The sequence below is a fragment of the Theropithecus gelada genome, chromosome 2 (assembly GCF_003255815.1).
Source record: "Theropithecus gelada isolate Dixy chromosome 2, Tgel_1.0, whole genome shotgun sequence".
NCBI lineage: Eukaryota > Metazoa > Chordata > Mammalia > Primates > Cercopithecidae > Theropithecus > Theropithecus gelada.
This window is the reverse complement of record NC_037669.1, coordinates 49264110-49681127: the sequence shown is the minus strand read 5'-3', so window position 1 is coordinate 49681127 and position 417018 is coordinate 49264110. Positions and strand designations below refer to the sequence as shown.

The 417018-nt window shown below is 44.4% G+C and overlaps 3 protein-coding genes and 1 non-coding gene across 19 annotated transcripts in view; 2 read left to right on the top strand and 2 right to left on the bottom strand.

Moving 5' to 3' along the window:
• The first annotated feature begins 64759 nt into the window (after positions 1-64759).
• Positions 64760-316512, top strand: TMCC1 (transmembrane and coiled-coil domain family 1). Of its 16 annotated transcripts, none has more exons than XM_025376299.1 (8): positions 64763-64844; positions 78407-78657; positions 124564-124727; positions 130843-130895; positions 135158-135859; positions 291501-292435; positions 308874-309009; positions 312503-316512. In XM_025376299.1, exons 5-8 carry the CDS (start codon positions 135284-135286, stop codon positions 312815-312817), a joined length of 1962 nt encoding a protein of 653 aa, XP_025232084.1. In that variant the 5' UTR covers positions 64763-64844; positions 78407-78657; positions 124564-124727; positions 130843-130895; positions 135158-135283; the 3' UTR covers positions 312818-316512. The 16 variants fall into 16 exon arrangements, with proteins under 16 accessions (XP_025232080.1, XP_025232096.1, XP_025232090.1 ...); XM_025376298.1 differs by having other exon boundaries at positions 135154-135859; XM_025376303.1 differs by having other exon boundaries at positions 135585-135859; positions 312503-315604.
• LOC112619863 lies at positions 142072-142174 on the bottom strand. Its single transcript, XR_003118359.1, has one exon. It is a non-coding gene; the product is annotated as a U6 spliceosomal RNA (small nuclear RNA).
• Positions 316513-356141: 39629 nt separating the features above from the next.
• PLXND1 (plexin D1) lies at positions 356142-408767 on the top strand. The gene is made up of 36 exons (XM_025376855.1): positions 356142-357625; positions 373975-374151; positions 376758-376889; positions 377205-377305; positions 377396-377525; positions 378917-379094; positions 379246-379354; positions 379803-379905; positions 384853-384957; positions 387438-387527; positions 387730-387823; positions 389111-389265; positions 389847-389998; positions 390657-390756; positions 390850-390989; positions 391735-391902; positions 391980-392070; positions 392275-392538; positions 392645-392794; positions 393656-393770; positions 396180-396287; positions 396381-396493; positions 397352-397456; positions 397952-398082; positions 398430-398628; positions 400693-400839; positions 400990-401146; positions 402032-402135; positions 402226-402289; positions 403278-403312; positions 403565-403669; positions 404228-404391; positions 405400-405547; positions 406753-406893; positions 407278-407352; positions 407541-408767. The coding sequence occupies exons 1-36, from the start codon at positions 356315-356317 to the stop codon at positions 407655-407657; spliced, it is 5778 nt and encodes a 1925-aa protein (XP_025232640.1). The 5' UTR covers positions 356142-356314; the 3' UTR covers positions 407658-408767.
• A 3868-nt stretch (positions 408768-412635) lies between these two features.
• Positions 412636-417018, bottom strand: part of LOC112619303 (histone H1oo) — an 8543-nt gene continuing 4160 nt past the window's right edge. The window contains exons 2-5 of the mRNA XM_025377342.1: positions 416328-416587; positions 414636-414999; positions 413179-413243; positions 412636-412881 (exon numbers count right to left, since the gene is read on the bottom strand). Coding sequence (XP_025233127.1) covers positions 412636-412881; positions 413179-413243; positions 414636-414999; positions 416328-416587 — 935 coding nt within the window. The remainder of the gene's footprint in view (positions 412882-413178; positions 413244-414635; positions 415000-416327; positions 416588-417018) is intronic.

Sequence of the window (417018 nt, the reverse complement as noted above, 5' to 3'; positions counted from 1 at the left end):
TTTGAGACGGAGTCTTGCTCTGTCGCCCAGGCTGGAGTGCAGTGGCCGGATCTCAGCTCACTGCAAGCTCCCCCTCCCGGGTTCACGCCATTCTCCTGCCTCAGCCTCCCGAGTAGCTGGGACTACAGGCGTCCGCCACATCGCCCGGCTAGTTTTTTGTTATTTTTTTTTTTTTAGTAGAGACGGGGTTTCACCATGTTAGCCAGGATGGTCTCGATCTCCTGACCTCGTGATCCACCCGTCTCGGCCTCCCAAAGTACACTTTCTAAGGTCCTAGAATTTAGGAGTTACATTTCATGCACATTTAAGTTGTATCCATATTTTATTATTATAAGCAATGCTGTAATGAACATCTTCATAGTTTAGATTATGTTATTAGCATGAATTCCTAGGAGTGGAATTAAGGGTCAAGGTGGAATTAAGGGTCTGAGCATTCATTCAGTCAACAGATATTTCTCATCACTGCCACTGCTGCCAGTCTGGTCCATCCTTGCTCACCTGGATGTCTATGGGGGCCTCTTAAGTAGACATACTACTTCCTCACCTCCTCCTGTGGCATATTGAAAATTAGTCCCAATTCTTTGCCTCTTGCTGCAGCCACACCTCTGCCAATGGGATGGATAGATTTCCGTCTCCCTTAACCTTGGCCTTTTGTCATTGAATGGCATTGGTCAACACGATGGAGCCTAAGTGGGCCCCCACCTGGGATTTAACACCATTTTCGGTCGAGCAGGGTGGCTCACACCAGTAATCCCAGCACTTCGGGAGGCTGAGGCGGGCGGATCACAAGGTCAGGAGATCGAGACCATCCTGGCTAGCAAGGTGAAACACCGTCTCTACTAAAAATACAAAAAAAATTAGCTGGGTGTGGTGGCGGGCACCTGTTGTCCCAGCTACTGAGGAGGCTGAGGCAGGAAAATGGCGTGAACCCAGGAGGCGGAGCTTGCAGTGAGCTGAGATCGCGCCACTGCACTCCAGCCTGGGTGACAGAGCGAGACTCCGTCTAAAAAAAAAAAGAAAAAAAAAAAAGAGCATTTTCACTCGCCCTGTTGTGCTTCTGCCATGGCCACTGGAACATGCCTTGGCTCCCCTGCTGCTGCTGGGAGGAGAATCAGATACAGTTGGAGCAGAGCCACTCCAACTTGTCTGCAGGCCTGTGAGATGAGATGATCATTGTTTGAAATCACTGGGTTTTGGGGTGGCTTGTTATGTAGCATTATTGTGAAATAGCTGACAGATATGCCCCCCACCTCCAATATATTCTCCATACACCACCATTATCTCCTTAATATTTTTTAAATAATTTGTGCTTTATGTGCTGTAGAGCTTTGCCACTCCATGCCCAAGGACCCTAGGAGCAAGCTGATGAGATACAGGAAGCAGAGGTGGCTGATCAGGCCACAGTACACTCAGATCTCTTCCACATTCATGAGGGTTGACCAAGGCCAAGGTGGCTCACAGAGGAGGTGGAAGAAGACTGAAACCCTCACTGGAAGGAGAAAGGGAAGGGCCAGCCGCCAACATTTACCAGGGCCTGTTTCATCCTCTCAAATCTCACCATGGTTCTAACTATCCCCATTCCACCCGCAAGGAAACAGGCTCAAAAAAGCAAAGTGGCTTTCCCAGAGTTGCATGGTGAGGACGTAGCAGTAGTGGGATTGGAACCCTGGCCACCCTGTTGCCAAGATAAGTCCTGCCCTCCATGCCTTGGCTGGTCTGATCCTAGGGAGTCAGATCAGACCTCTCCCTATGATCACCCCTTCTGCCTCTGGTTATGGCTACTTTCTGGCTATGTGACCTGAGGCAAGTGATGTCACCTCTCTGGGCCACTAGATTGGAAACTCTGAGAGCAGGGAATTCCGTTTGCTGACTGCTCTATCCCTTCATCTAGAACAGAGCCTACCACTTAATAGATGCTGAAGTAAAGAATGAATGAAAGAATAAATGAATAGGTCTATTTGCCTATCTCTTCATCAAAACCCCAGAATTTCTTCTGTTGAGCACCAGACAAAAGGGTGCTTGAATTTGGAGACTATTTTGATAGCCTCCGAGTGCAGAGAGCCCTGGGAATAAGACCAGCCTGATTCTAGCCCAACTATTCTCCAGAATTGACTCATTTGCTCCTCAGTTTCTCCTCTATCAAATTGGCCTTATTGTAGTTCCTACCACAGAGATTGGGTGAGGTTGATTGAGATGTAAGGCACCTGCCACACAATTAGTGCCCAATAGACAGGTTGTTGCCATCTGGACTAATGGTAGATGTTTAGGCTAAGTGACCAGCAGAGGATATGACTGGGCAGAAACCTCAAGACCCTCTAGAGGGGAATGTCGAGGTCTCCAGGCAGGAGACCTTAACTATCTCCTGAGGACAGTATGAGCAGTAAAGTCTCTGGCTCTGGGCAGTTGGGGGCATGGACAGGAAGCGGGTGAGAGAAGCATACTCCTGGCTGTTTTATTCCTTCTCTGAATTAGGTCCCTGCTGAACTGTCCTTGGATAGGAGGGACTCGGAGGTGGCAGGCACTTGTAATGAGCAGAAAGCTCGCCCAGGCAGGGCTGGCCATTGATCGCCTGGCTCCTGGCTTGTTTCTGCAGCAAGGAAGGAGGGAGAAGGAGTATGTGTGTCCCCAGGAGCTGCATGCAAGTGTCCAGGCATCAGTGTGACCCTGAAGTAGAGATGGTGGGGTGTGGCAAGGGCGATGGCCAGAGGCCCCAACCCCAGTCTGTGCTCAGCACACCTGGGGTGCCAGGTGAGTTCCAGGCACTTGGCATCCGTGATCTCCTGTAATCCTTACAAAACTATCTCACAAGGAGGAATTCTTACCCCTAGCGCGATCAGAGCTCAAGAAGCTCAGAAAGGGAAAGTGATTTGCCCAAGGTCACATAACAGTCACCTGTGACTTCCAGTCTAAAAGCCAAATATGCAAAAATTGTGACTTTCTAGGTTGGAGTTTTGTTTCTACCTCAAGCCCCCTTTCTACCAAGAAGTGGAAACCTAGTCTTAGTCATTTTGGAATCCCCCACTTCAGAATATCCCTGCCCCCTGACCCAGTCAGTCCTAGGCTTCCCATCTGTTCTGATTTTCTATTATTGCATAAGGAATCACCCCAAAATTTACAATTACAAATCATTTATTCTCTTAACAGCTCTGGGGTAAACTAGGCTCTGGCAGGTGATCCTTGTTCAGAGTCCCTTGTGCTGTTGCAGTTGGATGTTGCAGTTGGACACTGGCTGAGGCTGGAGCTATCTCAAAGGTGTGACTGAGCTATCTTACACTCAAAGGTGTGACTGTGGCATCTCCAAGTCACCTGGGCTCCCTCGCAGCGTGGCTGCTGGGGTTCAATAGCAAGCAACCCAAGAGAACCAGACTGAAGTTGCCTCACCTTTTATGACCTAGCCTCAGAAGTCACAGAGAATCCTTGTGCTGTAGGCATATGCCACATTCAAGGGAAGAGAACATAAGTCCCACCTCTCTCTGAAAGGAGCAGCAACATCTCAACATGAACCCATGGGATGGGAAGCTGTGGCCATCCTGAAAATACAACCTGCTGCACTATCTTTCCTCTGAGCTGGCCTCGTCCCTGACTGCTCTGCAGTCAGCGGTCCACAGTCTGCAACCTCTGGGTCTTCACTGCAAGCTCCCCTTGCCTGGGCCTCCTGGGCCACATCCATGCCTCTTGAAATAAGGAGATTCTTTTGCTGCTTCTCACACCAAATTGGAGAACACAGGGACCTCATGAAACCATCTTAGAACCCTTTCTCTTTTCTTCCCCTTTCTCACCTCCAGACGGGAAACAGAGGCCGGGACGTGTAGCAAGTGCTTAGTAACTGTTAGCTGCTGTTTGTATGGTTATTGTAAGGTACTGTGGGAGTGCAGGGAAGGGAGAGATCCTTCTGCCAGAGGTGTGGGAATAGTCAGGGCAGGTCTCACGGAGGAGGCAACATGGGCTGGAATTTATCAGGCAGGGAAATGAGAGGAGGGACAGTCAAAGGACAGGAGACCAAAAGTGCCAAGGTGTGGGGGGTGAAGGGAACATGGAACATTCAGGACAGGGAGGGGCCCCACCTGCAGGGCTGGAAAAGGCCCCCCATGCCAAACAATTGTGGGGTATGCATGCTCAAAGCAGAGAAAGGAAGGTGGTTCAGGACTCAGAGAGGCTGGCAAGGCTACCGAAGGGGCTCTCTGCGGAGGTCCACTCTAAAAGCCACAATTCCAGATCTCCTTCAACCACCACCCCAGCCCTCCCAGGGCAGTATGCCCAGCTTTAGGATCTTGGAGAAATGAAGCAGTTCAAGCTTCCTTCCAGCTTCATAGCCCCTTTCCTTCTGGCAGGGTGAAGGTGGACCACACCCGGTGTTCTCAGTGGCTTCCCAGGGTGGCTGACTCAATCAGAGGATTTGCCAGTAGGTAGCAGAGTGTGTAATAACTCTTATTGTTTCATCAGGAGCACTGTGTTTAATTTAGATAACTCTACTGCTTGGCAAGGGAGAAAACTGCAGCCCTAGGGGTTGATGAGAGGTGTATCTATTTGCGACTTCTGACAGAGCCCCTTCATCTGAGTCTCGGCAAATCCCCTACCTGTCACCACCTCCTCCCTCTCCCCCAGCACTATCTGCATAGACTGGGATCCTCAGACTCCCTGAGATTCTGATTCCATAGGTCTGGGATGGGGCCCCAGATTATTCAGATGCAGGTGGCCCACAAACATACTTGAGAAGCCCTATTGAGGAGGAAGATTAGGTTGGGATCATGAAGCACCTTGAATGTCAGCTAAAGAAGTTCAAACAGCTACCATCTGCTTGCTTTGCACCAGCTGGACATAGGGGCAAGATTTTGTTTGAAAGAAGGAGTTTGAAGCAGGTCTGGTGGCATGAGCCTGTAATCCCAGCCTGAGGTAGGAGGCCTGTTTCAGCCCATGAGTTCAAGACCAGCTTGCTCAACACAGCAAAATGAATGAAAGAAAGAGGGAAAAGAAAAGGAAGGAAAGAAAGAAAAAAGGAAAGAAGGAAGGAAAAGAGAGAGGGAGGGAAAGAAAAAGAAAGGAAAGGAAGGAAAGGAAAGGAAAGGAAAGGAAAGGAAAGGAAAGGAAAGGAAAGGAAAGGAAAGGAAAGGAAAGGAAAGGAAAGGAAAGGAAAGGAAGGAAAATAAAATAAAGAAAAAGTTTGAAACCAGAGCTGACCAGCACCAGGGTTTGTCTTAACAAAACTAATTGGTTCTTCTGACAAATGTTCACCAACACCTGCTCAGGGCCAGGCCTTGTCCTGAGGACCCTGAGGTGGGAGAAGTTACTGTAGTCTGGGTTAGTCTGGTCATGGGGGTTGAGGGGGAACAGACATGGGAATAATGGTCTGAAATAACTATGTGACCCAGAACCTGAATTGAGAGTAGTTCACAGTTCTGCCACAGCCCAGGGAATGCAAGGATTAACTCTGCTTCTCAGAGGTGGGGGCTTTTGGGTTGGGCCTTGAAGAATGAATAGGAGTTCACCAGGGGAAAAGGTCAGGAGGGTGAGGATGGAGTGGAGAGAAGTAGTTTGAATTTTCTTCTTTTCCCAGAGGGTCCCATTTTCCCCGAGGGCCCTTGTGGCCCTGCTTATGGAGTCCAGTGGTAGTCCAAGTGACCCAGGTTGCTCGTGGCTCCCTGGGCTCCCCACCCCCATGTCACCCTGCCACACATCCCAAGGTCTGCTGCCTCGAGTCACCTGGCAGAGTGGGAATCCCAGGGTAAAAGCCTTCCTCATTGTCACATAATGAAGAGTTCCGGCTACTGCAGGGCCCTTTGAAAGGACTTCTTTTCTTCCTTGGGCTTTAAAATATTTTTGGACTCTGGGTCTATTATTCTCACGTTTAATTAACGTTCCACTTGACTAATAAGATATAACAGAAGCAGCTGGGATCGCCTGGAGGCTGGGGGCTGGGAGAATTTCATGTCTTAGGAAGAAGAGAGGCTTCAGGGGCTAGCAGCCTTGGGAGGGGGCAGACATGAACTAGGTGAGGCATGTACTGGGGCTCATCTACACCACTGGCAAGAAACCCACCAAAGCACCATCCTAGCTCTGTGCTTTGCCCTGACTGTCATCCTCATGAGGGCTGCAGCCCCTTTGAAGTCCCACCATTTCCACTGTCCCTTCATTCTCCTATCTCCCACCACAGCTTGGGCAGTGGTTCTCAAAATTTAGTGGGGGGCCAGGTGTGATGGCTCATGCCTGTAATCCCAGCACTTCGGGAGGCTGAGGCGGGTGGATCACTTGAGGTCAGGAGTTTGAGACCAGCCTGGCCAACATGGCGAAACCCTGTCTCTACTAAAAATACAAAAATTAGCAGGGTATGGTGGCGCACACCGGTAATCCCAGCTACTCGGGAGGCTGAGGCATGAGAATCGCTTGAACCAGGGAGGTAGAGGTTGCAGTGAGACGAAACGCGCCACTGCACTCCAGCCTGGGTGACACAGTGAAACTCTGTCTCCAAAAAAAAAAACAAAAAAAAAAAAACAAAAAACAAAATTAATGGAGGCCAGAAAATCTGTAGGTAAAAATGGGGCATGTGCATAAAAATGCAGCCTCCTAGCTCCACTCCAGGAAGTTGGCAGGTTGAAGCCCAGGAATCTGCATTCTGTATGGCAGGCTCAAATGTTTCTGATGCAGGTTGAACTGGGACAAACTTTGGGAAATCCTGATTTCGACAATAAACTCCATTCTCATCTATAAAAAGTCCTACGATTGTTCAATCGTAGGACCACTGGTGACACCATTGTAAGGATGGGGAAGTAGGTAGGATGGGCGCGGCCACAGTTAGCACTCCACACACATTAACTGCCATGGTCGGGGCGAGGGACTGCATCTGTCTCGTCTCCTGCTGTCCCAGGCTCCAAGGGGGTGATCAATGAGCATTGGGCAAGTGGTCTTCCTCTGGACAGTTCCAGGAGACAGTGGGAGGGAGAAAAGCTGAAAGTTACTACTTCATCCTCCTATACCGTTTGAATTTTTTTTTTTTTTTTTTTTTTTTTTTTTTTTTTTTTTTTTTTTTTTTGAGACGGAGTCTTGCTCTGTCACCCAGGCTGGAGTGCAGTGGCCAGATCTCAGCTCACTGCAAGCTCCGCCTTCCCGGGTTCACGCCATTCTCCTGCCTCAGCCTCCCGAGTAGCTGGGACTACAGGCGCCCGCCACCTCGCCCGGCTAGTTTTTTTGTATTTTTTAGTAGAGACGGGGTTTCACCGTGTTAGCCAGGATGGTCTCGATCTCCTGACCTCGTGATCCGCCCGTCTCGGCCTCCCAAAGTGCTGGGATTACAGGCTTGAGCCACCGCGCCCGGCCCGTTTGAATGTTTTAACATGAACATATGTTATCTTCGTAATTTTTAAAACTTGTTTAATTTTGAATTAGTTTGTTAAATGATGAAAATCACCTTCTTGAGGCTTCGGGTTCTCTTTGTAAGACTTTTTAATTAAGAGCAGAGTCAGGCAGAATCTGAATCCATGGGGCCTGTGGAGGTTGTGTACAAGCATCCCTTGGCATGCTTCTTTAAATGCAGGTTCCTAGGCCCCAACGTAGGCCTCCTGCATCAGAATTTCTAGGGCTGGCACCGGCCTTACTAACAAGCACTCCAGGCATCATGCTGCAGGTGGCTTGTGCCCCACCAGTAAGAGGCACTGGGAGAAATGCCGTCTTGGGGGTGGAGGAAGGCATCTGACACCCCAAGGGCAGAGACCTCGGCATCCTCTCCCTCCTTTGTACCTGCCCCAGCCCTCAACTCCAGTCTAGGCACTTAGGAATTCAGAAAGACACATTGGTGGATGAAAAGTGCACTGAAGGGCCGGGCACAGTGGCTCACGCCTGTAATCCCAATACTCTGGGAGGCCAAGGTGGAAGGATCACTTGAGCCCAGGAGTTCAAGATCAGCCTGGGCAATACAGTGAGACTCTAATCTCTCTTAAAAATTAAAATTTAAAAATAGAGACAAATCTCTACATTAAAAAAAAAAATGCACTGAAGCCCAGAGACGGGCAGTGACTTCCCAAAGAAGTCAAACAGAAAGAGAATGGGAAGCAGCAGAGGAAGTCGCTTAAGAGCCTAGGCTTGGAGCCGGACCTGCCTGGAGTAAAAAACAAACAGCTGTTTCCTCAATGAGCTGTGTGGCCTTGAGCAAGTGCCTTCACCCTCCCCTACCAACTGCCCACATGGCTCATTTATAAAATGGGGCTGTTCACCCTTATCTCAGAGCTGGGGTGGAATAAAGTTTGTACATAGAGGTAATTGGTGCTATGCCTGGCTCCTGCTAACTCATAATAAATGGAAGCTGCTATGTTATTGTTGACATCACACTTTTCAACACCACCAACACTGAGGCAGCACAGGGCAGGGGTTCAACACCCAGGCTCTAGAGCCCTTGGCCGCACTTGTTATCTGAGTGACCTTGACCAAGTCACTTCACTCCTCGGGGCCTTGGTTGTCCCACTTGTAAAATGGGGATGACGATAATAACCATAATACTAACTTCATAGGGCTGCTGTGAGTTGACATTTGTAATGCCTTTAGGATGGCGTTTGGCACACAGTAAGCCCTAAGTGAATGTTGGCTGTTATTATCGGCAGCCTGGACTAGAAGCCTGGCTGCACCCTGGGGAGGAAGCGTGCCTGCTTGCTTCACTCCTCGTCCCCAGGCCCTCTGAAAATCCCGATAAAAGCTGACTCTATAATGAATGTACCTCTCAACCAAGCACGGCTGTGGCCACACAGCTCTGATGAAAATGAGGCCATGGCGGCAGCACCACATCCATACAATTAAGCAGCTCAAAGGTGCTGGGGAGGTGGGTGTCAGCCTCAGGGTATCGATTTTCTCGGGGGACCACAGCCTGGACCAGACAGGGGCCTCTGCTGAGATGGGAGACAGCACGGCAGGACTAGAGCCAGGGTGAGGGGCCTGGAGCCAAAACCTCTCAGGCTAGGGTGTCCTGGGAGCTGAAAATGTCCCCTTCCCTCCAGAATGGCCACATATGTGCCCATGCTTCGCAATAACACCGGTGTAACACAGGAGCTAATATAGAATGAACATTTAGAGAGCATCACGTAATGTTCAACTATAGGTACAATCATGACCCATTTTATAGACAAGGAAACTGAGTCCCAGAGAGGCAGAGGTACTCACCCCAGTTCACTCAGCTGGGATTCAAGCCCCCAGGTCTGTCTAAGTCCAAAGTCTTTCACTTAACCACCACCAGATTGCCTATCATTTACTACTTGAGAAATTCATTGCTTGTCCTCACTTCTCCCATCTGCGAAATAGTTGTGGAGGACTGCATTCAATGGTCTTAAAGGGCTTGTCTCCAGTTTTTGTTTGCAGTGAATTAACACTTCTCGGGGATGTTTTGGAGTCAGGCAGGAAGGATGAGCAGAGGCCAGACCATGAGCTGGGAATTAATCCTGCTACTTCCCAGAGGGCCTTTCACACCCACCATGGCCCAAATTGTCATTAATAATAGCTAACATTTCCAAGGGCTTACCATGTGTCAGGCACTGTTCTAAGTATACGAATTATTTCCATCCTAACCTATCCCTGAGGCAGCCACTCTACAACTATTTTCCACCTGAAGAAACTGAGGCATAGAGAGGTTAAACAACTTGCCCTGGCCGGGCGTGGTGGCTCACGCCTGTAATCCCAGCACTTTGGGAGGCCGAGACGGGCGGATCACGAGGTCAGGAGATCGAGACCATCCTGGCTAACACGGTGAAACCCCGTCTCTACTAAAAAATACAAAAAACTAGCCGGGCGCGGTGGCGGGCGCCTGTAGTCCCAGCTACTCGGGAGGCTGAGGCAGGAGAATGGCGGGAACCCGGGAGGTGGAGCTTGCAGTGAGCTGAGATCCGGCCACAGCACTCCAGCCTGGGCGACAGAGCGAGACTCCGTCTCAAAAAAAAAAAAAAAAAAAAAAACAACTTGCCCACCTAGATCCTATGGGTGCTGGGCTCATATCCCCTTTACTCGCTGACACACCCATCCCCCAGCTACTGCGAGTGGTACCTGCTGAAAAGCACAGCTGCCCCCTTCTCCTGAGACCTGTCCTTGGCATATGGGTGCCATCTTACCCCAAATGTCTTCCCACGGGGGACAACTCTTGGGCAACGGCTGTCTGAAGTGTGAGTACAAACAACTGGACCATGGCCCCAAGAAACCTGTTACAGGTTGAACTGTGCTGCCCAACAGAAGATATGCTGAAGTCCTAACCCCTCATATCTCTGAAAGTTGCCTTATTAAGGTCATTGCAGGTGTATGTTAAGATGAGGTCATACCTGAGTAGGTACACTCTCATTCCAGTATGACTGATGTCCTCATAAGAAGAGGAGAAGAGACACAGAGAGATGACCATGTGACAATATAGACAGAGACTGGAGAGATTCATCTACAGGGCAAGGAATGCCAAGGACCGCCAGCCACCACCAGAAGCTAGGAGACGCAAGGAAGGATTCCTCCTCAGGTTTCAGAGGGAGCATGACCTTGCTGACACCTTGATCTTGGACTTCCAGCCTCCAGGACTGTGAGACAATCCGTTTCTGTTGCTTAAGCCACGCAGTCTGTGGTACTTTCGTTATGGCTGCCCTAGCAAACTAATACAGAGCCCTTGAGCAATGAGTACCTGACATGCGGTCCCCTTGCCACAGTGTGGGATAGTTCCAGAGTGTTATGCTTCAGAGCCCACCCCCGCCCTCCACATCCCCCCCCCTCCCCATTTCCCCCACTCCCTCCCATCCCCCACCCTCCCCATTGCCCCACTTCTACCCCCCACCTTTGGAAAGAGAACCCAACTTTCCTTGGGAAGAACTCTCCTCATACTCAGTTCTTGCACTTTCCGAGGCCTCATTCCACTTCCTGACTCAGCGAGTAGGCACATGGCCGAGGGCTGGCCAATCAGAACATTCCGTCACTCCTCACTCACAGTGATTGGCTCAGGGATGGGCACATGACCCAACCAAGGACGGCTGTAGCCACACAGCTCTGATAAAAACGAGGCCGTGGCGGCCGCACCACACCCGTACAATTAAGTAGCTTAAAGGTGCTTAATTCCAGTACGACTGGTGTCTTCATAAGAAGAGGAGAAGAGACACGCAGAGAGGTAACCATGTGACAATATAGACAAGGACTGGAGAGATCCATCTACAGGGCAAGGAATGCCAAGGACTGCCAGCCACCACCAGAGGCTAGCAGAGCTTCCAATGAGCTTCAGGTTCAGGACCACTGTTGGACCTGCTGGAAACAAGTTTCTTCCCTCCTTTCGAGGTTGCAGAGCGGCCAGGAGTGTGCCTGGAGAAGCTAGTGGTTTTCATACCACAGGGAGAAAGGAAGGGTTGAATGGCAGAGTCAGGGATTCCTGATGATGTCCACAGTGGCCGCTTGGAAGCTTAGTCCACCCACTTCCTCCACCTCCCTTTAGCAGCTCCCCATCTTACCCAGACTAAAAGGCAAGTCCCTACCAGGCCTACGCAGTCCATCCCCATTAGTCTGACCTTGTCTCCTCTGCTGTCCTCAACACTTGCTCTTCATCAGCATTCGACCTCCCAGTCCCACCCTGGCACCATTGCACCTGCTATTCCCTCCATCCAGATACTCCCTAGAGAGCTTCACGGCTCCCTCCGTCCAGCCTCAGCTCAGATTTCACCGCCTTAGAGAGGCCTCCCTTGGCCACCCCCACACTAAAACAGCAGTTCCTATCACTCACTATCCTCTTACCCTGTTGTATTTTTCTTCACAGCACCTGTCACTACTGACATTGCTTATTGCTGTGGACAAGACTTCTTGGTTGTAGCTCAATTGTTGTCTTCATCTTGAATAATAAGCATGCATTGAGTACTGCTGGATACAAGGCCCCATTGTGGCTAGGGATATAATCAGAATCACAATACTTGTGTCCTTGGTTTACTTTCACAACTCCGTGGGTGTCCAGCAGCCCACTGGAATACACAGCAGGGGTTTATACACAGCAGGGTTTATACATGAGACTCCATGTTGCTGTGGTTAGCTGAGTTCCTTCCTCTTCAAAAGTTCTTTTATTTTAGCCATTTCTCCTCACTGTCTGTTTCCCTAAATGAAACAGTAGATACAACAACTGTCAGATAAGTGGATTATGTGAGTTCTGGAAAGTCCGGGAAACCGGCAGTCCTGGATTCAATTTCTAACTCTGCCCTTTTTTGGCTGTAGTAAAGTAATCTATTGCTGAGTAACAAATCACCCTGCAATTTCCTGGCTTAAAGCAACAACAGTCATTATGGTCTCCTGGGGGTTGACTGGGTATGGCAACCTGGATCTTTTTTATGTAGCTGCAATCCAAGAGCTTGAGTTATTTTAAAGGCTTCCTTACTCGCATACCTGGTGGTTGCTGCTGGCTATTTGAAACATCAGCCTAAGCTGTTGACTGAAAATCTGTATCTGACCTCTCCATGTAGCTTGAGCTTCCTCACAGCATGGCATCTGGTTCCAACAGCAGGTGTCCCAACAGAACCAGGTAGAAACTGTTGCCTTACATGACCTAGCTTTGGAAGCCACATAGCATTCTTTGTACTGTACTCACATATCTGATTCTTGAGGAGAAAACATAGATCCCACCTCTCGATGGGAGGGCTACCAGTATCACACTGCATGAAGAGTATGTGGAATGGGAGATTTAGTTGTGGCCACCTTGGAAAATACAATCTGCCACAAATGCTTTTAGGGGCTAAGTAGTGAACAGATATGTGGGAGCTATCTGGTATTTTTTGAAATATGAGGAGTGGTGGGGTCCCTGGCCTCCTGGAAATGTGTGCCCCTTCTAAAAACATCCAAATTCAGATTAGAGAAGCCACAATGTGAGTCAAATAAAACAAGTCCATGGCTGGTTTCATCTGAAGGACCAGCAGTTGCAGCTCCTGCCCAGGTAACTAACTGTAGGGAAGGGAATTCTTACCTACTGCGCAAGCTCCAAGTGCTGTGGGCTGCGCTGGCCCTTCACATGTGCCACAATGATTGTGATGCCTATTTTATGTCTGAGGAAACTGAGGCACCAAATGGTGTTAACCAGTGTAATGCCTACATGATTTAGCTGAATTTCTGCCCTGCCTTAACTCTGCTTATCTTTAAAAAACAGGATGCCAAGGCCAGAAGTTCACCCTTGTGACCAAACTGGCTGAAACTGGTGAGATCCAAGATGGCAGTTCACTTGATCTCCAGAGAACCTCTAACTTCATTATAATATAATTTCCTTGCTAAATGACACTCCCACCAGTGTCATGACAGTTGACATTGTCATGACAATGGCCAGAAGAAACTATAAAGGGACAAAAAGGAAGGTAGTAACTCTGGTTCCAAGGAGTTCTTCTCCCATTTCCAGAAAAGACTTGAATATTCCTCCCCTTGCTTTTAATGCCCAACCTTTTCGTTAAAGATAAAGCCTGTATCTAAGGTTTCCCAACTCTCAGGAGCTGAGAAGTTGATTTGTGAGCCAAACTCCCACTTCTAAATTCCATGGCCGCCGAATAAAGCATGCACTGTTTGATGCTTACTTTTGGGTTCGTTTATTAGCTTCGCAGCACAGAACAGGAAAAGGCCCCATCTTCTGGGGAACTGGCTTTGTTGGTAACAAGAGGACTGGCCCAGAGTCAGAGTTAGGAAGTGATAAAGCCAGGTGTCTGCCACAGCTGGTTCTTTCCCCTGAAGGGCCCACCTTCCTGGGCTGTGAAATGGGAGGGTGAATGGTGCTAACTGTAAAGTGCTGTGCACACACTGGGTTGTGATTTAACAGTGATACTTAGAAAGAAGTGGTGAGATGGCCAGGAGTGTTTTTGCAGATGGAGAGGTGAAAAGCAGAAATAGGTATAGTTTCTGCTATAGTATATAGTTTATACTATAGGGTATAGTAAGGGTGGGAGCCCCACCCTGCGACCCCAGGAGAAGCTTTGGAAAGGCATCACCAGAAAAGCGGGCGTACTGGTGGGCAAGGGATCTGAACCAACAGGATATGAGCCATAGTGAAGCGGCTCTGAGGAAATGAAGAAAATTCAGAGATGGAGTTGATTATAGGGAAACAAAAAGGTGATGAAGTGATCCGTGAGGATGTGACAGTCACCGAGGAAGTGGCAGGAGTCCCTGGACAAGGGTACCTGTCCAAGCCCCTGGAAGGGGGCAGATGCCACCATGCTCCTAAAGTGCCTCTCAGAGAGAACAGGAGTTGGTTTCCTACCCCTGTTCCTCTGCTAGAGGTCTTCCACGGTGACGCCACTGTCTCCCACCTTCAGGCCTCATCAGCCTCCTCACCAGCTTCCCCGCGGGGCTCCCTGTCTCATCTTGCCCCCAACAGTCTATTCCAGAGTGGCCTTCTAAAGGGTACAGCAGATTCTGTCACTCTCTGCTGCAAACCCTCCCACAGTTCCTGGTTGCTCTTTGAATAAAATGCAGACTCCCATCACCCTGTTCTGTTGTGCTAAGTGGCCCTTCTTACCGGCTGGTATTTTCTCCTCTACCTACTTGTTCAGTGGTTCTGGTCTGTCTCTCTTGCCAAGCACCAAGACAAGGTTGACTTGCTCCTGGGTGTAACCTCGGCACATAGTAGGTTCTCAAATATTTGCCGACTGCTTCTGTTGCAATCTTTCTGTCTCTGGAAAAGGTAACTCTAACCTAACAGTTGCTCAGGCAAAAAAACTTTTGGATCATTCTTGATTCCTCTCTTTTTCTAATACCCCACCCCCATTCATCAGCAAATTGTATTGGCTCATCCTGCAAAATACATTTGGAGTTCCACCTGTTTGTCCACCTCCAGAGCTGCCACCCTGGTCCAGCCGACTTCATGGTCTCTGTTTTTATCCACCCCTCCCGCCAAACTGTAAATCCAGGAAGGCAAGGACTTTATCTTTTTTGTTCATTGCAGTGCTCTCCGCTTCCAGCACTGTTCCTGGTACATCATAGCTGCTGTGAATTAATTTTTAAGTGAGTTCAGGCTGCAGCCATCAAGGCAAGGCACACTGGAAGTCTGGGCCAGGATGAACAACTAAACACATGCACATTCACACACACACATTCACACACACATTCACATATACTCACACACACACACACACACACTCACACACATTCATATTTAAAAGCTAAACAAACAGGCCGGGTGTGGTGGCTTACACCTGTAATCCCAGCACTCTGGGAGGCCGAGGTAGGCAGATCTCTTGAGCCCAGGAGTTCGAGATCAACCTGGTCAACATGGCAAAACCCCATCTTTACTAAAAATACAAAAATTAGCTGGGCGTGGTGATAGCTGCCTGTGGTCCCAGCTATTCAGGAGGCTGAGGTGGGAGGATCCCTTGAGCCTGGAAGGTGGAGGTTGCAGTGAGCTGTGATCATGCCACTACACTCCAGTCTGGGTGACAGAGTGAGACTCTGTCTCAAAAAAAATTAATTAATTAAAAATTAAAAATAAATACATAAAAGCTAAACAAACAAATGAACAGAAAGACAGCAAGAATAAACTCCTTGCCCTACTGCGTCCTACTCCACAGTTACTGACTCATCATTCCTCAGGTGAAAACCTGGTTGAGACCCCTCTTCTTTTCGTCTGCCCAGCACTCACTGTCCCATCTTCTGAGACCACCTGCTTTTCCTTTGGAGACCACCCCCAACCCCAATATCAGTCCAGGGGCCTTGAGTGGACAGATCTACCCCCATACCACAGGTGGCCTGTCACTGAGACCATATTGATGAGAGTTGCAGCAACTAGCTTCTGGATAGGCATATGACACAGTCTAGGCCAATCAGTGACCCCCAGGATGTCTGTGGAGTCACTGTGAATTTGGTTGTTTCTTGCTGGTGGTGGCTAAGCTGTTTTAGGGAGCCTGCCTGGAGCTGTGGGCAGCCATGTTGTCACCAGGAGGAGGAAGCTTGCCTGGAACAGAATCACTGCAGAGAGAGGCAGAACTGAGAGATAAACAAAGGCAGATACATGATGGCATCATTTGATGGACTTTTTAGTTACATGAGAGAATAACTTTTCATTTTTTTCTTTTTCTTTTCTTTATTTTTTAACAGTTAGGGCCTCACTCCGCTGCCCAGGCTGGAGTGCAGTGGTGTGATCACAGCTCACTGCAGCCTGGAACTCCCAGGCTCAAGCAGTCCTCCCCACTCAGCCTCCCTAGTAGCTGGAGTTACAGGTGCATGCCACCATACCCAGCTAATTTTTTTTTAAAGTGTTGTACAGATAAGGTCTCACCTTGTTGCCCAGGCTGATCTCAAACTCCTGAGCTCAAGTGATCCTCTTGCTTCAGCCTCCCAAAATGTAAGGTTTACAGGCATGGGCCATTGCACCGGCCCTCTTTTCTTCTTAATTTGAGTTGGGTTTCTGTCACTTGACCATGACTAAAACAATGTCTTGAGGTGTGTTTCAGAATTCCAGACACTGTCACCCTGCCTCAGGCAAGGCCACACTTCCTATGAAGCTCATTCCTTCTGCAAACCTTTGCTCAAGCCATGCCTCCCTCCCAGAGGGCCCTCCCCCATTTCTATCCAAATCTTGCCAGTCTTTAAGGCCTGTCCTTTTCTTGAAGCCTGCCCTGATTGCACCCACTAGGACCTTTCCCTCCTCTGGCCTCCCTCAGCTGTTGGACACCGGGTCAGGCAGAGCCCCCAGCTCCTCCCTTCATCTCCTTTCCGTTTCCCACCACTCCTCAGTTCCAAGCAGCCCCGGGCACTCCTGGCCCCCAAGGTCCCGGCAGAGGAAGCGCACCGGACCACTCCGGTCAACTTTGTGACTCTGCTTCCCCGTGGTGGTACAATTCGGAATTGCACTGAACTGTGCGGCCCTCCCTGAAACCTAGCTCCTCAAGTCCCCACCGAGAGCTGCCACACTGAGAGTCCTGTATTTTTACTTGCTTTGTCTGGCAATCTATCCCCTACCTCTTGGAATCCTTTTCATCAACGTTTAGTGGGGTTTTGTTTGTTTGTTTGTTTGTTTTTTGAGACAGAGTCTTGTCTCTGTTGCCAAGGCTGGAGTGCAGTGGTGCAATCATAGCTCACTGCAGCCTCGCCTTCCTGGGCTCAAGCAGTCCTTCCATTTCAGCCTCCTGAGTACCTGGGACTACAGGAGCATGCCACTCCATCCAACTTGAAACTTAGATTTTTTTTTTTTTTTTTTTTAATGTAGTCTCCCTCTGTCTCCCAGGCTGAAGTGCAGTAGCACAATCTCGGCTCACTGCAACATCCGCCTCCCGGGTTCAAGCAGTTCTCCTGCCTCAGCCCCCTGAGTAGCTGGGATTACAGGCTTCCACCACCACACCTGGCTAATTTTTGTGTCTTTGGTAGAGACGGGATTTCACCATGTTGGTCAGGCTGGTCTTGAACTCCTGATCTCAGGTGATCCACCTGCCTCAGCCTCCCAAAGTGTTTGATTACAGGCATGAGCCACTGTGCCCAGCCAAAGCTTAGATTTTTTTAAGACAGGCCTTTGGAGGCCTGCAAAGGGGGCTGCCACAACTTTGCCCAGCCAGTTACAGCCATAAGAGAAAAAGGGCTCATTTCTCAAAAGAGGCCAGAAATTTGGGTTTTAGATGAAATTTCCCGATTTTTACAGGTTGGCAACCAATTCAAAGTTCATACATCACTACGTAGGCCAAATATCTGGGGGCTGGGTATGGTGGTTCATGCCTATAATCTCAGCACTTTGGGAGGCCGAGGTGAGCGGATCAACTTGAGTCGAGGAGTTTGAGACCAGCCTGACCAAGATGGTAAAACCCCATTACTACTAAAAATAGAAACAATTAGCCGGATGTGGTGGAGCATGCCTGTAATCCCAGCTACTCAGGAGATGGCACAAGAATCGCTTGAGCCTGGGAGGTAGAGGTTGCAGTGAGCCAAGATCGCATCCCTGCACTCCAGCCTAGGTGACAGAGTAAGATCCTGTCTCAAACACACAAACAAAAAACGCATGGATGAGATTTGACAGGAAGTCAACAGCCAGTTTTTTTGTCTTGAGCTAAATTTCCCATTTTCCAGACAAACTGAGGCCCAGAGAGGACAATGAGGCTGCTTGGTCACAAGGCCCACAGGTGACACTGTGGGACTGAACACCTGGTCTCTCCTAGCTGCTGGTGGTTTGCTGGACTCATGGGTGTTCTGTGGAACCGACCCTTCCCTCACATCCCTTGGAAAGAACCGACCCTGCTGACACCTTGATTTTGAGCTTCCGATCCCAGGTGGAGAGAATACATTTCTGCTGCTTCAGGCACTCAGTGTGTGGCACTTTGTTACAGAAGTCCAAGCTGCATAATAGCCTGGAAGCTAGGTGGAAATCTGGGATTGCTGGACTCCTGGAAGTTCCGCATGTGAGAGTGTGGGAAGTCGCCCCGGCTTGCAGCCCACCCCCTTTCTCTTCCTGACCCGGGCTCCATCCTCTGCAGCTAAGGTCTTCACATGCCTGCACATGAACAGCCCAACCTGCAGCTGTCCTTGGCCAACCCTCAGATCTAGTGGTACACACGCCAGAGTGATGAGGTGAACCCCAAAGTTAGGGCTTAGCCTTGGTAGGTTCTTGGCTTCACTCAGGAAATAATTCAAGAGACAGCAGCAGTGAAAGAAAGCAAGTTTATTAGAGCAACAGTGTACAGCAAAACACTGCCCCATAGACAGAGCAGGGCTCTCCCACAGGCAGAGGGGCCCAGAGTAGCACTGGTGCATTGCTGCCTAACTCTTTTTAAAACCTCTCTTAATTATACGCTAAATAAAAGGCAGATTATTCATGAACTGTCTGGAAAATGGGTGAGGAGTTCCAGGAATTATATATGGTAACTTCCTGGGGGTTGCCATGCATTTAAAAACTGTCATGGGGCTGCTGGGAGTGTCTTATGCAAATGTATTATAATTAGCATATAATGACCAATGAGGGCAACTAGAGGTTGCTTTCATCACCATCCTGGTCCTAGCTGGTTTGCACCAGTTTCTTTGCTACATCCTGTCTTGATTAGCAGGTCTGTAACTGAGGCTTGGAAAACAAGTCCTGCTGCTCTCCCACCTCGAGAGGACAGTCTGCCCTTAGGAGCGTGGGCTGGGGAAGAGTCCCACACAGGCCCTGGAAATGGGCTTCAGGACACTGGGACATGGGAGCAGAGAATCTTCGAGTACTGAATACTCACGGCCTGGTCTAGAAGGGGAGGGGGTGTGCTCCAAGAAGGGGTGTCCCCTGGGTCCTGCAAATTCCTTGCCCCATGGGAAGAGAAGCAGCTGGAGGGGCCCCCTAAAGCACAGGGGCATTTCTAAGAGCAGGACAGCAGGAGGTCATCAGGTTCAGACTGGCTGCAGGAAGACTGAGGTGGGAGCTGAGAGCAGAGACTTCAACCATGAGCATACCTGGACTCTCCAGATAAAGCACTGGTGAAATCAAAGACCAACAATGTGAAGTATTGTGGAGCAACTGGAACTCCCATTCCCCGATGGAGGGAATGCAAAGTGCAAGCTATAGCCACTTTTCCTCATTGTCATTTTACATGAAGGGCAGACATGCTCTTAAGGTAGGACCCAGAAATTCTGCTTCTAGGTGGACTTTTGTCCACCAAAGGCTGCTGAAGGGAAGTTCGTGCAGACGCCCTCATAATTGCCAAAAGCCAGAAAAGCTCAATAGCAATCAATGGGTAGCTGAATTAAAAAACTGTGACCAATTTAAACAATGGCACCTCCATACAATAAAAAGAACAAACTATCTGTGCACACTACAGCATGGAAGAATCTCAGAATCATTATACTGAGTAAAAAAAAAAAAAGCCAGACATAAAATTCTACTAACTGGATGATCCCATTCAAGTGAAATTCTAGGAGGGGTTTCACTGGTTTGCAGTAATAAAGGTCAGAACAGTGTTGAGGGAGCAGGGGGACAGTGCTCACCGAGAAGGGGCACGAGGGAGCCTGCTGGGAAACTGGAAATGTTCTACTTTCTGGTACAGGAGGGTAGATGCTATACACTTTAGATTTTTACACTTTGACTTATATATATGATATATATGTTTTTGTATATGTATATGTGTATACATATACATGTGCGTGTGTGTGTGTATAATCCCTCTACCCCAAGGCCAGATCAAGACCTCTGCAGGACCCAAGCTGACAAGATTGTGGTGTGCTCCACTCACTCCCCCAATTATATATTAAAGTGAAGTCACTAAGTCAGTGAAGAGACGATGAGGACAGGAACCCAGTGAGATGATGAGCCTGGGCAGGAGCCTTGGGAACAGGGCAGTCAGCGGGGGCAGGCTGGGAAATATTGATTTAGGAGACAAGATGTGGGGGTGAGTGAGAGAAGAGGGCTGGGGGCATCACTGAGATAAGGAGCTCGGAGATTCTGGTTGAGGGTAAGGGAGGATGAATTCAGGGTAGAACCTGTTGATTCTGAAAGTCTGGGAGGCCACCCAGGTGGAGGTGCCCAGGAGGCAGCTGGTTAGATGGACAGTCTGAAGCCCAAGAGAGGAGGCAGGGATGGGGAGAAATATCTGAACACTCTGCACCCGTTTGCCACCACCAGGTGTCCATGGGCCATACTTGGCACACAGATAGGTATCATTTGGTCCTCAAGATGTTTTATAAACCTACACTAGTTCTCAGTACTTGAAACATTGGAGAATTTCACTGAAAATCCAGATTTCTGGCTTCTCTTAAATAATCAATTGGGCAGTAATGACATGCTTTCCCACAGGACAAAAACCAGCTGGAGAGTATTAGCGGGGACTTGAGCTCCCAGTAATCCCCAGTCTCTGTACTCTCTGTTGCCTCACAGCCTGCCCACTCCCATCTGTAGGCATTCATTCATGCATTCATTCATTCATTCAACAAATTACTGTCGAGTGTCTACTGTGTGCTGGTGAACTGGACAGGGACAATGATCCCTGCCTTCCTAAAGCTCAAATTACGTGAAAGGAGACAAGACAATAAATAGATGAATAAGTAAAATATGCATGTAGCCTGTGGGCGGCAAGCTACCCAGGTGCCAAGGCAAGAGACGGAGGGCACAAGCTGTTCCAGTATAATAAAATATATAAAATAAGAATGGTTATACTAGATATAGATCATAGATATGATTATATATGAATATCATTAATCATTAGTTTGTAGCAATTACTCTTTATTCCAATATTATAATAATCCTCACTCTACAATGATAACCTAGGAAATACCAGGCCATACAGAGATAGGAGCTGAGGGGACATAGTGAGAAGTGACCAGAAGACAAGAGTGTGAGATTTCTGTTATGCCTGGGCAGGGTCACCAGATAGTTCCTTGATCTAGCGGTAACGCCAGCATCTGGGAAGCGGACTGTGGTCTAGCGGTAGCATCAATGCCAAGGAAAAACACCCGCTACTTAGCAGACCGGGAAAGGGAAGACTCTACTCCTCCACCTCTTGTGGAGGGCCTGACATCAGTCAGTTATCCGCAGTTATCCGGAGGTCTAACCGTCTCCCTGTGATGCTGTGCGTCAGTGGTCACGTTTCTAGTCCGCTTTCATGTTCCATCCTGTACACCTGGCTCTGCCTTTTAGATAACAGGAGCAAAATTAGTGAAAGTACTAAAAGTCTCTGATATGCAGAAATAATAGCGTAAGCTGTCTCTCTCTCTCCTCTCTGCCTCAGCTGCCAAGCAGGGAAGGGCCCCCTGTCCAGCAGATAAGTGACCCACGTGACCTTACCTATCATTGGAGATGGCTCACATTCCTTACCCTGCCCCTTTGTCTTATATCCAATAAATATTAGCGCAGCCTGGCATTCGGGGTCACTACTGGTCTCCACGTCTTGGTGGTAGTGGTCCCCCGGGCCCAGCTGCCTTTTCTTTTATCTCTTAGTCTTGTGTCTTTATTTCTACAATCTCTCGTCTCTGCACACGGGGAGAAAAACCCACAGACCCTGTGGGGCTGGACCCTACAGTAGCTGAGGGCGGCCAGAGAAAAATCAAGCAGGGAAGGGGCTGAGGTGCCAGGGTGGAGATGAGTATACGGGGTTTCAATAGGTGGCCAGGGAAGGCCTCACTGAATAGGGACATTGAGCAAAGGCCTGAAGGAGGCGAGCAGGCGGACTGTGTGGCTATTGGGAGTAGAAAGTTCCCAGCAGAGGGAGCAGCCCTGCAAGGCCGCAGGGGCATAAGCGCTCAATGGGCAGAGGGACAGCGAGGAGGCAGCGTCTGTCTGGGGAGTGAGGCCCAGAGGAAGCTGGGAGGACACGTGGGCCCGGTCTTGAGGGGCTTTGAGGGCCACCTAGCCTCTACTCTGAGGGAGTGAGAGACGCAGTTCTGAGCAGAGGCTGGAGGTGACAGAGTTTCACAGGACCCCTCTAGCTACTGTGTGGGGAGTGCAGATAGGGAGACCAGAGAGGAGCCTTTTCCCCTTGCTTTAAAAAGAAAAAAACTGGCTGGGCGCAGTGGGTCACGCCTGTAATCCCAGCACATTGGGAGGCCAAGGTGGGGGGGATCACGAGGTCAAGAGATTGAGACCATCAAGGCCAACATGGCGGAACCCCGTCTCTACTAAAAATACAACAATTAGCCGGGCGTGGTGGCGTGAGCCTGTAGTCCCAGCTACTCAGGAGGCTGAGGCAGGAGAATCACTTGAACCTGGGAAGCGGAGGTTGCAGTGAGCCGAGATTGCACCACTGCACTCCAGCCTGGCGACAGAGCAAGACTCGTCTCAAAAAAAAAAAAAAAAAAACAAAAAAAAACAAAAAAAAGAAAAAGAAAAAAAAAGAAAAAAACTGTAGTAAAACATATGAGGCAGGAGAATAGAGTCTGCAGGCAGGGAACCTAAGGCTGCCTCACTCTAACTTCCTCCAACTAAATTGAAAGGAAAACCCTAACTTTCCATGCCTAAGTAACAAAACTACCAGAGGCTACTCCCTTTGCAAACCCCCAACCTTTTCTGGACAGCAGATGCGAAATTGTCAGCCACCAATCAGACTGATTGTGGGCTGAGTCTTCCTTTGCAACTTTGTAACTACACTCCAGCCTCTGAATGGTTGCTGTCCACAACCAATCAAACTGATTGCTGCTGAGTCTTCGTTTGCATAGAAGTGTAACTTTTTAACTTCACTCTAGCCTCTGTTTGGTTGCAAAAAGCAACCTGACTTATCACAGGCTACCACTTTATTTACATGAGGTAAGCATGAAGTGGCCAGTGGGAAACTTCTAGAGGGTATTTGGACCCAAGAAGATTCTGTCCTAGAGTCGCTGCTCAAGTCGCTAGCCCTTGAGTCGCTGCTCCTGCCGCCCACGGTGTGGAGTGTACTTTCATTTTCAATAAATCTCTGCTTTTGTTCTTTTGTTGCTTTATTCTTTCTTTGCTTTGCTGGGCATTTTGTTCAATTCTTTGTTCAAAACACCAAGAACCTGGACAGCTGGCAGTCAGGACCCTTTACCAGTGACACATATATAACATAAAATGTATCACTTTAGCCATTTTAAGTGTTCAATTCAGCAGCGTTAAGTACATCCACAATGTCATATAGTCATCATTACTATATATTTCCATAATGTTTTATCATCCCAAACAAAAACTCTGAATCCATTAAGCAGTAACGTCCCATTCTCCCTTCCCCCCTGCAGTTCTTGGTAACCTCTAATTTACTTCCTGTACAGATGAATTTGCCTGTTCAAGACGTTTGATGTAGGCAGAACATGGTGGCTCACGCCTGTAATCCCAGCACTTTCGGAGGTGAAGTGGGAGGATCACTTGAGGTCAGGAGTTCGAGACCAGACTGGCCAACATGGGGAAACCTCATCTCTACTAAAAATACAAAAATTAGCTGGGCGTGGTGTCAGGCATCTGTAATCCCAGCTACTCAGGAGGCTGAGGCAGAATTACTTGAACCCGGGAGGCACAGGTTGCAGTAAGCCAAGATCACGTCATTGCGCTTCAGCCTGGGTTACAAGAGTGAAACTCTTCCTCCAAAAAAAAAGATGTTTGATATAAGTGGGGTCATACAACATTTGGCCTTTTGGATCTGGCTTATTCCACTAAACACAATGTTTTCAAGGTTCCTCCATGTTGATGAATGTATCAGTACTCATTCCTTTATTCCTTTTGTATTTCATTACATAGATATATTGCATTTCATCATCAGGTTCTCATGGTGAATGACTCATCTGTTGAGAGCCATTTGGGTTGTATCTAACTTTTGACTATTGTGAATACTGATATGAACATGGTTGTATAAGTATGTGTTTGATTCTCTACTTTCAATTCTTTTGGGTATATACCCAGAAGTAGAATTGCTGGATCATATGGTAATTCTATATTTAACTTTTCTTTCTTTCTTTCTTTCTTTTAGATACAGGGTCTCACTCTGTCACCCAGGCTGGAGTACAGTGGCACAATCTCGGCTCACTGCAGCCTCAGCCTCACAGGCTCAAGTGATACTCTCACCTCAGTCTCCTGAGTAGCTGAGACTGCAGGCATGCACCACCACGCCCATCTAATTTTTTTCAATTTTTTGTAGAGGTGGGGCCTCCCTATGTCGCCCAGGCTGGTCTCAAACTCATAGGCTTAAGTGATCTTCCTGTCTCAGCCTCTCAAAGTGCTGGAAATACAGGCATAAGCCATTGCACCCAGCCTATGTTTAACTTTTTGAGAAATCACCATACTGTTTCCATAGCAGCTGTACCATTTTATGTTCCTACCAACAATGTATAAGGGTTCTAATTTCTCTACATCATTACCACCACTTGTTATGTTTCATTTGTTAAATAAAAGCTGTGCGAATGGGTGTGAAAGGGTATCTCACTGTAGTTCTGATTCCCATTGCCCTAATGACTAATGATGCTGAGCATCTTTTCTTGTGTTTGTTGTCCATTTGTATATCTTCTTTGGAGAAATGTCTAGGGAGGAATCTTTTCCAATTGAGAGATGATGTTGGCTCACACCAGAGTAAGAGCAGAGAAGGCGGTGTGAAGTGGTCTAGGCATGTCTTTGGAGGGTGGAGCAGACAGGGTTTGCCTATGGACGAAACATAGGGTATAGGAGAAAAAAATCAAAGATGACTCCAGCATTTCAGGCTTGAGAAATCACTGAGATGGAAGGCTTAAGGGTAAGCAAGCTTGCGGGGAGGAAGAGGAGTTAGGTTGGATTTTGAGACCCCTGGAACTTCAGGATTGAAACCCTGGGAGGAATTTAATGCTTCGAGAAAGTGGACAGAGGGAGAAGAGAGGTTTCCTATCATTTACCACACTGTTGTCTATGAGAACCTTCTAGGGTCACTTTTTCACTTTGGTAATTCCTGGTCACCTGGAGTCATTGGCCCGGCTAAACTCCCCAATCCCATTCCTAGTTTGAGACTTCAGAGGTGGGAAATATTCCTCAGGCTGCAGATATAATTATAGCCTGCAGGTGGCACTGCAGGGCCAGAAATAACCAGGGCCCTGCGACGGTGGACTACGGACCTGGACCAAAAATTGGAGTTAAATTGTAGAAAAGCACAGGTCTCAAATCTTTGCACCAGCGGATTTGAGTACTCAAAGCAGTGAATGTCGAACCCAAGTTTTCAAAGAGAAGGGCCCAGCGGGTAGCTGATTTCAAGAGGCACATGCATGAGTTCATTCACCGTCGGTGAGTAGTTACTGGGTATCTGTTGAGCACCTACTAAGTGCCACGCGGTGTGTAAGGTGCTGTGAATTCAGCTGTGACCGGGAGAGACTCAGTGCCTGCCTCAGAGGAGTATGGAGGCTGAAACAACAAGTAACACACCAACAAACAGATAAAATAATAAGACAACTACAGATTGCGTTATGGGGGAAAGAAACGGGATTATGTGATGGAGAATAAGGGAGGCCTCAAGGGAATTATGTGATTAGATAAAGCTTGGGTTGAGGCTTGAAAGGTGAGAAGGACCCTGCAGCCCCTCCAGCGGCCCTTTCCAGATAAGTAAACTGGAGTTGAGAGGGAATCTCTCAGTTTCTGTGGCCGCACAGCCAATCACACCCAGCATCACTGCTTGAAGTCAGGCCCTGCAGACTCTGAAAGGGGCTTGCTAATGGCTATCGGAAGATTGGGTGAAGTAATGAGTGCAAAGCCCTCAGGACAAAGCATGGCAGCTAACCTGTGATTCCTCAAGTGGAAACTGAAGTCTCAAAGAAACCTCCAGAACACACCCAGCCTTTCCTGCCTCCATGGCCTTTGCTGTGAAGCCAGTGGGAACAATGTAATGATGCCAGGTAAGACTCTTGACCCACTGACATTGCAATGAGGCAAACGTGTGTGCAAAGGGGAGGTGGAGACTCCAGGCTTCTTGGATTCTGAGAGAAAGATGGGGCCCCAGCCAGGAGACATGTGCCTGGGAGCTCTGCCCTGACCCCCAGTAGTGGACTGGGAGCAGGAAGCCAAGAACCCTGAGGGCGCAATCCAAGTGCTGGCCCTGACCAGGGGAACTTCCCATGTGTGGGGACCTAGTACTCCCTGCCTGGAGGTACGTGACCTCCACATCCCACATTCCAGGGAGAAGCAGGGCTTTCTCTCCAGCAATGGTGAGCCACTCACATGCCCCACTAAAGCTACAGAGACACTCTGCACACACACTCACCTGCTTGCACATAAACACTCATCCACCCCATTTCCATTCACTAAAGCTACAGAGACACTCTGCACACACACTCACCTGCTTGCACATAAACACTCATCCACCCCATTTCCATTCACATGTTCACACACTCAGACATGTGGACTCACATACACATACATGTGCTCATACCTTACATACTCAAACATTTATATCCACATGTTCATACACTCACACTCAGTCACTCACCCACATAGAGTTACACACACACTCAAATGTTTACAGGTTCACTCATACACTTAAACCTGTGCTCAACAATATACACATTTGTATACTTATACACTCAAACATATATATTCAATCTCCTCACACACATCTGCTCTCAAGCATTTACATGCACACAGTTACACACTCTCATGTACTCACACTTATCCACACAGTTACACACACAGACTCAAACATTCACAGGCTGATATATTCGTACATGCTGATTCACACACATCCAATGAACACACACTGGTATACTTACAGTGTGTGTAAGTGTGGTCGCACAGCTAATCACACCCAGCATCACTGTTTGAAGTCAGGCCCTGCAGACTCTGAAAGGGGCAGACTGATTTCAAGAGGCCACAACTGCCAAGGACCAGTAACTACTCACACTTGGCTATTCACACACATTCACACTCAACACACTTTCACACATGTGCACACACCCACACTTCACTCACTAACTTAATATCTATATTTCACAGTCATACATGTACTCAGACATTCATATGCACATTCACACATGCTTGCAAAGATGTTGACTTACACACTCAGCCATACCCGTATACACACAACATTCACACCTGCTCATACTCAGATTTGACTTACATACACACACACTTATACTCAAGTGCTCATTTACACTGATATACTCACATAGACTCACATATTCACACACATGTGAATATTCATGCCCACACTCTCAAACATTTACACATATTCACTCATAAATCAGAGAGATGTGCCCAATCGTCTGACCAATCAGTAGCATCTGGAAGGCATTTCCTTTGTGTTCATGTCTGCACCCTCTGTGGGTTAGTGTGCTGATCAAATGATGAGAAATTGCCCGAGAAAGGGTCCTCGACTCTGCCAGAAGGTTCTTGTAGCATCTCCCCAAGAACACCTTTCTCCTTGGAGAGTAGCCCCTCACTGCTTGCCTTGGGTTCCCTGAGAATAATCCCGGGCTGAGAGTAAATGGAGCAAGGGGACGGCCACAACTGTCAAGGACCTCAGCAAGGGCCAGGCGTGTGGTCTGAGAGGTAAGAAGGGATGAGAAGAGAGGGAATCACAGCTGGACATCTCAGGAAATCTCAGAACACACTCTATGAAATCATCATTCATTGTTCATTGTCCTCTTCCTCCCCTAAGTGTCACAACCTTGTAGTACAACTAAATGAATATTTTTAGAGTGCTTACTTTCGGGTCCAAAGACCGTAGTAATGTCCACAGACCATCTCAGTCTACAGACCCTTTTCTTTGAGCTGCACATTTTTAAGATTTGAATTTCAAAAAATTAGCCAGGCGCTGTTGTGCACACCTGCATTCCCAGCTACTTAGGAGGCTGAGATGGGAGAATTACTTGAGCCCGGGAGTTTGCAACTGCAGTGAGCCATGATGGCACCACTGCACTCCAGTCTGGGGGACAGAGTGAGACCCTGTCTTTAAAAAAAAATGAATTTCAGTGTCTTTGGGCAGAAGAGAGTGCACTTCTGGAATGATGAAGTCAGGACCTCTGAAAATCCACTCCTCCATAACAGCAATGAGAACATGAGCAAAAATTGTCAAAATTGATGTTTTCAGTACTCTGGAAGTTAATCAAAGGCTTGCAACAATGCAGGAACATTTTCTTTCAAGACAATCTCAGTAAGAACAGTGAAATTTGTGGCATTTTAACTTGTCCTATTTCCATGTCTCTCTCCTAGCTCTGCAGTATTCTTGAAAACTGACAACCTTACAATAATGATAGCCATGAAAACCAGCACCTTAGCAGCTGCTGGAAGGGAAAGAAGGGTTTGGAGCTTTCTAACAAGTTCCATCCCAGAAAGTTGTCATTATTTGACCTGTTTGGAAGTTTCTTGGAAATCCCTACTCTCATAGCTTGCCTTTATTTGACCTGAGAGTTCAGTCAGTGTGAACAGTCTTTACCCTGGGGACATTTGTCAGAAACAATCAACAGCAGTTGTTTAATATTATAGCTGCCAGAGGCAGTGATAACAGATGGGGCAAACAAGAAGCTGACGAAAGATTTTAAAAGAAAAGTTAGGAATGAGATGTCCACTGGGGGCTTTGAAAAACTCCAACTTATTCTTGGGGATCTAGAAGGCTGTACACATGTACAAGACTGTGCACTTTCCCAGGAAATACCTGAGAAGACCATAATCCCTCACCTCCTGCTCAAGCAGGAAGTGAAGGCTAAGGTAGTGTGGTAATGCTGGAATGTTGAAAGCATATCCCAACGATACACACAGAGTCCCTTGTCAAAGGCTGGGAGACTTACTGGTCCAGAGCATTCAAAGAAATCTTTGTCTGATATGGTTTTGCTCTGTGTCCCCACCCAAATCACATCTCAAATGATAATCCCCATGTGTCATGGGAGGGAACTGGTGGGAGGTGATTAGATCATGGGGGCAGTTTTACCCCATGCTGTTCTCATGACAGTGAGTTCTCATGAGATCTGATGATTTTATAAGTGACCATTTTTCCTGCTCTCACTCTTGCCTGCTGCCATGTAAGACATGCCTGCTTCCCCGGCCACTGTGACTGTAAATTTCCTGAGGCCTCCCCAGCCACATGGAACTGTAAGCTGATTAAACCTCTTTCCTTCAAAAAATTACCCAGTCTATTCTTTATAGCAGTGTGAAAACAGACTAATACACTGTCCAATCATTGGTTGACCACTAAGTTAACCAAGCAGAGACTTTAGTGGTAAAACATGGCAAAGAATACAGACTTTACAGAATTAGTCCAGGAAAGACATTAAACAAACAAATAGAGGCAGCAACAACAATGAACAGCAACAACAACGAACCCTGGGGAGAGGGACATCTGATTTCCAGAATTTTCACACTGTGTTATTCAAAATGTTGAATTTTTAACAATTTTCAAGGCACATAAAGAAACAGGAAAGTATGACCAATACCCAGGGGAAAAAAGCAGGCAGTAGAAACTGTTCCTGAGGAAGGCCAGACCTTTGACTTAATAGAAAAATATTTAAATCAGCTATTTTAAATATATTCAAAGAAATTAAGGAAACTATGCCAAAAAAAGTGAAGGAAAGTGTGAGAACAGTTTCTCACCAATCAGAGAATACCAATAAAGAGATGTAAATTACTTTTGTAAAGAACCAAATAGAAGCCAGGCATGGTGGCTCATGCCTGTAATCCCAGCACTTTGGGAGGCCAAGGTGGGTGGATCATGAGGTCAGGAGATCGAGACCATCCTGGCTAACACGGTGAAACCCCTTCTCTACTAAAAATACAAAAAAAAAAATTATCTGGGTGTCTTGGCATGCACCTGTAATCCCAGCTACTTGGGAGGCTGAGGCAGGAGAATTGCTTGAACCCTGGAGGCAGAGATTGCAGTGACCCGAGATCACACTACTGCACTCCAGCCTGGGCAACAAGAGCAAGACTCTGTCAAAACAAACAAACAAACAAAAACCCAAATAGAAACTTTGAAATTGAAAAATACGTATAATGGCCGGGCGCGGTGGCTCACGTCTGTAATCCCGGCACTTTGGGAGGCCGAGGTGGGTGGATCACGAGGTCAGGAGTTTGAGACCATCCTGGCTAACATGATGAAACCTCGTCTCTACTAAAATTACAAAAAATTAGCCGGGCGTGGTGGCGTGCACCTGTAGTCCCAGCTACTTGGGAAGCTGAGGCAGGAGAATGGCGTGAACCCGGGAGGCGGAGCAGAGCTTGCAGTGAGCCAAGATTGTGCCACTGCACTCCAGCCTGGGCGACAGAGTGAGACTCCGTCTCAAAAAAAAAAAAAGAAAAACACGTATAACAAGTTAAAAATTCAGTAGAGTGTTCAGCAGCAGATTTAAGCTGGCAGAAGAAAGAATCAGCTAGTGTGAAGACTGATCATTTGCAATGATCTAGCCTGAGCAACAGGAAGAAAAAAAAAAATGAACAGAGCCTCAGATAACTGTGGGATACCATAAAGTATACCAAAATACATATAATAGAGGTCTCAGGAGGAAATGAGAGGACAGTGAGAAAAAGGCAGAAGGAATGTTTGAGACATGATGGCCAAAGGCTTCGTAAATTTGATTCTTTTTGAAAACCATAATCTACAAAATCAAGAAGCTCAATAAACTTCAAGTAGGATACATTCAAAAGATACACTCCTAGACACATCATAATGAAATTATTGAAAGCAAAAGACAAACAATCTAGGAAGTAGCAAGACAGAAAAAGACTCATCATATACAAGGGATCCTCAATAAGCTTAACAACTGATTTCTTATCAGAAATTATGGAGACAAGAAGGCAAAAGGATGGCATGTTCAAAGTGCTGAAAGACTCACCAAGGCTTGGTACAGTGGCTCACACCTATAATCCCAGCACCTTAGGAGGCTGAGACAAGAGGATCACCTGAAGCCAGGAATTCGAGACCATCCTGGGCAACAAAGCAAGATGATGTCTGTACAAAAAAAGTAAAATATTATCCAGGCATGGTGGCATACACCTGTAGTCTTAGCTATTTGGGAGGCTGAGGCAGGAGGATCACTTGAAACTGAACGACTCAATCAAAAATTCTGTCTCTAGGAAAACTATCTCTCTCTTTTACTTTATTTCTTTTTGAGACAGGATTTCACTCTGTTGCCCAAGCTGGAGTGCAGTGGTGTGATCACAGCACACTGCAACCTCAAACTCCTGGGCTCAGATGATCTTCCCACCTCAGCCTCCTAGGTAGCTGGGACTACAGGCATGGGCCACCATGCCTGACTAATTTTCATATATATAATTTATTTTTTTGTAGAGATGAGGGTTTCACCATGTTGCCTAGGCTGGTCTCTAACTCCTAGGCTCAAGCGATCTGCCCCCCTCAGCCTCCCAAAGTGCTGGGATTATAGGCATGAACCATCACACCTGGCAGGCAGGTGGATTTTAATCCAGTTATATACCGTTTACAAGAGATACACTTCAGATTCAAATATTCAAACAGATTGAAAGTAAAAGAATGAAAAAAATATACTATGCAAACAGTAACCAAAATACAGCTAGAGTGGCTATATACAATATCAGATAAAATAGACTAAGACAAAAATTGTTGCTACAGACAAGGACATTTTATGATGATTAAAGTTTCAGTCCAGCAAGAAGACACAATAATTATTAACATATTATGCACCTAACAACAGAACTCAAAATGCATGACGCAAAGTCTTGGTGGAGGTGGGGGATGGGCACAAGTTTCTTTATTTTTACTCAACCCCCTAGCTAGGATTGTCAGATAAATACAAGACACCCAATTACATTAAAATTTTTAATAAACAACAAATAATATTTTCAGTATAAGTATGTCTCACATAGTATTTTAACCTAATTATACTAGAAATTTATTCGTTATTTATCTGAAATTTGAATTTAAAAGAGCATCCTGTGTTTTAATTTGCAATACCTGGCAACCCTATACCTATCACATTTCTATTATTTGCCATGCCCTGAAGACATTTGAGTTTGCAACCACCACTGAGGGCACATTTTTAAGCAAAAGGACTAGGTCTTCTTTCCTTATGAAATTCAAAGCTGGTTGAAATGAGAATTTGGACTCTCGGTCACCAGGGGAAGCAGTTCTTAAATTTACTGATTCTTGTTTTAATGACAAAGGTCTCCCTTCCTCCCCTCCCTCCTGATTTCTTCATTCCCTTCCTCCCTCTTTTCCTTTCTTCTCTCTTTTTTTCCCTTCTTCTTCCTCCATTCTTCCTTCCCTCCCTTCCTTCCTTCCACAAGCATTCCTTGAATACCAACTATGTGTGGAGTCCTGCCTTAGTTACCAGAGTGGCACAATGAGGCATAAAGCACATCTCTTTTCTCTCTGGCACTCAAACCTGCACCCCCAGAGACATCAACCTAGAACTCTGTGCCAGCATCACCCAGGAAGCTTGTTAAAACTACAGATCCCAGTCTCACCTTAACCTCATAGTAAATAGAACACTAGAGTTTTGGCCTAGGAATCTGAATTTTCCACAAGCACCAAGGCAGATCTGTGTAGCCCACCAGGGTCTGGAGGTGCATCAGAAGACTCTAATCTAGGTGAGCTTCCCACCCATCCTGGGCATCTCTTCTTTCATGTCCTGGCAGGCCATCTCCTAGCTCCTGCTTGCACATCTCCAGGGCCATCTCTTCTTCAAGGGACCTAACCATGAGAAAGTGTTCCCCCATGGGAACTGGGATCCAAGGCTGGGTCACCAGAGCTACCCATAGTCTTCCTTTCACCCAGAGGTATCCTTTTTCCACGCCAGACACCAGTGTCCCTGCAGTTCTTTCTGAAGTTTTCCCCAGGGCAAGCTGTCCAGGTCTCTCACTCTTGAGCCTGGGGAGAGAGACAAACAAGCAGGACAGGTACCTCATTAGATGAGCAAGCAAGGACATTGGCCCTGTGGGTGGCAGGAGGATATCTTTGGGGTGTGCTGGCTACTTAGGTTGGTCATTCCAGCCAACCAAGAGCCTGATCACAGCCCTGGCTCCCTGGTCAGTCATCTGAGCTGTATCAGTCACCCACTTTGAAGGAGTCCAGTGGTGGCCAAGACAAACCCAGCTGTCCCCTCCCTTTGCAGAACCCCCATCCCACAGAAGGGATGAGATAGTGTGACTTGGCATCTGCTGCAGGGGAGAAGCTGGCCCCTCGTTGAATTTTATCAGGATTCGAGGATAGGGAAATAGTTTGAAAGTGTCAGGCTGTCTTTCACCACCTTCTATGCTGCACTCACCTCCTTACTTCTGTTCTCCCTCCTCAAAGAACTGCCCTCCCAATTCTTTCTTCATTATGCAAAGCAGCCTGGGACATGGGGGGAGTGGGGAAGGGGAGGGTACCAAAAGAAGAGAGTCCAGAGCCCTCAGCTTCTACCCGCAAGCCACCTCTCCAGTCTGCTCCCTGTCCAGACACACACAGAGTCCCTCGCCAAATTCAGTGGCATAAACTATTCCCCATTTCTTTGCACATGTAAATGTGTGTGTGTGCAAGTGCTGGTGTTTGTAACAGGATGTCACATTGGAACTACTGAGTCGCCAAGGTGAAATAGATAAGACACCCAGACCAAGATGCAAATGTTCAAAGGAAATAAACAAAAGCCTTTTTTTTTTTTAGACAGATTCTTGCCCTGTCACCCAGGTGGAGTGCAATGGCATGATCTTGGCTTACTGCAACCTCTGCCTTCCACGTTCAAGCGATTCTCCTGCCTCAACCTCCTGAGTAGCTAGGATTACAGGTGTGTGCCACCACGTCTGGCTAATTTTTTTTTTTTGTATTTTTAGTAGAGCTGGGGATTCACTATGTTGGTCTTGAACTCCTGACCTCGTGATCCGCCCACCTTGGCTTCCCAAAGTGCTGGGATTACAGGCATGAGCCACCACACCTGGCCAACAAAAGCCATTTGTAAGACCCTAAAACATTTCACCTGCATTCAGGATATAATGATCTAGTTGTTGATCAGAGGAATTAGTGAGGAGGACTTTGGAGAGTGGGTCTTTGAATCTCCCCACCCCAGCCCTACCCCACCAAGGGGCAGAGCTGAGGATGCCTCTACCTGAGCCAGTTGAGGGCACTGAAGCAGGACCATTGGGAAGCTGCATCTGGGCTCCTTGCAGGATGGAGGAGCTGGGCCTGTCTCTGACTCCCACCTCAGCAAACTGAAAGACAGGAGAAAGAGGAGCCTTGGAGAGGTGGTTGAGCAGGCAGCCTCAGTCCCCTAATGATCTCCAAGGTGATCAGAGCTAGAACGTGTGAGGATTTTCTGTAGATCAGATGTGGACCCTATGGGAGTTGGCGTGATCATGCCCCAGAGGACTACCTGGAGCAGTGATGCATGCCAACTCAGTGGGAAGGGAAAAAACAGGAGCTGAGAAGACAGCCACCAGTGGGAGGTGAGTGTGTCTCCCACAGCAAAAGGCAGGATGAGAGGCTCTCTGCTGGGAGTGGGGATGTCTCCAGAATCCATGAAAGCACCCCAGGAGATGACAAGATGGATCATCTTGACACAGAGGTCAGCACAAAACCATCCTGGACCTGTATCACTCAAGTAAAAAATCTCCAGCTCGCTGACATCTCCTCCCTCCCTTGCCCCCTCCCCGCCCCATGCCAGGGGTTAGAAACCACCTTAGAAAGATTGAGGGAAGGGGAGACTTTATGATGGAGACAGAGAAAAGGGATCCACCCACACTCTAGTAAACTTTAAGTTGGAAATGTGGCTTTTCCCAGACTGGACATTTTAAGGTTATATTTAAAAACCTAAAATGAATATAAAGCTTAAAAAAAAAAACCTGGTGAATTAGTCAGTGTTTTCTAGAGAAGCAGAATGAATAGGATATGGATATTTAGGTTTATGCATTTAATAACTGGGAAAACTGGCTTACCGTATGTAGAAAGCTGAAACTGGATCCTTCCTTACATCTTATACAAAACTTAATTCAAGATGGATTAAAGACTTAAGTGTTAAACCTAAAACCATAAAAACCCTAGAAGAAAACCTAGGCAATACCATTCAGGACATAGGCACGGGCAAGGACTTCATGACTAAAACACCAAAACCAATGGCAACAGAAGCCAAAATTGACAAATGGGATCTAATTAAACTAAAGAGCTTCTGCACAGCAAGAGAAACTACCATCAGAGTGAACAGGCAACCTACAGAATGGGAGAAAATTTTTACAATCTACCCATCTGACAAAGGGCTAATATCCAGAATCTACAAATAACTCAAACAAATTTACAAGAAAAAATCAAACAACCCCATCAAAAAGTGGGCAAAGGATATGAACAGACACTTCTCAAAAGAAGACATTTATGCAACCAACAGACACATGAAAAAATGCTCACCGTCACTGGCCATCAGAGAAATGCAAATCAAAACCACAGTGAGGTGCCATCTCACACCAGTTAGAATGGCAATCATTAAAAAGTCAGGAAACAACAGGTGCTGGAGAGGATGTGGAGAAATAGGAACACTTTTACACTGTTGGTGGGACTGTAAACTAGTTCAACCATTGTGGAAGACGGTGTGGCGATTCCTCAAGGATCTAGAACTAGAAATACCATTTGACCCAGCCATCCCATTACTGGGTATATAAATCATGCTGCTATAAAGACACATGCACATGTATGTTTATTGCAGCACTGTTCACAATAGCAAAGACTTGGAACCAACCCAAATGTCCATCAATGACAGACTGGATTAAGAAAATGTGGCACATACACACCATGGAATACTGTGCAGCCATAAAAAAGGATGAGTTCATGTCCTTTGTAGGGACCTGGATGAAGCTGGAAACCATCATTCTCAGCAAACTATCCCAAGAACAGAACACCAAACACCGCACGTTCTCACTCATAGGTGGGAATTAAACCATGAGAACACTTGGACACAGGAAGGGGAACATCACACACTGGGGCCTGTTGTGGGGTGAGGGGAAGGGGGAGGGATAGCATTAGGAGATACAGCTAATGTAAATGACGAGTTAATGGGTGCAGCACACCAACATGGCACATGTATACATATGTAACAAACCTGTACGGTGTGCACATGAGCCCTAGAACATAAAGTATAATAATAAAAAATCCCAGAAAGTAGGGACAAACCAAATTTCCATCATCAGACAAATAAGTACACAAATAATAGTGCACTGGATATCGCGCAGGTTTTCAACATCACAAAAGAGCTCCACTTCTGACTTCCGATGATGCCATGGAAGTAGGTAACAGACGCTTTATACTGGGTTTTCACGCGGGAACTCTGTGTCTAGCTTGGTTTCTTGATTTTTTGAATGTCACTAAGTGCAGCTTTTGAAAAGCAATTCAATTTATGGCCAAATGAAACTTTAAAATGTGTCTTCTTGGCCGAGTGCGGTGGTTCACGCCTGTAATTCCAGCACTGTGGGAGGCCGAGGCGGGCGGTTCACGAGGTCAGGAGATCAAGACCATCCTGGCTAACACGGTGAAACCCCGTCTCTACTGATAATACAAAATAAAAAAATTAGCCTGGCATGGTGTCGGGCGCCTGTAGTCCCAGCTACGCTGGAGGCTGAGGCGGAATGGCGTGAACCTGGGAGGCGGAGCTTGCAATTAGCCGAAATTGCACCACTGCACTCCAGCCTGGGCGACAGAGCGAGACTCCTTCTCAAAAAAAAAAAAAAAAAAAAAAAAGTGTCTTCTCAACAACCAGTTCTACTTGTTTGCTATCAAATGTATCCGTTCATCCGCCTGCCCATCGGTCTGTCCCCCCATTAATGGATTTGAGTGCCCTCTACTGAGCTGACAATCAATTCCATAACTTCACTGTTCCCAGTTACATACTAAGTTCGGCAAATCATTCTTTTTTTTTTTTTTTGAGATGGAGTCTCACTCTGTCGCCCAGGTTGGAGTGCAGTGGTGCGTTCTCGGCTCACTGCAACCTCCACCTCCCAGGTTCAAGCAATTCTCCTGCCTCAGCCTCCTGAGTAGCTGGGATTACAGGTGTACCCCACCACACCCAGCTAATTTTTGTATTTTTAGTAGACACAGGATTTCGCCATGTTGGCCAGGCTGGTCTCGAACTTCTGACCTCAGGTGATTCACCAGCCTGGGCCTCCCAAAGTGCTGGGATTACAGGTGTGAGCCACCGTGCCCCACCAGCAAATCATTCTTGATTGTGATGATGCATTTATCTCCAATTTCCTCCCCAACCTTATTTATTGCTGTTCTCCCCAGTGCACCCACAATCCATCCATGCAGGTTTATTTACTTCCCTATGCTTCCTGTTTTTAATCCTATTTGTACTTATTCTTCAAGACAAAAAAAGAAAAAAGAGAGAAACCTAGGATTTTAAAACTTAGTTTCAACCTTCCTTCATGAAGATTTCTCCAACAGCCACTCCCATGGCTCTGTGTATACTTAGTACTTTTAAATAGTAGGTCTGTTTTAGCACTTGAGAGTATGTTGTCTTGAGCTGTACACTAATTGTTTTGTTTGTATTAATTCTTCAATTTGGAGGCATGGTCAATGCTTGCTATTCCTTAAGATTGTTTATATCAGTGCTCCTGTGTAAGACTGTGTTATAATTTTTATTATACTTAATATATGTTTGGTTTTGGTATTAAGATCATAGTGTTCTCATAGAATTTATTGGAAAGCAGCGCCTTATGTCAAAGTAGCCCCTTATGTCAATTTTATAGGGGTGTTTCTTAAAAATTAGAATGAGTTTGGTATTTAGTCAATAATACCATTAGGGTCGTGTGTGTGTGTGTGTGTGTGTGTGTGTGTCAGAGACACAGAGAGACAGAGGCACAGAGACACTTCTTAACTAATGATCAAATTTATATAGTATCTATTGAGTTACTTAGGATTTCCATTTCTTCATAAATCAATTTCTTAAAGATATATTTTCAGGGTATTGTCTACTTGGCACACATTTTCAATTATATTGACATCAGTTTTTCACAATATGCACTATTATAGTTATGTCTTCCTATTAATTTCAAATACAAGTTTTTGTGATTTTTTTCTTAGTCTCGTTGAAGATTTGTATATGATATTTTTCTCAAAGAACCAACTGTTAGCCCTGTTACTTCTCTCTATCATTATCTTTATTTTCTGTTTCATTCATTTACCTGTTTATCCTTCCATTTATGTTATTTGAGTTTATATTCTCATTATATTTTCTAATGTATGTTGGGTGTTAGCTTCATTTTCGTATTTTCTGCTTTGCTTTATTTTTATTTTTCATACTTTAAGTTCTAGAGTACATGTGCACAACGTGCAGACTTGTTACATATGTATACATGTGCCATGTTGGTGTGCTGCACCCATTAACTCGTCATTTACATTAGCTGTATCTCCTAATGCTATCCCTCCCCCTTCCCCTCACCCCACAACAGGCCCCAGTGTGTGATGTTCCCCTTCCTGTGTCCAAGTGTTCTCATGGTTTAATTCCCACCTATGAGTGAGAACGTGCGGTGTTTGGTGTTCTGTTCTTGGGATAGTTTGCTGAGAATGATGGTTTCCAGCTTCATCCAGGTCCCTACAAAGGACATGAACTCATCCTTTTTTATGGCTGCACAGTATTCCATGGTGTGTATGTGCCACATTTTCTTAATCCAGTCTGTCATTGATGGACATTTGGGTTGGTTCCAAGTCTTTGCTATTGTGAACAGTGCTGCAATAAACATACATGTGCATGTGTCTTTATAGCAGCATGATTTATATACCCAGTAATGGGATGGCTGGGTCAAATGGTATTTCTAGTTCTAGATCCTTGAGGAATCGCCACACCGTCTTCCACAATGGTTGAACTAGTTTACAGTCCCACCAACAGTGTAAAAGTGTTCCTATTTCTCCACATCCTCTCCAGCACCTGTTGTTTCCTGACTTTTTAATGATTGCCATTCTAACTGGTGTGAGATGGCACCTCACTGTGGTTTTGATTTGCATTTCTCTGATGGCCAGTGACGGTGAGCATTTTTTCATGTGTCTGTTGGTTGCATAAATGTCTTCTTTTGAGAAGTGTCTGTTCATATCCTTTGCCCACTTTTTGATGGGGTTGTTTGATTTTTTCTTGTAAATTTGTTTGAGTTATTTGTAGATTCTGGATATTAGCCCTTTGTCAGATGGGTAGATTGTAAAAATTTTCTCCCATTCTGTAGGTTGCCTGTTCACTCTGATGGTAGTTTCTCTTGCTGTGCAGAAGCTCTTTAGTTTAATTAGATCCCATTTGTCAATTTTGGCTTCTGTTGCCATTGGTTTTGGTGTTTTAGTCATGAAGTCCTTGCCCGTGCCTATGTCCTGAATGGTATTGCCTAGGTTTTCTTCTAGGGTTTTTATGGTTTTAGGTTTAACACTTAAGTCTTTAATCCATCTTGAATTAAGTTTTGTATAAGGTGTAAAGAAGGGATCCAGTTTCAGCTTTCTACATATGGCTAGCCAGTTTTCCCAGCACCATTTATTAAATAGGGAATCCTTTCCCCATTTCTTGTTCTTGTCAGGTTTGTCAAAGATCAGATGGTTGTAGATGTGTGGTATTATTTCTGTGGGCTCTGTTCTGTTCCATTGGTCTGTATCTCTGTTTTGGTACCAACACCATGCTGTTTTGGTTACTGTAGCCTTGTAGTGTAGTTTGAAGTCAGGTAGCCTGATGCCTCCAGCTTTGTTCTTTTGACTTAGGATTGTCTTAGCAATGCGGGCTCTTTTTTGGTTCCATATGAACTTTAAAGTAGTTTTTTCCAATTCTGTTAAGAAAGTCATTGGCAGCTTAAGTCATTGATGGCACTGAATCTATAAATTATCTTGGGCAGTATGGCCATTTTCACGATATTGATTCTTCCTATCCATGAGCATGGTATGTTCTTCCATTTGTTTGTGTCCTATTTCATTTCACTGAGCAGCGATTTGTAGTTCTCCTTGAAGAGGTCCTTCACATCCCTTTTAAGTTGGATTCCTATGTATTTTATTCTCTTTGAAGCAATTGTGATTTGGCTCTTTGTCTGTTATTGGTGTATAAGAATGCTTGTGATTTTTGCACATTGATATTGTATCCTGAGACTTTGCTGAAGTTGCTTATCAGCTTAAGGAGATTTTGGGCTGAGACGATGGGGTTTTCTAAATATACAATCATGTCATCTGCAAACAGGGTTTGTCCCTACTTTCCATTCTATTAGAAATATTGCTACAGGCTGAGCGCAGTGGCTCACGCCTGTAATCCCAGCACTTTGGGAGGCCAAGGCGGGTGGATTACCTGAGGTCAGGAGTTTGAGACCAGCCTGGCCAAAATGGTGAAACCCCGTTTCTATAAAAAATACAAAAAATTAGCTGGGCATTGTGGTGGGTGCAGGTAATCCCAGCTACTCAGGAGGCTGAGGCAGGAGAATGGCTTGAACCTGGGAGGTAGAGACTGCAGTGAGCAAAGATCAGGCCATTGCACTTCAGCCTGGGTGACAAGAGTGAAACTCCATCTCAGAAAAAAAGGGAACATTGCTCTATAGACAATCCCATGCTTATATTTCTTCTAATTGTGCAAGTACTTTACCTAACAGACTACCAGAAATGGAAAGATTCACGGAATATGAAATTTTTATAATAGATAGATACTGCCCAATTCCCTCTGAGAAATTATGCTAATACAGCTGGAAGTGTTGTGCTAAATGGACCTGGCCCCTAGGTGCAGTGTCGGGGAGTAACAGGGCATGGTGGAGACTGTGGCAAACGAGTGCACTGGCCGGGTCTAAGGGCAGCCACCAAGCACCTCTAGCTAATTTCTGTTGTTTTTAATCACACCTATATTGAGGTTACTCACACACCATACAATTCACACACCTAAAGCATACAGTTCAGGGCTTTTTAGCGCATTCACAGAGTTGACAACCATCACCAAGTCACTTGCACAGTGTTTCTATTACCTCACAATGAAACCCATCCACTCCAGCTGTCACCCCCCTATTATTGCACACAAACACACACACACACACGTATGCGCTCTGTCCCAGGTTTGAGCAACCACTGATCTACTTTGTGTCTTTATGGATTTGGCTGCTCTGAACAGCTTATGTAATTGGAATCATACAACGTGTGGTCTTCTGTGATTGGCTCCCTGCACTTCACACATTTTCCAGTTTCATCCACGTTGTAGCATATGTCAGTGTTTCAGTCCTTTCTATGGCCAAATAGTAATCCATTGTATGGCTATGACACATTTTCTTCATTCGCTCATCATTGTTGGAGATTTAGGTAGTTTTCACCTTTTGAGTATTATCAATAATGCTGCTGTGAACATTTGTATACAAGTTTTTGTGTGGACATGTTTTCATTTCGGTGAGGGTATATACCCAGGAGTGGAATCTCTGGAGTCACATGGAAACTCTGTATTTACCTTTTTGAGGAACGGTCAGACTGTTTTCCCAAGTAGCCGCACCATTTCACATTCCCACCAGCAGTGTAGGAGCATTCCAATATCATGACATGGCAACTCAATTCTGTCCTTGATCCTGGCCTGGATCCAGTATTGGAGGGAAAAAAAAAAAAAAAAAAGGCTGGAGGGACGCCAAGACAACTGGCCACATTTGGAATATGAACTGTTGATGAGAAGGTATCATTATCAATAATAAACCTACTGAATTTAATAACTGCACTGTAGTTATATAAGAGAAAGTCCCTGCTCTAAGGAAATATAGTGAACTGTGAAGGGTAAAGGGACACGATGAATGCAATGTACTCCCAAATGGCTCAGAAAAAAATGAGAGAAAGGATGACTAAGTAAGTGTGGCAACATGGTAGAAATTGCAGAATCTGGGTTAAGGGTATACAGGAGTTATTTGGCTTACTCCTGCAAATATCCTGTAAATTTGAAATTCTTTTCAAAATAACCAGTAAAAATTTATTTTATTTTATTTTATTTTATTTTTTGAGACAGAGTCTCACTCTGTTGCCAGGCTGGAGTATAGTATAGTGGCACGATCTCGGCTCACTGCAACCTCTGACTCCCTGGTTCAAGGCGTTCTCTTGCCTCAGCCTCCCAAGTAGCTGGGATTACAGGCATATGCCACCACGCCCAGCTAATTTTTGTTCTTTTAGTAGAGACGAGATTTCACCATGTTGGCCAGGATGGTCTCAATTTCCTGACCTCATGATCTGTCCACCTCAGCCTCCCAAAGTGCTGGGATTACAGGTGTGAGCCACCATGCCCGGTGAATAACAAGTAAAAAAATTTTTTTAAGTTTCCAAGACCACAAAGCTGCTAAGGGTAGAACTAAGACTGATTGATTGATTGAGTTTTGAGACAGGGTCTCTCTGTTGCCCAGACTGGAGTGCACACTGCAGCCTCCACCTCCTGGGCTCAAATGGTCCTCCCACCTCAACCTCCTGAGTAGCTGAGACTACAGCTGCATGCCACCATGACTGGCTAATTTTTTGGTATTTTTTGTAGAGGTGGGGTTTTGCCATGTTGCCTAGGCTGGTCTCAAACTTTTGGGCTCAAGCCATCCACCTGCCTCAGCCTCCCAAAGTGCTAGGATTACAAGCATGAGGCACCATGCCAGGCCTAGAGCTGAGATTTAAATCCAAGCTGTTTGGCATTCAGGAACTCAATGTTGTCTCTCTAATCAGGTAGCTCAATGGCTCTCATTTTACAGAGGAGGATACTGAGGCCCAGGATACTGGGTACTGAGGATATTGAGTTAGTTGTGGCATCAGGACTGGTTTGTGGGTGCCCAGCCTGGTGAGCTTCCACCACTCTCTTGGACTGTCCTGTTGACAGGCCTGAGGGTTCTGGCTTGAGGCAGGACCTGATGTTTCTCTGGTGCCCCTCCCACAACTTGCTGAGTTAGTTGGATCTCAAAGGTAGGATCCTGCTGACCTTGTCTCTGGATTACTGGACAACAGGGACTGAGAAAGTTATGCTCAATTAGAAGAGACACAGGCCAGGCTTCATGGACTTAGTTGTATCCCTCTCTGTCCCACCATTGTGACATCTATGATATTGTCTTCCCTGCCCAGCATCCCCTTTTCTTCTGGAAACTACACCTCCTTCAGGGGACCTGTTCCTTTCTGCTTTCTAACCACTATGTGATTTCAGCAGGTGTTGTTGGTTATACACTCATGGCCACAGTTGATTGGTCTAGGGATGGGCATTGTACTCAAAATGCACCAATCAGAGCCTTTCCCTGAAATTTGCTGAACTGGACTGATGCAGGATACAGGTTTTCTAGCATGAGGCTCAGGAACTAATGGCAGCCACATCTTGCATTATGGGGAGAAAGCTGATCTGATAAAACTAAGAGAAGCAGAGAGGGGAAAAAGTGTCCAAGGGCCCACTTGTCTCTGAGGCCCTCCCTGCACTTCCTAAGGCTATGTTCCATAAGCACACCAGCATTTTCCCAATAAAACGGCTCTGATTTTGCATATGCCTGTTTGCTTTGGATTTCTATCACTTGAAAACAAACTAGATCAATATGCCTGAGATCCCGATCACTAGCAATCCTGACTGTGAGGCCCCAGCAGGGAGGATGTCAGAGTTCTGCTCCCCTGGAGCTGATTGGCTCTGTTGGGATGGGGGTGGAGACCATGGGGGTTGGAACTGAGGCCTTGTCTCACTGGCTCTGTCTGATTTCCAGGGAGGGCAGTGGTCTTTATACTATGGATAAGGTCATGTGTGTTTATGCTCCCACCTTACTTACTGGGCCTCCTGAAACATGGCCTTGTCCCACTTTTCTCAGGTAAAGGCCAGGTTGGTGGAAGAGATCTGTGCTTTACTGGGTGCCAACAGAAATAAACAAGGGGAAAGGGATTAATCCTCATCCAGGATCTCCTCTGAGGTCCTTGGTGGAGGCAGAGGAGTTGGAGGAAAAATTCCATGCCAAGATAAAAGGAGTGGTCACAATTTAATACTTTGTCTACAGTTTTTAATGAGGTAAAAGTTGCGCGTTAAAGTGCACAAACCTTTTTTTTTTCTTTTTTCTTTTTTTTTTGTTTTTAGATTGAGTTTCACTCTTGTCACCCAGGCTGGGGTGCAATGGCATAATCTCAGCTCACTGCAAACTCTGCCTCCCAGGTTCAAGCGATTCTCCTGCCTCAGCCTCCCAACTAGCTGGGATTACAGTCGCCAACCACCACGTCCAGCTAACTTTTGTATTTTCAGGAGACACCAGGTTTTGCCATGTTGGCCAGGCTGGTCTCGAACTCCTGACCTCAGGTGATCTACCTGCCTCGGGCTCCCAAAGTGCCGGGATTACAGGCGTGAGCCACTGCGCCCAGCCACAAACCTTAAGAATACTTTTCTGGCTCGGTGCGGTGGCTCACGCCTGTAATCCCAGCACTTTGGGAGGCTGAGGTGGGCGGATCACCTGAGGTCACGAGTTCGAGACCAGCCTGGCCAACATGGCGAAACCCTATCTCTACTGAAATTACAAAAATTAGAATTAGCTGGGTATGGTGGCGTGTGCCTGTAATCCCAGCTCCTTGGCAGGCTGAGGCACGAGAATCACTTGAACCTGGGAGGTGGAGGTTGCAGTGAGCTGAGATGGTGCCACTGCACTCCAGCCTGCACGACAGAGCGAGACTCCACCTCAAAAAAAAAAAAAAAAAATTACTATAGACATACTTACCACCATCCAGATCAAGATACACCACCATCATCAAGATACAAAACATTTCCAGCACCCAAGAAGACTACTGTGTAATTCCCAGTCAGTGTGCTTGCCCACGCCTGCTACTATTCTAACCTACCTCTGTCATCATAGGCTAGTTTTGCCTGTCCTTGAACTTCATGTAATGGAAATGCACAGTGTGTGCTGTTTTGTGTCCAGCTTCTTCTACTTAGCACAATATTAGGGATGCCGGATCTGTAATACTGGCCCCTATACTCTTCATCTTCATGCTGCTCCTGGAATGATAGCTAACATTTGTTAGGTACCTGGCACTGTTTAAGATCTTTACATGTATATATTCATTTGCTCCTCATAGTACACCTATGAGGTAAGCACAAACGAAGACACCGGGGCACAAAGAGGTGAGGGAATTTGCCCAAGACACAGGTCTGAAGTGGCAGAATTAGGATGGGAAGGCAGGCCATCCACCTCCAGCCCATGCTCACACCTACGAGCTAGGGGATCTCATATGCACTTTAAGGACTGAGAGAGGCTCACCAGGTAGAGTTGAGTTTTTGGAGGGTCAAATGGGAAAATAGAAGTAAAAATGTACTAAAAAGAGAAAAGAGTTATACAAATATACATCAGGATTATGCTTCATTTAATATGACTAGGAGCACCATTCACTCATTCCTAAATCTTAATAAATATTAATTCATTTAATGAATATTAAGTAATTTAATAAATATTTATTGAGCCCCTAAAGATACATGGAGGTCAGTGGGTTCAGAACGACAGACCAAGTCCCTGCACTGGTGAAGCTTATAGTCCAGAGAGGAAGGCAGAAATATAAGGGGAAGTTATGGGTATGCTGGGCTAAGAAAGAGGAAATTCAGAGTGTTTTGAGAGAATGTCATATGAGCAGCTGACTTTGTGGGGTCAGGGAAGGCTACCCTGAGGAAATGACATTCAAGCTGAGACCTGAACCATTTAAGCCAACTCTGTTGGAGAGGAAGGAGTATCAGGAACAGGAAATAGCAAAAGCAAAGGCCCTGAAGTAAGAAAAACTAGCACAATAATTAGAAATTTTAAGTCAAATCACTTTTTGGCCTTTTGGTTAAGATGAAGTGTAGAAATTTTTTTTTTTTTTTTTTTTTTTTTTTTTGAGATGGAGTCTGTGACCCAGGCTGGAGTGCAGTGGCATGATCTCTGCTTACTGCAACCTCCGCCTCCCAGGTTCAAGTGATTCTCATGCCTCAGTGTCCCGAGTAGCTGGGATTACAGGTGCAAACCACAACACCTGGCTAATTTTTCTATTTTTAGTAGAGGCAGGGTTTCACCATGTTGGCCAGGCTGGTCTTGAACTCCTGACTTCAAGTGATCCGCCCACCTCAGCTTCCCAAAGTGCTGGGATTACAGGCATGAGTCAGTGGGCCCAGCCAAGAAATTCAAAGTCACTAGTATATGATAGTTTTCTATACAACAGTTATTTGTCTTACTTTCATGGAAATAAAATTCTTTATGGCAGTTTCAATGCTTCCTTGCTCCCATATATGATAGTTACTAGATGTAACAGTCTTTTTTGGTCACTCTAGACCTTAATTCATTTCTACTAACTTCTATTTTGTGAAGCTACATTTTTTACTGCTTACCCATACTAGCAAAGTGAAATACATACTGAGAGCCACAAAGTATTTGGAAATGTGATAAATTATTGCTGCAGGCCTGCTGCAGTGGCTCACACCTGTAATGCCAGCATTTTGGGAGGTTGCGGCAGGAGGATTGCTTGAGTCCAGGAGTTTGAGACCAGCCTGGGCAACATAGTAAGATGCTGGCTCTATGAAAATAAATAAATAAATAAATATACAATTATTGCTGCAAAGCCATTGCAATACTTCAGCAGAAGTTATGCCAGATTTTAACAAACAACAACGTTTTTAGTTCCTCCATGTTCATTTCCCATCAACATCATCATCAATATTCATTAGTCAATTTCAGTTATAAGTTTTTTTTTTTTTTTTTTTTTTTTTGAGGCGGAGTCTCGCTCTGTCGCCCAGGCTGGAGTGCAGTGGCCGGATCTCAGCTCACTGCAAGCTCCGCCTCCTGGGTTTACGCCATTCTCCTGCCTCAGCCACCCGAGTAGCTGGGACTACAGGCGCCCGCCACCTCGCCCGGCTAGTTTTTTGTATTTTTAGTAGAGACGGGGTTTCACCGTGTTAGCCAGGATGGTCTTGATCTCCTGACCTCGTGATCCGCCCGTCTCGGCCTCCCAAAGTGCTGGGATTACAGGCTTGAGCCACCGCGCCCGGCCTCAGTTATAAGTTTTTAATAGCTGTTGAAGTTCATATTTCCTGTAATTCTTCAAGTTACATATGCCATCTAGTCCAGTGCTTTTCAAACTGTGATATGCAAATGAATTGCCTGGGGGTCATGTCAAAATGAAGACTCTGACTAAGTTGATCTGGAGTGGGGCTGAGGTTCTGCACCCCTAAAGAACTCCCAGGTGATGCTGATGCTGCTGTTCCAGGAGGACATTTTAAATAGTAAGGATCTTGATTAGAAGGTTGAAAAGGGTGTAATTTTCTTTCAGTGTTGTAAACTTTTATTTTTAAAATGACACTGCAGTTTCTGGCCAGTCGCGGTGGCTCATGCCTGTGATCCCAGCACTTTGGGAGGCCGAGGCAGGCGGATCACCTGAGGTCAGGAGTTCGAGACCATCCTGGCTAACACAGTGAAACCCCATCTCTACTAAAAGCACAAAAATTAGCTGGGCGTGGTGGTGGGCCCCTGTAATCCCAGAGACTCGGGAGGCTGAGGCAGGAGAATTGCTTGAACCTGGGAGGCAGAAGTTGCAGTAAACCGAGATCACACCACTGCATTCCAGCCTGGGTGACAGAGAGAGATTCCATTCAAAAAAAAAAGAAAAGAAAAAACAGTAACATTGCAGTTTCCAATGTAGAATAAAAAAGAAATTGATTTAAAATTTAATTTTGAACATAGATGGGCTGAGGGATTTGCAATTGAAACCCCCTTTTTCTAATATTCTCTATGCAGGAGAAACTGAAAGGAATGTCAAGAGACTCTGCAATTTATTTTAAACTCAGTAATCTATCTTTTTGTAAGCTTTATCACTTAGCTTTTCTTTAAAGAATTTCTTAGGCCAGGAGCAATGGCTCATGCCTGTAGTCCCAGCACTTTAGGAGGACAAGGCAGGAGGATTACTTGAGGCCAAGAGCTTGAGATCTTGTCCTAAAAAATATATATTTTTTAAAAAAGGAAAAAAATGAATTTCTTAATCCCTTTGAGGTTTTTGAGAGCATTATATACATTAAAATTTTTTGATATTGCATTTTGATTTTTCTCTGTCATTTTGCTTAAACCATCAATTTTACTTAAAGCATCATATCAGATCAGTACTAAGCTAATAAATTTAGACATATGTTTGAAAGTAAAACTTTGGCTGGTATTTTAGAACCTGTATTCTTTATTAACTATCACCACAAAAAAGAGCATTGCATGCTGTTTGTAATTGTGTTTTTACTGGTGAGACACAGTAGAGACAGAGCTTGGCTTTAGCTCACCCCCATTAGAGCATTCCCACAGATCACAAAACCCACACTACTACCTCACTGCTAATAGGCTTTTTACTTAAAGAATTCCAGGAACTGGCTTTAGGAGATAACCAAGGTTGCAGAGTGTCCCACCTCAGAAAGGAATGCTGCTGGACAATTGATTTATAGTCTTGTTGTCATAGACCAGACCACCAGGTGGCCCATTACTCAAGATAACCATCACAACTAGATATGCTGACTTGCTACCCTACCCCTCACATCGTTTGCCTTGCCCAGCCTGTGTACACTCTACTCCTGATGTCAGTTCTGTACTTTGTCTAATAAAAAAAGTCCTACCTGCTCTTTTGTAGGTGGAGTCTGTCAGGGAATTCTCTCTCTCTCTCTCTCTCTCATTCTGCCTTCTTTATGGCTGGATAAAAGCTCCAGTGAAGTTTTGAGAAAACTCTTTTGGCCTCATGTCAATTTTCTATTTCATTGAGAGCCCAAGAACCTATGGTCAGTTGACAGTGGCATGGCAGTCTCAACTCTAATTTTCCCATCACATGTTTAACAGTGGTTTCAAATTTATATCTAGTGTGTTTTCAATATACCTAAACATTTAACTGAAGCTTTTGGTAGATGTATAGTTTTTTCTTTTTTTTTTCTTCTTTCTTTCCCCAAAATGGAGTTTTGCTCTGTTGCTCAGGCTGGAGTGTAGTGGCATGATCTCGGCTCACTGCAACCTCTGCCTCCTGGGTTCAAGCAATTTTCCTGCCTCAGCCTCCCAAGTAGCTGGGATTACAGGTGCACGCCACCAGTCAGGTTAATTTTTGTATTTTTAGTAGAGATGGGGTTTCACCATGTTGTCCAGGCTGGTCTCAAATTCCTGACTTTGCGATCTGCCTGCCTTGGCCTCCCAAAGTGCTAAGATTACAGGCGTGAGCCACCACACGCTGGCCATATAGTTCTTAAAATATATTTTTAAAATTCAGTAATGTCTAAGGAGACTTTGACTGCATTGTTCACTATCATGTTTAAAGAATGCCTTTAGGCTGGGTGCAGTGGCTCATGCCTGTAATCCCAGCACTTCGGGGGAATGAGGCAGATTGGATTGCTTGAGCCCAGGGGTTTCAGACCAGCCTGGGCAACATGGTGAAACCTCATCTCTACAAAAAATACAAAAATTAGCTGGTCATGGTGGCATGCTTGAAGTCCCAGCTACTCAGAAGGCTGAGGTGGGAGGATAGCTTGAACCTGGGAGGTGGAGTTTGCAGTGAGCCATGATCATGCCACTTCACTCCAGCCTGAGCAACAGAGCAAGACCCTGTCTCAAAAACAAAAAACAAACAAACAAAAAAACAAGAAAGAAAGCAAGCTTTAAGGTGGGCGTAGTGGTATATGTCTGTAATCCCAGCTACTCAGGAGGCTGAGGAAGAAAGACTGCTTGAGGACAGGTGTTCAAGACCAGCCCAGGCAACATGGTGAGATCTTCCCCTCATCTCTAATAATAATAATAATAATAATAATAATGCTTTAGAAAAGGAATATAGAATGATATAGAATATATCATTCTATATTTTATGGTACATATATTTTTTATTCAAGGATTTCCTATTGTCATGTTACACTTTCCACATATATTTGCACCATGTTGTCATATTTCTAGCTTTTTGAATTATTTTTGTCTAGTTCAGTTTTTGTAAGTAGTTTACTAAAATTTAAAATAATCTGTCTCTAGTTGTGACAAAAATCTCCCAAAAATGTTCACATATAGAAGTATTTGAGTTTAGAAAACCACAACTCTAACCATAATCATCTGCACTATATGCCTCAAATCAGATAATATGGCTAAAATAATGAGTAACATTTAGCATGTCTGACTTTATCCCAAAGTATTTTAATAGTATCTGTTAATGTTTTAATTAATGGGTGTTGTATTGCATCTCATGACAAAGCATAGTAGATTTTTGGTGATAACATTTGATTTCTGATAAATATTCTGCCTTGATGTTACCAAATGTTGCCAAATGAATATTCTGATTTCTATACTGCTGAGACAAGTTCAGTCGTGGAGACCCTAACCCAGCAGTGCTAGAAGAATTAAAGACACACACACACAGAAATATAGAGTGTGGAATGGGAATTCAGGGAGCTGACAGCCTTTAGAGCTGAAAGCCCCGAACACAGTTTTACACATATTTACTGACAGCAAGCCAGTGATAAGCATTGTTGCTACAGATTATAGATTAACTGAAAGCATTCCTTATGGAAAAGAAAGGGATGGGCTGAAACAAAGGGATAGGTTCTGGCTAGTTATCTGTAGCAGGAACATGTCCTTAAGGCACAGATTGCTCATGCTATTGTTTGTGGCTTAGGAACGCCTTAAGCGGTTTTCTGCCCTGGGTGGCCCAGGTGTTCCTTGCCCTCATTACAGTAAACCCACAACCTTCAGCGTGAATGTCATGGCCATCATGAACATGTCACAGTGCTGTAGAGATTTTGTTTATGGCCAGTTTTGGGGCCAGTTTATGGCCAGATTTGGGGGCCTGCTCCCAACATGTTTCCCCCTTTTTGTTTTTGCAAGACAATAAAAGCAAAGGTGGCTTTATCATGGTGAGCTACTTCTTGCAGGAGTCAGGATCCACATCTGCAGACTATACAAAGACAAATAATGCAGATTAAAAGCACAATCATCATTGAAATCGTAGAGCTTCCAAGTGTTTTTATGTATTTTAATGGGTTACTAGCTGCTAATCTGACTGAGAGGTGTAATTCAAGCTAAACATCCCCTTAGGGGACCAATCAACAATGATTCCATAGGAATTGTTGTGCAGCACCTCTGCCTGTTTTGCAATGCAATCTTCCCCAACAAGTATATTCAGTTTTTCTGGCCAGGTTCAATTCTGTTTACAAACAGGTTTTTGAGGGTGGTATGCCTCAATTATAGGAGCAGATTTATTATGGTAAATACTGAGACTAGAAAATATGTGTAACTGTGTCATAGAGTGATTACATCCAGGCATTATTGCCAACCAAGATTGATAAATATGCCCAATAAGTATAATTGTTCTCAGTGTCAGCCCTTGTTGAAGGAATACTCACAGCAATGGTGATCACCACTATCATAGCTATCATTAAATTACTTATTGTGACTGGTTGTCCCACTTTCCTCAGGTTTTCTTCCAACATCTGTGACAGCTTCTTGATCTGTCCTCAGGTAGGTGGCTGCCTTCGATGGGTGTTGCTTGTGACAGTTGGGGTCCTCCTCAGTGTCAGTCTCGACACGGCTGCAACCGGGCAGTCCTTGGGATCCTCCTGGAATCTCTTCCTTGGCATCTGGCTCATGGTAAGGTTTCAGGTGTCTTGATGGTATCCAAATCAGCTGTTGATTCGGTCCTGGAGAAACACAAGGATAACCTCTAACCCAAGTTATTATTCTACCCATTTCCCAACTTTTTGTCATTGGATCTCTCCACCAAACCAGTTGTTCTGCTTCTGTCTTTGCAGCTGGTTGCTATAGATGCTGTTCAGCTGCTGATAGCATCTTTAGGCAGTCTAAAAAAATTTAAAGTCAATAATGCTAGATTCATTTGCTTATGGGGTATCCCATAGTCTCTGTTTCCCCCTTTTTGCTTTTGCAACTGCTATTTCAGGGAGAGATTCATTCTTTCCACTATGGCTTGTCCTTGAGAATTATATGGGATGCCAGTAATGTGTTTAATATTCCATATAGAGAAAAATGTAGCTAGAGTTTGGCTAGTATAGCCTGGGACATTATCTGTTTTAATAGAAGCTGGAATGTCCATCACCACAAAACACGCAAAAGGTGACATTTAACACAGGCAGAAGACTCTCCTGATTGGCATGTAGCCCAGGCAAAGTGAGAAAAGGTATCCACACATACATGTACATAAGCTAGTCTCCCAAACGAGGGAACATGGTTGACATTCATTTGCTAAAGAGAATTAGGTTCCAATCCTTGAGGATTAACTCCCCCTGTAAAAGATGAGGAATGCACCATTTGGCAAGTTGGGCATCGCTGGATAATAGCTTTAGCTTCTTTCCAGGTAATGCTGTATCTGCATTTGAGACTAGAGGCATTAAACATGGGTTAAATTGTGAAAGTGTCTGGCATTAGACATTGCAGTAGCAACTAGGCGATCAGCCATTTGATTCCCTACAGTCAAAGGTCCTGGAAGAGGTGTATGAGCCCTAATATGAGTAATGTAAAAAGGGTGCATTCTACTCTTAACTGCTGTTTGCAATTGGATAAATAAAGTCACCAGTTGTTCATCTGTATGAAATCGTAACTGAACATTTTCAATTAATTGTATAGAATGAACCACATATGAAGAATCAGAAATCACATTAATAGGCATATCAAAAGCAGTCAATACCTCAATTACAGCTACAAGCTCCACTTTTTGAGCTGAAGTATAGGGCATCTGGAAAACTTTACTTTTCGATCCAGAATAAGAGAAGCTTTACCATTACTAGACCCATCTGTGAAGACATTTTCAGCATCTTCAATTGGTTTAAATTTAGTTATTTTAGGGAGAATCCAATTAGTTAATTTCAAAAATAGAATAATTTTGTTTTAGGAAAATGGTTATTGAGAATACCCACAAAGTCAGCTAAATGGGTTTGCCAAGTAAGATTATTTATAAAGACTTGCTGTATTTGTGCCTTTGTAAGAGGAACAATAATTTTTCCAGGATCATATCCATGTAATTTAACAATCTGAGTTCTCCCACTTCCTACCAGAGTAGCGATTTGATCCAAATAAGAGGTCAAAGTCTGTGAATTACTTTGTGGAAGAAAAAGTCATTCTACTAAGTCCTTCTCTTGGACAATAACACCAGTAGGTGAATGCTGAGTTGAAAAGATTAGCGAATCTAGAGTCTTCTCTGGATCTATTTATTTGAGCTTTATGGACTTGCTTTTCAATCAGCTGTAACTCTGCCTCAGCCTCCTTTGTTAATTTTTGAGGGCTAGTGAGACTAGGATCTCCTCTAAGGACAGAAAATAGATTACTCATGGCATAGGTAGGAATGCCTAGAGCAGGTCATATCCAATTAATGTCCCCTAGTAATTTTTGAAAGTCATTTAATATTTTCAATTGATCCCTACGTATATGGTTACTTTCTGTGGCACAATGGTAGTGTCATTTACTAAGGTCCCCAAGTAGGAGTAAGGAGTAGTAGTCTGAATTTTGTAAGTAGCTATAATTAAACTGGCACAACAAATCAAGTTTTGCAAGTGATCGTAACATTGGAGAAATATTTCTCGAGTGGGGGCAGCACAAAGCATATCATCCATATAATGAATAATGTAACACTGTGAAAATTTTTTATGAGTAGGTTCAATTGATTTCCCTACATAAGTCTGGCAAATTGTTGGACTGTTTAACATGTCCTGTGGCAACACTTTCCAATGCAAACATTTAGCAGGCTGCAGGTTGTTTACTGCAGGAATTGTAAATGCAAACTGTTCACAGTCTTGCTCAGCTAAGGGGATAGTAAAGAAACAGTCTTTTAAATCTATGACTATTAAAGGCCAATTTTTTGGAATCATAGCAGGAAAAGACCATCCTGGCTGTAATGCTCCCATAGGTTATATAACTGAATCAATGGCTCTTAAGTCAGTTAACATTCTCCATTTACCTGATTTTTTTCTTAATAACAAAGACTGGAGAATTCCAAGGGGAAAATGTTGGTGCTATGTGTCCTTTTTCTAATTGTTCAGTAACTTAAGTCCTCTAAAGCCTCCAGTTTCTCTTTACTTAGCGGCCATTATTCTATCCAAATTGGCTTATCTGTCAACCATTTTAAATGTATAGGTTCTGGAGGCTTAACAATGGCCACGATTAAAAATGATATCCTAAACCTTGGCAGGAACTTTGTCTTCCCACTTGAAGTGTTTCCTTCAAACCTTGCAAATTTTTTCCTAGTCCCATACCAGGGACATACCCCATTTCATGCATCATATGTTGACTTTGAGGGTTATATAATTGTTCTGGAATTAGAACTTGTGCTCCCCATTATTGTAATAAATCTCTCCCCCATAAATTTATAGGTACAGAAGTTACAATTGGTTGAATAGTCCTAGGTTGTCCAGTGGGCCCTTCACAATGCAAAATATAACTTTGATATACTTCAGGGGCTTTACCAACTCCAACTCTGTTAAATTGAGCAGGTTGAATTGGCCAGGTGGATGGCCAGTGCTGTAGAGAAATGATTGAAATGTCCGCTCCTGTATCTACCAAACCTTTAAATTTCTTTCCCTGAATAGTTATTTCACAGGCAGGATGTTTATCAGTAATCTGATTCACCCAATAAGCTGCTTTGCCTTGTTTATTTGTGCTTCCAAATCCTCTCGTTCATTTAATTTCACTTTTCCCCATTTCCACATATGGCACAATCAGTAGCTGTGCTATATGCTCTCCTGGCTCTGCTTTCCAGGGAACAGAAGTAGATATAACAATTTGAATTTCCCCATTGTAATCTGAATCGATGACTCCTGTACATACTCACACTCCTTTTAAATTTAAACTAGATCTACCTAGAAGTAATCCTATCGTCCCCACTGGCAACATCTGACTGGAGACAGCAACATTCTTTAACAGTCCCATTACAAAAGCAGAACCTGGTCCATATTAATAGGTTGTTTAAATTCTTTGAGTAATTTAAAAGGAAAAAGCTCAAATGTAGCTATAATATTTCCCTGTCGATCTGGGGGGTGTATTCCAACAGGGAACTGCCAAGTCTCTAAATTACCCTCTCTTCCAGCTTGCTGGATTCTTTCCTGAATAGAACTGAGAGCGGTCGCTTGAGGTGCTGCTTGAACAGTCACTGGGGCAACTACTTTTCACCCAGTATCCTCTGGAAAAGAAAGATCTGGAGGGTCAGGACACTCTTTTTCTTCAAAATAATGAAGGGGTGGAGAAGGGTAGGGAGGAACCTCTTCCTCCTTTGCTGCTTTAGCTTTAGCTGGCAAACAAACCTGCTCTGTCACATCTTCTGTTACTTCATTACACCTTCCTTCCGCGTCATCATTAGGGTGAAAAGGTTCCAAGGTGGAACGAATCAGAGCCCACACTTGTCCCACTGTTACCCTGATGCTTCCGAGCTCCCCTTCTTACTCACCACGGGGATTGCTTAAGAGTACTCGGGTGCCCTCCAGCTTAGTTCCACGTTCTCCAACTGTCACTCCAGTGACTCTTTGACTTCTGTTCGAACCCCACGTATGGACACCACTTGCTGAGACCAGCTTAGTCGTGGAGACCCTAACCCAGTGGCACTAGAGGAATTAAAGACACACACACACATAGAAATATAGAGTTTGGAGTGGGAAAATCAGGGGGCTGACAGCCTTCAGAGCTGAGAGCCCCGAACAGAGTTTTACCCACATATGTATTGACAGCAAGCCAGTGATAAGCATTGTTTCTATAGATTATAGATTAACTGAAAGCATTCTTTATGGGAAAGAAGGGGATGGGCTGAAACAAAGGGATGGGCTCTGGCTAGTTATCTGCAGCAGGAACATGTCCTTAAAGCACAGATTGCTCATGCTACTGTTTGTGGTTCTGGAACGCCTTTAAGCGGTTTTCTGCCCTGGGTGGGCCAGGTGCTCCTTGCTCTCATTGCGGTAAACCCACAACCTTCAGTGTGGGTGTCATGGCCACCACAAACACTTCACAGTGCTGCAGAGATTTTGTTTATGGCCAGATTTGTGGGCCTGTTCCTAACATCATACTCTTTCTTTCTTTCTTTCTTTCTTTCTTTCTTTCTTTCTTTCTTTCTTTCTTTCTTTCTTTTTTCTTTTGTTTTCTTTTTGAGACAGAGTCTCACTCTGTTGTCCAGGCTGGAGTGCAGTAGTGTGATCTCAGCTCACTGCAACCTCTGCCACCTGGGTTCAAGAGATTCTCCTGCCTCAGTCTCCCAGGTAGCTGGGATTACAGATGCCTGCCACAGAGCCCAGCTAATTTTTGTAGTTTTTAGTAGAGACGGGGTTTCACCATCTTGGTCAGGCCGGTCTTAAACTCCTGACCTCGTGATTCACCCACCTCGGCCTCCCAAAGTGCTGGGATTACAGGTGTGAGCCACTGCACCCAGCCCTGATTTCTATACTCTGAAAATTAATTGGTTAAGTGCCTGAATGCTAGACATTGCCTCACCAAAACCAGAATTATTTATATAATGTTTTCTCTTTTTTTGAGACAGAGTTTTGCTCTTTTGCCCAGGCTGGAGTGCAGTGGCACGATCTTGGCTCACTGCAACCTCCACCCTCTGGGTTCAAGTGATTCCCCTGCCTCAGCCTCCCCAGTAGCTGGGATTATAGGTGCATGCCACCACACCCAGCTAGTTTTTTTGCTTTTAGTAGAGATGAGGTTTTACCAGGTTGGCCAGTCTTGTCTTGAACTCCTCATCTCAGGTGATCTACCTGCCTCAGCCTCCCAAAGTGCTAGGATTACAGGCGTGAGCCACCGCACCCAGCCTTATATGTTTTCAACAACGGCACAGCAGCATTTCTCACACATTATAGTTTTGCAGCACTACTTATCACTGTGCCTTCTTTCTCTCTGATGCTCTTTTCTGTGTTTTCTTTCCTTTCTTTCCTTTCTGTGCTTTCATCTGAATACTTGCCTGTTTTCCAGTTCATAAATTCACTATTTTGCTGCTTCTAATCTGCTTTAAATCTCATCTAATGAATTCTTTTTTTAAAATAACAACTTTAGTAGGATATACTATATATCTAGTCATACAATCAACTGTACCTATTTAAAATGTATAGTTTGATGAGTTTTAAGTTATGTATATACCCATACAACTACAACCATAATCAAGATGCAGATCATTCTTGTGGTGCCTAATGTCTATAATTCCAACACTTTGGGAGGCTGAGGTGGGAGATCACTTGAGCCCAGGAGTAGTTCAAGACCAGCCTGGGCAACATGGCAAGACCCAAAAAAAGAAATTTAAAAATTAGTTGGGCGTGGTGGTGCATGCCTGTAGTTCTAGCTACTTAGGAGGCTGAGGTGGGAGGATCGCTTGAGCCTGGGAGGTCGAGGCTGCAGTGTGTTGTGATAGTGCCACCACACTCCAGCCTGAGCAACAGAGTGAGAACCCATTGCAAACAAACCAACAAAAAAACTCGCAGATCACTGTTATCATCTCCAGAAGTTTATTTGTGCCCCTTTTTCTCACATGTCTCCCTCTACATCTGGTCCCAGGCAACCACTGATTTGCTGTCATGACAGATTAGTTAGAATTTTTCTAGAATTTTATGTAAATGGGATTACACATTATGTATTCTTTTGTTTTTGGCTTCTGCTGCTATTAGGTTGGTGCAAAAGTAATTTTGTTTTTTGCCAAAGTAATGCAGTGAGTAATGGCAAAAACTGAAATTACTTTTGCACCAACCTAGTATAACAATTTTGAGATTCATGCACTCTATTGAGTGATTGATAGTTCATTTAATTGAATATTTTGTTGCGGAGTTAACTGAATGTATTTTGTTCATCTATTCACCTGTTGATGGGTATTTGAGACATTTCAGGTTTTGTAATCCTGTGAATAGATACTGTCAATATTCTTGTACAAATCTTGGTGTACCCAGGCACAGTGGCTCATACCTGTAAACCCAGCACTTAGGGAGGCAAAGGTGGCCAGATAGCTTGAGCTCAGGAATGCAAGACCTGCTTGGGCAACATAGTGAACCTCTGTTCTCAATTACAAAAAAAATTTTTGACTTTATTTTAAAATCCTCTAAATCTTAGTATAGATGTATATTTTAGTTTCTCTTGGGTGAATACGTGATAGCCATTTTTAGGCATCAACTTGGCTGAACTATAGTCTCCAGTTATTTAATCAAATACAAATCTGAGAGTTGCTATGAAGGTAGTTTTTGTTTTGAAACAGGGTCTCACTTTGTTACCCAGGCTAAGTGCAGTGGTGCCATCATAGCTCACTGAAGTCTTGACCTTCTGGACTCAAGCAATCCTCCCACCGCAGCCTCCTGAGTATCTGGGATTATAGGCATACCACCATGCCCTGCTAATTTTTAAAAATATTTTTGTAGAGATGAGGTCTCACTACGGTGCCCAGGCTTGTCCCAAACTCCTGGGCTCAAGTGATCCTCCTGCCTCAGCCTCTCAAAATGTTGGGATTACAGGCATGAGCCACTATGCTGGGCCTGAAGGTGTTTTTGTGGATGTAACTAAAAATCGTAAATTGATTTTAAGTAAGAAAGATTATCCTAGGCAATCTGGTTGGTCCAGATTCAATCAGTGGAAAGTCTTTAAAAGCAGAGTTGAAGAAGAAGAAATTCTGCCTGGGGACTATGACTTCAGTCCTTGCCTGAAAGTTCCAGCCTATTCTCCTGCCTGCCTTACAGATTTCCAATTTGCCTAATCAGCCCCGCTCCCCCTGTATAAGTCAATTCCTTGAAATAAATCTCTCACTGTGTATCTCCTACTGGTTCTGCTTCTCTGTTGGAACTCTGACTGATACCAATTTGGTACTTTCAGTGCCACTTTCAGTGGCTCTAGAGGAACAGAATCTTGAGGATGAGTTTTCTGAATTGGTTCTGCATTTTCTTGAATTGGTTCTCTTGTATGATTACATTTAAAGGCACTAGCGACTCTATTTTCAGTGGTGAAGAGGGCATTGGGAGTCCATGGCATGATAAAGCATTGAATATGCCTAATGAAACACCTATAGAAAGCAAGGTCATGAGTGACTGTGTATTTTTTACCTTAGAATATTTTAGTTAAACTAAGGAACAGAATAGCATTGGCCAAAACTGCACTGAAGAAAGTAGGCAAAGAAAAGGATGAGCTCAGGGTTTCAAATTCCCAGCTTTAAGTGTTTAAAGCTTTAAGCTATGCATAGATGGCCTGGAAGCTTCTACATCTATCCTGAAAGGAACCCTTAGGGCCATGATTTCTGAAAGCAAACCCAGAGTCTCATTCTGCAAGGGGCTGATAGAGATGCTGTTTAGAGCCTTTGGCAGGCCACCGTAGGTGAATCACGCTGCAGAACCGTAAGATTTTGGAGCAAAGCCCTGCAGATTAGTACTGTCCTCTTGAGAAAAAACGTTTGGCTTGCTGGGCCTCAGCAGAGACTGAACAGTTAACTGTGGGTCATCAAGTTACCATGTGACCTGAGCTGCTCATCATGAACTAAGTGTTATCTGATCCACCAAGCTATAAAGTTGTGCACTCACAGCAACACTCCATTATCAAATTGAAGTGGTATACATCAGATTGAGCTCAAATGGGCCCTGAAGGCATAGGTAAGTTGCACGAGGAAGTGGCCCAAATGTCCATGGCCCCCACTCCTGCTACATTACCTTCTCTCTCCCAGCCTGCACCTGTGGCCTCATGGGGCATTCCTTACGACCACTTGACTGACGAAGGGAAAACTCAGTTGTGGTTTATAGCCGAGGTTTATGACGGTTTTGCACAATATGCAGGCACCAGGTGAAAACAAAACTAGTGTCCCTTTCTGGGACATCCCTGAAGAATAATGGTGAAAAAAAAATTTCCCCAGTTGGCAGAACTTTGATCAGTGTACTTGGTTGTTCATTTTGCCTGAAAGTAGAAATGGCCAGAGCTCTTCTGACTAAGAGGTCTTGGTTCCAACAGAAGGAACGCTTCCACCAGGAGACCCAACAACATTTCCATTGAATTGGGAGTTAAGGCAGTCACCTGGCCACTTAGGGTTTTTCATGCCTCTAAACAACAGGTAAAGTAGGAAGTTCCTCTACTGGCTGAGGTGACTAATCCTGATTACTAAGCAGGAAATTCGGTTGCTACTACAGGATGGAGATGTATTAATAATAGGTAACTTTACATTGCAGTATTAAGTTATAAGACATCAAAGGTGGAGAAGAAACATCACTCAAGGACATTGCATCCCCTTGGGAAAAGTGTTGTTACGTTTTCAATAGTATGCAGGATAGTTATATCATGTTAAGTGAAAGTATGACTTTGCTATTGTCTTTAAATTTTTTTATTTTTTATCTTTTTTTTGAGACATAGTCTCATTCTGTCGCCCAGGGTGGAGTGCAATGGTGAGATCTCGGCTCACTGCAACCTCTGCCTCCCAGGTTCAAGAGATTCTCCTGTCTCAGCTTCCTGAGTAGCTGGGATTAGAGGCATACGCCAACACGCCCAGTTGTTTTTGTATTTTTAGTAGAGACAGGGTTTCACCATGTTGGCCAGGTTGGTCTCAAACTCCTGACCTCATGATCCACCCGCCTTGGCCTCCCAAAGTGCTGGGATTACAGGCATGAGCCACTGCGCCCAGCCAAAAACATTTTTTTTAAAGAGATAGGGTCTTGCTGTGTTACCCAGGCTGGAGTACAGTGGCGCGATCATAGGTCACTGCAGCCTTGAACTCCTGGGCTCAAGGGATCCTCCTGCCTCAGGTTCCCGAGTAGCTAGGACTACAGGTGTACACTCCCACACTGGCTAATTAAAAAAATGTTTTTTGTAGAGGTGAGGTCTGTAGGTTGCCCAGGCTGGTCTTGAACTCCTGGGCTGAAGTGATCCTCTTGCCTTGGCCTCCCAAAGTGCTGGGATTACAGGGTCCCTGGTCTGTTACTGTCAGCCTTTAGAGATCAAGTATGGTTAAGGAGATGTGTAGGAGTGTGATTGCCGGGTCATCAGTCTAAATTTTAGCTATCCTAATGAGAGTGTTGTGGTTTTAAATGGAAAAATCCCTAGTTGACTAAAGATGGTGATAATCTCTCCATTGCTTATAGCCCATTTTTATATCCTGTGAACTATTTACTAAAGCCTTTGCCCATTGGTTTATTGGGCTGGTTTATTATTCATTTATAAGAGTTCTTGTCTAATGCTTTCTATTGCAAACTCTCCACCTGTGGCTTGCCTTTTCATTTTCTTTTTTTTTTTTTTTTTTTTTTTCAGACGGAGTCTCGCTCTGTCGCCCAGGCTGGAGTGCAGTGGCCGGATCTCAGCTCACTGCAAACTCCGCCTCCCGGGTTCACGCCATTCTCCTGCCTCAGCCTCCCGAGTAGCTGGGACTACAGGCGCCCGCCACCTCGCCCGGCTAGTTTTTTTTTTGTATTTTTTTAGTAGAGACGGGGTTTCACCGTGTCAGCCAGGATGGTCTCGATCTCCTGACCTCGTGATCCGCCCGTCTCGGCCTCCCAAAGTGCTGGGATTACAGGCTTGAGCCACCGCGCCCGGCCGCCTTTTCATTTTCTTAATGGTGTCGCTCAAAGAGTACCAGTTTTTAATTTTGATAGAGTTCAACTTATCAACCGCTTTTTTTTTTTTTGAGACAGGGTCTCACTCTGTCACCCAGGCTGGAGTGCAGTGGCACCATCTCAGCCCACTATAACCTCTACCTCCCAGGTTCAAGTGATCCTCCTTCCTCAGCCCCACAGGTAGCTGAGACTACAGGCACAGCCCAGCTAACTTGTATTTTTTGTAGAGACAGCATTTTGCCATGTTGCCCAGGCTGGTCTTGAACTCCTGAGCTCAAGTGTTCTGCCTGCCTTGGCCTCCCAAAGTGCTGGGATTACAGGTGTGAGCCAGGCCACAAATCACTTTTTATGGTTCATACTTTTTGTGTCCTAAGAAATCTTTGCCTATCCCAAGGTCACAAATACTTTTTCTATGTTTTCTTCTAAAATTTTTTTTATAGTTTTAGCTTTTAAATTTAGGTTTATCATCCATTTTGAGTTACCTCACGTGGCTCCTTCAGTGCTTCTGAAATCTATAAATGCATCCTCCACCAACCTCAAATATAAGTAAACCTTGCCACCTCCGTCTCCTTTACTCCTCATTCAATTCATTGCCAAGTCCTGTCATTTTACCACTAAATAGTGCTCTTCTCTGCCACCACCCTCCTGCCTTGCCTTGACTACCTGGCCAGTGGCCTCCTAACTGGCTTCCCAGCCCCAACTTTGAGACTCTCATCAGACCACTCTTCACATTGCTATCTAAGTAACTTAAAAACAGACATAATGGGATGGGGGTGAGGTGGCTCACGCATGTAATCTCAGCACTTTGGGAGGCCAAAGCGGGTGGATCATGAAGTCAGGAGATTAAGACTATCCTGGCCAACACGGTGAAACTCCGTTTCCACCAAAAATACAAAAAAAATTAGCTGTGTGTGGTGGCATGCGCCTGTAGTCCCAGGTACTAGGGAGGCTGAGGCAGGGGAATCACTTGAACCTGAGAGGCAGAGATTGCAGTTGAAACTAGGCCTCATAAAACTTAAAAAAAATTGACACCAGATGGCCATGGATAGCCCCCCAATGTTCCAAAGTATCGCATGAGGTCCAGCCCTCAACCATTCCAGGAAAGAAACCCATAAGGTCAAGCCCCGACCAATCAGAACCAGACACCTTGCTCAGGCCATGGCCAGACCCAATCATCTTGCGCCTCAAGCTTTGTTTGAACTTGTGTTTGCCTATATAAACAGCCTGTAATAAGCGTTCGGGGTCCCAGGGCCAACTTAGAGCTTGGGACCCTAGCGCGCTAGCAATAAATAACTCTGCTGTGAATCTCGTGTCGGTGATCCTTCGCAGCGACCCCTGCCCAGGGGGGAATCGAGAGTTCGGTTCCAACACAGTGAGCCAAGATCGGCCACTGCACTCCAGTCTGCCTCTCAAAAACAAAAAACAGACATAATAATCAAGTGCTTTCCCCGGCAACCCTGCTGAAAAATACCTGAATGGCTTATCTCAAGCATTCAGAGTAAAGTCCCAAATCCGGCCGGGTGCGGTGGCTCACGCCTGTAATCCCAGCACTTTGGGGGGCCAAGGCGGGCGGATCACAAGGTCAGGAGTTCCAGACCAGCCTGGTCAAGGCTGCGAAACCCTGTCTCTAACAAAAATACAAAAATTAGTCAGGTGTGGTGGTGCGCGCCGGTAGTCCAGCTACTCCGGAGGCTGAGGCAGGAGAATCGCTTGAACCCAGGAGGCGGAGGTTGCAGTGGGCTGAGATCAAGCCATTGCACTCCAGCCTGGGTGACCTGGGTGACAGCGCAAGACTCTGTCTCAATAAATAAATAAATAAATAAATAAGTTCCCAATCCTCACCTGTTCTTTTTTTTTTGAGACGGAGTCTGGCTCTGTCGCCCGGGCTGGAGTGCAGTGGCCGGATCTCAGCTCACTGCAAGCTCCGCCTCCCGGGTTTAAGCCATTCTCCTGCCTCAGCCTCCCGAGTAGCTGGGACTACAGGCGCCCGCCGCCTCGCCCGGCTAGTTTTTTGTATTTTTTAGTAGAGACGGGGTTTCACCGTGTTCGCCAGGATGGTCTCGATCTCCTGACCTCGTGATCCGCCCGTCTCGGCCTCCCAAAGTGCTGGGATTACAGGCTTGAGCCACCGCGCCCGGCCTCCTCACCTGTTCTTGCCTACCTCTTCCCACACTCCCAGTCTACTCCACATTGAATGTTCTTTAGCGCTCTCCATTCTGGCCATGCCAAGACCTCACCCCATGGAGCAACTAACTCCTCCCAACTCAATTTCTCAGATTCTACCCTCTTCATCCTCAACTAAATCAATTCCTCCATAAAGATTCTCTCAGTACCATATACCTCTCAGAAGATTTTTACTAGCTGAAAACTTAATTTTGTCTGATTTTCCCATGAATGTTTTCCTTCTCCACCAGATCTCAAATTTCATGAGGTCAGGGACTCCGTTGACCCCATATGGTACTCCCAGCTCCTTGAACACGGAAGAAGTCTCATTACATAAGTAATAAAAATAAAATAAATTAGGAAAATGGGAATTATAAAGGGATAGGCTGGTGGCTGCTTACGATTCCTTCAGTGGTAATACCTGGTGCAAAATAATGACAGTCTCTGCCCTTTTCCAAGCAGCCTGCTAGGTGGAACGAAGGAAGGCCTTGCGACCCAACTAGGGAGAACAAACGTGTGATCCAGAGCGGCGCGCAGAAATCCGACGAAACCCCATATTATTCACGGGCGTTGCTCCTAGGGCGAGGGTGGCTCGGTTCCAAGAGCTTTTTGCCAGGAGGAGATCACCTGGAGCAACTCAGCACTACCTGCAGCGGCGCAGCTCACCCAGCCCAGCGACCGCGTGGGTAGGCGGGCTAGGGGCGGGGCCACGCCTTCCAGGGCCCATCCCCGCCCCCTGCGGCGTGCGCGCGCCCGTCCGCCCGCTCCCTTGCGCGTGCGCCGCCGGCCGGGGGCGGAGGTTGTGGGCGGTGGCGGCTGCGGAGGGGGCGCGCGCGTTCTCGCTTCCTCGCGCCGGTTCGCGCTCCCGCGCCGGGGCTGAAGCGGCGGCGGCGGTGGCGGTGACTGAGGTGGCGGCGGCTGAGGCGGCGCGGGGGGAGGGTCGGGAGGGGGGGTGGTTGTGGGGGATGGACCGGGTGCTGCGGCCGCAGTGGAAGGAGCTGGCGCTTGAGCTCGAGCGACGGCGCTGGCGGAGACGCCGGCTGCTCCTCCCCTCCCCGCCGGTGAGTGAGCGCCCCCGCCCCGGACGCTGGCGCCGGTCGCGGCCCCCTCACGGCCCTCCGCGGTGGGTGGGGACAATCGTGAGGGAGCGTGGCCCGGCGGCGCAGCGGACGCGGGCCTGGCCTCCCGCTCGCGGCCTGTCGGGGCTCGGACCCGCCGTCGCCCCCGTTCGAGGTTGAAGCCCCGGGCCTAGGACTCGACCCCCAGCATCCCACTGGGCTTCTTTCCTTTCCCGGCTCATTCCGCTGTCATTTTGACCTGGGGTTCCCTCTCCAGCCCCTCGCCTCGTCCCCTTCCCAGCATCCCGGGGCCGAGGTGGGGAGGGGCGTGTGAGAAGTCGGGCCGAGGCCCGAGGGACTGTTAGGAGCCGGTTCCCGTCGGGGTCTGGGGTTTTAGGAGCCCTCGATCGCCATGGCGTCCCAGAAGTTAGCCACCAGGACTCAGCCATTTCCACCTGAAACCAGTTTTGCACCTTTTGTTTTGATTTTGAACTGTCGTTCGAGGGGAGGAGGGAGCCCGGCGTACTGGGGAGAAAAGATGGTGGGAGGTGGGATGTGAGAAGTAGCTAGCTGGCTGGGCTTGGCCTCAGGATGCCCCCTGTTAACCCCTGTAGGATAGGAGAAAGGGGTGCAGCGAGTTGCACCTTCCCTAAAGGGCCAGAGATCGGTTTATAGCTTGCGAATCTCTGCTTTTTCAGCCTCGGTGAAGGGGTATCATTCGTGGTTGGTTTGGTTCGTCCCTTAACAACATTCTTGGTGAGGAATCCCCAGGTGAATCTGCTGCTAAGTGAAGCAGCTCACTTGAGCTGTTGGCTACCCCCGGCCCCCCCCAACGCCCGTTGGCTTTTGTGACACGTTACATGTTAGTGTTGGGTAGAGCCTAGCCATCAGAGGTACCTGTACTATAAGCATCTCTATAAAAAGTCTGAATTCTTAAATTAGCTTATTCTGTTCTTTAAAAAAAATCAATCCAGGGCTTAAATATCAGATAGCTGCTTTAAAATAAAACAAAATTTTGATTTGTTCCAGGAGATAGATACATTTTTTTCTCTGTATATTAGAAGATCGAAACTCAAATTGTGAGTAGGTGGTAGTTTTACTAGTGTCATGTGACAAAACAATGTTTATAGATGGCATTTTAACTTAACAATAACCTTGTCCTCTACCAACAGAGTTGGCTTGTATTTTTTTTGCAATCACACACCCACTCTCTGGCTAGTGTAGAAAGATTAAAAAACTGCTTCTGGTCTGTGGGTGGTAACCTTTTAATTTCTAAAGAGTTTTGAACTGCTTATAGATTGCTGATCAACAGCATAGGAAAATTTTAGACATTAAAAATTCATTAGCATGTGATGGAGATCTGTTATAATTATGAGCATTGATTAAGATTTGATACGGTGTAGGTGCTGTGTACTATGTATAAGAATGAGATTTCTCAGAGCATTTGCATCTTAAGGTAAACAGAAGCACAGACTGCTGACAGTGTTGTGACACCTTGCAGTAGGACTTTTTTATGAGCACAAAAACCTGTAGTCTACAATTTGATGAAGAGCCCCAGTGCCCTAGACTAGTTGGTGACCAACCACCATTACTTTGGTCCTTCTTGATGGTAGAGTATTTCCCCTTTTCTGCAAGACTACTTATGCCTCTCATAAATGTACAGAACATATAATGGCTCAGGGCTTACTTAGGTTTAAGCTCCTCAGAGTGGCAATTAGGGACCATTCATTAATTTATTCATCAAATACTTATTGAGCCCTTACTTTGTTTCAGGATGTTTTCTAAGTACTGAGCTACATTGTTGGGACAAAACAGACAAGGCCTGTTCCCTAATTAAACTTTATTCTGTATGTATGGGAATGAGGAATATACAACAAACAAGCAAATAGGATCATTTCAGATAATGGTATAAATCAGTGGTTAGTAAACTTTTTTTGGTAAAGGACCAGAAAGTATAGTACATATCAGGGTTTTTGGGCCATATGATCTCTTTTGCAACTACTCAATTCTGCTTTAGTACAAAAGCAGCCACAGACAGTTCATGAACAAACATGTTTATGTTCCAGTTAAACTTGGGACACTGAAATTTGAATTTCATAAAATTTTCACATGTCACAGAATATTATGAGTTTTTAAAAATATTTTCCCCTAGCCATTTAAAAATGTAAAACCATTCTTGGCCATAGAAAACGGGGCAAGGTGGATTTGGCCTATAGATTATAGTTTAGCCTTTTATAGAAAAAGTTTGCTGACCCCTAATATGAATTATGAAGAAAATAAAACAAGCTGATGTGACAAGTGAATGACTGAAAGGTGGGTGGAGGGTTACTTAGTGAGAGGAGGCCTCACTAAGGAGAAGGTATTTGAGTTGTGACCTGAAAAATGGGAGTGCTTTCCTGGTAAATGAAACTGTGAGTGCAAAGGTCTGCAGGCGCAGATGAGCTGCTCTTGTTTTCCAGCGTTGAACTTCCCCACATAGCATGTCATTCTTACCTTTATGTCTTTGTTAGAATGTTCTTCTTCATGTAATAAGATGGTACTTTTCTCTCTCCTCTTCCTGATCCTGCCTTACAGTACCCATGGAGTAAGACTGCAGTGGAGTTTCACCTCATCCCAGGGTTAGGTCCTCAAGTTAGTGCATGAGACAAAAATCCCATAAGATGAACACTCTCCTTGAGAATTCCATAAATTGCTCAAAAAGTATGGTATGAATGTTTTTGTATATATAGTTGTATAAAATTCTTACGAATATTAAAGGCTGAGAGCCACAGAGCTTGACTGGGGGAAAGAGCAAGAGGAAATAAATTATTATATAGATATCTGGGCCTTCAGACTATTTGGCTTTTTAAAACTGCTGTGGAGTCCCTATCAGAGAGTGGGGGATGGTGTAGAATTTTGATATGTTCCTGTTTCCATGCAGGGTTTAATTCTATTTTTATGTTGTCTCTATTACATTAATCCATGCTCATAGATATGTTGTGAATATTAAACAAAATAATGTATTTGAAAGAGCCCGGCACTTAAGATAGTCAGTAAACATTTGAATCTGATTTTTACTTCTTTGGGCTCACATACATGCTGTCCTTTGAAAAGTTGTAGAGAACTTAGCCACCTGTTTCCTGTCTTTCCATATTGGCATTTCCTGTTGTGACTCCACTGAACAGCTGTCCCTCTCTGTCTTTGAGCATTGGTCACATTCTGCCAGAGGTTGGCTTCTAAGTTAAATGGTTATATGATGTAACTCTGTTTGTTCTGCCACATGACCCTTAAAGTGTTTGAGCACTGCTGTTATGTCTCCCATTTAAGTCTTCACTTTGCAGAGCTAAACGTTTTTATTTTTCTTTTTTTAAAGATGTTATAGAGAGAGACGGGGTCTCATATGTTCCCTAGGCTGGTCTCAAACTCCTGGCCTCAAGTGATCCTCCTTGACTTGGGCTCCAAAAGTGCTGGGTTTGTAAGCATGAGCCACCATGCCCCAGCCATTGTAATTTCTGTTAGCTTTTTCTTATTTTTTCATCCTTCTGGTTGTTCTTGTAAGTGAGCTAGTTTATCTTTTTTATCTTTTTTTTTTTTTTTAAATTTTGCTACTCTGAAGTACATTTTAAGGTACAAACTCAAGTTTTATCTCCTTGAGCAAGTCTTTCCTGCTAATTCTAGACCTTCTTTATATTCTTAATATACTTTTGTGTTTACTCTTCAATTTAATTTTTTCTTATTTTTGTATTTTATACTAGTTTCATGAGCATTTGACTTCACACTGCGACAACAAGCTTCTTGAAGGCAAAGACCCTGTTTTAAGTATCTTTTGTGTCCTAGATGCACTGAATAAAATTCCAGGGATGCAGTTGATCATAAATTTGTTATAATTTTTAAAAATAGACTTTAAAGTTTAGATTTACAGAAACATTGCGAAGATAGTGCAGAGTTCCTGCCTATCCTACACTGTTTCCCATGTTATTAACGTCTTACATTCCTGTGATCATTTGTCAGTATTAATAAACCAGTATTGATACATTATCACAGAGACCATACTTTATCAGGTTTCCACAGGTTTTTCCTTAATGTTGTTTCACTATCCCAGGATCCCAGGATCCCATCCACGATACCGCATTACATTTAGTAATTATGTCTCCTCAGCTCCTCTTGGTTGTGACAATTTCTCAGACTTTCCCTGTATTTAATGACCTTGGCAGTTTTGAAGATTACTGGTCAGGTTTTGTTTGTTTTTTTGAGACAGGATTTCCCTCTGTCACCAAGACTGGTGTGCAGTGGCACGATCTCAGCTCACTGCAGCCTCAACATTCTGGGGTCAAGTGATCCTCTGACTTTAACGTCCAGAGTAGCTGGGCCCACAGATGGGTGCCATCATGCTCTGCTAATTTTTGTACTTTTTGTAGAGATGGGGTTTTACCATGGTGCCCAGGCTGGTCTCGAACTCCTAGAACCAAGCAATCCGCCCTCAGCTTTCCAAAGTGCTGAGATTACCACTGTGCCCAGCCACGGTCCGGTATTTTTATAGAATGTTCTTTGGGATTTATCTGTTGTTTTTCTTGTGGTTAGGCCAATAATGTAATATGCTTTTGGAAGGAAGACCACAGGGGTAAAGTGTCATTCTCATCACATATTAGGGATGTATACTCCCAGTATGACTTATCAGTGTTGATGTTAACCTTGCTTTTCTGGCTTGAGGCAGTGTTTTCTGTGAAGTTACTCTTTCTTCTTCTCTTTCCTACTATACTCTGGAAAATCGTCACTATGTACAGCCTACACTTAGTGGTGATGAGTTATGTTCTACCTCCTTACGGGTGGCGTATCTACTTAAATTTCATTGCTAAATGGTTTCAGCTTTGGCCATTGGGAGCTCTTTAAGTTGGTTCCTGTATCCTTTCTCTTTGACATACCTCCATGATTGTATGTGTACTTTCTTACTTTCTGGCAACGTAAGATGCTCTAAGGTTCATCTTGTATATTTTCTGCTCCAGTCCTGTAAACAGTCAGTTCTCAAGGAGCCCTGGTACTTTTTATTGAAGAATGGTGTTACAAACCAAGATCTGGGTGATAGGTGTGCTTGTTGGTACTGAAGTGTTGTTGCTTCTAGGCCCTCTCAGTTGACAGAGGAAGGAAATATATGTATACATATTAACCTGTGTATATGCACATATCTATATATATTTCTATATGTAACTATCTTTATTAAGCTAAACATGACTTCATGATGTGTCCAACTCTAATTCATTACCACATGTGTTATTCTAACCTTACCTTGCTTATATGTAACCTCCTGCTTCACCAGTGAAAAACCTGCCTCCCACCATCTGCCAGAATTGATTATTCAATTCCAGCATACATGTATAGTGGTTTCAGAACTGTTAATCTGTATACCTGTGGGAAACTAGTTTATCAACTAGAAACTCATGGATAGTTCTTTTTGCCTTTAGTTTTATAGATAGCAGTCATTTCTTTCTTTTTTTTTTTTTTTTTTGAGACAGAGTCTCGCTCTGTCGCCCAGGCTGGAGTGCAGTGGCTGATCTCAGCTCACTGCAAGCTCCGCCTCCCGGGTTCACACCATTCTCCTGCCTCAGTCTCCCAAGTAGCTGGGACTACAGGCGCCCGCCACCTCGCCCGGCTAGTTTTTTGTATTTTTTGGTAGAGACAGGGTTTCACCGTGTTAGCCAGGATGGTCTCGATCTCCTGACCTCGTGATCCGCCCGTCTCGGCCTCCCAAAGTGCTGGGATTACAGGCTTGAGCCACCGCGCCCAGCCGATAGCAGTCATTTCTAATGTTTTTTAGGTTAGCAGCTTTCCCTGCTGACTTCCTGAAGTCGTCTCATATGTTTGTAATAGATTTAGATTTTTGTCACAGTCTGCATTTTTTGCTGAGATACCTTTATCTCCTAATTATTTAATAATTTGCACACATTAAAGTTTATTCTTTGTGAAATAAATTTCTCTGGGTTTTGACAGACTTCTAGTATTTTATATTTAACATTACAGTATCCTGCAGATTAGTTCCACAGCTCTAGAAAGTTTCTGTCTCACCGATTTGCTTCCTCACACCAGCCTCTGGCAACCTCACTGATCTTTTAACTGTCTCTATAGTTTTGCCTTTCTTAGAATGTCAATATGTAATATTTTAAAAAGTGTTTTTGAGTGGTCTTTTTTTTAATGCTCACAGTATTTTGTTAACTAGTGGGAGATACAGGTACAAGATAACTAACATTTAGAATTTTTTTTTGTTGTTGTTGGAGAGATGGAGTCTCGCTCTGTCGCCAGGCTGGAGTGCCGTGGCGCAATCTTGGCTCACTGCAACCTCCACCTCTCAGGTTCAAGTGATTCTTCTGCCTCAACCTCCTGAGTAGCTGGGACTACAGGTGCGTGCCACCATGCCCAGCTAATTTTTGTATTTTTAATAGAGATGGGATTCCTCCATGTTGGCCAGGGTGGTCTTGATCTCTTGACCTCATGATCCGCTCTCCTCAGCCTCCCAAAGTGCTGGGATTACAGGCATGAGCCACCGCGCCCAGCCCAGTATTTTTTTTTTTTTCTTGAAGTAAAATTCCCATAACATACAATTTGTGATTTGAAATATGTAGTTAACCATTTTAAATGTACAGTTCAGTGGCTTTTACTTCATTCACAGTGTAACGTGCAACCACCACTGCTGTCAAACTCTAGAACATTTTCACCCCAAAAAGAAACCCCATACCTATTAAGCAGTCCATCTCTTTGTTTCCTGGCAACCACAGTCTGATTTTTGTCCTATGGGTTTGCCTATTCTAAACATTTCACATAAATGGAATCATATAATACCTGGCCTTTTGTGTTTTTATTGTATTGTATTGTATTGTATTGTATTGTATTGTATTGTATTGTATTGTATTGTATTGTATTGTATTGTATATTTTAATTTTATTTGAGATGGAGTCTCACTCTGTCTCCCAGGCTGGAGTGCAGTGGCGTGATCTCGGCTCACTGCAACCTCTGCCTCCCGGGTTCCCAGGATTCTCCCACCTCAGCCTCCCGAGTAGCTGGGATTACGGGTGCACACACCACACCTGGCTAATTTAAAATTTTTTTTTTTAGTAGAAACAGTTTCACCATGTTGGCCAGGCTGGTCTTGAACTCCTGACCTCAAGTGATCCGTCCGCCTTAGCCTCCCAAAGTGCTGGGATTACAGGCGTGAGCCATTGCACCCGGCCTGCCCTTTTGTTTTTAGCTTCTTTCACTTCACAGTGTTTTTATTCATGCATGTTGTAGCAAGTATTCCTTTCTTATGGCATAGTAATATTCTGTTGTGTGAATATACCACATTTTGTGTACCTGTTCATCAGTAGGCTGTTTTGAATAATGCCACTTTTTTGCTATTATGAATAATGCTGCCTTGAATATTCTTGTATAAGCTTTTGTTTGAGCATATGTTTTCAATTCTCTTGAGTATGTATGTAACCACTGTATTTCTTTTGTTAAGTTTATTATCATATAAAGCAGAAAGTTACCCAGTGGCTTGACTTTGGATAAAGAGCTGAAAGAATGCTACTTTCTCCTGGAATATGGTATTCCTTAGTGAATACTGAAATCACATAATTTTCTTGTTGTCTTTATAGAATAAAGAATTTTGGTCCAGACAGGGTAACAGTAGGTAGCCTTCCTCTAGAATTCTGTCAGAAGAACATCCTGAGTTATGTGAACCATTCAGTTACCTGTCTGAGAGCAGCAAGTGGTCTCTCACTGTGCAGTTGGGTTATGAGGTCTACTAGTGGTCTCAGGCAGTCTCCGAGTGTATGAATTGCGTTTAACATTTTGTATTCAGGCCAGGCACAGTGGCTCATGCCTGTAATCAGCCTGGGAGGCTGAGGTGGGTGGATCATGAAGTCAAGAGATCGAGACCATCCTGGCCAACATGGTGAAACCCCATCTCTACTAAAAATACAAAAATTCGCTGGGCGTGGTGGTGGGTGCCTGTAATCCCAGCTACTCGGGAGGCTAAGGCAGGGGAATTGCTTGAACCCAGGAGGCGGAGGTTGCAGTGAGCTGAGATTGTGCCACTGCACTCCAGCCTGATGACAGAGTGAGACTCTGTCTCAATAAATAAACAAACACAAAAAACAAACAAACAAAAGAAAGCCCATTATGTATTCAGAGGGATAGTAGGCAGGATTCCCATTCTGTAATCTATTTGGCACCAGTGATGTTACAGAGATTTTATTCTTACTAACCACATTCCCTCAGGTTTGAAGTATAATGGAATAGCATCAAATATTGTTTTCCTTTTTCTTTTTTTTGAGACATAGTCTGTCTGTCTCACCCAAGCTGGAGTGCAATGGTGTGATCTCAGCTCACTGCGACCTCCGCTTCCTGGGTTCAAGCAATTCTCCTGCCTCAGCCTCCCAAGTAGCTGGGATTACAGGTACCCGCCATCATGCCTGGTTAATTTTTGTAGAGACAGGGTTTCATCATGTTGGCCAGGCCGGTCTTGAACTCCTGACGTCAGGTGATCGTTTTTCTACTTCAACACCTGACCCCAAAGCTTTGTTTTGCAGCGATTGCTTTGACACCTTTGCTTTGACAAATTCACTTTCTTCAGGAAGACTTGACAAAAGTTTTCTTCTTTTGCCAGTTTGGGGCAACCTGACCAATTCATTGAAGCCTATTGTTTTTCAGATTTCTTGAAAACAAGGGGCCGGGCACGGTGGCTCAAGCCTGTAATCCCAGCACTTTGGGAGGCCGAGACGGGCGGATCACGAGGTCAGGAGATCGAGACCATCCTGGCTAACACGGTGAAACTCCGTCTCTATTAAAAAATACAAAAAAAAACCTAGCCGGGCGAGGTGGCGGGCACCTGTAGTCCCAGCTACTCGGGAGGCTGAGGCAGGAGAATGGCGGGAACCCGGGAGGCGGAGCTTGCAGTGAGCTGAGATCCAGCCACAGCACTCCAGCCTGGGCGACAGAGTGAGACTCAGTCTCAAAAAAAAAAAGAAAAAAAAAAAGAAAACAAGGAACATTCTTTGCTGTAGCTTATTTATTTATTTATTTAGAAACAGAGTCTGACTTTGTCGCCCAGGCTGGAGTGCAGTGGTGCAGTCAAAGCTCACTGCGGTCTGGACCTCCCGGGTTCAAGCGATCCTCCTGCCTTAGCTCCCCGAGTAGCCGGGACTACAGGTGTGTCCCACCATATCTGGCTAATTTTTGCATTTTTTGTAGAGATGGGTTTTGCCATGTTGCCCAGGCTGGTTTTGAATCCTGTGCTCAAGCAATCTGCCTGCCTCAGCCTCCCAAAGTGCTAGGATTACAGGTATGAGCCACTATGCCTGGCCTGCTGTAGCTTATTTGTAAATGACTTTTGGGTTCCATTGAGACAGTGAAAAAAATAGATAAATTATATATTGACCACCATTTTTTTAATCTCAAAAAAAATTTCTCTGTAGGCAAGCCCTTCAAAGTGTTTGAAAACCACTGTTTGTGTAGTAGAATACTAAGCTGGAAACAATGAGATTTTAGTTTTAATTTTATTTCTTCAAAAGACTCTGTTATCAGACAAATAGATTGTACTTGAGAGCTTCATTTTATAAAGAAATAATATTGACTGATTTATAGGAAAGTGTAATGGGAACTGAGTTCTAATAATCAGGGTACTTTGAAGTTTGTGGAAGACAAGCATGTTGGAAGATACGTATAAATTCTTTTTTTATTTTATTTTGTAGAAATAGGTTCGCACTATGTTGCCTAGGCTAATCTCCTATTCCTGGGCTCAAGCGATCCTCTCGTCTCACCCTCCCAAAGTACTGGGATTACAGGTGTAAGCCACCACGCCCAGCCTGAAAATTCTTGATACCGTTTTTTTCTTTAATAATGTAAATGATTCTGCTCATACTATTATAAAAGTCTTTGTCCAGTATGCATCTATAGTTTGTTTATTCATATATATTACCTTTTTTTGGTGCTCTTTGTTCTTTTGTATAGGTCTAGGTTTCTGTGTGGTATGATTTTCCTTCTGATTGAAGGATTTCTGATGTTTCTTGTAGTGTACATTTGCTGATAATGAATCCTTTTAGTATTTGGTTATCTGAAGACTCTGTTTTTAGTTTTAGAAACTATTTTCAAAGGATATGTAATTACTGTTGACGTTTTCTTTATGATGCTGTTTCACCATCTTCTGGCCTGCATTGTTTCCAATGAGAAATCTGCTTTCATTGGGTTTATTTTTTCTGTATTTAATGTGTGGTTGTTTCCTTCTGGCTGCTTTTATTTTTCTTTCAAAAAATATATTTTTTCTTTCTCTAATTTTTTTTTTTATTTCTAAAATAAAATAAAATAGAAGTGAGGTTTCACCATGTTGTTTCACCATATTGGTGAAACCATGTTGGCCAGGCTCATCTTGAACTCCTGGCCTCAAGTGATTGATCCCTCTTGGCTTCCCAAAGTGTTGGGATTACAAGTGTGAGCCACCGCTCCCAGCCCAAAAAATATATTTTTTAATATGGTAAAATACATATAATTAAAAATTTACCATTTTAACCATTTTTTGTTTCTTTGTGTTTGAGATAGGGTCTTGCTGTGTCACCCAGGCTGGAGCGCAGTGGTGTGAACATGGATTATTGCAGCCTTGACCTCCTAGGTTCAAGTGATCCTTCCACCTCAGCCTCCTGAATAGCTGGGACCACAGATGCAATTTCCTGGCAAAAATTTCCTGGCAAATTTTTACAATTTTTTGTAGAAATGGGGCCTCACCATGTTGCCCAGACTGATCTCAAACTTCTGGGCTCAAACAGTCCTCCCATGTTGGTCTCCCAAAGTGCTATGATTACAGGCATGAGCCAACACACCTGGCCCATTTTAACCTTATTGATTGATTGATTGATTGTCTCACTTTGTCACCCAGGGTGGAGTGCAGTGGTGCGATCTCAGCTCACTGCAGCGTCCACCTCCCAGGTTCAAGCGATTCTCCTTTCTCAGCCTCCCAAGTAGCTGGGATTACAGGCGTGTGCCACCATGCCTGGCTAATTTTTTTTTTTTTTAATTTTTAGTAGAGACAAGGTTTCACCATGTTGGCCAGGCTGGTCTCGAACTCCTGACCTCAGGTGATCCGCCCACCTTGGCCTCCCAAAGTGCTGGGATTACAGGCATAAGCCACCGCGCCTGGCTGATTTTAACAATTTTTAAGTGTGTTGTTCAGTAATGTTAAATACATTCATAATGTTGTACAACCATCACTATCATCCATCTCCATTACTCCTTTCATCTTGCAAACGGAAACTCTTTTAAACACTAACTCCCCAGACCCCCTCCCCCAACCTCTGGAAGCCACTATTCTACTGTCTTTGAATTTGACTACCCTAGTAACTCATATAAGTGGAATCATACAGTACTTGTCTTTTTGTGATTGTCTCCTGTCACTTAATATAATGTCCTGAAGGTTCATCCATGTCATAGTATTTTTCAGAATGTTCTTCCTTTTTAAGATTGCATAGTATTCTATTGTGTATGATGTACCACATTTTGCTTATCCATATATGACACTTGGGTTGGTTCCACTTTTTGGCTATCATGAGTAATGCTGCTGTGAACATGACTGTACAGATATCTCTTACAGACCCCCACTTTAAATCTTTTTTCTATAAACCCAGAAACGAAATTGCTGGATCATATGGTAATTCTATTTTTCATTTTTTTTAGGTACTTCCATACTGTTTTCCCCAGTGGCTGTACCATTGTACATTTCTATCAACAGTGCACGAGGGTCCCACTTTCTCCATATCCTTGCCAGCACTTGTCATTTTCTGTTTTTTTTTTTTTTTAAATCATAGCTATCCTAATGGGTGTGAGTGGTATCTGATTGTAGTTTTGATTTGCATTTCCCTAATGATTTATGATATTGAGCATCTTTTTATGTGTTTATCAGCCATTCATGTATCTCCTTTAGAGAAATATCCTTTGCCCAGTTTTATCAGGTTGTTTTTTGTTTTGAGTTTTAAGAGGTCTCTGTATATTCTGGATGATAGATAATCTGTAAATGTTTTCTCTCGTTCCGTATTCCTCTGGCTCCTTTTAAGATTTTTCTTTATGTCTGGTTTCAAGGAATTTGATTTTGTTGTTCCCTGGTGGAATAAAACTTTCTTTGAGTTTTTTGCTCTTGTTGTTAAGCTTTTTGAGTTTGTGAGTTTATACTTTTCATCAGTTTGGAACATTTTTGGCTATTATTTCTCCAAATATTCACACATCCCTCCTTGGATTCCAATCACATATATATTACTAGGTTTCTTGAAGTTGTCCCATACCTTACTGATGCTCTGCTGTTTTTCTTTGGTCTTATATTTTGGGTTTCATTTTGGATGGTTTTTATTGATGTGTCTTTACATTTACTCATCTTTCCTTCTTCTGTGTCTTGACTACTGCTAGTTCCATCCAATGTATTTCATTTTATATATTCTATAATTTGTGGTTTGATAGAAATGCAGTGATGTAGCAGGTATCAATACTGCCTTAATTTGTTGCCAAAATGTAACAGATTTCTTGTTCTTTATGTTAGCTAAAAAGGGTATACAAACCACCCTATATGTCATATTAACATTTATATCACTTTGTTTTCATGTTAACTTTTAGTTTCTCTGCCAAAACCTACATTTTTTTATATGATTATTCTACATTTTCTGCTGAGAGTGGACATCTGCATTAGTAGTTCTACAATATTTGTTTTATAAGTTGCCAGAATGGTTGCTCTGTTTGGCAGACTACAGACAAATCTTTATGATTGGTTGTGTGATGTGACCATCATTTTGCTACAAAAAACTTGAAATAGATTTTAATATTTTCTTTACTATTATCAGAGAGAGAGCTGGATTACCTGCCGAAGTGTACTTTTGCTTACTGCTGTCATTGATAACTCAGTGGCAGCTGGGCGTGGTCACTGGTGTTACCTCCATGTGATCACTTTTTCTTCGCTAATGTTAATGTAAAAAATTTTAGGCTGAGTGCGGTGGCTCATGCCTGTAATCCCAGCCCTTTGGGAGGCCGAGGTGGGGGGATCATGAGGTCAGGAGATCAAGACCAGCCTGGCCAACATGGTGAATGAAACCTAGTCTCTACTAAAAATACAAAAATTAGCCTGGCATGGTGGTAAGCGCCTGTTATCCCAGCTACATGGGAGGGTGAGACAGGAGAATCACTTGAACCTGGGAGGTGGAGTTTGCAGTGAGCCAAGATTGCGCCATTGCACTCCAGCCTGGGCAACAAGAGCAAAACTCTGTCTCCAAAAAAAAAAAAAAAAAAAAAATTGCAGCCTGAGAACTGATATACTTCAGACCAGAAGTATTTCAGATTTTTTCAGATTTCATAATATTTGTGTTATACTTATCAGTTGAGCATCCCTAGTTGGAAAGTCTGAACTCTGAAATGCTCCAATGAGTGTTTCTTTTGAGCATCATGTTGGGACTCGAAAAGTTTTCAGATTTTGGGGCATTTTGGGTTTTGGCCTTTCAAAGTTGGGATGCTCAGCCTGTCATTGTTTGTCCGACAGTCATTTGCATTCAGTAGTTCTTTCTCTGTTTCTTGCTCTTCTGTCCCAGCAGGTATTAATCTCTGGAGAAGACACATCCACAGTTAGCACTTTCTTCAGATGCTGACGCTCGGTGAGCAGTTGCCCTTGGTCACAAGATTTAGAAGACACAGTGTCCATCCTCCCAGATTGGATCTGTTTTTCATATGGATCTTCTGTTTCTATGTCTTTTTTAAAAATAACTTTTTGGGAAACCTTTTGGATTACAACTGTTCATCCTCACCTATGCAAAGAAAGGGAAGCTATTGCTGGGATTTTGAGGAGGTATGTCTTTTTTTCTTCTACTGCAAAATGACATCACCCGGGCACTCAAAACAGTATAAAATAATTATACTTTCGTTTCTAGAACTCAGTTCTCATTCGTTTACTTGTTCCATCTTCCTTTCTCCCATTTTCTCTTTTTTCCTAGCAACTGTAACTCAACAAGAATTTTCTTAATGTATATAATGAAACAGCTCATTTCCTACATTCTTCCTGAATGTTATTAAGACACGGGATTAGACTTACAAGTAACGGGGAGCAGCTGGAATTTTTTTTAATTAAATTTTTTATTTTTATTTTTTATAATAGAGACAGCGTCTTGCTGTATTGCCCAGGCTGGTCTCAAACTCTGGGCTCAAGTGATTCCCTCACCCTAGCTTCCCAAAGTGCTGGGATTATAGGTGTGAGCCACTGTGCCCAGCTGTAGCTTGCATTCTTATTTCTCAAATTGAAATTGTGACTTGGGTGAACTGAATTTGTTCTCATTCTGCATAGACACTGGATGGTTTAGGAAAGCTTAGTACCCTTAGCATAACATTTTGGCTATATGATTTCATAGTCTGGTTCAGTTTCATTGGCAAGAGGAGGTGTGATATTGTAGAGTTTTGAACTAAAAATTGAGACTTCAGTCCCAGGTTTGACATTATTACTTCCATGCTTTGAGAGTTGAAGTATGTTTATTTTCTCACCTTTAAAACGGGCTTATCATTACTTGCTTTACACAGCTCATGGGGTTATTGAGAATCAGATGAGAAAATTTGAAAGATTTTTATCAATGTCAAGGATTGTTATGGCATTGTAGATAGTTATAGGTATATCTGTTGTTTTCACTTAAAGACTCAATTTTTCTTTCTGAAAAAAAATTTTTTTTTTTTGAGACAACGTCTTGCTCTTTTGCCCAGACTGAAGTGCAAGGTTGCAGTCATAGCTCACAGCAATCTCACATTCCTGGGCACAAACAGTCCCTCACATCAGTGTCTCAAGTAGCTGGGACTGCAGGCGTATGCCACTGTGATCAGCTAATATTTTTATTTTTTGTAGAGATGGGGGTCTCACTGTGTTTCCCATGCTGGTCTCGAACTCTTGGGCTCAAGTGATCCTTCCACCTCGGCCTCCCAAAATGCAGGGATTACAGGCATGAGCCACCATGCCTGGCCTGAAATAAATAAATAATGCATAAATGCCATTTTTAAGTTTGTGATGACAAATTCTAAAGAGAAAAGTAAAAGGAAAGCAGGAATAGAGTGTATTGAGGGGAAGGGGTTGAGTGTTCACAGATGGCTTCACACAGAAGGTGACATTTGAGTAAGGGCTTGAAAGAGGTGAAGGAGTGAGCCATGCATATGTATGAGAAGAGCATTCTAGGCATAGTGAATCACAGCGTACGTGTCCTGAGACAGAAGCTTGCCTGAGGAATGGTGAGGTGGGTCCTTATTTTGTGGTGCTTTATGGAAGTGCTTTTCAAACTTCAATGTGCACTTGAATTACCTTGGGGGTTCCTATTAAAATTTAGACTCTAATTTTGTAGGTCTGGAGTAGGGCCTATTTCTAACAAGCTCCCAGGTGCTGCTACTGCTGGTGGTCTTTGTAGGCCTTTAGTGTTTACACTTAGCAAAATAGGAAGTCTTTGGAGTATTTGGCCAGGGTGACATGATCTGATTTATATTTTGACATTTTCATTTCTCTGGCTGCTGAGTAGATAGTGGTAGATTGGGCAAGGACAAAAGCAGAAATACTAGTTTGGAGCCTATTACTGTAATCAAGGTGAGAGAAAATGTGGTTTGTGCTAGAGAGTAGCAGTGACTGGTTACACGTGATCTAATTCTGGATATATTTTTCAAGTAGAGTTAGCAGGTTTTGCTGATAGATGGGATATGTGCTGTGAAAGAAAGGAAAGAGTTAAGATTTTTGTATTGAGTTTCTGGAAGGATGCAGTTGTCATTTATTGAAATGGAGAAGACAAAGAGGAACAAGTTTACAGAAGTAACAGAAGCTCAGTTTTAGACATAAATTAAAGATGCCTATTAAGACTTAGAGATGTTAGCCAGGCGCATGGCTCACGCCTGTAATCCCAGTGCTTTGGGAGGCGGGCAGATCACCTGAGGTCAGGAGTTCAAGACCAGCCTGGCCAATGTGGTGAAACCCCCATCTCTACTAAAAAAAAAAAAAAGTACAAAAATTACCTGGACATGGTGGCAGGCGCCTGTGATCCCAGCTACTTGGGAGGCTGAGGCAGGAGAATCACTTGAACCTGGGAGGTGGAGGTTGCAGTGAGCCGAGATTGTGCCATGGCACTCCAGCCTGGGCTAAAAGAGCGAAACTCTGGCTCAAAAAAAAAAAAAAAAAAAAGGCTGGGCGTGGTGGCCCACGCCTGTAATCCCAGCACTTTGGGAAGCCAAGGCGGGCGGATCATGAGATCAGGAGATCAAGACCACCCTGGCTAACACGGTGAAATCCCATCTCAATTAAAAATACAAAAAATTAGCTGGGCGTGGTGGCACACCTGTAGTATTCCCAGCTACTCGGGAGGCTGAGGCAGGAGAATCGCTTGAACCTGGGAGGTGGAGGTTGCAATGAGCCGAGATTGCACCACTGCACTTCAGCCTGGGTCACAGAGTGAGACTGTCTCAAAAAAAAACCCAAAAAACAAAAAAAACACTTAGAGATGTTGAGTAAACAGTTGGGTTTATGAATCTGGAATTCAAGAGAGAAGGATCTGCTGGACATATACCTCTGGGTATTGTTAAAATAGATTATATTTAAATCCAGAAAGCTGGATGAGATCTCCAATTAAGTGAGTAGAGATGGAAGTAAGAAGCAGTTGAAGAACTTAATTTCCAGAGTTTAGAGGTCGGGAAGATGAGAAGGAAACATCAAAGAAGATTTAGTAGCAGTAGCCGGAGAGGTAAAATGAAAACTAGGTTAGAGGGTATCCTGGATTCTAATGAGGAAAGTGTTTCAAGGAATAGGGAGTGATCAACTGTGTCAAATACTACAATTGAGATGAGGGCTGAGAATTAACTATTTAACAATGTGGCAGTTATTGGTAACCTTGATAAAGAGTAGTTTTAATGGAGCAGTTGGAGGTTAAAGTCTGATTGGAGATGTTGTCTTTCCAAAGCAAAACATTTCCTAAACCCTGGTGAGACTGAGTACTCAGATAAAAATCTGTAACTCTGGGTAGATGTTCTTGGCAGGAGAAGATTTAAGATATTTAAGTAGTATTATTAACAACTGTCTTGATTAATTATTCATTTGAAGTAATATTGGAAAATTTACTTTGAGGAGATCTTCAGGGTTTATTTATTTATTTTTTTTGAGACGGAGTCTCGCTCTGTTGCCCAGGCTGGAGTGCAGTGGCGTGATCTCGGCTCACTGCAAGCTCCGCCTCCCAGGTTCATGCCGTTCTCCTGCCTCAGCCTCCCGAGTAGCTGGGACTACAGGCACCTGCCACCATGCTCGACTAATTTTTTTTTAATTTTTGGTAGAGACAGGGTTTCACTGTGTTAGCCAGGATAGTCTCGATCTCCTGACCTTGTGATCCGTCCACCTCGGCCTCTCAAAGTGCTGGGATTACAGGTGGGAGCCACAGCACCCGGCTCTTCAGGGTTTTTTTTTTTTTTTGAAATTTTATTTATTTATTTTTCTGTAGAGATGAGGTCTCCATATGTTGCCCAGGCTGGTCTCAAACTCTTGGCTTCAAGCAATCCTCCTGCCTCAGCCTTCTAAAATACTGAGATTATAGGCATGAGCTACTGAACCTGGCTCCTTAATTTTTGATTCATGCCTTCAGGATTTTAAAATTGTCCTTAGCAATTATTATGAAAAAGAAAAAATGTAAGGATTGGCTAGGAGATAATTGGCTGTCAGCTACTCTTCTTTCTTAGGTTATAGGGCTGAAAGACACTTTAAATATAGTCTTTGTTCAAATATAGTCTTTGTTCTGTCAGTGGGGCTTGTGAGGACCTCTTCACACTTCTATTTATTCTTTTTTTTTTTTTTTTTTTTGAGCCAGGCATTAAACCTGGGTTCAAATCATTAGTGCTTACTTAAATCATTGTAAAGCAGTTAGCAGGTTGTGTTCAACATAGCAATTATCAAAAGAATGAATGTATGACTTTAAGGACCAATGATATTTTAAACTTTTTTTTGTTTTTTTGATATGGAGTCTCACTCTTGTCCCCCTGGCTGGAGTGCAATGGTGTGATCTCGGCTCACCACAATCCCTCCTCCCGGGTTCAAGCGATTCTCCTGCCTCAGCCTCCCGAGTAGCTGGGATTACAGGCATGTGCCATCACACCCGGCTAATTTTTTGTATTTTTAATAGAGACAGGGTTTCTCCATGTTGGTCAGGCTGGTTTTGAACTCCCAACCTCAGATGATCCGCCTGCCCCGGCCTCCCAGAGTGTTGGGATCACAGGTGTGAGCCATGGCACCAGCCCTATTTATTCGTCTATAGTAAAAGTATTCAGTCTGTGTAGCATACTCAGCCAGATGAGCTTCTGTAAATAACCAAAGTGGATGGGTGTGGTTAGATGTAACTTATTCTTGGCTTATGGAAGATGTCTTTTTCTTCATTTATTTATGTAAAAAAATATTTATTGAGTACTTTCATATTTGTTGGCCCTGTTGTAGGTCTTGGAGATACAGTGGATGAAAGTTTCTACCCTAATGAAGTTTATGTTTTAGTGGAAATGAAGTAACAGATTGGGGCCAAGACTTGTTAGTGGTCTCACACTGGTATAGGTAATCTTTTTTTGTGTGTGTTTGTGGTTTTTTTTTTTTTTTTTGAGACGGAGTCCTGCTCTGTCCCCCAGGCTGACGTGCATTGGCAAGATCTCGGCTCACTGCAACCTCTGCCTCCAGGGTTCAAGCAATTCTCCTGCCTTAGCCTCCCGAGTAGCTGGGATTACAGGCGCCGGCTACCTCACCCAGCTATTTTTTTACGTATTTTTAGCAGAGACAGGGTTTCACCATGTTAGCCAGGCTGGTCTTGAACTCCTGACCTCAGGCAATCACCCGCCTCAGCCTCCCACAGCGCTGGGATTACAGATGTGAGCCACCGCACCTGGCCAATCTTTTTTTTTTTTTTTTTTTAAATAGCAGTGGAGGCCGGGCGCAGTGGCTCAAGCCTGTAATCCCAGCACTTTGGGAGGCCGAGACGGGCGGATCACGAGGTCAGGAGATCGAGACCATCCTGGCTAACAAGGTGAAACCCCGTCTCTACTAAAAAAAAAAATACAAAAAACTAGCCGGGCGTGGTGGTGGGCGCCTGTAGTCCCAGCTACTCGGGAGGCTGAGGCCGGAGAATGGCGTAGGCCCGGGAGGCGGAGCTTGCAGTGAGCTGAGATCCGGCCATTGCACTCCAGCCTGGGCGACAGAGGGAGACTCCATCTCAAAAAAAAAAAAAAAAAAAAAAAAGCAGTGGAATCTTACTGTATTGCTCAGGCTAGATGAACTACTGGGCTCAAGTGATCCACCTACCTTAGATCCTGAGTAGCTGCGACTACAGATGTGCCACTGTGCCTGCTTCTAGTATTGGTCATCTTAATGCAGTATGGGCTTATGGAAAACTCAAAGAAGGTTGTTATGAGCTGATTTTCCTTTCCAACAACTTAAAACAGTACTCAAATATTGTGGAGAGTAAGGAAAACAGAGTTAAGCAATTATCTGACAGACTTTGATTATGAAGAGAAAGCTTCAAATATGTGAAATTTATTTTCTACTTTTATTTTATTTTATTTTATTTTTTTAGAGGTAGGGTCTTGCTCTGTTGCTCAGCTGGAGTGCAGTGGTGCAATTATAGCTCACTGCAACTTCAAACTGCTGGGCTCAAGCGATCCTCCCACCTCACCCTCCCAAGTAGCTAGGACTACGGTATGTGCCACCATACCCAGCTAATTTTTGTATTTTTTGTAGAGATGGGGTCTTGCTATGTTGCCCAGGCTGGTCTTGAACTCCTAGTCTTACGCAGTCCTTCCACCTCAGCCTTGCAAAGTGTTGGGATTATGGACATGAGCCACTGCACCTACCTGTACACTTTATTTATTTTGTTTTTTGTAGAGATAGGGTGTTACTGTGTTGACAATGCTGGTCTTGAACTCCTGGGCTCAAGCAGTCCTCCCACCTCAGCCTCTCAAAGTGCTGGGATTACAGGTGTGAGCCCCTGTGCTCAGTTCTAGCCTCTATTTTTGAGATTCTTAGATGCTGTAAGTGGCAGCTTGTGGAATTGATTCCATAGTAAATTGAGTCAGAAGACATTTGAGAATCTATTATAGGCAAGGCATTATGCCAGGTGCTGGTAGGCAAACAATAATTTTTAGGTACTTTGTAGAAATAATAGCTTTGAGCCACTTTGAGAATTCTCTTGTGTGTAATATGAGTCTAAAAGAAGTTTTTAACATTTTTATTTCAAACTCATTTTGAATAGGAATATACAGATGTTGAAACCATAGAAATGAAAGTCTCACTTTAATCCCTGATTCCTGATTCTTACTTCTCCTTAGTAACAAGCATTTTTGCCTCTTTTTGTGTCTCCTTCCAGATACTTTATGTACATATGTGTGTATATATGTACATACATATTTATATTACCTTTAAAAAACTCAAATAGAGGTCTACTGTTCAAACAGTTCTATATCTTGCTTTTCTTTTTCTCATCAAATATAGTTTGAGCATCCCAAATTTGAAAATTCAAAATCTGAAATCTTTTGGGTACCAACATAACACTCAAAGAAATGCTGCTTGGATTTGGGATGCTTGCCTGGTATGTATAATCCAAATATTTCAAAATGTGAAAAAATCTGAAATCCAAAACACTTCTGGTTCCTAGCGTTTTGGACCGGGGATTAATCCTGTGCTACTTATAGCATATGTAATTAAAACACAGTATTTTTAAACTTACTTTTTATTATTATTATTTTTTAGAGACATGGTGTCACTCTGTGACCTATGCTGGAGTATAGTGGTGCGTGTGATCATAGCTAACTGCAGCCTCGACCTCCTGGGCTCAAGGGATCCTCTCGCCTTAGCCTCCTGAGTAGCTGGGACTACAGGCGTGTACCACCATGCCTGGGTAATTTAAAAACATTTTCATAGAGACAGGGTCTTGCTATGTTGCCCGGGTTGATCTCAAACTCCTGGCCTTAAGCAATCCTCCCATTTCCGCCTCCCAAAGTGCCTGTATTATGGGTATGAGTCACCACACCTGGCCAACTTGTGTCAGTTTTTTTTTTTTTTTCAGCTGCATAGTGTTACTGTGGTTTTTTTCTTTTGGGTTTTCCATATGCCCACACTGTGTTAAGACAACCAGTGTTAGTCTTGAGACCACTAACTAGTCTTGTTGCCAATCTGCTGTGTAATTTCCACTAGAATTAAAGCTCCATTAATTTCCAAGGATAGGCTGGGTGCGGTGGCTCATGCCTGTTATTCCAGCACTTTGGGAGGCCGAGGTGGACGGATCACCTGAGATCAGGAGTTTGAGACCAACCTGGCCAACATGGCGAAACCCCATCTCTACTAAAAATACAAAAATTAGTTGAGTGTGATGGTGGGCACCTGTAATCCCAGCTGCTCGGGAGGCTTGAACCCGGAAAGTGGAGATTGCCGTGAGCCGAGATTGTGCCACTGCACTCCTACCTGGGCAACAGAGCAAGACTCCGGATTTCAAAAAAAAAAAATTCCATGCATTGACAAAATATATATCATTAGGATACACTCAGTTGTAAATAATGGAAATAATAATTTAAAAAACCCCAGGAAATCTAACAGTGACTTAAGCTGTAAAAATATTTAATTGTCTTATATAAACAGAAGCAAGGAGATAGGTAATTCAGCACTAGTTTGGTAGCTCAGCAATATTTAGGACCCACATTTTTTCCCCTCACCTTTGTTTTCCTCATTATGTTGGCTTTTCAGCTTCCCTGTGTCACCTTGTGGTTGTATCATGGCTGCCTCAGCTCCAAGCAGCATAACCAACTGCATTCAAAAACAGGATATGGAGGGCAAAACATTTTTTTACTGGGAAGGTGCTGTCATTTTATGTGGGAAGAAAAACAATTCCCAGAAGTCTCCTAAACAGTGCTTTGTGAACTTTAGTGTACATATTACTTGGGGAGCTTGTTAAAATACTATTCATATTGCCTATTTGTGGGATCTACTTCCAGAGATTCTGAAATCCATAGGTTTGGAGTAGAGCCTGAGAATTTGTGTATCTATTAAGCTGCCATGTAATGCTGGTGCTGTGGGGTCAGCAGACTGTGCTGTTGAATGCACTTTCCTGTGTAATGTCTCCTTACATTTCACTGGGAGTTATATTGCTGCCCCTTACTCCAAGTGTCTCTGGGAAAGAGAATATGATAGCCATATTGCCTGAAACCAATCATTACTATCTTGAACAAAATGTGAATTCTGGTTAACGGAGAAGAAGGGAGAAACGGCTGTTGGATTAACAACTGTGGCTAGCACTTTTGATGTTACAAATAATGCTGCAGTGAATACTGGTGCTCAGAAGAAAAGATAGATGTAATTAAATTTTTAACAGATATTTTTGAAATTTTCTCTAAAGACCTTAGTTGGAATTATTTTACAGTCAGCCGTCTATGAGAGTGCTTGTTTCTCCATTATCTTTACAAATTAGATGTGTTGTCAAACATTTTGGTCTTTGCCAATCTGATAGGTAAAAAAAAATGGTATCATATCATAGATTCATTTGCGTTACTCTCATGCATGAGGTTGAAGAACTTTTCATCTATATGAAAATCATGTTATCTTTTTTTGTGAACTGGCTGTCCGTGTTAGACTTTGATTCTTTTTTCATTGATTACGCATTTTTTTCTTTTTCCTTTTTAAAAATTTTAATTCCTGTTTAACAACATCCTAATGTTTTTTTTTTTCTTATGAATTTGTAGGAGCCGTTTATGTAATGGAATTAGCTTATTGTAATATGTGTTGCAAATTTATTTTCCCAGTTTGTTAGTCATTTGACTTGGTTTGCTTATTTTGAGCTTACAATTTACAGATTGTAAATTCTGTTGCTAAGTTGTATGAATCGAGATCTTGAATAATGGGATAAACATGCTTACCAAAAAATTTATAAATGATACTAAAACTGGGAGGTTTATCTAGTATGTTGCATCAAAGAAAATCAAGATGATTTAAGTACGTATGAGGTATGAAAGTGTCAAGGTGGGTGTAATAGAAATGTAAGATCCTATTCTTTTTTTTTTGGGATGGTGTCTTGCTTTGTTGCCTAGGCCCAGGCTAGAGTGCAGTGGCCATGATCTCTGCTCACTGCAACCTCCACCTCCTGGGTTCAAGCAATTCTTCTGCCTCAGCCTCCCAAGTAGCTGGGATTACCGGCATACGCTGCCACAACTGGCTAATTTTTGCATTTTTAGTAGAGATGGGTTGTCACTGTGTTGGCCAGGCTGGTCTTGAACTCCCGACCTCAGGCTCTCCACCTGCTTCGGCCTTCCAAAGTGCTGGGATTAGGGATGTGAGCCACCGCACCCAAGCAAGATCCTAATCTTAAACAGAAATTATCTGGCTCAAAAGTTTTGTTTTCATTTGACAAGTCCCATAATCTAAGGTAAGTTGTATGATTTGGCTGTTAAAAAAAAGCTAACATTGGTGAATACTTACAGATGTATAATGCTAGATTAAAAGAAGTAGTAGTCCTTTTGTTCTTGGACTGTCAGATTATATCTATGTTGTATCCATTCTTGGATGTTACGTTTTAATAGAACACAGATAATCTAAATTTTCTAGATGAATGAGACCAGAATAGTGACAGCTTTAGCCACCATAACTTTTTTTTTGAGATGGAGTCTCACTCTATCGCCCTCCCCCTGGAGTGCCGTGGCACAATCTGGGCTCACTGCAACCTCTGCCTCCTGGGTTCACGCCATTCTTCTGCCTCAGCCTCCTGAGTAGCTGGGACTACAGGCGCCCGCCACCACGCCTGGCTAATTTTTTGTATTTTTAGTGGAGACTGGGTTTCACCATGTTAGCCAGGATGGTCTCGATCTCCTGACCTCATGATCCGCCTGCGTTTGCCTCCCACAGTTCTGGGATTACTGGCATGAGCCACCATGCCTAGCCTCATTAGCTGCCAAATCTAATGAAAAACAATTGAAGAATTAGGATTTTGCCACTGAAGATAATACTTGGAAATGTAACTATCCAAATATATTGAGAAGTTGTAAGATTTTCTGATTTCTAGTGACCTCTTTGCTCATTGCTGATAGTGGTACTGAAGAGAAAGTAATGTCTTGATGACTTTAGTTTCTTATTAACTGGAGGAGGAAAAAAAAGAAATATTTGTCAGTCAGCAAGAGTATAATGCTAAAAAAGGCAGTTCTTAAAAAAAAAGTATAAAATAGACAAGTAGAATACTAGATAAGTACATGTGATTTCTCTTTATTTTTATTATTTGAGAGAATTTTTCAAGACTAGTCTTTAAAGAACATATTTTGAGGATGCCGTCTTCAAGAATTGTTAAAGTTTATAATTTTACACTACATGATAAAAAGTAAAGGTTGCTGTAATGTAGAAGTTGGCAGGGATTTGTGTGTTAAAACTAGCTTTAGTTCCTAACTCTGCTACTTGCTGTGTATAGTGGGACATTTATGAGATTTAATTGTCTCTTCTGCTGTTGAGAACAGTATCTGCCTCTCAGAGTTTTGTACACTGCAAATAATTTATGCTGAGCTTAATGCCTGGCATATAGATGGCATAAAATTAATGCCAGTTATTTTTAGTAGCAACTATTCTTGACAGCATTTCTTACATTTTTGGGTTTTCTATTTGTACATGTGCAGCAAGGTAAGTTGGGAGGTTCTATCAACAAATCCATTTGTATCATCAAGCTTTACAAATATATCCCAAGAATTACTACCTATGGGGGTTTTTCCATACCATACCTAATTCACCAATTCTTCAGTTCTCTGATGCTGAGTGTTCAACACTTCCATTCAATTCTGACACTATCTACCTGGAGTTAGTGTCAGATCTCAAGTTAAAGGGCTCAGTTCCAAAAGACTGCCGCTACTTGGGACGCTAGTCACAAGTCTTGGGCCACCCACACTTCTGTCTGGCTTGGCTGCAAATTCAGGGGTTCCCACGACCCCTTCATCAGGTTCGTTAATTCACTGGAAAGACTCATAGAACTCAGGAAAACACTTTACTTATGTTTACCAGTTTATTATAAAGGGTACAACTCAGGAACAGTGAAATGATATAAATACATAGGGCAAGCTATTGGGGAGGGGTGTGAGGCTTTCGTGTCCTCTCTGGGCACAACACCCTCCCAGCACCTCTGTGTATTCACTACCAGGGAATCTTTCCAAATCTCATCATTTAGTCAGTCCCCAGTTCCTCTCTCTTCCCCAAGGGTGAGGAGTGGAGGACTAAAAGTTCTAATACTCTAATCACTTGGTTGGTTCCCCTGGCAACCAGTCCTATCCTGAAGCTATCTAGAGGCCCACCAAGAGTCACCTAATTAGCATAAACTCAGGTGTAGTTGAAAGGAACACATTATGAATAACAAAAAGCACTTCTGTTACTGAGGAAAACCTGAGGGTTTTAGGAGCTCTGCCAGGAATCAAGGACAAAAACCAATTATGTATGTTTCTTATACCACACTACTATACATAAAACTAGATTTTGTTTTTAGAACAGAGGGCTGGGTTTCAGAATATCAGTATTGAATTCTTTAGGTCATTGATATATTTCTTTCTGTAGCCATAGTGTCACCAATTTGATTGTTGGTAATGTCAGTAACATTTGTTTTGGCCGGGCGCGGTGGCTCAAGCCTGTCATCCCAGCACTTCGGGAGGCTGAGATGGGCGAATCACGAGGTCAGGAGATTGAGACCATCCTGGCTAACACAGTGAAACCCCGTCTCTACTAAAAAAATACAAAAAAACTAGCCGGGCGAGGTGGCGGGCGCCTGTAGTCCCAGCTACTCGGTAGGCTGAGGCAGGAGAATGGTGTGAACCGGGGAGGTGGAGCTTGCAGTGAGCTGAAATCCGGCCACTGCACTCCAGCCTGGGCGACAGAGCGAGACTCCGTCTCAAAAAAAAAAAAAAAATTTGTTTTGAGATCCTTTGATGAAAGGTTCCATTGGAACAGCTAGGCTGGGCGCGGTAGCTAACGCCTGTAATCCTAGCACTTTGGGAGGCCAAGGTGGGTGGATCACTTGAGGTCAGGAGTCCAAGGACCAGCCTGACCAACGTGGTGAAACCCCGTCGCTCCTAAAAATACAAAAATTAGCTGGGCATGATGGTGTGTGCCTGTGATCCCAGCTCCTTGGGAGACTAAGGCAGGAGAATCGCTTGAACCCAGGAGGTGGAGGTTGCAGTGAACCAAGATTGTGCCACTGCACTCGAGCTTGGGCGACAGAGCAAGACTCCATCTCAAAAAAAAAAAAAAAAAGAAAAAAGAAAAGAAACAGCTAAATGCCGTATTCCTGAGGAGGCTTTATCAGATTCCAGTATTGTTTCTTTTTTTGCTTAGACATTTGTCCTCAGATGGCTCTGCATGTGATGTGACAAAAACAGATAATTTTTTTCTGACAGGAATAATGCTCATTTTTTCTAAACTGTTGGGTCATGAAATTTGGGTAGAAATGCCTTTTGGTGGCCTTAATCTCTTTATTGGTAAACAATAGCATGCGAATTTTCATAGCCAGAAAAGGAAGAGTAAATTGTTTGGAATTCCAAATTCTTTCCTGCTTGTATGGTTTTTACCCCCCTCTGCCTGCCTATTTTAATGTATTTGTTAGAGATACGGGCGTTGCCTTCTCATAACACAGGGATTTCCTTAGAATGTGAACCTTAAATTAATATTTTAAATGTTTTAGAACATCTGTGGGAAGTATCTTGATGTACAAGAATGGGTGCTCGTCTAACATAGTGCCTAGCAGAGTTCTTGGCATGTATTAGGCACACAATAAATATGTTACCTTTCTAGAAGTTAGAAGCCTCTGTTCTAGTGTTTATATGCCACCAACTATCTGTGTGACCTGGAGTCTCATCTGTCATCTTTAGAATCACTTCTCTTTTAGCTCTGATTCAGTGACTCAGTTTATTCTGGTCTTATTTTTTAAAAACGTATTTCTACTATGGCCTTAAAGTCAGTTTCTTGAAAATAAGCCAATGCAGTCACCGGATAGGATGAACTAGGAAGTGTTGTGAAATAAGCCGTCTTCTGTGGCTTCAGTTATTTGCTTGGCTACATGTTCTTTCTTTACGCTGGTAGAGTTATGTTAGATTTTCTACCCACACCAGGTTGGGACTAGATTATTTATTTAGAGATAGATTTAAAACTATCACTGAATTAGTATTTATTGAATACTAATGGTATTGTTAAGGGATTTAGATTTGATATGGCACTTCAAGAAACCAGTGTGGAAAGAGGAAAACCGCAAAACTAGCTATTGAAGGCCATATGGTTTGTATTATGGAAATATAAAGAAGGAAGAGAATAGGTGACTGCTGAAGCGATTACAGAAGGATTTCATCTGTGTTCTCTGGAGTGTTGAAGAAGAAGGCTGTTGTTGCAGGTATGAAAAATAACATGAATGAAAGCATGGAGATACATGAATCGTATATTTGTGTTTCTGTGTTTGTGAGACTAGCCCCACCCATTTGTTGACCTTTTAGAGACAAGCTTAGTTTTGAGTAAGGTCAGTTTAAGATAATTTAAGATAATTCTACCTCTCAAAGTCCACAAAGGAAATGAAGAAGTTTTTTTTTTTTTGTTTTTTTTTTACTCATAGGATGAATTGGACAAGGATGAGACTTGTGTAGGTGAGGACAGTTGGAAGGATTATGATGTTGTAATCTTGGAGTTAGGTGAAACAGGTATCAAAAAATAACTTTTCCTGTCCTATAGTGAGAATAAACATTTATAAAAATATTGTTGATAAAGGATGGTCTCCTAAGACATTTGTTTTTCAAAAGTGTTTCAAGTTTCAAACAGGAACTTTAAAAAATCAGTAGCATGTGACAAACCATTATTTTGTGATAATTTGCCTGTTTTTAGTGAATAAAACCGGTATATACATTTTGTATCTTTATAGTAAATAATGCCAAATGTATTGAATTTCTTATCTTCCCTGGATCTATGAGCCAAGATTTCTGTCTGTAGCAAATAGCGAAAATATAAAATATGGTCAGGAGTGGTGGCTCACGCCTGTAATGTCAGCACTTTGGGAGGCCAAGGCGGGCAGATCACCTGAGGTTAGGAGTTCGAGACCAGCCTGACCAACATGGAGAAACACTGTCTCTTCTAAAAATAAAAAATTAGCTGGGCGTGGTGGCGCATGCCTATAATTCTAGCTACTCGGGAGGCTGAGGCAGGAGAATTGCTTAAACCTGGGAGGCAGAGGTTGCAGCGAGCTAAGATCGTGCCAGTGCACTCCAGCCTGGGCAACAAGAGCAAAACTCTGTCTCAAAAAAAAAAAAAAAAAAAAAAAATATATATATATATATATATATATATGTATGTATGTATATAGCTGTGGGTCTTTATATACCATTAGGAAACAAATGAGAGATGAAGTCTCTAAAGCATAATGTGTATTTGTTTCATAATCGTAAGTTTAGAAATTGGTAGGATAAACGTCAGATTAGCTGTCAGGGCATCCAGAATAGTGGGTGTATTCCATTTTGATCTGCATATCTTATTCTGTTGTTGATTAAGAGCAGTGAGAGTCCATAAACTATGGTATATGATAGCTGTGATCTCTGATATAAGCTTCATGCAGGTGACACTCAGATCTGCACATTCAGCTTGCACTTCTCTACTGCCTGCTGGACATCTGCATTTTGAGGTCCTGCTGGTTCCTGAAACCTAGTATGTCTCCTACCACATTCATTGGCATTTTGCAGTGATATTTTTGCATTCCCATAAACCTATACCTCCTCTAGTTTTACTTATCTTTATTAATGGCTCATCCTTCATTTAGCCAACCAGTCTACAAAACTTGGGATTATCTTTAATTTCTTTCTTTTTTACTTCTGAAATGTGTCTTCCCCATTGAGCCTTAAGAGTGTTCATCTATTCACTCATTCACTCATTTATTCTGACATTTATTAAGCATCTATTATGTGCCAGGCATTGTACAAGAAATTAGGGATATAGTGGTAAATAAGACAATTTTCTGCTCTTACAGACCTTATAGTTCAAGCTTTCATCATTTTCTCCCTATCCTCTTTGGGCTATTTTGATAGCCATCCATATTTTTTCTGGTTATAAACATAATACATCCTTATTTTAAGAAGTGCAAGGATGCCAGGAGTGGTGGCTCATGCCTGTAATCCCAGCACTTTGGGAGTCTGAGGCAGGCGAGTCACTTGAGCCCAGGAGTTTGAGACCAGCCTGGGCAACATGGCAAAACCCTGTCTCTATTAAAAAAAAAAAAATTGATGTGGTGTCATGTACCTGTACTCCCAGTGGGAGCTGAGGTGGCAAGATCTCTTGAGCCTGGGAGGTGGAGGTTGCAGTGAGCCCGGATTGCGCCTTGCCCCACTACAGGGGGGGGGAAAAATGAATGATGAGAAGCCTGAGCCTTCTGGAGCAAATCTTAATTGGGAGTGTAAGAGGCTAGTCTGACTTCTTGACCCTCCAGATTAAGATAGATGCTTTTCCTCTGGGCTTCCTCAGCACCCCAGGTTTCCCATCATGGCTCTTACCACTTTGTGGTGTTTCCCTACCTAGACCAAAGTCTCCTGTATCTTTTGTGTTTGTTGGGTCCAATACAGTGCCTGGACACCTAGTAGGCATTTCAAAGTTTGCCAAATGGATATATGACTGTATTAATGTCTTTGGTTGCCAAACATATTCTTTAAAACCATTCACCTCTGTTTGCCTTTACTTTTTATTTACCAAATAACCTTTTGTCCTTAAATCAGTTTACCAAGAGAATTTTACTACAGAAAAAAAAGAAGGTACTGACCATAATCTAATTGACATTTAAAATTCTTTTTTGTATTTTTTTGTTTTGTGAGACAGCATCTGACTCCCATCACCCAGTCTGGAATGCAGGGCGTGATCTCAGCTCTTTGCAGCCTTGATTACCTCGGCTTGGATAATTCTCCTACAGGCTGATTTTTTGTATTTTCACTAGAAATGGGGTCTTGCCATGTGGCCCAGGCTGGTCTCGAGCTTGGTTCAAGTGATCTGGCTGCCTCAGCCTCCCAGAGTGCTGGGATTATATACTGCCTAGCCAGTAGTTATAATTCTTATAAATTTATTAAAAGACTGATGCTGTGGAACAGATGGGTATGAGAATTTGGATAATATAAACTATTTTTTTCCTGAGTGCAATTTTCACTTTAGATAAGTTACTGTCTAGTTTCTCATTGGGCATAGGTGTAAGTGTGGTGTGGTGAATAGAAGGCTAGATTCAACTTTGATTTGACTCTGCCACTTGTTAAGCTTTGAGATTTTAGGCAAGTCTCTTAGGATTATTGACTGCTCAGACCTAGTCCAGCTTTAAAATTTTGTCACTGAAATAAGAGCCATACTTCGTATCAATCTGTTGAGGCCTATGTGGGCTCCCAACCTCGCTATAGACCTGTGTATGTGTGAAAAAAAGGGAAAATATAGTAAAAAGTATAGTGCCTTAGAACTCTTTTACAAAACTGCACAAGGATGCAAGAGGTGGTAGCACTGTGATCGTTTTTAGAGAGAGCATGAACCTGATAACTTCTTTTGCATTCTTTGCATTGTTTCATAACTAGTTCTAGATAAAATAATTTTCTTTTTTGAGAACAAGGACATGGCATTTGGGGCATGTTGGGGATGGAGAGGATGTTGATTTGGTTCTTACATTTTCTAGCCTTATCTGGATGCCTTTTTTTTTCTTTTTTTTTTTTGAGATAAGAGTCTCGCTCTGTCGCCCGGGGTGGAATACAGTGGTGTGATCTCGGCTCACTGCAACCTCCACCTCCGGGATTCAAGCGCTTCTCCTGCCTCAGCCTCCTAAGTAGCTGAGATTACAGGCGCACGCCACCATGCCCAGCTAATTTTTATATTTTTAGTAGAGATGGGGTTTCACCATGTTGATCAGGCTGGTCTCGAACTCCTGACCTCAGGTGATCCGCCTGCCTCGGCCTCCCAAAGTGCTGGGATTATAGGCTGAGGCACTGTGCCTGGCCTCTCTGGGTGACTTATTGAGTGAGGATTGGTTCTGTTCTTTTTCCCCTTATTCTTTTATTCTGCCCTTTTCCCCTTTTTCTTTTCACCTTCTCAGTAGAATCTCAGGATTCAATCTCTGTGAGGCATGAAGTTTAGATTATAGAACAGAGTTGGGAGACTTGTTTTTCTTTTGATTTTTGAGTTACCAAAGCAAACTGCTTTACTTCTCCATGCTGGGTTATTTTTACTAAAAGAAAACAAAATCTTATTCATACATCACATGCTTTGGGATAATAAGGTAATTTGTTGGAACACTTAAAAAATTCATTATTTAAAATTAAGGTGTAATTTCCAGATCTTTTGATCCACAGTTGAAAGATGTATATATAGATTAATGGATTTTTACATATGCATACAACAGTGTATGGGTACAGTATAACCATGAATAAAGTAAAGGTATAGGACATTTTTATCCGCCTAGTAATTTAATTCCCTGTGTCCCCTTCCAGTCAGTATCTTCTTTTTGAACACTTTGAGTGCTTTATTATTCATATGGAGAAGACAGTGAAAACAAATCTTGACATCTTTTAGGTTTCACCAGAATTGAATCTTAAATTCTTTGATAATAATGTCTTAGCTGTAGAGAATAAGGCCTTTAGACTTTTAGAAATGGATATGGCAAAATTGTATTAAAATGCTTTCCTAATAAAATCCTAATCCAAGGTGCGGAGGCACTAGATTTACATTGATAAAGTGACACTGTTGTTTACCAGCGTGTGTATATTTTTCTGCATAGACTTTTCTGAAAGTTTTTGGGTTGTGAGAAAGTAGATTTATTTGGAAAGTTGTATGTAAGTAAGAAAATGGAACTTGTTTGGTCAGATGAATGATGAGCTTGTTTCAGGTCTTTGAATTCTATTTTTCCTCCTATCTGTGCTATGTGCGACCCTGTGGATGAGGCCTAACCTCATTTGTTTCCGTCTAATGTTTATTCAGGACCTCTTTTAAAATCTGAAACACTGTGCGTGAATCTTTTCAAAGTTCTGTGGTGCTATTTTAGCTCATCCCTTACTTTAGCTATTTATTATGTGTCTTGTTTCCTAATTTGTATATACACCTTTTATTTTAGCAGTTTCGGATTTACAGAAATACTGCAGATAGTACAGAGTACCTATATGCCATGCACCCATTTCTCCTATTAACATTTTGCTTTACAGCTTTTCTGAGATATATTTTACATTCCTTAAACTTCATTTTTCTTAGTGTGCATTTCAGTGGTTTTTAGTGTATTCACAGAGCAGTACTACCATCACCACAACCTAATTCCAAAACATTTTCATCACCCCTAAAAGAAACCCTGTACTCATTGAGCAGTCATTCCACATTTCCACCCCACCTGCTCTATCCCTGCATAACTTCTAATCTATGTTCTGTTCCTAAGGATTGGCCTATTCTGGATGCTTCATATAAATGGAATCATACCATATGTGGTTCTTTGTGACTGGCTTCTTTCACTTAGCATAATTTCAAGGTTTATCCATTTTGTCGTAGCATGTGTCAGTACTTTGTTCTTTTTTACTGCCAAATAAGATTCCATTGTATGGAGAATATAGCGTGTTTTGTTTATCTTTTCATCAGTTGATGAACATTTACATTGATTCCATTTTTTGGCCGTTTTGAATAATGCTGTTATGAATGTTTATGTACAAGGTTTTGTGTGAACTATACATATGTACCTAGAAATGGAATTGCTAGGAAATATGGTAACTCTTTTATGTTTAACATTTTGAGGAACTGTAAGGCTGTTTTCCAAAAACAAACTGCTTGGGCCGTTTTACATTCCCACCAGCAGTGTATGAGGGTTCTAATTTCTACTCCTCTTAACTTGTTATACTTTGATTTTAGCTATCCTAGTGGGTGTGAAATGGTGCCTCATTGTGGTTTTATTTGTATTTCCTTAATAACTAACAAGGTGAGCATCTTTTAATGTGTCTATTGGCCATTTGGATATTTTCTTTGGAGAAATGTTTATTTGAATTCTTTCCCTGTTTTTTAATAGGGAATATAATTATAATCTTAATGATATTTAAAGTCTTGTTTTAACAATGAGATTATAAATCACTTGAAAGGTTCTTGCCATAAGTAATAATTCTTTCTTTCTTTTTTTTTTTTTTTGAGATGGAGTCTTGCTCTGTCACCAGGCTGGAGTGCAGTGTTGCGATCTTGGCTCACTGAAACCTCTGCCTCCTGGGTTTAAGCGATTCTCCTGCCTCAGCCTCCCAACTAGCTGGGACTACAGGTACACACCACCACACCCAGCTAATTTTTGTATTTTTAGTAGAGATGGGGTTCCACCATGTTGGCCAGGATGGTCTCGATCTCCTGACCTCATGATCTGCCTGCCTCGGCCTTCCAAAGTGCTGAAATTACAGGCGTGAGCCACTGCGCCCAGCTGCCGTAGGTAGTAATTCTTTAATAATTATTTTGTGTTTCTGCTTACCTTCACTCTCCTTCCAACTTCTCAGAGCACTAAAAGAATATCATGGGCCGGGCGCGGTGGCTCAAGCCTGTAATCCCAGCACTTTGGGAGGCCGAGGCGGGTGGATCACGAGGTCAGGAGATCGAGACCATCCTGGCTAACATGGTGAAACCCCGTCTCTACTAAAAATACAAAAAACTAGCCGGGCGTGGTGGCGGGCGCCTGTAGTCCCAGCTACTCGGAGGCTGAGGCAGGAGAATGGCGTAAACCCGGGAGGCGGAGCTTGCAGTGAGCCGAGATCGCGCCACTGCACTCCAGCCTGGGAGACACAGTGAGACTCCGTCTCAAAAAAAAAAAAAAAAAAAGAATATCATGCAGGTCTTAGTCCCATAGTAACCACATTTGGTTTTTTTCCCCCTTTTGTTACTTCATGTGAAAACAAAGATGGAAAAGCATGTTTGTTCAAATCCTGAATAGTCCATACGTTCCTAGGTTAGTGGAGTAAATGCTTTATTGTCTTTGGATTGTAAAAGTGGCTGGGTGTGGTGGCTTACGCCTGTAGTCCCAGCACTTTGGAAGGTCAACGTGGGCGGATCACAAAGTCAGGAATTCGAGACCAGCCTGGCCAACATGGTGAAACCCCGTCTCTACTAAAAATACAAAAATTAGCTGGGTGTGGTGGCGGGCACCTGTAATTCCAGCTACTCCAGAGTCTGAGGCAGGAGAATCCTTTGAACTGGGGAGGCAGAGGTTGCAGTGAGCTGAGATCGCATCACTGCACTGCAGCCTGAGTGACAGGGCGAGACTCCGTCTCAAAAAAAAAAAAAAAAAAAAAAAAGTAATGTGTTTGTTATGGAAAGTGCTTAGATAAGTATAATTCAGAAAGTTATAATTTCTCTGATAATTTTCAGTGATATTAACATTTTGATGTGCACTGTAGACTCAGGTGCAAACATACATATATACACATATTTGTATCTTGATAGTAATGTATGTACTATTAACGCGTTCCCCCCCCACCCCATCTCTCCTGTACACTTCATAATATATTATGGATAAATTTCCACTCACGGGCTGGGCGCAGTGGCTCATGCCTGTAATCCCAGCACTTTGGGAGGCTGAGGTGGGAGGATTGCTTGAGCTCAGGAGTTTGAGACCAGCCTGGGCAATAGAGACCCCATGTCTATTAAAAAAAAAATTTCCTCTCACTTAATATTTTATTGTGTTTGATTTTGACACTGAGGTATGAAACATCTATATTTATATGTAGGTGGTTCTTAGTAAGGAGTAGTTGATTCCTGAGGGTAGAGGGTGGAAAATATTGAACTCTTTTTGTTTTTTGAGACGGAGTCTTGCTCTGTCGGCCAGGCTGGAGTGCAGTGGCTGGATCTCAGCTCACTGCAAGCTCCACCTCCCGGGTTTACGCCATTCTTCTGCCTCAGCCTCCCGAGTAGCTGGGACTACAGGCGTCCACCACCTCGCCCGGCTAGTTTTTTGTATTTTTAGTAGAGACGGGGTTTCACCGTATTAGCCAGGATGGTCTCCATCTCCTGACCTCGTGATCTGCCCATCTCGGCCTCCCGAAGTGCTGGGATTACAGGCTTGAGCCACCGCACCCAGCCTGAACTCTTTAACATATATATTTTTAAAATGTTTGAATATTTGTGTTAGATTAAATAAACTATCAGTAATTATTTTCTTCTTTGCTTTATGTCATGAAACCCTTGCTTTGGTGCCCAAAACAGGTTTTTTCAGTTATCATTGGCGATTGATAGATCAAAAATTATACAATTACACTGATGTAGTGAAATAAGTTGCCATGTAGCTTCCTAGTCATGGAGGCTACATTATGGTATGCTAGTGATTACTGGGAAATTTTTAAGTTTAAACATATATTTATTGAGCACCATGTCAGGCACTATGAAGAGGGAACCATTAATTGAGCAGAGTCCTAGATGTGTTTATTTTTTAGGCAGAGAACAGAAGAGAGGCCGTATCAAATTAGAACAAGAAAGTCAAAAGGTAGATTTCCTAGACCATGAATTCATGTATATACGTGTGTGTGTGTGTGTGTGTGTGTGTGTGTGTGTGTTTTGAGACAGGGTTTCTCTCTGTTGCCCAGGCTGGAGTGCAGTGGTGAGATCATGGCTCACTGCAGCCTTGGCTTGCCAGGCTCAAGCAATCCTCCCACCTCACCCTCCCAAGTAGTTGGGACTATAGGGACATGCCACCATGCCCACCTAATTGTTGTATTTTTTGTAGAGATGGGGTCTTGCTATGTTGCCCAGGCTGTTCTCAACCTCCTGGCCTCAAGTGATCCTTCTACCTCAGCATCCCAAAACAAAGTGCTGGGATAACAGGTGTGAGCTATCACACCCAGCCTGAATTCATTTTTTATAGTTTATCTCATACTTAAGTCATTTGTCTTTCTGTGTTTGCTTCATAGTGACTTATGTGTTTAAGTTTAAGCAATAAAAACTTCTACATATTTAAAAAATGTTTCTATAGTGAAAAGGAATGTGACTTTGAGATACCACATTTTTCTCCTTGAGTAAGATTTACGTGTGGTTATTGGAGTAGATTGAGAATTTTGCAATGTTTGTGTCAAAATGAAGGAAATTATATATGAGCAAGTCAAAATCTTGAAAATTTTTAGCTATAGCCTACAAGATTCTTTTTGTTCCTTCATATTATTTTTCTATTAGTTTATCATGTACTATGTTTATATTAATTGCTTCAACAGTTTGAGAAGCAGTAATAAAAAACACATTTTATAGATAATCTGAGGTAATCACTTATTTAAAATGAAAAGTTATTAAAACTATCGGAAGAAATCTTAAATTTGACCTATGCCTATAAATAAGAAAGTGTTTTTTCCAGCAAATATGTTGGGGATCAGGGGGAAGTCAGGCAAAACATATTCAGGGTTTGTACGTTTTAATCCTTTTATTTTCTCAGCTTCTTGATCTTCATATGTGCTTGCAGATGTTAAAATGTGAGGACACTGAAAAAAAATTTTTTTTGATCCTGAGTACAGAAAACATTTTATAAGAAAAAATAATGGCCATGTGCAGTGGCTCATGCCTGTAATTCCAGCACTTTGGGAGGCTGAGGCGGATGGATTGCTTGAGCTCAGGAGCTTGAGACCAGCCTGGGCAACCTGACAAAACCCTGTCTCTACCAAAAATACAAAAAATTAGCTGGACGTGGTGGCATGCACCTGTGGTTCTAGCTACTCAGGAGGCTGAGGTGGGAGGCTCACTAGAGTCCAGGAAGCAGAGGTTCCAGTGAGCTGAGATTGTGCCACTGCACTCCAGCCTGAGTGACAGAGTGACACCGTCTCAAAAAAAAACCAAAAAATATGTAAAATGGGAAATTATACTAGAAATGATCTTTAAGGTTCCTGTAATTCTGTGACTGTTTCTAATTTTTCAGTATGTCTTGAAGCTGTTTTAATAGTTTGCTGCAATATGGAGGATGGTGTTCAGAAAGTTGTGTTAGCATTGTAAAACTTCCCTTCATTTAGAGGGACACCTATGGTAGAGTAGTCAAGAGTGTAAGTTCCAGCTTTTCTGCCTACTGGCTGTGTGACCTTCAGCATGCCATTTAGGCTCATTTTTCTCATCTGTAAAATGTGAAATAACAGCAAGTACCTCACAGGATTATTGTGAGGATCAATTGAGATAATGTGTTAAGAGTTACTTGGACATGGCCGGGTGCAGTGGCTCACACCTGTAATCCCAGCACTTTGGGAGGCCGAGGGAGGTGGATCACGAGGTCAGGAGATTGAGACCATCCTGGCTAACACGGTGAAACCCTGTTTCTACTAAAAAAATACAAAAAATTAGCCAGGCCTAGTGATGGGTGCCTGTAGTCCCAGCTACTCGGCAGGGTGAGGCAGGAGAATGACGTGAACGTGGGAGGTGGAACTTGCAATGAGGTACCATCGCATCACTGCACTCCAGCCTGGGTGACTCCATCTCAAAAAAAAAAAAAAAAAGTTACTTGGACAGTACAAAGTACTATACAAATGCAAGGTTATATATAAAAAGAGGTATCTAAATCTATGAAGAATAGTAGTTTCATATTAGCTTTTCTCTTTAATTATTGATTCTTTCTGCTTCCTGTATGTTTTGTTTATAATTAGACTTAGTTGGTTATTTTCTTTTCAATTGTCAGATCAAGCAAAAAACTGAGTGACAAGAACCTCCCTCATAGATGTTAAGGTTGTTGTGTCTAGTAGGGTCATGAGAAACACCTGCAGTGTCATTCAGAGTGAGATTTAAGATGCTGCCGCCATTTGCCTACACAGGTGCCTGGCATTTCCTTTAACACGTTCTTTTAAGAAAGTTTTTTTTTTTTTTTTTTTAAAGGCTAATACCTATACTGTACTTATTGCATAGCAGGTCCTGTTTTAAGCACTTTACATTTAATTCTCACAATGACTCTGAGAATAGGTACTATTGTAACCTGTGAGGAAATTAAGGGTTAGCAAATTGGTTGTGGTGGTTGATGTGCTGCAATACTTTAAAACTTTTTCTTTAGTGCAGAGCTCAAGCACTCTGTTATGGTTATGCTTCATGTATTGCATTACTATATCTTTGCAAAAAATTAACTTCTGTATGCTTTTAGCAAAAAGTTATTGTAAATTTTATTTATTTGAGATAAGGTCTTGCTATGTTGCAGCAACTGCTGGTCTCAAGAAATCCTCCTGCCTCAACCTCTAGAGTAGCTGAAACTATAGGCATGCACCCACACCTGGCTCTGTAAATTTTATCTTCATGTCTCTGGAAGACACAGTAACTTTTGGGATAAGTAAAGTTTCAGGAGTAGTGTTTCTTATTGTTGTTTGTTTGTTTTTTGAGACAGGGTTGGAGTGCAGTAGCACCATCTCAGCTCATTGCAACCTCCGCCTCCCGGGCTCAAGTGATCCTCCCACCTCAGCCTTCTGAGTAGCTGGGACCACAGGCACATGCCACCACGTCTGACTAATTTGTTCTGTTTTTGATAGAGACGGGGTTTCACCATGTTGCCCAGGCCGGTCTCAAACACCTGAGCTCAAGCAATCCACCCGCCTCAGCCTCCAAAGTGCTGGGAATTACAGGTAGGAGCCACCATGTATCACCCCATCCCCCTACCACCCCCCCACCCTTTTTTTTTTTTTTTCTAAGCAAGCTAACACAGCACAGGAGTATTGTTTTTGTTCAACTCTGAGTTAGAAAAATTTGGAACAAATAAATGATAGGTGTTGGTTAGACAAACTAAACAACAATTTAGGTGTTGTTTCCTAAATTCCCTATTTTCTCAGTTATAAGAGGCATACCTCTTTGCATTTTAAGTTTTGAAATTGTGTGCATTTAATATGGTAGTATTTCTCTTCAAAAGGCTGTTATTAAAGGTATGCCTTTTAATCAGTTGATGAGGTCGAGAATCAAGAAATTACATTAAGGCTGGGCACAGTGGCTCATGTCAGTAATCCCAGCACTTTGGGAGGCTGAGTTGGGTGGATCATTTGAGTGCAGTTGGCGATCATTTGAGTGCAACATGACGAAACTCCATCTCTACAAAAAATACAAAAATTAGCCAGATGTGGTGGCGCACATCTGTAGTCCCAGCTACTTGAGAGGCTGAGGTGGGAGGATCACTTGAAGCCTGGGAGGCAGAGGTTGCAATGAGCAGTCACTCCAGTGCACTTCAGCCTAAGTGACAGACCGAGACCTTATCTCAAAAACTTATTTTTTAGTTTACATCCACTATCAATGTGCTAGTCTTGGCCACTATACATACTGCACATATTTAGTATTGACAGCTAAATTTTCTTTTGGCTAGCTAAGATTGGTATTACTACAGATTCTGAGACTTAATTTTGTATACTCTGTAAATACACCTGATGTCAGTAATTTAAGCATACCCTTGGAATAACCTTGTTTGGCAGACATACCTGAATGTGTGTTTTGAGCTAGGGAATCTGGGAGTGGCCAACCCTTGTCTGTGAGGAACATCTGGGCCCCATTCCATTACGTGGAACATCGGTTGTACAGGGGATCGGCCTGTATAGGGGATCAAGACCCTGAGTTTTGGGGTAAATGAAGGTTGTCAGGTGGAGGTCCTTAAGGGGAGGGTTTTAAGTGAAAAAGCTATATAAACTGCATGCTGTTTGCAAGCAGTTGTGGTTTTTCTGCCCAGTCCGCTGCCACTGGGCAGTATAGATATGTTGTCCAGCCTGCCATCACTGCACTGTAGTTAAGGTGGATGTCTTGTCCAGCCTGCCACCACTGGGCTGTATATAAGGAGGTTCTTCTGTCCAGCCCATGCTACATGACTCTCTTCCCTGTAGGTAAGCCCCTAATAAAATCCCATGTTTTATCTGGGTGTGGTGGCTCATGCCTGTAATCCCAGCACTTTGGGAGGCTGAAGTGGGTGGATCACTTGAGGTCAGGAGTTCGAGACCAGCCTGACCAACATAGTGAAACCCCCCCTCTACTAAAAATACAAAAAAAATTAGCCAGGTTTGGTGGCATATGCCTGTAGTCCTAGCTACTTGGGGGGCTGAGGCAGGGGAATTGCCTGAACCTGGGAGGCAGAGGTTGCAGTGAGCCGAGATCGTGCCATTACACTCCAGCGTGGGTGAGGGAGCAAGATTATGTCTCAAAAAAAAAAAAATCCCATGTCTTATGTGCTGATTCTGGGTCTCTTCGTTGGCCTCTTGAACCTGTTGCCATCCCTATTGAGGTTAATAGGGTTTAGGCACAACCCATTCACTCTTCTTTTTAGACTCCCTAAAAGAATTTCTTCACTCAGAGACAGAAGTACCTCATCTACATGTTTTGCTAATTTAGTGAATCAGCTAGTTGAGGAGGAAAGTTAGATAATTTCATTGGAGATTGGACCGGAGTTAAAACTTGAAAGCCCAAGGCCACTTAATCTTTATTGGAGAAATTCATGACATTGTATAACATTGTTTTATTTTGAGAACCAATTCTTAACTTTCTTAACTGTTGTTTTTCGTTGCTCGTAAGTGTTTGAAATCCCGTTTGACATTTAATGCATTATTCGTTGATTCATAGTTTTGAATTTGGAACTTACAAAACCTGAATTGTAGGTCCTAGAGCAGTGTTTTTGAAAAAAGAAATACTGATAGTAGATTTCCTGGAAATTGTTGCAATGGAATTCTGACACTACTGGGAGTTAACATAGACTTTGTAGGTTAAGGTCACAGTCCCCCACAAGACTATCCTCAAGACACCAGCCACAAATTTGGAGGTCCCTTCGCTACCTGTGCTCCTGACCACTGGCTACCTATGCAGGAGTTCCCATGATCCATTCAGGTTCAGAAATTCACTAGAATGATTCATAGTGCTCGGGAAAGTGCTACACACTACTTAAAATTACAGTTGTATTATCCTGAATATTCCCCACTAATATTTTTTTAAAACTTTATTTTGAAATGATTGTAGATTGACAGAAAGTTGCAAAAATAGCACAGAGTCCCTTGAATCCTTCCCCTAGCTTCCCCCAGTGTTGGCATCTTATGTAACTGTAGTATAATATCGAAACCAGGAAATTGACATTGGTATAGTATTACTAAACTTTTTTGCTAAGTCATTTGGCCATTTTGGAATCTGAAGAACCAGTGTTTTCTTTAACTCTCGTTACTTCTCTAGAAATGTTTATCTTTTCCTAAATCTCTAATTTGTGATACTGCAGCTTCTGTTTAAAACAGGAGCTTACATTTTCCATTCATTTACCTTTTTAAAAAATGAATTAAATATCTACTATTTTTATGACTTAAGAAAAATTATTGAAACATCACTGAGAACTGTTTGCTTACCATCAAAATGGGCAATTTCCCTAGACAACCATATCCATACTCAGGCTTTAGAATAGTCACTGTGAAATTGTGGGTTTTTTTGTTGTTGTTGTTGTTTTTAGGCCAAGGAAGCTATCCAAGAATTTTGTGAATGAGGCTGAGAATTTACCTTGCCAGAATTCATGGGGAAGATGTGTTTCTTGTTTTGTGTGGTCAAAGAGGGTTTTTCATCCAAATGTTGCCCTCATTTCTTCTCCTTTTTCTGCTGAGTTTTTTTTTTCTTTTGATTTTTTAGGTGTCTAGAGACTTTAACTTCTTTAAATGTTACTTTTTGGTAGAGTTTTATTTTTAGTGATTTATCTTGGGATAAGTTGAGTAAGAGATTCAGATTTCAAGACAAACCAGGAATGATTTGTCTTTGCTTTGGGACTTGACATAAAGTATTAAGAAAATGAGATATTAAGAAAAACTCAACAAGGTGTTAAGAAAAACTCAAAAAACTAATTTATAGTTTTGTTATGAAAGCTACAATCAGACATTCTTAGATTGCTTTATTTTATTCAATGGAGTTTGAGTTTTTGATGGTTTCTTCATGTAAATAGGAAGTCACCAGAAGAAGACCTGTCCTAAGTAAACTTCATTATCTTAGCTAAAGGGACCTTTACAAAGAAAATTTAGTATGGTGAAGATCATGGTGATAGGAGTTTGACCTAGTGGTGAATGTTTTGTGATTGCTGGCAACTGAACTTTGACTTAGGCAGTCTGGACCATATCTGATGATTCTTGAGCATGGTTCATGCATTTGTTCATTCACGCAACACCTTCTTATTGGGTCACCTAGGCAATGGGATATTATGTGGAGCAAAAACTGCTCTGATACCCTTCCCCCATGGAACTTAGGGTCTGGCAGAGAAGACAGAAATGTTAAATTAAGTGTTTAAATTACACCTGTGACAGTGGCATAAGAGTAGGTATTGGGTAATACTTACATTAGTGAGATTTGACCAGATTAGAGAAGGCATCCTCAATAAATGATACTTGTGCTATGATCTGAAGGAGGAGTAGATGTTAACTTGGCAAAGAAAGAGGTGGGAGATGGTTGTCCAGACAGAAGAAACAGCAAGTGCAGAGGCCGTGTGGTAGAAGTGAGAATGGTGAAATGAAGGACCTAATTAAGGCTAGTGTGGCTTAAGCAGTGAGAGTTAGAGAGAAAAAGATCATGGTTTGAAGTGAAGAGAGAGGCCTATCCTTGTTAGGTTTTTTATAGGTCATGTTAAGAAATTTTTGCCATTTTTCTAAGTATCCTAAGAGGAATAAGCAGCCATTAAAGGGTTTTTAAGCAAGAAAGGACACAGTCAGATTTTCTCTTTTTTTTTTTTTTTTTTTTTGAGATGGAGTCTCACTGTGTTGCCCAGGCTGGAGTGTGGTGGCGTGATCTCAGCTCACTGTAACTTCTGCCTCCCAGGTTCGAGCGATTCTGCTATCTCAGCCTCCTAAGTAGCTGGTATTACAGTTGTGTGCCATGACGCCAGGCTAATTTTTGTATTTTGGGTAGAGACGGGGTTTCACCATGTTGGCCAGGCTGGTCTTGAACTCATGACCTCAAGTGATCCACCCACCTCAGCCTCCCAAAGTGCTGGGATGTGAGCCACTACACCCAGCAGATTTGCTTTTTTGATAAGAACACTCGACTGAAATGCAAAGAATGGCTCGAAGGGGTACCAGAGTGGATGTAGGGGTATTGGTTAGGAATTTAATTGTCCATGTGATAGGTAAGGATGACTCACTTATAGTTGTGTTGGGGAAGAGGATAGAAAGGCATTAATTTAAGAATATTTAGAAGATATAGTCAGCAGAACTTGATGATGGGTAGAATATGAAGTGGAGAAGAAAGGAGTCCTAGATTTCTGATTTAAGTAACTTAGTGCTCTTCACTGACAAAAGGAATGCTGAAGGAAGACAGGTTTTTTTTTTTTTTTTTGGGGAAGATCATGATTTAGGTTTTAGATGTATCAATCTTCAGGTATGTTTTGATGGCAGCCAAAAAGAGGAGATAATGCATTGCTTAGATTCAGATATATCCTTTTATTTTGTTTAGTTTGATATTATTTTATTGATTTTTATTTTTGAGGTGGGGTGTGCATATTCACTCTGTTGCCCAAGTTGGAATGCAGTGGCTCAATCATAGCTCACTGCAGCCTAGACCTCCTGGGCTCAAGCAATCCTCTTGCCTTAGCCTCCTTAGTAGCTAGGACTACAGGTGTGTGTCACCATGCCTGGCTAATTTTTTTAAGTTTATTTTTTTGTGGAGGCAGGGCCTTACTGTTCCCTAGGCTGGTCTTGAACTCCTGGGCTCAAGCAATCCTCTTGCTTTGGCCTTCTAAAGGGCTGGAATTACAGGTGTGAGCCATCATGCCTGGCCATTTTATTCTTAAGATACCAGTAAATACATATGTAGAAACTGATTTTTCATAGGGGTATGCTTACAGGTACTATCCCTATCCTTTAGATTTTTGTATTTGTTTATATACTGCAGTGTATGCTACAGTTTTTTTTTGTGTTTTTTTTTTTTTTCTTTTCTTTTTTTTGAGCAACAAGGTCTTGCTCTGTTGCCCAGGCTAGAGTGCAGTGGCACAATCATAGCTCAGTGTACCCCAGTTTTAACCAAAGAATAGGTACTAAAAAATACTTTATGAATGATTGAATCAGTAATTGTAGTGCTTCCCAGAAATGCTGTTTCCTTGCCCATGTTTCTTGTGTGTTGGCAAATAATTAAGGATGCATTATTAATGGACACTTGGAGTGGTTAATAATATACTCCTCCTACCAATAATCTCCTCTCTTCCCATAAGCCTTCTATTTTTGTTCTAGAATTTTATAAAATGTTAAGACCAAAATGACCTCACTACTCAGAAATGTGTCATCTAATAGAGTCAACATGGACAGAAAGTTAAAAATTGAAAACAAAATAGGCATTGTTTGGCCTTGAGCTGTATTGTTCTTTATGCTAGCTGGTTTATGATTTTTTTAAAAACTCTTTTCTTCCGTTTTTAAAATTGTGGTTTTTAAAATTTACCATCTCAACCATTTTTAAGGGCACGGTTGAGTGGTATTAAATATATTCATAATGTGTAACCATCAGGACCAGCCATCTGTATAGCTCTTTTTGTCTTGTAAAACCAAAACTCTCTCTTTGTGGTTGGCTTATTTTATTAGCATAATGTCTGTCCTCAAGGTTCATCTACGTTGTTGTATACTGCAGAATTTTCTTCCTTTTTTTTTTTTTCTTTGAGACGGAGTCTCACTCTGTCACCCAGGCTGGAGTGCAGTGGCGTGATCTTGGCTCACTGCAACTTCTGCCTCCCAGGTTCAAGCAATTCTCCTACCTTGGACTTCTGAGTAGCTGGGATTACAGGTGCGTGCCACCACATCCAACTAATTTTTGTATTTTGAGTAGAGACAATGTCTTACCATTTTGGCCCGGCTGATCTCGAACTCCTGACCTCAAATGATCCACTTCCCTTAGCCTCCTGGAGTATTGAGATTACAGGCATGAGACACTGCACCTGGTCACCACTTTGTTTTTTCTTTTTTCAGGCAGGGTCTCATGCTGTTGCCCAGGTTGGAGTACAGTGGCACAATCAGGGTTCACTGCAGATTGACTTTCCAGGCTCAAACAATCCTCCTGCCTCAGCCTCCCAAGTAGCTGGGACTACAGGCCTGTGCAACCACACCCGGCTAATTTTTTTTGAATTTTTAGTGGAGACAAGGTCTTATTATGTTGCCCAGGCTGGCCTTGAACTCCTTAGTTTAAGCAATCCTCCTGCCTCAGTCTCCCAAAGTGCTGGGATTATGGGCGTGAGCCACTGCGCCCGGCAATTTTTTTCCCTTTTAAGGCTGAATGACATTCCATGGTATGTATATGCTGCATTTTGCCTATTCATCTATACTGCTGTGAGGGTGTATGGGTATCTCTTTGAGGCCTTGCTTTGAATTATTTTGTGTATGTACCCAGAAGTAGAATTGCTAGATTAGGTGATAATTCTAATTTTACCACCATACTGTTTTCCACAGTGGCTGTACCATTTTACATTCCCATCAGCAATGCACAAAGATTCCAATTTCTGCACATCATTACCAACACTAAACTTTCTGTTTTCCTTATAGTAGCCATCCTAATGTTTGTGGTTTATAATTTGATTAAAATATCATATCTGAATATTTTCTTACTCTTTCAATCTTTGAAAATTAAAATAGACTGAATTTTTGTTACATTGTCTTTAATAACTAAGTTGCTTGCCTTTTTACTAAGCAAATGTTTTTTTGAAGGGATTTATGTGACAGTCTTTTTCTTTTTACCCTGCTGGAAGTCTCATCCACTCAACTGACGGCTTTATTTTTCTTTCCTCAAAAGCTAGAACTAAGCCTATGGGAAGGAAAGGAGTATACACTGGAGCCAAAGGCTGGTGCTACCTAGGCCTGTGGGGTGTGCATATTCAGAAGCTCTGCAGTTGGTTGGCCTGGATCTGTCAAAACATGTTTGGATAGCTCTGGCTGTGTACGGATTTATTTATGTGCTTCTGAGTGGTAACCCTGGGAATGAATACATTATGACTATTTGTTGGGAATAGGCCCCCCAAAATCTGGCCATAAACTGGCCCCAAAACAGGCCATAAACAAAATCTCTGCAGCACTATGACATGTTCATGATGACTGTAACCCCGTGCGGGAAAGAGGGCAAGGAACACCTGGCCCACCCAGGGTGGAAAACTGCTTAAAGGCATTCTTTTTTTTTTTTTTTTTTTTTTTTTGAGACAGAGTCTTGCTCTGTCGCCCAGGCTGGGGTGCAGTGGCCGGATCTCAGCTCACTGCAAGCTCCGCCTCCCGGGTTTAGACCATTCTCCTGCCTCAGCCTCCCGAGTAGCTGGGACTACAGGCGCCCGCCACCTCGCCCGGCTAGTTTTTTTTTTTGTATTTTTTAGTAGAGACGGGGTTTCACCGTGTTAGCCAGGATGGTCTCGATCTCCTGACCTCGTGATCTTAAAGGCATTCTTAAACCACAAACAATAGCATGAGCGATCTGTGCCTTAAGGACATGCTCCTGCTGCGGATAACTCGCCCATCCCATCCCTTTATTTTGGCCCATCCCTTCATTTCCTATAAGGGATACTTTTAGTTAGTCTAATATCTGTAGAAACAATGCTAATGACTGGCTTGCTGTTAATAAATACATGGGTAAATCTCTGTTCGGGGCTCTTAGCTCTGAAGGCTGTGAGACCCCTGATTTCCCACTTCACACCTCTATATTTCTCTGTGTGTGTCTTTAATTCCTCTAGCTTCGCTGGGTTAGGGTCTCCCCAACCAAGCTGGTCTCCACAACTATTGTTTGGAAAACTGTTGTGTAGATTGCTGGGGAAGAAAAACTCAGAGAACCCCACTGTTGAACAGGTTGTAAATTTACTGGTTTAATCTTCTGTGAATGTGTTTCAGAGATTAAGCCTTTTCCTGATCTCAGCAGGCAAATTCTAATATTTTGGATGCAAGTTATTTCACAGAAGGGACTCTGTGGTAGGAAGAGAGAATGTGAAATTAAATATCTATGTCTTAGGTCTGGCGTAAATAGATACTGTTAATATCAGTGTGTTGGGTATAAAATAATCTCTCTTCTGGTTTCAGGAAAGCATAGAGAAAAAAACTAAGATTCTTTTCTAATTTTTATTGACCCAGCTGAAATAGTGTAATGTCTTGCATTTTTAAGGCACTTAACTATTTGTTTAGTTGAATTGTTTGAAAGGACGGAAGAGAATAGGACCTTCCATATTTGAACAGTATAGGTAGAAGAACATGAATTGATGGAGGTGGTAGTATCCTTCCACATTTTTTTTCTATCAGGATTTAGACTCCTACAGATTTTGTATCTTAAGAAAGAAATGCAGACATGTTGGTAAAATACTAAGAGTTTTCAAATGATACCTAATCTAAATGTTAATTGAAATAGAATTCACAACAAACCTGCTCATGTAATCCTGAACCTAAAATAAAAGTTTAAAATAAATTTATGCATAAAAAGTAAAAAAAAGAAAGAAATATCATTTATAATCTTGAATTAAATGTAGTCCCCTTCAGTGGATGCACACACATACATATATACCATGTATATATGTATGTGTGCGTGTATGTAGAGATACCTTTTTTTTTTTTTTTGAGACGGGGTCTTGCTCTGTCACCCAGGCTGGAGTACAGTGGCGTGATCTTGGCTCACTGCAAGCTCTGCCTCCTGAGTTCATGCCATTCTCTTGCCTCAGCCTCCTATGAGTAGCTGGGACTACAGGTGCCTGCCGCCACCCCTGGCTAATTTTTTGTATTTTTTTAGTTGAGACAGGGTTTCACCTTGTTAGCCAGGATGGTCTCGATCTCCTGACCTCGTGATCCTCCCGCCTCGGCCTCCCAAAGTGCTGGGATTACAGGTGTGAGCCACCGTGCCCAGCTGAGATCCTTTTTTTTTTTTTTTTTTTGAGAAGAGTCTCACTCTGTTGCCCAGGTTGGAGTGCAGTGGTAGGATCTCTGCTGACTGCACCATCTGCCTCTTGGGTTCAAGCGATTCTCATGCCTACCACACCCAGCTTTTTGTACTTTTAGTAGAGGTGGGGTTTCACCATGTTGGCCAAGCTGGTCTCGAACTCCGGACCTCGGGTGATCTGCCCACCTGGGCCTCCCAAAGTGTTGGGATTACAGGTGTGAGCCACTGCATCCAGCCGATGTAGAGATACTTAACAAATAAGCGCACTAGTCTAATCTTTATTAAATCTTGCTCTGTTAAATTTACTTTATGATCATGATGTGATACATGTTTAATAGTAGTAGTAGCAGTAAGAAAAAGTTAAAGTAGCTCTTAGTATTCTTTTGTGCCAGATTGTATATTAAGTGCCTTCCATGTATATATTGTGTCATTTGTTCTTTACAATAAGATTATAGAATGGGCAATACTTTTGTCTCCATTTTGGAAATCGAGTAATTTACTCAAGGACCAACGATTAGTAGAGGAGCGAGCCATAGTAGCAGAATGTTTCTATGATGTAGGAAGTCAGGTCATAAGAGGAATGAAGGTAGGGGAGGATTAGATTTGAAGAGAGTTAAGTGTGAAATAGTCCTTCATGAGAATATGGGAGTGAATAGACTAGAGAAACATAGATTACAGAATAGAATCAAATGCTCATTTGAGGTTAGTGGACATGAATTTAAAGTTTCATTGGTTGACACGGATTTGTGTATTTTCTTGTACTTTCAACGGTACAGTGTACTTTCAACTGTAAGGGTTCAGGTGTGGAATCAGAGTTAGATTGGCAGGATTGGGGTTTTGCCAATTGTTTAAGGAAAGGAGAAGGCCAAGGAAGCTAAGGGTGTGCGAAGGAATGTTTATAATGATGGTTCACATAATCTAAGCTAGGGGACTTATTTTAGGAGAAGGGGTTAAATAGAATGGAAGTGGAGTTATTTTTATCCTGTATATATTCACTCTTTTCAACAGATGGTCCTAGAACAATTGGAGATTCATAAGCACACAAAGAACCTCAACCCTTACCTCACACCAGACACAAAAATTAACTTCAAATAAATCATAGGCCTAACTTGAAGAGCTAAAACCATACAACTCCAGAAAGTTTTTGTCAGAAAGAAAATAGAGGAGAAAATCTTAGTGACCTTGGGGTAGGCAAAGATTTCTTAAGACACAAAAAGCATGAAGTATGAAGGAAAAAAAATCACTAAATTGGATTTCATCAAAATTAAAAACTTTTAATCTTTGAAAGAGACCTTTAAGAAAATGAAAAAGTAGGCCTTGGGCTGGGAGAAAATATTTGCAGAACATATATCTGACAGAGGATGTGTATCTAGAAGATACAAAGAATTGTAACTCAAGAATAGAAAGACAACCCCTTAAGAAAAGGGGAAAACAATTTGAATAAAGTTCATCAAATAATATAAATGGCAAATAAGCACATGAAAAGATGCTCAAACTCATAAGTCATTAGGGAAATACAAATTTAAACCATAATGAGATACCACTGCATGCTCCCTAGAATGGCTGTAATGAATAAGATTAGTCACATGGTGACAAGAATGGAGGAGCATCTGGAACTCCCATACACTGAGGATAGGAATGTGAAATGGATCAACTACTTTGGAAGACAATTGGGCATTTTCTTTCAGAGTAAATACGAAGATGCCATAGGATTCATCCATTCCATTTCTAATTATTCAAGAAAAATGAAACTGTATATCCACAAAAAAGACTTGTGCACAAACATTCACAGCAGCTTTATTGGTAATAGCTACAAACTGTAAACAGCTCACATATCCATCAAGTGTATGGATAAACAAATTTGGTGTATTTATACAATGGAATACTACTCGGCAATAAAAAGAACAGTTGATACTGTCAACAACCTAGATGAATCTCAAAATAATTTGGTTTAATGAATGAAGCCAAACTTAAGAAGAAGAGTACGTTATATGTACTTGGAGAACTAATTTCTTGTAATAGATTTCTAAGCACTATTAGGAGCATATGACTTAAACAATTTTTAAAAGTCAGGGAGTAAGTATGCTTAAATAAAATACAATCTGTGAAACAAATTTCTGAATTATTATGACTTCACTGGACACTCTAACTTGACCATATTTCTGACTTTAATGTAACTCTCTCTTATTCCATAGTCACATGTTTGCTTGCTCATTAGTTCACATAACGTTTATTCAGCATCTGTTTGAGCCAAGGCACTGTAACTACCTGTTTTTTTTTTTTATTTACCATACTTTTGTAAGGTCCTTTTTCTTTGGCTGCTTCTGATTACAGTAAACATAGGAAGTTTAATAAAACAATTTTCATGACTGAGGAGAGAGCATTCTGTTTTCAAAATTATGTATATGTGAATGAATGAACGACAGGATCTTGCTGTGTTACCCAGGACGAGGTACAGTGGTGTGATCACAGTTCATTGCAGGCCAGAACTCCTGGGCTCAAGTGATCCTCCTGCCTTTTTTTTTTCTTATTTTTCTTCTTTTTTTTTTTTTTAGTAGAGATTGAGGTCTTGCTGTGTTGCACAGGCTGGTCTTGAACTCCTGGGCTCAAGTGATCCTCCTGCCTCAGCGTCCCACAGTGCTGGGATTATAGGCATGAGCCATTATGCCTGGCCAGCATTCTTCAATGTCTACCGAACTTGATTATATCTTTCTTATTTTTGTTTTAACTTTTGGGTTTCCTCCTACTGGGTTAGTAATGTCTTATAAAACAAAGAGGTCAAGAGAAAGATTTGTTTTGAGTGTGAATGACTGGTTGGTAAAAGATGTTGCTAAATCACAAATTCCCTTAGTAGGTGGTTGGAAAAATGTTGCTCCTTATGAAATAGAAGCACAAGAAAGAAATAACTAAGAATAGAACTGTTGAATAAATTTTCAGTGTAGCAAAGCATAAAGTATGTATTACCTTCAAAACCATTTCAAATGACCTACAGGGAAGGAGAAAGCATAAATTGGATAGGTTTTTAAAATCTGAAAAACATGGCTAAGACTTCACTTCTATAAGTAGGGTAATCATAGCTCCCTGCAGCCTCTATCTCCTGGGTTCAATGGATCCTCCCACCTCAGCCTCCTGAGAAGCTGGGACAACAGGCATGTGCCACTATGCCCAGCTGAAGTGATCTGCCTGCCTTGGCCTCCCAAAGTGCTGGGATTATAGTAGTGAGTCACCATGCCCAGCCCAAAAGAGAATTTTTCCCCCAACCCCTTTTGGCTGCCAAATACTAAAGTATTTGTGGGACTCTGACCTTTTTTTTTTCCCCCACATATCTCACATGATGTTTGATGTTTTTCTTTTTTTTTTTTCTTTTTCTTTTTTTGAGACAGAGTCTCACTTCATTGCCCAGGTTGAAGTGCAGTGATGTGATCACGGCTCGCTGCAGCCTGTACCTCTCCAGCTCAAACAATCCTCGCACCTCAGCCTCTTGAGCAGCTGGCACCACAGGTGCGTGCCACCACACCTGGCCACTTAAAAATTTTTTTTTGTAGAGACAGGGTGTCCCTGTGTTGCCCAGACTGGTCTTGACGTGATATTTTTCTATTGGGGGTGAGATTAGGTGGAATTTCACGGTATTTTACCTGATATTTCATGACTCTTGCCATTGCAGACACTTAGGCTCTTTGGGGACATTCTATTATCAACTCCTGAAGTTGTCACAACCCTTGTCTGAGGTACTTCTACATCAGTGAGGGTTAACTGAATTGTCTAATGCAGTGTGTTTCAGTTTCATGCTGCCTCTTTCCTTCTCTCCATTGATTATTAACTATTTGTTTTGATAGTGTATATCTGATTTATATACTTCAATGATAGTATTTATTTATGTATCTTTATTTCAAAGAGCATTTGAAAATTATAGACTTCCGAGGAAAGCTGGATACCTCTCCTCACCTTCATTTTGAGATAAGTAATTACTCATGGGAGTAAAAAAGTAATATTTAGGGTAGTTGGGAATGTCTGTAGACATGGAGATATTTATAGATTATTTGTACTTTTTCCTCAGAATATCTTTCTTCCTTTTTTTTTTCTGTTGATTGCTCAAGTGGCTTGCTATTGGTTCATATTTAAAATCCTCATCTATATTAATTATGATACTTCAGGCCTGGCCCATATGGAAGTAGTTCTAGCACTGTGTGTGTGTGTGTGTGTGTGTGTGTGTGTGTGTGTGTGAGAGAGAGAGAGAGAGAGAGAGTGACAGTGACAGGGTCTTGCTCTATCGCCCAGGCTGGAGTGCAGTGGTGTGATCTCAGCTTACTGCAACCTCCACAGCCTGGGCTCTAGCAATCCTCCTCAGCCTCCTGAGTAGCTGGGACTACAGGGATACACCATCATACCCACCTAATTTTTGTATTTTTTGTAGAGACAGGGTTTCACCATGTTGCCCTGGCTGAACATTCTTTTTCTTTTTCTTTTTTTTTTTTTTTTTTTTTTTTGAGGCAGAGTCTTGCTCTGTCGCCCAGGCTGGAGTGCAGTGGCCGGATCTCAGCTCACTGCAAGCTCCGCCTCCCGGGTTTACGCCGTTCTCCTGCCTCAGCCTCCGGAGTAGCTGGGACTACAGGCACCCGCCACCTCACCTGCCTAGTTTTTTGTATTTCTTAGTAGAGATGGGATTTCACAGTGTTAGCCAGCATGGTCTCGATCTCCTGACCTCGTGATCCGCCCGTCTCGGCCTCCCAAAGTGCTGGGATTACAGGCTTGAGCCACCGCGCCCGGCCTCTTTTTTTTTTTTTTTGGAGACCAAGTCTTGCTCTGTCGCCCAGGCTGGAGTGCAGTGGCGCGATCTCGGCTCACTGCAAGCTCCACCTCCCGGGTTCACACCGTTCTCCTGCCTAGCCTCCTGAGTAGCTGGGACTACAGGCGCCCGCCACCACGCCCGGCTAATTTTTTGTATTTTTAGTAGAGATGGGGTTTCACCGTGTTAGCCAAGATGGTCTCCATCTCCTGACCTCATGATCCCCCACCTCGGCCTCCCAAAGTGCTGGGATTACAGGCGTGAGCCACCACGCTCGGCCTGAACATTCTTAATAGGCTAGGATTCATAATCTAGCTTTGCTCTTCAGACAGATTGTCCTCTAGATATGTTAAGCCTTGTAGACATCCTTTCCCTCTTTCACCTTTTAAATTTCATTTTCAAAAAGGAACAGGATATTTCTTTGGAATAACAAAGGGGTCTAATTTTTGGGTCACAGGTAACATCAAAGAAGGAAGTATTTTGAGAATGAAGAGCTTTAATTCTTACTAGTTCAGCAGTTAAGTTAGAAAACTAAAATAAAGGATTCAGTTCTCCATCAGCTGCCTGCCTAGACCAGATTTTGGATTTCAGATCAAAAGATGCAGACTACAAATAGTGTTAGAATCAAGGCAGAATGACCTAGCACCTTTCTTGCGGTTACCCTTCAGGAATGGTGAGGGAAGATGGGAGAGGCAGGGAAGACAAGGCGAAAACTACTAGTGCAAACTCTGAATTTAATTTGTACGTTCCTGAAAACAAAGGTAAGAAAAGAAAAACACCTAATGTTGGGCATTGTTACAATTTATTCCTGCATATGTATCATATACCTAGGATTTGTAGGTTTTAAACATTTAATTATTTTTCTCAGTTTTACCCAAAAGACCCCCGTCTGTGTGGATGCCAGATGGAATACTAGTCCACACTTTGTACGTTTCTTTCTGTATCTCCATTCACTCCTGAAAACATGGCAGTGTTTTTCCACCTATAATATTATTATTTCTAGATTTTTTAGCTTTTTATACATTGCTAGATTTTGTAGATTGTTGGTAGATATCCTTATTAAGCTAAGGGAGTTCCTGTCTTTCTTAGTTTGTTGGGAGTATTTATCGTAAATAGATATTGGAATAGTCTAATGCATTTTCTGCATTTATTGTTATGATCACATGGTTTTCTTATTTAACTGTTAATATGGTTGGTTAATATGGTGAACTGCATTGATTTTTGAATGTGAACCACCCCTGCATCCCTGGGATAAACCCAGGGATTTATCCAGGGATGCATTACCCAGGGATGCATTATCTTTTTATATAATGCTATAATTGATTTGCTAATATTTTGTTAAAGGTTTTTGCATATATGTTCATTAGAGATACTGGTCTGCATGCAGAGGTTTTATGGTTTTTTTTGGTGGTGTCTGTTTTGTTTTGGTATTAGAGTAATGTTAGTCTCATAAAATGAGTTGGGAAATGTTCCTTTCTCTTTTTTGCAAGAGAGAGTAGAATTGTTATTATTTCTTATTTAAATGGTTGGTAGAATTAACCATTAAAACCATCTGGGTCTGGAGTTTTCCTTTTTGGGAAGTTTTGAACTACAAATTCACTTTCTTCAATAGAGTTATTTAGATATCTGTTTTTCCTTCTATATTTTTTGTAGTTCATGTTATATTTCAAGGAATCGGTTTATTTTATCTAAGCTATCAAATTTAGGGTCATAGAGGTGTTTGTAATATCTTTTATTATTCTTTTAACATCTATTGGATCAGTTTGATGTCCTTTCTCCTTCATTCCTAATATTGGTAATTTATGTCTTTGTTTATTTCTTGGATAGCCTGGCTATAAGTTCATCAATTTTATCAATCTTTTCAAAGAACCAGCTTTTGCTTTCATTGGTTTTTCTACATTGTGTTTCTCTTGTCAGTTTTGTTGATTTCTGCTCTAATTTTTATTATTTTTTTCCTTCTGTTTTAGTTTTAATTTGTTCTTTTTTTACTGTGCCAAGGTAGAAGCCTAGGTTATCAGTTTTAGGTCTTTTTTTATAATATAAGATGTAATTAAGACTATACATTTTCCTCTAAGTGCTGTTTTAGCTGCATCTCATAAATTTTGATAGTGTTGTATTTTTGTTTACTTTGCAAGTATTTTTTAAGGTAGATAAACTTCCTTTCTGTTTCCTGCTATACTTGCAAATATTTTTAAAATTTCCTTTTGACTTCATCTTTTAATCATGGGTTATTTAGAAGTGTATTGTTTAATATCCACATATTTGGAGGGACTTTCCTAATATATTTTGTTACTGATTTTAGTTTTATTCTATTATGGTCTGAGAATGTACTTTGTATTATTTTTATTTTTATTTATTTTGAAGGTTTCTTTTATGACACAGAATATGGTATATCTTTGTGAATGTTCTATGTGTACTTGAAAAGAATGTATATTCAGCTTTTGTTCAGTGGAGTGCCCTACAGATGTCACCCAGGTCAAATTAGGTGATAGTGCTGAACTGTTGAGGTCACGTCTACCTGCTTACTTGTGTGTGTGTGTCTGTGTGTGTGTGTGTGTGTGTGTGTGTGTGTGTTTTGTTTTGTTTTTTAAGACAAAGTCTCACTCTATCACCCAGGCTGGAATGCAGTGGCACGATATCTGCTCACTGCAACCTCTACCTCCCAAGTTCCAGTGATTCCCGCACCTCAGTCTCCTGATTAGCTGGGACTACAGGTGCATGCCACCAAACCCAGCTAATTTTGGTAGTTTTGGTAGAGACAGGGTTTTGCCATGTAGGCCAGGCTGGTCTTGAACTCCTAGCCTGAAGTGATCTGCCCACCCCAACCTCCTAAAGTGCTGGGATTACTGTGGTGAGCCACTGTGCCTGGCCAATCTGCTTACTTGGTTTATCAGTTACTGAGGGTTAACAGTTAAAAGTCTACTACTATAATTGTAGATTTGTCTTTATTTTCTGTCATATCTATCAGTTTTGCCTCATGTATTTTGAAGCTTTGTTTTAAGGTACATACAAATTTAGAATTGTTATGTCTTCTTAGAGAATTGACCCTATTATCCTAATGCTCCTTGTATTAGTTAGTTTTCACACTGCTATAAAAAACTACCAGAGACTGGGTAATCTGTAAAGAAAAGAGGTTTAATTGACTCACAGTGCCAAATGGCTGGGGAGGCCTCAGGAAATTTACAATCATGGCAGAAGGGGAAGCAAGGCATGTCTTACATGGTGGCAGGAGCGGGGGCAGAACTGCCACACACTGTAAAACCATCAGATCTTGTGAGAACTCACTATCACAAGAACAGCATGGGGGAAGCCACCACCATAATTCAGTTACCTCACACCAGGTTCCTCCCTTGATATGTGGGGATTATAATTCGAGATGAGGTTTGGGTGGGGATACAGAGGCAGCCAAACCATTTCATTCCACCCTTAGCCCCTTCCAAATTTCATGACCGTCTCACACTTCAAAACACAATCATGCCTTCTCAACAGTTCTCGAAAGTCTTAATGCATTCCAGCATTAACCTCAAAGTCCAAGTCCAAAGTCTATCTGAAACAAGGCAAGTCCCTTTCACTTATGAACCTGTAAAATAAAAAGTTAGTTACTAACAAGATACAATGGGGTTCCAGGCATTGGGTAAATGCCCCCTTTGCAGAAGGGAGAAATTGGCCAAAGTGAAGGGGCTGCAAAGCCCCATGCAAGTCTGAAACCCAGCAGGGCAACCTTTAATCTTAAAACTCCAAAATAATCTCCTTTGACACCATGTCTCACATCCAGGGCTTGCTGATCCAAGAGGTGAGCTCCCAAGGCCTTGAGCAGCTCCGCCCCTCTGGCTCTGCAGGGTCTATCCCCTGCAGCTGCTTGCTTTCACTGGCTGGTGTTGAGTGCCTGTGGCTTTTCCAAATGCACGGTGTAAGCTGTTGGTGGATCTACCATTTTGGGGTCTGGAGGATGGTGGCCCTCTTCTCACAGCTCCACTAGGCAGTGTCCCAGTGGGGATTCTGTGTAGGGGGTCCAATCCCACATTTCCTCTCTGCACTGTTCTAGTAGAGGTTCTCCATGAGGGCTCTGCCCCTGCAGCAGACTTCTGCCTGGACAACCAGACATTTCCATATATCCTCTGCAATCTAGGTGGAGGTTCCCAAACCTCAGTTCTTCTGTGTATCTGCAGACCCAGTACCGCATGGAAGTGGCCAGGGCTTGGGGCTTGCACCCTCTGAAGCAATGGCCTGAGCTATATGTTGGCCCCTTTTATCTACGGCTGGAGCTGGAGCCGCTGGGAGACAGGAGGCCATATCCTGAGGCTGCACAGAGCAGCAGGGCCCTGGGCCCCACCCAGGAAACCATTTTTCCCTCCCTGGCCTCTGAACCTATGATGGGAGGGTCTGCTATGAAGATCTCAGAAATGCCCTGCAGACATTTTCCACATTTTCTTAGAGAATAACATTGGGCTCCTCTTTACTTATGCAAATTTCCTTAGCCAGCAGCTTGAATTTCTCCCCCAGAAAATGGGTTTTTCTTTTCTACTAGGTGGTAAGGCTGCAAATTTTCCAAACTTTTATGCTCTGCTTCTCTTTTCAACATAAGTTCCAATTTCAGACTATCTCTTTGTGAACGCATATGACAGTATGCTTTCATTATTATTATTCTTTTTTTGAGATGGAGTCTCACTTTGTTGCCCAGACTGGAGTGCAGTGGTGCGATCTTGGCTCACTGCGACCTCTGCCTCCCGGTTCAAGGGATTCTCCTGCCTCAGCCTCCCGAGCTGGGACTACAGGTGTATGCCACCGTGCCCAGCTAATTTTTGTATTTTTAGTAGAAACGGGGTTTTACCATGTTGGCCAGATTGGTTTTGAACTTCTGACATCAGGTGATCCACCTGCCTTGGCCTCCCAAAGTGCTGGGATTACAGGCATGAGCCATTGTGCCCAGCCGACAGTACACTTTCAGAAAAAGCCAAGTCACATCTTGAATGCTTTGCTGCTTAGAAATTTCTTCTGCCAGATACCCTAAATCATGTCTTTCAAATTCAAAGTTCCACGGATCTCTAGGGCAGGGGCAAAATGCCACCAGTCTCTTTGCTAAGACATAGCAAGAGTGACCTTTGCTCCAGTTCACAATAAATTTCTCTCATCTCCATCTTGGGCCACTTCAGCTTGGATTCATTGTCCATATCACAATGAGCACTTTGGTAAAAACCTTTTAACAAGTCTCTAGGAAGTCCCAAACTTTCCCACATCTTCCTGCCTTCTTCTGAGCCCTCCAAACTTTTCCAGCCTCTGTCTGTTACCCAGTTCCAAAGTCACTCCACATTTTCAGGTATCTATAGTAGTACCCCATTCCTGGTACCAGTTTTCTGTGTTAGTCCATTTTCACACTGCTATAAAAAACTACCTGAGGCTGGGTAATTTATAAAGAAAAGAGGTTTAATTTGACTCTTAGCCCCACATGACTGGGAAGGCCTTAGGAAACTTAAAATCATGGCAGAAGGTGAAGGAGAAGCAAGGCATGTCTTACGTGGCAGCAGGAGTGGGGTGGGAAACTGCCACATACTTTTAAACAATCAGATTTCATGAGAACTCACTATCACAAGAACAGCATGGGGAAACCACCCCCATGATCCAATCACCTCCCACCAGGTCCCTCCCTTGACATGTGTGGATTACAGTTCAAGATGAGATTTGGGTGGGGACACAGAGCCAAACCAGATCACCCCTCTTTATCCTTGACAGTCTTTCTTGTTCTGAAATCTACTTTGCCTGCAATTCATTTGGCTACACTAGCTTTCTTTTGATTAATTAGTGTTTGTATGGTATTTTTCCTCCATTGTTCTATGTTTTTCCTTTTTAAATCTTTGCTTAGCAGGCTTCTTGTGGACCAAATATAGCTAGATCTTGCTTTTTTTTTTTTTTTTTTTTTTTTGCGACAGGTTCTCACTCTCATCCTGGTTGGAGTACAGTAGCATGATCATGGCTCACTGCAGCCTTGACCTCCTGGGTTCACTCGATCCCACCTCAATGTCCTAAGTAGCTGGAAAAGGCACATGCCACCATGCCCAGTTATGTTTTGTATTTTTGTAGAGATAGGGTTTCACCATGTTGCCCAGGGTAGTCTTGGGCTCCTGGGCTCAAGTGATGCTTCTGCCTCAGCCTCCCAAAGTGCTGGGATTATGGGTGTGAGCCATTACGCCCGGCCTGGTCTTGCTTTTTCCCCCCCCCTGCAGTCTGACAATCGTTTTTTAACTGGTAAGACTATTTACATTTAAAGTGATTATTAGTATAATTAGATGAAAACCTACCATCTTGCTAGCTCTTCTCTATTTGTTGCATTTGTTGTTTACTTCTTTTTTGAGACAGGGTCTCTCTCTGTCACCCAGGCTGGAGTACAGTGGCATAGTTATGGTTCAGTGTAGCCTAGACCTCCCAGGCTCAAGTGATTCTCTTACCTCGGTCTCCCCAGTAGCTGGTACTACAGGTGCACACCACCATGCCTGGTGAATTTTTAAATTTGTAGATATGGGGTCTCACTGTGTTGCCCAGGCTGGTCTGAAACTCTTGGGCTCAAGCGATCCTCCTACCTCTTGAGTAGCTGGGACTATAGGTGTGTGCCACCATGCCTCGCTAATTTTTCTATTTTTGTAGAGAAGAGGTCTTGCCATGTTGCCTAGGCTACTCTTAAACTTCTGAACTGAAATAATTCTGCTGCCTCAGCCTCCTGAGTAGCTGGGACTATAGGCATGCGCCTGGGTGGTTTTTTTCCTACTGCCTTCTTTGGTGTGATTTTTTTTTTAAATTCCATTTTACTTATTCTATTGACTTATCACTTACATTTCTTTAAAAAGGTTTTTAGTGGTTGCCTTTTGGTTTACATTATACATTTTAAAATAACCTGAGTTTTTCAGGTGTTTTACCACTTTGCATTTAGTTAAAGTATGGTTGTAGTGTGTTCCCAGTTCTTCCCTCTTTTCCCTTGTGCTGCTGTTGTTAAGCATTTTACTTTTACCTGTGTGGTACTTATCCAGTACATTGTTATTGCTTTAAGCAGTTATCTTTTAGAGCAATGAAAAATTAAAAATATACTTTACCTTCATTTATTCTTCATTTTGTAGATTCAAGCTTCTTACTTTTATATATTTTTCTGCCTGAAGGACTTCTGTTAATATTTCTTATAGGGTGGGTCTCCTGGCAGTGTATTCTCTATTTTTGCTTGTCTGGGGGGAAAGCCTTTATTTTGTACTTATGAAGGATATTTTCACTGGATGTAGAATACTGGATGGGCAGCTTTCTTTTCAGCACTTTAAAGTTGTCACTCCACTGTCTTACAAAGTTTCTGATGGTACGTTTATTGTAATCTTTATCCTTATTCCTCTGTATGTAACATATTTTCCCCTCTTTGACTGCCTTCAAGAGCCTTTGGCTTTCAGCATTTTGAATATGATATGCCTAGATATCCTTTTTTTTTTTTTTTTGAGATGGAGTCTCTCTCTGTCGTCCTGGCTAGAGTACATTGGTGCGATCTCGGCTCACTGCAACCTTTGCCTCCCAGGTTCAAGCGATTCTCCTGCCTCAGCCTCCTGAGATTACAGGCATGCACCACCACGCCTGGCTAATTTTTGTATTTTTAGTAGAGATGGGGTTTCACCATGTTGGTCAGGCTGGTCTTGAACTCCTGACCTTGTGATCTGCCCACCTCGGCCTCCCAAAGTGCTGGATTACAGGCATGAGCCACCGTGCCCAGCCCCCTTTTTTGGTATTGTTTGGCATTTTCAGTTTTTTTTTTTTCTTTTTCTTTTTTTTTTTTTTTTTTTTTTTTTTTTTTTTTTTTTTTTTTTTTTTGAGACAGGGTCTTGCCCTGTCATCCAGGCTGGAATGCAGTGGCACGCTCACGGCTCTCTGCAGCTGCGACCTCCAGGGCCCAAGCAGTTCTCCCACCTCAGCTTCTCAAGTAGCTGAGATCACAGGCATGTGCCTTGATTCCCGGCTGATTTTTTAGTTTATTTTTAGGGACGAGGTCTCCCTGTGCTGCCCGGGCTGGTCTCCTGGACTCAAGCCATCCTCCCGCCTCAGCCTTCCAAAGTGCTGGGATTATAGGCATGAGGCACCATGCCCAGCCTGTTTTCAGAGTTTCTTATTCTTACTCTGTAGTTTAGTGTTGTATCACTAATTTTGGTAAATTCTTGGCCATTCAAATGTTTCTTCTCTATTGTCTCTTTTGGACTTCTCCCACAGCTGTTGTATGTTCTCCAGGAAGGAAAATCTCTTTCCTCTATATTTCAGTTTGGGTAGTTTCTACTAGCCTATTTTCAAGTTTACTGATTCTTTTTTCAGCTGTTTCAAGTCTACTGGTAAGCCTCTCAAAGCCATTTGTCATTACTATATCTTTATTTCTAATTTGGTTTCCACTTGATTTTTTATAATTTTCATTTCTCTCTGTGAAATTACCTGTCTGATCTCATATGTTGTCTACCTCTTCCATTAGAGTTTTTACTATATTAATCATGTTTTAAATTTACTGTCTTGTGGTTCCAGAATTTATGTCATACATGGGTCCGGCTCTGATAATTGCTTTGTCCCTTTGGGCTGTGTTTTTATTACTGCCTTTGCCATGCTTCATAATTTTTGGTTAAAGCTGAATGTGCTGTATATGACAGGAGATACTGAGGTATATACTTGATATGCTTGTAGAAGACTGCTAGTTTCCTGCAAGTCCTTTAGGGTGGAGATTTGTGTTAATCTGTTCAGGCATTGGTCTGTGGTTGATGTTTATTATTGCTATGGTTACTGGAGTTGACATTTGTTGTTGCCATGGGAACGAGAGGCTTCAAATTTTCCCAGTAATACCTTGTTCTTGTCTTCCTGCTTGGCTTTGGGTTTTCCCTTTGTGCTGTTTCCCCGTGAGAGTCTGAGTCTTGCAGCTCTCTCAGGTGTATTCCATTGTTTTTACTCAAAGCCTGTCAGTAATGTAGTGGAGGGTGAGGGGAGTTCTGTGATGTTCTGGTTAAGCCTTATATTTATGCAGACAGTAGAACCTGGGTCTAGGGGGTGTGGCCTTCACAAGACTATTCCCTTCTTTTTCCCAACTGCTATGGGTATTCAATAGTATCCTCAAGCTGAGGTTTTTTTCAGTGCTTTCCCGCTGCATTAGGGCTATTGCTGTTTTAGAGAAACAGTGAAGATGGATAGGGGTGAAAATTGGGTGTCAGCCTCCTTTCCTTCCTCCAGCTGTAGTGGGATTCCACCAGAAATTGCTCTTTACTGATTAAGCCTTTTGTTCCACAGGGAGATAAGGGAAATAGACTGGTTTAGCATTGTTGCTTGCTCTTCCCTCCTTAGTTCCACGGGGGTAGAGATGGAGGAGCGTTCTCTACTTTCTCCCTGCTTCCCCCTGTATTAGAGAGCCTTTTGAGGTTCCTGGAGGAAAAGCCACAAGAGGATGGGAACTATCCTATGATTGCAGCCGTCGAGGACTTCACACTCTGATTCTAACCTACATTCAGTCTTCAGAGTTCGTCAGAATGTTTGGTTTAATCTTCCTATCTGCACTGGGATTCTTCCATGCTCTTGGGACTGTTTCCTTTGGTCAGAGACGAGGCTTTTAGGTGCCTGTCTAGCCTTAGCTGTTGCTCCATCACTGTTGTATTGCCTAGAGGCTGGGATAGAGGTAAACAAAAAAGAAAAGGAGGAAAAAGTTATTTCCTCCTAGCTCTTTTTGAACCTTAGGAGTACACATTGTGGTCAGAGAATATACTGTGTATCATTTAAGTTTTTTTAAATTTGTGAGACTTGCCTTAGGGCTCAACGTATGGTCAATTTTTGTAAATGATTTCTTTCTGCTTGAAAGAGTATCTATTTTGTAATTATTGAGTGCTGTGTCATATTAATATCTATTTAGATCCAGTTTGTTCATGCTATTCAAATATATATTTCTACCCTCTCCCTTTGAGTCATTTGTTCTATCACCTGCTGAGAAGAATACAAAATTTATTATGATTATGGATTTTTTCTCCCATTTCTTTTTATAATTCTGCTAAGTTTTGCTTTATATATTTGGAGGCTATGTTATTTACATGCATACAAATTTAAAATTGTTGCATCTTCCTGATAAATTATACCTTTGTAGGTATTAATGCTTTTGTGCATTTAGTCTACTTTGAATACAATTAATACAGCTAGAGCAGCTGCATTTCAGTTTGTTAGTATGACTTTTTCCCATACTTTCAACTATTTTCTGTAATTTTAAGTGTAATTCTTGATTAATTTAAAAAAATATTAATTTTTGTCTTCTGGTCCAATTGCATTTAATGTAATTACTGAGTTATTTGAATTTACATTTGACATCTTACATTTTGCTTCTTATATGTTTTATTTGTTCTATAATCTTGTTTTCTCTTCTTTTTTGGATTTGAGTATTTTAATTATTTCTGCCTTCTATTTAGTGTGTTTGTTCTCCCTCCGGAGTAACATTAGTTACCAGTTACCTGTCCACCATTCCAGAATGAAATAGTCTGTGCATATACAGTATGTACTCACTCCTTTAAAAGTAGTAGCATGATATATACATGGTTCTGCACTTTAGATTTTTTTAAATAAATAGACTTTTAAAAAACATACTGTAGTTTGCTTGCTGTTTTTACACTCTTGGACAGTACAGGAACCTTGGAACCCTGTGACTCCAAGTATGTGCTCTGATTTTGTATTTTTATTCTTTATACAATTGAAACCTCATCACACGTTATTATTGCTTTAATAATTCAGTGTTGTTTGATATCTCTTTCTGGATTCTAAAACAGAGTATCTGTCTCCTTGGTGATGGGTTGCTGGGTGGGGCTGGTTCAGCTAGATAATTATTTAGGAAAAACTAAGAATATGCTAACAGATGGAAAAAGCCTATGTCATTTATATATATATATATATATATATATATATATATATATATATATATATGAATGAGAGAAACCGTGACTGATTTTTTAAAATTATGTTTGAAAAAGAAAAACTTATTGACAGCATGAAAACACAGCCATGAATAGGAAACAGTGGTCATAATAAGATCTTCACTAAGGACCTTAGGAAAAAGGATTTCAAGAGGATCAAAGGAGAGAGAGAGAAGCTTTCTTGGGTAGTTAAAACATTTCCATTTTATTGTGGCATAAATGAGGTGCAAAAGAAAGGAAAACTGAAATTTCATAGTTGTAACATCTTCGGCCAGGGTGGTGAGAGAGTAGAGAAATATTTAAGCAGGTCTAAAGGAATAAGGGACATCTTACCAAGGCTGGTTGCAAGGAAATAGCTCTCACACAGTCTAGAGGGAGCCCATAGGGTTTGCTAAAAGGCAACAAATTTCTTTGGAGCTAAATGAAGTATGGATGACATTTTATTGTTGTTGAAATAAGATGCAGGAGGATGAATTGTACTTTTAAGTAATACATTTCCAGCTGAGAACTGTAAATACTCGTTTTATCAGATGCTTTTTTAGCATCTCTTACAGTGGTATGAGGAATTCCTGTTGACTCTTCAGTACTTTGTGTGCTCATTCCTTTCCATTTACTTTTTTATGACCCCTTCCCAGCCATACCAATGGGCTCAGCTCTTCCTTGTCATCTTTTTCTAAATTATTAAAGTTCCTTACCTAATTTCTCTGATTATCATCTTTTCCTCCTCTCATGCATCTTACATGATTGTTAGGCCTAAAACATGTCTTATATCCTGGAAATTCTATAGTGGCTCTTTGTTTTCTGTTAAATCAAGTCAAAATTTTAGTCAGTAGACCTGTTTTGGCCTTAGGTTTTTCAACTGTAAATTGGTTGGTTTCAACAACCCCCTTATCTTGTGGGTTGTTGTGAGGATTAGAGATGATATTCACCTGAGTGCAGTTTAATGCAATTTAATATAAATACTCAATAATTACCTAACATTTGAAGCCCTCTTTAACTTCCCAGGCTTACCCATTTAATCTTATTTCCCCTATTCAGAAATGTGTATCCACCAGTATGGTCTACCTGACCTCTTTACAGTATGCCCAAACATACTGTGTTTACTGCCTGCTGGCTGAAGGTGTTGACCCACATCTTTCTGCTTATTCATCTATCTTCTCATCCTTCAGAGCTCAGTAAAAGCTGCTGCTTTTTTCATCAAACTTTCCCAAACAAATCCAATTCTAACTGATCTTCCTGACTTCTAATGGTAATTGCAGTCTTTCTTACACACTTCACCACTTGTGTAGTTTTGTGCTGTTTTCTGTATATTTCCTGTATGGATGTTTTATTTTCTGTCCTAGATTGTGAATTCCTGAGGGCAAGGTCATATGCTTTATTTGGTCTGTATAATGCTAGGTACATGGCAGATGTCTCAAAAATACTTGTCTAATTAAGTTGCTTCTCTGGTAATACCTGTCAGAAGCAAGTTTTCCAGGAAAAATTTAATTTAGTGCTTCCAATTCTTTGTTGTACATGGTGGCTCTGGTTCGTAATTTAAAAAATTTAATACTGAAGGTTAGCTAAAAAGTAAAAATAAATAGAAATAATAAAAACCTTTTTTTTTGGTAGAGACATGGGGTCTTGCTGTGTTGCCCAAGCTGGTCTTTGAACTCTTGGCCTCAAATGAGCCTTCTTGCCTTGGCCTCTCAAAGTGCTGGGATTACAGGTGTAAGTCACTCTGCATTGCCAAGATGTGTTTTGTTGTTGTTGTTGTTGTTTTAAAATTGAGACAGGGTCTTGCTTTTGCTCCCAGGCTAGAGGGCAATGGTGTAACCATAGCTCACTGTAACTTCCAGTTCCTGGGCTCAAGACGTCCTCTTGCCTCAATCTCCCAAGTAGCTGGGACAGGTGTGCACTATCATACCTGGCTAATCTTTAAAAATTGTTTTAGAGATGGGGTGTCACTGTTACCCAGGCTGATCTCGAATTCCTGGGCTCAGATGATCTTCTTGCCTCGAAGTGCTGGGATTACAGGCATGAACCATTATGCCTGGCCTAAGATAGGATTTTTAGAATTGCCTTTGAATAGAGAATGGCAGATGCAGAATGGGAAACTACTTGAAAAAAAATTTACTTATAAAATTGTGATGTTTTCATGTACCTGTTTTATATTTCATGTTACTTTAAGATTAGAATTAATGGAATATCCATTCCTTATTCAGTATGATAGTGTTAAAATATTTATTGCTTCTTAAAATATTTGCCACTTTAAGTGCTAAGTTAATATTTTTTCCAGAATACTTTCTTTCTTGATTATAATTATTCTTGATTATACTTTCAAAAAATGAGAAAATACTGGAAAGTACTAGAAAAAAACAAACCCTACTTCTACCAGTGAGAGATGAGCTATTGCATTTTGCTACCAGCTATTAACATTTTGTTGGATATACTTTCAGTTGTTTACTGCGTATCTATAAAAGGTAAGTTTCCCCATCTAAGTTTCTGACCTTGTAATTCTTAATGTTTGCTTTTCAGCTTTTCCTAAAAGGATTGTACACCTTAGAAGTGCTTGAGGAAGAGTGATGAAGGCAAGTATCCAACTCTTTGTAGTCAGTGAAATTTAACTTGGTTCATGTCCAGACCAAAAAGCTTTGGTCACCATATTTATCAAAAAACTAAAAAATTGGAAAGAAAAACTTAAGGGAAAAAAAGACAAGGCAATTTGCTCATAATTTGCTATGATTTTGTGGAGCACACTCCTAAATGGTTGATGGATTTTAAAAACGTAATTTTTTCACTTATTTCTGATACTAATTTAGAACCACTTGTTTTCTGAGCGTGAGCGAATGGCGTATTAGGTCTTCAGTAAAATTGTGCTAGAAAAGTTAATTGTTGAAAATTCTGAGAACTTAACAAAATTATTTGAAATGCCTGGCTGGTAGGTGGCTGCGTTTTTTGTCCCCCTTTCTCACCTTTTGCTCCTTCGACCTCTCCTCTTTCATTCCTTCGACCTCTCCCCTTTGTCCTGTGTCCTTTTGCTCCTTTTTCTCTTTCTCCCTCTGGTTTACTTATAATAACTTTACTTTTCAGAGAAGCTGAGTGAATAAAAAAGAAGCCAGCATTTCCTTCTTACCAAAAAGCATTTGGTAGGCTTATGCAGTTAAACTTGTTTGTGTTAAACCGGAAATCTAAAAATTAGTTAATTGGGCGGGGCGTGGTGGCTCATGCTTATAATCCTAGCACTTTGGGAGGCTGAGGAGGGTGGATCACTTGAGGTGAGGAGTTCGAGACCAGCCTGGTCAACATGGCGAAACACTGTGTTTTTACTAAAAATACAAAAATTAGCCGGGTGTGGTGGTGGGTGCCTGTAATCCCAGCTACTTGAGAGGCAGAGGCAGGAGAATTGCTTGAACCCAGGAGGCAGAGGTTGCAGTGAGCTGAGATTGTGCCACTGCACTCCAGCCTGGGTGGCAGGGGGAGACCCTGTCTCTAAATAAATAAATAAATAAATAGTTAATTGGGAAATTTTATAAACTGTTCAACAGTTACTATTCATATTCATTTGAGCCTCTGTAAGACATACAGAAGAAAAGAAGGGTGTCCCTATACAACTTTGAGATTATTGAATTTCTTTTGTGCTTGCATTCTGTCAGCAGTTTTATAGAGTTAATTATTGCAACATCACTATTGGTATTTTTGCCACAGCATTTGACCTTGGTAGCCTTAAAGATTTTCTGTTGGCCTACAGAAAATTTTAGCAGCCTTCAAAACCTTAACTAGTTTCTTAGTGCTGCTATTACGCAGATGATAGCTACAAGTGTAAGTACCATATTACATTTTATAATCAGTACAGTAGATTGTTTTTCAAAATTCTTGCCTTAAAACTTGATGTTTAAAGCTCAATTTAGGTTTCTTTAGGGCTGCTTGCTAAGTGAGGCTATGTGCTGGTATGATTAAGGTAAGTTTTGCCTTTGAAAAATCCCAGAATTTATTACTATTTTGTTGCTTATTCTTTGTAGCTGTGAAGATAGTCTTGGCATGGAAATTAACACCTTACTCTCAGCTTTTCCCAGGAAATGCTAACATTTCCTTGTAATCAATCATCATTTTGAATTATTTGAAAATAAATGGTTTGGCCGGGTGCAGTGGCTCATACCTGCAATCTCAGCCCTTTGGGAGGCTAAGGTGGTTGGATCATTTGAGGTCAGGAATTTGAGACCAGCCTGGCCAACATGGTGAAACCCTATCTCTCTAAAAATACAAAAATTAGCCATGTATGGTGGCACGCACCTGTAATCCCAGCTACTCTGGAGGCTGAGGCAGGAGAATTGCCTGAACCCAGGAGGCAGAGGCTGTAGTGAGCCGAGATTGTGCCACTGCACTCCAGTCTGGGTGACAGAGCAAGACTCTGTCTCAAAAAAACAAAAACAAAAATAAATTGTTTTATAAATGCTTGTGAAATCTCAAATGAATTTACTGACATTCAAAATGTACCACATTCTCTATTTTTTAAAGCAGCAACCAGTTGGCCAGTTGATTAGTTTATAATAGGGCCCAAATAAGTAGATTTGCTGAGTAATAAATTCCTAGTACCTGTGCATATGAGACAAGTAGAATGATCCTCAACCTTGACATCATTTCTTTATTCTTGCTGTCTTTTAATCTCATGGGATAAACATATTTTATACATTTTACTTCAAACAACAACAACAAAGGTCAGTTATATTAGCAAATGTGCAAATAGAGGAAAAAGTAAACTACTTTTTCAGTACTGTTCTGCTGCTTTCACACCCTCCCATCTTCTCAGGATCTAAATAGCCCAGTGCAAGAAGAGACGAGTTGATATACACTGATAGGGGATTATTTTGGTTACATTAGCCCTTTTCCTCTGAGGAACTCTATTGCAGATTAGAAATAAAATTCAGTAACTATTAGCCAGCCAGCCAAACTCATGAGGAATGATGAAATAATTACTATTATTTTAAAAAATCAGAGTAACATTGTATTATATGTTTATTTCATATTTGTTTAGAAGGGGATAATTAAATATATACACTATTGGCAAAATTTTTGCCCACAAGGAGCCCCAGAAAACTGCACCAGAGGCTAAGACAGTCATTGATCTAATAAGGGCAAGGGTTTCTTTCTTGGCTCTCCCAAAGGGATAGAGATGAACAAAAGCAATGCACAATCAGGAAAAGGGTAACAGGCCACAGTGGAATGGCTAGATTTCAGTAGAGCCACAAAGAATTTGTGTGAAAGGCAATGAAACTTCCATTCTCATGGTTGTTACTCATTTGCCTAATTTAGGAACAAACAATTTTGTGGCATTTAGAAAGTAGGAAGGTACTAGAGAGAGACAAATATCTTTATCCGTGTCTCCCTGTTTATGCTCCTCAGTTATGAAGAGGTTAGGCGATGGAATCATGGGCATGAAAGAATATGGACAGTGGAGCCACAGTGACAGTGCCCATATAATATTTGAAGAAAGTCTTCTGAGAGTAGTCATCAGGAAGAAAACTTTAGTGAGTTTGCATTCCTGTTCCGCTAAACTCTAGTAGCCTTGAGTTCACAGGGAACTCTTTTTATCCAGCTAATTTATGGCTCCCTAGATTGCCACTTGGTGGCAGCAAGTCCACATATTCCCAGAACAGGAGCACCATGGTGCTTCATTGGTAGTGGCTTAAATTGTTGAAAGTAGTTGGTAGTGTAGGGAGTTTTAAAGTCCTTTAAACAAAAAGTTGAAGAAAAATATGGAAATAACCTCCTACATCATATTTTGCATTCTCTAGCAGCTTGTGTGCATGTATATAATTTGTTTTATATATTTGCACAAATGCAGTACAAAAATAAACACTTTCTATTAGGAAAAATCTCATCATCTCCCATCCCCCCTCCTTTTTTATTTTGCATGTGATTTTAGTAACCATGGCAGTTGCGTTGATTTTACATCTTAGTTTCAGCTTCCTTTTAATTTCTTGCATTTAATACTGGTATATGGTTGCTGTTTGACCTTTCTTTTTCTCTACTTTTCTCTCATACCCAGTTACTTTGCTTTTGAGTTTGTATGGATATATGGGAAGCTTCTGTCAGGGATGACACTATAGAGAAAGGGATTTCTTTGAATCTCCTTTCTTGATAGCTGGTACTGAGCAAAGCTCTAGTCTCTGATTCTGATTCTGTCTGAACCATTCACTCATATGGTGCCAGAAAGGTCATTTGTGCTTTAGCAGAGAATTCAACTTACAGGATTTTAATTTCCATTCTCTTCTCAAAAGAGCAAACCTGTCATCTCTAGTTACCAGTGAACTTGATGAATATGAATGGTAACACAGACTCTGTTTTCCATTAAAATCCACATATAGTTAGGTTGGGATATCCACTTCTCACTGTTGTTCTTTGACTATACTGAGTTTCAGCCTGTGAATAATTAACTGGTTATGAATGAGAGGGATTAAATTGCCTCAGCTAGAGTAAACCTGTTTGATGGTCTGTTCTCTTGATTTCCCAAGCAATGGCTGTTATGTCAACTACCATTATAGTGTCCATTCCAAGATATGGCTCCTCTAATATCTAATTCTGTATATATTGAATCTTGTAGGGATTTTTGTTTTTGAACATTGCTATTTTAATTTCCTATGTACTTGTTCTGGACTTTTTCTCTCATTCTAAAAAATAATCATTACTCACTATCTAGAAAACTGTCTTTTAATCTTCTGATTAAAGATTGCTTAATGATAGTGCCTATTTGTTTGGCCAGTAGCATGCTTTTCTTTGTTTAATACTGGAGTTTCTGCATGGATTTATAATATAAGTTTTTTTTTTTTTTTTTTTTTTTAATATTAGATAGGCATGAAGCCTTCGTCTCACAGCTGCATGCGTAGTCACTGTTGAAGCAAATGCCTACCTAATTTGACACTCTTGGTGTGTTTAAAAAATTTTTTTGAGTTTGCAAATAAGCATATTAAGTCTACTGATGGAGCCTTCGGGCAGTGAACAGTTATTTGAGGACCCTGATCCTGGAGGCAAATCCCAAGATGCAGAGGCCAGAAAGCAGACAGAATCAGAACAGAAATTGTCTAAAATGACCCACAATGCTTTGGAGAACATTAACGTGATTGGCCAAGGCTTGAAGCATCTCTTCCAGCACCAGCGCAGGAGGTCATCAGTGTCTCCACATGATGTGCAGCAAATTCAGGCAGATCCAGAACCTGAAATGGATCTGGAAAACCAGAACGCATGTGCTGAGATTGATGGTGTCCCCACCCACCCCACAGCTCTGAATCGTGTCCTGCAGCAGATTCGAGTGCCACCCAAGATGAAGAGAGGGACAAGCTTGCATAGTAGGCGGGGCAAGCCAGAGGCCCCAAAGGGAAGTCCCCAAATCAACAGGAAGTCTGGTCAGGAGATGACAGCTGTTATGCAGTCAGGCCGACCCAGGTCTTCATCCACAACTGATGCCCCTACCAGCTCTGCTATGATGGAAATAGCTTGTGCTGCTGCTGCTGCTGCTGCTGCATGTCTACCAGGAGAGGAGGGAACTGCGGAGCGGGTAAGTTTGTTAGATTTTGTTTTTCTGTTAACTTACTGTTTTTTCGTACCTAGGACTCTCCAGACTTTCCTTTGGTAACTAAAAAGATATCTCAGCAAATACCTTAAAGTTGTGGTAAAAGCATTTTTTTCCCATTTCAAATGGGCAAATAATAATTATAGCTAATGAATGAATGCTTAGAATTATATTCCTATTTCCTTCCTAACATATTGCTGTATTTTATCCTTTCGTTAAAACCTTAAGTATATTTCATGTATTCTTGCTGTATATTTATTTAAGAGGGTCAGTTTTATGGTGGAGGAATAAAGACGCTTTGTTTCTTATTGTTTTGATTTTGCACATGGAAATGGCTTTATTACATTAATGAATGTAGTGAATAAAGTTCTAGAATCTGAGTTTGTCTATGCTTACCATAGAAGTACACTAAGTTGGTTATAATTTTCATATACTTTGTAGTACATCAACAGCATTCATTATACATTTTGTATGCCACAGTAGAGCATATACATTATTATAGTGTACTATTAATAAAGAGATTGTTTTGGGTTTACCCAAAACCAGGCATATTAAATCTAGGAGAAACTTTTTCCGTATAACTCTCAGTTATGGTTAGTTGAGGCACATAGAATAAATAGTCCTGCTAGGGTTTGAAAACTCAGGTAAACGTAGCCATGCAGGTAGTGACAACGAGTGAACTTCAGTGTTATGGAGCCTGGACAAACTGAGGAGTTCCTGATTTAGGAAATCTGGAGTAGCCAGATTTAGGAAAAGCAGTGTATATTAGGCTGCAATGAGGGGAGCTTTTTGGATCACTTATAGTAAGGGCAGAAGGAAAGGGAAATTTTTGTAATGCCTGGCTGTACCTGGAAGATAGAGAAAAGTGGAAGAAGTTTGAGGGAGATGTATGTGTTCAAATAAAAAGATTTTTAAGTTTGAATTAGTTGAACTTATTATAAGCAACACTAGTAAGGCAGGTGTACTCTTCTCCCAGTGGGGAAGAAATGAAGCGGGGAAAAGGATAATTCCTGTTGTTTACCACCAGGTGGTGCCCTCGGCAAGGATTGGTAGGTGGAAGTGAGGGGATGGATGCCTGACAGGACATTGATTAACCCAGGCTGAAAATTTAATTAGTACAGGAAGTCATTAGGATATGGGCTAACTTGAGCACAGTGACTATTAAATAGTGATAGTGCTCTTATAAATATTGAGCTGAATTGATAATTGTGGAAGTGGAATGGACAATAGAAGAACAGGTAGGATTTGATAACAATGTTAGAATAAAAAATTTTAAAATCTGAAGTTTGCTTGGGAGAATCAGAAGATACTGTCCATTTCCACTAAACAGTTGAAAAATTGTATTTTTTAAAGAAAACCATTTAGTTTCAGTTGGGTGGCTGACACCTACTATCAAGAGAATGTCTTATAATAATTATAGAAGACATTAATGTATTTCCAGTTCCTTTAATAATATAGAACTGGAAAAGTGGGCATAAGTTAGAGATGAAGATGTATTTTGGCTTTCTAATTGTTCTCCCTTAAAGATGCTTTACATAGCAAAACTTGATTGCCAAAGCAAGTAACTTACAGGTTTATTGACCCTACTTCTGAAGGCCAGAATGTTTATGGCTACGTCCTTTCCCCCAATACTGAGTTTCCTTTAATATAAATATGTATTCATTGGCCTCAAAGATATTTTTATTATCCTTAATGATCTCATGTGGGCATCAAATACAGTTCTTGTAAGAGTAAAAGTGAAGGTACAGATAAGCTAAGTGTTCCCAACCTTGGTAAATTTTTTATGCAAAGTGTAATATCATAGGGATGCTTCTTAAAGTTTGTTTTTGTTTGGTTGGTTGGTTGGGTTTTTTTGTTTTTTTTGTTTTTTTTGACACAGAGTCGTGCCCTGTCACCCAGGCTGGAGGGCAGTGGCATGATCTCTGCTCACTGCAACCTCTACCTCCCAGGTTCAAGTGATCCACCTTCCTCAGCCTCCCAAAGTGCTGGGATTACAGGCATGAGCCACCTCGCCCAGCCAAATTGTTTGTTTGTTTTTTTAAGTCTGAGTTACTTTCTTTCTGTTCAGAGCCCTTTATGATGAAGGCTCCACATAATGGAGAGCAGAGTTCGCTCTTTAACCTCTTTTTCCTTTATACAACAAAATGGTCACAAGCTTTAGGGTAATCAGACTCCTAAAGGCATATAGTGTGTGACCTAATTTCTGCTTTCCCCTTTTGTTCATCAGAGTTGGGTACTTTATCAATAACTTTGAATCTTAGGAGTAGAGGAGGAGATTTTTAGTATCCAAAGTCCACTACTCTTTGGTTTATCCAGAACACTGATATAAGGTCTTGCTTCCAAAGAGTCATAGATAGATAGATAGACAGAGGGATAGGCCAAGATTGTGTTTTGTGTAAGGTAATTACTAGAGCAGACTGTTTTTGTTTTTGTTTTTTTTTCCAGGGATCTCGGTACAGCATTTTTTCTCAAGAGAGGCAACTTTGGCAAGTTAGCACAATGTTGAGCTAAGTAGGTGTTTGTTAAAAAATCGACCTATTTTGATGTTATATTATCATAGCCTATGATCCTGTTGGTCAATGTGAGCAGGCTAGATTTTATTTTTGAACTTTTGTACTTCAGGGTCACAATTAATATACGTTATGCGTTAATATGTGTCTCTCACTTCGTATATACATCGACTTTGAGAATATGTTCCTAAACAAAATTTTAAATATATAAAATGTTATTTTTGTTTTATTTTGTTTGAGATGGAGTTTCACTCTTGTTGCCCAGGCTGGAGTGCAGTGGTATGATCTCTGCTCACTTCCACTTCCACCTCCCAGGTTCAAGCAATTCTCCTGCCTCAGCTTCCTGAGTAGCTGAGATTACAGGCACACATCACCATGCCTGGCTAATTTTTGTATTTTTAGTAGAGATGGGATCTCACCATGTTTGTCAGGCTGGTCTTGAACTCTTGACCTCAAATGATCCACCTGCCTCAGCCTCTCAAAGTGCTGGGATTACAGGCATGAGCCACTGCACTGGCCTAAAATGTTTTATTTTAAAAATAAAAGTATGGCAAATCTTTTTATTTTGTCATAGTAACATCTTATTGGGATAAGAAACCCTGACTCAGATTTCAAAATTGTAATAATGAGGAAGCTAAGAATTCAGAAATCTTGAGTTGCAAAATGAGTCCCTTGCACCACAAATGATTTCTAGTCAATAGATCACTGGCTGCTGCCAAGTGACTACCAGACTCATAGATTGTTAGGCCTATTAAGCTACTTTGATTAATTCTAATCAAACTCCTGATTTTACAGGTCCAGAGATATTAAAAACCTGCCTGAAGTTATACAGTTAATTATGAGTGATGCCAGGACCAGATCCCTGGGTTCCCTGTTGTTCTGTGTTCAGCATTCTTGCCTCTTTACCTGGTTGAGCAGGCTAGAGAATTGAAGAATGCCAGAGAGTTGAAGAACACCAGTTCTTTTAAGCAGGAAATAAGAAAAGGGGAAAGGAAAGTTTTTCCTTTTTTCAAAGATTGGTTGCTAGATCAGCTTGTTTGAATGAAGGCAGAAATCTAAGAGCAGTGACGAAGACTGATTTCATCACTACCTCTGTTTGTTTTCTTATGTTATTACGTATTTTTTTGAGTTGGGGTTGGAGTCTCGCTCTAATGCCCAGGCTAGAGTGCAGTGGTGCAATCATGGCTTGTTGCATTCTCAAACTTACGGGCTCAAGGGATTTTCCCACCTCAGCCTCTTGAGTAGCTAGGACTATAGGCATGCGCCACCATGCCTGCCTCTTATGTTACTACTTTTAAACAACTTTTGCCATCATTTCCAGATGGGTAACAATGGATATCAAATACTGAAATGATTCCCTGCAGTTATTTTAATCCTATTCATCATTAAAATATGAGCAGTGACATCCTGGATTCTAAGATGTCTAAACAAAATAATAACAAAATAGTTATTTACAGTGCCTAAAAAATAAGGCCTCATAAATATATATAAATATATGTATTTATATTTGAGACAGAGTCTCACTCTGTCACCCAGGCTGGAGTGTAGTGGTGTGATCACAGCTAACTGCAGCCTCGACCTCCCAGGCGCAAGTGACCACCCACCTCAGCCTCTTCAAGTAACTGGGACCACAGGTGGGTGCCACTGCACCCAGCTAATTTTTGTATTTTTTTGTAGAGGAGTTTTGCGGTGTTGCCCAGGCTGGTCTTGAACTCCTGGGCTCAAGTCATCCACCCGCCTCAGCCTCCCAAAGTGCTGGGATTACAGGTGTGAGCCACTGCATTTGGCCAAGGACTCTTATATTTAGTGAGATGGCTGGTTAAATAGTCTTCATGGAGTTATTTCTGTATTGTGAGGTTGAGGGTGGGGTGGAAAATAGGGCCCATTAAAGTTTCTTATTAACGACATAAAATGTTGCAGAGTTGTAGTAAGAAAGAGTGATGATGATGAGAGCCAGCCGTCTGTTATCTTACTGCCTTAAGACACCAAGAAACCTGCCCTGGAAATGCTGAATTTTAATAAACTCATAAAATGAACTTTAATTGGAAATCTTTTCCATGTAGTTGATAGTATTCTTTGCAAGAATTTTGTTGAAGTGAATTTGTTTTGATACCATTATATCAGATCATTCTTAACAAATATTTAAGTGTCTAATATATGTAAGACTCTTTCCATGTATACTTTGCAGTTTAATTTGCATGTGAGTGTTTTGGGGCAGGTCGATATCTTAAAAAAAAAAAAAAAAAAGTGAAGTAATTAGTGCTTAGGGAAAAATTTAAAACCTGCCTAAGACCAGAGAGCTAGTACATGGCTGAGTCTAAGCTCTTTGCACATCTACACATCTACATCTACATCTACACATCTACAGCACAGATGCCTCAATATTGATAGCTTTTATCATGTACTTAGTGTGGGGAGTGTAATATAAAGGCAGAGAATATAGATCTTAGAATGTTACAGGCTGTCAAAAAGTTGGTAATCTGCCAAGTAATTTTCCTAAAACGCATAAGAAAAAAACTTCAACAGTTGGTCTCAGTTGAAATTGAAGCAAGATTTAAGGCTTCATAATTAACTCTTAAAGTAGAAACTTAGATGAAAGAAAAAAGTGTTTCCCACTGCTTTCCTTATGTACTATCAAAAGGCCATAATGAAATTGCTGGAAGTTACCACGTCTTACTAAGCTCCAAACAGTGCTTAAAAGTAGGAAGTGAGAGGTAATTGGCTGGTTTATCTTTGCTTCCATGCAGTCTTACTGGCCTGTAATCTGGTGGTTAATAGCATTGATTGTTTTAAATTCTGTTGTTTGTTTTTTTCCTGCCAAGTTGCTATAACCATCTGGGAAGGGTAAGATAAGAGTGCTGGAGCATTGTCCTAAGAAAGTTCCACTTTTCCTTTTGAGCCTTCTTTAACACAAATCTCAGATTGGGAGAGATTTCTACAGTCATTTCATGTATAGCTCTCTAACATTCTCCCTAAATGGTTGTCTGACCTCTCAGAATCTCCCGAAGCAGCCTATTCTACTTGTGCCTCTGTTAGACAAATCTAATATATTAAGCTGAATCTGGTACCCTATATTTCTCCAGTTAGGGCCAATCAGAATATGTAATGCCTCTGCAGGCACGAATTGCCTTCACATTGTGTCTCTTCCTGAATAATCCCTTCTCCAGACTGATAATCCCTAGTCCTTGGGATATTCTTTTTTTTTTTTAATTTAACATTTTTTGATCCAGGCATTTTAAGTGTTTGGGATGCAGTAGTGAATCCTCACTACAAACAACTGTACTGTGAAGTATTACTGTCTCTATTTTTATAAGTGAAGAAACAAGATGAAGTTGGAATGACTTACCATGTTCACACAATTGGGAAGAAGTTTGTAATGGATATCAGAACCAAGTCTTTCTAGCTCTAGAGGTCATGCTTTTGACCACTGCTCTCTGCTACTGTAGGTCTTGCCAAGAATAATCTAGTAGCTGTTTTCAAGGCCTAAAGTAGATAGGTAAGGAGAAGGCTCATCTAAGGAATGGCATAAACACCTTCTAGGTAAGAGATTCTGAGGTTCCTTGGGGTATTAAATGAATCCCTGGGTTCCACTGGGAAACGACGTCAAGTAGATTCTTAGCTGGGTTTGGTGGCACACGCCATTAAATTTGTGGTTTCAACAATTCACTAAGGACCCCAATGTCCTTCAAAAATATGGAGTGCTTCACAAGTTTTTGTGTCATCCTCTTCAGAAGCTGTTATAATCTTCTTTGTATTCCAATTTTAGTATATGGGCTGCTGAAGCAAGCCCCAAGTTATTCATTCACATCATAATTTTGAGTACTTAGTCATACTGGTCCATCAACTCTAACTGTTCCCATTCTTCAGTATTCCCCTTAAATTCTAGTCTCCAGAACAGAACACAATGCCCAGATCTGATTACAGTAGTGAACGGACCTTTCCTAATTCTGAAGTATTATATGCTTATGTTCAACACAACTCCAGTTTGAAATTGTTTTTCCTTTTTGTGATCTGACTTACCTTTCATCTTTAATTTTTATTTGGCGAAAGTTGTAGAGTTTAATTCAGAGTAATTGAAATTTTTACAGGCAGTAAAATAATACAGATACTTAATCATTTTGAGACTGTTAGAAAAAAGACTTTTTCTAGAGAACTTAACCTCTAATTTCTAATATATTTACTTACAAGAAGGAGAACCCTTCACACCTGTAATCCCAGCACTTTGGGAGGCCGAGGCGAGCGGATCACCTGAGGTCAGGAGTTCGAGACCAGTCTGGCCAACATAGTGAAAGCCTGTCTCTACTAAAAATAAAAAAATGAGCCTGGTGTGGTGGTGCGCACCTGTAATCTCAGCTACTCGGGAGGCTGAGGCAGGAGAATCACTTGAACCCGGGAGGTGGAGGTTGCAGTGAGCTGAGATCGGGCCATTGCATTCTAGCCTGGGTGACAAAAAGAAAAAAGAAAGAAAAAGAATGAGAACCTTTGACATTCTACATTTTATTTCATTTCATCTTAGGCTAGTCAAGTGAACTGTTTGGCCTGGAGAAGGAACAAAGAAATCTGTAACTGGTTGTGATCAATTAGTTGTAAGCACTACTGCACTTGGACCAGCCTCAACTTCTGCCTTCTTTTAAATTGGTGTTAGAGATGAACCAAATGTCACCTACATCATTTCCCAACCCTGATACCATGTGCTTCAGCACCTAATTTTTCTTACTTTGTATTTGTAGTATTATTTATTTAATGTATAGCCATATTCTTCAGAATAATTAAGAGTAGTGGCATATTGAAGAATTCAGTCATTTATTAGCCCTTCAGATATCTTTATTTTTTAAATCAGTGCTCAGTTTGTTTTGCAAAAAGTTGTCTTTAAAACTTTTCTTTAAAAGTTTCTTTACAACTGATGTCTGCTGATCACAGAAATTTAAAGAAGTTTTGTATTTTTTTTTTTTCCTTCTTAAAAAATAATTCCCAGCCAGGTGCTGGGGCTCACACCTATGATCCCAGCACTTTGGGATGCTGAGGTGGGCGGATCACTTGATGTTGGGAGTTCGAGACCAGCTTGCCAACATGGTGAAACCCTATCTCCACTAGCAATATAAAAAAAGCCGGGTACGGTGGCTCACGCCTGTAATCCCAGCAATTTGGGAGGCCGAGGTGGGTGGATCACCTGAGGTCAGGAGTTCGAGACCAGCCTGGCCAACATGGCGAAACCCCGTCTCTACTAAAAATACAAAAATTAATCGGGCGTGGCACATGCCTGTGGTCCCTGCTACTCCAGAGGCTAAAGCAGGAGAATTGCTTGAACTTGGGAGGCAGAGGTTGCAGTGAGCCAAGATTGCGCCACTGCACTCCAACCTGGGTGACAGAGCAAGACTCCATCTCCAAAAACAAAAAAATAGCTGGGCATGGTGGTGCATGTCTGTAATTCCAGCTGCTTGGGAGGATGAGGCATGAGAATCACTTGAACCCAGGAAGTGGAGGTTGCAGTGAGCAGAGATCTCACCACTGCACTCCAGTCTGGGTGACAAAGTGAGACTCCATCTAAAAAAAAAAAAAAAATTCACAGCTTAATAGAAACTTCAGCCACTCTGAAAATCAAAATATGAAGATGTGGGATAGTCTCTAAGGGCCTAGGAGGAAGAAATTCTTGTTAGCAATTTATTTCCTTTTGGATAATAAGATAGTAAATATTCTTTTCTGTCAGATTTTTTGATTTGGTAATTTCATGATCTTAAAGTTCACAGATTTTATTAATTGATTGAGACAGGGTCTTTCTTTGTGGCCTAGGGTGGAGTGCAGTAGTGTGATCACAGCTCACTGCAGCCTTGACCTCCTGGGCTAAAGCAATCCTCCCACCTCAGCCTCACAAAATGCTAGAATTAGAGACGTGGGCCACCACACCCGGCCGACTCTTATGGGTGAAAAACAAAGATTTTTACTTTGGTCAATGACGTTGTTTTGGTTTTAAATGACAGTTGACACTGTGCCCCGGAAATGTGATTTAAATGTGCTTGCCTTTTTTTAAATTTAAATTTTATCTTTTAAAATTGATATATAATTTACATATTTTTGGGGGTACATGTGATCATTTAATACATTTATGTAACTTATAAAGATCAAATCAATGTAATTGGGATATCTGTCACCTTAAATATTTGTCTTGTCTTTTTCTTTTTTCTTTTTAGACAGGCTCTCGCTCTGTCGCCCAGGTTGGAGTGAAGTGGTGCAGTCGTAGCTCACTACCGCCTCAAATTCCTGGCCTCGTGCCTCACCCTCCCTTTTAGCTGGGACTACAGGTGTGCACCATCACACCTGGCTTATTTTTATTTTTATTTTTTGTAGAAATGGGGTCTTGGTATGTTGACCAGGCTGATCTCAAACTCCTGGGCTCAAGCAATCCTCCCATCTCAGCCTCCTAAAGTGTTGGGATTACAAGCATGAGCCATTATGCCTGGCCTTGTCTTTATGCTATAAACATTTGAATTGTTATCTTCTATAATCACCCTACTGATCTATCAAACATTAGGTCTTATTTTTTCTATCAGACCCCGTTTATTTGTACCCATTAATCAACCTCTCTCCTTCTCCCTCTCCTTTACCTTTCCCAGCCTCTGGTAACCACCGGGCTACTCTTTATTTTCATGAGATGCACTATTTTTTAGCTCCCACGTATGAATGACAACATGTGATATTTATCTTGCTTGGGTTATTTCACTTACAAAATGAGCTCCATTTCTATCCATGTTGCTGCAAATGAAAGGATTTCATTCTTCTTTATGGCTTTATAATATTTCATTGTGTTTGTGTACCACATTTTCTTTATTCATTTGTCCACTGATGAGCAGTTACATTGATTCCATGTTTTGGCTATTGTGAATAGCACTTGCAAATAAACATGGCAATGCAGATGTCTGTCTGATACCTTGATTTCTTTTCTTTTGGCTATATACCCAGTAGTAGAATTCCTGGGTTATATGGTAGTTCTATTTTTAATTTTTAAAGGAACCTCTGTGAAGGTTTCCATAGTGGCTGTTCTAAGTTACATTTCTACCAACAGTATACATCCCCTTTCTCCACATCCTCCCCAGCATGTTATTCCCTGTCTTTTTGATAAAAGCCATTCTAACTGGGGTGATGTGATGTCTCATTGTGGTTTTAATTTGCATTTCTCTAATGATTAGTGATATTGAGCATTTTTTCATATACCTGTTGGCCATTTGTGTGCCATCTTTTGAGAAATGACTATTCAGATCTTTTGCCCATTATAAAATTGGATTTGTTTTGCTATTGAGTTGTTTGAGTTCCTTATGTATTCTGGTTGTTAATCCCTTGTCAGATGGATAGTTTGTAAATATTTTCTCCCATTCTGTCGGTTGTCTTTTCACTTTGTTGTTTCCTTTGCTGTGCAGAAACTTTTTAGCATGATGTAATCCCATTTGTCTGTTTTTGCTTTGGTTACCTGTGCTTTTGAGGTCTTACACTGAAAATCCTTGTCCAGACCAATGTCCTGTAGCATTTCCCCAATGATTTCTTCTAGTAGTTTCATAGTTTCCAGTCTGAGATTTAAGTCTTTAATCCATTTTGATTTGATTTTTGTATATGTTCAGAGATAGGGGTGTAGTTCCATTCTTCTGCAGGTAGTTGTCCGTTTTCCCCAGCACTATTTATTAAAGAGACTATTCTTACCCCATTGTATGTTCTTGGGTTGGCTATAAATGTGTTGATTTATATCTGGGTTTTCCATTCTGTTCCACTGGTCTGTGTGTTTTTATGCCGGTACCATGCTAGTATGTTTACTATTGCTTTATAGTATGTTTTGAAGTCAGGTAGTGTGATGCCTCCCATTTTGCTCTTTTTGCTCAGAATTGCTTTGGCTATTCAATGTCTTCTGTGGTTCCATATAAATTTAAGAGTTTTTTTCTGTTGCTGTGAATGTTACTCATTTCTAGCTTTATTCCATTGTGGTCAGAAAAGTTAATATGATTTCTTTTTTTTTTTTTTAATTGTTGAGATTTGTTTAAGATATGGTCTCTTCTGGAGAATGTTCCCTTGTGGTGATGAAACGAATGTATATTCTGCAGCAGTTGGGTGAAATGTTCTATAAATGTCAGTTAGGTCTATTAAGTATAGTGTCTACTTTAACTTTAGTCTCTCTTCGTTGATTTTCTGTCTGGATGATCTGTCCATTACTGAGAATGAGGTGCTGACTTTCCCTACTAGTATTGTATTACAGTCTTATCAGTCTATCTCTCCCTTTAGATCTACTAATGTTTGCTTCATGTACTTGGGAGCTCTAATTTTGGGTACATAGATACTTATAATTGTTACATCGGCTTCATGAATTGACCAATTTATCTTTATATAGTGACCTACTTTGTCTCTTCCAATAGTCTTTGATTCGTAATCTAGTTTATCTGATATAAGTATAGCTACTCCTGCTCTTTTTTGTAATCCAGTTGCATAGACTATATTTTCCCCACCCCTTCACTTTCAGTGTATGTGTATCTTCATAGGAGAAGTGGATTTCTTGTAGGCAGCATATAGGTGGGTCTTATTTCTTTGTCTATTCAGCCACTTTATGCCTTTTAATTGGAGAATTGAGTCCATTTACATTCAGTGTTACTTTTGATAAGTAAGGGCTTAATACTGCCATTTTATTGCATATTCTGGTTGTTTTGTAACTCCTCTTTTCATCCCTTATTTACTATTATCTTTGTGGTTAAGTGATTTTCTCTGGTAGTATGTTTTAATTCATTGCTTTTTATTTTTAGTGAATCTGTTACAGGTTTTTGCATTTTGGTTACCGTGAGGCTTACAACAAACATAACAAGTTATTTTAAAGAGATGACAACTTGTGTTATATCACAAAGATTAGAAACAAAGATTCTGTCACTTTAAATAGGAATTCACAGGATGAATACTCAAAATTAAAACACTGCAGGAAAATCAGCCTGTGAGTGAAGATCTGGTTCAGGAGTACACTGGGAAATTGTTTGGCATCTTATCTAAACGTTATGCTCAGGTCTTCTCCTACTGTCTTTAGAAATTTGATGGTTTCTGATTGTCAAGCCATTTCCACATAGGAAATGCAAGGCTGTAACTCAACTCTTTGGGAGAATAAATATATAAATAGTTATTCCAACAATGGACTTTTATCACTTACCCTGCTTTATTATACAAAAAAGAAAAGAAATAAGGAAAAAGAACTTAAGGACAAGTTTAGAATGGATGAACAATTAAAGTGTTTATTATCACAGATGACTTAGTAAATATATTTTCAAATTGTTAAATTTCCTCTAACACATATAAGTACTATTTCATTAAGAATAATCTCTTCTTCAGTAGAAATGGAATAGCTCAATCTTTCTTTTTTTTAACTTTTATTTTAGGTTCAGGAGTACATGGGCAGGTTTGCTAAATAGGTAAACTGCATGTTGCAGGGGTTTGTTTTACAAATTATTTCATTACCTGGGTAGTAAGCATAGTACCCAATAGGTAGGTTTTCGATCCTCACCCTCCTTCCACTCTCCACCCTCAAGTAGGCCCTGGTGTCTGTTGTTCCCTTCTTTGTGTCCTTACTAAATGTTTAACTCCCTCTTAAAGGTGAGAACATGAGGTATATGGTTTTCTGTTCCTGTGTTAGTTTGCATAGGATAATGGCCTCCAGCTCCATACGGACATGATCTCATTATTTTTTATTGCTGCATAGTATTCTGTGGTGTATATGTACCACATTTTCTTTATCCAGTCTACCATTGATGGGCATTTAGGGTGATTCCATGTCTTTGCTATTGTGAATAGTGCTGCAGTGAACATACATGTGCATGTGTCTTTATGGAATAATTATTTATATTCCTTTGGGAATATACATAATAGGATTGCTGGGTTAAATGGTAATTCTGTTTTTTTTTTTTTTTTTTGAGACGGAGTCTCGCTCTGTCACCCAGGCTGGACTGCAGTGGCCGGATCTCAGCTCACTGCAAGCTCCGCCTCCCGGGTTCACGCCATTCTCCGGCCTCAGCCTCCCGAGTAGCTGGGACTACAGGCGCCCGCCACCTCACCCGGCTAGTTTTTTGTATTTCTTAATAGAGACGGGGTTTCACCGTGTTAGCCAGGATGGTCTCGATCTCCTGACCTCGTGATCCGCCCGTCTCGGCCTCCCAAAGTGCTGGGATTACAGGCTTGAGCCACCGCGCCCGGCCAATGGTAATTCTGTTTTAAGTTCTTTGAAAAATCGTCAGACTGCTTTCCACAATGGCTGAACTAATTTACATTCCCACTGGCAGTATGTAAGTGTTCTCTTTTCTCCACAACCTCATCAGCATCTGTTATTTTTTGACTTTTTAATAATAGACATTCTGACTGGTGTGAGATGGTATCTTATTGTGGTTTAGATCTACATTTCTCTAATGATTAGTGATGTTGAGTGTTTTTTCATAAGTCTTGCTGCATGAATGTTATCTTTTGAAAAGTGTCTGTTCATGTCCTTTGCCCACTTTTTAGTGAGGGTTGTCTGATTTAAGTTCCTTATAGATCTGAATATTAGACCTTTATCGGATGTGTAGTTTGCAAGTATTTACAAGTATTTTCTCTCCTTCCCTGGGCTGTTTACTCTTTGATAGTTTCTTCTGCTGTGCAGAAGCTCTTTAGTTTCACTGGTTCCAATTTGTTAATTTTTGGTTTTGTTGCAATCACTTTTAGCATCTTTGTTATGAAGTCTTTGCCAGGTCCTGTGTCCAGATGGTATTTCCTAGGTTATCTTCAAAGGTTTTTATAGTTTTTCATTTTAGATTTAAGTCTTAAATATGCCTCATCTTTTTAAGCTTAAAATTATCTCAACTTAAAAACAATAACCTTAGTGTCTCTACCTTTTCTTTTTTAGGGGGAGGTGGGATATTTGTTTTGTGAAATCCAGCAAGTGAAGATAAACCAGCAATAAATTTATAGCTTCTTCAATAAAATATCTTGAACTAGGGGTATTAAAAGTGAAATCTCAGTACGAGAGATTTGATTTGTGTGTTGTGGATGTGATTGTAGTCCTACAGAGTACTAGCTTAAGTTTCTTTGTTATAGTCGTGGTGTTTTTCTTTCCTCTTTTACATAATGCCGTTTTTTTCTCATTGGCTTTTTTTTTTTTTTTTGAGACAGTCTTGCTCTGTTGCCTAGGCTGGAGTGCGGTGACACGATCTCACTGCAACCTTCACCTCCCAGGTTCAAGTGATTCTCCTGCCTCAGCCTCCCGAGAAGCTGGGATTACAGGTGTGTGCCACCACGTCTAGCTAATTTTTGTATATTTAGTAGAGATGAAGTTTCACTGTGTTGGCCAGGCTGATCTTGATCTCCTCATCTCAGGTGATCTGCCCACCTCGGCTTCCCAAAGTGCTGGGATTACAGGAGTGAGCCACCGCGCCTGGCCTTTTCTCATTGTTAACACAAAGGTAAAAACCCTTCTGTACTAATGAATCTAAGAGTATCGAATAGTAAGAATCACCAAAACTTGATTTCTTTTTTTTTTTTTTTTTTTTTTTTTGAGGCAGAGTCTTGCTCTGTCACCCAGGCTGGAGTGCAGTGGCACAACCTGGGCTCACTGCAACCTCCGCCTACGGGGTTCAAGTGATTCTCCTTCCTGAGCCTCCCGAGTAGCTGGGATTACAGGCGCATGCCACCACACCCAGCTAATATTTGTATTTTTAGTAGAGACAGGGTTTCGCCATGTTGGCCAGGCTGGGCTCGAACCCCTGACCTCAGGTGATCTGCCCACCTCAGCCTCCCAAAGTGCTGGGATTACAGGCATGACCACTGCGCCTGGCCCAGAACTTGATTTCTTTTTTAAAAAATGCATAGTCTTGCATTTATTGAAGATTTGCTGAGAAAATTCTCATCTGAGGATCACTTTTCTCAAATGGTTGGACCCTAATCCCAGCACTTTGGGAGGCTGGTGTTGGAGGATCACTTGAGCCAGGAGTTCAAGACCATCCTGGGCAACATAGTGAGACCCCTGTCTCTACAAGGAAAAAAAAAAAATAGCCAGGTGTGATAGCACGCAAGTGTAATACAAACTACTTGGGAGACTGAGGCAGGAGGATCACTTGAGGCCAAGAGTTGAGGTTACAGGGAGCTATTGACTGTGCCACTACAGTCCAGTCTGGGCAACAGAGTGATATCCTATCTCTAAAAAGTTAAAAGTAAATAAAAAAATATATAAAATAAATGGCCTTGAAAGTGAGCATCCTAATTCTGATCTGTTTGTTTCTGAACATTTCTTTATAAGCTTAACAGTGGAATAGGGCATCAGAGTAACTGATCAGTATGACCTTCCCCATGTGGATGCTCTGAGGAATACGTTTTAGAATTTTAGTGATATAGAAGCTTATTAGAAGAATATCCACAGTCTTAGGGAGCATACTCTTGGTTTATTAATTTAAAAAACTCATATGTTAAGCAGCTGTGCAAATGCACATTTAAATAACCATTTTACCATAGGATAGGACTAGAATGCCTTAAACATTGTTTTCTGCCTTAAGCTCACCACAGGCTTTCCAATAACATTAAACTTGTTTTCAACAATTGTAGATGTTCAAGACACAGCTATACATTCTTCTAGGTGAAAGAACAGTGTCCAGGTTTTCTGCTCCATAGAATCGTTTTTTATAAAAATGCAAAAAACCTGAAGGAAACAATTTACCTAATTTTGTTGTTGTAAATGTGATTGCTTATGAGTTGAAACATTGCTTTGATAAGCTTCCTTCCGTATTCCTTGCGTGTCATACATTGTCTTTATATTATATAATTTGTGATGCGTTATACCATAGAATCAAATTCAGTTTAAGCAGATAAATACTTTTGAGATAAACATATTCTTCTTAGGAATGTTTGCCCATTGAGCTTTAAGATATAGGGTGAACTTGCTTAAGTTTCTGTGCACAAAGATAAAATGCAAGCTGTTTTCTGACTTTATGAGAATGGGTATAAAGGTTTTGTGATCCGATTATAGTTCAGAAGGATTTAGACCACAGTATAAATTACCTGTTTTGGTTCTACGTACTAGTATGTGATATGTGTCTCTTGATGTTTGCTTAGTTTTGTTTTGTTTTTTTGGGGGGAGACAGTGTCTCACTCTGTTGCCCAGTGGTTCTATCTTGGCTCACACGTAACCCCTGCCTCCCGGGTTTAAGTGATTCTTCCACGTCAGCCTCCCTAGTAGCTGGGACTACATGCGCCCGCCACCACGCCCAGCTAATTTTTGTATGTTTTTGTAGAAATGGGGTTTCCCCATGTTGCCCAGGCTGGTCTTGAACTTATGAGCTCAAACCATCTTCCCGCCTTGACCTCCCAAAGTGCTGGGATTACAAGTGTAAGCCACCGCATCCAGCCTGATTTTTGCTCATTGTTCTGTATCAGTATCTTTTGTTGCATTAGGGTGTGGAGATGTGTGGATTAGTACAGAATTCAAGACAAGTTTGACTTTCACATGTTGTTTTCATCATTATGAGGATTTGTAGCTCTAATGTTTTTCTAAATAAAGTCAGTAAAACTAAATAAAATAAGAGTCCTTATTTAGATGAGTAACTTGCTTTGTCACATCAAGACTAAATCTACTGTTTTAGTGGGATTTACCTAAAAAGAGGTAAAAAAAAGAATTGACTACCACTGAAACTGGGAAAAAAATGTTTGCAAAATGCATTAACGTTCAGTGTGGAAAATATCAAAAGCCATTCTTTTTTCTAGGATTTCAGTAGTTTAAGTAAATGTTTTTCTATAAATACTGTCTTTACCTCTCTCTCTTCTTTTGCACCCTGGAGATTTTTTTTTCTTCCTGTCAGTTTGTATCTCTTATCATTTACTGTCTGTGGCTTCACAATATTGTATTGTTACAGTACCATTTTAAAAATTACAGGTGGAAGCTCTGAAATGCATCCTGACAAAGGAAGGCTGAATTGTGTGGCTTTAGGCCAATAGTAAGCTACAGGAACAAATGAAATTAAGAAGTTAATGTTATTTCAGATATGTGTTTCTGTCCTTAGTCTTAACAGAGAATTATTAAAACCAGGAATTTAAAAGTCACATCTGCTTTCCAACACTTAGGAGTATGAAGCATTTTACTTGCTTGTGAATGTACTATTTTAAATTTTATTTTTTGTGAACAACTTTCTGTAGATTTATTTAATATAATCTTCCAGTTTTTTGTTTGTTTGTTTGTTTGTTTGTTTTTTGAGATGGAGTCTCTCTCTGTCACCCAGGCTGGAGAGCAGTGGCGCAATCTCAAGTTTACTGCAAACTCCGCCTCCTGGGTTCACGCCATTCTCCTGCCTCAGACTCCCGAGTAGCTGGGACTACAGGCGCCCGCCACCATGCCCAGCTAATTTTTTGTATTTTTAGTAGAGACAGGGTTTCACTGTGTTAGCCAGGATGGTTAGCCAGGTCAGGATCTCCTGACCTCGTGATCCCCCCGCCTCGGCCTCCCAAAGTGCTGGGATTACAGGTGTGAGCTACCGTGCCTGGCCTAATCTTCCAGGTTTTTTAAGCTCTCAGGAACAAGTTTTTTTTGTTTGTTTTGTTTTGTTTCCAGCATATCTAACCCAAGTAAAATTTATTTTAACTTTTTGATCTTTTAATTTTTTATTCTGGAATTTATCTAAATATTTTCTAAATAACATGCTTATGCTGCTAATTTTTTTTCTGTTTTGGATATCTCGACTTCCTTTAGTGAAAATGATCATTTAGCTTTCTTATTATCTTGTTCCTATCCATATCTTACTAAAATTTTAGTTATATTTCAATTTGCTGTTTATATTATGCCAATGTAAATATATTTACAACTTGAGCTTTGTAGTATAATATGATTACACTTCCCTTTTCATACACTTTTTTGCTGTCTCTGGAGTTAATTGCTTTAATTTTTGTTGTTTATAACTGTCATTGGGTTCTCTCCAAATTCTGAAAGAACTGTAAATCTTTCATTATTTTCTTTCTTTTTTTAAAATTTTATTGTTATCATTATTATTTTTTGAGATGGAGTCTCGCTCTGTTGCACAGGCTGGATGGCTCATTGCAACCTCCACCTCCTGGATTCAAGCTATTCTTCTGCCTCAGCCTCCCGAGTAGCTGGGATTACAGGTGCACACCACCATACCCATTAAATTTTGCATTTTTAGTGCAGACAAGGTTTCACCATGTTGGCCATGCTGGTCTCAAACTCCTGACCTCAGGTGATCTGCCTGCATTGGCCTCCCAAAGTGGTGGGATTACAGGCGTGAGCCACCATGCCCGGCCTTATTTATATATATATTTTTTTAGACAGGGTCTTGCTCTGTCACTCAGGCTGGAGTGCTGTAGCACTATCGCAGCTCACTACACCCTTGACCCCCCACCCCCAACCTCCCACCCCTGACCCCCAGTTTCAAGCGATCCTCCCAAAATCTCTCAATATTTTCAAAACCGCATTTAATCTTCTCAGTTTCAACTTTCTTGGAGATACACTTCTGGAAGCTCTCACTTTTCCTCTACTCTGAATTGAATACTCTCTAAGAGCGTTGCACATCTTTTGTTCTGGGACTCCTTAATCTATTAATAAATAAGATTCTTTGGTTCCTTGATTTCATATCCTCTTTTTGGTTTATTCCTTTCTTTTCTTGAAACGTACTCTCTAGGAGCCTTATAGAATAAGGGTGCATTAAGATAATTTTTCAGAAATTATGCCCATTCCAAAATTTATTTTACCTTTATACTTTAATGGTAGTTTGACTGAGTACTGAGTTTTAGGTTGGAAATAAATTGCCCATGTAATTCTTGTATTGTTAGCATTTAACTTCTAGTATTGACAAAAAATCTGGTGCCATTCTGATTCTTGACCCTCTGGGTATCACCTGTTTTTCTCTCTAGAATTTCAAAAAAACTCTTCTCTTTTTCTCTGTTGTCCTGAAATTGTACAATGATGGGCCTTGGTGTGCTTGGCAGCCCAAGACATAGGACTCAGAAGTACTCAGAAGACTCAGAAGTACCCAGCCTTAGGAGTCTTTCAATCTGAAAAGTTTATGAGTCCTTTCGATCTGGAAAACTCAAAGACTGGATCTGGAAACATTGGTTTTTAAAAATGTCTTTCAATATTTTTATATTCTGTATTTTAAATTTTATTGTGTAATATTTTATTCATATAAATAAACATATAAGCTGTAACACACAGTAGTACACTACCTGTGAACCAGCCACACAACATAAGAATGGGAACATTACCGTTGCCATGCTTTTGTAACTCTTTACAGTTCTCCTGTCCTAAATTATATATTACAGTACCTGGATTTCTAAAAGAAGAATTACTACAAATGTTTGTTGACACTAAACAACTATTGTTTAGTTTTGACTGCTTGGGGGCTTTGTAAAATGATACCATAGCTTATATAGTCTTTTAGGGCTTGCTTTTTAGGCAAAAATAGGTTTCTAAGATTGATCCATGTTATGACATATAGCTGTATTCGTATTATTTATTTAATTTCCTCCTCCACCTCTATATATCTTTTTCTTAGTGGTTAACTCTCCTGACTTACTTTTAGTGGTTTTTTTTCCCCCCCTTATTCTTTCTTATTTTCTCTCTGTCTTTTGTTCTAATTTCTGGTAGATTTCCTTAAAGTTTATTTTCCAGTCCTTTCCCTAAATATTTTGTTTCTGGTATTATGTTTTTAATTTCCTGAGTGCTTCTTTTTCTTGTCTGTGAATGCTGCTTTTTTGTAGCATCCTTTTCTCGTTTTATATGTTTGGTTTCTTTTGTCTCTGAGGATATTTTCTTTTGCTTCTTATAATGTGTCTGTCTCTTCTGAGTTTCTTCCCCACTAGGTGTTTTGGTTTCTGTCTTTTATGTTAAAGACTTTTCTCAAGTGTCTGGTCAACCATGGCTTCCTTTTCCTATTTGAGAGAGGCATTAAAATGGTATGGGAAACTCTGTGAGGACAGAGACTAGTTTATTGCAGGGCCCTTCAGTTATCAGTATCTATAGGTCTTTTCTTCGGTTTTCCCTGAGAAATTGTTCAAACCTTTGCCTTTGGAACTGGGTGCATGATGGTGGTGGTAATTAGTCTGGGTGCCTATGCTGTATGAGATGAGGTGGAAGAGGACTGAAATTCTCGTCTGTTGGCTTAGTCTATCTGTCCTCAGAATGATGATCTGTTTTTCACCTTTTATAATTTTATTGGGATCTTTTATCTATTGCTGCCTCCTCTCCAATTCTCTTTGCCTGTGTAGGTTTATGCCTTTTATTATTCAATTTTAGTAGAGAGCCAAGATAAGTGTGTTCAACCCTCCACATTTAATCCATGCTTCCCAAACTTGTATTAGAATAGAACTTTAAGGGGCTTTGATACAGGCTTGCCCACTAAACTCTTCTTTGTCCCTAAATAAATCACTAGGAATTTCACTTTTACTGATTTTAATCCAGGTTACTCATTTTCTTCAGCACATACACAGCCTTTTGAAATATAGGGAACTACTGTTTTGAAGTAGAGAAAACAAAGACTAGAATCCATTTATTTCTAATTGTAACAATGAAAAGCATATTTCTGGCTGGACTGGGTGGCCCACTCCTGTAATCCCAATACTTTGGGTGACTGAGACAGGAGGATTGCTTGAAGTTAGGAGTTTGAGACCAGACTAGGCCACATAGCGAAGCTCCATCTGTACAAAAAAACAATAAAAATAATAGCTGGGTGTGGTGGCCCCCTGTAGTCCCAGCCATTTGGGAGGCTGGGGTGAGAACTGCTTGAGCACAGGAGTTTAAGACTGTAGTGAGCTATGACCTCACCACTGCACTCCAGCCTGGGCCACAGAGTAAGACCCTGTTTCTTAAAACAAAAACAAAAACAAAACAAAACAAAAAACAATTACATAGCAAAATCACTTTGGTAGTTACTTTCTGTCTCAAATTCTGTTTACTCAATAACAAAACGTAAGTGTCATTTTCTTTTCATTGGCCTATAGTGTCATAGACAGAATAATCTTTTAAATGTGACCAGGTGCAATAGCTCACACCTGTAATCCCAGCACTTTTGGGAGGCCAAGGTGGGCAGATTGTTTCAGCCCAGGAGTTTGAGACCAGCCTGGGCGACATGACAAAACCCTGTCTCTACAAAAATACAAAAAAATAGGCAGGCATGGTGACCTGTGCCCACAATCTCAGCTACTTGGGAGGATTGCCTGAGCCGAGGAGGTTGAGGCTGCAGTGAACTGAGATTGTATCACTGTACTCCAAGCTGGGTGACAGAGCAACACCCTGTCTCAAAAAAAAAAAAAAGTGACTTTCAATATTAAGGCTTAGTCTTCTTAATTTTAATGTGGTGAAGGAAACCTGGATTAAGGTATATAACTCCAGCCTGGTTTTTAGTATGTCTTATATTTAACTATTACTTTGAACCATGTAAAATTGCCAATATTTGAGCAGTTTTGGCTCACAAAAGTGGTGATTTTATATGATGCACTATAATGAAGTACCATAACAGCTTAGTTAAAAGATTCTTCTGTCCAATATAGGAATTCATTCTGTAGCATTCTTGGAAATATTCCGGTAGGAGAAAAGGTGAGGTAAAATGGGGATTTTTCATATCAAGTAAGGGGGAGAGTTGAGGTCCCCACTGAATACAACTAGTAGGTCCTAGAGCTGCATTAGGGTTCCTGTGGTGTGCTATAAGCTCTATGCTACTGAGGCTGAAGGCTATAAATTCCTTGATGTGACAATTAGATACACAGTGCCCACAAATTTGAATACTACCACATACTCTCCAAATACCTGGCTGACAAGGTATGGACCTGTATAGGATTTCACCAAATTTCAATTTAGTCAAAATAGTATTACTTAATTTTGTTTACTCTGTGTATAATTTTCATATGTGTTTCCTTAGGTTAGTAGTTGAACTTCAAAATGATAATAAAACTGTCCTGGGGTTTAAAACATTGTAAAAATAAAATATGCAACAACAGTAGCCAAAAGGGGTCGGGGAGGCCTTAATGGAGGTAAATTGTTTTAAAGGCTTTGTATTATTTGGATTTGGCTAAGGTAGACTGTAAGTTAAGAATGTATGATGTAATTTGCAGGGTAACCACTCAAAGAATAGCACAAAAAATGTAACTATGTTATATCATCTTTCTTTTGGTTAGTATTTGCATGGTATTATATTTTCCATCAGGTGAGTTAGCCTTTAAGGCAAGAAGTATTACCAAAGATAAAGAATGACATTTTATAAGGCTAAAATGGCCCTCTTAATAGGAAGACTTAACAATTCTAAACAACTTTCCCTTGTCACTTGGTCTGCTAACCATTCATGTGGTCTTTGGGGCTTTTATTTTGACCAGTGTTCTCGTTTTTCACTGCTACAGATGTTTTTGTAGTCTATAAGAGAAGAGTTGTTTCTCTGACTAAGGTAATGTTCATGTTCAACCTGCTCTGGGCATTGCAAACAATTGCAAGGAATACCACTTGAGAGAACAAAACCTTAAGCAAACAATTATTTCATTTAGTGTTCTAATTATTTTAATGTCATTATTGTCCTTTTTAAGATGCTAAGTATGACAGATGGAATTTAGACGAGGACTAAGAAATTGATTATATTTTAAAATAATTTTTTAACATTGTGTGATTATGAGTAATAAGGTATTAAAAAGAAATCAAAAGAGTAGATATTTGTTCATTTAAAAGGATTCTTGGCAGTAAGCCTTTTGTGTTTGTGTGTTTTCTGGGTCTTTAAAGCCTTGTATTGAGATGACAAAACTTTTCTGGAAAAAGTCATCTGTTAATTCTATGCCTAAATGCAAGAAAAGGAAAGCAAGGTTTAAGGAAACAAAATTAAAAGTGCCGAATCAAAGGGCATACATGAAGCTAGAAATGCATTTAGTATCGCTTTTTTTATTTTAGTGAAAACGCATAACAAATGTACCATCTGAACCATATTGAAGTATACAGTGCTGTAGTGTTAAGTGTATTCATATTATTGTGAAACAGATTTCCAAAACTTTTTCATCTTTCAAGTCTAAAACTCTAAACCCATTAAATAGTAACTCTTCCTTTCCTTCTGCCCTCCCCTCACTCTCTGTTCTGCTTTCATTTCTTTGAGTTTCACTACTTTAGATACCTCATATAAATGGAATAATAAGGTATTTGTCTTTTTGTGATTGGCTTATTTCATTTAGCATAATGTCCTCAAGGTTCATTCATGTCGTTGCATGTAATAGGATTTCCTTTCTTTTTAAGGGTGAATAATATTTCATTTTGTGTGTTGAGAGGTAGGACCTTTAAGACATGATTATGTCATGAGGGCTCTGCCCTCGTGAATGGATTAATGACATTACCATGGGAGTGGGTTCCTGGTAAAAGAATTCAGCCCCCTTTCTCTCACACTTGTGCATGCTGTCTTGCCCTTATGTCTTTTGCCATGGGATGTTGCAGCAAGAAGTCCCTCATCAGTGGTGAGCCCATCAACCTTGGATTTCCCAATCTCCCGAACTGTGAATAAATTTCTTTTTAAATTACCCAGTCTTTGGTATTCTGTTATAGCAACACAAAATGGACTAAAACAGAAGATTAGAGAGACTTTCCTCTTTGTACAGTTTTCTCAAATGTCAAGGTGGCATAAATTGGAATAGTGTGTCTTGAATCGCATTAGAGATTCCTCATGGTTGCTCTATGCTATGCCATGTAGGGAGAGATGGGCACAAACAGGTGTGCAACACGCCACAAGTTTTCCTCCTACTTTCACAGGAATACGGTCTTGGTTACAATGGCCTAGGTGCTATTGCTTCACAGCTGGTCTCTATAGTTTTGTTTTTTAAGAGATGGGGTTTCACTTTGTCACCCAGGCTGGAGTGCAGTGGCGCTATCATAGCTCACCATAACCTCAAATTTCTGGGGTCAAGCGATCCTCCTGCCTCAGCCTTCCAAGTAGCTGGGACTACAGTGGTCTCTATAGTTCTTACAGTGGTATTGTAGTTTACGTATTGTTTTAAACTCAATGTCTCTGGGGGAAAGAAGGCCTGTGTTTCCTAGTTCACCATCTTGATGATAGTATACTCTCAAGTATCACTTTTTGAAGTATAAATGTTGCCAGATAATTTATTTCTTTTTGTACAATGTGTAAATAAAAGGGAATCATAGGTGTAATATTTTGGACTTGAGTAAGACATTTGGTTTTGTCCTTTGTGAGGCCCATGTCTACAAACAGAAAAATTCAAAGCGTTGATAACCCAACTTGAGAGTTTATGCAATCTTATGTTGGAGTGTAGAAATAAGGTAATAGAATAGTTACATATTAATCCCAAGACTGTATATTGTCTTAAGGTTTTCCTGACATTCACAAATATTTATTAAATGTCTGCTCTGTGTAAGGCAGTGTACAGTTGAGATACATAAAGTATAAGATGCAGTCCTTCAAAGTGCTAATTTTTTTTTTTTTTTTGAGACAGAGTCTCGCTCTGTCGCCCATCCTGGCTAACACGGTAAAACCCCGTCTCTACTAAAAATACAAAAAATCAGCCGGGCGTGGTGGCGGACACCTGTAGTCCCAGCTGCTTGGGAGGCTGAGGCAGGAGAATGAACCTGGGAGGCGGAGCTTGCAGTGAGCCGAGATCGCACCACTGCACTCCAGCCCTGGGCAACAGAGTGAGACTCCATATCAAAAAAAATAAAATAAAATAAAAAAGAAAGTAGTGTGATATGTGTGGAGAGGGAAAATGTATCAGCACATGAAATACCTTGTAACTGTTTTAAGGATTTGATTTCATTTATATAATTTGCTACGTGTTCTTTGCAACATAGTGAAAAATAATCGTGTTGTCTGATGCTTAGTAGGCACATAATAAGTACTAATGGAATGAATGGTTGTATATTTAGAGAACCATGCTGAAAGGTTAAATAGCAAAATATGACTACTTGGAGAACAATGTTAAATTGTCAAGGATAGTGGTGTTATATGAATACTCAGATGGAGGGATATATAGAAAATGAGAAAAGCGACAGAAGGAACTTCAAGAGAGTTTTAAAATAGCTTTGTCTAAAGATTAAAAATTAAAGTTCTAAGTAACTTCCTAGAAAGATTTACAAGACCACAATGAGATGCCATGACACTTCTACCAGAATGGATCCAATTTAAAAAAAATCAAGGTTGACAAGGATGTAGAGCAACTGGAACTTTCATACGTTATTGTAAGAGTGTAAATTAGTACAACCACAGTGAAAACCATTTAATAATACCTGCTAAAACGTAAATCTTACTCTGTCCTTTAGAATTTCCTTTTCTAGGCTATATGTACCCAAGAAAAATATGCATATATGAGCTCCAAAACAATCTGTGGTAATTTTATACCTGATTTATAATAGAGAAAAAATAGATACAGCATAGATCCAAAAGTAGAATGGATAAATTGTGGCATTATTCATACACTGGCATATACTATAAAGTAATAATAAAGAACTGTTTGTTACACACAACTACATGGTGGATAGATTGCAAAGACATGATGAGCAAAAGAAACCACACACAAGATTCCTTTATATGAAATATGAGAACAACAAAGGTCATTTATGATAGAAGTCAGTTACAGTTACCTGTTGGAGAAACAGCAATGAAGACATTAGGAACCTTCTGGGGCAGCAAATATTCTATATCTTGATATGGACATAGATGTTTTATATCTTTATATGTTTATGGCTATGAGTGTGTCTATATATAACAGTGAATGTGTTTATGTACATATATACACATATACACAAAATAAATTTGTGTATAGGTATGAAATTTCAAGACATCTTCACAGGGAATCTAACAGAAAATGTTTCTGAGACAGAGTCTCACTCTGTTGCTCAGGCTGGAGTGCAGTGGCATGATCTTGGCTCATTGTAAGCTCTGCCTCCTGGGTTCACGCCATTCTGCCTCAGCCTCCTGAGCAGCTGGGACCACAGGCGCCTGCCACCACACCCGGCCAATTTTTTTGTATTTTTAGTAGTGATGAGGTTTCACCATGTCAGCCAGGATGGTCTCGATCTCCTGATCTCGTGATCCGCCCACCTCGGCCTCCCAAAGTGCTGGGACTACAGGCGTGAGCCACCATGCCCGGCCCCAGAAAATGTTTTTAAAGTAAGGACATGTTAGGAAAATTAGCATCTTGATTGTAACTTAGCTAAGAGAGGATAGAGGAGCATATGGAAATACCATCTCTGAAAAATACCATTACAGAATAGGCAACAACCTTGTATGATCGGTTAGTTAGATACAAGGAACTGGGCCAAATAGCCTCTTAAAACTACTTTCTGCTCCTCTATTCTTACTGTCCGTTCCTCCTTTCATGCATTTACTGCAGGTAATGCATGATACGAATTTTTTTAGGAGAAAGAAAGGTGGAGCCCAAAACATTGCTAATATAGAAGGAATCAGGCTTAATTTAGCATGTTTCAAAGAGCCATGTCCAAGTCATCCAAATAAAGACCTTATTTGACAATGTTAGCTGCCCTTTAAATCAACCCTTACAAGTTAAGGAATTGTATATGGTACTCAAATTTTTGATCACCAACATCTTTTAACTTCTTACTACTTAACAAATTCCTCTACTTTCATGGTTATTTATATGGACAGTTGCATGGGCTTTTGTAAATAACTATATAAATTACTTAAATCTGTTCTTCAGGTAGATATGCTATCTATATTGTTATTTATTGTGGGATTGCCAAAGCAATCTCATTTAAGGGGCCTAAAATGCCACAGAAAACCCTAAAACTGGCAGCATTGTTGACTAAACATTTTGAAAATAGATTTCTTCTCTCCTTGCTTTAAATGTAGACAGTAACTAAAAGAATAATAATTTCTGAGAGATTATTACTTTGTTATTTGTTAATGAACTATTCCCATTTGGGCAGTTTGTAGGAAAATAGTTAACAAATCTGCAATTTAGAAAGGAGAAATGACTGAATTTTGTTACTATTTATGTTTCCATTTTATTAGTAAAAATCATTCTGAACACTTCTTTAGGCTGAAAGCAGGTTGCCTTGTTAGTAAGGGAAATTAAGTTTCACTTACCACTTGTTTCACACCCCTGTCTCCTTTCCTTTTTTTTTTTTTTTTTTTTCTTTTTTTGGATAGAAAGAATCTTTTAGCAATGATTTGGGATTCTAGTTGCTTATATCAATCAGAAACACTGTGTGTTTAAGACAGTATGTCTTTCTGTAAGGCACTTCATTATTTCTGCATCAGTATTTCATGAATCCTTCCTACATTCCTAGGAGATGATTTCAGAGTACTGTTTCATTATCTGTATGAGAAAAATGGAGGTACTGGTACTCTCACCATTCCAAAACCAAAAAGGCGGCTGGGCACGGTGGCTCATGCCTGTAATCTCAGCACTTTGGGAGGCCGAGCGGGCGGATCACCTGAGGTCAGGAGTTCGAGACCAGCCTGGCCAACATGGTGAAACCCCGTCTCTACTAAAAATACAAAAAGTAGCCGGGCATGGTGGCAGGCGCCTGTAATCCCAGCTACTTGGGAGGCTGAGGCAGGAGAATTGCCTGAACCTGGGAGGCATTGAGCCGAGACCGTGCTGTTGCACTCCAGCCTGGGGGACAAGAGCGAGACTTCGTCTCAATAAAAAGAAACAAAAAAGAACACAAAAAGGCACACGACTCGGGTGCTCTGTCAACCTGCTTTCCACTTGGAATTAAATTTTAATGAGTTAGCTTAAATATTAGGTTATATTGTGTTCTCTGAATCTTAGGTATGAAGGAGTCTTTACTTTTGGTTATAGTTGTTCATCTAAAAGCTTTTTAGCTTTGGAAGTTTACAAAAAGTACACTTAGATATGTTCAACCTTCTTTCTGCTTAAAGTTTTTAAGAGTAAAAGGTTTGTTTGTTTGTTTGTTTTGTTTTGAGACAGGGTCTCTCTCTCGCCCAGGCTGGAGTATAGTGGCATGATCTTGGCTCACTGCAGCTTCCGCCTCCCAGACTCAAGTGATCCTCCCACTCTAGCCCCCCAAGTAGCTGGGACGACAAGCCTGTGCCACCATGCCCAGCTAATTTTTTGTGTGTTTTTTGTAGAGACGGTGTTTTCACCATGTTGCCCAGGCTAGTCTCGAATTTCTGAGCTCAAGCAATCTGCCTGCCTTGGCCTCCCAAAGTGCAGGAATTACAGGTATAAGCACACATGCCCAGCCTGAATGTTTTATATATACATTTTGGTTAGGTAATTTTTTTTTTTTTGGAGACTTGGCAGCCTATTATTTGTCTGAATTTGATGCATCTTCTCTGCTCTTCCCGAGATACTATGAAATATGTGTGTTATTTTTTAGGTAAAATTTTAGATCCTATTTGGTGATAATTGGATACTGGTAGTGTATGATATGAGCATAGTTGAGAATAATCATTGCATAGAAACCTGTCTTTTCAAATTCATTTTTGTGTTTCTCACCTGAAGAAAAAAATTACAAACACTACATGATTTCCTCATAATAATATTGACGTTTTATTTGTTTTTTATTTTTAGAGATAGGGTCTCACTGTCTTGCCCAGGCTGGAGCATCATGCCTCATCATACCATCAAATTCCTGGACTCAGGCAATCCTGCCACCTCAGTCTCCCAAGTAGTTAGGACTCCTGAGTAGTAGTTAGGTAGCACATGTTACCAAACCTAGCTGATTTTTTTATTCTTATTTTTTGTAGAGACAGGGTCTAGCTTTGTTGCCCAGGCTGGTCTTGAACTCCTGGTGTCAAGTGATTCTCCTGCCTTAGCCTCCCAAAGCATTGGGATTACAGGTATGAGCCACTGAACCTGGCCATATTGAGGTTTTAGAGAGAAATTACTACTTATTTGAAGAGTTGGGATACTACAGTAGTCTCCCCTTATCTACAGGAGATATGTTCCATGACCTCAGTGGATGCCTGAAACTGAAGATAGTACTGAATCCTATATATACAGTCACATGTCATTTAACAATGGGATACCTTCTGAGAAATGCATTGTTAGGTGATTTCATAATTGTGAGAACATCATAGAGTGTCCTTACATAAACCTAGATAGCATAACCTCCTACACACCTTGGCTATATGGTATAGCCTGTTGCTTCTAGGCTGCAAACCTATATAGCGTGTTACTGTACTAAATACTTTAGGCAGTTTTAATACAATGGTATGTATTAGTGTATCTAAACATAGAAAAGGTACAATAAAAATGCAGTATTATAATCTTATGGGACCACTGTCATATATGTGGCTCGTTGTTAACTGAAATGTCATGTGGGTTACGACTGTAGTGTGTTTTTTCCTATACACATATATCTGTGATAAAGTTTGACTTAGAAATTAGGCATAGTAAGATGTTAACAGTAACAATAAAATAGAACAATTACAACAATAGGCCAGCACCACTCCTCTTGTACTTTTGTGACCATTATTAAGTAAAATAAGGGTTATTTGAATGCAACACTACCATACTGCAACAGTGGATCTGATGACCAAATCACTTACTCAGTGACTAGCGGGTGGGAGCCAGGGCTGGATATGCTGGACAAAGGGATGATTCACATCCCAGGTAGGATGGCATGAGGTTTTGTCATGCTACTCAGAAGGGCATGCAATTTTAAACTTCTGAATGGTTTGTTTCTGGAATTTTCCATTTAAATATTTTTGGATTGCAGTTGACTGTGGGAACAAACTGTAGGTAAGGGAGGACTGTTGTAATACAAATTTTATAGGGTTGTTTTGAGAAATCAATAGGATAGTAAATGTGAACTGCCTAACATAGTGACTGCACATAGTAGGTTCATTCCAACAAAGGCTTTAAATGTAGCATGTGATGTAATTTTGCTCACAGGAAATTGAGAGACACTGGAACGGGGAAAAAAAATGTGTGTGTGTGTGTGTATATATATATATATATGAATGAGTTCTGCCCTAATTAGTACAAAATTCATTCAGAAGTAATGAACAATTCCAAGAGGAGCACACAGACTGGAAAGTTTCATTAACTGAAATGTTATCCTCACAGTGGTTGTCTGGAAACAGACCCAAACAGGAAGAGTGTCAAAGATGGGAATATTTTTATCTTTGGAACTGCTCTTATGGTTACTTTTCATACCTCTTTACCTGCATTGATTCACTCTGAGCTGTTCCTTTTGTTTGTTTTGTGTGTAGATTTTTAAAAATTATTCCAACAAGAGAAGGCAATTACCTCAGGAGGCCACTTTAATGTGTTTAACTTTGGCACAAGTTGAAGTCACCGTCGGAGTATGCCTCTCTGCACCTGACATTCCTTCCTGAGGCAGGACCCCTCCCTGTGAATAAGAGGAAAGGCTTGGCCAATTATGCTAGACAAAGCCGCACAGCTGCTGAGCCCAGCTGGGAGGAGTTTCCTTCTCGAGCAGGGAGCTGGTACAGTCAGGGGCTTGCTTTTCACCACCTCCTTTTTTTCACACTGCTTCACCTTAAAGGATTACCTAAGGTGGAGGTAGAGAAGGGGGTGTTGCTATCTGCAGTGGACAGTCTCCGCCGCCCAGAGGGCTGAAGAGGGGAGGAATTGGTGCAGTTGCCCATCTCCTACTTGGAGCAGATGCTGTCTGACCCCAGCGTACCACTCTTCCTCCCACAGGGACCGGAACACCAGGTCTCTCCCCTGGAGTTTCAGGTAACACCACAGCGGCATCCTCGCCTACTGGTCTGGTGGAAAGGGAAGGGGTGGTCCTTGTGTCTGGACCCCTCACAGCTGACTCACAGGAAGTGCTGGAAGAGCTTGGCACTGGGCGCAGCAGCTTCAGGATTACTGCCCCACCCGCCCTGCCCTCTCCCACGTAGGTTTTGCAGTATCTCTTGATAGAACAATGAAGGCTTTCCAAGTTTGCTAAGACTCCCAGGGAAATTCTTTGCACTTCTCTGGCAGTCTTCAAAATGTTCTGCCACCGACTTTCCCAAGAAGCTGTTATTTAAAAAACCCTTCGTGGATTTCTTTGTCTGAAGATCCTCTGGGTGATCATGGTTCAGCGCTTTAGCCTCAGGAGGCAGCTATCCAAGGTGGGTTGGTAGTTTTGTATGTTTGTGGAGGGGAAACTCTCACTTGCTTCAGCATGGTTCCTTTTTCTCTGGAACTGTTCTGTCAAGCCTGCCGTCCTCCAGCACTAAGGAGGGGCTGGGAGAGGAAGCGCTGCCTTTTGTTCTTTTATCTGACAGGCACAAAGCTTGAAGGCTGACTGCACTGGCAGCCCCAGATTGTGTTCCCCTAAAACTGCAGCTGTCATCTGAATTTGGGCAAAGTCGTAGTTTGCTCCTGAGATAGAATTTCCAGAAGGGTGTGTGTGAAAGAGATAATTGTGGGTTGAAAGTGTGTATTTAATTAGCAATTAATCTAGCAGCTTGTAGACCAAGAGGAGAAAGCTTTCTCTGTGGAATCAGTGCTTTCATACATTTCAGTATTAAACTGAGAAAAACTACCACAGAATAGTTCAACGAGCAAGACTTGCATTAAAATGTTAAAATGAGTGGTTGTGTTGAGAAACTTGAATACTTAATGAAGTATATGAAAAGCAGTTACAGAGAGGCTCACAAAGCAGTTTTTACAGAGTTCTGACTGAAAAGCAGGTTCCATGTGTGCAGCTTGTGGGGTAAAGTTTTTTTTAACCTGAGAATATCGTAAAATAGTAAAAAGGTGAAGCACTCATTTAAGAGGGGATGGTGAATTATGAAATCCACTCTGCCTGTAGCCAGCCCTCCTTGACCCAGTCATTGAGTTTAGTGCAGAAACTAATGTGGAAAGAGGTGTGGTAAGAGTTGAGCTTTATTTAAAAACCCATTGTGTTCTTTAAAAGCTCCATTTAAAAAATGTAGCAGTTGGTGACTCAGTTGTGTCACAGTTCATTCCCTGAATACAGAAGCTTAAACAAATAGTAAATCAGTAGGCATTCTTCACTGCCTTGGCTGTTAATCAGAATTGTTAAATCCTGAAATGTGTTGTGATCTTAAGGGAAAACCTTTACTTCCCTCACAGGTGACCCTAGTGTAGAGTGTGTGCACTGATGCAGAAATGAGCAAAGTACTTGCTTCCATCCCTGTGTCAAATATGCATAGCTTTTCTTGGGACCTTTCAGCCTACTGGGATTTTTAGGAATATTAAAATATATTTAACTTGCTCCCTTCCTCCCTGCTCCATGGTGTGTGTGTGTGTGTGTGTGTGTTTGAAGGCCTCCACATTTCTCTTACACAATAAAAAGAATCATTTTTGTTGCTCTTTCAATGTCCTCCAGTGCTTGTATTTTCATATATATAGTACATTTAAAAAGCAGATGGGTAGATTATCAGGGCAGTGGCATTCCTGCACAAGAGTGTCTGATAGTTGAGAGCCAGGTGATAATTTTCTAATTAGAATTAACTGTATTATGGGTATTTTGCTGCCAATACGTCTCTTCCAATTATTTTTCAAACTTTACCCTGTTCACTCTATACTATGTATATGACTGATTTTCAAAAAGTACACTTTTGAAGGAATGGGATGCATCCTTTCTTTAGGTACATTACATAAAAACACTCAAAGATGTACCCTTTTTTTTTTTTCATTCCTTTTACTTTTATTTTATTGCTCACTTTTATTTATTGCTCATTTTAATGTGATTTATGGATCCTGTAATGGATGATCTAGACCAAATGTAAAGAAATTTGTTGTCTATCAAATTTGTTGTTCTATCAGAGTAATGAACTGAAAAAATATCTTTAATTATTTCAGTCTGGAAGGCACTTAAACATGAAGGAGAAACTGAATAGTTACGTTAGTGAATTTAAAAACAAACAAACTCAGCAAATGGATCAGTGTAGCCAACATGGGGAAACCTCATCTCTACTAAAAATGCAAAAATAAACCGGGCATGGTGGTGTATGCCTGTGGTCCCAGCTACTTGGGAGGCCGATGCAGGAGAATCACTTGAACCTGGGAGGCAGAGGCTGCAGTGAGCTGAGATCGTGCCACTGCACTCCAACCTGGGCAACAGAGCGAGACTCTGTCTTTAAAAACAAAAAAGAAAAAGAAAGAAATTCAGCAAATGCATCGTGCCTCTGTATTTGTCTTTTCAGCTAAATTCATAGGTTACCTGAGAGCCGGGGACCTGCCATACCCCAGTTTATGGTATTTCTGGCACACATTGAACACTCAAAATGAAATTGTTTATATATATATATATATATATATATATATATGTGTGTGTATATACACACACACACACACACAGTTGAACAGCAGCAATTTCAGATATTTCTGACTTTAGTAACAAGTATTTTTGCCAATATGTAATTTTCCAGAAGAATAGTCTTAAGATCTGAGTTTTAAAAACAATTTCCTATTTTAACAAAAGGAAGTACTGATGTGACCATCTTTAAATTTCTTTAATTTGTCTTGGAAAATGTCTGAAAGAAGATAGAAATGTTTGCAGTAATTTTAAGCCTGATATCCACTTTAGATGCTTTTTATGTTAAGGTTGATAGTCATGCTTACTTACACTGGATATTTTCCTTAGAATATTCAACTGATTGTTGTAGGCTGATAGATGTTCACATCTGAGTTAAGAAAAAAGGAAGTAAATTAAGATTTAGGTGAAGTAAAAAGCATTCCATTTTAAGAAAGATGCTCACCTATTCTCTTTGACTGGATCTCAGTTAGGTGACTCACAGAAAAGTTCTCCATTTTCCTTGCCATTTTAGATCATTTTCTGCCTTTGTAGTTACCTTTCATGTGACTTCAAAAATACTCATTAAGGAAACCTTTTTCTTCCTGCCCCATGTCTCCTGCGTGAGCCATCCAAAATAGTCTAGAACCTGTCAATGTGGATATTTCATTTAATTCTTTTAAATGATTCTTGAGTTAGATAGTATCAGCTTGTTTTTTATCATTAAAAGAAACTGAGTTTCAGAGAAGTTAAGTCATTTGGACAAGATCAACAGGAAGTAGAGTCAAACGTGGGTCTAACAAGCAAACCCATTCTGTTTCCCCATACCAACTGCCTCCCTAAATTTCTGGCGTGTCTGGCCCAGCGCGGTGGCTGACGCCTGTAATCCCTGCACTTTGGGTGGCCGAGGCAGGTGGATCATGAGGTCAGGAGATCGAGACCTTCCTGGCTAATATGGTGAAACCCCGGCTCTACTAAAAATACAAAAAATTAGCCGGGCGTGGTGGCAGGCGCCTGTAGTCCCAGCTACGTGGGGGGCTGAGGCAGGAGAATGGCGTGAACCTGGGAGGCAAAGCTTGCAGTGAGCCAAGATTGCGCAACTGCACTCCAGCCTGGGCAACAGAGCGAGACTCTGTCTCAAAAAAAAAAAAAATTTCTGGCGTGTCAATCATTCTCACTATCATGGTCTCTGATGTTTCTCTATGTTTATCTACAATAGAAAACAATAAATAAACTTGTGTAACTTGGGTAACTTCCTTAGAGCAGCCCTTTCTCTATAGAGCTGAAGTATAGAGTTTGAACTTAGCAGTCAAACTTGATAAAATATTTTCCATAATTAAATTTGTTTTCTTTGGCCAGAGAAGTAGTGATTTGAATAAGATCATTGATTTAATAAAGCCATATTAAATATGGAGTAATTAGATGTAAGTTGAAACTTACCTGCATGCAGTTGTGAAACTTTGCACTGCCTTTTAAAGAACTTCTATTAAGGAGAAAAATTTACTCTTGAGTTTCTATAATAATGTTTAAGGATGAAATACAATGAGTTAGACATTCTTTAGAAAGTCCTTCTTAAATTACTCTGGCCCGCACTCTGATCAGAGGAATCTATTTCCCAAAATCTTTTATGGGTAGCAGAAAATCAGTTTTTTCTAAAGTATGATAAAGGGTAGGAGAGCTTTGAGAAAAATTGTAAATATTATTTCAGTAAAATATTATACCCTTTTATTTTACTTTTGAATGGTATTTTCACAGTTCAAAATTTTAAATTACATAACTGAAATCTCAGCTTCTGGCTGTGTCATTTCGTGTAGTTCATACCCCTATCTCTGTAGGTAACCAGTTTCTTATTTATCCCAGTGTTTGTGCATATGAAGCAAACATGAACATTTATTTTCTGAACTTTCTAACATGAAAGATAAATGCCATACAGATTGTTCTAAGATAATAACTCGAACTTTAATTGTCCAGATATGGATCTGAATAGTTAGCTCAGTTTAGAGTTCACGTTTATTTTCACGTTTTCTTGCAAGACTTACTTTAGGATAGAGGTAGCCTCACAGCACCCACTTTCTATATTAAAGATCATTGAAATAACAGTAAATCAGTGATGATTCTTTTTCAATCATACCTTATTTTCTTCCTGTTCTATTTGAGAGCTTTCTTTTGCTGTCTTTACATTTTTCATATGGTGAAAAAACATGAAGGTAAAAATCCTACCAGTATGTCTCGGGTTGGCCTGTGAAGAGATTAATAGCTGAGAAATAGGTTTGTGGCCTCTTTTCCCAGTTCTGTTGATTTTATTGAAATTATTTAATCCAGACTTATAAAGCAGTTGGAAATATTTTAGTCTAAAAATGCTACCCTTGCCATTTCCACATCTCATAGTGTTCTGTCACTTGGTATCAGTTTGTTATCAATAAAAGAAAATTAAGAAGTGGAGAGCCGGGTGCGGTGACTCACGCCAGTAATCCCAGCATTTTGGAAGGCCGAGGCGGGCAGATCACGAGGTGAGGAGATCGAGACCATCCTGTCTAACACGGTGAAACCCCGTCTCTACTAAAAATACAAAAAATTAGCCGGGCGTGGTTGCAGGCGCCTGTAGTCCCAGCTACTCAGGAGGCTGAGGCAGGAGAGTGGCCTGAACCCGGGAGGCAGATCTTGCAGTGAGCCGAGATCGCGCCACTGCACTCCAGCCTGGGCGACAGAGCGAGACTGCATCTCAAAAAAAAAAAAAAAAAAAAAAAGAAGTGGAGAAATGTTGGTTAGAATTTGAATTTTTAATAAAACCTGTTGTTTTTTTCAGAAGTAGTTTTCGTTGAATTTCTACCTGATTTCTTTTGGGTTTATGGTCTATGATACATGACTGACTTAATCTTTCTGTGAATATCTTTTTAAAAGTAAATAGGGATCTTTTATTTCCATCTTGAGTAGGTTAATTAGGGTTGTTTAAAAGTATTTTGATGACTAAAATGGTAAATTTTATGTATATTTTACCACCATTTTTAAAAGGTATGTTGAACCCTCTTAATGATAAGCACTAGGTGGGTACGGTGAAGTAGTATAGTATTATATGTAATTAACAGTCCCGAATGCATAGGTAAGAGTCAGTACTGGACGCATGTTTTCAAATAATGGAAGGACATACGTCTCCTTCTTATGCTTTTTATGTAGTTTATTTTCTCTAAGTTACTCTAGACATTGACAGACTTCATACTTGGAAATGTAATATTTTGCATTTCTATTTTACCAACAGTTAAATGTAGTATCTCCTTGTTAATCATTAACCCACCTTTAGGAGGCTTAAATCAGGTAGCATTGTAATTGCTACTATGCATATGTCTATCTGCTTTCTAGAACTTGAATACTCAAATGTCCAACATTATAGGAGATCAAACATTTTGGTGTTTTACAAAACCAGAATAGGAAGATTGATGGTGTTCTTCTGTTACATGAAATAAGACCCCAGTAAGATCAATGTTGTGTATTGTTGACGTAGTGGGAATGGATAAGGAATAGAGAATGACCTCCATATTCAAATACTTTGGGAAATAATAGGCTAAAAATAGAGAAACTAATTTAGAAATATGTATAATTCTGAAATGCTTTCATGATAGTGATGCCAGTTTAAATTTAAAAAATAGCAACAGTAATAAATTGTTAACCGTGTAGACCTGAGAGAGCAAAATATGCTACCCAGAGGAGATAGTTAAGTCTCCTTGGAAGTGTGCTAGTTTTTTATTTTTTAAGTACACAGCTATCCGTTGGTTTGATTTGAGTATTATTTTAAAAAGAAATGTGACTGTTCTTTAAAATTACTTTAGAATATATGCACATAAACTTTTCCCCTTCCTTTTGTGTGTATATAGGTAACAGTGACTGCCTTTGTGAGGAGGAGTTGGAGACATAGGTGGATGGGAGGGAGACTTGCTTTTTAAAACTCTTTACCAGGTGCATTCACTTCCTTAAATAGTAGCCCTAGTTCAAATGTGTTACAAGTTCATAATGTGGAAGTAAATTTCAGACTTGTTGTTCTTCAATGAAAACCATTGCCAGTAGTTTTCTTAAAGTTTAGTAGTTGAAAGTAATCTCCTGGGTTGGAACTTTCTCCTAACCATCTGTGTTAATCATAGGTTGAAGATAAACTTTGTAAGTAACACATAAGTTTGTAGTATAGAATCATTAACACTTAAAAAACTTGTTTAAATGAATCTCTTTTGGATAAATTAAGCATACTATTCTGAAAGTATATTTTGGGAATCATTGATAAAGGCAGGAACACATTTTACTCGTTATGCCAAATTGCTTGTAATAATAATGTGAAATATTCTTTTTTTTTTTTTATATCATTTTGGCTTACATTAGACTATGAGGAGAAGAATTTGTTATCTTGGATACCCGGAGGTTAGTTAGGACTTAGCCTCTGCATTCATTATATACAAGGAATTGTAACAAAATCCTACTGAAAAATATGTTTAATAAGAAGAAAATAATGGACATGCAACTTCCCTTGCGGTAGCACAGAAAATCTTTCTTAAATTTCAGTCTGTTCCATCATCTAGGTTGTAAGAAATAAATCACTTTGCCCTTCTTTACTGGAAATTTAGTGTGAGAAGAATCCATCTTAAACCCAAAGGTGGCATGTATAAAAAAAAATTTCGTAGCTTTCCTTTTCACTTAATAAAATTTATTCCAAAGGTTTTCGTCATTGAAATTAAGTAAATCATAGCTATGTGACTTTGGTAAGTCATTTCACCTCTCTGAAGGTTTCTCCTCATGTGAAAAGCATTATCTAGGATCCTTTTGTGATATAAAACATATGGTGATTTCTTATGTGCTGCCAGAGTATATTCCCAAGAAAAATGACTTTTGATAGCAAATATGTAAGAAAACACCCAATTTTATACCAGGAGGAATCTAATTTTATATAGCTGTTCTTGGCAAAAGTAAATAAATTCATGACTTTAATGAATGGGCTTAAACTTTTAGTTTCTAGCCAGGTCTGGATAATTCCAATTTGAGAATAGCAAGAAAACTTACCGAGTTAATCATACACTTACTTGAGAAGTTGTAGATTTCTTCTACCTCATACTATTAGGAGAAAATACGAAATTTTGTGAAAACAGACATTCCTTGAAATGGAAATTTACGTCATACAAAATGGATTTCTCTTCATTTTATGATATATTGGAACTCGAGTACCTTTTCTTAGACAAAGTATGCTGTTACAACTCTTATGGGAAAGTTCATCGTAACTGGGGAGATAAGACAGTTAAAATGCCAACATGAGCTATTAATTTTTGTGAAATTAATGGTGAATAGATACATATTTAGAAGAGGGAAGGAGCTCTTCCTTTGAACCTGAGGTGGACTTGAAAAGTCCAATAGAGGAAATAGGATTTCAGCTGGACCTAGAGGATTTGGATCAGTGGTTCCCAAGACTCCTTCCCCTGTCACCCCCAGCATATCTCAAGAATATGACTTAGGCTCAAAGTAGTGATCATTTGGGAGGGGTTTTGAAAAGCCCCTCACCAGTCTGGTGCATACTTCTGGAGGAATTCCTTCATATGCAAATCACTGAAAACAGATGAAGGACAGGAGGAAAATATTGCAGGAAGGGAGCAACGTCACTAGATAAGATTTTGTTTCAAGATACTAAACATACCATGTTTAGTATCTGTTCTTTTTAAGGAGTTCTGACATGGCCGGGTACAGCGGCTCACACTTGTAATCCCAGCACTTTGGGAGGCCGAGGCAGGTAAATCACTTGAGGCCAGGAATTCGAGACCAGGCTGGCCAACCTGGCAAAACCCTATCTCTACTAAAAATATAAAAATTAGCCAGGCATGCTGGCACACACCTGTAATGTAATCCCAGCTGTTTGGGTGGTTGTGGCATGAGAATCGCTTGAACCTAGAAGGTGAACATTGCAGTAAGCCAACATCGCACCACTGTACTCCATCCTGGGTGACAAAGCAAGACTCTGTCTTTAAAAAAAAAAAAAAAAAGGGGGGTAGTTCTAACATCAACATCCTTTCGAAATCTAATCTTCTAAGAGTAAATTTACATTTTCTCTGGGATATTTAAGGTAATGGGGTTGCTAAACTAAATGTCTTCTGTGGAGGGAATAGAGGGGTAAATCTAGGAAACTCTCTTCTAAGTAATATACGTAGGTTGCTTAATATTATCAATTAATATATGGAACTGTAGCTGGAAAACCTTAATAAACTTGTCTAACATTCTTTTACTGTCTTCTAATTATTTGAAGATCATAGATCTACACGGTATAAACAACACCTGAGTATAACTACTCCATTGTGTGTGTGTGTATGTATTGAGACTTAGGAAACTAGGCATAAAGGCTGATCTCAATTAGTAGATTCTCTTTGGGCACCACTGGAATCTGATCCAGTCTATTCAGTATCTAGTGGTGAATGATTATTTGAGTTTGAGCCTTATGAAATGCTATTGATCACTGTATTTAGATAACGCCCAACCATTGGGACTTCAATAAATTTTAAAGCATACAATGTACATTCTATGTATATTCTTGGAGAAAACTTGGAACATGGTAATTGGGGATCATGAGTTATGTATAAAGACGAACATTTACTTCGTTTATTACTGTTTTTCACTCACACTACTCTAGCTACATCCAATTTCTTGCTGTATTTCAGACATACTACAGCTCTGCTGCAGGTCCTTTGCGTGAACATCCTTGTTGATCTTGAAGCCCCAGTGGTTGGGTGTTATCTAAATACAGTTATCAACTTGTTCTCTCCTGTACCTGGAAAACTTTTCCTCCAAATATTTGCATTGGATTACTTTCCCACTTTCTTGAGGTCTCAGCTGAAATGTCACCTTTTCTGGAGGCTTACACTGACTGTTTTTTTTAAAAGAGATGAGGGTCTCACTTTATCACCCAGGCTGGAGTGCAGTGGTGTGATCAGAGCTTACTGCAGCCTCAAACTCCTAGGCTGAAGGGGATCACTAAAGGCTCAGGTAATCTCCCTCAGCCTCCTAGGTGTTGGTACTACAGGCATGCACCACCATGCCTGGCTAATTTTTAAATTTCTTGTAGAGACAGGATCTCACTGTGTTGCCCAGGATGATCTCAAACTCATGGCCTCAAATTTCTACCTCATCCTCCCAAAGTGCTGGGATTACAAGTGTGAACCACCATGACTAGTTGACTGTCCTTTTTTATTATGAAATAGCGAAACCACTCCCTCCACACACTCTTCTCCCCACCCCCCACCATGTATTTATCATTATCTGACATACTATATATTTTTATTACTTTTTTTTGCCTGTACCTTACCCCAATATGAACCTTATGACAAGGACTTTTTTCTGTTTTAATTCACTTCTATATCCAGGAACATAGAATAATGTCTGGTACTTGGTAGGTGCTGAAAAAAAAAATTGTTTCATGAATGAATTTGAGTATAAGGAATAATCAAAACTTTGCTTGTCTCCTTTTCTTCTTTTTCCCATCTCTTCCCATACTACCACTCCGTCTTCACCCCAGGCTACGTCTAATCCAGTTTTCATTCTACTGCAGAGTGATACCATGTTTGATAAGGCTTGACACATTGAAGATACCAAATATTTGTTGAATCTTCAGAAAGATATGCAAATATTGCAGTCTCTGCCAATATTATCTTCTTCCCGAGCTATCAGACAAGTCTGAATATCAGAAATGGCAATAAATTATCAGCTTACTTCTTGAATAACATGTATCCACATTTCTAACTTCATCTTTTTGGTGTGATGAAAAGATTTCAAAGTAGAAGAGTTCTTCTATTCTAACTTTAGACAAACCACTTAATTTCTCTGTGCTTTAGTTCCTGAATTTTACAATGGCATAATGGTTATTTACCCTACTGCCTCATAGAAGCAAATGAAACGATGTGAATATGCTTGGAATGGTATTTAAAATTCATAAGTATAAAGTAATATTCCAGACCACATTTTGCAACTATCAAATACTTAAAACAGGCCCTGAAGGCAACTTTCAGTCCTTTTGTTTTTTTTCTATTTTGGTGCTTGTTGGAAAATAGATCTCCCTACTTTATAGATGAAGGTCTTTATCAGGAGGTGATAATCTACCACATTTAATAAGGGGTATATCATGTGAAAAAAAATGATCAAAAAGTAAATGCTAAAACTGTACTGACTATTGGAAAGTTTTCTGTGTTCTAACTACGTATTTCCTTGACCTTGAGATTTAGGAAATTGTATCTTTGTGGATTTTTATCATTTAGACTCCTGCATAAACATCAGTATTTGGAAATACCCTAATGAAATTTCCCATCTCTATTCAATGAGCAAGTACATTTAGATATTTAGATATATAGAGACTAAGAGGGATCTCATACCTTTCTGAATCTAGCTAAAGAGGGTATAAAAGGAATCATATGTCATCCGTCTGAAGAGAGTAGTGACACAATACTTGAGCTGTCCCTGGGTCTGACATACCTAACCCAACTGTTATAGTAATAATAAAAACATATATCTGTTTGGCTTTGTAAAGTTTTGAATTTATATTTTGTGACTTCGGGAATCACACTGCCTGTTATTCAAATTAAGTCAAAAGGCTACCGTAAAATAGCTTTTCTTAAGGGATGCAGTCTATATGAAAGTCCCCATTCTGGTTTCTAAATTTGCTGAGTGTTTAAACAATATTTCATCTTCTGCCATTAAAGTTGTTAGAAATAGTACTTTTGCTGATAAATGGAAGATTCTATTAGCTTCCAAATATTTTCTGTGTCTATCTCCAAATAAAACAAAAAAGGAAATAACATACCGCAGTTCATATGGTAATCAAATGGTACTCAGCAACCACCTGAAAAGTCATAGAAAAGATGATGTCACACATTCTCAGGAGATGCCCTTCTCTCATTCCTCCAACCCCTTCTACTCCAGTAAAAGTAATTCCCTGTAAGAGTCAAAAGAGGAGTAAGCATTGAGAAAGATTGTTCTATCTGTTAGTACTGTTCTAATTCTATAGCTTTGAAGACTGTAAAATATATATTAATATCACTTTGGTACTGTTGTTGGTCATTTCACCCATACTACTCCCCCAAATATACTTTTGCCAAGGTGTTCAGTATTTCCTTATTGCTAAATCCAGTTTTCAATTCTTAGTTGTAATCTTAGTTTTCAGCAACCTTTTACATGTTGATCTTTCCTTCCTCGGTGAAACGTTTATTCGCTTGCCTTCCAGGATACTATACACCTCACTATCACTAGTCACTCAATCTCAGTCTCCTTTCCTGGTTCCTCATTATCATCCTATCCTTTGAATTAATATTGCTGTGGCCTAGGCTCAGTTCAATTTACTGCTTTCTTGGTTATTTTATCCAGTCTGATGGTGTTAAATACCACCTATATGTTGAAAATTCTCAAGTGTATATTTCCAGGCATCATCATTCCCTTGTACTCTGGATCTGCAGAACTCAGCTGTGTATTTGACGTCTCCATTAGAATGTCTGACAGACATTTCAAACTCAAAGTATCCAAAACTAAGCTTTTGGTATCGTTTCTCCTCCCTGGTTCTCTTGGTCTTCCCCATCTCAGTTAATGGCACCTTGATCCTTCAACTCAGAGATCTTTGAGTTATCTGTGATATCTCTTTCTTATTCCCAGTATATCAGCAAATCCTCTTGACTCTACTTTTTAAATATACCTAAAATTTGGGTATTTCTTAACTGCTCATCTCTACTACCAGCTTTTTTTTTTCCTTCTGTTTTATTTTATTAACCTCCTAGCTAGTCTCCCAGCATCCGTTCTTGCTTAACACACTTTATTAGCCAAAATGATACTAATAAAACTTAAGCCAAATGACGTTATTCCTGTGATCAGAACCCTCCAGTGCCTTCCTTTCTCACTCACTGTTACATGGTATTTAGGGCCCCACATAGTCTGTCTCTCCATTAACTCTTTGATATCATATTCTACTTTCTCTTTACTCATTTTACTCTAGCCACACTGACCCCCTTGCTGTTCTTTGCTAGATTCCTCAAGTAGCTTAAATTCCAGTTGGGAAGACAAAGGATGAAAGAAGATAAAACTAAGTTGTATTTAATTGTGTCTAAATGTAGGCTATATACAACCATTCTGAGAGCTCAAAGAGGGGGAAGGTAACCTAAGAAACCTTGAAGGAGATGAAGTTTGAAAGGTAGATAGGCAGACAGTGCTAGAAGAGGAAAAAAAGAATTAAAACTTGACCTGTTCCGTACTATTTGCTTTATTCTCTGCAGTTTTCCTAGAACCTAGAAATGTCTCCACATAGTTCTTTTATTGAATGAATTAATGTGGTAATGAAAGCATAGTACCCTGCATGATCAGTGAAAACAACTTAACCAACAGAGTATGTGTCGGCAAAGAAAATGAATGATGTTTGATGGAGCCAAATCTGGAGAGTTTGGATGCCAGGAGAAAGATTTTAGAATGGTTTAGATAAGTGTTAGAAAACCAGCCCATGTTCTTTAATAGAAGAAAACCTATGGTGTAAATAGTGTGGTGAGAGGTCTTGCTTAAGATTACAGAGCCATCCAATAGAACTTTCTGTGAGGATGAAATTGTATCTGTATCTGTGATGGCCTGTGTAATAGTCACTAGCCTCATGTGACTTGAAATGCAACTTATGTGATGGAGGAACTAAATTTTTAATTTTGCTTAATTTTAATTTTAATTTAACTAGCAACCTGTAGTTAGTGGCTATCAGACTGGACAGTGCAAGAGAATATTGAATGTTATGGAAAGTGAAGGGATTAGGTTTGAGAGAACAATTAGTAGGCTTTTAGAGTAAACTATCCATGAATGATGAAATTTAAAAGAGGAAGATACTAGTTATTTAGAAGGAAGGATTAATAGAATTTAAGGAAAATAAGATGTAGGAAGGACATGAAGGAAGACTCAGCCAAGACTCTGGGTAGTGAGGAATCTAAGGAAATAGGAGATTTGGGGCAAGCTGAGAGTGATTTGTTGGATTGGGTGTAAATTCAAGTTTGGTTTATTATGTTTTTGATGAAGGTAGAATGGCTAAGTAAAAAGATTTTGTATTTGGAAGTAGATAATTTAGAGTTAGGTAATGGTGATATTAACTTAGAGGTAATAGTCGAAAAATGAATGGAAGGGCTTTGAGCAAATAATAGAGGGGTGGAGGGGTGGAGGTGATGCTTAGTGTCAAATGCCAAAGAGAAATTAGAGATGAAGACTGAATTTATTTATACAACTATAGGTTCAGTAGAGGAAGAGACCCTGGAGATTGTCATCTAACCCATTCATTTTACAAGTGAGGAAAGTGATGTGCAAAGATGTGAAATGATATGCTTAAATATACATATCTTGTAATTATCGAATTGAGGGCTTGAACCTAAATTCCCTGCTGACCCCTTCAGTTTACTGCTTTTCTCATTATGTTTATGGTAAAGTAGTAAAATTTGAGAAATATAATTTTAGTTTAGTAGGATGGACTTTAGATGACAGGGTGGTAAGGTAAAAAGATGGGGAAATGGAGTTAGTATGGGCAGCTTCTTTGAGAAGTTTGACAGTGAAAAAAGGGGATCAGAATGGCTTGTAATGGGATGAGGCAGTAAAGTCAAATCAAAGTTTTTTCAGTATCAGAAATATGATTGAATAAACTCTGCTGCCATGGCAGCTAAGGATTAAAGTGACAAAAATAGTGTTATCTGTCTCTTGTACTGCTGCCTAGGAAGATGAAGTAATTGATAAGATTGCAGAATATTGGCCGGGTGCGGTGGCTCACGCCTGTAATCCCAACACTTTGGGAGGTCGAGGTGGGTGGATCACGAGGTCAGGAGATCGAGACTATCCTGCCTAACACGGTGAAACCCCGTCTCTACTAAAAATACAAAAAATTAGCCGGGCATGGTGGCAGGTGCCTGTAGTCCCAGCTACTCGGGAAGCTGAGGCAGGAGAATGGCATGAAACCAGGTGGCGGAGCTTGCAGTGAGCCGAGATCGTGCTACTACACTCCAGCCTGGGCGACAGAGCAAGACTCCGTCTCAAAAAAAAAAAAAAAAAAAAAAAGGTTGCAGAATATAGCAGTAGTGAAGCCAGAAATAGTCTTTAGATCTGTTGAAACTATTTAGTGACCAAACCTCCTTATTGTGTATATACTGAAAAAGAGTAACACTTTACTACACATTGTTCCATTTTTGTTTAGGATGTAGATGTTGGCGTGATTAGCAGTTTACTTGGAAAGATATGACTTCATAATATTTCCTTTTCTTGAAGCCTCTTGATCTGCTAAGGTCTAAAAAGAGTTCAAAGAGGTAAATCTTTAGCATAAAGGCTCAGTATGTTTTTCAAATAACTTTTAATTATTCAACTACTGCCTTGAGGATATTTACCCATAATATCAAAGGAGTAACTACCACATAAATGTAGCACACATACTTATTTACATCTTTAAAATATGATGTCATATTGGAAAGAATTTTTAGTGAAATAGTAAATACAGATGATGAGAATGCCACCTGGAGAAAGAGATAATGTGATTGTTAAGAATGCGAAGATTGTTTTATTATATGGCTGTTATTAGAAAAAATGATCTCAAGAAATTACCTTGGCTTTAGCCTGTGTAGAAAATTAAAATATAAGAGATAGTTTAATTTTACAGTGCTAACTAGAAGTAAAATCTAATAAGAAAATTTAACTTTCCTTGGAAGTTACATTGTAGTGTTTAATTTCTGCTACCAATTCATTTCTGAAAGCATATGACCATTCTTAGTTGATTTGCTGCTGCTAGGAAGTCTCTGTATACTGTATTATGATAGAGAATGTTGTGCTTCTACTGTAATTCATGGAATTCTGAATGAATTGCCAAATCAAGATACAGTTGTTTGATGCGAGGTTCTGGGAAGAAAAAAAGATCCACAAAAAAGAAACAAACTACAAAACAAAACCCTTGTTAGGATGCAGTTAGGTTACTCCATCTGCATTAGTCTGTTCTCATGCTGCTATAAAGAACCACGGGAGACTGGGTAATTTATAAAGGATAAAGGTTTAATTGACTCACAGATCCTCAGGGCTGGGAGGCCTCAGGAAACTTAAAATCATGGCAGAAGGGGCAGTAAACACATCCTTCTTCACATGATGGCAGGAAGGAGAAGTGCTGAGCAAAAGTGGGGAAAGCCCCGTATAAAACCATCGTATTTTGTGAGAACTCACTATCACGAGAACAACATGGAGATACCACCCCCCCACCATGATCTAATCACCTTCCATGAGGTCCCTCGTGGGGATTACAATTTGGATGACAATTCAAGATGAGATTGGGGTGGGGACACACAGCCAGACCATATCACCATTCTTTCTTCCTTTAAAGGGAGTACATTGCCTTGAGAAAATAGTATACTTTTTGTAATTATGCTGGACTATAGGAATTATGAAATTCAACCTGTACTGAAAGCAGAAAAGGGAAAAGTATCATTGCCTTTATTTCATCAGTGATGGAACAAAGGCAACAGTGAAATTGCATAGTGATAAAATAATAACTAGAATTCCTGTCTTTTCTAATTTCATGCTCTTTTGACCTTAATGTTGAAATGAAATATTGCTGTGTGCCTAAATTGTTTTTTATTACAGACCCTTGTCTGTTAATATACTCTACTAAATAGATTACAAATATTTAGAATCCTAAATACTATATTTTGCATTTAGAACATTTCAGCTTAGAAGAATATGTCTTGTTTACGTTTTGCTTGCTAAGCATGTATGACTGGCAGAAGGTCTTTAGTCCTACTGCCCACGTGGTTTGGATAAAAGAACTAGCAGTCTGTTAGAGAAGAACAAAAGAGAAGCAAGGAAAATAATTTTTCTTTGGCCAGAAGATATCACTGGAGCCTTGATCACTAGAGTTTAGGCAACAACCAAAGCCGAGGGAAATCAATAGAAAGTAGTGTGTGCTTGTAGGAAGGAGGCATTTTGGTTGGGGGTTGGATTGCATGGCATGCAAGATAAGGGTTCCCATTGGCCAGTGGCATTTCACCCTCATGTTTCCCAGTGGAATTTAAGTGAGAAATATTCTGGCATTTTTTGTTTGTTTGTTTAATTAGTTTCTGAGGAATCCGTTACTCTGCACAGATTGCTTTTGTTCTTTATTTTAAAACAGGGAAACCTCTTGACTCTGGGCATAACCAAAGGGTATAATTAATAAAATAAAAGGACACAAACAAGAACTAATTGGGCTGTGATACTGTACTTCTAATCTGTCTAGTTTTAGAAGAGTCAAGAGGTCTTGGTCTAGAATAAGATAGACCTAAGGATCTTGTGTTTTGAGGGGTGGGCAAATAATGTTGTCTTTCTCTGGGATTGGGAGTCAGATTACCTTGCACTGAAGTGAGTCTGGTGATCTACTTTTAAGTCACTTAAATGCTTTTGCGCCTTTGCTGAAATCAAACTGGAATCTTGGAAGAGACCTTGAGATGTTACCTCTAAGTAGTTTTCTCCATAAAGAATCCCATTCTTTTGTGAATTTAGTATTCTCCAGAATAGATATGGATTTTCAAATCAGATTATTCCCCTAGGATGATTACTCTAAATTGCTCTAGTATGCTGGTATTTTTATACTGTTTTTTCATCAGTCAAAGGAAGATTGTCATTATAGTAGTGGCTGTAATTTATTGACTTCCTATTGTATTGCAGATATTGTATTTAGCCCTAAACTTTATAAACAAGATCTTGTTTAATCCTCCCAACACTTGTGACACTTAAGATTCAGATTGAGACTTCTCTCTAAATCACACTTAGAGAAGATTATACCACTCTGAACAGTCATTAGATAGTGTTTGGCCTATGTTATTGATTAATTTGATAGCCCAACACCTGGCATAGTTCCTGGTACATGGCAAACACTTTATATGTTCGAAAAGAATACTCAGGTTGGGTACAGTAGCTTATGCCTATAGTCCCAACATTTTAGGAGGCTGAGGTGAGAGGATTGCTTGAGGCCAGGAGTTTGAGACCAGCCTAGGCAATATATTGAGAACCCATCTCTACAAAATATAAATAAAAATTAGCCAGGCATGGTGACTACTACACCTGTAGTCCCAGCTACTTGGGAGACTGAGGCAGTAGCATCCCTTGAGCCTTAGAGGTTGAGGCCACAGTGACCTGTGATCACACTATCATATTCCAACCTGGGTGATAAAGCGAGACCCTACCTCCAAAAATAAATAAGTAATAAAAGAATGTTCTTGTATACCATCTAGCACTTTGGGAAACTTTTCTGATTTTCCTTTTTTTTCTCTGACCCTTCCTATTTGGGTGCTCCTCTTCTGCTCATCTTTTGAATGTTCACATTCTTGGCTTTGTCTTAGGCCCTCTTTTATTCTCTCTATATACTTCCCATGGGTAATATCTGTTTTCTTTGGCATTGTTTGTCATTTACATGTGGAAGATGCCCAAATCAGTATCGCCAGTTAAGATCTTCCTTCTGAGCTCAGCTTTAGTTTCATATGTTTTACTCACTTATTTAATTCAGCAAACATTTATTGAAAACCAACTGTTATGCCATTTACATAAAGTGTAGCAGTGAAAAAGATAAACAGGATTTCTCTTCTCATAGAACTTATATTGTAGGGAATAAATAAGTTTACAAATTCTGGTAAGTGCTAGAAAGACAAATTAAGGTAATGTGATAGAGAGTGGTTAGAGTAAGATTCTGTGACGAGGTGATATTTGAGATGAGATCTAAAGGCAAAGAGCAAGACTATGTGTCTTGGGAGAGAGGGGGAGTAAAAGGGAAGTGGGGCAGTTCCTTAGTGCAAAGGCCCTAAAAATGGGAGAACTTGACCAGTGTAGATGAGGCTTAATGTGAGAGTAATTGATAAAGATGAAGGCTATGTGTCATCCAGGGATTTCTTTGGCTATGATAGAGAGTTTGATTTCATTCTAAAATTCAGTAGGAAACCTTTAATGGGTTTAAATAGGGAATCTGATGATCTGATTTATATTTTTAAAAGATCTGTCTGGCTACAGTATGGAGAGCGTGGAGGGAGATAATGATGCCTTGCAGTAGGGTGGTAACAGTATTCCTGAGATGAAGAGAGGTGGATAGATTTGGGCTATATTTTAAAGGTAGATTTGATAGGATTTGGTAATGGATTGAATGTGGGAAATGAGGAAAAGAACCAGTTGCCTACTTGACATCTCTTCTTAGATATTTCTTGTTTATCCAATAGTTAACGTGGTTGAACCTGCTCACCTTTCCCTCCTCTTTATTTTCCCAACCCCAGTTCTTTTCCAGTGTTTATCTTATTAAATGTTACCCACAGTGTGTACTCAGTGGCTTAAGACAGAATGCTGGCCATTACGTTTAATTTCTTTTTCTTTTTTTTCGAGACAGGGTCTTGCCCTGTCACCCAGGCTGGAGTGCAGTGGCATGATCATAGTTCACTGCAACCTTGAACTACTGGGCTCAGACAGTCGTCCTACCTCAGGCTCCTCCCAAGTAGCTGAAACTGCAGGCACATACCACCACACCTGGCTAGTTAAAAAATTTTGTTGTTGTTGTTAAGATGTGGTGGTGGGGTTGTCATGCTTTGTCGCCCAGGCAGGTCTCGAACTTGTGGGCTCAAGTGATCCTCCTGCCTCAGTCTCCCAAAGTGCTGGAATTACAAATGTGAGCCACCATAGCCAGCCTTCAATTTATTATCTGCATACCACCCCCATCCAATAAATGTCATTGGTTCTACTTTCTAAATATTCTCAAGTAGCAGGTATTGTTCAGTGAGTACACTTGTCTCTGACCCCAGCATAGTAGCTGGATCCTTGCAGCAGTCTTCTAGTGGTCTCCTTGCCTTCTATATTATCCCCCCTGTCTAATTCATTCTGGATACTGCAGACAGGTTTAATTATGGCATTTTTCTGGTGAAAATTCTTCATTACCTCCCTCAGGATAAAGTTCAAACTTCCAAACATGATCTGTAGAGATTCTTTATGACCTGGCCTCTGCTCTTCAGCCTCACATTTTACCATTCACACCCTTGCTCCCTACAACCACACAAAACTACTATGTATTTCTCAGTAGTCTAGCTGTTTTACACTTGTTCCCTTTTCCTCATCTTATTGCCTATTCTCACCTCCATTTCACCACAAAACAAGCAAACATTAAAAAAAAGAAACTCCTAAGGTCCCTTGGGTCTTAGCCTAGGTGTCATTTCTCCAAAGAGGCTTTCTGATCTGCCACCTCTAGGTTAGTTGCCCCTCTTTTGTATTCTCTTAGTACCCTGTATTAGTTCCGACGATGATACTATCTCACTATTTTGAATTGCGTCTGTTTTCCACTAGACTAAAAGCTTCATGAGAGCAGGGACAGTGTCTTCCATGTTCACCATTTTATTTCCAGCTTCTACATTCTTAATATACATTTATTGAAGGTGAGCTGTGGGAAGAAAGGTCGTATATTAATAGAATATTCATAGCATTTTTTAGGTATGGTAATTTATACAGCCTATTGATACTTTTCTAAAAAGAATATTCAATACCTGTAGTTCATAAATAAACTGATACCTCTGTGCTATATAATAAACTGATCAGTGCCCTAAATATTATTCTCAGAAGTGGCCCAGAAGTCTTTTCCACATGACCTAGCAGTGTATATGTAATCACAAAAGCCAAGAAACAAAGATGTTTCAGCTTAATATCTTTCCTCCTCCAGACCTAGAATTGGCTACATTTCTCCAAGGAGCCCTGGTTTCTTTCAGTGGAAAATAATATTTAGAGACCATTTAAAGCATGAGGTATGCTCATTACTACTATGTTGAGCCAATATGACAACTGAAAACAGTTAAATTTTTTTTTGTATTTCTTCTGTCTTTAAGGTATACAATATAATAATTTTTTTATTTTTTTTTGAGACGGAGTCTCGCTCTGTCGCCCAGGCTGGAGTGCAGTGGCCGGATCTCTGCTCACTGCAAGCTCCGCCTCCCGGGTTTACGCCATTCTCCTGCCTCAGCCTCCCGAGTAGCTGGGACTACAGGTGCCCACCACCTCGCCCGGCTAGTTTTTTGTATTTTTTAGTAGAGAGGGGGTTTCACCGTGTTAGCCAGGATGGTCTCGATCCCCTGACCTCGTGATCCGCCCGTCTCTGCCTCCCAAAGTGCTGGGATTACAGGCTTGAGCCACCGCGCCCGGCAATAATTTTTTTAATTTTAGTTTTTTTTTAGAGACAGGGTATTTCTGTTGCCCAGGCTGGAGTACAGTAGCACAATCATGGCTCACTGCCACCTCCAGCTCCTGGGCTCAAGTGATCTCCCACCTCAGCCTCCCAAGTAGGTGGGACTACAGGCAACCACTACCATGCCTGGCTAATTTTAAATTTTTGGTAGAGACAGGGTCTCACTGTATTGCCCTGGCCAGTTGCAAACTCCTGGGCTGAAGTGATTCTCCCATCCCAGGCTCCCAAAGTGCTGGGATTACAGACATGAGCCACTTTGCCCAGCCAGTAAAAATATTTTTTAAAGTCACTTGACATAATTCTCTCCATGTTGTTAATTCATGAACTTGATATTGTTGGGCTCATTTGTTCTCTTTCACTTTTTACATTTAGGGACTTTTTTTTCCCATTTTGATTAAATTTGGCTTTATAAATTACATACAGCATTTACATGGCTTCAAATTCAAATCTATAAAACAAAGTACATTCAGAGAAGTCTAGCTCTTTCCGTGTCCTTCTGGTTTCTTTTCTGAATTGACAGCTTTTTTCCCCTAGCTTTGCTTTCCATTAAAAAAAAAAGTACAAACAAACGTGTAAATATATTTATCCTCTACCCCACTTCGCCTTCCCACACAAACACCCACACATGTGCACAAATTTTTGAAGAAAAATGGCACTATACTTTTATAGTACACTTGTTTCTTTTTAGCTTGATATATTCTGGAGATCTCACTTTAGCAACAGAGAGAAGTAATCCTTATTCCTTTTTAAAGTTGCATGGTATTCCATTGTGGGATTAGACCATAGTTCATTCAACCAGACCCCTCTTTTTGGACACTTGTGTTGTTTCTGGGCTTTTATGTTTACAAATACTATTACAGTGAATAGGCTTGTTTATGTACATTTTTATAGTCTTTGCCAGTATGTCTTCGGGTTAAGTTGCTAGAGTGAGGGTAACTTTGCTGGATTCCAAGATATTTCCATCCAAAGAGGTTGTACTATTTTGCATTCCTACCAACAGTTTCTGAGAGTGTATTTTCTCACTATTTTACCGACAGAGTAGGTTGTAACTTTCAAATTTTTGTCAATCGGTCAGGTGAGGAATGGTATCTCAGTATAATTTTAATTTGTATCTGTCTTATTGTGAGCAATGTCTAGTATCTTTTCATATGTTTAAAGGTTATTTTTTTTTTTTCTGTGAATCAGTTGTTTTAATCTCTATAGCATTATGGATCTTTTTCTTTGTATAGAAAAATATATAAGGAAAAATAATTTTCTTTTTTCTTTTTTTTTTTTTTTTTTTGAGACACATTCTCACTCTGTCGCCCAGACTGGAGGGCAGTGGTGCGATCTCGACTCACTTCAGCCTCCTGGCTTTAAGCAATCCTCCCACCTCAGCCTGGGACCTCAGGCATCCACTACCATGCCCAGTTAACTTTGTTTATTTTTTGTAGAGAAGAGGTCTCTATTTTGCCCAGGACGACCTCGAACTCCTGGGCTTAAGCAATCCTCCCGCATTGGCCTTCCAAAGTGGTGGGATTACAGGTATGGACCACTGCACCTGGCCAAATTTTTTAATAATTGCAAATATCTTTTGCATTAACATTTTTGTTTCATCTTCTTGTCCTCCACACTTGAGGAGTTCTTCTATTTTGTAATTAAAATGTCTTGTATATCTATACTTTCTCACCTGTTTCCATTGCCACTAATGTAATTCAAACCAGCATCACTTCTGACAAGACAATTATGGTAGCTTTCTAACTAGTTTCCCCATCTTCATCTTTCCTAAATTCCAAATTTGTTTTGCCAGTACACCACATCTATCTTTTTTCTTTTCTTCTTCTTCTTTTTTTTTTTTGCAACAGTGTCTTGCTCTGACACCCAGGCCAAAGTGCAGTAGCATGATCATGGCTCACTGCAGCCTCGACCTCCTGGGTCCAAGTGATCCTCTCACCTTAGCCTCTCTAGTAGCTGGGACCACAGATGCGTGCTACCACACCCAGCTTATTTGTGTATTTTTTGTAGAGACAGGGTCTCACCATGTTGTCCAGGCTGGTCTCGAACTCCTGGGCTCAAGCAATCCACCTGCCTTGGCCTCCCAGGGTGCTGGGATTACACGTGTTAGCAGCCGTGCCCAGCCCACATAAATCTTTCTAAACTGTCTCTGTGATAGTCTTTTCTCCTGCCATACAGTTTTTAGTGGCTCCCTTTGTACTCAGAATGTAATTCATATATTTGAACTTATTGTTCAAGCCCCTTCAAAACTTAGCACCATTTAGCCCAACTTTGCAACCTTATTTTTCAAATAAGGTCCAAATATTCAGCCAAACTGAATTGTTCATTGTTTCTTTTTGCTCCTTATTTGTTCACTTTGTTTTTCATTCAGGCTTTCCTTTAAGCCGGGATCACTTTATTCTTCTTTTCCCTTCCCAGCCCATCCCCAATCTCCTTATCCAAATTGTACCCACTCTTTATGCCAAGATCAGATGCTACCAAGTCTCACTAGGGTCACATTGATTTCTGAGAGTATTCAAGCTGGGGACCATTAGAAGTAAGGAAGTATTAAAGGGGTAGCTATCAGGGATTCAGGGATTTTGATGCTTAATTGTATTCTGGTGGTATCACATTGACAGAAAAATATTAACATGTATTTTCTTAATTGATTTGACCAATCTCTTGAGATATTTCTGTTGTCCACATCTCTTCAATTTTTATTAGCATGATAATTATGACTGTTTAGGGAACCAGAAATTTAATTTCATTTTAACCTTACTGTACTTAGTGTTTTTCTTCAGTTGTACAAATTGCATTTGCAAATGTAAGTCTGCAGTATCCCTGAATCCAAAGTCAGATTGTGCATCCTATGTGTGTGAGGAAATTTCCACACTCTCCAGATTCTCTAAATGGATGATGTTTTAGAATAAAAATCTATAGTTAGGAGTGTTTTCATAGTCTTCCAAACACTAATCATTTATTTTATTTTATTTTATTTTAATTTAATTTTTTTGAGACAGGGTCTCGCTCTGTCACCCAGGCCGGAGTGCAGTGGTGTGATCACAGCTCACTGCAGCCTCCACCTCTGAGGCTCAAGCAGTCCTCCTATCTCAGACTCCTGAGTAACTGGGACTGCAGCCTCTACCTCCTGAGCTCAAGCAGTCTTCCTATCTCAGCCTCCTGAGTAACTGGGACTATAGGTGCACAGCACCATGCCCAGCTAATTTTTGTATTTTTGGTAGAGATGGGGTCTCACTATGTTGGCCAGGCTGGTCTCCACCTCCTGGCCTCAAGCAATCCTCCTGCCTCAGCCTCCCAAAGTGCTGGGATTACAGGTGTGAGCCACTGCATCCAGCCGAAACATTTTTTCTTAATGCTTCAATAAATACCTATAGTTAGATTTTTTTTACTCTTTAATTGGACCTGAGATAAACTAAAGATCCCTTGAAGCCCCAGATAGTTATCAACTTTAGAGTTGCTTCCCAAGGACAGTGTTCTCCTTTAATAACATATAAGAAACAAAAGTTCAATTTTGCTTCAGAAATGCAAGGATAGGCCATTTGAATTTGTGACACATGTGACAAAATGATGAGTTAGCAGTATGGTGGCTGAAATAATCCTTTGGTAATTATCACTTTACAGAAATATCTTTAATTGCTAAAGGAAAGGGTAGACAGATTCTTCTTCTCCATTGCTTTTGATCCAAGTAGGGCTTCTGATTAATACTGAAGAGCATTTAAAAAGTACTTTTGCCGTTTTGCTCTTTAAATCAGTATAGCTGGCCGGGCGCGGTGGCTCAAGCCTGTAATCCCAGCACTTTGGGAGGCCGAGACGGGCGGATCACGAGGTCAGGAGATCGAGACCATCTGGCTAACACAGTGAAACCCCGTCTCTACTAAAAAATACAAAAAAATAGCCGGGCGAGGTGGCGGGCGCCTGTAGTCCCAGCTACTCGGGATGCTCAGGCAGGAGAATGGCGTAAACCCGGGAGGCGGAGCTTGCAGTGAACTGAGATCCAGCCACTGCACTCCATCCCGGGCGGCAGAGCGAGACTCCGTCTCAAAAAAAAAAAAAAAAAAATCACTATAGCTTATGTCCCCTGAGGAATGCAGTTTAATTATTCTTGGTTCACTTTTACCCCTGGCCAAAAGTAGAAATGTAAGACATACAAGTTTTATGTTATTTCCAGATGTTAGTGTAAGAACATTAAGCAGTTGGGGTCTAATGTGGATTTGCTTTAGGTTAGGGGTGTCCAGTCTTTTGACTTCCCTACACAACATTGGAAGAATAATTGTCTTAGGCCACATATAAAATACACTAACGATAGCTAATGAGCTTTAAAAATTTTTTCAAAAAAGGCCGGGCGCGGTGGCTCAAGCCTGTAATCCCAGCACTTTGGGAGGCCGAGACGGGCGGATCACGAGGTCAGGAGATCAAGACCATCCTGGCTAACACGGTGAAACCCCGTCTCTACTAAAAAATACAAAAAAAAACTAGCCGGGCGAGGTGGCAGGCGCCTGTAGTCCCAGCTACTCGGGAGGCTGAGGCAGGAGAATGGTGTAAACTCGGGCGGCGGAGCTTGCAGTGAGCTGAGATCCGGCCACTGCACTCCAGCTTGGGCGACAGAGCGAGACTCCGTCTCAAAAAAAAAAAAAAAAAAAAAGCTCATAATGGGCTGGGTGCCATGGCTCACACTTGTAATCCCAGCACTTTAGGAGGCCGAGGCAGGCAGATCACCTGAGGTCATGAGTTTGAGACCAGCCTGGCCAACATGGTGAAACCCCGACTCTACTAAAAATACAAAAATTAACCAGGTACGATGTCGTGCCTCTGTATTCCCAGCTACTTGGGAGGCTGAGGCATGAGATTTGCTTGAACCCAAGAGGCAGAGGTTGCAGTGAGCCGAGATCGCACCACTGCACTCCAGTCTGGGTGACAGAGTGAGACTCCGTCTCAAAACAAACAAAACCCTATAATGTTTTAAGAAGCTGTATGAATTTGTGTTTGGCTGCATTCAAAGCCATCCTGGGCCACATGCAGCCCGCTGGCGGTGCGTTGGACAAGCTTGCTTTAGATGATGAGATTTGGGAGGGAGGTGTGAAGGGCTTGAAAGAAGAAATTATAGAGTTCCTGTTACTCCCTTACCTTCTCCTGGCTGTATATCTAAAGTATGCTGTCAAGTTCTTTACGCCTCACTTTCTTCCCTACTACATTGTGAACTCTGTGAGGTCAGGGTTGAGGCTGATTAATCTGCCTATCTCCAGTGAATGCAGGGATAAATCAGGAGCCTAACCCTAGTCATTGTTGACAAGCTTCTGTTTAGCCTTAGGGAAGTCATACTACAGCTCTTTTTGTCTGTTTTCAAAAGGATTAAATGGAAAATCATAGTTTCTGGAGATAGAGGAGACCTTGAAGATTACATAATCCACCCTTTATTTTACAGATGAAGAAACTGTGCCTGTCTGGCTCTTCTAAACATAAGAATAGACATACTTTGAATTAAATAAATAGCAGTGTTATATTTTATCCTCATTTTCTCTTGTGGGATGTATTAATTTCATTCGGGACTATGTGCACAGTCTTAAACCAGATCAGTGTTTTTCTTTGCAATTTAGTGCTCAAACTGTATTCGTGAGAAAAAGAATGGATGGTTTAAGTTTCTCAGGGCAGAGGACAATAGAGAGGGAAACAAACAGATCTAATCAGTGGGACTTACAATAAATGAGAACAGAATACCTTAGATCTAGTTGCTTAAATCAGTTCTCACTAGGTACTTCTCACTAAACTTGTTTTTGTATAAACTTGCAGACATACTAAGATCTTTATTTCTAAATATGTGGGCATTTAAAAAATGATTTTCAGAAGTTGTTTGGATTTAGGGACTCCTTAAATTTTATTTTGTAATGAAACATCTTCGTACTCGATTATGAGGAATACCTATGTCCTGGCATCTATTATAACATACCTCAAGCAAACTGAAATATGTTTTTTGTTTGTTTGTTTGTTGAGACAGGGTATTGCTCTGTTGCTCATGCTGGAGTACAGTGGTACAGTCATGACTCACTGCAGCCTCGACTTCCCAGGCTCAGTCAATCCTCCCACCTCTGCCTTGCAAGTAACTGAGACTACAGATGCATACCACCACGCCCAGCTATTTTTTGCATTTTTTTGTAGAGACGAGGTTTCACCATGTTGACCAGGCTGGTCTCAAACTCCTGGGCTCAGGTGATCCTCTGGCCTCAACCTTCCAAAGTGCTAGGATTACAGGTGTGAGCCTCTGGGCCTGGCCTGAAATATGTATTTATTTTTTAAGTTGGGGGTGATTATTTACTTTACAGAAGAATGTTTCCCGTTAGTAAAGCATTCAAATGAAGTACTGATACATGCTATAACAAGGATGAACCTTAAAAACATAAGTGAAAGAATCCAGACACAGAAAGTCATATATTGTAAGATTATATTTTTATGAAATATCCAGAATAGGCAAATCTAGAGAGACAGAGAGTATATTAGTGGTTGTTTAGGGCCAGGGGAATGGAGGAATAAGAGGATGATTGCCGAGGATGATTGCCAAAGATCAAAAGGTTTCTTTGAGGAGATGTAAATATTCTAAAATTAACTGTAGCCTGGGCAGTATAGAAAGATCCTGTCTCTACAAAAAAATTTAAAAATTAGGCAAGTATGGTGATGTGCACCTGTAGTCCTAGCTGCTCAGGAGGGTGAGGCAAGAGGTTTGCTTGAACCCAGGAGTTCAAAACTGCAGCAAGCTATCACTGCACTACTGCACTCCAACCTGGACAGCAGAGCAATACCCTGTCTCTAATTAAAAAAAAGAAAAATTGACTGTGATGATGGTTGCACACTTCTGTGAATGTGCTAAAAGTTGTTGGATTGTATACTTTAAATGGATGAATTATACAATGCATGCCTTGTATCTTTTGTTTTGTTTTGTTTTGTTTTAAGATGACGTCTCACTCTGTCGCCCAGGCTGGAGTACAATGGCACGATCTCGGCTCACTGCTACCTGTGCCTCCCGGTTCAAGCGATTCTACTGCCTCAGCCTCCCGAGGAGCTGAGATTACAGGCCCCCACCATTATGCCCTGCTAATCTTTGTATTTTTGTAGAGACAGGGTTTCACCTTGTTGGGCAGTCTGGTCTCAAACTCGTGGCCTTAGGTGATCTGCCCACCTCGACCTCCCAAAGTGCTGGGATTACAGGCATGTGCCACCATGCCCAGCCATGAATCGTATCTCAGTAAAGCTATTTTAGAAACAATTTATCATAAGATTTATTTAAATAGCGCCAGGCACAGTGGCTCACACCTGTAATCCCAGCACTTTGGGAGGCTAAGGCGGGCAGATCACTTGAACCCAGGAGTTTGAGATCAGCCTGGGCAACATGGCAAAATCTCCACTAAAAATACAAAAATTTGCCAGGTGTGGTGTTGCACGACTGTAGTCCCAGCTACTAGAGAGGCTGAGGATCACTTGAGCCCAGGAGGTGGGCTGCAGTGAGCAGAGATTGTGCTGCTGTACTCCAGCCTGGGTGACAGAGTGAGGCCCTGTCTCAATAAAAAACAAAAAACAAAACAAAACCCATAAGATTTGTTTAAATAGTGAGCATTGTCATATAATCTAACCATCTGATTTTCATTAATAGCAGCTAACATTTGTTAATTGCTTATTATGTGCTAGGCATTGTGCTAAATACTTTAAAGCCTACATTTTCTTGCGTTAGGGTTTAGTTTATACACAGCAATGTTTCAGCAACACAGTCATCTTTGTATTCTCTGTGCATGCTAGCTCAGAGCCTTACAAATGCAATAAATTCAAAATGTATGAATGAATGAATGAACGAACGAATGAATGAATGAATGTAATGCTCACAAACAGATGTCCTGGCACGGCATCTCAACGCATCAGGGCGTTGCTGTCTCCTTATCTTAGTGTCAGTCTTCTCTCAGGCCTACTAAACAATTCTGGCTCATACAGGGATTAGGGGAAAAATTATTCTGACTTGCTTTTGCCATTTACACACAAATTAGGAAAGAAGGAGGGATTATTGCATTGCCTTCTTTTCCTTTGTTCCTTATTTCAAGTAATCAGCACAACCCATCTTTAGGTTTCAACCTTTGCATTTTACTCTTGGTAGTAGTTTAATCTTTCTACAGATCTTCTCAGGAGAACACAGTCCCGAACAAATTGAGCTTTGAGTATACCCAAATCAGAGTCTGAGAAAATTTCTCCCAAAATATTCTATGTAGGTGATCTATCTTCCGCCCTCCTTCGCTCCCTGTGTACCTCCCCCCCTTCCCACTCTCCTCTTCCCAATTTTAGAGTAGAAATAAGAAATCTTCAAACTCTTAAACTGAGGGTCTGATTTCTTATTTTTAGACAATAGAATTAGGATAATTAGTTGGATACTGACTAAAGTCAGGAAGAATATAGTTGAGCTCCGTAACCCAGAACCCCCTGGAATCCTGATGACCATGACCTGTGTAGAGGTTGCTCTACCACTGAGACCATCTATTTTCCTTCAAATTCTGGGAAGCTAGGAGATACTTCTCTTGTATCTGTGTTGCTAATTACTAAATTATAAGAAATTAGTTTTATCTACCACTCATAGTTAATCCAAATTTGCCAGTCTTTTTATACATAATTTATAAAGTTATTAGAGTCAAATTAAGCCGCTTTTTCCATAATTCTAAAAAGCTTGGAAACTATGATAAAGACTATAAAGCTAACTCTCTCCAGGGCCCTGATTATTATTGTTATGAGGATATTTACTGATAAATAATGGGTGTTATACTTAAAAATATCAATATTAAAAGCATTTTTCTACTCATTCTTTTTTTTTTTTTTCATTTTTTGGGGCTTTAAAGACATAGCTATTTTTCATAACAGGCTCATAGCCATTTCCTCTACTATTACAAAATTTGTGCCTGATTTCTTAAGTTACTAATTAATGGAATTTTTAATAAAACTCTTGTTCAATATCATATATATAACTTTTCTCTGAAAATTTCTCTGTTTTTAAGTATAGATGCAGGTGACTTTTGGGTTTTGTTTTGTTTTTTTTTTTTGAGTATTTGAAACTTTGAAATAGAATCAGTCATATAAGCTAGGTGCAGTGGCTCATGCCTGTAATCTCAATGCTTTGGGAGGTGGAGGAGGGAGGATCGCTTTTGGCCAGGAGTTCAAGACCAGCCTGAGCAATATAGTAAGACCCTGTCTCTACAAAAACATTAAAAATTAGCTGGGTATGGTGGTGTGTGCCTGTGGTCCCAGCTACTTGGGAGGCTGAGGAAGGAAGATCACTTGAGCCCAGGAATTTGAAGCTGCATTAGCTATGATGGCACCACTATACTCTAACCTGGGTGACAGAGACCCCATCTCAAAAAAAAAATATATATATATATATATATATATATATATAAATACAATATTATAGGATGTAGCTTAACCATTTTGACTTTCACCTAAAATAGACCAAACCAACGAGATGATTTGACAGTTGGGAATATCTGAAAAGGGTNAAAAAAAAAAAAAAAATATATATATATATATATATATATATATATAAAAATACAATATTATAGGATGTAGCTTAACCATTTTGACTTTCACCTAAAATAGACCAAACCAACGAGATGATTTGACAGTTGGGAATATCTGAAAAGGGTGATTTTCTTTGCCTAGGTGTTGATGAATGCTTTATCATTTCATTTAAATAAAGTTTTCACACTTACCATATTGATTACAGTTCTGCTTGATAGGGACTGCAGCAGCCTTCTTTCTCTGTAGCATCTAATGTATTACCATTATTATTATTAGGATGTGAGAAGTTCTTGTTATCCTAACCAAACTGAAGGGAAGCACTTAACCATGTGATAGCAGTGGAGAAATTGTTATGGCCTTGTATGGACTATCAGTGAATGGCTAAAGGGAAACTTTGGTTTCCATTTAATTTACTGTGGCGAGTGTCCTGTTTAAAGTCTGAAGATAGCAAGCATGTTCTGTAATTTTTATCTTGAGGCCTAGTAAATCATTAAGTCTTCTTGCTTTCCACTGATCAGCATTAGAGGCTGAATAATGCTGCTGTCCTTCTGGGTATGGCAAAACAGTGGAGACGGTAAACATTACAAAAGAAAGAAAAACATTCCAGTTTTGAAAGAATTAATTTTTTAATTTGTGAGATGAGATCAGTAGCTCATCATATTTTACTTTTAATTTTGTCTACCAGGAAGATTTTGGTTTAAACTTTAGATCCAATTTCAGTAAGTACTGTAATATCTGTAGTCTAAGTTTATGAATTATTTCTCTACTTCATATTACATAGTACATATTTTCTTACCCTTGTTTTAATGGTCTTATTTTTGTGTCTTCCTGTAAACCGTTTACAACTTTTTTTTTTTTTTTTTAGTAAGTAGACTGGTTAATATTAAATAAAAACTAAGACGGGTATTTTGTTTTGTTTATTTATTTATTTATTTGAGACAGTCTCACTGTGTCTCCTAGGCTGGAGTGCCATGGCACTATCTTGGCTCACTACAACCCCTGCCTCCTGAGTTCAAGCGATTCTTCTTACTTCGAGGTAGCCATAGCTAAAATGGGAGAATTCCAGGGATGGTTTTGAACAATAAATTAAATCTGTAACTAGTACCTATCATAGTATCTGGCTTTTTTAAAGTTCTGAATATAATTTATTAATTATTAAATAATCAGGATAAGTGTGTGAGTGTATATATATATGTGTGTATATATATATATGTATATATGTATATATATTTTGAGACAGGGTCTCACTGTATCATCCAGGCTGGAGTGCAGTGGTGTGATCTCACCTCACTGCAACCACCTCCTGGGTTCAGGTGATTCTCCCACCCCAGCCTCCCAAGTAGTTGGGACTACAGGTGCACTCCACCACACCTGGCTAATTTTTAAAATTTTTTTAGTAGAGACGGGGTTTTACCATGTTGCCCAGACTGGTCTCAAACTCCTGAGCTCAAGTGATCCGTCCCCCTTGGCTTCCCAACCTGAGCTCCACACCTGGCTATATAATGGTATTTTTATAAACATCTTTCTGAGTGTCTCAGATTGAGCACTTGAACCCACTCAGAATGTGGACATCATGCTCTTTAACAAAACATTTTTTATATTTCTTATATATTTATATTTAGAAACTTTTTTTGAGACATAGCCTTACTCTGTCACCCAGGGTGCAAACCGGTGGTATGATTATGACTCACAGCAACCTCTAACTCCCAGACTCAAGAGATCCTCCCACCACCTGAGACTCCCGAGTAACTGGGACTATAGGTGTGCACCACCACGCCCAGCTAATTTAATTTTTTTTGGAGAGATGCCTGTGTGACAGAGCAAGAACCTGTCTGGAAAAAAAAAAAAAAAAATCTAATCTCATTCTACTAGTACTTTTTTTGAGACAGAGTTTTGCTCTGTCACCCAGGCTGGAGTGCCATGGCATGATCTCGGCTCACTGCAACCTCTGCCTCCCAGGTTCAAGAGATTCTCCTGCCTCAACCGCCCAAGTAGCTGGGATTACAGACACACACCACTATGCCTAGCTAATTTTTGTATTTTTAGTAGAGATGGGGTTTTACCATGTTGGCGAGGCTACTCTCAAACTCCTGACCTCAGATGATCTGCCTGCCTCGGTGTCCCAAAGTACTGGGATTACAGGTGTGAGCCACTGTATCCGGCTCTATTAGTACTCTTTTCCCATTTCTATTCTTGGAGTCTCTTGTTAACCAAAGAATAAAGTAATGAAATTCAGTTTTAGTTTGAAATAGGAAGCACAGGGATTTTATCTTTGAAATCCTCAAGGTACATTAGGGCTGACCCAAAAAGACAAGAAATTATAACATCTGCAGAGATTGTTGGGAAAGTATACTAATTTTAAAACTAAATCAAGCCCAGAAGGTTGAGGCTGCAGTGAGCCGTGATTGCATCAGTGCACTCCAGCCTGGGCGACAGGGCAAGACCCGGTGTGAGGGGGGAAAAAATAGGATTGGCATGGCTTAGCTGGGAAGAGAAGGAGGGATCAACAGGTGAAGCACAGGGGATTTTTAGGGCAGTGGAAGTATTCTGTCTGATACATGGATGCATGTGCATGTATCAAAACCCATAGAACTGTACAACACAAAGAATGAACTTAGTATGAATTTAGTAAATAGTAACGCGGGCTGGGTGCGGTGGCTCACACATGTAATTCGAGCACTTTGGGAGGCCGAGATGGGTGGACTGTTTGAGCCCAGGAGTTCAAGACCAGCCTGGGCAACGTGGTGAAATCCCTTCTCTACAAAAAATACAAAAAATTAGCCAGGTGCGGTGGCTCACGCCTGTAATCCCAGCACTTTGGGAGGCCGAGGCAGGCAGATCACAAGGTCAGGAGATCGAGACCATCCTGGCTAACACGGTGAAACCCCGTCTCTACTAAAAATAGAAAAAATTAGCCAGGCATGGTGGTGGGCGCCTGTAGTCCCAGCTACTTGGGAGGCTGAGGCAGGAGAATGGCGTGAACCTGGGAGGTAGAGCTTGCAGTGAGCCTAGATTGCGCCACTACACTGCAGCCTGGGCAACAGGGCGAGACTCCATCTCAAAAAAAAAAAGAAAAGAAAAAAAATACAAAAATTAGCCTGGCGTGGTAGCATGCAACTATGTTCCCCACTGCTCAGGAGGCTGAGGTGGGAGGACTGCTTGAGCTGAGGAATTGGGAGGATGGCTTGAGCCCAGAAGCTTGAGGCTGCAGTGAGCTCTGATTATGCCACTGCACTGAAGCCAGGCGACAGAACAAGACCCTGTCTCAAAAAAAGAAAAAAAAAAAAGAATGTGTCAGTTTTGATTTTTCACTTGTAATAAATGTACCACACCATTGGAAGATGTTAATGGTATTAGGAAACTGTGCAGGGAAGAGTGGTTATAAGGGAACTCTGCATTATCTCCCCAATTTTTCTGTAAACCTTAAACTATTCTAAAAAATAAACTCTATTAATCAAAAAAATTTTTTTGGCTGGCTGCAGTGGCTCATGCCTGTAGATCTGGCACTTTGGGAGACTGAGGCAAAGACTGAGGCAGGAGGACCACTTGAGGCCAGGAGTTTGAGGCCAGCCTGGGCAACATAGTGAGACCCTGTCTCTTAAAAAAAAAAAAGAACTCTCAAAAATGGTGATAGGCTGGGCATGGTGGCTCATGCCTGTAATCCTAGTACTTGGGGAGGCTGAGGTGGGTGGATCACCTGAGGTAAGGAATTCGAGACCAGCCTGGCTAACATGGTGAAACCCCATCTCTACTAAAAACACAAAAATTAGCCGGACGTTGTGGCGCATGCCTGTAGTCCCAGCTGCTTGGGAGGCTGAGGCAGGAGAATCGCTTGAACCCGGGAGGTGGAGGTTACAGTGAGCCGAGATTGTGCCACTGCACTCCAGCCTGGACAACAGAGCAAGGCTCTATCTCAAAAAAAATAAAAAAAATAAAAAGTCATGAATTACACAAGTATAAGAATTAAAGTAGTGGTTGATATGTAAGGTCACTTGGAGTTTGGAGGCAGTTATGGAAGAATAATAGGGCTTGCTTTGAGATGTCTAGTGGTTTATTTAACCACTTAAAACCCACAAACCTTCCATGTTCACACTAGTACTAATCACAACAGCTGAGAGGTGGAAGCAATCCAGATGTCTACTGGTAGACTAATGGATAAACAAAATGTGGTCTGTACATACCTTAAAAAGGAAGGAAGTTTTGACACATACTACATACATACTGCAATATAGATGGACCTTGAAGACATTATGCTTAATGAAAAAGTCACAGAAAGATACTGTATGATTTCACTTGTATGAGCAGTCAAATTCATAGAAAAATAAAGTAGAATGGTGGTTGCCAGGGGCTGGGAAGAGAGGGAAATGTGGAGTTGTTTATTGGGTATATAGTTTCAGTTTTGTAAGATGAGAAAATTCCGGAACTCTGTTTGCACAATGTGAATATATTCAGCATTACTGAACTATACACTTAGAAATGGTTAAGATGGTAAATTCTAACCACAATTCAAAAAGAACTTATACAAAAACCCACACAAATCTGTTCATTTGGGAGGACATAAAAGGAAATATTTTGGAAACTAACTTTATGATACTAAGATGAAGATACTCCAGACTCATCTTGTGTTTTCCCTGCCCCAGCCCTAGGATCGGCTATTTCTCCAAGAAGTCTTGGTTCCTTTTGTTGGATTTAGCAACCAAGATTTGGGTCCTGGATTTAGCAACCACGATTGCTACTGGAGTGTCATTGCTTCCTTTAGCTTACAGAGCTAGGTATACACACATCTATAATTCTGTATCCACCTGTACAATTATAACCTAAACATGAATTCCATTAGATATCTGTTAGATGTCTCCAACTGTAATCCAGTACCACAGAGTTCATTCTTGCCTTTTCTTTTTGCTTATCTGTAAATTCCCTCACCAACAGTAAGACATCTGATCCACCAGCCATCATCCATTTACTTATTGTTTATCCACAGTATACATGTAAAGCAGTTTCAGAATTGTGGATCTCGGAGAAACAAATTTACCAACTAGCATACAGTGTTTATGTATAGTTCCTTTTGTTTTCAGTCTCACAGTTTCCAGCCAAAACACTGTTTTCCAATGTTATATCAGGTATTTGTATTAAAGGTAGATTAGTTTTTCACAATCGTTATCTCATTCAGAGATTCCCATTGCATGGTTGATTTTTTTTTTTTCCTTTTTCCAAGTTCATATATCAAAGTTTATTCTTTGTGATGTACACTTGTGGGTTTGGACAAATGAATGGAGTCATGTTGTGATTTTGATTGTTATGATTTCTTTTTTTTAAACTTTGTTTATTTTTGAGACAGAATCTCACTCTGTCACCCAGGCTGGAGTGCAGTGGCACAATCTTGGTTTATTGCAACCTTCAACCTCCTGGGTTCAAGCGATTCTCGTGCCTCAGCCTCCCAAGTAGCTGGGACTACAGGGGTGCACCACCACACCTGGCTAATTGTTTGTTTGTTTTTAGTAGAGATGGGGTTTCAACATGTTGGCCAGGCTGGTCTCAAACTCCTGACCTCAAATGATCCGCCCACCTTGGTCTCCCAAAGTGCTGAGATTACAGGCATGAGCAACTGTGCCCAGTCAATTCCTTTTTATTTTGGTCTTGGTCTTTCTGTTGAGAGGGGTCATAAGCCAGGACAGCCACTCTTTAGGAGAGCCCTGATTGGCAGGGAAGGGTTATGTTCAGGGGTGTCAGGTGAGACACAGTAAGAAAGTTTAACCAAAATGCATGAGAGAGAAGAAATTTGTAATTTGCAGAGCACAGAAAGGTTGCTGAGGGGTGGCAGTGTTGGAAGACTAGAGGTGGCAGGGAGCTCAACCAGAGGATAGGGGAGTAAGAGAGGAGGAAAGAAAGAGGGAGGAAGGACCTGTGGGGCTGTGCCTTTTTAAGGTTCACGGGCATTATCTTTCCCTTGGGGATTGTAGATTGTAGATTGGCTAAGTTACAGAAAACAGGAATGAAAGGGGAAACTTATTTGCATGACTCTGGTGTTGACTGTTAGGTTTTATTATGATCTGCAGTTTGGAATGTTGTGGGCTTTGGGTCAATGAGACGAGGAACAAGCAGGCCATATGGCAAACAGCCACACAGCAAGGGGAAGTTTTAACTATGCCAAGGGTGAGAGGCATTTCAGAAACTTATGTCAAACCTAAGGATGAATGCTGAGGCAGCAACTATATTAAATAAATTTATGACACATGTGTCCTATGGCACCATACACAACTCCTTTACCCTAAAAATTTCCCTTTGCTTCCACTTTATAATCAACAACTCCCCTCACTACCAGCTGCTGGCAGTCTAATCATTTTCCATCACTATAGTTTTGCCATTTCCAGAAGTCATATGAATGGAATCATATAACATGTAACATTTTGAGTCTCGCTTTTATCACTTAATAGAATGCATTAAGATTCATCCATCTGGCCGGGTACAGTGGCTCACACCTATAATCCCAGCACTTTGGGAGGCCGAGGTGAGCGGATCATGACGTCAAGAGATCGAGATCATCTGGCCAACGTGGTGAAACCCCGTCTCTACTAAAAAATACAGAAATTAGCTGGGCGTGGTGGCAGGCTCCTGTAGTCCTAGCTACTCTGGAGACTGAGGCAGGAGAATCTCTTGAACCTGGGAGGCAGAGGTTGCAGTGAGCTGAGATCGCGCCACTGCACTCCAGCCTGGCAACAGAGTGAAACTCCATCTCAAAAAAAAAAAAACAAAAAAAGATTCATCCATCTTGTTGAATCAATAGAAACAGTAGCTTTTTCCTTTTTATTGCTAAGTAGTATTCCATTATATGAATGTAATTACAGTTCAGTTATCTATTCTGTCATTCAAGGATATCTTGATTGCTTCCAGTATTTAGTGATTATGAAGAAAGCTACTATAAACATTCACATACAGGTTTTTCAGTTCACTTGGATAAATATCTAGGAGCTTGTTTGCTAGATCATATGATAAATCTGTGTTTAACTTTGGAAGACAGTATGTCAGTTTCTTTTTTCTTTCTTTCTTTCTTTTTTTTTTTTTTTGAAATGGAGTCAGTCTTGCTCTGTGGCCCAGGCTGGAGTGCAGTGGCATGATCTTGGCTCACTGCAACCTCTGCCTCCCAGGTTCAAGCAATTCTCCTGCATCAGCCTCCTGAGTAGCAGGGATTAAAGGTGCCTGCCACCACGCCCAGCTAATTTTTGCATTTTCAGGAGAGACAGGGTTTCACCATATTGGCCAGGCTGGTCTCAAACTCCTGACGTCAAGTGATCCACCCACCTCAGCCTCCCAAAGTGTTGAGATTACGGGCGTGAGCCACCGCCCCGGCTTTGACAGTTTCTTATAAACTGAATGTGCCATTTTGCATTCCCACTAGTAACGAATGAGATTTCTTGTTCCACATCACCAGGCTTTGTTGTCAGTTTTCTGGATTTGGGCTATTCTAATATATGTGTAATGCTATCTTGGGGTTTTAATTTCCACTTTCCTATTAGTTTTGATGATGAGTATCTTTTCACATGTTTGTTCGCCATCTGTATATCTACTATGGCGAAGTGTCTATTCCAATCTTTTGCCCATTTTAAATTATGTTGTTTTCTCATTATTGAGGTTTTAGAGGTCTTTACAAATTCTGGATTAGATCTTTTATCAGAATTCTGACTTGTAAATATTTTCTCCCACACAAATATTTATGGCTTATCTTTTCATTCTCGTAGCACTTTTTCCTTTCTCTTACGAGTCAATAGTTTTTACTTTTAATGAAGTCGAACTTACTGATTTTTTTCTTTTTTTAATAATTTCAACTTTTATTTTAGATTCAGGGTACATGTGCAGATTTATTACTTGTGTATATTGCATGATGCTGAGGTTGGGGGTATGATTGATCCTGTCACCCAGGTAATGAGCATAGTACCCAATAATTACTTTTTCAACCCTTATTCCCCTCCCCACTCTATCTTCTGGTAGTCCCCAGTGTCTATTGTTGACATCTTTCTGTCATTTTTGTCTTTACCATATGTTTTTGGTGCAATATCTAAAACCTTGTTGCCAAACCCAAGGTCAGGTAGCCTTTTTTTTGAGACAGAGTCTCACTGTGTTGCCCTGGCTGGAGTGTAGTGGCACGATCTCGGCTCACCACAACTTCTGCTTCGTGGGTTCGAGTGATTCTCCTGCCTCAGCCTCCCGAGTAGCTGGAATTACAGGTGCCCGCCACTACACCTGGCTAATTTTGGTATTTTTAGTAGAGATGAGGTTTCACCATGTTGGCCAGGCTGGTCTCGAACTCCTGACCTCAGGTGATCCACCTGCCTCAGCCTCCCAAAGTGCTGGGATTACAGGTGTGAGCACTGTACCTAGCCTTTTTTCTATTTTTTAAAAGATTTTTTATAATGTTGCATTTAATGTTTAGGTTTATGGGCTATTTTGAATTAATTATTTTGTATAAGTTGTAATAAGATGTAAATATCCTTTTTGGCATGGATACATATTGACATACAAATTTTCCATCACCATTTGCTTAAAAGACTATCTTTTCTCCGTTGAATTACCTTTGCACCTTTGTAAAAATGTAGTTGGCTATATTTGTGAAGGTCTTTTTTAAGACTCACTATTGTATTCCATTGATCTATGGACCGTATCCTTCCTCCGGTATTACCCTGTATTGATTGTTGTAGTAAGTCTTAAAGTCAGGTAATATGAATCCTCTAATTTTGTTCTTCTTTTCCAGAATGGTTTGGCTATCCCAATTCCTTCTCTTTTCATGTAAATTTTAGAATAAACTTTATATATTTATAAAAAGACCTGGCTAGCATTTTGATTGGGATTGTGTTGATCAAACTGGGGAGAATTGAGTCTTAACAATATTGAGTCTTCCAGTAAATGACATGGTGTTCCTTTCCATTTATTTAACTCTTCTTTCGTTTCTTTTATCAGTGTTTTGTAGTTTTTCACATACAGATCCTGCATATATTTTGTCATGTTTATATCTAAGTGCTCCTTTAATGGGAGGGGCGATGATAAATGGTATTGCTTTTTAATTTGGGATTTCAGTTGCTCATTGCTGGTACATAGGAATACAGTTGACTTTTGTATATTGACCTTGTGTCTTGTGACCTTACTGAAGCAACTTATTTTTTAGTTCAAGAAGGTTGAGTTTTTTTATTAGTAGGTCTTTGTTTTGGGGATTTTCTTTTTTTTTTTTTTGTAGATTCTTAGCATTTTCTAGACAGTTATATTACTTATGAATAGAGAGTTTTATTTCTTTCTTTGTCTTCTGTATGCTTTCTATTTATTTTTCTTGCCTTAGTGCACCAGCTAGTACTTCATGTTGTTAAATAGGACTTGTGAGAAAATATATCCTTACTTTGTTCCAGATCTTAAGGGAAAGCATTCATTCTCTCACCGTTAAATGTGATGTCAGTTATAGGTTTTTCATAGATACCCTTCGTTAGTTCAAGGAAGTTTCCTTCATTCTTAGTTTGAAAGTCTTTATCACGAATGAATGTTTCATTTTAGTAAAAACTTTTTCAGCATCTATTGATATAACATCTGGTTTTTAAAAATGTATTTGGACTTTTGATATGGTAAAATACACTGATTTTCACATGTTTAACTAGTCTAGCATTCCTAGGATGAATCCCACTTGGTTGTGATATATTAATTATCCCTCTTATATATTGCTAAATTTGATTTGCTAAGGACTTTTTCCTTTTATGTATTACTTTTTAAAAGGAAAAGCAATACATAATTAACTTGCAGAATACTACGACGTGGAGTGTGAAAAACATCTGCTGGCCAGGCGCAGTGGCTCGTGCCTGTAATCCCAGCACTTTGGGAGGCCGAGGCGGGCGGATCACGAGGTCAGGAGATTGAGACCATCCTGGCTAACTGAAACCCCGTCTCTACTAAAAATACAAAAAAATAGCCGGGCGTGGTGGTGGGCGGCTGTTTTCCCAGCTACTTGGGAGGCTGAGGCAGCAGAATGGCGTGAACCTAGGATGCGGAGCTTGCGGTGAGCCGAGATCGTGCCACTGCACTACAACCTGGGCGACAGAGCGAGACTCCGTCTCAAAAAAAGAAAAACATCTGCTTTGGAAAGCTTGATTTCTTTATTACTGCCTTCCTGAAATTCACTCTTTTTCCACATTTCATACTTTGGAAGATTGGATATATATAAAGTTAGGACTTTAGATAAAAATCCGAGTCATTTGGAAAATTGTACATTTTTTTAGGTAAACATTTGACAAAAATGTGAGATGATTCTCTTTTCAGACATATATTTGGCTACTTATTTTATATGTGTGTTTTAGACCCTGATGTGGTTTGGCTCTGTGTCCCCACCTAAATCTCATGTCACATTCCCCGAGTTGGAGGAAGGGCCTGGTGGGAAGTGATTGAATTATGGGAGCCACTTTCCCTTTGCTGTTCTCATAATAGAGTTCTCATGAGATCCAGTTGTTTCAGAGTGTGTAGCACCTCCCCCTTCTCTCTTTCTCTTTCTCTCTCTCTCTCTCTTCCGCTGGCCATGTGAAGATGTGCCTGCTTCCCCTTTTGCCTTCTGCCATGATTGTAAGTTTTCTAAGGCCTCCCCCACCATGCTTTCTGTACAGCCTGTGGAACTGTGAGTCAATTAAACCTCTTTTCTTCATAAATTACTGAGTCTCACATATGTCTTTATAGCAGTGTGAGAACGGACTAATACGGCTGCCTTATTCTTTGAAATTGATTTTTTTCTCATTTAGACATTTAGACTGTTTTAATGTATTAAATTAGCTTTTTTTTCTCTCTCTCTTTTTTTTGGTGATGGAGTCTTGCTTTCTCACCCAGGCTAAAGTGCAATGACACGATCTTGGCTCACTGCAACCTCTGCCTCCCAGGTTCAGGCGATTCTCCTGCCTCAGCCTCCCGAGTAGCTGGGATTACGGGCGCCACACCCAGCTAAATTAGATTATTTAATATACCTTTTGATCATTCATTAATCATTTTCAAGTGACTGGGGAATTGGGATATATTTAATCCAGAATAGAAGCTTTAAAGAATGACCTCCCAGGGAGAGTATAGTTATGATTTTGATTCTGATGATGACTAGATTTTGATTTTTCAAAATCCCCTACAGGGATACATGTAATCAATCATCAAAAATTCTGTTCTAGTGAATATATGGATGTTAATATCATGAGTGATAGGTTTAACCCAGATCCATAAAGGGAAGAGATAAGGTCACAGCTCGCTCACTCAGAGGGTGAGGGAAAGCATTCTGCTGATGCCATTATTTCTCCTTCCAGAATGCTACCTAGGGAACTGTTGTAAGTTTACGCCGACAGCTGGGTAATAGAGGATTGCTGTGTTGGGAGGTCAGGATTAAGGTGGTCCTTTCATAGTATAAGCATTCACTTCTACCTAAGTTAATGCAAACTTTTAGATTATGCATAAATTAAATAAATATTTTCTAACCTTTCCCATACATTTAAAGCAATTAGGTTCCAGGAACAAGGGGTTCTAAGGCCTCACCATCCTACAGTAAATAGAAGATAGGCAGCTTGAAGTCCTACAGATAATTCAGTATGAATGTTGAAGATAGAAAAGATACTATAGTGTGCCGGGCATGGTGACTCACGCCCATAATCCCAGCACTTTGGGAGGCTGAGGTGAGCGGATTATGAGGTCAGGAGTTTTTTGAGACCAGCCTGGCCAACCTGGTGAAAACCTGTCTCTCCTAAAAATACAAAAATTAGCTGGGCATGGTGGTGTGCACCTAATCCCAGCTACTTGGGAGGCTGAGGCAGGACAATCACTTGAACACGGGACCAGACATTGCAGTGAGCCAAGATTGCGCCACTGCACTCCAGCCTGGATGACAGAGCAAGACTCTGTCTTGCGGGGGGGAAAAAAGATACTATAGTGTTTAAGATTGGTTGGTTGGTTTGAAGAGACAGAATCTTGCTCTGTCAGTCAGGCTGGAGTGCAGTGGTGCAATCATGGCTTACTGCAGCCTCAAACTCCTGGACTCAAGGGATCCTCCCATCTCAGCCTCCCAAGTAGCTGGGACTACAGGCACTTGCCACCATGCCCAGCTAATTTTTAAGTTTTTTTAGAGATGAGATCTTACTATGTTGCCCAGGCTGGTCCTGAATTCCTGGCCTCAAGTGATCCTCCTGCCTCAGCCACTCAAAGTGCTGGGATTATAGGTGTGAGCCACTGTACCCAGCCTGGAGTTTTGTCTTTTTTTTCCTAATTTTTGTTTTGTTTTGTTTTGTTTTGTTTTTTTGAGATAGGGTCTCCTTCTGTCACTCAGGCTGGAGTGAGGCTGGAGTGCAGTGGCAGGATCTCAGCTCACTGCAACCTCCACCTCCTGGGTCCAAGTGATCCTCTTACCTCAGCTTCCTGAGTAGCTGGGGCTACAGGCATGTGCTACCACGTCTGGCTAATTTTTGTATTTTTTTTTGTAGAGTTGGAGTTTTACCACATTGCCCACGCTGGTCTTGAACTCTTTTGCTCAAGCGATCCACCTGCCTCGGCCTCCCAAAGTGCTGGGATTACAGGTGTGAGCCACTGTGCCAGGCCTTTTTTCTTAATTCTTATGTAAAATTTAAAAATATTTAGATCTGGCCGGGTGTGGTGGCTCATGCCTGTAATCCCAGCACTTTGGGAGGCCGAGGCAGGCGGATCACAAGGTCGGGAGATCGAGACCATCCTGGCTAACACGGTGAAACCCTGTCTCTACGAAAAATACAAAAAAAAATTAGCCAGGCATGGTAGCGGGCGACTGTAGCCCCAGCTACTCGGGAGGCTGAGGCAGGAGAATGACATGAACCCGGGAAGCAGAGTTTGCAGTGAGCCGAGATCGCGCCACACCACTCCAACCTGGGCGACAGAGTGAGACTCAGTCTCAACAACAACAACAAAAATTTAGATCTATTTCTATAGGATAGCCTCTAAAAAGTGGACTCTGATTCAAAGGATATAAATATACTTAAAGATTTTGAAGGCTGAGCACGGTGCCTCATGCCTGTAATCCCAGCACTTTGGGAGGCTGAGGTAGGTGGTTTGCCTGAGGTCAGGAGTTCAAGACCAGCCTGACCAACATGGTGAAACCCTATCTCTAGTAAAAATAGAAAAAATTAGCCAGGCCTGGTGGCAGATGCCTGTGATCCCAGCTACTCAGGAGGCTGAGGCAGGAGAATCGCTTGAACCCAGGAGGCAGAGGTTGCAGTGAGCCAAGATCATGCCACTGCACTCCAGCCTGGATAATAAGAGCAAAACTTTGTCTCAAAATAAGTAAATAGATAAATAATAATAAAGATTTTGAGGCCGGGCGCGGTGGCTCAAGCCTGTAATCCCAGCACTTTGGGAGGCCGAGACGGGCGGATCACGAGGTCAGGAGATCGAGACCATCCTGGCTAACAAGGTGAAACCCCGTCTCTACTAAAAAACTACAAAAATCTAGCCGGGCGAGGTGGCGGGCGCCTGTAGTCCCAGCTACTCGGGAGGCTGAGGCAGGAGAATGGCGTGAACCCGGGAGGCGGAGCTTGCAGTGAGCTGAGATCCGGCCACTGCACTCCAGCCTGGGCAACAGAGCAAGACTCCGTCTCAAAAAAAAAAAAAAAAAAAAAAAGATTTTGAGACAAGATTTTGAAACATCGTTTACCCAAGAGAAACAAATCCTTTATGTTAATGATGACTTATCCAAGAAACACTATTATGGGTGAATGAAACTATAATTTGGAACAAAGTATATTTTCTTAAAAATGCATAATAATGCATCATATGCATATAATTTCATTATAATGCAATACATGTGTTCTACTGAAGGTGTAAATTGACAGAGAGGAACCTAACCGTTTAGAGGTCTACTGCAAGATTCAAAACAGGAACCCAGTAGGTACTCAGGATATTTGAATCATAGATTCAAATATTGGAAAGCTGAGACATGTCTCAACAGGATTCAGTCTGTCCCCATATTTAGATTTCTGTATTTGTGTGTTTCTGGAACATTGATTTGCCTTACAATAAGGTGTTTTATGTATAAAGAAAAACATGGTTCATGCTGCATATTAAATATTCCCTTTTCCGATTATCCTGTTTTTATCACTCTAGAATCAAACTTTTATAATGATAGTTATAACTTAGTCTTGGCAAATCAAATTCAAAATTCACCGAAATTACTTTTTGACCTGAAATCAAAAACAAATTAGTTTACTAATTTGTAAAAACATCTTTGTTTTTACTTCTCTGAAACAAATGAAGATAGCTGGATTTTTTTTTTCTTTTAAGAGATCAAAACATGATTAAACATCTCGTATCTATCTTAAGCTGCTCAGAACCCCATATCTTTTCTTTCCATTATGTTTCCTCTGTTAATATTTGGCAAGAAGGATTTTATAAGTTTAATATGTATACATGATTATAGTCATTTATTCTCATTAATATGAATATAAGTAATGGACTGGTTCTGTGGGAGTTTTTTTATATGATATCAGAGCGTAAATGATTCATAATTGCTATTTGAGAATCTCATTCCATAGGTCTTTTACTCGTCTATAGTGTTGTCAGATTTGGGGGATTTGCTTGATTTTTACCCAGATTCCTTACTAGTATATTTTAAACAAGTAGGGTAATTATTATTATTATTATTATTATTATTATTATTATTATTATTATTTTGGTGGTTGGGGGGGTGGTAACTTTTGTCAAGTATTTGTTTCCTTATTGACAACTCATTGGGTTGTTGTGGAAATTCAATTTTTAATTTTTTTTTCCGGCAGAGTCTCACTCTGTCACTCAGGCTGGAGTACAGTGGTGCAATCTCATCTCACTGTAACCTCCACCTCCCGGCTTCAAAGGATTCTTGTGCCTCGGTCTCCTGGGTTCAAGCACTTAGCCTTCTGAGTAGCTGGGATTACAGGTATAAGCCACCACGCCCAGCTAAGTTTTGTAGTTTTAGTAGAGACGGTGTTTTGCCACCTTGGCCAGGCTGGTCTTCAACTCCTGGGCTTACGAGATCCGTTCGCCTCGGTCTCCCAAAGTGCTGGGATTACAGACGTGAGCTACCCCACCTGGCCCAAAATTCAAATTAAATAGCACCTAGTACAGCTCTTGGGTACATAGTAGCTGCCATAATGATTTATGAAACATTTTTATGAAGTTGTACATAAAATTTAATTAGCTTCCTGGTTGGCACTTTAAAAAACAACAAGGCCGGTTGCAGTGGCTCACGCCCGTAATCCCAGCACCTTGGGAGGCCGAGGCAGGTGGATCACCTGAGGTCAGGAGTTTGAGACCAGCCTGGCCAACATGGTGAAACCCTATATCTCCTAAAAGTACAAAAATTAACCGGGCGTAGTGGCTAGCGCCTGTAATCCCAGTTACTTGGGAAGCTGAGCCAGAAGAATTGCTTGAACCCAGGAGGCGGAGGTTGTAGTGAGCCGAGATAGCGTCACTGCACTCCAGCTTTGGCAACAGAGCAAGACTCCCTCTCAAAACAACAACAACAACAAAAGAAACCAAATCTCATCCATTTACCCATATGTAGCAGGCAAGAACTGAATGGCAAGATACCAGGGAAGTGGCATGATGACATGGCTGTTTATTTCAATACAGTTTTGAGACACAGGAAGTGTGGAACCTGGCTTTGGGTTTGCCACAGAATACTAGGTCTCTGTAGGTAATACGGGTAAAATTTCTTTAGGTGTATGTAACATGACCTACTTGCTCAGCTAAGAGTGCTGATTAAGTCCACGTTTTCCTAGTTATTCAAAATAATATATTTCTAAGTCTTATCCTGTGTGAAAATGGTTTAAAGTTGATTTTTCTTCAAGTTCTCTTCATAGATATTTCCAAGGACTTTCCTGGATTGTATTCAGTTTACAGGGTTCTTTCTTAGTTATTACTATAGGAGAAAAGTGTGTTTCTGCTACTGCAGGACATGGGTGGGAAGGAGTGAGTATGAACAAGTGACACATCAGAGCCCAGGGGATGTGGGAAGGAATGGATCTATGCAGCTGTACAACCTGATGATAAGGGGTTGGAATCATGTTGGGTGAGAAGAGAATCCATGGTGCAGTGAAGTTGCCTAGTGTGGAGTTTCAGAACCCAAGTGAAATGAGGATGACATCTACACCAGGGAAGTGGTAGCTGCAGAGATAGAAGATTGGTTACATATGGAAGGAGGGGGATTGATTAAATAAATACAGTAAGGGTGATGAGAGCAGGTTTCTCATGGTAATAAGAGAAGAGAGTTCCAGATATGGAAAGGAAGAAAACTACAATAAGCCTTGTGGTATTAGATGGGAATATTGTGGTTGTTTCCATTTTAAAATATTTTAAATTATTGAAGTTATTTATAAATAATTTTGAAACAATATAGCTTAAAATGAAGGTATATAAGTTTATAAATGGAGCCAAATATTATGTATATACTCCTGAAGTGTTGCCAGACTTTGCTGAGCTTTGAAAAGAACCATATGATTTATAAGATGATCCTAGAAGCTTAACAAAAAAACTTTGGCTTTGAAATTTTCAGCTATACAAATGGAATATTATGAAGTCTAAAATTAAATCTGAATAGGTCTGTTATACACAGAAGCTGTTTTAAGCACATAAGAGAAGCTTTTAAAGAAAGGTCATGGAGAGCATCAGAACATAGTCTGTAGGCTACCAGGGTCTGCCTGATAAAGTCAGATTACAGTTTTGGTGCTGAGCTTCCTGGTATCCAAAGCAAAAAGTTGCATAAGGGGATTTAACTTTAGGTCCATGGATTTCCTCGGATTATATGCAAATTTGCATGTATGTGAATTTTTTCAGGAGAAAGAATGCATAGTTTTCATTAAATTCTCAGAGGGGTTTGTGATGCAAAAAAATGGTGAACCATTTTATTTATATATATGTAACTGAGGGGACTCGGAGTTTATTTTTAGAAATCCTTCTGCAGCTTACATTAATAGAGCATATGTTGCCTAATTAAATGTAGGTTTTAAATCAGTCTTCATATATATGAGGAATTAACATTGTATTGAATACCTTTTATATGCCAAGAAGAAAAAGTACTATTATACATTGATTCATTCTCACAGCAATGATTTATTCTCCCAACAATGATACAAAGTAATTATTATCCTGTTGTGCTGATGAGGAAACTGAGATTGGGATTAAAAAGATTGCCCAATGTTGCATAACTAGCAGGAGGCCAAGTAAGGTAGTAGGTGTTCTTTCTGCTCCTCTACACTCTTATCTCTAGTGGAGTGCCTCCTATGTTCAGGGCATTGCACAGGGTGCTGGTGATGTAATATTGAACACAACAGACTCTTACCCCAACCTTGAAAAGAATATAGGGGAATTAGGTATAGGGAATTTTAAATTATTGAGAATGCATTTATTTCAGATATTCCTTATGTTAGTCCATTTGCTCTTTTAAGAATGCTAGCAATGCTTTATTGTATTTCCTTAAGCCACCCAATACCCTTAGGGGAAAACACCTATTATTCAAATGTACAAGTGAGGCAGAGTATAAATGTGACTTGGCTCATTATCACCAAGTTTACTTGCAGGATCAAATTTAGAACCATGGTTTGTAATACTTTATATTACACAGTAGTGATCAGTCTGCATAGTTAAAAAAATTAAACCAGGTCGAGGCACGGTGGCTTACGCCTGTAATCCCAGCACTTTGGGAGGCCGAGGCAGGCGGATCACAAGGTCAAGAGAACAAGACCATCCTGGCCAACATGGTGAAACCCTGTCTCTACTTAAAAAAATAAAAAATAAAAAATTAATTGGGCGTGGTGGCGCATGCCTGTAGTCCCAACTACTCAGGAGAGTGAGGCAGGAGAATCACTTGAACCTGGGGGCGGAGGTTGCAGTGAGCTGAGATCACGCCACTGCACTCCAGCCTGGGCAACAAGAGAGGGACTCCATCTCAGAAAAAAAAAAAAATTAAACCAGTTTTTAAAGCTATATGTGTATTTATTAATTTTTCTCTAAGTGTACTTAGTTCCCCCCTGCCTCCCTTACAGGGATTTAAAAAGAAAAATAGAAAAAGGAAAGAGGTTCAGGCCTGGGTACAGTGGCTCATGTCTGTAATCTCAGCACTTCGGGAGGCTGAGGTGGGAGGATCACCTAAGGCCAGGTGTTTGAGACCAGCCTAGGCAACAAAGAAAGACCCCATCTTGCTTTTTTTCTTTTCCTGTTTTGTTTTTGTTTTTGTTTTTGTTTTTTAAGTGGGAATCTCACTCTGTTGCCCAGGCTGGAGTGCAGTGGCAAAGTCTCGGCTCCCAAGTACCTGGGATTATAGGCAGGTGCCACCAAGCTCAGCTAATTTTTTTATATTTTTAGTAGAGACGGGATTTTACCATGTTGGCCAGGCTGGTCTCGAACTCCTGACCTCAGGTGATCCACCATGCCTGGTCCCATCTTGCTTTTTTAAAATGAGAAGAGATTCAGCTGTGTCTATTTAAAGGCTTCTGTCTCTCTCTCCTTTGGGAAGGACATGCTTTGTGCGGCTGAAATGGAGAAAGAATGGCTAAGATCCTTAGGATCCAGAATATCTGGCAACAAGCCCTAGAGGCTACAATCATGACTATAGACGAACAACATTTCCCATCAGGGCATTTGCTCTGAAGGGGAGGATTCTTGTGGAAACAAGTAGGCTTAGAGAAATGCAGAGCTACTCTTGGCACAGGCTGAACTGCGGAGTGAAGCACTCAGTTTAGCGCTGCGAGAAGCTGTTGGTGTTATTCTATGTGCTCAAGAGAAGGTATACAGTTGGTGTAGGATATGACAACAAAATGTTTTATAATCTCATCATACAAACCCAAGAGAAGAGTGAATTTCAAGAAGTGTGAGTGCATGTTTAAAATTGTAAGGAAATTTTTTTCTCTTTGTTTTTGTACTTTTGAATAAAGAATGTTCCTAGTAGATAGCAGTGCCTCCAGCAATGGTAGCTGATACCTTGAAATCTAGTTTAATTTCATTTAGCACATGACAGTGCAGTGCGTGTCTTATAAGAAATTTTATTCTCTCCATTATTACTCAATTTGTCTACATCTTCCCTTGAAATTGCTCTATTATTGTGTGATAATGGAGAAGTCTCTTAAACTTTCTGAACTGAATTTTTCCTTCTGTGGAGCAGTGAGGAAGATTCTTGATATACTCTAATTGATTAACAAAAAGCATCATAATTGTTCAAGGCACAGATAGGCTTTGTAAGCTGAAAACCCTGGATTTGAAATCCTTCTTTATTACCTCTCAGCTTTGTTAACCTTGAGTAAGTTTGTCATCCTCTCAGTTTCATCTTTGAGTGAAGGGTGATAGTAATTATAACTGCTTCCTGGAGCTGTTTTGAAGATTGTATCAAATATATATGCAACTCTTTGTATATAATAACATGCTAACATTATATATTAAATATGTATGATTGGAAATCTTCGTGATGATAAGGAAGGTGATATATATGTGCGTATGCATGCTGTTTTCTTTAGAAAGTGGTGACATTATACTGGGCACAGGTGTGTGTGTGCTTGTAGTTCCAGCTACTTGAGAGGCTGAGGTGGGAGGATCACTTGAGCCTAGGAGTTTGAGACCAGCCTGTGCAACATAGCAAGACCTCATCTCTTAAAAAATAATAAAGGCTGGGTGCGGTGCCTGACACCTGTAATCCCAGAGCTTTGGGAAGCTGAGGTGGGAGGATTGCTTGAGCCCAGAAGTTCGAGAGCAGCCTGGGCAATATAGCGAGACCCTATTTATGTTAAAAATAAAATTAGAAAAGGAAAAAGAAAGTAAAAGAAAGTGGTGAAGTTAAATGGGTTGTATTAACTTAAAACTACTTGATGTTTCTAAAACCTACGACAACCAATCTTTTTGACATCCTCCTATGTCCTCCCTTGAAATTGCTACCAGAGCTCCTTGACCTCTAACTTGGTGCCAGTATTAGAGTTAAAAGGTGAAATTGTAAAGTTCAGATATCTTACCAGCCATGTAAACATCTATTTTGCATCTAACTTGGTACATGGAACACAATATTAGAATTAATCCAGAAACTTATATAATTTCAAAGAAAGTCTTTTAAAATCATACTCTTAGGTGTCACTGAAATTAAAAAGGCTTTTTACTGTGGACAGCTTCATTAGATACTATGATGACTGTACTCTTTTTGTTTGTTTGTTTTAAACAAGTGTACTTGGCAAATGACACCTACCAGAATGAAAAGAAATTTGATTTTTTTTAAAAACAGTGAAGTTAGTTTTAAAAACTTGAGTGGAAAATGAGTTAATATCAAGCATGTTATGACTTGAGTTAACTTTATTTTTGAAGTTCTGGGTCAAGAATTTTTTCTTTAGCAGGAATGGACATTTTGCAGATAGATTAGCTAATTTGCCAGCTGTTACAACCTTTTTAGTAAGTAAAATAAGTCGTAAATTGTTTAGGATGAAGAGACCTTTTTTTATCCAAAATATCCAAAAGAATCCATGGTTCATTGTAATATAACAATTTTTTTTTTTTTTTTTTTTTTTTTTTTGAGACGGAGTCTCGCTCTGTCACCCAGGCTGGAGTGCAGTGGCCGGATCTCGGCTCACTGCAAGCTCCGCCTCCCGGGTTTACGCCATTCTCCGGCCTCAGCCTCCCGAGTAGCTGGGACTACAGGCGCCCGCCACCTCGCCCGGCTAGTTTTTTTGTATTTAATAGAGACGGGGTTTCACCGTGTTAGCCAGGATGGTCTCGATCTCCTGACCTCGTGATCCGCCCGTCTCGGCCTCCCAAAGTGCTGGGATTACAGGCTTGAGCCACCGCGCCCGGCAACAATTTTATCAGTATTTCTAATTCTGGTATCAGTCATGCATATTCCATGGTGCCATTTGTGTAATGTTACTACAACCCTATCTTGTCACTTTGTGATTTAATTTTTTTGCTCTGAATACTTCACATAAACATATAGAGGAGTAGCTGCTTAATTCCACAGATTTACCATAGGAGATACCATGGAGTACAGATGACACTTTTCTACAAAAATGGTCTTTTATGGAATGTTTAATTCCTTCCCTATCCCAATCCCTCTAGAATTCTCAATTGATCATTAAATTCAGATGTACAAATTATGAGCAAATCCTCCCCCAGAGACTTGGTTCAACCAAGAATTTTTTCTTTGTTTGTTTGTTTTTTTTTTTTTTTTTTTTTTTTNGTCCCAGCTACTCGGGAGGCTGAGGCAGGAGAATGGCGTGAACCCGGGAGGCGGAGCTTGCAGTGAGCTGAGATCCGGCCACTGCACTCCAGCCTGGGCAAGAGAGCCAGACTCTGCCTCAGCCTCCCGAGTAGCTGGGACTACAGGCGCCCGCCACCTCACCTGGCTAGTTTTTTGTATTTTTTAGTAGAGACGGGGTTTCACTGTGTTAGCCAGGATGGTCTCGATCTCCTGATCTCGTGATCCGCCCGTCTCGGCCTCCTAAAGTGCTGGGATTACAGGCTTGAGCCACCGCGCCCAGCCGATGAATTTTTTCTTAAGAAGCTTCAAAGATGAGGAAACTGACAAGTGAGACTTGTCTATGGAAATATTTCATGGAGAAGTGACTTTTTAAAAACAGCTTTTTGAAATATAATTCTTATACCATACACCTCACCCATTGAAAGTATACAGCCCGTGGCTTTTAGTAGATTCACAGAGTGCAACCATTACTACAATTTTAGAACATTTTTATTATCTCAAAAGGAAACCCCGTACCTGTTAGCCATCACTGTCCAATCTCCCCATTATCTCCCGGCCTTAGGCAACTACTAATCTATTTTCTATCCCTATAGATTTGCCTGTTCTGGACATCTTCTACAAAGAGAATCATATAATATGTTGTCCTTTGGGGGTGGCTTCTTCCCAGAAACAAGTAACACATGGTCCTTTGGATCTGGCTACTTTTATTTAGCACATTGTTTTGAAGGTTTATCCATGTCGTAATACATTTCTTTTCTTACTGCAAAATAATATTCTTTTATGTGGATATATCACATTTTATTTATCCATTTATCAGTTGATGGACATTTATGTTGTTTCTACTTTTTGGACAGTATGAATAATGCTGCTGTGAATATCTTTGGAAACATATGCATTTATTTCTCCTGGGTGTTTACATGTAGGAGTAGAATAATCATTTAGGGAATTGCCAGACTGTTTTCCAAACATGCTGTACCATTTTTCAACTAGCATTATATAAGGGTTTCAGTTTCTGCACATTCTTTTTTTTTTTTCTTTTTTTTTTTTTTTTATACTTTAAGTTCTAGGGCACATGTGCACAACGTGCAAGTTTGTTACATATATATACATGTGCCATATTGGTGTGTGCTGCACCCATTAACTCATCATTTACATTAGGTATATCTCCTAATGCTATCCCTCCCCTCTACCCCCTCCCCACAATAGGACCTGGTGTGTGACACTCCCCTTCCTGTGTCCAAGTGATCTCATTGTTCAATTCCCACCTATGAGTGAGAACATGCGGTATTTGGTTTTCTGTTCTTGTGATAGTTTGCTGAGAATGATGGTTTCCAGCTGCATCCATGTCCCTACAAAGGACACGAACTCCTCCTTTTTTATGGCTGCATAGTATTCCATGTTGTATATGTGCCACATTTTCTTAATCCAGTCTGTCACTGATGGACATTTGGGTTGATTCCAAGTCTTTGCTATTATGAATAGTGCCGCAATAAACATACGTGTGCCTATGTCTTTATAGCAGCATGACTTATGATTCTTTGGGTATATCCCCAGTAATGAGATGGCTGGGTCAAATGGTATTTCTAGTTCTAGATCCTTGAGGAATCGCCACACTGTTTTCCACAATGGTTGAACTAGTTTACAGTCCCAAGTTTCTGCACATTCTTACCAACTTTTATTATTATCTGTCTTTATAGCCATCCTAGTGGGTATGAAGTATTATCATATTTTTATTTACACTTCCTTGATTGTTAATGATGATGCTGTGAGCATCTTTTTATCTGCTCATTGGCCATTTGTAATCTTCTTGGAAGAACTGTCTGTTCATGTTCTCTTTCCATTTTTTAATTGGATTGTCTTTTTAATAATGGCTTATAATTTTTTATATGTTCTGTGTACAAATTCCTTATCAGATATATGATTTGCAAGATTCTTTCCTCATTCCGTGGTTTTATCTTTTTACTTTGTTAATGGTGTCCTTTGAAGCATAACAGTTTTTAATTTTAATCATATCTATTTTTTTTCTTTTGTTGTTTATGTTTTTGGTGTCATGTCTAAGAAACCATTGCCTGTCCTAAATCAAGGACCAGGAAAAAAGCAAACGAACAGACTCATTGACTAATTCAAGGTAAAAAGATTTACATCCATGTTTTCTTTAGGAGAGTTTTAGGTTTAGGTCTTTCATCCAAAAGATCAAGACTATTCATCTTTTCCCTGTGAGTTATCTTGACAGAGGAAGTGATTCTTCAGCATTGTCTTTAAAGGAGAAATGTAAATAGCGGAAATGATAACATTCCAGTCTGGCTTCTAGATAAATTATGTGAAGTATGTGAGATTAAGATAAGATACTTGGATCAGAGAGGTGTTTGCCTGTGGTGTATATAAGTCAGAGTTAAAATATGGAATTACAGAATCAAGTTGTAGTGGTAGAAGTCTGTTAAGATGTAACTGATTTTCTCAACCTCTTCTGTCAAAATAAGTTGTGGAATCTTCAGTGATTATAATAAGTGTGTGGAGAAATGGAGAGAAGTTTAAGTATATGAGAGCTGCTCTAAATTTATAAGATAAAGCCAAAAGAAAGCAGTTAAAGCAGAGATCGAGCTTAAAAAATGTAATTTATGATTTTATTTCCTTAAAATAAATATAGCAGCACAGAATTAGAGACAATTAACTCAGTGGCAAAGTAGTAGAAAGATTGTTAGTGAAGAGTCAGAAGTCCTTAGTTCTAATTGTAGTCTATATTAGGTATGTGACCTTGAATAAATCATGGCCTTCTGAATGGTAGCTTGCCTTTACTGAGGCTCTAACATATGCAGGATTTTTGCAAGCCTCGATCATCTCTTTTGTAAAATGGAGATAATGTCAGATTACTTTGGAAACTTTTTTTTTTTTTTTTTTTTTTTTGAGACGGAGTCTCGCTCTGCCGCCCAGGCTGGAGTGCAGTGGCTGGATCTCAGCTCACTGCAAGCTCCGCCTCCCGGGTTCACGCCATTCTCCTGCCTCAGCCTCCCGAGTAGCTGGGACTACAGGCGCCCGCCACCTCGCCCGGCTAATTTTCTGTATTTTTTAGTAGAGACGGGGTTTCACCGTGTCGGCCAGGATGGTCTCGATCTCCTGACCTCGTGATCCGCCCGTCTCGGCCTCCCAAAGTGCTGGGATTACAGGCTTGAGCCACCGCGCCCGGCCTACTTTGGAAACTTTTTAAAGAGCCATACATGTAGAAGGGATTATTATACTTGAAATTTGGAAATTATTCAGTGCAGTACTACTAGTAGCAGCTGATAGTACATATATCTTTACTCAAAACAATTATGTAAGGGATGCTGTATTCTTGTTTTGAAGAAGAAGAAACCAGTTTTCAGTGATTGTGAAAGTTATACTGTCATAGTCAACAGAGCAGTGATTCTAATCCTGTTCTTCCTAATTTCTTTATATCATCATGATTTTTGCTTGAAGGATAATAGATCCTGGTGGATAGGTATGGAAAGGGAATAGGACACTAGCAATGAGACTAAAATTATTAGACATATTAGACATATGAAAGCTTTAAGTATAATTGCAAAGGGGCAACGAGTCCTGAGATTGGTGATCTCAGAGGTGAAGTGGAAGAGTGCCATATGTTAATAAGGTTAAAGGTATATGCTATCTGATTAACTTACAAGTACCAGAACTAGATGTTGTAAAGCCCAGTCAAATAATAGGTTATCTGTGTGTGTGCTAGAATCTTTGTTCAGGAGTGAAAGGAAAGACAGAAGACCGGTGAGGTAATGAAGTCACAATGGGGAGCTGAGGTAAGTACAAGAGGCCAAAATAAATTACAGCTTGTAGAGATAGGTAGACTTTGCTTTGAACTATGAGAAAATCATTTCTTAGAATTAGTTCCCATATTTATACTCTTTGAAGACTCTTGTCACCCCACCGATAAAGGGCCTGTGGTTACTTTCCCAATGTCTTGGAACTAAGCTTCTCTTGAGTACTTTATAGCTCTGATCTCAGCTCTTTGCATACTTCTCACCCTTCCCGTGGTTGAGTTGAGAACTCCCATGAGTTAGGAAACATTATTTGGGAATATATGCCTAAGAGTCATAACAGAAAGGAAGTACAGAAAAGAGCAGAACAATTTTTATTTCTTGATTTATCCTATGCCATTGCCTTTTCAATGACGAGTTCAAAGTTTAAGCTTTACTCGGGCTACTAAGTTATCAAGCAGTGGACATGCTTCTCTTGGATAGAGCTGAGGTGTGGAGATGTCGTCAGCTGGCACAGGGGAAGCAAAGAACTTTGAACTCTAATTCTGATTAGCAAACTTGCAATTTCTGCATAGAAGTTCATAGTGATTGGTATCTAGGAGAATACATCTGAGATGGAAGTATGGAACAGGAAAGGTAACTAGTATATATTGGGCCCAGGCTCCATAGAGTGCAGTCTGAAACACGTGCAGACTAGGAAGTCTTCAGAGATCACAAAGACCTGAGCTGTTCTCATTTACACTGCTCTGTTTCTCTAAAATGGCAGGACTGGGATTCAGAAGAAACAACTGAGTTGAGAAACATTATTTGAGAGAAAACTAATGCTGTATGCTAATCTTGCATGTAAGTGCTTGTGTACTTAATAAATGATGAGGAATAGCAAAAGAGGGAACCAAAAGTAAGAATCTTAAATCTAATTTACCCTTTTCCTATGTAGTATTTAAGATCAGGGAATCTGAAATTAGACTCCTCAGGTTTTCACAATATTTCCTTCTTTCATTAACTTATGCAACAGGACATCGAACCTGTTTGGTGTAAAGGAAACTAATAGTAGGGGAAAAAAAATTAGGCTGTTTTACATGGAGATTATATACTAATTGCCAGACTGCTTGCCAGTGAGTTCAGTCTTGTATTGTGTGCTGACCAACTTGGGACAAAAATGGAGATACTTAATATTTGGTAATAATATGCTAAGGGACCTGCTCCTTATCTGTTGCCTAGACTGTCTCTCTTCCAGTATCAAGTCAGGTTACCAGAAAGCTACAGGCTTAAACTGTGTTCCTTCAGCTCATGTAGAAACTCACTCACTGAACTATGATTTTATAAGCCGGTGGTTATTGTTATAGATGGTTATAAGAGTCATCTGTGGGCCGGGCGCAGTGGCTAACATAATCTCAGCGCTTCGGGAGGCTGAGGCGGGTGGATCACTTGAGGTCAGGAGTTCTAGACCAGCCTGGCCAACATGGTAGAATTCCATCTCTACTGAAAATACAAAACTTAGCCAGGTGTGGTGGTGCATGCCTATAATCCCAGCTAGTCAGGAGGCTGAGGCACAAGAATCTCTTGAATCCGGGGGAGGCTGCAGTGAGCCCAGATCGTGCCACTGCACTCCAGCCTGGGAGACAGAGTGAGATTCTGTCTCAAAAAAAGAATCATCTATGAAGGATGTCTTTTCATCTGTAAAAAAAATAATTCTTAAAGATTTTAGTTAGGCTGGTCATGGTGGCTCATGCCTTTAATCCCAGCAGTTTGGGAGACCAGGGTAGGTGTGTCTCTTGGGCCCAGGAGTTTGAGACCAGCCTGGGCAACATGGCGAAACCCCATCTCTACAAAAAATACAAAAATTAGCTCGGCATGGTGGCGCCTACCTGTAGTCCCAGCTAGTCAGGAGGCTGAGGTGGGAGGGTCACTTACCCAGGTGGCGGAGGTTGCTGGGAGCTGAGATTTCGCCATTGAACTCCAGGCTGGGTGGCAGAGTGAGACCCTGTCTCAAACAAACAAACAAACAAAAAATTTAATTATTAGTTCTTCTTATATAAAAGCCCACGTGTAAATTTCTCCTCCAGTTGAGATAAATTCTATTCTTAAACACTTTTTTTTTAATCGCTAATGAAAAAAAATACAATGAAACCATCCTATCTCCATTTTTGCTTTGGTTGCTAGAAAACTCAAAAGTGTTCACTTGCAGTAGCTAGCCTTGGTTTATGTTTCTAGTTCAGTTGTCTGCTTCCCTGTCTCCCATTATAACTTTTATTCTTTAATTGTAGTTTTTATTGAAAGTAATTTTTATTAAAAGTTTTTTAAAAACAAATGACTTTTACAAGTCATTTGAAATTCCTGTTCAGAAGTAAAGTAGATTATGGATTAGTAACTGGTACTGTAACAGAATTGTTTAATATGCAAAGATCTATTCCAGGAATACTGCTTCCTAATTAACGTGACGCCTAAGCAGAGATTTGCCTTTTGAAACATACAGTGTTAGAACTGAAGAGCCAAATGTGAAAATTGAAAACTCTTTCTTTCTTCTTTTTTTTTTTTTTTAGGCAAAGTCTCACTCTATTGCCCAGGCTGGAATGCAATGGTGCAGTCTCGGCTTACTGCAACCTCCGCCTCCCGGGTTCAAGTGATTCTCCTGCCTCATTCAGCCTCCTGAATAGCTGGGGTTATAGGTGCCCATCACCACGCTCGGCTAATTTTTGTATTTTTAGTAGAGATGGGGTTTTGCCGTGTTGGCCAGGCTAGTCTTGAACTCCTATCCTCAGGTGGTCCGCCCACCTCAGCCTCCCAAAGTGCTGGGATTACAGGCGTGAGTCACTGTGCCGGGCTGAGCTCTCTTTCTTTTAAGAAAGAAGTATAGTTCTGGAGTTTATATATATTATTTCTGCCCTAAGATATATGATTCATAGGCCAATGGTTTCTAGCCTGTGCACTTAGATCCTTGGTTACAGTGGAACTATTTTAAGTGGTCAACTTTTTAATATCACTGAATATTAGTTGATATCAAGAAATTATGGTAAATTTAATAGGTGTGAGAATGGTATTGTAGTTATTTAGGAGAATGGCTTTAAATTTTGGAGATATGCGCTGAAGTATTTTGGTGTGTGTGTGTGTCTTAGTTTATAGGGCTACTATAACAAAATGCCCTAGACTGAGTAGTTTAAAAACAACAGAAATTTGTTTCTCACAGTTCTGGAAACTGGGAAGTCCAAGTTCAAGGTGCCAACAGATTTGGTGTCTGGCAAAGGCCTGTTTCTCATAGATAGGTGTCACCATCTTGCTGCATCATCACGTGGTGAAAGGGGCAAGAGAATTCCCTCAAGCCTTTTTTTTTTTTTTGAGATGGAGGCTTGCTATGTTGCCCAGGCTGGAGTGCAGCGGCGTGATCTCAGCTCACTGCAACCTCTGCTTCCTGGGTTCAAGCAATTCTCCGTTTCAGCCTCCTGAGTAGCTGCGATTACAGGTGTGTGCCACCACGCCCAGCTAATTTTTGTATTTTTTTCATAGAGATGGGGTTTTGCCATGTTGGCCAGATTGGTTGCTGGTCTCGAACTCCTGACCTCAGGTGATTCGCCCTCCTCAACCTCCCAAAGTGCTGGGATTACAGATGTGAGCCACCACGCCCGGCCCCCCCTCTAGCCTCTTTTATAACGCAGCAGTCACATTCATGAGGGTGAAGCCCTTATGACTTAATCACTTTCCAAAAGCCTCACCTTTTAACACTATCACATTGAGTATTAGGTTCCAACATATGAATTTTGGGGAGACATGCAGACCATAGCAGTGTGGATGATCATATGTAATTTACTTTAAGTGGTTTAGGGGTGCATATGTGTGAAGGTGAAGCAAATATGGCAAAAGGTTAGCAGTTGTTGAATATAGGTGGTAAGTATATGACTGTTTATTATGACATCTTTTCTGTTTTTTTCAGTATATTTGAAATTTTTTATGATTAAAAGTTAGAGAAAGGGTGCTCATACTTGAATAATTGTGGCCGGGCACAGTGGCTCACGCTTGTAATCCCAGCACTTTGGGAGGCTGAGCCAGGTGGATCGTGAGGTCAGGAGTTCGAGACCAGCCTGACCAACACAGTGAAACCCTGTCTCTACTAAAAATACAAAAATTAGCTGGGCGTGATGGCGGGTGCCTGTGATCCCAGCTACTCAGGAGGCTGAGTCAGGAGAATCGCTTGAACCTGAGAGGTGGAGGTGGCAGTGAGCCAAAATCGCGCCACTGCACTCCAGCCAGGGCGACAGAGCTAGACTCCGTCTCAAAAAACAAAAAGAAAGAAAGAAAAAGAATAATTGTCATTACTAGTCCAGCCTTCATTTTTTTAAAGGAGAAGTTTCATCACCATGATTCAACGGCTTAGACTTGTTTTTGCCTAGCATTGTACAACTAGCATAAAGGGATAAGTAACTAAAGTATTAAACAATTGTGTGATAAAATTATTGCCACAGTTTTCACTGTCCTGAATGACTCTACAGTGTAGCATTCTGGCAGGCTCCGTACAGGATACAGGTATGTCCTGCCAGTTGCAGATGCAGATGAGTCAGTAGAATTGATAGTTTGGCATTTGTGCCAGTAGGTACCAAGTGAACATGGTGATCACTTGCTCGTCTGCCTCACAGTCCCTGCATGAGATCCACAGCCTAAACCCAGGTGACCCGGCAGATTTTTGGGTCATTTATAAGATCAAAAAACAAATTATCTACTTTCTTTCCCAACAAGTCATATGAGAGACAGAAGAGGGTATAGAATGAGTAAAACTCCCGTTTCTACTCTGGCCAAAGTACATTACTTAAGGTCTACAGATAAGAGCAAGTCTTTTGGCTCTACTCCATGTAGACTTTTCTTTCTCTGATGTTCCAGGAGTCCCCCCAGAAGATCAACAGGCTTCTACCATGTTCCCAGCTTTGAGTGAAATCACTGCCAGGCTGCAAGATGTGCCAAATAACCTGCTGTACTGTATTGTAGCAGATGATAGTGGGGAAAGCAGAGAGCTCATAGAGGCTGCTCCTCTCCTTACTGTCTTGAGTCATGAGACCACTACTTAGGATATAACAGAAGCTAACCTGTTTTTCACTTGCTCTTTTGCATGCAAACTTTTTAAACGTATTAGATATTCATAATCCCTGGTTCTCTTTGCTTTTTTTAAATTTTTTTTATTTTATTAAGAGTCTTGACTCTGTCGCCCAGGCTGGAGTGCAGTGGTGCAATCATAGTTCACAGCAGCCTTGAACTCCTGGGCTCAAGAGATCCTCCTGCCTCAGCCTCCCAAGTAGCTAGGACTACAGGTATGTGCCACAATACCTGGGTTTTTTTTCTTTTCTTTTTCTTTTTTTTGTAGAGACCGGGTTTTACTGTGTGCCAAGGCTGGTCTCAAACTCTTGCCTCGAGTGATCCTCCCGAGTCAGCTCCCAAAGTGCTGGGATTACAGGAGTGAGCCACCACACCTGGCCCCTTTTGGCTTGCTTAAACACTTTTTTGGTGAAGTGTGTATGTGTTTAGTTAACATATTGTTAGAATATTCTTTCATTAAACATTTGAATGTTAACAATGTAATGTATATATGTTCTCATAGTTATTTTTCTTTCTGATTTTTGTGTTATAAAATATTTCGAACAGAGGCCAGGCGCAGTGGCTCATGCCTGTAATCCCAGCACTTTGGGAGGCTGAGGCAGGCAGATCACGATGTCAGGAGATTGAGACCAGCCTGGCTAACACAGTGAAACCCCCGTCTCTACTAAAAATATAAAAAATTAGCCAGGTGTGGTGGCGGGCACCTGTAGTCCCAGCTACTTGGGAGGCTGAGGCAAGAGAATGACATGAACCCGGGAGGCGGAGCTTGCAGTGAACCAAGATCATGCCACTGCACTCTAGCCTGGGCAACAGGGCTAGACTCCGTCTCAAAAAATAAATAAATAAATAAAAATAAAATCAAATCAAACAGAAAAACAAAGAGATTATTGGGTGACTATATGCAAGAAAAATGAAAAAGAGAGTAACATAAACACTTAGGCACAATTACCAAGCTTTTCAAACTTAGTACTTTTATTTTTTTGTGTACCATTCCTCAATCCATTCTGCTTCTTCAGAGACAAGTACTATCCTGAATTTAGTGTTTTTCATTAACATGTGTGTTTTATTGTTCTTTTGTGTTTTTTGAGATAGAATCTCCCTCTGTCTCCCAGGCTGGAGTGCAGTGATGCAATCACAGCTCACTGCAGCCTCTGCCTTCTGGGCTCAAGCAATCCTCCCACCTCAGCCTCTCAAGTAGCTGGGACTACAGGCACCAGCACCAAGCCCAGCTAATTTTTATATTGTTTGTAGTGACAGGGTTTCTCCATGTTGCCCAGGCTGATCTCAAACTCCTGACCTTAAGCAGTCTGCCCACCTCAGCCTCTCAAAGAACAAATATGTCTGTGTACTTATATTGCATATACATCTGTCCATAAAAAAGAGTTTTGTTTTACATGATTTTAAATTTTATGTAAATGATTCTCTTTTACGTTTTATGCAAGTCTATATATACAAATTTTCTTTACTATTTTCACTTGACATCATGCTTTTGAAATTATTTACATTGATACATATAGTTCTGATCTGCTTGTTATATAGTATTCTTTTTTAATGAACATACTACAGTTTGTAGGTTGATTCTCCTGTTAATGGACATATAGTTTTCAGTATTTCATTGTTTCATAAACAGTGCTACAGTGAATACTCTTGAACATGTCTTCTTATGCAAATATATGAGTTTCTCTAGTAGATACTAATTTATCTAGTACTTCCTAGGAATGGATTTACTGGGTTGTACAGTGTGTTTATCTTCTGTTTAACTAGATATTGCTAAATTACTATCCAGAGTGATTATGCTAACTTATTCCTATCAGTAGTGTGTGAAAGTTCCCATTGACCTGCATCTTCACAAATACTTAAAATTTTTGCCTGTTTGTGGATGTGAAATGGTGCTATCTACACAGTTTCTTTCTATGTAGTGATTTGTTTACGTTAGGCAAAGCTTATGATAGCCAGTGGAGCTGATTGACATCCTAGATATTTTAATTCAGGAAATATTAGTGCCTAATTATACAAACAGGTTGGTAGGCTATTCTGAATGAAATGCTGGTTGCTGGAAATACTCTGTTTTCAAGAGCACAAAATAAAAATCTTGTTTTAGGAATTCTATACAAGAATAACTTTGGGGAAAATTTTTTCCCTTAGGGCATTTCCACTTTCCAAATTTTTCCTCATTGTTCCCTTTACCTCAAGTGATTCTCTTAGTTCTTCTGACTGATACCAGTCGAGGCATGAAAGAATGAAATGTCCAAACCCTTACTGACAAATTATACCTGACAGCAGAATAAACTCACATCTACTAAGAGGCTTCCATAGTTTTTATTGCTATCACTTTGATTACTCCAATAATGAAACTATTGAATCTGTTTCTTAGAAGCCAAGGTAAGAAAGCAGAGAATAGTCTGCCATTGAACTGATAGCATCTGTTTTATAATTATCTGGTGACTTTTCTAGAGAAGATGTATAAAGTCTGTGTTATTTCATGTGCACCACACTTAAATGATTGCTTCTTGAGTTGGATTGTACTCCAGTTATCTATTTCTGTGTAACAATTCACCTCAGAACTTAGTGGTTTAAGATGCCTGTTATGGGTAAGATGGAGCAAACACATTTCACCTGTCTTTTCTATTGAACTCAGCTAAAACACCTGGCCTAGAGCAACTATTTGAGGACTCCAAAAGGCATATCTTAAAAGTTGCATTAAGAAGGAGCAGATTTTGAAGTACTGTTGAACCAGGGTTTAATTTATTGTTCTCCTCTCTCTCATATCCCGAGGTTTCAACTCAACACAGCCTGAAACCCCTAAGTGGATATTAATGTGGATAAGAGGAGAAGGCTTCAGTTCTGGTTCAAAGAATGGGAAGGCGATATTGTAATACTAATAGAAAGTACAGAAACTTTTCCTTTTTTCCTTCTTCTTTCCTCTGCTCTTGTACCATGAACCTCAAGCAGTCCTGCAGTGACAGCAGATTGGGGTCTAACAAGAGCTTAAAACTCTGATTGTAGGGAACCATTCTCAGATCAGTGGAGCTGTGGTCCCAAGAGGGTGGAATTAGTCTCAGTTGCCTTTTTTCTCCCTCCTTCATCTGCTGGCCTCCAAACAAAGGCACTATTATGGAAATTGTATGGCTAAGCAGAGTAAATAACACACCAGCTTTCTGACTAGGTAATGAGAAAGGGGAATCCATTGACCTAGAAAGTACTGAGAGATTATAAGATATTTGAAAATAAACTCTTTAAATTTTATTATGAATTTTTGAGCTTATTCATGCACTCTGCATGCAGAAGTCTGACCCCAAACAGCATTCCTAGACTTTGAGAAATGAAGTAGGGATTAAACCATTGCCAAGTCCCAGACTGGCAACAGGGTGGGTGGTACATCTGTGGGACAGATCCAAAAAGCACTGCAAAGACTTTGAAAACTTAACTGCCGTTGGAGTTCTGGCTGGGGAACAATGCAAGGATGTCCTCTCTGGCAATTCCTATTTGTATTGAAGTTCTCGCCAGTAAAATAAGAAAAGGAAATGAAAGACATACAAATTGGAAAGAAAGAAGTAAAACAATTCCTGTTCATTGGCTACATCACTGTATATATAGAAAACCAAGGAATTCACAGAATACTCCTAGTACTAAGTGAGGTTAGCAAGGTTGCAAGTTACTATGCCAGTCTACACAAAATATTTAGAAAACAAATTTAGAAAATAAATTTCAAAAAGTTTCAAAAAGCAAAATTTGAATTTGCCACACATGAAATACTATATTGAATCCATGTGAATGAAGTGATGTATAGGCATTGCATTGGGTATTATAAATCTAGAGAATATTTAAAGCATATGGGAAGCCGGGCACAGTGAATCACGCCTGTAATCCCAGGCCTTTGGGAGGCTGAGGCAGGTGAATCGTTTAAGCTCAGGTGTTCAAAACCAGCCTGGGCAACATGGTAAAACCCTGTCTCTACCAAAAAAAAAACAAAAAACGCACACACAAAACTAGCCAGGCTTGGTGACTCATGCCTGTAATCTCAGCTACTTGGGAGGCTGAGGTGGGAGGATGGCTTGAGCCAGTAAGTATGAAATTAGCTGCTGTTTAAAAAAATTTTGGGCCAGGCACGGTGGCTCACGCCTGTTTAAAAAAAAAAAAAAAAAAAAAAGTTCCCCTAAATTCCTAATTTGCTAAGAGTTCTTATTTATTTATTTAGAGACAGAGTCTCACTCTGTCACCCAGACTGGAGTGCAATGGCACAATCTCGGTTCACAGCAACCTCTGCTTCCTGGGCTCAACTAATTATTGTGCCTCAGTCTCCCAAGTAGCTAGGATTGCAGGCATGCATCACCATGTCTGGCTAATTTTTGTATTTTTAGTAGAGACAGGGTTTCACCATGTTGGGCCAGGCTTATCTCAAACTCCTGGCCTCATGTGAGCTGTCCACCTTGGCCTCCCAAAGTGCTGGGATTACAGGTGTCAGCCACCACATCCAGCCTAATTGGCTAGGAGTTTAATAATGAGTGGCTGTTGACTTTTCTCAAATGCTTTTCCTGTATAAATTGATATCATATGGTTTTGCTTCTCTGGGCTAGTGTTGCTTACCTTACTTGGTTTTCAAATATTGAACCAGCATTGCATTCCTGATACAAACCGTGCTTGGATATGGTATATTATTCTTCATATACATTGCTAGGTTTGATTTGCTAGTATGAGGGCTGTTGGTCTGCTGCCTTGTTTTGTTTTACAGATCTTCTCCAGGTTTAATACCTGGATAATGCTGGCTTCATAAAATGAGTTCCTCCTCCTTCTGCTTTCTGGTACAGATTGTATAGAATTGATATATTTATAATGATTGTTTGGTAGAATTTAGTGAAACCACAGGGAGATTTCTTTTTCAAATCTGTTTAATTACAAAATTTCATTTTGAAAACAGTTATATAACCATTCAGGTTATCTGTGTCGTCTTAGGTGATTCTGGTAGCTTGTTACTTGAGAATTTGGTCCGCTTCATCTCAACTGTTGATTTATGTACACACAGTTCTTTGTAGGCATTCCCTTTTGTCCTTTTAACACAATTCCAATCGGAAATCTCAGGAAGACCTTTTTGTAGAGACAGACAAGCTTATTCTTAAATGTATATGGAAAGGCAAAAGAACTAGAAGAGTCAACCAATACTGGAAAAGAAAAATAAAGTTATGTGAATTATTCTACCCAGCTTTCGGACTTACCATAAAGCTACAGTAATCAAGATGAGGCCATATTGGTAAAAAGATAGACATGTAGATTAATGGAATAGAATAGAAACTTCAGAAATAGACCCACATAAATATTGCCAGTTCATATTTCACAAAAATACAAAGGCAATTCAATGGAGAAAGGATAGTGTTTTCAAAAAGAGGTGTTGGAAAAAGTAGAAATCTGTGTGCAAAAACTTGAAACTCTCACACCATATATAAAAATCAACACAAAATAAATCATGAATTAATATATAAAATAAACTATGAAACTTTTAGAACAACACAGGACATTTTTAATCTATGAAAGATGCTATTGAGAGAATTAAAGGGCATGCTACGTATTGGGAGGAAAATGTGTAAATCACATATCTGACGAAGGACTTATATTCGGAATACAGATGGTTCGTGACTTAAAATGGTTCAACTTAACAGTTGTTTTGACTTTACAGTGGTGCAAAAGCAATACATGTCTAGCAGAAACCATATTTTCAGTACCTGTACAACTTTTCTGTTTTTCACTATCAGTACAATAGTCAATAAATTTTCTATTTTTTATTTTATTTATTTTAAATTTTTTTTAAAAGCAGAAACAAGGTCTCACTCGTTGGCCAAGCTGGTCTTGAACTCCTGGGCTCAAGTATTCCTCCCATCTCAGCCTCCTAAAGTACTGGGATTACAGGCATGAGCCACTGTGCCTGGCCTCATTCCTTTTTATGAAATAGGCTTTGTGTTAGATGATTTTGCCAGCTGTGGGCTAGTGTAAGTGTTCTGAGCACATTTGAGGTGGGTTAGGCTAAGCCGTGATGTTCAGTAAGTTAGGTATATTAAATACACTTTCAGCTTGCAATATTTTCATTTTATTATTTTTTTACAATGGGATTCTTGCTGTGTTGAATAGGCTGGTCTCAACCTCCTGGTCTCAAGTGACCTCCCATCTTGGCCTTCCAAAGTGCTGGGTTTATACATGTGAGCTTCTGCGCCTGGCCCATATTTTCATCTCACGGTTGATTTATTGAGACAGAAGTCAAAGAACAGCTGTATATAAAAAATTGTCAAAGCTTAACAGTTTTTTTTTTAAAAAAAAAAACCCTATTTAATACATGGTCAAATGTCTTAAACAGGTTCTTTACAAAAGAGAATCTACAATGACAACTAAATACATTAAAAGATATTTAGCATTAGTAGCCATTAAGAAAATGCATTTAAAATCTTGATGAGGTACCACTCTTAAAATGACTAAAATAAAAAACTGACAGTTGCAAATGCTGGCAAGGTTGCAGAGAACAATTGGAACTCTCGTACATTGCTGGTAGAAAAGGAAAATGGCAAAACTACTCTGGAAAAGTTTGGTTATTTTTTTTTTAAGTTAAACATACGCTGAGCATGTGACCCAGCAAATCCATACCTAGGTGTTTAACCTAGAAACATGAAAACTTACATTTCTATGAAATCCTCTACACTGATGTTTATAGCATCTCTATTTACAATTGCTAAAAAATGGAAACCATCCAAATGTCCTTCAATAAGTGAATGGATAAACTGTGGTATATACATACAATGTACTCAGCAATAAAAAGGAATGGACTATGATACATGCATCATTCTTTATGCATCTCCAAGGCATTGTGTTGATAAATCAGTCTCAGAAAGTTATATACTGTATGATTCTGTTTATGTGACATTCTCAGAAAGATAGACTGTAGTAAAAAAGAATGGGTTAAGGGTTAGTAGTGGGGTTAGGTGTGACTACATAAGGATATCTTTTGGAACTTCTGTGTATCCTGATTATACTGCTGGTGGTTTCATGAGTCTATGAATGTTTAAAAATTCATAGAACTGTACACATACGTAAAAAGTAAATTCTGTGGTGTTAAGAAATTTTTAAAAAACTTTGTAGCTTGCCGGGCACAGTGGCTCACGTCTGTAATCTCAGTGCTTTGGGAGGCCGAGACGGGCAGATCACAAGGTCAGGAGTTCAAGACCAGCCTGGCCAACATGGTGAAACCCCATCTCTACTAAAAATATGAACATTAGCTGGGCGTGGTGGCCAGCGCCTGTAATCCCAGCTACTTGGGAGACTGAGGCATGAGAATCACTTGAACTCAGGAGGCGGAGGTTGCAGTGAGTCAAGATTGCGCCATTGCACTCCAGCCTAGGCGAAAGAGCAAGACTCCATCTCAGAACAACAACAACAAAAAAGCAGCTACTCGGAGGCTGAGGCGTGAGAATGGCGTGAACCCGGGAGGCGGAGCTTGCAGTGAGCTGAGGTCGCGCCACTGCACTCCAGCCTGGGTGACAGAGTGAGACTCCGTCTCAAAAAAAAAAAAAAAAAAAAGCAGCTTAAAGTGACCATTTATTTGTCTTGATTCTGTTGGTTGAGCAGGCCCTTCTGGTTTGTATCAAGTTCCTTATATTAATAAACTTTGCTTTAGGTTAAACCTGTTCATCTTACTCATTTTTTATATCCCTAAATGTCCCATATAGTGTGCCTGGCACATAATAAGAATTATTGAATAAATTAATACAGAGCCCTTCTGCTTTAGGTCAAAGCAAAGTTTATTAAGTTTGCTGTGGTGTTGGGATGATCAGAAAGTCCAAATAGCCTCACTCACATGCTAGCTGTTTATGTTACCTGCTGACTCTGAGTTCAGCCGTGGCTTTTGGCCAGGGACCTTGATTACACTAGTAGGGCTTTTTTGTAGCATGGCAGCTGAGTTCCAAGGAGTGTTCAAAAAGAATAATCTCCAATTTTCAAGTACTTACCAAGTCTCTGTTTGCATAGTTGGCGATAGTATGCCATTTGCTATCACTAGTCACAGCTAGTCATCAAGCCCAAAGTCAGTATGGGAAGAAGACTATGTGGGTCATCAGTACCAGGAGGGTTGGCTCATTAGGGACCTCCAAATTACTGTCAGTTGTGAGGGCTTTTGTTTTATTTTGTTGTAAGAGCTTTCTCAGCTTTCCTTCAGATCTTCAGGACTATCTGTATTCCTTTAGCAAGAAACATTAAGAGACTCCATTATCTAAGAAGGAATAATTGAAGATTGCCTGTTATTTATAAAGATGTAAAATGTGATTATTTTAAACGTGTTGAAAACGTATTATTTTTTCTATAAGCTTTGATGATTACAGACTTTCATATTTATAAAATGAAACCCACCAACTTCATTCTTTGTGTACCTAATCAGTTTTCCCCAGAATTCTTTCTACCATTTATTGATCCTCAGTACAGAGAAAAGGTTCCAAAAAACCTCACATAGCACTATAGACAATCTCAGAATTAATTCTGGGGCTAGAAAGAAACCTTCATTGATCATGCAGTCAAACAGCATTCCAAAGAAATAATTTGCCCAAAAAAAGCCTCCACAAATGATTTATATAGTGAAGCTATAAGGCAGGAATACCAAACCAGAAACATCTCTGCAAAGTGAGTACATTGCAGAAATTGAAGAGTTTTTGGTTTTTGTTCATTTGTTTGTTCCATTGTTTTTACACAATGGCAATATAAAAACCAGATTGGTATGACAGTGTGTGAAGTAGGAACCAGATTGTAGGAGGGTACACCTTGATTTACTAGAAAGAACAGAAATGGAGAATCAGTATACATGGATTCTAGATCTGATAGGGCCACAACTGCATCATTCACTTCTCCTTTCAAAGACTAGGAGTTTGTACTACAAAATAAGAGGCTTGGTTTGAACAGTCTTTTTTTTTTTTTTTGAGACAGAGTCTCGCTCTGTCACCCAGAGTGGCACCATCTCTTAGCTCACCGCAACCTCTACTGCCTGAGTTCAAGCAATTCTCCTGCCTCAGCCTCCCAAATAGCTGAGATTGCAGGTGCGTGCCACCTCACCCGGCTACTTTTTGTATTTTTAATAGAGACAGGGTTTTACCATGTTGGCCAGGCTGGTCTCAAACTCTTGACCTCAGGTGATCCGCCCACCTCGCCCTCCTAAAGTGCTGGGATTACAGGTGTGAGCCATCACGCCCAGCCTTCACATCCCTGGGAGACTTGAGGTATTAGAATCTCTAATGGAGAGGTATACTTTTTAAAAAGTAGAGCCCATATAATTCTTGTTTTAAAACTATAAACTATAGACAGTAAAGCACAATAAAATATGCCAGCGTGGCAGGAATGCATAGCTAGACTGTAGAGTGAGACAGTATTGTAGAAGACGTAAAGTTTTTGTTTTTTTTTTGTTTTAATGTCGAGAAATAGTAGCCTGGAGAACGCAGATGATCTCAAAAGTCAATAGAGGGCAAGAACCTGTTCATCTTATTCATTTTTGTATCCCTAAATGCCCCATGTAGTGTGCCTGGTATAGTAAGAATTATTGAATAAATTAATATGAAGCCCTTCTACTTAGAAAATTTTTCTCAGACATTGAGGAGAGTAATTTAGAGCTGCAAAAGTTTCACTCCGTTGTTAGTCCTACCTGTCCTCTACAGATAAGGTATGACTGACTCTTTTTGTTCCATATTAATGCCTATTCTCTTTTGGCCTAAAGTCTGTACCTGTACGTACAGGTAGATACAGGTACCTGTCTGTACCTATATAGATTTATATAATTTATCAGATGCTCCCTTCTGTTCCTATCCTGGTTCATAGAATGAAATCAAAACATTAGTTGTATCTCCTACCTTTGACAGTAGACTAAAACCCATACTCCAAAGGACTGTTTACTGCTTTCCCAGACTTTTCTCTTGGCCTTGTGTTAAGATGTTGCTAACAAAGAAGCTCAGTACTAAAAAATTTAGTATAGTTGTTTCTTCTCAATTGGTAATAACCACCATTCTGGGCACTGTTTCTTGTGCATCCTAAAACTAAGGAATCAAAATTTCCTTTGATAGTGTAAGTATAACAAAAAAAAATTAATGTTCAAAGTAGATTACTCTTTCAGAGGTTCTTATAAAATGACCTAAAAAAAAGTTCATTAATATAGGAAACTTGCCTATCCAGTCTTTCCAAATTACCTGCTTTGAAACAATCCAGTAATGATTTTTTTCTATTTTCTTTTTTCTATTTCTATAATGACTTTTTTCTATTTCTTTTTTCTATTTACTTTAAAAAATAAGATGCTGTGTTTTGTTTTTATTGAAGTAAAATTCATAAAGAATGAAAAAATTGTATTAGAAATTGTACAATTTGGCTGGGCACAGTGGCTCACATCTGTAATCCCAACACTCTGGGAGGCCAAGGAAGGAGGATCACTTGTCAGGAGTTTGAGACCAGCCTGGCGTGGTGGCACACACCTGTAATTCCAGCTACCTGGGAGGCTGAGGCAGGAAAATCACCTGAGCCCAGGAGGCGGAGGTTGCGGTGAGCTGAGATCATGCCATTGCACTCCAGCCTGGACGGCAGAGCAAAACCCTGGCTCAAAAAGAAAAAAAAACGAAATTGTATCATTATCTTTAGGTTTTTGGGTACAAACGTAGATCCTCAAAAACTTTATCGGAAATTTGGAAATCTGTAAATAAGTTATATTATCTCCTTTCAAAATCCATTATTAGTAAGTTAATATTTATAAAAACAAAGCCAGTGCATCTTGAAGAAAAAAGTTTTTATTTCTTTATTCCTTATGCCACTGAACTATTGAAGAACTTCTTATAGATTTACCTTCCCATTAGTGCTGTAGTACAGTTTTGTTTTATCTCCATTGTCTTGTGTTTCCTGGCTAAGTTTTACTTGTTATAAAGCTACTGGGTCACTTTTGGTCTAGAATAGAACTTTCGTAATATAAGGGACACCGTAAAATGTAAAGGAATATCTGCATTGCCTTGTTTTCTCTTGTTAGAAAAGTCATGTTCTGGCTCCTTTTTTAATGCCCCTCTTCTTTGGAGGAAGAATTTCTAAAGGCACACATTCTTGAACTAAAAAGAAATGATGATGTATATTAGGTTTGCCTTTTGGGCACATGTGAAAAATGAGGTTATTCACACCTTCAGTTCTGGCATATATCCATTATCAAAAAAGTACTTCCAGAATAGTCTCCCTGTTCCATAGTAAAGTCACAGAGTTGGTTTGGAGTTCTTCAGCTAGGTCGCAGTGTCCAGGAACAGATCAGATCAGAATCAGTATGTTGTTTATGATACAGATCAAATTAACCAATGATTCTTCCAGTTTTCTCCTTCCTGTTTATTTCTTCCAGACACAAAATAGGTTCAAGGAGAAAAGTTTTTCTACCATTAAACTTTTGAGCTGCCTGTGTTTGGGATTCAAAGTATTTTGGGTGCTTATTGCTTAACTGGGCTGAAGATTATCTCATGTGACAGCATAGATCTCTTGTTTTGGAATTGCCATTACTTTCTAGAACAGGCATTCTGTACAGCTGCCAACATGCTCTGAATCCTCTTGCTTCATATTACAGTGATACTGCTTTGTCAGGGTAGAATTCAGCCTCACAGGGCTGGAGTCAGTCACTGCTGACCTCATGCCACAGTACAGCATGTTCAAATCTGGGAGAAACTGCGGGTTATTCGGCATATTCCTCCTCCTCCTCTCTCACAAGCATGGAGCCCTCACTGTCCTCGGAAACCGTATGTTGTATATGTGTGTGTATCTGTCTTTTTTTAAAAAAAAAAAAAAAAAGTCTCTTCCTAAATCCTATAGTTAGTCCTACAGCTTTAAGTGGGGGCTGGTTGAATAGACAGACAGGAAATAGCCTGAGCTGCTGAAACTTAGCGTTTTTCAGCAGTAGATCTCAACCAGGGGCATTTGCTATTTTAGAACTGACTTGTGTAAGGTTGTAATAATGGAGAAGCATGATATGTTTCCTAGTTGTTCGTTTTACCCAAAGCTATTTGGACAGAATGCAGAGGGTGCTCTGTAGCTGTATGGGCATGCTCAGATCATCCTGGAGTGTCCCGTCTCTTGTGTGTAATGGGCTGCTTCAGTGCAGAGTAAATGTCATCCTCACTTTCTCAAGCGATATATAGTTACTGGAAAATCAGTGTTTCCTTCAATGAATGAGTTTCATTTGCCTTGGACTGCTTGGGAAAAACATGGGTTAAATTTGAAAATGCCAGGCATGCATAACAAATGGGAATTTGATTTAGAGCCACCTGGAATACTTCTTACATTAAAAAAAAAAATCTTGATGGATCTGTGTGACCAAAAAAAAAAGAAAAAGATTTCTTAGTGCTCAGCTACTTATTTTCAAAGTATTTTTCCCAAAGACTTGGAAAATTTCTGAATTGTTAAGCAATATACACATATCTCAGTGTGAAACTTGTGTCTCCAGATCAGCAGAACAAATCTCTGAGATAAAACTGGATTGGAGGATGATCCAGCTTTATTCAACATAACCACCATTTTCACATTTCATCCATAGTCTTTAGTACAAACTTAGCCTATAGTTTGATTTTACCATTTTTTAGTTTATCTTATAAATGATACATATTTTCTAAGAGATAAATAGCAAAGCAAAGCAGATTCTTTATAGTTTTGCCTGATTCTGAAGTTAATGTATGTTCATATTGTTTGCTATTGAGCAGTTGGATTTAAGATCCAAACAGATTTTTCACTCTGAAGTTTAATATTGAATTACCCTCTTATGCCTTATGGTTGATAATTTAAATGCCAACTTTTTAAACAGATTTGTGCCTCCGGTCTGTACCTTTTTCTGTTGTTTGTTATATATCTTGGATTCAAAACCCCTGACACATCTGTGTTTGTTCTGAGGTTATAAAAGTTCAGTTTACTTATCTATTTTATTAAGAATGCTATCCCAGGGTGAATGGGGTGATCAGAAGGAAAGCATTCATAGAAGAGCCCTAAAGGAATAGTGGGTGGAGACTAACAGTAAAAGAGAAGTTAACTCCTTTTATTTCCGTTATTGATAGTGAGGTGGGGGAGGGCATAAAACATAATTTAAATATTTTTAATTGATTTTATTTGGTGATTGCATTAACTTTTAAGAGTAGAGAGAGTGTGATAAAAACAATATAGTTAGTACCTGAGTGAGTGAGTGTAGATTAAACCAGCAGTCCCCAACCTTTTTGGCACCAGGAACCGGTTTTGTGGAAGAGTTTTTCCACAGATGGGGTCGGGGTGTCTGTGGGGAAGGTTGGAGTGGGATGGTTTGGGGATGAAACTGTTCACCTCAGGTCATCAGGCATTAGTTAGATTCTCATAAGGAGCATGCAACCTAGATCCCTCGCAAGCACAGTTCATAATAGGGTTTGTGCTCGTATGAGAATCTGATGCCACCACTGATCTGACAGGAGGTGGAGCTCAGGTGGTAATACTCGCTTGCTGCTCACCTCCTTCTGTGTGGCCTGATTCCTAACAGGCCACTGACCTGTACTGATCTGCGACCCAGCATTTGGGGACCCCTGGATTTAACTATTTGCCTGCTTCCCTACCTGTGTCTCTCTCTTACCCGAACTATTTATTGATTGGTAAACTAAAATATTCTCATTGAAACAATGATTTAAGTGTTCACAAATGAGGTACTTGCCCCTAGTATCTAAAATTTTTAATGTAACCGTTTAGATATATGAAATTGCTATAGATAGGGGTTCGTACATGACCTCCTTGCCTGAGATTGCACACGCTTTGTGGGGTGTTTTCTTTTTTTGAGACAAAGTCTCGCTCTGTCGCCCAGGCTGGAGTGCAGTGGCGCAATCTCGGCTCACTGCAAGCTCCACCTCCTGGGTTCACACCATTCTTCTGCCTCAACCTCCTGAGTAGCTGGGACTGCAGGCACCCGCCACCGTGCTTGGCTCTGTGTGTGTGTGTGTGTGTGTGTGTGTGTGTGTGTGTGTGTGTGTGTGTATTTTTAGTAGAGACAAGGTTTCACAGTGTTAGCCAGTATGGTCCCAATCTCCTGGCCTCATGATCCGCCCGCGTCCGCCTCCCAAAGTGCTGGGATTACAGGCGTGAGCCACCACGTCCGACCTGCACATACTTTGTGAAGAGTTCATTCCAAATTACAGAATGAACGTTTTGAAGGCAGGATTTCAGAAGAAAAAATGTAGCTGACTCTGTGGTCCCAGCTACTTAGAAGGCTGAAGTGGGAGGATCACTTGAATCCGGGGGTGGGGTAGGGCGGTGGAGGTTGTAGTGAGCCAAATTACCACTGTGCTCCAGCCTGGGTGACAGAGCCAGATCCTTTCTCTAAATAAATAAATACAATAAAGCAGGGTAAGAGGGATTGGAAGTACTGGACATTGAGGGTAGACTGCCATTTTTAATAGAACAGTAAGCATAAGCTTCATTTAAAACAAGACATTTGAAGGAAGGCTTGAAAGAGGAGAGCAGGTTAGCCATTCAGCTGAGGAATGAGCATTCCAGGCAGGGGGTACAGCCAGAATAACTGCAGGAGTTTTCACAGTGTTTACAAGGAATTAAAAAGAGGTTAGTTGGTATGACTGGAGCAAGAATTAAGACAGGGAAGAGTGGCAGGAATTGGGAGTGTGAAAGATTTAATACAGTGTATCAGTTATCTATTGCTGTGTAGCAAACCACCTTAAAACTTAGTGGCTTAGCCAGGCAGAGTGGCTTGCACCTGTAATCCCAAGTACTCAGGAGGCTGAGGCAAGAAGATCACTTGAGGTCAGGAGTTCAAGACCAGCGTGAGCAACATAGTGAGAGCCTGTCTTTAAAAAAAAAAAAAAAAAAATTAGCCAGTCACGATGGTGTGTGCCTGTAGTCCCAGCTGCTCAGGAGGTTGGGGTAAGAGAATTGCTTGAGCCCAAGAGTTTGAGACTGCAGTGAGCTATGATCAGGCTACTGCACTGCAGCCTGGGTGACAGAGTGAGACTATCTTTTAAAAAATAATAAAAATAGTAGCTTAATATAACCTTTATTTGCTCACAATTTTGAGTCAGCCATTTGAGCTGGGCTGCACTATTTGGTTCGTAGGCTTGTCATTATAGTTGTTGGGGGCTCGGGTGGACCTGGATGGTCTAAGATGGCCTCCCTTCCTCATGTGTCTGGTAGTAGGTACTGGCTGTTGGCTGGGCCTCTCAAGGTTTTATTTTTTCTTTTTAACACTCATCCATGTAGACAAGCTACAAGGATTTTAGACCGAATAGCTATTACAAGGGTGAGGTTGTCAATAACTTAGATGTAAAGTGTGCTGGAAATCTCAGTGCAACAAGAAAGGACAAACTCCAATGCACAAATACTTTTTAAGCCTCTGCTTGTGTCACATTTGCTAATATTTCACTTGGCCAAAGCAAGACCATGACCAAACCCAATTTCACTGGATGGAGAAATACATTCCACCACTTTTTTTTTTCTTTCTTTCTTTTTTAAGACAGGGTCATACTCTTGTCCAGGCTAGAGTGCAGTGGCACAAACACAGGTCACTGCAGCCTGGATCTCCTGGGCTCAAGCCGTCCTCCTGGCTCAGCCTCCTGAGTAGCTGGGACCACAAAAATGTGCCACCACGCTCTGCTAATTTATTTATTATTTTTATTATTATTTTTTTTTTTTTTGTAGAGATAGGGTCTCACCACGTTGCTGAGGCTTGGTCTCAAACTCCTGGGCTCAAGTGATCCTCCTGCCTTGGCCTCCCAAAATGTTGAGATTACAGGCATGAGACACTGTGCCTGACCAGAAGCCACCTCTTGATAGGAGTGGGAAAGCCAGATTATAAAGGGAAGGGTATACGAGATTGGATGAATGTGGCTATTAATCTACCATAAAGAAGGCCACAAATCAGATACGCCTTTGAAGGCCATTTGAGTGTAAAGGAAATTGAGTGGATAAAACATACTCAGTTTCTCCCACTGTCCTCTCAACAACACACTTCTGATGCCAGGTCTATGGGGATTTCTTCCCACCAGCAAGCAATTCTGCAGCAGACACCAGCGGGGTATCCTTTAATTCAATTCAATTCTGACTCTGTCTACGTAGAGATAGTATTAGATCACACTAGGTGAGGACTGAGTCCCACAAGGCTGCATCCCACTTCCAGTGCCCATTGAAAACCCCAGGTTATTTTGCTTGTACTTCTGACCAACTGGCTGTAAATTGGGGTTTCCACAGCCTCCTCCTTGCATTCAGTTAATTTGCTAGAGTGGCTTACAGAATTCAAGAATACATGTATACTGGCCTATTATAAAGGATGCAGATGAAAAGATGCATAGGCAAGGCATATGGGAAGGGATGCAGTGCTTCCATTAAGCCCCTACCCTCCAGGAAACATCACATGTTCAGCTATCCAGAAGCCCTAACTCTGTCTTTGGGTTTTTATGGAAACTTCATTATGTGAGTGTGACTGATTAAATTGCTTGCCATTGGTGATCAGTTTAACCTTCACTTTCCTTCCTTTACCCTCTCAGAGGTTGGGGGGTGGGGCTGAAGTGCCAATTCTCTAATTATGCCTTGGTCTTTCTGATGACCAACCTCATCCTGAAGCTGCCAACCATCAGCCATCTTATTAGCATACAAAAAGACACATCACTTTGGAGATTCCAAGGAATTTAGTAGTTCTATGCCAGGAAAAGGAAAGGAAGACCAAATACAGTTGACTCTTGATCAAAGTGGGTATTAGGGGTGCTAGACCCTCACACACAGTCAAAGATCCGCGTATAACTTTTGACTCCCCCAAAGCTTAACTAACAGTCTCTTGCTTAGCAGAGCCTTACTAATAACATAAACTGTTATTAACACATATTTTATATGTTATATGTATTATATACTCTATTCTCACAGTACAGTAAGCTAGAGAAATTAAAATGTTAAGAAAATCATAAGGAAAATGTTATTTTAATTTTAAAATGTTATTAAAATCATAAAGAAGAGAAAATACATTTACAGTACTATATTTACATATGTTTACAAGACAAATAATCTGTATGAAATGGTAGGCAACTGCAGCAGCAGACCTCAACCTATGGTATGTATCATGCAATCAACTTTTTCTTGTAATGTCATGACATTTTCTCTGCTTCTTGGGAGCACTTCAGTGTCACTAGTCACACTTCTTACGCATCTCATGGTGTTATTCAAGGTTTACAGTATTGTACTAAACACAATGAAAAATAATAGAGAAACCCCCAAGAGATCACTTTTTACTGAGATATGCAGTTTACTGGAGAGAGGACCTGATGACTCAGGTGATTAGTGAGTGTCACATGCGTTTTAAGCGGATACTTGCAATATTTCACTCACTGCTAGCAACTGGAGGTGGCTGTGAAAATTTTACAGTAGCACAGTAAATACTACAGTTAATTTTATGCGGTTTATGCTGTTATGATTTAATACTTCATCTTTGTTTACATTTCTCTTGACTGCAAATGGCACCATGTAAGTGTTTGTATAAATTTTGATAGATTTAACTTCAGATTTGTATATACTTTATGGTATTAAATGATAAAATAAACAGCATCTGCATATGTTTTATGCATTCATTCACATCTTTTAATTTTTTGGTATTTCTAGGTTATGCAGTTTGCCATTTTTTCCCAAATTGTTGCAAATCTCCAAAATATTTTAAAATATTTTGGAAAAAATATGTAAGTGGATCCATGTAGTTCAGACCTTTGTTGTTCAGGGGTCAACTGTGTATTTCACAGTATCACAGGAATTCATTGAGGAATTTTAAGCAGAGGACTGATGTGATTTGACTTAGGTTTTTAAAGGATCATTCTGGTTATAGTATTAAGAACAGATATGGGGGCAAGATAGACCAATTGGGAGACCATTTTAGTAACTCAGGCAATATATAATCATGGTTTAGACTAAAGTACAAGTGAAGATTATAAGATGTAGTTGAATTTTAGATGAATTTTGAAGGCAATGCTAACAGAATTTTCTGGCGGGTTGGATGTAAGGTATGAAAGAAATCAGTAACTGAGGATTTTATCCTAAACAGCTGGAAGATTTGTCATTAACTGAGATGTAAATGCTGCTGGAGGGCAGGTTTTGTGGGAAAGAGCTGGAGTTCAGTTTCAGGTGTCCATCAGCCATCTAAGTGGGAATGTTGAATAGATAAGTGGCATTTATGAGTCTAGAGACTCTTAGAGTCATAGGATACTAAGGAGAAAGTTCTAGGCAGAAAATATGATTAGGGAGAAGAAGAAAAGGAAGAAGATTGGCCTATGAGAGAAGAGGAAAATCCAGAGATTTTTTGGTGTACTGGAAAACCAAGTATGGAAATTCTTTGTAGGAGAAAGGAAACATCAAGTACATCAAATGCTGCTGATAGGTCAGTAAGAAGAGGGCTAAGAACTTCTCTTTGGATGTAGTAATTTGGAGATGATTGGTCACCTCAACAAAAACTTTTTAGTAGACCAGTGAGATAAAAGCCAGTTGAGTGGGTTTGTGAATGGGAAAAAGTAATTTGTAGACAGTGAGTTTGAATAATCTTTATGAGTTACACTACAGTAGGAAGAAGAGAAGTGGGGAAGCAACTGGTGAAGGGAGTGGAGTCAAGAAGTTTATTTAAGATGGGAGAAATAAGATTTACATGCTGAAGGGGAAAATTCATTAGAAAAAATCTATCAGTTTCTTATTTAATAAATAGCATTTGTTATGTGCCAACACTATTCGAAATGTGACTGAAACACAGGTTCAGGCACTCACCACTTGTAGAGTCCGATATAAAGAGAGTGACTTGTGAGGTCTGGTATAAAGAGAGTGACTTGTTATTCCAAAGCTAGCTTAGGGGAAGAAATACAGGCCTCCTGCCTTAAGGGTACCACTTCAGCTTTGGAGCAGAAAGCAGGTGCTTTTAAAAGGGAGCTTGGCAAGAATGGCATGCAGTGGAGAAAGCAAACAGGTGAGGGTGCTTTATCTGCTGGGCAGTTGAGCTGGCAATCACTGGCACCTTCATGGGCAGAACTAAGTTGTAAAAGTGGCTGAGGCCGGGCACAGTGGCTCATGCCTGTAATCCCATCACTTTGGGAGGCCGAGGCGGGCAGATTACCTGAGGTAGGGAGTTTGAGACCAGCCTGACCCAACATGGAGAAACCCTGTCTCTACTAAAAATACAAAAAAAAAAAAGGTCAGGCATGGTGGCAGGCACCTGTAGTCCCAGCAGCTCGGGAGGCTGAGGCAGAATTGCGTGAACCTGGAAGGTGGAGCTTGCAGTGAGCCGAGATCGCGCCACTGCACTCTAGCCTGGGTGACAGAGCGAGACTCCGTCTCAAAAAAAAAAAAAAAAAAAAAAAATTAGCCGGGCATAGTGGTGCATGCCTACAAATCCCAGCTACTCAGGAGGCTGAGCCAGGAGAATCGCTTGAACTCGGGAGGCAGAGGTTACAGTGAGCTGAGATTGTGCCATTGCACTCCAGCCTGGGCAACAAAAAGCAAAACACTATCTCAAAAAAAAAAAAAAAAAAAAAAAAAAAAAGGTGGCTGAAACTCTTTAGGTCAGAGAGAGTTTCATTGCCAGTGTACTTTTTGTTGTAAATAGACTGTTGTCTCTCGAGACAATCTCCTGGTGGGAGAGTTCCACTCTGGAGCTTCTAAGCACATGTCTGGTGAAGAGGAGGTAGCAGGTTATAATTGTATTTCTAAAGAGCTAAGTGGGAAATGGGGTACAGGGGAAAAGGAGGAATGAGAAAAGAGAAAAAATAATTTTAAAATAACTCATTCTGTCTCTTAGAAAGATGGAGGTATTCAGTTACAGAAACACTTTGTAAATATAAACTCATTTAATATAAGACTGAAACAGTGACTGGCCACTCAGTATAAAGTAATATGGTAGGTGCTATAAGGAGTTCAAGAATGTATAAGACACAGTGTCAGACTTAAACACTCACAATGTCAAGTAAAAAAATATATATATATACCATAAAAATTAGACAATTTAGAAGTACAGAGAACTAAAAGGAAGTTACTTTTAATGAGAAAATAAGGAATGTCAATATAAAGGTAGACTTATTTGGACTTAATTTATGTACGTTTCACTTCAAGCACAGAGCAGATAAGTTTGTTTGTTTGTTTGTTTGTTTTCTGTTGCCCAGGCTAGAGTGCAATGTTGCAATCTTGGCTCACTGCAACCTCTGCCTCCCAGGTTCAAGTGATTCTCCTGCCTCAGCCTCCCGAGTAGCTGGGACTAAAGGCACACACCACCACACCCAGCCAATTTTTGTGTGTGTTTTTAGTAGAGATGGGGTTTTGCCATGTTGGCCAGGCTGGTCTTGAACACCTGACCTCATGATCCCCCTGCCTCGGCCTCCCAAAGTGTGGCATTACAGGCATGAGCCACCACGCCTGGCCAGAGAGTGCATTCTAAGGTAGGATGGGGACAGGGTTGGATATAGAAAGGAAAACATTTGTCTTCAGAAAAGACAAAGAACTTCAGAGATACTTTCTGTTACTGTAATTGTCATCTTCATGTTTGTAGTCCTAGCTCCTGTGTAACAGTGAGGAAAAAAAGGAAGAGTGGGAGGGTGGATGTGTATGTGTCAACTGCATGTGTGCATCTTCAATACCTAGAATACAGGGAGTCCTCTACTGGGCACATATACTTAGGACCCTATCTCTGATTTAAAATCAGTTTGCTGAGCCATCCAGTATTATTTTTCACATAAGTAAAATGGAAAATTTTGAGCTCTGGTAAACCCAGGAAATAGGATTACAGTGTGTCGTTTAATTCTCATTTCCTCTTAATGAAATGTGAACTGGTTGTTTGAAGTCTAAGGATATGTGGAGAATACAGACTGTTTAGATTGATACATGGGTGGAAGAATGTATTTTATGTTCAGTGGAAACTTGTGAAGAAAAGTTTATAGGGAATCATTTCCAAGGAGTGTAGAAGCCTAATTAAAGTTGACTTTTTTATCCTCATTGGTGCCTCATGCACGTTAACTGTTTGAAAAATCTAGGTATGTTTTTCATTACACCCTGATTGCAACTTCAGGGAAAAGATCTTTTCTGGGCTCCAAAAGTTCTAACAGAAAAGGGAATATGTATGGTTGTTACATATGTATGTATGGTTGTCATATTATATACCAAATGAGCCTACCTTTATATTGGCATTCCTTATTGTCCAGTTAAAAGTTCCAGTTTCCAGGTGGTCAAGTTTACCCATAATCAAAAAAATACAAATGATAAGTGAAAATAAGATCTCATTTTAATTATCAGATTAATCAAAATACAAAAGTTTGATACCTGGAGCTGGCACAGTCATTCACCTACACTGTTGGCGGTAGTGTAAACTGTTGCAGTCTTTCAGGAAAGCAATGTGTAATCTCTATCAAAGTGCAAAATATATACCCTCTGATATACTGCTAGGAATTTACACTATCACTATACCCAAAGAAGTTCACCAAGATATATACAAATATGTTTGTAATTTTAAAATGGAAAGAATTTGTTTTGGTGCCCAGTTGAAGTTTAATGACAAATACCTTTGACGTTCCCTCACCCCCTCTCCTCCCAAAGGTGATTCCGCTTTCTTCCTTATTGAAGAACTGTATCCCATATTGTCATGTTTTACAATTATCAGTTGGGTTTATAATAAGTTTTTTTTTTCCCCCTAGAAACAGAGGCTTTTCATTTATTCTGTTAATAGTTGTCACTAGAGATGAGGTGTTCAGAATGAAAGATCGAGTACTCTGAGATGATTCTCACGCAAGAGGTATTAGGAACATAATGGGCAACAGTAGGGATCTGTTAATTAAAAACAAATCTTTAAGAAGTAAGGACTGTTAAGGATTGATATGTGAGAATGAAATGGGGGAAGTAGGTGGTCTAGAAGAAGCTTACTGTAACTGCATCACTGCATCTCCAGATAATTCTTTTAATTTCTAAAAACTCCATTTTCTTTTCTTTTTTTTCTTTTTTCTTTTTTTTTTTTTTTTTTTTTTTTTGAGATGGGGGTCTCACTGTGTTGTCAGTGGCTATTTACAGGCACAATCATAGTGCACTACAGCCTTGAACTCCTGGCTCAAGCTATTCTCCTCCAGTCTCCCAAGTATCTGGGATTACAGGCTTGTGCTATTGTGCCTCCATTTTCATCTTTGAAGAATAGAACCAGGTCACAAAATTTGAGAGAGCAGCAGAGGAAGACAGAACTTTTATCACATATTTCCTAAACGAATGCTGCCTTTCCATTTTATATCATTGCATTTACATTTATCATTTATATGTTTTATCATACATATTTTACCAAATGTCACAGGTCATTTAATGAAACAGTTCCAGTTTTTGCCTGTTAATCTTATGTTTTCTCTAGTGCAAGAGGTGGCAAATTGCTGGCATCATTTGACTCAATACTGTTATCCACTAAATTAATTATATGCCAGATTACCTATGAGTTTAGAGTTGGGTGGATGAAAAAAGCCCAGGCTAAAGTGCAGTAGCATGATCACTGCTCACTACAGCCTCCTTCTCCTGAGCTCAAGCCATCCTCCTGCCTTGGCCTCCTGAGTAGCTGGGATAGCAGGTGTGCACTGCTACACCTAGCTAATTTTTTTATTTTTTGTAGAGTCAGGGTCTCACTATGTTGCCTGGTCTGCTCTCAAACTCCTGGGCTCAAGCAATCCTCCTGCCTTGGCGCCTCCCCCGCCCCTGCCAAAAGTACTAGGATTACAGGCATGAGCCACCATGCCCAGCCTTCAGTTGTCCCTTAAATGAAGATTAATATTGGAGAGAGTTGAGCCTCGAGAAGCTCTAGTTTCAGTCCTACACAATTACAGAACAATTACATATGTTCAGTTAACCTGCCAGAGGTTTTATTTCTCATCTATAAAACAAGAATGTTTTGAGATAACCTCTCAAGATTTTTAGATTTCACAATACTCAGATGATACCTATACAGACATATAAAGATTGATTTTTAAAATAAAATGGCCAGGCATGGTGGCTCACACCTGTAACCCCAGCATTGTGGGAGGCCAAGGCGGAAAGATCACTTGAGCCCAGAAGTTCAAGACCAGCCTGGGCCACAGAGTGAGACCCTGTCTCTACAAAAAATTTTTAAAAATTAGCTGGGCGTGGTAGTATGTGCCTGTAGTTCCAGCTCCTCGGGAGGCTGAAGTGGGAGGATTGCTTGAGCCCAGAGGGTCGAGGCTACAATGAGTGGTGATTGTGCCACTGCACTTCAGCCTGGGCAACAAAGCAAGACCCTGTCTCAAAAAAAATAATAATAAAATAATATTTTCTTTCAGAAAGAGACTTGTGTCTTAAACTTCTCATGCATTACTCATTTGTAGTCAGTTATATTTGATTTAAAAAGCAATTTCTTATCTGATTATAATTCCTAAATTACAAACTCTACAGACAGTAAATGAGGGATTTTGCATAAACTGGAACAGCTCGCCGGGCGCGGTGGCTCAAGCCTGTAATCCCAGCACTTTGGGAGGCCGAGATGGGCGGATCACAAGGTCAGGAGATCGAGACCATCCTGGCTAACCCGGTGAAACCCCGTCTCTACTAAAAAATACAAAAAAACTAGCCGGGCGAGGTGGCGGGCGCCTGCAGTCCCAGCTACTCGGGAGGCTGAGGCAGGAGAATGGCGTAAACCTGGGAGGCGGAGCTTGCAGTGAGCTGCGATCCGGCCACTGCACTCCAGCCTGGGTGACAGAGCGAGACTCCGTCTCAAAAAAAAGAAAAAAAAAAAAAACTGGAACAGCTCGTGTATTGGAAAATCCAAATTTAAACAAAAGCCTTATAACTTTGGGTAGAGTGATTGTTTGTTATCAAATGCATTCAGTCTAGGATTCCTTTATTTATTTGTTTATTTTGAGAAAGTGTCTCGCTGTGTTGCCCAGCCTGGAGTGCAGTGTTGTGATCTTGACTCACTGCAACCTTCGCCTCCCAGATTCAAGTGATTCTCCTGCCTCAGCCTCTTGAGTAGCTGGAATTACAGGTGTCCGCCACCACACCTGACTAATTTTTTTTTTTTTTTGAGACAAAGTCTTGCTCTGTCGCCCAGGCTGGAGTGCAGTGGCACCATCTCGGCTCACTGTAACCTCTGCCTCCTGGATTCAAGCAATTCTCCTGCCTCAGCCTCCTGAGTAGCTGGGATTACAGATGTGTGCCACCATGCCCAGCTGATTTTTGTATTTTTTTAGTAGAGATGGGGTTTCACCATGTTGGTCAATCTGGTCTCGAACTCCTGACCTCGTGATCCACCTGCCTCAGCCTCCCAAAGTGCTGGGATTACAGGCATGAGCCACCATGCCTGGCCTAATTTATTATTGTTGTTATTTTTTAGTAGAGTTAGAGTTTCAACATGTTGGCCAGGCTGGTCTCAAACTCCTGACCTGTAGTGATCCACTCACCTCAGCCTTCCAAAGTGCTGGGATTACAGGCGTGAGCCACTGCACATGGCCTCGGATTTCTTTAAATGACTCTTTTTAAGTCCAATGTAATATGTATTATTTCATATGTAAATTATTAATTTGCATATCATTTTACAGAAAAAATCTGTCAAGTGGGAGAGCATATCTTATTACACGATATTAATCTCTGGTTGTACTAATTAGTAAGTTGTAATTTGAAATTAATACAAATTTATAGTGAAATTGGTGTTACCATATGATGTATATGTATACTTTTAAATAATGATGTTCACATAGACTGTATCTGTCAAAACTGATTAGTTTCTTACAAACATGAGAATTAAATTTTGGGCATAGACTGAATGCTTATTAAGCAGCAAGTGATTCTGGAGTGCATCAGTCTGCATTCATGAAACTAAGCATAGATATAAAATTGAACATGATTTGGTGCAGTAGCTCACACCTGTAATCCTAGCACTTTGGGAGGCTGAGGTGGGTGGATCGCCGGAGGTCAGGAGTTCAAGACCAGCCTGGCGAACATGGTAAAACCTTGTCTGTACTAAAAATACAAAAATTAGCCGGGCGTGCTGACAGATACCCGTAATCCCAGCTACTCTGGAGGCTGAGCCAGGAGAATCACTTGAACTGGGAGGCGGAGGTTGCAGTGACCTGAGATTGTGCCACTGCACTCCAGCCTGGGCAGCAGAGCAAGACTCCATCTCAAAAAAAATAAAATAAAATGGAACATGGCTGAGAATATACATTTCTTGAAATTTTGGTGGGAGAAAGACTTGCGCCACAAATATCCTGGGCTTAGTGTCTTTTACAGAGAGAGTTTCTCATTAGATTCAATATCTTCTTTCTGTAGTTGCTGACCTATATATAATTGGTGCCTCTGTAAAGCCTGTTACTTTTAAGTAGAGTTGTTTTTCGTATTTAGCATAAACAGGCTGAGAATTTGTTGTTACTGTTGACTGACCACTTAGGATTGGCCATGGGAGAAGACTTAGAATAGTCATAAAAACCGTGAACTTGGATTTAGAATATCTGAGCTCCCAATTTAGCTTAACTTCTCACTAGTCCTCAGTCTTTAAATAATTCTAACTTCTCATGAGCCTCACATTCCTCGTATTTAAAATGAATGATAGCTGGGCACCCTTGCTTGTGCCTGTAGTCCCAGGTACTTGGGAGTCCGAGGCAGAATCACTTGAACCCAGGAGTTCAAGACTAGCCTGGCCAACATAATGAGACCGTCCCCATTCCCCCATCTCAAAAAACTTAAAAATTTGGAAAAATAAAAAGGAATAATTGCTGCCTTACAAACCTCACAAGATAGTTCAAAAGCAGAGACCTTTAACCTGGAAGCAGATCTTTTTAGTACTTACACAGTTTTTGTTTGTTTGTTTTGAGATGGAGTCTTGGAGTCTCGCTCTGTCACCCAGGCTGGAGAGCAGTGGCGCGATCTCGGCCCACCACAACCTCCACCTCCTAGGTTCAAGTGATTCTCCTGCCTCAGCCTCCTGAGTAGCTGGAACTACAGGTGCGTGCCACCATGCCCAGCTAAGTTTTTGCATTTTTATTAGAGACAGAGTTTCACCATATTAGCCAGGATGGTCTCCATTTCCTGACCTTGTGATCCGCCTGCCTCGGCCCCCTAAAGTGCTGGGATTACAGGTGTGAGCCACCGCGCCTGCCACTTACACAGTTTTTTAATATCCACTGGGAATTTTGGTCACTATGAAAGCCTATTGCTACAAAGACATTGTCCTCAACTCTGACTCTGTGCCATTATCAGTGTGCATTATTGTTCTTATGCTACTTTGTCCTCCCACTTGAGAGTATCAGTCTTCTGAGGATAAAGAGCCTGAAGCCCAAAAATACAAGTAGAAGTCAGTACATACTCATTGACACTTCAGATGGTATCTAAACAGAATGTTCGTCATCTCTAGTTATTTTTATTTTTATTTTACCTGACTAGTATAGATTTATGGTGTAAAATAAATTTTTATTATGTATCAACAAAAAACTTGGAACTCAGGATCATAGACTAACCAAAGAAAAGTAAATGGTGTTAGCCTTGATGATCTAAAGTTTCTCTCTCTTTCTTTTTTTTTTTTTTTTTTTTTTGAGGCAGGTCTCACTCTGTCACCCAGGCTGGAGTACAGTGGCACAATCTCAGCTCATCACAACCTGGGCCTCCTAGGTTCAGGTGATCCTCCCACCTCAGCCTCCCAAGTAGCTGCAACTGTAGGCATACAAGCCCCCCATGCCGTGCCCAGCTAATTTTTTTATTTTAATTTTTTGTAGAGATGGGGTCTCACCATGTTGCCCAGGCTGGTCTTGAACTCCTGGGCTCAAGCAGTCTGCCCACCTCAGCCTTCCAAAGTGCTAGGGTTGCAGGCGTGAGCCAGTACACCCGGACGATCTAAAGTTTCTTAAAACACCACGAGTCTTAAGGTAAAACTGTAATGCTTAAGTTTAGTTATTTAATCTTAAAATTAGATGTGCAAAGGTATTTTCTGAGTATATTATTTGAAAAATAGACAAATTTCAGCCATCTTAGCACTTAGTTATTACCAGTAAAGACCAGTGGTTGGCCGGGCGCGGTGGCTCAAGCCTGTAATCCCAGCACTTTGGGAGGCCGAGACGGGCGGATCACGAGGTCGGGAGATCGAGACCATCCTGGCTAACATGGTGAAACCCCGTCTCTACTAAAAAATACAAAAAAACTAGCCGGGCGACATGGCGGGCGCCTGTAGTCCCAGCTACTCGGGAGGCTGAGGCAGGAGAATGGCCTGAACCTGGGAGGCGGAGCTTGCAGTGAGCAGAGATCCGGCCACTGCACTCCAGCCTGGCGGCAGAGCGAGACTCCGTCTCAAAAAAAAAAAAAAAAAAAGACCAGTGGTTAAGAGTACATAAATAAGTACTTTATAAAGGAAACCCTAATTACTAGGATATTAAACAGATTTTCTAAATTTAAATTATCCAAGATTAAACCCATTTCCTTTTTTGATAAGATTACTAGTAGATTAGAGATGCTCTGAAGACAGGGTATGCTGGATTTCAGCAGTCATTTAACTGAGACTTTTGTGATATCTTTGGGGGAAAGTAATAACTTATTATTTGTAACTGAATAAGTGAATGAATGAGTGAAGATTACTAATTTAGTAAATGTCAGCCTGGAACAAGGTCTCTAATGGCTTGCTTCAGGATACTCCCTGTCTAGTTCAACCTCTTCGTTAATTCCTTGGCTAAAAATATTGACATGCTTAGTCAGTTGAAGATGTCAAGCAGCTGAAAAGAATAATTAAAATTTTGAGCAACAGAGTTGGAATCTAGAGATATTAAATGAAAAGCAGAGGTCATCACATTATGTGATTCAGCTGTACCACATTTATGTGATTTATGGAAAGAGCAATTATTTTTAACACCGTTTTCAGTTAAAGAAAAAGCAAACAGGATGCAAGCTACATGCATCTGAGTTAGATACAAAAAGAATCTTAGATTTTAATCTAAATCAGACAAAGCTTTTGTTACACTGCAGTGCATTTTAAGAATTAGGATGTCGTAGGCATTCTTTGAAATTAAAATCTTTGAAATTAAAATTCAAGGAAAGAAGCATTAATATTACCCTATATTAGAATATTATATCAGAAATGTTAATATAATTACAACATAAAACACCCCAAGAGGAAACAAATCTCCTAATAGTTGGAAAGAATGAATGAAATTCCTAATGATATCCCAATGTTTGTTTTATTTATAAAAAGATACTAAAGAACATTTGTTACCAATTAATCATGAACAGTTTTGTCTCACTAAAATTTTCCTCTCAATGTGCAAGACAAAGCACTAAATTACTAGTAGTTTTAATTAGGACTTTTTTTTTTTCCTCATCCTCTACATTAGTGCTTTACAAATTCTTTAATATCCTATAAAGCCTTAGCAGTTGTCTCAATTGTAACTTTTTTTTTTTTTGAGGCTGAGTCTTGCTCTGTCGCCAGGCTGGAGTGCAGTGGTGTGATCTTGACTCGCTGCAACCTCCGTCTCCTGGGTTCAAGCAATTCTCCTGCCTCAGCCTCCCAAGTAGCTGGGATTACAGGCACGTGCCACCATGCCCGGCTAATTTTTGTATTTTTAGTAGAGACAGGGTTTCACCATGTTAGCCAGGATGGTCTCGATCTCCTGACCTCATGATCCACCCATCTCGGCCTCCCAAAGTGCCGGCATTACAAGCATGAGCCCCCGCATCTGACCAACTTTAACTTTAAAATGTTTTGCAAATAAAATTTTAATCAAATTATAAGAAAGTAAAAGTAATTTTGTTGGAATATATTCATGGAAAGATGGACAATGTTTATTTCCCAAGTGACTGCCAAAGTCAGTAGCAAACTAGAGACTATTCCATATTGATTTTCTAAATAATGGCTTGAAAACAGAGGTCTTCTACATTTATTGTTTCTTCGTCTTAAATTTGTCTCCTAATTTTAATTTTGAATGATTTTTTTCCCCTTTGACATTTCTAATAAATTTAACCATGGGTAGACCATCTTTTAAGGTCCCTTTGTATTCTCATTTGGGATTTTGAATTTTTAAAATATATCTCCACTTTTTAATATAAGCATGTATTTGAAGTGATATGATTTGTGCTTTTATTTCTTACTGATTCATTCAACAGATATTTATTGAGCCCATACTGTCCACCTCTTACTGGAGAACTAGAAGTGAATATAGGGCCATGAGCTCCCTGAAGGAGTTCACTGTCTAGTAGGGGAGCTGAGATGTAAACAGATGGTAACAGTATATGAGAGAGATTTTTTCATCACCAACTTCTAAATCTGATTTTGCCCTATTTCTACTCTGCCCAGTCATTCATATCTCTCCTTCCCAAATGCTGCCTTTTTTTTTTTCCCTCAAGTTAAAAATGATTTTGTCTTGCTAGGTGTGGTGTCTTGTGCCAGTAATCCCAGCCACTCAAGAGGCTGAGGCAGGAGGATTGCTTGAGCCCAGGAATTTGAGGCTGCAGTGAGCTATGATCACACCTGTGAATAGCCACTGCACTCCAGCCTGTGCAACAGTGCAAGACCTTGTCTCAAAAAATAATGAAATAAATGAAATCAAAATAAGGAAATGACTTTGTCTTATATAGGCTTTAGGAAGACTTATTTTATGAACAATTTCAATCATTGTTGACATTAAATAGATGGTTGAACTGTGGCCATTGGTCCTAATTTCACTTTTAAAAGTTTCGGGGTTTCCTGTGTTAATGTATCCACTTGAATGCTAGTAGGAAGTCTGTACTCAGATGAAGTACAGAAAGCTCAGCACAGGGTTTCTTCTCTTCCTTTTTGGAGTGAGTCACTTTATTGTTATATTTTTGATTTTTTAATAAAGTGTTTCAAGCCAGGAGCAGTGGCTCACACCTGTAATCCCAGCACTTAGAGAGACTGAGGTGGGAGGATCACCTGAGGTCAAGAGTTCAAGACCAGCCTGGCCAACATGGTGAAACCCTGTCTCCACTAAAAATACAAAAATTAGCAGGGCATGGTGGTGCACGTCTGTAGTCCCAGCTACTCAGGAGGCTGAGGCAGGAGAATCACTTGAGAACCCAGAAGACAGAGGTTGCAGTGAGTTGAGATCGTGCACTGCACTCCAGTTTGGGGGACAGAGCAAGACTCTATCTCAAAAAATAAAAATAAAAAATAAAAAAGTGTTTCCGCCAGGCGCAGTGGCTCACGCCTGTATCCCAATACTTTGGGAGGCTGAGGTGGGTGGATCACTTGAGGTCAAAAGTTCAAGACCAGCCTGGCCAACATGGTGAAACTCCATCTCTACTAAAAATGCAAAAATTAGTCATGCACGGTGGCCTATGCCTGTAATCCCAGCTACTCAGGAGGCTGAGGCAGGAGAATCACTTAACCTGGGAGGCGGAGGTTGCAGTGAGCCAAGATCGCACCACTGCACTCCAGCCTGGGCAATAGAATGAGACTCTGTCTCAAAAAATAAACAAATAAAAAATGCTTATCCCATCTGATGTAGACACAAGCACTGGGCCAAAGAGCATGTGAATACTGTATATGGCTTCATATTTGTCATCTTATGTTAGGTATTGATACCAGGTTATAGAACTGTCTCTAGAAGATCCTCTTCTTTGGATCAAGATTCCAGCTTCTTTCTTTCCAATCATTTTTAAGTGACTGTTTTCCCATTACTGCAGTTCAAAATATCTAAATTTGAAATCATAATTTTCTTTCCCAGAACAAAGCTGTTTTTCATCTTCCCTGTTTGAATTGCATCATCATTCTCTTAGGATGGAAACATAGGCCTTATCTTTCATTCATTCTTCTCCATCTCCAGTGTACAGTCAACAAATCCTACTGGTTTCTCCTTCAGAAGTACTGCTAAGCTTTTTCATTTACATTTCTTCTGCCATTACTCTACTTCTCCCTATTATGTTTTAGTAATCTCTCCTCTGGTCTCACATCTCTTCTTTAAGCCTTTGACCTCTCAAGTTAAAACTACCAAAGAAGGCAAAATGCCTTAAAACATAATGTCTTAGGAAGAAATGAAAGGCAAATTAATATCAACTATGAGAGATCATCTACTCTATAGCGGAGTAAAATTTCTTTATCATTTTCTTTACCCTAAACTTCAGCTAATCCCCCAAATTCTCCTGCTCATTTATTCATTCACTCATTCAACAGTATTTTTAAGTATATGCTGTATACTGATGTTAATAGCCAAATATTATACATATTTCACTATCCTTTGGCAATTCTTCTTGTCTCTTCAGCTGTCGTAGTTATGCTTTCTCTAGTTTTTCATCTCCAGCCTCAACCTTGCAAATTCAATTCCTATTTATTAGGTACTAAATCTTTATTCATTTTAAGCCCCATAAATCATACAAGTCCCACAGCTGATGATTGGCAGAGCAATGATGACTCAAGTCTGTCTCTTATGCAGACTAGCACTCTCCCAACCCCATCTTACTGTACTTACTTATAAGGCCTGTTGTCTGAGCTTAATGATGTCAAACAGTAGAATACTGTAGTTGTAGTTGTATCTTAAGAGAAAAGGTGTAGGAATGAGAAATTGGCCATTTGGTTGCTTTTTGTTAAATTTTAAGAAGCTTGGAAAGAGTTGCATTTCCATAAGTAGCCAGTTACTATCTATCATATCTGTTTTCACCTTCCTGTTCTTTCTTAGTTACATCTCTTCGAGTCAGATGGCTATTCTTAAACAAATTTTGGAACCACAAGCTCTATGTAGTTTAATGGAAAATTAAGTAACAAAGAACGAGCCTTTGTATGTGGGTTTTTGTATGTGGGTTTATCCCCTCTCCCAAGCCATCTATGACTAGTAATACTGTGAAAAGAACAAATTGAGATAAATCCTCATGGTTTTTACTTTATTTTTTTTTGAGACAAAGTCTCACTCTGTTGCTTAGGCTGGAGTGCAGTGGTGCAGTCTCGGTCCACTGCAGCCTCAACCTCCCGGGTTCAAGCGATTCTCCTGCCTCAGCCTTCCAAGTATCTGGGATTACAGGTGCACACCACCACGCCCCGCTAATATTTGTATTTTTAGTGGAGATGGGGTTTCACCATGTTAGCCAGGCAGGTGTTGAACTCCTGATCTCCAGTGATCCTCCCGCCTCAAATCCTTGTTTTTACATGGACTTGAAATAGCCCATCAAATGCCATTTTTCTTTTTTAAAAAATCTTCATATTTTCTGATAATATAGAAAATGTTTTTCATAACCGAAACAACATACTTGGTATGTTGTTCACCTGGGATTTGGAAATGATAAAAGAGCTATCAAGTAAGGATTTCAAGAAATGGTTTATGTACCTCTGACATTCATGGCATTCAACCTGAAATAGCTCTTCACTATGGTAAACAGCATTTTTTTTTTTTTTTTTTTGAGACAGAGTCTGGCTCTACCGCCCAGGCTGGAGTGCAGTGGCCGGATCTCAGCTCACTGCAAGCTCCACCCCCCGGGTTCCCGCCATTCTCCTGCCTCAGCCTCCCGAGTAGCTGGGACTACAGGCGCCCGCCACCTCGCCCGGCTAATTTTTTGTATTTTTTAGTAGAGACGGGGTTTCACCGTGTCAGCCAGGATGGTCTCGATCTCCTGACCTCGTGATCCGCCCGTCTCGGCCTCCCAAAGTGCTGGGATTACAGGCTTGAGCCACCGCGCCCGGCCTTTTCTATTTTTTAAAAACAAGAATCAGGTGAATCATTTTATTTTATGAAATAAGTTTTGGTGTGCCTGTCCAGTTGCTTTGTAGGTAGTACTTGGAAATTACCTGGCCCATCTTTGAGTCTGGAGGTGGTATTACCATGGCTTTATATGATGTTTTGTAATTTCAAAACAGTTCCCTGCAGCACCTTTGAGTCCCATGGGTGGTACATGACATTGTGGTATATGATTCCATTGAGGTAGGCAGTGCCTAAATAAGCAGTCTTTGTTGCTTACTGTATTTCTTGGAAAGCAAGACATAATTTAGTGTCTAAAGGTCAGTGCCTGTATTCTTTGCTGAAATTTCATAATTCTGACACTAAGCAAAAGCCTCTCTTGCCCTCCTTTCTGAACTAATTGGTTCTAAGCAATGAAGTAAAGTACTTACCTTATTTATATATTCATATGACCGCAGTAATTTCAAAAGATTTTAAACTTCTTTCCATTTCCTTGCTTTTGTCATTTTTCCGTTCCTCCACCCACTGGCTGGTTATGGGGATTCGCTTTTACATAAAGAGAGCTACTGAAGTCAAACAAAATCTACGTCTTACTGAATCCCAGCAGGAGGTTAATGCAATTAGGTACTTTCTAGCTGAAGTGGTTGCCAGGTGAAAGAGAACAGAAGAGACTCCTTGAGTAACGCACAGCCAACTGATTTGCCCCATTTTATCCTTAATGCCTTCTTTGTAGATCTGTTCTCTGTTTTAAGTGACTACAGATGTTAATTGATTATTAGATTTATCTTTTTTCCTTGACTCAACTTCTATTTTCCTGTCTTTTGCCACTTTCGGAAAAACTTATTCACTCAGTTGTCAGACATCAGCATCAAGAAAGCCAGTCTGTGGGAACAGATAAAATTCCCTGGCCTTTGGACAGTTTTCCCCACTGGATCCTTCATGAATAAAATAGAGTGGAAAGAGAAGTAAGGAGAGCATTAGAGCATTAAGAATTTTATCCAAAAAGTAAAGTCATATTGATGACATCTGACAGTAGAGGTAGACTTTAATGATATGAAAGCCTCTGGAACTAGTATTGGCTTTTATTAAGAACATCTTTTGTCCAGGATTTGCTGCCGAATAATGGGGGAGGGTATCCCGTTGTATGGGCCATGAGCTAATAATCAAAGCTGCTTTTACAGTGTTAAAATGTGGTATAATAAAGAGATTTTTTTTGGCCACGCGCGGTGGGTCACGCCTGTAATCCCAGCACTTTGAGAGGCTGAGGCGGGCGGATCACGAGGTCAGGAGTTCGAGACCAGCCTGACCAACATGATGAAACCCCATCTCTACTAAAAATACAAAAATTAGCTGGGCATGGTGGCGTGCGCCTGTAATCCCAGCTACTCAGGAGGCTGAGGCAGGAAAATCACTTGAACCCGGGAGGTAGAGGTTGCAGTGCGCCAAGATTGCACCATTGCACTCCAGCCTGGCAACAGAATGAGACTCCATCTTGGAAAAAAAAAAAAAAGATTTTTAAAAGACACATTTTCCCCGGAAATTTTGGAAAGGTAAAATCTATTTCCCTGTGAAATATTCAGCATCTCCCAATACTCAACAGCTGTTGTTTAACACAATAAAGATGACTATTATTAGGTTTGTATTACTGAGGAAAAAATATTTTCTTGACAGAGATGATTTTGAACTTAATAGGTTTTTTTGTTGTTTTTATTACCTAGATTATATTTATTTAGCAATATGCAGATTTATTTCATATATTAGATTTAAAAAAAAATAAATAAAGATTAGAGACAAGGTCTCACTATGTTCCTAGGTAGTCTGGAACTCCTGAGCTCAAGTGATCCTCCTGCCTCAGCCTCCCAAAGTGCTAGGATTACAGGCATGAGCCACAGTACCCGACCATAAATTAGATTCTAATGAAATTTGTGTTCTGTTTTGTTTTTGTCTAAGGGTATATTAGATAAACTTCCATCAATGATGAGAAGTGTGAAAATACTCAGTGGAAAAAAAAATAGTAATGAACAGCTTATTTATAAAGTAATATCTAAGATTTTTTGGTTTTTTTTCATTTGTTTTAGGGACAGGATTTCACTCTGTCTCCCAGGCTGGAGTGCAGTTGCAGTCTCAACCTGCTGGGCCCAAGCTGTTTTTCTCCCTTAAGCTTCTCCAAGTAGCTGGGACTACAGGCATGCCCCATACCATACCCTGCTAATTTTTGCTGTTGTTAGTTTTTATAGAGATGGATTCTCCTTATGTTGCCCAGCCTGATCTGGAACTCCTGGCTTCAAGCAATCCTCCTGTTACCCTGGAAAGGGGTCCCAATACAGACCCCAAGAGAGGGTTCCTGCATCTTGTGCAAGAAAGAGTTTGAGGCGAATCCGTGAAGTGAAAGCAAGTTTATTAAGAAAGTAAAGGAATAAAAGAATAGCTACTCCATAGGCAGCAGTGGCTTGAGCTGTTCAACTAAGGATATGTATTATTACTTCTTGATTATATGCTAAACAAGGGGTGGAATATTAATGAGTTTTCTGAGAAAGGGGTGAGCACTTCCCTGAACTGAGGGTTCCTCCCACTTTTAGACTATATAGGGTAACTTCTGGACATTGCCATGGCATTTGTAAACTGTCATGGCACTTGTGGAAGTATCTGTTAACATGCTAATGCATTGTAATTAGCATATAGTGAGCTTTTGGCTGGCTTCTTTACTGCAACCTATTTTATCAGCAAGGTCTTTATGACCTGTATCTTGTTCTGACCTCTTGTCTCATCTGTGACTTAAAATGCCTAACCCTCTGGAAATGCAGCGCAGTAAGTCTCAGTCTTATTTTACCTAGCCCCTATTCAAAAGCCTCTGATACTCTGACTTGGCTTTTCAAAATGCTGCAGTTACAGACATGAGCCATTGTGCCTGGCATAAAAGTTTCTTTCCTTTTTTCAAAGGAAATCTTCCATGTAATCAAATAAAATATCCCTGCTACATATCATGATAGTTTTTTAGTTAAAGAACAAATTTTCTCAGTCTGGATCCTAACTTGACTTTGCTACTAAAATGTTGATTTAATTCTCACCCTCTTCTATATTGTCAAGTTGATTGCTTATATTAAAATAAAGCAGGGATTTGCAGATAACATTTTTAATAAAGGGCCAGATACTAGATATCTTAAGCTTTGAGGCCCTTGTATGTTCTCTGTAACATATTCTTTATTGTTTTTTATAACTCCTTAAAAATGTAAAAATATTTTGTAGGTCTTTTGTACAGGCCTTAAGAAAATAGGCAGAGGGCTTTAGCTTGCTAACTCTAACTAAACAATTCCTTTTTAATTAGTTGCTTTAAAAAAGGAAAAGTACAGACCCAAATGTGAAAGGTTATTTTTTTGAAGTAAAATTATAACTTATGTACAAATTGAGCACACAGAGATTTTTAGCTCTGATTAACAAAAGAACCAATAAAATGTTAAAATCAGTCCAAATGAGAATTGGACTCAAAGAGATTTATATTCTCTCCCAGACAGAATTCATTTACACTGTGATATGGTTTGGCTATGTCCCCACCCAAATCTCATCTTGAATTGTAGTTCCCATAATCCCCATGTGTCGTGGGACCCAGTGGGAAGTAATTTAATCATAGAGGCAGTTACCCTTATGCTGTTCCCGTGATAGTGAGTTCTCATGAGATCTGATGGTTTTATAAAGAGCAGTTCCCCTGTACATGCTCTCTTGCCTGCCGCCAAGTAAGACATGCCTTTGCTCCTCCTTTGCCTTCCACCATGATTGTGAGGCCTCCCCAGCCATGTGGAACTGTGAGTCCATTAAACCTCTTTTTCTTTATAAATTACCCAGTCTTGGGTATTTCTTTATAGCAATATGAAAATTGACTAATATAGTAAATTGGTACCAATAGAGTGAGGTACTGCTATTAAGATACCCAAAAATGTGGAAGCAGTTTTGGAACTGGGTAACAGAGGTTGGAACAGTTTGGAGGGCTCAGAAGAAGATAGGAAAATGTGGAAAAGTTTGGAACTTCCTAGAGACTTGGAGGGCTCAGGAGACAGGAAGATGCAGGAAAGTTTGGAACTTCCTGGAGACTTGATGAATGGCTTTGACCAAAATGCTGCTAGTGATATGGACAATAAAGTCCAGGCTGAGATGGTCTCAGATGAAGATGAGGAACTTGTTGACAACTAGAGCAAAGGTGACTCTTGTTATGTGTTAGCAAAGAGACTGGCGGCATTTTGCCCCTGCCCTAAAGATCTGTGGAACTTTGAACTTGAGAGAGATTATTTACAGTATCTGGCAGAAGAAATTTCTAAGTGTCAAAGTGTTTGAGAGGAAGCAGAGCATAAAAGTTTGGAAAATTTGTAGCCTGGTGATGCAAAAGAAAAGAAAAACCCATTTTCTGCTGAGAAATTCAAGCATGCTGCAGAAATTTGCATAAGTAACAAGGAATTGAATGTTAATCACCAAGACAATGGGGAAAATGTCTCCAGGGCATGTCACAGACCTTTGCAACAGCCCCTCCCATCACAGGCCTAGGGGCCTAGGAGGAGAAAATGGCTTCGTGGGCCAGGCCAAGGACCCCCATACTGTGTGTAGCCTACAGGTTTGGTGGTCTGCATCCCACCTGCTCCACCCTTAACTAAAAGGGGCCAGGAGCTCAGGCCATGGCTTTGGAGGGTGTAGGTCCTATACCTTGGTAGCTTCCACGTGGTGTTGAGCCCCTAGGTACACAGAAGTCAAGAATTGAGGTTTGGGAACCTCCACCTAGATTTCAAAGGATGTATGGAAATGTCTGGATGTCCGGGCAAAAGTCTGCTGCAGGGGTAGAGCCCTCAGGGAGAACCTCTGCTAGGCCAGTGAGGAAGGAAAATGTGGGGTTAGAGACCCCACACGGAGTCCCCACTGGGGCACTGCATAGTGGAGCTGCTAGAAGAGGGCCACCATTCTCCAGACCCCAGAAAGGTAGATCCACTGACAGCTTCCACCATGCACCTGGAAAAGCTGCAGACACCTAACACCACCCCATGAAAGCAGCCAGGAGCAGGGCTGTACCCTGCAAAGCCACAGTGGTGTACCCTGCTGTACCCTGCAAGGCCATGGGAGCTCACCTCTTGCATCAGTGTGACCTGAATGTGAGACATAAAGTCAAAGGAGATCATTTTGGAGCTTTAAAATTTGGCTGCCCTGCTGGATTTTGGACTTGCATGGAGCCTGTAGCCCCTTCATGTTAGCCAGTTTCTCCCATTTGGAATGGGTGTGTTTACCCAATGCCTGTACCCCCATTTTATCTAGGAAGTAACTAACTTGCTTTTGATTTTACAGGCTCATAGGCAGAAGAGACTTTGCCTTGTCTCACATGAGACTTTGGACTGTGGACTTCTGAGTTAATGCTGAAATGAGCTAACACTTTCAGGGACTGTTGGGAAGGTGTTGACAAAAAGAGTCATACTCTATAAAATATTGGAATAGATTATTCTGAGCCAAATATGAGTAACCATGGCCCATGACACAGCCCTCAGGAGGTTTTGAGAACATGTGCCTAAGGTAGTTGGGTTGCAGCTTGGTTTTGTACATTTTAGGGAAGCATGAGCCATCAAATACATTTGAGAAATACCTTGGTTTGGTCCACAAAGGAGAGTTCCAAGCAGGGGATTCCAGGGTATAGGCAGATTTAAGCATTTTCTGGTTTACAATTGGTTGAGTTTGTCTAAAGACCTGGGATTAATAGAAAGGAAATGTTCAGGTTAAGATAAAAGATTGTGGAGACCAAGGTTCTTTTGAAGTCTCATAGTAGCTGCCCTTAGAGACAATAGGTGACAAATGTTTCCTATTCAGACCTTTTAAAGGTGCTAGACTCTCAGTTAATCTCTTCAGGATTGGGAGGGCCTGGAAGAAAAAGATCTAGCTATGTTAATAGAGATTCTTTACAGATGCAGATTTTCCCCTACAAAGGATGGCTTTGCAAGGCCATTTCAAAATATGGCAGAGAAATATGTTTTGGGGTAAAATATTTTGATTTTCTTCTTTATCACGTAATGTTATGCCAAAGTCAGATTGGAAAGTAAGTCATGATACATAGGGTTAAATAAAACCCGACTGATGAGAATTTATGGTTTGTAGGGCATGACTCCCCAGACTCCTTAGATAGGAATTTGGGCAAGATTTATAAAAATCAGAGCTTAGTCCTCAAAGGCATGATTGGTTTTGAAATGTGAGGACATGAGATTTGGGAGAGGCCAGGCGGAATGATACGGTTTGGCTGTGTCCCTACACAAATCTCATCTTGAATTGTAGTTCCCATAATCCCCATGTGTTGTGGGAGGGACCTGGTGAGAGGTAATTTAATCACGGGGCCAGTTACCCTCATGCTGTTCTCGAGCTAGTGAGTTCTCATGAGATCTGATAGTTTTAAAAGGGGCTTTCCCTCTTTTGCTTGGCAATTCTTGTTGCCGCCATGTGAAGAAGATTGTGTTTGCTTCCCCTTCTGTCATGATTGTAAGTTTCCCAAGACTTCCCCAGCCCTGTGGAACTGCGAGTCAGTTAAACCTCTTTCCTTTATAAATTACCCAGTCTCAGGTATGTCTTTATGAGCAGCATGAGAACAGACTAATACACATTGCATCACAAACATTGTCCATGAGGTAATTTCTATCTCTAGAGACTTGCAAAACAGCCTAGCCAAAAACAAAGATTCACACCTTTATAAAATCAGATAACTTCAAAGGGTCCAATAGACAACAACTAGCATTCGCTTGAAAGGACACTCAAAATCTTTTACCATTTTGGTCTTCCATAAATTTTGCTGACAGTCTCCCATCTCTCTTGTGATCAATAATAATTTTCAAAGGTTATTATTAATTATGATTTCTTTTTTTTTTAAGAGACAGGGTCTCACTCTGTCCCCCAGGCTGGAGTGCAGTGGTACAATCACAACTCAAAGCAAATTTCAACTGCTGGGCTTAAGTGATTCTCCCATCTCAGCGTCCCGAATATCTCCAAATGTTATTTTTGATCAGAAAATAGTTAGTCTTGTTACCAGAAAGCCATCCCAATCCAAACTCCAAGAGAGGGTTCTTGGATCTTGCACAAGAAATAATTTGGGCAAGTCCATAGAGTAAAGTAAAAACAAGTTTATTAGGAAAGTAAAGGAATAAAAGAATGGCCTCCATAGGCAGAGCAGCCCCAGGGGCTGCTGGTTGCCCATTCTTATTTCTTGATTATATGCTAAACAAGGGGTAGATTATTCATGCCTTCCCTTTTAAGACCAATATAGGGTAACTTCCTGACATTGCCTTGGCATTTTTGTAAACTGTCATGGAGCTAGTGGTAGGAGTGTAGCAGTGAGGAGGAACAGAGGTCACTCTCATCGCCATCTTGGTTTCGATGGTTTTTAGCTAGCTTCTTTACTGCAACCTGTTTTATCAGCAAGGTCTTTATGACCTGTATCTCATGGTGACCTCCTATGTCATCTTGTGACTAAGAATACCTCAACTTGCTGGGAATGCAGCCTAGCAGGTCTTAGCCTTATTTTACCTAGCCCATATTCACGCTGAAGTTGCAGGTGTAAAAGTTTCTGACAGTCTCATTAGGTTTGGCCTGATTATTCACATAGGTACAGCCACAGTGCTAGTTAGTCATACAGGGACATCCTTGAACTATCTTTGCAAATCCAGAGCCATACAGTTTTGAGCAATTACTAAGACAACACAATTAACTTCTGTGTGGAGGTTTTCATAAGGATTCAGATTGGACTTTTAAACACTCTTTAATATTTACTATACTAAGGTTAGGAAATACATCTGAGAAACTCTCTCACCAGATTTCACCTGCAGTACATATAAATTTGGGTGAATTAATCTCATCTTCAAGTCCCCAGTATTTTCTAAGGCTTGCCAGGAAGTGACTTTCCTTACCACCTCAGGAATCAGGCCAGTGTTCCTGGGAGTACGTTTTTTTAGGCATTGGCTCCCTATATAAAGTCAACTATTGTTTCTTAAAGTAGTTTGTCAATGAGAATCATTCTCAAATGTGATGTTCTCATTTATGAGATTCCAGTATATACAGTTACAGAATCCAATTATATCTTGATAAAAAGGAGATGAGATTGGTATTGATCCTATGCAGATAACAATATTGCCATAAGAAGTTAAGGAAAACTCAGTACGTTTCTGAATGCTCAGTATTCCATGAAAATCAGATACTACTTAATGTTTTGTTCAGATCACAGAGGCAGAATCAATCTACTAAAATGTGGGTTACAAGTAGTTTAAGGAGAAAGTGAAAGGGCTTCCTCATATAGCCACAAAAAATAGAACAATAAGATAACATGGGATGGGCACAGTGTTTCATGCCTATAATCCCAGCATTTTGGGAGACTGAGATGGGAGGATCAGTTGAAGCCCGGAAGATTGAGGCACTGCACTCCAGTCTAGATGACACAGAGAGACCGTCCCTATTTCAAAAAAAAAACAAAAACAAAAAAAAGATTCAGTCTTGGGGAAGGCAAGACCGAAAGAGTTAACAAAGGAGATTTGGGCCCCTGATTAAGATAGGATCATGGATAAGAAACAATACCTGATTATTTAATCAAAATGAGAATAAAAGATAAGGTACTACAATTTGTAAAGAACCTAAGCTCTTTCACAAGTAAAGAACCTTTGTTCTTTGTGGTTTGATTTGTTTTGTATTTAATCATCTAGAACATAATCCAACATAAAGCCAGAGAATTAATTGTGCTCTCTAAGAAAATTACACACAAATAAGAATCATTTTTCATATTATGGATGAAGACATTAATCAGTAAACCAAAGACGCAAACCCATCAACGCTGATTAAATTTTGCCAAAATTTTAACATGTTTCATGGCTTCTTTTCACATCCCAGCAGTATATTTTCCAAGGCAAATCAAATTCACTTTTTAAGATTTGTCTTTCTAGCCTGGGAAACATGCTAAAACCCCATCTCTACAAAAAGTACAAAAATTAGCTGGGCATGGTGGTATGCACCTGCAGTCTCAGTTACCTGAGAGGCTGAGGTAGGAGGATTACTTGAGACTGGAAGATGGACATTGCACTCAGCCGAGATGGCACCTCTGCACTCCAGCCTGGGCAACAGATTGAGACCCCCATCTTAAAAAATAAATAAATAAATGATTTGTCTTTCACATTCTGCAACAAACTGTCACTTTACTTTGTAACAAAAAGATTTTCCTTTTCCTTTAAAAACAAAAAGACTTACACCTTGTATTTCTCTATTACTATTGTTCCTAGTATAGTTACAACCACCTGTATCAATTATGACTTCTGTTTCAGAGAGAAAAACTGGGTAGAGAGAATGGATAATAAGAACTACATCATACACAAGCTCATTAGTAAAGCTCACAAATACACATAGCAGACTTTCTATAGCCACACACATCTCTTACACCTTCTTAACATGGCAAAAATGAAGCCATTTATTAACATTACTCAAAGATATAACCACTCTAATAGCATATACAAAACAAGCAAAAGTATGTAAGCTTAAAACTGTGTTTAAACAATGTTTTAGTATTCTAATTAGAAATTCATCTGGGCATCCAAACATACTTATTAATTAGCTCCATTTAACATTAGTCTGTGATTTTTAAATTACCATAAGATCCTGGAGATATTTAAGCTGACTCCTAATTGCTGTTGATATAAAAAGCTTGTCAGCATTGTGATTCAATTTAGATTAACACAAACTTTCATTTTTAAAATACTAAACATTACAAAAGAAGAATAATATTAATTTTATCACTAAACCTGTATAAGTAAGTTTACAAAGTTCAGATTAAATTTTTTCTACATGAGAAAACAAACCCCAAGTAAAATAAAGTGTATATAGTATTATAGTTAACTCTGACACTAGCCTGGATTTGCCAAATATTTACCTTAAGTATGTGAATTTGGATTCTTAAAACGTTTCCAAACTGGTAGAATCTGTAAGGAGAATCTTTTGTTCTTTGTCTAGCATGTTTAAAGTGTCAGATGTTCACTTTCTTCTCTTCTTAGATTTGTAGGGATGTTTGACATATGTGCTTATTTAGCTCTGTAAAACCCATGAGATCCGAGGTCCTTTAATTTAGGAGACATTATAATCTAATTTATTAATACTCTCTAAAGGTAGGAAAATGTTTTATACTTATATAACAAGAGGCCATGGTCTTTCTGTTTTGTTTTTTAAGATAGAGTCTTGGCCGGGCGCGGTGGCTCAAGCCTGTAATCCTAGCACTTTGGGAGGCCGAGACGGGCGGATCACGAGGTCAGGAGATCAAGACCATCCTGGCTAACATGGTGAAATTCCGTCTCTACTAAAAAATACAAAAAAAAACTAGCCAGGTGAGGTGGCGGGCACCTGTAGTCCCAGCCACTCCGGAGGCTGAGGCAGGAGAACGGCGTAAACCCGGGAGGCGGAGCTTCCAGTGAGCTGAGATCACACCACTACGCTCTAGCCTAGGCGACAGAGCGAGACTCCGTCTCAAAAAATAAATAAATAAATAAATAAAGATAGAGTCTCACTCAAACCCAGGCTGAAATGCAGTGACATGATCATAGCTCACTGCAACTCAAACTCCTAGGCTCAAGTGATCCCTTTACCTCAGCCTTCTAAGTAGCTGGGACTACAGGCACATACCACCATGTCCAGCTAATTTTATTTATCATTTTTGTAGGGACAGGGTCTTGTTATGTTGCCCAGGCTGGTCTCAAACTCCTGGCCTTAAGTGATCCTGCCACCTCAGCCTCCCAGAATGATTACAGGGCACATAAAGAGCTATGGCTTTAGTTCTACAACTTTTTAGCCGTGGGTCAAAAGTAAACACAGAATCACAAAACCTCACTGGTCCAGAGCTCAAAGAGCTGTTCCCCTTCATTGCTCAGGTTGGTCTCAATCTCCTGGCTTCAAGTGATCTGCCCACCTCAGCACTCCTGAAGTGCTGGGATTATAAGTATGAGCCACCACGCAGAGCCAGAATTCTTAATTGAATTACACTCGACATAGACAAATGGAGAAAAAAGACTGACGAGCTGGATTATTTTTTGATTTCTCATTCAACAGAGAATAGATATCTATCACTCTTCTATAGAGACCTCAAATGGTCAAACCATAAAACCAAATTCTCAATTAGTGCTGCCATCAGTGAGGAGTAACTTACTGACCATGCATAAACCAGAAACAAAAAGTCAGCAAGAGAAGAAACAAATGAGAACAAGGAAGTCAGCAAAACTAAAGTCCTACTGCCACTTAGGGTTTCCTTTGGAAGCCAAGAAGAGATGTACCCAGGCTAAAACAGTCAGTGAGGAGGTACATTTATCTAGTAACTCAGTTTACTTTGTTCTGTCAGATAAATTCATTGCCATCTTGGTGGAACCTCTAAAAACGTGAAAAGGTAATTTTTTTCAAAAAGACAAAATCATTACTTTTATATAAATATACAATGAACATTTCTCACAAAGTCTGCTTTAGGCCCAGACAACTCTCCAGGGCAGCTGTCCTCCATTTAGTGGTTTATCCAATCAAAGCAGATTTGATCCATGGCACCATGTCTCAACACATGCTTCAGTGATCTCAGTGGCAAGGTAAGAGAGGATAAAAGAGCTTCACGTTAGCAATTAAATGTTTTGACTTAGGTTACACACTCACTTCCTTTTTTTCACAACCCATTGGTCAGAACTAGTCACATGGCCTTGCAAAGGGAATTAGGTTGCACACTCAGGTTACAGGCTCGCTTCCTTTTTTCACAACCCATTGGTCAGAACTAGTCACATGGCCTTGCAAAGGGAACTGGGAAATGTAGTCTTCCATGTGTGTTCAGAAAGGGAAGAAGCACTGGAAATATCTGTGTGTGCCAACAATTGTACTTAAAATTATAGAATTGTAACAAACATTAATCTTACCAAAGATTAAATACTGTACCTACCCAGGTAAGAATATACAATCCCCAACATTCAGCTGTATAATTGTGAAGAAAATAATAACTTACTAGATTTTATGTTAGACTGCACACAATCTAATAGCTCGGTATATTTAAAAACCCACATCAGATATGTTACTATGGGAGTACAGTTACACTAAGTGATTTTTGAGAGAAGGAAGGGAAAAAATACGGATTCTCTTATAGAGTCCTTCAAATTGAAATCACAACTGATTTGAAATAACAAAATACTTGTGCATATATATTTTTTAAACTGAAGGGATGGAAATCACAGTGGTAATAGTGGTTTGTTTGGTCTTCTAAGTGGTGAGGTTACAGATAGTTTTTGCTTTCTTTTCTGCTCATTTGCACTTTCAAAGTTTTCTGCAATAAGCATGATTGTCTTAAAATAAGATATTGAAAATGCTAGTAAACAGAGTTAAGCAAACAACAGCTAGTGTTGATGCTAGTGATACAGGATTGGGGTTTTCGTTGTTTTTGTAGAAATGTATTTACTCAGTTGAAACCTTACCACCTAATCTTTAAGTGAAAACAAAACTTCTATTAAATCAAATTATTTATTGTTGTGGAAAGTCAGGGTCAGAGTTCTGTGTCTCTAGAGATGGTAAAGGAATTTCTGGAGCCATGGTTTCAACCCAACATTTTCTTTATATTCATTCAAGGTGCCATGGTTTAAGTGAAAGAATGTTAAACGCAGCTGGTGAATACTGATAGAAAGACCTTCTTTGACCTGTCAGTACTGTGCTGGCCTGAGCTTCCAGACCCATACTTAACTAAAAGTAAAGAAATTATCACACTTCCAGGCTCATAGAAGGGCTCATATCACACCCCCAGGCTCATAAGCTTTACTGTATTAAATTGTCTTCATGTCTGATTCCTTTCTGCATGTTAACCTCAGAGAAATATTAGTAGATATACTTTATACATGCCACACTATATTTGTAATCATTTAAATTCCTCCTATGTGTGTTCCCCACAACTGCTTTTACAAATGAAGAAATAAGGTTCAGATCTGATAACTTGCCTAAATCCCAAAGTGACTTTTTCAAGTCAGAATCAGTCTTAGTAAGATATTCAATACTGTCATGTAGTGTCCTGGGTGTTCAGTAAATAGTATGTGTGATGATACAGGGGCTGAGCCTGGGCTTATGACTGTGATGTTTTAATCTCTTGCTTAGATTTCATAGTATTTTTTTCTCTGTCCATAGTGAATACAATTTTAGAGTTTCGTGCTCAGTTTTCTTTTTCTAGTTGTTTTCTCACTCATGTTCTATTTTCATTTTAAATGATTTTGCCAACATAAAATGAAAAATAAGAGAAGAAACATTAGAAAAACATGGAAATCTGTTCTGGCAATCTTCTGGACCTTTATTGAAACATAGGTAGATTGCTTTTTCTTTGTATTTACTGAACCAAGCTACTTAAACAAGTGTTATTTTATTTAGAATGTTTTTAATCTTCTTTAAGCGATTCTTTGAACCTTATCTGATTTAAATGAGAAGACAAATGTGAATGTTGAATTAATACCCTGTAGCTTTAAATCCAACCAGTGTGGTGCTTTTGTCTTTTATAAAAGATGCTCACAGCTGGAGAAGAGAGGCAGATACTGTCTGTGATCTCCATTCTCAGAGTCAAACTATTCATTTGCATTAGCTGCTCTAGCAAACTGCGTGCGCGCGCACACACACGGATGCTTGTTTGGCAGAAGCTTTCTGTTTATTCAGCACAGAGTTCTCCTAGGCTCCCAGATATAGAAAGCTCTAAGAGTTGCTACAGGAGATAGAATTGAAACTGTATATAGGCTGAGGTGTGGGCACTGCGGAGGATTGGCTATGCGAGGGTATTGATGTGGTGCGGCTGTACCTGCCTGTTTTGTGAAAGTCACTTCTCTGAGACTGTGAAGGTGAGAAGCCCAGGGATCCACTAGAACCTTCATTGCGGCTGGCTCTTTGGTGGGGGAAAGCATTCCCAGTGGTAGCTGTCCTCATTTGCAGCGTTGTTCTCGGAAACCAAGTATGTGCAGCAGTGACAGACTATGCCACAGCTCCTCTGCAGTTTGGAAGCTGAAACAAATGGAAAGAGCTTATAGCCAAGAGAGGTTGTGATTTGTTTTTACGATCCAAGCTTGCTCTGGCAGTGCACAAATGAAGGATGAGCTTTGTGGCAAGCAAAATCAGCAGACTGCCTGACAGGGGGTTTTGGTAAGATAAATGTGTTGTGATTTTTTTTCTTATTTTTTGACTTTTCTATATCAGCTGTATAGAACCGCTTCTTAGCAATAACCAAAACATTTTGCAAAATCACATTTGATGGAAAAGGATGACCAAGGGAACCAGAAGGAGAAACATAACTTGTGGTCATTCAGTTGTGACCTTCAGAGATAATCCAAGTTTTCTCATGTGTCTCTCAACAGACAGAAGCCAGGAATTTCCAGAGCAAAGAATGTAGACTAACAAACCTCTTTTCTTTTCTTTGAATAGTCATAATTATGCTTTTTTTCCCCTGCTTTTTCTATAGTCTGAAGCGGGAGAAGGAAAAATAAAGCCTTCCTCCTGTTATAGAGTTGTTGCCACTGGAACAGTAATAGGCTGAGAACATAAGTATGGAGGTGGAGGAAGGCAGGATAAGGAGTCTGCTATTTTCATAGCTGTGCGTTGGTGGATATTTGTCTTGGGTTCATTGTCATTGCTGTTTGATATCAAGTGGTTGTGAATGCTGTATCTCTTTGCTTTTACTATGACTGAATCTCTTTTATGTTCTCTTTTGTACATTTTCTTTGCCAGACCCAATTCTATTGATATGAAGCCTTTTTCTGTTACTGTTTATACATATTAGCCGTTATTAGAGAAAAGATAGTTGTAGAGAGTAGCCCTCCAATATTTATGGACCTCAGAAAAGATAAATGTAAGTTTTACTTTTAGCAGATTTTGGAGTCTTGCTTCTGGATTCTTTAATAGGTGTTTTATTACAAATTAGAGAAATGAGTTGCATTAGATTTGCAAAAACCTATCAGAATCACCTTGCTTTAAGTTGGATCTTATTTCTTATGTTTTTTCTAAACATTGGAGTTTACTTTTCCTCATCCTAACTTAGGCAGGTGTTACTGGAAGGTATATTCCTATCTCAGAGAGCCAAGTTTCCTAGCTGCTTAGAGTGGCCACAGAAGAGATCCATTGACACCTGACTTTTTGCTGACTCATTGGTTATGTAAGCCTTGTAAATACAACTCTCCATATACTCCATTAGGTTACTGGCAGGTGCCCTCCTCCCTGTTTACTGACCTTTTCCTCTCAGCATCCTTCTGTTCCTTCTGTAAGCCTTTTTGGTAAGATGATCATAACCTTTCAACCAAGTCAATTCTAAGAAGCAGTGAATAGATAAATACTTTTCATTTTTCTCCTTTTGAATTGCTACTTTCTTTAACTCTGTTTTCATCTCAATTATGATAAAATTCCGAATTCTCTATTTTCCTGGCATGTGAAACCTACTATAATAGTGCTTTTCCTCATTTATGGCCTAATTAAAGTAGCAACCTCCTTTTCTATCTTTGAGGACTCAGTTCAAATGTGTTCTTGTTAAAAGAAGCTTTCTGTGACCTCCCAGACTAAAACAGATTTTTCTCCCCTACACTATCCTTTTCTCACAACATTCTGTTCTTTTTCTTTTTAGCACTTTACACAGTTTATATTGTTTGGTTACTGGTTTTTCTGTCTCTACCACTTTTCCCCACTCAGCCATAAACCTCATGAAAGCAGAGACTGTTTTGTTCATCATTTCATACCCAGCATTTAGCAAAAGGGCAGGCTGAGAGTTGAAGAAAGGCAGATAAGTAGGCAATATTGCAAATGCACTATGGTGAGAAAAAAATAGGATAAGCACTGGGCACTGAAACAAGGCCAGTGTGACTAGAGTGGGGTAGGATAAGTGGGAGAGGAAGCATACTGTAAAACAAAGATCTAGGCCAGGCATGGTGGCTCACGCCTGTAATCCCAGCACTTTGGGAGGCTGAGGCGGGAGGATCACCTGAGATTGGGAGTTTGAGACCAACCTGACCAAAATGGAGAAACCACGTCTCTACTAAAAAATACAAATATTTTGTATTTGTATCTAGAGAGGTAGATCCAGGGCCTAACCATGTAGGACTTTATAGACTGTTCAGATTCTTGTTCATTCTAAAATCATAGGAAGCTACTAAAAGAATTTAAGTATTCAGTGATTTAGGCCTTTTAAAAAAATACTTTCTTTAGCTTAAATGAGAACCTAAGTGAATGCAGGTAGATCAATTAGGATGAGTGGCCCAGGAGAGAGATGATAAGAGTTCATCATAAGGTGATGGCAGTAGAGGTAGATGGAGAGTATTGTGTATTATAATGGAAATTTGGAAAGTAAAATTGACCTTATTGTTGGATCAGATATAGGTAGAAGGCAGAAGATGTCAAGAATGGCTCCTAGGCTTTGATTTGGTTTGGTTTTTGCTTGTGTAGTTTGATGGATAGATGCTTTTCCTGAGATATGGAACAGTGTAAGAAGATCTGGTTTAGAAGAAGATTATGATGTTTGGTTTTGGACATACAGATTTTGATATAGTCAAGTAGCCTTTTGGATCTATAAGTCTAAATTCCAAAGGAGATTGTACTATTCTTATCATTGGGAAACCTTCAGTGATATCCTTGACATAAAATTTAGAACAGTAGTTTAGATAAACTACCTCAGCAGCCCATTTCTCACTACAGCCCTCTCCTGTGCCATTATTTTACAGCCTCGCCAGCCATTCAGTTATCATGAAGGTGCTATTACATTTTCTTCTTCTGGACTGTTCTGCATACTAGGCTGTTAACCCGAAATGCTTTTCCTTAACCCTTTCTCTATCAGGTACTAATTTCTTCAAGGCTCATTTTTATTGTTACCTCCTCCAATGAGCCTTATCTGCCCCCTTCCCGTCTTTTTATTTATTTATTTATTTAATTTTTAAGTTTATTTTAGAGATAGGGTCTCACTCTGTTGCGCAGGCTAGAGTGCCGTAGCATGATCATAGTTCAGTGCAGCCTTAGACTCCTGGGCTCAAGTGATTCTCTCACCTTAGCCTCCTGAGTAGCTGGGACTACAGACTCACCCCACCAACCTGGCTAATTTTTTTCTTTTTTGTAAAGACACAATCTTGCTGTGCTAACCAGGCTGGTCTTAAACTCCTGTCCTCAAGCTAATCCTTCTGTGTCTGCCTTCCAAAGTGCTGGGATTACAGGTGTGAGCCACTGCGCCCAGCCAACCCCTATCTCTTCTTTTAATACATGCTTCCCTCCTGTGTTCAAAGAGTACTTTGCTGTCATATCTATGTTATTTATTTAATTGGACCTGCATTTCAGTTGATCATTTCCATGTTTCACCAACTAGATTGTGTGTTCCTTGAGAGCAGGGATTCCACCTTTATTCAGTGTTTTACATAAAGAAAAGATAATTGCAAAATGAATTAAATTGTAAAGCCTCAGTCTTTTTCACAACGTGTATCCATAATCTCATAGCACCGTAATGTGCTTTCCCCATCTATCTGCTCCTAATTTTCTCTAAGCTATCCTGTCCCCGCAGATACCTAGATACAAAGCAGAAAATGTTTTTCCTTTCATATGCAGAATTCCTGAATCTGTCCCTTTTATCATATACGTTCCTACTTTTACTTTATTTGTAATTTATCAGTAAAACTGAAATCTTTCCATTGCTCATCATATGTGAAAGAATTGGCTAAGGCAGGAAAGGACATCCACAACTCATCTTGTTCTCTGTGTCTCCTCTTTTCCTATTCTTCTGGAGTAAGTCCAGAATCCATGTAGTATTTTTCAGTGAGGTCGTTGTTGGCATTTAAAATCAGGTAATTGTTGCCGGGCGCAGTGGCTCAAGCCTGTAATAGCAGCACTTTGGGAGGCTGAGACGGGCGGATCACGAGGTCAGGAGATCAAGACCATCCTGGTTAACACGGTGAAACCCCGTCTCTACTAAAAAAAATACCAAAAAAAACTAGCCGGGCGAGGTGGTGGGCGCCTGTAGTCCCAGCTACTCGGGAGGCTGAGGCAGGAGAATGGCGTAAACCCTGGAGGCGGAGCTTGCAGTGAGCTGAGATCTGGCCACTGCACTCCAGCCTGGGCGACAGAGCAAGACTCCGTCTCAAAAAAAATAAAATAAAATAAAATCAGGTAATTGTTGAGACTATATTGCAGGAGAAATGCCCCCAGGCATTTCCTAGTGCAACCTGGAGGGATGGTACTGCCCGTAGTCTCTCCCATTCTCCCCGACTCCTGCATCAACAGAGTATAGAAATGCATAAACAAAGTATGAAGATTGGATCCTTGCCATTTAAGTAATTCCCTCACAGAGGCTTAAGCATTCCACTTGCCTTTTTGGAAGTCTTTGAATAGCTGAATGTTCTTATTATCTCACTTAAGACTGGTATGCATTGATTCTCAGTCTTTTGGAGTCCAAGTTTTATTGATTTATTAGCCCTTTTAGGAGTTACAGATACCTCTATTTAAAAACCTGGAACAACTAGACAAGCCTCTGAAGTCCATACCATTTACATATTTAAGCAACTTTTTACAATTTGTCATAGATATCCTTAATTTATTTCCAGGATCTTTAAAAATTAATGACATTTTTAAGATATTAGAGACAATATATACAGCAGGCATTTACACCAAGTTTATCAGTGTATCTGCTTTATTCTGTTGTACAAAAAGCAACTGTGTTCTCAAAATTAAGTACAGATTTTAGGAAAGATAACACCCTGGAGTATCCCTTGCCGAAGATTTTATATTTTTTAATGGACAGAAACTTGATCTGTTGAGATTTTATCAGGAGTGTAAGAATAACCTGTCATGTCTGTTTAAATAAATTTCTCTTAAAATAATTTTTATTCAGGGGAGTAATAGACACTGGGGACTCCAAAAGGAAGGAGGGCAGATGGTGGGGGGACAGTGGGGGGTTGAAAATTACCTGTTGGGCACAGTGTTCACTATTCAGGTGATAGGTATACTAAAAGCCCAGAGCTCACCTCTGTACAATATATCCATGTAACAACACTGCATTTGTATCCCCTAAATCTATGAAAAACAAAATAAAGAATTAAAAACCTATTAACATGTAGAAAAATAATTTGTATTCAGTTACAGGTAACCAAGTAATGCTAGAACTACAGTCTCTCAAAGATGAGACACGGGTGTGCTATACAATAGAGAGCTCACAATTTGAAATTAAAGGCTTGAGTTAGCCTCTGAGCCAGATTTTTCATGTAGAAAATTAGAATAGTGCCTGCCTCACTGGATTAATGAGATAATATGGTTAGGTGCCAAACATGCCCAGCTAATTTTGCGATTTCCCAAAAATGGCATTTAAGGGATTTCTCAGATATCAGATCATGTAAATAACAATCTGATGTATTTATTTCCCTTTCCAAAAACGAAATGTCATTCTTGAAAAATCTTAAGTGGGGTTACTGGATTTTTGTGAATTTGGCCTATCTTCTAGATTTGGAAGTGGCTGTGCTGTTTCTTTATCAAGTTAAATTCATCTGTGCTTGTTCCAGGAACAGATCATAAGCAATTTAGGGGAGAAATGGCATCTCTAGTATTGGGAAGATATTTAAATGAAATCCTCAAGGACAAGGATAGTACTATTATTTTCCATATCAGAGTTGCTAATTACAGTGTTCTAGTCATTGGTCATTTTTCCAGTAGGTAGAAACCTCTATCGTGTGTATGTGTGTGTATACACAAACACATACATATACACATATATGTGGGGTTTTGTTAGGTAAAGATTTGCTGTTTACTTAGGTCTCAGAATAACATCTCAGTATATTTAAGGCAGTGTCATTTTGGTCTTATCTCAAAGCTTTGGACTAATACAAACATAGAATTCTTCAAAGAAATATTTACGGAAAAACCTAAACAGTACTCTATAACTTAATATTAGTAGCTACTTTGGGGGACTTTTAGGTTTCAGGCATTTACTAAGGAATTTATGTGTGTTTTCTCAGTTCAATCCTGCAAGAGGGGTATTACTATCCTCCGTTTAAAAAATGAGAAAGTGAACTCACTAGTTAAATTGCCAGGATAAGTAGGTTTTAGAACTAGGCTTCAAGTTCCAGCTGTGCTTAACTCTAATACTTACACTCTTTCCACTCTGCTGTCTTGCCTCTCTAAAGTCACTACTGCTAATTTCATCATTTACCTCCTTTGCCATTTCCTTAAAATAATCTTAGTTTGCCTTTTAAGGAAAATAATGGAATGCTAATATGAAAGGCACTAGAAAGGTATTGATAGTCTCATCAAAGCAGAGGTAGATCTAGAAAAATACAGTTTACAGCAGTATTTGAGGAAATGTAATGTGAATCTAACTATTCATTTAACAGATGTTTAGTTAAAATCTGTGTACTAGACACTAGGGAAAGCAAGTTAGAAAAAGACAAATCTAGTCTTGGAATACTCATAGACCAGTGGTGTACAAGGTAGAATGGAAAAAAAGGAGACCGTTTAGATAATACTCTGATCACCTATGGTTGGCATGAAGAGGATTGGCATGCAGTGTTATAAAAGCAAAAACAGTAGAACTTAGAAGCTGCTTTAAAACTTTGGCAAGGGCCGGGCATGGTGGCTCATGCCTGTAATCCCAGCACTTTGGGAGGCCAAGGCGGGCAGATCACCCAAGGTCCAGAGTTCAAGACCAGCCTGACCAACGTGGAGAAACCCGTCTCTACTAAAAATACAAAATTAGCCGGGCGTGGTGGCACATGCCTGTAATCCCAGCTACTCAGGAGTCTGAGGCAGGATAATCGGTTGAACCCGGGAGGTGGAGGTTGCAGTGAGCCGAGATCGCGCCATTGCACTCCAGTCTGGGCGACAAGAGCGAAACTCTGTCTCAAAAAAAAAAAAAAAAGAAAGAAAAAGAAAAACTTTGGCAAGAAGGGGAAAAGATCAGAAAGATGCTTTTACTCTTCATTACTGGAAAAAGGATGAAAACAGGTTTATAAAGATACAGGTATTTTTGAAAGAGAGGTGAGGACATTGAATGCTTAGTTTGAGACAGATTTTGATTTGTCAGGGGAAACACAGAAGGATATTCATGTAGAAATAGCCATTAGGCGATTGAGAATTTAAACCTAGAGACAGAGAGAGTCATCTATGTAGCACAGAGTCTGAAGCTTAGAGAGGGTATCACAGTTAAATCCACAGAACTGCTATATCCAGCAGGCACTGTGGGCTCAGGGAGGCAGGGGGCTGGGCTCTTTAAGGGCCTAGAGAAACCCTATTATCTAAAATATAAACAGGAGAAGTTTAAAATCTTAATAAATATTTAATGACAGTTGCAAAATGCAACTGTCAGTTTTAATTGTTATATTTAACGTTATTCGAGTATTTCATTTGAAAACAATTTGTAGTTTATATTTTACTTCTTCATGCTAAATATCAAGAATAAAGTTATATGTAGCCAGACATGGTGGCATGGGTCTGTAGTCCCAGCTACTCTGGAGGCTGATGTGGGAGACTTGCTTGAGGCCAAGAGTTTGAAGCTGCAGTGCACAATGATCACGCCCATGAATAGCCACTGCACTTGAGCCTTGGCATCCATAGCAAGACCCTATCTCTAAAAATAAGGTAGTTGTTTCCAGATAATTTGTCAGATAATTTGACAGCAGGCCCATGTTCCTGGCAGAGCAGAGGATCAGGATGGCAGCCAGTGCAAAATAACAGAAAAACTTAAGTTTTCAGTTAAAAATTATATTTAATATGAGGACATTTTATATGTTTTATATGTGCACGGAACCTCCAAAAGTAGCAACACCTAGGGCTTTTCTGGCCTCTCCCTTTCTCATTTCTTTATTTTTACTTTATTTATTTATTTTTTTAATTTTTTTTTTTTTTTTTTTTTTTTTGAGACAAAGTCTCATTCTGTTGCCCAGGCTGGAGTGCGGTGGTACGATCTCAGCTCACTACACCCTCCATCTCCCAGGTTCAAGTGATCCTCCTGCGTCAGCCTCCCAAGTAGCTGGGATTACAGGTGTGCACCACCATGCCCTGCTAATTTTTGTAATTTTAGTAAAGATGGGGTTTTACCATGTTGGCCAGGCTGGTCTCGAACTCCTGACGTCAAGTGATCCACTCATCTCGGCCTCCCAAAGTTCTGAGATTACAGACGTGAGCCACCGCACCTGGTCCCCTCTTCCTCATTTCTATTGGCAATGTGTTCTAGTCGCTTATGGTTATTATAGCTTCCTACCTGGCCTCATACCCAGCAACCTGTGTACTCCATTTCATTTACTCATGGATACCAGAGTAAGCTTCTAAGTACATAGCTCTGGTAATGTTAGTTCCCTAATGAAAAAAAAAAAAAAAAAATTGACTATTTATCAGTCTTTATAAACTCCTAGCAAGTTAGATAGTAAAGGAAGGTTATTTAAATTAAAATAAATTCAAACCGTGAGTATTACTATACTTTCCCTAAATATTGACCAAACTATATTATTTACTGCTTTATAAAATATGTAGAATTTTTCTGCCCTCTTGGAAATGACCCTTTTTATAAGTCTGTCAGAATTCCATTTTGAGGTGCAGCAAAAATACCATCTGCTTTATAAAACTTCTTAGTCACCCCATCTGAAACCAGGTATTTCTTTTTTCTGAATCCCCATAGATGTTTGGAAAATGCCATAAGTATTATAATATACACATTTTACATATTAAAACAAATTATTTGACCTTCTCTCTCCACCTCCCATCATATATGCTGCTTTTGAACAGTGCTGTATCACTACCATCATCATATCTCCTATAGCACCTTGCTTCATACTTTGCATGTACATAGTTAACACATTTTAGGAAGAAGGATGCAATCACATATGTGGGATTCCCATTCAGAGTCTAACTTTTTTTTTTTTTTTTTTAGACAGAGTCTTGCTCTATCACCTAGGCTGGAGTGCAGTGGCGCCATCAGCTCACTGCAACCTCCACCCCCCGGTTCAAGCAATTCTCGTGCCTCAGTCTCCCAAGTAGCTCAGGTTATAGACGTGCACCACCATGCCTAGCTAATTTTTGTATTTTTAGTAGAGACAGGGTTTCACCATGTTGGCCAGGCTAGTCTCGAACTCCTGACCTCAAATAATTCACCCACCTCAGCCTCCAAAGTGCTGGGATTACAGGCATGAGCCACCACACCTGGCCCAGAGTCTAACTTTGTAAAAATCATCAATGCCTCCCTATTCTGCTGCTCAAGTGGTAGTGGTTATGACTTATGACAAGCGATGTAATGAATAGCAAGGACTCTGAAGCCTAGTCCTCTGAGTTCAAATCCTGACTCTGCTGCTTATTGGCTATGTGACCTTGGACAAGTCACCTAACTTCTCCTGATTCAATTTCTTCAGCTATAAAATGGAGATTAAAATAGTATGTATCTCCGAGGTTTGTTTTGAGGATTAACCAAGTTAATGTAAGCAAAGCATTTAGATTTGTACCAGGTTCATAGTAAGCACTCAGTTACTATTACTTTGCTACTATCATCATCATGTTTACACGTAAACCAGATTGAGACTTCCACTTTCATATCTCTGAAAATGTCTGTCTATCTAAGGAGTAGAAATATTCATGTAGTTCACAGAAAAATAATTTTGGGCATTTAACACATGTTTTGAATAAAACAAGAGGAGAATACTAAAGTATATTAGGGCAATTCATGCAAGACTATAAATGAACTCTAAGCTTTTTAAAAAATTATAAAATGTCTGATTTTAATGTGTGAAGATAAGGTACTTTGGGAAGGTTTTAAAAGTCAATCTCTGATGCAGTAAGATCCTGTTATAACACAGATGAAGAAGTTATAAATTAGCTTGTTAAGATTTCTTGGTGATACAATAAATGGAAACACTTCAGATTCTAATGAAAGAATGGAACATTCAGAAAAATACTCTGAATCAATAAGAGAATAGGAAATTGTATTCATTCAACAAATATTTGAATAGCTGCTAAGTGCCATGCACAGTTTTAGTTGTTAGAGAAACAAAAGTGGACAAAACACAAAAATATCTACTTTCATGAGCCTTATATTCTAGTTTTTTACGAAATGTAAAAATGTATGTCAAAAGGTAAAAAGTTCTATGTAGAAAAATGAAGTCAAGAAAGAAAACAGGAAGTTCATAGTGGAACCAAAATTTGCAATTTTAAATAAGGCAGGCCGGGCGTGGTGGCTCATGCCTGTAATCCCAGCACTTTGGGAGGCCGAGGCGGGCAGATCACAAGGTCGGGAGTTCAAGACCAGCCTGGCCAATATGGTGAAACCCATCTCTACTAAAAATACAAAAATTAGCCAGGCGTGGTGGTGCGCACCTGTAGTCCCAGCTACTCGGAAGGCTAAGGCAGAAGAATCACTTAAACCCTGGAGGCGGAGGTTGCAGCGAGCCGAGGTCACGCCACTGCACTCCAGCCTGGATGACAGAGCAAGACTCCGTCAATAAATAAATAAATAAGGCAGTCAGAGAAGTTCTCCCTGCTAAGGTGACATAGAAACAAAGACTTAAAGGAGGTTACGGCGCAAGCCGTGCAGTTGTCTGAGGGAAGAGCACTCCAGAAAGAAGGAACACTCACTGAGTGAAAAGCCCTGACGTGGGTACCTGTCTCTCATGTTCCAGGAACAACAGGGGAGGCCATTGTAGCTGGTGGCAGTGGAGTAAAGGGATGACTAGTAAGAGATGAAGTCAGGGAGGTTATGGGATGTAGTGGTGCAGGTGTAGATCATGGCCATTGTAAGAACTTTGGCTTTTACCCTGACTGAGATAGAGAGCCACTGGAAAGTCACAGGTATAAAAAGAGTGTTGTGATCTGACTTAACTTTTTAAAACAACTACTCTGGCTGCTCTGCAGATAATTATAAAAATATTATTGCAGTTATAGGAGACTGTTGCATTGCTGGGACAACATGGTATATACATAGTGGGTAATAACACAGACTCTGTAGCTAGACTCTCTGGGTTCAAACATTGAGTCTGGCACTTCTTTAATTTGTGATCTCGAACAACTTAAATTCCCTATGATTTGGTTTTCTTAGCCATGAAATTAGGATAAATAATAATACCCATCCCGGCCGGGCGCAGTGGCTCAAGCCTGTAATCCCAGCACTTTGGGAGGCCGAGGCGGGTGGATCACAAGGTCAGGAGATCGAGACTATCCTGGCTAACATGGTGAAACCCCGTCTCTACTAAAAATACAAAAAAAAAAAAAAACTAGCCGGGCGCGGTAGCGGGCGCCTGTAGTCCCAGCTACTTGGGAGGCTGAGGCGGGAGAATGGCGTGAACCTGGGGGGCGGAGCTTGCAGTGAGCCGAGATCGCGCCACTGCACTCCAGCCTGGGAGACACAGTGAGACTCCGTCTCAAAAAATAATAATAATAATAATAATAATAATACCCATCCCATAGTGTTACTGTGCAGAATTAAACAATGAGGCCAGGCGCAGTGGCTCACGCCTGTAATCCTAGCACTTTGGGAGGCTGAGGCAAGTGGATCATGAGGTCAGGAGTTCAAGACCAGCCTGGCCAAGATGGTGAAACCTCGTCTCTACTAAAAATACAAAAAATAAGCCAGGCATGGTGGCCCTCACCTGTAATCCCAGCTACTCAGGAGGCTGAGGCAGAAGAATTGCTTGAACTCAGAGGGCGGAGGTTGCAGTGAGCCGAGATTATGCCACTGCACTCCAGCCTGGGTGACAGAGTGAGACTCCATCTCAAAAAAAAAAAAAAAAAAACGAAAAAAAAAAACAGAACTAAACAATGTACATGCCAAGGATTTAGAACAGTGCTTAGCACATAGCAAGTATACTGTATGTATTAGCAACTATGATTATTAATGTTGTTAACTGGATATACAGTATATGAGAAAAAAAAAGAATTGGCCAGACATGGTGGCTCATGCCTGTAATCCCAGCACTTTGGGAGTCCAAGGCGGGTGGATAACTTGAGGCCAGGAGTTGGAGACCAGCCTGGCCAACATGGCAAAACCCCTCCTCCACTAAAAATTAGACAGGTGTGGTGGCACACGCCTATAATCCCAGCTATTTGGGAGGCTGAGGCACGAGAATCGCTTAAACCCAGGAGGCAGAGGTTGCAGTGAGCCAAGATCATGCTACTGCACCCCAGCCTGGGTGACAGCGAGACTCTGTCTCAAAAACAAATAAAAAATGAACTGACTGTTGAACATGCAAGTAGAGATACTAAGTAGGTAGTTGGATATATGAGTCTAGTATTAAAGGAAGTGCGGGCTAGTGGTGTACCTTTAGAATTCATCAGCCAATAAATTATTTTTAAGAGTAAGAAAAGTAATTAGGCCTAACATGGGATTAGGGGTATATCGTTCGAACAGCTCTTCCTTGGAGCCTCTACTCTTCACAAGCTTCCTAACAAGTCATGACAACCAGCTCAGGGAGAGCCAGATTATCATAGACCCTATTGAGCATTTTGGATTCCTTCATTACTTTAGAATTTCATCTTATCACAATTGCTTGAAATAAATAGAATTAAGCTAAGGCTAAGAAATACTTTGTTTTAATGACACTGTATCATTGAAGTATTTGTAGCAGGAATTAACTTGTAAAGGAGAACTTATTGATGGCAGTTCTGTAGTCACATTGGCTTTTCTGCACATGAATATTAATATGTATTTTTTTAATTCTCAGTAATAAAAGCACCTTTTTTGTTACCTTCTCCTTTTCCTGGTTAGCACATGCTCAGAAAATAGAAAATTTTTGACATTTTCCCACATTAACAGACTTCAGACTAATAATATATAATATACTTCATTCTAAAGTCTTGTGAGAATGATTCTTGAATATTATAGCCTGAGTCACTATTCTTTTTTTGGAGACCCTGTCACCCAGGCTGGAGTGCAGTGGCACAATCTCAGCTCACTGAAGCCTTGACCTCCCGGGCTCAAGGAATCTTCCCCCGACCTCAGCCTTCTGAGTAGCTGGAACTACAGACATGCATCACCACACCCGGCTAATTTTTTTTTTTTTTTTTTTTTTTTTTAAGAGACGAGGTTTCGCCGTGTTGCCCAGGCTAGTCTCGAACTCCTGAACACAAGTGATCTGCCCATCTCGGCCTTCCAAAGTGCTGGGATTACAGGCATGAGCCACCACACCCAGCCAATTTATTAATTTTTTTCTAGTTACAAATAGATATTTGGATTTTGAGTAATGAATGTACAGGCCAGGTTAAGTGATGGAAGAAGGTAATTAATTAGTTTACCATGTTTGGCATGCATCATCTGACTTAATACATCTTTAACATTTTTTCAAAAACATCTCTCTAGAAAGTGATAACCCTGTTGTATAGATGAGACAACTAAGATTGAAAGAGAACAAGTAGGTGACCCAAAACCACACAGCTTGTAAGGTGATAAAGCCAGGTTTGAAGCTAGGTCTTTTTATTCTTGTCAGTGCCCTTTCCACCACATTGCCTTTACACGTGATTATTCTCAAAGCTGGGTGCTGTTGTGTTCTGACACTTTCATCTACTTAGAGAAAGTAGACAGAGCTAAGTAGCAAAGCTGAGTTAAATACTGTGCTCTAAATGGCACCACTCTGCCCTGATTAATCTGTATTTTGAGGTGTTGCTGTTTAGATTTTCTCTTGGGTTGTTTTCTGTCAACTAATTCAGATCAGTTAATAGATAAATTTAAGTCTGACAAACTCTCTCTTAATAGTAAAAGATACAATGCAGACAAAGCAGTATAGTCTGTTACAGCAACAGATCAGAATTCTGGCTTCTGACCATATCCTTAGCTTTTTAGCACATTGCCTTGCATATAATAAATAGTCAAAATATATTTAACTGACTGATTTTTACCTTTTTCTATACAAATTAATTACAAATTCTAACATGAGTTATGAATGTGCAGTATTTGCTACACTGATACTCTGGACTCTGACAGGAGAGTACAAAAGCCCCTCAGGATATGGTCAGAAAAAGACACCCTGTTGAGTAGCTGGGACTGCTGCTGCTTTCTTCATACTGCCTTGTAATAACTGGTGGTGGGAGGCAATCAAGTCATTTGTAAATCAGGGATAACAACATCTGTAATGTTTTTAAAATTGGAAGGTTAGCTAGCCAAGTGTATAGCCACGAGGCCAACTATATCTAGCATAGGTGACTATATTACTTTTATTGTAGTATTGAATTACATTATTCCTTTGGTTCAGACTCTTTACATATCTCTTGTTCATGCCTGAAATGTAGAAAGATCTTGGAAGGGAATATATTCTAGGATCTCTTAATATTTAAATTTTTTAAAAGAACCACTTTCATGATACAAAAACAGTGCTAGCAACTTACTCAGTGCCAGGTACTGTTCTAAGCCCTTTTATATTTGTTGACCCATTTCATCCTCATAATTGTCTTCTAAAGTGAGCACTAGCATTTTACAGTTTTAGAGTTGACAAATAGATGCAGAGGTTAACTTGTGTACATAACTTGCTAGTAGCAAAGCCAGATTTGAACCCAAGCCATTTATGCCAGAATCTATGCTTCACTACTATACTATATGGAGCCAGACTCAATAATCTTTATTTTTTGGATTTGTGCCTTTCCTTGAATGTTTAAGAAAAGCCTTCCTTATTTTCCAATGCTGCCTTTGAAAGGTTTTTAAATTTTGCCTTTTACATTTGGGATTTAATTGTCTATCTGGAGTGAGTTAGAAATCTAATTTTATGGCGGGCACAGTGGCTCACGCCTGTAATCCCAGCACTTTGGGAGGCGGGCGGATCACCTGGGGTCAGAAGTTCGAGACCAGCCTGGCCAACATGGTAGTAGAAACCCCGTTTCTACTAAAAATATGAAAAAATTAGCCGGATGTGGTGGCACGCACCTGTAATCCCATCTACTCAGGAGACTGAGACAGGAGAATCACTTGAAGCCGGGAGGCAGAGGTTACAGTGAGCTGAGGTCACGCCTCTGCACGCCAGCCTGGGCAACAAAAGCAAAACTCTGTCTCAAAAAAAAAAAAAAAAAAGAGGAGAAATCTAATTTTATGTATGGACAGCCTAATAATATGCCAGCAAAGGCTGTTGAAAAAGGGAACCACTTTTCAGTTGGTGCCTTCATAACTCATAGCTAAGTGCTAAGTATTAATGCCTAGCGCACGGACTTCCCCTTTAAGGACTTTGTTCCTAACTCAGAGTATATCGCAGCTGTTCTCCTCCCCGTCCTGTGATTCTGTAATCCAATGTAACTTTCTCTTTCTTTCCTCCTTTGCTCTCCCTCTGCACCCCACTCTTCTTCGTCCTCTTCTCTGGTTTTTTCCTCTCTTCTTCCCTCTCTTTCTCTCCATCATTCTCCTCTCTTCCCCTCCCCTTATTTCCCATTTTCTCCCTCCTGTAAAAAAAATTGTTTCTGCCAGAATTGGGAGGAGTTCCAGTAGTCCAGTGATTCATGGTTTCAGTGTTAGACTACCTTACTGCTGAAGCTATGGGTTAGTTTTTTTTAGAGGCTGAAGACCTTGGGTTCTATCAGCTATACTCTTGCAGGCATGTTGATGATTCTGAATAGGAGCCAGGACATACTATGGCTCCAAACAGCCCAAGTAGGACAGAAGTCAGATTATAGACAGCCTGGTTTATCTCTTCAGTTACTACATAAGGAAATAAAATCACATCTGAAATGTGTTCACTTGTAAACATGGGGATACATTCTGAGGAATGCAGTTAGGGAGTTTTGTCAAAGTGCGAACATTAATGAGTGTGCTTACATAAACCTAGATGGTATATGCCTAGGCTATGTGGTATAGCCTATTGCTTCTAGGTTACAAACCTGTACAGCAGGTTACTGTACTGAATACTGTAGGCAGTGTACCACAGTGGTGCTTGTGTATCTAAACATAACTAAACAGAAAAGGTACAGCAAAAATCTGGTATTATAGTCTTATGGAACCACTGTTGTATATGCAGTCCATCATTGACTGAAATGTCATAATGCAGCATGTGACTATATGTTGAAAGTTTAATGTAGAGATTTTTTTTTTTTCCCATTTTAGTGATATAATCAAATACAATCATGGCTCATTGCAAACTCTGCCTCCCAGGTTCAAGCTATCCTCCCACCTCAGCCTCCTGAGCAGCTCGGACTCCAGGCACGTGCCACCATGCCCAGCTAATTTTTAAATTTTTTGTAGATATGGGATTTCGCCATGTTACCCAGGCTGTTCTCAAACTCCTGGGCTCAAGCGATCCTCCCACCTTGGCCTCACAAAGTGCTGAGATTACAGGTGTGAGCCACTGTGCCTGGCCATAGTTACACTTCTTTAGTCTACAGATTGTATGTAAATATTCATATTAATATCAGAGAACCTAAGAGAGGGATAACTAGAGCATGCAGAAGCTTAGAGTCTTGGATCTAGTGACATTCTTATGTTTGCTTTCCTTTATATTGTGGTATATTTTGAGCTTAATTATTAAACATAAATACTCATCAAGGTCAAGGATCTGAAATTTCATTCAGAAAGAAAATGTAACAATTAGAACCTTGTACAACCTAGAAGACATTGGGCACTGAATAAAGTGGATTTCCAGGAGCTCTTGTTGCAACTCTTGGCACCTTGGTTATCTGGCATTCTGGCTGCTCCTCCCTTCTGCTGTGTCTGGCCATTCCACTGCTTGTTAGCATGCACCAAAAGATGAATTGGGCAGAAGGAAGAAGTGACACAAAACAGTTATTGTGCTAGTAACTATTCCGGATATTCTCTTTTATTAACTAGTGGAGCATAACGTTATTTTGTCATTAATTTCAGTATTAAGTTCTCTTTTGATTTTATTTAAATGCACAGTATTTCTCATTTGTTCATCTAGAAAGAAAGTAATGTTTTTATTCACATCAGTGGTAATATATTGAATTCGGTAATGAACTAAATGTGTTTTATGGCTCAGAGATCAGCATAGCTACTGCTCAGATGGCAAACTGAGGTAATACATCCCAGATGAAAAAAAGAAGATGTTATCCCTAGGTTAATTATTGGCATTTCATAAATATTTCAAACTTCCTGCATTATTGTCATGAAAATATGAGGAAGAAGGTAACCTTGTATATAGTTCTTTCTAGCAAATTGTTACCTGGTACAGATTAATATGGGAACCAAGAAAAGGATTGTAATTTGGCACTTGTACTGGGGATTTTTATTACCCTAAGAAGGTTATTTTATTACTCATTACTCATTACTCTGTTACTGCTTAACAGAGAGCAGTTTTGTTTTGTTATTTTTAGAGACAGGGTCTCGCTCTGTCACTCAGACTGGAGTGCAGTGGTGCGATCATAGCTCACTGCAGCCTGGAACTACTGGGCTCAAGTGATCCTCCCACCTCAGCTTCCCTACTAGCTGGGACTACAGGTGTGTGCCACCATACCTGTCTAATTAAAAAAAAAAAACTGGGTAGAGAGGGGGGTCTCACTGTGTTGCCCAGGATGGTCTTAAACTCTTAGCCTCAAGTGATCCTTCTCTTTTGGCCTCCCAAAGCACTGGCAATATAGACATGAGCCACTGTGCCTGGCCAAGAACAGTTTCTAGAGCCTTCTTCTTTGGGCACTACTCAAATTTACCACCACAAGCCACACCCAGGGATGACCTACTAAAGGATTTTTTTCTCCTAAATTTGGGAAACTTGACCTCCCCAGATTTAACTAACTATGTTGAAGAGTGAACATTTATGCTTTTAAATCTGAGTATCTTGTCTTTTTCTTCAACTCCTTTGAATGATTCTCACCCACATGAAAGGGTTAAAGTATATGTGCTTTGGAGTCCCTTGCCTAACAAAAACCTTTTACTGAATAAAAGTCACAAAATTTGGGCTCCAAAAGACCTGACCTTTGTCCCTGACTTGTTAACTTAGCTCTTACTGTTCCTGTCCCTGAGTTTTCAAGTTTTCTTGCTCACGGTTATCACCTTTGATTTGGTAACATTCATCTTTGCCACCTTCAGCAGTACCTTCCCATCTTGCCTCCAACCATCTCCAGCTGCCACTTAAGTGCCCTTAGAATATATAGAATGATCCATCACCCTTGACATGATTTGGATAAAAATCATTGTGATAAAAATTGCATTTTTATATCTAGCCAGTAACATACCTATTCTTGCCAACATTTTTAGGTGACCATAATCTATAAGTGTGGATCAGAATTACAGAGATGTCTGAACACCAAAAGGGTTTTCATATGATTATATTGGAATGGAGATACAACTTGTTTTACATAGATGTTCTTCCTGAATAAAAATTATGTGTAAAGAAAGTGAATTACTTCATACTTTAAACCCACTAAGGGAGTGTTATTGTGTGAAGAAACACTGAAAAATCCTCTAGCAAAGGAAGAATCTGCCAGCTTATATCTTATGCAGATCTTTTTTCATATATCTGTTTTGCTTAAAGTATACTTGTATGAGGACATTATATAAGAGGGAGACAGGGCTTGCATAGGACAAGGGGGAATTATAGGTCCGTTTATCTACTGAGATTTGAGAGTAGATACATTTACAATACATTTTGGCCCATTGATTTTGGAGACGTAGTCCTCTTGGGCTTCTAACATCTACTTCTTGTTTTTACACTAGATCGAACGGTTGGAAGTAAGCAGCCTTGCCCAAACGTCCAGTGCAGTGGCCTCCAGTACCGATGGCAGCATCCACACAGACTCTGTGGATGGAACACCAGACCCTCAGCGTACAAAGGCTGCCATTGCTCACCTGCAGCAGAAGATCCTGAAGCTCACAGAACAAATCAAGATTGCACAAACAGCCCGGGACGACAACGTTGCTGAATACTTGAAGCTTGCCAACAGCGCAGACAAACAGCAGGCTGCCCGCATCAAGCAGGTCTTTGAGAAGAAGAACCAGAAATCGGCCCAAACTATCCTCCAGCTGCAAAAGAAACTTGAGCACTACCACAGGAAGCTCAGAGAGGTGGAGCAGAATGGGATCCCCCGGCAGCCAAAGGATGTCTTCAGGGACATGCACCAGGGTCTGAAGGATGTGGGAGCAAAGGTGACTGGCTTCAGTGAAGGTGTGGTGGATAGTGTCAAAGGTGGGTTTTCCAGCTTCTCCCAAGCCACCCATTCAGCAGCAGGCGCTGTAGTCTCAAAGCCCAGAGAGATTGCCTCACTCATTCGGAACAAATTTGGCAGTGCAGACAACATCCCCAACCTGAAGGACTCTTTAGAGGAAGGGCAAGTGGATGATGCGGGGAAGGCTTTGGGAGTGATTTCGAACTTTCAGTCTAGCCCAAAATATGGTAGTGAAGAAGATTGTTCTAGTGCCACTTCAGGCTCAGTGGGAGCCAACAGCACCACAGGGGGCATCGCTGTAGGAGCATCCAGCTCCAAAACAAACACCCTGGACATGCAGAGCTCAGGATTTGATGCACTACTACATGAGATCCAGGAGATCCGGGAAACCCAGGCCAGACTAGAGGAATCCTTTGAGACTCTTAAGGAACATTATCAGAGGGACTATTCCTTAATAATGCAGACCTTACAGGAGGAGCGATATAGGTAAGTCACGTGGAATTAATATTGTGTAGGGTTCCCCTCCCTTTAGATATGGGGAAATGACTTTTTAAAGTCTTTGTCTTTCTCTAGAGTGTCCAGAGCACTTTTGATATGTCATAAGACATCCACATGAGTTCCTGATGAAGCATTGCTATAACTCTCCAGTCTTTCACGCCAGTTTAGAACTTTAAAATGAAGTCCAAGCTTTCTAAAGTATTTCACCTATTTATTTATAATTAACAAAACTACACAATCATTGCAGCCTGTAACTGTACTACATTGAATTCAAAAGATCTGTAATTCTTAGAACTGTGAAGATATCAGCCAAGCAAAATGTAGTGACTTCTATAGGTATTTGGCCTTAAACACACTTATCTGAGTAACTTGGTATAGAAAGATTAGACTGGAAACAAATCCAAATAAGAATGTTATCTTTATTATGAATTGACAAGTGTTTGAATGAGAGTGGACTTAAACATGAAATGGTTCTACAGGAGTTAGAAAATTCTCAAAGGGTTAAATGCTTTGAATCATAGTCTCTGTTAAAGGTAGAAGCTGGTCTCGTTTTTGTGTTTCATATTACACGACATATTCTATTAGACCACTCTTGGCTATACTCTGAATATGTGTCCTTTCTCCTTGTTACCTTCACATGCAGAGAGAAATAATATTCTCGCCTGACCAACATGGAGAAACCCCATCTCTACTAAGAATACAAAATTATCCGATCATGGTGGTGCATGCCTGTAATCCCAGCTACTCGGGACACTGAGGCAGGAGAATCGCTTGAACCCCGGGAGGTGAAGGTTGCAGTGAGCCGAGATCTCACCATTGCACTCCAGCCGGGGCAACAAGAGCAAAACTCCGTCTCAAAAAAAATAAATAAAATAATCTATGGATAGATCCAAACTTTGTTAGCCAGAGACAGGCCACCTAGTGCTGCAAATTGAGGACTAGTCTTACAGGAGCTACAGGTCAAGTTAGGCCTTGAAGGACCTGGGTTCTGGCCCTGTCCCAATTATTAACTAGAGGAAATCCTCAGTATTTCTACTGTAATATCAGGAGTTGAACAGATAATCTTTTAATATCCCTTTCACCTTTTAAAAATAAGTGTTTTGGCCGGGCGCGGTGGCTCAAGCCTGTAATCCCAGCACTTTGGGAGGCCAAGGCGGGCGGATCACGAGGTCAGGAGCTCGAGACCATCCTGGCTAACACGGTGAAACCCCGTCTCTACTAAAAAATACAAAAAAACTAGCCGGGTGAGGTGGCGGGCGCCTGTAGTCCCAGCTACTCAGGAGGCTGAGGCAGGAGAATGGCCTGAACCTGGGAGGCGGAGCTTGCAGTGAGCTAAGATCCCGCCACTGCACTCCAGCCTGGGCGACAGAGCGAGACTCCGTCTCAAAAATAAATAAATAAATAAATAAATAAATAAATAAGTGTTTTTAAAAGTTTGCTTTTATAAGGTAATCTTAGGGTCTGAAACAAATTGTTCACATGTATAAATTATCTCTAAGAAGAGTTACAGCAGCACGTTCTTTTCAGATGACGAAAACGCTAATCAGTAATTCAGCCTGCCTCTTTTCTTACTCTTTTGTTCTTCAATTCTAACTTAAGACTTCAAGGGAGAAGACCAGAGAAGTGAGTGTGGGAGGGAGTAATAAAGTTCTAAAAGCAAATACTGTACATTACTGTTTTTATTTAAGTGTTTTATAAATTCTTTAGTATGGCAGGGCGCAGCAGCTCATGCTGTAATCCCAGCAGTTTGGGAGGCTGAGGAGGGTGGATCACCCAAGGTCAGAAACTCAATACCAGCCTGACCAACATGGAGAAACCTTGTCTCTACTAAAAATACAAAATTAGCTGGGCATGGTCGCGCACGCCTGTAATCCCAGCTACTCAGGAGGCTGAGACAGGAGAATCACTCGAACCCAGGAGGCGGAGGTTGCAGTGAGCCGAGATCGTGCCATCATACTCCAGCCTGGGCAACAAGCGTAAAACTCCGCGTCAAATAAAAATAAATTATTTAGTATACTGAGAAGACAGTGTCTTATTCAATTAGTGATATAACAGATATTCAAATGGACTCAAAAAGTAAAACACTGGTTCTTTGTACCATATTAAACCTAACTCCCAAGTTCAAATTCCAGTTCTTCCACTTACTAACCTTGGAAACCTGGGCAAGGTTTCTTCAATTCTCTAAGTCTTGATATACCCATCCATAACATAGAAATAGTAATCGTTCTTTATAAGATTATTGTGACATTAAAATGAAATTATTTGGTTAAAGCACATAGCTCAGTGCCTGGCCCCATAGTGCTCTACTGATGTTAGGGGGACAGCTGCTGTTAACCCCACTTAGAACACGAAGACATTCCACAGTCAGTTAAAAAATTTTTTAAAAACCACACAAAACTGCCTGCTTTGACTCCTCTGTTTCGTTTTTGTTTTAGATTGGTTTTGAGACAGGGTCTCAATTTATTGCCCATGCTGGAGTGCAGTGGCGCGATCTTGGCTCGCTGCAGCCTCCACCTCCTGGGTTCAAGTGATCCTCCCATCTCAGCCTCCTGAGTAGCTGGGACTACAGGTGTGAACCACCATGCTTGGCTCGTTTTTTAATTTTTTTGTAGAGACAAGGTCTCACTATATTGCCCAGGCTGGTCTTGAACTCCTGGGCTCCAGGATTCCAGTGATCTGCCCTCCTTGGCCTCCCAAAGTGCTGGGATTACAGGTATGAGTCATCATACCCCGCCAACTCCTCAATTTTGAGTGGATACCTTGCAGTTTTTAAATTGCCCCAGAGCTTAAAATTCATATAGAGCTTGTTATCACTTCATGTCAAGATGTAGAAAGTCAAGATACGAGAAAATCAGAAACAGGTCTCTCATAGTGCCACCTTTGAATCCATTTAGAGTAAGTCAGAGACATAATAGAACAGAACGTTAGCTGCTCATTAACACCTCATTAGAAGAATTAAGTTCAAGCCACTTAGGAGGTAATGAGCTGTACATTTCTTTCATTGCACTTTGGATTCTTCCTAGTAGGTAAATGGCTAGTTTTATGGAATGAAGACAGAATAAAGAAAACTTGAATTTTCAAAAAGAGAGTTAAAACCAGGGGGCAAGGAGAAGACATAATATGTAATCTGACTTGTTTTGTTTTTCCATTTCAGCTTTAGAATGATTTTTCCTTAAAACATAATCTTGAAGAAAGAAATCCCTTTTTTTCCCCAAGAAAGGGAGTGGAAAATTCATAACTATTTTACTTTGTTTTTGTTGTTCCAATAATTCCCTGTATAAAGCAGATAGAGATTTCCCCTCCATTATATATGGCTTTATACAGTAAACATGTTCATCTAAATTTTGTTGATCTTTGAATGCTTTCACATAAATAAAATTTTTCTACAAATTGAAGTCTTTTTTTTTTTTTTTTTTTAAGAGTCAGGGTCTTGCTGGCCAGGCGCGGTGGCTCACGCCTGTAATCCCAGCACTTTGGGAGGCTGAGGTGGGTGGATCACGAGGTCAGAAGATCAAGACCATCCTGGCTAACACCATGAAACCCCGTCTCTACTAAAAATACAAAAAAAATTAGCCAGGCATGGTGGCATGCACCTGTAGTCCCAGCTACTGGGGAGGCTGAGACAGGAGAATTGCTTGAATCCAGGAGGTGGAGGTTGCAGTGAGCTGAGATAACACCACTGCACTCCATCCTGGGTGACAGAGTAAGACTCTGTCTCAAAAAAAAAAAAAAAAGGGTCAGGGTCTTGTTATGTTGCCCTGCTGGTCTTGAACTCCTGGGCTCAAGCAATACTTCCACCTCAGCCTCCTTAGTAGCTGGGACTGCAGGTGCATGCCACCATGCCTGGCTTTGAAATATATTTTCTTTCTTTCTTTCTTTCTTTCTTTTTGTTTTTGGAGACAGTTTCACTCTTGTTTCCCAGGCTGGAGTGCAGTGGTACGATCTTGCCTCGCTGCAACCTCCGCCTCCTGGGTTCAAGCGATTCTCCTGCCTTAGCCTCCCCAGTAGCTGGGATTACAGGACAGGTGTCTGCCACCACACTCAACTAATTTTTTGTACTTTTAATAGAGGCGGGGGTTTCACCATGTTGGCCAGGCTGGTCTCAAACTCCTGACCTTGGGCGATCCACCCACTTCAGCCTACCAAAATGCTGGGATTACAGACATGAGCCACCACGCCCAGCCAGAAACCTATTTTAAGCACTGAAACTTTTCACATTTTAAGCATTTTGGGGAAATTTCTCTGCCTTCTTTTACAGAGTACACTGAATCTAACTTAACGGAAAGAGCTTAGATACAGTAGTATTCAGCTTAGAGTGATACTCTCAGGTTACTGAAGATGTCCATTTATGTGCCTCTACAGTAAATGGCCCTAGGCTTTTCTTAGTTCGTCTGCTTTTTTTATAGTTTTTTCTCCTTTCCATTTCTTCTCCACACTGTTAGTGAGCTGCCGGCAGCAGCCTTTCTTTACTAATTCTACTTCTACTCTGTTGCAGGCTTTGCTTTTTGTGTAGGAAGAAAGTAGGCTGTGGATGGACTTCACAGATCCTTCTGTGACCAAGAACCAGTTAATGCATGCATGGATGCTCAAGATACATTTTTTTCTACCCTTTAGTTTATTTTACTAGTATCTGAGTTGATGAGAGGGAGGCCATGCACAGTGTTGCTGTTTGTTATTTGATGATGATGGTGACAAGTCCACTACCACTAACAGTATTAAACTCCTGTGATGTGCCTAGTGCTAGATGCTTTACGTACATTTGCCAATCCTCACAGTAGGCCCTATGGGTAAATTGTATTATTCCCATTTTAAAGATGAGGAAATTGAAGCTCAGTGGGGTTTTACAAGTTGCCAGAGGTCACTCAGTAAGTGGTAAAGCCAGGATTCAAAACCCAGTTTTGTCTGACTTCAAATTCAGTGTTATTTTCATACCAGGATGATTTTTTTTCAAAGCTCCATCCTGAAATCTATGTGGTTGAAAGTCTAGCTCTCTGAAGCATTAGATGCATTGGGCATTAGGCCTATCCCAAGTTGAAGTAAATGTTTACTAAAAGTTGAGTCACTGTTTTTAACATATTTTATAAAAATTCTATGAATATGGAAGCTCTGGAAAGTTTCCTAGGCCACTACAGCAGTGTAAACAAATAGGTGAAACCTTCTTAAGGAAATCCATACTCCTACTCCAGTCATTATTTCCCCTTCTCAGAGTCCCTTCTCAATAATGTCCTTCGCTTAATGTGTTTCCATTGCTGTCTACCCAAGTGAGTAGCTCCAGGTGAAGATAGTTGCCCAAGACCATCCGCTTAACTCTGGAATAATCAGAAGAATTCCAAAGCCTATAGAGCGAGCACAGTCTCTCTGTCTTCACCCACATAATTGTAACCATGACTGATAACAGTATTTTTTCATTGCCCACTTGCACTTAGCCCAGGAAGCCATTGTAGCAGAGCTTGGATCTGAACTCCACCTCAACTTTTGACTAGTGACTAGGTATTGAGTTTTACCATTGTGCATTCAGTTATGAATGAGATCATGTATTTGGGGAAGGCAGGAGACAAAGTTTAGAAATTTTTTTAAGTGATGAGACCTGTGCTGACTTCAGATTCTTGTCCAGTTAGTTTCTTCATCCCATGTTTGTTAGTGGCAGCTGGGTTCACAGTACTTCAGAAGTAGAAGGGACCCTTAAATATCTAGATTAATCTCATTTACAGATGAGAACACTGAAGCTCAGAAAGATAAAGTGACTTTTGCCAGGCCACACAGTAAAATGGTTTTACATGTATTTAATTTGCTGCTAGAAACTGAGGATTAGTTCTGTTCCTGTAGTGAGTGTAAATATATTAATGGGCTACCGAAAGAAAAAGTTCAGCTGTGGCAGAATGTACTGAAAATAAGAGACAGCTAGGAAAACATTAATTGAGAATTTTGCTGGTTTCTTTGGTAGTTTTTTTCTTAGGGGATCTGGCCTGGAATCCTACTGAGCTACTGTAGCCTGTATAAAGCAGTGTTATGTAGGGCAGGCTAAAAACCCCCCAGGTGTTGATGAGCATTAATGCCATTTTGAAAGCTTGTATTTGAAGGGGATTACTGTCCTTTGGAAATCGGCTTCTGAGAATGTTTGTATTAAACCCAGGGATATTTTAAATTGCACTGAGTCATAAGAGCAAAAATACAGAAGGAGACAGTCACCCTGAGCAGTCTTCACATGCAGTAGAACAGTTAGTAACTAGGCTGACCCAATTAGGCACAGGCTATTAGAGTTCTAACTAAACAAATGGTTGTTTAAATATAATTTTAGTTGATTTGACCATCATTGGACATAAGACAGATGTATGCTCAGAGGTAGCTGTTTTAGCCCCTTTATTCTACATGTGAGACCTGTCAGCTGAAAAGTGATCCAAGAACCTCCAGAGGATATGTAGGCTAGATTTGGACAATAAGTTTGAAATAGAAAATGAGGATACTGAATCAAATTAGCCCTTCATTTATAAGAGAAGCAAAATCCCAATTAGGAAATATTCTTATGACATATACAATCTTCCATAAAAGAGATTTATAGGTGAGCTCATCCCAGTTTAGCCACTAAAGAGAAATGGAGGGGATTAATTAATTAATTCCTTGGAGTGGGCAAACTTGAATTTGCTTGCCAGATCTGAGTAGATTACATAACTCATCTGAGCCTCAGTTTCTCCCTTTGTAAAAACATAATGAGATTTATTGTACATGCTTGTTGAAATTATTAAAGGAGATAACATATATGGAAGTACCTAGTGTGATGTTTGGTTTAGAGTAGGAGCTCAACAAATGCTTCCTCCTCCTCCATTTTTTCTAGGGGAATACAAAGATCTAGGTTGTGCCAGAGTGTTAGAAAGCTGTCATTACCAAGTCTGCAAGTTGCCCAGAAAGCCCCTCTAGTTTTTATTTATTCCCTGTATTATTTAGATATTTACTGTGTTCTTGTCTTTAAGATAATTCATTGCCTACCCTTGAAATATTGCGGGGGACTGATATCTTTTCCCCTTTTCAGCTGAAGGCTAGTTCAGTGTTTTTTAGCCTCTTCTCAGGCTTCAACACAAAAAAAGGTAACAAAAGGTAAGGAGAAAAAAATCCACTCTCCCCAATTCAGCTAGGAATCTATTCAAACCCCCTCCACAAGGCATACTCCCTACCCCAGCTGTGTCTGTCTACTCTGATTAAACACTGGCAGAAGCTCTTTTGGGTCTCTGGTATGCATTTGGGAAATAGTCCGTTCTTCTCCCATAGTTGCCTGTGGGTGTTTTTCCTGGGACTGGTTCTTCCTGTTTCTTTCAATACCTGCTCTACAAGTTTCTTCAGCCATCCTGCGCTAGTGACCTATTGCTGAACTAGGGAAGCACATTGGTTCTCAGAGGCTCCAGACTTTTGAGCCAAACCCAAAGAGGAATGCTTTAGGTCAAAGCATTCCCAGGCTGTGCACTCACCCAGGCTCCCATTCATCAGTAATTTGACACAAAGGGCCACTGGCTTATCTCTGATCTAGGAAGGTGACTACTGTGTTGATCTAGTGCCCAAAACACTTTCAAGTTTAGTATTTATTTATGAATTATTTAACTACAACAAAATCTTGATGTGTTTAATACTTTGTAGATAGAACAGGTTTTGCTTCCAGTGGGGGATGAATTTCATCTACCAAAATACGATACTTGCTTTTAGAAAAAATAATCTTACAGTGCAAAGGCTTTCTGTTTGCTGATAGTTAAGCTCATGCCATATTTAAGTGTCCAGGTTTTCTTTGGGTTATAACAATTTAGGAAGGACCTTGAGTTAAAATCCTTAAAATAAGATTATTAATCTCATGCTACTTGTAATCCAAGCGGAGGTGCATGAACATCATTTACCAGCGAAAATCACGTGTGCTGAATAATGACATTTTGATCAACAGCATATGAGACAGTTGTTTCATAAGTTTATAATGCTGTTTTTGTTTTGTTTGTTTTTTTGAGACGGAGTCTCACTCTTGCCCAGGCTGGAGTGCAGTGGTGCAATCTCGGCTCACTGAAACCTCTGCCTCACGGTTTCAAGCAATTCTCGTGCCTCAGCCTCCGAGCAGCTGGGATTACAGGCACGCACTACCAAGCCTGTAATGCCATATTTTTACTGTGCCTTTTCTATGTTTAGATATGTCTAGATACACAAACACTATTGTATTACAGTTGTCTACAGTTGCCTATGGTACAGTAACCTGCTGTACAACTTTGTAGCCTAGGAACAATTGACTGTACCATACAGCCTAACTGTATCATAGGCTGTACTATCTAGATTTGTGTAAGTACACTGTATGGTGTTCACACAGTGATGAAATAACCTAATAACTCATTTCTCAAGATGTGTCCCCATCATTAAGTGAGGCATAACTGTACTTGTATGATTAAGAACTTCCCACCCACCCACCATCTCCCCTGCGCGGCTTTGTGTCTGGAGAGTTGTAGTTAGCATCCTGTAAAGGGGTTAAAATTCCTTAAAGCAGAGTACTTGGTTTAAAAAAAAACCCAAGACTTTCACATATGAAAGTCTATAAAACATATATCTTCCCTTCCCCCCCCCCCACTCTTTGATTTGGTGTTAATATTTAATGAGAAGATAGAGGTGTTTATACCTGGTTTCTCCATTTTAGAATTTAGAAAGGAAGTAAACACTAGAAAATAAAGTATTACAAGAAGATTATTATATTAGTAATGGGGATAGTGGGAAGTCAGTGGGAACTAGAATACAGGTGTTTTTTTCCTTTGGTTATTTGCATTTGATTAACAATACAGAATTTTTTGTCTTCTCTTTGAGACAGGGTCTTACTCTGTGACCCAGGCTGGAGTGCAGTGGCACAATCTCAGCTCACTGCAACCTCTGCCTTCCATGCTGAAACAGTCCTCTCACTCAGCCTCCCGAGTAGCTGGGACTACAGGCGCATGCCACCACACCAACCTGATTTTTTTTGTATTTTTATTAGAGACAGGGTTTCACCGTGTTGCCCAAGCTGGTCTCAAACTCCTGGGGTCAAGCAATTTGCCCAGTAGAAAAATTTTTTTAAAGACAGTGATCTAATAACAGGCACGAGCCAATTGGTTCAGATGCTTACTAAACCTCACTACTAGCTAGGGAGTCGCTGCATCCTTCTGGGCCTCCTGTTTTTGTTTGTGGGTTTTGCTGTTCGTTTGAGACAGGGTCTTGCTCAGTCACCCAGACTGGAGGGCAGTGACACAGTCTCGGCTCACTGCAGCCTTGACCTCTCGGGATCAAGTGAGCCTCCCACCTCAGCCTCCTGAGTAGCTGGGACTGCAAGTGCATGCCACCATGCCCAGCTAATTTTTGTATTTTTTGTAAAGGCAGGGTTTTGCTATGTTGCCCAGATTGATCTCCATGTTTGTCTGTTTCATCTGCTGAGATCATTCTACTGACCCAAATGCTGCTTTGCTATTTAGCTACTTGCTAACAAAACGTTATCTCTGGGAACAATAGTTATATTATATTTTCTTATTTGGGAAGACTCAGCTTGAGGAGAACTTGCTGTTAATTTCCCATGTAACTGTGAATAAATTGTTCAACCTCTGAAGGACTTTATTTTCTGTAACAGCATGATGAGGATTAGCAGTTTCTATATAACTTTCTGGAGATTTGAAAAAATTAGATAAAATTTACTTGAGCTGGGCACAGTGGCACAGGTCTGTAGTCCCAGCTACTTAGGAGGCTGAGATGGGAGGATCACTTGAGCCCAGGAGTTTGAGGCTGCAGTGCACCATGATTATGCCTCTGAATAACCACTGCACTCCAGCATGGACAACATAGTGAGACTCTATCCCTAACATAAAAAAATAAAAATTACTTGAGACACCTTTCCTCACACACATACATAGGTAGGATAGTTTTACCAATACAAAGGAAAGTTTGGAACAGGCCAGTGCATGGAACTATTTGAATTATCTGGCAAACTTGAGCCAGGGAAATGGCAGGAGCCTAGATGTATGAAATAAGAAGTAAGAGAGGCTTGTATCTAGGATTGAGGAGGATGGAGTGTGTGCCCGGTAAACCCATTTCTGCGATGTCATAGGAAAAACATCATATACTGGAAACAGTGAAAATGTCAAAATATATAAAATTGAGAAAGTGGACATAAAGAAATGGAGGCTTAAGGCCATGGACAATGGCTCATGCCTGTAATCCCAACACTTTGGGAGCCCAAGGCGGGATGATCACTTGAGTCCAGGAATTCAAGACCAGCCCGGGCAACATGGCAAAACCCTGTCTCTACAAAAAATACAAAAACAAAATTAACCGGGCGTGGAAGCACATACCTGTAGTCCCAGCTGCTTGGGAGGCTGAGGTGGAAAGGTCACTAGAGCCTGGGAGATTGAGACCACAATGAACCATGATCACGCCACTGCACTCCAGCCTGGGTGATAGAGAAAACCCTGTCTCAAACAACAAGAAAAAAGGCTTAGAGAAAAAAAGTCAGAAGTGGGAATCAGTGAACAGTGGAGTAAGACTATGTGGCAGTCAGCAAGCAATCTTTCTGAACTACCTCACTAGGGATTGTTGGGGAGAACTAGGAGAATCATAAAAGAGAAAAATGAAACCAGATGTATATTTGTGATATATCTATCTCACAGAGCACCTCTTCTGTGCCAGGTATTTGATGTCTGTCTTCTCCTTTAATCTTTGCAATTGCCCTTTGGAGTAGGTAGATTTCCTCTTTATAGAGGATGAAAAGGGTCACCCAGGCTAGTGAGTTGCAGAGCTGGGATTTTAATCCAAAACCTGGACTGAGCAGATGCATTAGCTGGTACAAACTGCATTATGAAAACATTTCTAGGTGCAAAATGGCAGGAGTGAAGATGGAGCACCTCTAGGCATAATATGGGATGAACCAAAATCCAATTTGAAAATGATTTCCAGAATCTTTGACATGTTTGCTACCTTCTTATGATAAACATTTGTTTATAGTAAGGTTCAAAAGTGTTGAGAATAGCCGGGCGCAGTGACTCACGCCTGTAATCCCAGCAATTTGGGAGGCCGAGGTGGGTGGACCACGAGGTCAGTAGTTCAAGACCAGCCTTGGCAAGATGGTGAAACCCCATCTCTACTAAAAATACAAAAAATTAGCCGGGCATGATGGCGGGCACCTGTAATCCCTGCTACTTAGGAGGCTGAGGCAGAGAATTGCTTGACCCTGCAAGGCAGAGATTGCAGTGAGCCAAGATTGCACCACTGCACTCCAGCCTGGGCCACAGAGCGAGACTCTGTCTCAAAAAACAAAATGTTGGGAATAAGTGCTGAGGACTTTTGCAAGTACTCTCTGATTCATATATATTCCTCACCAGCTCACATACCAAATTAATCCCAATATTTCACACCTGATTTTACATAGCTCTTAAATTACCACTTTGTATACCTCCTTACCTCCCTTTATTGTTGTTAAAATCAATATGTTGTGAAGGCAAATATACCACAAGCATTTAAAGTATCTATAGTTTGAAAGATGAAAATAGCCAGATGTGGTGCCCCACACCTGTAGTCTCAGCACTTAGGGAAGCTGAGGCAGGAGGATTGCTTGAGCTCAGGAGTTCAAGACCAGCCTGGGCAACATAGTGAGACCCTGTCTCTGAAAAATATATATATATATATGTATATGTATATATATATATATATAGAGAGAGAGAGAGAGAGAGAGCGCGAGGCTTGGTGGTACATGTCAATAGTCCCAGCTACTCAGAAGGATGAGGTGGGAGGATCCCTTGAGCTCAGGAATTTGAGGCTGCAGTGAGCCATGATTGCACCACTGCACTCCACCCTGGGTGATAGAGCAAGACCCCATTTCTTTAAAAAAAAAAAAAAAAAAAAAAAGGAAAACAAGTTCCCTGACTACAAAGAATCAAGCTCTAGGCGTTAGAAAAGATCTCAGAGGTCTAGTTAAATCTCTTTTAGTAGAGGATTTATTTCTGCAACATCCCTGACAAGCAGCCTCTCTCTTTGAATATCTCTGGTAGCAGGGTCTCATTTTCTAAGATAGTTTTTTTCATTGTTAGACACCGCTATTAGAAAGTTCTTTCTAAAACTGAACTAAAGACCAAACTATTTGTAAGACTTACTCCTTAGTTCTGTGGAGTTACAAAGAACAAGCTACCCCCTCATTACATGACCTCTGATACCTGAATTCAGCAGTAGTAAGTAGTTCCCTATTTCTATAGAATTAATTCCTGGTAAAGTCTTGGCTGCACTTGAATCTCTAAAGATCATTTTGAGTTCAGTCTGCTGTGTTTCACCTCTTTCTTGCCTCATGCTATTTGTAAAGATAAGTATGCCTTGTATTCTGCTGTCTTCTTACTGGGTCTGGACAAAAAAGGCCAGGCAGATAAGGCCAAGGCCAAGTCAGAGCCCACAGGCTGCTGCTAGAGAATATCTCAGGCCCCATCCTGGGAATTATTCTTGCTAGGGTGACATACATGTTGTTGTACAGACAGTCCCTGGCTAACAATGGTTTGATTTAAGCCCATCATAAATGGGAAATACTGTTTTCAGAAAGTAACCCCATCATAAAGAGTGTCTGTATATTATAAAACGTCAGGTAAAAAGAGGAGGAAAGGATCACAACAGCCTTCCTGCTCCTGTGAACTGTTTCTGCAGTAGGAAGGAAGTCCATGTTGGGGGAGTGAAGGCATAAGTCAGCCTATTTTGTAGTTTTGCCTAGGGATCAGGAGTCTCATGTGCATATATATAGTGAAAAGCAAAACTGCATTCACATTTGTGTTTTATGTCCTAATGTTTCTGCGAGCATCCATCAATTGAAGGAGAAAGGAAGAAAGTAAACAGAAACTTGCCAGGTGGCAAGTGATAAGCAGATTAGGGTACATAATATCGATACTTGACTTGTGAACAGCCAAGATGATATATTGTTGTACACTCATATACATTTGGGTTGTTTATACTTTTTGGCAGTGATGATTAATGCTGGTATGAACATTCGTGCACAAGCTTTTGTATAGAAATAAGTTTTCATTTCTTTTCAGTTATATCTGGGGTAGAATTCTGAGTCATAAGGTAACTATTAACTTTTTGAGGAGGTGCCAAACTGTTTTGCTGAGCAGTTGTACCATTTTCCATTCCCAACAGCAGTACATGAGAGTTTAGATTTCTCCATGCCCTCACCAACTCTTACCTTTTTAATTATAGGTTCATAATTTTTTATTACACTCCTCTTTCTCCCATCAACTCCACTTTGACATCAAACTCCAAACCATCACCATCAGTGTAGTTCTTTCCAGCTCCCTTTGGCTAAGTGATTTGATCGCTAGCACTCTGACTCCGATTTCTTACTTATGAGGAGAGTTAGTTGATCTGGGTTTCTAGAGTTTCAAAATGGCATCACATTGTAAAGTTTAAGAACTTGGATTTTAAAGTCAAAACTGGATTCAAATCCTTGTTGCCCTACTTAATATTTATGTGCCCTTGGGCAATTCACTTTAGAACTTCTCTAAGCTTCTGTTTCCTCATCTATAAAATGCAGATAATACCTTCTACCCTCTTGGGATTGTTGAAGTGAATTTGCATAGTAGGCACTGATTAAACTGTTGCTGCTGCTGCTATTTTTTAATCTGTTCTACTGGTATGTATAAACCATGTTTAATATCAAATAAGATTCCTAAGAAGCCTGAAATTTGTAGGCTAAGAGGTTGTGTGGTAGCCTATGGGACACGTGCAGAGATCCCACGTGTCTGCTTTTATCAGGATGTAGGCTGGTGACCACCACCCTGCTCCCCTCCCTGCCACCCAACAGTCCTTAGTTTAGGAGAGTAATTTCCTGCCAGATATAACCTTTCCCTTAAATCTCAAGAGACCAGCACTTTGGAATGTGGCTTTAAAAAAGTCTCCTGCCCCTTTCTGGTAAAGAGAGAGAATGATGAAATTATCAAACACCAAAAACACCACAGAAGAGTGGGCTAACATAGGACAGTCACGAAAAGACAATATGTTAACAAAATCTTATGGCATTTTGTGAACTTAAATTTTGGTGGAAAATCAATTCTAGAGATGGGACCTGTTTCTGAGTACATACCCTGGGCAGCAGATGAAAGGAAAAGGCAGAGTCACAGAGAACTTTGGCCCTAGTTATCCATCAAAGGTAGGACTGCTTTCTCATTAACCTGTTCAGTCACTTCAGTAACAAGAAGAGTTTCAGCATAAAAGAAGGCAGTATAGAGATTCCTATAAAGGATAAAGAAGAACTAAATAGAGTTTAGTAACATCGTAAGAAGGGTGAGACGATGCCTTTTAAAAAAAAATCCTTGTTTCTTAGAAAAGCAATGGAGTTTAGGATATTATTATTTATTGCATAATTATTGGAAGGGAAAGTGTTTATGATGCTGCAACATAAAAATTACCTTAAACAGAGAAACTTATTATATTCCTTAAAAGTTTGTTTACATATTATAGATGTGATTAAAAAGAAGAGAGAAAGGAGATAGTTTTAGATGTGTGAGTTTGTTCTGGCATTTTTATTCTTTTAGTGCGAAAAGCTTGAGACTCACATGCTGGTGTTAAATGCTACCTGAGTGGTAATACATTCCCTGTTGGGATGAGAGCTACCCAGCTGCCCTCTGCTTGACAGAGGTTTCCATTCTACGCACCAGAAGCTAAGACATATGTTTATTCTTCCCTTTCTTTTACTCTCTGTTTCTATTGTTTTTAAAAGTGTCTCCTACTTACTTAGCTCTTTAGTTCCTGGGACTCCACATACAACTTACCCCAGTCGGTCTTCTTTACCACTATGAGAAGACTCGTTTTCCTAAAAACACATGTTCATCTTGTGACTCCTCTACTCAGTAGTCTGCCTTGGGCTCATTTACTATCTATTCTAGAATCCCAGCTCTTCGGATCTTCCAGATTTCCCTTTTTTTCCTCCAACATGGATGCACTATTCTAGTTATTCTGTACATTTATCATCCATTTCTCTCCAGACCTTTACTCACATTCATTTTTCCACCTAGAATCTCTGATCTCATCCCTTAAACCTTTTCTAGGCTGGGCATGGTGGCTCACGCCTGTAATCCCAGCACTTTGGGAAGCCAAGGCGAGCGGATCAACTGAGGTCAGGAGTTTGAGACCAGCTTGGCCAACATGGCAAAACCCCATCTCTACTAAAAGTACAAAAATTAGCTGGGTGTGGTGGTGGGCGCCTGTAATCCCAGCTGCTGAGGAAGCTGAGGCAAGAGAATCACTTGAACCCGGGAGGCGGAGGTTGCAGTGAGCCAAGACTGCGCCACTGCACTTCAGCCTGGGCAACAAGAGTGAGACTCCATCTCAAAAAAAAAACAAAAAAACTTTTCTAATCCTGCCTCTCCTTAGATGCCTTGTCCAGGTTCCATCTTTATGTAGATTACTAAACCTTCCCTTATGTCATCCTAAGTGCTAGAGATACAATATGAATAAAATAATTCCTACTCCCAAGGAACCCTACCTCCCTTTTATTCTCCCAGCCACACTGACCTACTTTCTAACCCTCAGACATGCCAAGCTAATTGCCATCTTAAGAACCTCATACCTGCTATTTCCTCTGCTTAAGACATTCTTCCCTCCACATTTCAACAAGGCTCTGTTCGTATCACTCAAGTTTCAGCCTTCATAGTTTAATAGAATTGAATAGGGGAGAGACCTTCCCTGACCATTCCAGCTGCATCAGCCTTCAGGCACTCTGTCTTATACCCCTATTGATCTTCTTTGTTTTACTTCTCCATATGGGAAATCATCTTGCCTCCCTGACTCCTTAGAGTACAAACTCCTGAGGGCAGGCACTCTGTCTTGCTTACCACAATATTCTTAGTACTTTGAATATGCCTGGTACATAGCAGGCTCTCAGTAAATATTTATTGACAGAAATGTCCCAGACACTTGTGCTTGACCATGGGGATGATGGACCCCTCTGGCTCTGGCATTCTAGGGCTCTGAATCACAAACATCCAGGTGAGTGAGCTGGCCAGTTCTGGAATAAGCTACTGGTGACTGCCAGAAGGTTGGTTTCCATTGGTGTGTTATCTTTTCATGAGGCTTGCTTAATTGTACCCTAGCTTTTGCCTCTCCCATATGTTGTTCAGAGTAGCCTAACGACTGCCTCAATATTATGGTTATGCTCAAAGCTAATCAGGGCTGCTGGCATCACTGCAAATACTGTGCATTGAAAAGATTATGGAACAGCCGTGTTGCTGTGTGATTTGGCCTTGAGACAAGCTATCTTTTCCAGAGACTAAGAGCTGTACCCACTAGCACACCCTGTTAACCCAGGCCACTCAGTTTCTTTGTGCTTTTATTCCTTTGTAGAATGGGTTTTGGGGATTGGATGTAAATAATGCCAGGAAGGATATTCACAGAATGCATAAAATTCTAACCTTTTTTTTCTCCTTAGATGTGAACGATTAGAAGAACAGCTAAATGACCTAACAGAACTCCACCAGAATGAAATCTTGAACTTGAAGCAGGAACTGGCAAGCATGGAAGAAAAAATCGCATATCAGTCCTATGAACGGGCCCGGGACATCCAGGTTAGTATGAAGGAAAAGGTGTAAATGCAAAATACAGTAGGGTTAGAAAGAAAAAAGGAAAACAGCAGAAGGAAAAAAGATGAGAAGGTAGAGAACAAAGAAAAGCTTATATCAACTATATAAGAGTACACTTACTCTTAAAATGATTGAGGTACATTTCTCAAAAGTTTATACCATTTTGGGTTGGTATGTCTGCTTGGTACTTGGGAAATGTTTCTTAGGATCACAGTAGTCTCAGTGTGTGGAAAACCACATGAATCCTATTTGTCCATTACTGCTTTAAAAGCAGCTCTGACAAGTATTAGGGCCATTTTGCCCTTGTCTTCTTCTGTGGGAAAGGGGGCCTTTATTCCAGCTGCCAAATCCAGATCTCATTTACGCACATTGCCTGACAGTTTGCAAGAATAACCCATGAGGCAGTCATGTTTAATTAAGGCTAATCGCCCATCTGTTTTATTATATGAGGAAGTAGAATATTTAATTTTTTCTTGTTTCTATATGGAGGTATTTCTAAGGGAACAGTTCTTAGTGGTTTCATATGAAAGCATTTTGAAAGACGCTAGTCTCAGAGAAGGGAAGTGGGCTAGAAAACTTGTATTACAACAGCCTAAAAGAATCAAGGGAATGTCTAGATCATTTACCCGGATGCCGTCTTCTTCAGGCCCTGCTTATGTTTTAATTATTTTTTCCGTAAGATCCTTCTGGACTGGACAGCATCCATTGTCTGTCTGTAGTTGGCTTCAGTCTGAAGTTACCCAAGCCTTACCTCAAATCCCAGGAAACCAGGATCCATTGAAACCAAGACCAGAAAAACTCATGGCTCCAACCAACTTTGGAGGATATCTGACCATAGCTAGGGAAATAGGTTCTATCCCTTGAATACTTTGGAATTAATTTAAACTCATGGGTGAAGGCCATGGCCTTGAGGAGAACAGACACTTTTTTTTTTTTTAATTGGGAATTAGGCATATGTTAAATGGAAGCTTTATTCTAATTGCATATGTTACAAGACAAGTTGTTATTAGTTACTGGTGATTCTAAACATTAGAATCATTAATGTATTAACACTTTATGTCACTATTGCATTACTAATAACGTTTCATTAATGTATTAGTATTTTACACTATTTTCAAGTACTTTTTAGTAGTTGAGAGAGATACAGAATATACAATCAGGTCTTGGTAATACAGGTTTTTAAATTAAACAATATAAAGTTAAAAAATAGCAAGAACAGGCCAGGAGCGGCGGCTAACGCCTGTAATCCCAGCACTTTGGGAGGCCGAGGCGGGCAGATCACGAGGTCAGGAGATCGAGACCATCCTGGCTAACATGGTGAAACCTCGTCTCTACTAAAAATACAAAAATTAGCCAGGCGTGTTGGCGGGCACCTGTAGTCCCAGCTACTCACGAGGCTGAGGCAGGAGAATGGTGTGAACCCGGGAGGTGGAGCTGGCAGTGAGCTGACATCGTGCCACTGTACTCTAGCCTGGGCGACAGAGCGAGACTCCATCTCAAAAAAAATAGCAAAAACAGACACTTTTAATGTTTGGTCTAGTGTGTGGGCATAGTGTCCTCTTTACAGAGGATCAACCTAAAGGAGAGTGTGCCCTTAAGAAGGCAGATCGGAGATCCCTTTCCACTGATGTCAGGGATTGACTTGACTTAAAAAACACCAGGTAGTGTGTATAAGGAAGCATGTTCAAAGAATGTTCACTGCATCATTGTTATAGTGGAAAAGTTGAAAACAACCTAAAAATCCCCAAGAGGGAACTAGCTGCATCTATTATAACATAGCCTAGCCATACTATAAAATGCTCTGCAGCAGTTAAAAAAAATGAGGTAGATTCTGTGTATTGACATGGAGAGATCACCAGGACCCACTGTTGAATGAAAAAAAACAAGTTGTGAATCGATTCCTATAGTATGATACTATTCCATGTTTGGAAAAGCCAAACCCTGTAAAATATTTTAAAGAGGTTTATTCTGAGCCGATATGAGTAACCATGGCCTAGGGAACACAGTCTCAAGAGGTCCTGAGAAAATATGCCCGAAGCAGTTGGGTTAGTTTAGCTTTGTACATTTCAGAGAGACAGGAATTGTAAGTAAAATCCTAAATCAATACATGGAAACTATACATTGGTTTGGCCCAAAAAGGTGAGCCATCTCTAAGTAGGGGCTAATAAGTCATAGTGGGTTTTAGGAATTTTTTAGTTGGCAGTTGGTTGAAAGAGTTAAGCTTTGTGTAAAGACTTGAAGTCAGTACAAAGGAATGCCTAAGTTAACGGGGTCTGGTGTCTGTCATGTGATGCTATACCCGAGTCAGGTTGGAAAGAAAGCCACATTAATACCAGTTAATTTTTTTAAAAACTGATGAGATGGCCTGGCGCAGTGGCTCACGCCTGTAATCCCAGCACTTTGGGAGGCCAAGGCAGGAGGATCACAAGGTCAGGAGATCCAGACCATCCTGGCAAACACGGTGAAACCCCGTCTCTACTAAAAATACAAAAAAGAATTAGCCCGGCGTGGTGGTGGGCGTCTGTAGTCCCAGCTTCTCGGGAGGCTGAGGCAGGAGAATGGCATGAACTCAGGAGGAAGCGGAGCTTGCAGTGAGCAGAGATCGCACCACTGCACTCCAGCCTGGGCGACAGAGCGAGACTCCGTCTCAAAAAAAAAAAACAAAAAACTGATGAGATTTTATGGTTTGTAGGGTGAGATTTAACCCTTGTCTGGCATGGCCTTAGGTCTTGTTTATAATTTGATGTCTTACTGCCACAAAGAGTCCATTCTATCAGTCTTATGATCTCTATTTTAACATTAATGTTGGTCATTTGTGCTGCAACTCAAAAAGGGAGGGGATGTAATGAGGCATGTCCAGCCTCGTTCCCATCATTGCCAAGAACTCACTTTTTCAAGTTTCTTTGGGGTCCACTTTGGCCAAGAGGGAGTCCGTTCATTCGGCTGGGGGGCTTAGGATTTTATTTTTAGTTTACAGATAGGAAATAAAATTTAAAATTCCATATATTTTCCTTGACACATATATGTATACACTTAAACACAGATAAAAGGGTGAACACAAACAGTATTGCCTCAGGGACAGGGATTGGAATTGAAGGAAATGTCAGGAGAGATTATCCTATTTGAACTTTTTTATGTTGAACAAATATATTCTGTGCAACTTAGATTAATTTTCAATGAAAAAAGAGCATATATTTGTGGTCTTGTCATTAAAATGTTCTAGACTAAATAAATGTTAAGTGTGGCCACTGCTTCCTGTGACTCATCCCACTGAAATGCAATGGAGGGCAATTTGGGGGAATAATAGTCACTTGAATAGTGAGTTATACATCTAGACTTTTATATTCATTCAAGGCTTCAGCATATTTATAAAATCATTGGCATTGCTCAAGATGCATCTGGCTTGCCCAGGAGGCATGTCAGCATCTCAGAGTACTTGTGAGCAGAAGGCTTAACTCTTCCCTGTTCTGGCCCACAGGAGGCCCTGGAGGCATGCCAGACGCGCATCTCCAAGATGGAGCTGCAGCAGCAGCAGCAGCAGGTGGTGCAGCTAGAAGGGCTGGAGAATGCCACTGCCCGGAACCTTCTGGGCAAACTCATCAACATCCTCCTGGCTGTCATGGCAGTCCTTTTGGTCTTTGTCTCCACTGTAGCCAACTGTGTGGTTCCCCTCATGAAGACTCGCAACAGGACGTTCAGCACTTTATTCCTTGTGGTTTTCATTGCCTTTCTCTGGAAGCACTGGGACGCCCTCTTCAGCTATGTGGAACGGTTCTTTTCATCCCCTAGATGATGCTGGCACAGAAGGTATTGTTCCCTACACTCTGGCAAGTGCATGCAGCAGAGAGTTAGACAGCAACTTACCTACTCTGAAGTTTTCTACAACAACAAAAGAGTTGAGTGAATCTGTTTACATTTAGAATAATGTTTTTTTCTTCAAGAGACGCAATTGCAATAGTATTTTTTAGATTTTATCCAAGAAGTTTTTTGGGCGAAAATCTTGGATCATTTTTATGTAGCATGGTTTTCCTTGGGATGCAAATCTTAAACAGTCCTTTAATATGAACCAACAATCTGGAGCACACCGAAGGGCAATCTAAATTGTGGCTTGAAGGACTGCACTAAAACCCACTAAAAATATGCGAAAACCTAATTAGGGCAAACCAGTTAAACCTAACACCCTGCCTTGGGCTCATCACCTCTCCCCATCCCAGACTAACTTTACTGTGAAATCCTACCACATTCCATGTCTGAATTTTTGGATTCGGGGTGGATTTTCGTTGTCCGTGGAAGAACACATGGATCTCCCTGGCTTTCTCACCCAAGTTGGCCACTTACGCTAACCCTGGAAATATGATCACTTTTGAACCTGCCCCTTAACCTTTACTAGGATACAGAAGTGAAAGCATCATCCCCCAAAGGATCACTGCACAGTCCTACTACAGTATTTTTAAGTAGCCCTCCAAATACTTAATTTTAAGCAAAATCTGTTGGCCGCACTTTTAAGGTTTTTTTAATATGTGTATAGGTACCAACCTAAAAATTAAAAATCCGAACAGCATACTTGAAGAATGTAATACTCAAACTCTCAGTGCTTCCTTATGGTTTCTAATAGGATTTTTTATTATTGTTATTATTATTATTGGGTTTTTTTGGACAGGGTTGGGAGGGTCTTTTATTTTTCCTTTGAAATAAAGAAGTGATGTTTTTAAATGAAGAAATGTGTGGATATTTAAGTGTGCTGCTCCCTCTTGTCTTGAAAGTTTGAGTAAGAAAGTCTTGCTGTAAATGCTGCCCTCTGCCGCCCTTGTTTTGAGATGCAGTTTAAACTCCCTCTGGCTGCTGCTGCTGCTTTTGGTGTCCCGATGTCCCTACGCCCCCGTTTTATGGGTTTAGCTTAGTTGGAGAGGAAAGGGTTGTGCAAGGAGAGGAGGAGGCTGTTTCCACAAACCAGTGTAGTAGGATAGGGATTTTTTTGGGTTTTTTTTGCCCCAAGAAAATGTTCACCCAGTGATCTTGGGCTGGGATTGTCTTTAGGAAAAGTTGAGACTATAAGAGTCATAAATAAGTCCTTGTGTTTCCTTAATTTATTTTGTTAACACCCCTAATTACTGAAACCAAAGTGATGATGTGGAGTCTTCTGTCTTCATTTTGGCCCCAGCATTCTTAATTTCAAAGCTTTATTCTGTCTGCCTAAGAGAATCAACCAAAGGTGATTCTCCTAAAGAGCAGTGAAGGAAATGTCGGGTTAGAAGGACCCAAGTTTTGGGTGTGAAATGTTGCCAGCTTCCTATAATGTAAACTGACTTGTTAACCTAACCTAATTATGCTCAGTGGACTTATCTAGATGGTTTAAAAAAAATGAACTGAGCTGCTTTCCCCCATCCCATAACCAGTTCCATCATCCTGGTGGAACTTGAACATTTAGAGTTTATCTAGAGAGCTTGGTTAATTTTCCATATTATTTGTAGTATGTTCACAAATGCTGTTCCCTCTTGGTCTCATTCTGTGCAACCAAGTGCATATAAGATGCCCTGAAAAGAGTAACAAAGTATGCTTTGCCTGTTTCCACCCCTTACCAGGAAATTCCTTCAGAACTAGATTAGCATTGACCTGCCTGTCTGAAAGGACAGTTTACCTAACGGTGCCAGCCTCCTTTTGCTTTGACAAGCTGGATTTCTCAGAGCCAGCATGTTGTTTCCATAACTACTTTGACATTTTAACTCAGGTACCCCAGTCTTCACCCCAACCTCAGCTGATTGTAGTACACCTGCTAGCTCTGTTGCCCCCTCAAAACTAGCACCCAGAGTAGGGCCACAAGGGTGATTTTTTCTTTAAAAAAAAAATTAGAACCAATTCATGTTCATGCCAAAAACAAATTGTCCCCAAGCCTATATATATTAAAATGTTAACTTTGCCTAAAAATATCGCAGTGACTTTTTAGGCAGGAGTGCCAAAGGATACTATGAACTTTTTGAACTAACAGTTTCTCCTAACTTTCTGCTTTAGTATAATTGCTCAGAGTAGAGAGCCCCCACAAAGTTATTTAAAAGATGCCCTAGTCGCAATCCACCAGTTTTTCTAAGCTAGAACCTTTGAGTCCCCTAAACTGCCTGAAGACTTAAGTTTTGTGGGCACTGAAAGTCACTTTGATAGATGGATTGAAACTGTTCCCATTTGCCCTGGAACGGTTTCTATCAAAGGAAGGTTTTCACCTGTAGAAAGCTCCCTGCGCTCCAGCCAAACAGTCCCATGCTAACTTTCTGTCTTCCTTTCTCAGAGTGTCTTAGGAAGGACCTTCAGTGCAGATCAGGTGCAGTAATGGCTTTCTAGCCTTCTTGTCCCTTAATTATTCACCAGACCCAGAAGTTGTGTGCATTTAATGCTGTTTGTAACCATGCATCTGTTTTCATTCTTTCCTGTACCTTTTGCTGCCCATCCTGTTACTTCTGAGTTTCTTTCATTGCGGTTGTTCTTGGGTTCTTTTGTCTTTTCATAGCTCTTCTATAACCTTGCTTTAATGGCTTAACAGTTGTTCTGGGTGGAAACTTCGCCTCATTTGAATGCTCCTCTAAAAAAAGAAAAGAAAAGAAAACTATATTCATTCCCTTTAAAATGAAACATTCCTGGATTATTTTTCCATGCCCCTAGCCTGGGTGAGTGAAGCTGGCTGTGTTGGCCTGGGTGACTGTTCAGGTTGTAGAATGCGCATTTTACATTGTTTATGATAATTGAAGGGTACTTCTCTCTGCTCCAATTTCCATTCCTTGGTATACTCAGTATGTCCTAGTAAGGAAGGCTTTCCACTCTACTGGCTCCTTAAGAAGCAAAAGTAGGTTAAATTTTAAACTTCACTGACTAGGGTCTTCTTTCTCCCCTGTTCTAAATGGAGTAAAAGTCTGATGCCAAGACAAATATTGGGAGCGAGCCTTCCTCACTAGCCATGTCCAAATAATGAGCATATTTTCACGTGGTCTTCACTGCATTTGGTTTTGTTTCTGATTTCATGTTCCTTTAAGGTACAGTCAGAAGAAAATGCTGAGTTCTGAGAGAGTTCCAATGAGGAGCTGTCTTTCAGCTTTGGAAAATATGCATCTAAAACAAAACCAAACATTATTGTAATCTGACACAGGCAAAATTATGGTTCCCACACCCCAACCCCAAATGAAACCTGGGATTTTGAATGTGGCTCTAAGCGTTAACATTACTGTCTGTATGTCGTGTATGCTAGGTGATATCCTCAGTAGGGATTGACTACTAGACTGTAAGTGTGTTTTATCAAAGTGTGTAAGAATAAAAACTCACTTGCACGAATTGAAACGTAAAGAAATGACACTTGTGAACGTGTGAACGTTAACACTGTAGTTGATAGATCTTAAGCTGCTAATTGTTGAGAGAGATTTAAATTTATGTTCTGTCTGGTCGCTGCAGATTCTCAGCAGCACTTTTACTGTATATAGAAATTGAAATAAAGACCTCAGCTATTAACCTGGTGGTCAGACTCGTGTTTGTTTTGCTCTTTATTTTTGAAACATTTAACATACATAGTTTTACATGCATGTAATGCATTATTAGCCAGCCTATTGCCACCTGTAATTTTGTTATAGAAGTAGTAATTTCTATTAGGACTTTTTCCTGGTGATCTCTGGGAGGCCTCTGGAAATCCTGAAGTCCTAAACTTGCCTTTGACCTGGTACCAAGCAGAGACATGATGACTCGGTCCTTCACAGCTCCAGTCTGAACGTCGAGAGCTTTAGCCCCACTTCTGGCTTACTAACTGTGTGCCTTTTACCCCAACTATAAACTAGTGATACCACACCACCCAACTTGATCCTACAGGTGGATGTTGTGAGAGCAAAGGATACATCTTGTGAAATCTTTGAAAATTCCCCTTAAATATGGGCCAGGCTGCCGTGTACAGATATGCAGGTTGTATATTGCCCAACCCTGGGGGGGCTTCATAAGTGTGATAAACTGTGAACAACATGCAGGAGTTGTGTAGTATATACAGGACACATAGAGCTGCCATGATAATGGGCGATACATAATTTCAAAACCTGCTTTATTTTTATCCATTAAAAACTTTGGAGACTTACTGAATGCCAGTAAAAACTGGGTGTGGTGGCTCTCATACCTGTAATCCCAAAACTTTGGGAGGACAAGGTTGGAGGATTACTTGAGGCCAGGAGTTTGATACCAACCTGGGCAACATAGTGAGACCCCATCTCTACAGAAAATAAATTTATCTGGGTGTGGTGGCACACACCTGTAGTCTCAGCTACTCGGGAGGCTGAGGTGGTAGCATCACTCGAGCCCAGGAGTTTGAGATTACAGTTAGCTATGATTACACCACTGCACTCTAGCCTAGGTGGCAGAGCGAGACCCTGTCTCAAAAAAAGAAAACTTTGGAGAGTGGAAGACAGATGACATAAATTTGAGAAGCTGTGGTGTAGAAAACAGACTGGGGAGGCAGAGGAAGGTATGGCCAACTAGAAATGCATGCTTCACCTGAAGGGTTCAAATATACTTAAATCCTATGGGCCAAACTAAACATTTAGCTCACTTGTAGCCCCAAGTCTATAGTGAAGAATAGCTAACGTTTATTGAGTATTTACCGAGTGCCAAGCATCATTCAGTTTTATCAGTCAATTCTCCCCACAGTCTTATGCAGGAGATACCCTCATTGTTTAGGTAAGGACACTGAAGCTTGGGTTAAATGGCCTGCCCAAAATTAATGTTAGGAAATGGTCGATTAATGCAATGGAAAATAGGTCTATGTGACGTATATAACAAAAGATGAGCATCCACAATATGTAAGAGTAGAAATCAATAATCATCTTTCCTATTGGTAACAGCCCAATAGAAAAGACAGGCAATGGTTATGAACAGAGCTCATAGAAAAAAAATGGCCAATAAGCATACCAGAAAATTGTTCAGCATCCTGTATAATCAGTGCATTAAGAGTTAAAAAGCCGGCCGGGCGCAGTGGCTCAAGCCTGTAATCCCAGCACTTTGGGAGGCCAAGGCGGGCGGATCACAAGGTCAGGAGATCGAGACCATCCTGGCTAACACAGTGAAACCCCGTCTCTACTAAAAAAGACAAAAAAATTAGCCGGGCGTGGTGGTGAGCGCCTGTAGTCCCAGCTACTCAGGAGGCTGAGGCAGGAGAATGGCGTGAACCCTGGAGGCAGAGCTTGCAGTGAGCCGAGATCGCGCCACTGCACTCCAGCCTAGGCAACAGAGCGAGACTCTGTCTCAAAAAAAAAAAAATAAAAGATTTAAAAAGCCAATTGTGGAACAATACATTGTCTCCCATTTACGTTGAGAATGTGTATATTTGTTTAAATATATGCATGTGGATGTATAAAAACTTTGCATTAAACTCTCCCATTATTTTGGGAAGGGAGAGGGAGGAACAGTGGTTAAGCAGCACCTTCATGCTTGGCTTCTATAAAGTATGAATCTCTTTGAAGAAAATGTATTTGTGTATTTTTTAAATTAAATATATCAAAAACTTAAAAATAGGTCCAGTGAGAAGTGAAAAAGGAATTGATAGTGTTCCTAATGACAGATCATACTAGACCATCTTTTGCGTCCAGATTGCCTTAGAGGGGGCTTTGGACCAAGTTTGGGCCACCCTTTGAGCTTTCTTCCAGCCCTGGATTTCTAGGCTTGGTGGTCAAATAGATGTCCTGCTGCCAGAGGCCCTGCAGACTGAGAAGGAGGAGCACGTGTGGAGGTGACAGCAGCAGCTGGTGCCTCCTATTTAGCCAGCAGTGTTCAAGAGCCACGCTATACAAGACTGGGCTGTGGAGGTGTGTTAAGCCAAGGAAAAAGGAACTTGGTAGAATGAAATACATGTGGTAAAGAGGCAGAAGATATGTGTGGGAGCAAAGAGGAGGAAGCAGTTCTAACAGAGGAATCGGGAAAGGCTCAACCGAGGAGGCCATGGTAACTGGACTGAGAGATGGTGGCTTTATGATGAGCAGAAATAGGTGAGGGGGCATTTCTATTGAAGGTATTAGCAAAACCACACAGGTGAAAACGGCCCAGGTGAGCAGTTCAAGCAATGGATAAGGAGCCTTGAGAGACTGGTAGGGGGCATGAAAGAATGTGTGAGAATTGCATGTGGGGGCCAAGTTGCAAGAATCTTGAATACCACACTAAAGGTTTACCTTGTGACTACAAGAGAAGCCATTACAGGCCTTGTGTTTAATTACAGCCCTTTGAGAAGAAACCAGAAATGTGTTTTTCATGTCATCCCAATCAGCTGGGTGTTTGAGGAATGGTGTCCAAGGTATTTGGTCTTTTGCCTACTGATCCTGTAAGTAGAAGCTCTTCACAATTTTTTGATAAGTGGAAAAAGGGTGTGAGCAACTCAGTTCAGTTCAGTTCTTTAAAAAAAAATTCCTGGGCCGGGCACAGTGGCTTACGCCTGTAATCCCAGCACTTTGGGAGGCCGAGGCGGGCGGATCACAAGGTCAAGAGATTGAGACCATTCTGGCCAACATGGTGAAACCACGTCTCTACTAAAAGTACAAAAATTAGCTGGGCGTGGTGGCACTCACCTGTAGTCCCAGCTACTCGGGAGGCTGAGGCAGGAGAATTGCTTGAACCCGGGAGGCGGAGATTGCAGTGAGCCGATACCGCACCACTGCACTCCAGCCTGGCGACAGAGCAAGACTCCATCTCAAAAAAAAAAAATCCCTGTCACTTTTGGTATCACAATCCTTAAATCCCAGAGCAAGAGTACTTGACAAAATTTATTCACGCTTCTGTCTTACTGAATGTTTGAGCTATTCAAGAGAATATTCTTTATCTGTTGGAAGAATTCAGTTCAATAGTTTTCAAGACTGTATTAAAAGGTGCAGCAAATCATGATGAAAATGAATTATGTTAAATTTTGCCTAAAGCTGCTTCTGTACATATCTTAAGTTTGACCTAAAGGTTTCTCCATACATAGGGAACTGTAACCAAGCCAGGCGTAAGCAGATTGGAACCTACTCTTGTAACAAGTAGCCAAGTCTCAGCCAGTAACAGCAGCCGAACTTCAGTCAACCACAGGCAGCCAACTGTTGAAATAAGGTACGTGCCCAGAATAAGTTTAACAAGAATAAGTGAGGTCTGTGTACCTCACTTCAATTTTTTATATACCACTTGCCTTTTTCTTTCCATAAATGTTAGCCATATGGCAGCCCCAGAGTCTCACTGAACCTGTCCTGATCTTAGGGGCTGCCCGATTCATGAATCATTCTTTGTTAAATTTAACTTGTCTAAAGTTTTTATTTTAACTATTTTATTTTATTTCATTTCATTTTATTTTAACAGAGCCTTGCTCTGTCGCCCAGGCTGGAGTGCAGTGGCACGATCTTGGCTCACTGCAACTTCCATCTCCCAGGTTCAAGTGATTCTCCTGCCTCAGCCTCCCAAGTAGCTGGGATTATAGGCCTGTGCCACCACACCCAGCTAATTTTTTGTATTTTTTAGTAGAGACGGGGTTTTGTCATGTTGGCCAAGATGGTCGCTGGTCTCAAACTCCTGACCTCAGGTGGTCCACCCACCTCAGCCTCCCAAAGTGCTGAGATTATAGGCATGAACCACTGCACCTGGCCTCTTTTAACAATTTTAGTAACCACTCAACCTTAAGAGAAGGTTGTGAGGATTAAATGAAAATTGTACAGAGCCTAGCCCAGCATCTGGCAAGAGCAAGTGCTATACCATGATCTTGATTATTAGTAGACTGAGAATTCCTAGAGGACAGGTACCTGTGTCACTCATCTAAATCTCTTCAGAATATAGCACATCTCCCATTCTTACCAACGAAGAGCCCAGTAGCCAGAATTTGGGCTATCCCTGGCCAGTCCTGGCCCTTAAATTTGGTTTGGGGAACCAAAAAATCAGTATGTGTCAGAGAATAGGCTGGCCATGGGGACAACAAAAGAACATCATGTCCATAAGAACAAAAACTTGCAAATGGGGCCAGGCACAGTGGCTCACACCTGTAATCTCAACACTTTGAGAGGCTGAGACAGGTGGATTGGTTGAGGCCCAGAGTTTAAGACTAGCCTGGGCAACATAGACTCTATCTCAAAAACAAAACAAAACAAAACAAAAAAGCCTTTGCAAGTGGATACACGTATAATTGGCTGATAATCTATTTAACTTATAATTTCTTAACCAGCACAGTGACAGGGACGTTTTCAGTTTGTGGCTATGCCCTAAGTGCCTGAAACAATGCCTGGCCCAGAATTGGTGCTCATTAAAAAGTGGAACTTAAAAAATTGCTATTAATTGAGTCCCTATTCTGTGCCAGGCACAGTGCCACTTGTTATGCTTTTGATTCTTTCAACTGCTCTAAAGAGGAGGTGGTATAACTTCCATTTTTCAGATGAAACCAAAAGCTAGGGTAGGTTGTTTGGATTTTATCTTGTAGACAAGCTGTTTCACTAGTAAATGGCAAAGTCAGGATTTGAACTTGGTTGAGTTTGATTCTAAAGCCCATGCAATTTCTGCTATTCCATTTTGTTGGACAAGGAATCAAGATTTGTGGATTTCAGACTTTGTGTAATCTTGAGAAGGCAAGGAACTGACTTTTTCTGGATCTCTGTGTCCCTGCTATAAAGTCACCTTAGTTCTTCTCCAGCAATCAAACAATAAAACAACATTTGGTGCCGAGCTCATGATCTCCCTACGAGCATTGGCCATGACCACCAAAAGGGTTAAACATCAGGACAGCACAAGGTGGGAGTTTATAGCTGAAATCTAGGCATGACCATAACAGGATTGTGTGTGTGGCAGAGGGGAAGGGGAGCAGGGGATGGATCTGAGGCAAATGTACAAAATGTCTGCATGATGGTGGGTACCAATATTCTTACTGTATGAGGTATTTCAGAATCTAAAAGAGAAAATAAAATATAAGGAATCTGGAGGGTGGAAGGAGGGAGAGAAGCAGGAAAATAATAACTAATGGATGAAATAATCTGGGTGATGAAATAATCTGTACAACCAATCCCCATGACATGTTTACCTGTGTAACAAACCTGCACATCCTGCACATGTATCCCTGAACCTAAAAGTGAAAAATAAAAATAAGGAATCATGGTATTGACATATAGCACATTAATGGGAGCATTAAATGATGGTAATTGGGCATATTGATGTTCTTTGTGAAATCTGTGAGTTGTGCTCAACTGGTCAGAATTCTTTTTGTTTGGTTTGGTTTGATTTGGTTTGATTTGGTTTGGTTTTTGAGACAGAGTCTCTGACGCCCAGGCTGGAGTGCACTGGTGCGATCTCGGCTCACTGAAACCTCCTCCTCCTGCGTTCAAGCAATTCTCCTGCCTCGGCCTCCCGAGTAGCTGGAATTACAGGCACATGCCACCACACCCGACTAATTTTTGTATTTTTAGTAGAGAAGGAGTTTCACCATATTGGCCAGGCTGGACTCAAACTCCTGACCTCAGGTGACCTGCCCGCCTCAGCCTCCCAAAGTGCTGGGATTGTAGGCGTGAGCCACTGCGCCCAGCCAACTGGTCAGAATTCTTACAGAGCACATCAAGATGTCTCTAGTATTGCAAAAACCAGTGTTCAAAAGAAAAATATAGTATCAGTTCTATTCCACTTAGTTTTTCATTTACTGTAGTGATTAAAGGCTCATACATACCATGGGGCATCTGAAAGAAGTAATTGCAAACAGCTTAAAACTTTCTCATTGGCCACGCACAGTGGCTCACGCCTGTAATTCCAGCACTTTGGGAGGCCAAGGCAGGCAGATCATGAAGTCAGGAGATCAAGACCATCCTGGCTAACACAGTGAAACACTGTCTCTACTAAAAATACAAAAAATTAGCTGGGTGTGGTGGCACACACCTGTAGTCCCAGCTACTCAGGAGGCTGAGGCAGAAGAATCACTTGAACCTGGGAGGTGGAAGTTGCAGTGAGCCGAGATCACGCCACTGCACTCCAGTCTAAGCAAGACTATCTGAAAAAACAAACAAACAAACAAAAAACCTTTTTCATCATGTCCTTTACAAGCAAAACATAAGGATTGTTTTAATAGTTGATTTTTCCTTTTTTTTTTTTTTTTTTTTTTTTGAGACAGCATCTCACTCCGTCACCCAGGCTGGAATGCAGTGGTGCGATCTTGGCTCGCAGCAACCTCTGACTCCCGGGTTCAAGCGATTCTCCTGCCTCAGCCTCCCAAGTAGCTGGAACTACAGGCACCCGCCACCACACCTGGCTAATGTTTTGTATTTTTAGTAAAGATGGGGTTTCACCATGTTAGCCAGGATGGTCTCGATCTCCTGACCTCGTCATCCACCCGTCTCAGCCTCCCAAAGTGCTGGGATTACAGATTACAGGCGTGAGCCACTGCGCCTGGCCAATAGTTGATTTTTCAAACACAAAATGTAAGAATTTCAAACATCAGGCCACACAGTTTTCATCTCTTTTTTTTTTCTTTTCTTTTTTGAGACAGGGTCTCACTCTGTCGCCCAGGCTATAGTGCAGTAATGCAATCTTGGCTCACTGCAACCTCTGCCTCCCGGATTCAAGCGATTCTCCTGCCTCAGCCTCCCAAGCAGCTGGGATTATAGGTGCATGCCACCATGCCTGGCTAATTTTTTGTGTTACATTTTTGTATTTTAGTAGCGAGGGGGGTTTTACCATGTTGGCCAGGCTGGTCTCTAACTTCTGGCCTCAAGTGATCCACCCGCCTCAGGAGTGGAATTTCTGGGTCATATGGGAACTGTGTTTAACCTGTTGAGAAACTACCAGATTGTTTCCAAAGTGGCTGCACTATTGTACATTCCCACTAGCAGTATATGAGGGTTCCAGTGTCTTCATATCCTCACCAGCACTTGTTACCTGACCTTTTTTTTTTTTTTTGGAGAGAGAGTCTCGCTCTGTCGCCCAGGCTGGAGTGCCGTGGCACAATCTCAGTTCACTGAAAGCTCCGCCTCCCGGGTTCACACCATTCTCCCACCTCAGCCTCCCGAGTAGCTGGGACTACAGGTGCCTCAGCCTCCCGAGGCACTGGGACTACAGGCGCCCACCACCACGCTCAGCTAATTTTGGTTTTGTATTTTTAGTAGAGACGGGGTTTCACCATGTTAGCCAGGATGGTCTCGATCTCCTGACCTCGTGATCTGCCCACCTCGGCCTCCCAAAGTGCTGGGATTACAAGAGTGAGCCACTATGCCTGGCCTTTTTTTTTTTTTTTTTTGAGACGGAGTCTTGCTTGGTCGCCCGGGCTGGAGTACAGTGGCTCAAGCTCACTGCAACTTCTGCCTCCTGGGTTCTAAAGCGATTATCCTGTCTTAGCCTCCTGAGTAACTGGGATTACAGGCATGCATCACCATGCCTGGCTAATTTTCATGTTTTTAGTAGAGAAGGGGTTTCACCATGTTGGTCAGGCTGATCTCGAACTCCTGACTTCAAGTGGTCCACCCATTTCCACCTCCCAAAGTGCTGGGATTACAGGCATAAGCCATCGTGCCTGGTCCTGACTTTTTTATTCTAGCCATCCTAATGGGTGTAAAGTAGTACCTCACTGTGGTTTTGATTTGCGTGTAATGCAATCATCCTTTATGACTAAGTATTTTTATTCTAATATCTCTTTTCATTAACTTTCCTATTTCCTCCCAGTCCAAGCTGTGACTATCACATTTCATTATTGCCAGTGTGCCTGCCCTAAAAGCCCTTCATTTCCCCCCAACAACTGCCTTTCATTTCCTGTGAGCTGGGGATCCATATAACCCAACGTCAGATTAAATGGATTCTGAACAAGCCCCACAAATAAGATATGTGCTTGGATTTTGTGACTGCTTATCTGGCAGTTTTGAGACTATTTCTGCTTAAAACCGGATTTTATTGAAAAAAAAAAAAAAAAAGACGGAAGGAAGGAAGGAAGGGAGGAAGGGCAGGAGGGAAGGCGGGAAGGAGGGAGTGAACCAATGCAGTGTAACCTAGTAGAAGTTACTCTGGCCTGGGCTCTGATTCCAGCTCAGCTTCCCACTAGTTGTGTAACCTTGGACAAGGTCCCCTAACTTCTCTGAACCTCCATTTCCATGGATGGTGAGGGTTTGAGCTAGATGATTTTTTAGTATTTCTAGCTCTGCTGGTCAGCCTACATCCTTATGCAGGCATCCCATCTCTGCCCACATCATGCCTCGTGCTGCTTCACTCCTCTGCACGTTTGCACACTCCACTCCCTCTTCTTGTAATGAGCACCCTCCCATACCATTTGTCTACCTGGCAAACTCCTATTTATTCTTCTTTTTTCCTCCAACTTCATTACGACTGACAAATAAAAATTGTGTGTGTGTATATATATGTATAATATATATGTTTTTTTAAAGACAGGGTCTTGCTCTGTCGTGCAGGCTGGAGTACCATGAGGCTCACAGCAGCCTCGGCCTCCCAGGCTCAAGTGATCCTCCCACCTGAGCTTCCAAAGTAGCTAGGATTACAAGTGCACACCACCACACCTGGCTAATTTTAAAAATGTTTTTAGAGACAGGGTTTCACCGTGCTGCCCAGGCCAGGCTGGTGTCCAACTCCTGGGGCTGAAGTGATCATCCCACCTCAGCCTCTCAAAGTGCTGGGACTACTGGTGTGAGCCACTGTGGAGAATGGATAATTGTATTTTGCAATATGAGAAAGACATGAGATTCAGGGGGCCAGGGATGGAATGATATGGTTTGAGAGTCTGTCCCCTCCAAATCTCATGTTGAAATGTAATCTCCAATGTTGAAGGTAGAGCCTGGTGGGAAGTGATTGGATCATGGGGGTAGATCCCTTATGAATGACTTAGCACCATCCCCTTGGTGATGAGTGAGTTCTTACTCGCTTCATGTGAGATTTGGTTGTTTAAAAAAGTGTGGTACCAGGAGGAGGTGCCTCTCTCTCTCTCTTGCTGCCTCTCTGCCATGTGATGCCCTGGCTCCCGCTTCACCTTCCACCATGATTGTGAGTGTCCTGGGACCCTCACCAGAAGCCAATGCTGGCACTATGCTTCATGTACAACCTGCAGAACAGTGAGCCAAAATTAAACTTATTTTCATTATAAATTACCCAGCCTCAGTTATGTTTTTACAACAATGCAAGAATGAGCTAATATAGCACCCAAATAGCCAAAGCAATCTTGAGAAAGAAGAACAAAGCTGGAAGCATCATATGTCCTGATTTCAAACTATATTACAAAGTCATAATAATAAAAACATTATGGTGCTGGCATAAAAACAGATACATAGACCAATGGAAAAGAATAGAGAACCAAGAAATAAACCCAAACATATTCAGTCTACTAAAATTTGACAAGGGCACCAAGAATATGAGGAAAAAATATTCTCTCCAATACATGGTGTTGAGAAAACTGGATATCTATATGTAAAAGAATGAAATTGGACCCTTATGCCATACAAAAAAATTAACTTGGAATTAAGGCTTAAATATAAGACCCAAATAAAACTGGTTTCTGGAAGAAAATGAAAGAAAAAGGCTCATTGCCATTGGTCTTGGCAGCGGTCTTTGGGATATGACTCTTACTCATTCTTTTATTTAACTTTTTACAATGAAATTTCCCAAAAATCCACAAAAAGAGAAGAGTATCATGAACTACAATCAACAGTTACCAACTTCTTTTTTTTTTTTGAGATGGAGTCTCACTCTGTCACCCAGGCTGGAGTACAATGTCGCTATCTTGGTTCATTGCAGCCTCCATCTCCCAAGTTCAAGGGATTCTCCCGCCTCAGCCTCCTGAGTAGCTGGGACTACAGGCACACGCCACCACGCCCAGCTAATTTTTGTTTTGTTTTGTTTTGTTTTTTTGTTTTTGTTTTTGTTTTTGTTTTTGAGACGGAGTCTCGCTCTGTCGCCCAGGCTGGAGTGCAGTGGCCGGATCTCGGCTCACTGCAAGCTCCGCCTCCTGGGTTCACGCCATTCTCCTGCCTCAGCCTCCCGAGTAGCTGGGACTACAGGCGCCCGCCACCACGCCCGGCTAGTTTTTTTTTTGTATTTTTTAGTAGAGACGGGGTTTCACCAGGTTAGCCAGGATGGTCTCATCTCCTGACCTCGTGATCCGCCCATCTCGGCCTCCCAAAGTGCTGGGATTACAGGCTTGAGCCACCACGCCCGGCCAATTTTTGTATTTTTTGGTAGAGATGGGTTTTCACCATGTTGGCCAGGCTGGTCTCAAACTCCTGACCTCAGGTGATCCAACTGCCTTAGCCTCCCAAAGTGCTGGGATTACAGGCATGGGCCACCACGCCCAGCCAACAATTACTAACTTCTGGTCAACCCTGCTTCATCTATACCTGCCGTCCTCTTCCCACGTCACTTCAATCTGAATCCTTTTGAAGCAAATACCAGATAGGATACATCATTTGTCTTTTTTGGGGGGAGAGGGGTGAAATGGTGTTATTGTTTTGTTTTGTTTTTAGGTGAAACTCATATAACATTAAATTAACCATTTTAAAGCGAAAAACTCCATGGCATTTAGTGCATTCACTATATTGTGCAACCATTACCTCTATCTAATTTGAAAACATTTTCATCACCCCAAAAGGAAACCTCATACCCATTAAGCAGTTGCTCCCCATTCTCCCTTCTACCCACCCTGGGTAGTATGCTTTCTGTCTGCATGGATTGACCTATTCTGGATGTTTCACACAAGTGGAATCATACAATATGTGATCGTTTGTGCCTGGCTTCTTTCATTTAGCATGGTTTCAAGGTTCACCCATGTTGTAGAGTATGTCAAGACTTCATTCCTTTTTACAGCTGAATGATATTTCACTATATGGATAGACCACATTTTGTTTATCATTAGTTGATAGACACCTGGGTTGTTTTCATCTGTTGGCTATTGTGAATAATGCTGCTATGCACCTGGGTGTACATGCACTTGTTTGAGTCCCTGTTTTCAATTCCTTTTGATATATACCTAGGAGTGGCATTGCTGAGTCATGTCATGATTCTAGATGTAACTTTTTGAGGACTTAGGGAGCTTCTCCTTTGTGAAGCCTGTCCTGATGTCCTCACATACATGCAGTTGAGCTCTCCACCTCTGTCGCACTCTGTAGTAGCACCTATCCATAGGTGTAGCCGCTGCACTTCCGGATTCTCATCCTCCTCTGCTCTCAGCCATCCACTGAGCAAAGGGCAGACGGGCAAGAACGGGTGCTCTTCTTAAAGACTTTCCTCTTCCATCTCCCTTCTCTTGCCCACTCACACGATCCAAAGATCCAGGCCTGAATTGGTTCTGTTGGTTAATTTGAGGTTTTACTGTACTGAATCCTTCTTCTGGTAAACTTTCTCACCCATCCTCATTCTTGTGAACAAATGTGAACCTAAAAGAGCTAATCCTTCAGGACAGATCCTTAGTGGCTAACTGGTCCTAAATTTAAAATAGAGCCAAGAGGCCATTTGCTGATTAGAGGTCACACACATACTGAGTTCCCTGAAAATCCACACCTCTCTCTTCAACTTTGGGGTGTTTAGAGCTTACCTGCACCAGCCACTCACAGCTCAGCTCAGTTATGTCAACCAGTCTGAGCTCAGCTGTATCAACCAATCAGGGCTCAGCTGTGTTGACTAATCAAAACTAAGCAAATTTGAATCCTTCATTTGCATAAATAGACCTGATTGGGAACCTTGGCGGGGACTTTCCCTATAAAACCTGAACCCTCCCTTTGTTCTCTGGAATGCACCTTCATTCTATACCAAAGGCTGCATCTCCCTGGTTTGCAAACTTAATTGGAATAAAGTCTCTTTCCTGGCCAGGCATGTTGACTCACGCCTGTAATCCTAGCACTGTGGGAGGCCAAAGCTGGAGGATCTCTTGAGCTCAGGAGTTCAAGACCAGCCTCGGCAACATAGTCTCTATAAAAAGTTTAAAAATTAGCCAGGCATTGGCTGAGCATGGTGGCTCATGCCTGTAATCCCAGCACTTTAGGAGGCCGAGACAGGTGGATCACTTGAGGTCAGGAGTTCGGGACCAGCCTGGCCAACATGGTGAAACTCCGTCTCTACCAAAAATACAAAAATTTAGCTGGGCGTGGTGGTGCATGCCTGTAATCCCAGCTACTCAGGAGGCTGAGGCAGGAGAATTGCTTGAACCTGGGAGCCGGAGGTTGCAGTGAGCTGAGATCATGCCACTGGCTGGATGACAGTGAGACTCCATCTCAAAAAAAAGAAAGAAAGAAAGAAAGAGAGAGAGAGGAAGGAAGGAAGGAAGGAAGGAAGGAAGGCCGGCCAGGCATGGTGGTGTGCACCTATAGTCCCAGCTCCTCAAGTGGCTAAGGTGGGAGGATTGCTTGAGTCCAAGAGGTTGAGGCTTCAGTGAGGCACTGCACTCTAGCCTGGACAATAGAGCAAGGGCCTGTAAGAAAATAATAATAAAGTTTCTTTTCTCCAAATCCCTTTTCAGATAACTTTTGTTCATACTCCCCGTAGTTCACATGAAACTAATTCCCACCTGACTTCTGGCTCAAGGGATGGACAAGTGATCTAAGTCAGACCAACTGGAGTCGATCCTGGAACTCCTGATGGCTACATTCAGAAAGGAGGCCGGGCGCGGTGGCTCAAGCCTGTAATCCCAGCACTTTGGGAGGCCGAGACGGGCGGATCACGAGGTCAGGAGATCGAGACCATCCTGGCTAACACGGTGAAACCCCGTCTCTACTAAAAAATACAAAAAACTAGCCGGGCGAGGTGGCAGGCGCCTGTGGTCCCAGCTACAGGGAGGCTGAGGCAGGAGAATGGCGTAAACCCGGGAGGCGGAGCTTGCAGTGAGCCAAGATCTGGCCACTGCACTCCAGCCTGGGCGGCAGAGCGAGACTCCGTCTCAAAAAAAAAAAAAAAAAAAAAAAAAAAAAAAAAAAAAAAAAAAAAAAAGGAGCTCTACTCCCTAAACTTACTGCCTACAAGGACCCTGTGTAGCCAGAGCTGCCAGAGCACAGTCTGCACAGACCGAAGCATGAAGTCACAAGGGAGGAAGGCAAAGCCCAGACACAGAGAGTTGGGTTTCTCGTAAAACCAGTCTAGCGCTTGGATGCAGCCCCACCTGAAGCCACTTTCATCTCTTGAACCTCCCTTGTCATGAAAAATTCTCCTTATTGCTGAAGCTAGTTTGAGTGGGTTTTGCCACCTGCAGCCCAGTGACACATGTGGTGGTGGACCTGTAAGGCACTGTCTGCCAGCGCCTCCCCTCACGACCACACCTCCCTCCAGCCATGCAGTCTTCATGGGAGCCGCCACATTCTCAGCATGGGGCTTTGGAGCTTGGGACCAGAGGGAGGCAGTGCCAGTTCTTGGGCCCTAGGGGCAGGTCATTGTGAATCTGATACGGGAGAGCTGTTGGCAGGGAAAGGCTGCAGGCAGGCAGGGGAGGTGAGAGACAGCACCCACCACAGCCCCTGGGGAGAGGCCCAGCCTCCTGTAACCACATTACATTCACCCTCCACGTGGCTTGGCTGTTCGGCCTGTCTTTTGATCATGTAACAGATGCCAATCTACTTTGCACTGATCCCCTTTCTGGCCCCCTTGTGGCCAAGAGGCAGGCCAACCACTGCTTCCCACAGGGCCCAGCCCCTCCCCACCACAGCTGGGTCCCAGCATCTTTGCCACCCCTGGAAGCCCAAACTGCAGGCCCAGAGCAGCAGAGCACTTTCGGGGCTGGGCTTGTCCTGCAGAGCCCTGGTGGTCAGGTGCCTCTGGGGCCTCTGGGGCAACACATCTGTGAGGCACACCCAAAGTGGGCAGAGCAGGTGTTCTGGAGCCTCCTGCCCAAGTCTGGTGACCTCAGGCAACCCACTTCACCTCTGGCTGCCTCTTTAACGCAGCTGAAAAATTGAGATAATACAGCACTGGTCCCATGAAGTTACTATGAGGATTTCATGAGTTAATCCACACGAAGTCTCTAGGACAGCATGTGACCAGCGCTTCTCCCTCCCCGACACAGGCCCTCTAGGACGTCCTCACTCTCCCCTGCATATCCACGCCAGTGTCGGCTATGCTGTGCTTCACACCCGCTCTGTGGTGAGCTGTGCTGAGTGTCCACACGTCTGTCCACCCAGGGGATGGTGAGCAGGCTCAGGGGCTGGGCTCCCCTCCTCAGGGACCTCCCAGTCCCTCAGTGGGTGGGCGTGTGACTGTGACCTTGAGACATAAATCCCCTGAGGGTGCTTCAGGATGCCCCCAGTTTTGGAAAGGTAGAGACTAAGTGTGAAGCAACCAATGACTGAGACAGAAATCTCGGTTGCAGGCCCGAGTCTGCAACCTGGAAGACAGTGGGGCAGCAGTTGAATGCAGAGCTCAGGAGCCATGGTTGGGGCCAACAGGATGGCCCAGGCCCTCCCTCCCCTGGTCAAAGCCCAAGTCCCTGCAGAGCCAGCCCCTCCCCAGACAGCCTGGGCCTCCTGGAGGACCCTTGTTTCAGCCCAGGAATGAAGATGCCAGCTGAGGCTGCGGCCTCTCTTGGCAGGGCCGTGAGCAGTGGGTGTGCTTGAGGACCAGCTCCAGGCCCCTGCTGAACTGCCCCTGCAGCTGCAGCACTCCCCCCTCTTCAAACGCAGGCCGAAGCTCAAGGCACCTCCATCCCCAAGCCTAGGATCTGGCCTTGGAACTAAGCCTCTGCCCCCATAGCCCACAGAGCCCTCCAGCCCTGAGAAGAGCCCACCCTCCTCAGCCACAGACCAAAGAGGCGGCGGCCCCAATCCCTGATCTGTCCTTTCCTGGCGCATGAGATTATTTTATTAAAAAACTCAAAGAAAAAAAAATAGGACAGGCACCTAGAGGAACTGGAGTCTGCTCAAGGGCAGCCTGTGGCAGGCTCCCACACCTTAGGGGCAGCTCCTAGGCACTGCCCAGCTGGGCACTGCAGGCTGTGTTACCAGGGGGTCCCCCAAAAGAATCTGGAAATACTTTGTACCCTCTCACACCTTTGCAAATTCACATTTACAACATTAAAGTGGAAGCAAAGGATGTGCTTTCCTGGATATGGTAAATATTGAGTTTTTATTCACTTATTTTAAATTTTTCTTTAACTTTTCTTATTTATTTATTCATTTTAGAGACAAGGTCTCACTCTGCCTCCCAGGCTGGAGTGCAACGGCGCCATCACAGCTCACTTGCAGCCTCGAACCTGCAGCCCACCCTTGAACTGGGCTCAAGCCATCCAAGTAGCTGGGACAACAGGGTGTTCCATCATGGCCAGCTAATTTCTTCTTTGTTGGTAGAGATGGGATTTTGCTATGTGGCCCAGGCTGGTCTTAAACTCAAATGATCCTCCTGCCTTGGCTTACTCCTCTCAAAGTGCTTACAGGTGTGAGCCACTGCACTAGGCCAACATTGACGTTGTTAAACGAGCTGTTTCATCACTTGTATAATGCATCCAGCGGCTTCTAAAGACCATAGTTGCTGGATGCCCACCACTACCCATATAAAAGTACATGAACAAGCTCTTCTTTTTTTTTTTTTTTTTTTTTTGAGATGGAGTTTCGCTCTTGTTGCCCAGTGCAATGGAGCGATCTGGTTCACTGCAACCTCCGCCTCCCAGGTTCAAGTGATTCTCCTGCCTCAGCCTCCCAGTAGCTGGGATTACAGGCACACACCACCATGCCCCAGCTAATTTTTTGTATTGTTAGTAGAGATGGGGTTTCACCATGTTAGCCAGGCTGGTCTCGAACTCCTGACCTCAGGTGATCCACCCTCCTTGGCCTCCCAAAGTGCTAGGATTACAGGCATGAGCCACCGCGCCTGGCCTTTTTTTAAATGAACTTTTTACATCAGTTAGAAACTCGTATTCAATTCCACTGCCCCCACAAACTTTGAGCCTACAGTAATGTATTCTCATGCCTGAAAGTCTCTTATTGGTCACACCATCCTACTTCTCCATAGTAGAAACTACGCGTGTAAACTGAAATGGAAAAACACACATTTTCTGTGACTACAATCACTAAATGTTTCAAAGAAATTGCCAAGCATGGCAGCTTGCCCCTGTAGTCCCGGTGACATGAGAGGATAGTTTGAGGCCGGGGGTTTGAGGCTGCAGCAAGCCATTACTGCACCACTGCACTCCAGCCTGGGTGACAGTGAGACCCCATCTCTTAAAAAAAAATTCTGTTAAGTTATCATTACAAATAATATTAGCATACAATTAATCAAAACATAAATTTTTTACAATTATTTTTGAGACAAGGTCTCGCTCTGTTGCCCCGGCTGGAGTGCAATGGCACTATATCACAGCTCACTGCATCCTTGACCTCCCAGGCTCAAGTGATCCTCCTGCCTCAGCCTCTCCAGTAGCTGGGACTTCAGACACGTGCCACCATGCCTGGCTAATTTTCTGTAGAGATGGGGTTTCACCATGTTGCTGAGATTGGTCTCTACTCCTAAGTTCAATTGATCCCCCTGCCTTGGCCTTCTGAAGTGCTGGGATTACAGAAGTGACCCACTGCACCCGGCCTACAAATGTTGATAGATATTTATTAAACAAAGTAAAATGCTATTAGCAATGCATTTCTTATACATTGATTGTTGCGCTACCGCCCAAACCCCATTTAGTGCACCGGTGGATAAACATTCTTTATTTCTGTGATGAGTCAATGATCAGCATCGTCTCTTTCAATTTCTCATTTTTATAGGGGTAAGCTCTGAGAAGTCTTCTCACATAAATAAGCAAAGGGAAAGGAGGGAGTACTGGAGCAATGCAACACAATTATTCTAACTTCCTTTGAATTTTCTGCCCAAAATCCACAGTAAGCCATCATCCAGAATTATTTTTGTTGCAGCTGGGTAATGGGTAAGTAAAGGTTCATTGTAGAGGTCTCTACTTTTGCCTGTGTTTACATTTTCCATAGTAAAAGTTAAAGAAATTATTTTAACCTCTATTAGTTGACAAGTTGGTTGGACTATCCCCCAATTTTACTGCAAATATAAAATGAAAACCACCTGACTGTCAGAAGGGTTTATCTCGTCTCCAGAGCCCTTCAAGCTCCTCTTCCTCTCCAGATCTAAAGCACTTCTTCTAACTGGCCTTTTGTCTGTCTCAGGATGGGAGGTGTGTTCCCCAAAGCTGCCTTCTCAAGGAGTTGGTGCCTTTTGGAGTGTCTTGGATGCCCCATTCGAAGACTGTGGTGGGTGAATCAGGAGGTACCCCTTTGCCAAGGGCCTGGGGAAATGGGCCAGGCCAGGGAGGATGGAAGAATGGCTCCAGCTCAGAATGCAAGTGCATCCTCCACGGCTCCAGCTCCTCCATGGCTCCAGCTCCTCCATGTGCCCTGCCCAGATCCTGGCACTTCTCACTGGAGAGGACCCCGTTACGAAGGATGGGGCTAGAGCCCTTTGCACCCATCTTTTTCAAATTACTTCAGCCAAAGTAAGCTTAGTGAATAAGTTGCAATTAAAATAAAGGTGAACAAGCCTGGTGTGATGGCACGCATAGTCCCAGCTACTCCAGAGACTGAGCGGAGAGGATCCCTTGAGCCTAAAATTTCAAGGCTGCAGTGAGCCACTGCACTCCAGCCTGGATGACAGAGCAAGCCCCTGTCTCAAAACAAACAAACAAACAAAATAAAATAAAATAATAAAATGAAAAAGGTGAACAACTAAATGTGATCCTGGCGTGGCTCCTGGATGGGGATAGGAAGGGGATGTGCTATAAAAGACTTCGTTACGACATTTGGTGATATTTTAGTAAGGTTTTGCAGATTAAATTATTGTCTTATGGTTAAGTCACTCGATCTTGAAAACCGATGAGATTGTGCAACAGAATGTCCTTTGTTCTTGGGAAATACACATTGGAGGACTTAGGGTTCAAGGGCCGTGGCGCCTGCAACTTACTTGCGGGCGCGGGGGCGGGGGAGCTTGAATATGCGAGGACTGGGGAGCAGAATGTGAAAGCTTGGTGAATCTGCATTAATAAGGGGCGCAGTTCTCGGAACTATTCTCACGGCTTTTCTGTAACTTTAAAATTATTTCAAAACAAAACGTAAACCTGGTCTCTGTCACCGCTTTGTGGTTGCTTCGAGGAGCGCACCCTCTGTGTCCAAGACCTGTGTTAAACTCCCTGCCTGGTGTCGCGGCTCCCAATGTCGCCAGGCGTTCCTGCCTACGCCGGTTTGATTTCCCTTCATGCTTAGGCCTCTCTGCTTCTGCGAACCGCTGCAGGCCCATTTCTTGCACAACCAAAATGAAGTCATACTAATCTTGGTTTGAGAGGAGCCAGAATTTCAGAGCCTCCAACCCTGATGCCTTCTACAACCCGGGAAACTGAGGCCTGGAGACGGAAGTGACCGAGTACGACTACATCCAAAGCCTTCCCGACTTCCATTTTTCTCAGTAGTCACGTGGTCCAAGCCCCACCGTTTCATTCTTGGATTTGAGTCTCAACTCCAGCCATTCCCCACAAGTCTGGGTTCCCACTTCCACGCCCCTCCAGCCACTGGCCTCAAAACCAACCACCGAGCACATCCACGCGGCCCTCACCGACCGCCCGAGCGACGCCCGCCCTCCTTCCCTCCCTCCTTCCCTCCCTCCTTTGCCTCCCCATCTGTGCAACTGAACATTCATTCATTGCTACGTACTCCAGGCTGCAGAGCCCTCTTCCCCTCTCTGGACGGGGCCCTGAGGACAGGACCTGGCGACCCGGCTTCCCGGTGTGTCCCCAGTGCCTGGCCCAGAGCGGCCAATTTGGCGAGGGTAGGAATCTCTGTCCCTGTTTTCTTTAGTCCCCAGCTTTGCTCCCAGGTGACCATCCGCGAGGGAGCGTCCCCTCCTTGGCATCTGCGGCTTCTGAGACGCTCAAGGGCCCAAGGGGGTGAATGGAACGTGGGCGACTAATTTTGGCCCTGCCCTCTGGGGGCATCGTGCTGCTCAAGTGACGTCCGGCCAGGGAACCGGGTGCTGGGTCCGCAGTCACCTCACCGCAACTTCTGGGCGTGCTCGAGCAGCGAGGGCTCGGGGGGCTCGGGGAGCTGGGGGTGTACCCGCAGCCGGGGAAGCGGAGGCACAGGACCTGGGCCCAGGGGAGCGGGCCTCAGAGCCCGTGTTCCCTCCAAGCGAGTCAGGACGCGCACCGGTTGCTGGACCTCCGCCCCGTGCCCCCCGTCCCCGCCCCCTAGGCCGGCTGGGAGCTGCCCAGGGGCTCAGAGGTCGCACCTCTGGCCGCTGGAGGACTGGGCGGAGCCGGAACGGAAGCGCGGACAATGGGCCCTCCGGGGCCGCTTCCGGCCTCTCTCTCCTCGGGGCGGGAGCACGGGAGAGCCTGGAGCCTGGGGCCTGGCCTGGGCGGGGCTCAGACGCCCTCCCTGGATCTCCCCCGCATCACCCCAGCCCGGGCCCCTCCCACTCCTGCCGGCCTGAAGGCCAGGGACCCGCTCCGCCCCAGCTCTGTCCCCAGTTTAAGAGCCTGGCACAGGCTGGCGAGTGTGGAACTGGGTTGTTTTTAAAAACTTTTATTCATTGAGTTTTAATTTACATCGGGAGAAGTGGCTAGATCTCAAATGTGAAGTCTGGTCAGCTTTGCACGTTTATACCCTGTAAATGCTCTGAACAAGACATGGAACATTCCCAGCTCCCGGAAAATTCCCTGGTAGCCCTGCCCAATCAGTCCCTGCCCCCAGCCCCAGCCCTGGCAACTACCCATCTGTCCCGTCCTGTGGCCTGGCCTTTTCCAACAGCATGTACACGGGATCCTGCATCGTGGAGCCTTTCCAGCCTGGCTTGAAGATGCATCCTTGTGTCGGGGTGTCAAGAGGCTGTTCCTTTTCATTCCATTATATGGAGGCCTCCATGTGTTTACCTCTTCACCAGCGGGGGGACACTTGGCTTGTTTCCAGTTTGCAGCAATTATCAATGGAGCTGTGACAAACATCCGTACAGGTTTTTATGGACCTGTGTTTTAATTTTATTCCAATATCTAGACGTGGGATTGCCAGGTTGCACGTGTCTACATTTGACTTTTTTTTTTTTTTGAGACGGAGTCCTGCTCTGTCGCCCAGGCTGGAGTGCAGTGGCGCGATCTCGGCTCACTGCAAGCTCCGCCTCCCGGGTTCACGCCATTCTCCTGCCCCAGCCTCTCGAGTAGCTGGAACTATAGGCGCCCGCCACCACGCCCGGCTAATTTTTTCGTATTTTTAGTAGAGACGGTGTTTCACCGTGTTAGCCAGGCTGGTCTCGATCTCCTGACCTCGTGATCCGCCCGCCTCCCAAAGTGCTGGGATTACAGGCGTGAGCCACCACGCCCAGCCACATCTGACTTTTTTTGAGGAAACTAGCAAATGGTTTTTCAGAGCGGCTGCACCATTTCACTTTGCACCCCTGCCCTCATCGCTCCACATTCTCATCCACACTTGGTGGTGTCAGTGTTTTCTATCTCAGCCTTTCAAGTGGGAGTGGGCCTGTCTCAGGAGAGGGTTGACTGAGCAAACAGCGAATGCCCAGGGAACTCCCACCCAGCGCCTCCCAGTGGTGTCCTGCCCTTCCCTCATCCTGCTCCCAGATGGAGGTGCAGGCAGCAGTCCCAGCCCCAGCTGCAGCCCACATGAGTCCCCAGGTGAGTGCCCCACCCCCACGAGTCCCAGGACTGAGTAGGCATGCACCTTCCTATGCTCAAGTCCTCCTCAGACACTGGAGCAGGGAGGCACTGGCAGAGTCCCCAGGTCCAAAGTGACGGGCTGGGGGGTTTCTGCCTGGTCCTACCTGCTTAGCCATCTGGCCTCACTCCCAAACAAGGAGCCTCTGGAGGAATCACTGGAAGACAGATGGGGAAGAGGGAGGTGAACACAGGTACTGCGTGGTAAGCCAAGGGGATGGGTGGCTGCAGCCTGTGCCCCCAGCAGGTAGGCAGGCCTCATGGTTGGACCAACCACATCCACCAGCCCCCTGGAGGCCCTGCTCTGCCTCTGAGACCCTGTGACCCTGTGTTTTGAAAGATGGGGCAGCGGTACCAAGGTGAGCCTGCCTGTCTTCAACAAACCTTTACTGTGCACCTACTGTGTGCTGGGCCCTGCTGTGGCCCCGGAGACACATCCCCTGTCCTGGTGAAGGTCCATCCAGTGAGAGAGATGGATACTAGCCCTGATTGGCACTTTGGTCAGGGAGGGCCTCTTTGGAGGGGGATATTTGAGCAGAGACCTGAGGGATAAGAAGGCGGCAGCCCTGGGGAGATGTGGAAAGGGCACAGACAGGCAGAGGGCACAGCAAAAGCACCGTCCTGGACCAAGCTCAGTGAGGAGGCCAGTGCTGCTGGAGTGGAGAGCAAAGGGAAGCCTCGATGGTGGCGCTGCCAGGGGTCCCAGCTACTCAGGGGGCTGAGGCAGGAGGATGGCTTGAGCCTAGGGGGTCGAGGCTGCAGTGAGCTGAGATCACAACACTGCACTCCAGCCTGGGTGACAGAGTCAGACCCTGTCTCAAAAATAAAAAAAAAAAGAAGTGGAGCAGAGGATTCAGACATGCAGGAAGTGAGGGAAGATCATGTGAGGACACAGGCAGAACGCACCATCTGCAAGCCAAGGAGAGAGGCTGCAGCAGAAACCAACCCTGCAGACTCCTTGGTCTTGGACTTGGCCTTGCAGCCTCCAGAACAGCAGGAGAGGTCACGGTCACAGGGCGGGGGGACAGTTTGCTTGCTAGGCTGCTGTAACAAGAGACCACAGACTAGATCGCTCAACAACAGAAACGTATTTCCTCTCAGTTCTGGAGGGTGCAAGTGGTACAGCCACAGCTCACTGCAGCCTCGACCTCCTGGGCTCAGGCCGTCTTCCCATCTCCGTCCCCTAAGTAGCTGAGACTACAGGCAGCAGCCTCCATGCCCAGCTAACTTTTTGTAGAGATGGGGTCTCACTGTGTTGCCTAGGCTGGTCTCGAACTCCTGGGCTCAAGCCATCCTCCTGCATCAGCCTCCCAAAGTGCTAGGATCACAGGCATGAGCCACTGCACCTGGCCCTAATTTCCTCATTTTAACTTGATGAACTCTTTAAAGGCTGTCTCCAGGTACAGTCTCATTCTGAGGTATTGCGAGTTTCAACATTTGAATTTGTCAGGGGCATACAGTTTGGACTCAGACAGAAGGAAGAGGAGGCCAGAACGATTGGGGTTGGGGCCTGAGCCCTGGCTGAGTGAAGGATGCTGGAGGAGAGTACCACATCTCCTTCCTCAGCCACTGAGTGCCTACTGTGTGCAGCCCAGCCTCTGGGGGTGAGGAAGGCAAGGCTGGAGGTGAGAACCTGGCTGGGAGAGCTGACTCGGGCCTCCTGCTCCTCCGGCCTTTCCTCCTTCCTCCTTCCTCGCGGTGGGGGAGCCTGACCCCCTTGGACAAACATCTTGCGTCTGTTTCCGCCTCGCCAGCCCGGAGCCCCAGCCCAGCCTGAACAAACACTAGGGACTCGTGCTTCCGGCCTTGGCTCTGGGAAAAGCCCAACCAGGAGCTACTGAGGTCAACCCTGGAGGGAAGTGGAAGGGGGAGGCACCCAGTCCCTACATAGGGGTCAGCCGGGCCTGGCCTGGGGGCCCCTTGCTGCTTTTGGAGCCACCAGCACAGTGCTGGGGCTCCAGTGTGCCCCATCTGTAAAATGGGCCTAATTACACCCTCCGGAAGACTGTGGGGCAGTGGAAAGCCCTACCTGAGCCTGGCACAAGGATGGGTGACGTGGCCTACGGGACTGTGAGGGGCTTTGTGGAGTAAGGTTATTTGAGGTCCAATAGGGACCCCAAGGCACCTTAGTGCTGGAAGGGGCCAGACTACTTCTTCTTTCCTGTGGCCATCCTATTCTCCTTCCCCTTCTCCCTCCCATTTCACAGTCCACATAGTGCCGTCGGCAGAGCCAGCAGGCTAGGTGACACCATTTCGGGCGCAGTGCTGGGTGGTGGCAGGCCCTCGCATCATACCGAGTCTCCTTCATGGATACTGATCTCAGATGGGGATGTGTCACGTCCCAAGCCCAGGCCCAGGGGAGCCAGCACTGAGCAAGGACAGGAGGAAGGTGGGGCGTCAATGGGGGCCACCGTGGGCATGGCTGGCTCCAGGGCGTGTGTTTAGCACACAGATGCCTTCATCCCCGCCCAGCCTGAGCAGGAGCCGGAAGCTTCTTTCTAGGAAAGGCTGAGGTTGTGGGGCTCACACATTCCATGATCTTCACCTCCAGTCCTGCCCCACCATTCTAGAGCCTCCTGGTCTCCCGGTCAGAGATTAGGAACCTGGCTGGGGTGGAGGTGGGAGTGGACATGTCCAGCAAGGGGACATATGTGTGAGGCTGACGGTGAGGAGTGAACTCCCTGTCCCTGGAATTGTGAGCAGACGTAGCTGCATGTGTGTGGCGGGGGAAGGGGTGGCCCTGCCTGTGTTTCCTCTTCATTGACTGCCCCTAGAGCCCTGTGCACTGTGGCATGAGCCCAGCAAGCTAGTGGGCTCTGGGGCCAGAAAATCCCAGGTCCAGATCCCAGCTCTGCTGTGTGACTGAGGAGTTCTGAGTAGTCGAGCTGTTTGATGCCTGTGAAGGGGCGACACCTGCCTCCGGGGCTGGCAGGGAACTAACTGAAATTATTAGGGAAGAGCGCCCGCACACAGCGCGGTCAGCACTGCTGTCCCACCCCAGCCGCATCAGCGACTGCTCAGCACCTGCTGAGCTAGGAGGTGGGAGCACGCAGGGATTTGGCGGGAACACGCAGGGATTGCCCACTCCACCACCCAGGGAAAGCAGGCCTGCTTTCTCCACCACCCACGGGGGTCCGGGCCTGTGTCCACCATTCAGTCCCCCTCCTTGAAAGCCTTGCCAGATAAAACCTCCCCAGCTGGGGTTTGGTTTTTGTTTTTGTTTTTCAGGCAGGATCTGGGAGTGAAGACAATGAAATTAATGTTATTTTTTTTTTCCTTCCAAGCAGTTTCTCCTCATTGAGAGCTGTGGGGCTGGATTCCACCTCGCCTTCCGGTCTGCAGAGGAGCCCGCAGGAGAGGATGGGTGTGGGTGGGGGAGGTCAGGGAGGGCAGGGATGGGGAGGGGAGGGGTCAGGCAAGGCAGGGCCAGCAGTAGCAAAAGACTGATGTGCTGTGCTCCTTCCTGCCTCTGGGTCTTTGCACGTGCTGTTTCCTCCTCTCCCCGCCTGAACTCTTGCCTCTATTGGCAGCTCCGGTGCCTCTTTGAAATTAGGCATCATCTCCTCCAGGAAGCCCTCTCTGACCTCCCCACACCGAGGCTAAACTGCTGGCAGCCTCTTCTTGCTCTCATGAAGCTGCACTCCTTCTAACACACTGGGCATTCTGGCTTATGGCCCCCTCCTCTGCTGAGCCAGCACCCAGCACCGGGCTGAAAGATGGCCCCTAGTGGACAGCTGAGCCGAGCATGGAAAGGGACACTAGTGTGAGGACCCCTCCACGGTCCTCACTGCCTGCTCAGGAGTCTCCATCTGGGGGTGGGGAGGTGCAGATGGGGAGAAAGCAGAGGGGAGAGTCAAACTTACACAGGAGGGCCAGGGGGTGGGGGACAGTGGCACAGAGGGAATGTGGATGGGACAGCACACAGGGCTGGACTTGGATGATTCTGGCTGTGTGGCCTTGGGCAGTGAGTTTGCTTGTCAGCCTCAATTTCCTTCTCTGTTACATGGGGATAACAGCACCTCCTGGCAAAACCGACCCGGCCATTCTCGGCGTGAGCCCTGGCGGGCCTTTGCTTAGCAAAGGCAGGAACTGGAGTTGGTGCTGGGCTGGTGGGGTCTTGTGCCTGGGAGGGTCCAGGGCACAGGAGCACAAGCAGACCCACAGATTGCATCGATCATCCCCCACCATTCAACTCCTGGTGCTAAAAATAGCATCACCCCCCCACTCTTGCCTTCTCCCAGCATCCTCCCCGTGGGGCCTGGGGTCACACAAATGGAAGTGAATTATGGGCAGTGGGGATTCAGGCCTGCTGTAAATCACACATGGCTGCAGCTTCTAAGAGCCTTTTCTGGGGCTCCTCACTTAACCTCTCAGCCCCTCCCCAATCACACTGGGCCTAGCATTGGGTGGGCACGAGGAGGTCCCAAGGGTCAGGGCTCCGTCCTGGGCTTCCCATGCCCAAGCCCCATGTGTGGCCTTGAGGTCTGGTGAGGAGACTGGAGCTGGAGTGGGTGAGAGGAGGCAGGCGGAGGCAGGCGGAGGCAGCTCGTGCTTCTGTCTGGATGGGGATAAGCACCTTGCACTGTGAAGGGTAACTCGCAGATGGGGACACTAACCAGGGTATTCCCTTCCCTGCCTTCCCCACCCCATCCTGCAGCGTGTGCTGACACTAAGACCAGTGTCCATCAGATAGTGGCCAACGTTTCCCAGGGTCACAGCTGTACCTCCCTGTAAAAATCCAGGTCCCCCAACGCATCGCTTTCCCCCCTGCTTTTCGTTTTGGAGACAGGGTCCTGTTCTGTCACCTAGGCTGGAGTGCAGTGGTGCGATCATAGCTCATTGAACCATGGAACTTCTGGGCTCAAGCAATCCTCCCACCTCAGCCTCCTGAGTAGCTGGGACCACAGGCATGTGCCACCTCGTTCTGCCCCCATGTTTTTAACAGAAATAATACATATTCTTTGAGGAAAAGTTAGAAAATTCAGACACAAAAAAAGAAAAACTTCAAAACCTGCTGGGTGCAGTGGCTCACGCCTATAATCCGAGCACCTTGGGAGGCCAAGGATGGAGGATCACTTGAGGCCAGGAGTTTAAGACCAGCCTGGACAACATCGCAAGACCTCCATTTCTAAACAAAAATTTTATTTATTTTTTATTTTTTTGAGACAGAGTCTTGCTTTGTCGCCCAGGCTGGAGTGCAGTGGCACCATCTCGGCTCACTGCAAGCTCCGCCTCCTGGGTTCACGCCATTCTCCTGCCTCAGCCTCCGAGTAGCTGGGACTACAGGCACACACCACCACGCCCGGCTAATTTTTTGTATTTTTTTTTAGTAGAGATGGGGTTTCACTGTGTTAGCCAGGATGTTCTCAATCTCCTGACCTCGTGATCTGTCCGCCTCGGCCTCCCAAAGTGCTGGGATTACAGGACAAAAATTTTAAAAATTTAAAAAACAAACTCCACCCCCAACCCCTGCCACCCTACCCTAGAGGTCATAACCCAACAATGCTCCTGCGGGTTTGTCCTGTGTGGTTCTGCCTCTCCTTGGCCCCATGTCCTGGGGCTGCCCACCCTCGGTGGCCAGGCCTCAGGGTGCCCATCTAGTTGCACAGCCCATCCAAGCCCAGATCCTTTTGAGGCAGAGGTTTCTCAGCTCTGGCACCAAAAGGGAAGTGAGAATGGAGAGGCAGCAGTAGGGGTGACATGGGTCCGGCTGAGGATGTGAGAGTGCCCCTGAGCTGGGCTGCCTGTGGCTGGCCTGTGCTGCCTTTTTTCTGGGATGCAGGCTCCCAGGGTGCTGCTCCCCTGCTGCCCAGCCAATACTATCCTTGGGGTCCTCGGAGCCCCAGGTTATGATGCAGGGAAGAAGAGGGAGAGACTCTTCTGGTCTGAGAAGAGTCTGACCAGAGACTCCCCTGAGCCCCCTGCCCAGGCAGCCCCTGGCTTTGACTCAGTCTGCCCAGCCAAGCCTCTTGAGTGAGGATGGGGAAATTGAGTCCTGGGGGGAAAGGGGAACCTGGCTGGCTCTGTTTTCAGGTAGAGACTGAGCCAGGACTAGAACCTTGGCCTGGCGGGTCTGTGCCGCCTCCCCTGAGCCTGCTCCAGACTTGGTGGTGGCTGCCTCTGGAGCAGTTTTGGAGTCCCCTGGGCCTCCTGTACCCCCTGAGGCTTAGAAGCCAGAGAGATCTCCATGACCACACAGAGCTGGGTTCAAGGCCTCTCTTTGGCCTTCTGGAAAACGGGGCCAGTGAGAGCCTCTGCTCATGTGCTCATGTGGAGAGTGAATGAGATCACAGCAGGCCCAGCCTGTGCAGTGGCCCAGGACAGGTGTCCATTGGGTTGGAGGGTTTGGGCTGGAGGCTATTCCTGGTGGGCCCCAGGTGTGACGGGACAATGGGCTTGGTGGCCGCATCTGTGCTGACGTCATCGGCTTCCGCAGGGGCCCACAGGGCTGCCTGTTTTGCTGGGGAGAGGGTCTTCCCTCCCATCCTCTTCCTCTACGCCTCCTTCCTGCTAGCCTGGGTGGTGGTCTGGCCTTCTGTGCAGGCCTCATCCGTCTCGCCCATGGTGCCGGCGGCCACCTGCCCCTGCTCTGACTCACTTCCTGCTTCTGGGAGCTGGAAATCGCCTCCCCTGGACGGTGGGATGGGCTGGGGGCTCTACCCCCACCCTGTGCTCACAGGTGGAGGCGTATCCGCCTGCAGTGTCCGGCCCCCGGGTCCCAGTGGTGGACAGGACAGAGGAGGACCCTGCCCTGTGCCATCTGCAGACGTTAATCAAATGACATAGCTGCTGTGCAGAGCACACAAGGATAGCTGAGCCACCTGGGCAGGCGGGGTGCAGCCCTCAGCCAGAGGACCCTTGAGCTAAGCCGGATGCATGGGGTGTTCATGGGCCGGGGGGAAGGACAGGGGGTCGCAGGTGAGGGGGACAGTAATGACGAAGGCCTGGTGGGAGGCAGTGGGAGTGCAGGTATGACTGGAGTGGGTGGGGCTGCCACAGAGATGGGGATCTGGGCAAAGGGACCTGGCTTTACCCTGAGGGCATTTGCAGGACTTGAAGTTGGAGAAAAACAACACAACCAGATTTGCAGTTTGAAAATGTCCCACAGGAAAAGTGATTTGAGGAGAGGAAGGGAGGAGGGCAGCAGAGAGAGGAAGTGGGAGGGGAGGTTCAGGCGGGAGGTGATGGCTTAGACTGGTACAGTAGTCTTGGGGCTAAAAGGGACAAACTGACTAGGGGACTCAGGGACTTCTGGGCCTTTAGTACTCAGAGTTGAAGTAGGTGTGATTGGGAAGCGACCTCTGGACAAGTGGGAGGAAGGGACGGGGTGTCCAGGTGCCTCCTGGGTTCTGCCTTGGGCAGCCTGGTGGCGTGGTAGGCTGGGGACATGCAGGGCGGGACTGTGGGGGAATCTCAGCCTCGGTTTAGGACACTTACTTGCATTTGAGCTTCTGGCCCTGCCACTGCCACTGCCCCCCATTCACATTTTGGGGGACACACATTGGGGTGGGCGGCAGGTCACAGGTGACAGAACACCATCTACAACTTACAAGGGATCAAGGAAGACACTGACACCGGCTCAGAAGGCCCCAGGAGCCGCCACCCCCGAGGCCGCAGGACTTGTTGGTGAAAGGATGGCCTCCTCTGCCTGACCACCCTCATGGTTGTCTCACCCGCCCTCCCTGGGGTCTCCTGCCTCCACCTCTCCCCCCTACAGTGTCTTCCGCCATGTTCCAGGGCAACAGCTCCCAGCCCAGCACACTCCTTGGCCCCCATCTCACTGAGGGTGACTGTCAGAGTCCTCACAGTGGCCTCAGGAAGCATTAGCTGCATTGACTCCAGAAGTATGTCTCCACCTCAGACCTCGAAGTCTTGACTCTGCCATGCACTGGGGGCTGTGCCAGGGATGACTGGGCTCCTGTGAGCCGCCAAGGTGCAGCCTTACCCCAGACTTGCAGATGGGAAAAAGGCTCTGTCCAAGGTCCCACCATGTGGAGGGGGCAAGGCTGGATTTGAACCCAGATCCTTTTGGCTCCACAGCCTCCTATGCTGCATGGGGACCCCAAAGTGCCTCCTCCTCCCCACCTGGGGCTGTGAGCTGGTACAATGGAGGTGAGGCTGGCATGACTGTCCTGTACATCTCATCCCAGCTAAGTCACATCCTCCCTGGAAAACCTGTATTTTAGAGACACAAACCCTTCTCGGGCCAGGGTGTGGGTGGTCACCTTCTCTGACAGGTGGGTGAGTGGCAGGTGGGGATACCACAGGAGGCCAGGGGAGAAGGTCAAAGCTGCCTCCCCGTTGGCTGCCCTGAAGGCTACACGGGAGTGGGCACCAGCCCAGAAGATGTTGGGAGGACGTTCATTCATCTCCTCTCTCATTTGTTCCTTCATGCATTCATTCACCCTCGTGAGCCTGCTTAGAGTTTAACCTTCTGCCTAGCGATGGGGGAACACAGGTATGTTCTCAAAGGACCTAGCTCTTCAGATGCCTCCTGGTTGGCAGAGGAGCCAGAGCAACAGAGACAGTGTCACCTGGTGTGGGTGCTTGGATGGTAGAAGTCTAGGGAACTGTGGGGGGAGAGGAGGAGGAAGCCTAACCTAGCCTGCGAGAGCTGAGAAGGCTGCCTGGAAGAGGAGTGGCCAGAGCCAAGTCTTGGAGACACCAGGAGACTCATCCAGGGGGAGAAGGCAGGAGGGAAGTTCAGGGGCCTCGTGGGACTGAATTCCACACTGACTAGGGGACTCAGGGACTTCTGGGCCTTCAGGACTCAGAGTCTAAGTAGGAGTGGGGAAGTCACAGGGGAAGCCACAGGGGAAAGAGGGTGGCTCATCCCGAGATACCACTTACAGCTGTGGTTCTTGTAAGGCTGTTCTTGAGTAAGGAGGGATGATGTCACCCAAAAGTCCCAAAAGAACCGGTCCCAAGTTCCTCCACCGAGAGGACTCTGGCCAGGGAAATCCAGAGTGAGTATTACTCACAGATTGGGCTGCCCTAGCTTAAGGGCAGATCCCCTCAAGGCCAGAAGCTGGACCACTCAAGGTCGGAGGCTAGACCACGTCAGATCAGATACTGGATCATCCAGGGCCACCCAAGGTCAGGCTGAAGCCTCAAAGCGGAGATCAGGCTCTTGGAGGTTGACCATAAAAATGGGTGTTTCATGAAGAAGCCCTCATTCAGCCACAGGGCAGCAGGACCAGTCAGTGGCCTTGACAGAAAAGGTCCCGATAGCCTCCAAGGCCCCAACCCCCAGGGTGAACCACAGACCCTGGGCCCCGGCAGGCATTGGCTCCCAGCCACAGCCCTCATGCAAGTCCACTCCCATCAGCCTGTTGCCCATGCAGACCTTGGCTTGTACAGTCACCTCCACCACATACCAGGAATTCCCATCTGTGTGCATGTGACCCCAATGTGCACCCCATGCACAGGAACACACATTACACCTCTCTTCACATGCACGCCTCCCCCATCTTTGCACAGATCAACCCCTCATGCCCACACGCACACACACAATGGGGTACCCCTGAGACAGGGGCTCTCACAGGCTGTGTAAGAAGCTCACTACAGGGCGGGCCTCCTAATGCCTCTGTCTTGGTGGCTGGGAGCTGGGCCAGTGTGCTGCAGCCCCTGCTCTTCCTGGACAGCTCTGGGAAGGCTCTTACCCTTTCAGAGCCATCAGCCTGGAGTGGCAGCTCACACTTCTGTGAGTGTGCACAGGTGGGCACAATCCCCGTGGTGGGCTGCAGAGGGGAACCCGCACCCAGTGACTGTGGAGCCCCTGTGTCCAGAGGCTGGGCTGGTGGTTGAGACCCCCTCAAAGTTAATACCCCCAAGAACAAGCCCTGGATCCTCCACCAGCCTGCTGCTGGCCTCCCAACCTCCTCTGCTCTGCCCACACGGGCCTCTGTCCTCCAGGACTCCCTGCTGAGGCGCACCTCCAGGGCTCTGCCCTTGCTGTGCCTGCCTGGAAGGCTCTCTTCACCCTCCTGACTCTGCTGCATCCTGCAGATCTCAGCCCCAGGGGCCTGAAGAAGATGGGCTGGAGTCCCCTTGGGAGAAACTTTTCCAGAACCATCTGGTATGGCTCCTTTGTAAGATGGGTGGCCCTTTGTGGTTATGTAACTATTTGAGTTATTTGGTTAAAGATTATTTGCCCCCTGGGGTAGGGCTGAAGACAAGGACCATGCTTGTGGGTTCACTATGATATCCCAGCGCCTGGCACATAGTAGGTGCTTAGTTAAGGGTTCTTTCTGAAGGAAGGAGGAAAGGAAGGAAGAAGGGAGGGAGGGAGGGAGGGAGGGAGGAATGACGCTTAGTGTTCTATTCTGCCCAGGGTTTTGCTTGTGTGTCATGAGATGAGGGGCAGGACCCTCAGAACTCCACCAGGAATCAGGTGTGAGAGGTCACCTTGAGGGCTAGTGGGTGTCCCAGGTGAGGCAGGTGGTGCAGGAGGGCTGATGTGGCCTACTTTTATGAGGGGCAGTCAGTAGGGCCAAAGGACAGTGGGGACAGGGAGGTCGCTTTGGCAGTTTCTGCCTGGCACTGCCCAGGGAGGGGGTCTCCAGCAGCCAACATGACCATCCTGCCTGCTGGGGGGGCATGTCCTGGGGTGGTGCTGGCAGCCGTCTGCCCAGCCCAACATTTGTTAGTAGTGACCGTGTGTCCCACCCTGGAAGCGCTCCCAGTGCGCTGGGAAAGACATGTGTGCTCACACTGGGTGATATGCAGTTTGATGGGAGGAGCTCTAAGTGGGTGGAGGAACTCCTAACTCTGCTTTGCCGCTCAAGGAAGTCTTCTCAGAAGGGCCATTTAGACTAGGTCTTGAGGGATGCCTAGGAGTTCACTAGGAAAGACTTTCCAGAGGAGGTGAAATTGTGTTGGGTCTTGAGGGATGCAAAGTTCACTCAGAAAACAAGAGAGGAAACACCTTTTCTGGACACTGGGTTCTCTTTAGGGGCTCATGTAGGCCATCAGGCCAGTAAGACCACAGTATTCTGGGGCCCTGCTCTCCCATGCCAGCCTCTCATGTACGTCCTGTGTGTGACCGTATGGGTGAGGCCCCTCCACTGCCCCATCCTAGAGTGGTTAGGATTATATCAGCGGGGAGTGTGCTTGGCACACAGCAAGTGCTTGGTCTGAGTGGGCTCTCAGAATCGTGCAGCTGGTCCAAGGTGGGGCCATGTCTAGGGCCTGCTGCTTGCATACTCGTGACAGGCACTCACCCCGCTGCAGGCAGCCCTTCCTTCTCCAGACCCAGCAGCAGTTTCAGAAGATGAGTGGGGCCTTGTCAGTCCCCACTGAATTGCCTGGAACCAAGTGGTGAGGTTGGGGCCGCCGGAACGGAGAGGCCTGGTTGGGAAGCAGGCTCACCTGGATTTTAGCCCACACCTGCCCGGCCTCCCTGAGGCTTCCAGGGATGACTTCATTCCCATCCAGGTCTCCCAGGAAGCATCAAAGGTGAGAAAACAGTTCTCAGACGTTTACTGGGGCATAAAGGGGGCCAGGAAGCCTTACAGGGTGGAAACAGGTCTGAAGTGGGGTGTGTGTGTCAGCCCAAGACTTAAGAGAACCCCTTGGGGCCCACTGGCACTGGGGCCTGGGGCCATAGAGACTCAAGTTCATTAAGAACAAGGACTCAGGTTGAGTGCGGTGGCTCACACCTGTAATCCCAGCACTTTGGGAGGCTGAGGCGGGCAGATCACGAGGTCAGGAGTTCGAAACCAGCCTGACCAACATGGCGAAACTCTGTCTCTACTAAAAATACAAAAATTAGCCAGACGTGGTGGTGTGCTCCTGTAATCCCAGCTACTTGGGAGGCTGAGGCAGGAGAATCGCTTGCACGCGGGAGGTAGAGGTTGCAGTGAGCTGAGATCGCACCACTGCACTCCAGCCTGGACAACAGAGCAAGACTCCATCTCAAAAAAAAAAAAAGAATCTGGAATCCAGGTTCTACGACGTACTAGCTGGTGACCTCAGGCAAGTCACCTCACCTCCTGCCTCAGTTTCCCTACCTGTACATCGGTATGTTCACAGTAGCATTATTGTAAGGTTTAAATACATTGATATGTGCAAGGGGTTTAGAACTGGGCCTAGCCCATAGAAGGGCAGTAGAAGTGTCCATTGTTTTGGTACCTGCTATGAAGTATAAGCTCATGCACTTGCTCTGCCGGGGTGGGGGTCAGGGGGCACTGAGGAGGCTGAGGTACCTGGGGGAGCACCCACTCAGTGACAGACTCCAGGAAGCCACTGAGGAAAGACCCAGCCCCCGCTGTCAGTAAAGACCAAACTTGATTAGCCAACTCCGTTAGATGCCAGAGGCCTTATCCCATTTTGCAGAAGAGGAAACTGAGGTCCAGAGGAGGGTGCAGGTCTGGAGGGGGCAGGAAGGGTCTTGATGTGAAGCCCTGACGGGGGGCGGGGGCAGAAGAGCTGCCCTGAGTGCATCTGATAAAACATGAGCCAGGCCTGCTCCCTCCATCCCGAGGGCAGGGCAGGGAGGCACTGGGAAGTCAGAGCTGGGGGACGGTGGGAGCGGCAACGCCTCCCCACATCAATAATTGGAAGAAGAAAATGTCACTGACTATTTGCCATGAGTCAGGTGCTGGCTGAATGTCCCACAGGGGTGACCTCATTTCATCCCCACAGCCTGCAGAGGCAGTGGCTGTTATGCCCATTACACAGGTGGGGGAATGGAGGCCTGGAGCGGGGAAGAGATTCACCTGTCACACAGGCAGCACGAGGCTGGGATCTGAACCCAGATCCAGGGCCACAGGATGACGACTCCACAGCCTCGACTGGGGTCCCATCTGCCTCTCACTGGGCCCCACCCCTGGAGAACAGGGGTGAACACTGAGAACAGACCTCAGTGGAAATCCCAGTTCCAACTTTAGCGGCTCAGTGGCCCCAGGCAAGTCGCTTCCTCTGGGGCCTCAGTCCCCTCCTCTGTAGGCGGGCCTCACAGTGAAGACGGCCTCATGTTGGATTCTCAGTGACATTGTACACAGCCATAAGCCTGCCCTGCATGCTCCTGCTGGCCTGGCTGTCTGATTCGCCCCTGTGTATTCCCTCAGCCCTCCTGCCTCGGGGTGTGGTCACTGTTGTGTCCCTAAGGCAAACATTAGGTGCTCACTCAGCATCCACTGGATTGGTCATGGTCAGACACCGGTTCAAATCCAGGACCAGAGCCTCATCTCCTGAGCCTCGATTTATGCACCTATCAAATGGGGTCAGCAATACAGCTGTTTAATGGCTTTTGTAAGGACTGGCTGGCAAATGTTTAGCACACAGAAGGTGCTTAACCCACACAACGCCCAGTCCTCATCAGCCCTGGGCTTTCCCTGCTCCCTGTGGCGCCTGTCACTGGGGATGTGGTCATGAAGCACCTACTGTCTGTGCAGGGAGTGCCCGCCTCCCGGCCCACTCAGGCGGCTGTCGCCTGGAGATGGCAGCCAGGGAATGTGGGTGGGGGCCCCCGCGGCGACCCTGCCCCTCTGTGGCTTCTGCTGGACAGAGGCCTCAGTGTGGAGCTGCCCGGGTCCTTTCACAGGCCCAGACCCATGACTGGACGTCTGAGAATGCCGCCCATTATCCAACTCACAGAGCACAAAGGGGCCACGTGGGGGCTCGGCAGGCTAGGCGCCCCCAGTGAGCACACGGGGCTCTGGGTCCCCACCCCAGCCCATGAGTCCCTTGAGCACAGAGGGCAAGGACCTGCCCAGAGTCGGGAGAGGGCGTCATTCACACACAGGAATGAGAACCATTTCCTCCAGCCCCACAGGGACGCGGAGATAAGGGGAACCACCCTGGGGGCTGGGCTTGAGGGCCAGGGCAGCCCACCGCTCCTGGGCCCATAAACCAGACCTGGAAGGTCGCCTCCTCTAGAAGAGGCAGAGAGGGAACACTCCAGGGGTCAGAAGGGGTCCCTAGAACGTGAAGGGTGGCAAAGCCTCGAGGTTTCCCCAGTGGCATTCACAGTGGAGAAGCCACAGCACTGCTGTCTGGAAACACGGTCAAGATGGGTACTGTCTCCTGCCACTGCCACCACTGGAGGGTCAGCCCTCCCCTCCCATGTCACACCAGTGGCGCACGATGGCAAAGACAGGAGATGCAGTGTGGAGGGGCAGCGGGGCAGGGCTCACTTTGCCACCTGTTTGCTGTGTGACCTTGGGCAGGCCTCTAGGCCTCTCTGAGCCTTCGTGTCCATGCTCAGGAGAAGAGGGGAAGGAATGATCACAAAGGCCCTCGAGACCCTTGGGCGGGTGATTAAAGGAGGTGATCTCCCTGATAATCATCATCTGGGTGGAGGGAGCCCTCCCAAGGGGTTCAGAGGACGGGCTGGAGAAGCCCACATGGGAGCCGAGGGGAGGAGCCCCAGGCTCTAGGGCGGGAAGTCAGCAGACTTCACACTTCATGATGACACACGTGTGCCCCAGCCTCACAGCGGCCCACCAAGGCGGGTCATGCTCCTCTTTCCAGATATGGAAACTGAGGCCCAAGAAGCAGTGGCGCCACCGTGGTCATGCAGGTGGTTAGGGTCAGGCCTCTCAGCTCCAAGCAAGGGGCGCAGGGATGCAGCAGCTGAGAGCAGGGCCTGGACAGCTGGAGGCTGTGCAGCTGCAGGCCAGTAGCACACCACTCTGACCTTCAGTGTCCCCATCTGCAAAAGGGGGTTGATAAGACCCCCCGCCAGGGTTGCTCCCACAGGGAAATGAGATGGGTCCAGCCACCGAGAAGCAGTAGTGATGGCTCCTGGCACCACCTAGGCCCATGGCTGGGGGTGCTGAGCCATCCCTAGGACTCTTGTTTCCAACACCTTCCTGTGGATGAGGCGGTGCTCTGGAGCATTTAACCTTGCCGGAGCATTTCCTGCAAGGAAACGTTCTCAGAGGCCAGGCCCCAGGGACGGGAGGGCAGGAGCCCCCTCCTCCCAGCGCAGCCCTGGCCCCACTGTTATTTTTTCCAATTGAAGAAGAAAAACATTTCCTCCGTCTCCTCACAGCTCTGCCCTGGGCAGTCAGAGGCAAGAATGGACAGGACAGGGTGGGAAACCCACCCAGTAGGGTAGAAGGCCCAGGCCCGCCTTCTCCGAGCCAGCCTAGCCGCTGACCACCGTGCCCCAGGCAAGACTGCCCTGACTCGGCCACCAGGTCCTCGTCCTCAAAGGCACTGCTGGACATTTCCCAAATTTCAGGCATTTTGGTGGCATATGGATTATCACCTATTTCACATTTGTCTTCAACTCACTTTTAAAGGACTTCAATCAATGCATTTATCAAGGAAGCTTTACATCATTATTGTACGTGGAAAACCAGTAACACTTGCCAAAACCAGAAAGTAACAGCAAATACAAAGGAAACGAAGTGCTATCAGTGCATCCTAGCACGCTGATGTCAACAGTCCTGAGTTTGAGAACTTCTCTCTATTAAAAAGGGACAGTGACAAATGTTACAGTCATTAAAGACACATTAGTCTCAAACCAAGACCTTTTCCTTGATATAATCAGACTTGAACAAAAGCTGAAAAAGGCCCAAATTGCAGTGTGAATAACCAACTAGGGTTGGGTATTCTGAGTCGGTTCATTCCAAGTTCGTTATTGCTGGGTCCTACCTAATCCCCACTCCTAAGTACCCTTCATCTCCCCTTGGTTCCCTCCAAAATCCTCTCTGGAAGAACACCTCACTGCATTTTAGTAAGGCCACGGAAGGTGTGGTTTGTTCCTTCCTTTATTCATTCATTCAGCCAGTAGTTGTCAGCACCTCCTCTGCCCAGCCAGGGGTGTAGGGGCTGCTACCATGAGCCATCCTGGCCTGATGGTGCTCCCAGTTAATGGATAGAAGGGAGAAATAATAAGATGTGGAGGCAGATCTGGGTTTGAATCCTTACCCTGCTAATGCCCCTCAGTTTCCCCATCTGTGAAATGGGTTTGCTGACCCCAGCCTAGTCAGCTGGCTGCAAGGATGGTGTAAGATCTGGTAGGGCAGTGCTGGGCACAGTACTCACTCTCACTGTCTGGTGGCTCTGCTAGCCACACTGGGGCTCAGGACAGGAGGTGGAGCCCTGGTCTTCTGTTGCAATGCCCCCCACCCCCACTCCCAGCTCTAACATGGGCCTCAGGGGTCATGGTTCACTGCCACAAGGCGGGGAGAAACTGGTGTTTGCTAAGAGCCTGTGTTGTGCTTGACACCTGTTGTGTTATATTCTCCGTCTCATGCCCTCCCAGGGTCAGGTGTTGTGCTACGATTGTCCTCATTTTATAGTTGAGGAAACTGAGGCTCAGAGAGGGCGAGTGCCTTGCACAAGACCACACAGCACATCTCACCTCCAGTTGATGTGAGGATCCTCAGATCCGAATACCCCTCACCTAGGCAGCTCCTAAACCCCACTGCTCAGCTTGGCAGGGAGCTTGTGTCCCAAGTGCCCAGGATCATCGCCACACTGAGCATTATCCTCGGGGCTCAGTGGGGGGAGCTGCAGGATGCAGCAAGATGAGCCAGATGAGCGGGAGACAGGAAGGAAGAGAGGAGGGGCTGGAGAGGGAGCGGGGGTGAGGGATAAGGAAGGAGACAGAGAGAGAGGCAGAGATAGAGACACACAGAGAGACAGATGAGTGGAAAGGGAAGGGGGCAAGACACTGAGAGAAGGAGAGACAAAGAGCGTGAACGGGAGGAGCAAGACAGAGAGGAACAGAGATGGGTGGGGGCAGGAGAGAAAGATAAGACAGAGAGACCAGTGGATGGACCGGGGTGGGGGCACTGAGGATGCGAGGGGGGAAGAGGGGTGTGGAGGCAGGCCCCATGCACCCCCCTGGGCTCTGCAGTTGGCTCCCGTGGATGGCACGATGTGCGCCTTCTCCATCCAGAGAGGGAGACAGGGACACAGTCCCATGGGCAGTCCCCTGAGTGGCTCTTGGTGGGTGGATGGGCCTGGGAGGGGGCCTCCAATTTCCCGCAGCTCAACACTCCCGGCCATCAAAGCAGTGGCCAGACCGGGGCTGAGGAGTCTGGAACAAGGCGGGCAGGATGGCAGGAAGGCGAGGGTGTTGAGGGAAGTTGGGGGCGGCTGCAGGCCCAGCCTTTCCTGCCTGCCCCATGGTACACAGACACTCCTGCCCTTCCTTCCTGGTTGGGTGGGAAAGAGGAAAATGAGGCCCCGCTACTCTCAGAGTGAGGCCCACCGGACACCCTGTGGCAGCTGGGGGTCTGATAGGAGGCCCCGTTCTGAGAGGCCGGAGTTGAAGGGCTTTTGCTTTCAAACACTGCTCCTCATGAGCTGAGCATCTTGGGCCAGTCCCTTCCCCTCAGCCTTGGTTTCCATATCTGGAAGACGGGTTACCAATAGCGACAGCCTCAGGGTATCTGTGAGGAAAAAGAGAGCCCGTACATGGCAAGTGCTTGGCACAGCATCTGGCACGGGCTAGTCCTGTGTGAGCACCCCCGTGAACCAGCCACGGCGCAAGGTCCTGACAGGGCTGTGACCTCGGAACCAGGCTGCCTGCCCGCCCCTAACGCCAGTGCCCACCTGCTGCTTCTGAGATCAAGAACCCTGCCCAGTGCCGGCTTGTGTGGGACTAATCTTCCACTAAGCCTGGGAGGATGTTAGGGAAAGTGCCTGGCGGGGGTGCCAGGGGTGGGGGTGCGGCTGGGTCTCCACACGAGGCAACTGTGGGCTCCAGGACCAAGGCCTTGCTCTGGCTATCTGTTGTGGGCCGCTGGCCGGAACTATTTCCCCTCTCCATGTTTTCCTCATTTATATGTCTGACCTCTGAGCACTGGTCCCTCTGGCCCTGGCACTTGTAAATCCCTTTCATGCGGCTGGGGTTTGGGGGACAGATTATGGGGCCTGGGGGCCCGACTGGCAGGCCCTGGGGGTGCGAAGGCCTGGACAGTGCCTGAGAAAGGTGGTGGAGGGAGGCTGAGTGTGGAGGGGCGACACAGGGTTCGGGAAGGCAGAGGGAGAAGGAATGGGGAGCTCAGAGGGACCGGGAGAGGGACGGAGCGTCCGAGAGGGAGGCAGAGGGAGCCACGGAGAGAGGGAGCGAGCGTCAGGGACGAAAAAGCGGAGCAGGAGAGAGAAGGAAACTAGAGAGGGCCGGGGGCGGGGCTGCCAGGGACTGGAGAGCGAAGCGGAGTCGGAGGGAGAAGCAGCAGAGGCAGAACCCGGAGAAGCGCCACACGCGCGGAGTTTGGGGTGGGGACAGAGACGTAGAGACAGAAAACGAGAAACGCAGAGAGAGGGAGAGACGGGGTGGGGGAGAGGGCGGAAAGAGAAAACAGGAGCGGGCGAGGAAGGCCAGGCGGCCAAGTGGGAGGAAATAGCGAGGAGAGCGAGCGACGGCGGCGGCGGCTACGGGGAGGGACCCTGGGGCCGCGGGCGGGTCCTGGAGGGCGCGGGCGGCGGGACCCGCGGGCGGCGGGGCGGGGCCCGGGACGGCCAGGGACAGGCGGGGGTCCCCGGGGCGGGGCGGGGCCGGGGCGGGGAGTGAGGGCGTGTCCGCAGCGTAGCCGCCCCCGCCCCGCCCCCGGGCTGCGCGGCGAGGTTGAGCCGGGCCCGGGCGCCGGGGCCGGGGGCGGCTGGCGCGGGCAGGAAGCGCCTCGCGGCCCGGGCCCGCCCCCCGCCTCCCGCCGCCTCCGGGCTCCCGGTTCCTGGCCGCGCCGCGCCCCATGCACTCGCCGCGCCGCGCAGACCGCGCACGCCCGGATGGCTCCTCGCGCCGCGGGCGGCGCACCCCTTAGCGCCCGGGCCGCCGCCGCCAGCCCCCAGCCGTTCCCGACGCCGCCGCAGTACCCGGTGCCGCTGCTGTTGCTGCTGCTCCTGGGGGCGGCGCGGGTCGGCGCCCTGGAGATCCAGCGTCGGTTCCCCTCGCCCACGCCCACCAACAACTTCGCCCTGGACGGCGCGGCGGGGACGGTGTACCTGGCTGCCGTCAACCGCCTCTATCAGCTGTCGGGCGCCAACCTGAGCCTGGAGGCCGAAGCGGCCGTCGGCCCGGTGCCCGACAGCCCGCTGTGTCACGCTCCGCAGCTGCCGCAGGCCTCGTGCGAGCACCCGCGGCGCCTCACGGACAACTACAACAAGATCCTGCAGCTGGACCCCGGCCAGGGCCTGGTGGTCGTGTGCGGGTCCATCTACCAGGGCTTCTGCCAGCTGCGGCGCCGGGGCAACATCTCGGCCGTGGCCGTGCGCTTCCCGCCCGCCGCGCCGCCCGCGGAGCCCGTCACGGTGTTCCCCAGCATGCTGAACGTGGCGGCCAACCACCCGAACGCGTCCACCGTGGGGTTGGTGCTGCCTCCCGCCGCGGGCGCGGGGGGCAGCCGCCTGCTGGTGGGCGCCACGTACACCGGTTACGGCAGCTCCTTCTTCCCGCGCAACCGCAGCCTGGAGGACCACCGCTTCGAGAACACGCCCGAGATCGCCATCCGTTCCCTGGACGCGCGCGGCGACCTGGCCAAGCTCTTCACCTTCGACCTCAACCCCTCCGACGACAACATCCTCAAGATCAAGCAGGGCGCCAAGGAGCAGCACAAGCTGGGCTTCGTGAGCGCCTTCCTGCACCCGCCCGACCCGCCGCCGGGCGCACAGCCCTACGCGTACCTGGCGCTCAACAGCGAGGCGCGCGCGGGCGACAAGGAGAGCCAAGCGCGGAGCCTGCTGGCGCGCATCTGCCTGCCCCACGGCGCCGGCAGCGACGCCAAGAAGCTCACCGAGTCCTACATCCAGCTGGGCTTGCAGTGCGCGGGAGGCGCGGGCCGCGGCGACCTCTACAGCCGCCTGGTGTCGGTCTTTCCAGCCCGGGAGCGGCTCTTTGCTGTCTTCGAACGGCCCCAGGGGTCCCCCGCGGCCCGCGCAGCTCCGGCCGCACTCTGCGCCTTCCGCTTTGCCGACGTGCGAGCTGCCATCCGCGCTGCGCGCACCGCCTGCTTCGTGGAACCGGCGCCCGACGTGGTGGCGGTGCTTGACAGCGTGGTGCAGGGCACCGGGCCGGCCTGCGAGCGCAAGCGCAACATCCAGGTACACCCGGGCGGCGGCGGCGCGGGCGGCGGCGGGGGCGGCGGCGGGAACCGAGTGAGTCGTGAGCTGAGCGGGTCACAGGTGGGAGCGCGCAGAGACCCAGATGTACGGGGAACCCAGGTGTGCACGCAAGAATACAGGTGTCCCCAGAGGAGTACTGCCGGCGCCTGTATGGCCCAGGTGGGCAAGTGCAGGGACTCAAGTGAGTGCTGGCTCACGGGCGCGCATACCTAGGCGTACTGGGAGGGGTCCAAGTTGCCACAGGTACCCAGGTGCGCATAAAGCTCAGGTGTACGCGTGGGGGTCACAGATGCATGCTGAGGGCGCAGTAATTGACTGCATACCTGACCAAATGTGTGTTCTGGGGCCACAGGGTGAGCCTGTCAGAGCTACCATTGCACGTTGGTGATGCCTGCATGGGTGTGGCAGGTGTGCAAGGAGGCACACAGGGCCCTGCAGATGTCTGCATGGACTTGTGTGCCAGCAAGCTGGGGCCTGAAGACGCATAGGGCAGATAGGTGTACTGCAGAGACACTGGTGCAACAGGACAGAGCTAGGTGTGCAGTGGGACGTGCGTGGCAGGGGACGCAGGTATTTGGGCTTGAGTCGGTACTCTGAGAAGGCCGCATGGTTGGCAAACAGGTGTGTGCCTGAGGCCAACTTTTATTCACCTATTCTGCAACTATTTCCTGAGCACCTAGTATGTACCAGGTGTGGGAGTCTGGGGTAAACAAAAGCACTTGTGGAGTGCCAGCCAGGGGCATCATATGTCACAATTCCCAGTTCTCAGAACAACCCTCTCAGGTAGCCTCTATTCTCATCACATTTTACAGATGAAGAAACAGGTGCAGAGAGATTAAGTAACTTGCTGAGGATCACACAGTTGGGCACTAGCAGAGGTGGATTTGAATCCAGCCTGTCTGGCCTCGGCATCTATGTTTTAAATGTCCAGCCTTTGCTGCCTTCTGGACTTGGATCTTAGAGTGTGTGTGTTTTGGGGGAGTCCCAGGCAGCTGGGGTGGGCAGATGCCAGGGCCAGGAGGATGGAGGGATGTGAACAGGGGTGTTTTGGGGGCAGGAGACGGCCGTGGGGCTCAGTGGGGAATGAGGAGGAGTCCAGGCGGGTATGGGGCCCAGGTGTCTGAGGCTGGGTTGGACAGTAGTAAGGCAGGCCAGGTTGAGGGGATCAGCATGTGTGTTGACATGACAAGGGTGTGGGAGGGGACTTGGTATGGTTCCCCTAAAGGAAGTTCATGGCAAGGGATTGCTCCTCACACTGGCTTTGGGAGCCGAGTCAGTTCATCCCCATGGTTCACCTTGAGGAATGAGGCTCCAGAATGACACTGGGGCCTTTCCCACACCCTCCACCCATCTGAGTCTGGGGAGCCCGCTTCAGCTCCACTGCCTGCCATTCCCTTAGGAAGCTGCATCTCCATCAGCAAAATTCAGAACTCAGCCTTCTCGTGGTGATCCCGAGCCTTCCTTGGGGCCCCACCCTGTCCCTTCTCCGTGGCTGTGACAAGAATTTCATGAGATTAACCATTCTCCTGTGGGTGGGCCCAACACTGGGGCTTTGAGAAAATGCAGATTCCTTCTCCTGAGGTCGAGGTCGGGCTCCCATGACTGCCCACCATCCGGCTGGCCACCCTGAAAGTAAAGGTCACAGTGGGTGAGCAGAGCAGACAGTCCATGGGTGGCGGGGCTGCTTGCCCAGTGCCATGGTTGGTTCATCCACCATCTCCACCGCAGAGCTTCATCTCCCAAGCACCTGTGTTTGGCACTGGGGGTCTCAGTGGGGAGTCGCTGCACGGAGAGAAGTGTCCTGTGGGCTGAGGGCCTTCCTCCAGTAGTTTCAGGCCCTGTGTCCGGGCCCTTTGGTGTGAGCTGATCTGTGGGATTCCTCAGGCCAGCCCAGGGTTCCCTCCCCCTCTGAGAAGAACTGTTCTGGTTCCCACGGTCTGGTCCCTCGGTGCAGTGACTCACCCAGCTGAGGGGGGCTGGGGCTTCTCTACCTAAGGGGACAGGGCCTCTCCAGGGACACAGCCCCAGGACAGAGTGGCCAAGGGCCTCTTCCCCACCCCAAGGCCACAGATTCCAGCTGCGGCCTTCCTTGGTCACCCTCCCTGTTTTCCACACCCTTCTCCTCTTCCCTGTGCCCGCTGTGGGCACAGGCCAGTGCCACTTGGTGGTATCTCCCAGAGGTGCTCAAGGTCCCCGTTCTGGGCCTCTAGCATGGGCAGGGGTGGGGGAGGGATGATTATTCTTGCTCCAGGCTGTTGCCAGCTACGCAGGGACAGATTCAGAACCTAGACTTTGCATCAGGCTGCTTGGGTTCAAGTCCCACTTTGTCACTTCCCAGCTGTGTGACCTTGGCCAAGGAACTTAACCTCTCTGGGCCTCAGTTTCTTCATCTGTGAAGTGGGGACAGTAAAAGCAATCCTTATCCCAAAGCATTGTTTGTTTGTTTTTTTTTTTTGAGACGGAGTCTTGCTCTGTCGCCCAGGCTGGAGTGCTGTGGCACAATCTCGGCTCACTGCAAGCTCCGCCTCCCGGGTTCACGCCATTCTCCTGCCTCAGCCTCCCGAGTAGCTGGGACTACAGGCGCCCGCCACTGTGCCCGGCTAATTTTTTCTATTTTTAGTAGAGACGGGGTTTCACCATGGTCTCGATCTCCTGACCTTGTGATCCGCCCGCCTCGGCCTCCCAAAGTGCTGGGATTACAGGCGTGAGCCACCGCGCCCGGCCAGCATTGTTTTAAGGACTAAATGAATTGATAAATGCAGCTGAGTGTACCCAGTACACAGCAAGCACTAAGCAGATGGCAGCTCTTCTTGTTATTAGTCTGGGGGACATTATTAGCACAGTCTCTGCTTGGTCCTGGAGAGCAGTCACCTAATCTGGCTTGTTCTGCAGCCGTGAAAACCCCACCATCTCCTACTTCTAGCCCCATAGACATTTACTAACTCTGTTGTGAGCCCAGCCCCATGCTGTGCCCCGGGGAACCAATGGCAACTCACTTTGTTTCTACTCTTATGGGCTGGGCAGGTGAGCCGAGGACGGATGTGTGACCAGGCACTTATACACAGGGCAATGTGTGCTGCAAAGGGAGAATGAGGGTGGAGGGAGGACAGCGGAGGGGGCAGAGGAACGGGAGGCAGCCAGGTGAGGCCGGAGAAGACGAAAGGGGTCCAGGCTAAGGGAGCAGCCTGTGCGAAGGCCTAGAGGTAGGACGGGCAAGCGGGCTTGAGGGGGTCTGCGTGGCCCGGTGAGTAGAGTGGGAAGCACATGACACAAAGGCCAGGGAGGCCCGGGGAGACTGTCCTGGGGAGCCTGGACTTTTTCCTGGAGGCCTGGGAGCTGTGAAGGGTTTTAGCCGGAGGAGTGGCGTGGTCTCAGCAGGCACTTGAGTCTCCCTGCTGCAGAAGAGGAATGCTCATGAATACCTGCCTCTGAGGGCTATTGGGGGTATTAAATGAGCTCATTTATGTACCTGGCACCTGTTTGCAATGACTGCAATTCTTCTAAATATTATTTTAGAAAGCCGCTAGGTAGCGGGTGAGAAGGAGCAATGGAGGAGGGAGAGGGGTTGGGAGGCTGAAGCTGCCTCCCAGGAATGGATTCCTTCACTCAGTCACAAATATACCTTGAGCACTTACTGTGTGCCAGGCTCTGTGGTGGGTGCCAGATGGCAGTGGGGAGATGGGGCCGGCCTTGTTCTCTGGAGACAGGGCTGGCCTGGTCTGCAGCAATGCTGAGGGCTTGGAGGGTGGCAGGTGAGCTCTGGACAGATTTGGGGGCTGGGATGCAGCCCCAGCGGTGGGGAGTGATGGGATGGAGGAGCAGAAAGTTGCCCAAAGTCAGGCTCAGCAACAGGATAAATGTTGGTGCCCATGGGATGGGGCATGTGATGTGGTACCTCTGGGGAAGAGGATGAGTTTAGTCTGGGGAGCACCAGGGGCCTAGAATCCTTTTATCTCCTGGTCCCATCTGGCCAGATTTCTCTGGCACTGGCACTAGGTGGCTTGGGTGGGGCTACACGCGGGGCAGGACCCCAGGGCCGAATGACCTGCAAGTGAGGCAGCTCATCCAGGCCTTTGGAAACCCAGCCTCTCGCTCCTGCTTGAGGGTCTCATGAAGAACCCTGGGGCCTGGCAGGCATCCCTCGAGCCGCCCACAACTCCAGAGCCTGGGTCAGGATGGCCTCCCACAGTCTGGGTTCCCAGCTGGCAGGACTTGCCCTCTGCCCTTCGCCTTCTTCCTGAGAACCCAAAGGGAGAAGCCGCTGAAGTGTGCGGCCAGAGATAGAGAACCTCGGTCCCTGCAGCCCTCAGAAGTCCCCAACTTTGTCCCTGATTGTTTTCAACGTATTTGGGGCAGTTAAGATATTTTGAGAGAAAGGGAGTGAAGAAATTCGCCTCCATTTCGTGGAGCTTGGATCCCTTTCCTCAAATCACAGCCTGTTTGGAGTGCAAGCCAGTTGGGAAGTTGTTGAGTGCCACTAGTCGGGGAAACTGAGGCACAGGGTCACCCAGCAAGGTGGGTTAGGCTGAGTCTACCTTCCTTTCCCAAGTCTTTCTCCCCAACCTATGAATGACCATAATATTTGTATTTTTAAAACAAAAGGCATACCAACAGGCAAATGTCAGTGCAGCATTTTCAAGGTGTCTTTTTATAGTAAAGGTGGAAAAAAAAACATCAGGCAGTTTTAAACTGGCATGCGGTGGGTGGGTGCACGTCGTCAAGAAGGCATTTTTTTGCACCAATTTAGGGGCTGAGATGCCAGGTGGGGGCGGAGGGAGAGGGAGCTTCCAAGATGGGCTTTACATTTGGGTTTGGGCTGGGGGCTGGGAGTGAGCTCCCAGTGACCAAGGGTGCAAGCAGAGACACTTGTCAGGATTTAGGAGAGGGGGTTCTAGGAGGGTTGGCTGAGATGACTGGCCTGGAGACACAGATAGGGCTTGGACCAGGAGACATCCCTCCCAGCCCTGAGAATATCTCGACCCCCAGTATGTACGTGGGCATACAGCCTATAAGCTGTGAGTGCCAGGGCCAGTCATTTACCCTCTGTGGGCCTCATTCTTTCTCATTATAAAACAGGTCTTATGCCTCCCTCCTAGCATGTGGGTAGATTAAAATCTCAGGGGTGGCTCTCTCAGCCTACTCTGGCTTAGGAGCTGCCCATAATAAAAAATAAATACATGAAATAAAATCTCACATGCAGTGCCCAGGAAATGGCAGGCACAGGTATTAGTATCAAGAGGGAGAAAAGACACCAGAAAAAATTGGCCTCAGTGGACAGAAAAAAATGGCTCAGAGGAGGGAGGGTCCGGGCCTTGAAGGAGATGACATCAAATAAGGCCTGAAGGCAGGCATGGGTGAGTGAGACACCGGCTCAGTGAGGATGCGTCGGGTGCTGTCCCAGCCGCAGCACAGAGGCTGAGATGGAGAGAGTGGGCTCTAGTGCCCGGGCTGAGGAGTCCAGTGCAGCACTGTGTTGAGGGCAAGAGGCCTGTGGGCTCCCTGGAGTGAATAAAAACCGCCGCCGAGCTCACACTCTGCAGGGCTTTTACAAGCACCTACGTGGTTGACCTCATGGCTGCCCCTCCCCTGGTCAGGCAGACAGTGCATCATCATCATCCCCAGCTTACAGAAGGGGAAACTGAGGCCCAGAGAGAGGAAGTGACTTGCCCTGGCTCACACAGCTGGGCAGTGGGGGTCTGGATCCGCAGATAGAAGCAGGAGTCCGCTTCCGGGTGGCTGGTGAGCTGTGAGCTCTCTGTGGCGGGGAATTCTGCAGTTCCCCCCTCCGGCTGAGCCATAGAGATTCAGGCAGGGCCCATTGTGACAGCAGTGACTCAGGCTGGCTGGGGCATCTGCAGAGGCCAGGCCACACACTGGGGGTAGGGGCTGACCCAGCCTCCTGAGGAAGTCGGGGGAGGCAGGGAACATCTAGTTGCATTTGTCTGAAAATGCGATCATTGGCCTCTGGAAGGAGTGAGCCCCTGGCCCTTTGGGTGTGCAAATGAGAGATGTGGGTTCAATGGTCAGGGTGAATGATGGTCCACCCAGGAGGGTGAGTGGAGGATCTGTCAGCGCCCTGGATATGCCCACAGTAAGGCCTTCCACAGCCAGGCAGGCGCACAGTGCTAGGTGAGTGCAGGACCCTGGGGCCAACTTCCCAGATTCAAATCCTGCCTCTGCCCCTTCCTGGCTGTGGAAAGTCCTATCCCTTCTCGGAGCCTCCATTTCCCCATCTGTAAAGTGGACTCAGTGCAGGGAAGACTGGGGTGGCCTGGCGGCATTCATCAAGGGCCATGCTGCCTGGGGCCCTGCAGAAACGCCCTCTGCAAAGTCCGCTTCACCCGCCTGTGACTCCCGGTCTCCATGGAGATTAAGGAAACCAGCTGGGTTCCATGTCCTGGTTGCTGCCATGAACAAAGGCACGTGGCGTGTACTGGGACAGGAGCGGGAGGGCAGGAGCCCCGGGAGAGAGTGGTCCCTTCCCCTTCCTGGGCCTCCATTCTTCGACTCTGGAGTTGGGCCATGAAGTGGCAAGGAAGCCTTCCCTCTGACATCAGAGCTGCCCCGTCATGTCATAGCTACTGTGGTTGTTGCTTGAGAACTTTCTCTGTGTTGGCCCTTTGCAGAGCACTTTACATATCTTTTAATCCCCCCGAAGTTGAATGAACTGAGTGTTATCCCCAGTCTACAGAAGAGGAAGCAGAGGCCCAGAAGGGTTAAGCATCTTGCCTGAGGTCGCACTGTGGTGTGTGACTGTGGTGCTCCAGGTGGAGCAGGCTTCTGGCTGCAGCGCCTGTGATCCCTCATTCCTCCAAAAACTTTGACCGAAGAGGTGTGAACCAGAGGGTGTTGGAAGGGGTGAATGGGCCCATTTTAAAGATGAGGAAACTGAGACCCAGGGAACTTCTGCCCCCGCCGAGGCCCCTGTGAGAAGCAGTGAGGGCCTTTCAGGGTGGCCTGCAGAGCTGCCCAGCCCCAGCGCCCATCATGGTCCTGGGCTGGGGTTGGGACGACCCCCTGGTGTGGACTCCTGCTACTGGGCCTGTAGCTATATCCACCTTCACACACCAGAGGCCAGCACCTCCTTGGTAACATCGCATGCTCGTCCAGGCTCTCTAGAGTGTGTGAGTATGGGAGGAGGCTAAGCTTGTTATAGGACAGCTCCCAAGAGGGACAAATCGGACACTCTCCAGGAGCCCCAAGAATGGTGAGGGAGGAGGACATGACAACAGACAGGTGCTGCACGCTGACTAGCTCATCAGAGGAGTGCGGGAGGGCTTCCCGGAGGAGGGGAGGTTGGAGCAGCACTTGACAGATGGGGCTGGGGAAGACATTCCAGGCAGAGGACACGGCGGGGGCAAAGGCTCAGAGATGTTGGAATGTGGCTTGGGTAGCAGGCCGAGGGGAAGCTGAGAGTGTGCTGGGCCTTGCCTGCAGGCTGAGGACTTGGATGCTGTCCTGTGGGCTGTGGGGAGCCAGCAGGGCTTTGGGGAAAGGAGAGACATGGCTGATCTGGTTCCAGAAGGGACCCTGTGGCTGCTGGTCTGTATTGGCCCTGCCAGGTACTGGCAGGATCTGGAGGCACAGGCGCTCACCCAGAGTCCCCACTGTGTCTGGACCAGGTGACTCCCGAGGGCCTCTCCAGCTCTGACAGCCATGTGGGGATTGCCATGGAAACCAGCCGGTTCCCGAGTGGGGACGGGCCCAGAAAGTCTCTGAGTGCCAGCCACGTGGACTTGGATCCTCACTGCCCGCCGAGTGCAGCCGTTTTCTTCTTTCCAAAGGCCATGTTTGAGCCAGGACCAAACCAAACAGGCTGCCCAGACAGGCGTCCAGTGGCAGGGGCCCTGCTCCGCCCTGCTCAGCTGATACTCGATGCAGTCAAGATCTGGGGGCCAGCACCAGCGGGGGCCCTCCCCGCCCAGTCCACCGTCCTTTACCCTGAAACTTGATAAATCATGCACTAGAGGAGGAGGGAAACTCGCAGCTCCATTACGAGGCCCGGCAAGGCCCCAGTGGGGCGTTAATCACGTAGCACTTTATGCTCTGATCGGTAAATAATGGGGGCGGGGGGAGTGGGCGCCGGCAGAGGCCTTGGAGTGGAGGCCAGGCCCAGGAAAGTGGCCAAACTCCCTTGCCTGTGCCCTTCTCCAGCCTCTGCCCACTATCTGTGAGGTGACTGAGCTCTCTAGAAGTGGCCATCACCTTGATGGGCCTCAGTTTCCCTAGCTCGAAACCCAGAGTTTTTCCAGCTCCAAGCAGCTGATTTCCCAGCAGCCATTGGTGACTCCCGGCAGAGCGGCGGGTGGGGAGGCTGTGGTTAAGGGCAGGGGTATGGAGCCTGCCGGCCTGCACTGGAGGCTTGGATCTAGCCGTTCCGGCTGTGTGCCCCTGGGCAAATCACTTCAACTCTTGTGCCTCAGTTTCCTTTACTGTAAAGCAGCATCAGCTCTTTCAGGGTGTGATGAGGGTTGAATGAGATAATACAGAAAGAGGTCTCAGCACAAAGCAGACTGCACACAGCTGCTTGCTACTGTCACTCTACTGTTACTGTGATAAAGCTGTCCCTCCCCATCCTGGGGCTGGGCCTCTGAGCTGGGATGTGGGCAGCTGGAGAGAGGGCCCCATTGTCACCTCTGTGTCCCCAGCACATGGAATCCAGCCCAGAGATGTTTGCGCAAGGCTGCAAGCAGCCCTGCCTTCTTGGCCGTGTCCACAGCGGTCGTGCGATGACTCTGGGACCAGCGGTAGAGTCCTGCTGCAGAGCACAGCCTGCGGCCAGGCATACAAGCTGGACCCGCAGGAGACCAGGGGCTGGGGAGGAGGGTGTGAGATCGAACCTCCAAGACCTCCCAACCCCAGGAGGGAAGTGCCAGTGTTCCTGGAGAGGCAGCTATTTCTCGGCTCTTGGGCTGGAGTCCCTTCAGGGGAGGAAGCTGGGAGGGAAGCTGTTCCAGGGCTTGGAGAGACTGGCTTCGTGCTCTGCCCCTCCTGCTGGGGGGAGGGAAGCCTTTTCCCTGGGCCAGGGAAGAGCCGCTGCCTGCCCATCCCACTCTGTGCTCCTCTGGGACTCAGGGGGCGGGGAGCTGGAAATGGGGCCAGGCTGGGCCGGAATGAGAAACAGCTTCAAGAAGGGGGAGCTGGGTGTCTGGGGGCTGTGTCCAGCTAACTAAACAATGGCTGCTTGAGTCAGCGACTGTGGCGGTGGTTCCCAGGCGCCAGGGCAGAGCAGGCCGAGGCCAGAGCTCCCACTACTACGTCCTTGGTGAGGGCGGTGTGGCCAATCCAGCCTCGGATACTTTGACTTCAGGAAGCGGTGGAGTGGCTTGTCCCTGTCCTCGGGAGCTCCCGAGCCTCTGCTCTGTGGCCTGCGTAAATAATTGGGAACATTTATTGAGCACCTACAGTGCTTAGCATTGAAGGCGCCTATGAGCTCAGTCCTTCCATAAGCCCCAGGTGGTGGGTGCTGTTGCTGTCTCATTTTACAGATGTGGAGGCTGAGGTTCAGAGGGGATGGTGCATCCCACAGTGAGGTCAGAGCTGTGAGACTTAGCAGTCAGGAGCCTCAGTTTTCTCATCTGTAAAATGGGTACACAGCAAGAGAGTGTGTGTGTGTGTGTGTGTGTGTGTGTGTGCGCGCGCGCTATAAGGTGCCCCCAGTAGCTGTAGTGTCTGTCACGCAGTAGGTCCTTAATCCAGCCAGTCCTGTGACCTAAGCCTAGGGCTTGTCCTTCCAGGCTTGTCCTTCCGCTTGTTTGAGGCGGGTGGGCAGATCATGCCCAGGTTGTGTGGTGGTCCTCAGGGCAGCCTGACTGGCTGGCTCCGTCCCTTCCAGATGGTGTCCAGCTGGCCTGAATAGCCTCAGAGCCCTGGAGCTGGGGGGCCATCTCCTCCAGAGGGGCCAGGGAAACCAAGGCAGGCCTCCCCAAAGGGTCTGCCGGAGCTGCTGTGTCCTTTGCCGTTTGTCTGAAGTCTCTGCTCCTCTTTGTGCCTTGGTTTCCCCGACATGCTCCTCTAGGCTGCTTTTCCTCTGTGGCTAAAGCCAGGCTTCCTGACCATGGTGCTAGGCCTGGTTGGCCATCTTCTCCCCACGGCCCCTCCAGGAAGCCTCTTGGTCACCCCTGAAGGCGCTGGTATTTCCTTTCTCAGCAGCAGGTGGTTTCCTCCCTGGCATGGGGGCTGCTGCCAGAGGCCACCCAGGACCGAGTCCGTCCTGCCCCTCCCAGGGCTGGCACACAGTGGGCACATGGCTCATTCCTTGCCTCAGTTTACTCTCAGCGGAGGTGTCAGCTTGCACAGTGTTCTGAGAGGCAGCGCGTGCTGAAGTGGAAGGAGCTGGGGTCTGGGAGTCACAGGTGTGGCTTCATACTCTGGCCTGGCTGTGTGCGGCTGGGCTGCTCGACTGAGACTGGACACAGTCCATGGGCCACCACTGAGCCCATGCCACATGGGCTCCACTCAGGGGAGCCCAGGAGGACTGGCCCTATCTGGGCTGTCCAAGCTAAGGGAGGAGTTGGCAGGGACGGGGGCTGAGAGAGGCCACAGAGGTTAGGGCCAGATTGAGTGGGGCTTTAGGGGCCCAGGAGCAAAGTTTGGATTTGCGTTGACAGCACTAGGGAACCATGGGAAGCTGTTGAGCTGCACAGGAGATGTGACCTGCTTTGTGAGGTTTTTTTTTTTACAAAATAAACTTTTTTACTTTGGAATAATTTTAGATTTTCAGGAAAGTTACAAAGATAGTACAGACAGTTCCTGTATACCCGTCCCCTAGTTTCTCCCATTGCTAACATCTTACCATTACCGTGGTGCATTTGTCAAAACTATGAAGCCAACATTTGTTCTTTACTCCCAACTAAACTCCAGACTGCACTCCGCGAACGTCTGCTTTCTTTTCCAGGAGCCCACGTTGCATCAAGCGCTTTGCAATTTTAAAAGCTCTCTTTGGCTGCCACAAAGGATGAATGGGAAGGAGCTCAGCTTTGGGAGGAGGAGTTGGGGGGTCCAGACAGCCCAATCCCCGGCCAGGATGTATTGAGCTACGGTCACCTTGCAGTCTTTTTACTTTTATTTTTTCGAGACAGGGTCTCTGTCACCCAGACTGGAGTGCAGTGGTGAAATTATAGCTCATTGCAGCCTTGACCTTCAGGCTTCAGGCGATCCTTCCACCTCCGCCTCCCAAATTGCTGGGATTACAGGCGTAAGCCATTGTGCGCTGGCCCACCCTGCAGTCTTAATACCCCAAAGTGATCGTGTGCTTTCAGCTCTGCGGCTAATTTCAGCTCTGTGGCAAGGAAATCTGACTTTCCCAGGATCATAAACAGTCAAACACTTGAGGCAGGAAGGAGCCCTCACTTCTCAAGCGCAAAGCCTCCACAGCCGGTATAGTAGCCGTGTAGTCTGTACCTGGGACGGAACCGCTGGATTTTGCAACCTGCCGCAGCACCCACTGTTAATGCCGCATCCTTTTCATAGTGCCACCTGCGGTGGGTCTGTGGCAGGATGTGAGGCCTGAGAAGCCAGGCTCTTGAAACTGTCCTTCCAACTGGCTTCCTGGGGAGAGAAAGTCAACACAATTACAGCTGGTAGTAAAATCAATATGTCAGAGTTTTAATGGGAGAGTGGGCAGAGCAGAGCTTTGGCCCCAGGAGGGAGCCAGCTGGAGGGGGAGGGCGCATCCTGCTCTCAAAACAGGGCCAAGACCAGCAGTGGTTGCTCATCCCATGTGAGAGAGGGATAAAGTGAGGTTTTTACAGGAACTGAAGCTAGCAGCTAGTGTTGCCTGGACCTGAATACCCTCCTCCCTTTGTTGCCACATGCAGAGTAGGCATATGTTTCCCTCAGTTCTCCAGCACCCAGCATGGCTGTGTTGCTCTCAATCACTCCACTTAGACAGAAAGCAGCTGAATACAGTCACTCACACTTTAGTCAAAATTAGGTTCCTTTCTTTTGTAAACATTCCCTCCAGAGCACAGGCTCCATGCTGGAGAATGTCATGCATGTGCTACCATGGGAAGTGTGGGAGTGGTGACCAGCACAGCGCCATCACAGGAGTTGGGGGGCTGAGCCACATCTTGAAAACCGGCCGTCTGGGCATGCCTGGAGAGGGAACAGCATGGGTCCAGACACGGGGCGCTGAAGTGCCAAGGGGAGTTCGAATGGCTCAGAGGCATGGGACAGGTATTGGCTGCTGAGGGGACATTTACAATGGCACAAGAGCCCCAGGTGTGAGGTGTGGGCATGTTCCAGGACCTGCCGAGACTGATGTGGTGGGCACAGCAGGTGGGGCAGAGGGAGGAGCGAGACTGGAGGCCTGGGAGCTGGCAGGAGCTGGGGCACAAAGGCCTTGAATGCGAGGCTGGAGAGCTGGGGCTTGATCCCAAGGACAACCGGGAGCTGGTTTGTAGGTGGGGAGGGTCTGACCAGCTTTGTGTGAGGGAAAGACGGCCCTGTGACTTGAAGGGCGCTGCTGGGATAACCGAGCCTTCCCTGCTCTCAGGAGAACTTGAGTTTGGAAAGACTCATGCTCATTAGCCTTGAACGAGGATGGTGCTGGGGTCGGGGGGTATTTTGGGCCTGTGAGGCTAACTGCCCTTGGAGACCGAGTTCAGCTGAGGCCAGCATGCTCAGGACGTCTGGTCCCGAGTCCCGTGTTCCCCTCCCCCGGCCTGCATCCCCCTCCCCCAGCAGGGGCGGCACTTCCCGCCAGGCTGGGCTTCCGTTTTTGAGCCGGTTTGCCTTGTGATTTCCCCTGGCAGCTGGGGAATCAGCTTCCCCCTTGGAGCACGGATCCTTCGGAGCAGCCGACAGCTTACTTCTCCTTTAAAATTTTTTTTTCAAAATTTTATTTTAGGATAAGGGAAAAAAAAAAGCTGGGGGAAAGGCTTTTTAGAAAATTCCTTCGGTGCAGAATTAATGGCTTGTGAAAGTCAGGGGCGGGGCGGGTGGGGGAAGCCGGCTCCCAGCGAGCTCCCCTGCCCTGCTCCCCTCCTCCCTGCTGCCCTAGCACATAGATCACCCCGAGCTGGGCGCCTGGTCCGCCTTTTCCCAGGACCACACCCTGGCTGGATGTCAGGGTATGCCCAAAGGTGTCATCTGGGGCCTCCCAGGTGTCCCCTTCCAGAACTTATGTTCCCTTGGTGGCAGGGGGGATTCACAATTTTAATTTTAAACAACTTATTTTTAAATGATGTAAGTAATTCATATTCGTGAAAAAAGTTACCTAGCCCCTAGGAAAAGCATCCCTTGCAGTGGTGAGGAGCCCACCTCACCTCTTCCCTGCAGCTGCAGGGTTGCTGAGGGGTGGGACCCGGCCTGGTTGGGGCAGCTGGGGAGACCACTCAGCACCCACCTTCCAGGGCTGTCCCTAACTGGAACACACACAGGATGGAGTCGGGTAGGTCAGGGCTGGTGCTGAGAGAGAGGAGGAGCCTATGATGCAACTCTCGGGAATGGCTTCCCGGGCAGAGGGAGCGGCCAGGCCAGAGGTCCTGAGGCAGGGACGAGCTTGTGATATTTGAGGCACAGAAATGAGGCCAGTGTGGCTGGGGTGAAGGAGCAAGGGCGAGGGGGGTGTGGGTTGGAGTTAGAAGATCAGGGGACCCATGGGAGGATTTAGGATTTAGGATTTATTCTGAGTGTCCTGGAAACCATGGGAGGGCTTGAACTGGGGGAGACCTGGTTTGCATTTGTAAAGGGCTCATTTGGCAGCTGTGTTAGCAGATAGGAAATGTCAGTGTGGGGGGCAAGAGTGGTCTTGGAAAATGAAGAGGGCTGGGAGGGCTGTCCAGGTGAGAGGATGGCTGCTCAAAAGCTTTCAGGTAGGCATGATTTGCCCTGAATGTTCTTCTTTTTTGATCAGCAGTTGAACATGGGTAACTTTTACTTAATAATAATAACATAAGCAGCAATCATGTCTGAAACACAGTACTATTGGCTAACACTTCCTGGGCACTTACTGTGGGCCATGTACTGTGCAAACACTTTAACCTGCTTTAACCGACCTGGGCCGGTTCACCCCTCCTTAGGCAACCTGGTGATCTCCCGCTCCCAGGAGGTCACCATATTGATGCCGAACTTAGTGCAGACACCCGATCAGCATAGCGCACTACAGCCCAGAACTCCTAGACTCAAGTGATCCTCCAGCCTCAGCCTCCAGAGTAGCTGGGGCTATAGGCACATGCCACCACGCCCGGTGTGTGCGAACACTTTATTTTTTATTTTTTTATTTTTTTGAGACGGAGTCTCGCTCTGTCGCCCAGGCTGGAGTGCAGTGGCGAGATCTCGGCTCACTGCAAGCTCCGCCTCCTGGGTTCACGCCATTCTCCTGCCTCAGCCTCCCGAGTAGCTGGGACTACAGGCGCCCGCCACCACGCCCGGCTAATTTTTTGTATTTTTAGTGGAGACGGGGTTTCACCGTGTTAGCCAGGATGGTCTCAATCTCCTGACCTCGTGATCCGCCCACCTCGGCCTCCCAAAGTGCTGGGATTACAGGCGTGAACCACTGCGCCCGGCCCCGCGAACACTTTAAAATGAATGATTCACCCCAGCCTCTGAGCGGAAGACGCTGTGGATGTACCCATTTTATAGTTGAGTAAACTGAGGCTCAGAGGTGAAGTGCCTTGCCTGGGTCACCTGCTGTCATCCTCCGGAAGACCATTCCCTCCTGTATGTTGGTCCAGGGCATCCCCAGCCCGTCACACCTCTGGGCTCAGGGCTTGGCCTCCAGGGACATGCTGGAAACGGCCCCAGCCTGGAAGCCCATCCGGCCGCAACTGTGTTTATTTGCCCAAGCACAGAAGGACCCACTGTTTATTGCTTTCTTTTGAAAACTAGCCGAGCCTTTGTGCAAAAACCAGGCAGGCACATCATCGATGGCTTACGCTTGCAAAAAGCACAGACAAGAAATTTAAAAAGAAAAATCTCTAAGGCTTTGCCCTAAAGATGGTTCCAACGCTGCCTACCGGAGACCTCCCTGAGTCCTGCTCGGAGCCTCTGATGTCCAAATGCAGCTGAGGCACGGGCTCATGTCTGCAACCTGGGTCAGCCCTGGGGGCGTGACATTGCAGTTAGCCATTTTCCCCTCTGAGCCTCAGTTTCCCTGTCTATGAGATAGGGCCCCCAGGGCTGCCAGGCTTCTGGGAGTCAGTGCACCCCTGGTACAGTGTCAGTTCCCAGTAAATGCGGCCTGTTATTATGTCTACTGTTGTGACTATTTATTGCTTATGCACCAGTTTTACTAAAATGGGCCCATGACATCCTGTGACTTTTCTTGTAATCAGTATGCGCTGATGGTGTCACTGCGGGATGGGGACTTCTGTTCTGGATGATACGCCGTGATGGATGCACTCAATCCCGTCCAACATATCTGTGTCTCCTTTTCACTCCTCTGCGCCACGCCTGTGCCTGCGTCTTTGCGGAGTTGCACTTACTGTCTCAGGGTCACTTCCTGGAGGCCTGTTTTCTATTTTCGTGCAAATTGCACCAGGAACCTTTGAACATACAAAGACCCAGGAGAAGGGAGGGAAGGTAGGAGCAAGTTCAGGGAACAGCCCAGACACGGGATCACCTCTCACAACTGCCCTGTGAGCTGCAGCTGATTTGCTGCTGGAGGGCGTGGGTGATGCTGGGCTGATGTGGACACAGACTGTGCATTCAGACACACCCAGCCTGTTTGTCGCCCTGTAATGTGGGCAGATGAGGGGATAGGTGCTTGGGGAGGGAAAGAAAGGCTGCAGTTTAGGGAGGCCTCCACCTGGAGTCCTGCAAGCTGCTGGGGCTTTGGGGTGGTGGTGGTCCTGGGGTCAGAGCAGACATCTGGCAGGAGCAAAGCCCATGGTTGCTGTGGAGACACAGAGCCAGCCGGGGCTGTAGGAAAACAGCCGAGGCAAGAGGGACACCTCTTGGGTGCCAGCGGGTAAGCTGAGGCTGACGGTGGCCTCTGGTCATCTGGTATGGACTCCTCTGTGTTTCTCAGCTGTGCCCGGCCAGGAGGGGCAGCCCCAAGGGTGTAGGGGTATAACTCTCACCCTGGCCGGCCTCCCTGGACTCTTTAAAATCAAACCTGACCTTGTTCCCTTGCCTGCTGGTTCCCACGTACGTTGAACATCATCTCCTTGGGACAGCTCTGTAACCAACACCGAGGTCAGGGCAGGCCTGGGCTTGGGGATGGGGTCCCGTTTGTGTTTGGGCCTCAGCCCAGCACTGGGGATATAAAGTAGGAACAAGACTTGAAAGCTCTGATGCCAGGGCCTAAGATCCCAGCCAGCTGTGCGGGCAGGGAGCCGGAGAAGGTTTTGGAGCTGGGATCTAACGTGCCATTCCTCTTCCAGCTCCAGCCGGAGCAGCTGGACTGTGGAGCTGCTCACCTGCAGCACCCGCTATCCATCCTGCAGCCCCTGAAGGCCACGCCCGTGTTCCGTGCCCCAGGCCTCACCTCCGTGGCCGTGGCCAGCGTCAACAACTACACAGCGGTCTTCCTAGGCACGGTCAACGGGCGGCTCCTCAAGGTAGGGAGGGGGTGGGGGCGGGAGGCTCCCCTGGGGGTTGGCTGAGTGTCAGTCTGTACACAGGGCTGCTACAGGTCCAGCCTGACTCTTTGTTTTCTCCCATTCACCTAGCACTTTACAGTTTACAAAGTATTTTGCAAGTCTGTTTTTGCCACTACTGTTCATAATATAGGTGGCGTCTGTACAGAGGAGGGAAACCAGGGCTCAAGAGAGGGTGCTTCTGTCACAGGCTCTAAGACTGGGGCTTTGAAACCGTATGGGTCTGAGTTCAAATGTCTGGGCTCTGCCATTTGCTGGCCCTTTGACCTTGGGCAGCACATATTCTCTCTCTAGGCCTCAGTTTTCCTGTCTATTAAGGGCTGTAAGCTGTTATGGGGCTTTGGCAAGGTAAGACCACAGCCTGGTAAGCAAGAATGCTCATTCATTTCTCCTCCTGAGTCCTGCCAGCCACCCTGTCCCAGGGTGACTGGTGTCTGGAGTTAACTGTACCCTAGCCCGTGGCCCTGAGATTCCTGGAGCTGGGAGGAGATGCGCAGAATCTGGTTTCCCTGCTCTGGGGCAGGACAGACATGGTGGAGCCTGGGCCAGACCCCCAGGTGCAGCCCTGGACCTGCCCCCAACCCAGCCACCTCTCCTGCTCCCTGTTGGGAGACTCAGCTAAGCGCCACCACTCTATTCATGCACCAGGCCGGGCCTAACTGCTCAGATCCGATCACCCAAGCTCCCCCCACCCACTGCCTGGGCAGATGTTGTGGGCTGGGTGGGCATGGGGAGTGGAGTCCCAGGACCCCAGTGCTGCAGCTGGGGAGAGCACAGAGGTGGGGCTCGCCAATGGAGCTCGTGGTTTGGGGTCAGATACTCACATTTGGAGTCTGGCTCTGCCGCTTCCAGCTTTGTGACCTGGGGGCAATTTCTTCTTCCCTCCTAGCCTCAGTGTCCTGGCTTGGGAACATGAGCCAGGCCCCAACCCCACCCTCAACGCCCAGGAGGCTGCAGTTGTTAGGCACCCACTGTCTACCCAGAGCCTAAAGGGCATCCTCTCACTTAATTCTCACACCCCTGCAAGGGAGGCAGAGGCACGATTCCAATGCCACAGATGAAGACGTTGAGGCTCTGAGAGGGAAATGACTGCCCTCCAGACTCACGCAGCGGGAGCTGGACCACAGCCCACACCCTCCACGGCCGGGAGCCTCTCACCCACCACCCTGCACAGTGTGGCCTCTGTCTCTAGCCAACCCTGCCCTGCTCGGGCCTTAAATCGCCACACCCAGCACAGGCCCTGGGGCACAGTAGGTGCTCAATAAATGATTGAAGGAGTAGAAATGAATTGAGTGTCCACTGGATGCCTGGACATAGGGGTGGGTACAGGCAGTGGCCTGAGCCCTTACAAGGCTCCGCCAGGAGGCCACCTGGGACAGGGGTGTCTCAGTCTGGGACAAAGCCCGTGGAAGCCTAGGGAGAAGGTAATTTTGACTTGGTACGTATAGGCTTCTGGGCCTCATGCGTGCATTGGTAGAAGGGGAACGGGAAGGAATATTTCAGAGAAGAGCACAGCGTAGGCAAAGGCCTGAAGGCTGGAATGTGTGAGCAGGGTTGAGGGGCTGGAGATAAGGCTGGGGTTGTCCGGGTTAGATCACCAGGACCTCAAGTGCCAGAACAGGTTCATCCCATAAGCAGAAAGGAGCCACGAAAGGTTTGGGAGCCCCAGGAGGAAAGCTGGGGCAGGAACTGGCCTAGGAGGTGTCCGGACCACTGGCTGCATCTCAAAATGCCTAGCCTGGGGCCTGGCAGGGCCCAGACAAGACCAGCACGCTGGGAACAGGCAGGGCCAGGCAAGAAAGAGCAGTTTGGTGGGGCTCTGACCGGCATTGTTGTCCTCAGGAGAACACACAGAGGGTCCCTCAGAGCCAGAGAAGCTTCCAGGCCCCAAATAGTCCTGGTCTTCCTCCTCCCTGCACCTTCCACACCCCCAGCCTTAAGTCTTGGACTCTGGGGTCAGGCAGGCCTGGTATTGCATTGTAGCCTTGTGATCTCTTCACTTTGTGCCTCTTGTCAACTCCCTCGGCTGCTCCTGACCTCAGATTCCTCCTCCGTGAAGTGGGCATGGGGGGAGGAATGAGACGTGCAGCCTAGCAACTTCCCTGGGCCTGGCCCCATCAGCCTGATCTGTGTCTTATTTAATGCTCATGGCTCACCTGCCCCATTCGCTCAGGAAACAGTCTCAGAGAGGGGAGGCAGCTTGTACAACTTACATGTTGTAGAGCTCCTCAGTGTCAAAGCCAGAATCCAAACCCAAGCCCCTGCCCTTAGCCATGGTGCCTAACAGCCTCCCAGAGCACGTTTTGTAAACTGCAAAGCCTGCACAGATTCACAGGGTGGGATGCTGGAGAAGAGCCTAGAGGGAGCTCCTGGCGGGGGCACAGCAAAGGCAGAAGCATCAAGGCCAGGTCCAGTGCCCTCTCCTGCACACCTGTGATTTCCCACCCCTCCTGAAGGGTCCAAGACAGGATGGGGAGGCGGAGCTCCCAGACCTGGCTCAGGTTGTCCCCTGGGTTTGGCCTCCCCTGCTATGGGCTCCAGCACTCTGATGCCCACTACCCCAACAGATCAACCTGAACGAGAGCATGCAGGTGGTGAGCAGGCGGGTGGTGACTGTGGCCTACGGGGAGCCCGTGCACCATGTCATGCAGTTTGACCCAGCAGACTCCGGTTACCTTTATCTGATGACATCCCACCAGGTGAGGCCAGAGCCCCAGCCCAACGCCATCCCAGCACCAGCTGAGCCCTCTTGCTTGCCTGGCCTTTGCACATGCTATTCCTCTGCCAGGAGCACCCTCTTCCTCCATCCCCCTTATCTGCTAACTCCACCTTGTCCTGCGCCTCCCAACACGGACCTCACCTCTTCAGGGAAGCCTTGTCTCCCATGTTCCCCCATTAGAGTGTTGACCTTCAGTTTCCCCAGCCTTTCATGGCCCTCACCATGCTGACTGTACTGCCTCCCCAAGGGAGAGGCTGGCAGTCTCACTGAGCTGGGCTCCCACCTCTTCCCCCAGATGGCCAGGGTGAAGGTCGCCGCCTGCAACGTGCACTCCACCTGTGGGGACTGTGTGGGTGCGGCGGACGCCTACTGCGGCTGGTGTGCCCTGGAGACGCGGTGAGGCTGGAGACCAGCAACACCTGGGCCAGGAGGGCTGTGGGAGTGGGAGGAGCCGACCTCGGTCCTGACCCTATGGTACTGCCCCAGGTGCACCTTGCAGCAGGACTGTGCCAATTCCAGCCAGCACCATTTCTGGACCAGCGCCAGCGAGGGCCCCAGCCGCTGTCCTGCCATGACCGTCCTGCCTGCTGAGATCGATGTGCGCCAAGAGTACCCAGTGAGTCCTGGGGGAGGCAAGACCCAACTCGGGACACAGAAGGGAGCCTCCCTTCACCCTGCACCCAGGCCCCGAGAGGTGGAGACTCCCCCCCATGGTGCCCCAAGGACCTGAAGACAAATAATGAGAACAATGACAATGACTGGGCCTTCCTGACCAACTAGTAAGTGCCAGGCACGTGCTCTGTGCTTGACGTCCACCTCTGTTAGGCCTCACATACCATATGAAGCAGATGCTTTTAACATCCCCGTTTTACAGATGGGGAAACTGAGGCACCAAGCGGTGAAATGACTTGCTGCAGGTCGCACAGCTAGGGAGTGGTAGGCTGGAATCTAAACTCAAGAGGCAGGTTCCAGAGACCCAGGAGGGAGGGTACCAGTTGGAGGCTAGGAGGACAATGAGTCCCATCCACCTTTTCCCAGAACAGGGGATGAGGGGAGGGACCACCAGGTGCCAGACTGAAATTTCTCCTTCTCAGAAACAGATAAACCTGCAGTGCAGGGGGCTGGGTCTACCCCCGGCTTGTGCCAGGAGGGCTCTGGCAGGCAGCCTTGGCGGTGGGGGGATTCTGGGCCCTGGCAAGGGGTGGGAGCTGAGGTTCAGACAGGTCTGGGGCTCGTGCATCCGGCTCTCAGTGACTTCTCTGAGGATGGGGGTCCTCTTTTTTCACCCTGGAGGGCTCTGACAGCCTGACTCTGGCCTGTAGCTGCTTGGCATCTGGGGCTCCTCTGCCCTGGCCCACCATTATCACACATCACAGAGTCCTTCCCTCATTCATTCAGTCATTTCATTCATTGAACAAATATTATGGAACACCTACTATGTGCCAAGCACAGCTCTAGACTCTGGGGACATATCAGTGATCAAGACAGACCCCTAGCCCCAGGCTTGTGAGGGAGGAGAATAGGCAAGATAAAACCTGAAGGTGATGCTAAGTACCGTGGAGAAAACAAAAGCGCATGGGGGTGGGAAGCGGGTTGTGGGTGCAGATATCTCAGGCCAGGTCAGGTAAAATATGCAGGAGGGGAGCCAGGGTGAGCGTCTGGAAAGAGTGTCTGGGTGGAGGGAGCTGCCAGTGCAAAGGCCCTGAGGTAGAAACAAGATCAGCTGTTTTGGAGAGTATTAGGAGATGGGGTCAGAGGTCACGGGGGCCAGATCATGCAGAGCCTTCTTGACCACTGTAAGATGATGTTTCATTTTGCAGCTGGTGAAACTGAGGCTCAGAGGGTCACATGTAGGGCATAGTCCTCTAGCCCTGAGTCCTGGCCACCACTACCCCCTCCCCCAGGGGACATTCAGGCAGTGCCAGATCTCGGGTTGGTGCACAGCCCTGGGGCAGGCTGTGAGGAGCGTATCCTGGGCCCCCAGAGCTGAGGGTTCCTTGCCCCCAGGGCATGATCCTGCAGATCTCGGGCAGCCTGCCCAGCCTCAGTGGCATGGAGATGGCCTGTGACTATGGGAAAAACATCCGCACTGTGGCTCGGGTCCCAGGCCCTGCCTTTGGTCACCAGATCGCCTACTGCAACCTCCTGCCGAGGGACCGGTTTCCACCCTTCCCCCCCAACCAGGGTAAGCACGCTCTGCTGTTGGCACAGCCCCGGAGGGGCAGAACGGTGGACTCTCAGGCATGGGGATGGCAGGGGGCCAGAGGTCACAGCTTATGATGTTGGTGGCAATCCCCTGCCCCCATGTCCTCTCCCTGGCTCCCCATCCATTCCAGACCACGTGACCGTCGAGATGTCTGTGAGGGTCAATGGGCGGAACATCGTCAAGGCCAATTTCACCATCTACGACTGCAGCCGCACTGCACAAGTGTACCCCCACACAGCGTGAGTGGCATGGGGGCTTGCCTCCAGGTGGTGGAGGGAGGAACGCATCCCTAGGAAGGGTCTTTGCTCTCAGGGGGCCCGGGGAAGGAAAATCATAGCATCATAGAGTAGACAGGCCCCTCAGTTGTTCATTCACCAGCACATTTATTCATTCTGCAATAAATGCATACTGCCTGATGCCTGGCCTCTGTGGACAGCCAGGTAGGACAGGGCAAAGTGCTTTGATTATACTCAGTTTAGTCTCCTAAAGGCCCCATCTCTTTTGACTCTGCTTTGTATACCTCTTGTACAGGCAGCTCACTACCTTAAAGACCCTGTCTTTCCCGCAGCTCCGATGACGAGAAAGACCTTTCCCTGTGCTGGGATCTGCCTTCTGGTTCCAGTTCTTGGGACAGGGATGAGGTGAGGGGTGGGGAACCAGGAGTTGAGGGGCCTCCTTGTCTTCCAGCTGTACCAGCTGCCTCTCGGCACAGTGGCCCTGTTTCTGGTGCAGCCAGCAGCACTCCTGTGTCTCCAACCAGTCTCGGTGCGAGGCCTCACCAAACCCCACGGTAAGCCAGGTTAGGGGGCCCGTCCGCCTCTGCCGTTTCGTTACCTTTTTTTAAAAAACTTCACATGTTGAGAGTGTTTCCATGCCCTTGCATATTGCTCCGTAGGTTTGGTTTTAACACCTATGTGGGGCTCATCACATACCACGGTGCATTTAACCCACCTATAGCTGGACATACTGATTACTTCCTCTTTTTGCATTTTGATATAGCCAGGGCACTATGCATATCCTTGATGATTCCCTGAAGACCACTTCTTAGAAATGACCTGTTGGAGTGATAGTGTGGCCATAGTTTTACATCTTGAACTCAACTGCCTTCCAGAAAGTCTGAGCCAGTTTACACCCCCACCTGCAGTAGGAAGACCATTTCAACAACCCTAGGTGTTCAGGGCATTTGTCCTCAAGGCCTGTGGAGGTGATTCATTTAAGGTCACCCACCCAGGCAGTACCAGACTTGGGCCTTAATCCAAGTCCCTCTGCCCCTGGAGCCCATATTCTCCCCTCTTGTGAAAATCAGGAACTGGGTGGAAAGGGCCCTGCCTGGGTTTCTGCACCAGCAGTGGCGTCCCAAGGGTGGGTGGTGCTGCAGCTGTCCCTGGACAGGGAGGATGGGCTGGCCTCAGAAACCGCACGCTCCCGGGTCCTCTTGCTCATGTCAGTCCCTAGGACCCTTCAGTCTGACTCTGTGCTCGTCGGGGGCCATGCCTGCCCTGGCACTGCATGGTGGCTGGGTTTAATCAGTTAAATGGGGCGTGAGCAAGAGGAAGAAATGTAAAAATGGATCAATCTAGGCTTTTTAGTGTAAAGATAAAGTAAAAATGGACGTGCCACATACCTCGCCCCTGGTTGGTTTCTGAGATGTGTTCACTTTCCAGGTGTCCTGTCACCTTTGCCCAGGAAGCCTCTAAGGCCACTACAGTCCATGTCAGGATGGCCAAATGGGATGCCTGGGACCTTGGGTGGGGTGATGAGGCCTAGCCAGGTGGGATGTGCCAGGGTCCTGAAATCCCAGCTTGTCCCCTCTCAGACCTGGCCCATATCAGGGCTGTGGGTGGCTGGAGTAGAGCACCAGGGCTCCTGTAGCTCATCTCTCCAGGAAAAGGCTGGTCCTGCCCATTTTCCAGATGACACAACTGAGATAGCCAACATGGCACCTGGTGCCCTGGCTCCCTGCAGAAGGTCACTGGGGCCCCACCCTGGGCACACATCCTGGGGAAGCAGCCCCAGCACCCAGAGCCTCTGCAGCCCCAGCCTCTGCACTGGGCTCAGAGAATCTTCTCAGGAATCCCTGAAGCCCTGTCTACCCTGGCAGGTGCTAAGGAGGGGGCTCCGTGGCCTCAGCCTGGAATCCCCTGCTCGCTCACAGCACACAGCACCTCCCGCCTGAGCCCCATAACTGCTTTGAAGAGCCTGGCAGGGGCTGTGCTTAATTCAAAGAGGAGCATGGCTGGGGGGGCTTCCAGCACTGGAGGAGGGCCTAGTGGAGTCTGTGCAGCTAAACCATGCGGGAGCCCTGAGCGGCTCCTGGACCCCCAAATTCCACAGTTGAGGCCCCACTAGGACTCCTGCTCTTGTTTGGGGACCCCATCTCAATCACGTCTCTTCCTTCCAGCCCCCAGCCCAGGGCTGTGTACACATCAGGGGCTCGGTGATGGCAGTGTGGGATGATGCTGGGCAGCAGCCTGCTCCTTGTGCTCTAACTTAAGGGGTGTGAGGAGGACCCAGCCTCGTCGCAGTTCATTCAGCATTTATTGAGTGCCTGCTGTATGCCTTAGTCAGTACGGGGCCCTGGGAAAGAACCAAGTTGGACTAGTCCTGCCATCACGAGCCAAGAGCCTCAGGTGTGAGCTGTGGCCGTGTGATCCTAGGGAAGCTACTGAATCTCTCTGTGCCTCTGTTTCCCCAGTTATAAAATGGGCCTGCCTGAAGGATTTGGTGGGGATCTGGAATTATGCCCGTAAGGCACCAGCTCTATACTTGGCACATAGTAGATGCCCACTACAGAGCCACCATGCACCTTGGGAACTGACGGCCACTCTGTGTGGGTGGCCAGAGAGCACTTCTCTTGAGAGGGGACCTGTGTGCTGGGTCTTGAGAGAGGCACAGGAGCTCACCCCCTGGGAGGGAGTTCCATGGCAGCGTCCCGTCAGATGGCTATCCCCCAGGTCTGCAGTTCTTCAGGCCAGGAGCTGGGGTGGAGGCATGGAGGAAGCCGGTCTGAGAATTACAGTAACTAGCAGAAGAGGCTGCCCCGGGCCTGCAGGAGGCTCTGAACTGATGCTTAATTTGGCATTTAATGAAGTGCCAGTTGGTCATAGTGGCGCTGTGGTCTCTGTGTGGACAGCGGGCAGCAGGGTCTGCACACCACCTGGCCCCTCGGGAGCTGGGAGAAGTGTCCCTGGGAAGGGAGGTGCTAGGGCCTGAGCTTCCTGTCACGTTTCCATTGTCCCTCATGGTCCCCACATGAAAGACATGGGAAGTAGAGGATGCTGGAAGGAGGGCTCCAGCTTTGGGGGAGGCAGGGAGGAAGGTGGATGTGCACCCCATTTGCAGGTGCCTGAGGGGTGAGGTAGCTTCCCTGGGGGTGGCTTCCCAAGGACCACTCATAGGGGTGGGTGATCATTAGGGGCCAGTGGAGAGAGTGGGGTGGTAGGAACATGGGGGCAATTGTGGGGCCCCTGGGGGTACAAAGAGGTAGGGAGGGACCAGGCCAGGTGGATTCAGGGTCCCTGGGTAGTTGAGTGCCCTGATGGTTTGAGACACCAGTTCTCCCCGCTGGAGTTTAGGAGAGGCTTTGCGAGAGCTGTGAGGACTCCTTCAGCCTCGGTTCTCTAGAATGGGGGTGAGCATCCACCTGGCCACAGGTTACAAGCGGCCAAGGGCAGTGGGGTGACCCTCAGGGGTGGTCGCACATCATTCACTGTGGGGACCCTCTTGTGAGAGCACCTCCTGCCCTGTCACGCCTCAGCCCCATATCAGCACCTACGCACTGGTGGGCTGGGGCCAGGAGGACAGAGGCTGGGCCCTAGCCAGCTGCAAAGCAGCTGCAGTGCAGACCTGGCAGTGGCTCCGAGGCATGTGGGTTCCATGCCCTGGGATTCTGTGGAGTTTACACACAGCACAGGGCAGCCTGTGGTCTGCAGGGGGCCTGGGGCTGGCTCCGTCTGGGGGCTTGCCTAGAGAGGGCCCCTCCTTGGTAGGAACACGGAGGCCCGGAGAAGGTCAATGGCTTGTCTGTTCTGGCATAGGGAGCCAGCAGCACCCGGGCCTGGCTATGCTGCTTCTCTAGCCAAGGCCCCTGAGGTTTGCACCAGGCCCTGTCCCTAAGGGAAGTCCCCACTCTGGTCTTGTGGTCAGCAAATGGTCTGGACGACTGGAGCGTTCCTGTGTTGCCCGTTCCACTGTAGGCAAACTGCTTTGCTTCTGTGTGCCTCAGTTTCCTATTCTGTAAAATGGGTGTAATGATAATGTCTACCTCCTAGGGTTGTTGGCAGTGGAATTTGGTGAATTTTAGAGTGCGAAGTGCTCAGAACGGTGCTGGCAGAGGGAGGGCCGGATGGGCTGGCGGCTGCTGCTGTTATTAGCGTTTTGTCATCACCAGTTCTTGTTGTTGGCATTTGCATCCCCTCGAGGTTCGCTTTTGGGCTGGGGTCCCTGAGGGGAATCAGTCCCTGTCCTGCCCTCATCTGATGTAGAATAAAGAAACCTCTCATATTTTGTGCCAAGGCCTTTGGCCTGGCTGGGTGACCTCATGCCACGTGGCCCATGGGCACTTTTGCTTTCTGGCCTGATTCTAACCCAGATCCTTCCACAGCCAGCCTTGGGAAGGAGGGCAGAGTAGGAAGTCCCTGGGCTGAAGGGTGGTTGGAGGCCCCTTGGCATGGGTGTGGCTGCTCCAGGGTCCCCAGTCCTGCGCTGCTCATGGTCCCAGCAGGTCAGATTCGGGAGCAGGAGGAGGCAGGAATGGCTCACTGGGGCCACCAAAGCTGGAGGACACAGGGCAGGTTGGGGAATCCATACCTCCCAGCTCAGAGCAGTCACTAAGGTGGACGTGGCGGGAACAGCCCTGCCCCTGGTCTCTGCCCCTCCAGAGTCAGACACCTGGGCTTCAGGGGCCAGCCCTGTCCTCCGCCCTCAGGCAGCTCACTGCTCTTGGAGGCTCAGAATCTCCCCTCCCTCCCTCCCTTCCATCCTTCATTCCTCCTTCCTTCTTTCTTTCCCTCCCTCCTCCCCACTTCCTTCCTTCCCTGAAGCAGCTGCTCTGCCAGGCCTCAGTAACTCCACCGCCAAACAAGGGCCAACCATGTGCTGTCCCCCCATGAGCCTGGGGCCCTTCCTGGGGCTGGCACCTTCACCCAGAGGCTGTGACTTGTACCCGGGCTGTGGGGAGGGGTGTTCCCTGCGGACTGGTGGTACCTGGCCCTCTGAAATGTCCTCTTGGTGTTTGGAGCCCTCCCTGTGCCTTTCCTATGGGCTCTTTGGAAGCCCAGGGTTTCTCTTTTCTGAATCGCTTAACACGGGTCAGTCAGGAAGCTGGAGTTTCAGCCCTGGGGGCATCTCAGGGAGTGGGTGCAGCCTCCCTGTTCTACTATTGGGAAAGATGAGGCCCAGAGACAGGAAGGAGCTGGGCCTGGAGCTCAGCCTCCCAGCCTCCTCTGAGGCCAGGGAACACTCATGGAGGAAACTGGCCCCACCACTGGGCGGGTTATCCCATCTGCCTGTGCCCACCTTCCTCATCTTTAAACAGGGCCGATGTGACCTGCCCATAGGATGGCAGGCGGTGGTGGTTGGGAGGCACGGGGCCAGGGTGGTGGCCGTTAGGACTGAATGACTAGTGTTTTCTCCCCAGGAAAGCAGGACCGCACTGGGCAGGCTGGGGTGCAGTGAGTCCTCCTGCCTCTTCTCTGAAATGCCCCCGTGTCACCCTCTCCTCCTGTTTCCTCTACAGAGCCCTCAGGATTGCCCCCGGACCCTGCTCTCACCCCTGGCGCCCGTGCCCACGGGTGGCTCCCAGAACATCCTGGTGCCTCTGGCCAACACTGCCTTTTTCCAGGTAAGTAGAGGTCAGGCCAGCGCCGGGTGGGGCCAGGAGGAGGCCAGGGAGCATGCAGGCCACTAACTGCCCCCATGTCCCGGTGTGACCCCTGCTCTGGGCCCACTGCAGTGCTTTGGCACCTGTGTGGGCTTTGCTTTTCTTTCTCTGAGTTTCCACATTCTGCGTGAGGAAGCCTCACTCTGACTGCATGGGGCTGCAGGAAGAGGAAGTGGTGAGGGCCAGGCCAAGGGGGAAAGCCGGGGGCCAGCAGCTGCCAAGGGAAAGGCAGTGCCCCCAGGCTCTCCTGCCCCGTGCTGTAGCCGGAGGGTGGACACTGCCCGTGTTGTGCCCTATCCTGTCCTCCCTTAGCCTGAGCTGTGATGCTGGACACACCCACCCACCACCAAGCCCACTGCCCCGTGGGTGGCTTCCATGTCTTCCCTGCAAAATAACTAGAGAACCCCTCGGTCACCCCGTTCCCCATTGTCCAGATGGGGAAGATGAGACCCAGGAAGGAAAAGTAGATGATGCCAGATCACACAGCACAGAGCTGAACTTGTCCTTAGCCCTGGACTCCCCATCCAGTGCTCGTCTTTGCAACTAGCCCCGCCCCCACCATCTGGTCTCGGGGTGGGGGACGCAACTCCTTTCTGGACCCCTCCTGGAGGCGCGTCCTGGGTGAGAAGCGTTGACGAGTCCTGGAGGCGTGCCAGCCACCCCCCTTCCCAGCTCCTTGGAACTCGCCATCTGTTACTTCCGTGGAGGAGCTGAGGCCCGTGAGGGCTCTCACACGTGGGGACCACGTGCCCGGCATCTGGGATGTGTCGGGAAGCCTCGTGGCAGGGGCTGGAGCTCTGGGAGGGCTAGGGTGGGGCCTGCCCTCATCCCTCAAGCCCCACCCTGCAAGAGTTGGGGCAAGCACCTCCAGGAGCAGCTAGGGGACTGGGCGGGTGGGCAGGATGGCTCTGCCCCTGGGCCATGGGCGCCTGGGATGGGGAGGTGTGGGCCTGACTTGAGTCCTGCCAATTCTTCCCAGCTGTGTGGTGGGGCAGTCTCCACTCTGACCGAGCTGCAGGGGCGGCTGCCCTCCTGCCCCCCCCGGGGCCTGCTCCTAGAATACCGAAGGCAGGCCCAGCGGTGGGGGCCTGTTCGCTGAGCCTATATCCTGGGGAGCCCTGGGACAGGCTGGGTGTGCTGTTCTGAGGTGGCTGAGGACTCAGAGGAGGGACCTGTCTCCAGCTCAGCGTGGCAGGGCACAAAACAGACTTTTGGCCCCGTCAGCAGCCACTTTCCTGTATTAGCTTCCGGGCTGGGACCCCAGAAGCAGGGAGGTTGACCTGCACTGTCCTCAGGGTGTCACATCTGCCAGCCACAGGGACATAAACAGGAAGCTCTGCCACGCGGCTGGCTGGGGGCTTGGCATAATACACAAAACCTGAGTCTGTTCACTCAGCAAGTATGTATTGGTGCTGCTCCTGAGAGGGCCAGATGAGCCTGGGGAACTGAACCTCATGACACAAACGTTATTGGATACCTCCTGCATACTAATAATAGCAAGCACATATTAGGCCCCTACAGTGTGCACCCCCTGAGGTACACAATCTCCAGTTTTCCCAGCAACCCTATTCCCATTGTCCAGGAAAACCAAGCCTCAGAGAAGGGGAGCGACTTGCATGAGGTCACACAGCTGGGAAATGCAGAGGTGGGGTTTGAACCCAGACCGGGGCTCTTCAGCTGCTTTCTGCTGCCCTTGGGGGTGGTGTCAGAGAGGCCGAGGCCCAGCCCTGACCCTCCCCGGTTGTTGAGGGGACAGGTCAACAGCCAGGCAAGGGGCTAAGGGTGGTGCCTGGCACACAGGGTTTGGGGCGGCTCTAGGAGCGTCGTAGCAGACACCTGAATAGTTGCTGCTGAGGGAATGAATGAGGATTGAGTGAGGTACACCCCTTTGATTTGAGGGGAGCATCTGGGAAGGCTTCAGAACAGGGGGCTTTTAAGCTGGATTCTGAGGGCTGTGTTGAGCTTTGCTGGGTGGTAGAAAGGGAGGCAGCTGTTCAGGTTAGGGGAGGGCTCGGGCAAAGGCCGGGGCAGGGGAGCCTGGCCGTGTTGGGTGTCAGGGCATGTCTGGGCAGGGCCTGGTAGGGCAGGATGGGAGATGGGAAGGCTCGAAGAGCAGGGGAACCCCGCTGGGAGTGGAGCCTTAGGAACTGAATACAAGGCCCTCTTGGTTAGATCACTGGGGGTGCTGGAGAGGCTTTTAGTGGTGCTGAGAGCATGAGGCCAAAGTCCTTGGCATTCCTGCACTGCTTGCCTCCCTCAAACATTGGATGTGATGGCCGGGAAGGGGATTTTGGGGGATGGGACAGCCCGGGCAAAGGTCTGACAGTTCAACCAAGCCCACTTTTCTCAACAGGAGCCCATGGTGTCCTGCTTGAGTTAGAGGGCGACACGTGCTGGCTTGGCTCTCCTCAAACCCGCTTCCCACTCCCTGTTTCCTACAGGGTGCAGCCCTGGAGTGTAGTTTTGGGCTGGAGGAGATCTTCGAGGCTGTGTGGGTGAATGAGTCTGCTGTACGCTGTGACCAGGTGGTGGTGAGTGGGGTGACTCCAGCATGGGTGGAGGACGGGCCTGCATAAGTCCAGATGCTGTACCTCTCACCCCACCCTGCCTCTCTCTGCCTTCTGGTTCCCCCATCCCCAGCAGCCCCCACTTCATCTGCCTCCATGACACCCATCCCCAGCAGAACCCCAGGCACTACCCATGCCCCCTATGCTCTTTTCCGCCCTTTTGCAGCTGCACACGACCCAGAAGAGCCAGGTGTTCCCACTCAGCCTCCAACTAAAGGGGCGGCCAGCCCGATTCCTGGACAGCCCTGAGCCCATGACAGGTGGGCACCCCCACCCACCCCACATGGCCTCAGTGTGGTGGGTGGGGCTCGGCCTTGTGCGACTCATTCCAGTGGTTGCCCCAAAGCTGCAGATGTCCCACCCCATTGTTCCCCAGCACACACAGAGCCTTATATCCCAGCCCTGCCATGCCATGCCAGGCTCTAGGCCTTGGGGTCTCCATGCATACTTTCCCTTGCCTTCCTGGGCCTGATTGTTCCCATAGAAAAGAGGACACAGGCCAGGCGCGGTGGCTCAAGCCTGTAATCCCAGCACTTTGGGAGGCCGAGACAGGCGGATCACGAGGTCAGGAGATTGAGACCATGCTGGCTAACACGGTGAAACCCCGTCTCTACTAAAAAATACAAAAACCTAGCCGGGCGAGGTGGTGGGCGCCTGTAGTCCCAGCTACTCGGGAGGCTGAGGCAGGAGAATGGCATGAACCCGGGAGGCGGAGCTTGCAGTGAGCTGAGATCCAGCTACTGCACTCCAGCCTGGGCGACGGAGCGAGACTCCGTCTCAAAAAAAAAAAAAGAAAAAAAAAGAAAAGAGGACATAGTCCTTCTGCAGAGCTTGGAAGGACCTGATGAGCCGGGGCTCGCCCAGCCTTGAACGTGGCATCTGGGGTGTGGTCAGCACCCCTCGAGTGGCGGCTCTGCAGTTGCTGTGACTGTGTTGGGTCCACTCTCCAGGGGCTCCTCTGTTCATGGGGAGTCTCAGGCATCCCTGGTGGACGTGGTGCCCTCCAGATTCCCACCATGAAGGTCCCAGAATGGCCCTGCACACCCAAGGCCCCAGAGAACCCTCCCTGCCCTCCTCCTTGAGCTACTTGGAGGGTTTGAAGCCCCCAAGTCCTCATAGCCCACATTACTCAGGGGTCCCTGGCATCGTGCCTGCGGCCCTGCCGGGAGTGATCAGACCCACTGTGGCCTGGGTGGGATCTGGCTGTGACACCCACAGGCCTTGTGAGCTCGGGCGAGTCCCTCCTCTCTGAGCCTCAGCCTCTTCTGTGTAAAGTGAGGCTGACCCCAGGCTCCCAGCTGAGTCTCTGTGAGGGGAAGGAAATCAGTGAGGCCGGGGCTGCACTGTGCTCAGCACAGGCCCCGGGGTTTGGGGAAGGGGCTAAGAACCTCACAGGATCCTGACGCCCAGAACCAGGACTTCCTCTGGGTGGGACACCACAATGATGGGGTGCAGACCTCTTGACAGCTGTTGAGTGTGGAGGGGACAGCGGTGATGGGGCATGCACTACAGAGCGGGGCTGACCGAGCTGCCCCGTGTCTCCCCAGTCGTGGTCTATAACTGTGCCACGGGCAGCCCCGACTGTTCCCAGTGCCTGGGCCGCGAGGACCTGGGTCACCTGTGTGTGTGGAGCGACGGCTGCCGCCTGCGGGGGCCCCTGCAGCCCATGCCTGGCACCTGCCCTGCCCCCGAGATCCGCGCGGTAAGCACGCCCAGTGGAGGCACGTGGCACCCATACTCCGGCACAGCTCATAGGCAGCGTCCACAAGCGTCCCACTCCCTGGGGACTCGAACACCAGCACATACACCGGCTTATGGGTGCAGTATCACCTGTGAACAAAAGGAAGTGCTCTGCCTCACAGAGCTGACGTTTCAGTGGGGGAGGTGGACAGTAATAAATAAGGAAATGAGTAAATTATAGAAGGCATTGGAAGTGTGGCGTGGAGGAAACACCGAGGGCTGAACGTTGTTAGCTTTGGGGAAACCATGATCACTAAAGCCACCAATGACATGACCAGACATTGCCCCTGGAAGCTGACCTCAGCATCCTCCAGGAGAACCCCTAAGTAACATCCCCGGGCCCACATGGGCTCAGTAATGCACACACATATCCTCCTTGGCAGCACAGTGACCTGCCAAGTGGCCACTGCCCCAGCCCCACCTGAGCCCCCAGACCTTCCTTTAAGCATGCCCGTGCCCTGCTGGGTGCCTGTGACTGTGGGCAGAAGCCTGCTGGCCTCCAGCCTCAGACCCCATTCGCCCCTCTCTCGGGTCACCTGGCAGATTGAGCCCCTGAGTGGCCCGTTGGATGGCGGGACCCTGCTGACCATCCGAGGCAGGAACCTGGGCCGGCGGCTCAGTGACGTGGCCCACGGCGTGTGGATTGGTGGTGTGGCCTGTGAGCCACTGCCTGACAGATACACGGTGTCGGAGGAGTGAGTAGCCACGGTGCCCCCACCCACCCTCTCCCACAGTGCCAGCCTCTGCTCTGTCCTCACCCCTCCCTCCCCATCCTCCGTCCTCACTCTGCTGCTTTCTGGAAGCCTGTTGCTTCGTGGTCTCGGGGACTGTGCCGAAGCCATTCCCACCACACATCCTGCCATTTCTGCTTGGGGCATCTGCTTTATCCTTCCAGCTCTGGCTCTGATGCCAGCTCCTCTGGGAAGCTCTCACAGGCTGCCCTAGCCCAGCCCTTCTTCCACCTAAGCCTTGCTCTGAGGAAAATCATTTAAAATTAAAAATGCTGGGGCTACTGGCATGGTTTAGAGATCTGTGACTGGCCCAGAGGGGTCCTAGGAAACATGCATGAGCAGAGACTGAGCTGGCTTTCCTTTCGGGAGGCCGTGCGTCTGGCATGTGGAAGAGCCGTCATCTACCAGCCCAGCAGACGTTCTCATGATCAGAGACCGTCTTGTCCCAGCCCCTTGTCTTATAGTTGCAGAACTGTGGGAAACTCATGGGGTAAATTATACATAGAAGGCATTGGAAGTGTGGTGTGGCATGGAATGGGGCAATCCCTGAGCCTGGCTCCAGGGTGGCCATGGGGGCTGAGGACTGCTGGCCGCTCCCACTGACCACAGCACCTCCCCTCAGGATTGTGTGTGTCACGGGGCCAGCCCCAGGGCCACTCTCAGACATAGTGACTGTGAACGCCTCTAAGGAGGGCAAGTCCCGGGACCGCTTCTCCTACGTGGTAAGGGGGGCTACAGCCCACTGTCCCACCTGCCCAGCACGCACGCTCCCGGGGGGCTGGCCCAAGGCCCAAACACCTGCCTTCCTCCCACAGCTGCCCCTGGTCCACTCCCTGGAGCCTCCCATGGGCCCCAAGGCCGGAGGCACCAGGATCACCATCCACGGGAATGACCTCCATGTAGGCTCTGAGCTCCAGGTCCTGGTGAACGACACAGACCCCTGCACAGAGCTCATGTAAGCCTCTGGGCCTGACCCACCCCTTCTAGTCCAGAGAAATCAACGGGCTTGGGGGCTGGTGGGCTGGAGGTGACATCCTTGAGCCAAGCCTCACCTGAGTCTTCATTGGCTGTGTCCCCTAAGCCAAGCCACTTCTCTCTGAGCCTCAGTTTCCTCAGCTGTCAAGAATAGTACCAGTAATTGGAAGAAGGGCTTTGTGCTAGGTATACAGTAGATGCTCCATAAGTGATAGCTGTAATGAGAATGGTGTTGATTGCACACATTCAGATCTTCTGGCTGGCCCAGGGGTGTGGTGAGTGGCAGGGGTGTGGTTGGAGTCTCTTGGCGAAACACCTTTGTCTTTATTATGCACTTATTGTTTACCAGACCCTACTAATGGGCATTGCTTGGACACCAAGAGGAGCACAACATAGCCCTCAAGGGAAGGGCAGACACACCCACAGGAAGTAGGAACATCCAGTGGGATTGGGAGAAAAGTCAGTGCCTTCAGGGATCTAGGGAGGGAGGCTTCACCAGGGGTGGAGGTGGGAGAGAAGACCTGGGAAGGCTTCCCGGAGGAGGTGGGATGGGGCAGAATTTGGAAGTATAAGGAAACAGCTAGGTGCTAAGATGAGTTGGGACCAGTCAAGGAGACCTTGAACCCCAGGCCAAGTGCATGGGCCTGTGCCCCAGGTCTCAGGGGCATTGGCGGTGGGTGAGCAGCAGGAGGCAGGCCCTGCTGATAATCTGCTGCTCCCCCAAGGCGCACAGACACCAGCATCACCTGCACCATGCCTGAGGGGGCCCTGCCGGCTCCGGTGCCTGTGTGTGTGCGCTTCGAGCGTCGGGGCTGCGTGCACGGCAACCTCACTTTCTGGTACATGCAGAACCCAGTCATCACGGCCATCAATCCCCGCCGCAGCCCTGTCAGGTAAGACTGGCACCCTGCCCTTCCCCCAGGCTCTCTGGGGCTGCAGGTGGACTGATAGGTTTTGCCGTCCCCCGCAGTGGCGGCAGGACCATCACGGTGGCTGGTGAGCGTTTCCACATGGTGCAGAATGTGTCCATGGCCATCCACCACATTGGCCGGGAGCCCACGGTGAGGCAGTCAGGGGCCTGATGGCGGGGAGGGGGTGGCCCAGGCACAGCCAGGGCCCTAACTGACCAGGCCTCCTCCCACTGCATCTCTGTCCCCTCTTCCTCCCTCTGCCTCTGTGTCTCCTCAAACCCCACTCCCCCCATTTCTCCATGTCCATCCGTCCATCCTGCACCCCGGTCTTGGCTTCTGGCCCTCATGCCCCAGCTCTGCAAGGTTCTCAACTCCACTCTCATCACCTGCCCGTCCCCCGGGGCCCTGAGCAATGCATCGGCACCAGTGGACTTCTTCATCAATGGACGGGCCTATGCAGACGAGGTGGCTGTGACTGAGGAGCTACTGGACCCCGAGGAGGCACAGCGGGGCAGCAGGTTCCGCCTGGACTACCTCCCCAACCCACAGTTCTCTACGGCCAAGAGGGAGAAGTGGATCAAGCACCACCCTGGGGAGCCTCTCACCCTCGTCATCCATGTGAGCACGGAAGGGGCCAGGGTAGGCGGGGGCAAGCAAGCCAGCCTCAGCCATGGGCCTTGGGAGCACTTCCCCACACCACAGTTCTCCCCCTTTGCACCCACAGAAGGAGCAGGACAGCCTGGGGCTCCAGAGTCACGAGTACCGGGTCAAGATAGGCCAAGTGAGCTGCGACATCCAGATTGTCTCTGACAGAATCATCCACTGCTCGGTCAACGAGTCCCTGGGTGCAGCCGAGGGGCAGCTGCCCATCACAGTGAGTGGATGGGGTGCCGGAGCAGGGCAGACCTGGCCGCCACCCCTGGCCCATCTGCCAAGCATCTGCCCGTTACCCAGCACCTGAATTCACTGAGCGTTTTCATGCTCAATAGCTCAGTCCAGCAAAGCAAAGCAGAGCTTTATATCCCCACTTGACAGATGAGGAAACTGAGGCCCAAGAACTTAGTGACTTGCTTGAGGTCAGTGATGGGCCCCATCTGGACCTGGACCATCAGAAACCATAAGAAGTTGTCCCTACGCCACTTGGTGTCTGTCCTAGAGCCTGGGCTGCCAGGCACCATATAGAGGCATGGAGGGCAGGGGAGCAGGAGGAGCAGAGAGAGGCCAGAACGTGGGATCTTTTCTGCACTGTATCTCGTTGCATGCCTCCTGGGATGGGGAGCTCACTCTCTCCCAAGCAACATGTGCCACCCCAGGATGGCTCTGACTGGGAAAGCTTCCTTTTACCTGCACCTCAGTCCCAGTCCTGCCCTCTGAGTCATCATACCTCACCTACTCCCTGGTCCCAGGGCAGCCCTGCAGATACTTGGGGACAGCAGCCAGACCCCGTGAACTGCTTCCTCTGGCTCACTCACTACTCCTCCCAGGCTGTAATGATAATCACAGCCCCCTGTATTGAGCCACCTCTGTGCCAGGCCCAGGACCAAGGGCTTGACAAGCCCTCGTTTAGCCCTCCCAGTGTCCCCAGGAGGTGGACATTGTTATCTCCATGTTATCAGGGTGGCACTTGAGGCTCAGAGAGGTTAGGTAATTTACCCAGGGCCACGCAGCAAATGAGGAGCAGAACCAGAGTGTAAGTCTAGGAGAGCTACAACCCCTTTCCCCAACCTCTGCACAGATCCAGGTAGGGAACTTCAACCAGACCATCGCCACACTGCAGCTGGGGGGCAGCGAGACGGCCATCGTCGTGTCCATCGTCATCTGCAGCGTCCTGCTGCTGCTCTCCGTGGTGGGTAAGGAGCCCCACCCTCAGGACACCTTGGAGGGCAGGCTTGCCACCTTGCCCCAGCCCCTCTGAAGATTGGCAGATGGAGGAAGGCAGGATGGGATGGGGCGCAGCTTGAACAAAGGCTTGGCCACGGGAACAGGTTAGGCACCCAGAGGTTGGGGGAGGTGTGCCCCTCTCCAGCACCAATGGGTAGAAGATGTTAGATGGCTGGGGGACATGCTGGGCCCAGGCCAAGGTCCCTGAATCTCAAGCAGAGAAATTTGGAACCATGTTCTTCAGTCAATAGAGAGCTACTGGCCGGGCGCGGTGGCTCAAGCCTGTAATCCCAGCACTTTGGGAGGCCGAGACGGGTGGATCACGAGGTCGGGAGATCGAGACCATCCTGGCTAACACGGTGAAACCCCGTCTCTACTAAAAAAATACAAAAAATTAGCCGGGCGAGGTGGCGGGTGCCTGTAGTCCCAGCTACTCGGGAGGCTGAGGCAGGAGAATGGCGTGAACCCGGGAGGCGGAGCTTGCAGTGAGCTGAGATCCGGCCACTGCACTCCAGCCTGGGCGACAGAGCGAGACTCCGCCTCAAAAAAAAAAAAAAAAAAAAAAAATAGAGAGCTACTGAAGGTACTTAAGGAAAGGTTACTCAGGGAAAATTAACCTACATGTCTGGTGGGCTGTATCGCTGTTAAAATAATGGTCATGAAAGTAATAGACTCGACATAGCAGAGAAACTGGAGCCGTCCTACACTACTAGAGGGAATAAAACAAAGTGCAGCCGCTTTGGAAAACATTTTGGCAGTTTCTTAGAATGTGAAACATAGAATTGCCCTATGACTTACGAGCCAGCAGTTCTACCCCTAGCTATCTGTTCAAGAGAAATGAAAACGTAGCCACACAAAAACTTATACACACGTGTTTACAGCAACATTATTTATAATAACCAAGAAGTCAAAACAACCCAAATGTCCATCAACCAATAAATGGATAAATGAAATATGATCTATTCATACAATAGAAAATTTTCCGTAAAATATGATCTATTCATACAATGGACAGTTATCCATAAAAAAGAGTGGAGTACTGATCCATGTCACCATGGGCATGCACCTTGAAAATATTACACTAACCGAAAGAAGACTCACCAAAGGCTGCATATTGTATGATGCCGTTTATATGAAATGTTTAAAATAGGGAAATTCATAGAGACAGAAAGCTGAATGGTGATTGCCAGGGACTAGGGAGAGCATTAATGGGGGTGACTGCTGAATGGCTACGGGTCTTCTTGAGGCAGTAAAAATGCTCTAAAATTAGTGGTGATGGTTGCACAACTCTGTGAATATACTAGAAACCATTGAATTAGGCCAGGCGCAGTGGCTGGTGCCTGTAGTCCCAGCACTTTGGGAGGCCAAGGTGGGTGGATCACTTGAGCCCAGGAGTTCAAGACCAGCTTGGGCAACATGGCAAAACTTTATCTCTACAAAAAAATACAAAAATTGCATGGGCATGGTGGCACAAGTCTGTAGTCCCAGCTACTCAGGAGGCTGAGGTGGGAGGATCACCTGAGCCTGGGAGGTGGAGGCTGCAGTGCGCTGTGATCGTGCCACTGTACTTCGTTCAGCCTGGGCAACAGAGTAAGACTCTGTCTCAAAAGAAAAAAGAAAGAAAAGAAACCATTGAAGTATACACTTTAAATCACCGGATTATATGGTATGTACATTATATCACAATAAAGCTGTTTTATTTTTAAAGTGAGTATATTCAATGCAGAAAATTTTTGGAAAAACTGAAAGATGATAAAAGGAAAAAATACCCATCATTAGTACCCTGTGTATTTTTGTATATTCCCTCCCAGTCTTTTTTCTGAAAATACTATATATTAATAGATATTTTAATACATTATATATACATTCCTCCCCACCACAGAAAAGGTTATAATGTAATACTGCTTTGTAATCTGCTTTTAAAAGTTTCTTAATTTACAAGTAACACCTGGTCATTGTAGAAGGAATAGAAAATGCTCAAAAGCAGAAAGTAAACAGAAGTCACCCAGAATCTTCCCACCCAGGAAAGCCGCTGTTAACCACTATTTCACACACACACATATTCCTGTTTCTTTTTCTTTTTTTTTAAGGGGGCTAGACAAATTCTAACAGAGCTGTAACACTACACATTTCTTTTTCTAAGAACAGGTCATCAGGCATTGCTTTGCTGGCCATTCCCCAAGCCCTCTGCCCATGGGAGAGCTCCCTGCAACTCCCCACCCCCAACCCCAACCCTGCCCAGGAGGGAGGACTGCAGGGCCTCCTCCCACACCTTGCCCAGAGGAGCTGGAGCTGAGGCCAGCGAGCAGAGCCCCAGGCCCTGCATACAGCTTTTCAAAGGGCACTAGAGGCCTGACCTGCCTCTCCACTGCCCACAGCCCTATTCATCTTCTGTACCAAGAGCCGACGTGCTGAGCGTTACTGGCAGAAGACGCTGCTGCAGATGGAGGAGATGGAATCTCAGATCCGCGAGGAAATCCGCAAAGGTAATGGGCTGGGACCCTGCAGGGCTGGGCCTCCACTTTCCCTCCTGGGGGATGGGTTCTCGGGCCACTCATGGCTGTCCGCGTGTCCGCCAGGCTTCGCTGAGCTGCAGACAGACATGACAGATCTGACCAAGGAGCTGAACCGCAGCCAGGGCATCCCCTTCCTGGAGTATAAGCACTTCGTGACCCGCACCTTCTTCCCCAAGGTCAGCCCGAACCTGAGTCTGCCCCTGAACCTGTGCCAGCCACCTCAAGGCAACTCAACCTCTCTGAGCCCTGCCAGCCTAGAGGGTCCCTTGAGCAGTGCCAAACCTGCACAGCTGTCCACAGCCGTCCTGGCCACTTGCCCTGGCCTGCCACGGGGTGGAGGGCTGGAGGCAGATTCTTCACTCTTATTCTCTGCTCACTTGATGTTTAACTGTCCACACGGAAGCCAGCTGTAGCCCCACTCTCCTGGCCAGCTGGGCCTTCCTCTCCCCTTTTCAAGGTGGGGCAGAAGTGGTCAGGGCTGTCCCAAGCCAGCTTCTCTCCTCCCTGTGCCTCTTCCCAACCAGGCTTCACTTGGTCTCTACACTCCCTCCTCCTGTCCAATGGACTCCTGCCCCACCCCTTCCATGCCTGTCACGCCTCCCCTTGCCCTTCCAGGGTCCACTGCCCTCGCTCCCTCCTGGTGGTACCACCCTCCGTCCCCTGTCCACACCATTCCCCACAAAGCGGCCAAAGCAAGCCCATGTTTGACTACATCATTTTTCACGAAACCCTCCAGTGGCTTTTCCCAGTCTCAGGCTAAAGCTCAGACTCCCAACCTCTCTGCCTCAGTTTCCCCCATTGCACATGGAGCTGCTTTTGCTTCCCCTTAAGCCTTGTGCTGTCTGGTGTGGCCATACTCCTGGAATTCCACAGCCCCCGGGCGTGGCCCACTGCCTCTTATTCCTTTATGGGGAGCTAATTCTGTGCCAGTTTCCCCCAGCAGCCCAAGCCGGTGCCCTTTCTGTATGAGTGACCTTTGCATGCCAGCAGGGGGTGTCCAGCCCCACTGAGATGCTGGGGGTCTGTCTCTGCAGTGTTCCTCCCTTTATGAAGAACGTTACGTGCTGCCCTCCCAGACCCTCAACTCACAGGGCAGCTCCCAGGCACAGGAGACCCACCCACTGCTGGGAGAGTGGAAGGTGAGTACCCCCCAACCCACACACAGTGGGCTACTTCCGGGCAACCCTGCTCCTCCCTTTCCAGTTCATCTAATCCATTGATCCCTGTCATGTGGAGGCATCTGCCATTGTAAGGTACTGAGGCCTCCATCCCAGGAGGCATTCAGGCAGCCATTCAGGGTGTTCTAAGTGCTGCCCCCTAAGGCCAGGTAGAGCAAACAGAGGATTGGACCCCCTCGTACACCCACTCCGCCTGCTGCTTAGAAAATGGAAGGTGAGAGTCCCTCACACTGGGATGCCAGGTTATCTTCAGGCACCCTCACCCTTCTCTGAGCCCCACTTCTCAATTCAACCAAGCCATTGTTCCCTGCCACAAAGGTTAGGAGGCATCCGCCATGGAAGGTAATGAGCTCCCCATCCCAGGAGGCATACAAGCAGCCATCATAAGCACTGGCTGTTAGGCTAGGCAGGGACACTGGGCCCCTCTGGACACCCCATCACCAGTTGCTCCCACAGATTCCTGAGAGCTGCCGGCCCAACATGGAAGAGGGAATCAGCTTGTTCTCCTCGCTACTCAACAACAAGCACTTCCTCATCGTCTTTGTCCATGCGCTGGAGCAGCAGAAGGACTTTGCGGTGCGCGACAGGTCAGGCTGTGATGGACTGGGGTGGGGTAGGGAAGAGGAGCCTGTCCAAGGCCACACAGCATCAGGTCCTAGGTCCTGGGGCTCTGCGGCTCCTGACACCCCCATATTCCAGCCCTTCCTGGGCCTGGATGCCCGAGACCTTGGCTCACGGGGCACGGTGGTTGCTGCGGACATAGAAGAAGGTGGTGTTTCTCCGGGAGGATTCCAGCCCCACTCACCCCTCGCAGGACCCACCCACACAGGCGCTCCTAGGACCACTGGGCCCAGGGATGAGGCGGCACTGAGACCCTGGGACCCACAGCTCCTAGGGCCTCAAGGCGCAGCTGACACCTGCCTCCTGCTCGCAGGTGCAGCCTAGCCTCGCTGCTGACCATCGCGCTGCACGGCAAGCTGGAGTACTACACCAGCATCATGAAGGAGCTGCTGGTGGACCTCATTGACGCCTCGGCCGCCAAGAACCCCAAGCTCATGCTGCGGCGCACAGAGTCTGTGGTGGAGAAGATGCTCACCAACTGGATGTCCATCTGCATGTACAGCTGTCTGCGGGTGAGGCCGCCCGGGGACAGACAGAGCCCAGGCGGGGGCTGTGGCAGGGATGCAGCAGCAGTGACCCCTGGCACCCTCAGGCCAGCTCTGCCAGGAGGGAGTGTCGCATGAGACAGGCCAGGCTGTAGGGCCTGTTATGCAGAGCGGGGAGCCATGGCCCAGGGGAGGCCTGGCTGGCTTGCTGCAAGGGCTCAACAGATGCTTGGGGCATAACAGAGGTTGTGTCAGGGGCCTTGTCCCATCCGTGGTTTTCTCAGTCATCCACCCTTCCCTGCTTTGGATTCAGGAGATGAAATCAGCCCCTGGCTGGCCCTTGAGGCTCTCCTAACCCTAAGGGCCAGACGTGGAAACAAAATACAGAGTGGCCAGTGCCTTGCAGCAGAGCTCAGCTCATGAGGCCTCCATCTGTCTGGAGGCTTCAAGGTGGCTTCCTGGAGCAGGCGACCCTGTGCTGAGACCTCAGAGAGTGGGCTGGGCGAGGATGGTGGGGAGGGTGCTCCAGGCATCAGGTACAGCAGGAGGGCAGAGGCCAGGAGGAGGGGATGTTCATGGAAGGAATGGAAGAAAGGCCAGAGAATCTTCCAGATGAGAGCGGAGGCTGGGAAGAGGGTGGGCCTGGTAGGCAGGGCCTCCTGCCTTCTGCCAGAAGGACCCCCGTAAGCTCTCTTCTGCGGAGCAAGGGTTGCTCAGCCTCTGGTCTTGTCCCACCGTCCAGCTGCCCTACAGTGCCGGAGGCTAGAGGGCTGCCTGGAGGATTGTGGGAGAAAGGCAAAGGCCTGCCTGGAGCCCAGAACCAGGGCCTCAGATGTTCTGTTTTGTTGTTGTTGTTGTTGTTTAGTTTTTGAAGAGATGGGGGTCTTGCTTTGGTGCACTGGCTGGTCCCAAACTCCTGGCCTCAAGCAATCCTTCCGCTTTGGCCTCCCAAAGTGCCAGGATTACAGGGGTGAGCCACTGCACCCAGCCAGGATGTCCTGGGCTTGAGTCTGATCTTTGGCACATCCCAGCTGTGTGACTCTGGGCTACTCATTGCCCTCTCTGGGCCTTGGTTTCCTTCTGTCAAATGGGGCCTCTGCCCCTGAGCCGGGGGCTTGAGGGAGCCCCACGGCCCCTTCTAGGGGAAGGGGGTAGTGGGGTGGAGCAGAGGCAGGGCCTGCGAGGGGCCATTGGGGTGCTTTCACCTTCCGCGGGCTGCCTCACTGTGGGCCATCAGGAACCACAAGGGCCACTGTGGACCCTGGACCTCACTCCCCTGGCTTCTTTCTGTGACCTCAGCCAGGCCTTCCCCTGTGAGCCTGTTTCCTCCTCTAGAAAGCAGGGAATCAGTCCCTCCCACGCCCCAAACCTGGAGAATTGGACCAGGACTTGGGCTGGCAGGCTGCCTTCGTAATCTTTGCCAAATCTGCCTAATACTATTATGTACTTAATTTTTCTTTAAATCAATTTTGGTGGGTAGTTAAGTAAAACTATCCCAGTAGAACACCTGGGTCCCTTGCTGGACAATGGCCTTGAGAATCAGCTCATGGCTGTGGGTCCAGCAGAGCCACTGCCTGGAGGGCCACCCTTGGAGATGGGCAAGAGCAGGGACTTTGAGCCTCATTCCGCCTGAGACTCCACGGTCATCAGCCTGCGAGTGGGGTCGAGGCCACATCGGTGTTCCAGGTCCACCTAAACTCACCCTTGGGGCCGCCCACTTAGGAGAAAGTCACAGGCTTGGGAGTCAGCCGAGCCAGGTCCGATTCCTGCCCTGCCGCTTCCCAGCTGAGTGACCCTGGGCAGGTCACTTGCCCTCTCTGAGCCTCGGCACTGTTGGCTGCACAGTAAAGATGATACTGCGTATCCGGAAGGGTCGCTGGGATGAGGCAATGAATGCCCCCACCCACAACTGGTGCTGTTTAATGAACACAAGCTTAGGGTCCGTGGAGACACCCTGGAGAGGAGAGTGTTACACCAGGATCCAAAAGGAGACTGAGGGGTTGGGGGACGGGGGCGTGAAGGTGTTTGGCCCAAGGCGTGGGGGCTGGAATACAGAGGGGACCTTGGCCCTGATACCCCCGTGCACCCCAGGAGACGGTGGGGGAGCCATTCTTCCTGCTGCTGTGCGCCATCAAGCAGCAAATCAACAAGGGCTCCATCGACGCTATCACGGGCAAGGCCCGCTACACACTCAATGAGGAGTGGCTGCTGCGGGAGAACATCGAGGCCAAGCCCCGGGTGAGTCGGCAGGGTGGGGAGGGTCCCAGGGCTGGTGCGTCTTGGCCTACGGCATTGACCCAGCCTTCCTGGGCAGGGCATGGCTGCCTGGGCACCGGCATAGTGATGGCAGCAACTCACTGACCTTTCTCTCCCACTTTCCCCTTGCAGAACCTGAACGTGTCCTTCCAGGGCTGTGGCATGGACTCGCTGAGCGTGCGGGCCATGGACACTGACACGCTGACACAGGTCAAGGAGAAGATCCTGGAGGCCTTCTGCAAGAATGTGCCCTACTCCCAGTGGCCGCGTGCAGAGGACGTCGACCTTGGTGGGTGGGAATGGGGGCAGAGACCCTGAGTCAGGTGCTTCAGCCGGGGCTAGCCCCTGCCTTGACGGGAAACACTCCTTTGACCTGGCATGGGTGCATGAATGTGGGGACACTGCGAGGATCCAATGAGGCCCCCTTGGCAGAAACAAAGGGAGACAAGTCCTGCAGTGTGAGTGAGCTACAGACAACAGCAAAAAGCCCTTCAGGAAGGGCTTCCTAATTCCTAAAGGAGGGATGCTGGAGTGGGGTTTATTTGTTTGTTTGTTTGTTTGTTTTTGAGACAGGATCTCATTCTGTCACCCAGGCTGGAGTGCAGCGGTGCAATCTCAGCTCACTGCAGCCTCCACCTCCTGGGTTCAAGTGATCCTCTCATTTCAGCCTCCTGAGTAGCTGGGACTACAGGTGTGCACCACCACATCCAGCTAATTTTACTTTTTGTAAAGATAGTGTCATGCTATGCTGCCCAGGCTGGTCTTGAACTCCTGGGCTCAAGCGATCCTCTTGCCTCAGCCTCCCAAAGTGCCGGGATTACAGGTGTGAGCCACCACGTGGGGCCTGGAGTGGGTTTTATAGGATTCTTGGTTAGGCCAAGGGTTTCATCAGCAATTGTAACATTAACAACCCTGCAGACAAGGCCATTTCCAGAGCTCCTCCTCTGTGCCCTCCACCCTGGCACCTTCACTGTGTACCCTCACATTCTCTCCCCCAGCTCTTTCCTGCCCTCTCCGTTTTATGGATGGGAAAATGGGGGCTCAGAGAGAGGTATGGCTTTCCTCATTTTCCATGGAGAAAGCGAGAGGCCTCTCCCTGTGTGGCTGGGCCAGTAACCACCCCTCAGGCCCAGCTCCCTGCCCAGACCCTGATGGCCTGCTCCTTGTCCCCCAGAGTGGTTCGCCTCCAGCACACAGAGCTACATCCTTCGGGACCTGGACGACACCTCCGTGGTGGAAGACGGTCGCAAGAAGCTTAACACGTTGGCCCATTACAAGGTGCAGCCCTGCCCCCCTGCCCTGCTTCCCCACCCTCATGCCCCCACCCCGACCTCCAGCCTCTGACCTCAGCCTCTCCCCTCCCATCAGATCCCCGAAGGTGCCTCACTGGCCATGAGTCTCATAGACAAGAAGGACAACACACTGGGCCGAGGTAGTGCGGGTGCACGTGGGAAGGAAGCCTAGACTGCATGTGGACAGGGGCTTCCATCCCATGCCCCTGTGGGGAAACTGAGGGTCCGAGAGTCACGGCTGGCCTGGGCTGAGGCCTCCTTCGTGGAGACTGGGCGGGTCCAGCCTCCTCTGACCCAGTACTGCTGGGACAGGGCCCACACCAGGCCTCCTCAAGCTGATTTCCTGCGGCAGCTGGAGAGGGGCCCCGGGAGGGCGGGCTGCAGTTCCGGGAGGTCTGGGCAGTGGCCAGGCCAGAAGGGGGGCCAGCATGCCCGTCTCAGCCTTGGGCCATGTCCCTGCCTCAAGTGCCCCCTCCACAGCCTCAGACGCCCCAGGCACAGCCGCCTGGCTGCCAGGCCTGCCAGCCCGGGCTCCTCTGGGTCTCGGGGTCCCCTCCTGAGGTTGAGAGCAGAGTCTCGGTCTCTCCCAGCAGCCTGGGAGTCTGGGCTGGCAGGAGCTCTGGGCTCAGGGGTGGGGTGGGTGAAGGAAGCCACCTCTGCCTGCCTGAGGCCTCTCCTCCCCCGTGGCTGCATCTTTCTGTTTCTCTCCACCGCTGTTCCTCCCTCCAAGTCCCTCCATCCCTGTGGTCACTGTGTGTGTGTGTCTTTCTCTCTCTGCCTCACTCTGTCTCACTCTCTGTGTGTCTCTGGATCTCACTTATCTCTCTCTCTGTCTCTCCCAGACTCAGTCTCCCCATGAGTCTCTGCATCTCTGTCTCATTCTCTCTGCCTGTCTCTCTGGATCTCTGTCTCTGTTTGTTTCTCTCCCCATCTTTCTGTCTCTGCTTCTGTTTCTCTCCCCATCTTTCTGTCTTGTTTCTGTTTCCCTCTCCCCATCTTTCTGTCTTGTTTCTGTTTCTGCCCTCTTTTTCTGTCTTTGTTTCTGTTTCTCTCCCCATCTTTCTGTCTTCATTGCTGTTTCTCTCCCCTCCTCTCCCATGTTTATTTATTGTGTTTTTCCTCTCGCAGTGAAAGACTTGGACACAGAGAAGTATTTCCATTTGGTGAGTGCCCAACCTCGGCCCCAGGGGATCCAGCCCCTCAGTGGGTGTGGCCTTGGCTTTCTGTGGCCCTGGGCCTCTGGGAAAAGTGCTCCTGGCCCTGAGAAAGGCTGGGGGTGGGGGAGTAGGGATGGGGCCCAGAATCAGGAGGGAACCACAACCCTTGTGTGCTAAGAAGCATGGCAGAGCCAGACCTCCCACAGGCGGCCGAGGATGGGGCCTGGTGCGGACACTGACCACTGCCCGGCCTCCCAGGTGCTGCCCACGGACGAGCTGGCGGAGCCCAAGAAGTCTCACCGGCAGAGCCATCGCAAGAAGGTGCTCCCAGAAATCTACCTGACCCGCCTGCTCTCCACCAAGGTGGGTCCGGCTTCAGTCTCCCCTCCGTGCAGTGGGTACAAGGCTCCAGCCCCAGCCCCAGAGGGTCATTGCTCAGGGCCAGCTGTGCACACACGGCTGGAAGAGGGGTGTGAGTTCTTCCTATTTCCCCTGTGGGGCTGGAGGGGCAAGAGGCTGAAGGCTTAGGGTCCCACTGGAGGCATTTCTCACAGCCAGGAAAAATGCCTGACAGACACTCTATGTTAGCCCACGTAACAGGGTACAGCAGTGGCCCAGAGGGGTCAGTGATGTCCCCAAGGCCACGTGGCTCAGTGGCAGCGCTGGCACCCCACAGCCCATACTCTGGTGCCTCCAGTTCTCGACTACATGTGCCAATGCCTTGATTAGTCCTTTCAACGCCTCTGTGAGGCAAGTTTCGGATGCTAACTGAGGCCGGAGAGGCTCAGTGACCAGCCTGATGCCGCATGGCTCCCTCATTCAGCAGCCTGGGCATTTCAAGCTCTGCAGAGCCACCAAGGGTGCCCACTAGCCCTCTGCACGTGGCCCGGGGCTGACGGCGGCCACCCCACTCCCCCGCAGGGCACGCTGCAGAAGTTTCTGGATGACCTGTTCAAGGCCATTCTGAGTATCCGTGAAGATAAGCCTCCGCTTGCTGTCAAGTACTTTTTCGACTTCCTGGAGGAACAGGCTGAGAAGAGGGGAATCTCAGACCCCGACACCCTACACATCTGGAAGACCAACAGGTGGCGGGGCGGGGGCCGTGCGGACTTCACTGTGCCATTGGGGCCCCCGTGGCAGGGGGTTCAGAGTCTAGTCTCTGGCCTCGCCTGCTTGGGCTCAAGCCCTCCTCTGCCATTTCCTAGCTGTGTGTTCTTGGATGAGTGACTTAGCCTCCCTATATTTCAGTTTCCCCTCCACTGTAAAATGCAACCCTTGTTAATGGTAGGAATTAACTAGAAGAGTGCCCAGAGCATGGTCTAGGTGTTGCCCTTACTATCATTCTCCCACACCCCTCTCAGGCGGGTGCCTTCACAGATGAGCACACTGAGGCTCAGAGAAGCAGTACCTGCTCAAGACCACACAGCCTGGGACAGTAGAGCCAGGCTCGGCCCTACGTTATCTGAATCCCTTACCCAGTTGGTAGCCCTCCTTCGAGGCACCTCTTAGCTTGTCGGGGTCACACACCCCCACAAGAAGTTGCTGGAAACCCAGCCTGACCCTCAGGAAGAATACCACCAGCCCAGGCGCCTCTCTGCAGGCCAGCAGCTTCCCAGAGCTCTGGGGGTGCACATGCCCAGGCTGCTGAGTCACCGGGTGGCCTGAGGTGGGGTTGGGGGTGTTGCTTACCCGCTTTGGCCTCTCGAGGACAAGGCCAGAGCTCCAGGCCCTGCCCCCCACAGCCCTGCCACAGCTGCTCTGCTAATGCTGGACTTCCTGCTGCCTGCAAGGGTTCAGGGAGGAGCCAGGGGTGCCCAGGGGCTGGCACCTGGTTCTAATGAGAACCAGGACCTGGCTGGAGGATCAGCAGGGGGTTGGGGGTGTAGCTAAGCCCTGCAGCTCCTGCCTTGCTCCAGCAGGAAACCCGGCTCTCAGCCCCACTGCCACCCCAAAGGTTCCCAAAGGTTACATCTTGTGACAAGGCCCCAACCTCAGGCCCTTGAGGGACAAAGTCAGCTGTCTTCTCCATGACTGTCCCTTGACTGCTTCCTACCCCACCCTACCCTCACTGCCTTTGTCACCCTACCCCACAGCCTTCCTCTCCGGTTCTGGGTGAACATCCTGAAGAACCCCCAGTTTGTCTTTGACATCGACAAGACAGACCACATTGACGCCTGCCTCTCAGTCATCGCGCAGGCCTTCATCGACGCCTGCTCCATCTCTGACCTGCAGCTGGGCAAGGTCGGCTGTTCCCAGGACCAGGCCAGGCCCATGCACAGGGCCGGAGTGGGGTGCCGACCGTGGGTGGCCTCCTCCACTCTCTGAGGCTGAGCTCAGAGATCATCCTGGGAGGGGAACCGAAAGAGCTCAGGTCTAGGGCATATGGGATGAGTGACTCATTCAGACAGGGAGATACCTAGAATCCAGTACCTTCCATCAGAAACTCTGTATCGCTGCAGACCAACTGCACCTGCCATGGCTGTGCCTGGCACTGGCTTTGAAAACAGGCCAGAGAACCTGGTGTGGGAAAGCCAGTATGAGCTTGGACAGCCTGCTTAGTCAGGCACAACATCATCTGAAAACCAGGCCAGGCTCTGGGCAGCAGACCCTAAAAGTCAAAAGCCATTCAAGCGAGCATTCAGTGAAGGAGTGGGCAGAGGGGTGACGGGTGACTAGGAGCTCTTGAGATTCATGCGGTGGGTTGGGCGCACACAAGGCTCTGTCTGGCTTTAGAGGTTGAAGATGAAAGAGGATGGCCTTCCAGACCGAGGGAACGGCACAGGCAAAGACAGGGAGGCGGGAAAGCACCCGCTTGCTGTGAGTAGGGATGAGATTGTATCATGAGAGCTGGCACTGCAGGATTGGTCCAGGTCGTGCGTGGCCCTGCATGTAGCCCATGCATTTCAGAGATAGACCACGGGAAAGAGAAAATGCCATCGCTCCACTACTTCTCACGTACTGCCTCCGAAGGCAGGATGCCCGTGACTGACAAAGAAACTGGGAGTGTTCTTGGCACTTCTTTCAGGCGTTAGGAGCATGTGGTGGGAAACATTCCACTGAGCCAGCACTCAGGCTTCCAGAAATCCTAGACACCAAGACCTATCACCCTGAGAAGGACACATCCTTGTTACATGGAACGGGCTGCGGGCAGTGAAGAGCTGGCACGCCCGTGCTTTTCCCCCTGAAAGAAGTAGCCCCTCCCTCCCCCCAGGTCATTGTCCTAACAATCCTGGGGAAAGTAGGCGGGGCAGACAGAGCACAGTGAGGAGCCCCTGGTCTGGGGCCGGCTGAGTACAGAGACGTTAAGTGACCGGGCAAGACTCTTTGGGCCTCAGGGGCCTGCTAAGGTCACTTATGTGGCAGGAGGGATGAGGGCTCATCCAGAAAACGACCAGATCCGTCCTTTCTTCAGCAGCCATCTAACACCCTCGCTTTTCTCTGCCCAGGATTCACCAACCAACAAGCTCCTCTACGCCAAGGAGATTCCTGAGTACCGGAAGATCGTGCAGCGCTACTACAAGCAGATCCAGGACATGACGCCGCTCAGCGAGCAGGAGATGAATGCCCATCTGGCCGAGGAGTCGAGGGTGCGGCGGCTCGCGGGGGGTCCCTGACGAGCTGAGGGATCGGGGGTGGGGGGGCTGGGCCTCAATGCCTCCACTGGAGTAAGGGCAGGGAACGCAGCGGGCATTTCAGAAGTGGCCGTGGCCTCTTGCCAGCCTGCAAATTCGTCACGCATTTTCCCAGAGCTTGAGGCGTGGGGGCAGGAGAGCACCCTCTGGATAGAGAGGAGCTTGGAGGTCAGGGTCCGGGAAGCTGTCTTCACAGGACTTGAGGGGCCTCATCGCTGAACTGTGCCGTGGGGGCCATGTGGAGTTGGGGGTATTTGTGTAAACAGCTGGCTTTGCTGGGGCCCGGCTCAGCTTTGACCACTGGGCTAACGTCCTCCTCCCCGTCCTGCCTCCTTATAGAAATACCAGAATGAGTTCAATACCAATGTGGCCATGGCAGAGATTTATAAGTACGCCAAGAGGTATCGGCCGCAGGTGAGTGCCCCAGGGTGAGGCATCTGCCCTCGGGGCAGGTGAGCTTCCTACTCAAGTACACACATCTCAGGGTGCTTGCCCCTCACGGACGGATGTCACTTGTGGTAGACATTCAGGGCTGTGTTCTCCCCCACGAACTGAGGCAGGGCCACCCGCCATGGCCCGGCTGACTCCGCTGCTCCCCTCAGATCATGGCCGCGCTGGAGGCCAACCCCACGGCCCGGAGGACACAACTGCAGCACAAGTTTGAGCAAGTGGTGGCTTTGATGGAGGACAACATCTACGAGTGCTACAGTGAGGCCTGAGACACATGGAGAGCTGGGCAGGCTGCTGCGGGGAGAAACGGACGCCCCTAGGCCTCAACTTGATCTTCTGCCCCGTGTCTGTGACTCACGCTGGGGAATACTGAGCAGAGACGTCTGGGGCATGGGCAGGAGGAGGGGCTGCTCTTAGCCAGGCAGGGGCGCCCCAGCCCTGACCCCTGGGCACCTCCATCCCCTCCCACCTATCCCCAGATCAGTCTCCGGGACGGGGGCCAGAGAGCTGGTCAGACTCTCCCGTCTGCCCAGCATGGCCTGCACTGTGCCCACCCACTCGCTTCACAGCCTCCAGCTGGTCCTGCTGCCGAGAGCCCCGTGCATCCAGGCAGCCAAGCACAAAGAAGGGGAGAGGAGGCCACCAGCCCGGAGGCTGCAGCCCAGAAACTCTACCTCATCCACACTGGTGCAGGGAGCCCTCCTTGAACCGACCTTTGATTGGTTTCTGCTTCAACCCCCAAAATGTTATCTCCACTTCCCCCTCACCCAAAGAGGATCCTGGCCACAGACAGTTTCAAGTAGTGTCAGATTTTTGTTGCTTGGGCGGCTGTTGGTAGAATGGGCAGTGCCCGTGCCATGGGGTGCTCTGTGGGCTCCTCCAGGAGCAGGGAGGGGGGAGGGGAGGGGCGGGGGGCACAGGAGCTGGGAGCCCCGTCTCCAGGGAAAGGAGAGGGGTTAAGATGCACCAAGGCTGTAGCTGGGCTACTTGATTTTGCTGAAAGTGTTTCTAAAGATAGCACCACTTTTTTTTTTTTTTTTTTAAAAAAGCTTTTATATGTTAAAAAAAGTATCATGCACCAACTGTGAATAGCTGCCGCTTGCGCAGAGGACCCGGGGAGGGGTCCCGAGAGGCTCCCCATGCAACACTGGAAATGACTGTTCCAGAGAGCGGGCAGACCTGGCAGAGCGCCCCTGGCGCCTGAGACCGCCACCCATTCCACTCCTGCCAGAAGCGACCCTCTGTGGCCGATGGGCCATGCAAGCCCCTTGCAGCCAACTCAGCCAGTGTTGGGACTGGCTCAGAGCCCATGGGGGCTGGAGGGGGGCAGTCGGGACTCTGGAATCTTCTTTATAATAAAAGCCTGACAGACAAACCTACTGTGGGCTCCAGCCTTTGTCCCGAGATAGCCAAGCTGAAGAACGTGCAGTTTCTTTACCAGTTTGTGAGGGAGAGGAGGGAGGGAGCCTGCCATCCCTTCTGTCTCAGCTGCACTCTTGAGGTTTGGGCAGGCACCTGACTGGCTTCTGAGAAGGCAGAGGCCAGATGATGAAATGAGACAGTGCAGGCTGCGTGCATGCTGTGGGCCTGGCCCGGAGCTGCCATTCCTCAAGCTCTGAGGATACCCCGGGACCTCCAGGAAGATTTCACAGCTACTGTGTGTTGCCTGCAACTGGGTGGGCCCTGCTCCTAACCTCATCTCTAACAAGCCCATGAGGAACGTGCTAGCATCCCTACATGACAGACGCAGCAACTGAGGCTCAGCACAGCTGAAGCATTTCTCAAGGTCACACAACCAGAAAGAGACAGAATGAGGACCAGGTCCCATGCTCCTTCCAGGCCAGAGTCTCCACAGTGGTCCCCCAAGTGGGTGAGGAGGCCAAAGGTGACCACCCTGGAAAGGGAACTGACACTTAACTTGCCCTGAATTTCTCATCAAGCTTAAAAAATACATAGCATTAAGCCCATTTCTCAGACAAGGAAGCAGGCAGTTTAACCTCCAAGCCCAGTTTAACCCTAAACACTGTTCCCCACAGTACAGGCTGTTCCTCACCCCTGCCCACAAGAACAATGAACCTGATGCAGACATTCCTTTCCAGCCCTGCTGGCTCCTCCCTGACCCCAGGGAAAGATCTCAAAAGCCAGCTCCAAAGGTACAGCAACTCCATTTAATTTCTTGCTTTTGTGAAGGAAAAATAAGTTACACATGTATTTATCAAGAGTAAAAACTAGGACAAAAGATTCATAAAATTTAAACAAAATCCCACAGATACCAGTTCTAAAATTAATGGGAACAGAAAAGTGAGGAGAAAAGTAAACAACCTTTTGCTTTAAAAATAGCTTTTTCCTGCAGTGGCTTCTGTGTGGAAAGATAGTCTTTATCTTTCACATTTTCTATTCTGAGCATTGATTCCTTCTTATTAAGCAGCAGATTTTCTAATTTAAGTTATCAGCACATTTGATAGCATTTTGAGGGTGAGAGGGGTGGGTGTGATTCTGGAATGAATACAGGGTTCCCAGGGAAATGTAGGAAGCACAAAAAGCGTGAAGAAAATAAAAGCTGCCCTAACCCTTCGTGGCGAGCGTTTCTGAGAACGCCACCTGCATGGGGTGCTTGGGTGGGGCGGGGCCGAGGAGTGAACTCAGGATCAGGGTGTGCACACCATTTTGCAACCTGATTTTCCCCCATGCGACAATATGTCAGTAACATCTTTCTATGTCATTAAATATTCCACAGCCTGTCTTAATGTCTGATTAACATTCAGTTCCTCCTTGAAGTTTAGAAATGTATTTGCAAATGGAGGAAATCTCGTTTCCAGAGTCGTTTCTCAGCACAGAAGGTAACCACCTTCCATGAACCAGCTATAATCCTTATCTGGGGCTCTGAGGACCTGGCAGCTGTGGGCAGGAGGGAGGCTCTTACCCTTTGAGGGTCATAGGAGGCTGGGGACCCCTGATGTAGCATCCTCAAACTAAACGCCTTTGAAAAGGAAAGAAGCCATTGCAGCTAAGGGAGGTAACTTGCCCAAGGTTTCATGGACGCTAGACACCTCCCACCCCTGCCCCCAGCTCATGGACATGAGATGCCCACTCATGCCCCCCACACCGCAGTCTGCCTGGAGGTGCCTCCCACAGCACCGGGTCAAGCCGTGAATGAGCAGTGGCAGGAGCAGACCTCTCCTCAGGAAGCACCGGCCCAGCCCCACTCCGCCATCTGCTCTGGGTGCGCTTCTGGGCCCTGCTGGCAGCCACATTACAGACACCCCAGGGAGGCTGTCAGCACATCTAGGCAAAGCCGAGATTCCAAGGGGAGAGGGTGGGGTGACGGAGCAGGGGCAGGAAGGGAGCGGCTGATGCCCCATGCTGAGCAGCCTGCTTCCCTTTGCACCCTGTCTGCCCCCTTCTCAAGTCCTGTGCAGTTTGTTTTTGACTCCCTTTAGTCCACCCCTTCCTTCTCTCTGTCCTCCGTGGCTAGGCTGCCACCTCTCATCAGGACCATATCTCGGCAGCCTCCCGGCACGTGCCGAGTCCTCACCTCAGGAAATGGTCACCTAGCAGTCACCTAGCTGTCTAGAACCCAAACTGCAGACTCATCAGTGACCCTTCCTACATCCAATCCATCAGCAGAGCCCGTTCACACCATCTTCAACAGCAATCCAGAATCTGCCACTTCTAACCCTCCTCTGCGAGCATGTCCTGGCCGGCCACCCCTTCATCTGGGTTGTAGCAGGGGCCTCCTCGCAGGCCTGTCTGCCTGCTCACATCCCTGCAGAGACTGTTGCTTGCCGTCCTCTAATGGTTGCCTATAACAATTAAAGCCCACGGTGCTTGCCCTTGGCTTACAAGACCCTACGTGATCCAGCCGTCATCTACCCTGCAGCCCTTGTTCCAGTGAAAGGAGGGGGATCTGTTTAGAAAGATCTATTGCTGCAGGACACACCACCCCAGTACCTAGTGGCTTAAAATAACAGCAGTCACTTATGTTGCCCACGAATCTGCAATCGGGGCAGGGCTTGGCAGGAAAGGCTTGTCCCTGTTCCACCAGGTTTCTGCTGGGGCAGCTCAGTTAGGGCTGGAAGACGCGGTTCCAACACGCTGCATTCAGATGGTGGCATGTGGTACCAGCTGGTCAGAGAGTTCAGTGAGGGCTGAAAATTGGAGTCCTCAGTTCCTCTCCACAAGCTGCTTGGGCTTTCCCATAGAATGGTGGCCAAGTTCGAAGAGTGAGTATCACAAAACAAAAAGTGTCCCCAAACACAAGAAGTAGAAGCTGCCTTAAGGTGGGACCCAGAAATTGTCACAGCATCATTCTCACTGAATTCTACTGGTCAAGCATAGAGCCTCGAGTCAAGGGGCAGGGACACAGAGCCTGTCTCTCCATGTGAGGAGTGCCACGGATGTTTTTAAAGCACCTTGGACCTTGTCGGAGAGACCCCTGTTCTTCTCTTTATTGGGCTCTAGCCACAGACTCTCCTGCAGCTCCCAGCCTGAGGAGCATGTTCTCACCCCAGGGCCTTTGCATTCACTCTTCCTTCTGCTGAAATGGTACCCCCTCCAGACACAGGTCCTTGCTCAGACAGCCCCTCCAATGCTGTCTAAACTAGCAGCCAGCCCTACCCACCCTGCTGGATGCCCAGCCCTACCTCTTCAGAGCACAGGCGCTGGCTGGGGAGTAGGACACCTGTTGGCTGTCGCAGCACCTGGCCCAGGAGCACTCGGGAACCAGTGGCTGAAAGGTCTCCCCCTCTTCTCAGCTACTCTAATCCTTCCTTTCTACCGCCAGAGGGTTCTTTCTAAACAGATCCCCTCCTCTCATCCCACCCCTCAGATGGCACCCTCTGCCTCATCTGCCTGACAACAGCTACCCATCCTTTAGGATCAAAAGCCACCTCCTCCTGGCAGCCTGATCTCAGGGCCGGGTTACTCTCCCTCCATCAGCCCCTTTGCATCCTGATATCTGATATCTGTGCCACAGCCCCATACAGCACACAGTCTGTATTCCTGAGGCAGAACCTCCTATCAGAGCCCCAGCATTGACCAGGTAAACAGCAGGTGCTCAGCGGATGTTCATGAAGGACCGAATGGCCAAATCCTTGAACCTCAGCCTCTACCCACACCAGTTGTGAGGAAAAAGAAACAAAAGTCTTTATTGATAAATAGCTTACAATGAAATAAATAGAGCAGTGGTTTGTTGAAGAATAAAAACTAGGGCAGAGGCTCGGTTTCTCTCCACCCCTGCCTTTAGCCCTAAGCTTCAGCCCTCTGGCTGGACACTTTGGATGATGAGGCCTTGATGGGCAGCCCAGCCTTTCTCGGGCCCTTGGGGGCCTCTGTCTTCCTGGACAAGTGTGCAGGTACCACCTTGGACCCACTGCCCTTAGCAGGAGCAACAGCCTTGGTGTTTGGCCCCTGCCCAGCTTTAGGGGCCTTGGCCTTGGCCTTGGCCTTGGCCACCACCTTCTTTTTGGTCGGGGAAGCAGCACCATTCTTGACCTATACAAAAGCAAACCGGGAGCAAAGAGACAGCTTGGAAGGGCTGAAATCCCAGCTCGGTGGCTCTGGGTACACAACATTACCCTTCTAAGCCTTAGTCTCTTGTCTGTAAGACGGGGATGGCAACACCCCAGGGTGCCGGGGAAGCAGAGAGAAGAAGGTGGTAGACTGTGCTTTGTAGGAAAAGAAATTGAACCCGATCCCTGGCTGACCCTTCCAGAGGCTGAGTGTGGGATGCCCAAGCTCTGGCCTGTTCAGGGCAGGCAGCCAGGCTGGGAAAGTCATGCAGGCGCCTACCTTGCTGGCCGTGGGTTTTGAACTCTTACTCCCAGTGGTGGTTTTCCTGCAGGCCTCAGCATCTCCTGGAATGTGATGGAGGAGGTTATGTAGGGGAAGAAGGTGGCACTGCTGGTGGGGCAGGAAGTTTCAGGGACTCTGGAACCCCCATCCCTCCTGGGTCCTAGGTCTTCACTCAGCTGTGTGACATGGGGCAAATCATTTAGCCACTCTGAGCCTCAGTGACTAGTTTGAAGACTGGGAATAACAGCATGTCCCTCACAGAGTGGCTGGAGGTTAACCGAAGCACTTGCTCTATGCAAAGCACTAGTGCTCCAAGCCCACCGAAGCCAAAGTCTAACGGGCCTGTCAGCTCGAGCCTTTAATTTGTCTTCCGCCTGGCAGCCAGAATACTTTTTCTTTCTTTTAAGACAGGGTCTCACTCTGTCCCTGTGCTGGAGTGTGGTGGTGCGATCTCAGCTTACTGCAGCCTTGACCTTCCAGGCTCAAGCGATCCTTCTGCCTCAGCCTCCCAAGTCGCTAGGGCAACAGGTGTGCAACAACATGCTGGCTAATATTTTTATTTTTTGCAGAGATGGGATCCCACTATCTTGCCCAGATTGGCTGTAATTCCTGGGGTCAGCACTCACCTGTGTGACAGAGCAAGAGCCTGTCTCTAAAAGAGAGAGAGGGAAAAAAAAGAGTAACTCCAGCCCTAGCTGCTTCCTGTCAGAATCCTTCCACAGCTCCACATCATCCTCCAGATAAAACCCTGATTCCAGCTGCCCTTCACACCTTCTCCTTGCCAACACTGCAGGTAGACTGAAATATATACAGTTCCTCAAAAACTCCACCTCCTTGTGTTTTGTTTTGAGAGCGAGTCTCACTCTGTCACCCACGCTGGAGTGCAGTGGTGCGATCTCAGCTCACTGTAACATCCACCTCCTGGGTTTAAGTATTTTCCTGCCTCAGCCACCCAAGTAGCTGGGATTATAGGTGTACACCACCATGCCCAGCTAATTTCTGCATTTTTAGCAGAGATGGGGGTTCACCATATTGACCAGGTTGGTCTCAAACTCCTGACCTCAAGTGATCCGCCCGCCTCGGCCTCCCAAAGTGTTGGGCTTAAAGGCACAAGCCACCATGCCTGGCCTAAAAATTCCACCTTCTTTATGCCTCCAGGCCTTTGCAAAGCCCCTTCCCCTGCTTGAGACACCTTCCTCCAGGAAGCCTTCCCTGACCCCTGCCTCAAGAATGAGTCACGCTCCTGGTTTCTGCTTCCCCCTTCATAACCCTTGAAATGTCTGCCTCCTTCCCCCAACTAGCTACCATGAGTTCTGTCTCTCCAGGTCAAGCCCAGCACTCAGGGCACATGCACTAGATAAGGAAATCCCTCTCCAGAGCTGGCTCCCCAAACCTACTCCAGTGGCTGTCAAGACCCCTATTCCCACACCACCCCCTAAAAGTCACACAGCTACCTTGGCTGCTCCTGCTGCCTTTGGCCTTTGCCTTCCTGCTGAGCCCGCTGGCACTGGAAGGTTCCCGTATGGCCTTGTCTGGCTTGGGGGGCACCTTCCTAGCCTCTCCCAACTGTGCCCTGGTGTCCTTGGCCGCGCCGCCTTGCTTTCGAGCCTTCTCTGTGGCTGCACCTGGCCTGGGAGGAGCCTTCTGCACCTTTGCTGGCCTCTTGGCTGCCTTTTTCACCTGGTCGACGTTGGGAGGGTCCTCCTTGGCCTCGCTTGGTTTCTTGGGGCCCTTCCCCTTGGCCTCGCCCACTCTCCTGGGGGCCATCGGGGGGGCCATCTTCCTGGGCTGGATTTTCCTCTTGTGCTTGGGAACTAACTGGAGGAGGACACAGGGTGGGCTGAAAGCAGAGCCTCAGGTGCCTCACGTCCCCCACTCTCCGTAAGACTCCGAATGGGAGGCCTCATTCCAAACAGGGGGGCTGCTCAGGCAGTGAGGGGCGGGGAGAAGGCAGGAAGCCACTGTCCTTGGAGGCACTGTCTACTATGATTCTAGGATCTCATGATCTCTCAACCACCCACCCTGCCCCTGCCGCTTTCCCACAGATTGTGCCTCTGGACTCCCCCTCCCTCCCCACCCTGAAGCTCTGTCCTGCCTCATGCCCCATGCCCCATGCCCCCGCCACCTTGCCCCTTGACACTCAGCAGAACATGGACTGAGGTCAGATGGCTCTGGGCTCACAGCTTCATCTGCCCTCCTCCAGCCGTGTACCACAGCTACATCTTCTCTTCTTTACAGTGGGACCATCACCAAAGGTGTGAGCGGCAGGGGTAGGGGAGGGCTCCTGGCAAGCTGTTTCTTTCCTGTCCCCCAACCCTCAGGGCTCCCCATCACCAAGACTAGAAACCACCTTCACCCCTCAATTGCCAGCACACCGCATCAGACACCCGACACCCCTCTGGCTCTTCTCCCTGCCCAGCCGCCTGGTCCTGCTGTGACGTGAGTCCAGGCTCTGACCCACACCCAGGAGTTCTACTAGGGTGAGACTTTCTGTGATCTGTCACCAGGTAACCACAGGGACCGGCTTGGGGTAGGCTGAGAATGTTCCCCAGTGTTCCATGGCAACTGTCACGGCAGCTGCTACGTGCAGGAAGTTGGGCAAGATGCAGGGGGCCCAGCAATGACAAGTCAGGCCCTGGGTCTGGTCCCTGAGGTATTCCTGGTGGCTGATGACAGTCCTGATGCTGGGGTGCAATTTTGTCCCAGACCTGCCTCAGCTCTGAGTGACCTGGCATGCATCCCCTCTTGGAGCCTCTTTATGAAGATGAAACTCTCCCCTTTGAAATGCAGGACATGGCTGCTCAGGGAGGTGCCAGCAGGGGGAAAACCCTTTGCTGTGGTGCGGAATTCCAGGAAGGGACTACGTGCCCAGGACCCAGAAGTTAGCACAGCTGGCACAGTCCCTGGGATCCCAAACATGCAACAGTTCACCTGTCCTGGACACCAACAGGGGGACTCTTGCAGTGGGAGCTCAGAGGGGGCACACTACCTGCCTTCCTGGCGGAGAGGGCATCTCGGCTGCGACTACAGGAGGAACAAGTACAGGGGACCGGAGGGGAAAGGCCTTCCAGGAGAGGCCGCAGTGCTAACAGAGGCCAGGACCCTTGCTCCAACCCTGGGCTATGTCCTCCCTGAGGGGCGCTTACTTTGAAGCTGCCAGTGGCCCCCCTGGCTTTGGAGTTGAGGGGCCTAGTGAGAAGGCCACGGCGCATGCCAGTGGCCAGCGCCTGCTTCAGCAGGTACTTGAAGCGCAGGACGTCCACTGTTGGGTACTTGTGCAGGATGTAGAGCTTGATAGCCGCCACCGACGTGCCCCGGCGCTGCTCCCCTGCCTGCAGCGCCTCCAGCACCATGCGCAGCACTGGGGGGTGGCGACGTCCCACTGGGAAGCTGCTGTGGCTCGGGCCTGAGGAGAGATGGCAGGCCATCACCCAGGGCCCAGTCACAACTCATTGGCAGGCGTCAGCTGGCCCGTGGGGGGTGGGTGAGGGCCCAGCAAGGGTCAGATGCTCCCCTCTCCCCAAGACAGTGACCGCTGGCATGGAAGCTCCCAGACAGTCTCCCCTCAAGGCTTATTGAGTCTCTCTTTTTTTCTTTGAGACACAGTCTCGCTCTGTCCCCCAGCTGGAGTGCAATGGTGTGATCTCAGCTCATTGCAACCTACACGTCCTGGGTCCAAGCAATTCTCCTGCCTCAACCTCCCAAGTAGCTGGGATTACAGGTGCATGCCACCATACCTGGCTGATTTTTGTTTTTTTTTTTTTTTTTTTTTTTTTTTTTTTTGTAATTGGTTTGGTTTTTTCGCCCCCGCGGGGGGGGGGGGGCGGGGTCTCACCT

Coding starts and splice junctions, on each gene's coding strand:
- TMCC1 (XM_025376295.1), top strand. CDS start 135,284: ATGGAGCCTTCGGGCAGTGAACAGTTATTTGAGGACCCTGATCCTGGA. Junction 135,860..291,500: donor AGGAGGGAACTGCGGAGCGG/GTAAGTTTGTTA, acceptor TTTTTACACTAG/ATCGAACGGTTGGAAGTAAG. Junction 309,010..312,502: donor AACGGGCCCGGGACATCCAG/GTTAGTATGAAG, acceptor TCTGGCCCACAG/GAGGCCCTGGAGGCATGCCA.
- PLXND1 (XM_025376855.1), top strand. CDS start 356,315: ATGGCTCCTCGCGCCGCGGGCGGCGCACCCCTTAGCGCCCGGGCCGCC. Junction 396,288..396,380: donor CCGCGAGGAAATCCGCAAAG/GTAATGGGCTGG, acceptor CGTGTCCGCCAG/GCTTCGCTGAGCTGCAGACA. Junction 396,494..397,351: donor CCCGCACCTTCTTCCCCAAG/GTCAGCCCGAAC, acceptor CTGTCTCTGCAG/TGTTCCTCCCTTTATGAAGA.